At 41.0% G+C, this 576,716-nt stretch overlaps 5 protein-coding genes across 6 annotated transcripts; 3 read left to right on the top strand and 2 right to left on the bottom strand.

Moving 5' to 3' along the window:
• The first annotated feature begins 261,661 nt into the window (after window positions 1–261,661).
• Window positions 261,662–271,004, top strand: SGO1 (shugoshin 1). 2 transcript variants are annotated; one of them, XM_004603945.2, is made up of 7 exons: window positions 261,662–261,803; window positions 261,885–262,081; window positions 265,976–266,055; window positions 267,756–267,817; window positions 268,532–269,326; window positions 270,449–270,638; window positions 270,884–271,004. In XM_004603945.2, the coding sequence occupies exons 1-7, from the start codon at window positions 261,662–261,664 to the stop codon at window positions 271,002–271,004; spliced, it is 1,587 nt and encodes a 528-aa protein (XP_004604002.2). The 2 variants fall into 2 exon arrangements, with proteins under 2 accessions (XP_004604002.2, XP_054992563.1); XM_055136588.1 differs by lacking the exon at window positions 268,532–269,326.
• A 9,172-nt stretch (window positions 271,005–280,176) lies between these two features.
• On the bottom strand, window positions 280,177–391,616 carry KAT2B (lysine acetyltransferase 2B). Its single transcript, XM_055136249.1, has 18 exons — window positions 391,194–391,616; window positions 357,618–357,744; window positions 343,386–343,531; window positions 337,757–337,849; window positions 335,112–335,293; window positions 325,753–325,944; window positions 318,748–318,854; window positions 312,664–312,789; window positions 308,916–309,052; window positions 304,564–304,772; window positions 303,308–303,434; window positions 296,158–296,268; window positions 292,781–292,924; window positions 289,459–289,573; window positions 288,087–288,123; window positions 287,766–287,829; window positions 287,583–287,667; window positions 280,177–282,263 (listed from the first exon to the last, which is right to left on the bottom strand). Exons 1-18 carry the CDS (start codon window positions 391,503–391,505, stop codon window positions 282,070–282,072), a joined length of 2,508 nt encoding a protein of 835 aa, XP_054992224.1. The 5' UTR covers window positions 391,506–391,616; the 3' UTR covers window positions 280,177–282,069.
• Window positions 391,504–440,370, top strand: PP2D1 (protein phosphatase 2C like domain containing 1). The gene is made up of 3 exons (XM_055135064.1): window positions 391,504–391,562; window positions 434,112–435,088; window positions 439,537–440,370. Exons 1-3 carry the CDS (start codon window positions 391,504–391,506, stop codon window positions 440,304–440,306), a joined length of 1,806 nt encoding a protein of 601 aa, XP_054991039.1. The 3' UTR covers window positions 440,307–440,370.
• Window positions 440,371–440,495: 125 nt separating this feature from the next.
• RAB5A (RAB5A, member RAS oncogene family) lies at window positions 440,496–473,772 on the bottom strand. Its single transcript, XM_004603821.2, has 6 exons — window positions 473,635–473,772; window positions 469,664–469,918; window positions 448,437–448,588; window positions 448,105–448,227; window positions 445,034–445,127; window positions 440,496–441,933 (listed from the first exon to the last, which is right to left on the bottom strand). Exons 2-6 carry the CDS (start codon window positions 469,824–469,826, stop codon window positions 441,818–441,820), a joined length of 648 nt encoding a protein of 215 aa, XP_004603878.1. The 5' UTR covers window positions 469,827–469,918; window positions 473,635–473,772; the 3' UTR covers window positions 440,496–441,817.
• A 9,169-nt stretch (window positions 473,773–482,941) lies between these two features.
• EFHB (EF-hand domain family member B) lies at window positions 482,942–532,457 on the top strand. The gene is made up of 13 exons (XM_004603942.2): window positions 482,942–483,559; window positions 487,395–487,457; window positions 488,880–489,023; window positions 490,168–490,348; window positions 493,137–493,247; window positions 500,850–500,979; window positions 510,503–510,586; window positions 511,527–511,594; window positions 513,956–514,110; window positions 520,623–520,830; window positions 526,688–526,900; window positions 528,059–528,240; window positions 532,284–532,457. Exons 1-13 carry the CDS (start codon window positions 482,942–482,944, stop codon window positions 532,455–532,457), a joined length of 2,331 nt encoding a protein of 776 aa, XP_004603999.2.
• The last annotated feature ends 44,259 nt before the right edge of the window (window positions 532,458–576,716 follow it).

The following is a 576,716-nucleotide window of genomic DNA, read 5'->3' as shown; positions in this document are numbered from 1 at the left end:
ATATGTATATTCTAAATGTTCCTTGTTCTACCAATTCAGTATTCTCACAACTTGAATTATATATGTTGTCAAGTTTTATAGTTCATTGGTTTTTATTTGCATTTTAATGTCATTTATGAGTTTGTTTACATTTTAATACAAATTTGATCATTTTATATTCCCCCTTTCGAATCTTTGTTCAAGACTGTCTGTCCAGTGATTTTCATTAGATTGTACATCTTTCATGATGATTTTTTTTCACTTTTTAATGTATAATTTATCCAGCTGAACCAATTACAAAAAAATTAATTTTCAAGTAAGGTTTTTTTAAGTTTTTCATTGAATCACTGTGATATAGACCCTTACCAAACTGTTCATGATCAGATTTCAGTCATATGATATTTCAACACCTATCCCTCTACCAGTGTACATTTCCCAGCACCAGTGTCTCCAAGTTCCCTCCCATCACCTTCCCCTCCTGACTAACAGTAACAGACTGAAATTTGCAACATAGGGAAATTGTCATTACTTTCTGATTGCCAACTGGATTCTAGAACAAAGATAGTTGTCTAACTCAGTTTATCTTAACACTGGCAAACTAGAATGAGTGCCCAGACACCCTACATTTCATTCACCAGGAAAAATACCCAAGATGCAGAATCTCCTGTCCCTGCACTAGGTTGTCTTCACCAGGGCACCTCGGAGGGGGCGCAGGTTGAGTTTTCCTCCTTGCCCCAAGCAGAGCCCTGGCAGCTGAAATCCTCCAGAAAACAGCTACAGCCATGCTCAAGGCCACTCTCCACACGGTTGGGCAAACCTTACCCATGAAGGAAGTGGCAAAGGAACCCAGGTATGCAGGACCTGTGGCTGAGATCTCCAAGCCTGCTCAGGTCGGGACTGGGGCTCTTCCACACAGCTCCCCAGTTTTCCAATAGCTTGACAGTCAGACCCACAAAGTGCCCCTGGTGCCATGTAATCTCATCAACAGCCAAGATCCAGAGACTATAAAATAAAGCTCCCAGAAGACAGCAATGCAGTATTTCCTGAAGCACACAACTTCTTATACTCTACCCCACTGATGTACCTAAAGTAGCACACATTTGTTTGGTTTTAACATTCTTGTTTGAATTCTCTTATATACTGGCTTAAATGGCCCCACAATGAAATACAACGACCTTCACACATTTCCCTCTTATTGTGGTGGGAAGATGCTCACTGGTGGGGTGGGTATTTGAATATCATCTGTAATGAACTATTGTGAACTACTTTATGAAAGTAAAATGTATAAAAATTGCAAAAGAACAAAAAAGAAAAGTACCCAAGAAATTGTAATGCATCTATAAAAGACTGTTGACTTCATTCCTCCAAACAATTTCTTCTCAGTTACTGATTACCGTTAAAATTTTCTAAAAGAAAACTTAAAAACATATTTTCTTTAGTGTACAGACATTCAAGAATTGTGATTATAGATTATCTGTGGTCTTAAAGGAGCACTTGAAGAGAGCTAATTATGAGACTGGATGATAGCACAGCGGGTAGGGCATTTGCCTTACGCACAGCTGACCCGGATTTGATTCCCAGCATCTCATATGGTCCCCTGAGCACCACCAGGGGTAATTCCTGAGTGAAGAGCCAGGAGTGACCACTGTGCATTGCCGAGTGTGACCCAAAAAGGAAAAAAAGACCAAATTAAGATAGATGGACCAAAAAGGACAGAGACAGAAAGAGTTCATTTGTTTCTTCTCCTCAAAGTTTGTGTTCTCTCCCTAAAGCCATAATCTAGATGCTCCTTAGATTATTAAGATAATTTATAAGAGTTTTTTTTTTTACTTTTGACTTGAAAACAATCTCAGAAAATACTTTTTAATTGCTCTGTCAGGAACAAATCAGTACCATGTCATTACAAGAGGTATCAAAAACAGTTACATGGGAATGTGGGATACAGGTGATCCAGGTAGACCAGAAAAATCCAGAACCAACCAATAACAGTTAAAAAGTTCTGAGTTTTTATTCTACTATAAGCTTAATCATATATGGTTCTCTGTCTGGAGACCTTTGCAGAATTGTTTAACAATTCTTAGAAAATGTTAAGTGAATTAAACCTGGTTGTTAAACTGACAAAGCAAGTCTAGGAAAATCACTTAAGTAAAAAATATTCAAGGATATCCAAAACATTGGAACAGGCACAGAATCCAGGTTTCCAGCTTACAGAGATAGAGAAGTGGGGAGAGAGATAGTAGAGGGGAGAAATGTGGGGGAGGGATGGGAATCTATGTAAATAGGTTCAGATGCTGACCTTGGTTTACAAACTGTGTATTTAAAAGCTCTGATGTGGACGTGGTTGGGCTGTAAAGCTTAATGCAATCAGAAAGGGATACAATCTCCGCGGTGAATTATCTGCCTGAATGAACACCAGTGGTCAACAATGCTTTTTGTCTAGCTAACCCTCTCCTTTGACTGGCTCTGATGGTAAAGAGCTATTGCCTCTGAAATTGTTGGTTAAGATTGTGCATTTCTTCAACAACAACCAAAAAAACCATTACAATAGAAGAATTTAAAAAGCACAAACTCTTAAATCAGCACCTTGATTCTGAACCCTGCCACTTAATACAAGACATTGATTATTTTATGAACACTATATTTCCAAAATGAGAGGAAAGAAATTTTGAAGGTAAAATGAGATCATCTATGTTAAATGCACTTTCTACACTGAGAGATCTATGTAAATGCAAGTTTTTGTTACCTTTTTGATAACCCAGGTGATGAGGGATTTAGAAGAACCGTTCTGAGCCCTGATGTGTGATAGCAACACTCTTCTCTAAGACTTCAAAGAGAGAGGAGAGGGATTTGAAGCTGAACAAAGATAAATACCACAGTAAGAAGTTTAAAAACATCACTTCTGAAGAAGGGAAAATAAATTGCCTGGCTGTGTTAATCTCCATTAGTGTTATCTACTAATTAATAATATATTTTAATTAAACAGAGTCAGAGTAATTTTCATGGTTAAAAAAAAGACTATTCTTTCCATTCAGTTTGCTTAATTCTTACTGCCATCTGAAGAGCAATTTATTTCAACCCTTCAAAAGCTCTGACAGACACCAGGAAAACAGACAATGGATGTGAACAGTCCTGCTACTTATCTAATACTTTCCATGAATAGTCTCTTTCTAGCTTGTAAGAATTACAAAGAATTGCTAAGATATTCTATAATGCACAACATAAAGCCTTGCTGGGATAAATGGAAGATGATCAATGTCTTCTATTTGTAATAAAGAATATATAGAATATATGTCCCAACTTTCTTGCCACATATCAACTTTAAATGAAATAATATTAATTTCTTAAAAATGGATTTTCCGCCCACTCGCCGCTGCCGCCGCTCCAGTATGACCGAGGAGGCCAAAAGAGCTACTTTGGACACCAGCAGCCCACCAAAAAACTTGCACACAGTCTCCACCCCACTTCTTTGAGCACAAAATGGAGACACGGACCCAAATGAGCGGCGCGGCTTGCAGGAGATCGCGGGGCGGGGAAGTATCGGTCCCCACCCACAGCCGACACTTAAGGACAGTACAGCCATGTGGGCTTCCCACTCGCCGCTGCCACGGCTCCAGTATGACCGAGGAGGCCAAAAGAGCTACTTTGGACACCAGCAGCCCACTGAAATACTTGCAGTATGTGAACTGAGCGTTTCTGCCAGGCTGCCCCTGCGGGGGCCCGGTGTTTCTCTAGGTTTTTCCATCTTATGTGCACCATAAAAGGGTAAAAGATTGTAGCGATAGAATTTCAGGCAGAATTTTCCCTGGACATTTTACAGAAACCCAAAACCGCGCGGCCGCTGCTGTGGCCGCGCGACCTAATGTCAATAATCATCAGCAATATGAAATGGCTCCTTAGTAACGGGTTGGACTTTGGGGTGACCAAAAACGGGTAAAAGTTTGTAGTGACGTGTCATTTCTGGCTGTACTTTCCCTGGACTTTATACAGAAACCCAAAACTGCGCGGCCGCTGCCATGGCCGTGCGACCTAATATCATCTAATCATCAGCAATATGAAATGGTTCCTTTTTAACAGGTCGGACTTTGGTGGGAAATCCTAACAGGAATAGTAAGCCTTTTGTTGAAATATTGAAGGCAATCAAAGTGGTAGCCATCTCTATAGACTGAACTAAGCCATATCCCCAAGCCGGCTGAGAAGAAATATCCTTCTTTCTCAGGAAGAAACGCGGCGTGGCGTTAACCATAGTATGATGTCCATTAAGTTGACATGGACCTGGTGGTGTGGGAATGGGATACAAGGGAATAAATTATTATGTACATGGAACAGCAGGATGCTGGTGGAATCTCGAGCCGAGGCCGATACCAGCGCACTACTTTTGGTTCCAGAAACTGCTTGCAGACATTCTACCAGACTATCAACTAAGCCAGAGCCCCACGCCGGCTGATGACGGGAAATAACCATCTTTTTCGTTTTTTTTTCCCTTTGTCAGGCAGCGTGGTGATTACTAAACAGGCGTGAACTCGGTGGCACGGGACAAGGGCGGGGGGGGAATAGAAAAGTTATGTAACAAACAGCAGGACTTAATATCTCTACATTCTCAGCAACGGAGAACTACCAAATGCTTCCTTGACAGTAGGACTGTCTTTTTCTTTTTGGGGGGAAACCCCAGCAACAATAGTGAGTTATGTGTTGAAACATAGAATGTAACCAAGATAAAGCGTAAACGAAGTGAAACTTATCACTTACAAGGGCGGGGACTGGGGGGTCGGAAGGGGGCAGGAGGTATACTGGGGTGGTTGGTGATGGAATAGGGGCACGGGTGAAGGGAAGGGTGTTTGAGTATTGTATAACTGACATAATCCTGAGAACTATGTAACCCTCCACATGGTGATTCAATAAAATTTTTTAAAAAAATGGATTTTCCCCCTACTCTGCCCAACAAGAAAATTTCCCCAACCAAGTAGATAAGATAAGATGGAAGTCAAACCAGAGAAGGCTATAAGGGGGTGCGTATAGAGATGTGCTACAAGATCCTACATGAGCAACATAAACCAGTTTTTCATTTTCAGCTTGTTCTCTCCATTCTCCATTACTATGATGCCAAACTTTTAAGCCCAGGTGAAGTCTTTGCTATTTTCCAAAGAAATTATGTTCTCTGCCTTTATCTGTAATTTCATATTTCTGCTTCTGCAAGGAATATAGCCCTGGGCCTCCATCTTCTTTCTGGAAAACTTCTTTTTGTCTTACAAGCCAAGAATCCAAGAGAACTTTATGAATCTACATGAAGCTTTCTCCTAAACAACCTCTTTTAGTCTTTTCAGCACAAATATGTGTTCCTTATTCTATACTCATTAAATGTGCACTAAATTCACTTTTAAAGCATTTATGATATTTTGTGGTTGAGTTATTATTGAAATATTTGTCTCTTCCACAAGACCATTAGCTCTTTCAGAGAAAACATTACATCTTTTATATTTAGATCTATAGCATCCAGCACATAGTAAATTCTTACACACTCAATAAATGTGTTTTACATGAATGCATAGTTCAGCAGTTGGCTTACTTTCCTTACAAAGGACCAGATAGTAAATATTTTAGACTCCACAAGCCATTTAATCTCTGGCAATTATATTATTGTAGTCTATAGCATATGGCAATTACATTATTGTAGTCTATGGCATAATTCAAAACTACTCAATTATGCCATGTTAGAGCAAAGGCTGCCAGTCAATACATAAAGGAAAAGTGTGACTATATTTCAATAAAACTTTGTTTACTAAAAAAGGTGGCAGACAAGATAAACTATTAAATGAATAATTAAAAAGTCCTAAAAATTGTCATGAAAAGGATTTCAGTCTCAAGAGGAGAACTAATAATGAAAGGATAGAAAATGGTAACAGAACCCTTTTAACTAAAAGGTGATGGGAAGGAGCAATTTTGTGACTTTCCTTGTCCTCCTTTTGAAAGTAAGAAAAATCCAGGTTAACACACATAGCATTAGGAAAGTCTGATTTGATCAATGACCTTCTGAAACCCACAAATCAGATGTGCAATAGCAACACTCATATATAATATATATTAAAATGCCATATTCTAGAAAGTTAACTTTAGTTCATATATTTAGTCTCAACAAATGAGGCATTTGTACTGCTCTATAGAGTGAATTTTCCTACATTTAATAGGAGCTAAATACCAAGGGAAAATGCTAGCTCTCCAAAATATGATTCTCCAGACCAGGGGAATGAAACTATAGAAACAGAAATTCTAGCCATGATATAACAAAGATCAGATTACATTTTAGCAGAGTTCTTTAAGAGTTAGTTTGGATAGAAGACATCAACCAAAAATGTATAACTAGAGGAGAGGCCACCAAGATTTCATTATCCATTTCAACCCAAGGTACCCTGCTAATATTAATGGACAAAGGGTAAATACATAAGCCAATAATCTTTGGGTTTAAGGCATCAGAATTATCTAAACACTTTAGTTTTTCTTATCCATGTTATTTTTCTTAGGAAACTTCATTGTAAATTAGAATAGCCATCAGATTTTTAAAATGCAATATGACAAGTCCAACCAGACAAAAGAAACCCATGATAATAAGAGTGTTCATTTAAAGTTCCATCTCACATTTAAATGGTGATGAAATCTTTGCTAGATATTTTCAAAGGCAATCAATACATAAATTGATGGAGTAGTAGTGCCTGACTTTACACAATCCCCTTATTGGGAAGGCAAAACATCAAGCATGGTTACAAATATATATAGCAACAGCTTCATTCCCAGCAGCAGCCTTGTAAGCTGCTGGCTGTTTACAAGGATGGAGTGGAACAAAGTAAGACCATGAAGGTTGATTCAGAGAATGGAGCTTACAAATGTAAAAAGACTCTGGCCAGAAAATAAGCTTAGCTAATTTACTGCTTTTGTGGAGGCAGAACGTATTTGAATAAATCAAATGTTTTGGATGTTTGTGTGTGTTCTAATTTCTGGACACCAGTCTTTCCTTATTTCTCTAAAATTGCATTTCCATATTTCAAAGCAGTTCAAATAAGCTGTGTACTACATGAAATAGCAATGCGTCATAAATGAAAAAGTTGGTGCCATGATATTTCTTGTTAAATTGACTTCAGAGAACACATCCTGATGTGCATACAAATCATTGATTCTCTTTTTTATCTAGAGCATAATTAATTTGGAATATGAACAGTGTAGGCAGTTTATAGACCTCATTTAAAAGGATTTCTTGCCTGTAAGGCCACCATGGCAAACAATTTGAAACCCAACTATGAGTTTTTGATCTGAATTTTCTGGATGAATAGTTAGAACATCCCAGACTTACCTTAAATTTTCCACTTTGGCTCTAGAAACACAACAAACATTTGCTAAAATCCTTTGTGAGTATTTCAGTCAGATTTTGATTTTTGATGAGAAATTATTCTAATAGTTAAAGAGAATAATATTTCATTACTCCATTTTGCCAATATCAACTTAAAGAACTTCTAACCTTTTTCCAAACTCAGTGATCATGTTTGAGTAGTCTGTAAATATTTTTCCACAACTATGAAAGGAATATCATCTAAGATAATTTTATGGGACAAGAAAATCGAAAGTGTGAGGTAGGGTGGGTAGATAGGTGCTGGAGATTCCTCAGTCAGAAATTGAGTTACTACTAAGTTCAACTAAATTTTGTTATACAAGAACATGTGTATACAAGAATATATGCGGCCATTCTCAATAATTTCATACATTTTTGAAACTTAGATTACTATGTATGTCTTATATTTAAACATATATGTTTTAAACACTGACAATTGATTTTAAAAAAATATGAGGGGGTGAGGGGCGGGGGGAAGGTTAACTGTGGTTCTTGGTGGTGGAATATGTGCACTGGTGAAGGGATGGGTGTTCGAGCATTGTGTAACTGAGACTTAAGCCTAAAAGCTTTGTAACTTTCCACATGGTGATTCAATAAAATAAATTTTAAAAAAAAACAGTAACAACAAGTCTCACCATGGAGATGTCACTGGTATCCACTTGAGCAAATCAATGAGCAATGGGATGACAGTGATACAGTGATTTTAATGTAGTTATCAGAGACTATTGCTTATTTAAATAGGTTCATCCAAATATTGTAAAAATGTATTGAATTGTTTCTACAGTATCACTTTTCCCATAAAATACATTAAGATGTTTTAAATTTAAAAAAATGGGTCAACAAAACACATTTAAGAATCATCTGTAGATCATGACTTATCTGTTTATCACATTTCCTTAATATCAACAAATACATAGGTGATACAGTTCACCTATCACACATATGTCAAAGGTGAAGAAAACACCAAAAAAATGCAGAGTTCAAGTTCAGGACCAATATTTGAATTTTCCACTTATACTTACACTAAACACCTAAAGTTATTTATCAGCAATGTATTATCCATTAAATAGCACTGCCTGCAGATATTACTGGCAGGTTAGATTTAAAATATAATAATACTTTATAAATCCTAAGTTTTAAATGTCACTATGACAACAATCAGTTTTAAATTGCTAAAATACAATTATTTTAAATATATAAACATTTCATTATAATGGAATAGTTTGCTATGATAGAATAGTGTGAACTTCAGGTCCTAATGACATTTATTGTTTAACTACAAATGTAAACATGGTTCAATTTTACTTTTTTTCTTTCTTTTTGGGTCACACCCGGCGATGCACAGGAGTTAATCCTAGCTCATGCGCTCAGGAATTATCCCTGACAGTGCTCGGGGGACCATTGGGTTACTGGGAATAGAACCCAGGTCGGCCACATGCTAGGCAAATGCCCTACCCACTGTGCTGTCACTCCAGCCCCTCAATTGTACATATTTTTAAACAAAATTCTCTGAGAGTGCACAAGGCAACTAGGAGATATATGATTCATTGCTATAATATCTAACAATACTCTCATTAAATAGATTACTTTCAAAAACATTCAAAAATATTAAAATCCCTGAATTATTAGTCATTTATTTTCATAGATGTTTCTATAATCACTGAGAACTTTCTCAGGCATTTTTAATCCACTGTTATTAGATGGTTCATATCTGTGAATTTCCTGAATCAATTTAGAAGTCAGCCCGTTAATATAGCAATTTTATAATAGGTATCTAGACAAGAAATTCTTTAAGTATGGGAGATAGTAGGTTGGAAGCAAACCCGCTATATTAATAGGTTCCTATTGAAACAGAACCATTATTCTAAGTTCACCATTACCACTGAGAATTTTGCAAATTCCTGAAAAATATTTTTTAATTGGCTATATTCTTTCTTCAAACTTTATAGGACTGTAATGAGCCATCTGCAGGTTCTCCACATCCATCCATTATCTATTTGCCCTGCCCATTAGTATAGTTTTTATTACTGTAAATATGACATTACAAAACATTTACTATTTTGAATTTTTTTAAGTTTACTATTCAAAAGCATTAAGTATATTATCTATTTTCAGAATTCTACATTATGCCAAATTCAAATCTTATACTCATTAAATATTAATTCTCTTTTTCCTCCTGCCACAAACTCTGTTTATTATCTGTTTTGTATGAATTTGACTATTCTAGGATTTTTATATAATAGTTTATATGATATTTTTCCTTTTGTATCTGACTTAATTTTATAGAGCACACAAAGATCTTCTTGGACTTTTTAACTTGCTTGGTACTCCACTTGAAAAGTTATATGAAGTCATTTCTCACTGCACTTTACACCTATTGTTTTTTCATTTCAGCTTTCTTTATTATCTCATGTCTGCGTTCTTTAAGAACTTTCTAACAGGTACAATTACTTCTATCTAGCATCTGTAAATCCACTCCCAATAAAAAAAAAAGCTTCTGGGCAGGCATTAGCACTTCAGACTCTTTTGTGGCACCCCAAAAAACACAAGAAAAAGTCTCTACTCATTAGCCTTGTGAGCAGAAGCCTTCAAATGTCACCAATCTTGGAGCTTAATCAAAACCATAAATTCCTCACCCTCCAATACTCAGGCAAGTGATTTCTGCCACCCCCACTTCTACAACTTTGTATGCAGATATATACATAGATGATAAATAAGTTGATGGGTAAATAAAACTGCTCCAAAGCTTCCTTTTTCTATGAGCAATCAGTCCCTCACCTTACAACTCAATGGCTAGTGTCTTTTGTAACGGACAGTTCTTCTTGACCCTTGCGCTGTAGGTCCTTCCAGTGTTTGCTTTGTCCTCTTACCAATTAATACTATTATTATGCTCATTATTATTATGGGACTCTCACTCACTCATCCTGATCAATATGGTGCTTATTTGTTTGTTGGTTTGGTTTGGTTTGGGGACACACTCCACAGTGCTCAGGAGTTATTCCTGGATTTCTGCTCAGAAATCACTCTGGATGGTGCTCTGGGAACTGTATGTAGTGGCAGGGATCAAAATTTTTGCAAGGAAAGTGCCCTACCTACTGTACTATCTCTCCAACCATAGATAATTTTAATTTATGGTATCATTATTCAACACTTATAAAGACAGATGGAGTAGTCACCTTTCCAAAAGATTGCACCTAAATCTTTTTCACCAGGAGGCCAGATCATAAATCAGTTAGGACACATGCCTAGCAGGAGTTCAATCCCCAGCACCAGGTGACCTCCTAAGCATCACCTAGTACAAGCCTGGAGCCCACAAGCACCACTGGGATATCCCTGGTGATTCATTATAACTACAGGACCAACACAGCATGGCATCTTCAGGTCCTTGCATTGAATCCATGGCCCGGTTGGCTGTGTATCACTAGAAGTGACCTCTGGCCTCCCTGAGTACCATTCAGCTGGTTAATTAACCAAAAATCAGCATTAATGATTTTGGGAGGACCCCTTCGGGTTGAAAGATGTGTGCCGAAAGTAGACTATAGACCAAACATGAAGGCCACTCAATACCTCTATTGCAAACTACAATACCCAAAAGGAGAGAGAACAAAATAGAATGCCCTGCAGCAGAGGTGGGGTGAGGTGGTGGGGGATGGGGTTGGGGTGGTGGGAGGGATACTGGGATCATTGGTGGAGGAGAATGGGCACTGGTGGAGGGATGGGTAAACAATCACTGTATGACTAAAATGCAAACATGAAAGTTCATAAGTTTGTAACTGTACCTCACGGAGATTCACTAATAAAAAATTTTTTAGAAAACTAAAAAAATTAAAAGGTTTTCACATTTTTAAAAAATCAGCATTAATTAATCCATTGAAATTTAAAAATTAATGAAATAAAATCATTTTCACCAGCACTTACCATGTAGTCAAAGTCAGAAACAATTCAACTTTTAAATCCTCAAGGAAAAAAAATATTTTCTTTCCCAACACTAAGCTTTAAAGTTGAACAGTAGATGAAAATTGGACCATTCTGGCATCCTATCACTCAATCTACCTCTATCAGCTTAATCTGAGAGGGCTCACACTTAACTTCACACACTATCTCTGTCCTGGATTCAATATTTGGCTTTTATTACACATCATTTTCTCCTGAAGTTTTTATACATTACTACTTGCTTATAATTTCTTATGCCTCATTGGACTCAACAAATTATTTTTAACTGTGTACTAATGCACCATTACACAGGACAGTTGGAATCTCAAAGAGAAGTTAATTTGTACCCTACAATGATGATTATGAGTTTTGGATAAGTCAATTTCAATGATAGATATTGTTTCCGTACTATTTCTTGGCACTAGACTTCCAGGTGTCTATGAATACATTTTCCTTTCTGTTTACTTTCACTCTCTCCCACATAGGAATATGATTTTTTTTCTTTGCCTGAGCTGTTTTATTTCTCCCACTAGTTGTCTTCTCAAAAAAAAAAAAATAACAGTACTATTATAACTATTCTCTCCTTCTAAGACTGCTCAGTGTGACCCAGGAAGTCAAATAAAATGCTCCTGTTTCAAATCATTTGGGATGCATAACCACAAGAGAACTGGGAGATAAATAGCAAAAAAAGAAAATCGTCTTTTAAAAACATAGAAGGAAATGCACATAGGAAAATATCTGTTTCCCATCAGCAAAATATCTCATTACACTGAAGAAAAGGGTTAGTAGGTAGATTGTTTTCTTATGTAGAATTAAACTGATGTCATGTAAATTTAGAAACAATCTCAATAATCTCTTTGTAAAGTTTATTTCATGTTTTTATTTTGGAAGCAAAAACACTTTTCTATACTTTACCCAAAATTTGAAAGATTCCAAATTAAAGCAAAAAATAATCTATTTTCATTGGTTCACTTACTAATCTACATCACTGGATTACTTTCCTCCTTTGTTCCAATCGATCTTTTATTCTCCCCATCTTTTGAACCCATCTTGAAAGCCCAAATCTTCTATAAAGGCTACTTTGACTTACTGCCCCTTCTCCAAAGTCTGTCAATCCTTAAAGACTCTGCCACTGATTTTGATATTATTTTTTGCCTTAATTTGTGATGGTTTCTAAGAAGTCTATTAGAGTTTCTTCAGATTTAACACCAGTACCTTTCCTTAAAAGGAGTTTAAAAGGTTGACTGGTGGATTTTTATTTCTTCCCCAAATCCAAATTAATCTCTTCTGCCCAAGACTGTATCTAAATCACTGTTTCTTGAACATTTTCTGATTGTAGCCATATTCCGACCCTCTTGTGCTTCCCTACTTTTACCAGCTGACCACCTAGCCTCTTTAGGTAGCCCCCCATTTACATTATTTCCATCTCTGTTCCCCAATAGAATATCCTGAGGGGTCCAACAGGAGGCTATATGACCCCTATTATGAAGTAGTAATATAGAATATCATTTATCAAAATATACCTTGAATTCAGGGAAGTGTGTGAGTGTGTGTGCATGTGTGTGTGTAAATGTGTAAATGCGCACCTACACCTACCTTACAAAGTTTTGCTTCACAGGGGATAAATACCAGAAAACATGGCTGCACAAGTATGCAAGGACAGATAAACAAATAAAACTGTGAGACTTAAACTGGTTACTTACATCAAAATAATTTTAGGATGAAAACATCCTGAATAAGGAAATTACTAAAGTTAGGGACCAGAAAATAGCCTGGAGCATGGAAAAAACTTAGGCTAAAGGCCACAAAGATAACTTTGGAGAATATGAAAACAAAATGTGAAAAATAAATCATAGTAAAAGCAGGTCCATGAAGGCTGATGTGGATAGATGAGAGAATTCCAGTTTGCTGGAGACCTTGCCCAGTTCCTTCTCGTACCTAGCAAAAATGAGTAAGTAACAAATATATAAATATAGAGAGAGACCCTTCAAGGTCACTGTTTTAAAATGCATGTGTGTCTCGTCCCTTAGTGTAAATCTAACTTCTCAAGTGAACGGAGAAGCCAGCAGAACCATTTTTGCGATCTCATTTCCTTCTATGGAGAAGTGAGGAAACGCCTTCGATGCCGATGGCTGAGGTCCCCAGAGAGAACTCGAGACACTCAGAAGAAACTGGCAGAGCTCAGCTGGATTGACTTAGTCTTGGAGAAGAGAGCAATTCCTAAGTGATAAGATTATCTGTTTCATGAATTACACGCCAATTTTGCAAAGTACCACATTTTCTAAATTCATGAGGTTTGGCTCCAGTACAGAAAAGGAAATAAAGAAGAAAAAAATTAAATTAAAAACCAGTCAGACAGAAACAGAAACAAACCAATAAAGCCTAATAATCAACAAAGTATAAGCATCAAGGAAACCTGGCTTTGAAATGCCTGCAGGATAACATACAATCTTTAATATGTTCACTCTGTTAAATCTAAAAAAAAAGTAGAAAGTCCAATGATAGCTCCTAATCTTTTCCGCAACTGCTTAACTAATTTTAGTCAGCAAAATTAAGGAACTTTTATTTGCTTGGCAGATGAATAAAAAGAGAACTTTAAAGTGGTTGAAGTTTCACACTTTCATAGAAAGTTACAGGTAACTGCCAAAGGAAAATCTTATCTGTTGAAAAAGCAAATTCAGCACATAGCCTGAGCACTATGAAAGTCTGCAGATAAGAAGATGTGGTATCATTTAATTAACAGCTACCCAATGATGGCTCAGAAGAGATTAATTCTCCTTAAGAAGTGAAAACCAACCTTGGTCTCTACCAGAAAACACATTTTAAACTACGTTGTGCTTTTTTTCTTCTTTCTACTTTTTTCCCTATTCTCTTCCCATCTCTTGTTCTACCTCATTCTTCTCTTATCCCTCAACCCAGTTTTTCAGTTTAAAAAGAAAGCATCTATTTTAAATTTTTAAGCTATTGATAGCAATATATAAAAATCTTTATTTTTCAGGTTGAATAAGCAGCTCTCACTGTCATAAAAATAGAAAGAAACCAATGCATTCAAATGTATATTTCTAATAAAAGTATATTCTAATATCCGATTGGATTATACGCATACAAAATTTTCACCACAGTAACTAAGCCAAAATATGTGACTTTCAGCTAAGATACTTTTAAATACTACCTCCAAGGAGACAACATTTATATGGAAACACACTGTCACTGTCACTGTCATCCCGTTGTTCATCGATTTGCTCGAGTAGGCACCAATGTCGTCTCCATTGTGAGACTTCTTGTGACTGTTTTTGGCATACCAAATACGCCACAGGCAGTTTGATAGGCTCTGCCACGTGGGCATGATATTTTTGGTAGCTTGCCTGGCTCTCCAAGAGGGGCAGAGGAATCGAACCCAGATCGGCTGAGTGCAAGGCAAATGCCCTATTCGCTGTGCTATCGCTCCAGTATTTTAAAAAATTATAATTGGGGCAGGAGCCCTATAGCAGGTAGGGTGTTTGCCTTGCATGCTGCCAACACAGGGTTCAATCCCCAGCCACCCCATAAGGTCCCCCAAGCCCACCAGCAGTGATCCTTGAGTGCAGAAGCAAGAGTAAACCTTGAGCACTGCGGGGTGTGGGCCATAAAGGCAAAAAACAAAAAAACAAAAACATCATAATTAAGATAATGTGTCTATAACGGTGTTGACCATTGTGGTCTTGGCATATAGTTTACCTCACCTTAGAGCCGGGAACCGTGTCCACAGGCCCCTATATTCCAAGTCATTTCTACAGTAAGAATACATAACTTTTATAATTGAAAGATTTCATTAGGGGTCAGAGCAATAGCACGATGGGTAGGTTGTACTCCCAGTTTTGAAAAAACAGCTTTCTTCCCCACTTCTTGCATACCAGTAACAACAACAATATGGAAACACAGTGAAAGAAAATAAAATCTCACAAGTTCATTAAATAACAATAACATAATATAATATGTTAGGGAAGTAGATGATCTCTTTTGGATTTTTTTTCTTGTCTTTTTTCCTCTTTGACTGAATCCCTCCTCAGCCCTTTTAAAGACTTTTAAGCTTACTGAAGATGATTCCTAGAATCCTAACATGTATAAAAGCATGTATATGTGTATAAAGCACTGAAATAGAGTTTTTTATAAAGATTATTAAAGCCAGAAATAGAACAATAGATATTTCAGTATTTGAAAACAGATATGTGTATAAATCAGAGTGATTCCTCTCCCAAGACACAATGCAATATATTATATTGGAAAGTTATTTTTGTTAAGCTCATGAAGAATAAATTGTGATGGAAAAAGAACCTTCAGCCTGTAAACTACAAGATGTGAATTTACATGCTACTAATAAATACATAAAACAAAACTAGAAACTGAAAAACTCAAGTACAAAATATCACAAGTTTACTGTATTACTGTATCACTGTTATCCAGTTTATGGATTTACTCGAGCAGGCGCCAGTAATGTCTCCATTCGTCCCAGCCCTGAGATATTAGCAGGCTCTCCTTACTCATCTTTCGCAATGATTGGAGGCTCTTTCAGAGTCAGGGGAATGAGACCTGTTATTGTTACTGTTTTTAGCACATCAAATACGCCATGAGGAGCTTGCAAAGCTCTGCCATGCGAGTGGGAGACTCTTGATAGCTTGCCGTTTCTCTGAGAGGCATATATGTGTGTGTGTGTGTGTGTGTGTGTGTATTTCCTTCTATGATGATGTGTTGTGCGGCCACTTTGTGACCGTGCAGCCCAGGAATATGTTCAGTCATGCGTGAGTCTCCGCCCAAGCATGTGGAAAGCGTCCTGGAGCATGGCGGTGGTTGGGTAGTGGAGTTCTAATATTACAAAATCTCTAATTTAAAAATAGCTCTAATATTACAAAAACAAAAATAAAAACAGGCCTCCTAAGTAGTGTATAAAAACTGAAAGAACAACTCCCAGCCAACTCCACTCATTCAGACTGGAAGGTTCAACGCTAGGAGCCTGATGATGCATCATTGCTTGCATCCTCAGAGACTCTGGGACGTGGGACTATACCTGGCTGCAGAGAGGGCTATGAACCCAAAAGACTTTTTGGTTTGGATTTTGTTTTTTGTGGTTATTTTAATATTGGTTGTTAACACAATGACAAATGCAGGCTTATGTAGTCCACAACATATAACCAATCCACTGAGTAACTCCTATTCCATGCCGTAAGGAGTTACTCAGCTTAATAGGAGTAAATAGGAGTTACTCAGTTAATAGGAGTTACTCAGTTAATAGGAGTCATTCAGTTAACAGAACTTGACAGCTTAAGATATTGTACTGCAGGTTTTCACAAATCACAGAAAATACCTTAAGTTATAAAATGAAACATGGAAACTTGGGTATGTGCAAAGCATGAGCCTTGGATCCCTGAGCTCTCTTCTCCAGTCCAATATAACATTTAAAATTTTGAGAATTGGATAAAACATGGTAGGGGTTTCTACCATGTGTTAACAGTTCTTTGATTATTATCAAAGCCCATGATTCTGTCTGATTGTGAACTGAGTCCTAGTCTAAGAATAACCCCCCAGTTACCCACTGCCAAGGGAATCTTCCTGACATCTCAAAGCCCTCAGTGGATACTCTCATGGTATGTGTGTATTTTAACTAGGCCTATTTTACAAAGCAAAAACTAGTCTCTAAGACTGCTTTAAAAAGCCACGGAGATGTATTTAACAATCTTAGTATAACACCTAAGTGAAAGTATAATGCAGCTTTCACACTTAGGTCCACCAGAGAAACAGGTATTGTTATAGATACTGTTTCAAAGTCCCATGAACCTACCTACTTGGACAAAATGAGAATTTTTAAAAAATACCTTTCTTCACCTGGGCAACTGCTTCCATAGTAGGGTAGGAGGAGAACTGATGAAGAGAGATTTTTTTTTCTCTTATCGTCTACTAAATTGGGAACTCCCCACCTACAAGACCACTTTCGTGCACAAAGCTATCCACTTCCAACTTTCCACATTTAATTATATATCATTACAAATGTAAAGTTATTTAGAAATATACCCCAAATAGTTCATTGGTATATATCAAACACATTTATAGAAAAGATTCAATTTACTTTCCAGAGTATTTCTCTAGGACAAGCATTTTTAAAAAATTTTTATTTTTACCTTATTTAAACAACATGGTTTACAAAGTTGTTCATAATATAGTTGTTGCAAACATTCAATGTTCCAACATCATTCTCACCACCATTTTCCAATATGAAAAATAATTTAACTGAAAAGAGTGTTCTTAATGAGGTGTTCACTTCTTTGAGTTCAATTTACTATCTCCCACCATTCTCTTCTGGCTTTGTACAGTCTCACATGATAAACACTATGAATATTACAGACTTTTCTTTGTACATAAGTGCCTTTTTTGATCTTTCTGCTTTCAATATTCTGTCTCTGGCTTTGTTTCTTGTCACTATTATAATATGTCTTGAAGTTTTCTACTTGGGTTTATTTTTGCTGGGTCCCTTCAAGCCTCTTTGATATCAGTCCTGAACTCGACTCTGGGAATTTTCTTTTATTTATTTTAGGCTTATATGTTTTTGTTTATTTTTTTGTTTTATTTTAGGATCCATGGTTAAAAATAACTCTTAATGTGTGGTTTTACGCAAAAAAAAAATTCCAACAACACACCCTCGACCAGGGTCTTCACTTCTGTCCACCGTTGTACCAGAGTCCAGCCCACCTCTTATGATAAACTTACTACTGACAACCACGTCTCAGTTTTTGTTGCCTTTAGGTATTTCTATTCCCTTAGAATTTTTCTATATATCCGACATCTGAGAGAAGTTATTCTGTGTCTGTCCTCGCCTTCTGACTGACTTCACTCCACATGATACTCTCCAGATCCATCCACATAGTAGCAAATTGCATAATTTTTCCTTTTTTAAAAGCCAAGTCTTATTTCAAAAACTCTAGTCAGAAAAGACATTTTGTACTTGAATGTTCTTTTTATTCACTATAGCCAAAATCTGGAAATAGCCCAAGTGTTGTGTCCAAGTACAAATGACTGGATAAAGAAGCTATGGCACATATACATAACAGAATACAACTATGAGAGTTTTACCAAAGATTCTTTAACTGATGGATCTTCATCAAATTTGCCTTCCTATTCTTCAGGGACTCCAGTGATTGTTTTTTAATTTAGTCACCCTGAAATTACAAAGTCATTCATTATTGAGTTTCAGTCATGCAATGTTTGAACAGCAATCCCCTCACCAGTGTCCATTTCCCTCCACCAATCCCCCATCACCTCCTGCCCCTATTGTTATTCCCACTTACCAGTCTTCCTCTATGAGAAACTCTTTTTCTTTTAATTTTTCAAATTTTATTGAATCATCGTGAAACAGTTACAAGCTTTCATGTTTGGGTTACAGTCTCACAATGATCAAACACCCATCCCTCCACCAGTGCACATTCCCCACCACCAGTATCCCGGGTATACTGCCCCTTTTACACCCTCCCCCTGCTTCTAAGGTAGACAATATTCCCCATACTCTCTCTCTACTTTTGGGCATTATGGCTTGCAACAGAGACACTGAGAAGTCATCATGTTTGGTCCATTATCTACTTTCGGCATGCATCTCCCATCCCAACTGGTTCCTCCAGCCATCATTTTCTTAGTGATGCCTTCTCTTTTCCATCTACCTTCTCCCCACTGCTCATGAAACAGGTTTCCAGCTATGGGGCAATCCCCCTGGCTCTTGTATCTACTGCACTTGTGTGTCAGCCTCATGTGATGTTATTTTATACTCCACAAATGAGTGCAGTCCCTCTATGTCTGTCCCTCTCTTTCTGACTCATTTCACTTAGCATGATACTCTCCATGTTTATCCATTTATAAGCAAATTTCATGACTTCATCTCTCCTAACAGCTGCATAGTATTCCATTGTGTAGATGTACCAAAGTTTCTCCAACCCGTCTTTAAGGGTGAAACAGCACTGATCATGCAAGTGGAAGCAAACATAAACAAATGGGACTACATCAAACTGAGAAGCTTCTACACTTCAAAAGAAACAGTGACCAAAATACAGAGAGAGCCCACAGAATGGGAAAGAATATTACCCAATACCCATCTGATAAAGGATTAATATCCAGGATATACAAGACACTAGTAGAATTATATAAGAAAATAACCTCCAACCCCATAAAAAAAATGGGGAGAAGAAATTAACAGAAGTTTCCTCAAAAAAGAAACTCTTTTTTATATAAATTTTTGCACTGGTATACAGTACTGTTACTGATAGGATTTCCAATGACTGTTATGTTCCTCTTAACTCATCCCATCATTCTCTGGTGCTCTTTTCAGCTTTTTTTCATCTTCTGTTGTTTTCTAGAAGTTTCCTGCATCTCATCTTGCAACTAATCAGTCTATTCCACAGCTACTATTACTCTGCTTCTCAGACCTTCTGATATCACCTTCCATACTCTTCTTTTATGTCACTTGTAATTTTAAGTTTTCTCAGTACCACTATCATAATTTCTTATGCTTTGCTGAATACTTGTGCTGGAGTTTCCTAGGGCTCATTAAGCAACCTCACTATGGTTTCACTAAAGTCATTCTCTGACAGTTTACAGAGCTGTTTGGTACGAGTAGAGCCTTTTGGGCTATTATTATTACTCATTGAGCGTGGTGGGCTTCTACACAGCTTCTCCATTGGGTTTCTGTGCTCCTGCTGTATTGAGAATAAATTTTTGTAGTTATCCCCCTATGGAAGTCTCTAAGATTTTGGTTGTTGCTCTTTTCTTGCCCTGCTGATCTTCACCCAGTGAGAGGTAGCCTAAGTGTGAGTAGTGTGAGTTGTGATGGGTAGGCAATCATGCAGCTCTGTGTGGTTCAGGAGATGCAGAAGTGGGCCTGCTGAGATGGAAAAATGTCATGATTTGGTGGATGCTGATGCTGGACATGTCAATCCAGAGGTAAACCTCACCTGGAAGAACGGATAAACTAATAGAGGGTCTGATATGTGAAGACAGCCAGCTGAGATGTGATCTGTTTCTTTCCTTGTGCAGAAAGAATCTCTCAAAGTCTAAACTAGTTACTATGTCACGATCCTTTACAGAAACTTAACTTTTAAGTTAACAATAGTTCCTTTTTTAATAGTTTTACTTGTCAGTTCAGAGGTTTGATAGTTTGGGGGCCACATCTGATGGTGCCCAGTGCTTACTTCTTGTTCTGTGCTCATGGATCACTCCATTCCTATCAGGGCTTGGGAGACAATACACAATGCTGGGCATCAACCAGGAACTGCACGCAGTTCAGTGGGTAGGCAAGGACCCTACCCACTATACTGCTTATATTATCTCTTTAGCCCCAGTCTCATGTCTTTATTTTGATTTTGCTTTTGTGTCACTTATTATTGAAGCTGAATCCCCAAACACAACTCTCAGGCTGATGTCAAATCACTTACAGTTTTCCTATATAGTTTATCATTTATATCTTACATTTAGGTCTTTAGTTCATTTTGCTTTTATTTTTATCTTTCATATTTTAGCTGTGTTCAGTGGTGTTCAGGGACTCTTCCCAGCTCTGTGCTCAGGGATCACTCCTGTTAGTGCACTGAGGACCATTTCAGGACCAGGATTTAATTCAGACCTCCTATATGAAAAGATGTACTTCAGCCTGTCAAACTATCTTTCCAATACTCAATTTGAATTAACTTCTGTATATATGGCTTCAGATAGTGATCTTGTTTGTTTTTCAAATGCTCTTTATGAAATATGGGCCATTTATTGTATACATTTATCTAAAAGAATTTACTATAGTTGATGGATTTTCTCTGAACATATGGCATCAGCAAATAATATCTTCTCCAATTTGGTTTCCTCTTGTGAGAAATTACATTTTCAATTTTTATATAAGTATCTGTAAAATATATTTTACTCTCAAAATCTAAACTAGTTACTATATTCAGATCCTTTACAGAAAGAGTTTTCTGCCTGTAGTTCTAGACCAGGATAGGGAATCTCTATTTTAATCCAAGTTTAGAAGAAAGTTATTAAAATTTTAATAACAGAAGTAAGGTACGTGTTTTGACTCTGATATGAGGAACAGATGCAAGTACAGTTTGAGGCAAGTAGAAATTTAAGTTATTCTAAAGAAAAAAATTTTAGGGTAAGAGGATTTGAAACAACCAAACATTACAGAATTTTACAAGAACAAATGCAAGCAAAATCTGAATTAGTTTTCTGTAGTTTCAGACTAGAAGTCCAAGTGAAGATAAAAAGCAACATTACTCATAGATCATCAACAACAAATATTTATTTATGCTAAGCTTTCCTCTGAAGCATCCTTGACAGAGGAACAATTTCTGATCATATAGATCCATAAATTAAAAAATTTATTTTTAACATATATATAATAAAAACAATATTTTGGAAATATAATAAATTCTGGAAATGTTACACTAGGATTTTAATCATTAAATACAAAGCTGCCACATGAGCCATAGAATGTATAGACAATAACTGAAGTCACTGCTTTGAACTCCACAAAGATGCTAAATCTCAGGGCTGGAGAGATAGCACAGCGGGTAGGGCGTTTGCCTTGCACGAGGCTGACCCGGGTTCTAATCCCAACATCCCATATGGTCCCCTGAGCACCTCCAGGGGTAATTCCTGAGTGAAGAGCCAGGAGTAACCCCTGTGCATCGCCGGGTGTGACCCAAAAACAAAATAAAACTAAAAAGAAGATGCTAAATCTCTTCTTTCTTCTGCTACCATGAATCAGTAGGTATGTATTGTCAGTGTCAGTTAAAGATGAAAGGTCAAATATGAAAATACAGTATGAGGAACAAAAAAGAAATAAAGTCAGAGCTATAAAGAATTAACTTATATGGCTGAGTAAGAGTCTGAGTACAAGATTCAGTTAAGATATTCAGAGAATTTAAGAAGAAAGAGCTGATCAGCTAAACATAAGAAAGAGGAGCTGAAACTTAGTAATAAATAGGTCAATTAAGAGGGACACAAAGAAAGGGAGTTACCAATATGACTAATGTAGCAGAATGACGGCTTTCTTATCAGTGATAATATACCATACTGTTATTCTCATTTATATCACCGTGATATATGATAGGTGGGTTCAACCTGAGTCATTCCATTTCCCTGTATAAATTATTGATCTTAAACCTTCAGGTCTGGGGAATGTTTTTTACCTACAAACCATTTGTGCACAAGTGTTCCTGTTTGTCCCTACCCATTCTGAAGCTTCTTCATACTCACTCTATCACATAATGTTGATTTTGCCAAAAACTAGGGACTTTGGCACAATTTGTATCAGTCCAGAATCAACTATTTCCCCTTCTCATCATTATAACAACTAATTCAGTGGCAGATCATTTTATTGGGCAGTAATTTCAACCCATAATTAATCCTCAAATGAATATCCCTCTTGCGCTATTATCTCAAGATGCACACATAAAATAAGAAAATTTAAGATGACTTGAAGATAATATCTGATCTCTTAATACATATATAACATCTATTATCAAAACACTATAATATCTTTCTTCTATCTCTCTTTTTTAAAGTTTCTGACAGGAATTCAGACACATACCCTACAGGAAGCATAAAACTAATTTTAGAAGAATCTATCAACAAACAACCTTACAACTTCAATCACAAAACCCAATAATAATCTAAAAAGCTTTTGAAATATTAACTATGAAGAAGACATTGTTTTGTTAGTCAGATATAACTTTCAATTTCTGAGGTTATAAACTCTTAATTGATAATGAGATTATTGCAATTTGAGAATTAGCAGCTCCTTGATTTTTTTTGTCATCTTTCACTTTGCTTCAATGTTCTAGAAGTCCTTCATAAGGGTTTGCCTGAAATCAAAGACTTTACTAGGGTCATGCTTAAACTTTCAAGTCTCATTAACCACTAAGAACTCCCAACAGCTAAGAACATTATCTGAGAGATCTTTTTATATAAATGCAAAGATTATATGGGCTAATTATCCATATGACTAGCTTGTTAAAGGTATTAAAAGGAGAACTTTGAAAAAGTATATTGATCCTTCATATGATTATTCAGATTGTTATATGTGAGTTTATGTAACTGGTAGATTCAATTTTTAGGTAGGCACGCGTTTCTGAAGCCAAAATAAAAATTACCATCATGATTAAATATGCAAATATCCATTATACACTTCATTATATGAAGTGCATAAAATTCATAAGATAAGGTCAAACTGATCTTAACAATCTTCATTGATATTGCTATTAAATGTGCTTGTACTAAAATGGAAGTCAGTAGCTGTTAATGAGCATAGTTGCATTGTTATGTTTAGCAACAGATAACGATAACCAAAAAAGCATGAATTGAAAGATGAGTTTCAATAGTTTGAAGATAATTCCCTGAATAACGTAGTGAAATGTTTCATGATCCTTAGTTTTAGAATATAAATTGATATTCTTTCATTTTCTCTTTTGAAAGATGTCCCATTAATGTAGGTGATTATTTTACAAAAACACTTTTAGAAAGACATAACAATCAAGAAAAGAGCTGATTAATTATGTGAGATCTTTAAGACATCTTTGATTGCTTTCATTGTAACATAGTAGAAAATCTCTTTAATATTGTGATTTTGATTATTTAGAATGGTGAGATATAGCCTCAAATACTGAAAGGAATATAAAGAAGAAAAAGTCTACAAGAAAGAAAGAAAGAAAAACTGCCCCTGGTAGAATAATGATCCGCTTAAGCACCAAACAAATCAGAAAATTCACATTTTCCTGTCAACAAGATGACACTTAATTTACATCCAAATTCTTTGAGTTGATAAAGAACGAGTGAAAATTTAAAAATGAATTTGGCCTCTTTTTACATGTATCTTGGATATATTACTAGCTTTGCCTTTTTATGGTTTTTTTAAACAGTTATTACTTTCAAGTCAATCGTATTCCTCATCGATGTTGTCAATGACGGCATCTTCCCATGTTGCCACAATAGTGCCAAAGAGCTCCCAGTTGGTGGCTATTCTGGGAGTTCTCTTCTTAAACTTTCCTGTCCTTTCTCCCTACTCTGTGAAGTAGAATTTTGCACAAAGAGGATGGTGGTCCAATCCCATTTGGAATTTTGTGACAATACCAACATCGGTCAGACAAAACCGTCAATTAAATATGATGTGGTCAATTTCATTGTGGAACTGTCAACCGGGAGACTCCCATGTCCAATGTTTAGATTCGGCCTTCTGTAACTGAGTTACCATGGATGGTCTTGGTCAACATGATGAACTCAGTCTGTCACCCTGTTCATTCCATTCTAGGCCATGGGTCTCGATGTGGAGTTCTTCAGGCGACCTTCTCAGTCCTATCTTGGCGTTAAAATCACCAACAATGATTTTGTAGAAGGTGTGGTCTTCTTTATAGAACTTCTCCAGCTCCACGTAGAACTTCTCAATTTCTTCATTGTAGTTGGATGTTAGTGCATAGATGACGAAGATAGAAACTGGTGGCAGTGAGCCACATATATTCAAGTGTAATTATTCAATTCAGGTTGTTAGGCATTCGAATGAATCAATGCTCATGGACAAGTTTGTGTTGACAAGGATACTGACACCACCGACATCTCTATTGTCGCATATTCCAAGGAACATTCTTCTCCAGTGTCGAAAATGGCATGATGTGATCGATGCCTTCTCATCTCAGTCAGACCAATGATGTCATACTTGATCTTCTGTGCTTGCACCATCAGGTCCTCATGGATGCTTCCAATGCCAGCGTACATGCATTGAAAGTACAGACAGTCATTTTAGTCCTTCTTCACTTTGGCAGTCTAGTTCATCCCTGAGATTTTATCAGTCTCTCTTTGCTCATCCTTCTTAACACTGCTGTATTAGGGGCTCTTACAGTGTCAGGGGAATGGGACCCATTGTTGTTACTGTTTTTGGCATATCAAATACGCCATGGGTAGCTTTCCAGGCTCTGCCGTGTGGGCGAGATACTCTCAGTAGCTTGCCAGGCTCTCCAAGAGGGATGGAGACTTTTAGGGCAGCCTCTAATTGCATTTACAGGTATTCCCATGGTTCACACTATATTTGAACCCCATCAAATATGGTGCAGTAATTATAAAAAATGGGTATTAAGTGTCTTATTATGTGTTGTGTGGCCGCAAAGTGGCCGCGTCATCTGGAAAGCGGCCTGGAGCGTGGGGGTGGCTGGGTAGTGGTAGTAGTGGAGGTCAGTCAATGAGTTATTTATCTGGCTCCGGTAGGGTGGGTCATCTGGGTGTGATACTGGGGCGCCAGAGATTGGGGGAAACAGGCAGAGGACCTCTTGTTTCCGGGTCCCATTGAGCCTGGAGTTCAAGGTCACAAAGTTCTGCTTTACCTAGTTCTGCGGGGTTTCACTCATGTGTGAGGCTCGGCCCGAGTGTACAGAAAGCGGCCTGGAGCATGGTAGTGGCTGGGTAGTGAAGGTAGTGGAGGTCGGCTGATGAAGTATTTATCTGGTAACATGGACAAAGAATACAATCAACTGGTTCAGCACCTCCATGACTGCAGGAAGAATGCCGAGAGTGGAAAAGCCACAAACAGATGTCTGTCTTCGGAAACTCTCGAGCTCATTTGCCAACGTGATTTGGCACGAGCCTTGGGCAATCACAAGCTAACATCCGAGCTCACAAAGCTGTGCAGAGAAGCGATAAGGAAGACCTCAAAGAAAAAAGAGCAGCAGTATTGGCCAATGCAGCAGAAGCCGGGAAAAGTATTTGAAACACTCGCCTGTCCTTCACCAACTACAAAACCAAGATCACTGCCCTGCAGTGTCCTGATGGATCTTTCACATCTACCAGAAGGGCAATGGAGAGGATTATTCATGACTTCTACTACTTCTTCCATGGCCACGTCCACCTGCCCACACACCAAATTCCGCAGGATGGATATGTCGTTTCCAAGCTATGCTCTGAATATCACATTTCACTCAAGTGAGAGAAGGAATCCAGAGTTCCAACCTCCATCGACGCTCAAGAATCAGGGACGCTGTCTCGTTTACCAAGGCATCAAAAATCAGGTGGGCCGGACACGTAATGAGATTTAGAGATGATCACTGGACTAGGGCTAATACCAACTGGATTCCACAAGACATCAAAAGAACGCCTGGCCGCACACCTATGAGATGATCAGACTTCTTCATCTAAACCCTGAATGAACGGTTTGAGGCTCTTCGTGTTCCTGGAGCAAGCAGATACCACTGGGCTACACTAGTACGCAACAAGGACAAATGGCAATGTTACTGGCGCCTACTGGAACAAATCAAAGATCAATGGGATGACAAGTGATACAAGTGATTACTTTCAAGAAAACATAAGACAACAGAGAATTCTGTTCAAGATGACACATAATATTTACAAATTATTCTAATTAGTAAATATTATAAAATATTAGTAAAAATATTAGTAAATATTAGTAAATTTATTACAAATAGTTTACTCCAAGAACAAAGCAGTAACAGATGAAGCATCTTGTAAAGAAAATTTTTAAATTGTAAACAAATTCAAACACAAATTAAAAGTCTTGATGCCTTTCAACTTTGTATGAACTCCAGTATATTCCACTGGGTTAAAAATCCAAATAGCCAATACTAATTGGTGTTAATAAATTCAGAGCTCAGGAGACATCAAATGGCAAACACTGAAATTGATATAGCAGCTTGTTAGTAAGTTGCATTTCTAGCTATAAAAATGAGGCCTAAAATGTTTGTGAAGAGTACATTTTCACTAATAAATAATTTTGCATTAGAAAGAAAGTACTAAGCTTCCTCACCAACCCATGTTCTCCTGAACAGGTATCTCACTTATTTGTCTCTATGTCTCTTTGCTTCTTGGAGAGATAGTAAAGTGGATAAGGTGCTTGCCTTGCATGTGAATGACACTGGTCAAATCCTCAGTATCACCTGAGTCACACCATGAGTAATCCTTAAGCAAATCCCAGTATAACCCAAAATAAAACAAACAAAAAGGATAAAATTACTCATTAAGCCTAAAACATATATCTGAAATAAAATAATTCCCTTTCTTACTCTTAATGCAGTAAGTCACTGACTGTCACTGTCACTGTCATCCCATTGCTCATCAATTTGCTGGAGCGGGCACCAGTAACATCTCCATTGTGAGACTTGTTGTTACTGTTTTGGTATATCAGATATGCCAGGGGTAGCTTGGTAGGCTCTGACGTGCAGGCAAGATACTCTCGGTAGCTTACCAGGCTCTCCGAGAGGGATGTAGGAATCAAACCCGGGTCAGCTGAAAGCAAGGCAAACACCCAGCCCGCTGTACTATCATATTTGACCCTGGATCCCATAGCCACTGCCATGTAAATTTATCTGTACAGCTTTACAGAGTCACGACAAATCTCAAAAAAAAATGCAAGGCAAGCCACTAAAATTCATGGTTACACAAGTCTTCTATCTGAAAACTCTGGGGCACCCCTGGATGTGGACAGGCCTTCACTGATGAAGTCCCTATAGCTGTAACAACATCCCACAGCTGCTATCTTGTCAACTCATCAACACAGTTTTACACATCCTGGAGCTCCAGAAGCACGTGACACGCAATACCTCCAAATTCCACAGTATTGACATCCCAGTAGGAGCACACCAAATTACATGGGAAAGAAACATAAAATCCAACTAAGCTCAATAAACAAAGACAACAGGACAGAAAGATCAATTAGCAATGAACACCTTAATAAACTCTCAGGGACATAATGACCCTATGGTGACATAATGACCCCGTGGTGATATATAACGATTTGCATAAATTTTCTTTTATTGGGGTGTTTTTCAATAATTCCACTAGCCATTTAATTGTAACAAGCAATATAAAATAAATTATTCTGTTTCTTCTGAGGGGATCGGCTTGAGAAGGGGGGGTGGGAAACTCAGACAACGGTGAAGGGAATGTCACTCTGGGGGTGTGATTATTGTTGGAACACTGACTGCCCCTAATAACTGCATCATGAACAACTTTGTAAACCACTGTGTTTAAATAAAGTGAAAAATAAATTTATCTATCAGCTTGAGAAAAGAAATTTGATCCTGAATTGCAGGCATGGTTGGAATAGAAAAAATACAGTTCAAGTATTCAGATAAGAGGAGGAAATGTTGACAAATATATTTTGACAAAAAATTGTGCTTGAAACTACTAAAACTGAGTTAGGAAGAAATAGAAAATCCGAACAGAGAAATTATAAGTACAAAAATAGAAAAAATAATTAAAAATATCCCAATGAATAAAAGCCTTGGTCTAGATGAGTTCACTAGTGTGTTCTATCAAGTCCTAAGACCTACTACCCATATTCTTCAAACTTCTCCAAAGTGTCAAATCAAAAGTATGTGGATCTGTTACTAAAAAAGATGATTACAGACCAGTATTTCTGATTAACATCAATGTAAAAAACCCTCAACAAAATCTTTGTAAATCTAGCCCACAAACCCATCAAAAAGACCACAAATCATAAAGGTGAATTCATTCCAGGAATTCAAGAATTGTTTAGCATGCAAAAATAAATCAACACACTATACTCACAAAAAAGAGATAAAAGTCCCATCAGCTTAGTCTTTGGCACAAAAATGGCTTTTGATAATTCAATATCCATTCGTGATTTAAGAAATAATAATAAGCAATAACCTTCAACAAACTATGAATATAAGAAACCTTCCTTAAGACAGTACTAGTCACTTATAATGTCCACAACTAACATCATTCTCAATGGTGTAAACTTAAAGCCATCCCACTGGATCCAGAAACAAGGCAAGGATTTCCACTTTCATCACAGTGTTCAGCAAAGTCTTGGAAGTTCTAACAATCAGACAAGTAAAAGATATCAAAGACAAAAATCAGAAAAGAAGAAATCAAGCTATCACTATTCATAGATGGTATGAAAATATACATAAGAATACACCCAAATAGTCCACTAAAAATGCTGCTTAAAGAAATAAACAAATTAAAAATTGGCAGGTTACAAAATTGATTCATAAAAATTAGTTGCATCTTTACCTGCAAATAAACTAGAAACGAAAAAAATCAAAAGATTAATCCATTTAAAATAGCATCAAAAAACTTCAAATTCTTAGGAATAAATTTAACAAAAGACATGAATGACCTAACCTTGATAATTATAAGTCAATTTTGCTGTAAATACAAAAGAACATTGGAAAATTAAAACATTTCATATTGATGAAATGGAAAAATAACATTGTTAAAATGAGCAACATAACCATCTGTATTGAACAGATTCAGGCAACTCACATCAACATCCTGGTGACATTCTTCAAGGACTGAGAACTGCACTGTAGCACTGTCATCCCAATGTCCATTGATTTGTTCGTGTGGGCTCCAGTTATGTCTCCATTGTGAGACTTGTCATTACTGTTTTTGGCATATTGAATATGCCATGGTTAGCTTGCCAGGCTCTGCCGTGCGGGCTAGATACTCTTGATAGCTTGCCGGGCTCTCCAAAAGGGACAGAGGAATTTATCCTGGGTCAGCTGCGTGCAAGGCAAACGCCCTACCCGCTGTGCTATCGCTCCAGTCCTGAGAACAGTTGATCATCGATTTTCTTGAGCAGTCTCAATAACGTCTCCAATTCGTTCTAGCCCTGAGATTTTAGAAGCCTCTCTACTCATCCTTCCCAATGGTGCCACATTGGAGGGTCTTTCAGGGCTGGGGAATGAGACCCATAATTGTTACTGGTTTGGGCATATGAATAAGCCACAGGAAGTTTTCCAGGCACTCCCATGTAGGCAGGAAACTCTCTGTAGCTTGCCAGGTACTCCAAGAGGGAGAACTAGGCTATAGGATGTCACGCGCTTCCAGGAGCTTGATTTTATAGTCTGTGGATGTTGGCCATTACAAAGCACCAGGAACAGTTTTTGAGTGTGACCGCCTAGCTACTGGAGAATGGGGGATCTGGGCAGAAAAGGCCCTGTCCCAATCCAAGCAGGCTTGGAGATCTCAGGCCCAGGTCCCACACACCTGGGTTCCTCCACCGGTTCCTTCATGCATGAGGCTCATCCAAACGTGTGGAGAGGGGCCTTGAGCATGGCTGTGGCTGGGCTCTGAAGGTCTTCAGCTGCAGGGGCTCTTCTTGGGGTGGGGAGGGAAACTCAACCCATCCCTCCAAGGGGCCCTGGTGAAGACAGCCAAGCTTGGGGACAAGAGACTCTCTATGTCACTCTCTTCTGAGCAGGTTTGGATCTCCAAGCCTCCAAGCCTGAGAACACTACCTAAAAAAATTACATGAAACAAAGTAATTTACCAAATAGCCAAAGACATTCTGAGAAAAATGTTTAAGGTATCACATTTTTAGATTTTATACAATAAAGCGACAATAATCAAAAGAGCACGATAGTTGAATAAGGTAAATGTCAGTACAATAGATTAGATTTGAGAATCCATAAATAACTCTCAAATCTCTGCACAACTAATAGGTGTACAAAGGAACAGAGTATATCAAATAGAACAAGAAAAAGCTCTTCAACAAATGGTTCTGGTAAGACTGGATAACTACATGTCAAAAAAATGAAACACCATAAGTAAAAGTAATTTAAAATGGGTTAAAAACATCTATGTTTGGGGGCTGGAGCAATAGCACAGCAGGTAGGCATTTGCCTTGCATGTGGCTAATGCAGGTTTGATTTCCAGCATCCCATATGGTCCCCTGAGCACCGCCAGGGGTAGTTCCTGAGTGCATAGCCAGGAGTAACCCCTGTGCATCTCTGGGTGTGACCCAAAAAGAATAAAAACATCTAGATTAGGCCAGAATCCATAAAATATACTGAGGAGAATATAGGGAAAACATTACAGATGCTTTAGAGGCATCTTCAAAGATTTAATCCCATGACAAATAAAACCAAAAATAAAAATAACAAATAAAATTCATCATTCATAAAATTAAAATTTAAAAATTTCAACATAGCACACTCTGGATAAGAACTGAGTGTTGAAAGTTGGTAAAGAGATATACATGGTAACCTTTCAATACCTGTATTGTAAACCATAATGCCCAAAAGAAGAAGGGAGAAGAGAGAGACAGAGACAGAGAGACAGAGAGAGACAGAGTGAGACAGCGAGAGAGAGATGTGCCTGCCATAGAGGTGGGGGGGGAAGTGGGGGCATGGGAGGAAAACTGGGGACATTGGCAATGGGAAATGCAAGCTGGTAAATGATGGGTATTGGAAGATTATATGACTAAAACCCAATCATAAACAACTTTGTAACTATGTTTCTCACTGTGATTCAATATAGTTAATTAATCAATTAATTAAAAATATTTCTGCATGGCAAAGAAACAGGCAAGGAGCTGGAGAGATAGTACAGTGGGTAGGATGCTAGGGTGCTCTCCTTGCATGTAGCCAAACAGGTTCCACCCCCAGTACTGCATATGGTCCCCCAAGCCTCCTCCATGAGTGATCCTCAAGCACAGATCTGGCAGTAGGCCTTGAGCACCACCAAATATGAACACTAAGCCAAAAAAATGGAATAAAGGAGAGAAAAAAGAAAGAAAGAGAGAGAAAGAAAGGAAGAAAGAAAGGAAGAAAGAAAGGAAGAAAGAAAGAAAGAAAGAAAGAAAGAAAGAAAGAAAGAAAGAAAGAAAGAAAGAAAGAAAGAAAGAAAGAAAGAAAGAAAGAAAGAAAGAAAGAAAGAAAGAAAGAAAGAAAGAAAGAAAGAAAGAAAGAAAGAAAGAAAGAAAGAAAGAAAGAAAGAAAGAAAGAAAGAAAGAAAGAAAGAAAAGGAAGGAAGGAAGGAAGGAAGAAAGAAAGAAAGAAAGAAAGAAAGAAAGAAAGAAAGAAAGAAAGAAAGAAAGAAAGAAAGAAAGAAAGAAAGAAAGAAAGAAAGAAAGAGAAAGAAAGAAAGAAAGAAAGAAAGAAAGAAAGAAAGAAAGAAAGAAAGAAAGAAAGAAAGAAAGAAAAGAAAGAAAGAGAGGCTCAAATTTAAATGTGAAGACATCCTACCAAATGAGAGAATATATTAGCACATAGTACATCAGATAAAGGACTAATATCAAAATATATTACACACTCACAAAGCATAGTGAAAAGGAAACTAAAAATTCTATCAATAAATGAGGAAAATAAAGGAATAGACATTTCAGTGAATGGCTAATAAGCACATGAAAAGGTATTGTCACTTAAAATCAGGGAAATAAAAATTAAATTAAAATTAAAATAAAAAATAATGAAGTACCACTTCACACCAATGAAAATATCATATATCAAAAATACTGGAAATAACCATTGTTGGCAAGGATGTGGCTAAATGAAAAAGAAACTTTTATTGCAAAAAAGTAAATAAAGCCAACTCTAGTTCACTGCTGGAGAAAATGTTATCTGGTTTTGCCTTTATGGAAAACAGATTGGAGACGTCTCAAAAAAACTAATAGAGCTTCCTTATGACTCAGTGATTCCACTTCTTGGCATCTTTCCCTCAGATGCAAAAGCACTAATTCGAAAAAGATATATGCATGCCTATCTTCATTGCAGCACTTAGTGCAAAAGTCAGGATATGGAAAAAACCCAAATATTCAATCACATAAGAGTGGATATAAAAGCTGTGGTGTATGTTCAATGGAGTACTGTGCATACTTCAATAAATTGTCCAGTTCACTGCAACTTAGATACAACCGGAGAGCATCATGTTGAACAAAATAAGCCAGAGGGAGAAAGACAGGCATAGAATGATCTCAGTCATTTGTAGCATACAGGGAAACACACAGGAAAAAAATAATATTAATTGATAACGAACTTCTGGTCCTGTAATGCAAACTGAGATTGTCAGAGCAGGAGTGTTGAAGGTGAAAGGGATGTGACACAGGGGCACGGGTGCAGTGTCTTGGCATTGTGGTCAGGCTACTATAGAGGAAACAAAATGAGCATTTAAAAATGTAGCAGGTACTGCCCCGCCCCGACCAGACCCTGAGTTGCCACCCACGAACAGCTCCTTATTGAGCTCTTTAACAGCCATGATCCCAGAGGCACACAAAGGAATCTCGGAACCCAGCGGCTTTTGGCAGAAATCCCCCCCAGACATAATTATTAAAATATCAAAATTCCAAAATTGCAAGGCCGCTATCGCAGCTTCGCGACATATGCTATTCATAATCAGCAATAGAAAACAAATTATCTAATTATGCCTTTCAGCAGGCCTGATTGTTGGGGGTGAATTCCAAATAATAATGGTGGGTCTTTTGTCAAAATATTGAATGTAATCAAAGTAGAGAGAGTAAAGAAAGTGGAAATCATCTGCCACACAGGCAGGGGGAAGGGTGAATTAGGGGGCATACTGGTGTTCTTAGTGGTGGAAAATGTGCACTGGTGAAAGGATGGGTGTTTGATTATTGTATGACTGAGACTTAAAACTGAAAGCTTTGTAACTGTTCTCACGATGATTCAATAAATAAAAAGTTTGTTTAGAAAATGTAGCAGGTACCACTTATCTTGGGCTTGGAATCCAACTTTTTGTGTGAAACAGTAGTGGGAGATATATACCTAGAAAAGTAAACTAAGGCAAAGTTGGCAATGCATCAGCAGATGATGGGGGAATCAGTTGTCTATTTATATTGTCTGGTCTCTGATCTCTAGGAGAGAAAATTTGCTAAAGAAAAATTCCATTGTTGAAAGAGTTCTAGAAAACTTTATTTGAAATCAGCTCATGAGTTAAAAACAAAAAGATAGTACTTGAAGCATGAAGAAGGGCTAGTCATACAGACAAATTACCAAGAATGTCAAGTGCATAAACTGAGACAGAGATTCAATAAATGCTGCAAGCATGATAAATAAGAGGAAAGGGATTAAAATCAGGAATTGTCATTTATCACCTTAGGTTTTTCTATTAACTTGTACTTCTTGGAAATTATCTTAAGCAAAATTAAAATATGTGAAGTTTTTGTCCAAATTCTACAACTCTCTTTCATTCCAAGTATCTTAGTACATTCTTCTCCACCAACATTAATAACCACTATCTCGGTCCTTTCATCTTATCCACATTTTTCTGAAGTCATAGTATTTTGAAGTTTCTTTGCAATGTTCCAAACTTTTCAGGTAAAGACTTTAAAAGCTGATTTACATTTAGGTAAAAATGTTGATGGAAGGACTAGAGCGATAGTACAACGGGCAGGGCATTTGCCTTGCATGTGGCCTACCCAGGTTCAATTCCCAGCATTCCATATGGTCTCCCAAGCACCTCCAGGAGTAATTCCTGAGTGCAGAGCCAAGGAGTAACTCCTGTGCATCACCAGGTGTGACCCAAAAAGCAAAAAAAGAAAAAAAAGTTGATGGATAACTTTCATCTAAAATATGCGATGCCAAGAATTAACATAGACAAATCATTCTTAACATGAAAGCATCAACGAGACATGCCTTGTTAGTCTTTCCAAAGGACCTAGAACAAGTAGAAATGAGGTTGGGATCACCTCTTTATGAGCACGTTATTTGAGGAAAATAAGTTTTTACTCTACTGTGCTATTAATTTTGAGCACAAGGTTAACAGTAGAGGGAGAGAGATAGGGGGAAAAATATGTTTTAGCACCCACAGAATGAATCACTTACTCATACCACAGGAGCTTCCTGAGTTTCTCCTTGCTCCTCCACCACCCCAGGAGACAGTCAAACCCAGCTAACATCCATGGGCCTATTCTGTGATGCAGAGCTCCTCCTTACCAAATGGGTTTGTCGTCAGCCTACACACTCAACTAGTCCCATATTAAGGGCTCACACCACACCTACTCAACAAATGACATGGTGCTCACAGTTATTCCTGTCATTCTGTGAAGTCTGGCAGAGAAGACAGAAAACAACCTCCAGCTTAATTTCTCAGCATCTCCCAGGGAGATTAATTTAGAAAGACTAGCCTCCCCACCCTCAGGAACACTAGAAAGAAAACAAATGAGGAACACACATAAAAGACCACCAAGAGCAGTGAGTGAAAATAATATCACTGATATTATTATCTAATTAGGAAACTCCAATACACACTATGCTCAGAATGACAAAATCCTAAAATAAAGACAGAATATTGAGTGGAATAAGAGCAAAAAAGTAACTTTATGAAAAAGAAAGCCCATAAGATGTACAGCGGATCTATCAGATGAGACTCTACAAGTCAGAAGACTCTGGAAAGTATAGTACAAAAACTCAATGAAATGAACACATCGCCAAGAAGACTCTATCCAGCTAGATTATCATTCCAATTTGAAGGAACTATACAGAAATCCATAAATGGGCAACATCTTAGAGAATTCATAGCCTTGAGACCAATTTTGAAAGCAACATTAAAAGAGCTCCTTTAAAAGACAGGAGAAACTTCCCATGTGGCATTGAGTATGGTACTCACTAATGGTGTATATGGTTGTCCTCTACTAGATTAAGAAAGTTTAAAAACATAACGATTCATCACAAATTGACTTTTATTGATTTTATTTCTGATAATTATATGTGATGTTCCTTTATGTTTTATTGGGCCAAGTAATATGAAGTAAATGTGTTTATATTCCTCCAAGAGGGCAGGCTGGTGGTGGCAGGGAATATAGAGCAATGGTGGAGGGAAGGGGATATTTGGTCATGGGGTTGTTGTTGGAACATTGTATGACTAAAGCAACTCTACTATGAACAAATTTGTAAATCACAGCCTCTCAATAATCATTCTTGAAAAACAGGAAAATTTGTGAAAACTGTTATATCTCACAGTGGTGTTATTAAAGTTATTTTTTCCAAGGGTATTATTTTATTTATATAATTTATAAGTTCCCCGCTACATTTTTTCAGGAAACCTATTTTTTTATTTTTAATTTTTTAATAAATCACCATGGGGTACAGTTACAGACTTACAAATTTTCATGCTTATGTTTTTATCATACAATGGTTGAGTGCCCATCCCTTCACCAGTTCCCTTTCTACACCACCAATGTTCCCAGTATCCATCCATCCCCTGCCCCATTCCCTCAACCCTTCCCTCCTCCATCTCTGTGACAGGCACATTCCCTTTTATTCTCTCTCTCCTTCAGGGTGTTGTGATATGCAATGCAAGTATTGAATGGCCATCATGTTCAGTCTATAGTCTACTTTTGGCATGCATCTCCCATCCCAAGCAGGCCTTCTAAACATCTTTTACCTGGTGATCACTTCTCTATCTGAGCTGTCTTTTCCCTCAGCATGTGAGGCCAGCTTCCAAGCCGTGGAGCAAACCTCCTGGTACTTATCGTTAATAATCTTGGGTTTTAGTCTCCCATTCTGTTACTTTATATTCCACAAATGAGTGAAATTTTTCTATGTCGACCCCTCTCTTTCTGACTCATTTCACTTAACATGATAATTTCCCATGTTGATCCATCTATATGCGAATTTCATGACTTCATCTTTCCTAACAGCTTCATAGTATTCCATTGTGTAGATGCACCAGACTTTCTTTAGCCAGTCATCTCTTCTTGGTCACTCGGGGTTTTCCAGATTCTGGCTACTGTAAACAGTGCTGCAATGAACATACAAGGGCAGATGTCATTTCTACTATACTTTTTTGCATCTCCGGGATATATTCCCAGAAGTGGTATCGCTGGGTCAAATAGGAGCTCAATTTCTAATTTTTTGAGAAGCGTCCATACTGTTTTCCAAAAGAACTGAACCAATCAGCATTCCCAGCAGCAGTGAAGGAGAGTCCCTTTCTCCCTACATCCATGTCAACACCCTTTGCTTATGTTCTTTTGGATGTGGGCCAGTCTCTGTGGTATGAAAGGATATCTCATTGTTGTTTTGATATGCATCTCTCTGATGATTAATGATGAAGAGTGTTTTTTATGTGTCTTTTGGCCATTCGGATTTCTTCTTTGAGGAAGTTTCTGTTCATTTAATCGACCCATTTTCTGATGGGGTTGGATGTTTTCTTCTCATAGAGTTCAACCAGTGCCTTGTATATCCTTGATACAACACCTTATCAGGTGGGTATTGGGTGAATATCCTTTCCCATTCTGTAGATTGTCTTTGTATTTTGGTCACTGTTTCTTTTCTTTTTCCTAACATTATCACACTTTATTTAATTTTTAGAACTGATAGTAATTTAGAACTTAATCCATCTAAAGTTTAGATTCTAAACTGACATTTCTTTTTTTAATTTATTTATTTATTTATTGAATCACCATGAGAGCAGTTACAAAGCTTTCGGGATTAAGTGTCGGTTATACAATGATAAAACACCCGCCCCTTCACCAGTACACATTTTCCACCACAAAAAAAACAGAATACCCCCCTCCCACCCCTTCCTCCTACCTGTGTGGCAGATGATTTCCACATTGTTCTCTCTCTCTCTACTTTGATCACATTCAACATTTCAACACAAGACCCACCGTTACTATTTGGAATTTTTTTTTGAGGTACAGAAGCTTCTTAGTTTAAGATAGTCCCATTTGTTTATCTCTGTTTCCACTTGCTTGATCAGTGGCGTGTCATATTTGAAGATACCTTTAGCTTCAATGTCATGGAGGGTCTTGACAACCTTGATTTCAATGTACCTGATGGATTCTGGTCTGATGTTGAGGTCTTTAATCCATTTTGATCTGGCTTTTGTGCATGGTGTTAGGTAAAGGTCTGGGTCTGAACCCATTTTTTTGCCTGTAGTTGTCCAGCTTCGCCAGCATCATTTGTTAAAGAGACTTTCCTTGCTCCACTTCACATTTCTTTCTCCCTTGTCAAAGATTAGATGATCATATATTTGAGGGTATGTGTAAAGATATTCCACCCTGTTCCATTGGTCTGCGACTCTGCCTTTGTTCCAGTACCATGCTGTTTTAATTATCACCTCTTTGTAGTAGAGTTTGAGGTTGGGGAGGGTGATGCCTCCCATATTCTTTTTCCCAAGAATTGCTTTAGCTATTCGTGGGGGTTTGTTTTTCCATATGAATTTCAGGAGCGTTTGCTCCATTTCTTTGAAGAATGTCATGGGTATACTTATAGGGATTGCATTGAATCTATATAATGCTTTGGGGAGAATTGCCATTTTGACAATATTGATTCTTCCAATCCATGAGCAGGGGATATGTTTCCACTTCCTTGTGTCTCCTTTTATTTTGTGAAGTAGCATTTTGTAGTTTTTTTGATACAAGTCCTTTACCTCCTTAGTTAAGCTGATCCTGAGGTATTTGATTTTCTGAAGCATGATTGTGAACAGGATTGCTTTTTTCATGTCACTTTCTTCTCTCTCATTATTTGCATAGAGGAAAGCCATGGACTTTTGGGTATTGATTTTATAGCCTGTGATTTTACTATACAAGTCTATTGTTTATAAGAGCTTCTTGGTAAAGTCTTTAGGGTTCTCTTAATATAGTATCATATACTATCTGCAAATAATGAGAGCTTGATTTCCTCTTTTCCTATCTGGATGTCCTTAATATTAAATTCATTTTAAAAAAAATGATACAGAGGGCTCAACTAACAACAAACATCTCAGCAAACCCTCAGACAATGACATATAACAATTTTCACAAATTTTCCTCTACTAAACCATTCTTCAATAATTCCATGTGCCATTTTGTTGCAACAAACAATAAAATTAATTTATTTGTGCCTGCCAAAGGGGCAGGCTTGGTGGATGGGTAGGAAACTGGTATAATGGTGGTAGACCACACTGGTGATGGTATTGTTGCTAAAACATTGAAAGCCTGTAAACAACTGTGTTGGGAGTAACTTTGTTAACCACAGTGTTTAAGTAAAGTTTTTTTAAAAGAATGCTATCAGTTGAGCATCACAAGTTACTACTGTAGCAACAAAGTATGGCAAAATTAAAAACCTTGTGTAAGCAAATTTCCCGTCTTTGGAAAGTATTTCCCTATAAAAAAATAAGCAATTCTTATTGTTTGGGGGTTTTGTTGTGGGGGGGTGGTTGTTTTGTTGGCTTTGATGTCACACCAGCAGTACTCAGGACTTACTCTTGGCTCTATGCTCAGAGACCATTCCTGACAGAGGACCATTTGTGATGTGGGGGATTGAACCTTGGTCAACTGCATGCAAGTCAAATGCTCTACCCACTGTACTATCACTCCAGTCTCTATTCTTGTTTTTTTTATTAATAAATAAATGCAAACAATATTTGTGTTGATGAATTTGACCTCCAACAGGAAGACTGTCAACAAAAGGATAAATCCAAAAATATAGCTGAGCCATCAAGTAATTATACCTATGGAACTTGTGTATGTATGGAACTTGTGTATGTATGGAACTTGTGTATGTATAGTGAATATATATGTATATATGTCGTTCCATTTCTCATCATTTTGCTCGAGAGGGCGCCAGTAGCGTCTCCACTGTAAGACTTGTTATTACTGTTTTTTGCATATCAAATATGCCATGGGTAGCTTGTCATGTTTATATATAGGTTGAATATTACTAGAGGAACTATTATCTTCTAAAGATTGTAATGAATATTTGTTGCAATTTCATAAATTTTGTTTTACCAAAATAGCATGCTTTTATGTGAGCACCCATTACCATAGTACTGTATGTTGAATACCTTCAAGTATGTGATCCATAAAAGTAACACTTAGAAAAAGAATTCCCTCCTTCTAGGACTGATTTTTGAAAAATGCTAGACATTATCTCTCTAGTTTACTTCTTCTGGCACATGTCATAACTATAATGAAATTAGTGAGACCAACAAATTGAACAGAACTGGCACATGCTGCCTTTAACTTCAGGGTTACCAATAGCTCCTTGGCTTTATAAGGATTTGTCCCCTCTATTTTTGTGTTGTAGCTAAAACACCATTGCACCTGATAGCTAACCCAACTGTCCCCCATTTGACATAAACCTATCAGTTGTCAACTTTCAAGTCAGTGCCCTTTGGAAAATCTTAAGGGATACTAGTTTATAAAAATTCTCAATCTCCAGTTTAAAACTATAACAGTGTCCTTTAACCTAATTCAGCACCTCATGAAAGTAATAGAGTAACATTTCTTGCTGAATCAATACCACATTAAAGAAATGTGCTATCATTGAAAAGTTATGAATACAAAATAGCTCAATGATATATTAGTGTCATTGCTTGCTGTCTCTTTCAGTTTGCTTGCTTTACTGAATATGAGAGAAAAGAACCTTTCTCTTGTTTAGATTTGTCAGTGAGAGCCTATTGGTATTCCATTCTGCTTTATGTAAAGGTGTTTTACATCTTCTATTCAAAGCACTGCAGGTATAAAAGAAGCAAACTAACTATCAGAGCGATTATTGAAACCTATTTAATATTTGTTAGTGCACTCTCACGGAGTTCATGTTTTAAAAATCATTAGGTAACTTGTTTATCAAAGAAAATAAATTATTCTTGCCAGGACTCTCTCTGCTCTGTGATCTAGGAAGTAACAAAGCAATTTTTTTCAAGGTCACTTAGCACAAAGTTAGATATGATCTTCAAAAATTAAGCTTTTAAAGAGTCAATATCCTTGATAAAGACATCTTACAAATCAATAAAGAAGAGATATTCACTTAAACAAAAATTAAAATATCCTACAGGTTTATTAAAGCAGGCATTCTCCTCTATAGTAGTTAAGTAGAAAATTGGTAATGTCTTTCATAAAAATAATTTGTTGATCTTACATCAAAGTTCTTGATGTTTTACCTGATAAAAATACAATTTCATATATTTACCGAAATGAGAATGCAAAATCCAGACAGATGTGAAAATTCTGATGTATGATCTCTCAAAATTAGTTATTACATTCTATATAGAAACAATAATAATAATATTCAGTAACAATAATAGTACTAATAGACATTATATAAACAATAAGGAATTATCTAGAGCAAGTACTACTGTGCACAAAATCTGGCACATAGTAAAGTGCATAAAATACTTCATGATTAAATAATTACATGGTGATTGTTCATTTTTAAATCTTACGTTACTCAAAATTAGGTCCACAGAGTGGCAAGATGAGCATCACCTAGGGGCTGATTAGAAGAGAATTCTGGGGTTGTGGCTGAGTGGCAGGTGCCTCTCTTGCGTGCATGAGGCTAAATAAAATTCTGGTGATACCATTATTGTGATTTTCCAGACCCATAATAAGTCTGTGTCTCCAGCACATCACAAGTAAACATGAATGAGCACTTTAAAAGTTCTATGACCATGGGGCCGGAGCGATAGCAAAGCGGGTAGGGCGTTTGCCTTGCATGCGGCCAACCTGGGTTTGATCCTTGGCATCCCATATGGTCCCCCAAGCACCACCAGGAGTGGTTCCTGAGTGCAAAGCCAGGATTAACCCCTGAGTATCGCTGGTTGTGACACAAAAAGCAAAAAAATGTTCTATGACCAGGCGTGCAATCCCCGGTGATAACTGAAACCAAGTACATGAGCACTAAAGCCAAGTTGGTATGACCTTTCATCTTCACAACAATGACAAAGGGAAATAATACTGGAACAAATAAATATATGCACTTTTGGGACTCAAATCAAAACCTAATAACTCATAAGCTATGGGGTAGGAGAAGAAAGAACACTATTTTAATAAGCCTTCTAGCTGGTTCTATTGCAAAGAAAGATTATTGAAGCACTGGGATCGAGTACTTCCCAACTTTCAAAAATCAAAATACCTTTACTTTTTTCTAGTTGTAATAATTTTTCCTATTTCTACTTCTGCCATTAGGGTCAGTCATTTAAGGTCTCTAAACAGCTGGATTCTAGTTCTCTCTGGAAACCAAATACAGAAAGAAGTTGGAAAATGGGAAACACTGCCTAATTTCCTCTGCCAGATTTCATTAGGATCCTCGTTTCGAGATGACTGAAAGTCTCCTGATTCCTGAGATAATCACAACTGTGTTGAAATTATGACTATAAGTAGTGGTATCTGAACACATCATTCAACTTCTTTGAGTTTCAATGTTTTCAGCTGTAGAATGATGCTTAAGAGATTTAAGTATTAGAGTGGGGATAAATATAAATTCCAAAAGTGGAATTTCTGAAATGTCTTATCATAAAGCCTTAAAAATATTAATTCTCAAACTTAGACCTATAATAAGTTCCTCCCCACACAGGGAGTTCCTTTTCCTCTCTCTTTCACGTTCTTTTCCAAAAGAAAAGAAAAAAGGGTGGGGGAAAAATGCATCAATTCTCTTTCCTTAGGCCATGGCGTTCTGCTTTCTTTAAGATACAACAGGTGTGCATAGTAGGCAGAAACTTATACCAAGTCATATCTTATCATTTTTACTATTTGTCATGATGTTTGACACGTGCTTGGCCATTCATAAATACTAAATGTTTTACTGATTCACTGCTGTGACGGAGCTTGAGATGTCGGAGTTTAAGAAACCAGTTCTGGAACTAGACAGATAGTATAACAGGTATGGCACTTGCCTTCTATGAGCTCAACTTGATCCAGATTCAATCCGTGACACCCCATATGTTCCCCTGAGCACTGGCAGAAGTGATCCTTGAGACAGAGCCAGAAGTAAGCCCTGAGCATCTTAGGTGAGCCCCCCCCCAAAAAAATAAACAAAAGGAATCCAGTTATTCAACCTTTATCTCACTTTATTAAGCCACTTGATAGAGAAGAGGACTATTTAAGCTTGTGTGCACTAAAAGAAAAATGCTGGTACTAACCAAGAACCTCTATTCTATACCATCTGTGCTTTCTACTGAAAAAAAATAAGATCTTGTCAATTATCTGGAAAACTTCTTTTAAAGCAGAAATTTCCTGAGTGGTATTTGCTAAGTAATAATAAGAGCCAGTGCACAACCTCCAGGTGTCTCTTCTGGTAGAAGTTAATAGAAGTGCTTAAAATCCTTAAAAGATAGGAAAAATAAACAGGAATTTCCATTTTTTTTCAAATTGGCTAGGTGACATTATAAGGCAAATCTGAACGTGGAACATAAAAAATGTTCCAAATTTTGGAACACATTTGATAATGTCTATCAAAATATGGCATTAAATACTTTGGGGGGATCCTGTTATGACCCAGAAATTGGCAGAAAAAAGCTAACCTGCAATATAATAATCCCGCCACATTGCAACTTAAATCTTATAAGAAGATACCCACCCCACCACAACCTCACACACAAACATACACATTCACACACTCACTCCAAAATACTGCCAGATGTGAAAGGAAAGGAGATAGACAAAATTGTCAAGAACTAACTACGTTGCACAAAAAAAACCACAAATTTGAAATGACACTTTCACACCTGTATTCATTTGTAGCATTATTTATAATGACCAAACTTTGGAAATAAACCAAATTTTGACACAGATAAGTGGATTAAGAAGATATGATATACACAATATAATTATTCATCTAAGAAATCTTCCCCTTTGCTACAACATGAATGAAATTGGAAGGGATCTTACTAAGTGAAATAAGTCAGAAGAAGAAAGACAAATACCATGTGATGTTATGTAGAAAAGAGAAAAGCAAGGGAACAGATAAATTCAATTAAAATAAATCATTACACACTGTCTATAGATCTGGGATTGACCAAAGGATAGGGAGAGGGGGTACAAAGGCAGAGATTCCAGTAAACTGTGGTAAAGAGATATTGGTGCTTTGATGTTTTGTACAGTATAGTAACCTATATTCTGAAGAGGTGAAAGTTATGCTCTAAATATATATCATCTTATAAAATAATACCTCAATTAAAAATAAATTTTTCAAAACCTTATTATATTCCTAGCCCTGCAGTGGTATTGGGGGGGTTGGTGAGACATGGAACTTGGATTAAAGGACCTTGCAGACTAATGATCAGACAAACACGTCAATAAAAGACAGAGAAGTAGTAACCTTTGTAGAGATTGGGTTGTGATAGAGTGAGTGCTTTAAAATAGGGGGTTCAAATTCTTTTTATGATAGAGGAATGGGGATAACTTAAATGGATTATCAAGATAAAATTCTAAACATCATCATTTTCCCTGAAGCCAATTATAAAAGTGTGGCCATGAATGAGCAACATTACATGGGAGTCCTTGTCCAAGATCTACCAAATCAAAATTCTTTATTTTATTTGGCACATAAACAAGAAACATTCAGCATTCACATAGAAAAGTTTCCATAGATTGATAGAAGCCAATAGCTTAAAGTGCACTGTATAAATGAGAGTTCAAAGTAGTACAGCCAAAGAGTTTAAAAAAAAATAGGGTCTATATCTCAAACCAGCAAGAACGGCACATATCAAAAATAGTGGGAACAATCTGTGTTGACAGGGATGTGGTGAAATAGGAATTCTTATCAACTGCTGGTGGGAATGTTTTATGATTCAATTTCTGTGGAAAACTATATGGAGAGTCCTCAGTACACTTAGAATTGAACTGCCATATGATCTAGCAATTAAACTTTGGGGCATCTACCCTCAGAACTTAAAAACATTCATTCGAAAAGATGTGTGAACATCATTATTCACTGCTGCACTAAGTTACAACAGCTAAGATATGAAAACAACTGAGGTTTCCAAAGACAGATGAATGGATTATGAGGACATTGGTATATATACACAGTGGAATACTATGCAGCTGCAAGGAATGATGAAATCATACAATGTGCTACAACCTGGTTGGAACTAGAAGGTATAAAGGAGTAATAGCAAGGACTGGATCGATAGCATAGTAAGTAGGGCATTTGCCTTGCACATGGCCGACCCGGGTTCGATTCCTTCATGCCTCTCAGAGAGCCCAGCAAGCTGCACGGCAGAGCCTGACAAGCTACCCATGGTGTATTCGATATGCCAAAAACAGTAACTACAAGTCTCACAATGGAGACGTTACTGGTGCCCACTTGAGCAAAATCGATGAACAGGATGACAGTGCTACAGTGCTACAGTGCAAAGTAAGCCAGAAGAAAGACAAACACAGAATTATCTCATTCATGTATTGTAAGAAAACACGCAACCCGGAGATTCTTCTGGCACCGATTTATTCAGAGACCTTCTTATGCAAAACGGGAAAGAAGAGGAACGAGGGACGAACGAGGAGGAATCCCATACCTAGCTAGGCAGCTTCCCTCCTTTTTACCCCTCGCTGCCTCCCTACGCCCAAGTGTCTGCAGCTGATAGGTTAGTTACAGCTTATGGGCGTGGCAAGACATCCTGTTTCCTTATTAGGAGTTGTTTTCGAAGCACACAGGTATTGATTACAAAGAACGCTACAAAGCATGGTCCCGTGGAGGCTCTCCACAATGTATGGTACATAGAATAACTGAATGAATAAATGTATTGTAGAAAGGAGGGATATCTAGATTGCCCTGGACCTCAGAGTTTAGAGACAAGGACAGAAAAGGAAAAAAATCAAGGAAGAAGACAAAGACAAGTAATGGGCAAACAGGGGTTGGGGCTCCAGTTATACTGGTGATTTGGGAGAGTGGTGTAGCCATATATCTAAAGCACAGACTCAATAACGCTAAACACATAAGGTCTAAGTTGGAACCAACAGAACTTTGTAATATGACATAAAGGAGATAGGCAAGGAGACTATAAGCAAGGCCAGGGAGTTGTGAAAGGAATATAGAAACACTGGTGGAGGGAAACTGACATTTGTGATGGAATTGTCATTGAAATAGTATATGCCTAAAACTCAACTATCAATGATTTTGTAAATCACTATTTTGAGTTAAATTAAAATATGTAACCATTAAAATAGAAAAGAAATAAACTGCAACACATTTTACTATCCTTTGAAAAAAATTGGGTCCAAAATCAAAATTCAGCCCACATATGTATTTTATTAAAACTTGTTTATAGTGTTTTACACATAAGAAGTTACAAGCAGAAATCCAGATTTCCTGCTTTTCTTGGAAAACTATCAGACATTTTGGCCAACCTGGACCCCCATTTTCATAAGACAGCAAAGGGCAGAATAGAGTGTCCGTTTCAGAACAAAGGTGAGTCCAGGCATACCTTACATTCAGCCCTCTGCTTTTTGTCATTACCACCTCTCTGGCCTTCAAAATATATTTGAGACTAGCCTGTGGAACCAATTCTTCTTTATAGAAACTCAGCGAGGACTACAAGAGAGTAATAAGACAGCAGTTAAAGTGGAATACGGAGTTTACGGAGGAATTTAATGTTATAGCCTATTAATAGGAAGGCCAACAAAAAAAGAGATGGTAGAAACGTGGGAGAGAAGTAAATTAGAAGCATAATTCTGAAAGAAATAAAAGACAGATCAGAAGCACAGCAGGGCTCAATCTTCCTCTTCCTCAGAGTCAGGATGGAAAAAAGTACCTTCCTCTGGTGCTTCCACAGAATGCTAAGGAGCTTTTTCTTGAGAACTCCATATGCCTGTGCTGTTGGAGGCAACTGAAAGTGAAGTAATAAACAGGAACTTTAAAATACAGTGAACATTTAGGATAGTCATCCGCTTCAGGTTATGAGAACAAGAAACAATTGAAGCATGAAGGTGAATTTTCAAGTGATCCTGGGAGCCGCTGCAGTCAGGGAACAGAGCAGAGAAACACCTAGATTTCTGATAGTCTGATGGACTGGGTTCTCTGTCAGAACCATCTGTAACAAGGCATCAAAGGAATAAGAAAGTGGCTTAAATTTGCTGGATTAATAACAGAAGGTCAAGTGATGCTGATGATGTTAATAAGAACTACTTCGGTGACTTATTATAGGATCCTGAGTACACTGCAAATGAAGAAAATCTCTGAAAGTGATCATAATATTGTAAAATGAAAGATTATTGGACCTGGAAATTCTAGTTAGTGACTCACAAAGGAAGGGGTTCAATAGTCTAACAGGGGCTGCGAATGTCTGTAAATCAGAGGTTACACTTGTATGTGTGAAGACTTGCACTGCAAAAAATAAATACATAAATAGAAGAAGAAAAAGAATATTCTGCTGGTAGTCTCTAGTAAGGTTAGGATTTTAACTCAGGGACATCTGACTCAAATTCGCGGCTTTTATCTTCATCCAGAGAGTCTCTTGCCGAAACGCCTGGCTGTCTTCCTCGGGGCCCCTCGGAGGGGATGGGCTCCAGCTTCCCTCCCCACCCTGAGGAGAGCTCCCGGTGGCCGAAGACCACCGGAACCTAGCTACAGCCATGCTCGAGGCCCCTCTCCACACATTCAGACAGGCCTCACGCATGAAGGTACCAGCAGAGGAACCCAGGTGTGTGTAATCCCATCAACAGCCAACATCCAGACTTAAAAGCAAGCACCCAGAAGCAAAGCGACCACGATATCTTGTAGCCTACTTCTTCTGGGAGAAGCTGGCAAGCTTCTGAGAGTTTCCTGCCCACATGGGACAGCTTTGCAAGCTTCCCATGGTGTATTCATATGCTAAAGCCAGTAACAAGCTGGATCTCATTCCCCTGACCCTGAAAGAGCCTTCAGTGCGACATTGTTGGGAGGGCCGAGTCGAGAGAGACTTCTAAAATCCCAGGGAAAGGATGAATGGAGAGGTTACTGAGCCCGCTCTTAAAATCGACAATTAATGGGATTTCGTGATTCGTGATTCGTAATCTTCATCTATACGAGTTACATTTAAAAAAAAAAATACAAGGAGGGGCTGGAGCGATAGCACAGTGGGTAGGGCATTTGCCTTGCACGCAGCCAACCTGGGTTTGATTCCCTGCATCCTATATGGTCCCCCGGAGCACCACCAGGAGTAATTCCTGAGTGCATGAGTCAGGAGTAACCCCTGGGCATTGCTGGATGTGAGCCAAAAAGAAAAAAATACAAGGAAATCGGCTGGAGTGCTTGTATAGCAGGTAAGGTGCTTGCCTTGCATATGCCAAAATATGATCCCCTCATGTGCCATTTGGTACAAGAGTCCCACCAGGAGTACGTAGCCAGGAATGACCACTTTCAGGTATGCCTAATCCCCCAAAAAATACAAAGATAACTTGATTTTCTGTCATGGTACAAGTTTGGTACATTTGCCCTGGAATCCCGGTGGGAATCTCCAGGAGGCTGTAGGTCGTTTTAAGAAAAGTTCATTGCTATCCTTTCTCTTGTCTCCTCTGCTTTCCCATTTTCTCATGTCAGCTACTTATATCATCATCATCATCATCATCATCATCATCTGGTTGATCGTCGATTTCCTTGAGCAGTCTCAGTACCGACTCCACTCATCCTAGCCCTGAGATTATAGAAGACTCTCTTTACTCGTTCTTCCCAACGGTGCCACATGGAGACTATTTCGGGGTCAGGGAATGAGATCCACCATTGTTACTGGTTTTGGCATATGAATATGCCACGGGGAGCTTGCTAGGCTCTCCCATATGAGCAGGAAACTATCGGTAGCTTGCCAGGTTCTCCAAAAGGGGAGAATTAGGCTATAAACATCTACGTGCTCCCGGGAGCTTGGTTTTATAGTCTCTGGATGTTGGCGGTTGGTGGGATTACATGGTGCCCAGGGCAGTTTCTGGGTGTGACCGCCCAGCTACTGGAAAATGGGGAATCTGACAGAAGAGGCTCAGTCCCAATCGGAGCAGGCTTGGAGATCTCAGTCCCGGGTCCCACACACCTGGGTTCCTCTGCCGGTTCCTTCATGCATGAGGCTCATCCAAACGTGTGGAGAGGGGCCTTGAGCATGGCTGTGGCTGGGTTCCAGAGGTCCTCAGCCGAGGGAGCTCTGCTCATTGAAACTCAACCCCCTCCTGTCAGAGGCCCTGGTGAAGACAGCCAGGCGCAGGGGCAAGAGACTCTGCCAGCTGCTTATATATTATATTAAAATCTTATAAGCAAGGCAAGAGCAAGGATATTTATACACCATCATCTCTCAACCTGCCAGTACAGTAGAGGACAAATAAACAACTGCTATACAAGTTCTGTCTTGTTAAAGAGGCAGAACTGTCATCACTGATATTTCTGGCTTCAAATTACTATCTCTGTAATTGTAAAAGACTATTGTGCATCCTCTGAATTCATTAAATTATCACAATGATAATAATAACCATTATTTTTACTTACTATTATCACTAAAACATTTGAGACCTCAGAAATTAAATACCAAAACTGTCAACTGGATAGTGTACCAATTGAAAAATTAAAGATAATTATATGAGTATAACATAGTATACTTTATAATATGTTATATGCAGTATGATATATGACAGTAAATATATACACTTTACTTCAGTCATGTTATTATTATTAAAACTAATATTTGCATTTACCTGATGATCTTTCCCAGACTTTTTCATGCTTTATTTTACTTTAGTTCACTTAAGTGATTATCAATGTTTTTGCAATGTGAATTTTTCACCTAATCATTTAAATTGCTTTACATGTGACTAAAATAATCTTTTGAAAATGTCAGATTCACTTGTTTCCAATGTTCTTCATTGTTTGCAAGCGGGAATAATGCTTAGTGACAATTATTTTTTAAAAAATTTTAATAAATATTAACGTGTTTATTTTTAATTAAAAGATTTAAAATTAACAATATCCAAGAGTCTTTTGTTTTATGCAGTTCATTAAAATTAAGAATCTGCTGCAAAGGAGGCAATTAATATATCTTTAGGCTTCATAGTTTAAGGGGAGAGCAGTTGAGTTGCAGCCAGTGGTACCCAGGGGCTATTTCTGACTCTGTGCTCAGGAATAACCCCAGGCAGTACTCAGGGAACCATATGTGATGCCAAGGACTCAAACCATGGTCCCAGTTGATGCAGCGACAATCAAAGTAAGTTCTTTACTTCCTGTACTATTTCTCTAGTCTGAGGCTACATTAACAGATAGCTTTATTTTCCTGAGTTTAAAACTGAATTGTATTTTGACACTTCAAATTCATGTGCTCTTTGCCAGCTACGTTTTTGCTACTAGGGTGCATATTTTACATTGAGCCACTTTGACAATGACCCTAGCTCTGTCCTCAGCACTATAAATGTCCCCTGAGAACATTCAGGAGTGATCCCTAGCAAAAAAGCAAAGCAAGATGTGAACACTTCAAAGACAAACTAAACTTAAACTAAAATGTGCTATATTTGGACTCAGTCTCATTTTTCAGGCTGAAACTTATGATATTTATATTTTTCTAAGTATTATTTGACAGCTACTATTCATAAGCACAACTGGTTAATTTAGTACTTTAATTTGATACAAAGATAATACTCTGTCTTTTCTACATTGTCAGCACAATTGGAGATTATGAGGACCAGTGCAAGCTAATAGCACATTTCAATGTCCAAAACTAAACTTGTTTCTATTCTTATATTCTTTCTATGCCTTAACAAATTTCCTTACCAACTTCCTCACTCTAGACACATAAAGAAGTTAATTTTCCTATATTGGTTTATAAATACTATTCTTGAGAAGTTAGATTTCTGCAAGAAATGATCATTTCCCAAGTACAACATACAAATAATAGATATAATATAAATAAGTACTTCCTTGGCATTCATTTTAAACCCAAGTGAATGAAGTGATAAGACATACAGAAAAATTTTCACAGTTCCTTAGCCTATTCTAAATGCAAGAAATTCTTAAATTGTACCTGGATTAAAGATGAAAGGAGATCTCATGAGTAAATAAAATATGGACCAAAGTGTTCACATATGGCTCCATTCCTCATGAGAATGTCTTCTACTGGTGAAAAGACATAAGCAGTTCAAAAGTAGCTTAGGAAGAATTCTTGGATAAAGTTCTCAATCTTTGCTGGAAAATGACATTACCAGATGTCTTCCGTCTATTCCCATATTCCCTAAATAGATCAAAGCTCCAAAATAAATAAAATGAAAAGGGATACAGAGGAAGGAAATGTTTCTTAGCCCTGTTGGGAAAATATCCCATCAATGATTCTGATGAAGTAAGCTAGTGATTTCTCTTAATAAACTGACAAACAGCCCCTCTAAAAACCACTGAGAATCAAGAGGCAAAACCAGATCCATTTTTCTTTCAAGGGCTAAGAATTTTTATACCTGCATAAAACATTTTAAAGAGATTCCCAGTAGAAATATGAAATGGTACTTTTACTTCTTACTCTTCAAGACAGAACATTTCACAGTCACCTAGATAACATCTGGAACTGTAAGTTTAAGCACACTATCGTGTTCTCCACACTCAGAGAGTGCTAGATGAGCAGCGGGTAAAATCTCTAGCCCTTTAAAGTTAAAGTGGGGAAATTAAGGAGGAAAAGTACAAATAAATAAGGGTGTTTTCTCACTCTTAATTTTTTAATTAAAGCACTGTATTTACAAAGCTGTTCATAATAAAATTCTTTCATGCATACAATGTTCCAACACCAATCCTACCGCGTGTTCTTGCCATCTCCCAGCCTGTCCTCTTGGCAGGCATTTAATGAACTTATCTCATATTGCTTGCTCCAACAAAATTTAGGATTATCAGAAAATAAATCAACAAGAGTCCAGTTGTAATGATTAATTACCAGTAACTTCTCCATTGTGAGACTTGCTGTTACTTGTTTTTGGCATATTGAATTCGCCACGGGTAGCTTGCCAGGCTCTGCCTATGTAAATAAATACATTTAAATCATTTACTACAATATCATGTACTGCCTATTTTCATTTACATATTAAGTTTTCAACTCTGGCATCTAAAACATATTGCATTAAATTTTATTTTGTACTTGGGCCTTATTGTGGCAATCCCTTCTTTCCTTTCATGAAAGAGGCTTTTTTTTTTTAAATTTATTTATTTTTAATTAGAGAATCACTGTGAGGGTACAGTTACAGTTACAGATTTATACACTTTTGTGCTTATACTTCCCTCATACAAAGTTCGGGAACCCATCCCTTCACCAGTGCCCATTCTCCACCACCCGTAAACCCAGTGTCCCTCCCACCCTCCCCAATCCCATCTCCCCCCCACCCCACCCTGCCACTGTGGCAGGGCATTCCCTTCTGTTCTCTCTCTCTAATTAGCTGTTGTGGTTTGCAATAAAGGTGTTGAGTGGCCGCTGTGCTCAGTCTCTAGCCCTCATTCAGCCCGCAACTCCCTTCCCCCATATGGCCTTCGACTACAATGTAGTTGGTGATCGCTTCTCTGAGTTGACCTTTCCCCGGAACGTGAGGCCAGCCTCGAAGCCATGGGGTCAACCTCCTGGTACTTATTTCTACAGTTCTTGGGTATTAGTCTCCCACTCTGATATTCTATATACCATAGATGAGTGCAATCTTTCTATGTCTGTCTCTCTCTTTCTGACTCATTTCACTCAGCATGAAACTTTTCATGCCCATCCACTTAACTACAAAATTCTTGACCGAAAGAGGCTTCTTTTTATCCCCTTTGCAGACATTTAATAAATGTATTTCATATTACTTGGCCCAATCTAGAGACAACTATATACATTAGTGAGTCTCATAGTCAATGTCACATGATGAGAAGTTTCTCCTGTTCCTTAAATAAACTCTTCTAATGCGAATTCCCTAAGCTCTTCATTTCTACTGCCTCTGGGCATTTTCATTCTCCTATGAAGTTTCACTGTGTCCCACAGATGAGAGAGAACCATTCTGTGTCTGTCTCTCTATCTCAAACTTCACTCAACATGATACTCTCCAGATTCATCCACATAGTAGCAAATTGTAGAGCTTCAATTTTCTTATTCCCAAGTAGTATTCCATTGTATATATGTACCACAGTTTCTTTATCCAGTCATCTGTTTTGATCACTAGTGTATTTTTTTTCATATTTTGGCTGTTGTGAATAGTACTGCAATGAACACAGGACTGCAGCTATCTTTTTTTCAAGATACTTATATTCTAGTCAAACTTTCTATATGCTTTGTCTCAGATTTCACACACAGAACATGTACACACACACCAATAACATAATTCAAATAACCACTTCAATCACCTGGTTTTGTTTTTTTTTTTAATTTTTTTATTGAGTCACCATGTGGAAAGTTACAAAGTTTTCAGGTTTAAGTCTCAGTTATACAATGCTCGAACACCCATCCCTTTACCAGTGCACATATTCCACCACCAAGAATCCCAGTATAGCTCCACCCTGCACCCCCCCCCGTTTTTAGCCCCCCACCGGCTGTGTACTAATAAATTTCACTTTACTTTCACTTTGATTGCATTCAATATTTCAACAAAACTCACTATTATTGTTTGGAGAGTCTCTCCCCTAAAGTCGGACCTGCTGAAAAGGAAGCATTAGATAATTTGTTTTCCATTGCTGAGGATGAAGAGGTATGAGGTCGAGTGACCACACTTAGCGGCCTCTCAGTTTTGGGTTTCTGTAATTTAGTATTTTAGTAACTAAGTCCGGAGAAATATCTGCCAGAAGTTTCATAATTGCCAACTTGTACTTCTCAGTTACATTATATTCCACATATGAGTGCAATCTTTCTATGTCTGTCTCTTTCTTTCTGACTCATTTCACTCAACATGGTACTTTCCATGTTGATCCATTTATATGCAAATTTCATGACTTCATGTTTTCTGACAGCTACATAGTATTCCATTGTGTAGATGTACCAGAGTTTCTTTAACCAGTCATCTGTTTTGGGGCACTCTGTTTTTTTCCAGACTCTGGCTATTGTAAACAGTGCTGCACAGAGACTGGCCCACATCCCAAAAAACAAAAACAACCGGTGTTGGCGTGGATGGGGGAGAAAGGGACTCTTCTTCACTGCTGGTGGGAATGCCGACTGGTTCAGCCCTTTGGAAAACAATATGGACGATTCTCAAAAAATTAGAAATTGAGCTTCCATTTGACCCAGCAATACCACTCCTGGGAATATATCCCGGAGAGGCAAAAAGGTATAGTAGAGATGGCATCTGTAATCACCTGTTTTAAGGTATCACACTATTAGTTTCCATTACAGAGTCTTGAACTGAGAAGAGGTCCATATAAAGCACGTTCCATTACAGCATTAGACAAAGTTCATTCACTGTCTTTTCTTATTCTTCCACATAGACTAAGTCATATTAATCACTCATACCCAGGCTTTTAAACCTGAAGAAAAGTTACTTGAACTGATGTTACAAAGACTACAAATTCTGTCTCTCCTGAGACTGACAATTCAGTTCCCTCAAGATGTGAATATTGGTAGATGATTCAATAATAATGACTTCTTGTGGCTGACAGACAAATCATTCAGCTTTCCTATCCCTTAACACCTCCTATGAAGAGTCATTTGAGATGTATAACTAGCAATCATTGAAAAAAGAGAATATAAAACTCAGCAGAAGAGCCCCTGGAGTGTAAAATCTAGGGTTTAGTTCTTTTCTCCTATTCTTAGAATAAATAAAAATAAAAGCAAGTAAAACAAATTCTTAGGATGGGAAACAACAGGACTAACTACATGCTTTTTTATTTCAATCTGGTAATAAGCAAATCAAGAAACTCCTATAATTTTATCCCTCATGGTGGTGTTATCATAGCTATTTTGTAGAGCACACTGTATAAAAGCACACTGTATAAAAAATTGGCTCAAAGCCAATTGCAAAAATTCAATGTTAATACTAAAGTACCATCCTTTGACATAAACAAAAGTCTTTTTCAGAGGACAGAGTCTAATGTGTAGGCATTTGGAGAGCTTTGTTATTTTGTTAAATATACTCTAACACATTGAAGATCTAAGATCTACTGGGCATCCAACTGAAGAATAGGGGTCCACAACCAAGTTTTCCTGTCCCTCATTCTTCTAGATGGTGCTCTTATTGATCTCTAGAAACTTATCATCTTTTAATCTTATATTTTCTTTTATTTTAGGATATAGTAGATAAAGCTGGGATTCTTTGAGGACACCGAGAACAGAAATTTTGACTCTAAGTTGGGGTTTAAAATCTTGGCAAACCAGTGTATTAGATAACCCAGTGATGACTCACTGCTAATAACGCTGTCTGGGGAAGTAGAGGGAGAGCCCCATCAGTAGGCTTAAGTATGGTACCTTGTCATTTTCTTTGAGCTGTAATCAAGGCATCTGTAAATCAGACTTGCATGATGGCCACTGAGACACTGCAGATACTTCAGTGATGACAATATTTCTGGTAGCTAACCCTATATTCAACTCTAACTCCAACAATGAATATAATTTAAACTAAAAAAAATATATGTATACATGTATGCTCATTATAGGAGAACATGTACATATGTGTACATATGTAATATAAACATAATCATAGACACTGATATTGACATAGATAGAGATGGAGTATCTTGTTCAGATTTAAATCCCAGCTAGCAGTTCATAAGTGTGATTGCATGTATTTTTCTAACCTTTACAGTTAATCAAACTGAAGCTCTGATATTGAAATCTTAAAATAGAGACACTTGAGACAAATAATAGTAAATTCCCTTAGCTATCTCAATTTGTCCCATGTGTTTAGTGTTCTCTTTGTATGACATTTTACATCAATTCCTGGGAATGTTTTATGGACTTTCATACTTAGCCTATAACTTGTGAACCAAGTATTTATCCCACAGGATAAATGTAATTTTAGCATGTTTTACTAATGCAAGTTAGAGAAAACATTATAGCTCTGGGTATTATCTCTGGATAATACTGGAGTCATGATTCCAATAAGTGGGACTATAGGGATAGTACAAGGATTATTTAAGGTGCGTATATGCTCATATCTCGAGGACCTAAAGATATGGTCCTAAATTAGCCCCCAAATGATCATTCCATTATTGGCTGAGTTTCTTTTTCATATCAATATTACCATTGTTTTTAATAAGGCATGATATTTAGGAAGCTGAATGAGTAATTTGAGAAGATGAATGATTAGGGGATTATAATTTTGTTCTATATAAATACTAAGTTCCAACACTAATGCTAACTGCAATAATTCAAGCATCTAATCCAGCATCTACTCAACTCCTTTTATTAGTTACCTAAAAATTAGTGACTTGATATGGTCAGATCATTCCACTCTTTCAAGAGGCATAAATTAAATTTATGTGGATAATATCCAAGTTTTAAAGAAGTGAAAGTCACCTAAATTATTATTTTATAACTAAGGAGGGGATAAAACGATGTCAACAAGCCAGACACTGGCTGAGAATGCCAGTTCCAATTCTGATATAAATTTTAATAGTTTATTTCCCTGCATTTGGTATGAGGGGATGTCTCTCTGTATTATAAAGGAAATAAATCTCTCATGTGCTGCAAGCATAATTGTCTCTTTCAATAAAACTACAGAAATTATGGCTATCGAAAGGATGCCTGATAACAATATTAAATAACACCTAGATTCCTGGTATTATTAAGGAACAAGAGGTCTCCCTCCACAAAATACCTAAGAGTAGCTGGCATGCCCGGTGAATTCTATAAATATATAAATACATGATTGGTTCCTTCTCTGAATGATAATGATCCCTCCCAAATGAATTTTGAAAGACTCACTCAACATCTTGATAACTACTTAAGTCTATTTTTGGAAAAAAAATTGAGTTCACCAATAAAACCACATAAAGCATAAAATAAAATTTTATGACAGCAGCTTAGAGATTAGAGTTCTATTATGTGGTTAGAAAGTAAGTCAGTGAGTCTTTTATTAAAATAATGGATACTTGAATTCAGTCTGCAATTGTATTACTTATGTCAACAACAGAAACCTATATTTCTTCCAGAATATCCAATTTCTTCTTCAGTATTTCAAATAAAATATAACATCCATCAAAAACTTCCAATAATTGGGAAAATAGAGATAGGGTTAAGGAGTTTTGCCTTACACAAAGCCTAACCCTATTCAATTCTCAGCATGACCCCTGAGCACCATGAGTAAACCCTAGCACAGAACTAGGAGAAAGTCTTGAATCTGGTGGGTGTGGCTCCCTCTGGAAAAAAAGGCAATTATTTCAGGCAGAAGATAATCTGGTTCATCACAGTAAATGCTGAATCACTCCAAGGGAAAGTCAAGACTGGAAAATAACAAATGTTATTATGAACAATGATCAAAGTTTGAAACATCTTCTACTGAGAGCAAGATTCTATTATGAGAATACAAATATGAGAGAGAGGGAGAGATAGATTGATGATAGATAGATAGATAGATAGATAGATAGATAGATAGATAGATTGATAGATAGATGATAGAGAGAGAGAGAAAGAAAAAGAGAGAAAGAGATTTCAACTTTTCCAAAACTGAAATGATTCTGGATTCTGTTCTGCTCTGGTTTGTTTTTCATTTTCTCAGATGTGGGATATAAAAACGCATAGTAAGGGAACAACCAACAGCCAAAAGCAACAGAAGCAAAGGACTGGTGGGGATGGAGTTGAGGGGCGTTGGGGGGAGAGTGGTGAAAGGATCACCCTGAAACAATGATGCAGGGAAACAGGCACTCTGGTGGAGCATGTGGTATTAAATTGCTGGATGCATGAAACCCTGACAGCATTGTAAAATTATAGATCACAGAGGCCAAAATTAAATAAAATATACTTTTACTAAAACTGATTAGGTCAGATTCTCTGGATTTATAAAATATCATATGCCTGATACAGTTCTATGATTTTCTTTAATTTTTATTTTCATTTAAACTTGAATATATGAACTATGCTATCTCAATTTTAAAAACTGATTGGAAATAATGATAGAGTAAAAAAAAATTATACTATTTTCCTATAGAAAACATTCTTAGAAGTCATAGTAGAACTTTGGCCCTTAAAACTCTTTTCTAATCTTTCTTACTGGCCCTTAGAACTCTTTCCTAATCTTAATCTCTGCTGTTTTTCTATATTATATGTGATCCTAATATCATATCTTCCCTAAATTTATATTTTCCAGCCTTTCTGAATAATACTTATTTTCCCCCTCTTAATAATTTCTTCTTTACCTTCTACTTTTTGTTCTTGCCTGATCATTTAGTTCTTGTTTAATTTAATTTTTCTTATGATAGTCTATATGTCATACTTATAATGACAACAATAACTAATGATATTTGTTGATTTTAATAAATTGAATTGTCTTATCTAATCATCACTTCTACTTTAAGAGGTGAATATTATTACCCTCATTAAAGAAACTGAGCCTTGAAAATTAGACTGCATGCACAAGAATACAGAGTAAGAGACTGAATCAAGAGATTAACATATCTGACCTCTAAATTCACATTCTTTAGTGGGACAAGGAAGAGAGTCCACATTCAGTGGAACTCAGGGTTTACTCTCCTGACTCTGAGCTTAGGGATCACTCCAAGCAATGATCAGAGGACCATATGCACTGCAGAAATGGAACTGGAGTTGACCACTTGCAAGGTGACCGTCTATAATATCTCTCCACTCCCTCCGTTTACATTCTTAATCTTTATTATATATTCTCTCTGTGTCTCTCTCTGTGTCTCTCTCACCCCCCTCTCTCATCTTCCCCCTCCCTTCTTCTCTCTCTTTCCTCTCTGTGAATTCAAAATCTCATTATTGCCTACCACATTTTTCAGGATAAAAAGTTTATTTTTTTTATATGACCAACTTCTCACTTGGCCTGTCTTCCTAATCTTCAAATTGAATTACAAAATTCAGCTCATTACATCTCTTGATCCTCTGTTTGCTACCCCACTTTTCCAGGTGAGATTAATCTCCTGCCTGACATCTCCAGCCCTATTCAGAACAAGAGGCAGATTCTCCTCCCTTCTGGCTGGACCCAAGCAGGATGGCCTTAGCTAGCATTGAATTAATTCTAACCCAAAGAAACAGGTGACCAGACTATTTTCAGTAGGAGAGAACACAGATAAATATATAAATTAGGTAGGTTTTTCCCAAAACTCTACAAATCAGGAAGCCCTAGGAGTGTAAGTTCAAGTAAAATCACAGAAAGCTGAGCTAAAAGCAAGTCAGATTTGGAAATAAGGTCAGTTAGTCACATACTTTCCAAAATCCCCCCCACAATGGACAAAATTGGCAGTCACCTATCCAAGGATGTTATGAGCAAGCTAAGAGGTTAGCAGTCACATTCCTGAGGCAGTAACTAAAACTGGTTCAGATGGCCTGATTTTTTTGAAAATTCAGGCTCCAGAAACAAAGTTCAAGTGATAGAGCATACTTCTTGCATGTTCAAACCTGAATTCAGTCCCTAACCAACATGGCCTTCTAAGCAGCGACTAATAAGCCCTCTCCCAAAATCGTTTTGTAATTTATATATTTCAATAATCATACAAACTTCAAACAATGTCAAAATTCTCATAATTCAATAATCACCTAATATTATAACACATTGATATGGCATAGCTTTTACCCATCCTAGAAAGCACTTCGTTTCATTTATCAACACCCATAGAAGTACTGAGTGTTTATAGTAGTTAATCTTCTGAGGCGTTGCATGTCAATCAATAAATAGGAAAATATATACATGTAATCTAGATATCCTGCCCACATTACGTACACTGAAAATTTGAAAATAATCTACATGACTAATAAGGGAGGATTGCTTGATTAAAAACAAGGTACCTCACTAGGGAGCTATTAAAAATATAGCTTTTCATGTAAAGTTGCCAAAATATTTCTTAAATATGATTTGAGCTATTGAAAAAGTAATTGTGCCTATTATATAATTAAAGAAAAATTAAGTTTTTCAGACAAATTTTATATGAAAACCAAAATAAGTGTACTTACAGTGGCAGAACTGCTGGTGTTTTAAATTTTTATTTTCTTTTCCATTCTTTTGGTTTTTGTTTTTAAGTTTTAGGTTTTTTTCGGGGGGGGCATGGTGCTCAGGGCATACTCCAGGCTCAGTGCTTAAGGACCATTTCTGTTTATGCTCAGGGGAACATACATCAGTCAAATCAGTGTTGGCCACATGCAAAGCAAGTATCTTAACCCCTGTCCAATCTCTCTGAATCTTTGTTTCCATTCTTATTGCTTTAAGGTCATTAAGGTAACAAACTGTCTTATGTGTACATCAGTTTTTTAACTCTATAGTTATGCAACCTCTAATGGTTGCAGGGAGCTTTGCAGTTGCGGCTCAATTCTCTCCATTTCCCTCCTCTCAGTTTTCCCACTGCCACTTAAAACTGCACTTTGACATAGATTGATTTAGTTCTAACAATCTGGTCTAGCTTCTGAGGTCATCAGAATAAAGCAGCCAGAAAACGGAAGAGTGAACTTGGTAATGAGTCTACAAAATGAATGACATATTTTCACACCCGGACAGGCATTCCTTTCTCTACCTATTACTATTAATCAATATTACTTGGATTTAATCATGAATTTGCTTTGTGTCCTTGGACAAGGTGTTCACCTCTGTTTCCTTATCTATGGGGCACAGGCAGATGTACGTGCTGACCCTAAGGTCCTGTCCTAATCTAACCTCCTGTAATTTCTCTGTCATGTTCATGAAAATAGACTCTAGAGTTCTAAAAGAATCATAAATTGGTATAACCTTACCTAAAGGCAAATGTGACACTGCATATCAAGAGCCTTAAAATTTATGTTCTGTAAGAAAAAAAAATTCTATACTCTGACATAGTAAATTCATCTCTGGAGTATTACTAAGGAAATAATCACATATATCTACAAATATATGTGGGGAAAAAAAACCCTTCCCTAATATATAACAACACCCCACCTGAATTAAAACATGCACCTTGCAGGTAGGAACTGGTTAAGCAACTCCTCTGAAAAATCATTAAAAATACTAACATTTTATTTAGGTGCCTTTATATAAAGTGTCAACAATAGTTTTCAGCATACAATGATACAATTCCAATCCCATCACCAGAGTCAGCATCCCTCTGTGACATGTTAGTGTCAATGTCTCCAGGTTCCTAAACAACCCTATCCTCAAGAGACACATTTTTTAAGTTTGATTATTGTAGTTTGGGTCCCATGTTTAGTGTAGTGTTGACTCTTCCAGTTTGAATATATACAGGTATCTTGCCTCTATGCCACTGTTGTCCCCAGGTTACCTCCAGACTCCCTCCTCCCATTTTACCCCTCCATTACCCTCCTTCCCTGGCCTTTCCATTTCTGTAATCTAGAGCCAAATGTTTGTTTACCTTTGATACTTCCCCGTTCCCTTGTCATAATATTTTACATATCACAGATAAGTGAGAGCATCTGGTATTTGTCCCTCTTCTGACTTGTTTCACTTAACATGATATTTTTCCAGTTCCATCCAAATTGTAGTTAATGGGATGATGATATCATTCTGTGTAGCTGCATAGTATTCTACTGTGTATGGAATCCCTTCATCTATTGTTGGACATCTAGGTTAATTCCATATCCTAGCTATCTGTGCTATGATGAACAAAATTGTATGTAGGTGTTTTTTTTTAATTTTTTAAATTTTATTGAATCACCGGTGAGATAGTTACAAGATTTCATGTTTGGGTTACAATCTCACAATGATCAAACATCCATCCCTCCACCAGTGCACATTCCCTACCACCAGTATCCCGGGTATACTGCCCCTTTTCGACCCTCCCCCTGCTTCTAAGGCAGACAATATTCCCCATACTCTCTCTCTACTTTTGGGCATCATAGCTTGCAACACAGACACTGAGAGGTCATCATGTTTGGTCCATTATCTACTTTCGGCATGCATCTCCCATACCAACTGGTTCCTCCAGCCATCATTTTCTTAGTGATCCCTTCTCTATTCCATTTGCCTTCTCCCGTCTGCTCATGAAGCGGTCTTCCAGCTATGGGGCAATCCCCCTGGCCCTTGTATCTACTGTTCTTATGTGTCAGCCTCATGTGATGCTACCCTACACTCCACAAATGAGTGCAGTCCCTCTATGTCTGTCCCTCTCTTTCTGACTCAATATATTTAGCATGATACTCTCCATGTTTATCCATTTATAAACAAATTTCTTGACTTCATCTCTCGTAACAGCTGCATAGTATTCCATTGTGTAGATATACCAAAGTTTCTTTAACCAGTCATCTGTTTTAGGGCACTCAGGTTGTTTCCAGACTTTGGCTTTTGTGAACAGTGCTGCAATGAATACATAGGTACAGATGTCATTTCTACTGTGCTATTTTGCATTCTCGGGATATATTCCCAGAAGTGGTATTCCAACGTCATGTGGAAGCTCAATTTCTAGTTTTTGAAGGACTGTCCATTTTGTTTTCCAGAAAGGCTGGACCAGTCGGCATTCCCACCAACAGTGAAGCAGTGTCCCTTTTTCCCCACATCCATGCCAGCACTGGTGTTTTCAAATGAATATTTAGGGGATAGAAATCAGGAAGTAGGACAAATGGATGGTAGATAATAGTAGTGCTCAGAGATCACTCCTGGCTGTTTTGAGCAGAACCATAAGAGGCTCCAGAGAGAGAACCCAAATCACACAATGCAAGGCAAGCACCCTATGAACTATACTATCTCTTTGACCCCAATATTCTTAATTTTTTTCTTTGAAAGAGAAGAGAATCACCCACACACGAGTGAACCCCCAGAAAACCCAGGTATGGGGGATTTTGTGACTGAGAACTCTGGGTTGAAGGGGACCAGGAATGGAGATTCTCTGCCTATATCCCCCTATCTCTGGCAACTCAGCAGTCAAGCCCATAAGCCACCCCTGGTTGGCACCAGATAATCTCATAATAGGCCACCATACAGATCACATGTCCTTCTCTCCCGGGAAGGAGCATAACATGATGCTCGCCATAACCATGCCGCCGGATCCCGCGCCAGACTGTTTCACTGGGACACCCTAGAGGGGGGTGGGTGAGAGCCCTCCCCACCCCAAGGGACCCAGCCCCGACAGCTGAAAACCTCCAGAACTCAACCACCACCATGTTCACGGCTGCTCTTCACATGCTCAGGCCAAGCCTCACCCACAAGTGAACCTTTTCCTGGACTGTGCAGCCACATTTGTGACACTTCATAGGACACACCCTAACCATACTCCAAGAATACCGCACCATTTTTGATGGGATTCAAAGTAGGAGGCAACCAACCTTAGAGGAAAATATTGTATTATTTCGGTTCTGCTTTGGGGCAGAAATTGAGGTATGGGAAGAAAACACCCAAAATATGGTGATGGGAAGGTGTATGGTGGTGGGATGGATGTTTGAATATTAAATGCAATTTAATACTGTAAACTACTTTTAAATTTAAAAAAAATTTAAAGATTAAAAAAACAAAAGAAAAAGAAGAGAATGCTGCCATTTATCACCATAGATGAAACTGCAGGGCACTTTTTTTTTGCGGGGGAGTCACACCTGGTGATGCACAGGGGTTATTCTTGGCTCTGCACTCAGGAATTAGTCCTGGCGGTGCTCAGGGGACCATATGGGATGCTGGGAATCAAACCCGGGTCGGCTGTGTACAAGGCCAATGCCCTACCTGCTGTGCTATCACTCCAGCCCTGAGAAAGATCTTTTACTCACTGCTTTTTCAGTAGGAAAAAGAAAGTTAAAAAGCCTAATAAAGAAAGTGAGAATGATTGGGCTGGAGAGACAGTACAGTAGAGAGAGCACATTCCTTGCACATAGCCAATCCAGGCTCAATCCCTCGCATCTCTTATGATCAGATGTGACCCAAAATTAAAAACAAAAAAATTTAAGAATGCTCTCACATATGGAATCAAAAAAGTTCAACTTATAGAAATAGAGATCAGAATGGCATTTTCCAGAGATTAAGTCTTGGTGAAAATGAGAGATGGTGACAGAATGATACACGATAGACATGCCTCCAGACCCTGAGCCAGGCAGTTTCATTTGGGGCAACCCACAGGGGCTCCGGTAAGGGCCGCCTACCGCAACAGAGCCATCCTGGCAGCCAGAAACCTCCAGAATTCAACCGCCACCATGCTCGCAGCCACTCTCCACATGCTCGGGTGAGCCCCACCCATGAGTGAATCTATTCCTGGACCACATGGCATCTCATACTATACACTACTGATTTCCAAGAGTAGCACACCACATTTGATTGGGTTTAAAATAGAAGGCAACAATCTTAGGGGAAATATATTTATAAAATATATGTGTATATATTGGGCTGGAGCGATAGCATAGCGGTTGGGCTTTCGCTTTTAATGAGGCTGACCTGAGTTCGATTCCTCCACCCCTCTCGGAGAGCCCGGCAAGCTACCGAGAGTATCTCGCCCACGAGGCAGAGCCTGGCAAGCTACCCGTGTGTATTGGATATGCCAAACACAGTAACAATAAGTCTCTCAATGAGAGATGTTACTGGTGCCCGCTCGAACAAATCGATGAGCAACGGGATGACAGTGGCAGTGACATTGTATAAATGTAAAATATATATGTATATTTAAACATATATATAAGCATACAAGTCTCAACCTTCAGCAACATGTTACTAATCTCTTATAGAAGGGCTTAGTGATACCTGGGTGAAATACAACAATCTTTCCACACTTTCCTCTAAGACACCTTTTTGGATCATTTTTAGCAGATTATTTAAAAACAACAAGTATTTTAAAACAACTTTCATTCTGCTTTGAGGGTAGCCTTCTGGTTTGGGGATGAAAACTTTCAAAATACGGTGGTGGGAAGGTGGTGGGATTGGTGTTTGAATCACTGTATTACTGTATCACTGTCATCCCATTGTTCATCAATTTACTCAAGCGGGCACCAGTAACGTCTCCATTTGTCCCAGCAAATTAAAGTGAATAAACCATACAAAGTCTTTTTGAAATATGATATTCTCACTGATGTGAAGTGATATCTCACTGTTTTCTAGAACAAAATCCATAAAGTGCACTGAGGAAAACATGGGCAAAACGCTCTAGGATTTGGACCTCAAGGATGTTTTCAGTGATATTATTCCGCTGGCAAAGACAGCAGAAACAAACCGAAACAAACGGGACTTCACCAAATCTCCATAGCAAAAGAAATGCAACCTAAAATTAAAAGGTACCCTACCAAATGGGAGAAAATATTGTCACACAATATCTTATATAGAGGGTTAATATACAAAATATATAAAGCATTCATAAATACCAACAATAAATTTTCAATAGTCCCTTCAAAGTATGGGGAGAGGAAATTAACAGAGACTTTTCTGATGAAGATACACAGTGATAAATAGACATAAGCAAAAGTGTTCATCATCCTCTACAAAAAGAAACATCGAACCCCATCATAAAATGGGGTGATGAAATAAGCAGAAACTTTCTCAAAAAAATCTGAATGGACAAAAGTCACATGAAAAATTGCTCTTCATCACTAATCATCAGGGAGATGCAGATCAAAACAACAATGAGATATCACCTCACACCACAGAGACTGGCCCACATCCAAAAGAACAAAAGCAACCGGTGTTGGCATGGATGTGGGGAGAAAGGGACTCTCCTTCACTGCTGCTGGGATTGCCAACTGATTCAGCCATTTTAGAAAACAATATGGACGATTCTCAAGATTAGAAATTGAGCTCCCATTTGACCCAGCAATACCGCTTCTGGGAATATATCCTGGAGATGCAAAAAGTATAGTAAAAATGACATCTGCCCTTGTATGTTCATTGCAGCACTATTTACAATAGCCAGAATCTGGAAAAAACCCGAGTGCCCGAGAACAGATCACTGGCTAAAGAAACTCTACACATCTACACAATGGAATACTATGCAGCTGTTAGAAAAGATGAAGACATGAAATTCTCATATAGATGGATCAACATGGAAATTATCATGTTAAGTGAAATGAGTCAGAAAGAGAGGGACCGACATAGAAAAATTTCACTCATTTGTGGAATATAAAGTAACAGAATGGGAAACTAACACCCAAGATTATTAAAGATAAATACTGGGAGGATTACTCCACAGCTTAGAAGCTGGCCTCACATACTGGGGAAAAAGGCAATTCAGTTAGAGAAGGGATAACCAAGTAAATGGTGCTAGGAGGATCCGCTTGGGATGGGAGATGCACCCTAAAAGCAGACTATAAATCGAATACGATGGCCACTTAATACCTCTATTGCAACAGAGGTATTGCAACACCCAAAAGGAGAGAGAGAGCAAAAGGGAATGCCCCACCACAGGGGCAGGGTTGGGGGAGGGGGAACAGGGTGGGGATGGTGGGAGGGATGCTGGGACCATTGGTAGTGGAAAATGGGCACTGTTGGAGGGATGGATACTTGACCGTTACATGACTGAAATGTAAGCACAGAAGTTTGTAAGTCTGTAACTATATCTCATGGTGATTCACTAATAAAAAAAAAGTGTTCATCATCACTATTATCCGGGAAATCCAAACAAAAAATATTCTAAAGAAAACTATTGACATAAACAATGTCCAACATAAAGTATAAAGCAAAATAGGCAACTACAATTAGATGATGGATGAGTCATAAATTCTTACACATATATGCATTTATTACATAAATCTGAGTATATAATTATATGCTAATGTATATACTACTTAAATATAAAGTTCATCCTTATAAGAAAAAGTGAGTGAGGAAAAGAGAAAGTTGGTTTAAATCTCCACTTTGCTGCTAATTATGTGGCTGCTAATCTATGTGGCCTCTGCTAAGATATTAAGCTCCTTTGTACCTCCATTTTCTATCTATAAAAGTTGAGACATTAGTCCTTAGGTGATAGAACCAATTCAATAACTGAAATTTCTTTGTCATCGCCATACAAAGTACTGAGACAAAAGTAAACAAAAATCCTTTAGTCCTCACACGCGTAAAGAATTTTTATACACAGGGTTTATCAGGTTCTCACAACAATCCTAGAGGATTATTCAGTAACAATTTCCATTTCTAAGTTTCAGGTGAAAAAAATGAGACAAAGAAATGTATAATTGGCCCCAGTGCTAACAAATAAATCAGAGTCAGACCTGGAAGCAGAATCTCCCCCTTTATTCTTCCTATTTTAAGATACTTGCAAATATTCAAGAATTACTAAAGAATAATTTATACTATCTGAATTTTTTATCATTTACCTATATTGCCTGACCCAAAAAATTTTTAATGTTGCATACTTTTTAAAAAATTTTAACAAAAAGATGTTAAGGAAATCTGCAGTCTTATTAAAGGGAAGGAATGGCCTCAGCTACAAGTTCTCTGTCAACTTGCATAACTTCTCTATGGCCCCAGCAGTGAAAGAACCAAAAGCAAGTATTACCTGACATTCTTGCCATGTGTGCAGGCTCCATTAAGTTCCAAGCTCAGAGTTCCTGTACTGTTCGTGATAAGGCACGACGAAGACAGTGCTGGCACAGATTGTAGAGATTCCTTCATAACCCATGAATCCCTTGTAGACTATTTCAGAGAACTGAGAAAGGATAGGATCTCTTACTATTTTGTAACTGTCTGGAAGCACCTAAAGATGAAAGAAGTGTTGCTTATTCTGCCATAAGTTATCTAAAACCCCTATCGACTTGATGAGTTTGCAACACAAAGAGATTTTCAACAAAACTGAAAGCATGAGATCTAAGCAGCAACCCAGTGGTTGTACCGTGTACTGTGCCTGTCAAGTTGACAGGCAGAAATAGGGTGGAGGCGTCGCTGGGGAGAAGATATGGGAACACTGGTGGACACTGGCAGTGGGACGTGTTGAAACAGTATATGCCTAAAACACAACAATGAGTAACTTTGTAAATCACTGTTCTTTAATTTTTTTTTGTCGTGGGGTAAAAAGAGAAAATTTTCCCAAACTAATGAGAGTGAACCCAGTTTACTTGGGACAAAAATAAAAGCTTCAATGTGATGCTCTAGGAAAAGAAAAAAAAAAAGAAGGATCTTTCACCTTTCACAGTGTCAGGTATAATCAAGGGTCCAAACTTAAATTGGATAATGATAAGAAGATTCTGCCTAGGAAACATTTGGGAAACACCTCTCAAGTAAATTCAGCATGTTGGGTAGAAATATGCTACCAATTCAGATTTTCTTTAGTGCACTGAGCAGTGTTAAACCAATCCATTCACCTAAGGCTGCCCTCTATGCCAATAACTCCAATAAGCTAGTCAACAAACAACATTGAAGGTCCCTAAAAAATTAGAGGTTTTAATGAAGAGCTCACCTAAAATCTCCACTCAGTATGGAAGAGAACAACACGGCATCATCCCTTTCTTAGTCCATGCAAATTTGCTGCTGATGTCAAAGCTGCTGAATAGAATAATGGTGTGTCTGAATCACTGTCGCAAAATGCAAAATGCAGGAGGGAAAAAAAGCGGAGGCAGAAAAGGCAAAAATCATTATCTTCAAACTTGAAAAGAATTGGACTCATAAATTCCCCTTCTTCTGCTATCCATCAAGGATTAAAATACTTTCAGCTCATTACTTCAAGCACATCAATGTGTTTAATGCTATACAGGGAAAGAATCTGAAATCTAACAGCTAATGCCCAGGTTCATCTTGGAGTGTGAATGAAAAGAGAGGAGAGAGTAATTTATTGGACTTAAAATAAAACTATTTTCTTCAGTTCAAATAATTTCTTCCAGAACTATAGAGTAGGTGACCAATTGAAAGTATAAAATACATGGTTTTAAAAAATGTGTGAAAGAAAAATAACATTACCCAGTAGGTACAGCATAATAGATTCTTCCACTGCCTACCCAATTTGAGGAAATAAACCTCACAAGTTCCCTGGCCTCATCTTCACCCTTGCCCTGGCATCTCATAGTTACATCCATCCTTCATCATCTGTCAGACTACAGCCCTCCTATGATTTCCCTGCCTGGAGTGTCATATTCCACGCATTGAGTCTACCATAATCTTGAGCATAAACATTTGTAGATAGCCCTTTGTGTCCTGTAGGTTAAGTTACTGCATTGTGGGTGGACATAAAGTTTAAAACTGGCTTTGATTACCCCCCAGGTTGTTGCAAAAGATAATAATAATTATGAGCATTTAAATATAATGAAAACTCATTTGGATACAGAATTTTAACTAAGACACCATGATTTAGAAAGTTTTTCATAATAGAGTTTCAGGCATACAATGTTCTACTACCAATCCCACTACCAGAATGAACTTCCCACCACCAATGCCCCAGCTTCCATGCCACACGGCAGCCTAGCTCCTAAAAAGACCCACTTTTCTTAGATTAACCATTATAGTTTGAGTCTCCTGTTTCCTGCTTGTTGTCTCTGTGATTTATAGATATACATACACCTCTACACCACCTATGTGCTAAGTGCCTCCAAATCCTGCCTGGTACCTCCAGTGCACCTTTCCTTATTTTACAATTACTTTCTTTCCTTCTGTATATCCTCATTTCTATTATCTAGGGTTGAGGGAAGTCTGTGTATTCCCCTTTGATACATTGCATTCCCTTGTCCTTTAATTCTATATTCACAGATAAGTGATATTATCCAGTATTTGTCCTTTTGCTGACTTACTTAACATGAGATCCTCCAGTTCCATCTAAGTTGCAATGAACGAAACGATTCAATTATCCCTTGCAGCTGCATAGTATTGCATTATATATGTACACATGTATAGAAAGAATTTGAAATATATATAGTTGTGCATGTATATGTACAAATCACATATATACATATATATATGTATACATATACATCTCATCTTCTTGATCTATTCATTGGTCTATGGACATTAAGGTTGTTTCCATATTCTAGTTGTAGTATTTAGTGCTCCAATGAATAATGGTATGCATATGCCTGAGAATTTGTATTTATTAAAATGAACTTCACACTTTTAGAATTTGGTATCTGGATATATTCGGGTATCCCGAAGAGGAATCGAAATAGCTATGCTAGGAGTATCACGTCTCACTCAAGTGAGAGAAGGAATCTGGAACTCTGACCTCCGTTGACAACAATCAAGAATCAGGGATGCTGTCTCATTTGCCAAGACATCAAAAATCAGGTGGGCTGGACATGTAATGTGATTCAGAGATGATCACTGGACTAGAGCTGTGACGAACTGGATTCCACAGGACGTCAAAAGACCGCATGGCAACCCACCAATGAGATGGTCAGACTTCATCATTAAAACCCTGAATGAACGCTTTGAGGCTCTTCCTGTTCCTTTAGCGAGCAGATATCATTGGACTACACTAGCACGAGACAGGGACAAATGGAGACGTTACTGATGCCTGCTCGAGAAAATCGAAGATCAACGGTAAAACAGTGATACAAGTGATCTGGAAATATAAAGTTCATACACTAAAAAAGAAAAATAAATTGTAGGAATGGTATTTCTGAAAACTTCCTAAAGGGGATCTTACCCAAATGTCAACAATCGCTATTTACTTTGTATCATTCATTTTTATTACCTTTTTGACCTCTTTTGACAATGGGTGTCTATGGATGATGACCTACAGTGTTTAATCCAAACCCTTTATCATAGCTTTCTAAGCACCTCACCACTTAGAAATATGCCAACCCTAATTTTCAGCTACACCCATCCCTAAATATTTGCCACCTATGCCTTGGCTACCAATGATCCATTCAAATATCACCCCTTGCTTTACTTTCCCTAACACTTCTTCCCTTTTGTATTTCATCTCTTTGCATTTATCTCCTCCTTTCGTATTTCCTTTCTTTGTATAAGGAGAGAAATATTTCTTCACTTTGTATTTTCCTAATAATATTATTGCACTTATCAAGGTGTATTTAAAAAGTCAAGGATCAGTATCCTTAAATTTTGGTGTAGATAATGTCATATATTATATATACATGTATATAATATGTATATAGTCTCCATAGAATGTAGTATAAAGATGGCGAATAGGGGCCATAATATTATATTATAGATTATAACATTATATATTATATTATATCATATTATATTATACTATATTAATATTGTATTATAGAGATATAATACAGAGGGTAGGGTAAATTATTTCCATGCAGCCAATCTAGGTTCAATACACAGCATCCCATATGACCCCTAAGTCAGTCAGGAGTGATCCCTAAGTGCAGAGCCAGGAATAAGACCTGAACACTACCAAGTGTGTCCCAAATGCCCCCCCACAAAAAATATGGCTCATAGTGGATATTTCATATATATTTTTTCACATAAAATCAAATACCAGGGACCATGACACAGATGCTGGCACTAGATCTTTCTTCTCCACAAACCTTTCCCTACTGTTAAAAATATGCATCCCAAACCACAAAACCCAAAAGGAAAGAGAAAGAAACAGAGAGAGAGAGAGAGAGAGAGAGAGAGAGAGAGAGAGGACGAGCACCTGTCAAAGAGGCAGGCAGTGATGTGTGTGTGGGGGGGGATGGGAGGGAACCTGAAGACACTGGTGCTGGGAAACGTACACTGGTGGAGGGATAGGTGTTGGCATACTATATGACTAAAATCCAATCATGAATGGCATTGTAATGCTCTAAAATAATAAATAAAATTAAATTTAAAAAATCTGCATCCAAAGGAAAATAGTGCTTATCTAGTTCTAAAATATCCCTCAAACCACAAAGCTGGTTCCACTGTCTTTGACCCAAGTCTTTTCTTTAACTACGAAGTTAAAGAAATTTTTACCTTAAGGTCTAAAAATTGGTTGCAACCCATTTGCCTCTGCCAAACAGAAATGAATATTTCTTGGAGATGGCAGAAAGCTACCTTCACAGTCTGACTATGAGTTGGAGGGCAGGCAACAGAAGCAGGCATTGTAAAAATGTCTCTCCTACCCTGTCACTAAAGAACCATAGTAGCATCCCCTGCATCAAAATTGACTCAACTCTTGTAATATTGTTCTGCTGAGACAAGAATTGGGATCATCACAACCATAGCGTTGAAAATGTTATAGGCTTCATAAAAACAATCACATCAGCTATAAAATGGTAGGTGATCAAGGTTGCTGCTTCACTTTCATCATAACTTAGTTTGACGTGCCTGCCTAGAGAAACAAATTATAGGTAATTCCTAGCCCACCTTCCATTATTGTGGAAAATGATACATCACACCTATTCCCAGGCAGACTGTCACAGTGGTAAAGAGAGAATAAATGTTTTACAAATGATTGGCAATAAGGCTGGAAAAGATCTTGCTGGATAGATTTAGATAACAGTTTCTAAGAATTGGAGCTTTCCGAAAACGTCTGAAGGATATGGAGTTCAAATGAATGGTTGAAAAATGTCTATACCCACACCCTTCTTTTATTATGGAAATAGCATATAGTCTAAAATCTGGCACATCTGTCACACTGCTTGTTCATTTCATGCATGACCTTGATCAAGGGTCAGTCTCTTTAACTAAAAAAATTTATGCCCTAGAATGTATTTAAAGGAAAAAAATCAGAAATTCTGCTATTTGACCCACTGCTGCATACTTTCAATGAGTTCTTTTATTTCTAATTATGACTACACACACATACACAGAAAGAAAGAGATAATATCAGCATTAACCTAATGCCTGGAAGATTACAAATGCTAAGTAAATCAATGCTAATGACATTTCTCTACTCATATCTCTGAAGTTTTCTGGCATTCAAGATCAACTATCACCTGTCACTCTTTCTTTTCTCTTTCCCTTTCTTTCTCTTTTTCTCTTTCTTTCTCTCTCTCTGTTTCTGTCTCTGTCTCTCTTTTTCTTTCTCTCTCTCTCTTACACACACACACACACACACACACACACACACACACACCCTGACTCTCACCACATGTTCTGTTCTGTCTCTTACATTGTTCTACCACCCGTATAATTTCCTCCATATACAGAAGTGTATATACTAGGTTTCATAAGAATATTTATATGATGCTTGTTATACTAAATAAGTCAATATGCAAATATTCTTGTATAGATATGTATATATACATATATATCACTATATCACTGTATCACTGTCATTGCCTTGTTCATCGATTTGCTCAAGAAGATACCAGTAATGTGTCCATTCGTCCTAGCCCTGAGATTTTAGCAGCCTCTCTTTACTAGTCTTTCCCAACAGTGCCGCATTGGAGGCTCTTTTAGGGTCAGGGGAATGAGACTCATCATTGTTACTGTTTTTGGCATATTGAATATGCCATGGGGAGCTTGCCACGCTCTGCCATGTGGGCAGGATACTCTCAGTAGCTTGCCAGGTTCTCCAAGAGAGAGAACTAGACCATAAGAGGTGGTATGCTTCTGGAAGCTTTGTTTTATAGTTTCTGGATCTTGACTATTGATGGGAATACATGGCACCAGGGGCAGTTTCTGGGTGTGACCGCCTAGCTACTGGAAAAAGGGGGATCTGGATGGAGGAAGCCCCATCCCTATCTGAGCAGACTTGGAGATCTCAGCCTCGGGTCCCGCACACCTGGATTCCTCTGTCAGTTCCTTCATGCGTGAGGCTCGTCCGAGCATGTGTAGAGTGGCCTTGAGCATAGTTGTGGCTGGGTTCTGGAGGTCTTTAGCTGCTGGGACTCAGCTTAGAACATGGAGGGAAACTCAACCCGCCCCCCTCCGAGGGGCCCCGGTGAAGATAGCCAGGCACAGGGCAGGAGACTCTGAGATATATATATATATATATATATATATATATATATATATGTATGTATATATATATCACAAACATTGGGGACTTTATAAGAATAACTCACAAGTGTCTTAAATTGCTCCAGACTTCAACATTTTTCCCTTTTGGATCTTCCTAAAAAGTTTTTTGGAAAAGTCCGGTCTTGTCTCATTGCACTGCTTTTATCAGTGCTGACAGATCATGAAACCATTTGGAAGCTGATGAGGTATAAGGATTATGGTCCAAAACTTTGTGACACAGGTATCAAGTGACAGATGGCACAGCTATTTAAGAGATGAAATGCATGCGGTTGCCTCCCAGTGCAACTCCTATTAATGCAAAGTGACTGTCACTTTGGGAACTGTCTAGAATACTTAAATCAATTTTCCAAAGCAATATTGAGGATGGGGAAACATTCTACTGAACAATGGAACTCTAGACAATGGAAACTTATCAGAAAGGTAAATAAGCCATGTCCTCTCCCAGTTATTAAGCAACCTCCATATTGCGCCCTTTAGCTCAAAGAAGCTTTAATGTAGGGCTGGAGAGATAGCACAGTGAGTAGGATGTTTGCCTTGCACACAGCCAACCTGGGTTCAATTCCTAGCATCCTATATGGTCCCCTGAGCACTGCCAGGAGTAATTTCTGAGTGCATGAGCCAGGAATAACCCCTGTGCACCTCCAGGTGTGACCCAAAAAGAAAAAAAAAATGAAGCTTTAATGAATTTCTTTTATATTAAGGAAGGAGGAAAGGCCTATAATATAATCATTTTTCTCACTCACTGGTTTTATTTACAACAAAAAGAAATAAAATAGAACAGCAAGCCCCATGATGGAGTTTCACTAATTGTTTTATTTTTTTTATTTTATAAAGTAGTTCACAATATTTGATTACATTTAATATTCAAACACCAATCTCACCAACATTACACCTTCCCACCACCATATTTCAGGTGTTTCCATCCCGAACCCCAATCTCTCCCCCAAAGCAGAACTGAAATAATATGATATTTCCCTCTAAGGTTGTTTTCTCCTACTTTGAATCCCATCAAATGTTCACCAAGATTTAATACCTAACCTACCTGCAGTTTCAGCCTCTCCCAAGAATTTTAAACCAATCTGAAGTTACTGAATCAACAATAGTGAGGTAATCTATATAGTGTCAGTGCTGCTCTTTCTCTTTCCTTCTCTCTCTCAAACAAAATCTCTTATACGGTGACTTATCTGAAGTAATCTTTTTTATTAATAGCCTTTCCCAACCATTTGACTATAAAAGAAACAATTCAATTTTGTATAAGTTTCTTTCAACTTTCAACTTCTTTCTACTAACTAGTATATTGATTCCAGCCCATGTTCTTTTAATATGGTCAATTATATCTGTATATGTATATGTATTTAGATAAAAAATTTGCTTAACTGTTCTCCCTGAGTGGATTCAAGATATAAACTTCCAATTGAGATGGAATAAAAATTTATGTGCTAGACTTCCTTTGTTGTTGGTAATGTGCACTATAAAAATGCTGGACATTCTTTAGGAGTGGAAGAACTTGTACTCTTCTCTACCTTCAGTTCTTTAACAAGGAATACCAATCATCTTCCTTTCACCTACATACACCTTGCACTAACATACACCTCAGAGACCTGTGCCCTAAGAAAACAGGATGATAATGCCATTCGGGTATCCCAAAGAGGAATCAAAAGAGCTATGCTTGGGGCTGGAGCGATAGCACAGCGGGTAGGGCGTTTGCCTTGCACACGGCCGGCAGCTGACCCAGGTTTGATTCCCAGCATCCCATATGGTCCCCTGAGCACCGCCAGGAGTAATTCCTGAGTGCAGAGCCAAGAGTAACCCCTGTGCATCGCCGGGTGTGACCCAAAAAGAAAATAATAATAATAATAAAGAAAGAGCTATGCTTGGAATATCATGTTTCACTCGTAAGAGAAGGATTCCCAAGTTCCAACCTCCATCAACGACCAAGAATCAGGGATGTTATCTTGTTTACCAAGGCATCAAATATCAGATGGGCTGGACATGTAATGAGATTTAGAGATGACCGCTGGACTAGAGCTCTTACGGACTGGATTCCACAGGACACCAAAAGACCACATGGCCGCCCATCTACGAGATGGTCAGACTTCCTTGTCAAAACTCTGAATGAATGGTTTGAGGTTTTTTGTGTTCCTGGAGCGAGCAGATACCACTGGGCTACACTAGCACGCAACAGGGACAAATGGAGATGTTACTGGCACCCACTCGAGCAAATCAAAGATCAACGGGATGACAAGTGATACAAGTCATTCTTTTCACCTATGAAATCCCATTTCTACCATCTTATCTAGTTAACTCGATCCCCAGCAGTTAATAATTTTCAGTACTGACTGAATCATGGACGTCTTCAGACCAAGATGAGGCTTTTCATTCCCAGAATATTTTTCTAATATTAATTCCCAATCACAGATAGAAGATTGTGGGATGAGTTCTTTAGAAAAAAGAAAGGCAAGACTTATATTCAACTCCAGGATGCAGTTTTCTTTCATTACTGGCTTATCCTTAGCTTTTGTTTTATAAAACCATCAGCCTATTTTTCAATAGTTATCTACCAATAACCTTGTCTGTAAATAGCTGTCCTGTTTCTCCAACTACCAATTCCTTCTGAACTTATTTGAGTAAGTGTGTTTATTCACATACATATGTATTTCTTCAATATTTTAGGCAAAGGAAGCACTGTAGCACTGCCATCCCATTGTTCATCAATTTACTTGAGCAGGCACCAGTAATATCTCCATTGTGAGACTGTTGTTACTGTTTTTTGGCATATTGAATACGCCATGGGTAGCTTGTCAGGCTCTGCCATGCAAGCGGGATACTCTCAGTAGCTTGCCAGGATCTTCGAGAGGGACAGAGAAATCAAACCTGGGTCTGACGCATGCAAGGCAAACACCCTACCCGCTGTGCTACCGCTCCAGCCCTGAATTTTAAATGTTAGGATTTTAAAAGAACAATAGAGGAGGAGAGGGGTGAGAAAATGAATTTGGATTAAAATAACACAATGACTAAAGGAGATATCTGCGAAGGTATATGACTTTAATTTTAGTAATTAAATCTTAGCCCCTAAGACTAACACCCAAGAATAGTAGAGATAAGTACCAAGAGGAGTACTCCACAGCTTGGAAGCTGACCTCACATGCTAGGTGAAGAAGTAGCTCTGATAGAGAAGGATCACCAAGCAAAGAGTGCTAGGGGGGCCCAATAGGGATGGGAGATACAGGCTGAAAATAGACATAGACCGAACAAGATGCCTACTTAATACCTCTGTAGCAAACCACAACACCCAAAAAGAGAGACCGAGCAAATAGGAATGCCCTGCCACAGAGGCAGGGTGGGGTGAAGGGGACAGGGTGAGGATGGTGGGAGGGATGCTGGGACCATTGGTGGTGGAAAATGGGCACTGGTGGAGGGATGGGCACTCGATCATTGTATGACTGAAATGTAAGCATGAAAACCTGTAAGTCTGTAACTTTATCTCATGGTGATTCACTAATAAAATAAAATTTTTTAAAAAAGACCTATGAAAAAATAAATAAAATACAAAAATAAATAAATAAATAAATCATAGCCCCTAGTTAAGATGTTTGAACAACTTTGTAAATCATGGTGCCATGAAAAAAAGAAAAATGGAAGAGCACTTAGTTGATTATCTAATAATATGTTTTAGCTTTAACTTCCTAACATCTTCTTATTCTTTATGGCAGTTCTTTGTTTTCCAGTATTTAAATTTAGTAAATTTTTACCATGTATAAACTTTTGGTTCTGTAATGCAAACTGAGATTGTCAGAGCAGGAGCATTGAAGTTGAAAAGGATGTGACACAGGGTCATGGGTGCATGGGTGCAGAGCCTTGGCATTCTGGTCAGACTACTATAGAGGGAACAAAATGAACATTGAAAAATGTAGCAGGTACTACTTATCTTGGGCTTAGAATCCCAACTTTTCATGTAAAGAAGTAGTGGGAGATATACCTGGAAAAGCAAACTAAGGCAAAGTTGGCAATGCATCAGCAGAGGATGGAGTAATCAATTGTCTATTTATACTGTCTGGTCTCTGATCTCTAGGAGAGAAAAATTGTTAAAGGAAAATGCCATTGTTGAAACAGTTCTTTCTAAAAAACTTTATTTGAAATCAGCTCATGGGTTAAAAACAAAAAGATAGTACTTGAAGCATGAAGAAGGGCTAGTCATACAGACAAATTACCAAGAATGTCAAGTGCATAAACTGAGACAGAGAGTCAATAAATGCTGCAAGCATGATAAACAATCGGAAAGGGATTAAAATCAGGAATTGTCATTTATCACCTGGAACAATAGCACAGTGGGTAGGGCGTTTGCCTTGCACGTGGCCAACCCGAGTTCGATTTTTCTGCCCCTCTCGGAGAGCCCGGTAAGCTACCAGAAGTATCTCGCCCGCATGGCAGAGCCTGGCAAGCTACCCGTAGCATATTTGATATGCAAAAAACAGTAACAATAATTCCAGCCTGCCACTGACCCTGGAAGTCACACCCTAGCCAGCCCCCAGCGCCATCTTGCTGCACTCAGCAGTGAAGAATCCTGGCTGGCAGGGTCCACAATGCTAGAGAATGCTCCAGACCCCAGACTGAGCCGATAACACTGGGATGCCACAGATGGAGCAGGTGCAGTCTCTCCACCTTCTCCAGATGAAATCCCGGCAACCATGAGCTTCTACAAACATGGCTCCGGTATGTGGGGACCAGGACTATTTCTCCAAACTGCATGGCTGCATAAAAAATGCTCAGGAACGGCTCCTCCACCCCTGAACGGCCATGCTCCCAGAGGCACACAAATCAATCTCAGAACGTAGCGACTGCTGGCAGAATGCTCCTGGACTGTTAACTAAGCTACGGCCCTCTGCCACCCCGGGAGGGGAAGGGTTTTTGTCCCTCAGCCTTTTCCCATTTATAACAGCATGGCGACCACCACCTTTCAGAGCCAATTGGACAGAGAGGTAGGAGCTTCAGTAAATCTTGCAAAATGGGGGGGGGGGGGGAGAACAGAACCGGGCCTGCTCCCCGCTTAGACGAGACCCTGTGCAGCCATCCATAAATGGCTCCTCAGCTCCTAAACGGCCATGATCCCAGAGCCATACAAACCAATCTCAGAATGCAGCGGCTGCTAGCAGAAATACTCCTAGACTATGAACTAAGCTATAGCCCTGTGCTGCCCTGGGAGGGGAAGGGTTTTGTCCCTCGGCTTTTTCCCCTTTACAGCAGCATGGTGACCACCACCTTTCAGAGCCAATTGGACAGAAAGGTAGGAGTTTGCAGTGAATGGGCGCATGGGAAATCTCTCCATGGGGTGACGGGGACAGAACTGGCCCTGCTCCCCACCCAAATGAGACCCCAATCTGCCACCCACAAATGGTTCCTCTGCTCCTGAATGGCCATGATCCCAGAGGCACACAAACCAATCTTGGACCACAGCGGCTGCTGGCAGAAATACCTCTGGACTTAATTATTAAAATACCAGAATTCCAAAACTGTGACTGCTGTCGTGGCTGTACGACATCATATGCTCTTCATTATCAGCAACAGAAAACAAATTATTTAATGATGCATTTTGGCAGGTCTGATTGTTGGGGGAAAATTCCAAATAATAATAGTGAGTTTTCTGTCGAAAATTGAATGTAATCAAAAAGAGAGAGAATAAAGTGAAAATCATCTGCCACACAGGCAGGGTGGGCGTTGAGAGAGGGTTACACAGGGGTTCTTGGTGGTGGAACATGTGCACTGGTGAAGGGATGAGTGTTTGATCATTGTATGACTAAGACTTAAACCTGAAAGCTTTGTAACTGTTCTCATGGTGATTCAATTAAAAAAAAAAAGCAGTAACAACAAGTCTCACAATGGAGACATTACTGGTGCCCACTCGAGCAAATCAATGAACAATTGGACGACTGACCTACGATGATGCTACAGTGCTAATTTTAGGCAAAGACTCAAAAACTCCCATACTTTCCAATTTAAAGGAAGTCAAATCCTGCAGGGTACTCTGGCAAAAGTGGGTGTATCAAGAAGTTAGACGGGAAAGTGTAGATGGAGCACAGCTTTCATCTCAAGTAGACTGACTGCAGGATCAGGATTAAAAAGAATGGAAGGGAAAAAAATGGAAGGGTCCACAAGGGAAGTAGAAAGGGCCAGCCTAGGTCAACTGACTTGATAGTTGATGTCCACATGATTGCAAGCTTAGTTAGATCCTGCAGTCAAATCACCCTTCGTAGTTTTATCAAGAAGTGTTCTCCTGGACTTAAGGCAGTGGGAAATAAAACGTTTTCTAATCAATATTTCTAATGAGATATTTTCCTAAATCTTCTGCTTATACTGTTTTCATTTTGACATTGTTCATTAAACTGTACATCTGTGACTTAAAAAAAATCCCGGAGTAGTTGATTTCATCAGGATGCCTCAGAGGGGGACAGGCATTGTCCCTCCACCTGCCCCAAATGAACCCCAGCAGCCTCAAACCTCCAGAACCCAATCACCGCCATGCTCAACTATCGATCTTCACAGGCTCATCCTGAGACACGCCCCCCCCACCCTACGCATGACAGTGAAGCTGCTGAAGAACTGAGGTATGGGGGATCAGTGACTGAAAACTCCAGGCCTCACTGAGTTGGGAATGGGCTGCCTCTTCCCATCTCCTCGCCCTCCTGGTGTCCTGGCAGTCACACCCAAAAACTGCCTCCAGTTGTCATTTAAGCACCTTAACGACCATGATCCAGAGACTCACAAGTGAGTCTCAGAAGAGAGCAGCACACAGTAAAGATATCTATGGACTCCAATTATTTAAAATTTTCAAATTCCAGGAGCGCACGGCCACTATGGGGCAGGCTTGAGCAGTGGTGAGAAAATTCAAAATAACGGGAGTGGGAAGGAATAATGGTGGTGGGATTGGTGTTGGAATATTGAATGTAATCAATTATTGTGAACAATTTTATAAAAATAAAATTTAAAAATCTTTTAAAAAATATATTTACTCACTTAACCAAGTATCTACTGTTTTTAAAATATTGTCTTAAATAACATGATATCTTTACTATCATTTATCTTCTACTCTGAATAACTTCACTGGGATCTGAATATTTTATTTACACTAAGGTAAATATTTATCAATAACAAATATTAATGAGAAATTTTCCAAAAATTTTCAAGATCATAAAGAAGGCTGCCTTTAGAAGGTTTAGAACCTTGTTATTGCTTTTCCTAAAAGAATCTTGTGTTTTCCCAGCACATTAAGTCAAATTTATTTTATTGTATTTTTATGAAAATAAATAATGTTTAAAAATAAGTTAAGTCAAACCTTCTTTTGTAGTAATAAACAAAAAGTTTCAGAAGTAAAATCAAACTTTGATGAAATAGTCTGGAGATATAATTTGGGACCAAGATAAAGAGGAATTACTGAGGTATTTTCGTGATAATAACTGTCCTCTTCTTTATTAAGTAAAAACATGTGCTGAGTATTTATAATAGGTAAATATATCTTGCTATCTCAAGAGGTGTGGAAGTCCTATCCCAACCCCTACTCCTTAAGATGTAGAAGAGGTATAGTATAATTTTATTAGCAGTTGTTTTGCTTTCTTCAGCTCCACTTTTCCTTTTACTGTGCCTTTAGACATGAACACTCTTTTGCATTTCCTTATGTACAATATACTTAGCTAACAACATGATACTTTGGGATTCATGAAGCTTATTTATAGAGAGCAGATTCTTTGCAAAATAACAACTTAAAAATGAAGTGAGGTCAGTTTTACTCAAGATTCTTGTTAATTCATTGCTCATTCTTAGAACAAAGCAAAAACTTAGGGACAAGAGCAATAGTATAGTAAGTATGGTGCTTTCTTGTACATGGCCAACCAGGGTTCAATTCTCAGCACCACATATGGACCAAATTCCCATCAAAAGTGATCCCTAAGTGCAGAACAGGAGTAAACCCTAAGCACCACTGGTGTGGTCCAAAAACAAAACAAAACCAAAAAACCTTGGAGAGCCATCCCTTCTCACTGTTTGGTATAGTTCATCAGAGAATATCTCCTGATTTTTGCTTCCAAAGATCTTCATCTCCATGGATCTGGGAAGTTGGTAATAGTGCAAGATGTGATAAAGGCCATGTTTGTCACAGAGACAAAGCTTGTCATGAAATCAATTACCTCAATTCAAGGCAAACTTTACTGGCAGTGATTGATAGGGGTCATTCTAATCAATAAACTCACAATGATAGGAAATTAAGAGCTTTCTCCAAAAGAACACTAACAGCAAGAACAGTTTGGCTCTTGGTGATATATGACCTTATGTGAGCAACTCGTGCCCAGAGCATTATCTGACAAATATTGATACTTTAAGAAAATTCCTCCTCTTCATCACCACTGAAGAGGTCAGCCTATTGAAACTCTTTAGCCCCCTCTAATAAAATCGCTCTTTCTCTTAAAACTCAAAGAATGGGTACACCAAAGCTTGCTAGATTGAAAGTATAGATTGAGGAGCCAATATGCTATAGATACCAGCATAGTGTGTTGTCCAAAAAAATAAATGTCAATAATTTCAAGTAGTCAACATAGGCTTAGCCTGATGGCCTACACTAAATATACCACAGGGTCAAGCAAACTAGAGATTAGAAAGATTTTTGAAGGCATTTCTGTGTAGAGAACTATTCCCAACTGCAATTCTCAAGACCTACTTTATCTTCCTAACAAGGAACAGAAGTAGAGCAGAAAATAAGCTCCTCTTTATCTCCCATCAAGACACTTCATATTAACTAAAAACTGAAATCCATCTGCATGCCCTTCAATAGGATAAATGAATACAGTCATAAAAGTAAAAACTATTCAGTGATAAAGAACGAAGGAACTACTGACAAATATACAATGCACATGAATCTCAAAAACAATATTTTGGGTAAGATAACCCATAAACAAAGGAATGTATACTGGATGATTTCATTTATCTGAATTTATATAGTATTGTATCTCATCTACAGTTGAAAAACAAGAGAAAAACATAGTTTTCTATGGTAGATTCAAGGTGTGATATTAATATTGAAGTGGCACACAGTAACTTCTCAGATGTTTATTACTCAAAGAACTTTGGGTTACTCAGGTGTAAACATTTCTTAAGACAGTAAAATTTGACTTCATGTTATATTTTTCTCAATGTAGACATTATTTCTTAAAAATATAAACACACACTGAACTCTAGATCATGATATTCATGTTAAGGTATTAACACAAGTATATACATATGCCTGGTTTTTACTTTTAAATGTGCTAAAAAAATAAGATGGATTGGTGAATGAATAGAGAGATAAAAATGGGTGTGTAAATAACATAATGAACATAATAAATTGTCAGATACATGGCAGATATACAGCAGTTCACTGTAAATATTTTAACTTCAATGAACATTTGAAATCGATGAGCAACGGGATGACAGTGACAGTGACAGTGACATGACAAACTAGAAAGGGAAAAATAAATAATGGCTTCAGTCGGACTCCTTGTGAAACTTCATATCAAACTCTTGGAATAAGACATGCACTAGTTAGAACTAGTGCCTTTTGATGGCCTGTAAAAATCAGAGGACAGGAGAGGCAAGTTAACCAAATGCCTTGACAGAGGTTGAAAGGCTGCTATGGTTTGGTTTGCTCTCCCCTTCATACAAATACAAAGGATACACAAGTGTTTCCTGTGGCTCAGCTGTGGATTTAGCAAAATGAAGCCAGCTTGGAGCCTATGGCTCCTACCTAAGAGGACCACAGGGGAAAGGAATAGACAGGATAACCCACAGATTTAGAGTCAGAAGACCCATATGAGTATTTTTGGTAGAAATTTCCCACACAGTCATCTTAGGGTAGAACTGGTAAAAGAACAACTATCATTCTTCCACTTATTTTTTTTCAATTTTTTTATTTTATAAGTTAGTTCACAATGTTTGATTACATTTAATATTCAAACACCAATCCCACCACTATTACACCTTCCCACCATCAAATTTTGGATGTTTCCATCCCAAGCCCCAAGCCCTATCCCAAAACACAATCGAAATAATATATTTCATATTGTCTGTTATGAAGAACTGCTGGACATGCTTACAAAAAAAGTGTTCATATAGAAAACAGTGTGAAGATCATTCTATTTTGGCAGGATCTATTAAGATATTCAATGGGATATCACTAACATGTTGTTAAAGTTTGGGAGATGTGTATCACTGTATCACAGTCATCCTGTTGTTTGTTGATTCACTTGAGCAAGCACCAGTAATGTCTCTATTCCTCCCAACCCTGAGATATTAGCAGACTCCCTTTACTCATAATTCCCAATGATTGGAGGCTCTTTCAGGTCAGGGGAATGAGACCTATTGTTACTGTTTTTGGCATATCGAATATGCCACAGGTAGCTTGCCAGGCTCTGCCCATGCAGGCGGGATAAACTCAGTAGTTTGCCAGGCTCCCTGACATATACATATATGTGTGTATGATTTGTTGCCTACTGTCTAAACTCCATCAAATATGGTGTGATAATTATGGAAAATGGGTAGGAAGTGTCTTATAATGTGTTGTGCGGCCGCTTTGTGGCCGTGTGGTCTAGAAAGTGGCCTGGAGCATGGAGGCTGTTGGATAGTGGAGGTCGGCTGCCAGGGCTGGGTCCCTTGGGGCGGGAAGGGTTCTCACCTGCCCCCCTCTGGGGCACTCCAAGTGAAAACAGCCTGGCGCAGAGTTTGGTGGCATAGATATGGAGTCCTCATTTTATACTCCCATCTGGGAGTCCTCATTTTATACTCCTCATTTTATACTCCCATATATGTATGTATGTATACATACATATATACATATGTACATACAGCCGTATGTATATTTGAAAATATGTATATATGATATATATTTCCCTTTATAATTTGTTGCCTACTATCTGAACCCTATCAAATATGGTGTGGTAATTATGGAGAATGGGTAGGCAGTGTCTTATGATGTGTCATGCAGCTGCAAAAGCAGCCACATGATCCAAGAATATGTTCATTCATATGTGAGGCTCAGCCTGAGCATGTGGGGAGCAGCCTTGAGCGTAGCGATAGTTGGGTTGTGGAGGTTTTCGGTTGCCGGAACTGGGTCCTTTGGGGCAGGGAGGGCTCTCAAATGGCCCCCTCTGGAGCACTCCAAGTGAAACAGCCTGGCACAGAGTCTGGTGGCAACTTCCACTGATTTCTGACTCACTGTTAACCTATAATAGTGAGTAACAATGGTTTACTCAGGGGTGTTGGTGACCTATTGCTTGCTCACTAGTTTTTTATTGTTGTTGTTTTCCCACATAGTCTTACTTGCCTTTCTGGAATAAGTTGATAATGGATGGTGGGATGGAAGGTGAGATAAAATATATCTTTGAATGTGGAAGTTTCATTTAATTTATTAGACTGGAAGATCTATTTTAACCAAAATTCTGTCTTTCAAGTTAAAGAGGCTACATGATGATCAGGTACTAAGAGTGATCATAAGAGCTATGGATAGTGATGGTAGGAGAGAAGAAGACTCTACACTAAATAAATTATAATCGACAGATAGATACATGCTGCTCATGCCTTCATGACTTCCCTTCAGTAGGCCACCACACCCATCCTGTGGAGAGCATTGACTGTTCCTGACACACATAAGACTCCTCTTGCAGAGAATGGTCTTCAACAGTGCAGAAACTACATCACCCAGATTATGTCACTTAAAGGTGAGAATGCAAGAGAAGGAACTCATCCTGAGGTGCAATTTTTGTACCAAAAATCCCTATGGGATAAGTTTACAGCTAAACTTCAGTCAAGATCATATTCTTAGTTAACGTTCCCTATTTCGCTTCCTTTGTTCTTCTCCTAAGAAACTTTCGCAGTAAGTCACTTGCCATAAGAATTTCCTGTCCAGTATCAGCATCTAGAGAAAGTTTTTTAAGATACTGTAGAACAAAAATGAGTGTGCATTATTTTTATTTTGCATCCAACCTAGACCAACTTGCTGTTCACACGAAGACAAAGTCTCATCTTCTGGATGGTTTATAATTTCAGTAACCCATTTTCAATTGCTTGCCCAATCTTTCCCCTATGCACCCAGAAAATAATCACTCACAGGCTTTCCCCAGGGTCCAGGAAAGAGCCATTTATTGTCTCTAATACACACTTTCCTTTATATTCTTGTACATTTGAAAATGGATTCAATTTTTTATTTTTCCTCTTGAAGGCTCAGTTGTAAAAAATTTTACATGCACATATTTTAGGAGAAAAACTGTGCAGCAATCTTAGGTTACTATTGCTCGGAGGGCTCAAAGTGGTTTCAGTAATAATGTGATCTTTAAGTCAAGCTCAATGCTACTGTGGAGCCAGGACAGACATATGAGTCAGGTCCTACTTCTAATACATATCTCTCTAGTGAACCTCGAAAAAATCAGCAAAGCATTAAATAGAAACAAGGAACAGTATTGGGAGAATGCAGCTATTTAGGAATCAGGGTATTTGAAAATGTAGCTCTTGATTAGTGCGTTGACAATCAAATTAAAGGGCCAGTTCTCATAGGTGTTACAAAATGGATAAGAATGGATAAAATGGGTAGTTTAATTATTGACTTAAATGGTTTTTTCCCATGGACTTCAGTAATCAAGGTGAAAAAGCAAGCACTAAAAGAGCAGCTATTTGATGTGTCATAAACCTTTGCACTACTGACTGATTGATGTCTCCTGAATTGAGGTCGAAAATATAAGAATAAGTCACATCTTTCTGTGATAAAATTTTGCTGGAAATTTACAGGTCAGATTTAATGCATAGATGAAATTAAAGCTGACACAAACACAAGCCATAACTGGGAGTTAGGGGCATAAGAGGTAACAGAGAAATAATTACACAGGTTTGACGCAATGCTAAAAGAGAACTAGTAGATAAGTACTCAGCTATCAAAACAAAATATATTCAGGATTCATCCTCTTTTCTCAATACAACCCTTAAATATGTTGTACAACCTCAAAAAATAAATTTGAAATTCAACTCATAAAAGTTTGAAAACTGTAGTGACTTCTAGAATAATCTTAAACATACCCAGAGTCAGAAATTTAGAGTTTCTGTAAATGATTTCTGCAATCAGTTCAATTACTTTCCAGTATCTCTGAGCTCCAATTTCGACTAATATCTTGAAGATAAAATTTGTTCTTCAGCTTTCCATGTTTTCCCAAAAGATTATTCCTTGAATCTTTGCTACTTGAATAAATTGAGATTCTTTTAAAATTTCATATTCTGGGCCAAAGAGATAGCACAGTGCATATGATTCGAGCCTTACATGCAAGTACCAGGTATCCCTGGCACACCTATGGTCCCCTAAGAACTCCAGGAGTGATTCCTGACTAGAGCTAGGAGCAAGCCTTGAGTACCACAGGGTATGACCCAAAAACCAAAAAATAAAATATTCATATTCCATGTGAAATTACACATAGTTGATCTCAATATTATATATGTGCATATATATTCCATATAAATATAAATTGGTGCAGCAAATATTCAATACAGAATGGAAATTCAAAATATACTACATGGTTAAGGAACTTGCCTTGCACATAATCAATCCTGGTTCTATTCCCCACACTGAATATGGTCCCTGGAACTCTACCAAGAGTGATCCTTTAGGGCAGAATCAGGAACAATCCCTGAGCACAGCCCCATGTGGTGTGACCCCAAACTCCACCTTATAAGAAGGAAAATATTATGAATATTTTGTAATATTCATAATATTTGATTATATACCTTATGATAAAATTATTTCAGTTCTGGATAGTTAATCAAGGACTATAAAAATACTAATACAAAAAGATAGAACCATCCCCTGATGTTCACTTCAGCATTATTTATAATAGCCAAAATATGTAAGCAAACTGAATGCCCACCCATAGATAAATAACCATGTAGTACATACACAAGCATATGTATCATATATCATGTATGTGGCATATGTATATAAAGTGGGATATAATTAATCTGTATATATTATGTACATGTATATGAAGATGAACATTAACATTATTGATAACATGGATATTATAAATCTCAAAGGTATTATGCTAAGTTAAATAAGTCAGATGAAGAAAGATAAACACTAAGTGATTTTACTCACAAATAGAAGATTCAGAAAAACAAAATAAATGAAAATACAATCTTAGACAATAGGAAAAAGTGCTGATTATATGAGGAAGAGAAGTAGATGATGGATAAATTGGGTTATAAGGATCAACTCTATGGTAGTGGATGAAAACAAACTAGACATTTAGTAGTAATCATGAAATAGTTTACATAGGTATTAAGTGATAAGGCAGTATAAGAAATCTATGTAAAGTTATAAATGAATGGCTAATAAAAAATTTTAATAAAAGGATTAGTATTTCAGGATCAACTTAAATATAATGCTTCAGAATTCTAGGGCCTAGTGATCTGAATTTATATAAAAATTTCTAGGTATATCTGAATTTATTAATAATTTAAATGAACTGAAAACTAAAGTTTCCTACTATTTGATTCCAAAGTCAAGAAAGCAAAAGAAGGAACTTGAATGTCACTAATATATTTTCTATTACTAGTCCCCATCTATGCCGTTTTACAGGATAATATGTTTTCTGCTTTTGGAGAAAACCAACAAGAGTTGAACAGATCACTCTTCCTCTAAGTGTCAATTCATTTTAATAACTCTTATATTCTCTGGAAGCTGCTAAAATTTTCTGCACATTCTAAGAACAAAAACTATCAGGTAGTATTAAAATTTTTCTACTAGAACATTCTTAGAACCATGATTTCATGTGTCTCTACTTCTATAAACTCACCTCTCTTCCACTGTCTTTTTCTTAACTAAACCCTGGATAAACTAATAAGATTTGGTTGCACAGCTCTATAGTGAGAATTTATTGTCACTACCAAATAACAAAAAAAAAAACCACTAAGTTAAAAAAATTACAAAAATGAGGAGAAAAAGCCTGTATTATCTAGGACTTACAATCTAATAGGAAGAAAAGGCAAGTAAACTGGTGATTACTGCATAGCATGATAATGGCTAAAAGACTGCTAAAGGATGCCAGAAAAATGTCATCTAAATTCAATCAGGAGTTTTCAAGGGAAGCTTCTTCAAAAAGGCCGTATCTGTGAATAATGTAAAAGCATGAAATACAATTTAAATTGCTTTTGGTTAAGAAAAAAGGTACCAAGTCCAGAGTGGAGTCACAAAATCAAGACTTAACTACAGTTTCAGCCCTACTAGAAATGAAATCTTAAACTAGCTGGTCGGGAATCTGATCGGGAATTATTTTACAAGCACTACTAAGTAATTGGTCTGATACGCCTATCACTATAACCATTCAACAAGAAGCTTTCTTTCTTGTCTGGTACATCCCTGCTCCTTCTGACTGAGAGTCTTTATTTTTGTATGGCTCCTTGGAGCATCTACTGGCATGTATGCTACCTAGTTTAAATTGATTTTTGCTTGAAATTTTATTTTAATGTTCTTTGGTTTATTTTTAACAACTCCTGGATGTATAAGAGGGCAGGTAGCCAGAGGACTTATCACATATATCCACTCCATATTAATAGGGACATTTCTGCAAATAAGATGTCAAAAATAATCTATAGTTCTCCAAAGTATGATACAGAAAACTCTCAATATAGCTCTTGTATTCCAACTTCTATGCTACAAATCACCTCTAAACAGAGTAGCTTGCAATAACAATGACCACATTTTCTCTCCCCTAGTATCTATGGATCAGCAAGTGAAGAATTGCCTTTGATCCAGGATTATGCCTGAAGACTCAGCTGAAAGACTTAAGGCTAGCTTTGCAACCATATGAAAGTTTATTCAGTTGCACATGAAGATGGTACTAGTTGTCAGCTATGGATATTAGCTCAGCATGGCATAGACCTTGCAATGAAATCAGTCTGCCTTGTTAGTTTGGATTTCCCCACAGCATGGCATCTGGGTTCCAAGGGTAAGCATGTCAAGAAAAGTGAGCCAATCATTTGCTGTATTCAGTCAGTGATCTAGCTTTGGAAGTTACATGGCATCATTTCTGACACAGACTATTTATCAAAGTAATCATAAATTTCTCACCCATATCCAATAGGAAAACATACAATACCTTCTTTTTGGTGAAAGCAGTATTAGTCATCATAAAATTATTAATGCCATAGGGTATATCTTTTTTTATTTATATAGCCATGTTTGAGAAATAAAATGTAACACACTAGATTGTTATGAAACAATGTGAGAATAGGACTCTCATATAAAAATAGTGGAACAGAAAATATTACAGAGCTATGTGGTAATAAGGTGTTTTATGTATAAGACTTGTGACTCCGTCAACCTTTTATGTTGTTTTCACATGAACATATGCTGTATCTATTTTCATGATTTCAGCCTATAACATCTTTCAAAAAATTGATTTTTTAATGAAAATTTATCCAATATGTTCTAAAATCTGTTGCAATAAAACAAAGCAATGAAAAGCAAGGTTCCTGCTTTATAGATTGATGAACAGGAAAATATTGTCATCTCATAGTCTAGTGCTCGATCTTTTCGTTGCATGTCTGGTGAAAATATCAGCAAATAACCCCCTCTTCTGCAAGCCCCAGCATTATTAACTGAACTGATCTTAAATGTAGCATAAAAGTTCTTGGATACATTTCCAATAGTAAGCCAAAACCATCATCACAAGAACAGTTCACTTTGCCACAGTATACCCTGAAGTGGATGGTGTGGTTCATATCAGCCTGGATTCTTTTACACCCAAATAGAAAAACTTGCAAGGAAAGACTATCACATCTTTTGCTGCCTCTGCACTGTTCCCTGCTAGTCTCCCTGAAGGCTTCAATTTAATGCCTGCCCGACAGTCTTTTGTCTTCTTTGCTGCTATTACACTGACACACACTTTATACCTGGCTCAAGGAGGGGAAGACAGGCACCATGAGATGATGAAGAGGCTTGGTGGCTTACCCTTTAAAGTTGTCAAGTTCCTATTGCACTTGAATAATCCCTGATGTGACCTGTGAAGGGTGACCTAGCTCTGGGTGGTCACAGGCTGTGCATTAAACTTCAGCTCTAATTCTGAAGTGTATGTTAGGGGATTTAGAGCCAGAAGTTCCCAATCTAAAGGGCATGAAAGCTACTTATTGATCCACCAGATAATGTTAAGAAAAAAAACTATATGGCCCACAGACATTTGCAACCAGTTAAGGATTACAAAGAGGAAAATTTTCCTCCTAAGCCCAATATCTTGAAATCTTTGAAAATGCCTTCATGTAGCTGAAACAATAACCCTTGCTCTTGATTGTTACGATAAAGTGAGATTATCATTTAGACATAAAACAATGCTAGAGGCCCAGTGCCAAATTCCAAAAACATGTATTGCTCTCAGCTCTAATGAATATTTTGGGTTTAAATATTTTAAAGAAATAAGAATAAGCAAATAGAGATTGGCCTAAAGAGACTATTATCATGTAGCACTGTAGGACTGTCGCACTGTTGTCCTATTGTTCATCGATTTGCTCGAGCGGGCACCAGTAGCATCTCCATTGTGAGACTTGTTGTTACTGTTTTTGTCATATCGAATACGCCACAGGTGGCTTGCCAGGCTCTGCCGTGCGGGCGGGATACTCTCGGTAGCTTGCCAGGCTCTCTGGGAGGGAATGGAGGAATTGAACCTGAGTCAGCCGTATGCAATGCAAACACCCTACCCGCTGTGCTATCATTCCAGTCCATTTCTAAATGTACCATTTCTAAAACTCTATAACCTTTGCAAGTACTGGTATGAAGCGAGCCTGGGAAGTAATCTTGCTGATGGTTAAAATGATTTCTACACTATAGAACAAAGGCTCTTCTGGTGAAAGAACTTGCCAGCCTTATGACTAGGCAACAGCTGTCTACCAGTCTCAGTACCCATACCCACTCCTCTCAGGGTGACTGATGAAAACAGTGCTAGTATAATAGTCCCTATTTTCCCCCCAATAAATGCCCAAATATTTAAACTTGTTTTCTCTCCACCTTACTCTTCTCCAAGACATTCGTGACTTTTATGAGGGTGCGGAGATAAAAATTGGAGTGTTCATATCTTTTCGTGTTTTCTGAACACTCTGATATATAGAGATAGTGTTGGTTTTCACTAGATGGTGACCAATAAACCAATGTAAAACTGGCCTTTGGAAATACAAGGGGCCAAGGTCCATGCATCCATCCCTGGAGGGAGCCCAGACTTCTCAACATGTACCTCTGGATCTCCAAACACTTTTCTTCACCCTCTGTTCTTTTCTCTGTTCTATTGCATTTGACCCTGAGAGCACCCAGGAATATTCTTGCTCCTCTGCTTTAAAGCAGAGAAACCGAAAGCTCTGTCCAGATTCAAGTCTCTTTCTCCTTTGGACTATCACCTCTACGCCCCTGCCCCTCAACCTAACCACAAGTTAACCAGCAGAAGTATAAAGTGCTCAGAGGAGCTGAGAAGTTACTTTTGACTTTTCCTAGGAAAAGGGTCCCCTTGATCTTGTATCATCGGAAATTCTCTACTTCTCTGGATGTTACTGAAGCCACTCTCTCATGCTAAGCTCCCATCTGGAAGGAGCAGGGAAAGGAAATCAAAGAGGACTTATTTTTTTTCATTCTCACTTAGCCACTGTTTTCCCCCCAAAACCCACTTGATGGACCAAGCTTATTAAGTTTGAATCTTGATATATTATAATGTTACGTTTTTCAACATCACCTAGTTTTAAACAATATTTTTGCTATGGAATTTTTAAAGAATATTAAGGTTGACCTCAAAATTGATGGTCTTACCTTAAAGCCTTTAAAGTCTCTAAGTAAATTGCCTCAGAATCTATATGAATTATTTTTAATCTTATGAGGTGATAGCAACACAGAGTTAGTGCTGAGAATCACTAGATTCAGCCTTTTGTTTCTTGCAGCCATAAATCTGCTAGATCAAGAGGTAGGGAAGTGTACAAAAATATGTTTTAAGTGGTTTATAAGACATTTAACATTCATACAGCAGAAATTTCTTTAATCTCTATGTTTGCATAAAATCCATATAGAATATTTATTTGCCTAATATTTATTGTTCTAAAACAGATGAAAGTTCTTTGATGGATATTTTTGTTCATCGTCTCTTACTTTTCAAGATTATTTATTCCTTTACTAGTGAATATTTATCATTTTTATAAGACTACTAATACTGTAGAAAAACTTTAAAAATAGAGAGCATATTCCTAAAGTAACCAAAAAAGTGATTAATGAAAAGTTAAAGTTAAGTAACAAATAGCTAAATAAATGGAAAATTTGCATGATTAAAATTATCATTATGAAGCTCTATGTAACATTAAAATGTTTATATTATAAAGGTATATGAATCAACATGAAATAGTATGAGCAAAGTATATGCATAGAAACATAAAAAACATCATTTATAATGCTCCTTTGCTTAATAACTGATGTTTACTTTTCCTCCACCTCGGTTGTAATTAAAGACTATCTAAAGAGTTCTAAGCTATGAATCTCTAAAAGGAAAAATTGAATGTCCTCTAAGATAAAAACAAATTACTTGGGGACTCCTTGCTCAGCAGAACAGTTCACATCACATCACAATTATGGTCAAATCTTTAGCAAAGACAAATGTGGTAGATTTGTTTAATATCAAGAAACTATAGAGAATACGGGATATACTTTAGGAAATGAAAAGAGAAAAGTGAGAAAAAATGAGTTTCAAAAACACTTTTTAATATGGTGGGTGAAAATCTTCCAGAATAGCAGCATAGACAAGTCCCAATTTGGATTTGCATTCATACAGAAATCCTAAGCAGAAACAGAAAGTTTTATCCCTTGAAATTAGTAGGTGTAATCTGAGCCTCAAACAATTTGGCAGAGCATAAAGACATAGTCTGAGGTGCCAGCTCCCTCACTGGAAAAATATAGAAGAGTAAGGTAATGTTCTTCCAGAGTTAAGAGGTAAGAAAGTTTAGAAAAAATAAAAATCAAACCAAAAGAAATGTGAGGTGGCCCAGGAGAAGCCTAAGAAAGCAAAAATCAAGGGGTAACATACAGGTTTAAACTGCATTAGAGGTAAACGTATAAAAATTAAAAGAAAAAGAACTTTCGTAATCTTGACTTCAAACTATAAAATCTAACTCTGCCACTTAATTTTGAGTTTTATGTCAATTAATTATTGTTAACATGAGAGGTTCATCTCACAGTGTGAATCTTAGAGGAATTCCTTAATATGTTGCAGTGACTTCTAATAGATGTTGTGAAACCCAAAACCCAAAACAATCTTAAAATACAGAATCCTCTTTCTTCACAAGACCTGGTTATGACATCTAGAACCTTGTCATCTTGCATTGCAACTTCCCAGGATAAAGGAAGCAATAACTTTGTTTATTCACTATAATTCATTCAAGAAATATGTGTGTAGATTTTACCCTATCTAGGGACTATTCTAGTAAAGTGGATTCAGCGAAAAGACAGTTTCCAGTTTTTGTGGTATCACATATTATTATAAAAGAAAAGCAAAAAATATGTAAACAAACATCTATAAATGACTATTTTTATAATGTTTAAAGAAAACCTTTCAAAGTTTCACCTTTAAAGATCATTGAGAAACACGCAGGCAGGAATACTGGTTACATTTTTCCCTTTGTTGGTACTATCTGGAGGGCTATATTCTTTATAATTGTGTGCCTTTTTACTTACTGGAATAGATTCATAACTTTGCTAATTTTCAATGTCACTATCACATTGTCTCATACAAAACCGTTTCCAATGTTTCTGATTAACAATTTTAGACACATTATAAGGGACACAGGACAATTTTTAATAAAGAGGCCAGGGGATGCTAGAGATCCAGGTTTACTCTGTAGCACCTCATGGCCTCCTGAGCTACTCCAGAGAACAGAACTAGAGGAGTTCCGGAGCACTTCCAAGTGTGACTCCAAATACCATGAAAATATTAAATATAGGGGTCAGAGAGAGTACAATGGGTAAGGCGTTTGCCTATCATACAGCTACCCTGAGTTCAGTCTCTGGAACCACTTCTGGCCTCCCAAGTCCTACCTTGAGCAGAGAGACAAAAATAAGCCCTGGGGACCACGTGATATATTACAACTCTCGAGAAAAAATATATATATATAGCACTGTCATCCCATAGTTCATCAATATGCTCAAGCAGGCACCAGTAATGTCTCCATTGTGAGATTTTTTGTTGTTTTTGGTCTATCGAATATGCCACAGGTAGCTTACCAGGCTCTGTCGTGCGGGCAAGATATTCTCGGTAGCTTTCCAGGCTCTTCAAGAGGGACAGAGGAATCGAACCCAGGTCAACCGTGTGCAAGACAGATGCCCTACCCACTGTGCTATCACTCCAGTCATGTATGTATATATATATATATACATATATGTGTGTGTATGTATATATATGTATATGTATATATATGCATATATATATTACGATGCCTAGGGTCACTTCCAGTAGTGCTCAGATCCAGTATTTTTCTGGGGCCACCAGGGCTATAAACCCCAGAACTGCTCATGGGACCATGTGGTCCATGAAATTAAATCCAGGACTTCATTCATGCCAAGCATGTTCTCCACCACTTGAGCTATATCCTCGGCCCATTAGATAGTATTTTTAATAAGTTTGCTATAATTATATCCATGAAAAGAATAAAGACATAATTCTATAAACCTTAAGGTGAAAGAAAAGCATAAAGTTCCATTCAGCCTGGAGAAGAGACAATAGTGTATTTTATGTGCCTATATAACACACATAGTCTGCACAGGCTAACTTCTCTTCCTCCCTTTCCTACCTATTCCCTCCTGCTGTGTCTATCAATACTGATTGATCCAGCTCTTCTTGCTTCCTAGTACAGGGGAATTATACTTTCATTTTTTTTTGTCTTACACTCATGCTGGGCTGGAGCGATAGCACCAGTAGGGCGTTCGCCTTGCACGCAGCTGACCCAGCTTAGATTCCTCCACCCCTATCGGAGAGCCTGGCAAGCTACCGAGAGTATCACGCCCACCCGCCGAGAGTATCACGCCCACCCGCCCAGCAGAGCCTGGCAAGTATTCGATATGCCAAAAACAGTAACAATAAGTCTCACAATGAAACGTTACTGGTGCCAACTCAAGCAAATCAATGAGCAACGGGATGATTGTGAATGTGACTGTGACACTCATGCTTAGGAACCTAGAAATCAGGATAAAGAATATACAGTGGCTTATGTGACCTGAAGAGACATAACCAATTACATGCTGTGCACCTATAGGGAAATTATTTCAACCTGCTAAGATACAGGCTCCTCCTTTTGAAGTGGAGAACATTCTACTTCTTTGTTTTGCGGAAATAGGGAGCTGGGTGGAGCGATAGCACAGCGGTAGGGCGTTCGCCTTTCATGCGGCTGACCCGTGTTTGATTCCTCTGCCCCTCTCAGAGAGCCCTGCAAGCTACAGAGAGTATCAAGCCCGCACAGCAGAGCCTGGCAAGCTACCCGTGGCATATTGGATATGCCAAAAACAGTGACAATAAGTCTCACAATGAGAGACGTTACTGGCGCCCACTCGAACAAATAGATGAGCAATGGGATGACAGTGACAGTCACAGGGAGCTGGGATACAGCAACCCTTTTGCAATACTTGGAGTTCTGGAAATGTATTTCCCTGTCAAAACTAAAATTTCTAGGCATAAATCATGAAAGGGAGAGCAGGGCTCAGATAGCCAAATGGAGGGAAATTGTTTAACTCCTCCCACAACTATAGTAAACTTAAATTAATGGCTTGAATTAATCTATTCAGAAAAGTGAATAACCAAGAATATTAGACATAGCACTCCCACTTCCTATTGGCCATCCTACTTTTTTCAGCCTTCTGCAGAGGAGAAAGGTGGTGGAGAATACAGACATATGTAAAAGTGTTTGTCATCACTTATTATCAGAGAAATGCAAACCAAAATGAGTATGTGATATGATCTCCCTTCTCTATAATGTCAATAGTTTATATAAAAAATTTTGGAATAACTAGAGCTTATGAGGATGTTAATAAAAAGGAATGCCCAATTCACTATTGGTAGATTATCATTTAGTCTCTATGGAAAACCTTATGGAGCCTTCCCAAAAATGGAAAATGAACTTCCACATGATACAGTTTCCTTTGCATGTATCCCAAGAACACAAAAACATATTCAATTTTTTAAAAAATGCTGGAAACAATAAGATGCCCAAAAACATACAAGTGAATAAAGAAGATGTAATACACACACAAAATATATTACTCTCTGTCAAGAAAAGATTAAATCTTGCATTTCAGTACACTGGAATTAGATGGAGTCATAGGATATAATGTTAAATGAAATGTCATAAGGAAAAATGCAAATATCAGATTATCTGATTCATATGTGAATTTTGTTTTTCAATTCACAGATGAATTTTAAAAAGCAAAGGAAGAGACAATGGTCCAAGCAAACAAGCCCTAAGACTCTGCTGACAGAACGAACTTTCACCACAGGGCTGGAAGCAAGAGGAGGAGAAGATCTAGGCACAGTAGTGGAAGATTATGACATTTTGGTGGTACTTTGGTGAAGAACATTGTGTGCCTAAAGTACAAATACTAACACTTTTATACACCATGTTACTGCAATTTAAAAAAAGGAGTTAACAAGTTTTTGTGCAAGGAATATTTGTTTCCTAGTTCTAAAACTGTCCAAGTTAGCCTGAAGTGTGTTTCCCAGAGAAAAGTTTTTGTTTGGTGTAGAGAATTGGCCTCAAAGATCAGGAGGCAACTAAGTACCTTCTCTAATCCTTGGTGGCTGCATAATCTTGGACAAGTGCTCCTCTGTTTAAGTGTCAATCTGTAACTCGGAGTAAAGCCACTACCAGTCTATACATCCCTTCACGATGATGACAGAGGGTGTATGCATTAGTCATAACCTTAGAATAATTGGAACTGCCTGGAAAAAAAATCCAAGTGAGTGGGAAGTAGACCTGCTCCTGTTCCTGAAAAGCAAATTACATGTGCCCCCAAAGGCAAAAAGTAAGTCAGAATTCAATTTCTTAGTAAAATAGATGACTTCCAACCTTTTTTCTTACATCTATGTCTGCATTGGTTCTCCAAAGACAGTCTGAAATTCCCTTCGTATTTTACACTCTCTATTTTTATGACTCTGAGCAATGAAGCTAATAAAATTTCAAAATCCATACAATAAAAATTACCCTGCCAATTATATCTTATTACACAGAAGAAATATAAAGTCAGAGTCAGAGTCTTATTTATCTTTCCCTCCTCAGTGTTTCATAGAGAACAAAAATAGAAACTCAACAGATAATTGCTAAATGAACGAGCCATATATTTTCATGTTTTCATGCATGTATATATATTCTGGTCAATTTTTCAGAATCATTAGACATCATTAGGCATTTGAAGTATATCTAAGATTAAGCCCTCACTTCTTATAGAGCTTACTTGAACTTACTTGAGCATTTATTAAAAGCATAAAGGGTATTTTTTAAAAATCAGGAACTTTTACAGGTACGTTTGGTACCCTTAAAGATAAAGAAACATTAAACATATTGCTGACTCCAGAATGTTACACTTCTTGTGATTTTTATTTCCTACAAATTATTTCTTAATTCTCTATCAAATATATCAATAACAACAAGAGACATATTTATATTAACAGATCTAAGAGACACTAATATCGAAATAGCCTCTGTTTATGAGGTATTTTAAATAATAGCCCAAACTATCCAGCAGATGACCTAAAATTCAATTCCCTAACAAATATAAAAACTTTGTGCTGGAGATTTTAATACTTCTCATGAGAATAAAATGAGTAATAACATTTCTAACCAGAAAGTCACATAAAACATAACTTTAAAATCATCATGTGCTTTGTAGAATGTTGCCTCATCTACTTTATATGAAGAGAAATGTACATATTGAAGTTCTCAGGCCCTTTATCAAAATAGTAGAGGACTAAGGCTACATCAGTTTACTGTCCTCTGCATTGCAAACCTCCTTGACTAGACTTTTCCAGAATAGAACCTGAACCAGAACTACCGAACACAGATTACAGAAGGTGTCCAGGTCCATCCAGAGGTTTGCCTACTTCTGTGAGCTTTACACTGCTGAGAGGGAAAGAGAACCATGCAAGGTTCAACCAATCCACTATGTGGCAACCTCCATGGTTTCAGTACTTCCTGTCTATTAAGAACGCAGCCATGACCACAGAAAGACAATCCCTCTTCCCTTACGTTTTAACTTCACAATTTTTCCTTCTTAATTTCTTTTCAGTCCGTCAGTAAAATCATCCTTCTATACCCAATTAAGTTGCCTTCTCCTGTTTCTTTGCTAAAATATTAAAGACACATCAGACATTTCTCTTTTGTAAAATATAGTACTTGTGTCAGCATCCTGCCTTTAAGGGAAGAACATAGTGAAGGACCAAGAGAATTTGTATCACTTAGGTTTCTGAGTGTTATGTAAATATAAAAGAGCTCCAGATCCTTTCGTACACTCTGAGATCCGCAAAAAAAGTATATCTTTTCTTACTCATTTTTATAACTAACTTACTCTTTCTAAGCTTGTCATTTAGTTAAACAGGAGCCTTTCCTTTCCAAAGAAACAATTAGCAACTGCATGGAAGTTGCTATCAAGTTTTACTGTCAAGACTTGCTATCAAGTTTTTCATTGTCCATAGAATTTTTCCAACAATTTCCATTAATTGTCCAGTAATTTGTTCCAGTAATTTTTTCTATCAAAATATTAAGGTAGCAGGGCCGGAGACATAGTACAAATGGGTAACGTGATTGCCTTGCACACAGCAAATCCACGCTAAATCCCCAGCACCTCAGCACTGAGAACCACCAGGAATGATCTTGAGCACAGAGTTCAGAGTATGCCTGATGTCGTCAAAAAAAAACAACAACAATTAAAATTAAATTAAATATTAAGATAGTGTACTTCTGAGTCCCTTTTTCTGACCCTTTTAAGCCTTATTTATCTTATTTCATTAAAATTGCTTCTAGTAGGTGATACAGACCATAGAAGTATTGTATTGATTATGAATGCAATGTTTTCTCTTTACTACACAGCTGAAAAGGGCAACAGTGAGAACAAACAATAAGCTATTCATCTTTGCCTGAATTTGATATCAGCAAATAAAATACACAGGGGCACCTTAAGATAAACAACTTTGCTTGCTATAATGATACATTTTTCTTTTGAAATGATTGAAGGAATGGATGTTTGTCTTCAGGCTTTCCTAAAAGTGTGGAGCTCAGAAATATCTGTTCCTCCCCCTGGTGACCTCATCTACCTGTGCTACATACATACACATCATAAGCTGTCTTAGCTCCGGAATCACTCTTTCCAAGTTCCAGTCCCTTTTTTCTGTCATATCATCTGATCAGCTAATCCACACCACACTGATTTACTATTCAAAAAAAAGAGTTCCGTTGTAACAGACTTACTTGGATTTATACACTGGCCAAGATGAAGTATCAGGGACAAGATTTATTCTTCTGTCTGAAATAGCAACGACAAAAAAAAGATAAAAATATATAAAATAAAATACTAGTCTTCAGGCAACGAAATGACAATACAGGAATATGCTAGTAGTCATCAGGCAACAAGATATAAGAATCCCTTGAAGATGAGAAATAAGAAAATTGTGTCCCAACTTCATCCCTGAAGTAATTTAGCCATAGTACAGGGAAGGAGGTGGAACTGAGTACTGTGGCTGATCAAATGAAGGTGTGGATCCAGGGAGACAAAGGTGGCTAGATCTGCAGAATTAAATACCAGAGGGGAGAAAACTGAAGAGAGTGAGAACTAGGGTGTCGCAGAGGGTTCTGCCCCTGGTCATTAGCGAAATACTAACCAACATAAGTATGAGACAGAAATAACCAAATCTGGGGAGAGAATCATCCAAAGGGATTAAAAATAAACAGATCCCTGTGGCAGCTCCTTTAGCTAGACAGGAAAACCTCAAACTGACTGGAGATTTAGTATTTTCAGAAGCATTTTGCCTCACTTCTAGGAAAAGATAACTTGCTTCCATTCTTGTCTTTCCACATAATAAACCTTAGTTCCAAGATCACACTGCAAGCAACTAAATTCCAAGAAAAAGCAATAATATTCACAGGAATTTTAAAAAATATTCAACACCAAACAAGGTAAAATTCACAGCATCGTATACAATCAACATTTAGGAGACTTTTAAAATTCAAAACAATGACACATCATGAGGAGAAAATTCAAAAGAATGCAAAACACAAATAATAGAATATATAGGTAAAGACATTAAAACTTCAACAGCATTCTAAATATTTAAGAAGTTTGGGTATGTAAAAATATATAGAAAATTTTGAAAAATCAAACTCCTAAAGATATAACTATGATGAGATGTTAAAGAAAAATTGGGTGAGATTAGTGGCATATTTCACATCAAAGAAGAATCACAGTATCACTGTCATCCCATTGTTCACTGATTTGCTCGAGCGGGCACCAGTAACGTCTCCATCATGAGACTTGTTGCTACTGTTTTTGGCATATCAAATATGCCATGGGTAGCTTGCCAGGCTCTGCGGTGCCGGCTAGATACTCTCAGTAGCCTACAGGGCTCTCCAAGAGAAACGGAGGAATCAAACCCGGGTTGGCCACATGCAAGGCAAAAGGCCTACCCTCTGTGCTATCGCTCCAGTTCACCATACACATAGTCTATCTAAAGACGAAAAAGTGGTGCTGTAGGAGTTGTAGAAGACGTTGATTTAATCCAATTCAAAATTAAAGATATAACAATAGAAATTACCTAAACTAAAACAGAAAAAAATTATAATTGAAAAGAAGAAAGAGGGCATCTGTCCATCTGTGAGCTATGGGAAAACTCCAAGAAGCTTAAATACTTAAAATTAGAACCACTGAAGGAATACATGGGCATAGAGATATAAAAACAATAATAGTGTCATTGATTTGATATAATAAACCACAAAATCAAGCTCAGAAGCCTCAAACACGAGCAACATTTAAAAACCCAACATGCAAGGCATATCAAAATCAAATTGCTGAGAAAGTGTTGAGATTTTACGCCCTCTTGCAGAAATTGCTTTCCTATAGCCTATTTCACTGTACCTGGGAGGGGAAAGGTGTCCCTCATTGTCACATTGTCACTCCTGGATCATTATTACTTACACACTTACACTCCCTCATTATTATTGTCATGTAATGCCCAAAGGTGACTCCTTATATATTTATATATATATATATATGTATATGTATCTATATACACATGTATAATATATATGTGTGTATTTGTGTGTACATATATACACATACATATATATTTTGTACACTGCTCTTCACCCCAGGACTTCTTGTATATCATTTCTTAGCAATGGACAAATACAAAGGCTGGGAGACAGTTCAGAGTGCTGGAGCTCGAGTCTGGTTATCAAGGCCATGAGTTCAATCCCAGTAACACCTGTACCAGCGCTAGATGTAGTCCTGGTAGCTCCCAGCACTGCTGGACACAGTAGAACCACCGTTTCAAGACCTGAGCATTTAATCTTTTAACACACACAGCCAGGCAAATATGACAGGGAAAAATGAATGAGCTACCTAAGCACAACCTAGAAGGTTCCCAAAAATAAATATAAAATAAAATATTTATATAAATGATCTTTTGAGTACATTGACTTCTCAATTCTTTGAGCACCTATCTACCATAAATTGTGTCCCCCTACTGCTAGGGTGTCCTGCCTAGAACTCTTTATTACAATTACTTAGCCCGGCTATATCTCTATTTTTTGTATCTCATTCTGACCTTGCTTGATATTCCAATGAGAAATCATAAGTAATCAGATTAAAGCTGTCGCAGATTTCTCCCCAAAGAGCCTAGATACCTCTATGCATCAGTGACAGTTACTCTTCATTTCTACATGTTATTATATGAATCCAAGTACATCTTCATTTCCCCTCAAGGATTTTCTCTTTTTAAATCTCATTCCTGTATCATAAATGATCCTTCTCTGCTGGATCATCCTCTTCAACTTGTAAGCATGTTTTTTTTTTCCCAACCAGTTTGAAAAACAAACAAATAACAATACACACATGTATGTTCAACATTTTTAAGGGGAAAAAAATCACTTTCCATAATTGAAAGTAACTTCTTATTCCAGTAACAGTAATTAGGGGGAAATACTTAAGCTCTTAGGAGAAATTTCAGTTCATCCTAAATTTAAGGGGAAGAACTCTGCATTACAAAAAAAAAGCTAGGTAAAAATATATAGAAAATGTTAAAATGTTTAAATCATTCTTTAAAGTGTCAAATAATTTATTTAGAATCTAAAGTATATAAAAAATCCATATGTAGTATTAAAATAGTGTTAAAATATTACTACACACATTATTGCTAATTTGAACCAAAAAATGCAGAAATGTAGAATTTGGTATCACTAAATCCCCTATTAGTACGTCCTACTAAATGCAATACACAAGCACACATCACCCATGGAGTATCATTGACAAAAGTACTTAACCCAAATCTAATCAAACCTTTATTCTTATATGTAGGGATATAGATAATATATAATAGTATATTGATTCACTTTTTAAAATTTTTTAATTAAATTTTCCCCTTCTGTTTGGCTCACTGTTCTTTGCAGCAAAACTTATAAGCATCACATATATAATTGTTGCCTTTACTCGTCTGCTTTAATTTACCTTATAACCACTTCTAGTCAGGTATTTGGCCACTAAAGTTTTGTATCAGCCACTAGTGTCATCCACATTGCTAAAACTAATGATCAATTATCAGTCCATTGCTTACTTGATACATATAGTAGCACTGATGTCTGACTCCACGGCCTGATATTCTTTTACTCTCTTATACTCAGATGCCATTCTCCTTTCTCAATGATAGTTCATTGTTTATTATTATTATTATTATTATTGAATCATCATGAGACAGTTACAAAGCTTTCATGATTGAGTTTCAGTCGTAAAATGATCAAACACCAATTATTCCAGCAGTGTACATTTTCCAACACCACTCTGATGGTGCGTTCTTAATTCTCATAGACTCCTTACTGCCTTTGGGTCTGTTCACTGTATAAAGTGTAAGGATAATCTTTGGACCTCCTCTCATCATAAGCACTTTTTTGTCTGGTGTGGTATTCTTTGTCTTCTGTTTTTTCCGCATCATTTCTGTACTATTCCCTATACTGACTTTTTTTTTGCTTTTTTTGGGTCACACCTGGTAATGCACAGGGATTACTCCTGGCTGTGCACTCAGGAACCACCCCTGTAGGTGCTCAGGGGACCATATGGTATGCTGGGATTCGAACCCAGGTCAGCTGCGTGCAAAGCAAATGCCCTACCCGCTGTGCTATCACTCCAGCCCAATACTGATATCTTCCTAACCCCGGAATTCTATTCCCAACCTAATGATGAATCTTAATATTATTTTATACATATTATCCATTTGAACATCTAACATTTCCTACCGAACATATACATCAGTAACTGAAATGGTTGTTTCTTCTCAACACTGCTTCAGCCATACATTCCCCCTTATTAATTGATGGTGTCTCCTCCTTGTGGGTGTGCAGGCCTGAAATCTGGGCTTCATCTTTTGCTCCACTTTCTTTCACACTATGTCTAATCAGCACTATTGATTATATTTTCAAAATATAGCCAAGACCCAACCATCCTCATTTTTCCCAAGCAACCATATCCTTTCAATCACTACAGTTAAATCAGCCATAATGTGACTCCCTGCTTCTACTCCACTCAATCCCTATCTGTTCTCATGATGGGCTTTTAAAGAATCACTTGACAGCTTAATCTGATCAGAGTCCTTGTATGTCCTGTAAGCTTGATAAGATCTCATTGTACTTCGTTAACTCTTTGGCCTCAATTCGTAATATTCGTAGTATCTTCCTATTCACTACGCTCAGGCACACGAGTCTCCTTGCTGTCCCTAGCATATTCCAGAGAATGAAATGAAACAGTGCCACACATTATTCACAGGGTTTTTTTTTTGTAATCTTTGTGGTCTATTCACAAATACCAGCTCTTCCTCCAATAATATAAGTAAATGCTTCCTCCTTGGAAGAAATGGTACAGAGAATTTTCATAATAAATGTCTTCAAATTACTCGTTCATTATGCAAGCATTTGTCATTAGTCATTTGGGGCCAAATTTTCAGAAGGGAACAGATATATGAAACAAGGTGCTTTTCCTCAAATCAAGTGAGGAAAACATATAAGAGAATTGTAACCCTGAGTGAAAAATATGGATAGATTTAAAAGTGCAACTAGAAAAGAGAAAGAGTGCATTTATTTGGTTGAAGACAGCCACATATGACTTTCAAAAGATCATACATAAAGAGTTTAAGTCTCTGTTTCACCATGTCAAGGAAGTGACCTTGGGCATACTGCAGAAAATCTCTGACATCAATTTGCCTATCTGTAAATTTTGTATGATAATAACTGCCTCACAAGATTGCATGTCAATAGAGATAATCTGTACTCATAAAAGGGCCATGGGGGATTTCCTATAGTTATTAGCTTTCCCTAGCCTCCAGTCTACCATCATCCTTACAGAGGCAAGCACTTTAGAAAGAGGGTTCATACAGCTTTAAGCATTTGAAGAAACAATCAAGCTCAGTACATAAAAATCCAATACCTTGCAAACATAATTCGATATCTTTAAAAACATAAGTGTTTCTTATTTTTGTTCTAAGCCGTATGCATCTTTTTGAAGAATGAACCATATTTTGTTGAGGGCAATGCTATCACATTCTTCTACACAAATCCAATCAATATGCATTGATTTGTGTTTTAATATTCATGAAACAATGACTCAGTCCAAAAGCAATCCTCTGTGTTTGGGCCTATTTTACGCCACAAATGAACAGCTAATAGAGCTATAGTTAATGATGGCTACATCAGAGAGAACACTAATGCAACAACCTGATTGACTGCAAGTGGCCTTAGAAGAATTATAATTCATGTAAAATCCTCTTAATTCTTTAGCAATTGATTTTCCTCCAACATTTGTTTAGACAGGTAAATTCTTGCCACGAGAAGCAGAATCCACCTGGATAGGTCCTGTGTACATGTCCCTGTCAACAGCTTTATCTGAGTCCAGTCTTGCATCACCCCAGATCATGTATTAGAAATGTGTGTGAAGAAGTTTCCAAGTGATTTCATCCATCATTCATTTGAGATGCTCTCTGCTAACTGGGTTTTTTTGTGCTCTAAACTTTGTATATAGATATATATATAAAAAGGCCAGACTATCCCTATTGTACTCTATCTCAATCCTTGACCCATGAACTGAAAACAATGATTTATAAACAAAATAATGGTAGTATTGTCCCCAATAAAGCACAGGAACAACTGAATGGAAAGGCGGTTTTTTTCTTGGCAATGAAATAGCTTAAGTAGTAAAGGAAGTACACAAGTATAGGCTGGAAAACATTTTCAAAGAGAGAAAATAAGGATCTGTTTTTATGCTCAACAGGGAGAGATTGGCATAACAGTTCACATGTTCTACTTGTTTTTCAGGGGACTCATACATGTGGATGATGGAGAACAGTGTACATGCGCAAATGAGAAAATTACATAGAGAAAATGACAGGGAAGCATCATTAGGTGCGCTTTTTTAGTATTGTACTGAAGAGCGAGAGCGAGGCGGCTAAAGATTGAGAAGGGCTCTACTGCGTAGTCTCTACTGGCTGGTACTATCCTGACAGGAATATGAGGTTATCACAAGCGCAAACGTGTTTTTTTATTTTTGGTTTTTGGTTTTGGGGTCACACCTAGTAGTCTTCAGGGCTTAATTTTGGTTTTGTGTTCAGGAATCATGCCTCGAAGTTCTTGGGGTACTAGATACAGTGCGAGAGATTGGCCCAGGTTGGTTGAATACAGATAGTTATCTTAATAACTGGTTGAATGCAAGACAGTTACCTAAAAAAAAAAAAAAACCTGTACATTCTCTCCAGTCTTGCAAAAATATTCTTAAGGGTTCCACTTTGGCCCTATGAGAGCTAAGAGAATGCAACATAGAATCTCTTCTCTAAGGAAAATATTGTTAGATCCTCCGAACTACAAGTCACTGATCAGTCTGTTTAGTTTTTTCTAATTCCAGAGTCTAAATTTTCAGGGGGCAAAGCTGCAAAAAGCTTTGACAGTAGCAATTAAGATACCTGACATTTAGATAACCAACAAAAAAAAATATGCTATCATACTGAGATCTAAGTAGAGTTCATTTGAACAGACAGAAAATTTTCTGAGGAAAGATTCTCAGATTAATCAAATAATTTGTGCCACCTGCCCTTCTTGTCAAAGAAAACACACTGATCAAACGGTTGTTGTTTGTAGGACTTGACATCTCCCCGAGAGACAGTCCTTGACTGGACGAAAAAGTGCCTTTAGACTAAAGATCCCAGGTTTGTGACTGAACAGAACTGGTCAGTGTAGTCTGAGCAATGGAGTTCTCCTAATCAACACTCACCTACCTCGATTTTATCACATAAAAAAGCCTGCCCCTCCATGGATGGATCTGGAGAGTATCATGTTGAGTGAAGTTAGTCAGAAAGAGAGGAACAGACACAAAATTAACTCTGTCATATGTGGGACATAAAGACATATCGCAAAGGGAATAACAAAGCCCGAAAGGCACAGAAACAAAGATATGGAGAACTGTTCATCGGTAGGAAGCGTGCCACTGAATTGAATGTGTGGGGGAGGCGAGGGATAAATTAAGGAAGGAAACACTAGGACAGTGGTGGAGGGGGGATGTACCTGCTATAGAGGCAGGCTGGGAGACTGGAGGGAAACTGAACATTGATGGAGGGATGTGGACATTGATGAAGAAATTGGTGTTGAAACATTGAATGCCTGAAACAATATTGTATAACTTTGTAACTCTGTCATTTAAAGTGATTTTTAATTATAAAAAAAACAATAAACGGGCTGGAGTGATAGTACATTGGGGAGGGCGTTTGCCTTGCATGCGGCCTACCCGGGTTCGGTCCCCAGCATCCAATATGGTCCCCCAAGCACCTCCAGGAGTAGTTCCTGAATGCAGAGCCAGGAGTAGCCCCTGAGCATTGCTGGGTGTGACCCAAAAAAGCAAACAAACAACTTATGCTATGAAAAAATAATATATAAAGCATATCCCCGACTGGACTTCTCTAAAATTTTCATGCACATAATGTATAATTAGACTTGTTCACTGTGTGTACAATATTTGCATATGCATACCCTCATCTTTACAAATATTTCTTGTTTCCTAAACATTTATTGATTGTTATATTACCCAAACTAACTTTGATAAAGCCAGACTCTCCTTCTACTTTCTGAATCTTGCTCTATAGCCTAAGGTGACCAGATTACCTTCAAGACTTGTAAGTGGTTGCCTCCCCAATAAAACTTCTTTTATATTCAACTATTACTGAAATTTTTTAACACAAAAAAATTTTTCAATGAAATGGTGGAATAACAATTTTTCCCACTTACTTTAAAATGCACTGCACTGCACTGGACTGGAGCGATAGCACAGCGGGTAGGGCGTTTGCCCTGTATGCGGCCAAACTGGGTTCGATTCCTCCGTCCCTCTGAGAGCCTGGCAAGCTACCGAGAGTATCCCTCCTGCATGGCAGAGCCTGGCAAGCTCCCCGTGGCATATTCAATATGTGAAAAACGATAACAATAACTCTCACAATGGAGACGTGACTGGTGCCTGCTCGAGCAAATTGATGAACAATTGGACAACAGTCCTACAGTGCTACTTTAGAATGCACTCACAGTATTTAAACACTTGCTACATTACCAGTCAAGACAGAAAGTCCAAAAAAATGAGTTTTTATTATCTTGTCTTAATCTCATTCTTTAGATATGAGAGAGATGAACGAGAAAGCAAAACATGCAGGTGATGGCCTTACCTCTACTCACTATGTTTACAATTAATATTTAAAACTTTGGAGTGTTTTTTGATCTAGGAACAGGAAAACTAGTTGGGGTAAGATTAGAGAAAGAACATTTTTTTCCCCTGAGAATAAATTAATGGAATGCCATGAGGTTGGGCCTGACAGCACCAAAACCAGGTGACAGAGGGCAAGTGGCATCTAAACTTGATTAGAATAAAAAGTGCTTGTTGGGGCTGGAGCGATAGCACAGCGGGTAGGGCGTTTGTCTTGCACGTGGCCGACCCGGGTTCTAATCCCAGCATCCCATATGGTCCCCTGAGCACCGCCAGGGGTGATTCCTGAGTGCAGAGCCAGGAGTGACCCCTGTGCATTGCCAGGTTTGACCCAAAAAGAAAAAAAAAAGTGCTTGTTTCCCTCCCTCTTTAGAAAAACATAAAAAGAGGGAGAATGATCACACCCCCCCATCCTATTTTTATGGAACCCCTCCCCCACCTGGGAGATTGAATTCCCTAATAAAATCTGCTTGGATTCCAGCATTTCATTTTTGTCTCTCTCCCCTGACCTTCAGTGGCCCAAGACAAAAGTCTGTCATTTGAATCTGAAAAACTAGAGCTAAGCTGAGAGGAGGCTGATAATGAGGTTCCAGGCATGTCCAAACATGCTCCATCAACATACAGATACAATGTTCTTTACAGGGTTTTAAACAAATATCAAATACTTCTGTACTCATCCCCATCCCAGAAGAGGCCCAGCCAACTTGGGCCTGCCACAGACCCCAACAGTAACTGCAATTTGACCAACCACCACTTGACAAATTTTTCACCAAGAAGAAATGCACTAACTAAAAAATATATATATATGAAGCAAATCTGAGTGATATTTACCTGCCTTTTTATGCATGTAGCTGGTTCCCACTATAAATAATTTAGGCACAGTGCTTCTTGGGTCTGTGTTACCTGGGGTTACAGTTCTAAAATTTAGCTGACAGTTCCACTTTTGCTGTCACTTGCCCAGATATGTTTCTCTGCCTATAATGCCAACCCTAGTGGTATAAAATTAATTAACAGAAATAATATCATTAGCTTCTCTCAGTGTTGTAAAGATACAAACATTAATTTTTAAATGCTCAGGTCTTAATACATACTAAAGGAAAAGGACTATAAAAATATATAACTAAATAATGTTTTTAACTGCTAAATTAATCTTTTTAATATACAAAGTAATCTCTTCATTGTTAGGCTTTTCCTATAACCTTCTCAGTTTAACTCAACATTTTTTCCAAATGATTTTCAGTACTAATTAACTTCAAAAAAGCAAAAGATATCTCTTTTTGCACCCAAGGTTATAATTTCCCATAGCTTTGACTTTTGTTTAATACCCCGTAAAGAACATTGTATATTTTTGCTGAATTTTAAAATGCTACCATTCTGTGAGGTAAAGAGCTAAGTGCTAAGTGAAATGTGAAACCAGAATCTTTCTTAGAAATGTGTTCCTCTAAGGGAAAAAGAAGAAATTAAGTGTGCCAAATATATCTTTACAAAGAAAAGAACATTCTTCCAGTTGTCTACTGCAAAAACAGCCTCCCTCAAGAGAATTTTGAAAGGATTTGAGGGTTTTAAATGCCCTAAACTACATTCGTTAATTAAAAATATGGTTGAGTAAAGTTCACTAAGGTTAAAAGAGGAAGAAGAAGTGAGTCATCATTTATCACTATGCCCTGTTCAAGGATTTCAAGATACCTGATTAACAGGGACAATTCTCATTTAGATTTGCTATCTGGTGGAGCAGAATTGTTATTGATCCAACAGTTGACCTCAATGTAGGCTTAGGATGTGACAATAATAATCTCTCTCTATAGTGCGCCTACAGTCATTGACAGTTTGAGTAATGATTAGATGAAACAGATTATTAACTAGCCAACTTCGAAAAATTCTCATTTTATTTATATTGATGGTCCAGACTTTCTCCACATGTCATATCTTATCTTTTAACCCCCCTTTCTTATTTCTTGCTCTCTCCTTTAAATATGATTTATGAAATTTTTAAAAGGAAGTTTTAATAGTGTTACAACTTGTAAAGAAGGAAAACCTTTTCCTTTACCATCTCAGATTTAGTAATTTGAGTACATAATTTTAACTAACTAAAAGATTTTTCAACAGGAGAAAGAAAATACAGATGTAAAAATATTTTGCACACAAAGGGAATTACTGAGAAATAGTGAACCTCAAGCAGAGACATAATAAGGGTTTAAAAGAAACTGAGAAACTTTTATTGCCCTGGAGAAGTTCTAAAATTTAACTAACACATCTCTTTCTTTCTCTTGCCTTTAAATTTCCTTCAAAAACACTATATTGCTTCATTTAAAAAAATTGAGACGGGCTTTGAAGAACAATAAATTGTATGAAAGTGATGAGGAAATACCAGCAGATTACTAGTGAGGGAAAGGAGTTGATATTTCTCTGTACAAAACACAGACACATCTCAGTGCCCATAACAGCAAGCATAGTTGCTCTCCTCGTCTTGTACAGCAGAAAGGTAGCCCTCAAAAGAGAAATATATTTCCTCCTAGGCAGATCAGAAAGTGAAAAAATAATAATAAAATCTTTCTGTGCCTGTTGATTATCAATTATCTTCAACTCAAAATATCCTAATGTCAGGGGGAAATCCAGCAACTCCCATCCCACTCACCATCTTACTCGCAGGGAATGGCCCAGCACAACAGCTCCAAGGAACATGATACTGCCAAGTCTTCCAGCATGGGCTGAATGCTGGGCCTTTCTTGGAATGGGGAGAGGGCAGATTCCCTTTCTGCCTTGAGGCACAGTCGTCTGCAGCTAAACCCCAACACCCAAACACTTAGAACGAGCCCAGCTCCACCACTGAATCTCCTCAAACTGCCAAGCCACCAAATTTTTCCAGATCTATAGCTCACAGACCACAAGGCCACATACGCAGCCGTGTGATACCTCAGATTTTCTCAGCCAAGTAGGATCACAGAAAATCTGTGTAAAGTTGTGTAGAAGACCATCGAGCTCAACAAACCTAAATAATAACACAGAAGGCTCAACTAGCACTAACTGGCCCAGTAGATCCTCAGACAGTGACTTTAGTAACATCATTGTGAGCTATAAAAATTACCACAACACACAAACAAATCTTGGACCTGAGCGGTTCTTGGCAGAAATGCCTCCGGACTTTGCATTAGGCCTCCTTCACCAGGCCACCCCAGATAGGAAAACGTGTTGTCCCTCCGCCTATTCCCTTGGAAGCCCAGTGGCCGCCATCTTCCAGAGCTCATTAGAAAACCCGGGTACGGGTCAGCAGTGACAACACACATGGGGCCTTGCAGTATAGGGGTGGAGCCTTCTCTTCCCCTGCCCCAACAGGACCCGAGATGCCACCCACGAACAACCCCTTCCTATTGATTAAGCTCCTTTAATTATCATGATCCCAGAGACACACAAATGAATCTCGGAATGAAGCAGCTCTTGGCAGAAATCTCTCCAGACCTAATTATTAAAATTTTAGAATTCCAAGATCACGTGGCCACTCTTGTGGCTGCATACCATCACATGCTATTCATAACCAGCAATAGAAAACAAATTGTCTAACGTTGCCTTTTTGGCAGGTCTGAGTGTTCAGGGAAATTTTCAGATAATAATGGTGGAACTGGTGTGAAATATTGAATGTAATCAAAGTAGAGAGAGAGTAATGTGGAAATTATCTGCCACACAGGTAGGGGTAGAGATGGAATGGGGGGTATACTGGGGTTTTTGGTGGTGGAAAATGTGCACTTAGTGAAGGGATGGGTGTTTGATCATTGTATGACTGAGACTCAAACACGAAAGCTTTGTAACTGTTCTCACAGTGATTAAATAAATAGCATTGTATAGCACTGTCATATAGCACTGTTGTCCCGTTGTTCATTGATTTGCTCAAGAGGGTACCAGTAACGTTCTCCATCGTGAGACTTGCTCTTACTGTTTTGGACATATTAAATACGCAATGGAGAGCTTGCCAGGCTCTGCTGTGCGGGCAGGATATTCTCAGTAGCTTGACGGGCTCTCTGAGAAGGATGGAAGAATCAAACCCGGGTCGGCCACATGCAAGGCAAACGCCCTACCTGCTGTGCTATCAATCCAGTCCAATAAAAAAAAAGGCAATTATCACAAATTTATTTGTATTGACCTAAGATTTGATAATTCCCATTTGCCTTTGTATTATAAGAAGTAATACAAAGGAAAGTGGATTGTGCCTCTAAGGGTGCAGGCTGGGGTAAGAAACATGGGACACTGGTGGCAGGAAGGGCACACTGGTGATGGGATTGGTGTTGGAACATTTAATGCCCAAAACATCTGTATTATGAACAACTTGGTAAATTACTGGGTTATAATAAAAAAAATTTAAGGAAAAATATTCCTAATGTCAGGGGCTAGACACAATAGTACAGTAGATAAAGCACTTGCCTTGCATGCAGTGAGTGGTTCATTCAATCCCCACTGGTGCATATGGCACCCCCCCCCCCAGCCCTTAAGCACTATTATGTATTACCAAACCTACCCTCACACCCAATTATTCCTAAAGTCAAGGTAGAATGTTCTAGAGGGCGTAGCCTAACTTTCCAAACTTTTTGTATTCATTTTATCAGAATGTTGTAAGAAGATGCCCAGTCATAACTAAAGTTGCATTTGAGAAGCACAAGAAGATTTCAAACCTAAGTGAGAGAAATAAAAAATATAAAAAAGGGTTATTATTTAATAAAAAAAAAAGTAGCCTGTAAAGAATCAGAGTGTAGGTGCACTCAAAATAAAGACTGTTTCAAATTTCTAAGATGAGAAATTTGAAAACGGCAAGGGTACATATTCAAAAACTCAGAGCACATGCAGACTCCAGAGATAGTAGTGTCATTCGACACAAACTTCCAATTTACATGCATATAGAAATGTGATGAATTAATGAGGAGTAGAGTATTTGTAGAACATTCACCAAGGAGGGGGAGGACTTTGGAGTGGTAATTTCTTGAAATAGAGCTATCCCAATTCTTACCACATTTGGGGTTGCATTGGAAATTGTAAACTATGGCAACACAGGTGGGTGTGATTCTATATGCAAATGAAATGTAAGTAGGATATAATGAATCTGGAAATCATCTGTCTGTCACTTGATCTTCCATCTTACATTTACTTGGCTCCAACTAATCCAACTGGTCTGAATGTCTTGCTCTTGTTTCTTATACAGCATCTGTAACACATTAACTTATTTGGCAAAACATATTGAGTTTTCCAGCACAGTATACAGATATGAAGAGAGACTTGATCAAAGATGGCAACTTGTCACATCTGGGACTGATAGGCATGGACATGTTAAAGGACAGGGTACAATAGTTACTAGTCCTGTATAAGCACATAGAGATTTAAGTAAATAATGTAATTCGGTTGTATATCTCATTGACACAGGCTTTTTCTATTTCAATAACTTAATGATCGTGACTTATAATGTATTCCAGATGGAATGTGTAAAATGGTAACTTAAAAGAAAAGGGAGAATCAAATATAACAGACTATATTTTCCATAAAGGATAGGTGACATGACATCAATGTCCACAGAACGTTTTCTATTAAAAGTTCATAACATACCTAAAACCAATGGACTTGAGTTATCTCAATGCAATGCTAAGACATCTGGATACACGGATAGTCTAAGTAATCATCCAGATATCTTGTCTACAGAAAAATCAGTCGTCCAGATGTTTGCTTACCCCAGATCAAACATCTAGATGATTGATGAAGTCCTTTAATTTTTATTTGTATATGTGAACATTATTCATCTATTTAACAATGAATTACAGACTCTAAAGCAGGATAGTAATGCAACATTTTTTCCTATGTAACTTGTTTTTTCCTTCAATATATATGCATGTATTTTTAAAAACACAAATGAAAGGGAAAAGTAGTAAATTGTCTGGATATTCTTATTTTAAAGTAACTGTAGAACAATAGCTGGGTGCTTTGAGTTTTCTTTGCAGCATCTAGCACACCAGGTGCAGTCAATAAACATTAAGCCATCAAATAAATCAGAATCACAAACTGTGTTCTGCATTAAAGAATACATTATAGTCAGCTGCTTTCACAGCAGAGTGAATCTCAGAAAAAGTCTCAATTGATTGGCTTTTCTAAACATTAATGTGCATACAAATCTCCTGGGACATTGTTAAAAGGCAGGTTCCAATTCTGGAGTTGGGTCTCAGAAACTTCATTTTTATCAGACTCCCAGATTACACTGATGTGACTATTCAGTGCTGAATGGAAAGAAAATTGATTGTGGACATGTAGAAAAAGCCTAACCTGTCCTTCTACCGATTCTAAAAACTATTGTAAATAAAACAATAAATATATATAATTATCAAAGGAACTTTAATTTTAAAAAATCATTATATAAACCTGAAAATTTTGAATAAATATAAACCATTAAGATTTTTAAATTTAATTTGGAGTTTTGTTTGTTCTTTTGTTTGTAGGCCACACCCAGCGATGCTCAGGGTGTTACTCCTAGCTTTGCACTCAGGAATTACCCCTGGAAGTGCTCATGGGACTACACAGGATGCTAGGGATCAAACCTGGATCTCAAGAGCAAGGTAAACACTATACACGCTGTACTATCACTCTGGCCCCTTCAATTAATTTTTTAATTTTCAAAACTGAATCACTAATCAAAAACTAAAAGAGCTTTCCTGGAAAAATAGTTTATACAACATGATTAGAATAGAAAAAACAGATAATAGATAATAAAAAAGACAATAGCTTAAAGCTAGAGAATACAAATATAAACTAACAGCTACTTTACTACGGTTTTAAAATGGTCTACATCCTGAAAAAAGTCTTTTATTCCTACTGATAACTAGAAAATTGGAATTAAAAGCTAGTTGCATCTTCAAGTATAAAATTTTAAGCCTCAAATTCATTATTTCCATAATAAATTGGATTGTGAAAAATCTTTATGATATGGTTATGTAAAGTTATTTTCTAAATTGCTTCATTTATCATTCTACATAAATGGTACTTGAAACTAACCCCAAAATTAATCTATATTGAGCTCAATCACTTTGGCAAAAATATTGTGCTAAGTACTTTCGAAATTAGAGTGCTAATCTAACTGGATTCTAGCTTGAATCTTGTGGTTTAAGAGGGAGATAAACAAGCATACATAAATGACTAGAATATGAACTCAAAGTATAATTGTCAAGAGATACATACAAATAATGAGTTTCAGAAATTCAAAAGCACGGGCAAAACCTGTGTGGATAATAATTCCTTCCCAAAGCTCGTCAAAATGAAATGCCTGGATAGAATATTTAATTTTATGGAAAGTTTCCAAATACATTAATTTAATGGTTTTAAGAATTCTCATTTTGTACCTCCTCTTCCAATTCAGGTGAAAATGAATCCTTATCTGATGAAAATACCAAGATAACATATACACAGTACTAACAGTTCCCCAAATGGATTCCTGCAATGCTGCTTTAAGCCACTTTCCAAATAAATCTATAGTTGGTGGTGTGATGGTAGATATTTAAAAGTCAGCTCTGGAGGGTAAAAGGAGCTCTGATTTTCAGCACTTACTGATTCCCTGTGGTGTAAATACACTCATCATTGCTAATTTTAGTTTACTAATGTGAGGTCACTGAATTCAGCACAGGGAAGATATGATCTCAATCAGTCCTCAACACTTATCTGTTGACATTTATAATTTGTGGTGAATAGAATTGCAGGCTCTTGAGAAAAACTGCCTGGGTTTAAATTTTGGTTCTATAATTGATCATTTATGAGAACTGGTAAATCACTCAACCTCTCTAAACTTTACTTTCTTCTCTTATAACAGAGAATACTAAAACAATATAATTGTTAGATAGAATAAATTAGTTAATATGTAAATAAATCATTAGGTGAATGTCATTAAATGTCATCATTGTAAACCTATAATAATTCTACTAAAAATTAATATCTGGGAAATTTTCTAAACACAGTCTCTACCCACAAGGATATCTTATAAAATAAATCCCTGACATCTATTTAGAAATAACACTATCAAGTTATTTACTTCTAGAAACAAGATACTGAATCTAAATATTAAATCACTTGCATGGTTTCAAGATAATGATTCTTTGGAACATTATATAAATATTCTGAAAAAAAATATTTTTTTTGCTTTTTGGGTCACACCCAGCGTTGCACAGAGGTTACTACTGGCTCATGCATTCAGGAATTACTCCTGAATGTGCTTAGGGAACCATATGGGATGGGGGAACCAAACCTGGATTGGCCACATGCAAGGCAAATGCCCTACCGACTGTGCCATCGCTCCAGTCCCTATTCTGAAATTTTTAACAATACATTCATTGAGTCTGGAATTTAATAAAGCTTCATTTGATGCGAATTCTTTAAGGTTATAGATTTAGACTAATTCTGTCATATCTTGGTCTTTAACATAGAATCATAGTAGAATAATGAAGCAAAAAGATGACTTTAACTTTAACTCTTTGTGTACTATCTTTATTCCCATTGCCATTCACCTCATTTATGGGTAATATTATAAACTACTTCTGGGTCACAGAAGAAAATCCTAACACCCCATCTGAGTTCTTCTGAATCTATATGACAAATTATCATGAGACAGATTAGCAAGGTGTGGCTATAAATTCTAAGGTAACACAGGAAGGGCCAGAGATAGAGATATCTGTGCCCAGAAATCTGGGACATCAAGGAGAGAGAGAAGGTAAAGGTTTCATATGACAAGGAGTAAATAATGTTATAGAGAGGGCATGTTCACAAACCTATACCTTAGTGACATTCCCAAATTATATGCTTCTAGGTCACAAAGATGGGGAGAGGGTGGGGGGGAGCAAACAATGGTTCTTTAAGTCATTTGAGCTGAGAAATATAACAAAAATATAACAAAAAAAATTCTCAACTTCTATGACCTTAACTTAAAATTAAGGTGCATTCTACAAGTAACAATAACAGTTTCTTCAAACTGTTATTCAAAGCCTATGGCTTTGGTTGACCTTAGTGCCAAGCTGCCAATTAACAGGAAAAGAACTATTCTGAGAGCTATGTTATCGTTTGGAGAAGAGCAACTCCACGCTCGGTAAGAGGAGTTAGAATATATCACTATTTCTCCAATACTCTTCTGTATGGTCACAGTAGTTTGATAATTGTGTGATAATTAAAACGATCTAAACTCATCCTCCTCCTCCTCACCGTCATCACGTTGGTTGTCAATTTTCTTGAGCAGTCTCAGTAACAGGGATGAGCCTGTGAAGATCGGCCGTGAGGGTGGGGCGATTGGTTTCTGGAGGTTTGTGGTCACCGGGGTTCATTTGGAAGAGGCAGAGGGAGAACGCCTGCCCCTATCTGAGGAACCCTAGTGAAATCAGCCTGGCACAAGGTCCGGAGACATCTCTGCAGTGAGCTGCTCTGTTCTGAGATTCATTTGTGTCTCTGGATCATGGCTGTTAATATGCTCCTGTAAGTGATTTTCTTTTCTTACAAAAAAAAATTTTTGGTTGTTCCTCAATCACCCAAATGATGCTCAGGGCTTACTATTCCTGGCTCTGAGCTCATGAAGATGATTTAAACTATTAAGATATATTTCACAAGATAAATTTCATTGTTTACATAAGTTAATAAAATCTTAAACTCATTAATTTACGTGAATAAGTTAATGAAATTTAATCAAAGATTCAGAAGTCAAAATCCTAGACTCTGGGACTGGAGTGATAGTACAACCGATAGGGCACTTGACTTGCATGCAGCTGACCTGGGTTAGACCTCCAGTACCATACATAGTTCTCCAAGTATACCAGGAGTGATCCCTGAGTGCATAGCCAGGCTTAATCCTTGAGTATTGCCAGATGTAGCTATAGCATTTAAAAATATAGATATTTTGGCTCTCCATCCTATGAATTGTCAATGGCTGTCTCATGTTCATGCAGAGAGTCTCTTGCCCACACGCCTGGCTGTCTTCCCTGGGGCCCCTCGGAGGGGATGCACTCCAGCTTCCCTCCCCAACCCGAGCAGAGCTCCCGGTGGCCGAAGACCACCGGAACCTAGCTACAGCCATGCTCAAGGCCCCTCTCCACACGTTCGGACAAGCATCACACATGAAGGTACCAGTAGAGGAACCCAGGTGTGTGTAATCCCATCAACGGCCAACATCCAGAGACTTAAAAGCAAGTTCCCAGAAGGATGGATATCTTGTAACCTACTTCTCCCTCTGGGAGAAACTGGCAATCTTCTGAGAGTTTCCTGCCCACATGGGACAGCCTTGCAAGTTCCCATGGTGTGTTCATATGCTGAATCCAGTAATAAGCTGGATCCCATTCCCCTGACCCTGAAAGAGCCCCCATTGTGACATCTTTGGGAGGACTGAGAGAGACTTCTAAGATCTCAGGGAAAGGACGAATGAGAGGTTACTGAGCCTGCTCGAGAAATCGACGACTAACGGGATTTCGTGATCGTGATCGTGATCATCTCATATTCTTATCACTTTCTGTTTCCTTTTTATTTATTTATTTTGTTTTAATGAATCACCAGGAGATACAGTTACAGACTTACAAACTTGCATGATGCATTTCAGTCAACAATGTTCGAGTACCCATTCCTCCACCAGTGCCATTCTCCACCACCAATGTTCCCTTACTTCCCCTCCCTTACCTTGTCTTCTGTCCTATGTTCTTCTCTCGACTTGAGACTTAAAAACAAAGAGGTTTTTTTCCTATGCTTGTAAACAAAATAAAAACTCACTTTGGGGACCAAATAGATAGTAAAGCAGGTAAGGCACTTCCCTTGCATGCAGTGAAGCTGGATTGAATCCTTGACACCCCACTCCAAGCCTCGCCAGGAGTATAGAGCCAGGAGTAATCTCTGAACACTGCTGGGTATAACCTCCACAAAAAAAATAACTTTCCTTTCCCTTCATAATTTTGTATCACGTAATGTCCTTAAATTTGGTGTGGTACAATACAGGATATATAGGTAGCATCAATATTCCATATCCCAATAATTCTTCCAGTGAAAATAGATCATATTTTGAAAAATAAATTTGAAAATAATACAATGTCTTGTCAAGCAATTATGTAATTCAAAATTACATAATTCAATTTACTCAAAAAGAAATAATGGCAATTTGTACTACAATGGTGGCAACAAAAATGAAGAGAAATGGACATATATGAAAAACCTGAAGGAATTTACAGACCCAGGTTCTTCTGGTAAGCTTTCACCCATGAAGCTTGTGAAGCTTGACACAGTGGAGAGGTAGGGAGAGGGCAGTTAGGATAGAGAAGGGATCAGTAGGACAATGATCACTCTGGACAAGAACTGAGAGCTGAAAGTAGGTAAAGGGATATACATGATAACCTCTCAGTACCTGTATCGCAAACCATACTGCCCAGAAGGAAAGAGAGAGAGTGAAAGGGAGAGAAAGAAGAAAAGTGCCTGCCCTAGAGGCAGGTTAGGGATGAGGGGGTGGCAGAGGGAAACTGGGAACACTGGTGGTGGGATATGTACACCAGTGAAGGTATTGGTATTGGTTTTGATATTGGAATGACTGAAACCCAGTCATGAACAACCTTGTCACTATGTATCGCATGGTGATTCAATAAAAATATCCACTCTCCACACACTCGGATGAGCCTCACCCATAAAGGAAGCAACAGAGGAACCCAAGTATGCGAGACTCCACGTTTCAGCACCACCTTCTCCTGGTTGGACACTTCCCTCCACTATAGCCGTTGGCCCTTCCCTTTCCTATTCCCCAACCCCTTCAAGTGTCATGTTTCCTACTGAATACCTGTTCTCTTCTTTGTTTTCATTGGATTTGAGGGTTCACTAGCCACCATTAGCAACATAAAAATGTTGGTGAAAAAGTGTTCATGACACATATTTTGTATGTGAGATTTCTGGGTTGGATCCCTGGCACTCTTGTCCCCCACACACCATCATGAGCAACCCCAAAGCACCAAGATGGGAGTAGTTCCTAAGCACCCTAGATGCTGTTCCATCCCAAAATAAGTGAAGACAAAATAGTAGTAAATATATATGTATATATTAAAAATATAAGATGCTTATGAGACAACCTCTTGAAGCTGCCTCCTAAATAGTTGAATGTGCCAGTTTGATGCTCAGTAAAGTGACAGTGCTGATACAGACTTCATATTCAGAAGCATCTGGCTTCAAGTCCTTGCTCATCATGACAAAAGTTTGTTCCTTGAACAAACTATTTGTCTTTTGTGACGATTCTCAAGGTACCAAACATAACATATTTGAAGCCCTTATAAGAGCTCAATCAAAATAAGTAATTAGTTTTGTTATTCAGTACCTCCTTTGTAGCAGACACTTCTCTGAGTACTTCATATCTATTCATTTATTGAATCAACACAACAATCCTGTGATGGCCATATCTACATTTAAGATGAAAAACTAAATGTAACAAAGGCAAATAGCTTGGGAAGTAACAGAAGCAAGAAGTAGTAGATTTGGTACTAAGTAATCCAGCTTTAAAGTCTACATACCTAACCATTCCACTTGTCTTTCTCTTAATGGCATTATCGAACTTTATTGTAACTATAATGTTTTGGAAGTCATTAGAAAATAATATGAAGACACGTGGATAACTGAATAACAATACCAATAGTAGCTATGTTTCATTGAGTGCCTATTATTTGTAAGGCAATATGCCAAATGTTCTGTATAATATCTCATTTAATTTCCTCAACAAGTCTATAACAATAAGTTTATTATATAGGCACTAATATTTCTTGTATTTGAAGACAAAGAAACAGATAGAGAGAGAAGTTAAGCAGTCTGTTCAGTGTCTGAGAAGTGTGAAGTAATAGGATCAGATTCAAACCCAGATGGCTTGGCGCTCATAACCTAAACTGAAATATTAGAATGGACAAAAAGGATAAACAGAAATGAGAAGAAAGCAAGAACAGAGCTTGAGGAACACATGATTCCATTATAGATTAAATAATTTTTAAATAGAAAATGTAACCTTTCAGGCCAGCAAGATATTGCAGGCTTTAAAGGCAAGTGCCGGCATCCATATGGTGTCTGAGCTACTGCCAGGAGTACTGGCAGTACTCTCTGAGCACAGAGCCAGGAGTGAGCCCAGAGCATCACAGGGTAGCAACAAACAAAGCAAAATAAAAAATGTAACCTTTCTTTCCCTTTGCCAAGAGGACCAGCCAGCATTTCTTCCTCCATCCTTCACAGCACATTGTCTTTCCCTCACATAAAACCCCTAGTCACACTGTCAGCATCGCACATTCACATGTCCCATTCAGATCAAAACTAACATGGCAGAAACCCCTCATTCCCCCTTCAGTTCTCTCTGCCATCTAATGCCTGTCACATCCCCTCTTTAAATATCTTCCCAATTAACTTCTCAAGGAATGATTAAAACACGATCAGTCAGGACAGAAGAATAATCAGGATCAAGCAACACTAAGAAGCCCCCAAAGAAAGCTTCTTATGTGGCCTTTCTAGTTTGACCAGGGAAAGACTAAGCATGAAACAGGATAAAAAGTGAAAGGTCTTTCCAGGTCATTCAGCTAGTCTGGGAAATTCAAAGAAAAGGTAACAGCACAGTCTACTCTGGAAAGAGTAAAAAGTTTCCACCATTCATGAGAGTGACGAGGCATGGAAGAAGGAGGGCATTCCAATACATATTTTAAGAGCCAGCCTCTATTTCTTGATAAACCCAAGAGGCAGAATGCTAAAGAAGTCAACAGTGCAGGATGAAGACCCTGTGTGTCACAAAAAAGACTTTAGGGACTAGCTTTGAGGAGTATCAAATTCTAAGCCCAGAGGTCTCAGGGAACTAAGATCAACAACATAGATTCAGTGATCTATCCTGTCAGTTGGAGAACATGCCCTGTTTACAGAAACAGCCTTGACTTAGCATCAGTCTGTGGGTACCAGGTAGGAATGCACAATCAATTCCCCAAGAGAAATCAAAAACATACATTTTTGTGTAAAATAACTCATTTTAAGGACCTAAAGCCTCCTAACAAAGGAGACTCATAAAACTTTCATGAAGAAAGGATTGCCATCAAATTTTTATTTCAGGGGGTATGGTGTCACTAGCAGGTCAACTTGTACCTGTGGGGTGTACATCTAAAGCAACCTGATGGTAACTTTAGACTTCCAGATACCCCAAAATTGCTGCTGTGCCTTGACCAAACCCCAACAAGTTAGGGCCAAGTTTACCAAGAAATTAGACGCCAAAATTTAGGTATATGGGAGACACACCCACAAACCACCGCTGGCTCAGCTATATAAGTTCATTTATTGACCTTCTTTCAGAGGCCCATAAATCTCAAAAGAGATCAAAAGACACAGTTAGAGCCTGTATCACAGAGGTAGTCTGGAACCCATGACTGAAAGCTCCAGGCCTGCTTGGATCAGGACTGAGCCTCCTCCCCCCAGGTCCCCAGTTTTCTAGTAGCTTGGTAGTCACACCCACAAACTGGCCCCAGCGCTATGTAATCTCATCAATGACCAAGGCCCAGGAACTATAAACAAAAACTTCCAAAAGAGAGCACTGCAGAATGTCCTGACCCTGCCCCAGGCTGTCTTCACCGGGGCACCCCAGAGGGGGGTGAGTGAGACCCCTCCCCACCCCAAGGGACCCAGCTCCAGTAGCCAAAAACCTCCAGAACCCAACCACTGTTAAGCTCAAGGCCGCTCCCCACATGCTCAAGCCGAGTCTCACACATGAATGAAGTCCTACGGAACCCAGGTAATGCAGAACTTTGTGACCTTGGACTTTTAGCAGGATCAGGAGCGGAGATCCTCTGCCCACTTTCCTCAGTCTCTGGCCACCCAGGGGTCACGCCCATAAGCCACCTCCTGCGGGCGCAAGATAATCTCGCCATCAGCCACCATCCAGATCACATGGCTGCTTCTCCAGAAAGGGAGCATAACATGAGCACAACCATAACCAAACCACCAGACTCCACACCAGGCCCTTTCACATGGGGCACCCCGGAGGGGGAGAAGAATCCAGCTCCAGCAGCCAAAAACCTCCACAACCCAACCGCCGCCACTCTCAATGCTGTTCCCCATGCACTCAGGCTGAGCCTCACCTATGATAAACATATTCCTGGGCACATCATAAAACACTCCCTACCCATTCTCCATAATTACCACACCACATTTGATGGGGTTCAGATAGTAGGCAACAAATCATAGAGGGATATATATATATGCATATATACATATTTTCAGATATATATACCAAAACTCACATCACCCAAACTTTAACAACACATGTTAGTGATACCCTATAGAGTGTCATAATGGCTTCTGCCAAAATAGAACAATCTTCACACTGTTTCCTATATGAACACTTTCTTGTAAGCATGTTCAGTAGTTCTTCATAATAGACAATGCAAAATATATTATTTCAGTTGTGTTTTTTGAGACAGGGATTAAGGTTTGGGATTAAAAGATTCCGAATTTGGTGGTGGGAAGGTGTAATGGTGGTGGGATTGGCATTTGAATATTGAATGTAATCAAACATTTTGAACTAACTCATAAAATAAAAAAAAATTTTAGAAAAGTAATGTGGAGTTCATGCCCAATTCAACCAGCTTAATCAATGGCTGAATAAATAGCAGTGCTCCTACACTATAAAAATAAAAGTTTATTTCAGAAAAAATAGTTGAGCGTTCATAAGAGGACTGACTATAACAACACACCATTAGTCAACTATTAGAAGTTACTAACTACAGCAATTGGACTTGTTAGCGTCCATAAGCCTGTCCATTGGTGAGGATGAAAGATAAAAGAGATTAAGAAATAGTAAAGACTAGATCTTCAGATTGAATAGAAGAGTAGTGAGAGAAAGCGAGAGAGAGAGAGAGAGAGAGGGAGAGAGAGAGAACTTTCTAAAACTGGACGGGAGTGCTGAATAGGTCTGAATCTATTCTTAGGCTAATTGTGATATATCTATGAAATATCCAAGAGGTAACACTATTCAAATCGAGATTATGAAAATTGTGCAGCAACTTAAAACAGTGACCAAGCACTGATGTCACTGAGGAATGGCCACAAAAATATATCTTTGCAATCACAGTCATTGTCATCCCGTTGCTCATCGATTTGCATGAGCGGGCACCAGTAATGTCTCCGTTGTGAGCCTTGTTGTTACTATTTTTGGCATATCAAATATGCCACAGATAGTTTGCCAGACTCTGCCGTGTGGGCGAGATACTCTCGGTAGCTTGCTGGACTCTCTGAGAGGGGTAGAGGAATCAAACCTGGGTCAGCTGCGTTCAAGACAAATGCCCTGCCCGCTGTGCTATCAATAAAGGCAATATTATAAAAATATCTGAGGGCCGGAGCGATAGTACAGTGGGTAGTACAGAGCGATAGTAAAGAGGTTTGCCTTGCACACATCTGACCTAGGTTCGATCCCTGGTGTAAAAATACACATGTAAAAGGATGTGTGTTCCAGGGCTCTCCAGGTGGCTCTCTCTCACTGCCTGCATTCAGTGCTTTTGAGCCACTGTGTATGGACTGAATCAGGATGGCTGTTGGTGATGGGCAGGTGAAGGAAGAACGAGGACCAAGCTGGTTGCTGATTAGTTGCTGTTTATTCAATCTCTCGTCTCTCCCATCTCACATACTCTTCCTTCCTAGCCCATCATTCCTCGTTTACAGCTCTCCACGTTCTCTCTCTGACTCTGACCTCTGGATTCTGACTCCGACTGTTTCTCTCTCTATGACTCCCTGACTCCCCCTTTCTGCCTCTCCCCACTCATCTCTCCACCCCTCGCCCTCTGGGCCCACACTACACCCAGTCTGGTAGCCAAAATCAAAAAAATTTTGATCTTAAAAAAATCAAAAGGGTTTTAAGCCCTTCCTGACTGCCCATCAGGCTCAAGGGCAGAAACACCACCCAGGTGTATTCCTCTTCTCCAGAATCTTAATTAACATCTTAATATAAGTTATTTTTGTGTGGGTACAGTAAGAGATACATAGAGGCTTGTAGGGCAACTCTCCTGGGAACATCTAGCCACATACTCAGACTACAGTGCTCAGGCCAGATTAATCATTCCAAACCCTAGCAGGGTCTGAATCTAGTTATTGCTTTTTGGATCATGACAGAATTTTTCCGTGTCCATGCTCTTAACTTAGAGTTAAACATTATGGCACTTTGGCCAGGCCCATCTCAATGCCAGAGTAGCACATAGCTCACTGCTTGCCCTGGGTCCATCCAGTCCCTCATCGGGACCCTGTATTTAGGGGACTAAGAAGTAAGGGCAACTGGGGCTGGAGAGATAGCACAGCGGGTAGGGCGTTTGCCTTGCACGCGGCCGACCCGGGTTCAAATCCCAGCATCCCATATGGTCCCCTGAGCACGGCCAGGGGTGATTCCTGAGTGCATAGCCAGGAGTAACCCCTGTGCATCGCCAGGTGTGACCCAAAAAGCAAAAAAAAAAAAAAAAAGAAGTAAGGGCAACTGAGGCTTAAGTTGAGAGAACAGATGCCCAGGAGGTAAATATCACTGAGAGTCAATTAACTCCCACGTTACAAAAGCATAGCATTTACTGTCTTTCTGTGCCCCTACAAAAAGGACATTGCTCTGAATAAACTATGCAAAGGACTTAAGGAGAAGACGAAAACAATATTTACAAGTCAACAGAGCACAAAGGAAGAAGTCACAAATGAATACAGAGGAATGGGAGCACGGTGATGGGAGTAACCCAAATAAACCTAAGCCCCCTGCGGCAAGGCAGAAAAGACAAATCAATGTTTTTTTTTTATTTTTTTTTAATTTTTTAAAAATTTTATTGACTCACTGTGAGATAGTTACAAGCTTTCATGTTTGGGTTACAATCACACAATGATCAAATACCCATACCCCCACCAGTGCACATTCCCCAGCACCAATATCCCCAGTATATACCCCCTTTCCCATCCTCCCCGTGCCTCCATGGAAAACAATATTCCCCATACTCTCTCTCTACTTTTGGGCATTATGGCTTGCAACAGAGACACTGAGAGGTCATCATGTTTGGTTCATTATCTATTTTCGGCACGCGTCTCCCATCCCGACTGATTCCTCCAGCCATCATTTTCTTAGTGATCCCTTCTCTATTCCATCTGCCTTCTCCCCTCTGCTCATGAAACAGGCTTCCAGCTATGGGGCAATCCTCTTGGCCCTTGTATCTACTATCCTTGGATGTCAGCCTCATGTGATGTTATTCTACACTCCACAAATGAGTGCAGTCCTTCTATAAGACAAATCAATGTTATTCTACACCCTGGCATCCCATATGGTTCCCCCAAGCACTGTCAGGAGTAATTCCTGAATGCAGAACCAGAAGTAACCCCTGAGCATTGCTGGGTGTGACCCCAAAAGAAAAAAATATATATCTGAAAACATATAAGTCAAGTACACATACACAGGCTGAATACAATTTGAAAAAAATAAAATGACTTGTTTAAATTAACATTTTTTTAAAATTTATCAGCTCCTCTAAAAATCATTTTGCTGTGAAAGTAATAAAATGATGGTAAGTAGTTTCTGTGTGACTTTTGAAGACAAACTTGGCATAATCTAGTGAGTTTAGAGAAGGTTTTTCTGGAGGAGGTGAGGCTTGAATAAGGCCCTGAAGGAGAAAAAGCAATTATTGCCTAAAAATTAATGTTCCCCTTGCTTCCTATGTTTCCACATGAACAATCACACTACTTCCTGGAACAGAAACGACAAGTCTATGATATTTAGTGACAAAGTGTAAACAAAGGCATTTGCAACCTTGAAATTAATCTGTTTTGCATCTAGAAATCCACCCTGAATCTTCAAAAGAGGCACCCAGGAGGTTTTGGTTTTTGTTTGTGTAAAAGATGGTTCACTATGAAGAAAAGCTCAGGGAAATGGCAGGAAATCAGACTATAGTGAAAATTCATTTATTAATTAGCATCTGCCCCTATTAAGTCACTTTGTCTCATTATCTTTTTCTTTTGTAAAAAATGGGGCCTCTGAATTAGCTGATCTCCTGCATTTGTGTTCAGTAATAAAAAGACTCTATTCTTCTCTTCAGGGAAAGTAGTACTATTCAAATTTCCCACATAAAAATCTGAAGAATCTTCACATTATTGACACACTCCGTCTTGCGTTTTCATTTTATGGTTGAATAAAGAAGTGTTGGGGGAGGGGGCGGTGGCAGAGAGATAGTAGAAAGGGCGAGGCATTTGCCTTACCTGAAGTCCACCTGGGTTTCAATCCCCAACACCCTGTAAGCTCCCCAAGCCCCATTGCTGAGTGCAGAGCTAGGAGCAAGCCCTGAGTATTACTGGATATGGCCCAAAAACAAACAAAAAGAGTTGTCTATCTAAGAGGACCCATACCAAAGAGGCAGGCAAGGGGTGGGGAGTGGGGGTGGAGGGGAAGGAAGGGGAGGGGGGATTAGAGGATTAGAGGGATGCTGGGGTTACTGGTGCTGGGAAATGTGCACTGATGGGGGGATGGGTGTTGGAATACTGTATGACTGAAATTCAGTCATGAATGATTTTGTAATGCTCTAAAAAAAGTTTAAAAACTCAGAAACAAACAAACAAACAAACAAAAGAGAATTATAAATAATAATTCTCTTACTAACAAACAGTCAATTTAAAGAACAGAGAAATGACTTGCTACAGGATCAGCTACTGTGCCACCCTTATCTTCCAGACATTTGCCACCATCACCAACCAGCTCCGTGCAGCCCTCAGCAGTTCTGTTACTAGAATCCACTCAGTCAGATTGCAGTCGGGATCTTCTCTTGCAACTGGAATTCAGAAAAAAGGCCATACCGAAAAGCAATCTCATTTGGTTCTGGGAAGTTGCCAAGGGTGTGAGAATGAAACTATAGCTCTGAGAGGTAAACTGGGGTAAATCTGCCAGTGAGAGGCAAAAATTGGGGTGAGTCAAACAAATTTTCCTTTCCCTTCTTTCCTCCAATGCAATGGGCTGAAACTACCAGAAATTTAGCCAAGGCAGTTGACCTGCTAAGTGACTTGCTCTCTTTTCCACCTTGCCTGTCTCCGTGCATTGACTGCCAGCATTCTCTCTCCCCTTTTCTTCCAGCTTTTGCTGCCCTGAGATTTCATCTCTCAAACAAAGCATCAGCCCTTAGTCCTTGTCTCCAATTCTATTTTCTAGGAAATCCATGTTGTACAACGACATTAGCAGGATATCTCTGAATTTAGATGTGACCATTGAATCGGATTATAAAGAGTGATCAGTATAAAGAAATTATGTGAAATTCTCGAAAATTTGGTACATTTCAAATGTGCTCTTTGGGGACAGGAAGACAGCTCAAAGGACGAGAGCACAGAATTTGCATGCAGGAGCCCCAAGTTTGATCCCCAGCTCTTTAAAGTTCCCAAAGCAGGAACTGAGGTGGGAATAGCCAGCCTCCTGAATGTTGCCAAGTGTGGCTCCAAAACAGAAAAGTAAGTAAACTAAATTAAATGTTCTTTTTCCCACCTTCAACTCACCAGAAAAGGAAAATAGATATCAGTGCTACCTTGGAAGTTTATACAAGGCAGGGCCTCAGTTCTGAATGACTGAATGAAAAAGAGCCATCTGCTAATTTGTTCACATTCCCACTAATCCACATGAACAAGAAATTAGCTGTGGTTAAGTCTGAACCATGCATATTTGAGGTCAATTGGGCATGGCAGTCAGGCTACTCTAGTTAATGAGACTTGTGCTGTCATTAAACCAATAACTACAATAAGCAAAGATTAAGGCTTAAAAAGGTATAATACTAAGAATGGACATCAGATTTTCCTTTTCCCCTCTGCTTATCTGAAACCTTCTTCTATTTGTAGACTGTAAATTAAGTTAAAGGAAAAATACAGCTCTCCAAAAATCACTATTAATAAGTCCTCTTGAAAAGTTACTCTTATAGTCTAATCCCTCAATCCCTCTAACTCCCAGAATATTCACATATACAAATATATCTGTATATATCCATTTACAGACATATATATCCACATATAAACATGCATGTATACTTTATATACATACAAAGATGTGTGTATTTGTGACAACTGGCAGGTGCTCATCAGCATAAGTAAAACCATCTTATTGCTGATTTTTCTGACAAGGGAAATGCAAAAAGAAAAAAATAAGTTCAATGCAACCATTGAAATGACAGATTTCTAACCTACATGTCAACCATGAATGAGAGCAATGAACAATTATTCTTTAAAAACTGGCAAAGCCTCCTGGGAGAAACACTTCATTTTTTGATATTACAGGAGATGGTACCTTCTAATCTTAAAAACACAGGAGAACTCTGTAGCCATAACCATTTCTCCTGTTTGCAATCACTGCTCAATCTCTTACACAAACAATCCAAATACCTTCACCTCACTTATTCTCTTCCTCCCTCCTGGCAGCCACACAATCATTCCCTAAAGGTAGGACTGTGATATAGTGGAAATAGGAAAGCTCCTGCCTCTCTCTCCTAGTAAGAAAAGAACAGCTGTGGGGTCAGTCATGTGCTGAGAATGAATGGCAGCAGCAGACGAGAGAGGCAGTTAAGGAGAAACACAATCCAAACTAAAGGCCAGGCAGAAGGTGAGTCGGGGGAACTATCTGAAACCTGTATCTGTAACTTCTTGCTGGGAAGGCAAAACAGGTAATGGATCTCTTTGGATCTCCGCCTCACGGATGGGACATCTTAAATGGCTGGGGAAACTTTATTATTTTGACTTGTTCATTCAGCAGTTCTCAATACTTACTGAGAATCTTTCACATAGCAGGTACAGATACTAGGAAGAGACATATGTTCTGGTGGGGTCTACGATGTCATTTTTGGAAACTCCATACTATAGTTTTCATGAGGAAGCAATGCTCTCCTGGAAAAATAAACCCACAAATTGGTGATTTTTGTTATCTTAAACACCATCTATACAGTTTCTAAAAGGTCCTCCCAAGACTGAATCCTGGCTTCTGAACTAGAAATGAGAGCACAAGTTCTAATAGACAGTCATATTTACTATCTTTCAAGGTTCTTTTATTTCCTGGGAACTTTAAATATATATGTGATTTGTTTCATGAGTTACATATTTGAATCACATTTTCAACTGAAAACCAATGTTCCAGATGACTTAACTAAAATCACATATCCCTCGTATCAATTTTTGCTTGTTCATTGGGCATACATTTTTACACATTTATTTGAGGACAACTGCTAAATATTTGAGGACACATTTGTTGAGTATCCATACATTAGTCACATATTTACAGAATCTATTGCGTGTCCCCTATGAATCAGTGTTTGTGTGTCTGTGTGTGGACATGCAGTTCTAGAATGAAAGAAGAATAATAAACAAATCATAACATCCACAAACTCAAGAAAATACAAATCTCTCTTGGAACTTATCTCCTGGAAAGGAAAAAAGATTAAATTTTTTTTAATTTTTAAATTTATTTATTTTTAATTAGAGAATCACCGTGAGGGTACAGTTACAGATTTATACACTTTTGTGCTTATACTTCCCTCATACAAAGTTCGGGAACCCATCCCTTCACCAGTGCCCATTCTCCACCACCCGTAAACCCAGTGTCCCTCCCACCCTCCCCAATCCCATCTCCCCCCCACCCCACCCTGCCACTGTGGCAAGGCATTCCCAAAAGATTAAATTTTTTTAAATGAGCAAAATATATGCTTATTGCAAGATAAATATGTGACAGGGCAGAGAAAAAGGAAGTGCCCAGGGTTGGTCCAATGTCTGATAAGAAAACCAGAAAAAAAGGCTGGCTGAGCAAACACTTAAGACGGTGAAGCAGTGAAGTATGTGAACGCGAGAGAAAGGTTTTCATCTATCTATACAACCATGCAAAGATCTGAGTTGGGAGCTGATTGGCCGAGCTGAGATGCAGCACTGAGGTCTGTGGGCTGCAGTGGAATGAGCAAGGGAAGAAAAGAATGCTCAAGAAGGAGAGAGATAAAAGGTGATGTGAACTCTTGCTTTCAATCACTCATTGTCAGAACATTGACTTTTATTCGAAGTCAAGTGGAAAATAGAATGGGCCAAAGACTGCAAAGAAAGGCTGCGCTTATTTTGCTGGCAATTTAGAGAGTTATCAGCAGAAACAGTGAAATTAGCTAGGTGGCTTCTGCGATCCACATGAAGCTAACTTGGCTTACACTAGAACGAGAGCCTGTAAAGAAAGGGTTATCTCTATCTCTGTGATGAAGGAGAAGCCAGCAGGATTTCCAAATAGAGAGATATGGATTGGGAGACAATTCAGAGACGCCTTGTACATCTGGGGCCTGAGTTGCAGAAAGAATGAATTGTCATTTACTAAAATGAAAGGAGACAATGGCAGAGAATCCTTCAATTCAGAACACATGAGGATTATAAATCATAGGTCATACCTTGCTCCATGTAAGTGGTAATCTCAAAATGTGATCGAAATTTTTTACATTTTAAAAATAAAAGCAAGTTGAACGCAAATGGGACAAGGAAATCATTTTAATTAGAAAGTATAACAAGGTATCATCAACCTACCAGTATGAATGTACTTTTTTAACCATTTCCCTGAATACCATCTCATTTCTACCAATCTGGCTGTCATTGGAGTCTCATGAGCAGTCTTAAACGAGGAGTCAAATGCGGTGAATTTATTTTGGAGATCAGTCCCAGGGAGCTGGAGTATTGGCAGTGAAAGCAGAACACGAAAGGAGAGAAAGTCAAAGCAAAGATGTGTTTTGAGATACCACTGTGGACATCTCAGGTTTAGTCCCAGTGTGAGTGCCCAGGGAAACTGCAGAGTACATCTCAGAACGATTCCTGGACAATTCTGTGATATCTTTCACCACTTCTGCGTTCCTCTAGTGGAGAGCTGCCTCCACAGACACTGACACCCCTATAATTGCAGACTATTGGGCCAGACAATTAATATAATGGCAACGTACTTGCCCTGCTTGGGATGACCCGGGTTTGATTCCTGGTCCTACATACAGTCCCCCACGCTCACTAGAAATGATCCCTGAGTGCACTGGCAGGAGTAAGCCTTGAGAATCTCTGGGTATGCCCCTAAAACCAAAAACGAAGAAGAAAGTTTGCAGACAATCACTGCTATATTGAGGATCCTTCCTGGCAATCAAAGAAAAAAAATACCAAAAAAAGGGGGGGAAACATTATAGGAAATACTGGGGGTGGGACACTGTTGTGTGAAAGTGTCATTGAAAGATGACCTTGAATAAAGTAGAAAGGGGGTGTTGTGCTGTTTTACATTTGCCTCCCTGCACCTGGCATGTGATATTACCTCCCTGTGTTTTGTTTATTCTATTTCTTTCCCCACCGTTCATTGCACTCCCCCAAAACTCCACTCCCACTTCTACACCTGAATTGTGACCAATAGTCAAAGTTCAGGTGAAATGTCACTTCCTCCCCCCCAAAATTTTCTATTTTCACTTAGAAGAGTCTCCTATTCTTCATCATACTTAGAACATAAACATCCTTACCTTCAATTCTGATCTACATAGTTAACTTCAATGCTGATCTATAATAAGATCTAATCCTAAACATTACTTGGGGGTCCAGGAGATACTCCCAGTAATCTTGGCCCAGCTGGTAGGTCTAGTGATGGGTGTTTGGCAGGCCTGAGAATGTAACACTGCTCAGTTCAGCAATGCTGGGAGCTAATGGGGCCCAACCCAGAGGTATTCAAAGAAATTTTGACCTTTTCTAGTAGCAGAGAGGGATAGAGCAAGTTAGGAAGTGACTGTTAAGATCATTCCCATTCCAAGTTATCTAGAAAGTTACTTAGTGATGGTTCCACTGACAAAAGTAACAAAAACAAAAATTAGCAAAGGGTAACATATGAAGTTATAAAGGTTTTGCAGAGAAAAAAGAACCTCCTAGTAAAATGGGAGGCTAGTTACATGTAATAATTCAGATAAAGGACTAATATCCAAAATCTAAAAAGCACTCACAGAGCTCAGCAACAACCCACATCAAAATATGGGAGAAAAGATGAATAGACACTTCCATGAAGTTGACTTATGGATGACCAACAAGCATGTAAAAAAATGTGTCCATCAGCACTACTTAGTATCAGGGACACACGAAATGACAATATGTTACTACCTCACAACAATGAAAATGGTATTTATCCAAAAAAAAAAAAGGAAAAAAAACTGGAAACAAAAGTTGGTGGAGGTGTGGCAAAAAAGGAGCCATATTTACTATTGGTAGGAATGTCACCAAATTCAATCTCTATGGAAAACAAGATGGAGAGTTCTCAAAAACTAAGAACACAGGGCCAGAGAGATAGTGCAATGGGTAGGGCATTTGCCTTGCACGCAGCCGACTAGGGTTTGATCCCAGGCATCCCCTATAGTCCCCAGAGTACTTCCAGGAGTAATTCCAGAGTGCACAGCCAGTAGTAACCCCTGATCACTGCCAGGTGTGACATAAAACAAACACACAGAAAAACACAAAACTAAGAACATAACTCCCACCTGACCCTAATATCCCACTTCTAGTTATGTATTCCCAAAACATCACTGTATCACAGTATTACTGTCATCCTGTTGCTCATCAATTTGCTCAAGCGGACACCAGTAACATCTCCATTGTGAGATTCGTTGTTACTGTTTTTGGCATATCGAATATGCCACGGGTAGCTTGCGAGGCTCTACTGGGCAGGTGGGATACTCTTGGTAGCTGCCAGGCTCTCCAAGAGGGGTGGAGGAATCAAACCTGGGTCGGCCATGTGCAAGGCAAATGCCCTACCCGCTGTGCTATCGCTCCAGCCCAAAACATAAAAGCACTAATTCTAAAAGATACATGCAAAACTACATTCATTGCAGATATTTATATAATAGCCAGTATAGGGAAACCCAAATGTCCAACAACGCATTAATGGATTTAAAAATTATGGTACAAGCGGTGGGAAGAGGGCAGTTAAGATAGAGAAGGGACCACTAAGACAATGATAGTTGGAAATGATCACTCTGGACAAGACATGAGTGCTAGAAGTAGGTAAAGGGATATGCATGCTAATATTTCAGTGCCTGAATTGCAAACCATAATGCCCAAAAGGAGAGAGAGAGAGAGAGAGAGAGAGAGAGAAAAGAAAGAGAGATAAAAAAGAAAAGTGCTTGCTGTAGAGGCAGACTGGGGTTGGGAGGTAGAAGGAGGGGTGGTACTGGGGACATTTGTGGTGGGAAATGTACACTGGTGAGGGGACGAGTGTTGGAGTAGTGTGTGACATAAACAAACACAAACAACTTTGTAACTGTGTATCTCATGGCGATTTAAGAAAAAGAAGGGAAGGAAGGAAGGAAGGAAGGAAGGAAGGAAGGAAGGAAGGAAGGAAGGAAGGAAGGAAGGAAGGAAGGAAGGAAGGAAGGAAGGAAGGAAGGAAGGAAGGAAGGAAGGGAGAGAGGAGGGAGGGAAGGAAAGGAGGGAGGGAGGGAGGGAGGAGGGAGGGAAGGAAAGAGAGAGAAGAGTATGCTAAGAAAGAAAAGAAAGAAAGAAAGAAAGAAAGAAAGAAAGAAAGAAAGAAAGAAAGAAAGAAAGAAAGAAAGAAAGAAAGAAAGAAAGAAAGAGAGAGAGAGAGAGAAAGAAAGAGAGAGAGAGAGAGAGAAAGAAAGAAAGAAAGAAAGAAAGAAAGAAAGAAAGAAAGAAAGAAAGAAAGAAAGAAAGAAAGAAAGAAAGAAAGAAAGAAAGAAAGAAAGAAAGAAAGAAAGAAAGAAAGAAAGAAAGGAAAAGAGAAAAAGAGAAAGAGAAAAAGAGAAAGAAAAAGAGGAGGAAAGAGAAAGAAAAAGAGGAGGAAAGAGAAAGAAAGGAAGGAAGGAAGGAAGGAAGGAAGGAAGGAAGGAAGGAAGGAAGGAAGGAAGGAAGGAAGGAAGGAAGGAAGGAAGGAAGGAAGGAAGGAAGGAAGGAAGGAAGAAGAGATTGTGGTAAATCATTGCATCATTGTCATCCCATTGTTCATCAATTTTATCGAGCAGGCACCAGTAACATCTCCAGTCATCCCTGTCTCGTGCAATTGTTGCCCAATGGCATATTGGGAGCTCTTTCAGGATCAGAGGAATGAGGACGGTAGTTGTTACTGTTTGGGGCATATCAAGTACACCATGGGTAGCTTGCCAGGCTCTGCCATACACGCTGGATACTCTCGGTAGCTTGCTGGGCTCTCCGAGAGGTACAGAGGCTTTGGGGGTGGCCTCTAATCGCCTTTACAAATGTTCCCAGTCTACTGAATACAAGCCTTTGGTCAATGGGCATGCTGTAACGATCTTCACACTCGCAAATACACACAATGAAATACTACACAGTCACAAGATAAAACAAAGTCATACAGTCATGTGCTTCAGGACAATTTGGATGGACCCAAAGGGTATCTTGCTTGAGTGAAATTAGCCAGAGGCAGAACAAATACAGGATGGTCTCACTTACCTGTGGTATATAAAGAAATAAACCGAGGATATCGACTCAATCTTTAATAAACCTTGAACACTGGATCACAGAACTAAGGGCGCTAGTTTACGGGAAGGTTGAGGGGAATGGTTAGGTTGACTGAAAGTAACACGGAAACATAGGTGGAGGGACTGCAGCATATGGGTGGTGACTAAGGGAGGTAATAGGATGTACCAGAATCATAACTGACAGTCAACAAATAATAGGGCATCAAAGAAGAAGCAGGTGAGCCCAAATGTGACATAGAGGCTGGGGTGAAGATCACAGATACTTCAGTGGTGGAAATGTACAGAAACTGGTCCATCAATACCGTAAACTTAAACAATATTGTAACCCTATTATCTAAACTATATTACATTTTTTAAGTCATCTGGTGAATAAAGTACTTTTAGGTGTACTAACAGTACTAACAGGTGATTCTATGTGTATTGTTAACATTTGATGTACTTACATCGGCTTTAAGGTCTATGAACTCTAAAACGAAGATATTTTTTAATAAATCCTTTGATGTATAAAGGAGGAGCGAAGTTAAAAATAGTGTAAGATGCACTTAAAGAGTAAAAGCGTCTTTCTGCTAATTAATATATCAGACATTGGTTAGACAAAAATCAAAGACAAAGAAATTTCATTTTTCCAAGATGTTATCGTGCAGCTGGAAGATCTACTAGCACAGGATTAAGGGCATATTGGTTTATTCTCTCAGAAGGACAAGGTTGTCAGGCATAACTGTGAATGGTTTGTAGAAACTGATAGAAGAGCAGGGTGAGATGGATGGGAAGGAGTTAGTTCCTTAAACATATTAAAATAACTCTGAATGTGATAATGGCTTAGTGGTTATTTTCTTTTTAATATCCTTACCAGACACATAAACATGCTGATAGACTGATACAAGAAGCAATATAAATCTAGCTTATGATTAAAAACAAGTCAGAAAAAAAAAAAGCTCAAAATGTTGATTCTGCTAAAACTCTGTCATGGGTACCTAGGTAAAAACCTCTCTATTTTGTATGTTACCAAATTCTCATTATAAAATTTTTTAAAAGAGCTACACACTGGGTCAGAAAGTTGTATACAGCTGAGGCACCAAGCTGTGAGCCTCTAACTGGAGCAGCTGCTCCAGCACGAATAAATAGAAAATTCATGAACCTTTATTGCTCATCGTCACTGAGGCATGGCTGCATGAAGTGGGCAGGTTCTTCATAGTAGAGGGAAGAGAGTTCTGGTACAGTGAAAAATATTATCAGTCTTTGTTCCTGAACAAACTCCGCCCAGATGTCACCCTTGACTTCCTTTCCCTCTCCATATAATTAACAGAATATCAGTCATAGAGCATTTAGACAGAACATGTTAATAAACAAAACACTCATTTACTTTCTGACAGTTCAAGTTCATCTAGTGTCTAATATTTCAATACATTTCATTCTTATCCAAAAACATGTGCATGCCCATCTCGAATATGCTACAAATCTCATTCATATTACTCAACCTAACAGTGTTTTTCCATAACATCCTGCATTTTTCCCATTCAGCAAAACCACCCTTCTGCCAGCTATTGTTTGTCTTTTTAACTTCAGTTTCCTCTAAAAAACTAAACCCACATCTGAACTGATGCACACCTTTCTCTCCAGCCATTATCACCTTCACATACACATACACACACACACACACACACACACACACACACACACACACACACATACACACACAAAGGAAAAATCCTTGACCAGTTACAGGGCATAGAACTTATTTCAATAAATAGTCTTTAGTTTTACTCATGAACTGCATAATCTCCAGGAGGCTAGGGAAGGCTCCGAAGGCTCTCCCCCTCACTGCCTGGCTTGGGTGGTCTTGGGCCGCTAGCCCAGCGGGGGTGGCCCAGGCAGACAGAGGAAGAAATTGAGGGCCAACCCAGTTGATTGATCAGTTGCCCTTTTTTTTTTATTTTTATTAGTGAATCACTGTAGGTACAGTTACAAACTTATGAACTTTCATGTTTGCATTTCGTTTACATCCCCCCACCAGTGCCCATTCTCCTCCACCAATGTTCCCAGTATCCCTCCCACCTCCCCCACCCCACCCTGCCTCTTCGGCAGGGCATTCCCTTTTGTTCTCTCTCCTTCTGGATGTTGTAGTTTGCTATAGAGGTATTGAGTGGCCATCATGTTCAGTCTATAGTCTACTTTTGGTATGCAGCTTTCAAAAAAAGAAAGAGTGGGTCCTCCCAACGTTCTCTACTAGACGTTCCCTTCTCTGTCTTTGCTGCCTTTCCCCCAGCATGTGAGGTCAGTTTCCAAGCTGTGGGGCAGACCCCCTGCTTCTTATCTCTACTACTCTTGGGTGTTAGTGTCCCATTCTGCTACTTTATAATCCACATATGAGTGCGATCTTTCTATGTCTGTCTCTTTCTTTCTGACTCATTTCACTCAGCATGATACTTTCCATGTTGATCCACTTATATTCAAATTTCATGACTTTGTCTTTTCTAACAGCTGCATATTATTCCATTGTGTAGATGTACCAAAGTTTCTCTAACCAGTCATCTGTTTTTGGGCACTCCGGTTTTTTCCAGATTTTGGCTATTGTAAACAGTGCTGCAACAAACATACAAATGCAAATGTCATTTCTACTATACCTTTTTGCCTCTCCGGATCAGTTGCCCTTTATTCCATTCTCCTCCTCGTGCACCTGTGTCAGTCTCTCTGAGCCCCCCATTCCAGTGTCACACTGCCCCTCATTTCCATCTCCTCCTGTCCCTCCCACTCACTCTCCATGCTACATCTTGCTGTCCTGCTCTTTATCTCTCTCTCTTTTTCTTCAATTTGTAGTTTTGGCTGAAACATTTGTTTTTGTTTGTTTATTTTTATTGATTCACCGTGAGATAGTTACAAGTTTTCATGTTTGGGTTACAATCACACAATGATCAAACACCCATACCTCCACCAGTGCACATTCCCCACCACCAATATCCCCAGTATACCCCCACCTTTCCCACCCTCCCACGACCTCCATGGCAGACAATATTCCCTATATTCTCTCTACTTCTGGGCATTATAGTTTGCAATGCAGATGCTGAAAAGTTATCATGTTTGGTTCTTTATCTACTTTGAGCACACAACTCCCATTCTGACCAATTCCTTCAAGCATCATTTTCTTAGTGATCCCTTCTCTATTCCATCCATTCCCCACCACTCATGAGGCAGGCTTCCAACTATGGAGCAACCTTCCTGACCCTTATGTCTACTGTCCTTCGCTGTTGGTCACGTGTTATTTTATTTTATATTCCACAAATGAGTGCAGTCCTTCTATATCTGTCCCTCTCTTTCTAACTCATTTCATACAGCATGATACTCTCCATGTCTATCCACTTACAAGCAAGTTTCATGACTTCATGTCTCCTACTAGCTGCATAGTATTCCATTGTGTAGATGTACCAAAGTTTCTTTAACCAGTTGTCTGTTCTCAGGCACTTGGGTTGTTTCCAGATTTTGGCTATTGTGAACAGTGCTGCAATGAACATATAGGTACAGATGTCATTTCCATTGTGCTTTCTTGCACCCTGGAGATATAGTCCCAGAAGTGGTATTGCAGGGTCATATGGAAGCTCAATTTCCAGTTTTTGAAGGACTGTCCATATTGTTTTCTGAAGAGGCTGAACCAGTTGGCATTCCCACCAACAGTGAAAGTCTCTTTTTTCCCACTTCCACGCCAGCACTGATTGCTTTCGTTCTTTTGAATGTGTGCCTCATTCCCATCTCCTCCTGTCTCTCCGCTCATGTCGCTGTGCTCCATCTTGCTGCCCTGCTCTCTCTCTCTGGCATGAGATGATATCTTGTTGTTGTTTTGATTTGCATCTCCCTGATGACTAGCAATGTGGAGCACTTTTCCATGTGCCTTTTGACCATTTGTATTTCTTTTTTAGGAAGCTTCTGTTCATATCTTCTCCCTATTTTTTGATGGGGTTGGAGGTTTTTTTCTTATACAATTCTACCTGTGCCTTGTATATCCTGGATATGAATCCCTTATCAGATGGGTATTGGGTAAATATTCTTTCCCATTCTGTGGGCTCTTCTGTATTTTGGTCACTGTTTCTTTTGAAGCACAGAAGCTTCTTAGTTTGATGTAGTCCCATTTGTTTATGTTTGCTTTTACTTGCATGATCAGTGCTGTTTCATCCTTAAAGATGCTTTTAGCTTCAATGTCATTGAGAGTTCTGCCTATATTTTCTTCTATGAACCTTATAGATTCATGTCTGATATTGAGGTCTTTAATCACACTTTGATCTGACTTTTGTGCCTGGCATTAGACAGAAGTCAGAGTTCATTTTTTTGCAGGTAGCTATCCAGTTTTCCCAGCACCACTTGTTGAAGAGGTTTTCCTTGTTCCACTTCACATTTCTTACTCCTTTGTCAAAGGCTAAGTGGTCATGTATTTGGGAGTTTGTGACAGAATATTCAACTCTGTTCCATTGGTTTGCATTTCTGTTTCTTACCCAATACCATGCTGTTTTAATTACTACTACTTTGTAGGAGAGTTTGAAGTTGGGGAAGGTGAAGCCACCCATCTTCCTTTTCCCAAGGATTGCTTTAGCTATTCATGGGAGATTGTTGTTCCATATGAATTTCAGGAGTCTTTTGTCTATTTATTTGAAAAATGTCATGGGTATCCTGATAGGGACTGCATTAAATTTATATAGTTCTTTGGGCAGTATTGCCATCTTGATAATGTTAATCCTCCCTATCCATGAATAGGGGATGTGTCTCCATTTCCTAGTGTCCTCCTTTATTTCTTGAAGTAGTGTTTTGTAATTTTCCTTGTATTGGTCCTTCACCTATTTGGTTAAGCTGATTCCGAGGTACTTGATTTTCTGAGGTACTATTGTGAATGGGATTTTTTTTTAATGTCTCTTTCTTCTCTTTCGTTGCAGACAATATGAAACTATACTTAAGAAAACCCTAAAGACTCTACAGAAAGGTTCCTAGAAACAATAGCTCTGTGTAGTAAAGTGGCAGGCTACAAAATCAACACCCAAAAGTCCATGCTTTCTGTCTTTCTTCTTCAACTCTCTCTTCTCTCCAACTCCCTCACTCTGGGCCAATGCCACACCCAGTCAGGTAGCAAAATCAATATAAGAAAGCCCTTCCTGACTGCCCATCAGTCTCAAGGGCAAAAATATCACCTGGGGGCTCCTCTTCTCCTCAGTTCAATAACTTAATTGACATCTTAATTAACATCTTAATATTATTAATTTTTTATGGACACAGTAAGAGATACATTGAGCTTGTAGGGTGGGTATCCTGGGAACATCTTGCCATAGGCTCAGGCCAGATTAATCATTCCAAACCCTAGCAGGGTCCAAATCTAGTTATTACTTTTCAGATCATGACATAATTTGTCCATGACCAAGCTCTTAACTTATAGTTAAGCATTATGACACTTTGGCCAGGCCCATCTTGATGCCAGGGTAGCACATAGCTCACCGCTTGCCCTGGGTGCATCTGGTCCCTCATCAGAACCCTGATTTTGGGGACGCTAGGAAGTTAGGGCAACTGAGGCTTAAGTCGAGAGAACAGATGCCCAGGAAGTAAATATCATTGAGAGTCCATTAACTCCCAAGTTACAAAAGCATAGCATTAACTGTCTTCCTGTGCCCATACAAAAGGGACATTGCTCTGAATTAACTATGCAAAGGACTTAAGGAGAAGAGAAAAACAGTATTTACAAGTCAACAGAGCACAAGGAAATAAGTTACAAACAAACACAAAGGAATGGGAGCACTGTGATGGGAGTAACCCAATAAACCTAAGCTCCCTGCAGCAAGGCAGAAAAGATAAACCAATGTTATCCTACAATTAACTACTATCCACATTCTGGTATTTAGCATGAAAATTGTTCATTCATCTAACAGAAAATTACTAAGCACTTATTATTATGTGCCATGTCCTAGAACTACCAACATAAATAAAGTATGTATCAACCTTAAGGAAGGTCAAAATTCAGTAGGGGAAATAAATGCATAAACAAGAGAAGCAGGTTGTTTGTAAAATGTCATTAGATGCACAGACGAGCTAGAGTGACACCCTTTAGAAATGTACTCACTTTGACGTTTTGGAATTAGGAGATAAAAAGCTGAAAGGGGGAACCTTCCAAAGATAAGGAAGCATTCTATTTTGCCTCAAAAAAAATTGGAATAGCAATTATTCAAACACATGTAAAGCACTGTGGATACAAATTATCAAAACTCTGTGAGAAGCTAGAATTCATAAAAGAAAGTCATCAGAGATAAGGTTAGAAGAGTCAGGTCTGAAGGTCGCTAATGTCATAAACTCAGTTTATTTCACAGAAAATAAAAAGTTACTGAAAGCTTTTAAGCACAGCTGTCAAATAATAATATTTATCTTTTCAGAATACTTTCATGAAGAACCATAGGGGATAGTGCTAGAGGATTGGGGAGAGGCATAATAATCAGTTGCCAAATAATGATCACTGTCAGTGGAGAGAGGACATGGTTTGGGTTTGGGTTTGGGTTTAGGTTTGGGTTTGGGGGGGCACACCCAGCAGTGTTCATGGGGCTTTTCCCAGCTCTGTGCTTAGCATTGCTCCCAGCAGAGCTAGGAGACTGTGGTGTGCAAAGCGACTGAACCCCAACCTCTGGCATGCTTGTGCTTAGATGGGCTATATCTCTGGTCCCAAGAGAGACAGTTTTGAGTTCAGAAGTGTGGGAGTACACGACACGTGTATTCAGAGGTCAAGAACCGCCTCGCCATCTTCCCCGGGTCCCCTCCCCAGCAGAGGAACAAAGAGGGGGGCCACAGACAAATGGTTAAGAATTTAGGGGCTGGAGTGATAGCACAGCCAGTAGGGTGTTTGCCTTGCATGCGGCTGGCCTGGGTTCTACTCCCAGCATCCCATATGGTCCCCCGAGCACCACCAGGAGTAATTCCTGAGGCATGAGCCAGGAGTAACGCCTGTGCATTGCCAGGTGTGACCCAAAAAGTAAAATAATAATAATAATAATAATAATAGTATGGTTTGTTTGGGAGACTGTTGAGATAATTTCCTATATATGCTGGTGAAACTGTTAAATGGCACAGACCCTTGTATTAAAAAGAAAAGAAAAGAAAAATTTTAAAGTGACAAATAACCAGAAAATCTGCCAAATTTTGCATACACCTGCATGAACATACTCCTTTGTTCTGCTACTCCCACCAATGGTCTCCCTTTCTATTCTCTTTTCCTTCAAACAATATTTTTTCTGCCTCTCTGCTAACCTCTTCCCATTCATTTCTGTTTTCTTTCTTTTTGATTTTGAGTTCTGACCTTTATCACTCTCCAACTCTTGGTTTTAAACACCTCTTTCTGAATGGACAAGAATGTGAAGTCAACACACAGCTGTTGTGAGGTAAGCAAAACTAAGACTGATTTTGAAAAGAATGAAAGATTTCTGCCTGCTTCCTCTTTCCTACAGGGTTTTCGGGGATTTGGAGAAATAGTCATCATCTTTGTTATTTTTAAAATTCTCACATGAGATTTAAGCCATTTCAATACATGAGCCATTTTTAGTGATAATAATGGTTTGTATGCCACAGGAATTTTTCTTATTGCTCTAGAAAGCATTTATTTTATTTTAAAGCTCAGTGGAATTTAGTACTTTGCAAACTCTAATGAGAAGTCAAGTTCAAGGTGGTAAGATCCTAAACAAGTACTTATAGGTATAGAAAGGTCTTGGAACTATTGTATTTTTAATCAGATTTTTTTTTGCTTTTTTTGGGTCACACCTGACAATGCACAGGGGTTACTCCTGGCTCTGCACTCAGGAATTACTACTGGAAGTGCTCAGGAGACCATATGGGATGCTGGGAATAGAACCCTGGTCACCTGCATGCAAGACAAATGCCCTACCCGCTGTGCCATATAGCTCCAACCCTTAAATGTTTATTGATACCAGAGAAATAATGTATCAGGTAGATCATTTTTCTCACATGAAGCCTACTTGGATTTGTTCCCCCAAGTCCACCAGGAGTGATCCCTGAGCACAGATGCAGGAGTAAGCCCTAAGCACAGCTGGTTGTGGTCCAAAAACAAAAAACTAAATAAATGAATAAATGTTTATTGATTTATAAACACCCAATGTAACTATTAGTGGCATTTACTAAGTAAGCAAATGCTATTCTAAGATAATCAATATATTCTTTGAGAGAAATAAGTCAAGCGGTTCTTCAGGCAGACAACTGCAGGCCCATGACTTATGTATGCATCATGCGTGGAATCCCAAACAGGATTCCCACCACTATTGTTGCATGAAGAGCCTCCATTTGGCTAACCATCCTTTTCTTTCTGTAGCCTTGAACACTTGTGTTCCTTTCCCTACCTCAGTTCCCCAACTTCCACCATTTCCTGCTGTCCTAAATATCCCACTTCAGCACTATCTGCTGGTCAGCGCTCTTTCCAAAATAGTTCTTGCTATAAAATGGCTCTTTCCTCCTCCTCCTTTAATACCCTCCAAACAAGATCACTAACTATTCCATCTTCTTGGCTAGGTGTTAGAGGAAAAGCAATCAAAAATGCCTGATTAAGCGTAATCGCTCTGAAAGTATGAGTGGTAGGAGGATTCACTTTCATAGCGCCTTTTAAAAGAACATGTTATCCCATATGAATCTCAGTTCGGTGAGATGCAGAAGGGAGTTATTTTTGAGGTATGGGAAATTACAGTCTTTTCTCATCAATTCATGCTGACCAGTGCCCTTCTATCCAATTTTTCTTCCACACAGAGACTTCCTTCTGAACTGATGCATTGTAAGTTACAGCCCCAGTTCACAGGGTTATAAATAAGGAATCTCAGTAGGACAACTTGGCTTGGTTTCATATTTCTTAGAGTATGTATTTGAGTTCCTTCTCTAGAGTCATGTACACACATTGAACTTTTTTTCAAGATAGGCTTCTGCGGCTTCTAGTCAAGATAAAAGTTAGATTGATTTCCCACTGCACTGTTATCTTTGCCAAATAGCAAAGTATTTATCTAGCTTGGAAGATAATATTAGATAAAACGGTGAAATACTACCCTCAATGTATACTCTTCTTTGAGAATAAATTAATATGGATATCGCAAAAGAGTGAGTTGCACCTTCATGATATTGTATTCTAATTTTAGCTCATTACATGTAGATAAATCTTCCATTAAAAAAATTTTAAACAGAAGGGGGGGGATTTTAAACATCCCTATAAAAAATGGAACAAGCAGCAAAAACACATACACATATATATACATGAATATCCATATACACAGTGTTTGTCACTAATGTTCTTATACTCAGTCTGTCTCCAATTTTTGTTTAGATTGCTCTTTCTTTCATTACACCAACAGTGATGATTTGCACTCAAAGACATTGTATGTGTATACATATATTTCTTTTAAAGCTAAATACACTTAGTACTAAGCACATGCAGTGAAATTTCCTTGGGTTAAAAGCCTAAACAAAGCCACTGATTACTTTACTTCCTTTCAAAGGCTCAAATTCTAGCCTCACAGTGCCTCTAAACTGGAGAATGGCAGCACGAACATATAAATAAACATAAGAGAGAGTTTCTCTTGCATGCTATGACGGAATTTAGTTTGTTGACTAAGTTCTGAGTCCCAGACCGGTGCTACATGCCTGCGACAGAAACTCAAAAGCAAGTCTGAAAATTTTCAATAGGCCCCTAGAAAAAAAATCAAACCTCGGATAGAAGGTCAAGTTCCACTATCTTATCACTCAGCAAATCTGTAATGAGTTTCTTCTCTGTGCTAGGGATTAGCCAGGCTCAGGTGCTCCAAAGGTGAGCAGTGAGAAGCCTGCTGCCTCCCTTGCCCAGATTCACAAATTCTAACATAACCAGGTGGTAACAACACAGTGTAAAAAGCAATGGGTTGTGTCACAGGGAAATAAACTGCAGGTCAAGAGGGCACCAGGCATACTCTACCTAAGAGTATGAGCAAGCGGATGTTAGGGGAAATCTCTTGGAGAAGATATCTGAGACTAGGAATTTTATTTTTTATGCATGCTTTTTATGTTTGTAGCTATATTTTGCTATTATTTCTGATTTATAACAAGTTGTATCCATAATACAAAGAATTCTCCTACAGCCTTTGTCTAGCCATGTTAAATGATCACTGTAGATTACTGTCATCCCGTTGCTCATCGATTTGTTCGAGTGGGCACCAGTAACGTCTCTCATTTAGAGACTTATTGTTACTGTATCGAGCCTGCGTGGCAGAGCCTGGCAAGCTACCCGTGCATATTGGATATGCCAAAAACAGTAACAATGTTAAATGATACTATATTAAAATATGTTCTCCCATATATATCCCATATATAATGTAAATCTATATCATTTGGGGAAGAGATTGGGCCACACCTTAAAGTGCTCAGGGTTTACTCCTAGCTCCATACTTAAGGATCACTCCTGGTGGTGCTCAGGAGACCAGATTCTATCCTAGGGATCAAAGCAGGGCCAGCCGTATTCAAGGCAAATAAGTTAACCTCGTAATACCTCTCTGGTTCTTGTTTTTAAAACTTTTAAAACTAAAGTTTTTGCTCTTATAGTGTTTCCTAAAAAGCAAGGATATTCTCTTTTATGTCTAGTGTTCAATTACCAAAATCAGGAAATTAGTGCTGATGTGATATTTATGGGCTGGAGCGATAGCACAGCGGGTAGAGCCTTTGCCTTGCACGCGGCCGAACTGGGTTCGATTCCTCCGTCCCTCTTCAAGAGCCTGGCAAGCGACAGAAAGTATCCTGCCAGCACAGCAGAGTTTGGTAAGCTACCTGTGGCGTATTCAATATGCCAAAAACAGTAACAAGTCTCACAATGGAGATAGTACTGATGCCCGTTCGAGCAAATCAATGAACATCGGGGCGACAGTGCTACAGTGCATGATATTTATACCTATTGATATCTTACCCAAATTTAACCACTTATCACACGTGCTTTGGGGCAAAAGAAATGCCCAGCTTACTCACTGTTTTCAGTTGTTCTGTATGTTTATTCCTACAGTCTAGGACTATGTCCTTTTCTTTCATGACCTTATCTTTTTTTAAATGCATTGTCTGGTTATGGAGTATAATGACCCTCTGTTTTTCCTACCTTGTTTCTTTATCGAAGCCACACTCAGTAGTGCCAGCGAAGGGCATGCAGCACCAGGAATCACACCAAGAACCTCACCCGTGCTAGCTGTGTGCTCTAACCCCAATTTGGTTTTGTCAGATCCTTCGAACTGAAATTACACAAAGCTGACACGGCTTTTGAAATGAGTTTTGAAGCATGATGAGGAGTCAGGCTCTACAACTTATTGCTAGAATGATGTACTCTTCGTTCTGATGCGGAAGAATGGAAGGTAGGAAGTAAATTGGAAGATGCTAATATTTTAAGCTAACGTTTATCAAGTGCTTCTTAAATGTCAAGTTTGGTTCTAAATGCTTAGCCTGCGTTAACACAAACATGATCACAACATACGAGTGGTCATTCCCCCTCCCTCCCGTTAATCAGGTGAGAGAAGAGCTAAAAAACAAGTTGAAGTAAATGCTCTCAAGTGGGGCAGCCAGGATTCACATCAAAGTAGACTGACTCCATCTGAGTATGCTGCCCGTACTTCCAGTAGAAAAGATGTATCGAAAGCCACACTTTCCAAAAAGAAAGTCCTGCCATGAATTCAGAACCTCCTGGCTTGGAGGATTTTGTGCAATTGGACTGCCCAAGCAACGGCGGTTTAAAAAAAAATAAGAAGAAAGAAAAAACAACTGTGGTTTATGGCTGGGGCATTCTCGCCCCCTGCTGGCCGCATTATATATCGCATGCTTTTTGCCTGTTCTGTACCTAGTTCAACGGGTAGGTACATTACCGGGTCGCTGCTCGGACACCTCCAAGGCAGCGCAGTGAAGTTTCTGCACAATTCCCGAATGTCACCTGGCCTACAGAGAATGCATCAGGAAGCGTGTGGGCAAGCTTTTCATCCTCCTATTCTATATCTCCAGCCCTCACTACATGCTAAGTGTTGGTCAGAAGAATAAATTCTCTGCCCTGTTTTCACCTATTTTTTTAATTTGTTTTTTTATTGAAGAACTGTGATTCTTTGATAAAATTAAACACAATAACACAAAAGTTACTGATAGTTGAGTTTTAGACATACACTATTAATAAAGTTAAACATGATAACACAAAAGTTATTGACAGTTGAGTTTTAGACATACACTATTTCAACACTAAATCCCACCACCACGTCAACTTCCAAGTTCCCTCCCCCTCTCCCCTGTCAACTTGACAGGCACATTACAAAGTTCCACTGGCGGGGCCGGAGCGATAGCACAGCGGGTAGGGTGTTCGCCTTGCACAAGGCCGACCCGGGTTCGATCCCCGGCATCCCATATGGTCCCCCAAGCACTGCTAGGAGTAATAGGAGTAATTCCTGAGTGCAAAGACAGGAGTAACCCCTGAGCATCGCTGGGTGTGACCCAAAAAGCAAAAAAAAAAAAAAAAAAAAAAAAAAAAAAAAGCTCCACTGGCTACAGCTTAGATCTCATGTTTTTGGCGTGCCCTGGTGCCCATCCCCCCATTACTTCTCATTCTCTTCTTTCCCCTCCCTTGATTTTTTTCCCTTTCTGTCCTTGTGGGGATCTAGCCCAGGATAGACCACAGGAATCTATTTAGCTTTCTTAAGACTCTTTTTACAGGAGCCTGCATTCTAGAATAACTTGATTTTCTGCCCCTGAGCAAGGAATTCAGATACAGGCACCCCAGTTCGCAAGAACGGTGGTGGTCAGACCAGATAACCAGACCCATATCACATGATCCGTATCACAAGACCCAGGACTGCCCCCAGAACCGGGACATTCCTGAATATTGGCGCGAATACTGATCTCTAAAACCATAGGCTAAGGAGTGATGTCCTTTTAAATGGTTTGGTTAAGAAAGTTTGCAATATTACAAATCTATTGGCTATGAAATGCGCGGGCTCTGCTGTAACGGCCGGGGAAGGCCTATATAAGATCTCCTTTGGAAAAGCTCGGGGTCTTTTGCCCAACCTGCTGGACCTGCGTGTCCGTGTAGGCGGCTGGACCCTGGCTAGCCAGTCTTACAATAAACCCTGCTTGCTGTTTGCAGTCTCTGGAGTCTCTTTGTCGTTATAGGGAGATCTCGATCCGCGCCCTAACATCCTCTCTAAAAGACAGTGGTGATCTAGGCCTTCTCTTTTACTACAATATATTTCCTCATTCAGTTTTCTGTATATCACAGATACGGAAGACCATCCTGTCTCTATTCTTCTGGCTTACTGCAACATGGTATCTTCCAGTTCCAGCCAGGTTGCAGCAAACTGCATGATTTCATGGTTCCTTGCAGCTGCATAGTATTCCACATATATCATATCTTTATAATTCATATATCTGTCATTGGACACCTAGGTTGATTCCATATCTTAGCTGTTGTACTGAGGGCAGCAATGAATAATGGTGTGCTTATGTCCTTTTGAGAGAGTGTTTTTATGTCCTGGTCTCACCAACTTCCTTTATAAAATTTCCCAGAGGGAAAAAAAAATATTTAAGCATGACAAATTTGGAAGCCACTGAAGCAGTAAGGAAGCTAAAGTTAAACTAATCAGAACACAATCCCCAGACAAGACAATCACTGCAGTGGCGGAAACCTGAAGGGAATGTGTTTGTCCTTGGAAAATATTTGAAAAAGATTCAGTGCAGCTAAAGGAAGTCGTCTCACAAGGGGCTCTGAAGAGCCACTAGGATCACATTGCTAGGCAAATAAGATGATGCCCAGGAAAAATTCCTCTGAATGGATGATAAGTAACCTCTATTTTCAGTCAAATTTTCCTTTTCAAATCTAAAAGCCTATCCCTCTGGGATTGGAAAACCCCTGGGGCTTCTACAAAATCCTTTTGTTTCCTCCAGCAAGGGAAAGAAATGGAAGTAAAATAAATCAGAAGAGAATTGAATGGCAGTCTTAAAGGGAGCGACACACTGATTTATTTCATGTATACTAGACTGGAGAGATAGCACAATGGGTAGGGCGTTCGCCTTGTATCTGGCTGACCCGGGTTCAATTCCTCTGTCCCTCTTGGAGAGCCCAGCAAGCTACCGAGAGTATCCTGCCCGAACAGCAGAGCCTGGCAAGCTACCCATGGCATATTCGATATTCCAAAAACAGTAACAACAAGTCTCACAATGGAGACATTACTGGTGCCCACTAGAGCAAACCGATGAACAACTGGACGACAGTGCTACAGTGCAACATACCAGAAAAGTATGTTGCAACATACTAGAAAAACATACCACACACACACACACACACACACACACACACACACACACACACACACACACACCCCTCGCAGGGCAGTGGGAGGGGAAGAGTCATTTAAATTCCCAAAATATTTTCTACAGGAAAATGTGTTCATTCTGCCTTTATTATAAATACAGAGACATTAGTAAGCTTACCTCTAAAGGGAGCTTGCGCTTTGCTGGAATTTTCGGACTGATGTAGAGGGGTCTTGAGTGAGGATTAACTGGATAACTTTTAAACAACTGTCTATCTATTCCTCTGGTCTGGAGAGACACTGCATACTGATGTTTCCAAGACTGGGGTTGAAATCTTTTCCCCTGGGACTAATCATCTCAGCAGGTAAATACCCCATGGGAGGTGCTTGACTTAAGCAAGTCTGTCACTCCAAGAACTTGAGCTGATTTTATTAAAGCAGCAAGAGTTTTGTGAACTGTTCCGGACTCCTTATCTTTGGTCTTTCTGGAAACTACAGCCAGTTGTTGTCACAGTAATGCAGTGTAACAACCAGGGAGCATGCATGACATGCTGCATTAAGCATTTAGTGCTCTCGTATCTACAGTGGATAACTGAACAGCTCTACTAACATTGCCAAGTCTGGGGCAGATGAAGCTACGTCTCTCATTCTCTAGAAGTCTAGGTTAATAATATTCTCATGTCAGTATGGCAGTGTGCACAGTAGATGAACTTTGTTCCCAACAAGCGGGGGAAATTACAATGGGTTTTGACCCAGCTCAGTTAAAGTATGATGTCATTTTGAGGTCCATGGGTGCCCATAGATGGCTTATATGAGACAGGGAGAAGAGAGATACTCACTTTCTTCCAAACTGCCTCTGCCACCCTGTCACCTGCTGGGAAAGCTAAGACTGATAAAGTCTGCAATGAGCCCTTGCACTGCACGAACTTCAAGTCCTGCCAGTCCACCAAGTGACTATAAAGCCACACCTGACATCCACTAGGTCTTCTCAGTATAGGGATTAATCCCCACCACCCTATCTCTCCAAGAGGTATAGACTCAGGCTGGAGTGAAGAATTCCTCTTTGCAGGAAAGGAAAGTCAGTCCCAGACCTCACCCAGGGTTTCTGAGTCTTTGTCTTTTCTCACAGAAAGCAATTTCAGGAGTATAGAAGCAATGAAGTTAAGAATAGAGTTTATTTGGAGGGTTTTAGGAAGGAGACAGAGAGAAAGTGAGAGGGAAAGGGAGAGAGAGAGAGAGGGAAAGGGAGAGAAAGAGGGGAGAGAGAGAGAGAGAGAGAAAGAGAGATTCAAAAGGGGACATGGGTTTCTCCAAAGGAAAGAAAGAGCATCCTGAATGTTTTTTTCAGGTTCCCTTGGCCTGGAATGTTCTGGAGTCTTCTGTGGGCAAAATTAATCAGATTATAGGAAAGAATTGAGGATTCATTTCCTTCAGGTCCTTTCTGTAGGGAGGGGTCGGCCCTTCTCAGAGTCCGCTACTGAAGGGCTTATCAGGTTTTGCTTCCTATATAAGGTGGGTCCAGACAGCCTTAGGACTAGTGGCTTTATTACTTCCCAGGAATTTCATTGCCATGGGGACCTTCCCTATCTATCTGCCTGCCTACATCAATTTCTGTTGCCTACTACTGGTTAAAGCAATTCACCAGAAATGCTCTTGTTTAAGGCAAATAGAATCTTGTCTTTTTCTTGAGAAATGAAGTCTTAGAGCAAAGGGTATAGATCCAGGGATGGGTTAAGAAATTGGGGCGATGATTGAATTCTATTACAAGCCCAGAAAACAGCTCATCTATCTGGTAGGTATTTCCAAATATATTCTTTCTTCACATATACTCTTCTTAAAGAACCATCCACAAACAATGGAGGTCCTGCTATGTTTAATATAGAGGAAGTTCTTCAGCCCTAGGGAATATTTTTCTCCCTTTGATATCCGAAACACCTCCAAAGACCTGAAGTTTTATCAATTTGCATCTGACAAAAATTGCTGTTTTTCACATCAATTTCTCACTGCTTCATGGTTTACATTTCATTCTCATAATTCATGGCCTAGGGAAAATCAGGTGGGATTCCAAAGAGATAGTACCATGCTTGAGGTCCTTGTCTTGCAGCCAGGTAACCCAGGATTGATATCAAGCCCCCCAGATGGTCATCCTATGAGGTCATCCTGATGGGGACCAGAAGTGATCCCTGGGTGCAAAGCCGGGAGTACACCCTGAGCACCGTCAGGCATAGTCCACAAACCAAAAGAAAAAACCATCCAAAAAAATGCACCCAATTTTATCTCCTATTAAATTATAATCTTTGATCCAAAAGTATATTAATTTTTTAATTTTATAAATACACATCCCTCACAGCACGAACGCATGTGCACGCACGTACACACACACACATGCACGCACACATGCACCCACGCACGTGAGGGGTGCGTATAATACGGGTGTGTGGTGGGTGTCCTGCTCTGTGAAGTTCTGGACTCCGGGTTGATGTGTGTAGGGTACGCGTTTGTGTGGAGAGAATAGATTAGGTTGTCTCCCTGGCCTGAGAGCACTTAGCTTCAGGTGGCCAGAGGTGTGCGTTTTTTGTGTGAGCTCTTTGAGGTGAGGCTGTTTGTGAAACGGATTCCCTTTGTTCCCACATGTTTCACTGGGTCACGTTAGGAGCCCAGGAAAAGATTGATGGGGTGCTGGAGCGAGAGCACAGCGGGGAGGGCACTTGACTTGCACACAGCCCACCCAGGTTCTATCCAGCACCCTATATGAACGAACCCCCGAGTCCCACCAGGAGTGAGGAGAACACCCAGAGTACTGCAAGGCATAGCCCACAAATGAAGAAGAGGTTGATGATTGGGAGCAAAAGTGTAACTCAGGTGGCCCCAGGCTCCTCATACTGCCCAGAGTGGCAAACTCCTCTCCAACGCCCCCAGCTAACCAAAATAGAGAGATTGATGAGGCTTTTATTTTAAAATTTTCAATGTAGGAGTACTGCTATTTATTCAGCCATTGATTAAGCTGACTGCAGCGAGTATGAACTCCACATTACTTTTTATTTTTTATATTTTTTAATTGAATACCCATGAGATGGACTGGAGCGATAGCACAGCGGATACGGTGTTTGCCTTGCACACGGCTGACCCGGGTTCAATACCTCTGTCCCTCTTGGAGAGCCCAGCAAGCTACCAGGAGTATCACGCCCTCACGGCAAAGCCTGGGAAGCTCCCTTTGGCGTATTCGATAGGACAAAAATAGTAACAACAAGTCTCACAATGGAGACATTACTGGTGCCTACTCAAGCAAATCAGTGAACAACAGGATGAGAGTAACAGTGACAGTGAATTTTATAAATGTGTGATAAGAGATTTTAAAATTCAGGGCATTGTAGATCAATTTAACTGCAATAAAGATTTTTCTTGTCAACAAAACATACATATTATCTTAAAAATTGCTTACTTATAAGAAAGAACTGAAGAATTTTCAAAGGGAGAGGATTGTCTTTGGAGTTTATTGTTGTTGTTATTCTTTTCATTTTTAGAAATGAAAACTGCTGGCAGTCCTCCAGGCTTACTCCCTGGCTCTGCATCTAGGGCTCACTCCTGGAGGGGCTTAGATCTCTCTATTATTACTCCTGGCCCCTGACTTTTGGATTTTAAATGGCCATAATGGATTCTCTTATTTGAATATACTCAAATAATGACTATTTCATTCTCAACTGACTACATCTTACTAAGTATTCTTTTCTTCCTAATTAGTCTTATGTTCAATATTTCCATTCCATAACTTTTTTGTAAACTGTTTAGAAATAATACATTAATGGAAGATACATAGTCCTTTGCAAATCTCTAAATGTAATGGGAGGATTTAATATTTTCACTAACCTTCCTTTGCACTGTTCCAAGTTACTTTTCAAATAATAAGCAAAAATTTACTTGTTCTATTTTTCCATTTTTATCCTACTTTAAGTCAAGACTAGAATAACAGGATAAACCAGAATATGCTTCGCCTCGTATTTCCATTTTTATGTTTGTTTTTGGGCCACACCTGGCATTGCTCAGGGGTTACTATTGGTTCTGAACTCAGGAATTAGTCCTGAGTTCAGAACCAAGTGAGATGCTTAGGATCATATGAGATGCTGGGGACTAAACCCAGGTTAGTCCCGTCCAAGGAAAGTGCCTTACCTGCTGTACTATCTCTCCAGCCAAGTGGTATTTCTAACTTGGTGGACTGATGACATACCAGGCAGCCCAATTTTTCCCTAAAGCATAGGTATACATTCAAAACATTAAATTTTTAATAGAAAAAGTCTGTAAGCAATTTGAAATTTTCCTAATTACTTCTCATATCCACTGAATCTCTTAATTTGATCCCTTGACCAAGGATCAACTCATCTCATTGTCATCAAGTAACTTTTAGTACACTAGGCAGTATTCCCACCTTCGTGTAAAATATTGGAAATTAAAAATAAAAATCAACTTCAAGGAATAAAATCATCTCTGTAACCTATCTTTGTTAATGTCAACGACACTGATTGCTTGACCTTTACTAAATCAACCAACTAGATGGCATTAATGTTTGGGGATTTAAAATGCTGCCCTATTTCTTTTCTATATCAAATTTAAACTCAGACTCCTCAGAATCAAACATTGTGCACTGTCTCAACCTGTCCCCATTTTGCATCACTCTTCCTGACATTTGGATACCACCTATTGATTGAATTTTTAGCAGCCGTCATTCAAGGACACCAAGCTTTGGCTGGACTAGCAGTGGCATGGCACATTCCCAAAGGCTTGAAAATGACCCAGTTTGATGCAAATGTTTATAATCTTTCTGCAGAAATAAGTGGGTTCAACAAGGTTAGCCAGGTAACAAATCCTTTTCATCCAATTATGATGATCTCAATTAACAGTTTTATAAGCAATTATTCACAATTAGGAGATTACCTTTTGAATAAAGGAAACAGAATAAGAAACATTTGGTTTTTCTCGGTTGCAAATATTTTGAGTGAAATTTTGAACTGGAGTCTATTTCTGTCTAACAGAGGAGTTGCTAATTTAGTGCTGCAGTAAAATCATAAACCCCCACCATCACTACACACACACACACACACACACACACACACACACACACACGTGTGCAAGCATGCATACACACATACACATGCACACAAAATCATTAAATAGATTTGCTCTTCAAGCCCCTGTTCTTCCTTGAACATATATCTTACTTGCGTGTTTGGATGTTTCTTTGCTTGCCGATTTCCAATCTAGAGAAGCCTATGTTCTCTCTTAAACATGCACTTCTCCTTCTCTCCCCCTCACATCTTTCTAAAAAAGTTTTATCCGAACTTGCTCTCTAAATAAACTTCAACTTATTTAGAAAATTTTGCTTCACCAAAGAAAATTTTTTTAAATCATTACATAACACACCATTGAAAAAGGATCTTTGCCAAATCCAACTATTATTGAAACACACTAGCCCTAGCTGCAAAGAAAGTGGATTTTATTTAGCTTGTAATTTAAAGAATAATTTTCAATCTTTCCTAAGTACTTAGGAATCAATAAGGATTGTGAAAAACTGCAAGTTACTATTTAAACAATTAGACGAGAGAATGAAAAAAATATCTAATGTTCATAGATTAGAAAAAATAAAATTGCGAAATGACCATACTACCCAAAGCATTTTATAGATTCAATGATATCCCCTATCAAAATTTCAATGACATATTTCAAGGGATTAGAAAATAAACACTGATAAAATTGGTATGGAATCATACCAATTTTCTCCAAATAGTCAAACATTTCTGAGGGAAAATAGAAGAAGAAGAAGATAGGAGGCATTGCATACTTGATTTAAAGTATACTATAAAGCTATTGTGTGGTACTGAAATAAAAAGACTTTCAGGGGACTGGAGATATAGTACCACAATCAAGGCACTTGCCTTTCATCATAGCAAACCTGGTTTAAATACCCGACATGACATATCAGTCCCTGAGCACCACAAGGAGTGATCCCTGAGTGCACAGTCAGGAGTAAGCCCTGAGCAACTCCAGGTATGTTATACAACCCTACCCATCCACCCAAAAAAAGACAGACCAACACATGGAAACAAGAAGACAGAAATAAAAACCTCAGATATATGAAGAATCAAATCAGTGACAAAGAGTCCATTACATTAAGTGGACAAAGGAAATTCTCTTAAATAAATGATGCTGGGAAAACTATATAGTAGAGTAATATTAAAAAAATGACCCCCTAACTCATACTGCACAAAAAAGTTCACTCAACATGAGTTTAAGACCTTGATATTAGACCTTATCTACAAAATGGACGGTGTCAAATGATGACAAACCCTTGAACTAAATAACTAAGGATATCAGAGGTGGAGACAGGGTTGGAGGGTAGAAGAGATGTGCTAGAAGTGGCACAAGGACAATGGTGGAGAGTCTTTGGCACATTGGTGGTGATAGAGGTGTAGTAACTTTGTACACCAAAAGAACAGGTGTTAGTACTATTATAACCATGTCTTCTCAATAATGTCAATAATTAAATAATAAATATCTCAATAAAATCTCAATAATGATTTTTAAATAATTAACTAAGTAATTAAAATATTTTTTAAAAAGAAATTATGGCTAGTATGATCATGGAACTAATTTGAAATTTTACTTTAATTTTATTCGGGGAGTGACACAAGATTCTTTTTATTGGAAATTATTCAGAAAGATATGAGGAGAGAGAAAGAGAAAAGCATGTATTCAAGAGAGAACACATGGGGGCTGGAAGAAACATAGCGACAACAAGCAAGATACATGTGCAAGGGAGAACATGGACTTGAAGAGCAAGCCTGAAATTTTACTTAATTTTAATGCCGCATGAAGCCATTTCTATGATTTTGGGCAGTTCATTTCCACTATGAAATAACTATCATATCAATAACTTGGATATTATATGCCAAGACTCAGAGGGACAGGTATAGCTAAAGCTTGAAAAGAGGAGCATTCAAGGAAGGGGTCACTTCAGGACTTGGGCCATGAAGTTTAACAGCAGCATAGTCCTTCGGGGCTCTACCATCACTTTCTGACTGTGTATCCACATAGTCATTCATTCACAAATCTCATTAAGTTATGGTGACAGGTAGATAAAGGCCACCTTCTCCTTAAGGTAGTTTAGTGAAGGGAAGTGGTCCTAAGTGACCCCAAATAATAGTGCTTAAACTTTAGCATGCATCAGAATTACCCCGGAGGGTTGTTGAACGAAAGATACATCTGAGTTTCCTACTTTGTGATTTAGTAGATCTGGGTTAGAAACCAAAATTTCTAACAACTTTTCAAGAAATATTGATAGTGACAGTGTAGAGACTAACTACACTTTGAGAATGATTAGTCCAGTTAATTTATTGCTATCTCCAGCTTGTGCTCTTTCAATCATACTCTACTTGTTTTTCACTCAGATTGAAGTTCCATTGACTATTTCCTGAGACTCGGGAATATCTCATTACTCTTTGATTGGCTAATTCTATTCTTAAAGGTATGAAGCTAACACTACAAGCAACCTGACAAACTCTCTTTTTTTTTAACCTTTCCAGAAACCCTGAAGGAGCTTTGTTGTTCCCCTGCCAGATGCTACATTTGGATGGGCAATTTAAAGAACTGCTCATAGTCCCAGCTGTTTCTGCAAACCATAGACACCAAACTGTTCTCTTTCTCTCACTCATTCTCCCAAGCCCTCATAATACTTTCCAATAGAATACACATAATAAAAGTACAAAAAGCTAAAACAGCCTCCAGTATGTGCATATATATATACACACACACACTTTTTGACAATATAAATTCAGAAGGAAGTAAATGGTTTTCTTTATGAGAAGGAAGAAGGTAAGAAGGCACTCTTCCCAGATGGAAATACATTCACTTGAGTAGACTGGAGATCCAGGAATTTGGATTATGAGAGTAAATGACTTCCCAGAGGCTTCTTTAAGACAGTTTCAAGTCTAGCATAAAGGAAAGAACAATAAAAGCTTAGTGCTTTCCCCTGCTCTTTCTCCATCCCTCCTCATGCAGAGGAATAAGATGATGGTGTTTGAGAAGTCATTCTAGAAAGTGGTCCTGAGAGAGGATTAAAGCAGTGGTAATAAATACAAGGTTAGTTATCAACACAGAACTGAAAACTAAAAGCACATGTTGGTGATGCAAAAACAAATTATAAAACAGGAGAAATTCTAAAGGATCAACTTCTAAGGCATCAATAGTTGCCTTGGCTGCTTGGAGTTTTGTTTCTAAACAGGATGCTTCCTCATTTTCTAACATAAGCTCCTGTTAGATCCATCAGCACTATTAGGAAATTCAGAAGCATTGTTTAAGTGATAGCAAAGGTTATTAAACCTTAGTACTTTCAGTGACATATGACCATTTTTATGCAGGCTAAACCACTTCTAGACCAAGGGTGAATCTCTTAGTTTTCTACTACAAATAAGATATTAAATCTAAACTCAAGCACAGGATTGAACAAACAATATATGGGTCCTCCCTATTATATTTCTTTGAATTTAATTTATAGTACTTATAGTATGGATTTTGTTCATACCTTTAAACCCATATAAACTAGAGATTTAGAGTGTTCTTTAGAGAGTCTTCTTAGGGACAGAAACAGATGATAGTATATTCAAAATACAAATTAATTTTGTTTGCCCTTATAAAGTTATGAAACAAATTATAGTAAACTGTATAAAAATAGGGGCCTACGCAATAATTCAGTGGACAGGGCACTTGTCTTACATGCAGCTAACCTGGGTTTGATCCCTAGCACCCAACATGATCCCCTTAAATCTGCCAGGACTTCTGTGTGTAAGGCCCCCCAACCCCAAAAAAGTAGTAAATTGCACTATTCGTCCTCAAAATTTCTAGGCCATACAAAGTCAATTTGTTTTTTTTTATAAACTCTGCTATCTCTTTTGCATAGAAAGCCCAAAAACTAATTGGGGCCTATAAACAATTTATGAAAATTTTCTCCCTACACTAAGCACAGTTAGGCTTAAGTTGGGAAAGGAGCATGCAGGGACCCCATCCTACTGAAGCCCCAGAAGCTGCACCTACATCCCACAGTTGCCCCATACAAATGGCTCAGCTTCACGGCTTCACAACTTATCTGCAGAAATGCCACACCACCAAAACCAAAGAGTACACCCAGAAAACTCTGGGGTCCTTTTGGAGTAGGAGGTAGACAGCCTCCCTCCTCCCTTCCTCCATATTGCAGAAGTCCCAGAAGCCACACCCATATCCCACAGTCACTACCATGTAATCAAAGGCCCATCTTCACTGCCTTACCACTAATCTCAGAAGCAATGCCAAGCCAACCCAAGGCAACTCACAGGTACAACAGTGTTCAGGCTGAAAACTCTGCGGTCCCTTGGGAGGGGAGTAAGCTAAGAATCATACCAGTTCTGAAGATCCTGGAGATCCTAGAGCATGCAGACACATACTCAGCCGCATGACATCTCTAAATTCAGCAGTACTGCCAACCGAATAGGAGCATATCAAATTAGATGGGAAAGTAGCATAGAAGCCAACTAAGCTCAATAAACAAAACCAATAGCATGGAAGGCTCAACTAGACACACACAGCTCAGTTAGTCCTCAGACAATGACTTGATGTTACCCCATTGTGATATATAATAATTTTAAAATTTTTTCTTTTATTGAACTAGTTTTTGATAATTTCATTAGCCATTTTGCTGTGACATGCAACATCAAATAAATTATGTTGTGCCTGACAAGGGGACAGGCTTCACGGTGTGGATGAAAAACTAGGGACAATGGTGGAGGGGATGTAATACTGGTAATGGGATTGGTGTTGGAACATTGAATTCCCAAAACAACTGAATTATGAACAACTTCATAAACCAGTGTTTAAACTTTTTTTAAGAAGTAAAACAAAGAGAATACGAGGAAAAAAGATTAGAAACTTCTTGATATGGAGTGCATGTTGTATATGTATACACAAAGACACAAACAACACAACGTTATCTCTAGAAACGACAGCTCTTTACCTCTCTCCTTCATTCTCACTCTTACACATTTCTTGCAACCACCTACATTCACCATCTTCTATAGCCACTTCTTTTTGTTATGTTGTGCTTTCTTTACTTTTTAGTGTTTCTTTACCTTTTACCTTTCTTAACCTTTTTAATGTTTCTTTATCTTTTAAAGCACCAAGAACCAGGTACTTCATACTGACTTTAATTATTCACTGAGATTAATAGATGCTAATTCATCAATGTCATATTGTAGCAGTGTAGCACTGACCTCCCGTTGTTCATCAGTTTGCTCAAGCAGGCACCAGTAATGTCTCCATTGTGAGACTTGTTGTTACTGTTTTTGGCATATCAAATACCAAAAACAGTAAGCAATCCCTAAAACAAGATCCTCTTAAATTCCAAATAGAAGATATGGATAACAGAAATAGTTTGATATCAGAACGTATAAGATATCTGTTTCTAGAGCAAATGTGTGTTATTCATATAGTAAATTCCCTAGCATCTGATAAATCATTTTGAAGAGAAAGAACATTTACCTTTATTTCCAAAGCTCCTCTTCTTCCATGGAGCTTTTCTAGATCAGGCATTTATTAATAATTAGTATTACATTAAAAATGTGCTCATTATATATAAATATTGCTAACACTTTGTACCTGTAAACTCAGCAGTTTAAATTAGTCACTGAATTATAATAATCAAATAAAAACTATTATTTTAAACTTTTGGCTGGAGGAATAGCACAGCGGATAGGGCATTTTCTCTTTCACGAGGCTGACCCGGGTTCGACTCCTCCACCCCTTTCGGAGAGCCCGACAAGCTACTGAGAGTATCCCGCCCGCACAGCAGAGCCTGGCAAGCTATCTGCAGTGTATTTGATATGCCAAAAACAGTAACAAGTTTCACACTGGAAACGTTACTGGTGCCCGCCCGAGCAAATCAAAGAACAATGGGACTACAGTGCTACAGTGGTATTTTAAACTTTAAATTTTGAGTTTTAAGGAAATTAAATTTTTCATTGGCTCATATAGTAGTAATTGCAGGGTAAAATTCTGAAGCTTTAAAACTTATTAATTAAATTTCATGTACTGATGTCCACCTTGAAAATGGTAATCCCAGTAGAAGAGCTCAAAAAGAACAAGGTGGCAGAAGTTTTTCAAAGTCTAATAAGATCCAAATGTCAACTAACGCTTCCCCTAAGAACTATTCATTACAATTATCAGCTCTTGCTGGCTTACAAATAGGTTAAAGAGAAAATTAGCTGAAGTAGATTTTAATCACTTAAATGGCTTCCCCCCTTCCTTTCAACAGGTGATTTGTTTCACCAAAAGCAAATCCTGCCAAGAGAATTAGATAAATAAGCAACCTGTAATTGAACGGTTCTTATCTAGTTTTCCTTGGAAGTTAGCAGAATTAGATTCATGGTTTCTGTTCTGTTAGCTATGGTAGAAGTTAATATTTCAGCTAACATCTTATAGCTAAGAAGAACAGCTAAAAGTGGCATTTTTTTTTTCTCTATACTGTGTTTAGCTATTTGTGACTGAGCCAATAATACAAAAAGCATGTAAGGAGTCTGCACACTCTGATTCTATAGATAATTTCATGTTCTTTTTAATCAGTATGACATTGCTGTGAAGGTATTTACATATTATTCACACTTATCCAAAGTACATAGAGGTTTATTTGCCCTCACACTTGTTCATTAGTTAGAAAATGAAACACCTTTCTTTTTAGATAAATTTAGAGAGCTTCTTTAGAACTTAGAGGAATGGATTAAACAAAGAACTGGGTAAGGGGGTAAAATTTTCAGAAAATAACTGTGGAGACTGTAATTTAAATAGCTGAGTTAAAAATGCCTCTGAGTTTTATGAAAAGAAAGTGAACCCACCAGGAGTTCTAAATTCCTTGAATCCCAGTTCATCTGCTTCTACTTTTAATTTAGCAGATAGTGTTCAAATGCTTCCTCAGGGGCGGCCACCATGTTATACACTGGGAATACAGCAGTGAATACAGCAAACACGGTTTCTGCACTTTAGAGATCTTGTAGTGCTGGTTCCTACCAGATTCGGGTTTTAAGACTCCCTTAGCCTTAAAGACACACAAGTGTTCATATGATTTTCCACAAATCTGCATAATTGTTTCCCAGACAAAATCCTGTCAAACAATCTGTCGACAGTTTTCCAGCTATTCCTAATTGAAAATATTTCATTCTCTCCTCAAAAGTTTCACTTCCTCTAAAGGTCATAGAAAACCAGCCAAGAATTGGTTTACTAACTGCTAGGGCTGAGAAAAGTGAAAGGCTTCCAAGACTGTACAGATTCTAAGAGGTCCCAGAGGATATTAATGAGCATAATCCCAGTTCTTGCACCAAGAATAAGATCCAAGTCAAAAATCATGTTCCAAAAAACCCCTCTGCACATTTAAAACAGTACTCTGGGAGGAGCAAAAAGGACAGGTAAAGAAACCATATTTTGTAACAGAGTCAAAAAAATCCAAATTAAAGTGACTCAAATAATAAGATTTGGGGCAAGGGTGAGGTTCAACTCACTGAAAAGTCCTGGGGCCATTTAGATTTTAAGTATAATTTCATGAAGGCTTTTGTTTATTTCTTTGTATTTCTTTAGACTCTCTTTATCCAGTTTTTCTTCCCAATGGCTCTTCTGCTGGATGTAAGGGTACTGGGAGCAGAAAGCAGAGATACAGTTCTTTCTCAAACACATCAAGAACACAGAATTCTTCACAACTGAATAGAACATCAAAACTTTACATTGATTCTGCCATCCCTGAAATACCACAGTAGCTAAGCAAATATTAGTTATACATTAGCTCTTATAGAGTAAAGAAATCCCACCTTGGCCAATCTTGTATGGCGAGGGAAATTAGGTAACCCTGAGTGACTTTGCCCATTAACAATTCAATGCTGGGACCAGGATTCTGGGGGTCACAAACAGGAATGAAGTGGAACAAGTATCTAAGAGACGGCTAGCATAGTTGTTCTGTATGTTTTTTTTTTCTTATTGATCATCTGTTTTTGGCAGTAACAATAAGTCTCTCAATGAGAGATGTTACTGGTGCCCGCTCGAACAAATCCATGAGCAATGGGATGACAGTGACAGTGACAGTGATTGATCGTCTAGCTATAGTAATATGTATCCTACCAATACAAACAACATCAGCAAGAGCAAGCAAAGCCTTAACTAGTTGACTCCCAACCCCTTTCTTTCAAAAAATTTTTAATGAATCACCATGAAATACTGTTACAGATTTACAAACTTTTGTGATTACATTTCAGTCATACAATGATCGAGTACCCATCCTTCCACCAGTGCCCATTCCCCACCACCAATGTTCCCAGTATCCCTCCTGCCCACCCCATCCCCGCACCCTGCCTCTGTGGCAGGCACATTTCCTTTTACTCTCTCTCTCTCCTTTGGGGTGTTATGGCCAACCCATTTTTTTAATGTGCAGAAAGGGTCAGAAAGACAGTACAGTGGGTATGGTACCTGCTCTGTACACAGCCAGTCCAAGTTCAATTCTCAACACCATATGTGGTCCCTAAAGCCCCACCAGGAGTGATCCTTAGACTAAGAGCCAGGATTAAGCCCAGAGCACAGTCAGGCGTGGCCCAATTGCAACACACCCTCAAAAAAAAAGAAAGTACGAAAGTATTTTCTAATTCTTTACCTAGATCAATCAGCAATAACGTAGAAGCCCTCGTGCCCCCCTTATAGTGTTATCAGCTACAGTGAAGAAACTTGGATAACATCCCAGCTCATCTGTCAGAAGCAGCTGGGGAAAAACATCGAAAAATTACTTTTTCAATCTCCAACCAAGTATTGTCTGTACTTAATCTACAGATATCCACTGTTAACTCTAGAGTACTGCACTCAAAGCAAGCAACTCTTATAGCACCTCAGGCACACTGCCCCAAGTGGCCACCCTCTGGAATGTTAATTAACAATTCTAAATTCAGAGTAAGCTTTGTTAGGAAATGTCCATAAACCCAGCAGACCAGCCTGATTTCTCTGCTAATTGCTCAGATTCCCAGGTGCTTAGAAGAGGCTTTTTGGCAGAACCTATTCTAGGAAACGTATAGGATTTTCAACTCTTTGTAGATGAGCTTATTTATCTGTTCTTCTTTTCAATTTGGGCTCCCTATAGGAAGCATGGCTTTAACCACTAACATATCCGTCTCAGTGGAAAACTTGCTTTCACTTCTCTCTTTTATCTTTTAGCTTCCAAGTGTAACATTGTAAGAGCATGTGTTTTTGTGGTCTAAGTTTGTGCGGTGAGGCAAATCTCCACTAGCTACTCCTCTATCTGTTGAAGCATAATTTTTTTAAGGGCAAAATCATGATTCATGTGCAAATAAATGTAAAGGAATACAAAAGGAATGAATCAAAGACTTTATATATGACTGTAATGAGTGAGGAAAATATGAAGATGTTATACACACTTTAAAGAATAAATTCAAATGAAAATACTTATATGAAAAATAGAAAATGCTGGGGCTGGAGCAATAGCACAGCGGGTAGGGCATTTGCCTTGCACTCGGCCGACCCGGGTTCGATTCCCAGCATCCCATATGGTCCCCTGAGCGAGCACTGCCAGGGGTGATTCCTGAGTGTAGAGCCAGTAGTAACCTCTGTGCATTGCCGGGTGTGACCCAAAAAGAAAAAAAAAAACAACAAAAAATAGAAAATGCTGAACTGAATTTAGAGGCAAAAAGGTAAATCTTCAAGACAATATCTATTTACACTTTGAATACAATTTATTTGCTTTTTGGATGCAGTATATTTACATTTTTCTAAGGAGAAATATTACAATTTTAATCACTTTCTGAAGCTTTCAAAGTTGTTTATTAGTTCAAACACAGCAAAAACACTGCCAACTCTGGAAAGTGTACTATAGGTATACTATAATCTTTTGAAGGGAGGAAAATGTGACTATTTCAAAATCTTTCACAATGGTTTTTTTCCCTGAACACTCCAACACACCTTAACAGACACTTCATCATAGGACATCTGTAAATACAGCAATGGGCACACTGAGATGTTTTATATCTAGTATCATCAGAGAAATGAAAACTAAAACAGTAATGAGGTGCTAGTACATACCTATTAAAATGGTCAAAATCTAAACACTAACACCACCCCATGCTGGCATGAAAGCAAAAGGCACTTTCTTTCATTGCCAGTGGGAATGAAAATTGTATAGTCACAGTGAAAATTAGTTTGCTGGTTTCTTGAATGAGAAAAACAAGTTCTTACCTTCAACCTAGCAATCACAGTCTTGGCACTTATCAAAGCTAATGAAAAAAACTTATGCTTACACAAAAAGCTGAATATGGGTTTTATAACTTTCAAAACTTGGGGTATGATCAAGATATACATCTAAGCAGTAAGTAAATAAATTTTTGGTGTATCAGAGAATTATACAACACTGAAAATACATTAACTGTCAAATTTATAGAATGAATTTTGAATGACATTATAAATTTGGCCAAATCCATAGAATGTACAAGAGTGAATCCTAATAAAAACTACAAATTTGGGGTGATAAAGATGTTTATATATCAGGGTGTTTTGCTTGCATCAAATGTTGGGTGATATCAAGAATGAGAGAGGATGAGGGGCTAGAGTGACTGCCTAAGACTGCCTAAGTAACCTAAGACTGCCTTAAAATATTAAGTGTAGGTGCCCAGTGAAAACAAACCCTGAGATACCATCAGAAAAACTGAGGCTGCTAAACAATGAACAGTATAGGGAAGGTTGGGCAGGGCAAGAAGGGACCTAAGGAACAGTGGTGGAAGGATATAGGCCCTCTGGTTGTAGATGTGGAACACAATGAAACATTGTTAGCCTAAAACATTAATATTAGTACTACTGTAAATCATGGTACCTCAATAAATTTTAACCATAAACAGATAAAAACACAGTCTACAAATTTTTTTATCTAAGTGTAGATAATAAATGCTTTCTTTAGGTATAGAGAACAGCTCACAGAACAGTTAGACATGCCTTGCACGCAGGGACCTTAATTCAATCCCCAGCACCTTCTGGTCTCCTAAGTACTGCCAGGAAGAACAAAGTCAGATTAGACCAAGATCACCCTGAGATGTTGCCCAAAACAAAAACACAGTGACCTTATTTAAAAAAAAAAAAAAGCACTATTGCAATAAAGAGGAAATTACTATTGGTTAGGGAAATGGAAACCATTACTTTAGGGATAATGCTCTGGCCATTATAGCTATATCAAAGAGAATCTCTGAGAAGAAAGAGCTTACTTTTATTTCAGTGGAGAAAAAGGAAATAATGGCAGAAAGAACCAAGTACAGGGAAATGGAATGAAATAGCAGCCAGATTTGATATTTTATCAGGGAATACTTTTCTCTGAGTTTAACTGAGGACCCACTGAGGAGAATTATTCCATATTCAAATACTCAAGGAGAGCCAAAGTTCAGGCATTGTTTTTAGGATTTTCATCACTCAAATGATTTTGCTAAAGATGAGTTTTACCATGGCTTATATGTAGCAGATGTTATATGTGCATTAAGCATTATACTTCATTCCCAGAAGATATGTTTTATTCTCTGTCAAACTGCATGCCATCCTCTGATCTCTTGTCCAATCTACTATGTTACTCTATACCATGTAGACGATATAAAGAAGGGAAAAGAACCCATACCAACATCAGGACATCAGTGTACGTTTTCTTTAGTTTGGTCAATCGGTACAGATATGTTAGCAAATTATTCTTGAGAAAATAACTGAAGATTAGAAGAGTCTGTGTCAGGCTTTGACTTGAGTAAACAAAGAGTCCTTATGTTTCACTGATTTTTTTTCCAGTGAGTCATTTCCAAAGCTACAAAAGTAGGAGGATTTCTTAGCTTCACTGTTTTCCTGGTACACAGGGCTCAGGCAAAGTGGAATCATAGCAGTTCACCATTTACTTCAAGGTGAAGGAATTTATTCATTGTTGAATACTACCATGGTCATCATAAAACTTCTTGAGTGGCGTGAAGGTAGGGTCTATTGCTTACACCTCTATTGCCTCCTGAGGACTCTTGTTAGCTTTGTTTCTGCAAAAATGGTTGAGTTATCTATTGAGAGGTGACGAAATGATCAATTATTTTAGGGTTCTATAAAGAGATATTTTAAAAGAGGAATGTCTAGAAAGCAAAGGAGTAATGCTTAATAAAATTCTCAATTCAAGAGCTGAACACTATGTGTCTCTGACACAGAAAACTCCAAAAGGATGGTTGATGGAGATCTCTTAATTCTGTATCACTTATTGAGTTTCTTGAGACTAAGATTTCCATATTCTAGATAATAGTGTACACAATCTTGGTTACCTCGTACTATAAGACCATCAACAAACTGAGCATTTGACCAAGCTTTTTAAATCTTTATGGAGGTATTGTGATTTTCAATACTGTTGATAGTAGTTTTATTCATATATCATTCCAATACCACCCACACCACCAGGATATGCACTTCCCTCCAGGAAAGTCCCAAAGTAGTCCAAAGTTCTTTAATGGCCCAGAGAGTGTATACCCCAGGAGAAATAAAGCCATGCATAGGCAGCTGCAGTGATGAGTCTATCAAGTGATGCACCAACTTATCATTCTTCAGCTCACAGAGCTTCTTCAAACGCTAGCTACACAGATAGCTGGCTGCTAAGCATCTCAATAGTCAGGTTTTGAGTCTTTATGATGCGAACTCATGAGAGGAAGAAAATATGGAAATATTTGACAAGGATGTAATCAGATATTCAAGGAAATTAAAAGAATTAAATACAAGACAAGAACCAATAATCTGTGCAGGGGGACAGTATACAGTCAAATTTATTGGCTCATAACAGCACATTAAAAGTTTTAATCTAGTAATGCTAATTAAAACCTTACCAGACACAATGGAATTTGCATCTATCAGTTGTAAGTTGCAAACAGGTTAAAAATAGCTCAAAAATAAGGAGCAACCAGAATCTTACAAATAATCAGAGTGTATATTTGAAAGATAAAATATTTCTATCTATATCAAAGAGCTTTTGGCTGGAGCTATAGCACAGAGTGTAGTGCGTTTGCCTTGCACGCAGCCAACCCGGGTTCAATTCCTCCGTCCCTCTCAGAGAGGTCAGCAAGCTACCGAGAGTATCCCACCCACACAGCAGAGCCTGGCAAGCTACCCATGGAGTATTTGATATGCCAAAAACAGTGACAAGTCTCACAATGGAGACATTACTGGTACCCACTCAAGCAAATCAGTGAGCAACAGGATGACAGTGATGACAGTGATGATATCAAAGAGCTTTAAAAATGAAGGAGAGGCCTTTCACTGCTGCACGAGAATGATCCCAGAGACCAACTAAACTACTCTGGGCACCAGCAGCTCGCAGAAATGTCTCTAGACTGTGAACTGAGCCACTGCCCCATGAGGTGCCAGGAGGGAAGGGTTTTTCTCTCTTGGCTTTTCCATTTTATGAGCACCACAAAAGGGAAGTAAAAGCTTGCAGTGATGCAATTTCTGGCAGAAATTTCCCTGGACTTTGTTACTAAAATACAGAAATCCAAAAACCGTGCGACCTCATATCTCTTAATTGTCAGCAATGTAAAATATTAATCAAATGGTTCCTTTTCAACAGGTCTGACTTTGGGGAGAAACTTCAAACAATAATAGTGAGTTTTTTGTTGAAATATTGAAGGTAATCAAAGTAAAGTGAAATCTATCAGCTACACAGGCGGGGGTAGGGGGAGGTATACTGGGGCTCCTGGTGGTGGAAAATGTGCACTGGTGATGGGATGGGTGTTGAGCATTGTATAATGGAGACTTAAGACTGAAAGCTCTGTGACTTTCCACATGGTGATTCAATAAACAATAATAATAATAATGATAAATAATGAAGGGGAACAGAATATGCTACTCTTGCATGACACTTGTCAGATTGGTTACTTTGTGGATATTTTGAATTAAAGGTACTTGGAAAATAGGTGGTACAGGAAAGACACTCTGATGATCTTTTGTCTCCCTGAAAACAGGAGATCTATTTCTCATGTGAAAGAAGCCCTTCCAATTCCAGAAAAATAAAGGACACCATTATCACTAAAGACAAGAAATTTGAGCCAATGGGGCCAGAGTGACACTATAATAAGGAGGGCACTTGCCTTGCCCACAGAGATCTGAGTTTGATCTCTGGCACCCCTTATGATCCTCAGAGCCCCACCTGGAGTGACTTTGAGCACAGAGACAGGAGTAAGCTCCAAGCACTGACAGGTGCACCCTCCAAACCAAAGAAATATGGGGCAGAGAAGGCAGTATAAAACAAACCTTATTACTTCTTCGCCAATTGGTCACCCTAGTCCAAAGCAACTTTGTCTTGTCAAGGCTTTTCAAATACAGTTTTTGTCTATAAAATATAAAAACATTCTACTTTTATCACATCTTTGAGTCCAATAGTTTTACTAGTGTCCCATATATAAAAAATTCAATGTATTTTTCTGTTGTCTTTTGTTAATTTAGTATTAGACCAGTCAAAGGACCTAGAAGAGAAGGTTTTCTAACCTTACTATAGGATGAACTTTATAGTGTGACATTTGAAGATCTAAGCAAACCAAAATTTAAAAAGTGAGAATTTTAATTTAACACAACACCAGTAGAGTGATGCTAAAAGAGTTAACTCCTAGGCCAGAGAATACAGCAGGTAGGGTATTTGCCTTGCACAGAGCCAACCTGAATTTGATTCCCGGCACCCCGTATGGTACCCTGCACCCCACCAGGAGTAATTGCTGAGCACTGAACCAGGAGTAAGCTCTGAGTACCAGTGGGTGTGGCCCGAAAGCAAAAAATAAAATACAATAAGTAAAATAAATTTCAATTCCTATCTCTGCCATTGTTGTTACTATAACAACAAGCATATCTTCTTATATCTGACATTTTCAAACTATTTTATTTTTTTTTTTTTTTTGCTTTTTGGGTCACACCCAGCAATGCACAGGGGTTACTCCTGGCTCTGCACTCAGGAATCACCCCTAGCGGTGCTCATATGGGATGCTGGGAATCGAACCCGGGTCGGCCACGTGCAAGGCAAACGCCCTCCCCACTGTGCTATTGCTCCAGCCCCTTCAAACTATTTTAATTGCACAGACAATCTATTCTAAATATCTCACTGTCCCGTCCTGCAGGACTTGGTCAACGTGGGTAGCCAGGAGGGGGTGCGCAAGTGAAAAGGAGACAGATGCAAGAAGAGACAGACACAGACAGACACAAGAACGGGAGCAAGCTCCAACTTTATTTCTCCTAAGCTAGTCTTTTATAATTGATTATATGAGGAAATGGGCAGAATGGGAGAATAGCAAAGAATGCAAACGTTTAACGAAACTGGATAGGGGCCCTGATGGCAGTTTCCCTGGGCATTGTTCTGCAATCTTTCCCAAGAAGCGGTTGTTCCTTAGTTACATATTGGTTCCCAGGCATAGGTTTCTGCCCGTTCCCAGGCATTGGTTCCTGGCATCTCACTATTAAAGATAAATTGTTCAAAATTTAGTGTATTTCTTTGATCACTGTTGGGGTTGTTTTTTTTTTTTAGTTTTGAGGACAAACACTGGTGTGCTCAGGAGCTACTCCCATCTGAGGATTAGAGCTCATTCCTGGTGGTACTCAAGGAACTATAGAGTGCTGAAGATCAAATTCAGGCTTCCTGCACACAGAACATGCACTTAAAAACATTGTACTACCTCTCCTGTTCCATTATCAACTCTTACATGGGATTCACATATACAAATGTCTAATAATAGGTGAATTGCTTGTATTACTTGTCATCCCATTGCTCATAGATTTGCTTGAGCGGGTACCAATAACATCTCCTAGTATAGCCCAATGGTGTCTGTCTGTGTGCTAGTATAGCCCAATGGTGTCTGCTCGCTCCAGGAACACAAACAGCCTCAACCGTTCATTCAGGGTCTTGACAAAGAGGTCTGACCATCTCCTTGGTGGGCGGCCAGGCTTTCTTTTGACATCCAGTCAGTAATGGCTCTAGTCCAGCAGTCGTCTCTAAATCACATTATGTGTCTGACCCATCTGATTTTCGATGTCTTGGCAATCAAGACAGCGTCCCTGATTCTCGATCGTCAGCAGAGGTCAAAACTCCGTATTCCTTCTCTCACTTGAGTGAAATGTGATATTCCATGCATAGCTCTTTCGATTCCTCTTTTGATTCCTATTTTCATAGAGCCCAGGTCTTTGAGGCATATGTTAGTGCAGGAAGAATGGTGGAGTCGGAAAAGATGTTCCCGGAGCCAGAGGTTCTTCATCCTGTTAACAAGTTCTTGACACTGGCTTGGCTCTTCACATGCTGTCTGAATGCAAGTTTTCATCTCAATGGAAAACCAGCAGGACCGTCCTATTGTACAAGAAGGAAGACATCCACAACATCAGCAACTATCTCCCGATCTGCCTGTTGTCCGTCATCTATAAGTTATTCACTCAAGTCATCCTGAATAGGATTGGTAGAACACTAGACGAAGAACAACCATGCGAGCAAGCCAGGTTCCGAAAAGGATTCAGCATGATTGACCATATCCACACAGTGACCAAGCTCATTGAGGTTTCCCGAGAGTTCACGATGCCACTCTGTCTAACGTTCATTGATTTAAAGAAGGCCTTTGATTCTGTTGAGACTGGAGCAGTGATTAAAGCCCTAGCCAAACAGGGTGTTCAAACTCAGTACATCACGATCCTCCATGAGCTATATTACGGATTCACCACCCAGGATCTCACCATTCTACAAGGAAGTGGTGATCAATGTAAAGAGAGGGGTTTGGCAGGGAGAACCAAAATTTCACCAAAACTCTTCAGTGCCACCCTCGAGAATGTCATGCAACAACTGGAATGGGAAGGAATGGGAGTGAAGATAGACTGTTGGCAACTCAACACCTCTGCTTCGCTGATGACATCATTCTAATAACACCAAACATTAGCCAAGCAGCACAAATGCTGGCCAACTTCGACCATGAGTGTGAAAGGTCAGACTGCAGCTGAATCTCACTAAGACAATGCTCATGAGAAACAAACTAGTTCCTGATGTTCCATTTGCTGTCAATGGAACGAACATCTCCGAAGGTGTACCTAGGTCAGAACTCAACATGACAGATGATCTGGCACCGGAGCTTCACAGGAGGGAAAGAATGGTGTGGAATAGTAGATGAATAAATAACAAATCTATGTGAATAAATAACCATTAATAGGAGAATAAATCAACAACTTACCAATCTAAGCATCTAATAATAGGTGAATAACCAATAAATAATTCCATGGTGCTATGAATGATAGTCAGGTCAGTCTAAAAAATGGTATCTATGAAGAGTTTCACTATGTGAAAAATACCAGAATAGATCAACTTTAAAGTCAAAAAATTCCCTAGATAATTACAGGATGGGTAGATAGATGGATGTTTGGATGGATAAGCAGATGAAAATAGATGATTGATGAGTTGGAGCAACAGTACAGCAGTTACGGTGCTTGCATTGTATAAAGCTGATCCAGGTTCCATCTTCGGCACCCCATTTTGTCCCTTGAGAAAAGAAATTTTTTTAAAAACAGATGATAGCTTATAGATAACTTGTTCTACTTTTAGATATCCTATAGTCAATAATATGTTTTGAGTATCTTCCACATTCTGCAAATGGGAAGTCCTTGAGAACACACATTCAAAGTTATAGCATAAGATATATTCCCTCTATGTTATTTTTCTATTAACCTTTGGTTCTTTCATTAAGAATTATGTTGTAGTAGACAGAACACTAAATTGGAAAACTCAGCAGCAAGGTCCCAAATAAATCTTCATTTGAGACAAAGAAGAGTCCAAACCACAAATGCCATGTTCAAGAGGACTAAATGGAAAAACTAATAAAAAGAAAAAAATGACTACTAGAATTTGGAGAAATATTCTTATAGACTTTGGGGTGCTTTGCTCACTCCAAATACCAGCAAGAAAATCAGACAGTTCCTGAATGCCCAGATTTTCTCACATCTCTTTGATTTTACACACACTATTCTTCTATCTGAGACATTTTATGTCATTCATCCATTTGCAATCTCCTCCTCATCAGTAAATGTCATTTCAAGGCCATTTTATGCATGAAGTTTTCTCTGCTTCTACAAGGGAGAGAGCATTTTTACTGTCCTAGTGAGCCTATTTTACCTTGTAGGAACCTTCATTATAACTAGCATTTTATTGTATAACAACCTTTTCCACATTAGTCTTCCCTGGTATGTAGTAAATTCTTCAAAGAAGAATTTCACCTCTTTATCCCCAGTAGCATATGGCAGGTGCTCAATAATTATTTCATGAATAAATAAATGGTAAAATAAATCAAAACCTGGTGATAAAATGAAGTGAAAATTAACAGTTTATTTTGAATCAAAAATAAACTTATGGAGTCATAGCAGTTCTAACTGCCTTATTCCAAAGAACTAGCAATATTCTTATTTTATAGATAAAGCAAATAAGGTCTCAACTGGCTAGGTAATTTTCTCTAAAAGTAAATTTCAGAAAATAAATGCAAATAGCCTTTAATTACAAAAATAAGTATAAGTTAAAACCATTTTTTACCTATGAGACTGACAAAAGAGTGCTTTCTAATAGGCTCTTCACATAGGCAGTTTAATAATATATAACTGGCAGAAGTATGAATTAAAATCATAACCAGTCTGGTCCTATGTATCAAAATTATACTATCATATATCCCTCAGCTCAAAAATCCACTTTCAGTAATTTATCTATAAAACACCTATGCCTGTATGAAACATTCATTATTGCAACATTTGTAATAGAAGTGATTGATAAAATTTCAATTTTCAACAGGGTTAATATATTTTGAACCATTTAGAACTGTGGTTCTCACATGTAGTTCCCAGACAATAGCATCAGTACTCCTGGGAAATGCAAATGATTAGATGAAACCCAATCCTCTTAAATCAGATTTGGGAATGGGACTTTGTGTTCAGTATTTTGTTTCTTAAAAAGCTCTCCCAGTTATTCAGAGGCATATTAAAAGTTGAAATCACTAATCTAAACCATTAAGTGCCATGCAGTTGAATGTTATCCTACTAGGCCCAATAAACTCTTTTTTTAATTGAATCACGGTGAGATACACAGTCACAAAACTGATCCTGGTCAGGTTTCAGTCATACAGTCAACATCCATCCCTTCACCAGTGTACATTTCCCACCACCAATGTCCCCAGTTCCCTGCCTCCCTCCCCCCAATCTACCTCTATGACAGACACTTTTCTTCTCTCTCTCTCTCTCTCTCTCTCTCTCTCTCTCTCTCTCTCTGTCTCTGTCTCTCTCTCTCCTTCCTTTCTTCCTCCCTGCCTCCCTTCCCTCTAGACCCCAATATATTTTATTAGATCATGAAAGCAAGCTAAACAAGACTGTAATATGTTGCTTTTGTGTAAAAAAGAGGAAAAGAAAAAAACATTTTCATTTCTTTTTTAATTCTGAAATTTTGAATTAAACCTCTGAAACCAGGGTTTGAGAGGTCTTAGAAGAAGGGAACATGGGAAACAAAGACAAAATTAATAGGAAAGAAACTTGCAGTTATGATTTTATTTTGCACTTTGTGATTTTGAAGCCAAATAAATGTATGAATTCTACAATGGGGAAGGAAAGGGAAAAAGGAATGGGAGAGAAGCAGGGAGGGAAGGAGGAGGCCTTTCCTTAAGCAGACATACCTCCAAAGTGGTGGCTAGTAAGTATTACCATAATGACTAGTGACATTCTAGCACATCTTTGCCATCAAGACTCTGCAGAACTGATACTTTGAGTTACTGATACTCCATAATAAAATTTGCTAGAAAACACACAGATATACACTCCGATGATCATACACACATATCACCAGCACAAAGGCACAAGAGTCTGGCCAGTTGTATTGCTTTGTCAACAAGACCATTTGCCGACGGCCATTTCCAAATATAAGGGCATTTCCTCTCCATATGTAGTAGACATGAAATGGCACAAAGAGCCACAAACTGCCACCTCAATTAGGACAGTCAATTAGAAAGATCTAAACTTAGATTCCATTGACAACAAAAATATTGTGTCATGCTGATCAATGATAAGTAAATTAAGTAAAAGTGAGTAAAGTAAATTAAGTAAATTAAGTACCATAGTGATTTGTAACTTCATAATCTGAAGCCATGTCTCACAGTTTGGATAGTTATCAGATGTACAACTACCTGCTGAAATCGAGAAATGTTTTGTGTTACTACATAAAAAGGCACAAAAAAGAATGTTTTGTGGGGTATTCTGTGTGGCTATATAGCTGCTGTTAATTTGATTGCGACCCTCAGTAGTTACTAAGAAACTTGGTTAAAAAAAAAAAAGTAACATACATCTCACCTATCTCACCAGAATGTGATAGGAATTAATTAAGGAATTGTTTTAACTTTGTAATATTTTTAGCACTTCAGTTCCAGACAGCATGCAAAAGCAAATAGCTTTGTCATAAATGTCTTACTATTTTGTCCTATTTTCAATGTGGTGACATTCAGACAGTTAAATCCCAAGATCCCTCCTGGCTGCCAAACTCCAAAATGGAATCAACAGCAGTGACCTCACCTAAATCTCCAGAAGGACTGGAAAATTACAACTCCGGGTGGCTCTATCTGGTTTCTGTCCTCAAGAGACCTTTCTCAGTCCTGGGCTGTGCAAGGCAAGGACTATACTTGGCATATTTACTGTGCTGTTTGCTTTGATTTGAATTTGCTTCTGATAAGTACCTTTAAGGTTCACATATTTCCTGAGACTACTGCCCTGCAGATGCCCAGAATGAGCCATGAGAACTATTAAACTGTGTCTTGACCTGCTATGGAAGCTCAAATGAACCATCAGTAATAGGATGTAAGAGAACCAAGAGAGACCATAGCCAGTGATGGGTACAATTACTATCAGGGCACTTCTTATCTATTTCAGAGACAGGCTGTAAAGATCTTGGAAAATGTTTGCCAAGCACTAAAGTCCTACAGAAAAAAAAAAATATATTACTTGAATCTTTCGAGACAAAGAGAAAAAAGAAAAAATTTTAAGAGAAAGAGCGCAAGGGAGATAATAGAAATTCAATTCAACAAATCTGTCTTGAATACCTACCAAGTACTAGGCCCTGGGCACAGTGGAAATATATGTGAGGTGCTTTCAAAACAGCACTTGGGAGGAAGAACAAAAAGACAAGATTAATAACAAGAAAGTAGATTAAAACAAATTTGATCAGAGAAGTGTTCCTGATCTTCTTTCAGTTTAAGTTCCAGTAACTAGCATTTGTAATTCCCACTTAGGAGTCACCCCATAATGGTGAAGACATTAATAAACGAATAAATGGATAAATACCTAGAAACAAACTTAATTTCATTCCTCTTATCTCTCAGTTTTCCTTTCTGCACATTACTCAGCCTATGACTTTAAAAATTGCACTCAGCACTTAGATGGTATCTTTTAGACTGTCATTAAGGGTTTGAAATTTATTAGAGACAACTATTTATGTCACGTGGCTAGCATCAGCAAAGAAGGCTATCCTAAAATAATACTCCTGAAAACATACCCCGGGTTTATACCTGGAAATGTGATCCCCAAAGTACTGGGATTAAGATGTGAGGTCTTTGAGCTCTGAATAGGTCATTTGAGTAGAGCCCCAGGGTCGGGATTAGTGACCTAAGAAAAGAAGGCCAGGGAGCTGTTTTCACCCTTAACACCAGGTGGGGAAACAGCAAGAATACAACCATCTCTGGACCAGAAATCAGGATCTCACTGGACAGACAAGTTCTACAGGTGCCTTCATCTCAGATGTCCCAGACTTCAGAGCTGTAAAGTAGAGTAGTTTGGGTTTTTTGCCCTTTTTGTGTTTTGTCTAAGAAGCCCATTCTTAGGAATTATTTTGTTATAACCCAAAAAAAGACTGAGGCAAATACAGATTGCATATGAAGGGTTAAGAAACCTGGTGGTAGAGTTGGGAGAGAATGGGAAACATTGGTGAGAAGCTGACTCTGGTGATGGTTGTGGTGTTTGAATATTGAATGCCTGAAATGCCACTCCTGATAGTGGTATAAATCATAGTGTCTAAATTAAAGCATGTATAAGGGGAAAAAGTAAGCTTGGTCCATTTTGTATAGGACTTCCTCCTATTCTAGTGAAAATCCTGCCTCCTAGGAAATTTCTAAAGTCTTGGCAAACCTGGATGGTTGTTTGAGCTGATTCGGGATTTCCTCGAGTAATTTCCCTGAATTTTAATGTTTGAACATTGAAAATGTTAGACTGAAATTTCTTTGGATAAAATTTATTTATTTTCCTTCTGCAAAATTTGAAGCTCTTCTTTCCAAAATATCCACACTTTCAAAAGTCATCAGATTCAGAGTTCAGAGAGATAGTACAGTGGATAAGGCACTTGTTTTGCAAGTGGTCAAGACCCTGGTTTGGATTCTCAGCATTGCATATGGTTCCCAGACACAGCCAGGAGTGATCCCTGAGTGATCCCTGAGTAAGCCATGAAGCCATGAGTATCACCAGGTATGACCCAAAAGCAAAATAAATAAATAAATAAATAAAATTTATCATATTTCTATTGTTCATACCCTACACAAATCCCTATTGACTGTATTGACTGAGTTTTAGAAATAAAATATAAATGGATTAGAACGAGTTCATTTACTACCCTGGAGAAATTCTGAACCCTTGAAGGATAATTGGCCAGTCATACAACTTCTTGTTTATTTGGGGATTCTTGTTCCTTTGTTTTAGGGCCATATATGGCTTTTGTTCAGGGATTACTCCTGATTTTGAGCTTAGGGATCACTCCTGGTGGACCTGGGGAGACCATGCGCAGGATCTATGGAACTGCCTGCAAGGCGAACACTTTACCCTCTGTACAATCTCTCCAGTCTTTAAACAACAACTCTTTGCTGTTGTTATTTTTGGTTCACAACCAACTGTATTCAGGGCCTGGCCCTGTGCCCAGAGATCATTCTCAGCAGGACTTGGGGGACCATATATCGTGCCAGGGATCAAACCCCAGTTGGTGGTGTGCAAAGCAAGCACCTTGCCCGCTATGCTATCACTCCAGCCCTACAATACTTTTTAATCAGCAGAATAAATACTCAAATATCTCAATTTTCAGATTAGTCATATGTCTTCTCAATGGGACTTTTAAAATTATACTTAATGCTGAAGAGGCTCAGTGTTATAAATGGTTTGCATCCCCCTATAGTAGACTTGATTGATTTGTACTTTGATCAACAGTGATCTGAACAAGTTTTCTCAGTCCTTTTTTTCCCCCAACTGTGACTCCCTTCTGTGGCCCCACTGTTCACCCAGCTGGTTCTCTAGTCTCATACCATGCCCTCCCCAAATTTATTTAATTTTCACCTGTGGCCCCCTTGTAATGTCCTAGGGGCCCACGGGGGTCTATATGTCTCCTTACTGAGAAACTTTGATCTACACTTATGCACAAAATTTTGTTAAAAAAGAAACTAAAATTTCACAAGCTTTCCTATTATAACTATTAAAACTCTTTAACTCCTCAACAAATATGAATTTTGTTTAAAATACATTTCTATGTCATTGATTATAAAACTTTGCTTTCCTTGCCAGAGACTTCTAAGTTTCATGATTTAATAGTGACAGATTATACACATTCCATTTACCAGTTTAACAGTGTCACTTAAACTCTACAGTCACACTGCCAGGCTGTGTAGAGGATGAAATGTATCTGAAATAGTTTGGCTTAAAAGTAAAGTTGCCCTCTGAGAGTTGCACTCCACCACTAATCCAACACATGGTGAAAGACATGCAAAATTGATTTATGAAAATTGACTGATCCCAGACATGCATAAGGCAAGTTCAAAGATAATTACAGTGGCAAGGTCATTGATACATGAAGGTCATTGGACAAGTCAGAGAAGCTGATATCCCAATTATCAGGGTGGCAGTAGTTTTTTTCACTTTACTTTTTTTTACTATTTATAACTTGAAAGCACTAAGATTCACAAGGCTGTTTGTAATAGAGTTTCAGGCAGGCAATGTTTCAACAACAATCCCACCACCAGAGTGACCTTCTCTCCACTGATGACCCCAGATTCCCTCCCATCCACCCCCAGCCTGATTCTTTTTTGTTTGTTTGTTTGTTTGTTTTAAATTTATTTATTTTTTAATTAGTGAGTCAGTGTAAGGGTTACAGATTTACACATTTTTGTGCTTGTGTTTCCCTCATACAATGTTCGAGAGCCCATCGCTCCACCAGTGTCCATTCTCCACCACCAATGAACCCAGTATCCCTCCCATCCCCCAATCCCATCCCCCACACCCCACCCCGCCTCTGTGGCAGGGTATTCTATTTTGTTCTCTCTCTCCTTTTGGGTGTTGTGGTTTGCAATAGGGGTATTGAGTGGCCATCGTGTTCAGTCTCTAGTCTACTTTCAGCACACATCTCCCTTCCCACGCGGGATCTCCAATCACATTTTACTTGGTGTTCCCTACTCTATCTGGGCTGCCTTTCCCACACCCAGTCTGCTTCCTTGACAGGCACATTTTTAGGTTTAGAGATATAGTTCTTATGCATGTATATGGAACTTGTTTGCTCTCGTTTAATTAAAGTGCCATAATTTACAAAGTTATTAATAGATGAGTCTTTGGTATACAATATTCCAACACCAATCCCACCACCAGTGTCACTCTCCTTCACAGTCCCATGCTCACTCTCACTTTCCCACCCCCTCTGACTGCCTGCCACCTTGACAGACACAATTTAAGGTTCAGTGGCTGCAGTTTAAATCTCATGCGTCCATGTTGCTGAGTCTGTCCTTTGGTTATGTAGCTATACGACTCTCCCACATCACCAGTATACCCAAGGCCCCTGCCCCTGCTTCCCTATAACTTCCTTTTCTCATCTTCTTCCCTGAAACCCTCCCCACATTCCTTCTCTGTCCTTCTCCTCCCAATACTCTAGGGTCAAGGGTGATCTAGGCATCCTACCATTCACGACATAACATTTCCTAGTCCAGTTATTCTATATACCACAGGTAAGTGATATCCCCATTTTTGGAAAGGATACATCCAGCTACCTTTACCCTGGTTCTCCAAAATTGAAACCACTTAACCAGCTACCTTTATTTGAATCCAGTTCCCACTTAACCATATTCTGACTTTGAGCAGACTTCCGAAAGAGTTTGTCTACAAAGATAAATGCCCTAAGGACAAAGGATACCCATGTCCATTTACAATGGCCTTTCTCTTTCTCATGCTAAATCAATAACGTAGTTACATCTGTCTTCACGAGTTAACAAACCTGGTCTTGGAAGAAGACACCACTGTCAGGCAAGGGAAGACCCTCATTTCTCCGGACCCTAGAGAATTCCTCCTGAGGCTCCTTTTGCAGCAAACCAGTGCATTTCTCCTAGAAACACGCTCCCCTTGGCCCTAAGTTTTCCACTCAGATGACACTCACAATACCTCCTCCTTTTACATGAGAGGGATAAGTCTGCGAGTCAAATACATTTTCCACGGTTACTCTATAGAAATGTGTGCTAGGAGTCAGGCCTTTTTTTCTCCAGTTCCTGTCTCCTGTTCTCTTCAGATTTTGTGGCAGACACCTCTGGTCCCGTGGCACATCATCTTGAGCACATGGAATTTCAGCTATCAGTTGAAATCCACATAACTGCAAACTAGCCTTGGGATGACAGTGACAATGTGTCAAGGCATGCCACTCATCTTCCTGCTTTCATAGGACAATTTCTGACGCCACAGAAGCCTACAGCAAACACTATACAAACATAATTCAGAGGTTGTTCTTAACCCTCAATCCAACAGAAGAAGAGGCAGATAAATGTCTGATTTCTACCTTGTGGAAAGATTTGAGCTTGCTTCTATTGGCGGTGGTGGTGGGGGGGGCGTGTCCAATAAAACCAGGTCTTTATTTCCCACAAATACCTTCATAATATTATTTTGTCTAATGTTCTCAGTCCCTGAGTGGGAGTTGTTGCCTGAGTTCAATTTCATAACGGAATACCCAAATTCTTTTCTCAGCCTTTACATCCAGAGAACCCAAACTGAAAGACAGTATCATCCCCAGAGTGAATGAAGGTGAGCCCCAGGAAGTGTTCACTGCTTTTTCACTGCTGCTCCAAGAAGCCCTGAAGAAAAGATGCCATTGGCACTTCACCAGAGACACAGAGTTTGGGGCCAGATTTTAGTGACCATGTCTGGCTCATAATATCAGTACAGGGGGCTGGAATAGGGCAATTGCCTTGCACGCAGCTTACCCAGGTTCAGTTCTCATCAACTTATATCAACCTCAGAGCCTTGCCAGCAGTGATCTCTGAGCACAGAGCCATGAGTAAACCCTGAGCACTGAGGGAGAGGAAACGGATGAGGGAGAGGAGGGGAAGGGAAGGGAAGGAATCAAAGCCAATAGAAGGCATGACATTCTCTCTAAATCTAAATCATTCTCTCTGAATAAGTATGGGGGAGCATATGCGGTGCTGGGGATCAAAGACAGGTTGGTCACATGCAAAGCAAGCACCCTACCTGCAGTACTATCTTCCTGGCCCCCATACTGTCACTGTCACTGTCATCCTGTTGCTCATCGATTTGTTCGAGCGGGCACCAGTAGCGTCTCTCATTGAGAGACTTATTGTTACTCTTTTTGGCATATCCAATACGCACGGGTAGCTTGCCAGACTCTGCCGTGTGGGTGGGATACTCTCGGTAGCTTGCCGGGCTCTCCAAGAGGGGCGGGGGAATGGAACACGGGTCGGCCGCGTGAAAGGTGAATGCCCTACTGTTGTGCTATCGCTCCAGCCCGCTCCCATACTACAATTTAAATTATTTTCTATTTTTATTAAGTTGCCATTATTTACAAAGTTGTTTATAATAGAGCTGTTTCAGGCATACATTGTTTCAACAACAATCCCATGGCCAATGTTCTCCAGCTTCCACCAATGTCCTAGGTTCCCTCCCACCCCCTCCCCCCCAACACCCCACTCAGTCTGCTCTCTAGGCAGACATCACTGTCACAGTCACTGTCATCCCATTGCTCATCGATTTGCTCGAGCGGGCACCAGTGACACCTCCATTGTGAGACTTGTTGTTACTGTTTTTGGCATATCGAATACACCACGGGTAGCTTGCAAGGCTCTGCCATGCGGGCAGGATACTGTTGGTAGCTTGCCGGGTTCTCCAAGAGGGACGGAGGAATCAAACCCATCAAACCCGGGTCAGCCGCATGCAAAAGCACAGCTCTACCCACTGTGCTATTGCTCCAACCCCTTGGCAGACATATAACAACTTTATTTCATATTTCTTGTTCCAACAAACTTAAAGGAACGGCACATGGAATTATCATAAAATAAACCAATAAAAGCCAAATTGTGATGACTGATTGCAATATTATTTTAATCTATGTAAATAAGAAATTCAAATCTGGATGTAAAAAATTGATCACATAATAATCAAAGTAAGTGAAATGTTAATTCATCATTGAAAATATATAAAATCCCCTAGTATGCTAGGAGTAAACATGCCTTTCTTAATCTAGTAGCAAACAACCATAAATTGCCATTAGTAAGTGGCATACTCTATGTCACATATCAGAAGACTTGTCCTGTCCTTTAAAGAAGCTCTTTAAATGCTTCTTCCAAAACTGATTTCAAGACCATGAATTCCCTAAGCCTTCATAACTCTCTGCATCATTCCTTCAAATGTGAATGATAATCTAACTGGATAGAATATTCTTGGTGAGATGCTTGTTTAAGTTTTTGTATTAGATACCTTCATACTCTTCTGGCTTAAAGAGTCACATTTCATAAAGCTGCTGTAAATCTTTTTTTTGTTAATTTTACTTTCTCCTTAAACCTTATATAAACACTGTGGGTTGCAAAGTTGTTCATGATGACTTGTTATAGCCATTCAATATATCAACACAAATCCCACCATTATTGCACCTTTCCGCCATCATTATCTCCAATTTTCCCCTCTACCCCATAAACCTAACCCCATAGCAAGCCCTCAACAATTTATTTTAGATTGCTTGTTATAATTTGCTAAAAGAATGATCAAAAAATATTTTCTTGGGAGAAACTTAGTGAAGACTGTCTTTCTCACCAGCCCTTGTATAAGAGATTACTAACATAATATTACAGGTTAAGCCTTTTGTGTTGTATTTTGTTAATTGAGATTTGATGCCTTCTACATTACATCCCATCCAATCTGGTGTGCTACTCTTGGTTTATCAGTGTCATAGAGTTTTAGGTGTCACGTGGCCACAAATGTAGCCATGTGCTCCAGGAAGTCCAAATTTTTTTTTGTTATTTTTTAAATTTTATTGATTCACTATGAGGTATAGTTGCAAGCTTTCATGTCTCCAAAGTTTTTTTAAGACGGTGATACAGCTAGAGTAAAACATTTAGCTGGATGGCATTTGATTTCATGTTAATGACTGCCAGGGTTTCTGGAAGTACAGGGAAATGAGGGAAAGTGGCCCATCCCCAACACCACGAAAGCCTGGAGATTTCAGTCACAAAACTCGCATACCTGAGCTAATCAACAGATTAATTTCTGGATGAGACTTATCCTGAGCAGTGGGTTCTGGCTGGGAGCATGGTGGTGATTATGGAGTGTAGAGATTTTTGACTGCCAGGGCTCTGTTTGGATGGGTGGTGGGCTCACCTGAACCCTCTGGGGTATCCCAGATGATTCAACCTTGAGTGCTTGAATCATCTGGTCAGAAGGAATCTCTGCAACTTGTTTAATCTTTTTTTGAGATTTATTTGAGTCTCTAGATCATGGCCACTAAAAGAGCTTACATGAATGGAGGTGGTTTATGGGCATAACTCAGGCTGCTGTAAATCTTGCAGACTTTCCTTTGTATCTTAAGTTCCTTTTTTATCTTGATGCTTACAGTATTCTGCCTCTGTCTTTTGCTTTTATCATTTTGAGTACATGTCTTGGAATTTTCCTACTTGAGTCTATTTTTGCTGGGACCCTGTAGGATCTCCACACCTGTATTTCTCAACTCTGAGTAATTCTTCAGGGACTCTGAAGATTCTTACATTGTTTCTCTTGAACTCACCCCATGTTCTCTGGTATGATATTCAGTTCTTCTCAGGTTATTTTCCATCTCCTACTGTTTACTATCAGTTTCCTACTTCTCGTCTTGGAGCTCCTTGATCTTTTGCTCAGCTGCTATTATTCTGCTATTCAGAGCTTCTAATGAATTTTTTATATTGCCTAACATGCTCTTCATTTCTGATTGTAGTAGTTTTCTCATCTTGACTCGTTTTTTGGTGTGTGTGTGTGTGCTAACTCCCTGTGCATAATTTCTTTGAGTTCATTACACATCCTCACCATAGTGTCACTAATGGCATTGTTGGAGGACTTACCGAGCTGGCTGGTGTTGTTTGCGTGTCTTGTGGTACTGTTTTCACTCACTGACTGTGGTGGGCTTCCACATCTTTTCTCATTGGTTTTCTAATGTTCTTGCTGCACTGAGGTGAGTTTTTATAGTTAGGCCCTAGAAGCTATTGAGGTTTTAGACTTGGGGGTGCTCTTTCTTCTCTTTCTGTCTTAGCCAAATGATAGGAAGTATAACTGCGAGCAGCATATAATTTGCTGATATCTGTCAAGTGGCTGCTTAAGCAACTTCAGGAGCAACGGTGTGGGCCCTTAATATCTCTGTTATTTTTTTTCAATGTACACATATTTTTTAATTGAATCATCATGAGATACACAGTTACAAGGCTGCTGCTCATGATCAGGTATTAGTCATACAATATTCCAACACCCATCCTTTCACTGGTGGACATTTGTTCACATATTTTGATCATCTAATGATATGAACAAAATTTCATATCAAATTGGTTCACAAATGCAAAATGGTGACCATAGCAATTCTTAACACCCTATATGGTCAAACATCATTACCATGTCTATAAATGTTATTTCACCTCATTATAAACAGAGATTTCTGACAAGTGTTCTGTGATATGATTCAACCAGATTTAACATCTTAACTTTATCTAAAGTACCATTTGTTTTCCAACAGGGCCACACCTTGTGGTGCTGGAGATTAGACAGTTTTCCTACAAAGCTAAACCCTGTGGTACTGACTTGAAGATTCAGTGCTCGGGCTGCACTGTTCTGAGATCAAACTCAGGGCCTTGCACATACTAAACATGTGCTTTACTGCTTAAGCTATCTCCCTGGTAAAGGGCCTTCTCAAAAGATCAAAATAGATTTTTCTAATTGCCATATGTACAGGTCATAATTTCTGTACATATGGCAATTAGTTAATTTCACTGATTCAACTGATAAATACTTTACAAGTCTTAAATAGATTAGCACATATAATAGAAAACTAAGGGGGGGGGGAATGGAACCATCTCAAATCTGGGTAAAAGTCAAGGTAGCCAGAATATTGTTGAAGGAAAGATCGCAAGCATATCTAGGCACATCCAGCATACTCGGGCATGTTCCAAGAAATTGACCACCAAGATATAAGTTTCCTTCTGACCCGTAAGTGATTTGACCTATAAGCAACATGGTTGTCCTCAATGTCTTTCTCTTCTTTAAAGCTAAGACATATGGTCTTTGCACAAATCTAAGTATAAAATTCTAAACATGACTTTGAAAGCAATGAGATACATTGTCTCTGGAAATGGAAAGATGGATTTTCATAGTCAATTAGAAGAGTTCACAATCCTAGTCCTTTTTCTTCTTGGTTTTTGTATGCTCTGCTAGCCACATTCCCCTGTGGTCTTTCATGAACTCAGTCATGTGGTATCCATTCCTTTCTATAGATAAAACATCTGATCTGAATAACCAAAGAATTTTGAGAAAGTGAGAGGGTCTGACTTTCAGAGTTACATCATAAACAAGGTAAGTAATACCTTGTTCTCTCTTGAATCTCTCACTCTGGGGGGATGGCAGTCACCATGTGTGGGCACTCTTTTGACTCTATGAAGAATTCTTTATTACTTTTAAGCTACTGAACTTCAAGGCAATTTGCTATAGAGCAACACAGATATAACAAAACACTTGAAGCAGCAAAAAAAGATAGGCTTTCAGAGGCTCTAATATGATGCAAAGATGTCTCTTTTGTTTTTTCAAAAATATTCCAGAGGGTTATTTTGTAAGCAGCTTTTGTTTGTGTTGTTTATATGTTTTGTTTTGTTTTTTACTTTTTGGCCTTGGTTTCTGTATGACTAACACAAAAGTACCAGTATAATAAAAGATTGACACATCATGAAAAACTAGAACCTAAAAATGTTAGCAATGTTTCAAAGGGACTAGTCCTAACCTTGTAAATGTAATTTATTATCTCACTGGGAAATTGCAAAAATGCAGAACGGAGTTCAAAAGAATGCAATGCAGACTCTTCTTGAAGTATAGATATAAAACAGGCCACCAATAATCACCGCTTCCTTCCTGCAGGCATAGCTCATGCACTTGGTACCAAAGACATTTCATTTGTTACATTATCTGACTAAATTTTGGTATAAAAATAAACAGGCACAAAGCTTATCTTTATGAAAGAGAAAGACTGAGAGCTGGAATTAAATAACCTGAGGACTGAGGCAGAAACATGTTAAATAGTTTAACACAAATTTCTATTAAAATGTTTCCTTAGCTAAATTCATTTTACAATAAATTCTAAGATAGAAGTTGCAACTCTAAGCTTTCTCTATCACTTTTTTCTTACACTTCTCCTTTCAAACCTTCTATACTACACATTCCATGTATCCACATATACTTCACCTCTTCTTTGTAATCATGATGCATTTCTATAATGATAGCTGTAGCTCAACAAAGGAAGGGGACAGATGCAAATTCTTTGATCACAGTACAGGGAAATGAATCTTAAGTTTAAATTTAAGCAAAAAAATCGATATTCCCAAAAGACAACGACAGTGAGTAGCCCAACAAAAGAATCTATATCCCTTTTGTGTTTCAAAGACTGGTTTCCATGTTTTCCAGAACTAGTCCTTTTAATTCAGTATGTTCCAGGAGGGTTTGATAAGGCTGTGCCTGAAATTTACCTGGTCACATTCCCATCGTTGTGAGAGATCCCTGAAACACCTGAGAAAATTTTCCTATCGACCCTATAAATGTCAAAGCTGATACAGCAAACCTCAGCGCCTCACTTAAACTGAAAAGGAATTCTGAAGTTGCATGAAAGTACCATTATTTCTGTAAAAATTACACTTCACAATTTAGTTTAGAAAACTTTCTTTCCATAGACTAAAATAAAAACAATTTTACCATAAAAATCTTCATTGTAATGGATACCACCCCTAAATTAAATTCTACCACTAATTGAAATTTTTTTTTAATATTTATTTTCTACTCCTAATCTCAACCACCATTCAAAATCAAGAGTTACTTTAACAACATAATCTACTTGCTAATTTATTTCTCCTATTTACCTAAAAGAAGGGGCTGGAGCAATAGCACAGCAGTTGGGCATTCGCCTTTCACTCAGCCGACCTGTCCCCGCCCCTCTCGGAGAGCCCGGCAGGCTACAGAGAGTATGGAGTCTGCACAGCAGAGCCTGGCAAGCTACCCGTGCATATTGGATATGCCAAAAACAGTAACAATAAGTCTCTCAATGAGAGATGCTACTGGTGCCCGCTCGAACAACTCGATGAGCAACAGGATGACAGTGACAGTGATCTAAAAGAAATGATCAGTTAAGCATTTTAATAAGTTGAATTTAAATTTCATACTAAAACATTCCAGGGTATTTAAATATATATATCACTGGTTTTTTTAAAAATGTTTCACTATGACAGTTCAAAACCTCATTCTCATTTTAATCATTAATGCATTCAATGAAGTTCATTTTCAAGTATTCTATTCTCAAATTATTATTACTAATCATAAAGAAGCAGATAGGATTGAGATGAAAGGGAAAATATTGCTAACGCAATATAAGCATTGTCTAAATATATAGGTATCAGATATAAACTAGTTATTAAGGTAACTGGTACTGCTTAATCTTGTTAATTATATTTTAAATATCAAAAATTTGGGTGCCAAAAAGAATGGAATGAAACTATTTTAGGATGTGCAGATCTATCTTCGGTAAAGGAAAAGCTGAACTGTCACATTTCATATACTCAAATATGTTTTCTTCAACTAGAGTTTATTTAAGTGTCTTTAATAAATTTCACTTTGTATGTCTATTTAAACCATAACATAGGTACATTTCAAAGTTATTGGTTTCCACTATTGCTCAAAACCATAGACTTTGAATAACTGGATACATGCCCCATCCTGCCCATACAGAGAATAAAAGTCTTTTATATAGTTGCTTTTTAAGATAATACATATTTAGGTCTTTTAAAACAAAGATAAAATGGAGTGGGTCAAATTGTCTTTTAAAAATTCCTAAGAAACCTAGATATGACAAAAAACTATTAAATTAAAACAGTATTAAAGGATACTGTGATAAAGAATCCCTGAAGTCTCTGGACTTTCTATGGTAAATTTGGTTCTCTTTAGAGATGAGCTTTGTCTTTTTCTATTATCAAAATAGGTCCATCAAAGGAAGATCTGCAGATTCTAAAATAGATTCACAGAAAACTGGGCCTTGCTAATAGCAGCACAGTGCCATTGAGGGCCTCTGAAAGATACTATTGTCCACATTTCTCATTATTTGTTAAAATAACCCTGTGTGAATGGAATAGCCATGATAGGAGACTTACACCATTCATAATGTCATTTGGACATAGAAGCATCTGTCCAAATAACGTCTCTCTGATCTGGGGCTTCAAAGGCTTGAAGGGCCAAGCTCAGAGAGGGCATCCTGCAGGTTTTAGCAGAAAACCCAACTCCAGCACAAACTGAAGAATGGGCAATAAAACTCCCTGAAGAGTACTTCACAGTGCTGTGTTTCACAATCATCTGAAAGCCTTGAACTACACAGATTACTAGGGCCAAGCCTCAATGGGCAGTTAACAATCACTCCACACTATACCGACCAGGGATCTCAACGATTTTTAGATACCAGGGACCAAACACAGAAACACATGTATGCAAGGTATGTGCTCTATCACTGTGCTCTATCACTCAGGGTCCAGGTATGGCTCCTCAACTTTGATTTGTATAATGGAATCGCCAGGATAGCTTTTAAAAAGCCTATAAGGACATTTAGATCCCAACCCTTAATCCTAACTAAAGGAGAGGCAACGCAGAAAGCAATCACCTTTAAAGGCCCAAGGATATTCCATTGCTGACACAGCCGAGAATCAGTTAGTACATTCTACCACTGGTTCTGAAATTTGGCCGCCTGTTAAAATCACTAGGGAAAAAACTTCAGATCTCGATGTGTAACTTCATAAATAAAATAAATCTTAAAAATGTTATAACCACTTAAAATATAACAATAAAAGTAAATTAAATAAATAAAATTTAAAGCTCCCAACTGATTCTAAATAGAGCCAATTTAACTCAAATTTCCATGTTTTATAAAGAGGAGTTGTTCTTAAATAATAAATTCACTATAATGAAGTATATTTTTCTAAATTATGGATTGTTAAGTGGAGTTTCCCTCCCCACCCCGAGCAGAGCCTGGGCAGCCAAAGACCTCCGGAACCCAGCCACAGACATGCTCACGGCCACTCTCCACGTGCTTGGATGAGCCTCATGCATGAAGAAACCCAGGTGTGTGGACCCGGGGCTGAGATCTCCAAGCCTGCTCGAATCGGGACTGGGCCTCCTCCGTGCAGATCCCCCATTTTCCAGTAACTAGGCGGTCACTCCCACAAACTGCCCTTGGTGCCGTGTAATCCCATCAAAGGCCAAGATCCAGAAACTATAAAACAAAGCTCCCAGAAGACAATATCTTATTGTCTAGTTCTTCCTCTTGGAGAACTCAGCAAGCTACTAAGAGTATCCTGCCCACACAGCAGAGCCTGGAAAGCTCCCCATGGTATATTCAATATGCCAAAACCAGTAACAATGATGGGTCTCATTCCCCTGACCCTGAAAGAGCCTCCAATGTGGCACCTTTGGGAAGGACGAGTAAAGAGAAGCTGCTAAAATCTCAGGGCTAGGACGAATGGCACCTGCTCGAGCAAATTGATGAACAATGGGATGACAGTGATACACCGACAGTGATGGATTCTTAAATTTTTTTCATTTAGTCACTATAAGTAATAGGATAATAGGGAGATAAATATTAAGTATGCATTTGGAAAAACTAGCCAAAATTAAGATTTTCCTTTTGGGAGACAGAGTTCAGAGGATAAGATGCTTGGCTTGCATTTGGCCAACCGGGGTTCAATCCCAAACACCATATATGGACCATATATGGACCCTCAAGCCTACCAGGAGTTCCAGAACTTATCCCTGAGAACAGAATCAGCAGTAATCCCTGAACACAGTCCTGAAAACAACCAAGTTTGGGGAAATATAGGCACCACTATAATTAAAATAAAAAAAATAGTTTAATTCTCCTAAAAATCTTCCTTTGCTCTCCTCTGCAGATTTTTGGAGAGTTTTGGTGGGGAGTTGGACCATACCTGCTCAGGGCTTATTCCTGACTCTTTGCTCAGGGATCACTTCCTGGCAGTGCTCAAGGGATCATATGTGGTGCCAAGAATCAAACTAGGCTTGGCTAGATGTAAGACAAATGCCTTAACCTTTGTACTCTCACTCTCTCATCCTTCTGAAAGCAGTGTTGATTTGTCAACAGGTCATGATATTCTGCCTATCTTCCTCCTCTACCTCTTCCCCAATTTGTTATCACATTTTTCCTCTTTCTTAGCAAAATGAGGCTCATGAAAGTGGAAGGAAGCAGGAGAGAAGAAAGAGAGAACATACTTAGGCAAAATTAAGATAGAATACCAAAATCCAAAATGGTGCCCATTTGAGCTGTGCCAGGCAAGCTCAAACACTCTGAAAACATAGAAATATTTATTATATCACAATATAGATTATATATGTAATATTTGTATGAGTAAATTTGAATCCATAGTGCTATAGGTTTTTTTAAATGTGACTTGGTCGCCTTTGAAGGATACTAGGGAATAAAATTGATATTATAAAATCTGATTCAGTAAAAGGAAAGTATGAAGTATACAATTGTTTTCTATTATTAACTATACCATTGGATAAACAAGTAGTAGATCAGGAAAATGAATGGTTGAGCTTGTCTTAAAGAAAGCTGGAAAAGCTCTGAATCATTGGGCTCTCATGTTGTGCTATTAATAAATTGAAGAAAAAGAATGTTTTAAAGGGAACTGATATTCCCCCAAAAGAGATCAAAGCCTGCATTGTTCCCCCCAAAAGGAAGAACACCTCCATTAGATTCTTTTTGCAAAAAAAAAAAAAGAATGAAATTTGACTTTGATTAAGGCCCTAGGTTCAAAATCAATTTAAAGCAACTACAGAGAATGTAGAAATCTGTTAAATTACACCAACAATCAGCAAAACTAAGACTATATGAAACCTCACTAAAGAAAGGACCCAGTTATTTCAACAAGTTCTAAGAGAGTAAATAAACATAGATGCAAGGGGAACTTATAGTTTAAAAACATGTATTCATGAAAAAATGCTCACTTTATCACTTGTCATCCTGTTGTTCGTCGATTTGTTTGAGAGGGCACCAGTAAAGTCTCCATCCGTCCCTGTCACGTGCTAGTGTAGCACGAAGAGCCTCAAACCATTCATTAAGGGTTTTGACAAAGAAGTCTGACCATCCCGTAGGTGGGCGGCCTGGCAGTCTTTTGACGTCCCATGGAATCCAGTCGGTAACAGCTCTAGTTCAGTGGTCGTGTCTAAATCGCATTATGTGTCCGGCCTATCTGATTTTCGACACCTTGGCAAATGAGACAGCATCCATGATTCTTGATCTTCAATGGAGGTTGGAACTCCGGATTTCTTCTCTCACTTGAGTGAAACGTGATACTCCAAGCATAGCTCTTTCGATTCCTCTTTGGGATACCCGAATAGTGTTCTCATCCTGTTCACATAGGGCCCAGGTCTCTGAGGTGTATGCTAGTGCAGGAAGAACGGTGTAGTCAAAAAGATGTGCCATGAGTCAGAGGTTATTCGTCCTCTTAACCACTTCTTCAATGCTCTTGAATGCGTTCCAGGATGCTCTCTTCCTCCTGCGCAGGTCAGGTGCCAGGTCATTTGTCTTGTTGAGTTCTCGACCTAGGTACACATAACTGCTGTATTCAGAGATGATCATTTCATTGAGGGCAAATGGAACATCAGGAACTAATCCGTTTCTCATGAACATTGCCTTTGTGAGATTCAGCTGCAATCTGACATTTCCACACTCACAGTCGAAGTCGGCCAGCATTCGTGATGCTTTAGTGATATTTGGTGTTATTAGAACGATGACATCAGTGAAACAGAGGTGATATAGTTGTCAACTGTCTATCTTCACTCCCATTCCTTCCCATTCCAGTCGTTGCATAATGTTCTCGAGGGTGGCACTGAAGAGTTTCAGTGAAATGCTGAACTCTTTATGTTGATGATCACTTCTTTGTAGAATGGTGAGATACTGGTGGTGAATCCATAATACAGCTCACAGAGGATCCTGATGTATTGAGTTTGAACACCTTGTTTGGAAAAAATGCTCATCATCACTATTATTAGAGAAATCCAAATTGATAATAAGAATGTCATACCAATGAGAATGACACATATCCAAAAATACTGAACCAATCTGTGTTGGCATGGCTGCAGTGAAAGAAAGAACTCTCTTCTTCTGCTGGTGGAAATATCGTCTGGATCAACTTTTGTGGAAAACAATATGGAGATTTCTCAGTAAAGTAAGAATTAAGCTGCCATATGACCCAGCAATGGGTACATACTCCCAAAAAGCAAAATTATTGATTGAAAAGGAATACACCATAATTCACTGTAGCACTTAGCTAAAATACAGAATCAACCTGGATGTCTAATGACAGAGAAGTGCATCATGAAGATGTGGTGTATATATACACAATGGAATACTACACAACTGTGAGAAACAAAATCATGCAATCCACTGAAACATGGATGGAACTGGAAGGTATCAAACAAAGCCAGAAGGAAAATGACAAGATGATCTCACTTATATGTAGTATTTACAGTAACTGAATGAAGGGATGCAATGTTTTGACAGGAGCAGGGGGCAAGGAGATTCAGGTACATCAGTGATAGACCGGTATATAGAGCTAATTAGTCAAACCACAGAGTAAACACTGAAAACATGAGCTCTGAATTTTAATAACCAAACTTAAAAAGGTGCCTGTCAAGAAGGCAGAGTGATGGGGCCAGAGTAGGTAGGTAAGCACTTACCTTACATGTAATCGGCCTGGGTTCGGTCCTCAGCATTCAATATGGCCCCCAAGCACCACCAGAAGTGATAGCCTTGAGCTCTGCTGAGTGTGTCGAAAGAAAGAGAGAGAGAAAGAAAGAAAGAGAGAAAGAGAAAGAGAAAGAAAGAAAGAAAGAAAGAAAGAAAGAAAGAAAGAAAGAAAGAAAGAAAGAAAGAAAGAAAGAAAGAAAGAAAGAAAGAAAGAAAGAAAGAAAGAAAGAAAGAAAGAAAGAAAGAAAGAGAAAGAGAGAGAGAGAAAGAGAGAGAGAAAGAAAGAAAGAAAGAAAGAAAGAAAGAAAGAAAGAAAGAAAGAAAGAAAGAAAGAAAGAAAGAAAGAAAGGAAGGAAGGAAGGAAGGAAGGAAGGAAGGAAGGAAGGAAGGAAGGAAGGAAGGAAGGAAGGAAGGAAGGAAGGAAGGAAGGAAGGAAGGAAGGAAAAAAGAAAGAAAGAAAGAAAGAAAGAAAGAAAGAAAGAAAGAAAGAAAGAAAGAAAGAAAGAAAGAAAGAAAGAAAGAAAGAAAGAAAGAAAGAAAGAAAGAAAGAAAGAAAGAAAGAAAGAAAGAAAGAAAGAAAGGTGCTAACCTATGTGAGTGCTAACCATGACCTGACCTATGTGAATGAATGACCCAGAAAGCAACATTGATGAGTTTTCACCTGAAGACTGCAACATGAGCTCTGAAATAGGAAAGTTCTTAGGTCCTCCAACACCCTACATTTAAAATTAAAAGTGTATAATTGATCTAAAAAAGATTTAAGGCCTCTTCAGCACTGAAAGTTGATGTTTTAAATCCTATTTCCTTAAATCCCTGGGCAATCCTGAATTAATCAGATAAACTGAAAACCTCTTATATATTACCTTTATATCTAAGTGCTTTAAGTCAGTGACAAAATTAAAAACCCTTAAAGAGAAGCTATTTGGGAGAAATTTCAGAAAGAATTAAGGGAGACAAGACTTATGAAGATGGAGGTTATCAGACTCTCAAGAAACAGAGAGTAGCATCAGATACATTAATGCACAAGATTCTTAGACAATTACAATACTTAATAAATACAATTTTCAATCATCTCCTGAAAATGGTCTTCTCTCAAAACATCACCAATAAGGACTGGGGAAGTGGCTTACTGGGAATGTACTTTCCCTGGACGTAGAGAACCTGGGCAAGCACTGAGGCACCATCTACACATTTTCCTTGTTTTTGAACCAACTCCTGGCTCTGTTCAGGGATCATTCCTGGGAGTGCTTAGAGGACTATATGTGGTACAGAGACTGGAATTAGGGTCGGTTGCAGGCAAGGCAAGCACCTTACCCCATGTGCTATCACTCTGGCCCCCACAAAAACATTTTAAGACAAAAATTAATGTCATCAACAATGTCAACCAAAAGACATAAATGAACATCAGAGTTATTTATGCTTAGATTCATATCTAAAAGTGATCTAAAAAAAGGAGAATAAGTGATAAATATATTTTCAAAACTCAAATGTCAAAATAATTTTAAAATGTCAAATTCCTATATCCCTTCTCTATTTCAAAACTGTAAGAAACATTTAATATCATAACGAGTGTGCTTGTTTGTGAGTACAAGGTAAGGGAATTGAACTCAATTTCCATCGTGCAATGAAAATTGTCCATTTTCCAAACATCAAAACCAGAGGATGTTTCAGTGTTATTTCCACTGTGTTGCAGATAAAATGTAATCAATCATTACACAAGCAAATAGTACACATACCAAATTTTATATAAACACAAATAAGAATCCATAAGCAAACATTAAACAAAACTGTCAACCAAAACTTCTTGCTCAAATTTGAACATTGAACATAAAGCATAACTTCTAATTTCCTTGTTAGAAATCAGAAAAGTTAGCACCTTTCAAGAAATGCAATTTTTTTAAAGAGGTCATGAATTTTGCATATAAGTGGATCGGCATGGAAAGTATCATGCTAAGTGAAAAGAGTGAGAAAGAGAGAGACAGACATAGAAAGATTGCACTCATCTGTGGAATATAGAATAACAGAGTAGGAGACTAACACCCAAGAATAGAAGAATAGTAGAAATAAGTACCAGGAGGTTGACTCCATGGCTTGGAAGCTGGCCTCACATTCTGGGGAGAGGGCAACTCAGAGAAGGGATCACCAAGTGTAATGCGGTCGGAGGCCAAGTGGGGGAAGGGTGATGCGGGCGGAATGTAGACTAGATACTGAATACAGTGGCCACTCAACACCTCTATTGCGAACCACAACACCACCTAATTAGAGAGAGAGAACAAAAGGGAATGCCCTGCCACAGTGGCAGGGTGGGGTGGGGGGAGATGGGATTGGGGAGGGTAGGAGGGATGCTGGGTTTACCGGTGGTGGAGAATGGGCACTGGTGAAGGGATGGGTTCTCAAACTTTGTATGGGGGAAACATGAGCACAAAAATGTATAAATTTGTAACTGTACCCTCACGGTGATTCATTAATTAAAAATAAATAAATTTTTAAAAAATAAAATAAAAATAAAAATATAGAGATTGTTAAAAAAAAAGAAATGCAATTTTTTTAATGTACATAAATCCAAAAAAGCAGGTTAGGCATCAAGGTTGAGCTTCCAAATCAATATACACTCAAAGATTTTAACTCTCTGTCCCCCTCCCGGGTCCTGATTCCTACCTTTAGGTATTGATCCTTGCTTCAATTTCTGGACAACCATTCCCTCTATCATCCTTCTCCGAAATTAATTATTGGTTCTGCATGTTTAGTAACATGAATTGAGATTAATTTTTGTTTTAGAGACTTGATTAAAACTTTGCCATAGACCTTTATAAAATTGGAGGCACCCTGGAGTGTTAGAACTAACTGCTGAAGGATTATTCATGGCAAACGACAAACATGGTCTAGGAGGTGGTTTCTTGGTAGGAAACCGCTGTCAACAAGCTCATAGAGACCTGTCAACAGGACCCTACTTAAGAGATGAAATGGAAATTACCCTGCCTGGCAATATTTTCCTAAAAGAACAAATGGAGGGATCCTCCTATGCCCTCCTCTTTCAAGAGTCCTGAATATTAAGTAAATGCAACTGATCTCTGAAAGGGTTCTTTGTAAAGCTAATGTGATGACAGCAAAAGTGAAACTGCATAAGTTCTATGCTTAAGGATCAACAGAGAGGCTGATTAACACTAAATTTCAACATTTCAGCAAAGTAGGTACTGCTTAGGCTAAATCTCACTCTATAACCAGGTCATGTCTGGATTACTCAGTCTATTTTCACAGTAAGATTAGGAAATAAACATTATCATCGTTATTTCAGAGATGAAGGAACTTGGACAAAAAAGTCAATAATTAATCCAATGTCAGCCATGTATTCTGACCAGTCAATGTTTTATAGATCTGTCAACATTGTCTTTTTCTCTCTCTTTTTTTTTTTTTTTTTTTGTTGATAACACCTGGTGATGCTCAGGGGTTACTCCTGGCTCTGCACTCAAAACTTACTCCTGGCGGTGCTCAAGGGACCACATAGAGCACCAGAGATCAAACCCAGGTCAGCAAGTAAAGTGCCCTCCCCTGAACTATCTCTCTGTCCCTTGCCACCATTTTTCCTTTGTTATGTTAAGAGCTACTACATGTTCACTGTTAAATTAATACAATATTCTTACATTTCAGTTTTTGTGTTCCTAGAAAATAACTAATACCCTATCACTTGTATCACTTGTCATCCCGTTGATCTTCGATTGGCTCGATTGGGCGCCAGTAACATCTCTATTTGTCCCTGTCGAGTGCTAGTATAGCCCAATGATATCTACTTTCTCTAGGAACAGGAAGAGCCTCAAACCGTTCATTCAGGTTTTGACGAAGAAGTCTGACCACCCCGTTGGTGGGTGGCCATGCGGTCTTTTGACATCCAACTAATATCCTATGATGTAATTAAATGTTACAATCACTGTTCCTTACATAAAGGCTATATTCCTTTATTTTGTTATGACTTTACATCACTCTCCCTGAGGAAAAAGGTCTCCAAGTTTAACTATATAAGCTTATAAGCTTCAGAGTAACTTACTTAAAATATCAATGTCTAGTGATACCTCGCTTATCTTTTTATTCTGGTCTTGGAATAATTGGAGTTATTGCACAATGGAAGTAGTTTTATAATGATATATTTTACCATGACCACATATTAAAATCTAAAGTATATTGTGACTTTCCTACTTTCTGATATTTTACCATTAACAGCCCTCCCTCTGTTTTCCAGAGTGTTAGCCCCTACCCCTGAATCTCTTTAAAACTCCTAAGGTTCCCCCAATAGTTTCTCTGTATTTGCTGTACTCTGTCCTCTTCTTGATTCTTCCAATATCTTTCCTTTGTGGGGAGAGGGCACCCCCAGCTGTACTTGGGACTCCCTTAGCTCCGCACTGGGATCTCTCCTTGCAGAGCTCAGGGGACTATAGAGAGTGCCGTGGACTGAAACCCGGTTGGCCTTGCACAAGACAAAGGTCTTCTCCACTATACTATCTCTCTCATCCCACCTTTCCCTTTCTGACTTATTCTGCTCCTTTTTTTTCACTATTATTTTGGCTTTTATGTAAATAAACTAGAACAAATAAATAGAACAATGTTTTCTTTTAGTTTCAAACTTTTCAGATGCTTGAGATTTTTCAGACTTCCTGCTCACTAACAAAGTATTTCTATGAAAGTTCTCATTTTCACTTTTATTTATAATCTATCCTCTTCCTACTTCAAAACAGAATTTGCTTGACTTCATGTGTCACAGAAAATACTATGGGCTAGGTTAGGAGGGTTAGGAGGGCTCTGATACTTTATATATTTTGACTTTTACAGTTCAGTCACAAATGCCGAGGGAAAAAAAGATGAGGTCAAAGGACTTCAAACATTTTTGTTGAAATCTTTACATCAGAAAAGTAAATCACACAAAATGATGTGAGTTTCCTTCTGGTATAATAAAAAGGGAATACATATTATTTTTATTTGTGAGTCTTCCAAAATAGTCTAGCACTCCCCAAAATTGTATAGGAAGTATTTCCCCTTAATATGAATCACTGATTCACTTTTAGTTAAAACGAACCAGAATTTACATTACAGTGAGTTAGTTGGATATGCTCTCTGCCTACCACCACAAATGTGGAAAGGGCTGCATAGCCATGTCAGCATTTTATCTCCTCTCACCTTTATCTTTAGCCTAGTTAGACTCAGTGAGTTTTAATATTATTAACTTCCTGAAGCTAATATTGTGCCAGCTAACCCCTGGTACCAATTCTTCACCCATTTTTTTATTCCTGATCTTTGCTGTGATTCAGTTTGTCTCATTTAAATAGTGAAGTATTTCCCACCCTCCTCCTCCCAACATACACAACTTTACTTTGGATTTGGCCATATGGCTTGCTTTTCAAAAGATTTGTTAATGATTCTATGCCTGGTGTGAAGAGAGATAGCTCAACAGGCTAGAGCACATGCCTTGTATTCAAGATGACCAGGGGTTTTTGTTTTGTTTTGTTTTGTTTTGTTTTTGCTTTTTGGGTCACACCTGGCGATGCACAGGGGTTACTCCTGGCTCTGCACTCAGGAATTACCCCTGGTGGTGCTCAGGGGACCATATGGGATGCTGGGAATTGAACCAAGGTCTGCCGCGTGCAAGGCAAATGCCCTACCCACTGTGCTATTGCTCCAGCCCCAAGATGACCAGGTTTTATCCCAATAGCACACAGCCCTTTATACTCCACCAAGAGTGAATCCGGATCGAGAGTTAGAGTAGTCCTGGTACACTGCCAGAGTTACCCAAACAGTGGTGAAAAAAATAAAAATGTGTACCTCTTTTGAGCTTAGAACTTGAAAGCTATCACATTTGCACTTGTTTTCTTGTGTTTCTGCCATTACTGTATGAGGAAAATGCCTACGCAAACCTGCTACTTCCAGTAGGTGGATAAGAAATTCATGGGACTAACCCCTGACCCCCGCAGCCAGCTACCATAGCGAAGCACACCTAAATCCATCTCCCCACAGACATATGAGCTGAATTAATGCTTAATAAGAAGTGTCACAATGTTTGGTTTTAAACGCTAACACAGACAGCATGATCTGTATTATAGGCATTACAGAAATGAAATCTGCTGAAAGCACATACCAGTCAAGACAGATATTTGAATGCTCACAAAAAAAATCTATCATATACCAATCAAAATCAAATCAATTTATTTTACTTCTTAAATGTCCTATTTTTAAGAAAAAATAGTTTTAAAATGCAGATACAATGGGTACTGTCAATTTATAATTCATATAAACAAAATTATAAGTAACTTACAGCACTAATGTACACATAGGCTTTCATTGAATTTACCAAAAGACTTGAAAATATCACTTTAGAGGCTGGAGATGTGGCTTAAGCATGTGATACCTCACATTTATTCAAGACCCAAAAGTACTTGTTGTACAATGTGGCACCCACAATCTTTTAAAATCACAGTTTGGAAGTAGAGCTACATTAAAGGGTAAGATGAACACCCGAGGGCTACCTTTGAATAAGATGACAACTTATTTCAAACACAGTTACCATGTGACTGACATTATCACCTGTCAATTTATTTTGTATGATTTCTTTGATTTTCTTTGTCACTACAAAGACTGTTTCTTTTTCTTACTTTTGTTTCCTTTTTTCCTTTAACTCACTTTAAAATTTAACCAGTATAATAGCATGCTTAATTTTATTTTTGCATTCCACAGTCCTTGATAATAGCAAACTAATTTTTGTAGCTGCTTTTGATGAAAATATGCTGATGGAACTCATATTTCACATCATTGACTATAATGAGCTATTTTATCAAACTGTCCTTATGACAGTATTATAGGGAAAATGATAAATTTACTAATTTATTCACTTGAGATTCCATTTGAAAATTTTAAAAGAAAGGAAAAGATCAATGAAGTCAGGTAAATTAGGCTTTCACCAAATGATATCTGATCTATCTGAAACAATAGTACTAACCCTTCCTGCTTTAATGAAATGTTAACGCTAAAGAAGTCTTGATTAATTATTACTGTTGATAAAATTCTACAGAAAAAATAAGTATCTGTGAAAGCCCCTGTTGTTAATATACCTGCACAATGGTTACTCATAATAAGCATAATCAATACTATAGCCTAATATAGATTTTTTAATATTTTTAATTTTTAGACTTTCAATTTGGAAATTATCAATAAGTAACTATATCAATTAATGAAGTTACTAATCTATGGAGATTGAATCAGAAAATGTTCCCACCAGCAGCAGGTGAGACTACCTTTTTTCACCAAATCCCTGCCAACATAGATTTTCATGTTTTTATATGTGTCACTCTCACTGGTGTGAGACAATATTTTAATGTTACCTTGATTTGGATTTCAATGTTAATAAGTAACAACGAACAGTTTTTCACATGCCTACTGGCCATGTGTCCTTCTTCTTTAGAACAGTGAAGTGTCTGTTTATTTCCTCTCTATGACCCCCATCACACAGACACAACAACAAAAAGAGGAGAGGGGATTCTTTTTAAAAGCTGCGAAGGTGGGTGCCCAAGCAAGGCTCAGCAGTGGGTGCCTGCCTTGCATATGTTCAGTCTCTGAAACTGTCTACACATATCGGAGTGTCCCTTCTGTTAGGGATCCCCCACATCACAACACAGGTGTCACCTCCAGTTCATAGACACCAAATGTGCACATAGTTAAGCATGCAACCACAACATAATTAACTGTGCACCCCCCAGCAAGCACTGCAGTCGAAATGGACATAATCCCCACAACTAAAGTTGATGACATGTCCCCCAAAGAACAACACAACCAAATGTGAGAGGACCGCAATCACTTGTCTCAATCCTGGTCATCTCAGACACAACAGAGTGAAAGGAGGGAAGATGTGTTTGGAAATGTTACACAATTATCTGTAACCTCATGAAAATTAGAGCAACAGAGACGCAGCAAACCACAAAAAAGGACTTGGATAGGAGAGAGAAACTACAGGACTGTCTGATGAAAGTCAGTGAGTAAAGAAAATTGTAAGGTTTTGGAGCCAACAGAGTAGAGGCCAAATTTTAAAAAAAAAAAAAAAAACACCCTATAGGATCTCAAGCAATAGTACAGCAGGTAGGGCATCTGGCTTGCACACAACCTATCTGGATTCGATCCCTGGCATCCCATATGGACCCACACACACTTCCAGAAGTGATTTCTGAGTACAGAGCCAGGAGTAGACCCTGAACATCTCTTAGTGTAACCCAAACTCCTCAACCCCCCGAAAAAATCTATCACCCCATAATTTCCATAACCTAGAGTTGCTTTGTACTAAACTTTATAAAAATTTGTTCAAATTTATTGAACTAATATTGCAGGGCTAGAGAGATCATATAGGGTTTAAGGTGCTTGCCTTGAATGCTAACAACCCTAGTTTGTTCCAGAACCACATATGTTCCCCTAAACGCAACCAAGAGTGATCTGTGACTACAGAGCCAGGAGTTAAGCCCTGAGTATTATTGTTAAGTATTGCCTAAGCTCCCTAACAATAAAAATAATAATAGAGATAAAATTTCAAACAAGTTACCTCATGAAGTAATTTGCCATGATAACATTCATGTCTCAGACTATAAATTGGAAAATAAACTTGTATACTTCCTAAATGCTAACTTTATGTCTTTGAAGGAATAAGGAGAGGTATAAATGAATGAATAGATAGACAAATGGAGGAATAATAGATAAAACACAAATTAGGATTAAAACCTTTTACAAATTTGTACAGCAAACCATTTTAATTTCCAAGTTGTAATATGGAGTATAGTCTGGTATGTAGAAACTTCAACACCCATTAAAACATACTATGTGAAGGAAGAATTTGAAGTGCAAATATAAAGACTCTTAAAAATATCACTTGTATCACTTGTCATCCCCTTGATCTTCGATTTGCTCGAGCGGGTGCCAGTAACGTCTCCATTCGTCCCTGTGACGTGCTAGTGTAGCCCAATGACATCTGCTCGCTCCAGGAGCACAAAGAGCCTAAAGCCATTTGTTTAGGGTTTTGATGAAGAAGTCTGACCATCTCGTAGGTGGACTGACACGCAGTCTTTTGACTTCCCATGGAATCCAGTCAGTAACAGCTCTAGTCCAGCAGTCATCTTTAAATCTAATTATGTGTCCGGCCCATCTGATTTTTGATGCCTTGGCAAATGAGACAGCGTCCCTGATTCTTGATTATTGACAAGGCTGGAACTCCGGATTCCTTCTCTCACTTGAGTGAAATGTAACACTCCAACCATAGCTCTTTCAATTCCTCTTTGGGATACCCGGATAGTGTTCTCATCCTGTTTGTGTAGGGCCCAGGTCTCTGAGGCGTATGTTGGTGCAGGAAGAATGGCGGAGTCAAAAAGATGTACCCAAAGCCGGAGTTTCTTCATCCTCTTAACCACTTCTTCAACACTCTTGAAGGCGTTTCACGTTGCTCTCTTCCTCCTGTGCAGTTCAGGTGCCAAGTCCTTTGTCACGTTGAATTCTCGACCTAGGTACACATAACTGCTGCATTCGGAGATGTTTGTTTTGTTGAGGGCAAATGGAACATCAGGAACTAGTCCATTTCTCATGAACATAGTGATTTTAGCCATGATCTTAAAATTTTAGCCATTATATTTTAAAAAATAAAAGATAATCTAGTAAAATGAGAAAGAACACAAATGGGAAAATCTAGAAAACTAAAGCCAGTTGTGGTCAGAGAGATAGTATACCAGGTAAGGCATTTGCATTGCACACACCCAACCCACCAATTCTGGTGGTGCTTGGAACTGTGTGTGGTTCCCCAAGCAACACTAGGATTGATCCCTGAGCACAGAGTCAAGATTGATCTCTGAACACTGCTGTGTGTGGCCCAAAAAACAATAGATAGATAGATAGATAGATAGATAGATAGATAGATAGATAGATAGATAGATAGAAATAAACCCAGTTAAGAAGAGACTTCAATGGGTGATAAAACTGACTCTGAAAGTCTTACATCCCAGAGAAACAAAATGCACAGATGTTTTAAACATTCAGTGCTTTCTAATAAAACGAAAGCAGAATGTTATTCAAAGTTACAAGAAAACTTTGGTTGTTCTAAACTGTCATAAGGATCTGTCACAGGGAAGCATAATATTTGAAGGCCAATGATGGGTTCCTGGAATGCCTCCATGGCTAAAATCACCTGCCTTGCAAGTGTCAATCTGAGAGTTTAATCCCCAATGCCTCCACATGCGCCAAGCAACAGAGTGTGTGCAAGCACGGTAAAAGGAGCACCCTCCTGGCATGCACCACAACTAAAGATGTGCCCAGTGCTATTGCCAGGAGAGTGGACATTTCCTCCATCCCAACCATAAGCCTGCGTGCAAGCACTGCAACTAAAATATGCACAAGATTTGGAATGTTTTTCTCTGGACACAGCAAAGGGTGGCTTGGTTTTGGTCAATAGGACTTCCTAGGGATGAAGAAGACAAAAAGAGACTGGGAGGCAGCGGGACCTGGGGAAGAAGATCCAGTGACTACTAGGAACTGAGAACAATCCTGGCCTCCTACACTGCATCAAGTGAGAAGAACAGGAGCCATCAGCATCTGGGGGACCACTGCATCTTCTGTGCCCACCACAGGGCACAGTATTACCAGCATGACCTTCCTCTTGAATCAAAGTGCTTGTATCTAATTTCATCCTTATGTTGTCTAATTGTCAAAAATCTTCCACTCAGCTCTCCTTGACTGAGATCTCATTTTGCTCAAAACACTACTGTCCCAAAATTTGACTCTGTTTTCTCACTGCTCTCCTGGTCTTCCTTCAAATATCTCATTGAGTCAAAAGAATAATTGTGACCTTTTAATTAAGATAAAAGTCTTTGTTTGAATTTTTCATTTTCCCTCATTCTGAGCTCTATTTCTTGCATCTAATATTTATGAAATAGGGATTTTTCTAAAAATTGATTCACATATTTAATATAATCTCACTTTTCCCCCTTTAAATGCTAAATGAATGATACATATTGTAATTGTTTGGTGTCTTAGAATGGAAAAAACACATAGTAATCAATATTGATAAATAAATAGCTGGTATGCCTTATTTTCATTCTAAGTAATAGTTCTTTTGGAAGCAAATGACAGAAAACAAATCAAACTTAGAGGGAAAGTTATTTCTTCCCATAACTGGAAATCTAGGAGTTTAGACATGGTGAGACTTAGAAAACTAACTAAAGTCTTTAATGTAGCATTCTCTCAATATTTCTCCATTAGTTTTGCCTCCTTTAGTTCGGGCAGAGCGATAGCAGAGCGTGCAGGGCGTTTGCCTTGCGTGCAGCAGACCTGGGTTTGATTCCTCCGTCCCTCTTGGAGAGCCTGGCAAACTGCCGAAAGTATCCCATCCACACGGCAGAGCATATTTCATATGCCAAAAACAGTAACAACAACGCAATGGAGACGTTACTGGTGCCCACTCAAGCAAATCGATGAACAACAAGACAACAGTGCTATGACAGTGCTAGTTTTGGCTCTTTTTTTTGCAAGATTTTTGTTTGTCTGTTAATTTATCATTCTAGGAGAAAGAGCAGACCATTTGTTAGTAATTCAAAAATTCCTTGGACTTTAGAGTTTCTACTGAAAAATCATAGAGTATTCTTCATTCTTCCATGAAGAGAGAACTGGTTAAATGCTCGGGACTAGAGGATAAGGAATGAACAATTAAAAGAAAGATCAGGATTTTTAGTAACCCTTCACAGGAAACAGCCTAAAAAGAATACTAGACATCTAAAAATTACCACTCTTTGGGTTTCCAACACCTTTACCAAATTTTCCATTACCAATTACCAATCAAAGGAATGCCTCAATGAGATAGCTTGTTCTAAAGTGTTCAGTGTAGGATTAGTATTTCACTGGGGGTTTTCCTAATCTCATTATGTATGACAAAAAAAAAACAATTGCCATGTATAAACATCTCCTATCCATTCATCTAAATATTCTAATAACATATCTCTTTACCATCTAAGCAACTCAGGTATTAAACTCTTCTCTATGGTTTTGCTTATTCTACCTTTCTTGTAAAAGAATAAAGATAATTAAGTCTAGAAGGAAATGTATTCTTATTCAGTCCACCATGCTTACTCTACCCAAGGTCACAAAGAACAGAAATAACATTCATATGCTTGTGAACTTAAAAGTTTAAATATGCCTGTAAAATAATTTGGGGGGTTTCTCCCAAGAAGTGGGTGCTAAAGGACCTCACGTGACCATGGGAGGGACCAGAGATGGAGCTGGGGATCGATCACATGCCAGGCATAAACCTTAGTCTATGTTCTATCTCTCTGATTTTACAAAATTATTTATGCAAACATGTATTGGTCTTAAACGTCCCATAGTTTTGAGAATACATGGTTTGATTTTTTAAAGATTACATCATTGTTCAAATAAAAGAATTTCCAAGCGACTTTTAACTAAAGAAATCTTTCAGGTTGACAACTGGGGTGTCACACTTTAAGAGTGCTTTACATAAAGGGGAAATTGTGTCCAAAATTAAGAAGACTTTTTCTATTTCATTTTTTAAAGAACAACAAAAAATGGGAGCCATACTATAAGATCTTATTCCTAACTCTGTGCTCAGGGATCACCCTGGGCTGTCATCAGGGGACCATATGTAGTGCTGGGAATCAAACCAGGGTCCATACAAGGTAAGCTCCGTAAGCCCTGTACTATTTCTCCAGCAAACACAATGAATTTTAAGAATGACTACCTCTAATCTTAAAAAATAACACACCCAAATATTAACTTTTTAAGTTTTCAAGAGGCAAAGACACTTTATGATTGTAGTCTTGATTTTAACACCTTCTGAAGGGTAACTGTTTTTAATTGACTCAAGGATATGAAATGCAATTCCTCACACTTTATCAGCTTTTGACAATAGGCACTTATGGGCCTGAATGATCTAAAATAGATTAATGAGGCTCTAAAGTACTTTAATGAATAATGGAGCATTTTAAAATTTATTTTGTTTTTTAATTCATTTAACTGCAATCCATTTAACAGTGGAAACACTCCCTCCTGAACATATTAAAAAGCATATTACATGGAGGTTTTATTAATTTATTATGTTTCAATTCATTTATCATTTATTCACTTTATTAATTTATTCACTGAATTGAACTTAACTCTACAAACATTGTAGAACTCATTGACTTTATTTGACTTTATATGCAACAAAATAACTTTTTTCAAAGATTAAGCAGGAAATTTGGAATCTAAGAACAAGAACACTATTCGCATAATACAAATTTATAGTTGCCATTACAAAGGACAGAGGCTGAGAGTGCACTGAAAAATTTCAGATAGTAATCTCCCTTGGAAGGTTGAATTGTTTCAATAATCAAAGATGGTTTGGAGGCAAACTATTTCCTCCCCTTTTGTAATCTTGTTGATTCATTATCAGAACTAGTAGCATTCCCCCAACACACACCAGAGATTCACCCCGACTCTCCTTCACAATCCAACTATATAGTTCAAAATGTTACAAGTAAACAATATCAGTAACACATTACATTTAAATGTATTTTAAAAAATAAAGATGAACCAAAATGCCTGAGGTAGAGAAAACAACAAAATAAGTCTTACCCTTAGATGAAATCTTTTCCAAGAAAATACCTCATTTGGCCATACCTTTCTTGAGGAAAAGAAATTTTTAAGTTTCTCTGTCATAAATTTCTCTCCTCGAAGATTATCTCCAGGGGCTGGAGTGATAGCACAGCGGGTAGGGCGTTTGCCTTGCACGCGGCTGACCCAGGTTCGAATCCCAGCGTCCCACATGGTCCCCTGAGCACCACCAGGGACAATTCCTAAGTGCATGAGCCAGGAGTGACCCCTGTGCATTGCTGGGTGTGACCCAAAAGGAAAAAAAAAATCATCTCCAGATCCCAGCACTGAGCTGCTGTGTTTTGCATTCAGAGTTCATGATGTCAGTGCATCTTGACCCAGTTCCACTCATTTTGTCCCTTTCACACATGTCCAAGAGACCCGTCCCTTTCACACATGTCCAAGAGACCCAAGAAATACCTTTGATTTCTTCTTTGCTTTTTAAAAGCTTCAGAGTCAAAATAGCCAATAAGTAATGGCTTATATCCAAATAAAATAAAATAAGAAATAGAAATAATGCTTTAGAAATTGAAGAATTTGTGTAGTTTTATAGGAGCCATGATATGATGTTTAGTCAAAACACAAAATATTTTTTTTTTAAATCACTCCAGGGGGCTGGAGCAATAGCACAGTGGGTAGGATATTTGCCTTGCATGCGGCCAGCCTGGGTTCGATTCCCAGCATCCCACATGGTCCCCCGAGCACCGCCAGAAGTGATTCCTGAGTGCATGAGTCAGGAGTAACCCCTGAGCATTGCTGGGTGTAACCCAAAAAGCGAAAAAAAAAAATCACTCCATATCTTTATTTTTTTTTTTTGCTTTTTGGGTCACACCCAGCAATGCTCAGGGGTTACTCCTGGCTTTGCACTCAGAAATTACTCCTGGCAGTGCTTGGGGGACCATATGGGATGCCGGGGATCGAACCCGGGTCGGCCGCGTGCAAGGCAAACACCCTATCCGCTGTGCTATCGCTCTGGCCCCTCCATATCTTATTTTATAACAAACTTTCACTCTCTTCATAATCTGAGGGAAAGTTATACTTAAAAGAAAATCTGATTGGTAGAGTGTAATTGAGCACTTGAGGGCAGGGATCCGTGCAAAGTATTCACATATCATATATGTCAACAATATAATAGCCATGTTATCTAAACTGGAATAAAATTAATTTTTAAATATAAACTGGAGCAATAATATAGAAGTCAAAGCTCTTGCCTTGCATATGGCCAACATGGGTTTAATCCCAGGTACAACATATGGGTCCCTAAGCACCTCCAGGAATAAGCCCAGAGCACAAAGCCAGGAGTAAATGTTAAGCACAGCAGAGTGTGGCCCCCAAAATAAAATAAAATAGAAAGACGTATGTCCCCAGAAATTATATTTACCAACACTGATAGTTCTGTATGTGTAAAACACAATTACACATACACACACATACATTGGTGAAAGACTTTGTAATCTCTTTGGGATGAGAGGTTATGACAGATTGAATAGATAGATGGAGATTATTTTAATAAATCAACCTAAATTAGTCAAGATTTTTCCAAATGTTTACTTAGATTGGAGCCATAAAAAGAAATGTTACAACATTTGAGTCATAATGATACAACATACAGTTTCAGGAATACCACTGAATTCTAGACACCTAAGGTACTGTTTTTATTTCACAAGTAAACCACAAATTTCAAGATTCACCACATAATGCCTTAAAAATCAACAGTTGATATTTGCCCCCTCCCTTCCATAAAAAAGCACAAATAAGCCCAATTCCAGTTTAAGAAAAAGTGGTCAAATTTTTATTGATTGATTGATTGATTGAATCACCATGTGGAAAGTTATAAAGTTTTCAGGTTTAAGTTTCAGTTACATAATGCTCCAACACCCATCCCTTCACCAGTGCACATATTCCACCACCAAGAATCACAGTATATGTCCCCCCACCCCCACCCCTACCTGTGTAGCTGATAAATTTCACTTTACTTTCTCTTTACTTTGATTACATTCAATATTTCAACAAAAACTCACTATTATTGTTTGGAGTTTCCCCCTCCCCCTTCCCCCCATTGTTTTCCATTGCTGAGAATGAAGAGACATGAGGTTTTGGATTTCTGTATTTTAGTATTTTAGTAACTAAGTCCAGTGAAATTTCTGCCGGAAATTGCATCATTGCAAGTTCGTACCTCTCTATTACTTTATATTCCACTTATGAGTGCAATCTTTCTATGTCTGTCTCTTTCTTTCTGACTCATTTTACTCAATATAATACTTTCCATGTTGATAAAAGTGGCCAAATTTGGTACCATTTAACAGATTAAAATAAGGGAATTCATGAGTGAGTATGTTGGGTAGAGTGTTTGCTTTACCTGTAGCCAACCCAAGTTTGATCCTCATAACCTCACATGGTCCCCAGAGTCCCACCAAGAGAGATACCTGAGCACAGAGCCAGGAATAAGTACTGAGCACCACCAGGTATGGGGGGAGGGGAATAAGGGAATTGAAATTCTACTCACTATTATAGCACACTATTATCACCACATCCATTTTAAGATACCGTTAAGGTATTTATGCCTAATTCTATGATTTTATGATTGAAAAGGAGAGGAATAAACAGAAATAAAAGTATACTCAGAAATACATTTGACTCAATAGGATTTGGCAATGTGATAGTCAAAACATCCACTGAAATTTTTAATTCTAATTTTAATTAAAGTTGCATTCAATCAAATTGAGAAAAATGAAAGGCTGCAGAGATAGTACAGCAGATAGGGTAATTGCCTTGCACGAAGCTGACCTAAGTTGATCCCCAGAATCCCATATGGTCTTCCAAGCCCCACCAGAAATGATCCCTAAACACAGAGCTAGCTAAAAGTAAGCCCTGAACACCTCTGGGTATGACAAAATAAGTGCCTATATATTTTTTGACACATGAAATAGTTTTTATTTGGGTGTTCACCAAATTATTTGATATTTGCATACACTGCAAAGTGATAATCACAGTGACTAGTTTCCATCCATGATCAGACATAGTTACACTTTTTTCTTGTGATGAGAAATAAAATTTGTTCTTTTAGCAACTTTCAAATGCATAATATAGTACAATTAACTAAAGTCATAATGCTGTACAATTAGATTCCTATGAGCCCTTTCTTTTATACTGGAAGATCATACTCTTTGGTCTACTTCACCCATTTTTTTTTTATTGAATCACTGTGAGAACAGTTACAAAGCTTTCAGGTTTAAATCTCAGTCATACAATGGTCAAACACCCATCCCTTCACCGGTGCACATGTTCTGCCACCAAGAACTCCAGTATACCCACCTCCCACCCCCCACCCTGCCTATGTGGCAGATGATTTTCATTTTACTCTCTTTACTTTGATTACATTCAATTTTTGACAGAAAACCCACCATTATTATTTGGAATTTTCCCCCAACAATTAGACCTGCTAAAAAGGCGTCATTAGATCATTTGTTTTCTATTGCTGATAATGAAGAGCATATGATGTCACATGGCCGCAACAGTGGCTGCACAGTTTTGGAATTCTGATATTTTAGTAATTAAATCCAGAGGTATTTCTGCCAGCAGCCACTGCATTCCAAGATTGGTTTGTGTGCCTCTGAGATCATGGCCATTCAGGAGCAGAGGAGCCATTCATGGATGGCCTCTTGGGGTTTTGTTTGGGCGGGGAACAGGGTCATTTCTGCCCCCTCTCCCATCACGAGATTTCCCGCACGCCTCATCACTGCACATTCCTACCTCTCTGTCCAATCGGCTCTGAAAGGTGACGGTTGCCATGCTGCCACAAAGGGGAAAAGGCCGAGGGACAAAAACCCTTTCCCTCCCAAGGTGGCATGGGGCCATAGTTTAGTTCACTGTCCAGGAGCATTTCTGCCACAGCCGCTGCATTCCAAGATTGGTTTGTGTGCCTCTAGGGTCATGGCCATTCAGGAGCAGAGGAGCCATTCCTGAGCGGTTTTATTTTGTTTGTTTTTTTTTGGGGGGGGGGGGGCGTTGTATATCAGGAAAGGTCGAGTGGCCACGTAAGCAGCTGCGTGGCTTGGAGAAATACTCCTGGTCCCCACATATCAGAGCCATGTTTTGTAGAAACCCATGGTCACCGGGATTCCATCTGGAGAAGGCGGGAAGACTGCACCTGCTCCATCTGGGGCACCCCAGTGCTATCAGCTCAGTCTGGGGTCCAGAGCATTCTCCGGCGTTGTGGAGCCTGCCAGCCAGGATTCTTCACTGCTGCATGTGGCAAGATGGCACTGGGGGCAGGTTGAGGGAGTGACTTCCGGGGTCAGGGTCGGGCTGGAGGCTGGGATGGAACTGCCCAGTTCCAGTGCCCCCCTGCGGTTTGGAGAAACAGTCCTGGTTCCCACATACCAGAGCCATGTTTGTAGAAGCTCCTGATCACCAGGATTCCATCTGGAAAAAAAGTGCCTATATTTTGAGTGTGATTTTTTAATTATTTTTGTATTGTGTGCATTTCAGAATTTTAAACATAAAAGATACAAAACTATCCCTGGAGAAAAAAATGTCATTTCATTCTATACATCAATCTATAGGTTGTTGAAGTTTGTCAATGATTTTCTTATTAAAATTACCTCCAAAATCTATTAACTTGCATTAAGGCAAGTTAAATGCAAAAGCCATAAAATATTCTAGTTTGTTATCTACATCTATTTACAATAATAAAAAATTTCCAGATCAAGACTTAAAGACAGTTGAAATATTGAATGTAATCAAAGAAGAGAGAGAGTAATGTGGAAATCATCTGCCACACTGTGTAAAACACAAAAATAAAAAGAAAAGTGCGGGTGAGAGCGCCTCACCGCACCAAGCCAGGCACTGGGCCTAGGGCAGCAGCGCTGTCTCTCCCGCCACCCGAGTTCAGTAGTCTCCGGCCACCTCCCCCACCCCGGGGAAGTTGATGGCGATGATGTGGCAGGCGAAGGAAGGAAGAAGGCCAAACTGGTTGCTCGATCGGTTTATTTCATTCTCTCTCCCTGCTTCTCTCCCGGCTCTTGGTCTCTCTCTCGATCTGTGGATCTGGCCCCCAACCCACTTTTACAGCCAAGTTAAATCTCCACAGCATGAGGGGGTTGGGGCATACACATAGGTGTGGTCAGCAATAGGGTAAGTTTCCTTTCCCTCAGGGGATGCTTCTCCTAGGACTTAATTCTCTTTCAGCAGGAGGATCCACCCAAGGGCGGAGTCCCATGAATGTGTTTCTCGTCTCCTCAGCCAGCAAACATATAAGAATTCATAATATTAATCATTTTGTATGGACACAATAAGAGATGCATTAAAGCTTATAGAATTGCTCTCCTGGGGCCATCTCAATCTCAGACTACAGTGCTCAGGCCAGAAAAGTCTTTCCTATCCCTAGCAGGGTCCTAGTCTCATCATTACTTTTGGATCATGACAGCATTTGTCTATGATCAAGCTCTTAACTTATAGTTAAGAATTAGGCACTTTGGCCAGGCCCATCTCGATGCCAGGGTAGCACATAACTCACCGCTTGCCCTGGATCCTTCCTATCCCTCATCGGGACCATGCTTTTGGGGTGCTAGGAATTGAGGGCAACTGAGGCTTAAGTGAAGAAAGCAGATGCCCAGGAGGGAATAATATTCGAGACCAATTAAGTCCCAAGTTACAAAAACATAATATTGTCTTCTTGTGTCTATACAAAAACGACATAGCTTTAAAGTAAATTATTCAAAAGGCATAAAAAGGAGAGAAAGGCAATGTTATAATATTCAGTGTCCTAGGAAGTTCTGACCTTACAAATTAGCAGAGTCAGATTAAGGGAAGAGCAGATAAACTGGTAGAAGTGGTTACAGATAAACAAAGGAATGGGAGTGACTCGGGAGCACTTTGATGGGCGCGACTGATATACCTAAGCTCCTTGTGGCAAGGGGAGAAAGGACAAACCAATGATATCCAACACCACACAGATAGGGGGAGGGTGTGGGATGGGGGTATACTGGGGGTTTTGGTGGTAGAAAATGTGCTCTAGTAAAGGGACGGGTGTTTCATCATTGTATGACCGAGACTTAAACCCAAAAGCTTTGTAACTGCTCTCACGGTGATTCAATAAATAACTTTATATAAAGAAAAAAGACTTAAAGACAGAAATAACAAGCAGAATCTTTTGTATTCTAGAAAGTTCAACAGACTGAAAGCACTAGAGAGGATGAAGGAAAGGGATAACACCAAAGAAGTAATTACAACAATTAGATAACTTTTCTATTATTCAGTGAAGCCAGTGACATTCAAAATTAAAGCATTTTAGCATAATTATTGATCATGTCTGTGTTTTACAGAGCACTAGGAATAAACAGGCATTATTTTAAGAGAAATGGGCTTGATTACACTGCGTTAAACATATAGATTGATATTGTTAGCAGAAGTTGTCTGAAAATTAAAACAGGGATGTCTTGAACCATAATTAAAATTCCAGGAAACCTGGAAACTCTAGTAAGCTAAAGAAAAAAAAGTTCACAGATTTCCCCCTCTATCTAAAATTAGAATGTCTACCAACCCTAAATGGTGTAAAGCAAGGACTCCATTACCTTTATTTATTAAAAAATAGTCTTCCGAGAGTCACAGAACACTTACCAACTCAAACCGTGCAATACCCTAAAATAACACTAAGATGTAGTTAGTAAAAGCAGTGATGAGATGATATAGCTTGCATTAACTGCAGTTCCTGGAAGAGACGCTTGGGGGAGCTACTCCTACTGCTAAGGAGACATGCTGCCTCTAGAACACTATCATTGTAATCCAGTTGCTTATGGATTTGCTCCAGCGGGCACCAGTAATGTCTCCACTGTGAGACTTGTTACTGTTTTTGGCATATCGAATACGCCATGGGGAGCTTGCCAGGCTCTGCAGTGCAGGCAAGATACTCTCAGTAGTTTGCCGGGCTCTCCGAGAGGAGCAGAGGAATTGAACACAGGTTGGGCCACGTGCAAAGCAAACGCCCTACCCACTGTGTGTGCCTAGTCTAGAACAACTGCTGCAAAATGAATGCAAATTTTCACTTCTTATCTTTCCCCCCAAAAGCAAAGGTCTTCAGATTTTCTTTTGGTTATCTGAACAAGTAATAATGCACGTCATTTATAAAAGCCAAGTCACGCTTGAATGGTTAAAATGTAGGAAAGACAAATTCTGACAAGCGCTAAAGGTTTCCTTGGACATTGAACAGGAAACCTGAAAAGGGCAAGAGGAAGGAAACAATAATCAATTTCTGAAATACCCAATTTAGTTTTTGTAGTTTTAATGTTTTTACTTATTTTCATGAGGCTGTGAACAGGATCCTTCACTCTGGAAGAGTGCCACCTGGCTCGCTGTCCTCTTTACCAGTGGTTTGATGGCTTTAGCCTCATTCACAATGACAGCCCCTCAGATGCTTCCATGTCCTGGTTCACCATTCCTTTATTCTACCTTACGCCAACTATTTTGTTTTCCTTCCACTCAATACTCAATAAAGGTCACTCAATAAATGTCGAGCACACACACACACGATTCTTTAACTTCCCCACAATGGACTGCATGATTGAGTTCTGTCTATAAACATGTTTCAGAGACTTTTACAGAAATATCTGTGTCTCTAATTTGTCTGCCACTTTCAGTTTGCCAAAATGTTCTTGAGTTAAACTGTGTTGCCATATCTAATATATCTCTAGTGAGTTTAAGATGCCCTTAGGATTCAATATCTTTCCTCTCTCACATAACTATTACGAATAATAATATATCGTCCCACAAAACGCACCAACCAATTTGGATGGTGTCTTGCCCTGTGGGTCCAATGAAGTTCTAGATAAGTTTACTTTCAGAAAATAAAATACATGCCTAGGCAGGTACTTTCCTTGATTCTTTCATGAAGTATTCTCCTTAGTGATTTCAAAAATACCCAGCGGTGATTCTTAGATATCTTTGAACTCAGAATTTGTTTACAAAGCATCTTCGGAATTCTGCATCCTGTCATTACATAGTTCTATGTTAAATTTTTAGCCAAATATAATTTTCAAGCTTACTTATAGAGACTTTGGATCCTTGCCCTGAAAACTGCTTTTTTGTTGAAAATCATTTAAACAAAATTAAAGCACTGTAAAATTTTAACCACTTTACTGCCAAAGAGACTTTGTTTCCATTTTGTATTCCTATCATAATTGGTTTAAATTTTTGTAGGAGTTTAAGAACTATTAATCTCATTTTGAGTTCCAAGTGTCATTTTAATCTACATATAATTATTTTAACACTCTGTTTTTTTCAAACTATACATGAAATATATTAGATGTTCGATAGACAAAACAAAATATTGATTAAATTATTTCTGTCAAATTTAACATTTTCAACCCTCAAGTTCTAAAATCCACCCAAGAAAAGTTACAAATGCTCCAGAGAATCTCAATTCCTCATATGATTTCATATTAATGTGATACACCAGGTTTCAATTTTTCAAATATCCCCTCATGCCATCTAAAGGGTGTATCAGTTTTTTCTTGTTCGTTTTGGGACCATACAGTTTGTGCTCAGGGCTTATTCCTGTCTCTATACTCAAGAATTACTTCTAGCAAGACTTAGGAGTCCATAAAAGATGCCAGGGATTAAACCTGGGTCGGGCACATGCAAGGTAATTAGTTACCCACTACACTATCTCTCTGACCTAATCTTGTCTTTTCTATGACTCCACAAATAAGCAAAAATATCCTTTTGTTAATTCCTAAATTTATTTAATAACATTGAAAATGCAAAGACACATATCAGGTTTTATTTTTCTTGATAAATAAATATAGCACATTCCTTTGAAAGTATTTTCAATAGTTCATCAGCTCTTCATCTTGCGCCTAACAATACTTGCTTATTGAGGGAATTAGTCAAGTTGAAATCCCTCCCATTATACTGTTTAGAATAAATCTGAACTGCCTTGATTACTTGTTTTATAATAGAAATCACAGGCACCACTTCTCAAGCACTTGGTATGGTCCTGTTGTTAACATGGAAACAAACTGTTTTTTTTATAAATGTTGAAATTAGCTCATTATCATCTGCAGTTGTGAATTTAAAAAGTTTAGTGCTGGGGAAGTGATCTGCTTTCCCAATGATACCCATCTCCTGTGAAACGTAAGTGGGATTCAAGTCCAGGGTCACCAGACTAAACTTAAGTGCCATGTCCCTTACTGCAAAGATAATTCAGTAGGATCTGATATTTCAGCTATATTTTGTCTCATAGGACACGAGAAATAATTTTATTCCAAGATCACCCATTCAAAATTAATATTAATCAATTAGTAAATTGAAGGGTTTTTTGTCATTATTAATTTCAAAGGAGATCACTGGCTTAAGTGAACAGTTTACTCCTTGATACTAGTAATAACAAAAGCATCTTACTAACTGGACAATAGCTTTCACTTTCATCCTAATTTGATTTATTCTTCATTTAATCCATTGCCTGATGATTCATTTTCAATTTTGTGCTTCACTGTGACCTCTATATTCTTTCCTTTTTTGGTACTCTTAAGTCTACATTAAGCATTCATGGTGCAGTAATGCAGAGTTTCATCCTTAATGGATATAGATTTTCACATGCATTAAACTGTGTTGTTTGCCTCTCGTCATGTCCATGACACACATCCATATTACTGTATGCAAAATTCCTTTTTAGAAACAAAAAATGGTTTAATCAGAACTATGCCCTCTAATTTAAAAGCTTTTTGGACATCATTTTATATTTGCAGAGTATCTTGATTTGAGTGACATTTCAATACAAGATACTCCAACACAGAATAATTTTTTGCCAAGGGGCACCTGCAGTTAGAAGCAGAGTTGGCACTGAAACTCTGTGCTATTAAATCACAACTCCCCCATCTGTTCACTAATCCACCCCGAAGCCTGGCCGCCCAAAGGTTTAAATAAACAGGAGAGGCATATATTCATCAATAGAGCCAAATTTCTCACTTAGCTTTCTTCTTTATTTTCTACCCACCACCATACAGTACTATTAGTCATATAAAAACATATGCAAGTAAAGTACAGTTGCACTAATATTAGAAAATATCTGGAAGTGAAAGACATAGTAAAATATGACTTTAGAATTCTAAAACAACGTGTTTATTTGGAGAGTTTATCTGCAAGTGTGTTTTAGCATATGACCTATAGTTCATAAAAGCGTAATAAATTGAGATTGGTGGCATTTTTGTTGTTGTTCTGGGTCACACCCAACAATGCTCAGAGGTTTCTCTTGGCTCTGCATTTGGATATTATTTCTGGTGCTCAGGGGATCATCAGGGATGCTGAGGACCTTACCTGGGTCAGTCACGTACAAGGTAAGAGCCCTACTAGCTGTGCTATAGCTCCAGCCATACTTAAAAAAAAAAAAAAGCAAATTTCTTATACAGACGTAGCAGGCACTGATATAACTAATTTACAAAACTAATTTTAAAAAATTCATTGTTAACACTTAAATAGCAGAGTTTACAGTTTAAAAAATGTCTAGTATCTTCCCTATAGTAAGCCGGGGTTACAGTGGGCATACATTCTGTATCTGAGTCTGTTGTCGCAGCCAAATGAAGGACTCACGTCCAAGATACCACTATCCCTCTTCACCTGCCTGCCTCATTGAATTGATTTTCATTTACTAACTTGGATTGAAGATGAATGGGTGGCTCTGGTAGTGTTTAATTGGCTCAGAAAGGTTATCCCAACAAATGTGACTCAACATAGAAAGCACGATAAATCCCATGACAGATACATTAATTACAAAATCCCAATAAAACCCATTATGCAATGTGTTGATCTTAGGCCAAGACGCCTTCAGAGATCAAATTACATAATCCTTAAAATCCAAATTCACCTGAACCAAGATTCTTTTTTCCTCTTTAAAAGATGGGGATGGAGAGATAGTACAATGGATGAGGTACTTACCTGGCACACAGCTGGCCCGGGTTCTCATATGGTCTCAAACTACCAGAAGTAATTTCTGAGTGCACAGCCAGAAGAAACCCCTGTTCATTGCAGGCTGGATGTCCCCATTCCAAAAATGTATTGGGACCATCAAAACAGTTGTAAGCAACTGCTTTTGACAGAAGAATACACATACTTCTCCAGTACACACAGGTCTGTCTCCAGGCAGACCACATGCTGGGCTACAAAACATGATTCCATAAAGTCAAGAAGATATAAATCATATCAACTCTCCTCTCAGAACATAATGCTTTGAAAGTAGAAGTGATTTCAAACAGAAACTAGGAAAAACCTCAAGCACTTGGAAATCAAACAACTCACAATTGAGCAACCAGTGAGTCAAACAGGAAACTAAAGAAGAAATCAAAAGTTTCCTAGAAACAAACAAAAAAAAAATCAAAACTTTAAAAGTATAAAGTATCAAACACAAGAAAAATCATAGAGAGCTTAGTCAATAAATATGATCTTTCCAGTAAGCTCTTAGAACTGTTAACTAAAATGCACATTTTAGCCTACAATTGAGTCATTTTATTACCCAAGGAAACTGCAGTGTATGTATTTTTAACCGCGTCCCTGAGACCAAGAATGACTGATAAAGTAAATACAGATCCCAATACTGTGCTCAAGAAACGAAAGAAAAATCCCTAGGGTCTGGAGCAATCAAACAGCGGGTAGGGCATCTGCCTGGCACGCGGCCGACCTGGGTTCAATTCCCAGCATCTCATGTGATCCTGTATGCACTGCCAGGAGTAATTCCTGAGTGCAAAGCCAGGAGTAACCCCTGTGCATCGCTGGGTGTGACAAAAAGCAAAAAAAAAGAAAAAAAACAGATAAATTCCTAAATCTTATTTCAAACCTTATAGTGTTTCTCCAAGCATATAAAAAGAAAAATATGAAACGGAAGCTCTTAAAAAAGGCATAATATCATTTATTTTTAGATAATTAGTGAAATAGGAAATATAAGAAGTATCCTTCTGTTGTCCTAAACATGATGCTAAACTGCCAAGATCAAATAGTACATGATGCAATTATAACACTGGCTTTCCATCATGTTGGCACTGATTAAGGGCTTAGTTTACATCTAAGGAATACCCCACCCCTAATTGGTGTTTCCATTCATCCGTCCTAGGTGCTGACAGAAAGGCTTAGTCATGATGCTTTGTCAGGTATTTTTAGCTCATGCAAAAATTTACTTTCATGAGCAATTATAATCTAATTAAAGCCATTAATGTTTACTCCTTTGGGAAATACAATTCCTCACACATATCAGAGTCTTTTATGTTTTTCCATCTACTACACAATTTATATTTTGCTTCTCACTTCTGAGACTCCTCGGGAGTTATTTTCCTGTCACCCTAAAATAGAAATGTACCCTGTGGCAAAGTTTTCAATATAGTTATTTGCAGATAAATTGAATAAAAAATGAATAATGTGTTTATTAAGAGTATCAGGAGCAGAGATGGGACTTTTCTCATTATGTTATATTACTGTTTCTGCTGAGCTACAAGATGTTAATAATTTTATAACATAAATAGTAGATTAAGCTTTGAAAAGTCATAACATCTACAAGAACATACCTGGACTAGAAATTTTTCTACATAATGGCAATATTCTTTAAATTAAAGTAAACTATAAATACAATACAAACTTTTAAAATTTTATTTTCCTCAGAAGTGTTTTCATTTTTTGAAACTAGAATGCATTTTTATATTGATATTATAATATGGCCATGAACACAATTTTCCAATGTGTTCCAATTTTCCATGTGTTTCCTACAAGACCCTTAACCAAATAATAGATGTGTTAGAAGAGTAAGACAAAGAAACTTCTTCATATTGCTTACTTAGCATTGCACACGCCATATACTCTATTTTAAAAGACACATAATTATATATGAATATATATCTCAATAGATTTATATAACTGTATCTACAAATACACATATAATTTTGTGTGCATGTGTACATAATGTATATATGCACACACATATAATGGTTTACACCTTTAGCAGGGGCTAACACCCAGAAACTGGTTTCAATGCCTTGTATTACCTCATTGAATGATTACATTATTATTATTACATTATAATCACAGGAGTAATTATAATTATTCATAAAATTATAATACAATTACTCATTGCATCTTACTCATATGATCCTCTTTAACAGAAAGGAAAATTGAGACACAGCAGGTGAAGCAACCTGACAAGAAGCAAATACCCAGGAATGAGTGGAGTCAGGATTCAAACCCATAGGGTCTGACTCTAATGTCTGGCCTTCAATATTCTTTTCTTTTCTGCTTTTTTTTAAATTAAAAATTTTTTTTTTAATTTATCAATTTGGAGTGTCTCTAGTTGAATTGGCCAGTCAGAGTTCAAGGAGGGGAGTACTGGGCCAGCATTGATAATTAGATGTGTCAGGCCTGAGTCTTTTTTTTTTTTTTTGATTGAATCACCATGTGGAAAGTTACAAAGCTTTCAGGCTTAAGTCTCAGTTACACAATGTTCAAACACCCATCCTTTCACCAGTGCACATATTCTACCACCAAGAACCACAGTAAACCTCCCCCAGATCCCTCCACCTCCCCAGCCCCCCCACCCCGTTTGAATAGCTGATAAATTTCACTTGACTTTCTCTTTACTTTGATTACATTCAATATTTTAATATTCTTTTCTTATGTTAAACTCTCTCTTAAATTTAGGGCTTCTCTCTTTTCAAAGTCATTCAAGGCCAGTCAAGGGCTCTCTATGAGTATCTTACCCTCTTGCCACTCTTCACTGCTTCTACAATATCCTAAGATACACTTTTTGAAAATCTCTGTTTAAAATACCATGCCTGCTTTAACACTTCACAAATTACATAAACCTAGGCTGGTTATTTAAACTCTCAAAGTTTCAGTTTCATGATCGTAGAGTGGCTCCACTTAGAGTTGCTCGAAGGAACAAATAGAGAAAACAAAGACTTAGTTCAGTGCCTGGCTCACAATATCCAGTAAATACTGACTATTGCTTATGTCAGCCAATTGCTTGAAGGTTCAACAAACACATGAGCATACACTGAGTGCTTTATTAGGGAGTCAAGATCTTGATTCCTTAAATCATCACGCAAAATAAACCTTTTATTTAATATAAAGTTATGTTGATTTTGTTTTAAATGCTATCATTTGAACACTGAATGCGGGAACCTTTCAACAATATGAATATAATCCTTGAAAGAACCAATTGTCCTACTACTAGAGTTGCAGATCTTTCTGATGGATTCAGAATATAAATCAGGGGCTGGAGTGATAGCACAGTGGGTAGGGCGTTTGCCTTGCACGCAGCCAACCCAGGTTGGATTCCCAGCATCCCATATGGTCCCCCAAGCACCGCCAGAAGTAATTCCTGAGTGCATGAGCCAGGAGTAACCCCTGTGCATCGCTGGGTATGACCCCAAAAAAATTTTTAAGTAAGAATATAAATCAGATAATATGAAAACGGATGCTGGATGCTGCCCATTTTCATATTATCTGATTTATATTCTTTTATTTTTTTATAGCCTACTTCTCCCTCTGGGAGAACCTGGCAGACTACCTCAAGTTTCCTGCCCACATGGGAGAGCCTCGCAAACTCCCCATGGTGTATTAATATGCCAAAATCAGTAACCAGCTGGATCTCATTCCCTGACCCTGAAAGAGCCTCCAATGCGGCATCGTTGGGAAGGCCAAGTAGAGAGAGGCTTCTAAAATCTCAGGGCTAGGAAAAATGGAGACGTTACTGAGATTGCTCGAGAAATTCGACGATCAACAGGATGATAATGTTGATGATGATGAATATGAAAATATCTCTGCCTTTTCAGCAAACTTTTGAGGGACATAGGGAGGATAAGTACAGGCTCCCAAACTGTACTATCTTCTGACCCCCTTTTAAGGTCAATTTATCTGGGGTGTCTTGAGCGGTTTTTTTGTTTCATTTTGTTTTGTTTGGGTGATTTTGGTGTTTTGGTGTCTTGGCCTTGATAGGTTGGAAACCTCACCTGGTGCAGAGAGAGGGACAGAGTAAAGGTGAAGAAGTACGAGAAATCTATTGGGAGAAGCTTATTGGGATGCACTCCCGGGCTGGATCCTATGAAAATCTGAGAAAGCTGGGGTAGAGCTGCACCCTGAGAAGGACTAAGCTGGCTTTTACGTTGTCTTGGGCAGGAAAAGGGAACAAAGACCAGTGGGAACCGGGGAGTTTAGTCTGGCCTTTGGTTTCTGAAGCTACCAGGAAGCATGGAATGCAGCCTGGTAGCTTCCTGGCACCAGGTGGGCCATCAGTTCTGCTGGGGGCAGAGTGATCTTTGATTCAGCTGCCCTTTGGTCTTGAGCAAACCCTCCAGTTTTGTTTTGTTTTGTTTTGAGTCTACCCATTATACCATCGCTCTGGCCCCTCTTAAGCTACTTTAGATATTTTCTAATGGCACATATATAGAATGAATGACAGTGAATAAAAGGGAAAGTGAATAACAACTGTTATTTGTGTCATTAATGCTAGTCACTGTCACTGTCATCCTGTTGCTCATCGATTTGTTTGAGCGGGCACCAGTAACGTCTCTCATTGAGAGACTTATTGTTACTGGTTTTGGCATATCCAATACGCACGGGTAGCTTGCCAGGCTCTGCCGTGTGGGCTCGATACTCTCAGTAGCCTGCTGGGCTCTCCGAGAGGGGCGGAGGAATCAAACTCGGGTCGGCCGCGTGAAAGGCAAATGCCCAACCGCTGTGCTATCGCTCCAGCATTAATGCTAGTGGCTCCCAAAATTGTAATCACTCTAAAAGCAAAGACAGTTTTGTTTGTTTGTTTTTGTTCATTGGTCTTTGTTTGTTTGTTTGTTTGTTTGTTTGTTTGTTTGTTTGTTTGTTTGTGGGAGTTGGGTCACACCCATCCATGCTCATGTGCTCCTGGATCTGAGTTTAGGGATCATTCCCACGATGGCTTAGAGGACCACATGGGATCTAACCCAAGTAGGCTGCGTATAAGGAATGTGTCCTACTATAACCTGGGCAACAATGCCAATTGTGATCAAATCATTATCACTATCACTATCCTCCCGTTCATCATCGATTTGCTTGAGCAGCACCAGTAACAACTCCATTCATGCTAGCCCTGAGATTTTAGAGCTTCTCTTTCCTCATTCTTCCCGGTGGTGCCACATTGGAGGCGCTTTCAAGATAGGTAATGAGACCCATCATTGTGACCAAATAAAGAGCATTATTACAGGACAACATTTTTTTTTTAGTAGAGTTACTATAGAGCTAGTGAAAGTTACAACTCAGGACTCTTTATTTGCATGAATCCCTTACAGGACCCAAGAATGCAGACTCGGAGATACATTAAGTTTGAGTTGATGGGAGATGTTTATATAGTTTGTAGTCACTTACAATAACTTCCTGTACAATAATAATATGTAATTATTACTGTATTTTCTTTACACTATTGATTTCAAAGTACACCTACTCTCCACTCCTGTAAATTATTTAGCACTATTTTTACCGAGATAAAAAAAACAAACAGAAATCATACAAAGATATAAACCTGTCCATAGTATCTAGGACTAGAATTATATAAGTAGTGGAGAAGAAATAAGACTACAAATGTTTGAAACCAGAATCTAGGCTGTGGAAAATTTTGATAGAGATGTTAGAACCCAATAGAAATTATATTTCTTTGGATCTTATATTTTGCTTCTTTTTTAAGTTTTTCTAAGTGTTTTTTAATGTCACATAAAAGTGGACTTCTGTGCCTTGGATTTATAAACTTATACCCTTTATATGCAAGAGCCCTAAATAGTATAGGGCTTCAAGGTCACTTCCCACAAAACCAGGACCTACCAGAACAATAACACATAATCGAAGGCTAACTTTCTTTTTCCACATTTTCCTCATAGAGAGTCACCTACAGGGTCAAATGAAATCTTCCTGCAAAAAAAAAAAAAAGAAACCTTCTATAAAAAAAGAAAAAGTATGGGTATGAGACTATCAGAGCTAAGCTGAACTAAGAAATCTTATTTTTTAAAAATCCCTCTATTACTTTTTCACATATTATTATAATGATCCATAATTTTCATCATATAGTAAAAATATGAGATTATTTTTCCTTAAGAACTAAGTCTGAAAAAAATATTGATTTGATTTTAGAATCTGTACTTTCATAATATAGGCACTACCTTAAAGGAACAAAATTATACCTATCCACGTGCAATTATAATAAGATTGACTTAGGGGAGGGTTGTTTTGTTTGTTTCTTTTTTTTTTTTTTTTTTTAGTTTTGGGAATATCAAAGTAAAAGAAGTCTTGGATTTAAAAAAAAAATGGGGATCATACCTAGTTTAGCCCTGGCTCTGCGCTCTGAGATCTCTCCTGGCAGTGTTCAGAGAACCATGTGTAGGATCGAACCCGGGTTGAGACATGCTAGTGCTAAGAAAAGTGCCTTACCCATTGTATGATCTCTCTGATTCCAGAATATTTTAAGAATTAAGTTTATTTGGGGATGATTTTCCCAAGTATATAATATCTGTTTTTTTGATTTTTTTATTTTTTGCTTTTTGGGTCACACCTGGCCATGCACAGGGGTTACTCCTGGCTCATGCACTCAGGAATTACTCCTGGCAGTTCTCAGGGGACCCTATGGGATGCTGGGAATCGAACCCGGGTTGGCTGCGTGCAAGGCAAATGCTGTACCCGTGCTATTGCTCCAGCCCCAATATTCTTATTTTTTGACTCTCCTAAATTTTATCTTTAAAGGTTTTGACCAATATTTGTAGTGACCCTTATATCTCTGTTCCAAGAATCCCAAAGGCTGTATCTAACAAAAAGATTTCTGTAAGATCTACTGGGCACTTTTGCGGTGTGGAGGGAGGGAGGACCAAAAGCTTTCTATACATCTTTCTTGACTTTTTTTTGGTAATTAACATAACAACTGGAATGATCATGGGGCATTAGGTACCATAAGGAATGTGCTAACATATGATTGATTCAATAAAGTATAAGTCCGTTTAACAGATTCATGTGTAGGGAAATATAGTGTTAAACTCAATTTAATGGAAAGACTATAATTTATTGACAGCAACAAGCAAACTATCTTTACTCCAGTAAGATTTTCTTTATAATCACCTAATTAAACTTCAGCAAAATAATGAAAAAATCTAGAAACAGATATCTTCAAATGCTATGTGTCCTATTACTTGACAGTTTAGTGTATTAATTTTAAATGTTATCAAACAAATTTCCCAAAAGTTATCCTGAAAGAGTGCATTGAAATTTCATAGTATTCTAGCTCCACCAAGTGACAGTTTTATATTTTGCGCTACTCATTTGCTAACGTCTGAGCTAGAAAGAGAATAACACACTATTACAAACAATAAGCTAATCCAGCTACCAAACTATAAACATAAGACCTTTCTCTGATTATTTGTGGTTCAAAAATATTGCACTTAAACTTCTAGAATTTCAACTATTATCCTTCACTCTCCCTTCTCAAAATGTAAAAATAGAATTATTTGAAACAGAAATCATTTCCAAATAGAAGCTCAAAGAACTCTTTGCAACTCATTATTTCAAAATACACTGAGCTCATGATAAGTTAGTTTTAATTTTTGTTTCGTTTTGGGGAACCACACTGGGCAGCGTCAGGAGATATTCTTGGCTCAGGAGGGCCCTCTGTCGTGGTACTTGGGGTGCTGTCTGGTGCCATGTATACGTGTCCAGCATAAAAGGCAATCACTCCAGACTTTTGAGCTATTTAACTGGTCCTGCTGTTTACTTTTGTTAACAAAAAGTGGATAAAAATTTCTTATTTTCTCTAGATATGTGTCCTAGAAATCAAAATTTATATAACATGGAGTAGTTCTCTAAGTCTTTCTAAATCTACCTTGCAGCAGCAATGAGATGTCATCTTATACCAGTGAGATTTACATACATTTTTTTTAAAAAACCAACAGCAGGAGGCTGGAGCAATAGCACATCGGGTAGGGCATTTGCCTTGCATTGGGCCAACCTGGGTTTCAATTCCCAGCATCCCATATGGTCCCCTGAGCACCGCCAGGAGTAATTCCTGAGTGCATGAACCAGGAGTAACCCCTGTGCATGGCCAGGCGTGACCCAAAAAGCTAAAAAAAAAAAAAAAAAGCAATCAGTGTTGGTGTGGAGAACACGAGGGGTAGGGGTGGGGGACACGTGATGAGAGGGTCTTCAATCACTACTAATGGGAATGCAAGAAATAGAGTAAAGAATGAGGAAAAATGAACATTCAACCAATTGGGTTTTTTCTTAATAAAAATAGCTATAATTATTCTTTAAATTAAGAGAGAAGTTTAAAGAGAAACTGGAAAAGAAACAGAGTTAAATTTGGGAACAGGAACATTTGGGTAAAATGAGATCTCATCAAAGGAGACAAGTGAAAAGTTTTGGTCCATTAGAAAATATAAGGCTAAAACTAGTACTTTGATACAAGAAGGGAGCTAAGGAGACGTTGGTAATGCTGTACACTGTGATGGACACTGAAGATTCAGTGGTCCCCAAGGGGATTATGGTTCCTATCCTCCTCACTAGATGTACAGTTTAGGAAGCCAGGATTTACCTCTGTTCCTAGGAGTCACTTAATCTTCTAATATTGTTCATAAAATATTATGTTTCTATATCACAAAGATTACAATTTAGAATAGCCAAAGTTTTCTCATAATAATCTGCCTTCTATTACTAGAAAGTTCTGATCTTTAAAAAACACTTGTACATTTCCTTTTTGTTATCTTGGAAAAAACTTCAGAATAAGTTTTATGACCCATTGCAACCTCTTCTTTACAGGTTTTATTTTTCTAGGATCTCTCCTTTGTTCTCTAATTTTACTTACCTTTTTTGTTTGTTTTGTTTCGGGGCCACACCCATTTATATTCAGACCTATTCTTGGATTTGCACTCAGTAATCACTCCTGGTGGTTCTCAGAGGACCACATGGGATACTGGAGGTCAATCGCAGGTCAGCCACATGCAAGGTTAGCACTCTATCCACTGTACTCCAGCCCCTCCTTGATGATCTTTTTTACTTCTCTTCACAGATTCTTTCAAATTTATGCTTCACACATCAAAAAATAACAAAAACAATCAGTGTTGGCATAGATGTGGGAGAAAGGGGACCCTCATTCTATGCTGGTGGAATGTTGACTGGTTCAACTTTTTGGGAAAACAATATGGACACTTCTCAAAAGCTGAATATTGAACTTCCATATGACCCAGCAATTTACTTCTTGGAATATACTCCCACAGGGACCAAAAATCTCTATTCAAAACAGAAGTTTGTGCTCTTGTCTTCATAATAGCAACACTATTCACAATAGTAAAACTTGGAAACAATCCAATAGATGACCAGATAAAGAAACTTCGGTGTGTACACAAAATGGAATACTACTTGGCTAAGAAAAGATAAAATCATCCAATTTGCTGCTCATATAATATAGTATTAAGTGAAATTAGTAAAATAATAGGAATAATAAGTAAAAATAATGAGGACATATACAGAAGGCCCTCTCATGCCATGGGCTATAAAGAAACATGGTAAGGAAATAGCAAAAGGTCAAAGGATATAGAATTTGAAAATTGGTCTACAGAACTGAGCTTACAAAAGTAGTGGATGATATATTTTTGTTAAATAAGAATATTACTATTGTTCATTAACAAAATTATTTTATGTTTGATATTTATAATAATCAATTCAGGGGCTGGAATGATAGCACTGGATAGGGCTTTTGCCTTGCATGCAGCTGCTCCGGCTTTAGTTCCCAGCATCCCATATGGTCCCCTGAGCACCACCAGAAGTGATTCCTGAGTGCAAATCCAGGAGTAACCCCTGAGCATCACCCAGTGTGACCCAATAAGGAAATAAATAAATAGATAGATAGATAGATAATAAAAATAAAATAAAATAATCAATTTAGGATATGGAGGTATATTTTTAAAAGAGAACAAAAAAATTTAGAAACCATGAGTACTGTAGCCAAAAGTAATCAATATTATATTTAGTTGGATTTTATTATGCTAACTACTATACATATATTCACATGTATGTCTTAAAAATGCAATTTCTAGTTTGCTTGTTTTTTCCTTAATGGCTATCATAATGTATAATATTTTATATAAATATTCTAATATATGATAGTATCATATGTATTTGATATAAAGCTTGAACATTTTGGTTGTTGCTAATTTTTTATGACAGACAACTATGAATATTCAATTTCTTATGAAGCCAATATATTAAGATCATACAAAATTATCTTTTTTTTGCCACTTTTTTTTTTAATGGAAGCACCTTGAGATACACAGTTACAAAGCAGTTCATTATTGGGTTTCAATCATACAATGTTCCATCACCCTTCCTTTCAGCCGTGTACATTTTCCACCACCAATGTTCTGTTTCCCTCCCACCCTATTGTCACTGCCCTACACCCACCGCCACTTGAGGCAGGCTCCCAACCGTGGATGCTGCCTTCTCCTCCTTCCTCCTGCCCTTGTTTCTACTGTCTTTGGAACAAAAACAACCGCTGTTGGCGTGAATGTGGGAAGAAAGGAACCCTCCTACACTGCTGGTGGGAATGTCGACTGGTTCAGCCCTTTTGGAAAACAATATGGTCGATTCTAAAAAAATTAGAAATTGACCTTCCATTTGACCCAGCAATACCACTCCTGGGAATATACCCCGGAGAAGCTAAAGAAAGTATAGTCAAAATGACATCTGCACCTGTATGTTTATTGCAGCACAGTTTACAATAGCCAGAATCTGGAAAAAAAAAAAAACTGAATGCTCGAGAACAGATGACTGGCTAAAAAAACTTTGGTACATCTACACAATGGAATACTATGCAGCTGTTAGAAAGCATGAAGTCATGAAATTTGCATATAAGTGGATCAACATGGAAAGTATCATGTTGAGTGAAATGAGTCAGAAAGAAAGAGACAGACACAGAAAGATTGCACTCATATGTGGAATATAAAGTAGCAGAGAGGTACGAGCTAGCAATGATGCAACCTCTGGTAGAAAGCCCTCTGGACTTAGTCACTAAAATACTAAAATATAGAAATCTAGAACCTCACGGCCGCTACTGTGGCCACACAACCTCATATCTCCTCATTCTCAGCAATGGAAAACAAATTATCAAATGCTTCTTTTCCAGCAGGTCCGACTCTGGGGGGGGAAACTCCAAACAATAATAGTGAGTTTTTTTGTTTGTATGTAATCAAAGTAAAGAGAAAGTAAAGTGAAATTTACCAAATACACAGGTGGTGGGGGGGGGGCTGGGGGGCGGGGGGTGGGGGTAGGTTTACTGTGGTTCTTGGTGGTGGAAATATGCACTGGTAAAGGGATGGGTGTTCGAGCATTATGTAACTGAGACTTAAGCCTGAAAGCTTTGTAACTTTCAACTTGGTGATCCAATAAAAAAATAAATTAAAAAAAGTTTTTAAAATATAGTATAATATATTATATATTATATAACATATAATATATAATATATATTATATTTTTCTTCTTTATGTATTCCCCACACACACATGGAAAATAGGCTAATATGCAAAACACCTATTTCCCACTCCTTTCTACCTTTAAGAATACCCTTAAGAGTTTTCAAGAAGCTTTTGTTCCTTCGTTTCTTGCTTTGAGGGAGCAAATTAAATGAGAGCCCCACCAAGCGCTGAGATTCATTTATGTCCCAGGCTTTCACACTGGTGGTCCAGGACCAGCCTCCCCAGAAGATCGATAAGCCAATGAACCACAATGTAGTATGTGCCATTTAAGTGATAGGGGGAAAAAAATAAGCCTCACTATTTTTGTCTCCAATGATAATTGTTGGCTCCAAAATTACAGATCTTGAGGGAATGGAAGGCAAGGAGAAGGTGAATCTTAGAGAAAGTGGTCCCAAGGGAGAAGATGCAAAGGAGTGTCCCCTGAGCATCAACTCCAGCTGAGAAACACAAGAAAACTCACAGTGACCACAAGGATCCTTGCGTCTGGCCACTGCAGAGTGAGCTCATCAAGAGGAGGTTCAAACAATGAGATATCATCTCCTGCCACAGAGACTGGCACACATCTAAAAGGACAAGAGCAACCAGTGCTGGCGCAAATGTGCAAGGAAAGGGGCTCTCCTTCACAGCTGGTTAGGAATACTAACTTTTTGGAAAACATTACGGGAACACCTCAAAAATCCAGACATTGAACTTCCCTATGACGAGCAGTACTACTTCTGGGAATATTGGGGGAGGGGGCGCATCATAAGCACACTACAGAAAAGCCATCTGCAGGTTTATATTCCTTGCAACTCTATTCACAATACTCAGAATCTGGAAACAGCCCGAGTGCCCAAGAACAGATGGCTGGATAGAGAAACTATGGTACATCTACAGAATGAAATACTACACAGCCACCAGGAAACACGAAACCATGAAATTCATACTGAGTGAAATGAGTCAGAGGGAGAGGGACAGACATAGGATGACTGGACTCATGTGTGGGATATAAAACACATAGGAAGAGACTTAAATCCAAAATTATCTTTAAAGGAAGAAGCTATAGAAAAATTAATTCTGACAAAAACCACCTCCGCCACCATGCAAGTTCACCTACTGTCCTTGCTCCAGAGATTCAAAAATAAATCTCAAAAGAGATGAGCTAGCCACAAAAATTTCTCAGACACCCATTCTCTGCTGACACATTTGGGCACTCCAGAGAGGCCAAGCCAGCTCCTGCCCTAACAAAGCCCCAGCAGCCACTTGCTCCCACACTCCAAAGTCACCTCCATGTCTCTGCCAGAGTGCACTATCTCAGGACTAATCCTCACAGAATTAACTTGCCCAAAACTCAGACTTACAGGTTCCTGTGACTGAAATCTCCAGGCTTTCTCCAAGTCAGTATGGGCTACCTTCTCCCACTTCCCTGTATTACTGGAATCCCCGGCAGCCATATGGTTTGGGGCACTGCAAAACCGTTGCCCAGTTAAAAATTTAACTTCTGTTATATCTCCTTGTTAAAACTTTTGGATTTCCTGGAACAACATCTCCAAACTCTACACAATACTGATAATCCAGTAGTAACACACCAGATTGGAATGGACGTAACACAGAAGCCAACCAATCTTGACTAAAAAACATAAACACAGAAGACTTGTAACAACAGTTTAGTAATAACTCATAAAAGGACTTGATGTCTCCACAGTGAGATACAACAAGCTACAATAATTTTCTTCTAAGAAAATATTTTTATTATTCCATTAGCAATTTATTGATAATAAGTAATATAAAATAAATTATTGTGAGCTTGCTACGTGGGCAGACTTAAGGGGTGGTTGGGAAAATTGGAGACAATGGTAGAGGGAAGGTGATGGTGATGTTGGGATTGATGTTGGTGTATTGAATACCTGTAACAAATCATCATGAACAACTTTGTAAACCACAGTGTTTAAGTATAGGGAAAATAAATTTTACATATGTAGACCTTATTTATTTCACATAAACTTCAAAATATATTATTACAGATTTTTTAATTTTTATTAATGACAGGTAATACATGATCATTACATAATGATATCTAAGTACAAAATAAATTAAATGCAATATTTTTACATAAATAGGAATAGGCATTTTGTTATATATTGTATTAAGTGGTTTCAATTTCCTTATTTATATAGGTTAAAATCATATAACAATCAAAATTTGCTTTTATTGATTTATTTTCTGATCACCCTATTTGCCATTTCTTTGAGTTCTGTTGGAGCAAACACTATAAAATAAATTTATTTGGTGCCTAAGGGGGCAGGTTTGGGTTGGGAGGGAAACTGGGGACACTGGTGAAAGGAGGGTCACATGGGGGGGGTGTTGGAACATGAAATGTATAAAACAACTTTATTATGAACAGCTTTGTAAATAACGGTTTTAATTAAAATAAATTTTTAAAAGAAAAGAAAAATAAATTACTGCACCATGATTAAATGGGTCATTTCACCAAAATGACACAAAGATTCTAAAATTGAAAGTCATAACTTTAAATTTGAAAGTGAAAAGTATCAGAATTAAAATATATTGACATCATAGTAAGCACATAAGAAATTTTATATTTTAAATAATGTGCATTATAATAGAATTTGTATATAATTTTTGGTTGTTACTATATTAAAGTCTATATGCTTATGAAAATGGAAAGGATAGGGGCTAGAGAGGGTAGAATCCTTGCTTTGCAGGCTGCTGACCTGGGTTCAATCTGTGGCATCCCATATGGTTCCTCAAGTCCATGAGGAGTAATCCCTGAACAAAAAGCCAGGAGTAAGCCCTGAGCAACAATTGGTGTGGTCCAAAACAAAAAAAAGCAAAGAATACAGAAATTTTGAACATAGCATTGCTTATACAGTAGGGCTGGAGATACAGTAGAGAGGTTAAGGTGTTTGCCTTACACATATACATTGTATAGTTGAAAACTGTTAAGAGAGTATGTCTTGAAAGTTCTCATAAGAAAAAAACATCATAACCATGTGTGGTTATGGGTATTAACTAGACACATCATAGTCATTTTGCAGTATATTCAAATATTGATTCAGCATGCTATAACCTGAAACTAGTATGTCATATGGTAATTAAATCTCAATTTTTAATTATTAAAATTTAGATTAAACTTAAAGTTAGGGGATTTTAATTTGCAAACACCAGAGAATGCCAAATGGGATCATATTTTCAATTCTCCGTTATGGCTACTCCACATGAGTCCTTTAGTCCCCTATGGAAAAATGGCTTGCCTTCCAAACCTTTTTTATGGCCATTTGTCAGAACTCGGCACACATTATTCTTCTAGAAAAAATGTTAGAGACAGTGTAGAAAAACCCACAGAAGTCCACTTACCTCATGCCTAAGTGAATTATATTGTTACTCATAGGCCCAAAGAATCTAACCATCATTGACACTATTATTTCTCAGGGAAAACAGATTCCAACTTCCACCCCAAACACCATAGTATGTGTTTCCTCTTAATATAGAAATGGGAAGGTAATTTTACCTTCAGCTGCAATTCAAAGTCATGGGGTGAGATTACAGTGTATTATACTATGTATAATCACCCCTAAAACATTTAGAAAATAAAGAGTATCCCATAATTGTAGACATCGGCCAGCTCTTACTCCCAACCGAACTTCCACCTAGATACTCTCAGTCATAGCCATTGTGAGCAAGAAAGAGTTCTGAGCATAACCAAAAACTTCAGAAACTCCATCCTTGCCCAGCATGCTTTAACAAGACATGACAACTAGGCCTAGAAATGAGTCCTCTGGTCAAGGTTCCCATGTATAAGTTTTTGAGTTCCATATTCAATCAACTTCTGTTGGAACTGTTGCAAATAAATATCATCGATAAGTGTTCAGGGGATAATATGACACTACCTTCCCTAGGCAGAAGAAACTAGGAACACATTACAGGGCCAGAGAGGCCCATTGGCCTGTCATTCACGGCAGAGGATTATGGGTAAATGAACTTCCTACAGATACTTTACAGCACCCTTGGGAGACACAGGTGACGGGAAGAGTTCCTCCCATTTTTCATGAAGAAGAAATGAAGCCCAGAATGCATAAATGGCAGACTTCCAGAAAGCCTTTCAAAAAATAAGAAGCTAACCTTCCAAAGTTGGTCACTTCTCTCTAGGCGAGAAGTTTTGCTCAAGTACAAATACAAGTATTTCCTGTTAAGATTATCTGAAGTCTTCAGGGATTTGTTAATGAAGCTTTTACTCAGGTCCCATAAAGGGGAAAAAATGGCAATTTACAACTGAGTTTTTTCAAATGTTTCAACATTCTGCATAGCTAATGATGCTTCCTAGGGATTTCCCTAAATTTCTCCTATTTGAATTAGTGATGAATTGCCTGGCATATTTCTTCTGATTACACATGAAATTAAATCTTCTTATTTCTAGTGTGTTTTTTCCCCTTCTGCTGCTTTTTATAATTATCTAAGTTACTCAGAAAGAATACTAATCTCTACTCTAATTTCTTAAAAATTTAAGTTATATAATTTTTATGCATTCACGTCAGACATACCAAATTTATCTCCTAACTCTGAAAAAGATAATTGTGTAGTCTACTTTATCTTCAAATTCTCTTTATAAAATATATTCTATTATGTAAATCCACCTTTCTGTTACCAACCGAACTTATCAGAAATCTCTTTTGACTGAAAGTTATAAAAGTTTTTGCATTCTTTAAATGCAAATACACACACACATAGACACAAAGAAAGGGATGTAAACACTTCTTGTTCTTTAGTTATTTCAACCATAAGAAAGTCCTATGCCCTCTCATATGGCTTCTCAACTGAAGTTCTTCTCTAAAGCATTCAGCATGCCAGCCTTTAAGGAACTTTTTTGGTTTGGTTTTTGGGTCACACCTGGCGATGCACAGGGGTTCCTCCTGGTTTTGCACTCAGGAATTACTCCTGGAGGTGCTCAGGGGACCATATGGGATGCAGGGAATCGAACCCGGGTCAGCCTCGTGCAAGGCAAACACCCTACCCGCTGTGCTATCGCTCCAGCCCCTTTTTTTATCCTAATAAATAAAGAGCAATGTATGCTTCAGTTACATTTGTTCTTTTAAAAATTCATTTCTGAAAATTAAAAGATACCTCTTCCCTGACTTAAATCACAGTCAAATGTAAAGCCCTTAACACTCACTTCCTCCCAGGAAAATTAGCTAGATGAGTAATTAAAAACAACATGAAGGCCAAAGAGGAGCAGTAAGAAAGACTGCCATTTTCCCTGTGTGAGTTGCAGTTCCGAAAGCCTGTGCTTTCCTTGGCAATGTGTGCACCATGCTGGTAAGCAGATGAAGAAGCCATCGGTGGTCACACACAATGGTCAGCAGCAGGATGGTGGCTAAGGAGGAAGGATAGGCCGGATAAGAAGTAGAACAACGAGACTAAAGGCAAAATGGACTTCTTTCTATTAACCACAGGGCGTATCTCCTTCATTTACCATGAAGCACAATTCCCAACCCCTACATCCTTTTCCATTTGAAAATAATATCTAAAGAGAGAAAGGTATTAGTGTGACATCACTTTGCTATCAACCAGCAGATCATTCATCTATAAAAAAAGGAAGAGAGGCCTTTTGAAGCATAGAAGATTCTGATTTTGTTCTCCTTTTCAGAAGAGGGCCAGCTACTGTCACAGATACCCACAAGATACATTAATAACTGCAAGTACCAAATGACATTTTTTATTTTAAGTGTACAGTTTAATGAGTTTTGAATAAAATGATGCAACCACTGCTATATCAGCCCCCAAAATGTCCTTATTTCTTTTCACATATGGCCTACCACTCACATTGGTCATCAATATTTGAATTCTTCCTTTCTTCCGTTCTTTCATTCTTTCTTTCTAATTTAATTGTCATGAGATACAGAGTTACAAGCTCTTTATGGTTGGGTTTCAGTCCTACAGGATTCCAACATTCATCCTTTCACAAATGTATATTTCCCAAAATCAAAGTACCCAGTTCCCCTCCTCCCACCCTCCCCCATCCTGTCTCTATAGCAGGCATTTTCCTTCTCTGTGTCTCTCTCTCTCTCTCCCCCCCCTCTCTCCTCTCTCTCTCTCTTCTTCTGGACATTATGGTTCGCAATACAGATACTGAGAGGTTATCATGTTGTTTCTTTACCCAATTTTTGCATGCAGTTCTTATCCAGAGTGATCATTTTCAACTATCTTTGTCACAGTGGTCCCTTCTCCATCCCAACTGCCTTCATCCCCATGCTTGAGACATGCTTCCAACTGTTGACCAATCCACCTGGCTCTTGTTTCTATTGTCCTGGGGCATTGGCTTCATATTATACTTTTTATATCCCACAAATGAGTCCAATCATTCTATATCTATCCCTCCCTTTAGATTCATTGTGTAGTATGATGCATTTTCTTTCAGAAAAATATCAGAGAAAATATAAAAATCAATTTTCATAGCTAAGTTAATGACAAATAAGTTAGTTATGTCTGCCTTTCTGTTGTCTTTTTTATAGTTAGGAAAAAAAGTTATCATGGGAAAGTTAAAAGAAAAAACTGATATAAAATCTCAAAAAAAAATAAATCCAAGCTATCTTAATCCCCTCATCTCTTCCTCTGTATGAGAAAAGTAAATCTAAAGAATTCAGACTTCCTCCCCTTTGGCTATGAGCACACACTTTACAAGCCACAATTTCCCCAGACAAGATAAAAGAGAATCAACAGATTCATGAAGCCCAAAGACAGCTCACACACATCACTCCCCACTGCTTGTTAAAGCCTGTCGTCTTTCTTGATTTTTTTTTGATCTGTCAGATCCATGGTCCTGTCATCTAGACTCATGAGTCCCACCTGACCGATTCCTGCCTTAATCACTGCAGTAATAACTGTGGATAGCCTACAGATTACCAGCCATACAAACTCTACCACTGTGAGTACAAAATCTAGAAGAATCTTATCTAAGCCAACGACTGTCATGAAACATCGAAGAACATCCCCTCTGAAGAACAGTCTGAGCAGGTGAAGGGAGGATGTTGAAGGCTTCCAGAGGAGGGTGCCTGAAGTCAATCTCACAGACGAAGTGGGAATGAATGAACCCGTAGGCTGAATAGGGCATTAGACAAAAAGAGCTTCTGCAAAGGCAGAAGAGCAAGAGACAGACAGGGGGCTTCTCAGTCATAACTGTGAAATAACCCATGTTTGTTGTTAGTTTTGTTTCGGGGTGGGGGCGGGGCGGGACCAGACAGGCAGCTCCCAGTGACAACTCAGATAGATGGTTCAATGCTAGGGCCCGGGAATGTGATGCTGCTCCACCGGGTGGTGCCGAGGACCCCTGCAGTGCTGAGGGACCACCATGCCCGTCATAGCCTCTGATGTATGGTGATCCGCAGGTCTATGAGCCAGTGAATCCGGGCCCCGAACATGTATTATGTTGTGCTAGTTCCTGTCCTCTTGCGTTTCATCTTTCTGTGGCGCTTCCCATACATGAAATAAATGTTTTTTTTTCATTCTGGGGCCAGAGAGATCATATAGCTGGTAAGGCACTCGCCTCGCATGTAGTCAAACCAGTTTCAATCCCCAGAATCCCATATGGTCTCCAGAACACCACCAGGAGTAATTCCTGAGTGCAGAGAAAGGAGTAACCCCTGAGCATTGGCAGAGGTTACCCACAAGCTAAAAATAAATAAGTAAATGTTTTCGATTCCATTTAATTCAATTCAAAAAAATCTAGAAGGGAAGAAAAGAAATTTGTTTTCAGTTCCTACAGAAATAATGATTTTTGTCTGACTTGCTCAGCCTCTGTCTTGTAAGCTCCATACATATACAGGGTACCTGACAGCTGTTGCTCTATGCTTGTGAGTGACTGAATAAATCGACCAGTCAACTAATATTTGCCATGGCCCTGTCAGATAAAAGACTTCAATTCCACATAAAGTATTTAATACAGTGTACCACAATATCAACAGTGGTAGTTTTTAATAATAATATCGATTTTCCTATAGAAGGAGTTGGCAAACTTCTTTGTTATAAAAAAAAAGCCAGCTTTTTACTTGGAAATCACTTGTACCTTGTGATAGCTACTCAGCTTTCCCATTGTAACACAAAAGAAGCCACAGACAATAGGCAAACAAAAGGGTATGTATTCCATTAAAACTATTCACAGAGCTATCCCAGGGGCTATAGCTTGCCAGCCCCTGCCTTAAGGCAAAATTTCCCTGTTACTCAGGTATCTGCAAAACCTCTGCCCATCTCAAGTCAAGCAATGCAAACAAGAGCAGTAGAAGTAACATCAGAGCAGTAAGAGACTGATGTGACCTATTCACTTAAGGCATTTTGACAGGAGCTTAATAGCACTTTGTATTTCTGAGAAATGATGAGACATCTGACAGTTGAAGTTTTGATGAAACATAGAGTTTTCTTTTCTGTTTGAAATGCCTAGAACATTTTCTACATCGAAACGCAATACAGAGTAATACACATTGTATGTAATAATGCACATGATACACATTAATCTAATTTGTCCAAAAAAAATTTGTGTATCTATAGAATTCTATTAATTTCCAAAAAAATTCATTATACTTAGATTATTGATTGGTAGATCCATGAATTGATAAGATAATTTCATTTCTGAAACTTATTCATGAAAAAATGTGTTATTAATTATTTAAAATCATTGCAATGTTCTGGTCTGAATTTTTTTTTTTTTTTTTTTTTTTTTGCTTTTTGAGTCACACCTGGCGATGCACAGGGGTTACTCCTGGCTCTGCACTCAGGAATTACCCCTGGCCGTGCTCAGGGGACCATATGGGATGCTGGGATTCATACCCGGGTCGACCGCGTGCAGGGCAAACGCCCTACCCGCTGTGCTATCGCTCCAGCCCCAAGGTCTGAATTTTTTTCTGGGCTCGGGGCAATAGCTCAGAGGTTTAGGGCTCCAGTCTGAAGAGCCTGAGGCTATAAATTCAATCCCCAGAGCTACGTGTGCTTTTTCTACTTTAAGCCTGGTAGATCCTCTGTCTGTCATCCCCAATGCCATAAGCAATTATCTGCTGCATTGCAGCCAGGTGTGTGTGAGCACCACAACTAAAAGATTGCAACCTCCAGCAAACACCACCACTCACGATAAAATAACATGAGCAAACAACGTGGTGAAGAAGCTCAATTCCTGGTGAGCATGTGTTTGAGTACTACAGCGACCCCTAGCGAACTAAAGAATGCATGACAGCACCAGAAAGAGCATGATGTCCAGTGAGCATGTATACAAGACTGCGACTAAGCTGTGACCCCCAGCAAGTACTGCTGCTAAGTGAGCAGGTAGCACAGCCTGATGTGTAACCACTCATCAGAGTATCATGAGTACAAAGACCACAATCAGGCACATGTATAACCTCACTAACAATGACTTCCTATGAAAGAAACTGTCACTGTCACTGTCATCCCATTGATCGGCAATTTGCTCAAGTGGGCCCAGTAACATCTTCATTCATCTTAGCCCTGAGATTTTAGCAGCCACTCTTTACTCATCCTTCCCAACAGTGCAGCATTTGAGGCTCTTTCAGGGCAGGAGAATAAGACTCATCATTGTTACTGTACTTGGCATGTGAATAGGCCACGGGGAGCTTGTCAGGCTCTCCTGTGCAGGAAGGAAACTCTCAGTAGCTTGCCAGGTTCTCCGAGAGGGAGAACTAGGCTATAAGATGTCTGAGTCACTCTCTTCCAGGAGCTTTGTTTCATAGTCTCTGGATGTTGGTCGTTGATGGGATTACACGGTGCAGGGGGTAGTTTGTGGGTGTGGCTACCTAGCTACTGGAAAATGGGGGGGTCGGGGTGGAAGAGGCCCAGCCCCAATCCGAGCAGGCTTGGAGATCTCAGCTCCGGGTCCCGCACACCTGGGTTCCTCTGCCAGTTCCTTCATGTGTGAGCATGTGGAGAGTGGCCTTGAGCATGGCTGTGACTGGTTCCTATAAAAGGAAAGGGGAAATAAATTTATAAAAATCTTTTCAGGATATAAAATAAGTTTAGTTGGGGGCTGGAGAGATAGCACAGCGGGTAGGGCGTTTGCCTTGCATGCGGCCAACCCAGGTTCAATTCCTAGCATCACATATGGTCCCTCGAGCACCACCAGGAGTAATTCCTGAGTGCATGAGCCAGGAATAACCCCTGTGCATCGCCGGGTGTGACCCAAAAAGAAAAAAAAAAATTAGTTGATTTATTTTATAGAATAAGCTTTACCCTTAAAAAAAAAAAAAGGATGATTCACCCATTTCTACTTTTCCTTTTTTTTTTTTTTTCAGAAGAACTAATACCAGGTCAGCGACATAAACTGTAGCTTCTTTCAATTGTATGAAAATGGGTCCCTAATGACTAAGAAAGCAAGTTTATTTAGAATATCGCAGTATGCTGCAGGTAGAAAAATATCTATCAAAAATGATCTATTCAGAGCCACAGAGCCTGGGATGAGAAGAAGCCAGACAAACACTTGAAGCAGAACAGGGCCTGAGAACAAAAGAGACTTTCTGTTCAAAGAAGCAGCCAGAAATGCAAGGGGAAATAGCGGAAGGCACAAGGCAAGTAATACCTCTCAATGTCCAACCTGATCTATCTTCTGGTGTAATATAACGATCTCCATCTTCAACTCACTGGACTCTACTGTCCAAACTGTCTACTGAAGCTTCAATGTCTGTGACTGTATTTTCATTTTTAATAGTTAAGACTTTGTTTTCTGTGGGTTTTTTTTTCAAACTTATTGGTCTGTTTCATAGTGGCCTGTTCTTTCTCGAAGTTTTGATTCCCTATTTACAGCCTTTTTAATAATAATACCCTATTTAATAATTTTAATATTTTATCCTGCAAGTTTAAGTTTTCTATTAGAAAGATTTTGGGTAATTTAGTTTGCCATATTGTCAGAAACCAAAAAATAGCACAATGTATATTGACTAATGAAGCATGTCAAAATCTGGTGAGAAACAATTACATAATTTCTCAGAACTGATAAAGTCATGCAACACTATTTAATTTTGCAGTGTTGTGAAATCCACTAATATTGTTACTTCTTTTAAAGTATCTTATTTAAATCACAGTAAATATAAAGGTAAAAAGCATAGTAGACATTAAGGAGTCATGTTCTTTTTGTCACAGATAAATGGCTAAAAATATTAAAAATAAGCATATGGTAAGACTGAGAATGTATATGTATATCTTTGTCAGCAAAAGTTACTATATAAAAAAATTAAGTAAAAAATACTATGTGATATATTAAAAGCATTACAGAAGAGTAAAGAAACATGTTGAAATAAATTATGTGGTGTTGAAGGTTTGCTATATATTTTGATGAAACACTAATGCTTTTAACACATTTCTGCTTGTGCTATTTTTCTGGATTCTGTTTCAAATAAAATACATGAACACATATTTTTTGTGAGTCACTATAAGTGAGATCAAACATTTACTCTCAAAAATACTTCCTTTAGGAAAATAACATTATGTAGAAAATTTCAGGCACAATTTGAGCTGGAATAATAAATTTCCCAAGGAAGGAAACAGATAAAGTACACCACAAGAAGTACATTCCCTCTGTGATTCACAACTTTTGCAACAAAGATGGTGACTTAATAAAAGAGCAAAAATGCTACAGATGTTAGGGTGAAGTTATATTTTTATCTTATTTTCTGTAAAAAAAAATTATTTAGCAACATGGTTCCAATAGTGATAACATTTATGGTTTAAAGTTAAATTTATTTAGATAATACATTTCAAATATAGGGAACCATTTGCAAAGATCAAGGAATTTGATGATGAGATAGAGGAAACTTCTAGAAAATAAAAGAAGATAGAAAAACCTCTAAAAAGAAATATTAGCTCACCAATGAACTATGGAATGAGTTCAAGAGGAATAATATAAGAATCATCAGAGTCTCTGAAGAACAGCAAGGCAAGTTTGATAAAGAACCACCAGTTAAAAACTCATAGGGAGTATGGCCAAAATTAAAAAGAAAGAAAAAGAAAAAAAATCATAGATAAGAATTTCCCAGAGTTGGGGACAGAGTGATAGTACAGAGGGTTAGGGTGTTTGCCTTGCATGCAGTTGACCTGGATGTGATCCCCAGGACTCCATATGGTTTCCTGAGTACTACCAGGAGTGATCCCTGAGCACAGAGCCAGGGGTCTAGAGTAAGTCCTGAGCATCTCTGGCTGTGCTCCCCCTCAACAAAAAGAATTTCTCAGAGTTGAGGACTGCAAGCAAGTCCAAAGAGTCCCAGAAAAAATAGGCCCAAATAGAAAAGCTCCAAATATTTATTTACTAAAACTATTTAGTAAATATTTTTATACTGTGCTCAGAATTACAAAAGCCAAAGATAGAAATAGAATATTGAGGGGCTGGAGCAATAGCACAGAGGATAGGGCATTTGCCTTGCATGCAGCCAACCCTGGTTCGATTCCCAGCATCCCATGTAATCCCCTGAGCACCGCCAGGGGTAATTCCTGAGTGCAGAGCCAGGAGTGACCCTTGTGCATCACCGGCAAATAAATTAATTAATTAAATTAAATTAATATGAAACAAAAAAGAAACTTGTATCAAAATGTTCCATTTATTCATGATATGAATTAATGGCTTGATTTTGTTAAAATGTCAATTAACTTTTTATATAAGAGTATTTTTCTTTTTTTAATGTTTGATTTTTATTTATTTTTTGTATTTTTTAAATTTATTTTATTGAATCACCATGTGGAAAGTTACAAAGTTCTCAGGCTTATGTCTCAGTTATACAATGCTCAAACACCCATGCTTTCACCAGTGCCCATATTCCACCACCCCCCCAAAAAAAAAACCAGTATACCTCCCACCTTGCCAACTCCCTACTCCCCCACATAACTGATAAATTTCACTTCCTTTTCTCTTTACCTTGATTACATTCCATATTTCAACACAAAACTCACTATTGTTGTTGGAGTTTCAACACAGAACTCACTATTCTTGTTGGAGTTTCAACACAGAACTCACTATTCTTGTTGGAGTTTATCCCCAAGAATACGGCCCTATTGACAAGGAAATATTTGATAATTAGTTTTCCACTAATGAGAATGAAGAGATATAAAGTCCCACTGCTGCAGTATCGGCCGCGCAATTTAGGATTTCTGTATTTTATTAATTAAGTCCATGGAGATTTAAGTTGGAAATTGCATCATTTCCCTTCCTGGAGCAGCATGGAGCAAAAGCTTAGTTCACAGTCTGGAGACATGGCTGCAAGCAAAGAGTATTTTTCAAATATACGTACTTGTCCTACTATTTCCCTTATGAAACTGTTCCAGAGGAATATCTTCAGCGATGTTTCTACTAATTAAAAAGTAACTTCAGGGCTGGAGCAATAGTACAGTGAGTAGGGAGTTTGCCTTGCACTCAGCCAACCGGGGTTCCTGGGGTTCGATTCCCAGCATCCCATATAGTCCCCTGAGCACCACTAGGAGTAATTCCTGAGTGAAAAGCCAGGAGTAACCCCTGTACATCGCTGGGTGTGACTAAAAAAGCAATTAAATAAATTAATTAGTTAAATTAAAAAGTAAGTTCCCCAGCAAAAATAAAATTAAGTTTACTAATTACAAAACCAATCTGTCTCTTAAAACATTATATTGAATTTAAGCAATTTTATTAACATTTAATATTTAAAATTAATGAGCAAGTGGAATATAAAGTAGCTGAGAGGTACAAGCTTACAATGTTACAATTTCTGACAGATATTTCTCTGGACTTAGTTACTAAAATACTAGAACACAGAAATCCAAAACCGTGCAACTGCTAGTTTGGCCTCTCGACCTCATATCTCTTCATTCTCGGCAATGGAAAACAAATTATCAAATGCTTTCTTTTCAGCAGATCGACTTTAGGGAGGATAAACTCCAAATCAATAATAGTGAGTTTTGTGTTGAAATATTGAATGTAATCAAAGTAAAGGGAAAGTAAAGTGAAATTTACCAGTTACACATGCGGGGTGGGGGACTGGGGAAGTGGGGGGGAGGGAGGAGGTATACTGTGATTCTTGGTGGTGGAATGTGTGCACTGGTGAAGGGATGGGTGTTCAAGCATTGTATAACTGAGACTTGAACCTGAAAGCTTTGTAACTTTCCACATGGTGATTCAATAAAAGAATAAATTAATTAAAAAAATTAATGAGCAAGAAAAATATAACTAGTGTTAATCATCACTATTTAAAAAGGTTAAAATTCAATGTCTGATCAGGAGAAATAGTACAAGAGGTAAGGCTTACATGTGGCTGACCCTAGCCACATGTGGCCCCTGGAGCATACCAGAAGCAACCCTGAAAGCACAGAGCTTAAAGAAACCCCCAACTAAATAATAATAATTTTTAAAGGTTGAAGTTGTTTTAAGAAATGTTCCTCATGAAATAAAATATAAATCATTTCTTATAAAACACTAAGAATCTTGTTTATGATCTAATCGTTTTCCATATTCTTGATTCTGTTACTATCAAAAAGTGGTAGCAGCATCAGAGTATTTAAGATTTGAAACATAATATATATTGAAGTTATAATACTAGTTTTCGCTGCAAAAAATATAATAATCCTCAAACTTTCTCATCTAACCCATTCTTATTCTAATCCCAACACAATGACAAAATGGTAGAGCTATCATTTAGTAGCATGTTTTAACAATTCCCTATTTTCTCCTTCTTTCAGTTCTTCTAATTTTTTCTGACTGTGGAGAGCTTCCCATCCAGAAAAAAAAAGAGAGTATTCTATCCATAAAATAGGGATCTCTCCTTATAGGAAAAAAAAAAGAAGATGAAGCATTCAGTGAAATGTAGTAGGAATACAGAGAGTAAACTTAAAACATATGAGTGATGTATGCACAGTTGGTTAAGTTTATAAACATCACAAAAAAAGCATGTAAGCAAAGATTGATTTTTAAGTACTTGTTTCAACAATATGTGGATACCAGTTTCATGAGACATCATTAATTTTGAGATAATCTTCTTAATAATATGCAGCATGTCTTCCTATGACAACAAGCCCTCAGACAAAGAGCCATTTAATGTATCTATAAATTGCCTAAGACCCAAAAGGTTTATCACAAACCTACTGTATATACTACACAGCTGAGCACTGCATCTTATATACAGAATTATCTGAGAGAGAAAGCTCTGTGCAGGAAGCTACTATTCAGCAGTTTATACAAGTACAGGTAATGAGCCATAAAGCACAGTCCATGAATGTTCATTCATGGATGCATGAGATCAAAGTTCCTTTGGGATTTCTCTCACAGATGTGAACAAACTAAGAATCTTGAACACACAAGCCACTTGTGTTTCAAAACAGAGAAACCTCATACTTTCAAAAAGACCAGTATAATTTGGCTGAGTTGTCAAGATTGTAATACACTTTCTATTATTATCTTGCATAATGATTTTCCATACACAAAATGATAACGAGGAAACCAAAAACGTTCGTCAATGATTATGTTTCTCCTGTAGTACGAAGTTGTTGATTTTTTTAAAGTGAGTTTTAATGGGGTTTTTTGTTTGCTTTGTTTTGTTTCACTTAAGGGGCACTCCCAGAAGTGCTCAGGGCTTACTTCTGGCTTTGTGTTCAGGAATCACTCCTGATGGGATTTGGGGTACCATATGTGGTGCCAAGAATCCAACCTAGGTCACGAGACAAGTGCTTTACCCACTCAGTGTACCATCTCTCCAGCCCATGGGTCATAATGCATTAATAAAGATGCTGGTCAGAATATTAGTATAATCTTACAGGTATGATAATTATCATGTTTATGACATGCAAAAGATATCCTGTAGGAAAATAGAAGTCACTGGGATCTAGCACATATAAAATTCAAACTTTTTGTTCACCAAGGATGGGGAAAAGAAGTGACCTCACAGATTTCCTTATATCTGCCAATGTTCTCCAATCAGAGACTAAATTTGAACAAAGTTTTGATTTGTTGCAAAAGTGAAAAAATGCACCCAGTACAGAACCATGCGATGGTTTTACAGCAAGTAATTAGAAGGAATTATTGTATCGGATTAGGGCTTGTTTGAGGTGATCTGAGAAGAGCTTAAAACAGAAGGGCTTGGGGCTGGAGTGATAGCACAGCGGGTAGGGCCTTTGCCTTGCACGCGGCCAACCCGGGTTCGAATCCCAGCATCCCATATGGTCCCCTGAGCACCGCCAGGGGTAATTCCTGAGTGCAGAGCCAGGAGTAACCCCTGTGCATCGCCAGGTGTGACCCAAAAAGAAAAAAAAAAACAGAAGGGCTTTCCTCTGCTGTTGTCCACATTGTATGTTCTTTAGTAATGTAGCAATTCTATGGTTTGGCATCTTCATTATTACCTGAGAAGACTAAAACAAGAAGACTAGAACCAGACTAAACTATCACTAGTAAAGCAGAGACATCCATTGGGCCAGGATACAGTATTTGGTCATTTGCATGGTTTAGAAAGCACCTGTGCTTTTTGTCTTTGTTCAAACATGGTTGCTGAATGGTCTTACTCTGTCCTGATTGTCTGTGGTCTTGTCTGGTGGTGCTGTGTTCAACAGAGGAGCACCATGGCCTGGCTGTTCCAAACAAGAGACCTGCTTTTCTTTCTTTCTTTTTTTTTCTTTTTGCTTTTTGGGTCACACCTGGTGACGCACAGGAGTCACTCCTGATTCTGCACTCAGGAATTATCCCTGGCGGTGCTCAGGGGACCATATGGGATGCTGGGAATCAAACCCGGGTCGACCGTGTGCAAGGCAAATGCCCTACCTGCTGTGCTATCGCTCCAGCCCCCTGCTTTTCTTTCTTACATCAATCAAACATATAAGTACTTTAGTAAAATGTGGGACTGCTCAGTGCTCAAAATTAAAACGACTTTTTCATAAAATATATCGTCATGTTCAAATAAATGATGATGTGCTATGAAATTTTACTGAGGAATAATAAATTATGAAGTTAAAAAAAATAGTTTGAGAGGTCGCTGAGTTCATCTCCTTGCCTCTGGGGTTGATTTCCCTATCATTTTTTAAAGCTTCTAATAAAAATTATACAGATTCTAGTAGAAGGTGTATTATTATAATAAAGAATCCCAATTCTCCCTCATTAGATTGTAAAATGATTTCTTCTTTCCCTCCTTGGAGAGGTAGAAAATAATCAGTAAGCATCCTCTTCAAAATGACACTCTAAGACTGAAAGCTTTGCCTTTTCTTCTCTACAGAAGAAAGAGCTTCTTTTTCAGAGGTCCTTTTTTTACACATCACAACTTGGTCTCTCTCCTTCGGCTGCTTCCACCTTTGGGAAAGTCCCCATCATGTCTCACCTGGAGTAGCATCTTAGCTTCCAAAATGGACACTCCCACTCATTCTGGCACTGCTCCCCACCTCCTTCTTCACTGCTACTACAGTGATCTATGATCTCACTTCCCTAGTGTGTATTAGGTTCCCTAACACCCCTCCCCCTATTTTTAAAAAACCAAAATTCAAAATTCTTAATATCCATTACCCAGGACATCTTGCCTTTGTGATCCCTGTCCTCAATCCCAGTCACATTCCACAGCACTGATTCTTCTCTGCACTCTAGTCCCACTGAACATCTAGATCTGGGAAGCCCAGGCTCTTGAAACCTCAGGGCAGTCATACGCTCTTCCTCCTTGAGACTGTCTGTCCCCCACCTCCACATACACATACTTTACTCAACTACCTTCTGTCTATCCGCTAGAGTTCATTTTAAACACCCTCACAACCACTCACAACTACATTAGATCAAAATCCCTAGAAGATACATTCTCTGCATCCTGTACTTCATTTAGCATGTATCAGAATTCTAAGAAACTAGCTCAATATGAGCTGTTTCTCTTATCAACATTTACTTAGGACCTACTTAACATGATACATTTGTTAACCAGGCATTCAGTAAATAATTGTTAAACAAATAGTCAAACATACTTAATAATTTATAAGCTGGCTTAACTTCCTTAATAAATTTTTAACATTGTCTTTACAGAGCCTCTCCAATGGGACTTAGAGGCCTGGTGGTCATTCGTGGCAATACTGAGATCAGTGATGCAGTGCTGCGCAGCCTAAAAGTATTGAGGGTTACAAAGGCCACAGCCAGAGGTTCTAGGTTGGCATGGAATGCAATTCTAGGAATAGAACTGGGGTCTTAGATATGTAAGGCAGTTGTTCCGAATCTTTGAGCTATTTCTGTAGTCTCATATACATTTTTTTTAAAAAAAAAGTGAGATGGCTAGAGCAATCATACAGTGGGTAGGACACTTGCCTTGAATGTGTTCCACCCATGTTCTTACCCCAGCACCCCATATCATTCCCCAAGTCATGCCAGGACTGATCCTGAGCGCAGAGCCACAAGTAAACCTTGAGCCCTACTAGATGTGGCCCAAATAAACACCCCCCATAAAGAATAAGACCTGCTATTACAGAGAAAATAAGGCAGGAAGGATCAGCTAAGGAGGCTAAGGAGGAAGAGAATGGAAAAGAAGGAAGGGGATGAAATATCAAAGTGCTCTATTCGTTCATTTACATGATATAATCGGCTGATCTCACAAAGCAATCACTGTCACTGTCATCCCGTTGTTCGTCAATTTACTCGAGCAGGTACCAGTAACGTCTCTATTCCTCCCAGCCCTGAGATTTTAGCAACCTTTCCTTACTCGTCTTTCCCAAAAATTGAAGGCTCTTTCAGGGTCAGGGGAATGAGACCTATCGTTACTGTTTTTGGCATATCAAATAACGCCATGGGTAGCTTGCCAGGCTCTGCCTGTGCAGGCAGGATACTCTAAGTAGCTTGCCGGGCTCTCGAAGAGGTATATATGTATGTATGTATGTATGTATATATATATATATGTACATATATATATATATATATATATATATCACTGTCATCCCGTTGCTCATCGATTTGTTCGAGCAGGCACCAGTAACATCTCTCATTGAGAGACTTATTGTTACTGTTTTTGGCATATTCAATACGCATGGGTAGCTTGTCAGGCTCTGCTGCACGGGCTCGATACTCTCAGTAGCTTGCCAGGCTCTCCGAGAGGAGCGGAGGAATCGAACACGGGTCGGTTGTGTGAAAGGCGAACGCCCTACCGCTGTGCTATCGCTCCAGCTCCTCCCAGACAGAAATATAAAATGAAGCCCCCATAGCCATGCCACCAGACTCTGTGCCAGGCTGTTTTCATTTGGGGCGCCCCAGAGGGTAATGGAGTTCAGACTGTAGGCAACAAATCATAGAGAGTAATATATTATATGTGTGTATATATTTAATATAATATATTATATTAATACACACATTAATATTATATTTGTATTGATCAATAAATATTGATGTCAATATTATATGTTTTATTAATACACATTATTAATACACATGTATTATAATATATTACTCTCTATGATTTCCAGCATGACCTGGAGCATGGTGGCGGTTGGGTAGTAGAGGTTGGCTGCCGGGGCTGGGTCCCCTGGGGTGGGGAGGGTTTTGAGTGGAGACCCCAAGTGAAAACAGCCTGGTGCAGCATCCCACAAAACAATCAGATGGCAGAAATAACTAGGGGTAGGAATGTCAGGTCACTATGGAAGAAGAAACCATTAAGTCAGTTAGGAATTTCCTTTAGTCCAATACATTCCTATTAGGCATAAGGCATAAGCAACAACCGAAGTGCAGGGATAGGTTAAGACAGGAAATGCATACAAACTTGAGGTCACTGCATAGAGGTGCTGTGTAAAGGTAGGAATGTGGTGTTATGGTGTGAAGGAAGGAGGAGAAGAGAGAAACTGCAAGAAGTGAGAGGCAAACAGCAGAATGGGTTAGAGAGGAGGAGAAGAGGGACGCAGAGAGGATTGCTGAGTAGAATAGAAGTTTCTGTTTCTGTGACTGCTGAAGTCTGCAGAGATATACCTGCATGAACTGTTAAATAAAGAACCATTAAATGAAAGATCTTCAGACCTCTCATGATCACAGTACTAATTTTACATGCCCTCTACAAGAAACCCAGAACTGTCAGTACCAGCTCTAACATTACATTCTGAATATAAGAGTGGGATTTCATACATGATCCCCATTGTTCCTGTCTATTTGAGAAACAATACTACTTTCATTCATGACTGATTAAATCAGGATGAAGCATGATGACATTGATTGGCACTGCTAGCTCATCACACCAAATATTTTAGAAATTGTAATAGCTTACCATATTATTGCCCATAATTCCAAGTTCTGAGTTTTAATAAAGCAATTCTGCTCCCTCACAAATCCCTCTCTTAGGATTTGCCACTTTGTTCAAAATACGTTAACTAAAACATAATCAATAACTTATTACTATATTAGACACCATGTGTAATTAATTTAATTAGTAATTACTAGGATTTCTTAGGCCCACTTTATAGATCAAATCCTGAAGCCACATAGCCTTAGATAAAATAATCTTAATTTGCCTGGAGCAATAGTACAAGTAGGCAAGTAGGGAGTTTGTCTTGTACTTGGTCAACCCAGGTTCAAACCCTGGCATCCCATGTGGTCTTTCAAGTACTACCAGGAGTAATTACTGAGTTCAGAGCCAGGAGCAACCCATAGCATCATAAGGGGTAACCCCAAAGCAAAATAATAATAATAACCTTAGTTTTTTTAAAGCAAAAATTCAAAGGAAGCAAATAATACGGTTAACTAGAAAGACAATCTCATAGGAAACAATGTATTTTAGAACTCAGATTTCAACTCATTTTTTCTACAGGCCTAAAATTTTCCTAACAACTGAAGTGTAGTAATTTTTAACAATTATCTTACAGTGCTTTTGACAAATTTTGGGAATTAATAAACCCATATGTGACTCATAAGGCAACAATGTCATATATCTTCTGATATTTCCTCTTTCCCAGCTCCATCTTCTTCATCCTTCATCTCACCTAACTTTTTGAAAGAGTTTTATGTATTTACTCTTTCAACTTCTCATCTTCTCTTAAACCCTCTTCAATCAAGTCTCTGCCCTCTACCCCTCCCACTTACAGGCAGCTTCTAAAATGTACTGTCCGAGAATGTATATGAGAGAATACAAGCAAGTATGTTAAAACCAAACACATGTGTGCTCCTTTAGGCACATCTGTGGGTTAGACTATAAGAGGCCGCTCAGCCCCCCAGGAGCTTTGTTTTATATAGTCTCAGGATCTTGCTCATTGATGGGGTTACATGGCGTGGGAGGCAGTTTGTGGGTGTGACTGCCAAGCTACTAGAAAACGGGGAGTCTGGGTGGAGGAGGCCCAGTCCTGATCCGAGCAGGCTTGGAGATCTCAGCCTTGGGACCCACATACCTGGGTTCCTCTACCGGTTCCTTCATGCATGAGGCTTGTCAGAATGTGTGGAGAGTGGCCTTGAGCATGGCTGTGGCTGGGTTCTGGAGGTTTTCAGCTGCCGGGGCTCTGCTTGGGGCAGGGAGGGAAACTCAACCCGCCCCCCTCTGAGAGGCCCGGTGAAGAAAGCCTGGCATGATGGTAGGAGATTCTTATTTAGCGTAGTGGTTTGTGATTATTACTATTCCTCAAAGGCTTGTTCATTCCTATTTGCGGGGGGGGGGGGGATCACACCCTGCGATGCACAGAGGTTACTCCTGGCTCTGCACTCAGGAGTTATTCTTAGTGGTGCTCGGGGGACCATATGGGATGCTGGGAACCGAACCTGGGTCTGCCCCATGCAAGGCAAAGACCTTACCCGCTGTGCTATCGCTCCAGCCCCTATTTATTTCCATTTTGAAGATGAGAAAACATTTGAATCCAGAGAGGTTAAGCTACTTGGTCAAAGTCAACAGCAAGTGCTAGAGTCGGAATCTAATGTCTCTTTTACTCCAAGAGAGCCCTCTGATTACACTCAGGCAATCTCATATAAACCATTCCTTCCTTTAAAAGAGTTCCTTTTGGATGAGTACCTGTCTCTCTGGTGTGAGGTAATATCTCATTGTAGTCTTTAATTTGCATTTCCCTGATTATTAGTGATACAGAACACTTTTTTGTATGCCTTTGGCCTTTCTTTTTTGAGGAGGTTTTTGTTCCATTTTTTATCCCCAGTTTTTTATAAGGTTGGATGTTTTTTCTTATACCAAAGCTTTATATAACCTGAATATTAACCCTTTATCGGATGAGGGGGTCTGCTAAATAATTACTCCAAGTATGTGGGCTATCTTTTTATTTTGGTCCTCATTTCTTTTTAGGTACAGAAGCTTCTAACTATTATGTAGTCCCATTTGTTTATCTCTGATTCCAGTTGTTTGGTTCATGGCACGTCATCCTTAAAGATGCCTCTATCGCAGTGTAATTCATGATGATTCAATATTTTAAAACCATAAAAATTGGGGCTGAAGAAATAATACAACAGGTAGGGCATTTGCCTTGCATGTGGCTGACTCAGATAGGAGCCTCAGCATCCTCCAAGCACTGCCAGGAGTAATTCCCAATTGCAGAGCCAGGAGTAAACCCTGAGATTGTTGGGTATGACCCAAAAATCCAAAAATAATTATTTTTAAAAAGAGTTCCTATTGGACCAGAGAGAAAGAGAGTGCAAAGGCTAAGGCATTTTCCTTGATTGAAGCCACCTCCCAGTTCAAATCCTCAGTTCATATATGATCTCCCTGAGCTAAGAAGAGCCCTGCGTATCAATACCTATGATCTCAAAATCACACAGCCACAGTTACAGTCATCCTGTTGCTCATCAATTTGTTTGAGCGGGCACCAGTGAGACTTATTGTTACTGCTTTTTGCTCATGCAGGCATCATTGTGAGACTTATTGTTACTGTTTTTGGCATATCTAATACACCAGGGGTAGCTTGCCAAGCTCTGCCGTGATACTCTCAGTAGCTTGCCTGGCTCCCCAAAAGAGGTGGAGGAATTGAACATGGGTTGGCTGAGTACAAGCAAATGCCCTACCGCTGTGCTATCCCTTCAGCCCATGATCTCAAAACAAAAATTAAATTAAAATTAAATTAAAATTAAAAATTTTAAACCCTACTCCATATAGAAATGCTAATTATTACAAAGGTGACATATCAATTAATAAATGTTGAAACAACTGAAAAAACAACTTGAAGAAGTGATTAAGAGGTTGAAGAACCTCCAGCTCTGGGCACATCTTTTTGATTCCACCATTCTGCCTGAAAAGTGAGAGAAGAAATCTGGAGTTCTGACCTCCGTCGATGATCAAGAATCAGGGAAGCTGTTTTGTTTGCCAAGGCATCAAAAATCAGAAGGGCCGGACATGTAATGTGATTTAGAGATGACCGCTGGACTAGAGCTGTTACTGACTGGATACCACAGGACGTCAAAAGACCACATGGCTGCCCACCTACGAGATGATCAGCCTTCTTCGTCAAAACCCTGAATGAACAGTTTGAGGCTCTTTGTGTTCCTGGAGCGAGGAGATGCCATTGGGCTACACTAGCATGCGACAGGGATGAATGGAGACGTTACTGGTACCTCTCGAGCAAGTCAAGGATCAACAGGATGACAAGTGATACAAGTGATTTACCAAGTTGTTCATAATAAAGTTGTTTTGGGCATTAAATATCACAAGACCATTCCCACCACCAGTGTATCCTTCTCTCCATCAATGTTTCTTTTCCCACCCACCACCTCAGCCTGTCCTCTTGCAGGCACAAACAGATTTATCTCATATTGTTTATTATAATACAAAGGCAAATGGAATTATCAAAACTTAGATTAAGGGCTGGAGTCATGGTAAAGTGGGTAGGGCATTTGCCTTGCATGCAGCCAACCCAAGTTTGATTCCCAGCATCCCATATGGTCCCCTGAGCACCTCCAGGAGTAATTCCTGAGTGCAAAGCCAGTAGTAACCTCTGTGTATAGCCGGGTGTGACCCAAAAAGAAAAATAAATAAATAAATAAATAAACAACAACAAAAAATTAGATTAATAGTAGTCAATTTGTGATAATTGCTATATACCATAATGATGTTACTACGGTCATTGTCTGAGGATCTACTGCATTGGTTAGTGCTAGTTGAGCTTTCCGTGTTATTGCTTAGGCTCATTGAGCTTGGTAGTCTTCATTCCCATCAGACTTTCTGGGATCCTAGTGGGCTCATAGAACTATGGAATTTTGAGGTGCCACAGCCTGGCAGTCCAAGAGTTTACAGATCTGGGACAATTTGGTGGCTTGGCAGTTTGATGAGCTTCAATTGTGTATCTGGGCCATTTCTGTGCTGAAGACTGTGGGATTTTGTTCCTCCAGGCAGAAAGGAGAATCTGCTTACCCATATTCTGAGAAGACCCCAGAGTTCTCAGGCCTCACCTGTCTGCGTGGAAAATTTCAGCAGTGTCATATTCCTTTGGAGATGTGGTGCTGAGCTGTTTCTCTTATGGCAATATGGCAGGTGTGTTTTTTCGGTAAGGGGGTGGGGGCAGATGGTGTGAGGTCCAAGAATACTCCAGAGTTCTAGGCCCATAGACTAGTCTCACCTGGGAAGTTCGACTGCTCATGAGTTTGTTTGAGATTAGATGTGTCGATGGCCAGATTCTATGTCAGAGACCATTGGGTGTGAATGCCGCTCTAGCCTTCAGGAGGAAAGGGGAAACTACCCACCCCTATTCCGGGAAAACCCCTGAGTTCTCAGCATGGACCAGTCTACCTGGGAAGATTCAGCAACCTCAGATTCCTTGGGAGAGTTCTTTGCCAGCAAGCTCTCACGCGGTTTTTATTATTGAATTCTCACAGAAATTATTTGATGAGTGAGTGGCTCCTAACAAGCATATAAACCTCCTGAAAGAATATATAAGGATAGTATCAATATAACTAATAGGAAGATAATATCAACTATTTGAAAAGCACTCAAAAACAAGTTATCCATTTCACCCAAACTCAACTAAAAAAGAGCAAATGTATCATAAAATTAAATTTTTCCTTTTCCAAGTAAATTTGAATTTTTCTGAATATGCAGCTATAAAATACAACGTATTTGTAATAATGTGTTATTTGTTGTTCAGCTAATAAATCACCCAAGGCTATGATTATCTAACTCTGACTAGAGGATTTACAGATGTTAATTGGAATAACAGAGATTTTGCAGTGGAGAAGATCTCTTCTAATGGGGTTCAAGTGCAGTCTTTTGATGGTCTTTTTCAAAGTTTTATTCCAATAAAAGTCCCAGACTAATAAGTACGGAGCAGTATCTTCTTTTGTTTTTTTTTTCTTTTTGGGTCACACCTGGCGATGCACAGGGGTTACTCCTGGCTTTGCACTCAGGAATTACCCCTGGCCGTGCTCAGGGGACCATATGGGATGCTGGGATTTGAACCCGGGTCGGCCGCGTGCAAGGCAAACGCCCTACCCGCTGTGCTATCTCTCCAGCCCCGCAGTATCTTCTTTTGGAAGTGGATCATAAAAAGCTTTTTGGAACCAGTGGAAATAAGCCTTTAAATAATGCATTTGTGTGGGACCAGAGTAGATAGTACAGAGAATAGAGGATGTTTGCCCTGCACAAAACTTACCAGGGTTCAATATTCAGCATCCTATATGGTCCCCAGAGCACCAACAGGAGTAATTCCTGAGCAAAGAATGAGGAGTAAGCCCTGAACAATCCTAGATGTGGCCCCCAAACAAATGAATACTGCCTTTGTGTCTTACAGTATTGAACTGTGTTGTTATTTAAGACAGGATGAATATGAGAATGTCTTATTTCAGGAGATAGTATACAGATGAGCTTCCATCTAAGTAAGCCTCTATAAGGTATAAGCAATCAGGCACTTAATAAGAGGCATTTCTACAGAAATAAAATAAAAACAGTAGTTTGAGTTGTAACAAATAATAAATTCAGCTTCTGAGTATAAAGAGGAGGCAGTTGAGAAAATTTCTAGCTTTGAGCTTAAAGTAACTTCAGATGACAAAATGCGGAAGGTGATTTCAACCAGGATGGATTTCCCTGGCTTGTGGTCTGAATGCATTTGATGATGTCAGACTATTTTGTTGCGCTCTCTGAGTGGCCTTCATGAAAGCATATGTGAAGATTACACATAAAAGAGCTGTTACACTGATTTCTTTGAAGTTTATTTCAAGTCATTGTTTTGGATTGTTAAGGCATGGGGGGAAACATTATTATAGTTTTGGGTACGCAATACTGATGCCAACTTGGAAGGATAGAAGAAAACTAGGTATGTTCATTTAGACGGTTATAGTCAGTTACTGGGTGAAACTAAAAGAATTCAGGATCTAGCATTGTTTTCAGGTAGATTACATCACCAAGGACAATGAACAGATCAGAATCTATTGAGACGTATGCTACAGCGTTTTTGCTAAAATACATTTTTTTTTCTATGAAATTACCCTATGTTTACCAAAGACAATCAGGCAATCACATTAAGACTAATTTGTTGGTGAAATAAATCTAGTCTCATTAAATTTTTTCTGGTAGTTTATATAATTTAAAACTATTTGTATGCACATTTAAAATATGAAATTCCACATTTAAGATGTGTTAATATCTAAGGGCCCTTAGTGATTCTATAAAGTCAATTTTTGTTTTTTAAAATTGTCTGGTAACAAGGATTTGTTTTTTTTTTATATCTACACTTTGCTAATTTAAAACTTTTCAATAAGTTTAAATTTTGAGGAGTACAGCATCACAGAACCTATGCCCATGACCTCAGAAGAAAAGTTGCTTCCGACTTAATTTCAGATTTAATTCTAACCATGTCACTGCTACAATGGGCATGAATTCCCTTTTCGAAACCAGTTTACTCTGGTTTTGTTAGGTTTGCCACCGGGAGTCACTTTGCTGGTCTTTGCTTAGTACACATAAGCAAGTATGTATCTTGCCCAGACTGAATTCAGAGTCATCTCAGCATAAACACCTTCAATATTAGTAAGGGTTCTGTGCTCACTGTCTACGGTTTTACAAACACAGAGCCTGGATATCAAATATAGTGTGTCATGGAAGCCATTTAGCAAACACCTTAAAAGCTACATGACAATGAAGCAGCAAAAAGCAAGGACAATGGGATACATACCACAGGGATTTCATCTCCTCTACACACTCCTTGGACCTCACATCAAATCACAAATCAAATACCAATTTTTACAGCATTTCAAGATGTCAAGAGCAGAACATCAAACTAAGTGCTGAGCCCTTCTGAGCATATGAAAGCAGCCTTACTGTACTTCTGGCCATTTAAAAAAAAAAAAAAAAGGAAAAACTTCCACGTCTTCTTTCCTAAAATGCCTCTACCCAAAAACTATATTGCAGTACAAATAGATGGAGGACTGATGGAGGTGATATAGTGGATGATACTTGGAAAACAAGTTATTGGTTAACTGGGAAGTTATTTTTTAAAAAGTCTCATTTCTTTCACTTTGGCTAAGGTGAGGATGTAATGTTAGTTACTTAAAAAAAAAATATTCAGGGGGCTGGATCCATAGTCAGCTGGTAGAGCATTTGCCTTGCACTTGGCCGGCCTAGGTTCGATCCTCAGCACCCCGTATGATACCCCAGCTCCGCCAGGAGTGATTCCTGACTGCAGAGCCAGGAGTAATCCCCGAGCATCGCCAAGTGTGATCCAAAAACAAACAAACAAAAAATAATCACACGCGTACAAAAATTAAAATCTTCAGGGACCGGGAGGGATAGTTTAGCGGGTAGGTCCAGGCACACGGCTTACCCGGGTTCAATTCCGGAGTCCCATAAGGTCCCTCAAATCCCCCAGGAGTGATTCCTGAATGCAGAGCCAGGAGTAGTAATCCCTGCGCACTGCAGGGTTGTGGCCCAAAAAGAAAACAAAAGAAAATCTTCAGAATGAATCCCAAAGTGCAAAGCAATTGTTTGGGTTTCGTTTATTCTCTCGTTTATTGTCCCAGTGAATACTGACTACGTGAATATTGACTACAACGAATAATGAACACTGTTACCAAATACCGATGATTTAACTGTTGACAAGGGGGATATATCTTTATGCAACCGAATAAATAAGCAGCCAGTGCATGACAAATCAGGGGCCCAAAAGTACCAAGGAGGAAATCTAAAGCACCAAGGAAATGCAAAGCAAGGTACTAAGGGAAATGTGGGGGCAGCAAATTCCGGAAGAATTTACCGCTAAAATGAGAACTACTGTATAAATAGAAGTGAGGCGGAGAGGGAGGCTTGACTTCTGACAAACAGAATAGCAGGAGCCAAAGCCAAATAATAACGAAGACATTTCTGAAGGGGTCTCTTGGGAACCTCACCGAGTCCGCACTTGGTCTTCAGTGCAACAGGGCATGTACGTGTGTCCTAGTCAAACGTTTTTGGCCGTGACTCTGAACGCCACCAGGGAGAGGACTCCGAGGTCGGAGCGCCGCGGAAAGCCATCAAGTAGGGGGCAGAACTGGGAACAGAAGAGTGGGTGGGCGTTAAGAAATGCAAAGGACAGGGCGAGGGACTGGATCGGGAGAGGCTGAGAGGAGTAAGGATTCTCCCAACTTCTGCGTAGGTCAGGGGAAGAACCTCAGAAGAGGGTTCAAGAAGCTGAGGTCTCTGGGCAAAGCTGAATTCTTTCAGCTAGCTCCGTGCAGGGTCGCTAGCAACATTCCCCCCCCCAGCCCCCAGCAAAGAAGCTCCCCTTCTTTTTGCATTTTTTCCTTTTTTTTAAAAAAATGAATCACCGGGAGATACAGTTACAGATTTATAAACTTTCCTGATGATGTTTCAGTCATACAATGATCGAGTACTCATCCCTCCACCAGTGCCCATTCTCCACCGCCAATGTTCTGAGTATCCCTCCCACCCCCACCACCCCACCCCTGCCTCTTTGGCAGGCACATTCCCTTTTACTCTCTCTCTCCTTTCAGGTGTTAGGGTTTGCAATGCAGGCGGTACGCGACCATCCTGTTTGGTTGATAGTCTACTTTCAGCGCAATTCCCCTCCCCAGCGAGCCCTCCATTTAAAATATTTTTTGCATTTTTGCCAAATATGCTTTGCGTTTTTGCAAAATCATGCTTTTTTTTTGTATTTAAGACGCTGAAAAGCAACGTCCCCGCAGCCAGGCGGACCACGCCACGCGGCAGCCAGCAGAGGGAGCCCTCTACCACAGGCGGAAAAGCAAAGACGCCAAACAAATTCTCGCGCCTCTGCACGTTGCGCGGTGGCTCCTCCCCTTTGAAAAAAAATCCAACAACTCCTCACAGAAAAGCAGGCACAGGTCAGCCAGGCCCGTTCTGAGGCCCCGCCCTCCCGGTGTGTGTGTGTGGGGGGGGGGAACCGGTTGCCCGGATGCGGAGGTCCCGCCCCTGCGCTGCACGTAACTCCGCCCAGGAGGGGGGAGGGAGGAGGGGGAACTGGCCGCGTCCTGGGCGGTGCTTTGGTCACGTGACAACGCCAGCCAGCCAATAGGTGAGCGCGGCGGAAATTTCGAACGCTGTCGTGGTGCACGGCGGGCGACGGTGACGGTTCCTCGGACGCGAAAGGCCAGGCCGGGCTCACGGCCCTGTGTCCCGGCCACCAGGGAGCCTCGAGGAATATTGGAATGTAGCAGGGAGGGCGACAAGCCGCGGCAGAAGTGGTGAGCAAGGTACCGTTTGTGGACGTCCCTCCCTTTGCGGAAGGCGGGCCTGCCCGGGCAACGCCCGCCACCCCCGCCCCCGGCTTTGCCTCCCCCAAAACGACGCAGTTTCTCGGGGAAACTGAGGACGCCGGTTTGCCCGGCGTGGGACCGGGGCCGTCCCCACCCGGCTCGGGCTTCTGAGTTCGGTGAGCACCGGCGAGTCGAAAGGCGCTTTCCGGCGAGCCCGGTTCCTCTTTCTGTCCGAAACCCGCGGCCGCCTCGCAGGAGGGACAGGTGTCCCCGCCGCGTCCGCTGGCGGGGAGCGAGGCCCAGCCGGGGAACCCGCCTTTCCCGCGGGGGCGGGGTGGGGGGACCCTCCACCCGCACACGACCCGGACGCGCTTCGGTTTGTCCCGCAACCTGGATGGAACCGGGGGCCGCTTAGCCCGGCCCGAGGCTTCCGCTTCCTCCCCGACCCCCGAGGGGGCGCCGAGCCGCGTCCCCACCGGGCTCCGCCGGGAGCAGGACTGATGACTCGGACAGCCAGTATTCTAAGGAAACAGGAGTAAATTCTGGCCCCAAATGCCAGTTTGGAGGCGGTCGTCGGCCGCCGGGGCTGACCTGTCTCTGTCCTCGCGTCCCCGCGCCACACCCCCTGCGGCCAGCGCCGCGGGCTCATGAAATCGACCCGGCGGTTTAAAGCGGATCTCTAGCTTCAAGTTCATGAAACTGTGTAACGAAGAAGGAAAGGCTTTGAGGGGCAGCCTTGTTTTGTTTTTTTTTTAATAACTGGATCGGTTATTTAATCTGCGTGACTCTTTTTTTTAAAAAAAAATGCTTCCTTGTTGTACGTCGTTTGTGAGTGGGTTCGCTTAGCTAGTTGTGGTTAGTCTTCTGGAAACGTCCTGATTTATGCGGTGTGCATTGCTGGGGGCGGGGGGAATCACCGAAATAAGATTTACAATATCTTTCCTACACACTGAGAAGTCAATAATACCGGGGGGCAGGGGGATATTCCAAAAAAATGGGTGATTCAAGAAACAATTTGAGTAGTTTAGAAGAGCTAAAGAGATCCTTTTAAGTGAAAATTGTATGCGCTGAATTATAGAAAATATGGTTTGGAGGGTTGGGGGGGCACCCATGCAGTGCCAGGCATCCAGCTGGGGCCTCCTGCATGTGAAGCATGCGTTCAGCCTGTCTGCCTATCTCTCCAGGCCTAGAAAAAATAAACTTTTGTTAAAATTTAACTAAAGAAAAAACGTTTTTCGATGTTAAAATCTGCAACGTGCAGTCTAGGATGAAAGATGTTCATGAAAAACAGCTTTGCATTCTCAGCAGCAGACTAGGGCAGCATATCTGATTGGCATTGAAAGATTAAGTACACTTAGAGGTATAAATATACTCAGTGGTATATTTCACTGTCCGTGCATGTTTTGCTACTTGCAACTACCAACGGTGACTTCATGTCGCATTTGTTATGCTCATGATTTACTGGTAGTTAATAGACCTTAGTTTTAGAACTAACTTTGAGGGAACCTGGCATATTCTTCTGTCCCAGTTCCTGCTCTAGCTCTCTACATTCTAATACCACATTGAGATTGTATTACAACTAACCTGGTGAAATTACTAGTGCCACATAGTTTAAACTGCTAAAAGTAATTTGAAAATAACTTCTTGAATGGGCTAAAATAGTGAGGAAGAGAAATAATTAATCAAGTACCCTATTTTGATAAATTGCTAATATATTGGGGCTGGAGCAAGAGTACCATGGATTGAGTGTTTGCCTTGCACCCGCCAACCCAGGTTGGATCCCCAGCACCCCATGAGGTCTTCAGAGCCTGCCAGTAGTGATTCCTTAGCACAGAGTCAGGAATAAGCTCCACTCACCACCAGGTGTAGCCCAAAAACAATAAATAATATAGGTAGAATAAATATAGGGAAGATATAGCAAACAAAGCCCAAATATATTATTAGCTCTAAACGCTGTTGGTCATAAATACTGTCTATAGAAAATAAATACCAATAGCATCAGGACATATTAAGCGTTTCCTAAAGTGTCTGGTATGTAGTAATTCTCCAAGGAGAATTGATAAAGGAATAAATAAATAGCATGTTACAGAATTTGGGGGTTAGGAATCCAGCTATTAATCTCCCTCAACAAATACCTGATGAGGGTAATATGCCAAAATATTCGTGATATTTAAAGCTAAAAAATCTTACGTTAGCTTTAATTTTGAGTTAATCCTATAGTTACTATGTGTTCAGTTCATTCTTTATGAATAACCTGTGCTTTCAATCTTGTTTTATGCTTGATTTATCTCTTAGAAAATTTGAATGTTTGATTATTTTAAATTTTTACTCAGAAGATGGCCAAGGAACGGTGCCTTAAAAAATCTTTTCAAGACAGTCTTGAAGAAATAAAAAAACGAATGAAAGAAAAAAGGAATAAAAACTTGGCAGAGGTTGGCAAACGAAAGTCTTTCATCACTGCACCAGGCCAGATAACTAGTAAGTGATTTTCACTTTGTCCTTTTATACCACTTCTTAATTATATATTTAATAACTAATTTAATTTTTTCCCTTTTTTAGCTAACACTTCTGCACTACTGAAAAACTACCAAGACAACAACAGAATGTTGGTTGTAGCTTTGGAAAATGAAAAGAGCAAAGTGAGAGAAGCCCAAGATATCATTCTACAGCTGAAAAAAGAATGTTACTGTCTCACATATCAGCTCTATAAATTAAAAGAAAAGCTTATTTCACAACGAACAGAAGAGCTTGAGCAGGTACTTTCATTCAAGGATGGAATTTCTGGAGCCAGAGCGATAGTATAGAGCGTTTGCCTCGCACCTAGCTTCAGTCCATGCTACCCTGGTGCCAGGAGTAATCTTTGAACACAGAGACAGAAGTAAGCCCTGAGCACCACCAGTGTGGCCAAGACATTAAAAAAAAATTATGGCTGGAATTTCTAAGAAAATAAAGTCATGAATTAGTTTAGATCAGGTCATCTTACTTAAATCACAGATGATTATCTGTTATTAGTGAATTGATCAAAACATGTTCAGTGTTGCACACTGCTCTTGTATGTGGCTAGTTCAGGACGCTTTAAGTATATAGGTAGTTGAGTGTTGTGTTTGATTCACTTAGTTCTGAAAGCAGGTAGTAAAACAGTTCTGAGGAGTTTAGCCTTTCACACTGCCAGATCCTTTGAATATTTAGCTGAGTTCAGTAATAGCAAAACAAGGCTAAAAACCTAAAAGTAGTCATTGAATCAGACTAAAACCAAAAATTTCAATCAATTCTATAAATGTTGGCTTCTCTGTGTCATTTTACTATATCCATTTGGTGGGCAGTTTTTCATAAGAATAATCTTTATTTGGAGGGTATTTTTTAAAAAAATCTTTTTTTTTTAACTAATTAGCCAGATAAGAATTATGAACATCTTGCCAGTCTCATATTTAGTATAATTGGTGTGTATTAGATTGTATTACGAGCCAACCAAAATTATAATGACCATGGAGAAATCTTGATTTAGAATATTGTGTTTCCTTGCGTGTTAATCCCAAGAAGAGTAATAATGAGCCAATTTCTCCTTTCTTTTTCTCAGACACCACTGCCAGGGGAAGTACATAGGGGAGAGAGAGAGAAAGAGTGGTGCCAGAATAGTATCAGAACAGTTTATTTTCTTCGCAAATGACCATCTGTTTGCTATATCAATGAAGACAGTTGTGTTGGCACTTAGGCAAGGAAACCAGATAAGAATGTGAGATTAGGGGGCTGGATCAATAACACAGATAGGGCTTTGCCTTACATGCAGCCGACCCAGGTTTGGTCCCTAGCATCCCTTATGGTCCCCGGAGCACCACCAGGGTTTTTCTCCTTACTGAATAGCTTGCTTACTTCTAGCTGCCATGCAAGTGTGCTTTAGAAGCTCTCACCTTAAGAGGAAAAGAAAATGCATACTGTCATGCTTCATTTCCCGCCCTCATTTCTCCGATTCTTTTCAGTACAGAAATGTTCTAAAGAAAACAGTGCACTTACTACCTTCTCTTCCTCAGTTTCCATACACATCTGAGTTCACTCTCAGGCACCTTTTTATCCTTACCATGCTGTATTCTGCCAAGAACACCACAACCTCCTAGTTATCAAATTCATTTGGCAGCCCTCATATTTTCTTTGACACTGGTGACACACAACACTGATTATTCATTGCACTGCTTTCCTCTCTTAACTTTCTTACCATCATGCTATCCTGGCTTTCTGTCCCTGTTCAGTCTCTTTTGGTGAATTTTTTTTTTTATCCTTTTTTGGGTCACATCTGGCGATGCGTAGGCATTATTCCTGGCTTTGCACTCAGGAATTACTCCTGGCAGTGCTCCAGGGACCATACGCGATGCTGGGAATCAAACTCAGGTCAGCCATGTGCACGGCAAACGCCCTAACCGCTGTTCTATCACTCCAGCCCCTTTGGTGACTTCTTTACTCTTTTTTTTTTTTTAAACTTATTTCTTGCTTTACTTACTACTTATTTCAATATACGTAATTACTAAGTATATTCCAAGAATGTAACCAGGGAAAGATCTAAAAAATTTAAGTTTTTTCCATAAAAAGCAACTAAATAATAGGAAATTTTAAAGCGAAGAACTCTAGAATTTAATTTTACATTTCACACTTCGAGCTAAAGACTTGGTTATATCTGTGAAGCAAATTTGAAACCAGGCAGTCAGACATAAACAGGTGACTCACTGATACTTTATTGGCAATGCCAACTACATTTTGTTTTAAAGTTTGGTTTTAGTTTACTTTTAAATGTCAATTGTCATAGACCTGTGTTATTTTACCCTCATCCCCCAGATGTTTTAAATTATGCGCACATGGATAAAGGTGTTATTTGATCTAATGAACCACTTAAATATTTATTAGGAACATCAAACGAATTATGTGCAAAAGCACAATTTATTTCCCCACACTAAAAGGAAATGGCATATATTTACCAGCCTCCATAAGGCTGGTAACAAAACAACAAAACAGTTTGTTCATTTGCTAAGTCAAAAGCTTAAGGTTTCCTTCTTCCTTGTTATCCTTACCTTCACTCATATTCCATCTGAGCATGCTGTTTTAGTTTTTGGTTTTGGTTTGGTGGTTACACCCTCAACACAGAGCTTACTCCTGTCTGTGCTTAGGGATGACTTCTGGTGGTGCTCTGAGGACCATTTGTGGTGTCAGATATAAAGTCCAGGTTGGCCATGTGCAGGACAAGTACCCTACCCACTGTACTGCTCTCTAGCCCTGAGCATTCTGTTATCTGAAAATTTTTACTGGGCGGGGGCTGAAGTGATAGCACAGCGGGTAGGGCGTTTGCCTTGCACGTGGCCAACCCAGGTTCGATTCCCAGCATCCCATATGGTCCCCTGAGCACTGCCAGGGGTAATTCCTGAGTGTAGAGCCAGGAATAACCCCTGTGCATCGCCGGGTGTGACCAAAAAATAAATAATAAATAAAAGCAAATTTTATAACTTCATTTAAAAAAAAATTTTTTACTGGGCTTTACCTATTGAATTTTAGTTCTAAGTAAAGACATCCTAACCCCTGATGCAACTCTTCCTAATTCCTTGCCCCCTTTCAATTTATGTTTCACACATGAATAGCCAGACATATAATTTTAGTTTTTAATTTGAATGTTTTACTCTCCTGCTTAGAATTCAGGTGATTTCCCATTACACTAGTCTAAAATTAATGTTCATGGTTCTTAAGACCTTCACTTCTCCTGTTTTCATTAACTGTGTTCTAGGCACATTGCTTTTCTTTATATATAACAAGGTTTCTTCTCATGATGACTTTTGAAGTTTTAGTTTCCCTGATTTTTCTTTTAATTTTCTCTCAAGGGTTAACTCCTTTGCATCCTTCAGATTTCAGATAAAAGTTACTCTATCTAAAAGAACCCTCCACCCTCATTTTTTTTAATTTATTTTTTAATTAGTGAATCACCGTGAGGGTACAGTTACAGATTTATACATTTTTGTGCTCATGTTTCCCTCATACAAAGTTCGAGAACCCATCCCTTCACCAGTGCCCATTCTCTACCACAAATAAACCCAACATCCCTCCTACCCTCCCCAATCCCATCTCCCCCCACCCCACCCTGCCACTGTGTCAGGGTATACCCTTTTGTTCTCTCTAATTAGGTGTTGTGGTTTGCAATAAAGGTGTTGAGTGGTCATTGTGTTCAGGCTCTAGTCTACATTTGGCATGCATCACCCTTCCCCCGCATGGCCTCCAACCACATTTTACTTGGTGTTCCCTTCTCTATCTGAGTTGCCCTCTCCCCAGAATGTGAGGCCAGCTTCCAAGCCATGAAGTCAACCTCCTGGTACTTATTTCTACTATTCTTGTCCACCCTCATTTTTCCTTTCATTTCACCCATGAGTATTTCTGTATAGCCACTACCACTATGTGAGATTATTTATATATCCATTTTCTTTGGTGAATATCTTCCCCTCTACTTGAATGGAAGTTTTAAGAAGATAGGGCTTACTCTTAACTTTTAGCTTCTATAGGCCTGGTTCAGAGATTGGTGTCCATCACCAGTGAACTGTCAATAGTATTTATTATTGAGTAATTGAATGCTTTGTTATGAATATTTAAATTGTAACAGTGTTTTCTTTGTTTTAACACAATAGCAAAACCAAGAATTATATCCGTCTGGAATGGACCCCACAAGTGACAACAACTCTGGTGATTTATTTGTGAAGGATTTAATGTTAGTATCAAATTCATTATTATTATTACTATTAACACCAAAACTTAATTCTGTGATCCATTTATAAATTTAAATTTGTATTGTATTTGGAGTCTAATATTGTCTCTACTGGTTATCTTTTTTTTTTTTTCCTTTTGGATCACACCTGGCAATGCATAGGGGTTACTTCTGGCTCATGCACTCAGGAATTACTCCTGGTGGTGCTCGGGGGACCATATGGGATGCTGGGAATTGAACCCGGGTTGGCCGAGTCAAGGCAAATGCCCTACCCAGCCCCTCTACTGGTTATTTTTAAAGAAAACTCATGTTGAAATTCTGGTATATGTAGCAAACTATTTTTTTTTTTTATTTTTTAATTCGTTGAGTGGTCTTGAGTTTTTAAACAATTATTTTTGACCATGCTTTCCTTAATGTTTTGAGAGAGGTTTCTCATTCAAAACCTTATTCAAAAATACCACGGTGGCATTCTGCCAATAGTAAAAATTGTCTAGAAGACAAATGTAATATAGTTTATATATTAAACATTACTGTTAACAGGTCACCCACTGTCCTGCTAATCTAATTCATTCTTAAAATCACCACTAAGTATACTTAGCTTGCTTATGAATTATAGATAAAATTATGTACAGTGAAATACACTGATATTAACTGTGCATGGCACAGTCCAGTGAATTTGACATATGTGTGTTTGTATTATATATTACACACACAGTATTGGAGCCTAGACCTAGTTATCTTTTGGTTTTTCTGTTGCACTCAGGACTATCTCCTGGCAGTGCTCCGGGGACTGTATGGGGTGATGGAGATTGAACCAGGGTTGGCTGAGTGCAAGGCAAATACCCTACCTGTTGTACTATCACTCCCAGCACCACCAACCCCACTCCCCCACCTCACCCCTCAGCAGTGACCTTTTGCACCAGATTGTTTATGTGGTGCGATGTCCTTTGTGGGATAGCTCACAGCATCTTGGGCTTCTATCTATTAAATGAGAGTAGCAGTAGGAGAAGAATACTGCACCTAGTAAGAATACATGCCATAAAACAGTGTCATGTATCCTTTTGTATATATGCACCTCTCTACTCATAGAAGTAATAACGGATAGAACTTCTATCCAATACTGAACTTAATCATGAAGTTTAAGTACCACAAAAAGCATGTACTGCCAGAAAAAAAAAAAAGTAAACCCACCTCCTGAAAAATAATCACTGTTTTTTTTTTTTTTAGATATTTATAGATCAATTCTATATAGCTCTTTCTCTAGTTAAGTCATATAGATTGTGGCCTGTTTTCAGATGATGTTACATCTTGTAGTGGGCGTTCAATGACAGACAATAACATATCAGCTTCTTTGTAATCATACAAATCTCTTCTGGTGGGGCCAGGGAGATGGCTTGGGGGCTGGAGCTCATGCTTTATACATTGTGGAAGATGCGGGTTCAGTCCTCTGCACTGCATGCTCCCCTGAACTCCACAGGGTGCATGCCCTACCCAATCCCCACTACCACACACACACACACACACACACACACACACACACACACACACGTTTTTACTTCCTTCAACAGAAAACAGATACACTGAATTAGAATGAGATTAGGAAAGGATACTAAAGGAAAGAAAAAACTTATAACAAAGCATTAGATTTATTTTTGTTGCATAATGGCTAAATAAATTCCTATTTTTCACTGATATTTTCTAAGGCAAGTTCCTCATCAAGAAGAAGCTCATCTTCCAGATCAAATAGAATCATGCCAAGTAGAAGGTAATTAAATTTCTCATTTCTTTTTGTTTGATGTCTTAAAATCTGTTCATGTGGTATTTGCTCAAAGCTAAGCTCTCTCTTTCTCTCTTCATTCTCATGGGAAGGGGTTTGGGCCCACAAGCCAATGGTACTCGAGCTAATCCCGCTGGGAGTCACTCCTGCTAGTGCTCAGGAAACCATGCAGTGCCAGGGACTGAACTTGGGGCTTCCTGCGTGCAAGAATGAGCTCCGGCTCTTTACTCTTTTCCCTTGCCTGCTAATTTCTTTTATATAGAATAAGAGTTTAAAAATATATTCATTTATTGTGCCAACTATGTAATCAGCAATAGTGGCCCAACTAGACAAGAACAACTGATGGGGCCCCTGAATTTCTGAGCACTTCTTGTTCCCTGAGATGTTCTTTTTCTATGAATCCTATATACAAATATATTTAGACTACTCATTTCCCTTGAAGCCTTTAAGTCAGGCACATAAAATCCCAAGCTAGCATATTTTTGAAGGTTACATAATATTCTCTCACAGATCAAATATAAGCCATTCATTTATATTGTCAAATAAATGTTACTAGTAAGTTTCCAGGTATTTACTTACAGTAAATATGGAAAACCAAAGAATAATTATTCATTTCTGGTTTTAGCTTTTAAATTCTAAGATTTTTTTGAAATTAAACTTTCTACAGAGTAAAACTTTTTTCTCATTTTTTTAAATTCTCAGAGCCAGTACCTACTATTCCTCATAATAGACTGGAATTTAATTTGGATTCAGATGAAGTGAAGTGTAAAGATAATACTTTACCTAGAACTGTATCTCTCCGCCACAACTTAAATAAAACTTTTAACAATCTAGATGAATTTGATACCTTGGATAATTTTGAAGTAAGTCACTTTTCAGTACAGTACTCTGAATTGGAAAGACTTAGATTTGCGGACCCACTAATGAACAAACATATTACTACAAATAGGGGGGGAAATGTATGTCAATGGAATACAGATCAAAATAGCCCATCACCAAAGATGATTTGCCCAGAAAGATCTAATAAAGAAAGGGAGAGTGTCTTAGACTGTGAATCTGCACAAATTAAAAGTAAACACAGAAATGTGCAAAGAAGAAAAGATAAGAAAAGGCGTGACAGGAGAAAATCAAAAGGTGTGCCAAAGAATAAAGGTGCAAATAAAAACCTCATTTCTCAAGAAAACGTGGATGAGTCTGATGCTCACATTGATGCTTACAACTTTAATGTGGAAGAGAGTGTTCATCTCACTCCTTTCCGACAAAAAACCCTCACATCTGAAAGGGAAGAACACAACAGTGACTGTGAAGTGGACAGCATCTGCCAGTCAAGTAATTCAGATGATTCTGGTGACCTCTATATCCCCACTTGCAAATCCGGTCAAGAGCACACCAGCCAGCCAAATAGCCCCATCACCAGGCATCGATCCAAAAGAGGACTAAAATATCCAGACACAGAAAATGAAATGGAGGTCTTCAAGCCAGCAGATAGTCCGAGCAGTAAGTGATCTACTTCTTTGCCTATATTTTCAGTGTTTATGATATATTATCACTCGAGGTGTTTATGTACTATACATGCCATCTGTTTCTTTGGGGGAGGTTTAGACCTGCCATCTGTCTCTTTGGGGAGAGTTACTATCTGATTAAATAGTGTGGGAGAGGAGGATGCTGAAATCACAGTTGTGTGGCTCTGACTGCTTTGAGCTCATTTAAATCCTCTTTTGTGGGGTTTTATTTTGAAGCTTACTCCTGGCTCTCTACTCAGAGATCACTTGTGTGGGGGCATATCCAGTGCCCGGGATTGAACCCATGTTGCCATGTGCAAGGCAAGTGCCTACTGCTATCCTCTCTCTGGCCCTTTAAATCCTCTAACAGCAGATACTATTTGTAATGAAGAATGCGTTTTCTTTTCAGTAAATAAACTTAAGTCAGGGGAACAAAGTTTTTTGGAGTAAGGTTGAATTAAATGCCTTTTATACACTCACTGGAATTATCCCCTTGAAAATGAATCCAGTGACTCACCTATTTTTTTTCTAGTTTAGATTAAGATTATATTTAGACATGATTATGATAGTGTTTACGACTTTGACATATAAAATTACTGGATCTTCACCACCAACCATCTTCGCCACCACCAGAGTGCTTACTTAAAAAATATTTTTTTTAATTAAAAAGTTAGGGGCCAGTTACAGATACATGCTTAGCATGCATCTGAACTCTGGCACCACATGGTCCCCTGAACATCACCAGGTACAGCCGTGGAGGCCCAATTCACTGCCAGGAAAGCCTGGATGATCCCCAACACCAGGGCGTGTGAGCAGCACCACAAACTCAGGCCCTTACATTGCATCGTTGGCCCAGCTAGCCAAGAATCATCGATGGGGTCCCTGAATCTTCTGAGCACTGTTTGGTAGTCCCCAGAAATAAAAAGTAGATTAAGAGCTGAATGATTTCCCCAAGGTCAGCCAGTTAGCATGCAAATGTCTTTTGAGCATATGCTTTAATTACACTGAAATAAGCAAGAATGGCAAAGTGTTGATAATTACTAATGCTGGGTAATAAGAGCAACCCATTAAATCGATTTGTTATTGGAACAATATTCAGTAAAAGTTGTTTTTGTAGGTAAATCACCTGAAATTCCTCAGTCGCCCCATTTTAGCCTGAAGGATATCACCAATGACCTCTTGCATCCTGTAGTGAGAATCAGAAAACTTTCTCTTTCTCCACAAATGACTAAAGAAAGTCCAGCAGTGTCTCTGCCTAAGCGTAGATGCACAGCCAGAGTGAACTATAAGGAACCTACACTTGCTTCGTAAGTATCTGACTGGTGGGAACTCACTTTAATAATGTATTTGAGGGTCAGGGCAGGGGGGTGGGGGGGTTGTGCACCTTTGCTCAAAGATGAGTCTTACTTGAAGCACATAATTTTTGATTTAAAAAATTGCAGTGGGAATATTAATGTTGGCATTTTTTTACATACAGCAGCTTATAATGAAGAGTGCTTTAATATTGGACATTCATTATTATACGTGTCTTTTTTTTTTTTTACCCTTATAGGAAGCTGAGAAGAGGGGACCCTTTTACAGATTTGTGTTTCTTGAATTCACCTATTTTCAAGCAGAAAAGGGATTCCAGGCGCAGTTCTAAAAGGAAAAAAAGTATGCCCCACATACGATAACGTGTTTGTTCACTGCTCTTTGAAACTCATCCTTCACTTCCTTCAACGGCTCTAGGAGAGAATCTGTAAGATAATACCTGAGTGTCCGTTAAACTATTGTCATGGAATATTCTCCTAACAGGACTCCAGATCATGAACATTTTTTCAAAACTATACTACAAATGTTATGTTTATTCTTAGTAAATCTGGTTATTTTTAAGATATAAATAACTGGACCTAAACACGGAAAACTTTGTATTTCTTATATTACTTTAATTTTAGTACAATATAGGTTCTAGAAAAATTTTGGAAATTAAGATAAGTTTCTGCCAATTTACTTTTCCCTTAAGTGAGAAATACTCCAATAAATGTATCAGAACAGGACCTTGAGTAAAATAAATTCTTGACATTAAAAGTAGAATGTTCCAAGTTGCTTGTAGATCCCTTAAACTGTTCTTAGTTTTTCAATAAAATGTACATAAAAATCCTAATTAAAGAATGCTTGCTTAGGTTTAGGGATAAAATAATTGACTAGTTCTGAACCCCAATCTCTTGGTATATGTTTTTCAAATTGATAGCTCAACAAAATCACAATATATTGTGACATGAACTATCAATAATTTCTTACTTAGCCAAAAGTTCAAATGTGTATGAGTAGAACTTAAGGCAGCTGAGGTCACACCCAACTGTGTTCAAAGTTTCTACTGACTCTGCTCAGGAGACCATATGAGATACCAGGGATCAAATCAGGCTGATAGCCAACTGAAAGACAAGTGCCTTTATCCCTGTGTCTCTAGCACAAATAAACCCTCTGGGTTTTTCACATTTTAAGTTGGGGGGGGCGTATTTTTTGTTGTTGCGGAAGGGAACTTTGTTTGGGGCCACCCTACTGGTGCTTATGGCTTACTCCTGGAGGATTATATGTGGTGCCAGAGATCAAACCAGAGTTGGCAGTATGCAAGACAAGTGCCTTAGCTCTTGCATTCTCTCACTATCTCTCCAGCTAAAATGTGTATTTTTGACCAATCTATTTATAACAACCTATAAATTGTTCAGTTCTGAAAGTACAACCTTCCACTTGTATATACTTCTTAAATTTTAAGGCATTGTAGGTTATCTTTTTTAAAAAAAAAAATAGTAAGAATAAGTTTTGTCTAAGATAACACTTGTATTTTTCTTCTATTCTCTAAGGATCAAAGCTACCTGGCCTCTGATCTTCTTGTCCTTTCTGTACTTACCCTATAAAACTTCCTGTAAGCATTGTCCTAAGCTCAGTTTGCCTGCTATACTTTCGCCGTACACCACTTCTCTCTTCCACAAATTCTTTACTGGATGACCCTTCCAATCTTGACTTCCAAGTTTGACTGCATCTCCATATCTTTCTGCATTCCACATTAATCACACACAACATCCTTTTTGTCACTCCAAATTTTCTATCCCTAAAGGAATATGTATATAATTTACACTCTTTATATAATTTGTCACAGTTTTTTCTGTTTGCTCAAACATTCCCCTGATGCCTGTTCTTTGACTCTATAAAAACATGAATTTCTCGGCCAAAGATGGCTCCACAGGTGTTTCTGCTTTGCATGCGAAAAGCCTGGGTTCAAACCTGGTTTCCACTTGGTCCCTGTGTACCATGGGAAAAACCTATGAGCACCAAGTCAGGTGATTCCCTGAGCACTGCTAGGTGTAGGACCCCAAAACTAAGAAAACAAACAAACATGAGTTTCTAACTTAAGGACTAAATATAGTTTGGGATTCAGTCCCCAGCACAAATAAATTTAAAATACAAATAAAAATTCAATCTCTTGGTCCCAGTAGCCTCATTTCATGTGCTCAATAGCTACATAGCTGTTGGATACTATGTTGAGGACAAACAGATAAAGAATATTTTTACCTGGAAAACTATTGACCAAGCTGCCCAAGGCACTTGTGAGCCACATTTCGCCCTCTGCCTGCATTCGTATGGTCTGCAAGCTAAGAACAGTTTGCTTTTTGTTTCTTGCAGCCACACTGGATGCTCAGGGCTTACTCCTAGTGGAGCTCAGGGGACCCATAGGGATTAAACCCAGGTCAACTATATGCTTGGCAAGTGCCCTGACCACTTGTACTATCTTTCCAGCCTCTACTAAGAATAGTTCTTGTTTCTTCAGTAAGAAAAAAAAAATTAATAAAAACTTTTTTTTTTTTTGTAAAGCACCAACTTTGGACCTCAAAAAGTACTTAACATGTTTCTTTATTTTTCCCTTTTGACCTGCAAACCCTAAAATACTTTCCATCCCCTTACTGAATTTGCCATCTCCTGCCCTAAATAATCAACTACATTTACTTTTATCTTTTAGACCCTTCACTTCTGATTTTTTCTTACCTAGCTTTGATCCTTCCCTTCCCTTCATTAAGTCAATTAATTTAAATTTGTTGTTTTTTCCTTTGATTTTATATTTTTAATATTTCTATAATTTTTATGTTTTGATGTACTATCTTTCTGTAACTTTTCAATGTTTTTGAGATTTATCCATGTTGGAAGCTGTAGATTATTTTTTATCATTGTTTCACTATATAAACCATATTTAATCCTTTTGAGAGTTTGCTTCAACTTTTTCATTATTACACATTCATGCTAAGAATTTTCTCTATCCTTGTACACATATACATATGACCAAGTTTCCGTGGAACTGAAACCTAACAGTGAAGTTGCAGCCTCTAAAGTAGTTGTACCAGCTAGGAGAAATAGCCCAGGGACTAAGATTCCTGCCTTGCATCCTGCCCACCCTTACTCAAATACTGGCATCACAAACGGTCGGCCCTCTGAGCATAGCAGGATGTGGGCCCTCCACCCCAGCAAAAAAAAAAATTTAAAAACCAAGTACTTACATCATTCTCATTCCTTCTCAGATTGTTTATCATTTAGGGTCAGATAGTACAGCATGTAGGGTGGATGCCCTGTTTAAGGCCGACTGGATTTGATTCCCGGCATCCTATATGGGCATCCCATATGAGCATCCCATTTGGTCCCCAAGCATTGCTAGGAGTAATTCCTAAGTGTAGAGCCAGTAACTCCTAAGCATTGCCAGGTGTGACCCCAAAAAACTTTTTATTTTCCTACTCTTCTAACATAGTTTTTCTTCAAATGTTTTCTAGATACTATTCTTGTGCTTATTTACATTATTATAGATCCTTCCTCAGTTTCCCCTTGTTTTTCTTTACCATGTTTGTGTTTTGATGTTTAACAGTATCTTCCATTCCTTTTTTAAGGCTTTTGTCTAAAACTTTGTTTTGCTTTTACTTAGTTCTTTAAATCAGATGCATGTATTGTAGAAGGAGAACTCAATTAGTTTTTTCATCAGAATAGCCTTTGACATGTGGCTATTTTAAATTTTTTTTAAATTTCTTAAATTTTTAAAATTTGCCATTTTTTAAAATCACTCCATTGCCACTTGGTTGGCCATTGAGTTTCCATATTCTGACATATTTACTTTAGCTATGACTGTAGTTGTGCATATATCATCTTGGACTTTCTGCTTTCTTGCATAGATCCCAAGATTTTTTTAACAATTATAACTAATTTTCTTTTAGATTCTAGGAGTCCTTTTACATTAGGTTATTATTTGCTGCTTAATAACCACCATTTTATATCATTTAGGGATGTACTTTGGAATTCTAAGGTCATGTGGGAAATTTAAGCCCTGAACCCCAAAACTGTGTGAGTATAATCTAAGACTTAAACTCCTTAGGAAATTTTTTAGTTTGGGCTTTTCTAATGTATACCAAAATTTTATAGATTTTTAAATCAGGATAAAGAAAATACATATTAAAAGTCTTTTCTCTATATTCACTGACATAAACACCTATGTCTAATGACAAACATAGCAATTTTCCCACCAATGGCCAAAGAATAAGTATATGTGTTGACTCCCATTTTTAATTTTTCTGATGGCTGTGACCATTTAATATTGTCATCCCCCATCCCTACAAATTTGTCTGTGTCCTTAAATAGATTAGATCATATCTAATATATACAGGTGTTTTTAGGGGGCAAGATCTTTAAGTCATCATATTCTTTAACCTTGTTTATCAAATTCTCTAATTCATTGCCAAAATCATCATTTAATTTGAACAACCATGATTTAAAATACTACTTGTGATAAGTTCATGCATGCAACGTTTCAACATCATATGCTCCACCAGTATCTGCTTCCCCCGCACCGTTGCCTCAGGGTTCCCTCCCACACCAAGTCTCCTTGGTAAACTCAGTTCTATAGACCAGTTCTTATAACAATTTTTTATTACAATCACAAAATTTAACTGCCTCCCAGTCACTTTCAATTTCCCGCCAAAGAAAATCCTGTTTTTCTCAATCTGCCCGGTAGATATGACTTTACCCCATCGTCCTCACTCCTCCTTGCTCCCTAGCCCCCTGCCAGGTGGGTATCTTAGTTCTCTGATTCTGTGCTGCCTGAAGGATTTGTCATCCTGTAGTTTTCTGCCTGCCTTCTCCAAATTTTGCTCTGCCAATGTTCATTTTCTCCTTCAGCACTAAGTTTCATCCAGGAAACCTTCCTTAAGTTCCATCTAACCAAACATGCCTCCCTTTTCTTAGCTTCATAGCACTGGATTAACAAAAACTCCAGAATTTCTTTATAAACAGGACCCCGTGATGGTGATTCTAAGATTAAAGAGGGTGCCTGGGAAACCAATCTTGCAGCCACATTTGCTTAACAAGTTTTCATTTTAGTTAAGTTGCATGTTGACAAAGCCACCATGAGGCCACCACTGTGAGTTCTACCTTCTGCTGCCACCCTCCTATCTTGCTCACTGACCTCCCCATGAAAAGTTGCCACTTTAATTATATGCTCCCTGCTCACAAAGGCATTTCAGTAACTGATGGGTCCACTGTTAATAGTCCAGATTTCTTGGGGCTGGAGCACAGCAGGTAGGGCGTTTGCCTTGCATGTGGCCGACCCGGGTTCAATTCCCAGCATCCCATATGGTCCCCTGAGCACCGCCAGGGGTAATTCCTGAGTGCAGAGCCAGGAGTGACCCAAAAAGCAAAAAATGTTAACTGGTCCCAACACATTCAACCACATTATTCTCTCACTTCTGAATTCATAGTTGTTACTTTCTCACAGTTTATTTTCCTTCTCTAATATTATTAGTCTTAAAACGTGGCAACTTATCTTTGTATCATTATCATTTATATATTTAAAAATGGAGCGAAGAGGCCAGAGCAATAGTATAGCAGGGAAGGCATTTGCCTTACACACAGCTAAACTGGATTGGATCCATGGAATCCCATATGGTACCCTAAGCCCCACTAGGAGTAAGACCTGAGCGCTACTGGGCATGCCTCCAACCTCCCTCCCAAAAAAAACTGAATGAAATAAACTTTCATAGTAGATAGCTAAAAATGTAAAAAAGAATTACATTGCATTTAGAGCCTTAATAGACTAAAATCCACACTGCAGAGAATTAGAACAATTACTCGGTGTATAAGTACCATTAACTGGCTTTTAACCACAGACTCTTGACCCAGAATACCTGCACTTGAGTACTTTCAGGGGAATTCCCTCTCTGTATCTCAGTGTTTTCATTAATTTGTTGCCAGGAGTCAGAAGTTAAACCAGAAATGCTTGGCTGGAGAGATAGTTCAATGGCTGGAGCTCATTCATGGCATGCAGGAGACCATCACATAGTCCATCACATACCACCATAGTCCCCCGAGCACCACCAGTTAGAGCCCAGAAACAGACCCCCAAACATGACAGAAATGCTGAAAAGAATGCCAAACACATATCACAGCTTGGTAAGTGGTAGATTTCTGTGCAAAAACAATCCACGACACTTTGTTTATATGACTCCATGTAGCATCCAAGGACTATCTGCACCAAATTATAGCTGCTAGGTCAAACACACTTAGCACCAGTACAGATAAAGTTCGTTTTACATTAACAGGACTCAACATGTTTTGGTAAAGGGTCTAATTTTAAAAAATGATAGTGTTAAATTTCTGAATGTGGGTATTTATTTAAAAGCATCTTCATATGGATTGTTTTTATAACCACCCTTATAATAGCATTGAGTGAAAACATGACATCTAGTGGAGAGGAAAAGATGGTGACTGGTTTCTGTTACAACAAGCCATACTTTATAAAGGTAGCAAAAATATATACATATATGTATACATATACATATATATGACATAAACTGTAACTTGTCATTTATTGAAATGATGAAGAAATGTGGCCTAGTCAACCCCAAGGCATCTTGGAACTTGGAACCTACAGGATATTAATGAAAAGTCTCATTCTTTCCTCCACCTTTTCTATATTAATCAATAATAGAGAAATGATTTTTAAAATTATCAAATATGTAAGTACAAAATATAGAAGAAATAACTGTATATGAGAACAGGAATTGAGAAAATTCACAGGCATACACAAACAGGAAGTTTTCTGTTAAAGCTGACATCTACTTGTGTGTCCCGATAATTCTGCACTTTGTTTTTTATACACACACACACACAGAAACATGTGTTTTTCCTTACCCGCTAAGCAAAAGCAAAAAATGTATTACAAGAGCCCCAAACTGAAAACTGCCTAATTAAACCACTGAAGAGTGAATAAACACATTGTATACTTGAACAAAAACTCAGCAATAAAAAGGAACAAACTACTGTTACTACTACATGTGTGGCCAGATTACAAAAGGCATCTACTATATGTTTTCATTTATATAAAATCAAAGACCGGGTGATAGAAATCAAGCAGTTACTTGAATTTGGTGGAGGGGAACTCTAGAATGAGGTTTTGGGGAATTTGAAATCATTAAACTGTTTTACTTAAGAATTATGCACTTTACTATATGTTCAATTGTGCACAATGCTGCAATTGAGTATACTAAAGAGTATGAGTAATGGTGGCACACTAATGGCACTCTCAAAAAGATCTGAATTAGAACTCTGATCATACACTTTTTATGAGCAAAGTCTTCTCTACTTAATTCTTTGAAGTACCAATCTAACATATGCATACCTTTACTTACTTCGTTGCCGGACAATTCTGATGAATCAAAAGACAGACATTCTCTGCCGATAAAGTATTTTTAAGAATAAACTTGATGACCGTGTATCAACTATAGAAGATGGGAAATCAATACAGAGAAAAGAACAGAAACTAACCAGTTTTATGAGAACTAAGTGTTATGCTAGAAAGGAAGACTATACATATTAATTTCTACAGTCGTTCACTACAGCAAGGTACGAAAGGGTTTCTGTTAAGAGTTTCAAACATAGAAACATGAAAATTGATCATCTTCAGCTCAGAAAGTTAAACACACACACACACACACACACACCTCTACCAGGAAATGTTTAATAATCAAGAACTACATTTTCAGGGACTGGAGTGATAGCACAGCGGGTAGCGCGTTTGCCTTGCATGCGACCGACCTGGGTTCAAATCCCAGCATCCCATATGGTCCCCTAAGCACAGTCAGGAGTAATTCCTGAGTGCAGAGCCAGGAGTAACCCCTGTGCATCGCCAGGTGTGACCCAAAAAAAAAAAGGAGCTACATTTTCAAATGATTAAAAGAAGTCAATACCTCTTTAAGAAACTTCCAGTCCTGTTAAGTGCATTCATTCCTGAATACTGCTGCCCACTTTCTTTGCAAGGGTAGGGTGAGGCAGAAGATACTTTTCTAAGGGGAGAATGCTAGTTTAAAACTAGGCTAAAACAGCTTAGAACATATGGGAAAAACCAAGGACTGCACCGAGTGTCTCCTCTTAGAATCATTTAAAAATAAAGGTTATTCTGAGTATTAACAGCTTTAAAGGGGTGAGAATTTATCACCTGTCCAGCGCATCTCAGACTAGTCTTGTTTATACTTGAGTTTCATAATTATACATCCTACTGCTGGGTAATATGGAATATTCCAAAGCTTCATTCTCACTATTATAATAAATGCATGTTGCTAGTTTATGTTGAATAATCAAAAATAAATATCATTTTTTGTTGTTTGGTATTGGGGCCACATCTGGTGATGCTCAGGACTTACTCCTGGCTCTGTGCTCAGGATCACTCCTGGTATTCAAGGAGCTGTATAGGGTGCCAAGGATAGAACCTGTATCAACCACATGCAAGGCAAGAGCTCTACCCACTGTACAATCACTCTAGCAGGTGGTAGGAAGACTACTCTCCATTCCACGTCTTCTTTGTTGTAGAAGAACTTCTGTTGCCTCCTGGCTTCCTCTGGTTCTCAATCATTCCTCCTCTGGCAGAGACTGGAAAGAAGAGACCAGGATGAGGGACGGGAATGGTAGCTCTGCTTCTCCCTTCTCTGTGCCTCTCTGGAGCAGGCCTGTCTACAGGAAGTCCTACCCAGGCAGGGCAAAATTACTGCCACTGGTGACTCAACCACATTCTGAGCTTCAATATTAGTCCATTTTTCACAGATGTAAGTCACATTCTCCAATATCCATTTGATTAATCATCAAGGTGGTATTTGGGCCTACAGGCCTTGTTGTTTTCACATCTCAGTTCAGAACTGAGGAAGGAAGAGGGTTGATCCCTGTGTCTCATATGTGACAGGATACAGTGTTCTTTCTCACAAGCAGCATTTGGAATAGTTCTAGAAGCACATATGGGTGATGTTTTAAAAATCAGCTGTATTTTTATCTATCTCAATCTTCCTCTAACTCACAGATGCAAAGTAGAAAAACTAGGGATATGCTTTTCATTTATAAACCACTTACTATTTCCTCAGCTGGGTTTTTTCTCTGTTTAATGAGTGACCATGGGCATGATGTTTTAAATAAATGAAGAGACAGTGTGTCTCCTCAAAAAGAAAATTCTTACTGGGGCCAGAGCATTTAAGTACAGTAGGTAGGGCGCTTTGCCTTGCATGCGACTGACCCAGGTTCGAACCCCAGCCATCCCATATGGTCCCCTGAGCTTTCTCGGTGTGATTCCTGAGTGCATAGCCTTAGCACTGCTGGGTGTGGCCCCAAAACAAACAAAATTCTTACCAATTGGCTATGTATTTCAATGTAATTCCCCATAAATGCAACAATTCTCAGCATCTTCAAACAAATGCTTGAAAGCTAGGGCTTAACCACATGCTCAACGATCATCACTCATACAGTACACTTATCCTATTAAACTTAATCTTCTAAATGAAGAAAAATACCACCACATCGAGAGGTTTTTAAAATATAATTTAAAACTATTTTGTACCAGTACAATATATTAATTTTACAAATGTAAAATTTTATCAGTTGTTAAAGCATCTGCAAAAACCACACAGCCTACTTGAGCTTTATTGCACAATATCTATAAGAAAATATTAATTTTTAAATTAGAAAACATAAAAATGCTTTCAATATAGAAGAGACCATCTGATTTTAAAGACAATACTCTATAAGAATGTCTACCCAGAAAATAACAAACTTTCACAGGATACCAAACTGGACTGATGTTTCAGCAGATCCAGTACAAAGCACTATTTGAATCAGTCCATGATACTTCATCCAAACTGTATCATCATTCTTCATTAGAAATCTAGATGCCACTCATGGCGGTTTCTTATACTTAAGGAAGCTGAGGCATTCTTCATTGTGAGCATTCTGAATATCCCTAACATGTCAAAACAACACTTCAACACTTCAAATAGCCATTTGCTGGGTTTTTTCCTTTGTGCAGATTATCTCTGGCAACTGTTTTAAACAACTATTCGATGATGCTTTACTTATGCTGGTAGAAAACATCCAGTTAAATATGCTTTTAAAACCTAGTCCTTTACAAAAATCAGTTTATAAATTTGTGTCACAAAAGTTAGTGTCAAGGCCATAAAGATGGCCTTTGTTTTGTTTTTCACTGGTTGACTCTCCCAGAGTTGGAATGGCAAATCTCACACTTTTTAATGTAGTGTTTATTGGGAAGACATCTAAGAACTAAGCTGAAATTCCAAGACAGTTAATATGGTTGTATGATAAATTTTAGTGGGAAAATACCCTGAACCTATATACCAGTGTAGGTGTTAAAATACTAATGAGTAAAGCTCTTGATGGTAATTCACCTCATACAATGAACATAGCCTGGAGTTTGTAAATATACATTATCTGCGGGGTTGAGTGTATCACAAAAAAAAAGGGGGGGGGGCTGAGAGTTGGGGGAAGATGCATCCTTGTTTATTAGAAAAAGGATTTACCAAACTTCGTTTATAAAGACATTATAGATCGTTTTCTATTAAAGTATGTTGACCCAATCAAGTGTTTTCAAAGTCACACCGTTGAGATGTGAAACAGTTTTGTGGCCCAGGACAGTACAGTTTAAAACTTATGGCCTGCATAAGCAAAGTCAAATATAGTCATACACCTTTGTGTAGAGAAAATAATTATTAAAATAGTGGTTATGCACTCACAAGTCTGTTATAATAGATAGAATTATCAAAACCCCAAATGCTTATTTAAAAAGTTTTGCATTATTTAGAAGGCCTTTCTTAGGAATCCAAGCAGTTGCTCTTCTGGCACTGCATTTTTCAGAACTGCTCAAAGCACCTCATCTAGATGAGTGTTTTTTTAAAAAAATATATTAAGTCTATAATGTGACTTCAAGCATCACATACTTCACCTTTTATGGGTTGTTTTAATCCGGTCTCCCTTCCTTATAGTCCTCCAGAATAAAATAAACATAAACTCTCACATTCCATTAGGAAAAAATGGAAACATTCACGGTCTGAATATTTTCTGAATTCCCCCAAATCTTGGTACTATGTGCAATTTCCTCACATAAGGGTTTTGCGGAAACCCCTGACCACCTATTACTGAATATTCAACTAATGGACATGCCATAGAAAATGAACATTAATAGTAAATAGATTAAAGTCTATTCCATAAAATAAAAATGTTCTATGACTTCAATTTAAATACATATCTGAAAAGTTAAGAGGTTTTTGTTTGTTTTTCAAAAGTGCTAATTATTACATTTATAAGTATCTTCAATACATTATGTCCAATTCTTTGTAAAACTAAACCACCTTGCTTTAGGCACACTGCTTGATGAGTTTCTAAGAAGCAGAGGGAAAAGAATCACTTGTCAATTAATCCAGCTTCCTTAATTTTACTGAAGAAGAATTTCTCCAGGATGTTGGCACATTTGTAGTATTCACTCTCAGGGGGGTTGTATTCTTTGCAGTTGGTAAAAACCCGCTGTAAGTCTGCCATGAATAATTTCTTAGACACATAGTACCTATTCTTGAGGCGTTCACTCATGGTTTTCAGATCTGCACAGGAAAAAAAAAATACATTAGCAAACTTTAACTCTATGTAAACAACTAGCTGACAAAAGTTAAGATGAAGAAAGGAATCTATCATTAGTTTGATCACATTTGTACCAATTCAATGCCTTTGTTAAGACAGAAAACTCATGATGATCAAAAAAACAGTTCTCAAATCTTATGTCTTTTGTGAGAGATTCTTGTATATTATCGTAGCATATTCACATTGAAGGAATCATTTTTAGCTATCTGGCCCAATCCCCTGTTCACTGCAAGGAAGTTAAGGAGATTAGCAGTAATAAGTAGGACAAACTAACTATGGCTCTACATGAAAGAGCAGGCGAAACACTGGATTGAAATCATTGGATTTAAATCAAAATAATCAGAGTTTGTTTTTACTAAATTCAAAGTTGTTTTAGTGTTGTAAAGACAGAATTAAAACAGAAAAAAAAGATCATATATTCCAGCAAACCTGCATGTAAAATGGTACACACAAATAAATATATCAGGTTCCACTAATGACGTTAAAAGTGAGAACTGTACTGAATCTGTTTTCCAAAGCAAGGAAATCTTGGGAGACGACTATAAAATAAACATTTTCCAAGTATATCTATTTTCTAGAAATGTATGTTTTACAAATAAAAACAATATTTCAGTTATACTTACAAAGACAAGACAAAAAGAATTCTTCAATCCTCCCTCTCAGGACCAAATTTAAAGAATCCTATATAAATAAGATGCTAACATTTGTCTTATCGATAAGCCCCAGGTTACCTTTTAAGCCTTTGTTTTCTTATTAAAAATCAAAAGCAATCCTGTGAGCAGAGATGCCAACTGCACACAGTCTGAGGCCGCTGCCTGAGATGTACTGGTCCCCTCACCCCTAAGGCCTTTAAATTTCAGACTCCAGTCGGCCTGGCCACCCCCACTTTTGAAACAAAGCAAGTGTGACAGCAGGAAGGTGCTTTGCAGCCTCTCTATGTCAGGCAATGCCCTGATGTGATGTCTAATGTTATTATCAAATCCTCTGGACTTATATTGCTCAATTTTAAGTGCAAGTAAAATGTGAAGCTGACTCATGGAAAAAAAATTAAAATTTTTGCATGGAAAAATTAAGTTAAAGTGGGCTATGAATCACCCCAGTTTCCGCTATATTTTTAAAGTTTTAACAGGGAAAGGAAAGGATAACCAAATGCTCTGAAATTATTGATTAGCAAGAGAAAAATACTACGTGAAACATCCCAAAATAGGGAGAAATTTGTTTGCATCAAAATCTTAAATCTACCACAACACACAAACACACACACACACAACTGCTTTTGGCTATTTCTTTTTCTTATTTTCAGCTGAAGTCTCTCTTGGTTAGGAGTATGTCCACTCATCAGTAAGTTCAATTTACAATTTGCTTTCTTCTCTAACTGAAAAGGTTTGGAGGGAGAGAAAATGGGAAAAGTATTAAGAATGACAAAGGTTCAACAAATACCCTTCCAACCCTCCCCCAGTACCCCCAAATGTGACTGGACATCAAGAGATCCTTTCATTTAAGACAATGGGAAAGGTCAAGGTTTACCCTGCTGCCCCTAGCTAAGCTGCCTGTCTAAATGTTTTCAAGGACAAGACACAAATCCAAGAAAAATAACCTTAAACAGGAGGAAAAGAATGAAACTTCACACAAAAACTTTATCTAAAAGCTTTGCAAACTATCTTCTGGAAGCAAAGGGATAAGCAAAGAGTTTACATACTTTATCATGGGGGTCTCCCCGCACCTCAGCCTGAGATGTGTACCCACTTCTGAAGAAGCCCATGTTCTCTCATGAACACAGATTTCTCTTTCCTCTTGTTCCCTGTCTCCCATCTCTCTCCCTCCCTTCCCTAATTTTTGTATTTCCCTAAAAATATTTTACCTCACACACATAAAAGAAGAGAGACTAAAACAGATACCAAGCAAGAATTATAGGTAGGCTTTGGAACTTTCTGGGATTACAATTGATGTCCTTTCTCTATTTCCTTTTTGTTCTCAAGCTGTCATTTGCTGCTTCTTTCTCAAACCTTCTTTAACCAAAACAGCATAAAAAGGTCATTAAGTACCAGTGACAGCCAGCAGGGAGATACAGTTAAATCATTCCATTCTATGGGCCAGGGATACAGTACAGCAGGCAGGGCACTTGAACGTGGCTGATCCCCAGCACCCTATATGGTCCTAGAGCACCAACAAGACTGACCCCTGAGCACAGAACCATGACTAAGCCCTTAGCACCAGCAGGTGTGGCTCAAAAAGCAAAAAAAAATTTTAATTTTTTTTTTTTTTTTTTTTTTTTTTTGCTTTTTGGGTCACATCTGGCGATGCTCAGGGGTTACTCCTGGCTCTGGATCTCAGGAATCACTCCTGGAGGTGCTCGGGGGACTATATGGGATGCTGGGAATCGAACCCAGGTCGGCTGCGTGCAAGGCAAACGCCCTCCCTGCTGTGCTATCACTCCAGCCCCCAAAATTTTTAATTTTAAAAATAAAATCATTCTGGTTTCATTCCACCGCCTCACCCCAACCCCCTTTCCAACTTGGAAATTCTGAATTAGAAATCCTCGCCTAATAATCCACATATGATAAGCAGGCATGCTTGGGCCAGCACACTCGGAAAATGCCTGTGAGCAAGTCCTTAAATGAGACAAGTCAGAACTCAGTCGCTTGGGGGTTTGGGGGGGTGGGGGGTTCAATCATGGGAGACGGAGAAAAAAATGATTTTGGGAAAACGTCACGGTTGCAATAATGGGGAGAAGTAAAACTACTGATTTTTCATTCTTTTCCTCACAAAATAAAGGCTATCACAGGGGCAAGGCTACCTGTTTTATGACGTCGCTCCCAATAGCAATGCTTCACTAAGGCATCCCATTTACTGATTTAATTCCCTTTTTTTATCACCCAGCTCGGCCCACCAACTGGCCTTGCTCAACTGGTATGATGTGTCCTTGTAAGCATATAGCTCTGCACAGAGAGGGTTCCGCTGGGGAGCCTCACTCCCTTCTCAGGATCCATCCCGATAAAAATCTTGCAGGCAGCAAGCTGAGACCAGACTGTGACAGACGGGACCTAGGAAACCTGAGACCTACTATTATCTCAGGTCTCCAGGCAAGACCAAAAGGAGCAGGAAGAAAGTCTCATCCAACTCAGACTCTCTCCCCCATGAGGGTTCACAAAAGGAGCTGAGAGGGCCTGGAGACAAAAGTCAAGTGAGCTTTAACAGCTTTCATATCAGCACTGTAGCACTGTCCTCCCGTTATTCATCGACTTGCTCAAGGGGGCACCAGTAACATTTCCACTGTAAGACTTGTTACTGTTTTTGGCATATCAAATATGCCACGGGTAGCTTGCCAGGCTCTGCCGTGCGGGAGGGATACTCTCGGTAGCTTGCCGGGCTCTCCAAGAGGGACGGAGGAATTGAACCCGGGTTGGTCACAAGCAAGACAAACGCCCTACCACTGTACTACCCAGTTTTCATATTAGAGGAAAAAAAATCGAGTCCCAAATCACCCAGACTAGGTCTTCACTTTGGTCTTGCTGCACCAAAATAGAAGCTAGCACAGCAGAGAGAAAAAGGGAGAACCATATAGATTATGTTCACTTTTATATTGACTATTGAACCATTATCTAAATCACTGCACACCTTCGTGTGAAAATGAAGGTCACCGAAAACATCTACAGGTAACAGGGCGTTCACTGGTCTCTTATGTATTTCCTTTCATTTCTTGACTTGCAACACACATGAAGTTCTTTTATTTCAAACAGGTATTTTCTCACGAGCTCACAAGGACAGGAGGAACTTGACTCTTAGGAGATGCTAGCTAGATTTTTTTTTTCACTTTATTTTTGGGACTGTGCAGTTAACAAAACTGTTAATGACAGCTTCATGCATAAAACATTCTACAGGAGCGTCTGCTTCCCTCCACCACTGTCCCAGTGTCCCCTGCTCACAACCCCCTTTCCCCCAGCCTTACCCCACCATGGTAAGCTTCCTACAAGACTAGGTCTCAGTTCCTGCCGCCTTTTGGCATTTGTCATTCCCCTACTGTGTCTCTTTATATTCCCTGCATATGAGAGAGCTCACCCTGTCTGCCCGCTCTCCCTCTGACTAACTTCACTTAGCCAGATACTCTCTAGAACCAGCTTCCATCTTTTCGTATTAGAGCTGAGTAGTATTCCACTGAATATCTGTACCATAGTTTTCCTATCCGGTCGTCTGTTCTGGGACACTTGGGCTGTTTCCAAATTTGGGTTATTGTGAATCATGATGCAATGAACAGAGGAGGGCAAATGTCTTTTTTGAATAGACTTTTGGGGTCCTTGGGGTCGATGACAAGAAATGGAATTGCTGAGGCTCAATTCCTAGTTTCTTGAGAAGTGTCCATATTTTTGCAAAAATCATTCTTCCCTCCACATACTAACCCTTATACTGTTCTTAGCACAGGAAATAGATTACAGGTAGAAAGGAAACAAAAGACAGACTGTCTTCTAAAAACTGGCCACACTAACTCATTGAAAACACTTCTGTTAGTTGTGTATCATGTGTACACTGTCAAATTAGCCTAATTAGGGAATTCTCAATGGAGTCAATTAATCTTTTAGTAAGGTGCAGATGGAGCAATAAATTCCCCAGTCCTAGGTTTCCATGGGAACTTTTTGTGGTCTGGTTGGTTTTGGATGTGGCGCAAAGCTTAAAATAGAAATATAAATAGTGTGCTAACAAAAATCTATTAAGAGGAAGAGCATTAAAAAAAAACCCAAGAATTGTATTAATGATAATGTCTCCCTCTGAAAGGGTAACACTCAAGCAATATAATCTAATTTCTTTCGTATTTTCAACAATTTTCAGACTGACTCAAAATACATCAAAGGCCAAGCTGATGTTTTTCCAGCTGGAACCAAACAGACAGGTTAGGTCCCAGCAACCAGAGTTCATATCTAGTGTTCTCTGCCGTTTTCAACCTGGGTTTTCTGCTATAGAGCTACGAAAGACAGACGCACTGGGGGTGGGGCGACAGTACAGTGTACTGTCATACATTCGCCTTGTATGAATCCCCAAGCACTGCCAGGGGCAAGTCCTGAGTGCAATGCCAGGAGTAATCCCTGAGTATCACTGAGTGAGAAACCCCCCCCCCCACAAAAAAAGATCCACTTAATCATCACAGGCCCTCAGGGGCACATGCAAACACCCAGTCATCACACATGTTTCTACCCTGCAACAGAGGAGCACAAACCAACTTCAGCCACACTTGTTCCCCACACCACCAGAGTTCTAAATCTATATTTAGAAAAAATTAATGGCATTACCCATGGGGAACCTTATCACTTCATAATATCCCGGAGCTTCCGTTCTCTTCACTGGTTCCATGAAGGGCCAAGCGCTTTGATGGCTCTTGAATAGAGAAAAGAGGAAGATATCTAATATGGAAATGCCACGTGGGTAATCGTTTCAGAACATTCATAGAAGGGGAGCGGGATGCAGACACTCACCTTCACCTGCTGGAGGATGCTTTTGAGGGTGCTGTAAAGCTGGTCAGGGTCTTTGGGCTCTTTACTTGAAAGGAAAAAGAGTAAACAACAAGAATCGATCATTAGGCTTTTACCCCACTCATCAGCTAATTCCTAGTTTGCTCGTTTTTTTTACAGAAACCTAACATTGGAACCATTGCCTGAATTTTTTTTTTTTTAATAAAAATCAAAACCCAAAATGTGTTTGGAATGATGATTACAATCACTTTGCTCTTTTTCTCTAAGTTGCTGGGAGGGGAAAAACCTCACTTCCGTTAACATCCTCTCACCCATCATACTTACCTTTTCTCTTTTCCACTCGGTTTCCAGCCTGTCTCTCCTATACATCAACAAAATTAAACACTGAATGAGAACTGCTTTTTATCAAGAGAATAATAAAGTTAATAACTTATCAAAAATACAATAAATTACAGCCATGTCTCAAAAGAGTCTATTTCTGGGAAGAGACTGAAATTAACTGTGGTTAGTGACTTCCTTACACATCTAACAATACAAAACAATTCCAGGACAACAACACTGCTGTGTATGTTAGTGTTTTTAAAAACAGAACAGCATAAAAAGATATGGTACTGTGGCTTGTGAATTTTTTTTTAACTCTAAGTTCTTTTCTTTTTTTTTTTTTCCTGTCTAATCACTATGTGAAAGAGTTATTTTAGGTTGGAACAAACTCTATCCTGGTCTCTGTTATATTTGGCAGAGACTCTACTTGTAATACAAGATGAGTTGGTACAGCAAAAAGAAAGTACAATCTCAAATGCAATAGACCTGGATTTGATTTCTTGTTCTCTCCTTAAAAACTAACTTAAAGTTACTTAACATTTTACTCTTGTTTTCAACAATCTACAAAGCAAAACTCTGAAAATTAAGTGATGCTATCCCTTTGGAGATTAGCTGATATACATAAAAACAAAATTCTTGGCATAAGTGGACATGCAATAACATGGCAGCTATTCTGCCATTAATAGGAGTAAAATTAAGATGGAACGTTTCTGGGTCTGCTATAAAAGTAAAATCTGCCTTTGGGCAGATTTTGTCATTGGGAAACTTATCTTAACCACAATAAAACCATTTTTTTCCCCTGAAGAATTTTGGTTTGTTTGGTTTTATTTAGTAAAACTTCAATACACTGCACTAGTATCCTGGATTTGAACCAAACAAAAGAATTCCAAATGAACCAAATATTTGATGGCAAGAGTCTGACTTTGATGGTCAGGGTCTGACATAACCATTTGAAGACGCAGTTTCCACATGTGTAAAAGAATTTCTCTGCCTCCATTACTTCTTAAGGAAAGCCACGACACTGTGCTACAAACACAGGGGTATCACCAGGGTCCCTCGGCTGCCTTTGGTCTATTGGCTTTGGGAAGCAGAGAAGAGATATAAAAAGCACTTGCCGTCTTCTTAAACAAGTGTAAGGATGCATCCCAGGGGCAGACCACTTGCCTTCCACGTGTGAGGCCCTGAGTTTGATGCCCAGAGCCCCCCCTCCCCCCCCCCACACACACACACACACGAGAGAGAGAGAGAGAGAGAGACAAGAAAGAACACCACGGGGAGGGACAGAGCCAAAGCTCTCCAAAGTACTGCATCGTGCTATTATTTCAAACACATCACCAAAAGAGTTCACTTTTTACAAGGAGATATATATACATACTAATTCCAGGAATGCTTTCTATTGGAATCTGTCGGACTCCATCTTTAAAGCATGAAAGTCCAGGATACACTTTTCGAATCTGAGCTTGTTTTCTCTCTATCAGCTTCTTGATGATCTGGAAGCACAGGAAGAAAACATGCTCAGAATAGAGTCTGCAGTTAAGGCTAAGTTACTGTTTGCCTAACAAAGTTTAGCCTTCACGAAACAAAAGGGGAGGGAAAGGTGAATGTGATTGTTAAACAGAAAGATATATGATTACCCTGTGCCCCCACTTTAGTATTAATCCGTCAGTGGGCCTCTTGATCCACTGCCATCGCTTTTACAGTTTTCCCAAAATAGAAAATTGGAGGGATATGCCCATCTTTAATAGGACAGCAAGTCTTAGTTATTTCTCCTTATAGAAAATTGTCCTTGTTCTTATGTCTTCAAACCCAGTCCCTGCAGCCTCAAAGTGGATTATGGACATAAGAATTACACCCCTGGGGCTGGAGCGATAGCACAGTGGGTAGGGCGTTTGCCTTGCACGCAGCTGACCCGGGTTCAATTCCCAGCGTCCCATATGGTCCCCTGAGCACCACCAGGAGTAATTTCCGAGTGCAAAAGCCAGGAGTAACCTCTGTGCTATTTCCAGGTGGGACCCAAAAAGCAAAAAAAAAAAAAAAAAAAAAAAAGAATTACACCCCTGCCATTCAAACATAGAGACACACATGTACACTTAAAGACACAATTCTGTCTGTTTACTGTTTTCCATCACCCACACAGCCTTGGCCCTGGTTTATGCCCATGAGCTTCTTTATACTGGACTTTTAACCTGCCGGGCTTTGAATCATTCTATTAGGATTCTATTATGACTTTCCAGTCCAAATCAACTCCCCACCACAGCCATCTCAGATAACTTTGGCCAATTATAGACCTACATGCTCTTCCCTTGGTTTCAACGCTCACGTGAAGCAGTCAATTCTCCACTCTGCTCCACCTGTTCAACTAAGCAGGGTTTCTCTCTCCGTCTCCATTCAGGAAAACTACAGCTTAATTCTGTTACTGACGTGTTAAAGGGCTAGCAAAGCCCTCCATAAGTTTACAGTTCGCTTGCTACACTATTAGAACATACCTCTCGGGGCAGGGAGGGAGGGGGGCTAATGGGGGACTCAAAATAGGAATTATAGAGCCCTATTTTAAAAATCATTTGAGTTAGATGGAAGAAGATACTATGTGAATCTAATATTTTTATTATGTGTACCTTAGAACCCTTTCAAAAGAACTAGATTGACAGCACCAAAGTAGCATCATCCATTCAATGTTGTGTAAGAGAGAGAGAGAGAGAGGGCTGCCGACAGAAGAGGGAAGGTGACAGGAGAGAGAGAAGACCCCAGAGGAGAGAAACAGGAGGGGGTGGGGAACAGAGTCTTCTAGCGCTCGCCTTCCCCTTAGCTCTGTGTGTGTGGTTCTCCCCTTGTACGGAGAACGAGTCTCCAAGGCTGGGCCTGTGCATGTGCAGATCTGCTCAGGAAAATCGTGCTCTCATCTTTATACCATGGGACGACCTGGCGCTACCGTGAGCAGGGCTGAGGGAAGAGCCGCTGATGGCACGGCGGTGGCCTGAGCGGGCCACAGCCTCCCCGGCTGAACAACGAGCTGCTGAATTCAGATCCGCTCCTTAAAGCCCACGGAGAACAGTGAACAAAGCCGGAGCTTCGGAGCGCGCGGAGCCCGCTTTATTAATTCCCCGAGTACCCTGTGTGCAGTTCTCCCTTAAGCTGACATTGCTGCCCTAGAAAAACAAACATTTTTATTTCTTCACTGTTTATTTTTTTAAAAAGTCGTTTGCTTGGGGCTGGAGTGATAGCACAGCGGGTAGGGCGTTTGCCTTGCACGCGGCCGACCCGAGTTCGATTCGCAGCGTCCCATGTGGTCCCCTGAGCACCACCAGGAGTAATTCCTGAGTGCATAAGCCAGGAGTAACCCCTGAGCATCGCCGGGTGTGACCCAAAAAGCAAAAAAAAAAAAAAAAAAGTTGTTTGCTTGCTTCTATAGGAAACACAGGGACACATGTGAGCCCCGCTGAGTCAAAAGGAAACCCTTAGTGAGCACCCACTCTGCGTCCCACACCGCGAGGTGGAACAGCTTCCGGCCACTACATCAGCGACGTCTGACCAGTGTCTCATGACTATGATTAGGGGACACTGGGGGAGACCCCTAAACGATGACAGGTTTCAGGCAGATGTTTCTTTCCATTACTTTCGGAGAAAAAGACATCAGAATGAGTAACAGATGTGTAAAGTAGAAGGCACGGAGGATGAGCCCAGTTCTGGGACTCCAACTGCGTCGGGGGAGGGCGGGGGTGTTTCCAGGCTTAACTGAGACACAGACTTCTGCGCTTTAGTAAGCAGCCACTGTGCGCTCCTCATTATTATTATTGCTTTTTTAAATGTAGGAGTACTGCTATTTATTCAGCCACTGGATAAGCTGATTGAAGCGGGCATGAACTCTACTCCTCTTTAGGTTTTTTTTTCCCCTGTCTTTTTTCTTTCTTTTACAGGTTTAAAAAGGCTTCAGACAATCTCAGATAACAAATCACCTTCTACCTAGAAGCTTACTACCCAGAATTTGCCATATGAAATACACATACACATACACTAAAAATGTCACTGTATCACTGTCACTGTCATCACTGTCATCCCGTTGCTCATCGATTTGCTCGAGCGGGCACCAGTAACGTCTCCATTGTGAGACTTGTTGTTAGTGTTTCTGGCATATCGAATATACCACGGGTAGCTTGCCGGGCTCTGCCATATGGGCGGGATACTCTTGGTAGCTTGCCGGGCTCTCCGAGAGGGGCCGAGGAATTGAACCCAGGTCGGCCGCGTGCAAGGCAAACACCCTACCCGCCATGCTATCCTCCAGATTTTTACATACTAAAAACGTGTGAAAAATAAAATCCAAATGGGGAGTTAAACTCGTACAGGACAACATCAAAGACGGGACTGGACAGGGGCCAGAGTGATTCAGTTTATGTGTGTGTTGGGAGAGGGAGATGAATAATAAAGGAAGACAACACACAAAAGGATTAAAGCATCAATAACAGCCTTTGGAGAACAGTTCATACAGAAAAGTAGAGATAATCTTGAGAGAGATGGTTAAGTCCAAAATGGAAAAGGCTTAAAGCTAAAACACATCATCTCATTTGCAAATCTTACAAATCAGCAATCATAGCAAACTCAGGTTATGGTAATAGACCTCTGGACACAGAGCCCAATGATATGTGATACACCCCAACTAGTGCTGACTAGAGAGAAGAGGACTGAGCCAGTCACCTCCTTACCTCCTTCTGCTTCTTAATGATGACAGAGAATTCTGTGTAGGGGATCTGTGGGTTGAGCTCACATCCCATTAACGTGGCTCCTTCATAATCCTTGATGTAGCCAACATATTTGATTTTAGGTATTTTAATTTCCTTGGAGAAACCCTGGAAGGCAAATAAATTCATTCAGAAGCATACACAACACATCTCTGAGCACTAAATATATGCCAGCAATGTGCGAGGTATCAGGATAAACATCCTTCCACTCTTACTATTCTGGGAAGGATTAGCTTGAAATCCTTGAAGTTCAAAATCGCCAGAAAGCATACTGTGTACACAGAAAGCAAGACAACACAAAAACAACCCTAGTAAAATACAAATATTGAGAAAATCAACAGAAATACTTAGTAGGTAAAAGTAGTAACTAATGCTGATATAAACTCTGAAAGAAGAAAACAAAGGAAGTGTGACTCCATGTCAGAGGGCCTGTGTGGTGGCCAGCACTGCTCCTGTGCTGAGGACCAGCAGGGGGCATGTCTACCAGTGATCTTGCTGCCACCGCAAAATGTACTGCCACCAGAAGCATGGGCAAGCACCACAACCAAGTGTGCAAGCCCGGGCAAGCGCTGAAATCAAGCAAGCGTGACCAATTTCCCCATCATCACAAAAATAAAATCAACAACAAAGGGAAAAAGGAAAGAGAATTTTTTTTTAACAGATAAACTACCTAGCAACTATAGCAATTACAGCCTTGATTTTGAGGCAATGAAACCTCTTCTTTTCTGGCAAAAAGCTCCGACACTGTCTAATGTATAGACTGGTAAGTGACGTTATGCTCGGCTGGATGTTTATTCACATTCTTTAATTTTTAATAGTATGGTGTTACAGAGGTCACAGTCATATATTTATAATAAAACATAATTATCCTGTTGGAGCAAAAGTTCAGCAGGGAGGAAGTTTGTCTTATACACAGCTGACCTGGGTTCGATCCCTGGCATCCCTATGGTCCCCCAAGCACCACCAGGAGTCATTCCTGAGTGTAGAGCCAGGAGGAAGCCCTGAGCATCACCTAATGTGACCCAAAGAACCACACAAACACACACACACACACAATCTCAAAACATAATTATCCTTATGTTTTCTATTTAATTACGAGAACATTATTTGGACTTAGTTTTCTCTTTTCTTTCAAGTAAAACATTGTTTTCGGGACTGGAGCGATAGCACAGCGTGTAGGGCGTTTGCCCTGCACGCGGTCGACCCGGGTTCGATTCCCAGCATCCCTGAGCACCGCCAGGAGTAATTCCTGAGTGTAGAGCCAGGAGCAACACTGATTCCACATATGAGCACAGCCGGGGGTCACTCCTCACTCAGCACAGAGCCAAGAACTGCCCCTGGGCACCACCAGGTATTGGCCAAACCACCACTTCTGACATCCAAAAAGAGAGACCCTCACACATACAATGCAAGCTTTCTACCACTGACTGCATCCCAGCCCTTGTATATCTCAGCTGTCCACTCTTCTGGGTGGCTAGCAAGAATTAATGGTTGGGCCAAAGAAATAATTCCAAGGGCTGGAGCACAAGCTTCGAATATTGGAGTCCCAGGTTTGATACCTGGTACCACGTCAGAGGAAACAAAAATCAGAATATATGCATTAAAAACGAAGCTTTACACAGATAGAAATCAGGTCATATTTACATGCAGATACACAACTGACACACACAGGAAACAGTATTAGAAGGGTATAAACCAAAATACTAACAATGAATTTCTCTGGGTAATAGAATTATAAACAACTTCTCATTTGTTTTCTTACATTCACAAACTTCTAGAGTAAACACAGAATACTTTTAGAGGCATAAAAGTAAACAAAAAAATTTTGGAAATTCTGAAGTACTATTCTTAAAAGGAGATGTGGAGCTAGAATGTGGCTCAAGGTATTAATAATGCACATTGTGCATGGGATGAGGCCCTGAATTGGATGCCTGGCACAGGGAAGAGGGGGTAGGGGAGGAAGGAGGGAGGGAGGGGAGAAGAGAGGGAGGAAGTTAAAGAGCTGGTGAAACACACCAGGCTGAGCTTTGCAGAGGAGGCTCAAATTCAATCTAAGCACAAAACTAGAAGTAGCTCCTGCACGCTGCTGGCATGGCCCAAAAACTCAAAACAAGAAAGAAAAAGACGCCATCAAAGAATGACTCTCCAAAAGCCAAGTTCAAAGCTTCTGGGAACAAAGGCAGGGAAGCTCCTGGCCTGCTGGGCACAGTAGTGCCGGGGCTGTCCAGGGTCATTTGGAACTTCACATTTTCCTCTCTACTGTGGTAAATAGCGGCCTTCCGGAGGCTGACTCGATGTCTCTCACTCGGGGACAACTCTACTCGCCTCGCCCGAAGAAGTTCCCAGCTGGGAGATGCCAGTGAGGCGGCAGTGTCACAGATACAATGAAAGTAAACAAATTTTATCCGTGATATAATTTGTTTGTTCACCCCACCGTTTATTTTAGTACTCACTACGTGCTGAGCTAGTCCAGTCTGAAACTTACTTCTGTTTAAAACTTAGAAAATGGCAATTTTCAGTCACTCTGATGAGGATGTGTCTTGGGGTATTTAAAAAACACAATCTGAGGGGCTGGAGCGATAGCACAGCGGGTAGGGCGTTTGCCTCGCACGCGGCCAACCCGGGTTCGAATCCCAGCATCCCATATGGTCCCTTGAGCACCGCCAAGGATGATTCCTGAGTGCATGAGCCAGGAGTGACCCCTGTGCATCGCCAGGTGTGACCCAAAAAGCAAAAAAAAAAAAATCTGAGAGGCCAGTACAAACAAGGACCAGGAGGACTGGCTGGAAGCTTGCCACAAGTGAGGGGTAGAGGGCAGTTAGGACAGAGACGGGATCCCTACAACAAGGATGGCCGGAAATGATCACTCGAGACAAGAACTGAATGCTGAAAGTAAGGTAAAGGGACAAACATGATGACCTTTCAGTGCCTACAGTGCAAATCATAATGCCAAAAGGAGAGGGAGAAGGAAGGGGGTGGGGGAGGAGGGGGGAGGGGGAGGGGAGGTGGGAGGGGAGAGGGAATGTCTGTCATAGAAGCAGGCTGGGGTGAGTGGGGGGAGAGGGAAACTGACTGGGACATTGGTGGTGGGAAATGGACACTGGTGAGGGGACAGGCTTTGGAACAGTGTATGACTGAAACCCAATCAAGAACAACTTTGTAACCGTATCTCTCACAGTGATTCAATTAAAAAAAAAACCAATAATTTTTTTTAAATAATAAATAAAACTTACAAAATGAATGTATGTTCTTCTCACACTGGGGAATGATGGGAAATCACTGCAGCTACCTAAGTAGATGTAAGAAAAGGAAAGACAGGACAGTGGTAGGGAAAAATTTACCTGCTTCTTGAAATATCCAATGGCATATTCATCTGCGTAAGTGAGGAAGTTCAAAATGTCATGTTTTATATGATACTCCTTCAAATGATTCATCAGGTGTGTTCCATAGCCCTATGTGGAAATTAGGATACAGACAAATCCATTAGGCTCTGGAGACAAGAAATTCCTCTAATGCGTGAGAAATGCTGCTATATTTGAGGGTTTGCATTTTGGTATCTTTTACCAATGTGACGCGTCATCCTGTGCATTTCTGAAGACTGAAAATGAACTATACAACCAAACAACTCACAATCCTTAAGTTGACAAACAATCATTATTTTTAAAAGACAAAGTTTTGGGCTTCTGAAAATAACACCGAGGCTAAAAGCTGCTAGTTCAATCCTAAAGAATACCACTAAATATGAATCAAGAAAATTTTTATCAGGTTGGGGGTGCAGAGAGGGGACCCTGTGACACTGGCAGAGGGTGTGGAGTCGGAACACTATATGCCTGAAACTATTATTAACAGTATTGCAAACCATGCTGACTAAATAGTGGGGGGAAATGTTACAAAAATGATTTGAAGCAAATATTGATCATGAATTTCTACTTATTTTTAGAGTACTTGAGAATTTTAGAGTACTTGAGAAAAAGAAGCATGTAAATGAAAAGAGAACCTTTTCAAGAATATCAACTAACCTAAGTATTTCCCTTACCCTACACACCAGTCTCTCTAAAGAATTACATTATCATATACATTGATTTTCAACTTGTTCTGATTAGACCTTTCCACAGTATCAGAGACATCAACAATCTGTGAGAGTCTGGGATATTAGCACGTAGTTAATGAAACAGTGAACAGTGTTAAATAAATTAACAACTGAAACATTTTTTTCCAAGCATATACCAGATTTTAAAATAATAAACAAAACCTAAAGAAAATCTATAAATTTAGGGGCTAGGGAGATAGTACGGCAGGTAAGACATTTGCCTGGCACGCAGCCAACCTGTGTTCAATTCCTAGCATCCACGTGGTCCCCCAAGCACTACCAGGAGCTGCCAGAACTGACCCCTAAGCCAGGTGTGCCCCCCACCACCCCCACCCCCCAAAAAAATCCGTCAGTTTACAGTGATTATGTTGGGACCTCATAGAAAGAGGTGAGAATAGTGGCAGAGAGAGCGGAGGGATTAAAGTGCTTGTCTTGCATGTGGCCGACCCCAGTTTGCTTCCCAACATTTCTAACCACTTGCTTCCTAACCACTGTGAGATGAGGTCCAAAACATTCCCCAAAACAGAAAGGAAAAGAGATGGAAATAAATCCAAGTACCCAGACAGATACTATCACCTAGTTATTTTTGAAATATGTGCGATAGCACAGCAGGTAGGGTGTCTGCCTTGCACAGGGCCGACCTGGGTTCGATACCTCCGTCCCTCTCGGAGAGCCTGGTAAACTACGGAGAGTATTCCGCCTGCAAGCTCCCCGTGGCGTATTCAATATGCCAAAAACAGTAACAACAAGTCTCACAATGGAGACGTTACTGGTGCCTGCTCGAGCAAATCGATGAACAACGGGACGACAGTGGTACAGTGCAGTGCTTTTCATGTATGATTTCATGGTACTATGGTGGAATCCTTGAAGGACAGAAAGATCTCTGAAAGTCATCTGTTCTCAGTCTCCCAGGTGAGGCTAAGAAATCCTTTGCCATCTATCCTGAAAAGGAAAGCTTCGAGAATCCCTCCTTCCACCAAGGAGATTTCTTGGTTCTTAGAACAATTCCATTTCAGACAGATCTTCCTACCGTTCACCCAAGGTATTCCTACTAATGCATCCTTGTCCTGCTACTAGCGGAACAAAGACTCATTTGTGCTTTTTAAAAATATGTATTTATTGGGGGCTGGAGTGATAGCACAGCGGGTAGGGCATTTATATATATTTATTTTTGGCTTGGTGACCACACCCAGTGATGCTTGGTTAGTCCTGACTCTGTGCTCTGGGTTTGCTCCTGACTCTGTGCTCAGGGATCACTCCTGGTAGTGCTAGGGGAGTTAAATGCAGTGCAGTCTAAGCACTGCAGAATGTGGCCCAAATATAAAAAGCAAGTAAGAGAAAGAAGTAGTCTACTGGGCCAGAGAAATAATACAGGGATTAATGCACTTGTCTTGAACACAGCTGACCCTGGTTCAAATCCCGGCACTGTGTAAGAATCCCCAGTTCCACCAGGCGTGATCCTTGAGCACAGAATCAGAAATAAGTACTGAGTACCACAGAGTGTGCCCAAAAAGAAATATAACACTTAAGATGTATTTAAATCAAAATTGGGGGAGGGGAGGAGATTGGAGCAAAGTGCATTGGCTAGCTGGAAAGAAATGCACAAATATAGGAATAAGAATGTCTAGAAATCGAGAACAAATGTATCTGATGAAATTCGCTTTAATGGGTATCGTTGATATAAAAGCGCTATTACCATTTTGTAAGGAGTTAACAGAACTAAGCATTTTCTTCCTTTTGTCTACAATGGAATGATTTTAGTCTAGAACTGGAATAATGTTTCCTTTGAAAACAGCTTCTCAAAAAATGCATAAAATGTTTTTCCACCATTGGCCACTAGTTTGTCCTCTCTCCAAAGAAAATTTTCCAGTTCCAATTGCTTCTGAGTAGAGGCTGAATCTTTCAACTTGAATCCTCTCTGTGCGCAGTACCAGGACTGGTTAAGAAGGACAAACAGTATGAAGCTATCAACGAATGTTTAGGTTTTCACCCAAAACTTATTTCCCTTGGTGTATGCCTTCATTTTACCTATCATCAAAAGGACTTGATTCTTCTACAAATCCATCTAGTAAAAGTCAGTGTTTATTTAATTTTTCATTGTTTTTATATAAAAACTGGCCATGTAATTTTAAAGTTTTACATATCAGGGGCCTTAGTGATACTCAAGAAGGGCTTTTGCCTTACACAGTTAACCCAGATTTAATCCTCAGTATTCCATATGGTCCCCTGAGCCATCGCCAGGAGTGATTCCTGAGTGCAGAGCCAGCAGTAACTCCTAATCATCACTGGGTGTGTCCCCAAACCAAAAACAGAACAAAAAAAATTTTACCTATCAAATCCAAACAGTTCTTAGATGATAAGACATTCCTAAAACATGTTAAGAGCTCAAAGAAAACTCTGAGATATTGTCTTGAGTATGCTTTGAGCAAGGGAATCTCAAATACAAATCCTCTTTTCAAACACCCAAAGGAATTTGTAGGCAACCTTGACTCTTCAAAAAGAGTTCATACATGGGCTGGAGAGACAGCTCAAAAGGCAAGAGGACATGCATTATATGCAAGAGCCCTGCGTTCATCACTGGCCCCTGAGTACCATGCCAGTGACCCCGAAGCAATTCCAGGTGTGCCCCACCCACCAGAAACAGCAGTGAATATGAATTTTAAAGTATCATTGAGTCACGACTTTCAGCAGGTTAAAATAAGTTCAAAACTTCACTTGAAACCCAGCTGACTTCACAGACAGGTGCCACCGTCAGTGGGTCCAATCAAATTCACTCTCTTATTTTAAAAAGACTAATTTTCATTTGCAAACCTTGAGTTTTAAGTTGTTTTGGGTTCCAGGGCTTGGAGGCAGTAGAGTCAGTAAGGTGTTTGCCTGCACACTGCTGACCCCGGCTTGGTCCGCAGCACTGAGTATGGTCTCCTCAGCCTTGCCCCACCCTGAGCACAGTCAGGTGTGGACCAAACACCAAAAAATAATTACTTACGGGGCTGGAGCTATAGCACAGCGGGTAGGGCGTTTGCCTTGCATGCAGCCGACTCAGGTTCAATGCCCCCCCTCACCATGCTCCAGCATCCCATATGGTCCCCTAAGTGCAAAGCCAGGAGTAAGCCCTGTGCATTGCCGGGTGTGACCCAAAAAGCATAAAAAAAAAAAAAAAAAAAAAAAAAAAAACTTCCTCCCAAAGCAGTTTCAAGTACCCACAAAAAGTGGTGGGGTTTTGCTTTACTTTGTTTTGTATATTAGCTCTTCATCTGAGCTTGTGACATTGGCCACCTTCCCACAAGTCTTTAGAAATTTCATGGTTTGGGGAGAAAAATTAATTGCCCTTCTGGGAAGTAAGAAGACAAACCGTCCAATATACTCTTACATAAAACTTTTACTTTCCTTCTGGTATCCCTGAAAGTGCTCACGTCAACCTCGGGCGACCTTTCTAAACAAGGTGCTTGGTGTGGTTTTCTTTAAAAACAAAAATTATACAATCTTCTCCTGAACTTATCAACCCAGGACATCCTCTCACGCTGAAAAACCAAATGAAGAAAAAAAAAATCAAACCAATTGTTCCTTTTAAGTCAATTCCTTAACTCTGGACATTTAGAATCTTTCCTCAGTCCGGCCGAGAGGAAAATGTAAAAGTTGATCAGCACGGCAACAGCACCATCTAAAGACGGGTTGTCAGCATTTGCTGAAAAGAAGCCAGAGATCCGTTTCAAGCCAATTTGGGCCCCGGTCTGAATGCAAGACTGTTGAATCGTGTTTGTCCTTTGATGTTCAGAACTCTGAGTCAAAGACAAAAAGCGCTATTTGTGCTATGTAAGACTAAATCGCACTATAACTGGCACCGTCTCCAGAGTAAAGCTGTTTGTGAAAGCGCTCGCTGTATCCCCCAAGCACAGAATGCTTCCTGCCAGTGATTTCTTTGAGGGAGAAAGGAGAAAGGAGGGCAGGTGAGGCACTAAATGTTACCGCTTCTTCGCAACTGAAGGAAGCAATGATGTCCTTTGAACAGCACCGCCCCAAGTCTGAGTGACATTGGTCATGCATGCTCAGTTAGTGAGCTCGTGAAATGTGACTCGTCCAAGCAGAAACACAAAGCAAGTGTGAACACCACACTGATTGCAGAGACTTGGTACCAAACAATGGAAAAATCTCCTCAAAAATCCCTTATGACATTGAGTACCTGCCATAGTGACCATACTCCGTAAATGCTGGATAATAGAACTTTCATTTTAAAGATCAACTGCCATCTGCATTTTTTCCTTAATGCATCTACTAAAAAAAATTAAATAACCTTTGCACTTCACAAATTACATCAGACAATAGTGTCCTGGGCTGGAGCGATAGCAGAGTGGCTGGGCTTTCGCCTTTCACGCGGCCGACCCCAGTTCGATTCCTCCGCCCCTCTCGGAGAGCCCGGTAAGCTACCGAGTATCGAGCCCGAGCAGCAGAGCCTGGCAAGCTACCTGTGAATATTGGATATGCCAAAAACAGTAACAATAAGTCTCTCAATGAGAGACGTTACTGGTGCCCGCTCGAACAAATCGATGAGCAACAGGATGACAGTGACAGTGACAATATTGCCCTACCAGAAGGTTCCAAACCTTCTGGCTTACTTCTCCACACGCCCCCCCCCACACCATGCCCCATTTTACGGAAAAATAAATTAAACTTGGTCCCCCTAACCCCCAAAACCCATCTTCCTTAAGTGAAGAGAAAGCAGACCCCAAGTGCGCCCAACACCCTTACTGCTCATGAGCTATCTGCCCCTCTGGGAAGTCCTGCCTTAATCCATCCAATCGCTTTTTTCTTAGCAGTAGTCTACACCTGAATTGTTTGTTTCCACCACACACCATATTTCCGCATCATATTAAGGCTCCCAGATTTTCAAAAATGAACAATATTCTAGGGAATACTATTGGGGCTCGGGGGAGGGGCTGGAGAGACGGTCCCATGTATGGGGCATAAGCTTTGCAATTGCTCCGGCGTCCTGGAGCACTGCCGGGAAGGGCTTCGCCAGCACGGAGCCAGCCGCAGGCACCACACCCACGTCTGAGGGGGCACCACAAACAAAGAGCACAACCCCACTCCCCACAAGCACATGCACAGGCGCCAACGGGGGAGCAACTGCAGCTACTACAACAGCATCGCCACCAACAAAAGGGAAGGGAAGGGAATGCATTTCTTTCAAAAGTCAATTTAAAAGTAAGCTGCTATGGGACATTTTCCCCGTTCCATTTTCCTAAGGGCAAAAAGAGTAAAAATGCAACCGGATCTAGGGCATTAGTTATTTCTAGCCATTGAGAGTCTACTGTACTCCAGTTTGGAGACTGGGACCTACAATCAGTATAGATCTGCAGAGAGCCTGCGCCGAAGGCAAGTGGGGAGGTGAATGAGTCATATTACCCCACCCCAATAACCCTGCCTGAATACTTCGAAAACTTCGTCAAAAATCTATTGAATGTTTTCAAGACTTGGGTCAGAGAGGTAAATCAATGGGACGAAGCACAGGCTGGCATGCCGGAGGCCCAGGCTTGCTTACGGGTACCACAGGGTTCCCTGGCTCTGCTGGCAAGACCCCCAAGCACTGCGTCAGGAGTAGCCCGGAGCCCTGCTGGGTGTCTCCTCACTCTCTCCCCACAAAACGAGAAGTTTTCAAGACTCTGCTGAGGGAATTTCTTTAGTCCTTTTTCTCTACTAGGAGTCATAAGAAATTCTTTTCAAATGTAGGTCACTGTCACTGTCTGTCACTGTCATCCCATTGCTTGTCGATTTACTCGAGCGGGCACCAGTAATGTCTCCAAGTGAGACTTGTTGTTGCTGTTTTTGGCATATTACATACGCCACAGGTAGCTTGCCAGGCTTTGCCGTGTAGGCGAAGTACTCTCGGTAGCTTGCAGGGCTCTCCGAGAGAGACGGAGGAATCGAACCGGGTCAGCCACTTGCAAGGCAAACACACTACCTGCTGTGCCATCACTCCAGTCCTTCAAATGTAGGTAGCCTCAATAATCTTCCTAAATCCACATCACATTACATCCTTTCTGCTGGCTCAGTGTTAACCACGTGTGTGTGCATGCACAAATGAATTAAAACAAATGGTGATTTTTTTTTCAACATTCTTCCTGTTGCCAGAGACTACAGCTGAGATGCATTTGGGGCTGTGCAGTCTCTACATATAGGTCCGATATACAAGAGAATCTTGGTCATGCTCTGTTCATAAGTAGAACCATTTACTCTCCTCATACACTTATATGTAGACTCAAAGAAAGAGGACACTTCTCAGAAAGCTCTGACCTCCACTTTGAACCTTCTTTGGATATAGCACAGAAAGATTTTTCCCAAGCTGTGCCCCTTTAGTAAGAAGTCCTATATACTGTGTTTCTTCTAGAAACTGTTGCCCTTACCTTGACTTGTTCATTCGAGGTTACAGCACAGAAAACAATCTCTGTGAATCCTTGGGATGGAAACATACGGAAACAGATTCCACCAATAACACGGCCATCTTTAATTAAAGCAAGAGTTTTGTGTTTCCTGAAAGAACAAGATTATGTCAATTATAGAAACATATTGTTTGGGGTTCTCAATTAAAAGGGGGGAGTGCCTTGGTTCTATAGAAACACCCAGCATTTTGCTACTGTCATGCTAGACAATTTTTTAAGAAAGCTTTTTAGAGCAACCTTAACTGCACAAGACTTCATCAGAGCTTCAGAGCTTCCATGAGAACAAAATGTCAATCACTTAAGAAGGCTCTGAGGTGTTCATTGGTACTAGAAAGAGGATACCCCCAGTGCCAAAGAACCCCTGGTGTTGGGCAGAGAAGAGCAAAAAGTCATGGCCAAGCATGGCATAATTGCAAACTGTGCAAAGAGTGACTCTTGAGCCATACATAGCAGTGCTCATGAACTACTCCCAGAAGTGCTGCAGAATCATGGGTTACTGGAAAGCAAACCGGGGTCGGATGCATGCAAGGCAAGCACCTTTACCCCTGTACAGCTTCTCTAGCCATAGGGTTTTTCTTTGTTTTTAAAGAAATCTATTTTCAAAGTCAACCCATCTGATATCCCACTACGTTTCCCCAGAGCTTACAGACACGGGCAAGTTAGGAAACAAAAGGCAAGAATGTTTTCATCATGCGAAAAGGTGTCTACTTTCTTATTATCTCCATTCTTCCACTGCTATTTATGATGAATAAAGGAGAGGACAGTCACCCGTAATTTAAAATACTAAACTGTGTTGTCATTAGCAAAAGAGTACAAATTATTGAACAATTCATCTTAATCCTTTTAGCCAGGATAGCTATTCAGTGAAGAGGCAAGAGGAATCAGTGGGCAGCTCTGCTGACTTTCATTACTGAGATCACTGATGACATTCTTCATCCTCTTTCATTTGGTAAGAGAATAAAGGGAGGGGAATATAGCTCAAGAGGTCGAGCACAGTTTAGTATGTTGAGGGGAGGGTTGTGTTCTATCCCCATACTGATTGCCCTACTCCACCCCCCAGCACCACTGGGTCTGGTCCCTATAAAAAAAACTTAGATGACCAGAGGTATAACAAAAGTTACGCTTCATGCTTGCTGCCTCGGTGACCCTGGTTTGAGCAGGGAAGGGAAGGGGAGGGAGAGGAGAAGACAGGGAGGATGGGCAGGCAAAGCACCACTCACGGATCAAAGACCAGCCGCGTGATGTATTCTTTGGGCATCCGGGGTAGCTGATGGGAGAACACGTTCTGCAGGCCGACAAGCCACATCAAGATCTTCTTGTTGGGTTTCTGGTTGAGGGAATTGCCAACCACGTGAAATTCAATCACACCTCTGCGTTCCTCCAGCCTCGCTGCCTCATCCCGAGCCGAATGTGCAGACAGAAAATTCGTCTGGGAAGCAGCAAAGAGAGAAAAATCACCCAAGACTCTTCTCTTCTAACGGTGGGGGATAGCATGTATCAACACTGCTCTTCTTTGCTCTAATTAAAGACATCCTGTGGATTTGTCTATACACATATACACATTATGAACGCAAGAAAGCAGCAAGGAAGTAATGCCTTTTGAGAGCTCAGAATAGCATCCAAGTGTGTGGATGGCATTTATTACATAGCTGGAGTCAGGAAAGGTCTGGGAAGGGTCAGAGAATAAATAAGTTAGACTTGATAAGCCATAAAACCCATGTGTCAACTACACTCCCCCAGCTGGCAGTGCAAAAACAAACGTGTGTGCTGGTGCCCAAGGAAACTTCACTTAAAAAACAAAACAGGCAACAAACCCAGAACATCTTCGCAGGCTATTGTTGGCCAACCCTGATTGAAAGGAATCTCACCAAGCTGAAATAAGATCTCTGGGGATAATAGATCCCCAAACCCCATTCCATACCCTGTAGTAACTGTGACGTTTACATGGTCACCATGTCTATTAGGAGAACAGTTTTCTTTCAGGAGAAATTTCTGTTGACCCACTCTCCACTGTACCTGGGCATACAACCTTAATCCTGCACTTTAGATTCCTATTCAACCCAGTCCACTCAGCAATGTGCAGGTAAATATTTCACAAATAATTCTCCAACGAAGAAAACCCCTAATGCATGGCACTAACTAGCTGTCCAAGTGACTGGATGTCACTGGGGTCAATTTCAACTGCTGACATATTTCATAACTAGATCACATAATTCTTAAAAATTTAACAATTAATTTGTGTGTGTCATGGCAAGGCACCACTGATCTACCACGAAATCCACTTAATAAAATTTGAAATGTGTAACTGTGTCCACATTTTGCAGCTGGAAAGAATAAAACAAAAATCTAGGCTCAGCTAATCTGTGCAGGTTACTACCTCTGTGAAGGACAAGTCTATAAAAGGTACTGCATTCTTAAATCCCCCACTGGATAGAAGGAAATTAGACAGTTTTATAAGAAGATCTATTTATAACATACCAGTCCTCTGAGTTATTCTCATATTCTGAGTTATGCCAGGTAATACATATCTAAGGTAACGTGCCAAATTAAAAACTGATACTTTAGCAGTCACACTAGAAAAATTTAAAAGATGCTTTGCAAAATAATCTCTAACCAGTTCTTCATTTTATGGAACTGGTCAGGAATGTTTTAACTGGCCCTCTTTAGAAACAATATGATATGACAGGAGTACTTTTGCAAAACTGCTTCCTTTGAATCAAATTATGAGCAACCAAATCAGATAAATAAATTCAAAAATAAGGACATGATATGACACTAGTGACCAGGACTCTTCAACAACAGAAGCTCTATAAAAGACCAACAATGGGCTGTAAGACTGTTCTACATTAAAGGAGACGAAAGAGATGAAAAAAATAAGGACTATAGACAATCCTGAAGGGATCTTTCCACTATAGTAACAAATGTACTAAGGGACATAATACGGATATGGGAATATATTAGGGAAAGAGTCAGCAAACTTTTCTATATCAAGTATTTCAGGATTTCTGGGCATGTAATAAAAACTATTCAAAAATACAGCCAGTGACTAGATTTGGTCTGATAATTCAAATTTGCCAAACTTTATATTGAACAAAATTATAACCTAAGTTTTCTGAGTGCTAACTACATCGTCATCGTGAAAGAACAGCTTTATTCTTTTTTTTTTCTTTTTGGTTCACACCCAGAGATGCTCAAGGGTTACTCCCGACTTTCCACTCAGGAATTACTCCTGGGGACCATATGGGATGCTGGGAATCGAACCCAGGTCAGCCTCATGCAAGGCAAACGCCCTACCCACTGTATTATCGTTCCAGTCCCAAGAACAGCTTTCTTCTTGAAGATACTGGCAAAAATAAGGTAGAGGAGTGTTATGACTCCCTACATAATCTGAAATTAAAAGAAGACAGCAAATGAGAAATAATGTCAACTGTTGGTAAATATAGAGGATCTTACAGAACTTTTCTAAGATCTTAGTATTTTCAACAATTTTTTTCATGATAAAACCAAGAAAGATTCTTGAATAAATGGTACTGGACACCAGATATGCAAAAGACTGAAACTAGACTACCAGCTAAAGTGATACACACACACACACACACACACACACACACACACACACACACAATTTTTTTAATGACTTAAAAGACTTGGATATGTTTTGTTTGGGCTTGGTTTGGGGACCACACCCGGCAGTTCTCAGGAGTTACTCCTGGCTCTGCACTCAGGAATCACTCCTGGTGGACTCAGTGGAGCCTATGAGATGCTGGGGGTTGAACCTAGGTCAGCTTCATGAAAGGCAACCATCTACCCACTATACTATCGCTCTGGCCAACACTTGAATGTAAGACCTGAGTTATAGGCAAGAACATGAAAGACATAGACAAAAACATGCAATATCTCCATGACATCAGCATTAAAACATCAAAGATATGTTTGAAAAGTTAACTCCAATAGCAAAGGGGAAAATTAAAAAGGAAGGAATTCTAATAATGGAGCTACATAAAACTGAAAAGATCCTACACAACAAATAAAACCTGCAACAGAACAAAAAACATCCAACCCTATGGATGAAGGTATTTATGCAGCATATATCCAACTCATAAAACCTGGCAAAAAAATAAACATTAAAAATGATCAGAATATCTGAAGTCACTACTCCAATGAAGACATATAAACAACCGACAGGCATACAAAAAATGCTCATCTTCTCTTATTAGTAAGGAAAGTATAACTCCAAACAAGCATGAGGTATCACCTCTTAACTGTGAGAATGGCTGTTATCCAAAAGACAAGAAGCAACGAGTGGTGGAGAGGAAGTGGTAAGGAGAAAACTCTTGTGCACTGTGGGCGCAGTGCAAACTGGTACAGTCATTATGTACAGACATTTCTCAAAAAACTGAAAATATAAATTCTGTATCATCCAGTTACCTGGGCATTTACATCCCTCCTCCAGCCCATACAACAACCGCAACAACAAAATAATAACTCAAAGAGATCTGTTCACTCTCATGTTAATTGCAGCATTATTTACATTAGCCAAGAACAAAAACAATCTAAGTGCCTATAATCTGATAAGCAGATAAAGATGCAGCACATCAATTAATTAATACACACACAATGGGGTGGTATTCAGTTATAAATAATGAAATCCTGCCATTTCTAATAAGAGGAATGGATCCTGCATGTATTATGGTATATGCAATAAACTAGATAAAGACAAATTCATCTGTGGAATATAGAGGAAAAATATAAAATAATAATAAATAAAATATGTAAAATAATAATAAATTCTTGTATCATAAAACAAATATTTATAGGAAAAAAATTTACTTGGATTAGAAAGCCAGGAAAAGGTGTGGGATTAAAAAGGGACAAATAGGAGGCTGGAGCGATAGTACAGTGGGTAGGGCGTTTGCCTTGCACGCAGCCAACCCAGGTTGATTCCCAGCATCTCATATCCCCTGAGCACCACCAGGAGTAATTCCTGAGTGAAGAGCCAGGAGTAACCCCTGTGCATCGCTGAGTGTGATCCCCCCCCCCAAAAAAAAAAAAAACACAATAAAAAGGAACAAGTGGGACACAAATATGGGCTTGGGAAGTGATAGAGGTGCCACATCAGGTGGTACTCAAAGCTTACTCCCGGCTCTGCACTCAGAGATTATCACTCCTGACAGAGTTCAGCAAACTATATGGGGTGCCAGGGATTGAACTCAGGTTGACCACGTACAAAGCAAGTAGCCTACCCACTATACTATTGTTCTGGCCCTCACATATGTTGATTTTCAACAATGCACGTCAAAATATAAAATGTTTTCATGCAATATTACTTCTATTTAATCAAACAGCATGGAGAGCAGGGAGGAAGGGAAACACTTCAATTGTGGGAAAGTGTTGGCACAAGTGTTCACATCTCTCCCTGCTATTCCTCCCTCCCCTCCCTGAAAACTGTTTAGATGCAAAGCAGGGTAGCATTAAAGAGCAAACTCTCAGTGATTCCGCCTCCATTCTGACAGCTACCAGAATGTACCTTCTACCAGGTTTACCCTGGTCTATTTTGGTTTACCCTGCTGACCTCTGGTCCGAGCATGGCTGCAGGGTCCGTGATGGTAGACATGACCTCATTGATTAATTCCATCGGAATATCCCCCATAACTCGGGGTTTCTTGACCTCCTCCGGAACATGACAGTCATTCATTTTCCTCTTTTCTCCTGTGATAGTCAAGATGAAAGGGCAAAAAAATTGGTTCTTTAGACACAAAGCAGAAAATTCATGACAATGAGTTCTATTAATTTTCTAACACTGGTGGATATGGAAGTGAACTCTCCAATGAAGAGAAGAAAGTGGAAAAGCAAAGGAAGGTAAGCACAGTAACCACCAAGCACAAATCCATCTGGAATGTTCCCACTGTCTACACAAATTTAACGTAAAGTATGTATTCAGGTATGAATTTCCTCTTCAGTAAATATAAGAGGTGAGGCTAGTTACCACTGGTCTAATCTCTAACTGGGACCATCTGGATTCTGAGAGCATGTCCAAGTGATGCTAAGTGTTAAAATATTTGAAACCCCAGATATCACCTAAAATAAAACCAATTTTTTTTTAATAAATGTATAGTATCTTCTTGGGAAGAAAATGTGTATTTTCTCATTGTAGGAGTCAATATCACTACAGATTATGTTACACTTGTTGATCATGATTTCAGAGCTTACAACTAGCCTGATGGAGAGTTGTCTGCTTGATCTATGAATCACTCAGGGTTTAAGTTTTGTTGGTTGATTTATTTCTCTGTTACAAATAAATTCATTATAAATTTTTAAATCTTGGGGCTAACGAGATAATATAACGCAAAGCTCTTGCCTTGCACATGGTTGACTTGGATTCAATCCCCAGAACCAAATATGGTCCCCTGAGCACAGAGCCAGTAGTGATCCCTGCGCAGAGCCAAGAGTAAGCACCAACCTAAACATCAGCAGGTATGACCCAAATGCCACCCTGCGTACCACCTATTTTTTTAAGTTGGTTTCTTTTTTAGTTTTTTTTTTTGTTTTGTTTTTTGCTTTTTGGGTCACCCCCAAAAATGCACAGGGGTTACTCCCAGCTCTGCACTCAGGAATTACTCCTGGAGGTGCTCAGGGGACCATATGGGATGCTGGGAATCGAACCTGGGTGTGTCTCATGCACGGCAAATGCCCTACTTACTGTACTATCTCTCCAGTCCAATTTTTTTGTTTTTATTCCCCTTCTCACACCCTCTCTCATGTTGACTTTAAAAAAAAAAATAGGTTTCAAACCTGATTCATTCCTGAGGAATTAATACCACTATGCACGTTTCTAGATAATGGCCACATTAACTTTAGTTGTAAAGGAGCAAAACAAGGTAAAGTATTTTGTCTGTATAAAATGGTTCCATAAATACTACATTCCTTTCTACATAATACTGTTTTAGGGGCTGGAGAGATAGCACAGCGGGTAGGGCGTTTGCCTTGCACGCGGCCGACCCGGGTTCAAATCCCAGCATCCCACATGGTCCCCTGAGCACGGCCAGGGGTGGTTCCTGAGTGCAGAGCCAGGAGTAACCCCTGTGCATCGCCAGGTGTGACCCAAAAAGAAAAAAAAAAAATACTGTTTTATTGGGCCTTCCCTGAGCATTTGTGCCCTAGTGAGATAGTCCATTCGCTGGGCAGGAAGCATGGGGATGGGAGGGGGGGCGCAAGAGAGGGGAGTCTAGCTGCCTGCCTCAGGCTTCTTCCAGAGGAAGCTTTGAAAAATGGGAGGACACTCATGCCTGATTGGCCAGTACTGGAAGCTGCTTGTCTGACAGACAGTTGGGGAGGGCTGGGGGGTGGGGGGGAGCTGGCCTTCACTACTTTTCTTAGTGCTGTTAGTGAGAATGAGAACATTTTAAAAATCATCTGGTCAACTAGTCTTCCAATTCAATTATCTTATTTAGTTTTTCTTTGGCTGAGTTATAATGGTGGCACCATGCCCACCAGGAGTGATTCCTGACAGCAGAGCCAGGATAAACCCTGATGACTGCCCAATGTGGCCTAAAATACAAAAATTTTAAAAAGAAGGAAAAAAAGAAAGAAATCTGCATCCTGGGCCACTGACGGAGTTTCTAGATCAATTACAAAGTGAGAGGACAGAGCACATGTCCTAACTAGAGGTGACTTCATAGAAAAACGTCTTTCGAAATCACCTTTCTCTCTTTTATGTCAAACTTTGGTCATCCCCAAGATTTGTTTGAAGTGAAGCCATGCCTGTGGCAGAAATGCAACCTTCGCTCCGTCTCCTAACGGCCATGATCCCAGAGGCTTACTAACCAATCTCGGAACCCAGCAGCTTTGGGCAGAAATGCATCTGGACTGCGCATTAAACTACGGCGACGTGCCACCCCGGGTGGGGAAAGGTGTTTGTCCCTTCCACCTTCCAGAGCCTACTGGACAGCCAGGTAGGAAACTGCAATGCATCACAGGATGGGAGGTGGAACCGGCCCTTCTCCCCGCCCCAATGAGGACCCCGAGTTGCTGCCCACGAACAGCTCCAGACTTATTACTAAATATCAGAAATCCAAAATCGCACAGTCACTATTGTGGCCGCACGACATCATATGCTCTTCATAATCAGCAACAGTAAACAAATTATCTAATGATGCCTTTTCAGCAGGTCTGATTGTTGGGGAAAATTCCAAATAATAATGGTGGGTCTTATGTGGAAATATTGAATGTGATCAAAGTAGAGAGAGAGTAAAGTGGAAATCATCTGCCATGTAGGCAGTGGGGAGGGGTGCGATGGGGGGTATACTGGGGTTCTTGGTGGTGGAAAATGTGCACTAGTGAAGGGATGGGTGTTTGATCATTGTATGACCAAGACTTAAACTTGAAAGCTTTGTAACTGTGCTCAGGGTGATTCAATAAATAAAAAATAAAAATATTTAAAAATAAAGAAAAAAATGCAACCTTCAAGACATTCTGTAGCAGTTCTTTAATATAGAACATATACATATACATACATGTGTGTGTGTGTGTGTGTGTGTACACACCCCACTTTTTGCCTGTAACTTTGCAGCTTTTCAGATACAAGGAGCACATTTCTCTGCCCTTTGACTATGGGTTCGACTAGATGATTTGCTTTAAATGTCAAAATGAGGCAATAAGTTGTAGTACAACATGGTTGGACCCAGACTTGCATTTCTGTTTGCTCTCTAGTAAGAACATGCTCTGCCTCAAGAAAAGGACAAGATGTCAAGGCATGAGGCTGAGAGAGGACGTAAAGCAGATACTCGAGACATCCAAAACAGAGCTGTCGGTTCCCAGGCAAACTCACGGGCAAACCGAGCTGAGCGCAGCTGAGGTTCGGCCAATTACCAGGCAACTAACTGCATGATGGGTGAATTATGATGATAAATCTCTATGGCTCTGAAAGTTTGCAGTCTGAATTCTGAGGTGATTTGTCATAGAACTACAGCTAACCAACAGTGCTCAGGGTGATTTCTGGCCATTTTAAAATCCTGCACAGGCACAATCTGTAGTTGAATGAATGCTACCTTTGGCACTCTTAAAAGAGTGCTTTGTTTTAAAGCAAGGACAGGGAAACCCTTTTTCCTGCCAAGGGCCATCTGGATATTTATCATATCATTTGCAAGCCATACAGTACAGACAGCTGGGCCACGGGCAGCCGACGAAGCAGCATACATGTCTGCCCATCATGTAACAGCGCCAGCTCATGTGATTTCCTGTGTCTCTTAAAACCCAAAGCACATTCCCCACCCCGTTCGAGAGCAAGTCACAGCCCTTTATTAGGTCCCTTCAGAGCTTACCTGGGTTTGCCTCAAGCCCAGAAGAAGTTTTGCAGGAAGGACTAGGGCTACCTCCATTCAGTTGCTCAATGGAAGACGAATTTGAGTTGTATGTAATAGTCCCAGCCACAGGGGGTGGACTGATAACTGCTCCAAGAAAAGAAAAATACATTAGATCACCTAAGTACTTAGGCCAAAAAGGAATCGCATGCATGTGAGACCATCCTATATCCAACAGCACAGAGAAGTCATCTGAAAACCTACGGGGTGCAACCGGAAAGACAGAGCGGGTAAGACACTCGCCTTGCATTTGACTGAAGAGGGTTCAATTCCCATATGGCCCCCTGAGCACCACCAGGAGTGATTCCTGAGTGCAGAGCCAGGAGTAACCCCTGATCATTGCCAGGCATAGCCCAACCCCCCTACCCCCAAAAACACACCCACAGGGTCCACGCAAGCATCAATAGTTCAACCATTGATTACACAAAGATGCCTGAGTCCATAGTTATAAAATAACAAATGCATGCATAAATATGGAAAGGTCTTCCTTACAGGAGAACACAAACAAAAGAATATCAGGGGGGAAAAATTGACAGCCAGCATTTAACAACTGATTGAAGATAGAATGAATCATCTGTGCAAGTTAACTCTTGTGAATACCACCTGAGACAGACAGCATAATCTCAAAGCATCTCCCCACAAAAACACATTCTTGTTACTAAAGGAAAAACAGCACTGTGGTGGAGAAACCTTGTAAACAACAACTTAGCACAGAGACCTAACTCTGTAACAATACTGATGAGAGGGAAGAACGGTGCAGGCCTCCTTGATGTGAGCCCAAGTTCACTGTAAGCCATACCCCTGAGATAAGGGGCAGCAGTGGGGGATGGCCCATATATAAAAACATGTCATCAAGATGACAGTTCCTTACTCTGGCAACTCTGGGCTAGTGCAGAGAGAATGTCCACGTTCTTGGGAGAAAGCCACGGAATATAAATGAGCACACTGTTTGCAACTTTCAAATGGCTTAAAGCGACAAATATCTAAGTACAGCAGGGGTGGGTGAATGATGAAGCAAATACAGCAAGATGTCAACAAGTGGTGAATCTGGAGGTTAGGATATACAATACACAGGAACTCTTTGTCTTATTAAGACTTTTCCCGGTGTCGTGGAGTATTTCCGAACAAAAAGGTCTTTTTTCTCCCGAAAAACTGCTTTACAGAAGCACCATTTGCACTAGCCGTGCCGCTGCCTGTTACTGATGAGGTGAGAGCTGATTCGGATACAGACATGCTCCGTGACGGCCTCACACACGCACACGATAGTGCAGACAGCTGCCATGCTGGTCTGAGTTTCTGTGCAGCGACAGCAGAGTCTGCAACCCGCCTTCCTAGCAGCCAAGAGAGATGGAATACATAAAGGAAGCCACGGAGAAGCACCACCCACTGCACCTCTGACTGAGTGGCAACTGGTATAGAAAGAATCGGAACAGCCCGGAGTGCCAGGCTATGCGCTTTTCCTTTTTCCTGAATTTCAAAGTACACTAGAGATTTTACACAAAGAGGAAGCTTGAGTGACTCCGAGACATCTGAGTATCTTGCAAAACTTCAGAGCCCTCATTATGAATGTCATTTATCATAGTTGCATCGATGTGCAGACATGCCAATTAAGGAGATGATTACACTCTTCCTCCCGGTACCCCCAGAGTGCACGGCAATTACAGCAGAACAGAGGAACCAGCCTGCTCCTGAAGGCTTAAGGTAATGCTGAAAAGTACACTCAGCCTAACTGCGTGACAACCTTAGCCACGGAATCTCATATGAAAGACCCAGAGGACCAGAGCCAACCTGCGCCGTCTCCATTCTGTGCAGTGACAGATAACACGGGGGCATTTTGAGCAGGCGAGGGGCAAGGGGAATTTTTACATAGAAGGCCACTCCAAGAGATTCTTTAGGGGGGGAAAAAAAAAAACCTTAAGTGAACCTTGTGGATGTGGGTCAGTTTTAGTGTCCCCTGGCCTGAGTTGAGGAAACTGTGTTCTTTATTCACTCCTCGGAGAAGTACGTGACTGCACGTTGGCAATGCCTGCCTGAGCAACACAACACTGTGGTGGGAGTCCAGACTCTGAAAGATCCAAGTGTGGAAGCCAGTTCCACCGCTTAGGAGCTCTCATCTCTGAGCACCTTGTAGCCCACCCTTTGTTCTTTTTCACTTATGTGATGGCAACAGTAAGACCAACTTTCCAAGGTACTGTGATAGGGACTAAAGGTATGAAGTGAAACCAATTGGAAGTAACAGTTATTCTAGTTGCTGAAACAGTCTCCGATATCTAGAAGTCATACTCATAGGCAAGCTCATAGGCAAGCGAGTATGTGCAAAAAAGTGGGGAGGGGCAAAGGGAAGGCGAGGAGAAAAAGAGAAAGGGAAAGGGAATAGGAAGGGAAAGAGAAAATGAAAGGAAAAAAGGAAATGAGGTCAGAGTAGAATGAGGAAAATGTTGTAAGATGTTTACAGAAGGCCACTCCAAGAGACCCTTCAGGGAAAAAAAAAAAAAAAAAAACCCTGTGGTTCCCAAAATATTGCTTCACACCAGGATCCCTGGTACAGTTTTAAACATCTCCATATCGAGGCAACCTTCCAGGATGTGGCTGTCTTGGGATGTGAGTAGAAAACCTAGTGCTTTAAATCTCCATTGGTGATGCCATGTGACCCCAAGGTCTGAAGAGCCAAGGAGGGCATGGGGCTGGAAAGATAGTTCAGTGGGTAAGGCGCTTGTCTTGCATACAGCCAACCCAGGTTCGATCCCTGGCATTCCATATGGTGCCCTGAGCACTCCTAGCATAAATTCCTGAGGGCAGAGCCAGGAAAAACTTCTGAGCATTTCCAGGTGTGTCCCAAAAACAAAAACAAAAAGACAAGGAGGGCAAGAGAGCCGGTATAGTGGGTATACTATCCCACTGTTCCCAGCATCACATATGGTCCCCGGAGTCCCACCCGGAATGATCCCTGAGAACAGAACAGAGCCAGGAGCAAGTCCTGAACACAGCGTGTGTCCCCTCCCCCAATCCAGTCCCCCCAAAAAAGAAAAATCTAGGAGAGTATATATTCCAGATCAAGGTTCTATGAAAGTTTACAGAAAAGGAGATCCAGTCCTTGCTAGAAGACAATGAAGAAATTAGGAAAGGAAACTAGGTGAGGTAAAACGAACAGCAAGGGTGGAAAGAAATAGGATGATATGCCCAACGACTAGAGAAAATACAGTCAGAAAACGCTGACAGCTTGGAGCAGAAGGGAGCTGGCAAAATGCGCAGATGCAGGCCTCAAACACTGAAGGTGTTGACTAGTGAAACACACAATTCCATTCTACGACTTAGAGTTGAAAAAGAAAATGCAAAGATGTTTTTAAGTGTTCATATTAACAAGGATTGAAACAAAGAGTTTAATCTCAATCAAAATACCTCATTTCTTAATTACTGTACTCTGTAGAAATTTAATTCTGTTTATATCCATCCTAATTTAAGTTTCCAGTTGGGGAAAAAAAACTTAATCACCTTCTCAAATGCACTATGCTGAGTGATCCGTAGGCAGACAAGAAAGCTACATATTTTATGATTTCACTCACTTAACATTCTGGAAAACCAAACTTAACAAAAAAAAAACAACTTGGTAGCCAACCTGTGGTATGGCAAAGAACAGACTCACAATAGATAGAACAAAATTTTATGAGGAAATATAAATGCTTAAAGTGGGAATCTCACTGCCTGTAAAATACACCTCAATGTGTTTTGGGGGAGGCAAGGAATAAAATTGTCTTTCCTGAAGCTGATATTCCTTAGTGCCTGGATTATACACTGAGCTGGAGCTCTATCTAAAAAGTCTGCCATCAAAAATCTGTGTTCTGGGGCCACAGAGCCAGCACAGGAGGTCAGGCACTTGGCCTGTGCATGGGGCCAAGCTTGGTTGGAATCCCTGGGTGTAGAGGACCCTCTGAGCACCACCAGGGGTCACGCCTATGGACAGAGCCAGGAGAGGCTCCTGAGCACCACTGGGTGTGGCCCCAACAACAATGAAATGTCAGGAGATTGGCTCTATTCATCTTCATGTGGAGGTGACACAACTAAAATAATCTCTCCCATATGGGGGCTGGGGGAGGAACACAGTAAGAGAACAACAAATGGCCAAAGCCATGGCCAAGGTTATGTGTACTGAGCTGAGCTTACGTGAGAGGTGAACAGAGTCCTGAAGGACATGGGTGGAGGGAAGTGCTCTCTGGTGTCAGGTGCAGTGTTGGAACGAAACACGCATGAAAAGCATAATTAATAGTATTGGAAATCCCAGTACCTCGACAAAAAAGGGTTGGAAACAGGGCATCTGCCTTACATGTGGCCCACCCAGATTCGATCCCTGGCATCCCATATGGTCCCCTGGACACTGCCAGGAGTCCTTCCGACTACAGAGCCAGAAGTAACCTCTGAGCACCTCCAAGTGTGACCCCAAAACAAAAACAAACAAACAGAGATTCGCTTACACTGGGGAAAGAAAAGAAAAGAGGCAAAGAAGAAAGGCTAAGGAGATAGCTCAGGAGTCAGGGGTACAGGGCTGCCATGTGCAGGGCACCTCGTTCAAATGTGTGGGGACAGATGGAAATGAGACTCTGTGGTGAACAAATCCTAAAGCCATGTGCCCCCAGAGCAGTCCTGAACCCTCAGGCTATGCCACTGGACCGTACAGCCAGGTTGGCTGAATATCACTGGAAGTGGCCCTGAGGCCCAGAGAGATAGTACAGCAGTTAAAGGGCTGCCTTAGCTTAACCCGGAGCATGTCCCACGTCTGCCCCAGTACCCCTCCAAGCACAGAGCAGAGAATACCCCCCCAAAATCCTCTGGGTGTAGCCCAACCATTACCCTATCTACCTCCCAGATCAAAAATGAGAAAGTTGGAATTAAACTGATATTGCAAATGTACAAAGCGTCATAAGAAACTTCTAAACATCTATAGGCAAACAAGGCAAACAACTTGGAAGTGGTGGAAGATATTTTTTAGAATCATCCAATCTTCCAAGACTGGGTGGAGAAGAAACAGAATGCTTGAATAAACCAATCACAAGTGCAAAAATAAAAACAGTAATCAGAAGAGTCCCCAAGAACAAACGCCCAGTACCAAATGGACTTCATGGTCTTCACCAGTGAACTGCAAAACCTCCGAAGAACTAATACCCATCTTGCTCAAACTTGTAAATAATCTAAGAGGGGGAAACCCAGGGATTTGGGCTCAATGGTAGAGCACATGCTCACATGAGCAAAGTCCAGCATTTGATTCCCAAAACTGCCTCTCATTCCTGAGTACAAAACCTTACAAAAAGTACAAGTCCCCAGCATCATAATAAAAACAATTTCAACAAAAAATTCAAACCAAAGAAAAAAAACAATTCCAAACACATTTGGTGAGGCCAATACCACACTAATTTCCAAGCCAGAAAAGAGCAACATAGAAAAAGAAAAAACAAATTAAGAAGAGTACAGTAACAAGTCTGACAATGGAGACATTACTGGTGCCCGCTCGAGCAAATCGATGAACAATGGGGCCACAGTGCTACAAATCAATATCACTAATGAACACTGTAGCACTGTCATCCTGTTGTTCATCGATTTGCTCGAGTGGGCACCAGTAACGTCTCCATTGTGAGACTTGTTACTGTTTTTGGCATATCGAAAACTCCACAAGTAGCTTGCCAGGCTCTGCCGTGCACGCAGGATACTCTCGGTAACTTGCCGGGCTCTCTGAGAGGGACAGAGGAATGGAACCAGGGTCGGCTGCGTGCAAGGCAAATGCCCTACCCACTGTGCTATTGCTCCAGTCCGCATTAGTATAGTGGTAAGTATCCCCGCCTGTCACATGGGAGACCAGGGTTTGATTCCTCGATGGGGAGTTATCAAAATGACACTAATGAATATAGATGCAAAAATCCTCACTGATAGATGCGGGTGCAAGATCTGTCGAAGGGTCTCCTTTTACATTAGCTCCAATCTTCCACCTCTTGATTATAACACAAATACATGCACAGTGAGCTGGATGTTAACTAATTGATGCAAAAATAAATGTACCTGTTTGGATTCCTAGCTGGCTGGTTCTGGAAGACGCTGAGAGAAAATCCTGATCCCAGATGGGAGAGTTTTGACTATACACTTCTTCTTCTAACATGGATAGAAACCTACACACAAGAGTAAAGTCAATAAATAATAAAAACTTTATAATTACCATATTATCAGAACAACAAAAGCAATTGATAGCAAACCCTGCACATCAGTTTTTCACCTTCAAAGCAAAACTATGCAAGTGAATTCTGTGTGAAATGGTGATTTAGCAGGACAGCCCTGATCTGTATACAAATGCACTCTTACAAATGCATCCTCCTTTGACCTGGTGTTTTTGACACAACTTAGAATCCATTCAGTATAACAACAGAGTGAGCATTGGATCTCATCAATAAATCTCAGCGAAAGCTTTGAGCCCTCCCTGAAGCTGTCACCATCACTGCAGTTACCATCACAAAAGTTGCTAATTTGTCTTAAGTGCTTGCTGTATACCTACCAACTCCTTGAATCCTCACATTCAGGGTTTTTTAATATTATAATTCCATTTATCCCACATATATATATAACCTTCACTATAAAATACACGGCTCTTGAGAAATTGATAAATATTAACACATTTGATCTTCATTAACAACCCTCTGAGACAGATCTGTCATCATACCTATTTTATACATGAAAAAAACTTAAGGCACAGAGAGATTAAATAACTTGTGCAAAGTCTGAAAATTAGATCACTGCAGGGCCAAGATTAGAACCAACGATCTACACTTTCTGTCACGTTACAACCAAATGATGTCACAACTGGGTGGTGGGGTCATAGAAATCCTCTCAACATTTTTAGAAATAAAACTACCCAGGGAGATGGCTGAGAGGTCAGGGTGTATAAAGACACATGCTTAATACCCAGCACTGCATGCCTGAGCAGGAAGGGCCCTAGCACAAAACCATCCACCTGGATGGCCTAGTGTCCCTGGCCCCCCAAGAAAAGAAATGATTATGTGGCCATAAGGTCTTCCCTGAAAGGTTCACTGAACCTCAGGCAATAATTACATATATCAAAATTAAAGAATTCTGGTTTAAGAAGCAAAATAAAAATCAAATCAGTCTAGGGGCTGGAGCAATAGTACAGTAGGTAGGGCGTTTGTCCCAACATTTGATATGGTCCCCCAAGCACCAACAGGAGTAATTCCTTGAAGAATGTCAACAGAATTTGGATGGGTTTGTGTTCAGTCAACATAATAATGCGTGTAGGACGGTCATTTTTGACAATGTTGATTTTTTCCAATCCATAAACACGAAATATTTTCCCATTTCCTAAGGCTTTCTTTTTAAGTGACCTAAAGTTTTCATGGTAGAGATCTCACATCTATTTTTTTAAGCACCACGGGATATGATCTTTATTTATTTATTTTATTTTTTTAAGAATTTACCACAAGACTGGTTTGATATATGCAAGTCCATCAATGAATATACCATATCAATACCAGGTAAGAAAAAAAATCAAAGACCTAGTTTAACAAATGCAGAAAAGACATTTGACAATATCTAATACCCATTAATGATTTTTTAAAAATAATAATAAAAATAAAACTCCTGTTCTCTTTACTGTCTGGACCATGATAAAAATTTCTAAGTCACTGAGTGAAATGAGTATAGAAATAACGTTCCTCAATATACTCAAATCCATATACCACAAAACCACAGCAAATAACACTCAACAGTGAAAATCAAAAGCCTTCCCTCTAAGAACAGGCACAAGACAAGGCTGCTTATTCTCGCCACTATTATTCAACATGGTATTGTAAGTCATTGCTACAGCAATTAGAGACTAATATATTTAGATCTCCCATCTTTTGTTTGATTGACAGTTTAGAGGCAGTCTGGTGGGTAGGAGGCAAAGGAGGTAGGGTGCAGCCTGCACAGGCATTGGTAGATGGGAGCAGGAACTCGTGAAGGAACTGGTGTTGAAACACTGTCAGAAATCCAATCATGAACAACTTTGTAATCTTACAGTGACTCAAGTTTTTTAAAAAAGAAGTTGATTCATAGGTACTTGATTTTTGGGACACTAATTTGAATGGAGTAGACTCTTTCTCTTCTAGCTCACTGCTTGATTAGGAATGTGACAAATTTTTATGTTAACCCTGTAGCCCATTGTATCAATTATTGTATTGCTGTACTCGTCCTTTCTAGAAACTTTTTAGTGGCCTCATTAGGGTCTTCTATATATTTTATCATGTCATCTGAAAATAATAATTTTTTCCCAATTTATATCCTTGATTTTGTTTTCTTATCTGATTGCTAAGAATTCTAATATCCTGAACAAAAGTGTGGACAGTGACAGACTTGTCTTGTGACGCATTAATTCTAGTGGGGGGATTATAGGATAATGGCACACAACCTGAGTTCTGGAGTCCATCTGCCACACTCAGCACTTACATGGATAACTCTGGAATGAGTCCTTAACTTTCCTTTTCTTCAGCATCCTCTTTTTTAAAGTGGAGATTTATTTAAAAAGAAAGAAAGAACTTTCATAAAGTGAAAAAATCAAGAGTAATTCATCTCAGGCAAAGGTGAGAAGCATGCCTAAAATCATGTCTAAAAGCAACATACGGGGAGTAGCAAGATAAGGAAGCTCTGACCCCAAGTAAATGTTTGACTCTCTCATTCAAAAAAACCCTCTTACGAGAGACCTTCTACATGTCTCACATCGTACCCAACTATCCTTCACTGTGGAAGTCAGGTTCCTTTCTTTTCCTAAGTTCCAAATCTCTTTTATCACTAATGGCAAGATTAGTACTCTCCTGGAGCAGCCGTGACGACACGGCCCCTCTGCTCCTTAAAGACTATGATCCGGGAGGTCTACTAACCCATTTTGGCACCCAGCGACTTCTTATAGAAATGCATCTAGACCGTGAGCTGAGCTAAAATATCAGAAATCCAAAACCGCGCAGCCGCTGTTATGGCGGCTCGAGCTCATGTAATCTTCATTCTTAGCAATGCAAAACGAATTATCAAACGATGCCTTTTCAGCAGGTTTGATTGTTGGGGGAAATTTCCAAATAATAATAGTGAGTTCTCTGTTGAAACACTGAATGTATTCAAAGTATAGAGAGAATAAAGTGAAAATCATTAGCCACTCAGCTGAGGGGTGGGTGTGGGAGGGGGGTATGTTGGGGTTCTTGGCGGGGGGACATGTGCACTGGTGAAGGGATGTGGGTTTGATTATTATATGACTGAGACTTAAACCTGAAAGCTTTGTAACTTCTGTCACGGTGATTCAATAAAATAATTTTTTTTTTAAAAAAAAGATTAGAACTCTCTTCACAAAGACCCACAGAGCTTCACCAACAAAGCCTGCCATTAATAATTTATGAAGCTATTTATGTATGTTATGCACATAGACATAGCACTCTATAGTTATTCCTCAATGGAATACTATGCAGCTGTTAGGAGAGATGAAGTCATAAAATTTGCTTATAAATGGATAGACATGGAGAGGATCATGCTAAGTGAAATGAGTCAGAAAGACAAGGACAGACATAGAAGGACTGCACTCATTCGTGGAACATAGAATAACATCACATTGAGGCTGACACCCAAGGACAGTAGATACAAGAGCCAGGAAGATTGCCCCATAGCTGGAAGCCTGCTTCATGAGCGGAGGGGAGAAGGCAGATGGAATAGAGAAGGGATCACTAAGAAAATGATGGCTGGAGGAATCAGTCGGGATGGGAGATGTGTGCCAAAAGTAGATAATAGACCAAACATGATGACCTCAGTGTCTGTGTTGCAAGCCATAATGCTCAAAAGTAGAGAGAGTATGGGGAATATTGTCTGCCATGGAGACAGGGGATGGGTGGGAAAGGGGGGGTATACCGGGGATATTGGTGGTGGGGAATGTGCACTGGTGGAGGGATGGGTATTTGATAATTGTGTGATTGTAATCCAAACATGAAAGCTTATAACTATCTCACGGTGATTCAATAAAATTATAAAAACTTTAAAAATTTAAAAACTTTATGAAGCTAGTTGTGTATGTTACGCACATAGACATAGCACTCTACAGTTATTCTGCTACAATAAGGAATAGTCTCATATAATAACACAAGAAGCTTATTTTATATACACAGAATATAAGATTATATGTAGAATAAAAGAACACTAATAGGTAGAGAAAAATTAGAAATATACAGTGGTCAGGCAATGTCTCAATGGGGTGGAGAGTATGCCTTGAATGTTTGAGGACTCAAGTTCCTTATATGCCCGCCACAAATACCACCCTGTATTCCTGGTGGCTCTCAGCACCACTAGGTCCAGGACTTAACCAAAAGACCCAGTACTGCTTGGCCAAGTGCCACAGGAAGGGCTTCCAAGCACAAGCTAAGGAGGCCCAGCATCCACAAAAATAGCAAAGTAAGTGTAATGTCTCAAACTTAGCATCAAAAATAAAAACTAAAGGGGGCTGGAGCAATAGCACAGCAGGTAGGGCGTTTGCCTTGCATGTGGCTGACCCAGGTTCGATTCCCAGCATCCCATATGACCATATCCCCCAAGCACCGCCAGGAGTGATTCCTGAGTGCAGAGCCAGGAGACGCACACACCTGAGCATCACCAGGTGTGACCCAAAAAGCAAAAAAAATAAAAAATAAAAATGTAGCAATGCACTACAAGTAGTCCAGAGTATTAGATCACAGGGTGAGTTTTTGCTTCAGGTTTCTCATAACCAAATTTTCTTTACTTACTACTTTAAAAGTGAAACAGATACTAAACCTTTTAAACCAGGTAGCTGAGGGATGAGGTGGGGGAGGCACACATTAAAGCCAAGAGACAGGAAGAGCAACATACGGAGAGTAGCAAGATCAGGAAGTTCTGAAAATGCCTTTGCAAATCCCAAGGACCTCGGTGGCTGGGGAGAAGCCGGCTGCAGTCTTCTTGAGACAGCGCCCAAGACGCAAACAGCACCTCAGGCTCAATGTGCATTTCTGCTGCCAAATCAGTAGGTATAAGTCCCCGATAGCCTCGAATGTTGTCATATTCCATGAAAAGGGATTGAAAAGGAGAAGTGGGTGGTAGCTTTACCCTACCATTAGTGATAGGAAAGAAAAGAAAGCAGCATTGATTTTTTAGCTCAACAGTACATGCATGCCAGAACTATGGGTTGAAGGAACAAAACACTATAATTAGCAAATACCTCAAAGAAGCAGAATGAATCTGCATGGGGGGAAAAAAACCTGTTACTATGCAAAGTAATTAAAATTTCTCTTAAAATTTAAGTACCTTAAAAGGTATGGGTGGGTGGGGAGAGAGAGAGACTCCTTATCCCTTAGCTTTGAGACGGGATGACAACTACAATCTGAAAACATAAGATGCTGACTACATGGCAAATACCATAGGGAAAAGAATAAGAAAAATGTGCACACGTGTGTGCATGCAATGTGTGCATGTATGCAAAAAACAACCACTGAAATACATACGGTTTCCCCCTGAGAGCATAATCCAGGTTGAGGCAACTATCTAAATTGTAACTAAAATGCTCTGAGTCTTTTCCATAGGGGATATAGAAATGTTCTGCCAGACTGTCTCACGGATGGTCTTAGCGTTAGGAAAGACTGAAAGCCAGGACATGAGCATGTACGTGGCATGTTGATGGGTCAGCTAAAATTCATTATAATCATCCATCACCCCCGTTACTGAAGATTGTGTACTGAAGATGCAAATCATAAAATCATCTTTGCAGTCACTTTTGAAGCTAGTTTTTCAAATGAAAGCTTCTTATATTTCTGCTCTGTTTCCTGTGGGGGACACCCTTGGCAGCCGGAAGGGACCACTCCCAGCTCGGCATTTGGGAGTCGCTCCTGGTGGTGCTCAGGGGACCATGTGGGGCCAGGGATCGAACCCAGGGCCTTCTACATGCTGTAAGTTCCAGCCTCTTCCCGTATCTTTCTGGTCCAAAATTTAAACTATCTTTCATGAAATGCAAATGGGTGATCCAGTCATACTTAATGATCACTCCTTTTCTCAAATAAAACACGAGTTTATCAGTCTTCGGTCGATCCTCTTCTTTTTTAATATCTAGCTCCTACACCCACCATTGCCAATGGCGTAGAGAAGGAAGGCTCTATCGTAGTGAGAAAGCGTTTTTGAAATAAAACATCTGCCTGCCCATTCCCACCCCAGTCCTCGCCCCCGCCCAACACAGCTCTGGGCAGAATGACAACTAAAACATCAACTGTCTCTCTCACGTCCTGCTGGCACTATGCCAAGTCACCAACTCTGCCCCTCCCTCCCGCCGTCAGCCTCCCAGCTTCAGTGGTTGGTTCTTACACTGAGAACATATTTCCAAGCTCATGGTGCCATGACCTATTTCTCTGACACATTTCCTTCTTTAAAAAAAAAATATATATTTACTCGACTCTTTCCATGTCGAGGCTCTAACAGGTGCAAAAATGTAAGATGCTGGTCTGCAAGAAACTGCGTGTAGAGGTTTACCTCCTCCCAAGAGGCCAGTCTGCTCCTGTGCAAAGGGAGGAACCTTTTCCGTTTACAAAGGGTTAAAGGACAGGCCTCCTGGAGCAGAGGCGGAACGGATTCCACAGTCTTAGAATAAGTGGCTGCAGAAATGGAATGGAAAAAAACTAGCCACTTCTGTTCCTCGGAGCACATGTGAGTCGATGGAAAACTGCTTCTCCATTCTTTCCCTCACTCTCCTCTTCCTGACAGCTAGCAACAAAGCACCACCTTTACCATGAGACTCTGAGACAATCACCCAGGTGAGATGAGGTGGGGCTCAGGAGCACTGGAGGTGGCAGCACTGAGTCAAGGTTCTAACAAAGGGGGCTGGGAAATCCCCACCCAGGCTCACAAATGGGAGCTGAGAAATGGGGCCCTCCCACCCTCCCTGGGATGCTTTCCCCATTCGTTCCTGATCCTGTGGCTTCTGCAGACTCGGCACAGCTACAGCCCTCTCGAGCGCCGGGACTCAAACAAAGCCGCACCAGTGAGCTGCCTTACTTTGGGAAATGGGTGAGGATTAGAGTTCGTTTCTCCAGGGGCAGTTTGTCTTTTTCCTGTCTTGCTTGTTCCAGGAGCTGCCGCCGCATAACAGTGAAGACAGAGCGAAGCAGTGTTCTCCCAAAGACCTGGGTGGTTTCATACCGAGGTAGACTGTCACAGAACTGTGGCACATTGCAGTAACACAGCCACCTAGAAGAAGAGAAGACCAGCACCATCAATACCCTGTAGCTCCCCCAATAATCAGCAGAAGTGACAGTCTGCTACAAGCATCAGTCTCACTACTCGAAAGTGACACGCACGCATTAGAATAGCTCTCCCGCACAAAACCTCCAGGGTCCAATTCCACAGCAACCATTCTATTCTGCAGAACCAATCAGGAACTCTCGCTTGCAGACCGGCCTGGGATCGAATCCTGGATTTGCCACCTTACTGGTTGCAAGACACTGGTCATGCAGGACCATCTTACATCTTCACTTCCTTACCTCTGAAATATGAGCCACAAGGCCAACATCATTGGCTGGTGACGAAAATTATAGATGATGTATGGGAAGTACAGAGGACAATTCAAATTTCCGGCACGCAGATGGGAGATGGAATTAAAGAAGAAAATAAAGGGGAGGCCGAGGGAGTCCCTTTTGTACCGGGAGCTGAATTCCATCATCAGGAGGAATCCCATGACTCTTCCTCTGAATGAAAATTAAGAATTCTTTCACACGCCTACGCAGCATTCACAATACCCCCAAAGCTTGGGGGGTAGGGGGGGAATAAAGATCTTCAAGACTGTTCAGAAAACTCAGTCGAAATGCAGGAAATAATAAGCTCCCACCATCTGTCGCTTAGGTACAGCCATTTCTCAATGACTCAGACTCAATGTCAAAAATGCTTCTTGGCACTGCGGGAGGCTGGACGAGTGCCCAGGCCTGCAGGGCAAACAGGGAGGTGCTTTCTTGAGATCTGACCACAGTTGTGGAGTGTGCCAGCTATCTAGGGCAACAGAGCTGCAAAAGCTGTGAGGCCAGGAGAAACTAGAGAATCGACGTGTGTGCATTCCAAAGCAACCCACTTGCTTGCGGGCTTCCCAGAGATACCAAAGCCAGGCATATGCGCTGACAGAGGGGATTCTCACGGGGGTGCCCGAAATCAGAGGAGGACCAGAAGCATCTTTCTTGACGATGGGTCCAGATCCTGCCGTTCCCGGCAGGTCTGCTTTCAAAAAACTGACCCCACTCTTCCCTGATCGCTGCTTCCCCTACTCCTTTCAAGTGGGAAAATGCTGGGCTGGAATGATGGAACAGCAGGGAGGGCGCTTGCTTTGCAGGCCCCTGACCCGGGTTCAATCCCCGGCACCACATGCAGTCCCCCTGAGCCCCTGTAGGGAGTGATCCCTGAGCACACACTCAGGAATAATAAGTCCTGAGCACATCTGGGTGTGGCCCCCAAACCAAAAAAACATGTCAACAAATAATAAAAGTGGAGAAATGCTCTAAGCCCTAGCTTCTCTGAGAAGCCGCCTGATCCCTCTGTAAAGAGTGGAATAATACGAATTTACTCGTACCTACTGATTATTTCGTTTGGTTTGGGGGTCACGGGCAATGGTACTCACAGAGGCTGCTTCCAGCTGGGTGCTCATGGAATGTTAAGATACCAGGGATCAAACGCACACAGTGGGCTCCTGCATACAATGCCTGAACCAGACCACGAACAAGCCCCAGTTCTTGACTTGTTTTTATACCGTTTAACCGAATTAGTTTATAGGTCACCTGTATTGTCTGTGGCAGGGGAAGTGACAGTGTTTCACCTTGGAGGAAGAGAAATTTCAGTGCTGGACCATTAGGCCTAAACACAAAACTAACGTTGAACTCCTACTACTATTTCTACTGCTCTCTCAACTTTTCTATTTTAATAATTGATGACCAAAAGTCCTGTTACTATTACAAGACTGAAATGGGTACCTTTAGTATTATGTTCTACCCTGTCAAGTTTGAAAGAATAATCTTGGCAACAGAAAAGGCGAGCAAGTATATTCTATCCTCAAAGCCAATCCTTGAGGCTGGAATGATAGCACAGCGGGTAGGGCGTTTGCCTTGCATGTGGCTGACCTGGATTCAATTCCCAGCATCCCATATAATCTCCTGAGCACTGCCAGGAAGTAATTCCTGAGTGAGGTAAGAGTAACCCCTGTGCATCGCTAGGTGTGACCCAAAAAGGAGAAAAAAAAAAATCCAATCCTTGAGGGGACTGTGGTTCAGTGAAAAGCACAGGACTATCATGTGTGAGGCCCTAGGGCTGCCCCAGTCGACCTACTGCACACATCCCCTTTGACAGCACAGCTCCTTTTGTTGCTTTTCTATTGTTTTGTTCTAGGGTCACAACTGGTAGCTCTCAGGAACCTAGGCCTCCTGCATGCAAAGTGTGCTCTTTTATTTTATTTTATTTTATTTTATATTTACTTATTTTGTTTTGGGGTCACATCCGGTATGCTCAGAGGTTACCCCTGAGTAACCTACACTCCAGAATCACTCCTCGCAGTGCTCAGGGGATCATGTGGGATGCTGGGGACAACCCTGGTTGGTCATGTGTAAGGCAAACTTCCTACCTGCTGTACTAGCAATCCAGCCCCCCTTTTTTTACTTTGATATAATATAGATAGCACAATGATTTGTGAATACATTTCTTTCTTTAAAATGTGAATAGAGGGGCCGGAGAGATAGTACAAAGAATAAGCCCTTACATGTGGCAGACCTAGGTTCTATCCCCAGCATCCCATATGGTTCCCCGAGAACTGTCAATCATTGTTCCTGGCATTGCTGGGTGTGAGCCCAAAATTGAAAAATAAATAAATAAATAAAATGTAAATGGATGCTCGCTCTTCAAGCCCAAGTTCTCCCTTGAACACACGCCTTGCCTGCTTGCCTCTATGCTTCTCTGCTTGCTTAGTGCCATTCTGAAGAAGCCTGTGCTCTCTCTCGGAAGCCACACCCCTTTTTCTCTCCTCACATCTTTCTATGTAAGTTTTAATAAAAAAAAAACCTTTTTGCACCACAAAAATAATAACTTACATTAAAATGTGAAGAGAACTCGAGGGCAAAAGACGAATGTCATTTTGCTTACTAGCAGAGCTGATAATACTAAGGTTTCAGGGACATCTCTTAGCTCACCTGAACCCAAAGTAGTTACTCTTGAGGGTCTGGGCTGAAGCAGTGATGCTCGTCCATTGTTCTGTCCATGCTTCCTAGTAATTACTGAAGTTCTGAACAACTCAGAATCTGGGATATGACATTTTCCTCTATTTGTTATCACATACATTATAATCCTACTCCCCCTGTATTTAATTTTCATGTCTTTTTTGTCTTTTTTCTTTTTTGGGGGTCACACCTGGTGATGCACAGGGGTTACTCCTGGCTCCCTGGCTCATGCACTCAGAAATTAATCCTGGCGGTGCTCCGGGGACCATATGGGATGCTGGGAGACAAACCCGGGTCAGCTGCATGCAAGGCAAACACCCTACCCGCTGCGCTACCACTCCAGTCCCTGATTTTTTGGGTCATTTCTTGATGGAGTTACATTAGTGTCGTAACATTTCAAAATTCAGAGAACTTTGAAATATTTGCCCATGTTTTTTCTTTCTAAAACCAATGATTTGGGTGACATGTATCGATACCAATTTTCAATAATTATAGATGTGTATATTTGGTATACAAGAGTTATGAAATACATTAATAGCAATGTCACTAGGTCTAAGTATATAAAATACTCATATTTTTCCATTATGCAGAAAGAAGAGGTCACTTAAGCAATTCTTTTCAACCCGCATTTAATTTCTTATCATCTCATCCTTCATGGGTAGCTGTGATAAACTTAATCACTTTCTAGGTCAAGTGTTTTCCACAAAGAATCCTGTTTCACCCCGATTTCATGCTGATGTTGGGCTCCAGAAGTTTGTTCTAATTGCTGGGACTGCTGTAAATTATCTGCTGTGGCAGCATTACTGGCCTAGAGGTTCACTTACTCATCAAGATAAAGCCTTGTGGTGCCTGCCCCCTATAATATTACCCATTTTTGAGAAGATTGCTATCGATGAGACACCAGGCTTTCGTGGCGCGTGGGTTTCTTACATTCCCAAGTTGTCATGACAATGTGGTTTGCTCCGAAAAACAATCATTGATTCTGGTCATCTCACAGGTTGTTTCTCCTCACTTCCCTTTCTTCAGCAACACGGTGGGATGGTGGGGCAGTGGGGGAGGGGGGGCTGTCTGCCTTCACTTCCTTATTTATTATTAACAAAGCCTCTGGGTCTGTACTCCACACCCAGAAATCAGCAGGTTTCAGAAGTCATCCGGGGATATCATTGCAGTCTCTCCCGCGAAGCCTCTCCGCTCCTGCACCATTGGCCTGAGTTCGAGTCCGCAAGGACTCTTTCGGTTCTCTGTTCTCGTAGGTTCCACGGTGAGACTCAAATCATTTCTCTCCTGTTGCACTCTAGCTCTGACCTCACTGTCCCAGGTCGGCAGGGACTGGTTTTGAGGGAGCGACGTGAGTGGGAGGAAGGTGATGATTAACCAGAACCCTCCCTGTTCCCATTCGTGGTGACAGATACTATGCTCACCGCACTGAAGCGGCTGATCTCAGGTTCCTGGAGCCAAGGGGAAGCTGGGGCCATGACTCCTTCCAAACCCAATACCTTAATACCAATTTCTGAGTGCCTCCCAGTTCTTGAAAGTTAAAAAAAAAAAAAAAAAAAACCAGTAGCACCAGGCTGGGGAGAAAATTTGCTATCTATGCACGAGGCCCTGAGTTCTCTCCCCAGCACAGCTCCGAGCAGGGAACATCAGGCCCACCCAGCTGGGCCAAGTAATGTCAGGAGAGACCCTCCAGGCCCCTGAGTCCCACTGGGGTGGTTCCCCCTAAAAGAGTACTATCTCCCATGCCGCCTTGCATTTCTCTCTCCTTCTATATGCAACAATTCGTTCTCTGTTCAGTGACAGATACTCTATGGGGGCTAGCTCTGGCAAATATCCAGCTATGTCCATCATTCTCAGATTAGGTTAAAAGAAAAAAAAAATGTTGTTCTTGTTGTTGTTATTGTTGTTGTTGGGCCAACCTGGCAATGCTCAGGGTGTACTCCTGGCTCTGCACTCAGGAATCACTCTTGACAGTGTTCAGGGGACCATACGGGGTGCCAGGGATTGAACCTGGGTTGGCCACATGCAAGGCAAATGCACTACCTGCTGTACTGTCATTCCAGCCCCAAGATACAAATTTTTAATGCCTATTATCTCAATTATTACTAGAAATAGTTATAAAGTAGAGGAATAATTTATTGTTAATTTTAACTCTGAAATGATGATAAAGCCAAAAACCTTGTTTTGGAAAAGTCTAATTCCTACAAGAGTCCATTATTTAGAGAAACATACTTCGCAAATCAAACTTTACATATATGGATGGGAAACGTAAGGTAAGGAGGTACTCCACTTGAAATCAGGCAGGAATCAGAGAGAAAAGCTTCTCATAAATTATACTGGTTCTGGGGCTGGAGAGATAGTACACAGGTAAGGCACTTGCCTTGCATGTGTCTAACCCATGCTCAATCCCTGGTATCCCACATGGTCTCCAGAGCACAGCCAGTAATAACTCCTGAGTGCAGAGCCAAGAGTGACCCCTGAGCATCACTGGGTGTGATCCAAAAACTTAAAAATAAAACGCTAGGACAAAATCACCTGGTACCAGTGATCTTCACAGGCTCTCAGAACACACTGTCTACTTTAAATTAAAAAAGCAATATGGTCCCCCGAGCCAGTCAGGGGTGATCTCTGAGTGCAGAAACAGGAGGAGGCCCTGAGCACCACTGGGTGTGTCCTCCTAAAATAAAAATATAAATAAAATATGTATTCGGTGTATGTTTATGTGCAGGGGATCGCTGGGGGAGATTGTGGAATTTGGTTTGTTTGGGGCCACACCCAGCTGTGCTCTGGGATGTCTCCTGGCTGAGTGCTCCGGGGTCACTCCTGGCAGTGCTCAGGGGAATATGCAGTGTTAGGGATGGAACCCAGGGTTCTGATGCAAGCAAGCCATGTGTCCTTCAAGGACTCGTCTTTCATATGTGTCCTAAAATCGTCATTGGTATGTGTCCTGAAACTTCATAATTACCCTCTGAAGTAAGTTTCAAGAATCTGTAAGTTATATTGAGAGAAATACTGGAGTATAAAAAATGTTATAGAGAGCCCCCCCACCCCTGGCAGTCAAGCCCATATGTCACAGCTGCCACTGCTGCTTATGCAGCCGCTCAACACCTCCAAACTCCACAATACTGACAGCCCAGTAGGAGCACACCAAATTAGGCGGGAAAATAACATAGCCAACTAAGCTCTCAATAAAGAAAAACAATCACACACAAGCACTGAAGCACTGTTGCACTGTCGTCCCGTTGCTTATCGATATGCTTGATCGGGTACCAGTAACGTCTCCATGGTGAGACTTGTTGTTACTGTTTTGGGCATATCAAATACACCATGGGTAGCTTGCCGGGCTCTGCCGTGCAGGCGGGATACTCTTAGTCGCTTGCCGGGCTCTCCCAGCAGGATGGAGGAATCAAACCCGGGTCAGCCACGTGCAAGGCAAACACCCAACTAGCTGTGCTATAAGTGCAACAAGCAACACAGAATAAATTCTTTCGTGCCCGCTGAGGGAGCAGACTTGAAAGTGGGAGAAAGAAAGTGGGGGAAATGGTGGAGAAGGTCATACTGGTCGTGGGACTGGTGTTGGAACACTGACTGCCCGTAACAACTGTATTATGAACAACTTTGTAAATAATGGTATTTAATTAAGAAAAAAAAGTGAAGGGGCTGAAGAGATAGGACAGAGAATAGGGCACCTGCCTTGCATGCAGCCAACCCCAGTTCAAATCCCAGGCCCTACACAAGATCACCTGAGCACCGCTAAAGGCTCACTGCTGAGCAGAAAGCCAGAAATAGCCCTTGAGCACTGTCAGCCATGAACCAAAAACCAAAACTTTAAAATGTTAAATAGAATGGATAATCCTAATAATTAAGCGACTCTCTTGAATGAAAACAAATGCATGTCATTCAATTTGATGATCCATATTTAAGATTCTGTAGGTGAATTCCATTATTCTATGGTTCATAAATAATCAAATTAAAATATAAAAATAACCGAATATTTTATTTATAATTAAATACTTATTTTATTTATAATAAATAAAAATACTTTTAAAAATTTTAAGTACAGATGAGCAGAAAAAAACTCTTAAGAGTTTGAAGGTATACCAATAGGAAAATGGTTAGCTAAATTCTTGTATGTCAGCTCAACAGACTGTAACAGGATCACGAAATGCCTGATATATAATACTAAGTGGAGGCTAAAAAGATGCATCTATTCCTTTCATTAAAACTAATGTAAGGAAAGAAGCTGTGTGCTGAAAGTAGATAAAGAACCAAATATGAGGGCCTCTCATTATCTGTATTGCAAATCATAATACCCATCAGTAGAGAGACAGAGTAAGAGGGAAACTGTCTGCCACAGAGGCAGGCGGGGGGGGGGCAGAGGGATACTGGCGACACTGGTGGTGGAAAATGTGCACTGGTGGAGGGATGAGTGTTTGATCATTGTATGACTGAAACTCAAACATGAAAGTGTTATACTGTAGCTCATGGTGATTCAATAAAAAAAAAAAAGATATAATTTAAAAAAAAAAAAAACTAATAAAAAAAAATGGGGGAAAGGTCACACCTGGAGGTGGCCAAGGTTTACTCCTGGCTCCGCAATCAGGGATCACTCCTGCGGTGCTCGGAGGACCATATGAGGTTCGAGGGATCCAATCCAGATTAGACACGTGCAAGGCAAACGACCTACCCACTGTACAACTGCTCTGGCCCACTAATGTAAAAATGTTGATTTAAAGGAACAGAAACTAACCTCAACAGGCCAAAGTGTAGATGTGCATGTAGAAGGCCTGGATCTGACCCCTAGCATTGCATGGCCCAAGGAGCAACCCTAGCATGGAGCCAGGTGTGGCTCAAAACTCCAAAACCAAAACACATACTGTCATACATACAATTTTAAACGTTACAGTATCACATTAAAAAAAATTGAAAGTACCAAAGTTAACTTTAATTTTTATTTTAGGTACTGGTGATATAGTTTGGTGGTAGAGGGAGAGCATTGCCTACACATGTGAGAACCTGGGGTCAAATCTCAGGACACGCCCCATCCCATCGCATTCATCCCAAAACACACATGCTCATGCATACACCCACAAATGATTTAATCTAATTTTAATTTTTTTTTTTTTTTTTTTTGCTTTTTGGGTCACACCTGGCGATGCACAGGGGTTACTCCTGGCTCATGCACTCAGGGATCACTCCTGGCGGTGCTCAGGGGACCATATGGGATGCTGGGAATCAAACCCAGGTCGACCGTGTGCAAGGCAAACGCCCTACCCACTGTTTTTGGAATATCAATATTTAAGGGGGCTGTGCTATCACTCCAGCCCCCTTAAATATTATCTTTAATATATATAATTAAATTTAAATCTAGATTTAAAATAGTATCTTTCAACAGAGAATTAATTAACTTTTTTTTTTTTTTGGCCTTTTGTGTCACACCTGGCGATGCACAGGGGGTTACTCCTGGCTCTGCACTCCTGACTCTGTACTCAGGAATTACTCCTGCCAAGGCTCGGGGGACCATATGGGACGTTGGGAATCAAACCATATGGGTTGGCCGCATGCAAGGCAAACACCCTATCTACTGTGCTATCCAACCAGGAGAATTAATATTTTAAACCTTGTAGTGAGTTATCTTCCTTTTGGGGGGCAATCTTCCATATCTCAATTGATCCATTTAAAGTGGGATTCAGTGGGGGCTGGAGTGATAGCACAGCGGGTAGGGCATTGGCCTGGCACTCGGCCAACCCAGGTTCGATTCCCAGCATCCCATATGGTCCCCCGAGCACTGGCAGGAGTAATTCCTGAGTGCAGAGCCAGGAGCTAACCCCTGTGCATTGCCGGGTGTGACCCAAAAAGAAATAATAATAATAATAAGGCTCAGTGCCCACAGTGGCTGGCAACTATTATTGGATGTACAGGTCTCGATGATCTGGACCTCCTTAGCCCTCAAGGGGGGAAAAAGAAAAAAAGAACTCGGTATTAATGAAAAGAATGGAGAGATTCTAAATTATACAGCATCCTCTCCAAAATAATGGCATGGCATCACCATGATCACTGGGCAACCCTCTAACTTGCAGAGACAAGTACCAATTTTATGTCTGCAACAATGTCTGCAAGGCCAAAGGCAAGGAAGGGATCATTTTTTGTTACAAGAAGGTAACACATGATTACCTTGTGTAGTTCTCTTTGTATCCAGAAATATCATCATTGGGTGATCGCAGTCTTCGTTGAGATGGTGCCTCCAGATGCCAGTAGTTGATGCGGTTTAAGAACATTTTTGCCAGCTCCACTATTGTTTGCCTTTCTTTGGATGGCAGGTGACTAAATTTGTACTGTACAAAGTTATTCACACCCTTGAAAGGAGGAAAAGGCAATTTATTCATGCAGCTCTGCAATCAGACTCATTCTGAACACCCACATAGTCAGCGCTACTGCTGGTTATTAGCGAAAGAACAAACATTTCTCTATTCACAAAACCCTCTTCCTTTTCCTTGTTAGAAAACAGGAATGCCCAGAGGGACTCTCGCTTCAGATCACAGTGGACAAAAAGCGATGAGAGAGAGAGCAGGTGAATGAAGATCCTATGTCTGCTGCAGTCCTGAAGCATCAGAGGAAAACAAGATCCCAGGCTAAAATGGTCAAAACCTCCAACCCAATAAAATATGACTGTTTTACAGATGAAACCTGCTGCGTTACCTGCTCGGTCACTCAGAGAATTGCAGCTGGTGGACAGGAATGTTAGTAAATTAACCAAATTTTCATCAAAAGGCTGGTAGGCTGCCCTGCATTGATCCTAACTATGATCACTCCTCTTTCAGTTTTAGCAAGTTTACTGTCCAAGACTAACACCCAGAATAGCAGAAATAAGTACCAGGAGGTTGGCTCCATGACCTGGAAGCTGGCCTCACATGCTGGGGGGAAAGGCAGCTCAGATAGAAAAGGGAACACCAAGTAAAATGTGGTTGGAGAGTCCCACCGCCGAGATGTGATCCCAGGGGCCGCACGCATGTGCGGCCTCCCCGCAGCTGTACAAGCGTGAATCCAGACCCAGCAAAACCTCTTTCGGTGTGAGCAACTCCTCGCAGAATGTCTCCAGCCTGAGAACTAAGCCTCAGCCCCGTGCCCGCCCAGGAGGGGAAAGGTATTTCTCTCTCTCTCGCCTCTTTCTCTCCGGGGATGAAGGGCGCGGTGGCCGCCATATTAAGACAACCACAGATTGGGTTTTCAAGCCTGCAATTATCTAATATCTGGAAGAAATCTCCCTGGACTTCTTGTTAAAGTACAGAAATTCAAAACCGCGCGGCCGCTACTGCGGCCGCGCGACCTAATTTGTCTTCACAGGAGGTCTGAATCTAGTGGGGTACTCCTAAAAACAATAGTGAGGTTTGTGTTGAAATATTGAATGTAACCAAAGTAAACAGAATGTAAAATGAAACTTATCAGTTACAAGGTAGGGGGTGGGGGGGCGGGATGGGAGGTGTACTGTGTGGGTTTTTTGTTTTTTTTTTTTTTTTGGTGGTGGTATATGGGCACTGGTGAAGGGATGGTTGTTTCAGCATTGTATAACAGACCTAAGCCCGAAAGCATTGTAATCTTCCACACGGTGATTTAATAAAATAAAAATAAAATAAAAAAAATAAAAAATAAATAAAACAATCATCAACCCAAAAAAAAAAAATGTGGTTGGAGAACCCACTCGGGAAGGAAGAAGCAAAGCGTGCTGAAAGTAGACTATAAATTGAACACGATGGCCACTCAATACCTCTATTGCAAACCACAACACCCAAAAGGAGAGAGGAAACAAAAGGGAATACCCTGTCACAGAGGCGGGGTGGGGTGGGGGGACGGGATTGAGGGGTGGGAGGGATACTGGGTTCATCGGTGGTGGAGAATGGACACTGGTGGAGGGATGGGTTCTCGAACATTGTATGACAGAAACACTAGCACGAAAGTATGTAAATCTGTAACTGTACCCTCACGGTGATACACTAATTAAAAAATTTTAAAAAAAGTTTATCTTCCAAAATAATCTTATTGCAAATTACTAACTTTTTCAAAGAAGCTGTGGATTAAAATATTCTTTGTGAAGAATATTACCATCTAATTTAATTTCAAATTTTTTTAAAAATCCTATTTAATAGAACTTGAGAGCAAACCTGAATTTCTTCAATCTAAAATGACTGATAAAAATACGTTTGTACTTGTAAAAACTCTAATATCATGTCTTCTGTAATCAAAAGCCCTGTCAAAGAGTATCTGAGATTTATTTAGCTGAACCATAATAGACTAAAAGTGATGCTGATGAAAAATTCTGACATCTTATAGAAATGTCTATACAAGTCACCAGATTCCCCAAGTAAACCAGCATCTTTTCAAGAATTACAAAGTAGCAGGAAGTCTACCTTTTTTTTTTTATTTCTGCTTGACTTAGAATGTTTTTCACATGCTACTAAAGTTCCTCATTTCAAATAAGCTTTTTCAGATGGTGCCAAACAAAAGAACAAAGACAAAATTTTAAAACAAGCAACACCAATAAAAAAAATACATCATATGTTTTCTTAGGAACTACATGTTCTATTTTATTTCTCCCCCTCCCCACCCAAACACAATGAATTCTATTTCTATAGCAAACAGCCCTTAAGGACAAAAGCTAGATCTTTCTTAAATCACGTCCTCACGTCTGATGCACAGGGTCCAAACCCTTTGCTATCGGGTATGGAAGATATAAAGGCAACCCATGTAGAGATGTAAGTGGAAGATTGCAAGGTTTGTTCAGCCTTCCAGCCAAAGAAAGGGCTTCTCCTTTTCCTTCTTACCTGTTCGATACTAGGTTTTTCAAAGGGAGGTTTCTTCTCCAAAGAGCCTTCAACCACAGGTTTTCCTCTCTGTAAAATAGACTTTCTCAAGAGCTGCAAAGAAATCATTGGAGGAGGGAAAAAAATCAGTCTCTCTCAATTTCTTTCCTCTCTCCCTCCCCACAAACACATGCGTCTTCTCTCTCTCTCTCCTCTCTCTCTCTCTGCCTTTCTCTGTTTCTGTCTCTGTCTTTCTTCTATCTCTCTGTCACTCTCTGTCTCTGCCTCTCTCTTTCCTCTCTCTCTCTGTCTCTCTTTCTGTCTGTCTGTCTCTGTCTCTCTGTGTCTCGCTCTGTTTCCGTCTATCTTTTCCTCTCTCTCTCTCTCTCTCTTTGCTCTCTCTCTCTCTCTCTCTCTCATCTAGAGGAAATAAATAAATGCTGATGTCCATCACCACCATTGAGGAACGTTTTTTTGCCAGTTTTGAGAAACCTTTCAAATCTGTGTTTCACCCCTACTTTTTCTCTTGACTCCCTGACTCTGGCTTCCCACCGACGCAAAAGGTTTTGGGGCTTTTGAGGTGTGCACTGGGCACACCTCAGCCACTCTGGGCCCACTCTGCACCAAGCAGGCTGGAGAGAGGGTGACTGGATGCCCTGTGCACTGCACGGGGCCCGGGCTCACTGGAAGGAATTCTGCTGGCTCCCAACTGGCAACTTTCGCGGTTGCGGTCTTTCTTCATTTCCTCTCCCTCTGCAGAATGCAGGCCAACTGCTCTGGCATCTCAATGCTCACAAAACAAAACAGGGCTCTTAATCCCTGCCACTGGAATTTAAAGTCCTCAAAGAGCAAACAGCAGAGAGCAAAGGGAACACAGAGCCGTTAATCAAGATCTATTTTGAAAATAAGTGTGATATTAAAATTCTTCACTCTCGATCTGTGCCTGCATCTTTTGTAACCTTTACATGTGGGCCAGTTAAAACAGGACCATGCAATTACTCACGGAATTTCTTTCCCTCCCTCCACTGCACAGCGCTTTTTCAACAGAAACAAAACATGGCAACCATTCTGCCAGGAGTCACTGAAAATGGTCCGGCCTGCAAGGATGGCGATCACTGTGTCCCGGGAGCTATGCCTAATGCTACAGGTGCCACAAAAATTGTGAGGAAGGGGCGTTTGCTGAGTTTTTCGGTGCATTATGGCTATCTTAAAAAAAAAAAAAGTTCCGTGTCGGAGCAGTAATACCGCAGATAAAAGGGTGCTTGCCTTGCACACTGCCAATCCAGATTCTATCCCTGGCACCCCATTTGGTCCCCCCAGCCCACCTAGAGTGATCCCTGGGTGCAGAGCCAGGAGTAGACGCTGAGCATCACCAGTTATGCCCCCCCACACACACACAAAAAAAGTGTGCAGTAATGATGTCATGTATGCATATGAGTGAGAGAGGAAGAAATACATTCTAAAAATTCAAGTTTCTGGGGATAAATAGGATGCTTGCCTTGCACATGGCTGACCCAGGTTCGATCCCCAGCATCCCATATGGTTCCCTTGAGCACCACTAGGAACAATTCCTAAGTGCAGAGCCAGGGCTAAACCCCAAGGATCACCTGATGTGGCCCAAAAACAAAACCAAAAATCCCAGTTTCATTAATTCTTCTTGTCTCCACTTATCCACCCCAACCTCCCCCCACTCCAGTTGAAAAAAAGAGTATTTGGGAACTTGGCCCAAGAAGAAATTAAACTGGAAATGAACTGACGGATTGGAAAGATGATGAACCTCAGTTTCTACATGATAAAATGATGGTGCTGGGGAAAGTGGGCACCTGGGAAATGGTACTAATAGGAGCACCCATTTGCAATCTTGCTTCTGTCGGGCTCTCTCATTCCTTATAAAAATAGGATTATCTAATGCATGCTTATACTCCTAACAACCTTTTTTTTGCTTTTTGGGTCACACCGGGCGATGCACGGGGATTACTCCTGGCTCTGCATTCAGGAATTACCCTTGGCGGTGCTCAGGGTACCATATGGGATGCTGGGATTCGAACCCGTGTTGGCCGCATGCAAGGCAAACGCCCTACCCGCTGTGCTATCGCTCCAGCCCCTCCTAACAACCTTTTGAGGGGCTGGAGAGACAGCACAGCAGGTAAGGCCCTCCTGCCTTGCTCACAGCCTTCCAGGGTTCAATCCCCAGCACCCCATACAGTCCACCACGCTCCACCAGGAGTGATCCCTGAGTGTAGAATCAGGAGTAAGCCCTGAGCACTGTCGGGTATGGCTCAAAAAAACAAAAACCAGACAAAGGAAAACCTTTTGAGGTATTATGACTCTGTATTTTCAAGACAACAGAACGATCTATAAAATGGGAGAATGGTTTGTCCAAAACCACATCTAGGAACTGTGTTTGAGCCAGGATTTAAACCCACAGAGCTGGGTTCCAAAGTCACATTTGCAGTCATTGGAATATTCTGGGTTTGGGGAAGTACTTTTTGCCCTGAGATTACTCGCAACATGAAAGAACAAAAGTTATAAAAAGCAACCAGAAACGTACAATCCATCTTAATTTTCTCAGTGAGATACACGAGACCCAGGAGCTAACTTTCAACAGCTAAGGGATAGATGATTTATATAACTCGTTTGCCCAAAGTTTTCTTTTGAAGGGAGGGAAGGGAGAGAGCCTTCCTTACATATTTGGGATTTTGTTTCCCCGAGCAAATTTATTTGCACTGTTAGTTAAAAGATGTAAGGGAAAGAGAGAAAAGAAGGAACTTCAAAGCCCGGCAGTGCTTTCGCTGTTTGGTTGGTTATAAACAGAATCAAGAGGAGGCTGGCAGGATGGAAACCTTGACACCACCTTCACTTCCAACAGGCAGCGGGGAACTGCCAGGAAGCTTAGTGCCAAGACAAATAATAGCTGCAGTCACACAGACGTTGTTTTTCTTCAACTAAGATCTTTTTTCCAAAAAAGCTCTACACAGTATGAACCTGCCAGGGTTCAATTTGGATGACTCAGGCCTCACAGCCATGTCAACAAGTTGTCACCTGGAGTAAGCCTAGTGCTGCTAATTGCTCCAGGGAAGCTAGTTGTTGGGTTGTTTTGTGTGTGTGTGTGTGTGTGTGTGCGCGCGCGCGTGTGTACTCTCTCTCTCTCTCTCTCTCTCTCTCTCTCTCTCTCTCTCTCTCTCTCTCTCTCTCCCCCTCCTTCCCCTCTCCTCTCTCTCTCCTCTCTCCCTTCTACTGTCCACCAAAAAGCCCAGAGAGAGAGGAGAGAGAGAGAGAAATGCCTGCCATAGAGGCAGGCTGAGGGGGAGGGGGATGAAGATGATGGGAGAAAAACTGGGGACACTGGTGCTGGGAAATGTATACTGATACAGGATGGGTGTCGGAACACTGTATGAATTAAACCTAATCATGAACAGCTTTCTAAAGATCTATCTCAATAAGAAAAATAAAATCTTAGAAATAAATACGCTGAAGTTCCTTCACCAGACTGTCTGTCATGAAAACTGCACTTTGCTTTCTTCGCTTTGCTCCACTTTTTTCATCTGTCACATGTCCATAGGCTGGAGCAATAGGACAGTGGGTAGGGCGTTTGCCTTGCACGCGGCCGACCCGGGTTTGATTCCTCCATCCCTCTCGGAGAGCCCGCAAGCTACCAAGAGTATCCCGCCCGCATGGCAGAGTCTGGCAAGCTACCCGTGGCGTACTCGATTTGCCAAAACCAGTAAAAACAAGTCTCGCAATGCAGACATTACAGTGCCTGCTTGAGCAAATCAATGAACAACGAGAGGACAGTGCTACAGTGTTAGAAATAAATATATATAAAAAACGGTAAAAAAATTTTTTTAAAAAGAGTTAATATCACCACATGCCCCCACAATTAAAAAGAGTTCTCTCTCCCATTCTTATCCCTATCTACTCCCAACTCCCCATTCATGCACTAAAAGATGTATGCAATAGAAAATGAAAGAAAAAAACTATGTGGCAAATAAATTCAGACCCTCCCCCCAAAAAAATAGCTATAGAAACTATGCAAAAAATTTCCACCAAGATTCCTATCAGCCAAAGCCAAAGAGGTAACTCAATGGAAAATTTATCTAATTCTTGTCATACAGAAGCAAACTTTTTTCGGCTGGAAACTTGAAGTGTTTGGTTTGTTATAGTTGTTACTATTATTAGTGCTTTGTCGGTTGTTATTTTTAAAGCTCCTTACCAGGGTCACATAGCGAAATAATCAGCAGTGCCCTCAATACCTGGAGTTTCTTCTTTTCTAATTACTCCTTTTGTCCGTTTCCTTTAGGAATCTCCTTCTGCCAGTCTGAGATCTATCTGCTACCTACACCAGTTTCCCTCCCATGCCAGTCAGCCTAGACCACAGTGAGACTGGGTGACAATCATCTGTGGAAGCAGATGAATGAAGTAAAGCCATTAAGAGGCAACCATGGGGCGAAGTAGCTACAGATGGGTCAAAGTGGGTAAGATGCCAAAACAAGGGCCAGAGAGATCGTACAGCGGGTAGGGTGTTTGCCTAGCACACAGCCGGCCCAGGTTCGATCCCTGGCATCCCATATGGTCCCCCAAGCACTGCTAGGAGTAATTTCTAAATGCAGAGCCAGGATAATCCCTGAGCATTGCTGGGTATGACCCAAAAAAGAAGAAAAAAAAAGATGGTAAAACAATTTTGCAAAGTCCAAATGTTTGAATTCTCTTTCTCCCCTTGAGTCATGCCCCAGAATCTATCTTATTCCATCCTGCACTTGCTCACGGACTGCTCGGAGACGGCCTCCTTTCTGCCCACACCACATCAGGCTCGGTCCACGCACAGTGCCCAGGCCTCAGACCTGCTGTTTCCTCGGCCGAAAAGGCTCTTCCTTGTCCAGCCCTCCTGAGGCATGGCCATCCTTCGCTGTGATCTCTACAGAGAGACATTCTCATCACATGAACCCTCACCCACCACCATCCCCTGGTCATTCTGATTCCTTTTACTCTACTTCACTTTTCTGCACGGCACTTATCACTGCCTGAAAATGCAGTATTTACTTACTGGTTTCATCCTCTACTACAAAAATGTGAGATCCACAAGAGCAAGAACCTTGACTTGTCAGCAGACCTATCCACTGTGTCTCCGTGAGCGTCACACACAGGACAGGTGTGTAATACGGATTTGCAGGACGGATGAACGGATGGGTGGAGCGAAAGAAGTCCACAAGCATATGCAATATATTTAACCTTCCATACAAGTGTGAAGACTCTTAAGGGAAAAGGGTGTGTTCGGAGTATGGCAAACTATTTTAAAGGTTCCCTAATGAAGAAAAGTATGTTTTAGCAATCACTGGGGGCAAAATGTACCATGAACTGAGAGTGTTCCTACCCCAAGACCAAGTATATAGAAATTGAGCACATTTGGACAATGACAGAATAAAGACATATCTTTTTAAATATTTTTAAAATCTCAGGGTTGAAGAGATAGTACAGCAGGTAAGACACTTGCCAGGCATGTAGCCAACAGAGCTTCTAACTCCAACACAATATATAGACCCCCTGAGCCCCACCAGGAGTGAATCCTAAGTGCAGAGCCAGGAATGAGCCCTGAGCACTGCCAGATGTGTTCCCCAAAACAAAGAAAAAGAAAAAAAAGTGAAAATCTCACCTTGAATAAGTAGAAATAAACTTGTTTGGTATCAGCATCTTCTTCCTTATGGACACAGGTAAAGAGATATTCGACATCCAACACTATTCCCAGGAGTCTATTCATTTCTTCCTCGGACACATTCTCCAAGTGGGAAACATGAGCAGCTAAAATGCAAAGAAGCTTATGTGAAAAAGTCACTTGGAAACCACTAACTTTCTACTTTAAAACAGAAGTTTCTCTCAAGAGCCTTCCGGAACACCAATCCACAAGACCAAGGCTATCTTTCGAACAGAAGATGTATGAACACTGTAAATCAAAGTCTTCTCAAAAACTGACTTATAATCAAGAGCCTGCCATCACGTTGAGTCTTATCATTGTGAACAACATCAAAAATCAGCTAGCAGCTCATATTTCCTAATACACTAGGATCTGGAATGTGTTGGCACCAACTCTGGTTGTGACTGTGTTACGTTTTTGCAGGCTTCCATATAAACAAATTCTTCACCATGCCAAGACAGTGTAGAGGTGATTCTGAGCTGTGTGGGCCTGTAGCTCACAGGGGCACAAAAACCAAGATCCCGTAATGCTGAAAACTAACCAGCTCAACGGATCAAGAATTTGCATAAGGACTGAGCGAAGCACTTTCCCTCAGCCTTTCTAACAAAGACTCTGGAATGTCACTGTCTCTTCACTAAAGCCCCAAAGCCCTTCTGAGATCCCAAATCCTTCATGACTGAAGCCCAAGCCTACTTCTGACCTTTGTTCTGTTATCAGACAGAACATAGCTTAAAAAACTCTCCAATTACGCTCCCATGCTCCTGTCCTGTTAGGATCCAAATTCAGTCCATTTTCAAGATTGTCACATTGGATCCTCAAATAATCCCATGAAGAACGTATGAGCAATCCCATTTTATGGTTGAGAAAACTGAGGCAGAAAGATTAAATGCTATTTTATCCAATGTCATATGGCCAACCAGGCAAAGCCAGGATCCAAGAGCAAATAAGTTGATCCAAGTATTAAAGTAACCACAGAGAGCAAAAGGATTAAGGCGTTTGCTTTGCATGTGGCTGACCCCATGAGTTCCATCTTAGACACCACATATGGCTCCTTGAGCACCACCAGGAGTGATCCCTGAGCACAGAGTCAAGAGTAAGACCTGAGCACCACTGGGTATCACCCAAAAGTAAAACAAAAATCAACCAATAAACCAGCCGCCCAAAAATGTCTGTTTTCTCTATATAAAATTAGCTAATCCACTTCGAGTCCTTTCTGACTTGGAAAGTGCTGTGTAAGTAACAGTTACCTGTGGGAAATGAGCACCGTGTAGCCCAGAAGGTTCTCTGGATCACGTCAGTATTTCTCATTCCTATACCCCCAACACCTCTCCCTATGCTCGCCACTTAATAGGCACTAAAACTTCAAGAGGGACCAAGGGTCTTGGTGTGTCTGCTTGAAACTCCTTGATGTGCTGGCCCAAAAATGCCTGCATAGGGGTCAGAGAAACAGTACAGAGAGGGTAGGGCACCTGCCTTGCACAAGGCCATCCGGGTTCAATCTCCGGCATCCCATATGGTCCCCCAACCAAGCACCACCAAGAGTGATTCCTGAGTACTGCAGGTGACACCCCATAACAACAACAACAAAAAAAGCCAACCAAAAAAGCTTGGATATGTATAGAAGTGTTTGGGAATGATTTTTAGAGAAATAATCAACTATAAAGAAGAATGACTCTTTTTCCTTGCCTTTTTATTTGTTTTTTGGGTTTTTTGGTTTTTTTGTTTTGTTTTGCTTTTTGGGTCACACCCGATTATGCACAGGGGTTGCTCCTGGCTCTGCACTCAGGAATTACTCCTGGCGGTGCTCAGGGAACCATATGGGATGCTGGGAATCGAACCCGGGTCGGCCACATGCAAGGCAAATGCCCTACCCGCGGTGCTATCGCTCCAGCCCCTTCCTTGCCTTTTTAAAGGGAGATGGGACTAAAGTTTATAGAGGAACACCTGCTAGAAGCTGGGCTTGATGAACTGCTTTGAGGTAGTTGTTAACCCATAAAACTCGTCACTAAACCATGAGAAGGCTGCCGTCCCTTACCCAGATGCCCCTCCCTCACTACTTTCAGGGCACACTTCCTGATTTCCACCAGCAGCTCCAACTCCCATCACTGGGATCTGCTCAGCCACCCACATGAGCAGACTTCAGCAATGAAAGAATAAACAATCCCCCTCCACCCTGCCTTAGTGGAGTCACTCTGAGGTAAGAGTCCCCACATGCTGTCCCCCCACGCCCACCAAGCACACCCCCACCCCAGCCCAGCTAAGCAGTACTTATCCACAGAGGACATGATGTAGTAATCCATATTTTATTGGGCAGCTTTACTCTAAGTTTCAACCGACCCACTTCCTTCCCAAATAAACCACTTGCAATGAAACCCTTCTCTTGGCTTTTTTTCCTCCAACTTCTACAAGCACAAACTGAGATATCAAAGCAGCAGCATTTTCAAGACAGTTAAGAGGACTAAGTACCAAAAGGATGGACCTTCCAAAACTCCTAAGGAAGTCAGGTTAAAGCCATTAAAATTTGAGAGGCCATGGACTGGAACAATAGTCCCGTGGGGAGGTCATTTGTCTTCCAGGCAGGCGATCCAGGTTCCATCCCCAGCATCCTATATGGTCCCCCGAGCCCTGCCAGGAGTAATTCCTGAGCATCGCTGGGTGTGACCCGAAATGCAAATAAATAAATAAATAAATAAATAAAATTTGAGAGGCCAAAGGGTAGTGAGTCTCTTTCTTTTTTTTTTGTTTTTTTTTGGGGGGGGTTTTTTTGGGGGGGTGGTTTTGGGTCACACCCGATGATGCTCAGGGATGACTCCTGGCTCTACACTCAGGAATCACTCCTGGCAGTGCTCAGGGGACCATATGGGATGCTGGGAATCGAACCCAGGTCGGCCACGTGCAACGAAAACGCCCTACCCACTGTACTATTGCTCCAGTCCCGTAGTTAGTCTCTTTCAATCCAATCCTTTGGTCTTTCTACTGAGAGAAAAGAAACAGAATGGCAAAATCAAAGGCCCCGGGCCCAAGGACATGTACCAGTCCTGGCTAACAGGAGTTGCACATACCTCCACAAGCATGTGTAGAAACATTTTTGTTTGTTGTGTGGCTATTCAGGGCGCTATTCCAGACCGTATTAGTGTTGGGGGTCAGCTTGGTGCTGGGGGGGGGCGGTCACTCCTGGCTGTGCATGGGGAAATCGTGCCATATGCCAGGGACTGAACCCAGGGCTCCTACATGCAACATGTGTGCTCCAGCCCTTGGAGCCACCCCCAAGTACCTCTGGAGGAGTCTTTTCAAACAGGGAGGAAGGAAATTTAGTAACATCTGCCTTAGAGGCTTTGGAATAAATCTAGTGGATAATCTAAACTTGGAAACACAAAGCCCTTATTATTATACAACAAACAAAAAAGGAGTGGCTGAACTATTTCTGAGAACATGATTTTTATCATAGAAGAATTACAGACACATGTGTATAAACACAACAATTCATATTCTAATCTCTTACCGTAAACTTAACTCTACAATGCGTAGCTTTGTCACTCTCTCAAGGATGCCCAAAATTAGACTTCCTTTTACACAGAACATTTGCGAGGTCATTTTTTCCTGAAGATCAAGCAAATTTTTCCCTGAGGTCAGTCTGAGGCCTTTGGGAGACAGGCCTCATTCTGGAGATAACTAGGCCAATTTTTTCATGTCAGTTATTTACGGAAATAACTGTAAGACTATTTTTGCCTGGTAATGTTTTCATTTCTTTCTAGTGATAAGCTATGAAAACAATATGTCTACAACACAAAAAAAATTCCCTCACATTTCACGTGAAACCCTCTAATTAAGCTGCTACCACATAGTGGGTTTCACTCAGGGAAGTCCACACTGATTTATTTTTGAAACCAGCTGTCACATTTAGCCGCTAAGCCCTTTACTCAAATCAATTCTTCAGTCAGAATCAGAGAGATTTTTATGGCCGAAAGGGTAGTGGAACCTCTCATTTTCAGGAGTCTGCTGAGGGCTGAAGGGAATTCCCTTTCCCTGGAGACTCAGTTTGAAAACCAATTTGAGATCATCTTGCATATTTTGTTGTTAGTGGTGGGTTGTTTTGTTTTGTTTTGGTGCCACATCTTGCAGCCCCTCATCTTGCATGTTCCAGGGAGCAGGCCTGATAAAAACGCTTAAGAAAGGACTAGACCAATAGTATAATAGTATATCAGGTAAGGTGCTTGCCTTGCATGCAGCCAATCCTGGTTCGATCCTGGGCATCCCATATGGTCCCCATTCCTGAGTGAAGAGCCAGGAGTAACCCCTGAGCACTGTCGGGTATGCCCCCCCCCTCAAAAAAATGCCTAAGAAGTAGAATTTAAGGAAGCTCTTCTGCCTCTATGTCCGTAACAAATCCATGATCTCCCCACAAAAGTTGCAGCATGCAAATTAGAAAGGAACAAGGAGGGAACAGAGACACAGAGGCAAGAGGCAGACCCGGGTCCAATCCCTGCATCCCGTATGGTCCTGCCAGCACTGCCACTAGTGATCCCTGAGAACAGAGCCAGGAGTAAAAGTCCTGAGGACCGCTGGGTGTGACCCCAAAACAAAAACAAACAGAAATCATATTTTTGGGGACCCTTTGGATAGACAGCAAGGAATCTAAGAGATGCACCTCGATTGTTCACAGGCCTGGGAGCGTACTATTAAAAAATTAACTAAGCTGAAACAAAAATCCATAAGCTACACTACAAAAATCTCTAACGGCTAATTTTCTACAAAGTAAATGACACTATGCCCTTGCTATTATTTACTGCCATTTATGGTTTGATACGCCCCCTGAGCCACCCCCAGCAGGAGCGCTGACGTCAATAATTACTAGCAGTGGTATGAGGGCCTTCCCTCTTTCCCCATTCTTCTCTCCAGCACAGAATTCCTTCCACTCACTCCATCTTTTGAGAAGCCACAGGGTCTCCCTCTGTTTTGATTCACACTTAACAGAAGGCCCTGGGCTCCTTTTTTTTTTTTTTTCCCAGGATAGTGGCTATTGACTCTTCTGCGCCAATGCGTGTCCTACGTCTTTTTTTTTTTTAACTTATCTTTTCTTAGGGGGAGGTTTTAATGTCACATCCAGTTATGTGCAGAAACTACTCCTGGCTCTGCACTCAAGGATCACTCGTGGTGTGCCGTGCCTGGGATTGAACTCAGGTTGGCATGTGTGAAGGAAATCAATGCCCTACCTGCTGTACTATCTCGCTCTAGCCCCTCTTCCTTTTTTAGAGTACTGGGACAGTACTTAATATATGGAAAATGCTCCTGGGTTTTGGCAGGTTGTTTTTTTTTTCTTTATTTGAGTACTTAGTCATAAAGGAATTTTATATTTTTCTAGAATACTAAATATTAGTTTAGCTTTGCTTTTCTTTTTCTTTTTAATTTTTCAGGACTCATGCCCACACCCAGTTCAGCAGTGCTAGGCTGGGCAGACAAAAGGAACACAGGCACCAGTGCTGGAGGCAGGGCCTGCAGGGGCTTGGGGCTGAATTCAGGGTCTTAAGACACATACTCGACTGCACCTGCCACATTTCAGCTACCTTGGCATTCCTTGGAAATTTTGTTTGAAAAGGTCTTTCTTCCATAACCAAAAAATGACAAAATTGTATTTTCTTCTAGTTCTTGAAAAATATTAGAACATTCAGGTCAGCACCATGCAGCCCTCTGAGCACTGCCAGGAATGACCCCTTCTCCGAACCCCTTCTGCCTCCCAGCAAAGAGGCAAGAGTAGCCCCCACATGCACCACTGGATGCATAACACCCCCCACCATCCCCACCTACCAAGAAAAATCTAAAATTAAAACATTCCTCCACAAAAATGTCAATGTCCGAGGGCATGGTGCCGCAGCAGGTCAACCTGTACCTGCGGGGCGAGTGCATCAGCAGCCTGATGGTGCCTTCAGGCTTCCTGACACCCCAAAATTGCCGCTATGCCTTTGGCCTGACCCAACAACTTGGGGCCAAGTTTACCAATAATTTAAACAGCCGAAAGTTAGGTATGTGGGAGACACACCCACAAACCACCTCCGGCTCAGCTGTACAAGCTCATTTATTGGCCTTAGTTCTTCAGAGACCCATAAAACTCGAAAGAGATCAAAAGCCGCAGTTAATCTTGGACCTGCACATAGCTGCACAGACCGGGGTAAATCGAAGAGGGCATTGTTTAGTGTAGTGCCTGCCCAAGCAGCCCCCAGCAGCCGCTTGCTTCCACAATCCAAAATTGCCACCATAGCCCTGGCCTGACTCCACTGTCTCAGAAAGAACCTCACCAATATACAATCGGCTGAAAATTCAGGTATGCAGGTTTTGTGACTGAAATCTCCAGGCTTTTTTGAGTTGGGATGGGCTACCTCCCCCCCCACTTCCCAATACTCCTGGAAGCACTGGCATCACCCCCACAAAGCAATTCGGGCACTGTAAAAAACTAAAGCACGCCGACAGGCACGTGAGGCACCACCACATAAGTGCTACTACTAGACTTGCTTCAGAGACCCATAAATAAATCTCAAAAGAGATCAAAAGCCGCAGTTAATCCCGGGTCAGTGCATGGCTGTAAAGACCAGGGTAAATCAGAGTGGGGCAGGTTGGCCCACCCAAGCAGAGCCCCTGACAGCCACTTGCTTCCACAATCCAAGATCACTGCCACACCCCCAGCCTGACTCCACCATTTCAGGATGGACCTCACCAAGATATAATCTGCTGAAAATTCGGCTATCCAAGTTCTGTGACTGAAATATCCGGGCTTTCTCGGGGTTGGGATGGGCTACTTCCCCCTACCACCCTGTACTTCTGGAAGCCTCAGCAGTCACATTCATACCCCAAAGCTGCCACCCAGTTAAAAAGTTACTCCAACCTTACCATCCCAATAAAAGTACCGAATGCCCTCAACAAATACCATGACCTCTTAGCACCTGTATAGCAAACCGTAGTGAGCACAGCTAGATACGGAGTAAAAACCAAATAATAATGATAATTAAATTTAAAATTCCTACTTTTAGGAAATATAGAATAAAGTGTTTAGGGGGGAAAAGTCGACGTTTCCATAGTTCTCCCAAGAACAAGAGTCATGCATACAAATACACACACATGTTTGATATCTATGAATTTGTCTACACATCTGTGTGTGTATATATATGTGTGTATATATATATATATATGAGATCAAATAACAAAGCAAATAGATAAAATGCTACCAATAGGTAAATCTGGGGAAAAGATATATGAAATATACTTAATTATTACTTTCATGACTTTATAAGGTTTAAAATTATTTCTAAATAAAGTTTTGTTTTGGTTTGGTTTTTGGAACACAACTCACAGTGCTCAAGGCCTAGTCCTGGCTTTGCACTCTGGAGTCACTCTTGGCAGGATTCAGGGGACCATATAGGATACTGGGGAATCGAACCCAGGTAGGCCACATATAAGGCAGTGCCCTATCCACTATACTATCTGCAGCCCCTCCATATAACAAGTTTTAAAGAAATATTTTTTGTAAGGTAAGAGGCAGGAGACAGCTCAAGAGGCTGAGCTCACAGTCTGCACTGCACCACAGACCAGGAACTGATGAGAACAACCCCAATTCAGAGCTAGAAGAAGACCCTGAGCATGGTGCATGTGACCCCCCAAAAGACCACACACACACACACACACACACACACACACACACACACACACACACACACACACACACATGCGCGCACACATACACAACTCTTTATTTCACATGGAATTTAATCATCAAATGTAAAATACCCTGGTTTCAAAGTCTTTCAAGAGCTTGGTTAAAAAAAAGAAAAAGTCAATATAATTACCCAAGAGTGGCCAACCCTTGACGAAAGAGGAAAGACCGCTCTTCCTGGCTAGCCAGAGCCCTTCCCCCACCCATGCCACCCAGTGTCCACCCTGTGAGAAGCATGAGGGGCAGGAGAGAAAGTGTCCATCTGGACTGGGAAAGGCACTGCTTTCTTGCTTGGCTGTCTTTGTTTATCTGGTTCTATTTGGGGACCAGCCCTAATGGTGCCCAGCTTACTCTTGGCTCTGCATTCGGGGATCACTTCAAGAAAGGACCCGGGGACCGTCAGGGGTCCTGGGGGACTGAACTGAGTCTGCCGAGTAAAAGGCAAGCACCATCCCCGCGGGACTATCACTCCAGCTCTCTGCTTCCTTTTGTTGTGGACACACCTGGCAGCGTGCAGGGCTCACTTCTGCAGTGCTCGGGGGATCAAACCCTGCACTATCTCTGGGTCCAGCGCTCCTTCTCAGACCTCTTGAGGAAAGTGTAATACCTTAGCACCTCTCCCCCTCATCGCACTTGCAGATGCGCACGGTGCCACTGAGCAACCTCCAAACACCTGCTGCCAAGAAGCACAGGAGCAGCGCCTGGCGGGGGCAGGAAACAGACAGCACCCATGAGCAGTGACCCCTTGAGCTCCGCTCCATAGACCACCACCTGCACTTCTCCTGAGGCCAGTGCTCACATGCCTGCAACATGGACGGCGGCAGCTGGGCGGGCAGCGAGCTGGCCTCTGCTCCTTTGGACGGGGAAGAAAGCAGGAACATGACATCTGTAGCCTTTACAAGCTATTCCAAGACATGGGCGGGGAAGGGGGGGGAGAGGGGGCGGGGTTCAAGACTAGAGAACAATAAAACTTTTAGAATGGACTCATGCTCAGAAAGCATTTAAAGGAGGAGAGGTTTCTTCCTCTTTTGAAATCTCAGATCCAGAAAAAAGAAAAAGAAATGTTCAATAAGACTGAGCCCTTTTAAGAGCAGTCCAACGAATGATGTCAGGGACTGGAGTGATACAGTTCAGGGGAAGGCGTTTGCCTTGCAGGTGGCTGCCCCAGGTTCAATCTTCGGTACCACATACGGTCCCCAGAGCCCTGCCAGGAGTGATCCCTGAGAACAGAGCCAGGAATAAGCTCTGGGCACAGCTGGGTGGGCCCCCAAAGAAAGCAAAAACAAACAATAACAAAATATACCACATACATAATGTCAGTCACACATGTACATTTAAATATCCTCGCAGACACTTCTCTAAGGTTGAAAATAGTCTTAATAACATATTTCAGTCGAATGAATGATTATCTCAACATGTACTCAAATTCTTAGTATTTTATATTGTTTTGTCATGCTGTCTTCAAAATGAAGTAATTTCACAACTACTGCTTATTTCCACTCAAAATAGTAGCTACATTTCAATTGCTACCGCATTAAGATAGCACAGACATAGGTTATCAATCAGAAGTTCCCAAACTTATTTCGTGTACCAACCTCCTTTAAGGAAATTAAAAAAAGAAAAAAAATGATTCAGTGCCCACATGAAAATCTAACTTCTGCAAGCCAAAAAACCAAAAGTGCCCCCAACTGCATCTGACACTATTGCCCCTCCCCAGCCAAAATTATTCAAGCACTCACCACAGGCATACTGTCCACTCTGGAAAACGCTGCTATAAACTATCAAAGGCCTTCTGCAAAGAAATGGCACCTCATATTGCTAAAGTCAGTATCACTAAGTAAAAGAATATACCCTGTGTGCAAAAGGCACTAAGTATATTAAAAACCTGAGGGGAAAATCAGTCCTTAATTTCACAGTCCAGTGCCAAAAAAAAAAAAAATGATTTGGAAAATTATAGTCACCCAGGAAGAACACTGCACTAGAGTTTTAAAATCTTCGTTCTCAGGACAACTATGGAATGACAGAAGCAACGGCTTGGAGGATGAAAGGGTTCCTGGCAGAAAAAGAAGAAAAGGGACTAAAGCAGAAGTTAAGTGTAAAGAAACTTCGTAGAATATGAGCAACGTGGTGGCCAAAATGCAACGTAAGCTATTAGGGGCAAGGGTTGCCAGCAGAGGCCTGAATGATCCTGCATTTCAACATGTCATCACTGTTAATGAGATCTCGCCCGCTGCTTCTTAAAGCCAAGCTTTCAAATTCTGGCATGCGTCTGACACTTACAGAACATCTCACTTTGGAAGATCATACTTCAAGTCTCAATTAACCATATATAACCTTTGTCTACAAGGTTGGACCGCAGAGATCTCAATTAACCACTTTATTCCACATCTGAAGAAACTGAAGTACAAAGAGACTGGGAACTCCCTAACTCCCTGTTCAATGGTTTTCCACTTGATCAGACTGTCAGTCCTGCACTTCACAGCAGGAGACACAAATCGTGGCCAACCCCAGGGCACTGGGGAAGGAAGGAATGTCAGAAGACCACATGAAACCAAAGAGCGCCATCAAAAGAACAGACCGAGCTGCGCCCGAAGACACCCAACAGAAAAATCAACAGAATAGGCACCATCTTCATCAAGAAGCCTAAAAGCTTTGACACATCCAGGCATGATACCTACTGCGGCATGTGTATGATTGCTGGTGAACTGAAATTAGTCATGCTCGGTACAGTGGCTGTGAAAACAGAACAGTGTATACAAATGGATTTGAAAACTTCAAAGGTTTTTCTAGACCTCAACCTCACTCTGTTGGTAATAATTATGAGGCAATTTGCATGAATTAGAAAAGATATCTGGAACTTCCTTAAAATATTCTGTCAGAAGAGAAAAGGTGGGTGGCAAATGTTAATAATTGTGAAAGTTAAGTGATGGGATGCAAACAGGATGGTTTATTAATCGACACCTCTACCTTTGCTGTTAAAAAGAGGGAGGACATACTCTCAGAAGAAAGTTTCTAGAACCCTAACAGTTAGAACAACAAATAAATTATGGCACTCTGGAAATACTTCAAAGCTACTTGGAAATGCGCAAATATTTCCATTTCAAGACAGCAGAATGAAGTGGGAGAGAGAGGGCAGAAAAAGAACAAGGGGAAAAAAAGGGAGAAATATTTTTCAAACACCTATAACCCCAGGATCCTGAAAAAATGTCTATCCACAACTCAACATCCTTTCAGATCTTTTCCTGTTCATATGTATTAAAATAAGACATTTTTAGAAGAACCTAAGATGAGATCCTGATGGTGTGTATGAATCAATCTGCCGACTTTGAGGAACTGCCACTGTCCACATGGGGGTCTGAGGCCTGACCTCCTACGGGCACTGTACCCTGGCTCCCCTACCCTGGGAATTCACCCCCGAAGCATCTCTCCCTGGGCGCAGGAATCCGCACTGACTCCTCCAGCAGCAGTGCCCTGGACAGAGGGCCTGCCAGTCCTTGTTTGGTCCTCAAACCAAACAAACCAAGATTCCTTTTGTTTGCAGCTACTGGGAGTTACCAGTTCCTCTTATAAACACTGTTTTTTTGTTTAAATTATCATTCGTATTTGATGTTTGAAATGAAAGAACTGGTGGGACCGTGATACAGCTATTAATAAGAAAAGCAGATGACTATCAAGAATAATGCATTGGGGCCAAGGAGATAGTTCTAGTGGGCAGGGCTTTTGTCTTGCATGCAGCTAACCCAGGTTTGAATTCCCTGCCAGGAGTGAACCCTGAGCATGAGCCAGGAATAAGTCCTGAGCACAGTCGGGTTCTGGCCCAAACACAAAAACAAAGAATAAAGCATTAACCTGTCAAGTACTATTCTAAAATTTTTACGTGTTATCTCATTAAGCCTTAAATCCTATGTGGTAGTACTGTTGTTACCTCTACTTCAATGCTGAGAAAATTAAGGTCCACGCAGACTAGTAATATGAAAGCATTAGTTGTAAAGTCAGGATTTGAACTTGGGTTCACGGGTCCCCTGTTCATTTGGTTCTAAATTATTCAATTCCCAATTAAGCTGCTTTTAAGGCCTGTCTTTTTCTTTTGGGTTTTCAAGCCACCTCCAGTTTTGGCCAGGGTTTTCCCTGACTCTGCACTTAGGGCTAACTCCTGGTGGGACTTACAGTATATGGGGCTCTGGGGATTAAACTAGGGTCAGCTGCATGAAAGGCAAATGCCTTATCCCCTGTACTATCTCTCTGGTCCTAAAATAAGATCTTGAAGCAGCAAGTACAAAGGAAAGATTCTAAAACTTATTGAAGCACTTTTATTTATAAGTTGACCTTTTTCATAATTGATCCATAAGTGAACCATTTATAATTGATTCAGGAAATGTCATGCAATTAAAAAAAGAAAAAAAGACTGGCTCAAGAGCTCCTTAAGCCATAGTTTTGAACTACATTTCGTATTGACGGAGGCATTCTATTACCCGGTGTCAATTAACGTTCAGAAGCAGTCTTCTTTCCTAGCTGGGCATATTGTCTCCATTTGAAGCTATAAATACCCCATGACAAAAACAGTCTTTAATAAAGAAAAGCCAGTTTGTCCCACATTTACTTTTTCTTTCCTTTTTGTTTTATTTTTTTCAGTTGTGAGGATCAAACCCGAGATTCTGCACATGTAATGAATGTGCTCTACCACCAAGCCACTTTCCTGACCCTCCCTCTCATATTTCTTAACAAGCTGTGAAAATAAATACTTTAATCTGACAGTATATAATTAATAGCTCAACAGACTGAGCACGTACTTTGCATGCAGGAGTCCCAGATTTGAGCTCTCTCATTGCATGGCTTTCCTCAGAACTTCTGGAAGCGACCTCCAAGTCCAGAGCCAAAACTGGCCCAGAAGCACTACAGGGTGTGCCGCCGTCCAAAACGATTGGGGGGAAGCACATTGTAGGAATTATTATTTGAGTTCATCCATATTATAGCATATAATGTGGTTGTTATAAAATATATATGTTCTATTATGGAAAGACATTTTTCTTTTCCTTTCTTTTCCTTTCTTTTTTTTTCTTTCTTTTTCCTTTTTTTTTTTAAATCTTTTCCTTTCTTTTTGGTTTCTGAGCCACATTTGATTGCGATAAGGATTTACTCCTTTGCACAGGGATCATTTCTAAGGGTGCTAAAGGGACAATGTGCCATGCTGGGGATCAAGCCCAGGTCAGCTGCGAGCAAGGCAAGAACCTCACCCCCTGGACTCTCTCCCGAGCCTGGAAAGATGCTAATGAAAAAGACAGCAAAAGTGATCCCTGAGCAGAGTCAGGACTAACCCCTGAGCTCTGCCAGGTATGGTCCAACTACTCCCCCACCTCGAGCCCAGCCACCTAAAAAATGAATTGTTTGGTGTGAGTGTGTGTGTGTGTGAGTGTGTGTGTGTGTGTGTGTGTTTTATTAGGTAGAGAAATGGAGGTCAGGAGGAGGACAGCTTACTCGGTGCAGTGATTTCCTACAAATTTCACACTACTTTTTTAATCTCTAAGTATTCTCCAGCTGAGTACAAATAAAACTTCAGGTTCAACCTAGCACCAAGCACCATTTGAAATTAGCAGGAAGCTTGTAAGAGAGATAAAGAAGCTCAGACTTTATAAATAGCCAGGTGGGGAAAGTCAAAGTCCAGTGCTGAGAATGTTCTGCCCAGTGCTACGTGCTTGCAACATCAGCCACTGGACAAATAACATCTTCGGGAGGCCACGCAACTGACGGTGGGGGGCAGGAAAACATCAGATTCCGGCGATCCCGTATAAACTGAAATTATAGTACGAGGGAAAATGACTCATTACCTTTAATCAATTCAAACAAAATTAAAATGGGAGGGGGGGGAATTCTCTTAAAGCTAGTATGAGGACCCCAAACAAATTAACATAGTCCTGTTAAGTCACTCTGACAATCCCTACCATGTCTCCAGGCTGGGACAGATAAGAAAGCTGAAAGGGAAAACGCAAGTAAACATTTACCGAACATAACCCCAATAAAGGAAGAGCGACCAGAGACAGGAAACTAAAAACCATGAAGCTTCAACGAAGCATTTCCAGAGAGTTCAAGGAATTAGAGAAAAAATAATAATAATAATAATAATAAATCATCTTAGTCACAATAACAACGAAGAATGAAAGAAGCAGTGGGTTGCAATTTCAGTGCGAGGCAGCAACGCCTCTCGAGCCCATCAAAGATGAAAAAGGGCACTTCACATAACGAGCGCGGTTGCCACATTTCCTCTTATTTGGCAATCCTCCGGTCCAGCCAGCTCTTGGGGAGAGCAGGAAGAGCTGAATGGAGCCCAGGCAAATCGTGTGCGGCCATCTCCAGCTAATGCATGGCAGAGATTCTGCCTTTGTCCTTGCTGCTGTTGTCGTCTTGCAGAGAGGTGAAGAGCACGCACAATCCTTAAGTCCAACGTTCAAACTAGTGAGGACACTGTGAGTTCACCCGGGGGCGCCGTAACTCACCTAGGGCATGGCTACAGCTCCGGCAGGATTCTGTCAGACTGACAATGATCTGCTGGAGGTCGGCTCTGGGGGGAGTGGGAGAAGGGTTGGGGTTTTTCCAGCCATTGCATTTACAAGACTCCTCCGCCTGAAAGAAAGAAAGGGACCAAGTTAGGGCAACAGGCAGTCACGGAGATGTTTGGCATTAGAACACGACGCACTGGTTAGAGGACAGCTATTGGCCTCACTCCCACCTTTATGATTTTCTATATAGGCACCAGCAAAACACACACACACACACACACACACGCGCGCGCGCGCACACGCGCGCGCACGCACACACACACACGTCAGGGAGGGAAGAGACAAGGAGGCTTTCTGACTCAGGCATTTTGGGTTTTATTGTCCGGGCTTGGTCTTCTGCCAGCGGGAACCCAAGGACTGAAGCTCAGACGGCAAATCTACACACACTTTGGTACCACTGCCCCCAAATACACGTGGATGGGGTGGTCCTTGCAGACGGATTCCATCCAGAAGCTTCCCAAAGCAAAGAGCCATGGTCCCTGGAACACAGCTGGGCCACATACTGCAGCTGAGTCTTGCCTGTTTCCAGACTCCAGCTGCAAGTCTGCCCGAAGGACTAGAAGGGAGACCGGCAGGGAACCCCTGGACAACTGCAGAGGGCAGCCTTGGGCATGTGCAATGCGACACCCCAGTGGAAGCCAAAATCAGCGGGTTCATGCCACTCCTCGGTGGGCACACAGGTCTAGCAAGGCAGCAGGCCGCGTGGTGCCATCTGGCATTTCCACTGAGGCACAGAGTCCAGGCTTTCTGTCCTAACACACTCTTCTTTCAACTGCACGGGAAAGAAATCGTCCTTCATTTCTTTCCCACTTCACACTTGCCTGCCTTCTAGAGAAGAGTGAGCATGAGTTAGCCTCTTTGTGATGATGGTTGAGTGGAGGACAAGCATGAGAAGAGATTTTCAATTATTCTACCAAGCTACCACCTGGCATACTGAAGGGACCGTAAGCTGTTTATGGAACAATAGCATGCTTTCCATTAAAAGACTCGAGCCGTTAATTATAATTTTGCCTGTTACCCTATGCCATTCCATCACTCTCGTCGTTAGCTCTTTGCTGCAATTTGCAAGACTGGGCAACCAGGAAATCAATTAGAATGACACAGAACACAGACTGCCTCCTTCTGGGGGAGAGCCTTCTGTGTACATTATCCTATAGGAAAACCACAAGCCACACGTGGCTTTGGAGCCTGAAAACATTACTAGTCCACACTGAAATATATGCAGATATTAAATACACACTCGGTATAAACATGCTGAAAGATAAGTAAAATATATCAATGTTCATGCTGATTACATGTCGAACATGTCGAAATGCTAGTCCTTTCAATACACGGAATTAAGTGAAAGATACTAAAATGTATTGTCATTTCTTTTTTACTTTTGCAATGTGACTACAAGGACTTTTGAAAATTACAGATTGACCAGACAGCACTGGCCTAGGAAACAAATTACACAGATTTTCTTATGCTTAAACCTTGTTAGAACTTGTATTCTTTCAAAGGGTTTTTTTCTCCTGCCCTGGGCTTTTTTCCCCCACCACACGGTGCAGGAGACAGCTAAAGTTAGTGTGAGTCTAATATGCAGAAAATTTCACAGTGGCTACAGCTTTCACCTCAAACATAACATTTCCCAAGACTGGTGCAGTTACTATAGGATACTGTACAGAGAAGTGGGAAAGGCAAGACTGAAAGAAAAAAAATCTGCTTTTGAAGCTAAGTCCATTTCACAGGGACCCTTGAATCTGGCAGCCCCGCCTGGCTGCCTCTAACATTTCAACACAATAAGGATGGAGCAAGCAGGGCCTGAAGGAGGAACTCGGTCACACTACTAATAGCACAAGCCCCAAAAAGCAGCTCAAGTGACCCTCTTCTGTCTGCCTGGCATCCAGCAAGACCAGACAGTCCTCCCATCCTCCTGCTGCTATTTAGTCCACCTGGGCCTTCACACCTCTGTGGTGAGTCACTGACCTCTTCAAAGACTGCAAAGATTTCAGAAGCCATGTTCTTGAGTGCAACCCTCTGCAGACCTTGCACCCGATGGTGGGTAAGGTGTAACGGTGGTGGGATTGGTATAGGAATATTGAATGTAGTAAAGGATTGTGAACAAACAATAAATTTTTGTTTGGATGCATATCCTCTGGTAAAGTCATTGTTGTGTGTTTTTATATTAATTTTTTATTTTATTGAATCACCATGCGATAGAGCACTACAGAGCTGTTCGTGATTGGGTGCCAGTCATACGATGTTCCAATACCCGTCCCTCCACCAGCGTAACTTCTCAGCTCCCGTTGCTGTGTTTTAAAAATCATTTCAGGGGCTGGAGCGATAGCATAGCGGGTAGGGCGTTTGCCTTACACGTGGCCAACGCAGGTTCAATTCCCAGCATCCCATATGGTCCCCTGAGCACCGCCAGGGTTAATTCCTGAGTGCAGAGCCAGGAGTGACCCCTGTGCATTGCTGGGTGTGACCCAAAAAGAAAAAAAAAAATCATTTCAAACTGTTTTTCTTGAGTGATTAAGCCACTACCTTGATGGTTTGCAAACTTCATTTGTTTTGACTTTGCTTTAGAACTTAAATAGTACTTTTTAAATTATTTTATGTTATATATCTATCTATACTTGTTTTTTCAGATAAATGAGGACATACTCCTTTGAACTTTGTCTTTTTCACCTAGTCATGTATATGAGAGGCAATTTTATTTTACAAAGAAATTCTGAATTATGCTGTCCCTTAGAAACATAATTAAACTTTAAGACCAAATAAACAAAAGAAAGCTTGCACCCAAGAAAACATCCCTACAGTCCCAGTAGGGAAGGAAGTAATCTCATCCACTGTGGACCACAATTCCTGGAGTTGCTTGTGAAGAGACTCTCTGCTCTCTGCTGAGTATGCTGAGTAGTCGGTCTGATCCAACAGTCCTATCCAATATGGCCTTGGGAGGGGCAGAGACATAATACAGGGAGAAGAGTGTCTGCCTTACACACAGCCAACGCAGGTTCGATCCCCATCACCCAGACGGTCCCCCAAGTACTGCCGTAGTACTGGTAGTGCAGAGCCAGGAGTTAAGTCCTGACCACAGCCAGGTGTGCACAGCCAAAAGGAAAAAAAAAATGGCCTTTGGTCAGAGAAAGAAAAAATGATAGAAAATAATCCACCCCCCTTCCCCAAACCAACTGATTTTCTGAATGGAAAGGAATATCATTGTTTTAATCAAGACCTACCAAGAGGAAAAGGAATACTCCTTGAATAATGATGTCAGGTTGCCTATTCAGGGTTTTCATTACTTTTTTTTTTATTTTTGGGTCACACCCCGCGATGCACAGGGGTCACTCCTGGCTCTGCACTCAGGAATTAACCCTGGCGGTGCTCAGGGAACCATATGGGATGCTGGGAATCGAACCTGGGTCAGCAAACGCCTTACCCGCTGTGCTATCACTCCAGCCCCAACTTTTTAAGACCCAAATTTTACTTCAGGGTTAGGGATCAGGTAGGTAATAAACAACTAATGTTTAAAAATCCAGTCAGGCAATTTGGGAGTCCTTTCTCACTTGCCTAGATAGGTAATCACTTGTGCTTTTAACAGGGTGGATTTTGCATCTGGGGAAAATTTAGCAACCACACTCTTTTTCTGGCAGTTTATTTATAGGCAGGGAGCAAACCTGGCAGGATATCTATATGGATCAGAATTAAACCAACTACAGCCGGCATTTCTCACTCTAGAAATGCTGAGAGACTGTGACCAAGTTAGGCATGAAGTTCCAATATTACTAGGAAACTTGGGAAGCAAATTTTCTCAGACTCAATTCAAAATAAGCTTGCATATAGAAGACCCTGGTTTAAACCCCGGGCACCACATACGGTCTCTGGAGCATCTCCAAGGATCACTCCTGTGTAGCCCCCTGAGGGTTATGTTTGGGTCACATATGACCCAAACACCCCTCCTGAAACAAATTAATTAAACCAAAGTAACTGCTCGTCTGTATAGCTGTACTCCTTGAGGATGAAACAGTCTTGACAAACACCATCTTTTGGTTCAAAGGTAAGAGACCTTTGAACCAGAGAAGGTAAGAATCTCTACATATTGTCCTTGGGTTGATGCCCACGGGCCCACACAATTGTTTTTCATGAAAAACAGCATTAAGACCATATATCCAAGGCACTCAACATTCAGCAGCACTGAAAACATGAGATCTAAGCTGCAACCACCATATTTTATAATGTGTCTGACAAAGGGGAGAAGGGGGGTTGCAACAGGAGGGGTGGGGGAAATTGCAAGGGGGGATGGAGTATAGGAACACAGGTGGAAGGAAGTTGACACTGGTGGTGGGATTGGTGTTGAAATATTATATTATTATGCCTAAAACTCAACTATCAATGACTTTGTAAATCATGATTCTTGAAATAAAAAATTATTTTTAAAAATAGTAATAATAGTGTCAAGGGGGTTGGAAAGATAGTATAGTGGGTGGGTGCTTTCCCTTGCATGCAGAAGACCCAGTTCAACCCCCAGCAAGTCATATGTCCCCGAACCCCACCAGGAGTAATCCCTAAGCTCAGAGCCAGGAGTAAGCCTTGAGCACCGCGGGATGTGGTCCCAAAAGGAACAAAAAAACAAAAAAATTTAAAGACAGTGTTAGGACTAAATAGTCTGAGAAGAAAGTGCTAATGGGTAATGTCTTCTCTGTATTAGAAAGGCAGATGGGAAGAATGCACTGGGAGGAAAGAGTTAAGAGCCTGCTTCCTCTGGAAAATTTTTATGTCACATGAGACCAGAGATGCTCACCTGGTCTCATGTGACATAAAAGAAAAAAAGAGCTGTGGGGCGGGCGAGGCTGACTCCTTTTCTCTGTGTCACGCAGGATTTTTCTTTTCCTTTGTTTTTTATGTTTAGCCGGGGGTGGGGGGTGGGGGGTAGGAGGGGTGAAGGGTGCAGGGTGTGGGGGCACCTGGCAGTGCTCAGAGGCTATTCCTGGTTTTGTGCTCAGGAGTCACCCCTTTCAGTGCTCAGGGGATGGTGTCCGGGCAGGCTAGATGCAGGGCAAATGTCTTAACTCCTGTGCGATCTCTCTGGCCCAATTCAGGATTTTTCTTCAATCCGAGAACATATGTCGTTTAATATTCTATCATTTTCATGTAAGTGAAAATGAATAAAATTACTTTTGCTATATTGAGTTACGTTCGTTTGTTTTTTCATTCAAGCCAGGGCCAGAGAGCCTGTGAAAGACGTAAGGCACTTGCCCTGCACGCACGAGGTCCCTGGGTCCCTGGCACAATGTGGTTTCCCGGTGCACCTCCAGGGGCAACGCCAGAGCACAAAGTCAGGAGCACTTTCGGAGCCCCACCAGGTGTAGCACAGAAGAAAAGCAAACATCCAACCTCAGGGTGTGGAGATACGGTTCACAGGCAGAAAACCCGCCTCAAAGGCATGAGGCCCGAGCACCAAGGCAGACGGTGAGTAAACCCAGACTCAGAAGCGAAGCCAAGTGGCTGCGGAACAGGAGAGATCAAAAGCCCCATGACAGGGGCCTGGAGGAGCGGCACCGGGGCTGCGAGTGCCAGCAAACGGCCACAAGAGCAAAGTCACAGTGTCCACAGGTGATGAGTGTGATCCAGCGGGTCCTCTGGGGGGGCTCTGCTGTCTGCCACGCCCAGCGCCAGTCGTTTCCACCCACCCCACAGTCACACGTGTGCGAGGCCACCGAAAGCAATACAGGTCCCGGTGAGCACTGCAGCTGGGATCCGCCAGGCCAGAGCCAGAAAATGCAGCATCCGGGGAGCCAGAGAGGGAGCACCCTTGTGATTCCGGGAGCACCACGGCCATCGGCTGTTTGTTCTGCCAAAAAGTGTGAGCCCCTGAGAGGACGGGTGAGACAAAAGGGGCGCACGCCTTGGGGCACACCGTGGGCGAGCAAGCAGGCGACATCAACAACGATGACAAAGAGGATAACGGACTGAAAATAAATCAGGAAGCCCTGCGAGATACTTTCTTCACACTAGCCATGCTGGGATCACAGAGGGATGCTGATCATATCTCAAGCTGACCAAGATCCGAAGAAACATGCGCCCTCTCAATTCCCTGCGTGGGAGGGGACACAGGACCCCTCTGAGCTAAGCGGGAAGGTGGACACCCGTGATGGGACACCCTCAGAAAGTGCCCCTCCAGGGCTACTGACATGTATTTCTTTCACTAGCTGTCCTATAAAGCCCGATCGAGGAGGATGCACTGAAATACACTGATTATGGCTCAGCTGCTCATTGTCCTACTAGGCCCTGGATTAGATCCGCGGCATGAAATCTTCTGCCCCACAACCTCCCCGCATTATCCTGGAGACATCCCCAGCACCTCCGGCTATGAGGCTGGCAGCACCTGGGCATGGTGACCCTGCTCATCCTTGGGTCCTAGTATTGAACCCAGGTAGCCAAGTTTTACCAGCAGTGGTCTGGGGGCTCCCTTAGCATTGCCTGGGAGCCTCCCTATAAATACAGGCTGGTGCCAAGAACTATTATTCCACTTTTATCAATGAAAGAAAAAAAGGTTTGGAACCTAAAATAGTTAAGTATGAAACAATATGTAGCACAATCCAAAGTGTGTCTTTTAAAAACAAATAACAGGGGTGGGGGTGGTGCTGGGAAGATAGTACAGTGGGCAGGGCACCTGCCTTGAATGCAGCCAACTGGATTCAATCCCCAGCACCACATATGGTCCCCTGAGCATCACAGGAGAGATCCCTAAGTGCAGAGCCAGGAATATCCCGTGACGATTGCCGGGTGTGACCCAGAAACAAAAAGCAAAAAATAATAAAAAGAAATAAAGGCCAGGGGCTGGAGCGATAGCACAGAGGGTAGGGCATTTGCCTTGTATGTGGCCGACCCAGGTTCAATTCCCAGCATCCCATATGGTCCCCTGAGCACCACCAGGGGTAATTCCTGAGTGCAGAGCCAGGAGTGACCCCTGTGCGTCGCCAGGTGTGACCCAAAAAGCAAAAAAAGAAAAAAAAAGAAAGAAAGAAAGGCTGGAGGATATGGTACAGAGGTTAAGGCATTTGCTTCGTATGTGGTCGACCCCAGTTTGAGCCCTGGCATCCCATTTAGTTCCCCAAGCACCGCAGGGGTGGCCCCTGAGTACAGAGCCAGGAATAAGTCCCCAAGTACTGCTGCGTGTTTGCCAAAATTAAGTCTTATTTGAAAGAATCAAGAATTACTAAAACAATCTGGAAGCCACCCAAGTGCCCAAGAACAGATGACTGAATAAAGAAACCACGGCGCATTATACACAATGGAATACCAGCAGGCTGTAAAAGCAAGTGCTGCAATTTGCTTCTACATGATTGATCTGGAGAGTGTTATGCTGAGTCAAGTTTGAGGGAAAGAGACAGACACAGAATTATCTCTCTCATATGTGGAATATAAAAAATAGAAAACCATATAGTAGGGCAACAACAAATGCCCAGGGCTACAGAAATGAAGAGCAGGAGAACGGGTGGCCTGCAGGAGGCTTGCCACTAGCAACCGTGGGGGTGGGAGGGATAGGCCAAGGAAGGGAACACTGGGACAATGGCGGAGGGGGAAGTCGGGGGCAGGAGGGATACTGGGGACACTGATGGAGGGAAGTGAACACTGATGAAGGGATTGGTGCTGGAACACTGTACATCTGAAACTTAGGTACATCAATAAAAATTTCCCTGAGCCTGCCAGAAGCAATTTCTGAGAGCAGTACAAGGAGTTGATCCCTAAGCATCACTGGCCTGACCAAAAAAAAAAAATTTTTTTTTCCCTTTTTGGGTCACATCCGGCATTGCACAGGAGTTACTCCTGGCTCATGCACTCAGGAATGACTCCTGGTGGTGCTCAGGGGACCATATGGGATACTGGGAATCGAACCTGGGTCAGCCACGTGCAAGGCAAAGGCCCTACCCGCTGTGCTATCGCTCCAGTCCCCCGCAAAAAAATTTAATGACTTAGGAAACTCCGTTATTAGTAGCATTTAAAATTATAGTCCCTAAATTAAAAATTAGAAAATTTAAATGTATGTGTATGTGGGCACAGAGGAAGAAGCAGGTGGATACTTGTGGAGAGGGGTGACAGTGGGGAGGGAGAACACACAACCGAGCTGACTTACACAGACTTCTCTAGGATATTCAGTGAGAGGTGGCTTGAAAATGCTCTTTCCTCTGCTGAGGAGTGGGTGTGGACGGGAGACCTGAAGCCAAGGGACACGGGACCACACGGTGCCGTGACCTACGGCCAGCTGCAGCAAGGCTAGCACCTTACCCCTGGGCACTAACTCTCCCATTCTTGAAACTTTCCTGGAACAATAATTCAAGGAAGAAGAAACAGATAATTCCCCAAAAGTTCCTACCGGAACAGAGGCTCCGCACAAATCAGCTGAAGAACGGGGGAGGTGATAACTACCACCTTATCACAAGCAACGTTGGAGAATTCAAAGATTCAGAACTTTTCTCCCTGGGCGCTGTTTATAAAACCCCCACCCCCTGCTCAGGTTCAAGCTGAAAAGCCACAAGTTTGCAATCCTTGAAGAAGACCAGGGAGATTTCTTCGAGATAGAAATGTTAACCTCCTTATTGCAACAGACAGAGCTATGGGCCCAGAAACAAACAAACAAAAATGTCTGCCTCTTCTTGTCTTAACATGACAGAGAATAAAGGCATGTTCCTGTGGAGGGGGGCGCGGGGGCGCGGGGGTGGGGGGGTGATAAATGAGTGGGTCACAAATCTCCTGGCAGAAAGATTTCTAATACGAAAAGTCTTCTGTGCCACCTACTCAATAAACAATGTTCCATCACAAATACTAACTGCACTCCTTGGGATGGGGGTGTTAAATGAATTCTACCAACAATAAACACTAATGCTTAAAAATGTAACTGAATAAAAGGCTTTTTCTTTCGGAACTGACTACGGTTGCTTCCTCTATTGAGTCTTGAGATCCCAGCAGCTTTGCAAAGTAGATTTTTGTTACTTTTGTTCAGAGTGACTGAGACTTTTTTAAAATACACAGAAAACTCCCTGAAAACTCAAAGGATAAAGGGGGAGTCGGGGAGGAAGGGGGAGATGGAGAAAACACGTGGCAGAACTTTGAGAAACAGAACTGATTTTTCAGCCCACAGCACTCCAACTGACCCGTCCGGGCTAACGGGGTACAAATTTTACTGGATTTCAAAGGGCTGGTGTAAAAAAAAAAAAGTTAAAATATCTCCCGAAGGATTCTTTAGATAGCTCAGTGGCTGGAGCACAGGCTCTGCGTGCAGGAGGCGGGGGCTTAATCCCGAGCACCCGCATGGTCCCCTGAGCACTGCCACAAGCAACCTCAGAGCACCACTGGGTGTGGCTCGAAAACAAACACAGCAAGAATTCTTTCTTGGACTGGAGGAATAGTTCAGAACACGTGCTTTGTAAACTGGAGAACCAAGTTGAAGCCCTGGAACCACATGGTCCCTAACAATGCCAGGAAAATGCCGAGCACTGTGCCAAGATGAGCCCCTGAGCACTGTTCTGCTGTGCCCAGCTAAGTGCGCACACTCCCATCCCCAGCCCCGCCTTCAAAGAATCCTTCTGCTTTTTTTTCTGTGTCCTACATGACAGTCCTCAGATTTACTCCTGGCCTTGTGCTCAGGGATAATTTCTAGTGGTACCTGGGGGGCCATATCGGGTGCCAGGGATCAAACCTGGGTTGGCTGCGTGCAAGGCAAGTGCCCTGCCCGCTGTACTGTTTCTCCCGCCCCTACAAGAATTTATTTGGGGGAGGGGAGCTTTTGGGATCACACCCAGTGATGCTCAGGAGTTACTCCTGGCTCTACACTCAGGAATTACTCCTGGCCATGCTCAGGGGACCACATGGAATGCCGGGGATCAAACCCGGGTCGACCACGTGCAAGGGAAATGCCCTACCCGCTGTACTATCACACCGGCCCCAACAAGAATGATTTTCCAGCTCTGAACCCCTGCAGGAGTGATCCCTGAGCAAAGAGTCAGGAGTAAGCCCAGAAACTAACAGTAAGAGCAATAATAATTATTCCCGTATATTGATGCATGCTGTAAGAATAGTATGAAAATATCTGACTTGAATAAACATTAAAATTGAAAATATGATGGTACTTAATTGCTGGTTTTTCTCATTGTTTTCAAAACATGGTAGAGTGGGTTGTCCTTCCTAGTTCATGTCCACCTAGAACCTCAAAACAGAGCCTTATTTGGATACCAAGGGTTTTTTTTTTTTTGTAGATGGGAGTGCTTATGGATTTTAAGAAGAAATTCTTCTGGATTTAGACTGGGCCCTAAAATCAACAACTCATGTTTTTGTAAGAGAAAGGAGAGAGGGGACGTAGACTCTGAGTCACAGCCATGTGCAGCCAGAAAGCAGCGATGCCCATAAAGCATCTAGAAACCTAAGAACAACGAGGACCACCCAGACCCACCAAAAGCGAAGAGGCCAGGAGGGGTTTGTCCACGCCGTGTGTTCCGAGGGAGCATGGCCCTGACCTCCAAAACCATGAAGACGGCCACTATTGTGACTGACCCATCCTATCTGTGGTTATGTAATAAGGCAGCTCCTGAAGCTGATGGCTGCCTGAAAGGATTAAGTTACAGGGCTGGGGGTGGGGCTCAGTGGTAGAGCACTTTCCCGACCTGTGTGGTACTGGATTCAATTCCCAGCACTGCCAAACCAACCAACCAAAACCTTAGAGAAGCACAGAGCCCCAAGTTCAACTGCTAGTACCCCAGAGTCCCCCAGCAATGCCAAGAGTGAGCTGGAGCACTGAGCAGCAGACAGTAGCACTGAGTAGCACTGAGAAGACAGCAGCCCCTGAGCATCGCTGGGAGAGCCCCCCACAAAACCAAACAAATAAAGATAGCCCTTATTAAAAAATAAGGGCTGGAAAGATACAGTAGGTGGGCGCTAGTCTTGCACAGGGCCAACCCAGATTTGATCCCTGGCACCCCAATGGTCCTCCAAACACTCTCAGGAGGAATTCCTGAGTGCAGAGCCAGGAGTGACTCCCTTAGTAGCCATGAGTGTACCCCAAAAATGAGCACTGTCGTCCCGTTGTTCATCAATTTGATCAATCGGGCACCGGTAACATCTCCATTGTGAGACTTGTTGTTACTGGTTTTGGCATATTGAATACGCCACGGGTAGCTTGCCAGGCTCTGCCGTGTGGGAGGGATACTCTCAGTGGCTTGCCGGGCTCTCCGAGAGGGACGGAGGAATCGAACCCGGGTCAGCTGCGTGCAAGGCAAACACCCTACCCGCTGTGCTATCGCTCCAGAAAATAAGTAAATACATAAATACATAAATAAGTAAGCAAAACTCTCAGACACTGCTACTCTATAGAGTTTAAAGGCAATCCACCCCCAAATTCAAGTCTCTACTAAGAAACCTAATGGCCTAAATACAGAACCATCCCAATACCCTAAATGAGTCTGGGGGATTCAAGCTATACCTCAGAAGATCTTTGGAATCTGTCTAGCTTCGCTCGATAGCTCAGTAGTTTTCTTTGTTTGGTAAGTGAACACCCAAGTGTATGACATCTGTAATATCTGTGGGACGTACTGATCCATGCACTAAAGACAGACTAAGGCCTTTGGGAAAACATTCGGCGTCGTTGTCCACCAGCACAATAATTTTGGTGCCAGGTCCACGCTGCTGCTACCCGGCCCTCTGCCTGAGCATCCTCTCTCCCTCCCGGGCCCTCAGGCCCCGTCACTGTTCGTGACGATAAGGAAGTCTTCCTTCAGAACACCACGTGCCCAGCGGGCCTCTCCTTAATTAGGCAAGACAGCTGCTGTCTAAGGGAACGAACTCCCAGGAGGGTTGGCCTGGCAGCTTTCACTAAGTACCAGCTGAAGGACAACCTTGCAGAGAGGGCACTGCCAAGCCAATTACTGCAGCAGCGAACCAGCCGGGCCCAAGAAGCGGGGGGTGGGGGGGGGGGAGGAGAAAGCTGCCCGGGCCACCTCGTCTCCCTGAGAGCAAGTCTCTGCCAACATGGCAGAACCAAGGAACAGGAAAGGCCGCCACATTTGGTCTCGACAGACGGAGAAGGAACAAATGGTTTGCCAGAAGAGGGACGGGAGTTAAGAGGTCAAGAAATGCAACTGACTTCATCCGAACATGCAGAAGCCGGAACGGAGAGCGAGGAAGGAGCCAAAGTGGCTGAGCCAACAGCCGCGACCCGAATGGGAGACACAGGAGAAGGGCAGCGGGCGAGGGTGTGGGTGTGGGTGGGAAGCCAGCTGGGTGAGAGCCAGTGGAAGAGGAAAAAAAGACAAAATTCTGCCTAGCAGGATTCTGTTGTGCTTTAAATACCGGAATCCCATTTGCTGGAAGACTGACAACAGTGTCCATTCTGCATCAAGCACACACTGAAGGGCCAGCGAGACAGGACAGCGGGGAAGGCACTTGCCTTGCACACAGCCAACCCAGGTTCAATCCCCAGCACCCCACAGGGTCCCCGGAGCCCCGATGGCAGTGGCCTTCTAAGCACAGAGCCAGCAGTTAAGCGCTGAGCACCTATAGGCATGGTCTAAAAGCAAAACAAGAAAACAAAAACCCACTGGAGGTCAATTTATGAAGTCAAAAGTTGTGAATCCAACATTCATCGAGCACTAGAGCTGAGAAGGGACTTGTCTCTGCTCACCCTGGGTGAGGAAGGTGAAAACTATTCCCCTGATTCGGAAGAGAAAGCGGACGCTGTTCAGAGACTTCCCTGGGCTAATGTGGTGGACGCTGCAGAAGCAGCTGTGTTCAGGTGGGTAACTGGTTCTTAGTAACGGGTTTTTCATTTGTCAAGGGCTTGGGGAGGAGGGATGTTTCTCCTTATACCTTTTTACTACCTCTCTGTTCCGGGTTGAACGCCTAAAAGCAAATGAGCAAAAATCTAATGAAACACGCCCACAAGGTAGGAAGATAATCAAAAGAACGGATCATTATAAACTATAAGCGCATATTCACATAGTGTTCTCTTACTGACAAGAAAAAAAGAAAAGCTGGCATATGTTATACAAAGATGTATACTGGGCTGGGGGCAGGGCACTTGCCTTGCAAGCGGCTAACCCAGGTTCAATCCCCAGCATTCCAGATGGTCCTGAGCCCTGCTAGGAGCGATCCTTGACTTCAGATCCAGGAGGAGCCATGAGCACCTCTGGGCGCGCCCCCCCTCCCCCACCAACACACACACACACACACACACACACACACACACACACACACACACACACACACACAGAATTATGCTAAATTGTTAAATGCCACCCACTAAAACACCAGTACTGTTTAATTCATTTACAGGAATGTTTAGAAGCAGACTGGTAGTCTGGGGTCGGAGTTGTGACTTGGCAGGCAGACTTTAAATATGGAACAGTAGGACCTTTCAAAGGGAATGGAACTCTGAAATTGAATTGTGGCAAGATTATACAACTCGGTTACTGTCCTACAAGTCACCGCACTTAAAAGCAGACCATTTAATAGCACATTAATTAAAACTTCATAAAGTCACTTTCTGAAAAGGCAAGGACTGCTAAGAACTAATTATTTCAAATACTGGTCTTCTGCAAAATTTCCCTAAAAGTATATGCTCAAAAATTAAGACTTTTTTAATCTCCCCACAAATTCAGGAAGATTAACAAACTACCTACAAAGGCAAGAAAAAGATCGACACATGGGGGTTTCCACCTCTGTCTTTTTCTGGTTGAAAAAGCAAAAAGAGATAGGTGTCTACACAGTCACAACTCCACTGTCAGAATTTATCTCAGTAAAAGATAAAACAGCAAGTGATAAGAACTGAGTTAAGCAACTGAGTTGAGTAAGTGGTCTTGTTTTTTTAGTGGAGAGTTTGAAACAATGAAAGCTGCAAACAATGAAGCTATGTGGCCCCTTTTTGTGTGTCTTCACTCAACACCCTGGACTTGCCACCCAACCTTCTAGCCCGTTCACAAAGCCATTCTAGCCTACGTGGGACCTAAAGCAGATTCCCAGGGCAGGTGACAGCTCGGTCCATTTGACCCCAGGCACTACACTGTCCTCTGGGCGCGCCAGGCTCAATCTTCAAGCACAGAGCTGGGAATAGGCCCTGAGTGCCTCTGGAGTGTGGTGCAAAGCCCCAAAATTAGATGAAATGAAAGCAGATTTCATTGGGTGACACCCCCCCCGCCCCCACCATACACAAGAGGAAATCCAGTGGATTTCTGAGGCCGGAGATGGCCCAAAGGGCTTCAAGCATGCTTTGCAAGTGAAAGGCCTGGCCTAGGGGGCTGGAGCAATAGCTCAGCGGGTAGGGCGTTTGCCTGGATAGGGCGGTTGCCTTGCACGGAGCTGACCTGGGTTCGATTCCCAGCATCCCATTTGGTCCCCTGAGCACCGCCAGGGGTGATTCCTGAGTGCAGAGCCAGGAGTAACCCCTGTGCATTGCTGGTTGTGAGCAAAAAAGAAAAAAATAAAAAAAGAAAGAAAGGCCTGGTCCAGTCCCATCCTAGCATGGTCCCGTGGCAGCTCCAGGAGCACATCTGAGCACCACCAAGACTTGGCCTAAAAATAAAGCAGTCAAAATGGATTTGGGGGTGAGGGATGGGGCAACTGCACGCTCTGCATGTGGGGGGCCCAGATTTGACTTCCTGCACTGGGAGCTGGGAGTGGGTCCTGGGTACCCCTGGGGTGTGGTGCAGAGCCCCCCAAATTCGATGAAATGAAAACAGGGTTCTGTATGGGTAATCTAGCTCTCTTTCTTGAGTTTCGGGATAAAAAGTAAGACACAGGCATGGAAGTGGGTGAGGAGGGAGAGAAACCATCTCAGAAATAATTAAAGGGGAGTGAGGAGTGAGACGGGGATGAAGATCGTTGAGAGTTTACATTTTCAGACGTTTCCATGGTGAACTGTCCAAATTTCCCTCTTAACTGTGGGCAAGTATTTCTTTGGGAGTCTAAATAATGCTCCGGTTAACTCAACTGGAACAGAGCTTTTCTCCTCATGCATCATCTGGAGATCTTGTTAAAATCCAGATTTAGTGAGTCTGGCGGGGGGAGGGGAGCTGAGATCCTGCTCCGAGCACAGCAAAGGTTGGGAGGGGGGGAGGGGAATGATGACCTGAAGGACTTAGGGGTCAAAGTCTCTCTTTCCTTCCCATTAACTTGAGCTTTCCATAAATAGTTTAAATTCAAATGGCAAGTAATCCTTTCTGGGGAAGGAGGGACATTCAACTCTTTCTATTGGGTGATAATTCTTTCAGCTCACACGGTTGTGGAACTCCGCTGAACACCACAAAGTTATGACTCAAAACAAGAATTTTTTTTTTAAATCCAGAGACTCTGGGCACAAATTAAAGGCAAGAGAAGGGAAGTGGGAATCCACTCAAGGCCTCAAATCTGTGTGGAATTGTCAGTGTAAAACTGATTGTAAAGAGAGAAAAAACAGTGGGTAGGACGTTTGCCTTGCACGCGGCTGACCCGGGTTCGATTCCCAGCATCCGATATGGTCCCCTGAGCATCGCCAGGAGTGATTCCTGAGTGCAGAGCCAGGAGTAACCCCTGTGCATCGCCGGGTGTGACCCAAAAAGAAAATATATATATATATATACATATATATATATATATGTATATATATATATAATCATCTCTGAAGATCTTAATAAGAGTGCAATTTGACTGGAATCTACCCTCCCACCCCACCAAAAAAAAAAAAAATACAGCAGAGGGCGATCAAGGTAACAGGAGGAAAATGGAAATCAGGTCTTGGTGAAGTGACAGAGACAAGCTCCTCAGGTGACACTCCTTTCAAGCACTTCTATTCCACTAAGATCACTCTGACATCGAATCATGAGGAAACTTTCAGGACAAATTTGTTCCGGTCTGGAACAAATCCCGTGGCATTCTGGGCCTCAATGAGGAGCTGCCTTCTCTATGCCTGATACTCGGTTCGGGCAGAAGCAAAGGCCCAGGACTCTGACGGTTCGTCCTGAGGGAGCAAAAAGGGCTGCAGAGGGCCAGCGCGATAGTAGTTCAGGATGCAGGGCGCTTGCTGTGCACACAGCTGGCCTGGGTTCAATCCCCAGCGTCACATACGGTCTGCCAAGCCCTCCAGGAGTAATCCCGAAACAGGAGCCAGGTGTAATCCCTAAGCACCAATGAGCGTGGCCCAAAAACAAAACAAAAAGGGGTGCTGAGAGACCACACAGTGCCTAAGGCTGGCCCAGACCCTTCATTACATCTGAGTCACCCCTTCAAGAGCCAAACCCCAACATTCATCACCCCTGCAGAGTGCCTCAAGGGCTGGAGTGATTGGACAGTGAGCAGGGCACTTGCCTTGCACGCAAGGATCCCCAGCATCCCCCAGGCACCGCCTGGAGCAATTCCTGAGTACGGAGCCAGGAGTAACCTCTGAGCATTGCCAGGCGCAGCCCCCCAAAGCAAACAAAAAGTCATTAAAGAATGTTTTGGAAAAAAAAAACAAAAAGTGCCTCAAGAGGTCCTGAGTGAACACAAGGAACAAGACACTGGTATTCTAGAACCTTCAATCCAAGACAATTGCGGGAATCTCAGTTAGCGGAGACACACCCAACCTCTGACTTCACTGGTGGTGTTTCCGCGCAGTGGGTTCAAGCCTGCCACAGTGGAAAGATCTGTCCAACTGTTGGGCCAGCGTGAAGCAGCCCGACAAGCCGCTGACGGGCGGAATGTTTCGGCCTGCTGTTCTGGCACCACGTCAACCGGGATGAGCAAAATAAACAGTGCCGCGTATGTGTCCCTCAGACAGCTCCCATTCTCAGGGTGTCGGTCATTATCTGCGCTGAGATGAGCAAATTCACAGAACCAGCCCAACCTGCAGAGCAGAAGTTCCAGTTCACATTCCCAACTGTCTACTCGGCCTCGGTGCCCCGGAAGTTTCACAGGAATCCTTGCCCGCCTCTCCAACGCCCCCTTGCCAACTATCGGGTGCCCTTCACTCTGACGACATTAATTATATCGTCCCTCCAGCACCTGGGGCTTGATTCATCTACAGTCCGTGCCCTGCGCCAAGGTCAGGCCCGTGATCGCTGTCAGAAGAAAGAGGTGAACACATTGCCCTGCCTAACCCTCCCAACCTAACACTACTGCCACAGCGTTCTGCTGTATGATGCCCTTCAAGCCTGTCTGTCAGCTCATTCCCAAGGCAATGCTGGCCCAACCACTTGCCTTCCCTCCCAACTCCCAGCAAGGCTGGGAGAAGGGGAGTGGCTTGCCTGAATTCACCTGCTGGCAAAGGAGCAGAGAGCCGAACCCACACCTAGAAATCCACCTGGCACTCCAAACTCACTTGTGTCTCCTCCTCCTCAGAGCGCAAAGACGCACCACTAATGAACTAGGTTCAGGCTACATTTTTATACTTGAAATTAACCAATTCCTTCCTTATCTAGTGCATCTTAATTCTCTTCCCTTTTTCTCTCATTTGGCTAGTCACTTTTTTAAAAAAATAAATTTATTTATTGAATCACTGTGAGAACAGTTACAAAGCTTTCGGGTTTAAGTCTCAGTCATACAATGATGAAACACCCGTCCCTTCACCAGTGCACATTTTCTACCACCCAAAACGCCAGTGTACCCCCATCCCACACCGTCCCCCTACCTGTGCGACAGGTTATTTCCACATTACTCTCTACTTTGATTACATTCACTATTTCAACACCAGACCCACCATTATTGTTTGGGATTTTCCCCCCAACACTCAGACCTGCCGAAAAGGCAATGTTGGACAATTTGTTTTCTACTGCTGATTGTGAATAGCATATGATGTCTTGGAATTCTGAAATTTTAATAATTAAATCTGGAGGGATTTCTGGCAAAAGCCGCTGGGTTCTGAGTTTTGCTTGTGTGTCTCTGGGGTCATGACCGTTAAGCAGCTTGATCAGTAGCCGGAGGGGCCGTTTATGGACAGTGACTTGGGGTCTCACTGGGGCAGGGGAGGACAAGGGCCGGCTCCACCCCCATCCCGTGAGGCCCTGCATGTCTCATCACTGCTGGCCCACACCTGACTGTCCAATGGCCTCTGGAAGATGGTGGCCACTGAGCCGCCAGGGGGAATAGGCAGAGGGATGACACCTTTTTTCCCACCTGGGGTGGCCCGGCACCGGTAACTTAATGCAAAGTCCGAACGCATTTCTGCAAAAAGCCGATGGGTTCCGAGATTTGTATGTGTGTCTCTGGGATACTTTTTTTTTTTTTTAAGATTAATAGCTTGGGGCCGGGGTGACAGTACAGCAGGAAGGGCGCTTGCAGTACCCCAGGTTAATCCTCAGCCCCACATCCGGACCTCTGGGCCCCACCAGGAGTGATTCCTGGGCCCAGAGCCAGAAGCCGGCCCTGAGCACTGCAGGTATCACCCCAAAACAAACTAAAGTAAGAGAAAGATCAACTATGATTATTCAGCACTGATTTCTTTCCTTTGTTTATGTGTTTGTTTGGGGGCCACATTCAACAGTGCTGGCGGCTACTCCCAGTTCTTTGTTCCAAGTTGTGACTGGGCCTCAGGCGGAGCCAGGGATCAAAGCCAGGCCTGCCGCTAGGATGGCTTGCATTCAGCCCTTCAGCCCTCCGAGCCATCTTTCCGGCCCAGTTTGGTGCTATTTGGGGGGGATCAGAGGGGAGGGCTGGGGAGCCACACACGGGGGTACTCAGTGGTGATTTCTGACTCAGCACGAAGGGTCACTCTGCAGTAGTGTTTGGGGGATAATGTGGTGGAATCAAACCCCAGTGCTCGTCCACTCAGCCCACTCAGCTACGTACGTCTCTGGCCTGGCATGCTTTTCCTAGGAGCCATGATTTAGTACTTAGAATGTTCTAGCTCAAATATTGCTCTTAGAAGCATTGCTCTAGACAAAACCTGGCAGTGCTTAGGGACGACTTCTGGCTCTGGGCTCATGAATCACTCCGGGTAGGCCCAAGAGGTCCCTATGCGGTGCTGAGGACTGACCTGGGACACTGCCTTCCTGCTGTACTGTCACTCTAGCCCCACATTATTTATCTTTAAAAAAAAAAAGTTCTGGGGGCCAGAGCGATAGCACAGCGGGTAGGGCGTTTGCCTTGCACGCGGCCGACCGGGATTTGATCCCTGGCATCCCATATGGTCCCCCAAGCACTGCCAGGAGTAATTCCTGAGTACAAAGCCAGGAGTAACCCCTGAGCATTGCTGGGTGTGACCCAAAAAAGCAAAAAAAAAAAAAAGTTCTGCTAAATGAGATATCACATTTTATCATCAAAGCAATATTTGGCTATTAAGAGACCTATCTAACTTAACACATTCAAGAAGAAACAGGGGTCAGAGAGATAGTACATGAGTCAAGGCGGTTGCCTCGTGCACAAGTGAGCCCGGCTGGGGCCCAGGCACCAACAGGGGTGACTGCTGGGCACAAAACCACAAGGAAGCCTGTAGGGCTGCTGGGTCTGGCCCAAAGCCCCCAAAACAGAAACAACACTTGGCTCGTAAGTCGTAAGTTTTGTTCTATTTGGGCCTCACCAAATATAACAAAACAGAAAGGTTCTAACTCCATACTTGCTTCTCGAAGGTCTTGCTCGCCTCGGAAAACGAAAGAACCCCCCTATAGAATGCTCATAAGGGAGTCACCCGTCTAGACAGGCAAATCCTTTCGGACTTTTCCTCCCCTACCACACACATGTGTCCGGCTGTCGTGAGTCAAGTCTAGCCGTCTCTGCACTCGTACCCACACTGTCTACCTGTCACCACCCAAACCCACAAAACCATCCATTACACTGGGGCAAGAATAACCTTTAGAGCCCTTCCCTCGTCTATATTTAGGGGGGTGAGGAGGCCCACACTGGGTAGTGCTTGGGGCTGGGACCTTGCCCTGCTTCGTGCCTGGTGGGGCAGGGGGAAACATGCAGCACCAGGCACCGAACCAGGGCTCTTGCGTGCAAAGCCTGTGCTCCAGCCCTCTAAGCATCTCCCAGGCCCTCTCCACGCTTTGTTTCTTGTAGGCCTGGTTCCTCTCAGAGAGGCCAGTGGGAAGGTTTTAAAATGCGAGTGCTATTTGAATCCACTGCGAACAACCCAGGTATCCATCAAAAGTTGGAACAGATGGATAAATAAACTTACATTCGCACTGTGGAAGATCACTGTCACTGACCAATATCACTGTCATCCTGTTGCTCATTGATTTGTTCGAGCAGGCACCAGTAACGTCTCTCATTGAGAGACTTATTGTTACTATTTTTGGCATACCCAATACGTACGGGTAGCTTGCCAGGCTCTGCCGTGCAGGCGCAATACTCTCAGTAGCTTGCCGGGCTCTCCGAGAGGGGCAGAAGAATCGAACACGGGTCAGCCGCGTGAAAGGCGAATGCCCTACCGCTCCAGCCCGTGGAAGATGTCTCAGTTAATTTCAGTAAGAATGTACGGATGCACACAACAAGTTGGGTGACTCAAATATTCAAAACTTGTATGCTAGGGCATTTGTCTTGCATGTGGCTGACTGGAGTTTGATCCCTGACTGGAGTTTGATCCCTGAGATCTGCCAGGCGCATTCCTGAGTGTAAAGCCAGGAATGACCCCTGAGCCTCACTGGGTGTGTCCCCAATACAAAACAAACAAACAAACAAACAAATAGTAAGCTGAGTGAAAGAAAATCAAGTACTGTGTCATACCCTTTATAAGGCATTTTACAGGATTAAAACTAGCAAACAATGACACATATTACTATTGGCTTCTTAGAAAGAGGGATGTAAATGTCAAGGGATGGGAAATAATTTTCTAGGTGATCAACTGGGAAATCCTGAGCATCACCTGGTGTGACCCCCCACACCCCCACACTCCAAAAAAAAGCCATGATAGATATTTTCCAAGACATTTCCCAACCAAAGATCATTATTATTTTCCTTGGTGAAAATGGACACACTTGGGCTCAGCCATGTGGCCCTGCCCGCTGCAATCTAGCAGTCCGTGAACATGCCAAGCCTTTTCTGGCACCAAAGTCTTTTTTTTTGGGGGGGGGGGGGCGTTGAGCTACTCCTGGCTCTGCACTCAGGAATTACCCCTGGCGGTGCTCAGGAGACCATATGAGATGCTGGGAATCGAACCCGTGTCGGCCGCGTGCAAGGCAAACGCCCTACCCACTGTGCTATCGCTCCAGCCCCTGGCACTGAAGTCTTTTGCACTTCCACCTGGCACCACACTCTCCACCCCCACGGCTTCTCAGCATCATTCCGGCTCCAGCCACTCTGCAGAGGCCTTTCTGGGCACAGAGCTGAAGGCTCTCCCTGGGCACTCTCACTGACATCTCTGCACCCTGCTCAGAGACACCCAGAGCACTTCTGGTTATTTTCTTCTTTCTTTCTGCTTCTATATTAACGACTACCAGAAAGCAAGCTCTGCACGAGTCTGGACCCATCTGTCACCGTATCCCCAGCATCTCACCAGTGCCCCAGCATGTCAAAGAACAATCCACAGAATGAATGGGAAGAATTGACATCATGACTCTCTCTATTCACAGCTATGAAGCCTGAGGCTTGTGTGGGCTAAGTCATCTATCTCCCCAAGGTCACACAGCCAGCAGCAGCTCCGGAGTCAAACCCAGTCAGCCTGGGCCCCCACTGCAGCCAACCCCAACTCCCTACCGCCATGCCTGCTTCTCTCTGCACTCACTTCCTGTCTGGGTCAATTCACTTGGATTTGTCTTCCCCATCTCCTGCTACCCAGCCAGATCAGGACCTTCTGTGAGTTTTGTGATCTTTAGTCACTCACCACACACCTAGCGTCGGCAGAGCCGGGCACAGACGCCCAACCAATACCTGTGGATATGTTCCTTGGAGGTGGGGGTGAGTTCAGGTAGGACTGTGGGTCTTATGTGCAAATCCTGGGTTCCGTGACTCACGTCACTATTTCAAAGTAAACTGACCTTGGCTTCCTTGGAATGTGGCCATCAGATTTCAACACCAGCTTATTAGAGCTGATGCAAATGAGAGTGGCCACCACCAGTCACTATGACTGGTCCAGGCCCTCCACTTCTGGAATCTCCTGCACACCACCGAAGCCTCCTAGCAGGTCCATAGGCTGAGGGCTCCCCAGGAATGGGAACGCATTACGTCACTGTGGAATTAAAGCAGGCCTCCCCACCCACCCATCTTGCCCAGAGGCTGCTGAAGAGATCAATCAAAGCCTCTTCTAAAACTGGGTGGAACATCATTCTAAATCGATCACTGGAGATATTACTCGTACTTCCAGAATAAATGCATTCATTTCCTGATTCAATAAGCCCTGTGTCGGGGCTGGAGCAATAGCACAGCAGGTAGGGTGTTTACCTTGCACGCGGTTGACCCGGGTTCGATTCCCAGCATCTCATATGGTCCCCTGAGCATCGCCAGGGGTAATTCCTGAGTGCAGAGCCAGGAGTAACCGCTGTGCATCGCCGGGTGTGACTCAAAAAGCAAAATATTAATAATAATAATAATAATAAGCCCTGTGTCTAGGCTCTCCATACAGACAGAAAAACATTAAAAAATTGTTATTTAAGAAATTATTGTAGCATATGGTATGGTATATGCCTTACCATATACATTACTTATTACATTGATTATATATATATATACACATTAGTTTAGAAAACATACCTTAATAGGTTTTTGTTATTGTTGCTAATTGCACTAACAAAGATTCTTAGAATACATGTCGGGGCCTTTTACTCATTTCATGGGTTTTAACTAACTGGTCTTAAAAATATAAGATCAGCAAGATAGCACAGTGGCACACTTTGCTTGTGAGTGACCCAGGTTTGCTCCCCAGAACCCCATATGGTCCCCCAAGCATAACAGGGGTGATCCCTGAGCACAGAACAAGAAGTAAGCCCTGGGCACCAGAATGGGGGGGAGAGGAGAACCCTTGTGAGAATTTAATCTAATTTACAGAAGAGAAACGGGCAGTTCGAGTTGTCCTCATCTTTACTCAAAGGATTACAGTGTGGGTGTGGCTTGAACCTTGCCCTCCCGGTAGCAGGCTAGGTCATCAGACAAGTACTGCAGGTCATCAGGCCAGGGAACGCCACACAGAAGTCAGCAGCTGCAGTCTCTGCCCAGCTCAGGGCTGACCTGTTGCTGATCAGGGGCTCCGGGAAACTCACTAAACCACTTTGAGCCTTCGTCACTGTGTCTTCTCATTTCCTATCCTCCTATCTCACAAAGTGATTATGAAGTTCATTGTAAACGTGAAAATTTTCACGTATTCAACAGGCATGGACGGAGTACCTATTATACGCCAGAGCCCACCTGTGGACCTGTGACATGCCAGGAACCAAAGTCTCTGCTTCACGGAGCTTCTATTACTATAAAGGAAATATGGAAGAACTGGTGAATGCAAGTGTAGATGTAAGCTTTCCGTGAGTTCTGCTTGACCGAAATGCAGACAAGCAGAACAAGGCCAGAACTGAGTGACGAGGGCTATTTTAAATGAAGGGAGGGACTTTTCAAGAAGGTTCTCTATGAAGTCAGCATTTGAGAACAAGCTTCAATTTGACCAAAAGCCTTGCCAACACCAGGAGAAAAGTATAAGATGGGGGGGAGGGGAGGGTTGTATCAAGCCAACCAGATGCCAGAGATGAAAGCAATTCAAAGGAGTCAATGCTATTCCAGTCATCACGAGGTGATGAGTCGTCACGAGGAGCTTAGACAAGTGCTACCTGAGCAGAAATCTTCTCAGACCGCCTGCTGGAATGCACATCTAACCAACAACGCTAGGTATACTCACCCTCTGACGTAAAGCAGAGGGAAAGCCGATTGTGTTCAATATTACAGAACGATTATAAGAGGATTGGGGCTGGAGTGATAGCACAGTGGGTAGGGCGTTTGCCTTGCGCGAGGCAGCTAAACTTGGACTCACCAACCCAGACGGGGAGCTGAGTGAGTTGGGAGTCCACCAGCTGTGGAATCATTCTGTCCTCACTAACGAGTGCGTGGCCGTGGCCAAGCACACCTCCTGGTTTTATTTCTTGGTGGGGGTGGGGGCACACTGTGCAGTGCCAAAGGCAGTACCAGGAGCAAAGGTTCACACAGGTCTACTCCCAGCACTCAGGTCCGCTCCCAGCGTGCCACGGGTTGAGCCAGGGCCCCCCACAGGCAAAGCCAGGCCTCCACCCGCTGGGTCAGTTCCCTGGCACCATCGCCTGGACTTTTCACCACATTTCTGCTTTTGTGGGTTCTTCCCAGTAAATCTAAATTTCTAATTTTTATCGTTTATATTCAAAGCCTAACTAAAATGTGTTATTATAGTTGGTCCCATCCAATGACTTACGGCCATTTTTACTTTTTTTTTAGTGAAAAAAACTGGTCTCTTTTCTGCAGCAGAATGGCTACAGCTCATAGGCAGGGTTCAGACCACATGATTCCATCGACATGAAGTTTAAGAAAGGCAAACTAATAGAAGCCAAATTAAGAGTCGTGCTGGAATGATAGCACAGGGGGTAGGGCATTTGCCTTGCACGCGGCTGACCCGGGTTCGGTTCCCAGCATCCTATATGGTCCCCTGAGCACCGCCAGGCGTAATTCCTGGTGCATGTGCCAAGAGTGACCCCTGTGCCTCGCTGGTTGTGACCCAAAAAGCAAAAAAAAAAAATAAAGTTATCAGGATCGAGGAGAGGCATATAGGAGCCCCCTGAAGTGTTGCAAAGGCCAGATAGCTCTATCTGCATGGCTGCTGCATGCATGCATGCCATTCAAACTTCATCGAACCAGTGAGATAATACAGCCGGTAAGCCAGTTGCCAGGCATGTGCCCAACCCAGCTCCCAACCCCAGCACCACATATGAAGCCCTGGGCACTGCCAGGAGCGATTTCTAAGCGCAGAACCAGAAGTAAGCCCGAGCCTAGCTCCAAAAAAACGAAAGGAAAAACTATTTATTGAGTTAGGAACTTGTGGTCTGAGTGCTTTGCTATGTACATAATAAAACCAAAAGCTGAAAAAAAAAAAAAAAAACTTGGTGGCTGGCGAGAGAATCCAGTGCGGTAGGGCTCTTGCCTGGCACCCAGCCAACTGCAATTAGATCTCCTGCACCCCCCAGGGCAGTGCAGAGCCAGGAGTGATACCTGAGCATCCCTGGGTGTTAACACAAAAACAGAAACAAAACAAAACAAGAAACCTTTAAGGACAAACAGTCAAGTTTTCTTTAGATTGTGCTGAGACCCTATTGTGTCTTAGCTAGAGCAATTCTGGTCCTTCTGAAGAGGCAGGAGAGTTCACTCCTCACCTCTCTGGCACATCTGGCACCTGGCGCACCTAGGTATCTCTTTCATCTCCCCTTAGTAGGCACTGCTATTGGGTCAGCACAGTGACCATTCTAGACTGGCAGCTTTAAAACAATCAAAGGCAAGCATCTCTCTGCCCTGGGCGAGCAGTAAAGACACTTCGCTTGTTTGCTTTATGGCCTGCGCAGTTTCAGTGGACTAGGAAAGCCTTTGAACTCCCAGAGCACAATAAAAGTCAAGTGGGGAGCCAAGGAATGCCTGCGATAAAGAAAATTCTCTCCGTAAACCTCTTGGAAGAACAGCATCACCCTCCACCCCATGAGAAAGTTCTGGAAGATGATGCAAAACGATAAACTTGAAAAAGCGCCTCTGCAGGGCCCTCTCCTCCCTGAGCCGTCACAGCAGCCTGAGAAAGTCTCGGTCTCAGTTCCCTGCCTATCAAATGCCTTTCCTTGCCTTCCTCGTCCCAAACGGGGTGTGTGTGTGTGTGTGTGTGTGTGTGTGTGTGTGTGTGTGTGTGTGTGTGTGTAAATGGTAAAGGCATCATACTTTCAGCAACAATCAAGCTGTGGATGCTAGTGGAAATTTTTGTGAGTTTTGTTTGTTTGGGGTGTTGGGGGGTCACATCCAGTGGTACTCAGGGGTTGCTCCTGATTGGGCACTCAGGAATCACTGCTGGTGGGTGTTCAGGGGACCATCTAACCTGGGTCAGTCACACGCAAGGCCAGGTGTCTTACCCGCTGTACGATCACTCTGGCCCCACAAATGGAAAGGGTTATTTTTGGTTTTGGGTTTGTTTGTTTGTTTGTTTGTTTGCTTTTTGGGTCACACCCGGCTTTTGGAATTTTACTCCTGGCGGTGCTCAGGGGACCATATGGGATGCTGGGAATCAAACCCGGGTCGGCTGCATGCAAGGCAAGCACCCTACCCACTGTACTGTCGCTCCAGCTCCGGAAAGTTTAAAAAAAAAATTTAATAGATATAAAGGGAATGTCTATGTTCTAAGAGCTTTCGCATATGCAAAATGCTTCACTCTTCACGGTATGTATGCCAGGTGGCAGGTCACTAACGGGGACACTACAAGGCAAGTCAGTAAAGTGGCTGCGTAAGGGCGCCCAGTGCAGAGGGAGCTGTAAAAGGGTTCTCAGGAGCTCTGGGGGTCGCAGGTACAGTGTAGGCACCTGCCATTTCACCACAAGCGCCTCCTTGTTTGAGTCTGATGAGAAACCTCGGAGCACTAGGCCTCACGAGGTTAATCTTCCTCTCGTGGACAGGCAACGGACCGGGAGTCTGGAGCGTCCAACTGGGCAGCGCTGCTTATTCAGGTCTTTCAACCCCCAAAGCGCATGTCCTGATTGCCCCCAGGCACCTCCCACGAACTGTGAGTTTTACCCTCCGTACTCCAGGGGACCGGAGAAATCTGGTGGGTTTTACCTAAATAAACCCAGTCAATATGGACAGGTAACCAGGTTTCAACCTACGGAATGATTAAAAGTGAAGCAAAACAAAACAAACAAAAGCGCCTCACAAAAAGCTATTTAGCACACGCGTCCTTAAGCAAAACAGTCTTCAGCAGATTTTGTTCTGTTTTGCCCTATAAATGGCTGTCTCCGTTACATAAAACTGCAAATTGCAATCTTAAGATTTTACAGGCTTAAATTTCCATTTTCCCAGAAAGCTTATAAGGAAACAGAATTCAAATTGGTCATCTTTCTCTTAGGCTTTCGGTCTTGGGGCCTGCCAGATACAACATTTCTTTTGCCTATGCTCAGCTCTATGAGGCACTTTCTTTTCCTTTCTTTTCTTTTCTTTTCTTTTTAAATTTAGGTTCACACTGCAATGCTCAGAGCTTCCTCCTGTCTCTGCCTGGGGGAATGAACCTGGGCTGCCCACCGTGTGCAAGGCAAGCACGCTACCCACTGTACCATCTCTGCAGCAGCCTTGAGGCCACCTTTCAGAGAAATCTCGACAGGAAATAATAATGGCTGCAAACTGGGTGGCTGAAGACTGAGATTTTGTTTGTTTGGTTTTTGGTTTAGGGCTACACCCCTGCAGAGCTCAAAGTCTGCTTCTGGCTCTGAGCTAAGGGATCACTCCTGGGTGGCTCAGGGGACCCTAAGGGATGCCAGGGATTGAACCTGCCCTGGCAGCTAGCAAGTCAAAGGCCCTACCCTCTGTAAAATCACTCCCAATTCTGCCTGATTCTTTTGTAAACATTTTCTCTTCCTAGGGGCTGCAAAGATAGCACAGAGTAGGAGGCTTGCCTTACAGCAGTTTACCTGAGTTCAACCCCCAACGCCTCATCTGCCCAAGAGTAGGAAGCCCTGAGCACCACGGGCTGTGGCCCAAAAACAAACAGAAAAAAAAACCTGATCTTTCCCCCAACTCCAAGGCTTGAGCTTTGCAGTTACTAGATGGCTTACCCGAAGGAGTCTCCCAAAAGACATTTTTCATTTGGTTTCCTTTTTGTGCACCAACAATCTAGTGACACAAAATATGATCTTAGGGAAAAAAAGACACGGGGTAGGGGGAGGGGATCCAAAGAGCTATAAAACGTGAGGATAGATGTAAACTTATATACACTTATCAAAACCGTCTGACTGCACACTTGCACTTCGTGAGTTTTACGATCTGTTAATTACACCACAATAAAGCTGTTCGAAATATGCTCATGATTCACAAAGGGGGGATTTTTCCGATTTTGAGTGTTCTTCGAATTAACATTAAATGCATTCATTTTTCCGACGCTGCATGTGTATTTTAAGGTATATCTGAGAAAGCGCTTTTCCCCAGAAGGAAGGGGGGTGTTGCTCAAGCCCAGCCCTGTCACTGGGGCCAGCTGAGGCCCCGTGGTGGAGCGCTGTCCTGCGCCACATTCCCTCCCCTCCACGACAATGACCCAACTGTCTCCAGACATTGCCAAATATTCCCTGGAGGACAAAAGAGCTCCTGGGTGACAGCCACTGCACGCACACGCACACGCACACACACACACACACACACACAACACACACACGCGCGCGCACACATGCTTCTGTGCCCTGCAGGGACTCTGGTCAGTGAGTGTTACTCTGGAGTGTAAGGCATTTGCTTTTAAACAAAAACTAATTTTATAGTCCTGGGTCTATGTCATTCTCTAAGGATGGCATCCGGCCCAGAACGAGAGCAAATGGGTTCCTCCTAAACGCTTCCTGGCCACTGCCCCCCATTCACAAGGCAGAAAGCAGCAGGTAACTCCCTTTAGCCTGCCTTATTAGCGAGGGGGGTAGGGGGGGAGAGGGGTCTTGAATGCTTGAATGCTGAACTTCCGGGCTGCAGTTAGGGTCTCCAGTGACTGGAGCCCACGAGCCCCAGTTGGCAGAGGCTGGGCTTCAAGGCTCTCCAACGCCCATGTTCTCTCCTGCTTCCATGTCGGCAACGGGTCCCCAAGTCTAAAGTGCTGTGAGGATCTGGCCAGGACCCCACTGCGAGTATCTGAGTACCTCGTACAGAGTCGCCCTGTTTGAATTCCCGGCGGGTGGGGGAGGTGGATTACTAGACCTACTTCGCAGACCAGGAAACTGAGTCTGAGCTGATGGCCTTGCCTGAGGTTCAGGGCTAGAATCCTGAAATCTGAACTCCTGTTTCATCCCAGACTCCGAAACACGTGCTCCTGGTCGCCTCACTTGTCGTGTCGAGCAAGGGCCTATTTCCTTCGGAATGGCCAGTCAGGAAGAAAGTTTAAGTGGCAGAGCGTGAGTTTAAGTGGTAGAGCATGGGCCTCGCACTGGCCAGGCCCTGCGTTCACTCAACACCAACTGTCTCGCCCCAGCACTGCCGAGAAAGCCTGAACACGTGAGGCCCTGGTGGCTGAGAGCACTGCCAGGAGCAGCCAGTATTTAATTTTTGTTTTAAAGGTGGACAAGGAAACCGCAAGACTGCTCAAAGGGATGGTGCAAATGCTTGCGTGTGGGCTCAGTTCCCCAGTACCCCGCACTGCTTGGTAACCAGAGCACGGCCAGGGGGTGACCCCAGAATAAGGTGCTGAAAATAGCCAGATCACTAATGGGTGTAGTCCAAAACACCCCTTTCCTAGTTTTGTTTGTTTGTTTTTGTTTCTGCTTTTTGGGTCACACCAGGTGATGCTCAGGGGTTACTCCTGGCTCTGCACTCAGGAATTACCCCTGGCTGTGCTGGGGGACCATACGGGATGCTGGGAATCGGGATGCTGGGAATCGAACCCAGGTAGGCACTGCCGTGTGCAAGGCAAATGCCCTACCCGCTGTGCTATTGTTCCAGCCCCCCCCCCTTCCCCAGCTTTGCATGCTGGAGCCCTAAGTTTCAGCCCCCAACACCCCACATATGGTGCCCCCATCAACACTGGTAAGTGACCCCAATACCACTACCTGTATGGCCAAAGAAACAAATCCAAACAAAAAATACGGTCAGTCACTGGTTTTAGTTCTGTTTTTTCAGCAGGTAAACTTCATTTAAATTCAAAGAGATTTGGACCATGGTTTCTCATACATCTACTTGGGGTTTCTTTTATAATATTTCAAACCTAGTCCTACAGGTCCCTGTAAGATCCCTAGGAATGCCAAAGACGACATCCTCCCCACTGTGGAGACGCGGTCAGGTTAAGATCTTACTAGACTAGAGTTACCCTAATCACTAATAAGTGATTCCATTTTCCCTTCTCTCATTCATTTAATCAATCACCCCATCATTTAGAACCCTTTCACAGAGAAAAGCACTTATTAAATAATCACAGCAACTGAAAGCCGGGTTCAGGGGCTGGAGTCAGTGCAAGCAGCAGCCTTGCTAGCTTTGCCTGGGGGAGGTCCCGGTTTGATCTCTGGGTGTGATCAGAAACAAGCAAACAAACAAAAGGCATGGTAAAAAGATCACAAGGGAAAAGCAAGAAAAGTTCTGTAGCTTTAAGTAGGGGAAGGCTGAGGATCAAGAGAAGCAGTCCATGGGGAAAGCGCCTGCCTGGATGAGCCCATTCAATTCCACACATGGTCCCCCAAACACGGCAGCAAGTGATCCCAAAGCAAAAATCCTGCAGTAGCCCCAGAAAAGAAGGTCAAGCACTGCTCCAGAGCACCACTGGGCGTGGCCCAAAATGGAAGTAAGGAAGGTCACAGTGAACAGCGTGTGCTAAGGCTCTGGGGCAGAAGGAACCAGATGAGCAAGACAGATATAGCGGTGGCCATGCCAGACAGGTCCTGTGGACTCCAGGAAAAATAAATGAAGTCCTCCGTGAGGACATAATAGGATCAGATCAACACTTCTTATAAGCATTCATGTCGTGAGGCGTCTCACTGAAGCAACCTTTGCAAGAGTCCAGTTGGGGAGAACTCTCCCCTGGATCCTGCAAAACGAGTTTGTTTCTTTCTTTTTTTCTTCTCTCCAGGGTGTGGTGCACCCAGCCGGGAGGTGAACTTGCTCCCTTCATTGTCAGTTTCACTTGGAAGTTTAAAGACCACATAGATAGGTTATCAAGTCTGGCACCTGCCTGCCCCCAAGAAAGCGACACATCTCCTTCCCGTGTCCCTGTCTTGCTCACCTCTCAATTGCCACGTCCTCGGGGGCTGGTCAGTAGCAAAGAATATCTTTTGGAGGCTTTACCTTTCCTAGGCTTTCTTAAATGAAAGGTAGGGAAAAGCGAAGAAAAAAAAAAAACCCCTTCTGCCTTCATGTCCCCTCCCCCAAGAGTTTTCTCATGAGGAAAACTTTGTGGGTTTGTTTGTTAAAGCAAAACTGAAGGAAGAAAAAACCACCCCCACCCCCCACCAAGAGTTCAGGATTCTGCAACACCCTCTTAGCCACGCCCCTGCCCACACCAGACACCTCAGCCAATGCAGCCGTGAGCTCCAGCTCCAAGCTTTCATAATTGCTTTCAGTTTCTCCACTTGAAGACTCTTCACCTCACCCCACCCCATGTTGCCAATAGCTCTTAGCACCTGTTCACGCGTCCTCCAATGAGCCACTCCTACCCACCAGTGATTCAATCCAAGACTGACCTCTCTGGGTTCCAAGGCAATAAGTTTTATGAACCTCATTGTAATTGGTTCCCTACCCCTCCCCCCCCCCCCCCGCCCTCGCCTGCATGCACACCCACATATACTATAGGGGTCACAACAGGTCCAGCACAGATTTGAGGTACTAATGCCCCAAAGTCCACCTCAATGCATGCCAATGCACGTGTGGCATCCAGCTGGGACCCCCCCCCATTCAATAAATGAGGAAGAAAAAAATTGGTAACTCTGCAGAGACTAGCAGGAGCAGGAAGGCAGATCTTGCATAAGCCAAGTTGTCCTTTGGACATGAATGCGAACAAAGACTCAAGCCACAAATTTCAGGGGGAAAAGTGCTGTACGACTGAAATTTGAGGAGATTTAAAAAAAAAAAAAAAAAACAACTTCAGGCGAGGCATATGCACTCATGGTCTTAGACAGAACTTCAGGAAAGTTCTCCAATGTGAAGGCCATCGCAGGCAGCAGGCAGCAAAAGGTGCTCATGATGGAAACCTCGTAAAAAGTCAGCCCAGAAACCGTGACACACTTGCTCCACGGGCTCAGCCTGGCTGCAAAACACCGAGTCCACGGTCCTTGCTCTCCATTCTGTGCAGTTCCCCCTGCTGCCTACCAGGCTCAAGTCTGTTCCGTGAGCCCAGTGCCCTTCACCGCCAGCTCCCAGCTCTTCTCTGTCTCTCTGTCTCTCCCTCTCTCCCTCTGTCTCTCTGTCTCTCTCTGTCTCTGTCTGTCTGTCTCTCTCTCTCTCCCCCCCACCCCCCTCTCTCATATTACTTCCCCTTGTCCATTTTCTCGCTGAATTCAAGGGAGATGAGTAACAGGAGGCTTCGCCCCGGTCTCACCTAGGGGTTCCCTCCTCCGACTGCGGGGCCGGCTTGACTGGCCATTAAAACGCGGACCCTCGCTCTGTGCCGGCCCCGAGCTGCGGGCTCGGAACCCGCGCTTCCCGCAGCCCCTTCTCCCGCACACCAACGTCTGGGAAGCGCCGGGCCGGAGCACCGCGCGCGTTCGAGCGGCCCCTGGCCCGCCGGCGCCGGGCACACGCACCGCCGGGCGGGGGCGGGGAGTGCGGGACACCCACATTCCATCGCACTGGACCAACTCCTGCCGCTCGTGCGGGCCACAGTCTCTCGGGGCCGGGCTTGCAGGGGGCCATCCTCGGGATCCCCCGCACCCAACCCCCCCCCCAAACTCCGAAGTGCGCTCGATCGCCGGGAGCCGGGCGCGGGGGCCGGGCCGGGGTGCGGCGGCGGGCGGGGGAGGGAGGAACGCCGAGAGGTGTGAGTGTGTGTCTTCCCCAGCCACAGGCCGCGGGAGCCGCCGAGGCCAAGTCCCCGCCCCCCTCAGCTGTCACCCTGTCAAAACAAAGCGGCTGCTGACAGCGCGGGGCCGAGCCTCCCCGCGGCCTCGGGCGACGCGCCCACCCCGCCCCCCCACCCCGCCCCGGGAGCTGCGCGGCGGGACCCGGGGCGTGCCGAGAGCCCGCGCGGGCAGGGCACGGCCACGCCACGCGTGTCCCCAAGCGGAGCGCGACCGTCACCTCCTCCCCGAAGCCTGTTTACAGCCCGAGCGCGGCTGGGACAGCGTTGGAACTAAACAAGTAATAATGCAATGACCACGGGGGTCGCCGTCCCCGAGCCCCGGGCGCAGGCAGCTCCGGGACCCCCCCCACTTTCCCACCCGATTCGTGCCACCCCTTCGAACCCCTGCAGCCCCCCCTTCTCTCTCTCTCTCTCTCTCTCTCTCTCTCTCTCTCTCTCTCTCTCTCTCTCTCTCTCTCTCTCTCTCTCGGACTCGGGAACCCATTCACGCTCACTCCTTCCACCCAGTTCCTGCCCATGGGGCACGCCTCGAGGAAGGACGAAAAGGGGACGCTCAGAGTCCCCCAACCCGTCCCCCACCTCCAACTAAGTTAATAATAATAATAATAATAATTCCGGTGCGCGGCGCTCACCACACCTAGAGGGCGGCTCTGCTCCCAGCAAGGAGCCTCGGGCGAGCTCCTACAGAGCAACAAAGCCCCAAGAGCCGCGGCGCGGGAGCGCGGTCGCACCGGCCACTCTTCCTCCGGGAGGAGGAGGGGGGATGGGGTGGGGACAGGAATGGGAGCCGGGAGTCCCGGCGACTCCCTTTCTCCCAGCCCGACCCGAGCGGCGTCGGGTCGGAGCGGCGGCGACTCGGGCGCGGGCGACAGCGGCACTTCCGCGGTGCGGCGGCGGGCGCGGGGGGAGGGGCGGCGCGGGGGTCCCGCGGGCGGGCGGGCGCGTACCTTGCAGGCGGAGTACACGCCGAGTTTCTCCAGTTTCTTGGCCCGCGGCGCGGAGCGCAGTTGCGCCTTCTTCACCGCGATCCGGGCCGAGCCGCCGCCTCCCGGTCCCTCGGCCGTGCCCGCCGCCGCCACCGCCGTCGCCGGTCCGCAGGCGGCCGAGCCCCCGGCGGCGGCGGCGGCGGCGGTGCACGGGGAGCCCTGGGGGGGCGCGGCGGGGGGCGCGGGGGGCGGCGGGGGCAGCGCCCCGAGCCCGGCCCCGGCTCCGACCCCGCCGCCGCCGCCGCCCGCCGCGGCCCCGCCGCTCTCGGACATGCCGCCCCGGAGCGCCGCAGGAGGCGCCGAGTGGCAGGCGCCGCGGCCGCCGCCAGGGTCTCGCTCGCGGGCTCGGGCCGGCGGGAGCGCGGGACCCTCCCCCACGGCCTCCCGCCCCGGCGCCCACCCCCCTCCCCGCCCCCGCCCGCCCCCGCGCGCCGCCCGCCCGCCCGCCCGCCGCGCTCCGGCCGCGGCCCGCGCGCTGCTGGTGGCGGCGGCGGCGGCAGCTGCTCCCCCAGAAGGGAGGGGACTAGCGGCTCCGCCGCCGCCGCCGCCGCGGCACACGCCCTCCCCCGGGTGTCCTCCCGGGGCTCCGCGCCGCGCGCCGCCCGCCGGGGGTGCGGGCCGCGGGGCGCCCCCTGCGCCGGGCCGCCCCCCCCTCCCCCCAACCCCCCGACCCGGTTCCCGCTGCCCGCGGGGTGGGCGCCCCTCACCCCGCGCCCCGGCACCCGGGCGCTCGCCCGCCAGGGGGCGAAGCCGAGGGGAAAGTGGGGGTGCGGCCGGGGGAGTGGGGGGCGGGGGGGTGATGGGCGGGTGGGTGGGAGCTGGGAGGGGGGGTGCAGCCCAGGCACCTGCTGGCCGGCTCCCTCTCGGCACCACCCCCCCTCCTTGTGCCGAACCCCGCAGGCCCCGGCCTGGAGGAGGGTGGGGGTTCCCGGGAACCCCGGCAACTTCCTCCACCCTAGCGGGAGCCCGAAAGACAAAACAAGATCTTTTGAAAAGTACCCATCCTCGCCGATTCCCTTTCTTTGTTACAAATTACCCCCAGAGCGAGGGCGAGATGCTTCCTCTTATTTTAAATGCTTTCTTTTCTGGCCAACTTTTTTTTTTTTAATTAAGAGTGTGCCCTTCCCCTCCCCCCGCCAGCCCACTCTCCGCACCCCCAACCCCCGTTCAAACACACACAATTCCACTTGCCAAGGGAAGGAAAAAGCTGTTAATATTTTCTGTATGTTTCCTTGGGGAGTACTCCAAGGAAACGTCCAGAGAAAAACGTTGTTAAAGAACGGCACAAAGTGAAAACTATGAGCAGTGGGAAAAGTTTGGTTTTTCTTTCTTAATTGAGATTCTGTGGTTTACAGCGCTATTAATGATGGTTTCTCGCAGTGGGAAAAGTTTGAATAAACTTTATTATGGTTTATCGCTGTGTAATCATGCTTGCTTTTCTATGATGTCTGAGCTTCTTCAAAATTGTTATCTCTGGCGCGCATATTAACTACGAATCGACAACAAAACTAAGCCGCATCCAAGAATGAATGTTGTTTTCTGTACTCAAACTGGGGGGGAGGGGAAATGTCTCAATTTAGCACTTCCAAATGCTGTAAACTGTTGAAGATGGTGGGTTTAAGTGTGTGTGTGTGTGTGTGTGTGTGTGTATGTGACAATGACGGTGGTGTTAGTAACGTGAACGTGGAACGGCCTTTTCAGGATTTCATTTGAAAGTTTCACTCCATTCCATATGTATTTGTGCGAAGGTCAGCCTTGCCAAAGCAGCTTTTTGGAGCTGGAGGCTATTTTTCAGGCCCCTTGACAAATGTCCTACTTTTCCTAAAGTGAATCAATATTTTTTTTTGTAATATGGGTCATAATGTGCGTATTACCAAGAGTTTTACACGCCTCATTGCTGCAACCAAGGCCGCATAAAGAATATGTATATGCTTTTTCCTGGAAGCATGGTCCTTAGCATGCTGCTTTTTCCAATCAATAGCGTCCTGTGGGTTTTAATGAGGTGATAGATGGCCTTAGAGAAGAAATTTGTAGATCTAAACAGTGCAATTAGGTCAAAAAGAAATAATCTCTCCCAAGCTTAATCCTGTCTGCAGGTGGGAGGAAAATGGCAGTCACTTCCTTTCTTGGCTTGTTCTGCTTTCTTTACCACCCAGAACCCTGCCGAAATGTTTTGCAGATCTTTTTTGCGATCTATTACAATAGAGGGCGGGTCTTTAAAAACTGTGATCCATATCATCAAGTCCAAAGGTCATTGGAGGTCACATTCACCACTAGGCATTTGTTAGACTGATGGTGACCTACGTAAGATTTGTTGGTTTCAAGGGCTAGAGCGATAGCACAGCAGGCAGGGCATTTGCTTTGCCCGTGACCAACTAGGATTCGGGTTTGAGTCCCAGCATCCCATATGGTCCTCCGAACACCACCAGGAATAATTCCTGAGTGCAGAGCCAGGAGTAACCCCGGAGCATCTCCAGGTGTGACCCAAAAAGCAAAAAATAAATAAATAAATAAATAGTTCATTTCAGGACAAAAATCATGAAATTTGCCTCACCATGAATGAGGTGCTATCTTAGTCAGGAGAGGGACAGACACAAAATTATCTCTGTCTTCATGAGTGATGAAGACTCACGGCAAGGTAGCAACAAAGATCCAGGTAGCACAACTGGAAAATTGATCCACGGGAATAAGTGAAGGCTGCAGGGGTGTGGGGAGGGGATTTACTGGGAGGGGCCTCAGCCTTGAGGAACTTGGGTAAAGGAAGCAGAGACTCTGGTGATGGGTGTGGTCTTGGAATTCCGCACACATGAAACCATCACTAACAGTATTATAACTCATAGTACCTCCATCAATAAAGACAAAAAATTAAAAGTAAAAACTTTTAATGATTTGTTTATCTCCGCCAATCTCAGTACAGTGGTTCCGGCTCTTGCAAGCAGGACACCTGGTTCTAGCCCTAGTACAATCCCCATTACTACATATGATCCTAAACACTGCCAGGAGCGGGGCTGGAGCCATAGCACAGCGGGTAGGGCGTTTGCCTTGCACGTGGTCGACCCGGGTTCGAATCCCAGCATCCCATATGGTCTCCTGAGCACCGCCAGGAGTAATTCCTGAGTGTAGAACCAGGAGTAAACCCTGTGCATCGCCGGGTGTGACCCAAAAAGCAAAAAAAAAAAAAAAAAAAAACAAAACACTGCCAGGAGCAAGCCCTGAGCATCACTGGGTGTGAACTCCCCAGCACCCCCTCAACCCCCCCACTTAAAAAAAATTGGTGTCAGGAATGTAGCTCATGGGTAGAGTATTAAGAGTGTTTACCTTGCATGTAGCACTGTCATCCCATAATTCATCAATTTGCTAAAGCGAGCACCAGTAACATCTCCATTGTGAGACTTGTTACTGTTTTTGGCACATGAATACGCCACAGATAGCTTGCTAGACTCTGCCTTGTGGGCGGGATACTCTCAGTAGCTTGCCGGGCTCTCCGAGTGGGACGGAAGAATCTAACCTGGGTCAGCCTCGTGCAAGGCAAACGCCCTATGTGCTGTGCTATCGCTCCAGCCTGCCTTGCATGTACTGAGGCGTAATTCAATCCCAAGCACCACCCAAGAACAAAAAACAAAAAAGATTTGTGCGTTTCACTACCTATAAATTTCTCTCAAGATCCCCTTCCTTCCAGCTAGGTTCTGGCAACCTCAACACCCCCACCTCTGCCATACTCAGGGGCCCCTGCACAGGCCCTGAGCCTCTGCCTGCTGCCTGTCCTTGCAGGCGGGATTCATCTCTGGTTGACATCTCCGGCCCTGCTCGGGACTAGAGGCAGAGCCCCTCGCTTCCCACTAGGCACCAGCAATCCCCATCCCTGACCTCCTTCCTATGAACGGCAAATTTCACACTGTTCACAGTTATACTTCCTGTCACTAGGTGAAAACGGGCAAAGAAGGAAAAGAGCAACCCTCAGCCCAGCCCCGTAGAGTCTCTCTGTGGGGTCTAACAATAAAGACTCAGCCTCAACACAGCAGGAACACTGGAAACCCATTGGGGAAGCTGTGTAGAAGCCCCCTATGTTCAGTGAGCAAACACAAAAGGCACAGCCATCACCAACCAAGTCTGTAAATCCTCAGAAAATGACTTCAGGGACATCATGGTGAGGATATTTAATGAGCACAAAGGAGGAAAAAAAAAATGGCACAGGAAGTCAGCACGAGAAAGCATGAGAGCCAGAATGAGAAAACTAAAAGTAGACATGGTAGAAATGAAGAGGACAGTAGGTCAGAGAAAAACTCATGAGAAACTCTGAGGGCCAGGTCGATAGTACAGCAGGTTTATCTTACAGGAGGTCGACGGGGATCCGATCCCTAGCACCATTAGGGTCCCCTGAGCCCACCAGGACTGATCACTAAGGCAGAGCCAGGAGTAAACCCCGAGGACAGCAGGGTGTGGGCACCACCCCTGTCTCGTTCCCCCACCACCCACCACCATCACCAAAAAAAAGAAAGAAACTCTTCGTAGTAGAATAATAGCAGCTGAAGGGAAAAAATCAAGGTGCTCCAACTTGAGATGGACGAAACCACTAGAAAATGATTGAAGGTGGAAAATGTTTGAAAAGAAATTAATATACATCAGAAACCTATGGGGTGAGTTCAAGGGAAACAATGTAAGAGTCATCAGATTCGCTGAGGACCAGGAAGGTGAATTTAATATAAAACTAATAGTTAGAGAAATTGTGTAGTTAAGAATTTCCCAGAGTTGAAGAATACAGGCAACCAAATACGAGAAGCCTGAAAGGCCCCCGCAAAAACAGTTCAAGTAGGAAAACTGAAGACACGTTGTACTCTAAATGACAAATACCAAAGACAGAGACAGAATATTGAAAAGCAGCAAGATCCAAAATGCAGCTTTCATCACTGTATCACTGTCATCCTGTTGCTCATTGATTTGCTCGGGTAGGCACCAGTAACATCTCCATTGTGCCACTTGTTGTTACTGTTTTTGGCATATTGAATACGCCACGGGTAGCTTGCCAGGCTAAGAAGATTCACAACACATCTATCAAATGATATTTTCCAAGCTACAGGAGAATGGAGGGACATAGTACGCCTCACCAGAAATACTCCGGCAAGATTCTCATTCAGACTTAGAGGAACAATACAGAGCTTCAAACAGGCAACAGCTTTGGGACTCCATAGCCTTGAGGCCAGTTTTGCAAGATGCATTAAAGGAGCTTCTTTATGTTTGTTTGTTTTTAGGCCACACCTATCTGTGTTCAGGGCCTACTTCTGGGACCACCTGGGGTGCCAAGATTGAACTCAAGTTGGTTGTATACAAGGAGAGCTTCTTATCCACTGTATGTAAATAAAAAATTCTCCAGCCCAGGATTTATTGTTTTGTTTTGTTTTTGTTTTATTCTATTTGATTTTTGGGTTGGGGGCTACACCAGTCATATTCAGGCATTACTCCTGGCTCTGCTCAGGAATTGCTTCTGGCAGTGTTTGGAGTACTATATAGGATGCTGTCTGTACTTTCAATGCACGTACGCTGGCATCAGAAGCATCCATCAAAGACCTTATGGTGCAAGCGCAGAAGATCAAGTACGATATCATTGGTCTGACTGAAACGAGAAGGCATCGATCACATCACACCATTTTCTTCACTGGAGAAGAACTCTTCCTCGGAACATCCTAATGGAAAACCAGCAGGACTGTTCTGTTGTACAAGAAGAGATACATCCACAACATCGGTGTCCTTGTCAACACAAACTTAGTTATAAGCATTGATTCATTCGAATGCCTAACAACCTGAATCAGATGATTATGCTTGAATAGATGTGGCTCACTGCCAGCAGTTTCTATATTCATCTACACACCAACATCCAACTACGATGAAGAAGAAATTGAGAAGTTCTACGTGGAGCTGGAGAAGTTCTATAAAAAAGACCACACCTTCTACAAGGTCATTGTGGGTGATTTTAATGCCAAGACAGGACCGAGAAGATCACCCGAAGAACTCCACATTGGGACTCATGGCCTAGAATGGAATGATCAGGATGAGAGACTGTCTGAATTCATCATTTTGACCAAGACTATCCATGGTAACTCACAGTTCCAGAAAGCCGAATCTAAACGTTGGACATGGGAGTCTCCCAGTGGACAGTTCCACAACAAAATTGACCACATCATATTCAATTGAAGGTTTTGCCTGACTGATGTCCCTGTTGCCCCAAAATTCCAAACAAGATCGGATCACGTCTCCTTTGTGCAAAATTCTACTTCACAGAGTGGGGAGAAGGGTCTGCAAAGTTTAAGTTTAAGAAGAGAACTCCCAGAATGACCACCAACTGGTAGCTCTTTGGCACTATTGCTGCATCATGGGAAGATGCCGTCCTTGACAACGTTGACAAGGAATACAATCGACTGGTTCAGCACCTCTATAATTGCTCAAAGAATGCCAAGAATGAGAAAGCCACAAACAGACACCTGTCTTAGAAACTCTTGAGCTCATTCGCCAACATTGTTTGGCACGAGCCTCAGGCAATCACAAGCTAACGTCCAAGCTTGCAAAGCTGTGCAGAGAAGCTATGAAGGAAGACCTCAAAGAGAGAAGAGCACCAGTGTTGGACGATGTGGCAGAAGCGGGAAAAGAATTAGCAATGCTCACCTGTCCTTCACCAACTACAAGACCTAGATGACTGCCCTTTGACGTCTTGATGGATCTATCACATCTTCCAGAAGGGCAGTGGAGAGGATTATTCATGACTTCTACTCAGATCTCTTCAACAGCCATGTCCACCTGCCCACATACCAAATTCCGCAAGATGGATATGTCATTCCCAACGTGCTCCCTTCAGAAATCCAACACGCCATTTCATCGGTAAAGACACGTACAGCACCTGGTCCAGACAAGGTCAAACCCGAACACCTGAAGAATCTACCGCCAGTACTCATCAGTACACTGGCTCGGCTCTTCACATGCTCCCTGTCTGAATGCAAGATTCCGTCCTAATGGAAAATCAGCAGGACCATTCTGTTGTACAAAAAGAGAGACATCCACGACATCAGCAACTATCACCCAACCTGCCTGTTGTCCATCATCTACAAGTTGTTCACTCGAGTCATCTTGAATAGAATAGGCAGAACACTAGACGAAGGACAACCACGTGAGCAAGCCGGGTTCCGAAAAGGATTCAGCACAATCGGCCATATCCACACAGTGACCAACATCATTGAAGTTTCACGAGAGTTCAAGATACCACTTTGTCTAACGTTCATTGATTTAAAGAAGGTCTTCGATTCTGTTGAGACTGAAGCGGTCATTGAAGCCCTAGACAAACAGGGTGTTCAAACTCAATACATCAAGATCCTCCGCAAGCTGTATTATGGGTTCACCACCAGGATCTCACCATTCTACAAGGAAGTGATCATTGATGTAAAGAGAAGAGTTCAGCAAGGTGATACCATTTCACCAAAACTCTTCAGTGCCACCCTCGAGAATGTCATGCGATGACTGGAATGGGAAGGAATGGGAGTGAAGATAGATGGTCGGCAACTACACCACCTCTGCTTCCCTGATGACATTGTTCTAGTAACACCAAACATTAGCCAAACGGCATAAATGCTGGTTGACTTCGACCGCGAGTGTAGAAAGGTTGGACTGCAGCTGAATCTCACCAAAACAATGTTCATGAAAAATGAATTAGTCCCTGACATTCCATTTGCTCTCAATAAAACGAACATCTCCGAATGCAGCAGCTATGTGTACCTGGGTTGAGAAATCAACATGAGGAACGACTTGGCACCACAACTGCGCAGGAGGAAGAGAGCAGCGAGGAATGCCTTCAAGAGCATTGAAGAAGTGGTTAAGAGAATGAAGAACCTCCGGCTCCGGGCACATCTTTTTGACTCCACCATTCTTCCTGCACTAACATATGCTTCAGAGACCTGGGTTCAGGATGAGAACGCTATTTGGGTATCCCAAAGAGGAATTGAAAGAGCTATGCTTGGAGTATCACGTTTCACTCAAGTGAGAGAAGGAATCCGCAGTTCCGACCTCCATCGACAATCAGGGACGATGTCCCATTTGCCAAGACATCAAAAATCAGAAGGGCTGGACACGTAATGTGATTGAGAGATGACAGCTGGACTAGAGCAGTTACCGACTGGATTCCACAGGACGTCAAAAGACCGTGTGACCACCCACCTACGAGATGTTCAGACTTCTTCATCAAAACCCGGAACGAACGGTTTGAGGCTCTGCGTGTTCCTGGAGTGAGCAGATACCATTGGGCTACACTAGCACGCGACAGGGACGAATGGAGATGTTACTGGCACTCACTCGAGCAAATCAAAGATCAATAGGATGACAAGTGATACAAGTGATAGGGATTGAGTTGAGGATTGAACCTGACTCAGCCACATACAAAGCAAAAACCTTACCCACTGTACTATCGCTTTGCCCTCCACGAGCTTCTTTAAAAGATAGAGGTCAGAGGGGCTGGAACAATAGTACAGCAGGTAGGGCATTTGTCTTGCATGTGGCTGACCTGGGTTTGATCTCTGGCATCCCATATGGTCCCCTGAGCACCGCAGGAGAAATTTCTGAGTGCAGAAACAGGAATAACCCCTGAGCATCGCATGGTGTGATGCAAAAAAAAAAAAAAAAAGATAAGACAAAAGTTCAGCACATAGCACTGAGTATGGCACTCACTTGTGGCACTTACGACTACCAACTACTAGATTAAGAATGGTATGTTTCCTCTGAGCTTGCTAAGGAATTTTATACACTTTCAATAATGAATTAACATCTCATTTATGTTGAATGTTCTATGTCTAATTAGTTTTTTCCATTCATAGAGGTTTTTTTAACAATCCTTCACTTATTAATGCAGACACTGAAGCAATATCTCTAATACAATATTTTCTAACATAAAGCTAATATTCTTTTTGGGGGAGGGGGAGTCTGAGGACCACACATGGTGTGTTTTCAATTTAATTTACTCCTGGTTCTGCACTCAGGGATTATTCCTGGTGGGCTTGGGGGACCTTATAGGGTGCCTGGGATCGAACCTGTGCAAGGCAAATACCCGACCCATTGTACTATCACTTAAAGCCCTCTTCTTCTTAGAATAAAACATACTTTGTACTATTATAAGTCTATTCAGATTTCCCCTTTTAAATACTGTCTTAACCCCTGTCTTAATTTAGTAAGACACTCTTACTAAATTTTACATCTAGAGGATTTCACTTAACCTCTAAAATGCATTAACGCAGAATTATTCACAAGTCTCACAATGGAAAATTACTGGTGCGCACTCGAGCAAATCGATGAGCAACAGAATAACAGTGATACAGTGATACAGTGATGCTTCTAAAAAAAGATTGTTTTTTGAAAAGAACTTTATCAACTTATTTGTTTTATAATTTAGTGAAATTTCAGGGTATTACCAACCATATTTGATGGAGTTCAGACAGTAGGCAATAAATCATATATGTATGATTGATCCTCTGAGAGGTGTATATATACACATATACCTCTCGGAGAGCCCTGCAAGCTCTTGAGAGTATTCCGCCTGCACGGGCAGAGCCTGGCAAGCTACCAGTGGCGTATTCAATATGCAAAAACAGTAATGATAGGTCTCATTCCCTTGACCCTGAAAGAGCCTCTAGTCATTGGGAAAGACGAGTAAGGAAAGGCTGCTAAAAATCTCAGGGATTTTTAGAGATGTTACTGGTGCCTGCTCGAATAAATAGACGAATAGGATGACAGTGATATAGTGATACAGTGATAACTCTATTCATCCATATGTGTTGGTTTCACTATCTCTACAAAACAAAGAGAGGAGAGAGAGAGAGAGAAATCTCCCATATGTGGGGGTTAAAAAAAAAAAGCAAAATGAGAACAGCAAGTAGTCACAGTCGGCTTGGGGTGGGGACAGGGGGGTGGGGAGAGAAGAGGAGGACGGGGTGGTGGTGGTGGGAGGGATGCTGGGAACATTGGTGGTGGAGAATGGGCACTGGTGGAGGGATGGGTACTCGATCATTGTATGACTGAAACGTAATCACGAAAGTTTGTAAGTCTGTAACTGTACCTCATGGTGATTCATTAAAATGTTTTTTAAAAAATTTAAAAATAAAAAAACCACACAAGTGGGTCAAAGTTATGGAAAGATTTTTTTCTATTGAAATGAGCTTACATGGGGTGTAGGGTTGGGAGGAGTCTTTGGGACATTGGCAAAGGGAAGTGGTGACGGGTGTAGTGTTGGAATGATGCTATCATAAAAAGTGTGATCAACAGTATTGTAAACCCTCAATAAAAATGGTTTTAGAATTTTCTAATTTAAAAAATTAAATTTTAAACATAATTTTAATTTATACACATTACATTTTAAGTGTATGAAAAATAGCTGATGGTGAACTCATTGAAAGTTTGGAGGTGCTGCATTCTAATATCTGCACTGTACTTTGAGATGTTTCAAAAAGTAAAATCCAGGAACCTGAGCAATAGAGCAGTGGGTACTCTTGTCTTGCGCATGGCTGACCTGGTCACCTGAGCACCCACCCGGAGTGACACCTGAACACAGAGCCAGCGTGTGGCCAAACCCAAAAAATAACAACAACAAAATAAAACCCAAAACAAAAAGTAAGATCCATAAAGAGGCAAATAGGCTGGTGAAATGGATAAGCAGAGAGATGTGATAAGGTCAATAGAGCTAAATGTTAGTAGTTAAATTTAGGTAGTAGGTGTAGGAATGTTCACTGTGTGGGTCTTTCAACTTTTCAGTAGAAAGAAATTGTCTATAATAAAATGTTGGGAGAAAATCCCAGCTTTAGTATTAATTCACTCATTCCTTCCCCCTCCCACACCCCTCCCAGAATTCAGGAGGCAGGCTATTTCCGGAATGTCTTGCAGCAAAAGAAAACAATCTCATTTCAATCCACCCTAAAAACCATCACTGTCTGAGTGGTGAATAACTTGTGACATCAACTGAGCATTATTTTTCATTAGTTCCTGCTCAGAGTCCCCAGATGACACAGTGCCTTAGGCCCACCGTTTCAAGGCTGATTCAAAATGTGCTTTGAACACGAGGCAGGGAAATTTCAAGGGCAAAGGATTCTGGAGGTTGGTTGCCTCTACTTAAATAGGTTTCCGTGAGCATTAGTAAGCTCCTATATGCAGATCCCACTCTGTAGAGTGGGTACCAAGAAAATAAGAGATGATGCTTTCATTGGCGAACCATTTACAACTTACTGGAGTAAGTCACAACTAGAAAATGACAAGTGATGGGTTGGGCCTATAAGCTCAAGGACTGGCACCATAAGCTTTGTCTTTGCATGCAGGGAGGCCTGAATTCCATCACACGCACTGAATCCCCTGAGCATAGCTAGTAGTGATGTCTGAGCACTGAGCCAGCAGTAGCCCCTGTCACCACTGGGTGTGGTCCAAAAACGAACAAATGAAAAAAAAAAAACGAACAAATGAACAGAAAGTATAAAAGGAAGAAGAGAAGGAAGGCAGAAAGGAAGGAAATGGTGATTTGCAAGCTGCCAGTTCCAATCCCCAGCACTGCACATGGTCTTCCAGGCACCAGCAGGGGTCACTCCTGAGTATGGAACTAGAGCTAGAAGCAGTCCCTGAGCACCTCTGGGTGAGTCTCCACCCAAATGCCAAAAGAACTGCTTGGGGATTTGTGGCGGTGTATTGATGCTTCAAGGAATATATGTTTAGCATTTTAATGGTACAGAATATGACACATTTTAATGATACAGAATATTTAAAAAAAAACACTTGTCATACATAAGTTAGATCTCCAAGAAACACTGTTGATTGAGACGTGTACAGAGTAATACCATTTATGCTAAAAAGCAAACTTGATAAATACACATAACTGAGTACTTCCATGTAGAGAATTTGGGAGCTGGAGAGAGAGAACAGTGGGTGAGGAGCTGGTCTTGCACATGGCCAACCCAGATTTGATCCCTGGCATCTCAGATGGTCCTCTGAGCCCACCAGGAATGATCCCTGAGTGCAGAGCCAGAAATAGCCTCTGGACACTGCCGGGTATTGTGGCCCCAAAAGTCCAGAATTTGAAGAAAGAGCATTTCTTTTTGTTATGTAGTTGGAAATGAAGCGATCAAGTAGGACATTTTCATGTTATAACTTCCCTTTTCTCCTTCTCTGAGCCTACTTCAGTTCAAATTGGCAGCACCATATACTATCCTGAGTATCCCTAGGGGTCAGTCCTGACAACAAAGCTCAGGTCGATACCCCTGATCACCAGGGGTGGCCCCAAGCCAAAACAAATGAAAACTTTTGATCTCTGGCTATAGTCATTTCTGAGGAACTAGATGATAGGTCTTCAATATAAAACTTTGGATGGGACCCAACTCAATTAAAAATATCCAATAAACATATACGGCTTTTTGGATCACACCAGTGATGCTCAGACGTTACTCCCACCTCTACACTCAGAAATTACTCCTGGTGATGCCTCGGGGGCCATATGGGATGCCGGGATCCAACCCAGGTCAGCTGCGTGCAAGGCAAATGCCCTACCCGCTGAACGATCACTTTGGTGCCCTGGTCAGCATATTTAACAACTCCAGGAGCTGAAGAGAACTAAAGAACTAAAAGTTCTTTTTTTTTTTTTCTTTTTGGGTCACACTTCTGGCTCTGCATTCAGGAATTACTCCTGGCAGTGCTCAGGGGACCATATGGGGTGCTGGGAATTGAACCCAGGTCAGCCACGTGCAAGGCAAACGCCCTACCCTCTATGCTATCACTCCAGCCCCAAAGAACTAAAAGTTTTAAAGAACTAAAAGTTTCCCACCTGCCATCCCTCCTGCCTCCCCTCAAAGTCCCAGTGTTTACTTCCCTTTACTGTTCTCCTTCAGTCTAGATTTGCTTTATTGGAAATTTAGCACGTCCTTCCGTAGTTCTTTCAGAGAAGCTCTAAACAACTGATCAGTCTTCCTACAGAAGGCCTTAACTTATAGATTAGATATAGAGAACAATAGGATATGATATAGCTAGGTAAGTTTAATTTAATATTTTTTTATTAGCCTGCAAATAAAAGTAAGTCTTCTACAATCAAATGCTATTTCATGTCTAATTTGTTGGGGATGAGGGGGAGGGAGCAACAACCGACAGTGCTCCCAGGGCCTCTCCTGGCAGCGCTGTGAAGCCCAGCAAGCAAAGGATGTGCTGACACCTGTGCGCCGTCTCCCAGCCCTAATGATAACTATCGTTTCACTTTATTTTATTTTGGTTTGGGGCCCATACCCAAAGGTGCCCAGGGGCTACTTTTGGCTTAGTCTTCAGGGGATGACTTCAAGTGGTGCTCAAGGAACCCAGACGTACTGCGGGCTGATTTGGGGCCCTCTTGCATGCAAAGTGACTGCTCAGCCCACTGAGCGATCTCTCCAGCCCTGATGCTTAAAATGTTTATTTTAAATAAACATTTGGGGGGCAGAGAGGTAGCTTGGCTGGTGGAGCAGATGCTTTGCATGCAGGAGGCCCGGCTTTGATCCCTGGCACCACTGGGAGTGGCCTCCAAATGGCAAGCACACCAGCTGTGGCCCCCAAACAAAAATAAAAACAAATATATATATGTATATATATACACATATATATGTATATGTATACATAATTAACATTTGTGGTTCTTTGATGCCCAAAGAAAAAAGAAACAGATTCCAGCTTGTTTATATGGTCAGCTCATTTTAATTCCTCTTCTCCCAGTCTGGAGAGAAGACTGTTCTATTTTTGAATGCTTTTTGGGGGGTGGGGGTCATGTCTGGGCCACACTTGGTATTGCTTAGGGGCTACTCCTGGCTCAGAGCTGGATGTGTCCCAGTGATGCTCCAGGGACCATGTTGTGCAGTGGATGGGACCTTGGCACCCTACATGCAAAGAATCTGCTCAGCCCATTGAGTTACTGCCCTGGGCTCTCAGTATCACTGTATCACTGTAGCACTGTCATCCCGTTGCTCATCGATTAGCTCGAGCAGGCACCAGTAACGTCTCCATGGTGAGACTTGTTACTGTGTTTGGCATATTGAATCCGCCACGGGTAGCTTGCCAGGCTCTGCCGTGTGGGCAAGATACTCTCCGTAACTTGCTGGGTTCTCTGAGAAGGGCCACAATAAAAATACTTGTTAAATTATAAGAACCATCAATAAAACCCCTGATAATAAGGGATTAAACAAAATGCTCTTGAGGAAGTAAAATATCTTAACACCCAAGTAAAACTCAATCACAGAAACTGAGTTTGCAAATCAACTTTACATTTTATACACAGTTTTTATAAGGCTGGCTCTTTCATTTTGAAGGGACAGCTGGTCAATTGGCTAGAAAGAAGAAAAAGAGAAAGCAAAAGCCGACATAAGTGAAACCAGGTCAAGATTCTCAAACCCTAGTATGCTCCAATGGTGGGGCTGGAGTGATAGCACAGCAGATAGGGCATTTGCCTTGCACGTAGCTGACCCGGGTTCGATTCCCAGCATCCCATATGGTCCCCTGAGCACTGCCAGGAGTAATTCCTGAGTACATGAGCCAGGAGTAACCCCTGTGCATCACTGGGTGTGACCCAAAAACAAAAACAAAAAAATGCTCCTATGGTTTTAAAGAGTATCATGTGTACCGAATGGATAATAAGGTGATTCTACTCAGATATATTTTGATATACATTCAGGATCTTGTTTTACTGTTTTGTTTCGGGTTTGGTTTTGTTTTGTTCGGGGGTGGGGGGCGCTACACCCTGCAGTGTTCAGGGCTTCCTTCTGGCTTGGCACACAGCAGTCACACTGGGCTGGTTCCAGGGACCATATGGGAGATGAGGATCAAACCCAGATCAGCCACATGCAAGATAAGAGTCCTAACCACTGTATTATCACTCCAGTCCATGTTTTAATTTTAAAGCAAAATGCTTTTTAAAGAAATTTAGAGAAGTGTAAAATAAATATATATTGAAAAGAAAACACAGGCTTCTCCAGGGTAAAAAACCCAGGATCTTGTTTTAAGGCAGGAAAGCTACACCACTTTTCAGACTGATTTCTAAGAAATGGTAAAATTAACACCAAAATGAGCATAAAAGAACAAGCATGTGACAATTTGCTGAAAGTGTATTATACACTTGGATTCTAAGGTAAATTATTTCTGACTCTCATGCCTAATTTCTGAGTAGCTACTACTCCTTCTACTAATCAAAGCTCAGAAAGGTTAATGGTCACAGGAAGCATGTGAGAACTAAAACCAATCAAGTTAATGTCAAAAGCCACACTCTTTCCATATTATCATCTATTCTTTTCCAAATTGTCAGATAAATAATGACCTACAACTCATTAAAAACAAAAATTCCAAAACTCTTTCGTTAAGGAATCTTGGTTAAGATGTATGTTGCTGCTGTTTTTAAAAATTCCCTTAGTGAGTCTGAACATCAGTGAAGTTTAAGAAATCTTACACAGGGGCTGGAGATGCAATAATACAAAGAGTAAGGTGCTGCACCCAAAAGGACAGAGTAAGAGGGATTGTGCCTGCCACAGAGTCAGGAGGTGGGGAGAGGTGGGAGAGGGGAGGGATACTGGGAACTTTGGGGATGAAGAATGGGCACTGGTGGAGGGATGGGTACTTGAACATTGTTTGACTGAAACGCAATCATGAAAGTCTATAAGTCTGTAAATGTATCTCACGATGATTCATTCATTCATCATCATCATCATCATCATCATCATTATCCCTTTGATCGTCGATTTTCTCGAGTGATCTCAGTAACGTCTCCATTCGTCCTAGCCCTGAGATTTTATTTATTTATTTATTTTTACTTTAACCTTTTTATTCTCTCTATGGGTCAGTATAGTTTTTATTTTTTTGCTTTGTTTGTTTGTTTGTTTTTTAATTGAGTCACAGTGAGAACAGTTTACAGGGCTTTTAGGATTGAGTCTCAGTCATACTATGCTCAAACACCCATCCCTTCACCAGTGCGCATGTTCCACCTCCAATTACCCCAGCATAACACCCCTCCCACTTCCCCTCTGCCTGTGTGGCAGATGATTAGCACTTTACTCTTTCCTTACTTTGATTACATTCAATTTTCTACAGGAAACTCACGATCATTATTTGGTGTTTTACCCCCAATAGTCAGACCTGTTGGAATGACATCTTTAGATTGTATGTTTCCTATTGTTGGTAACAAAGAGCATATGATGTTGCACGGTCGTGTAGCGGCCGCCCAGATTTGGAATTCTGGTATTAAGTCCAGAGGAATTTCTGCCAGCAGCCACTGCATTCTGAGATTGGTTTCTGTGGCACTGGGATCATGACTGTTTAGGAGCGGAGGAGCTGTCCATGGGCAACCGCTCGGGGTCTCATTTGGGCAGGAGGCAGGGCTGGTCCTGCCTCCCCCATTGCAAGATTCCCCATGCATCCTGTCCCATCAGTGCAAACTCCTACCTCTCTGTCCAACTGATTCTAAACGGTGGCGGTTGACATGCTGTCGCAGGAAGGAAAAGGCCAAGGGACAGAAACCCTTCCCCTCCCAAGCCCTGAGATTTTAGAAGCTTCTCTTTACTCGTACTTCTCAACAGTGCCACATTGGAGGCTCTTTCAGGGTCAGGGGAATGAGACCCATCATTGTTACTGGTTTTGGCATATGAATACACCACAGGGAGTTTGCCAGGCTCTCCCATGTGGGCAGGAAACTCTCGGTAACTAACCAGGTTCTCTGAGAGGGAGAACTAGGCTGTAAGATGTCAGCAGTCGCGACATTAAAATAAAAATTCATTAAAAGAAAAAAAAATTCAAAGAAAAAAAAGAATTAGGTGTTGTCTGCAAGCGGCTAACCCACTAGATCCCTATTACCACATATGGTCCCCTAAGCACTGCCAGGAGTAACTTTTGCCAGTATACTTTTGAAAGCTAAAACATGCATTTAGTTGAGTCCATTAATTTTAACTTTCCAGTTAATTATTTTTTTTCTTTTAACTTTTGGGTCACACCCATTCACGCTCAGGGGTCACTCTTAGCTCTGTACTCAGGATTTACTCCTGGCAGTACTTTGGAGACCTTATGGAATGATGGGGATTAACACCAGGTTAGACACGAGCAAGGTCACCGTCCTACCCACTGGACTATCTCTCCAGCCCTCAGTTAATAAATTTTTGTATGTGCTTGTACTTTGCCACTCACCATCCAGAGCGATACATAAAATATTCCCAACACCCAAAAGAGTTCCTTTTGCTCCTTTCTAGTCAGTACCCTATGGCAATCATTATTCTGACCTGGCAGTTACTTTTCAGTCCAGCCTATTCTTGAACTTCATATAAATATAATCATACAGATGGATTTTGTTACTGAACTACTTTTTGAACACCATAATATTTACAATGCTCATCACACTATTCCACGTAGCCGTGACACTTCTTATTGTGGTGTAACATTCCATTTCTGGTGTATCATAGTTTATTCATCTAGGCTCTTTTTTTAATTTAGAATATTTTCTTTGGGGGGGGTCACACCCTTCGATGCTTGGGATTACTCCTGGCTCTGCACTCAGGAATTAATCCTGGTGGTGCTTAGTGGACTACATGGGATGCTGGGGATGGAACCCAGTTCGACTGCATGCAAGGCAGATGCTCCACCCACTTAGAATCGCTCAGGCCCCAATTTTAATTTTTAAAATTAATTTATTTAACTGAATCACCATGAAATACAGTCACAAACTTGTTCATGACTGGGTTTCAGTATTACAATGTACCAACACTTGTCCCTTCACCAGTGTACATTTCCCACCACTAATGTACCCAGTTTTCCTCCTGCCGACCCTCTCCTTATTTTATGAACATTTCACTACTATGAATTAAATTGCTATGAATATTCTTACAGACAGCAAAGCTTCCACATGTGGATGACACCAGAGATCTAACTCATCAACTCATGCTTAAAGAGAGCCACTTTTAGCCACTGAACAATCTTCGGGGCCCAATTTGTGGTAGTTTTTTTTTTTTTAATTGAATAACTATGAGAACAGTTACAAAGCTTTCCAGCTTAAGTCTTGGTCATACAATGATCAAACACCCATCCCTTCACCAGTGCACATTTTCCACAACCAAGAACCCCAATATAACCCCCATCCCACTCTCCCCTTGCCTGTGTAGCAGATGATTTCCACTTTACTCTCTCTCCACTTTGTTTACATTCAATATTTCGACAAATGACCCACCATTATTATTTGGAATTTTCCCCAACAATCAGACCTGCTGAAAAGGCATCATTAGATAATTTGTTTTCTATTTCTGATTATGAAGAGCATATGATGTTGTGCAGCTGCAAAGCTGATTTTGGATTTCTGATATTTTAGTAATACGTCTGGAGGGATTTCCGCCAAAAGTCTCTGGGTTCCGAGATTGGTTTGTGTGCCTCTGGGATCACGGCCATTTAGGAGCCAGAGGAGCTTTTTGTGGGTGGCAACTCAGAGCTTCGTAGGGCGAAGAGAAGGGCAGATTCCACCCCCCATCTGTCGAGGCCCCTTGTGTCTCATCACTGCCATCTCATACCTGGCTGTCCAGTAGGCTCTGAAAAGGTGGCAGCCACTGCACCGCTGGGGGAAGGGACAGAGACCTTTTCCCACCTGGGGTGGCATGGCACTGTAGTTTACTGCTCAGTCCAGATGCATTTCTGTCAAAAGCCCTAGGTTCCGAGACTGGTTTGTGTACTTCTGAGATCATGGCCATTCAGGAGCCCATTTGTGGTAGATTTTTATTTACTTGTTTATACGAGGGCCACACAAGGCATTGCAAAAGAGCCGCTTCTGCCTCTGTAGTGCTCAGAGGAAAAATGTCCTTTGGACAAAGAGGGGAAAAAAAAACAAACCCTCTTATATCCATTGGTTGTGGCAGTTGTGAGCTTGCAACCATATGCTGGCAAAGCTGGCGATCTAAACTCCTGTAGGAGGATAAAAGTATTTGGGATAGGGTGATAGGGGGAAGAGACACCCAGTGGTGCTCTGGAACTACTGGAGGGCTGTGGGGTACCAGGGATTGAACCCAGGGCACCACCTATTAAGCTATCTCCCTGGCACATGGCCTAAATATTTTTGTTTCTTTATTTCAATTTGGGGCCACAACTGGTTCAGTGCTAGGAGATGGAGCTGCTCATAGCTTGTGCTCAGAGGCTGTGCCGAGGATAACCCCTAATTCTTACATGAAAACCATGTACTCAGCTCTCTTAGCTTGTTTCCCCACGCCTCCCTCAACCCCAAACTACTTTTCACATTAAAAAAGTTATTTGGGGGACCGGAGCGATAGCACAGCGGGTAGGGCGTTTGCCTTGCACGCGGCTGACCCGGGTTCGATCCCCGGCATCCCATATGGTCCCCCAAGCACCGCCAGGAGTAATTCCTGAGTGCAAAGCCAGGAGTAACCCCTGAGCATCGCTGGGTGTGTCCCAAAAAGCAAAAAAAAAAAAAAGTTATTTGGGGCTGGAGAGATTAGGAGAGTGGGTCACACACTTGGCTTACGTGCAGCTGATTGGGGGATGGATCCCCAACACCTCATAGGATTCCCCCGAGCTCTACCAGGAGTGATTCCTGAGGGCAGTCAGGAGTCAGCCCTGAGTAATGCTGGGCGTCACCCAAAATACAAGGAAGAAAAGAAGAAAGAAAAGAAGTTATGTTTTGAGTGTTAGGAGACAGTTAAAGCGTCTGGAGCGCGTGCTTTGTAGGAAGCACTGCAAGGTTTTCTGGGCACCTCTGAAATGAACCCCTGAGCACCACCAGGTGTGACCCAAAACCCTCTTCAAAAATTTCAATTCGAATTTCTTCCATAATTGTATAAAAGTCTTCACATTCCTTGTATCGTGCTCATCTATTTGCCAATCGAGGGAGCCCTGCATGCCCTCCATACATCTCGCTGAGATCTATAGACGTATGCGTTCGCAAGTAAAATAAATTGTTCAGTATTGCTAAATGTTCCTCGGACACCCCGCGTGCCATCGGTGAGTACTGTTAATGGACAAGGAGCCCCAGAACCCAGAACTGGAGCACAAAGAGAAGGCCGAAAGTGGGGGGGCTGCTAGGCACCCTGGGAAACAAGTCTGTGTTATGCAAGAATCTTTTTTGTGCTCATTCTAGGAAGGAGGAGATGACAAGTTAATTAATTTGTCTTTTCTCTTACCTAAGCATTCCTGTCACTCAAATTCTTCCTGATCTCCCAAACTGCCTCTTTGCTATGCAAAACTACTCATTCTGGTGCGGGCGCCTTCTGTCTGGTAGAAAGATCTAGGACAAGGGCTGCACGGATGTTTTCCTTTCCCTGTGACACTGCGAGGCCGCAAGGTGAATGTCTAGGCTGACAAGGGCTGCGAGCTGACCTGGGTTTGATCCCCAGCATCCCATGTGGTCCCACCCCCACCCCCCAGCCTGCCAGGAGAGAGCACTGAATGTGGAGTCAGGAGTAAGCCCTGAGCATCCCCAGAGGTGACCCCAAAACAAAACCAAACCAAAAAAAGAGAGGAAAAGTTTGAGGCAGGACTCTTCTGGCCTTGCTCAGCCACAACGCAGCCTGGCGGATGGACACACCAGCACTGCATCTAAGAGGTAGGGGAGCACCGTAATGACTAAGGGCAAGCGCAGGAGGGCGCATGTGCAAGCCCCACTGGGACCCAGGCGCACTGGTGAAAAGGTGCGACTCCCGCCAGCGTGCTTGCAAGCGTTTCTGCAAAACATGGGTGGCTCTGAACGAGAGCTGTGCTGAGCGAGCGAGCACTGCCACCTGATGTGTGATCCCCACAAGCACCACCACGAAAAAAAAGCCGTAGCTATGCATGAATGCAGCACTCCCTACCCCGCAGTGTGTGTGTGTGTGTGTGTGTGTGTGTGTGTGTGTGTGTGTGTGTGTGCGCGTGTGTGAATGTTCGTGCGTGCGTGTGTGTTTGGAACACACCGAGTGGTGCTGGGCGTTTGGCTTTGACTCTGCACTCAGGGTTCACTCCTGGTGGTGCTCGGGGACCATAGGGAATGCCAGGGATTGCACCCTGGTCAAGAGCCTTACCAGCTGTGCTATAGCTCCAGACTCTTGATACTTTTTGTTAATTTTCATTTAATTAAAAAACTGTGACTTACAGAGTTATTGATAACATTTGAGTTTTAGATATAGACTATTTCAACACCAATCCCACCACCAGTGTCAACTTTCCTGCACCTGTGTTTCCATATTTCCCACCCCCGTGCCTGTCACCTTAACAGGCACGTCCCAAAGTTCCCGTGGTTGAAGTTGCATCTCAGGGATCACTTCTTCTGGCCAACTTGAGGGACCGGTTGGAGTGCTGGGGATCAAACCCCCCCTCAGCCGTGTGCAAGCACCCTACCTGCTGTATCATCACTCAGGGTCGGGACCTCGCCATTTTACCACCAACATCAGTGAAAAATGCAAGAGGAAGGACCTACAGCAATAGCATAGCGGGTAGGGCGTTTGCCTTGCACGCGGCTGACCCGGTTCGATTCCCAGTATCCTGAGCACCGCCAGGACTAATAATTCCTGAGTGCAGAGCCAGGAGTAACCGCTGTGCATCGCCGGGTGTGACCCAAAAAGGGAAAAAAAAAAAAGGAAAAAAAAAAGGCAAGAAGGAGAAAATGAAAAACAAAAAAATAACGAATTTTTGACACAAGCCATATACACTTTTGGTATGAAAATACATTCACTAAAGTTTGGTCAAAGACAGACTCTGTCAGTAGAAAATAGCAAATATTTGTGGAGGGAAAATTAATTCCTTGTATGAAATATTCATGTGTTCATCCAAAAAGAGAAAAGACACTCATATTTTGTACGCTTTAAACTGCATGGCACTTTCACCACGCGCAAATATTATTTTGAATTTAAAAATAAGAAAAAGGAAAGTCTGTAATAAAGAAACAATCAAACCTTTGGAACGATGTCAATAAATGGTGGGTGTTTAGCAGTGTGAGAGCCTCACACTTCTTCTGCCTCACACTCCCCCCACCCTTCTTTTGTTTTGTTTTGGGGCTGCCTCTGGGATGCTTACTCCTGGCTCCACATTCAGGGATCCCTCATGACAGGCTCGGGGGATAGGGGCATATGGGATGCTGGGGATCTAACCCAGGTCAGATGCGTGCAAGGCAAATACTATCAGTCTAGCCCCTTGTTTTTAGTTTGACAGTAGGTAAGCATCATCTTCCACCCTCCTTTTCCTAGTCTCAGCTCTTCAAATACAAACATACATATCCTGTTTAGAACTTGGTTGCCTGAGAGAAATTAGCCTAAAATTTGGAAGAAAACAGAACCAGCAGAATTTCCAGGAGTTATTAGAGGAATGCATTTTCAGGTCAAACTTTTAAAATGAGGCAATTCAGAAAGTTGAATTAAGATGTGTATGTGCACATACATACATGTGCATGTATGTGTGTGTGTAAATATGTTTGGGAAAGTAGAATTCTGAGATGGAGCATGTGTCACGAGCTACTTAGCTACTTCTTGGCTGAGTGAGGAGACAGAGATCTCAGAAATGTGGGTGTGGGCTAGAGAGATAGCTCAATAGGCTGAGTTTACGCTTTGCATGTAGGAGGCCCAGGTTCAATCCTCACATTGCAAGTCTCCTTGTGCCCCATTGGGAGCAATGCCCGACCACAAAAAACAAACAAATAAAAAAATAAGACATGGGTGTAACAAAGGGGAATTTAAGGACAGACTAACAATATAGTTTACAGCCCTCGGCAGCACCAAATCAAAGTGTCAAATAGTCAATTTTATGGACCACATCCACACAGCTCCAGACACACATACCTAGAATTCTTAGTAGCTAGAATGCAATTTTGTAGGGGGATTATGAGAAACTCGAGTTTGTTATGTCACACTACAATAAAGAGAAGAAATAACAGTTTGGGTACACTGGATATTTACTTGTTCATCTTTGTGCTAACCCCCCTTTTACAATATATTTTCTATAATCCCTAGTGGGATATAAAAAGTCATTTCCAGCATTGTGGAGGGATTCTTGGGGTTGGGGTCACACCTACAGGTTCTCAGGGCCTCTTCCTGGCTCTGTGTTTAGGAAGTGACCTCTAGAAGTGCTTGGGGGACCCTGCATGGTGCTGGGAATTGAACCAGGCCGGCTCCTGTCTGTTTTGTTGTTGCTGTTGTTGTTGTTTTAGGGACTCAACTGTACTGAGATAACTCTCAATGATGCTCAGGGGATCATATGAAGTGCCACGATTGAACCCCGGTGGGTTGTGTGCAAAGTAAGTCCTTAACCCTTTATTTTAACATGTCAGAGGTGAGAAGCCTGAAAGCCAGAGACATGGCTTGTTCTTAACCATTTGACTTTCAACCAATAACGATGATGGCTACCATTCACCGAGAGATAAGGACCAAGGGCCGGAACATGGTCTTCAGAACAGCCCTAGTTCGAAACACTTAGGAATCCTATTTACAGAGGATAAGCACTTAGCTGCAACACCTAAACGTGTGTGTGTGTGTGTGTGTGTGTGTGTGTGCGCGCGCGCGCGCGCGCTCAGAGGTTACTCCTGGCGCTGGGTTCAGGAATTACTCTTGGTGGTGCTCAGGCAACCATATATGGTGCCAGGGATTGAACTTGGGTAGATCTTGTGCATGACAAGAGCCTTAACCCTTCTTTTCTTTCTGGCCCAGGACTTACCTTTTTTTTTTTTTTTTTTTGCTTTTTGGGTCACACCCGGCGATGCACAGGGGTTACTCCTGGCTCATGCACTCAGGAATTACCCCTGGCGGTGCTCAGGGGACCATATGGGATGCTGGAATTCGAACCCGGGTCGGCCGCGTGGAAGGCAAACGCCCTACCCGCTGTGCTATTCCTCCAGCCCCGGCCCAGGACTTACCTTATGTAACAGGTCAAAAGCATTGGTTATAGTTTTGCTGCAACACCTAATTTGCTGAAACACCTAATTTGAAAGTGGAAGGGAAAGAAGGCTTTCTTTTTCAATCCTGTGGAGAGCTGTTTTTCTTCCTTTTTTTTCCTGAACAGGGTAGTTTTTGTTCTAGAGCAGAACTATTAAATAAAACTTACTGTAACTGTGGAAATGTTCAACCTTGACACTGCCCAGTAGATGCAACTGACCATAGAGCATTTAAAATGAGACCGTTTACTGAGATGTTATTTTTTTTTCTTTTTGGGTCATACCCGGTGATGCACAGGGGTCACTCCTGACTCTGCACTCAGGAATCACCCCTGGCGGCACTCAGGGGGCCATATGGGATGCTGGGAATTGAACCCAGGTTGGCCGTGTGCAAGACAAACGCCCCACCACCGTGCTATCACTCCAGTCCCTGAGATGTTAATTTAATTCCATTTATTTTGGAGAATGATATACTGAAATACTCATTTAATTTAATCTCACAGGAAGTAGGGGGGTCTCCCACGTGTCACTCAGTGTGTCTGGTGTCCCTCCTGGCAATTCTTGGCCAACCGCCTGGCAGGTAAGTGTAGGGAATTGGGGATGCAGAGCTGTTCAAGGCCCTGTGGGACCAAGGATCATCCAGGACACTCAGCGTGTCTCAGGGGCCTACAGGGTCGCACTTGGGGATATTTCAGGAGAACTTGGGAGGCTGGTGATCGAAGTAGAATAGGCCACATAAAAAGGCTGCAGTTCCTTAACCCTTTAACTATCTCTCCTACTCCTTGATTTAAGTTTCACCAATTTAGAGCCTGTGAGATGCATTAAAAGGCTGAGGTATTGCCTGTGTGTACAGGATCCTGGGTTCGATATTTTTTCAGATACCCAGAACAAACCCAAAATTGGGGTGGGGGTTTGGGTCCACATGTGGCACACGCTGTATTTAGTCTTGGCTCTGTGCTCAGGGGCCACAGCTGGACACGCTGGTGCTGACAATCGAACTGGGGTCGGCCAGGAGTAAGGCCAGTACCTTCACCTTTGTACCATTCCACTCTCCCCAAACAAATTGAAAGAGTCCTTGTGACTAGAGGCTACCATGGAGGACAGCGTTGCCACAGACAGTCTGTTTGGTCACCCGGGGAGTGTCTATGGCTTTCTGAAGAAGTCAAGGATGTGCTTAGAATAAAAAAAAGCACAGGTTTTGCACCTCTGAGGCTCTGGGTTTGCTCCCCAGAGCTGCCTTCCCCCCTCTGCACACCGCCCCCCACCCCACTGCTTCCTGCCCCAACCACTATGTGGGACATGTGAGCATTGCCTAAAATGATCCTGCCCCTTGGGCTGGAGCGATAGCCCAGCGGGTAGGGCGTCTGCCTTGCACACGGCCGACCCGGGTTCGAATCCCAGCATCCCATATGGTCCCCTGAGCACCGCCAGGAGTGATTTCTGAGTGCATGAGCCAGGAGTGACCCCTGTGCATCGCCAGGTGTGACCCAAAAAGAAAAAGAAAATGATCCTGCCCCATGAGCAGAGTAATTGCAGAAACAACAGTAACAAGAAAATAAAACAACAACAACAAAAAGAGCTTGTCTGATTTCCCCAGCATCACGCACGGTCCCCAACAACAACTAACAGCAAAAGTAGTGAACACCCTGATGACGGGGGTCCCTGGACAGCTAGGTTATAGAGCACTGAATTCACAAGTTGGAGGCCCTGAGGCCATAAGTTCAATCCCTGACATTTCCCCATATGGCTTAGTACTTACTCCAGAAACTCTGCTGTTTGGAATCCCAGAAGCCAACATAAGGTGTGAGAAAGCACAGGAAGTAGGAGTGTGCGACCCCTGGTCATAGAACTGAAAACAAGTGCTTCAAAGGAAGGGGGTACAATAAAAGAGTGCCAGAGAAGAGTAAAGGGAGAAGTAATTTCATTAGAGCAACTGACTATATCCAGATGACCGCCCAGAGAGCTGCCATTCCCATAGTCCTCTTTTCTCTTAGCTCTTCCACTGCCCACCTTCAGACTAAGGGTACCACCAAGAATGGAGAGAGAGGAAAGGAAAGATCCTTCCTACTCCCTTTTCTAAAAACAGACTAGGGAAGTGTCCGGACCCTTATATCACTTGTTCATTTAATATTTTAACAAGCAATTAATGGAACTCTATCTACAAAGCCAATGTTCCTGTTATATACATCTACGTATGGGCTTTGTGGTTGTTAAAACAGCAAGAAAGACAGGACTACAGAAGCAGACACTCCCATCTCTTAAGTACACAAAAACCTCAGACATTCAAGATAAAAAAAAATTAATAAGAGGGGCCAGAGAATAATACTGCAGGTTAAGCTTTTGCCTTGCACGAGGCCAACCTGGGTTAAATCCTCGGCATCCCATATGGTCCCCTGAACACCACCAGGGGTAGCTGCTGAGTGCAGAGCCAGGAATAACCCCTGAATATCACTGGATGTGTTCCCCCCCACAAACAAACAAACAAACAAACAAAAAACAAAGAGAAAAGAAAAATAACAAGAAATTGTGAAGGTATTTTCTGAAAATGAAGGAGTCATGTGAGATATTGGAAAAATACTTTTTTTTTTGATGATCTTATGATTTTATGAATTTTTTTTCTTTTTCAGGGATTGGGGTTTAACCCAGGATTTCAACAAGAAAATATGCATAGGGCTAGGTAAAACATTTGGCTTGCATGCATGAGATCCTGAATTTGACCACCTCCAAACACAATGAGAGAGAGAGAGAGAGAGAGAGAGAGAGAGAGAGAGAGAGAGAGAGAGAGAGAGCGAGAGCATGCACAGTACCCTTTTTGATTAAGTTCAGATGGTGGAAATGATGTTTTAGCTAAGATTGAGATTAGAGACAATGGAAGGCAAAGGATTCCAGGTGGAAGGAATTGTATGTCCTGGCCCGAGGCAGGCAGAGTCTGGGCCTAGCCGAAGGAACTTTCTGGCAAGTGAAGGAGGGCAGAGTGGAAGCAGAAGAGCCCTTCCCATGAGGGCTCTGACCTTTAGCCTGAAAGCAGGGGCGAGCTACTGAAAGGGTTTAAGCCAGAGGGACATGATTAGAAAATAAACCTAAAAAACAAAACAACAAAAAACTTGGCTTCTAACAAGGGTCCCATTGTTCCCTGTTCCTTCCTTCCTTCCTCCTCCATCAGGCAGGCAGGTGCCTTCTCCAGAGCCTGGGCTGCAGCTGGCTTCTGGGCCAATCCTCAGAACAGCCTCGTAGAGCTTGGTTCTGGGCCCAGAGCATGAATGGAGCTGAGCTGTGTTCTTCCCTCTAATGCGCTGTGTGTTCTCTCTGTGTGTTGTTGCCGTTAAATAAATACTGGGGTATTTATAAAAACTGTCAGCAAACTACCCACTCCATTCTCACTGTTGTGGGCCCAGAAGCCCGCGAACAGTAACAGCCTGTACCCAGAATCTCTGTCCAATCCGAAGAGACAGCTCCTAAAAGGACTCTACCTACTAAATATAACTTTCTATATTTATTTCTATATGGGCTGATGCCTCCTGCCTCGGTAGTTGTGGAACATCTAGGAAACTTGAACTTGACAGGCAGTTTTTAAGCTGAACTAGGGTAGCAGTACTAGAGACTCCGGTGTTCCGTGTTGACTAGTCCGTGTGCTTTTCCACGGAGCCGCACAGAGTTGGGTTGACCTTCACTTTGCAGAATGGCAAGCCAAGGAATTTGTTCTCGTAGAGAAATGCACAAAGAGCAGAGTATCTACGTCAGCAAAGATGTATGGGCATACATGAACTTCAAAGTTTCCCAAGAGTGAAAATTCAGGCCAGAGAGGTCTCACACTCTGCATGTTGGGAGGCCTGGGTTCAATCCCCAGCACCACAGGGCCCCCTTGAGCACTGCCAGGAGTAGCCCCTCAGTACAGAGTCAAAAAAGTGGTCCCCTGAGCGCCAGAGGTTCCTTAAGCACCGGAGGGTGAGGACTGCAAACCAAATAAACCAAAAAAACAGATTAAAAATTCAATTTCCTTAAGCACAATGAAGTACTATCCTTTTCATCCAGAATGAATTGATAGCGCCTCCGTGCCAGGTAATAGCAGGGTCACTCAGAGTTGATTCCCAACTCGGTCGCTTAGTCAAGGCAAGTTAATTCACTTTCCAGAGCTCTAGTGTCCTTGTCTATAAAATAGATGAATAGTGCCTGCTCTCGGGACTGCATGGCTGTGAGCCAATGTGGATGAAACGGCTTACAATACTCTGCACAAGGTAAGCACTGGCGTTATTCACAGCCAGTAATGCCTCTGCCTGCCTGTCTTCTCCACGATCTGAGCCACTCAAACAGAGACACCTGCCATTGTCATTGTCCTGCAGATGTTGAACTCATTAAATGATTCATACCAGGGGCCTGAGAAACAGCACAGCAAGAAGGGTGCTAATTTTGTACAGGGTCGACCCAGGTTTGAGCTCTGGCACTGCAATCAGATTCCCCCAAGTCCCGCCAGGAGTGATCTCTGAGTGCAGAGTCATGATCAGGCCTTGAGCACAGCCAGGTCTGGCCCAAATAACAAGAATAAAGAATAAATGAAATAAATGTATAAAATAAAATAGTGCATACAGTCCATTGCTCACAGTAAAGGAAATCTCATGTTCCCAGCCATTCTAATAGAGCCAATCTTCGAGTTTCCAACAATCGTTGTTGTTTACTTGTATCTGCTTTAAAAGGCTAATTCGGGAAGCAAATTATTGAATGGTTTCCAAAATATATTTCCCTAGAATACTTCAACTTACATACACATAGATGCTTTCATTAATAAACTATGTTTTAAGTTGTAGGATCACAGAAAAATTGATCATGTAGGTACTGACTTCCAATATGCCTCCTATCTTCTCTCTATATTATTAACATCTTGCATTAGATGTAGTATATTTATTACTATTGGCAAACAGAAATGGATACATTATTATAAAATGAAGAGTTTAAATCTGTGTTTTTGGGCCAGAGAGGTAGTAAAGTGGGGAAGGTGTTTGCCTTGTATGAGGCTGACCACAGTTCTATCTCCAGCACCGACTGGATTTTATCTCCCAAGCACTTCCAAGAAAGATCACTGATCCCAAAGCCAGGAGTAACCCCTGAGCAACCTCTGATTATGGTTCAATCTCCCCGCAAAAGTTGGTGTGAAAGGTATAGATGACTATTGGGCAATAAGTTGAAAATATGCTGCTTGCAGAAAGGATCTTTTTTTTCTGGTTTGGGGCTACACCCAGATGTTCTTCGGGCTTAGTACTCCTGGCTCTGTACTATCTGGCTCAGGAATTTTTTTTTTCACATGAAATCCCTTGTGCTAAAAGCATTGTCTGCCACATAGAATTTTTAAGGAAGAGGGGCCAAACAGATAGCCTAATGGGTAGAGTGCTTGCCTTGCATGTGGTGAACCCAGATCCAATCCCTTACATCACATATGGTCCCCTGAGCACCACCAGGGGTAGTCCCTGAGCACAGAACCAAAAGTAAGCCCTGGCCACAGATGGATGCATCCCCAAAACAAAACCAAACAAAAATTCTTTATTAATTTCAAAAAATGCATACTTTTAGTCATGGGTAGAGCAATTCTAGCACTGAAATTACCTTTTAAATGCGCACACACATTTTGTTGTTGTTACATCAACTTTCTAGTTTACTTATTTTTTGGTTTGGGGCCATACCAGTGGTGTTCAGTGTCCACTCCTGACTCTGTGGTCAGGGATCACTTCTGGCAGGGCTTAGGGGACCACGTATGGAACTGAGGATCAAACCTGAGTTGGAAGCATTCAAGGCAAACTCCCTACCGGCTGTATTCTCTCTCCAGCCCTATATCATTCTTTTTTTGAGGTAAATTATATGCCAGCCCAGCCCTCCCAATCGTTTAATGAAAGAAATAAAGAAAAAACAATCAAATGACATTTCCTATAAAAATTGACGAAGACTTGCTCAATGGGTCAACACCGTATTGATAAGGGAGAGAGGGCAATGAGCACTGAGGATGAGAGAAGGGAAAAAAAAGAGGTCCTGTTAAATGCATTAAGAACAAGGGGAAGGCAGCTGTATCACCTCTGGCTTCTCTAGGTGTATGTCCCCAAAGGCAGCCGAACTGTATTTGAGCAGCTAAAAAGCCAGTACAGGAAAAGTATTTGATACCTTGAACAGTGCGGTTCAAGGCAAGGAAACAAGCAGAGGAGTAGGTAGGCACTAATGAAAAGAGATCTGAAAGGCCCTAAGGAGCACTTGGAAATATCCTGAGCAGGAGGACCGGATGGAGGGGGTGGTGGGGGAAACTGATTCAGTAGAGCTGAATCCTAGGCTTTAGGGGATAATGGATTCATTGTCGAAATTAGACCTTGCACTGTTTGGGGGACAAGCTGGGGAACACCCAGGAAGGGGGACTGGAAGATGAGAGAAGTCCCCACCAGTCTGAGAAGCGAAGATGTCGAGGCATCAAAGTGGTTGATGATAGAAATCCAGAGGAACCCTTTGCAGGTTCCCAGACTTCATCACAGGTCGGCTAGTCGGGCGTTGTTGTTAGTCAGCAGGGGTTGTGGTCTGGAGGAAGAGCTGAGGCAGCAAGGACAAGCTGAATCCTGCCAGGAACCTCCACATCTGTGAGTCATGTCACTCTACAGCTTTGGTGTTCAGGACTAGGGACCCCCCCCCCCGTCAACAGCTCATGAGAATCCCTCCCCCTCCTTTTTTTTTTGCCACACCCGGCTGTATTAGGGGGTTATTCCTGGCTCTGTGCTCAGGGATCCGTCCTGGTAGTGCTCAAGGAACCTTGTGGGGTGCTAGAAACCAAACCTGGGCTAGCCATGTGTAATGCAAGTGTGCTAACCCCTGTACTATATAGTATATAGGTCCTCCAGCCCCTGAATTCCTTATTAACCAATAATATCCTGAAAGCCCAGTAACAAGCTGGATCTCATCCCCCTGACCCTGAAAGAGCCTCCAATGCGGCATCATTGGGAAGGCTGAGTAGAGAGAGGCTTCTAAAATCTCAGGGATAGGATGAATGGAGAGGTTACTGAGACCACTGGAGCAACTCGATGATCAACGAGATTTCATGATTCATGAACCTGGAACCACACAGCAATGATGATTCTGGGAACCAGTTTTCAACCTAATCAAACTGATATGAGGAGATTCTGGAGGAAAGGCAATCATTCCCATTTTTAACATGTAGACTTTGAGTTGGTGTCTACATTCCTGCAAGTGTCCAGTATGCTGTTGGTTTGCCCAAATATCTTCAGTGAAAAAGTAAAAGTTAGTCCAGGGTTCTTGTTTGAATTCAGTTTGTGGTGACTGAGTAGAAAACACCTGTGGATTAAGAACCTAGTAACTGAAGATACTGCCCACGAGTGAAGTGACTCGTGAATAAAAAAAAAAGGAAGCTGGAGAAATAGAACGGTGAAGCACTTGCCAAGCTGAGTTCAATCCCTGGCACCTCATATAATCCCCAAACCCTCCCGGGAGTGATCCCGGAGCTCAGAAGCCAGATATGGTCCCAAAACAAGAAAAAGGAGAAGAAAACTCTAACCAAGTTCTCCAGGCAGTGAGTGACCAGGGGCAGTGAGACAGAATGTTTGACTTCACAGGCAGGTAGGGGGACTAATGCCAAGGAGACGGGCTAAAGACCTCCCCCGCCCCCCACCACACACACACACACACACACACACACTGGTCTAGAATATAGCTTGCTTTCTGGAGCCCCTGGGTTTTTTGTTTGTCTGTTTGTTTGCTTTTTGGGTCACACGCAATGATGCACAGGGGTCACTCCTGGCTTTGCACTCAGGAATTAACTCCTGGAGGTGCTCAGGGGACCATACTGGGATGCTGGGAATCAAACCTGGGTCGGCCGCGTGCAAGGCAAATGCCCTACCTGCTGTGCTATCGCTCCAGCCCCTGGAGTCTCTGTTTTGAAAATAGCACAAGCTATATGAAGAAAAAGGTTTATTTGATAGTTATTTATTTAAAAAAAAAAACCCTGATATGGCATTAAGACTATTTAATGGAAGGGTTTCCTCTTTCAAACATTTCAAAGAGAAGTATGTTACTTAATGCAATTTGTGACCTTATTGCTTCACAATCTTTCGGAATCGTAAGGTGAGTTCTGACTAAGGTTCTGGTTGATATAGTGAACATTCCACACACAGGTATATGTCATGGGGTTCAGAGGATCAGACCCCTTCCACCCACCAACATCACTGCCTCCACGCCATCACCATCCCTGCGCTGGAGAATTAGAGCTGGGGAAAAGTGGGAAGGAGAGAACAAAGAAAGGTAACAGTTGTTTAATATATAGAAGTAAGTTGAATTTTTGTGCCAATTTTCATTTCCATTGGGTAACAAAGGTAGTGAACAATTATATCTGTGCTATTCTTTTTTGTTTTTTACCTTAAAAAATTTGGGGGGGGAGGGTTGCATACCCATAGTGTTCAGAGCTTACTCTTGGCTCTGTACTCACTCCTAATAGTGCTTGGGGGACCATAAGCAATCACTTTAGCACTGGATCACTGTCATCCCGTTTTGCTCGAGTGGGCACCAGTAATGTCTCCATTGTGAGACTTGTTACTGTTTTTGGCATATCTGATATGCTACGGGTAGCTTGCCAGGCTCTGCCGTGCGAGCGGGATACTCTCGGTAGCTTGCTGGGCTCTATGAGAGGGGCACAATAAGCAATACCAGGGATTAAACCTGGATTGACTGCTTGTAAACCTAGTGTTTTACACGCTGTACTAAATCTTCTCTCCCACATCTTTATTTATTTATTTATTTTTGCTTTTTGGGAGGGCTGGAGTGATAGCACATCGGGTAGGGCCTTGCACGTGGCCGACCCATGTTCGATTCCTCTGTCCATCTGGGAGAGCCCAGCAAGCTATTGAGAGTATCCCGCCCACGCGGCAGAGCCTGGCAAGCTACCCATTGTGTACTGGATATGCCAAAAACAATAACAACAAGTCTCACAATGGAGATGTTACTGGTGCCTGCTCGAGCAGATCGATGAACAATGGAATGACAGTGCTACAGTGCAGTGCTTTTTGGGTCACACCCGGCAACGCACAGGGGTTACTCCTGGCTCTACTCAGAAATTACTCCTGGTGCTCGGGGAACAACATGGGATGCTGGGAATTGAACCTGGGTCGGCTGAATGCAAGGTAAATGCCCAACCTGCTATACTATTGCTCTAACCCCTCTCCCACATCTTTAAACTATGTACACTGATGGCTGACATATTCCTCTACTTTATATCGTTTTCCTCTGTTCTCACTCTGCTACTTTCTTCATCATAGTACTTACCTTGCATCACATATTTACATTACATGCTTCCATTCTCCTTTTATTGTCATTCAGATTAGAACATAAACTTCACTACAGGACATGTTGGACTCACTGCTGTCACTGTCACTGTCACTGTCATCCTGTTGCTCATCAATTTGCTCGAGCGGGCACCAGTAATGTCGCCATCGTGAGACTTGTTGTTACTGTTTTTGACATATCCGATACACCATGGGGAGCTTGCCAGGCTCTGTCGTGGGGGTGAGATACTCTCAGTAGCTTGCCGGGCTCTCCGAGAGGGGCGGAGGAATTGAACCCTGGTTGGCTGCGTGCAAGGCAAACGCCAGCCCACTCACTGCTGTATCTCCAGAAAATAGAACAGTATACAGCAGACACTCATGTGCTTGTTGAATAGATGAACCGATAAATGGTCATCTGAATTATACTCATTACATTCTAAGAGGGCTGGAGGAATAGCACAGCAGGTAGGGCGTTTGCCTTTCATATGGATGACCCGTGTTCTATTCCTTCGCCCCTCTCAGAGAGCCCGGCAAGCTACCGAGAGTATCTCGCCTGCACAGCAGAGCCTGGCAAGCTACCTGTAGCGTATTGGATATGCCAAAAACAGTAACAATAAATCTTATAATGAGAGACAAATTACTGGTGCCTGCTTGAACAAATCGATGAGCAACAGGATGATAGTGACAGTGACAGTGACATTCTAAGAATGGCTTCATGTGAGAGCTGTATTGTGGCTATCCTATGCAGAAAAATTAAGCTCTGATATTTGACTCTACATCAAAATACATGAAAACGTCTTCTATGTTGTGCCAACAGTTGATAGATCCTCAGAAAAACTCCTTTATGGGCCAGAGAGATAGTCCTGCAGGTAGGGTACTTGCCTTGCATGCAGCTGACCCAACTTTGATCCCTGGCACCCCCAAGTCCTGCCAGGAGTGACTCCTGAGCACAGAGCCAGGAGTAAGCCCTGAGAACCCCCCTGCATGTGGTCAAAAAAACAAAATAAATACTAGCTTATGTGAACATTACCAGAAAATAGCTATTAAAATATTTCATGCACACTCTGGTCAAAACTTAATAGCTTTACAATTTGCATCAGTACTTCTATTTTCATCAGTACTTCTCTGTTTGGCTGTACACTTCCTTGCTAGGGTTTTTGTCTAAATGGTCATTCCTTAAATTTGCCTTGGATCTTCTGCTAACAACTCTCAACTGACTTCCTCTATGTCATCTTCTCAAGTTTCATGTCATTCATCGAACACTGTCCTAAGGCTTTGTCCTCAGTTCCGTCTGATCTGTTCTATTATTTATTTTAAATTTTATTCTTATCAATTTTTCACCATTACACCTTCCCACCACCACCATTATTTCCAATTTTCCCAACCACCACAGAAACCTGCTTCAATAGCAGCCTTAATTTATTTTGTATTGCTTGTTATAATTAGCTAAAAATGATCAACAAAGATTTCCTTAGAAGAAAGTGTGTGAAGATTGTTGTATCTCACCCTAGAACTATTAAACCTTTGTATAAGAGATTTCTAACATAGTATAGGTTGAGCCTTATGTTGCTAATATTTTCTTAATCAAGACCAGTTGCCTTCAACTTTACCTCCCATGTAATGTGATGTGCTCCTCCTAGTATATCAGTGGTATAGAGTATAAGATGTTGCAACAGGAATTCTAAAATTTTAAATGGGGTCATAGACCTGGAGTTAAATTTTTAACTGGATGGTAACTTTGGAGTCCAGAAGCATCTATGCAGCTTGTTGATCTTTTCCGAGATTTATTTGAGTCTCTGGATCATGGACAGTTAATGAACCTAAATGGTGCCAGAGGCAGTTCATGGGAGTGACTGCTAGGCTCCTGGAAGACAAGAGAGATCAGAACCTGGAGATTTTTTTGGTCACAAAACCTGGACACCTGAGGTTTTCAACAGATTCATTCCTGGATGAGGCTTATCCTGAGCCTGTGGAGTCCAGCTGTGAGCTTGGCGTTGATTGGGTTCTAGAGGATTTTGGCTGCCAGGGCTCTGTTTGGGTGGGTGGTGGGTTCATCCACCCTCTTCTGGGATGCCCCAGATGAGACTCAACCTGGTGCCGGATCTGGAGGCATCTCTCATCTGACATATTTATCTCTTGGGTGAGAGTATTAATGACATTTCCAACTCTCTCTCAATAGCTTCAAGAGCAGAACACGAGCTGTATCATGCACTGACCATAGCAGCTCTCCTACTGATGTGAATGATCAAATTTGTTAATTAAAGAATAAAGCTGATATAATTTTTGGATTTGCTTAAAAATCGGCCCGAGTGTCCAGAATGTGTGTATCTTAAAAATACACAATAAAAATATCTGTATATTGTAAAATACATGTAGTGCTTAGGGCTTGCTCCTGGTTCTTCACTCAGGGATCACTCCTGGCAGGGCCGGGGGTACCATATGGGATTCCAGGGATTAAACCTGGGTCAAACAGGTGCAAGGAAGCACCCTACCTGCTGTACTGAAATATCTCTCCAGTCCTAAAAATATTGAAGAGGATGAGTCACAGATAAAATTAGAGTTTTTAAAAGAAATATTGATAGGCTCCCTATACTACTCTTTGTATAATTTAATTTTTTCAGTCACTGTCACTGTCATCCCGTTGCTCATCGATTTGTTCGAGCGGGCACCAGTAATGTCTCTCATTGAGAGACTTATTGTTATTGTTTTTGGCATATTTAATTTTTTATTTTATTAAAAGAGAAGCAAAAACATCTGTTGGTGAAGCAAAGCCAGGAAATCTTGATTGCATTTTCGTAGTTCTAGAAGCAATTATGAAGTGAAAATTTCACTACAACAAAGAGTATAGAAAATTTCATCCAGATTTGTCTATTTTCTATAGTCAGTATATTATTTTATTTATGTATGCATTTTAAATCTACATTTCTCCAATTGTGGTTTGTGCAGTGTAATGTAACTGAAACAAAGTGATAATATACACAATTTATCTCCATATATTATGAATATAGGACATTTAAGATACACAACTCTGAATATTCACATTCAGGTTCTGCTGCTTAAAAATAAAACAAAACTTCTCTCCTATTGATTAAATTATTTTTCTTAAATAATTAAACCTTTATGTAGAACACATTACTCCTGAAACATAATTTCATTGGGGGCCAGAGTACAGTGGGTAGGGTGTTTGCCTTGCACGCGGCTGACTCGGGCTCGAACCCTGGCATCCCATATGGTCCCCTGAGCAAGACCAAGAGTAATTACCGAGTGCAAAGCACTCCTGAGCATCACTGGGTATGACAAAAAACACTGGGTATGACACAAAAAGTAAAAAAAAAGAAAAAAAGTTAAAAAAACCCCAACAAACCCCAAAACAACATAATTTCATTGTGATGTTCTATATATCACCAACACAGAGCCAGGAGTACCCGCTGAGCTCTACCCGGTGTGGTCCAACTGTCCCCAGACCCCACAAAATGAGAAGAAAACAGATGCTCAGATAAATGGAGTAATTTGGTTAAGGTCATGCAGTAAGAGAAAGACCTGTTTGGGGGCCACACCTAGTGGTGTTCAGGAGATCTTGTAAGTTCTGGAAATTAAACCCAGGGTTCCTGAATGCACTTATCCCAGAAAAGATCTTTTTTATTTATTTATTTATTTATTTATTTTTTGCTTTTTGGGTCACACCCAGCGATGCTCAGGGGTTACTCCTGGCTTTGCACTCAGGAATTACTCCTGGCGGTGCTTGGGGGACCATATGGGATGCCGGGGATTGAACCCAGGTCGGCCGAGTGTAAGGCAAACGCCTTACCCGCTGTGCTATCGCTCCGGCCCCAAAAGATCTTTTTTAAATTCAAAGTCTACATTGTTGTTATATCACTTTGTCTCCATATTGGAACTTTTGATTCTAAACTATTTTTTCTTTTTCCTTTCCTTCTTTCCCTCCCTCCCACCCTTCCTCCTTCCCCCTCCCTTCTTTCCTTCCTCGTTCTTTCCCTCCCAATTTTTGAAAGTGGCAGTTAGGAGGATCTGCAAAATATAACCCCACTAGCATATATATATGTGTATATGTGTGTATGCATATATATGTATATATACACACATACATATATCATCATCATTCTATTGATCATTGAATTTCTCGAGCGGTCTCAGTAATGTCTCCATTTGTCCTAGCCCTGAGATTTTAGGAGCCTCTCTTTTTTTTTATTAGTTTATTTTTAATTAGAGAGTCATCGTGAGGGTACAGTTACAGATTTATACATTTTTGTGCTCGTTTCCCCCATACAAAGTTCAATAACCCATCCCTTCACCAGTGCCCATTCTCCACCACCAGTAAACCCAACATCCTTCCCACCCTCCCCAGTCCCGTCTCCCCCCACCCCACACTGCCACTATGGCAGGGTATTCCCTTTTGTTCTCTCTCTCTCTGATTAGGTGTTGTGGTTTGCAATAAAGGTGTTGAGTGGCCATTGTGTTCAGTCTCTAGTCTGTATTCGGCCCGCATCACCCTTCCCCCCACATGACCTCCGACCACATTTTACTTGGTGGTCCCTTCTCTGAGTTACCCAGAATGAGAGACCAGCCTCCAAGCCATGGAGACAACCTCTTGGTACTTATTTCTACTATTCTTGGGCATTAGTCTTATAGTCTATTATTCTATATTCCACAGATGAGTGCAATCTTTCTATGTCTGTCTCTCTCTTTCTGACTCATTTCACTTAGCATGATACTTTCCATGCTGATCCACTTATATGCAAATTTAGGAGCCTCTCTTTAATTGTCCTTCCCAATGATGCTGCATTGGAGGCTCTTTCAGGGCCAGGAGACTGAGACCCATCATTGTTACTGGTTTTGGCATATGAATAGACTATGAGGAGTTTGCAAGGCTCTCTCACGTGGGCAGGAAACTCTCCGTAGCTTGTCAGGTTCTCCCAGTGGGAAAAGTAGGCCATAAGATTTTCTTCCGGGAGCTTGGTTTTAAGTCTGGATGTTGGCCATTGGTGGGATTACACGGTGCCGGGGGCAGTCCCTGGGTGTGACCGCCTAGCTACTGGAAAATGGGAAATCTGGGAGGAAGAGGTCCAGTCCTGGTCCAAGCAGGCTTGGAGGTCTCAGCACCAGGTCCCATACACCTGGGTTCCTCTGTCGATACCTTCATGAATGAGGCTCGTCCAAAGGTGTGGAGAGGGGTCTTGAGCATGGCTGTGGCTAGGCTCTGGAGGTCTTCAGCCTTGGGAACTCTGCTCGGGGTGGGGAGGGAAGCTGGAGCCCACCCCCTCCGAGGGGCCCCGGGGAAGACAGCCAGGCACGAGGGCAAGACTCTCTCTCTCTCTCTCTCTCTCTCTCTATATATATATATATATATAAACATATATGTGTGCGTGTGTGTGACTATATCACTGTCTTCCCATTGTTCATCAATTTATTCAAGCATGCACCAGTAATGTCTCCATTTGTCCCGGCCCTGACGACTGGAGTCTCTTTTCACGGTCAGGGGAATGAGACCTGCTATTGTTACTGTATTTGGCATATTGAATACGCCACGGGGAGCTTCGGGATACTCTCGGTAGCTTGCTGGGCTCTCCAAGAGGCAGATACATATATGTATGTGTATACACATACATGTACATATATGTATACATATACACATATATAATATATATTTTATATATAAATGTATATATGTTATCTATATATTCCTTTATGATGATGTGTCACATGACTGCAAAGCAGCCACGTGATCCAGGAATATGTTTACTCATGCATGAGGCTCGGCCAGAGCATGTGGAAAGTGGCCTGGAATGTGGCGGCTATGGGGTAGTGGAGGTTGGATGCTGGGGCTGGGTCCCCTAGGGCGGGGAGGGCTCGCACCTGCCCCCCTGTGGCGTATCCCTGGTGTGGAGTTTGGTGGCATGGTTTGGGGGGACTCATTTCATGCTACCTTCTGGGAGAAGCAGCCGTGAGTTCTGGGGGGTGGCCGATGAGATTATCTGGTGCCTGCAGGAGGTGGCTTATGGGTGTGACCCCTGGGTCACCAGAGATTGGGAGAAGCAGACAGATCTCTGCTCCTGGGTCCTGTTTAGCCCAGAGTCCAAGATCACAAAGTTCCGCATTACCTGGCTTCCGTGGGACTTCACTCATGCGTGAGGCTTGGCCCAAGCATGTGGAAAGCTATATACATATATATTTTTTTAAACTTTGAATTTGAATATATATATATATATATATATATTACTGTATCACTGCATCACTGATCACTGTTGTCCCATTGTTCATTAATGTGCTCAAGCGGGCAACAGTAACGTCTCTATTAGTCCCTGTCGCATTCAGGTTCAGGGAAATGAGGCCTATTATTGTCACTGTTTTTGGCACATGAATACATCATGGGTAGCTTGCCAGGCTCTGCTGTGTGAGATTCTGCATCACTCTCTTCCAGGAGCTTTGTTTTATAGTCTCTGGATCTTGGCCATTAATGAGGTTACATGGGGGGAGGGGCAGTTTGTAGGTGTGACTGCCAAGCTGTGACTGCCAAGGTACTCAAAACTGGGGATCTGGGTGGAGGAGGTCCAGTCCCAATCTGAGCAGTTTTGGAGTTTTCAGTCACGGGTCTCGCATGTATATATATATATATATATATATATATATATATACACACACATATATATGTATATATATACATATCAGTCACGGGTCTCCCATATGTATATATATGTGTGTATATATACACACACATATATGTATACACACACACACACACACACACACACACACATATATATATATACATTTATCTATCTATGTGGGCTGGAGCGATAGCACAGTAGGTAGGGTGTTTGCCTTGCACGTGGCTGACCCGGGTTTGATTCCTCCATCCCTCTCGGAGAGCCTGGCAGGCTACGGAGAGTATCTTGCCCACATGGCAGAGCCTGGCAAGCTACGCATGGCGTATTCAATATGCCAAAAAAAAACAGTAACAACAAGTCTTACAATGAAGACATTACTGGTGCCCGCTTGAGCAAATCGATGAGCAACAGGATAACAGTGATACAGTGACAGTGATCTATATGTATATCTATATGTATATATATGCATATATATAATGTATGACATACATTTATACGTGTACATATATAAATATTATAAATAGGTAAGTATATTTTTGGGTAGAGATTAACATGCTAATTACTACTGGTACTAGGTTTTGAGAAGAATCGGGTGGGGGACAAGAAAGACTATTCTTTCATTTCTATTTTGTATTCTATATTTCAAAATAATCATGCATACTTTTATGCTAAAACAAAGTACTGTTATCATTTTTTTTTGCTGTTTTTTGGGTCACACCCGGCGATGCACAGGGGTTACTCCTGGCTCTGCACTCAGGAATTACTCCTGGCGGTGCTCAGGGGACCATATGGGGTGCTGGGGATCGAACCTGGGTCGGCTGCATGCAAGGCCAACACCCTCCCCGCTGTGCTGTCGCTCCAGCCCCCAAGTACTGTTATCATTTTATCATTATTATTAAATGAGCTCATTTCTTTGCAAAAATCACCAGCATTCTAAAATCACTGTCATCCCGTTGCTCATTGATTTGTTCGAGCGGGCACCAGTAATGTGTTTCATTGAGAGACTTATTGTTACTGTTTTTGGCATATCCAATATGCACGGGTAGCTTGCCAGGCTCTCCAAGAGGGGTGGAGGAATCAAACTCGGGTCGGCCGCGTGAAAGGCAAATGCCCAACTGCTGTGCTATCGCTCCAGCCCATTCTTAATATAACTATAGTTATATCTGGTAAGTTTGTTTTTTTGAAGGGGTAGGGGGCCACACCTGGCTGTGTTTAGGGCCAACTCAGGGTTGAACCTGGGCCTCCTACATACAGAATAGACGCTCCAGTCCATTTGAGATATCTCTCTGACTCTGGTTTACAGTTGTCAAGTCCCTACCTCTTATTACCTCTAACACATTAAATGTACTCATATTAAATGTGATTTATATTTGAGTTAGTTCAATTGGACCGATCTTCAACAGTGCACATTTCATAAATATCTAAACCCAGAAATTTTATTCAGTTTACAAAACTTTGTTAACAAAATCATTTTATTTCAGATTTTTCTAACATTTTTATGAGCCCCTTGCAAAGGTCCTAAGCCCTAGGATTAGTATATAAAATAAATGAAAAAGATGGTGTCATTTGTAGAGTACTATTCTAGATTCAGCTGAGCTGATAAAAAAGGAGATTAAGAAAGGGTTCCTGTTGTGGCCGGAGCACTAGTACAGTGGGTAGGGTGTTTGTCTTGCTTGTGGCCAAGCTGGGCTCAATCCCTGGGACCCTAAATGGTCCTCCAAGTCCTGCCAGGAGTGTTCCCTTACTGCGAGGCAAGTCAGACCTGAGTATCAATGCCCTCCCGCCCCCGTCCCCCAGAAAGGATTTCAGGTCTGGAGAGATGGGTCAATGGATGAGCACTGGCATTGCACGTGGGAGGCCCAGGTTCAATCCCTAGTACTACCACATGGTCCCTGAATATGACTGGAACCAATTCTCAGGCCAGAGACCTTGGGGTAGTCCCTGAGAACCACTGGGTGACTCAAACCCCTTACACCCCCCAAAGGGTTCCAACTGTACAGAGATATCATTCAATTCCACATCTTTTCTTTCCTTCCCTCAGCCTATATGAGTCTGATCTATTGTGGTTCTAAAAAATGTTGGTCATTATGCTGGTTGGCTTGGGTATCTTCTATTCACTTACTTGGGAATTACTTTTGGCGGTGCTTTTTTTGGGGGGGGGGTGGCCACACTCAGCAATGCTCAGGGGTCACTTCTGGCTCTGCACTCAGGAATTCCTCTTAGTGGTGCTTGGGGGACCATATGGGATGCCAGGAATCAAACCCGGGTAGGCTGTGTACAAGGCAATTACCCTACCTGCTATACTACTGCTCCAACCCTCTGTTCATTTACTTGGGACCCACGTGTTTTAAGTAAGACAAACCTGAGTACAAAAAATCTATGTTCATGGGACCAGAGTGAAAGTATAGCAGGTGTGAGAAAAAAACTCTATTCAGATTTGAAATCAAATTCCTAGGCCCCAAGCATATACCTCTCATAATCTGGATAAAAATGAACTAATTCCTGGGGTTGAAGCAATAGCACAGCAGGTAGGGCATTTGCCTTGCACGCGGCCAACCCGGGTTCAATTCCCAGCATCCCATATGGTCCCCTGAGCACTGCCAGGAGTAATTCCTGAGTGCAGAGCCAGGAGTAACCCCTGTGAATTGACAGGTGTGACCCAAAAAGAGCAATAAATAAATAAATAAATAAATATTTTTTTAAAGTACTAATTCCTGACTATTTGTTCTTAAATGTCTATAAGACTTTATGGAGTTTTCCCCTGATTTTAATCAGGCACATATAAGATAATCTTTAATATATTAAATACTTACTACACATGTAATACTTAAACACAGTATAATACTTTAGAATTAACTCTACGCAGAATCATAGACTGATGCATCAGAATATTCTTTTCCATGTGCAATTTATGAGGCACCAAAGCCAATTACCAGATAAAGAACTGCTTGAAAAGAGGTTCACTGCACCATTCCTGGCATGTAAATAACTTTTGTCTTATTTTCAGAGTGCTTTAGAATGCAAGGCAATGGTTTAAGAACTCAAGACAGTAATTTGAATCAGACGATGAAACTCTATATTGCCAAAGGGAAGTAAGCATTCTGAAAGAGAAGAAATCACTTAGAAACACTGAGGACCAGCATGACATGGCTGATCAAGAGATCACAGTTCCCTGTTCCAAATGCAAAAATGAAATTATTCTACCTAATTTTTTTCTACATCAGAAGCAACATGTAGCTCTGTATACACTGGGTTTTGAATGGACAGACAGAAATAACCTAGAACCCTCGGTGGTTGCTGATCATAGACAGGATTTAATTACTAAACTACTAGCAGTTGAGAAACTCAATGAAAAAAACCTCAAGAACATCAATAATGCTTTTGAGCTACTTTGGGAGAAACAATTAAGAAGCAATTGCATGATTACTGATTATATTCAGAGGAGTGCTGTGCAATTAAAAAATGTGTGCCATCTACTGGTTAAAGGAGTGGCCGTTTGTAATGACAGGAATACTATATGGAAAGCTAGCATGAATGACAGATTCACCATAGTGAATGAATTTGGCCATAAGCCAGATGTGTGTTTTTTGGGTTTGTTTGATGGACATCACGGTGCAACAGCAGCAGATTTGACAGCAATGGAACTCCACATTTTACTTCTTCATCAACTTGCCCAATTTGATCCTTCTTACCAAATGACCCTCCAAGAACAAGAGGTGATCAATTCCTTTTGCACGGTGTTTAAAAAAGAATACACGTGCATAGAAGAACTCTTCTCGACAAAGGAAAGGACAGAAAAGAGGTGTGGGTACACGAAGATACACAGTGCCTTTGCAAAAGCATTTTTGAGGATGGATAGGCTTTTACGTCTTGGAAGGAAAGAAGAATCCAAGTTCCGGTGGAGTGGCTGTTCAGCTCTTGCCTGTGTACTAGAAGGAAATATTAAACACCCCAGTGTTACCATGAATTTGAGAGGAAATGACGATGAACACATGATGGCAGAGAACTTTGCTTCTGGGAAGATGCCTCAAGTAATTTCTGGAGTGCTACATGTTGCAAACACTGGTATGTACATTGAAAGGTGCCAAATTCTATCTTAACATATTTCACTCCTGGCAGGAACGCTTGTGCTTTGAGAATTTTTTGACCTAGAAAACTTAAGTAACTAACCATAACTAGTTTTAATGCAGAGTACAGGGCTGGAGAGATCATCTGGAGCACTGTGGATGCTGTAGAGGCCTAAGTTTGAACCTTGAGTATCTCCTAACTCCTCCAATCACAAAGAGCACAGAGGCAGGAGTAGCTCCTGAGCACTACTGGATGTGATTCCCTCCACCCAAAAGGAAATGCAAGTTACAGACACAAATAATTGTTCAGGGACAAGAGCAATAGTATAGCTGGATGACTATACTAGTTTGTCTTGCATGAAGCCGACCCATGTTTGATCACTAGCATTCCATATAGTCCCCCGAACAGGCCAAGTGTGTATGCAGTGCTAGGAATAAGTCCTGGGGCCAGTTCGGTGTGGCCCAAAAGCAACAAGAAAACAAAACGAAAATAATTGGGGTCTGGATAGAAGCACAGAGGTTTAAGCACTTGTCTTGCATGTAGCTGGCCCTGGTTTGTTCCTCGGCACCACATAGTTTCCAAAACTTGCAAGGAGTGATTCCTGAGCATAGCCAACAATGACCCCTGAGCATACAGCCAGGAGGAAACCCTGAGCACAGCTGATGGTGGACAAAATCCCTCCTGCCCCCCACACACCTCTGAAAAAAATTACTGTAAATTTTTCAAGGATGCACATATATTAAATAATGGGATCAAAAATCTAAAATTCCCTTCCTGGGGCACAACATAAGCAGGGATGCTAGGGGTTGTTTTGGAAAGCAATGCCCTTGATAAGATAGAAACTGGAACCCTCTTGTGCTGGGAACATAGAAGCAAGCCAGAGGCAAGCTTGGGGCTTTGAAATCATTAGCAATATTTAATAGACCCCGGTCACTTTCAGGGTTAGTTCTGGCTCTGCATTCAGGGATCACTCCTGGCGGGCTGGGGGACCATATGGCATGCCGAGGATGGAACCTGGGTGGGCTGCATGCAAGGCATATGCCAAACTGACTGTACTATCTGGTCTCCCCCTGTAGACGCTCTGAATTTTATTCATTTCATATATTGGCCTCAAGTTGACTCAGCTACAACAATCACCGGCAGGTTTTAATGTGATTTACTGTAAGTGGCTGGGCTTTTTGACTAATTGTTGATAACGGCAAAGCCTTGGTGTCAATATGAGTGAAATAATAACAAAACAAAAACCACCTCCCGCATTTCCCTTTTTCAAGAAAATGGGAAGTTCTTTATTACTAGCTATTTCGATAAATATATTTGCACTCTGATTTCTCTTGTGCTCCTTGGCCAAGTGGTGTCAATTCTGTCTTAAGCAAAGTTCTTTTTTTTTTAAATTGGGGGGAGGGGTTGTTTTTGGACCACACCTGATGATGCACAGGACATCTCTTGGTGAGTATTTGTGTGGGATGGAGGAACCCTGGGGACGGGTGCACTTTGAAACATGCGGTGCCGGGATTTAACCTAGCCTCCTTCTGCAAAGAACATGCACCAACACTGCGCACTACCGCCTGAGCCCTCCTTTAGTTCTCTAGGCACATGAACAAAGTGGTTTTTTAATCTTTTTATTGTGGTTACCAAGAAATCTATTATGTGAATCACACTGTAATTCTCTATAGAAACAGTTGACCTAATCTTGTATATCACAGAAAAGAGGGCATAACAATGGCCTGGGGGCAGGGGTGGGGTGGGGGGGGAGGCAATCCACAGTGAACTACAGAAAACATGTTTCAGAGACTCAAGGTCACGTTCAAGGGCTTCACAAGGAAGCTGCCTAGAAACAGCTGTGTGCATGCCTACGGCAACCAACTTGCCACCGATTGTGAACTTTAATGAAAACAGTGCAGACTCCCCTGAGGTCCAGACAATTATCCCATACAGCATTTTCCTTTTGAAGTACACTGGCGCTGAGTACCCGTGGAATGCTGCCGCTTCCTGGTTGTATGGCAATCTTTTATCCTTCCTCCTCTTTCCTCGGTGCCACTGGCTGGACCTTTTCATCCTACCAGCTGCTCAATCACGAAGATACCAGGAACTCTAATCCCTAGTGCTATTTCTCTTTCTGGGAGCCTTTTCAGAGGCCGAGTTGGGCTCAAACCCTGGGTACTCAATGGGTCCTGCGGGGCTAGGGATCAAACTCTGGGGCTTCAGAATACAAAATAGGTGTCATGGCCCTATGAGCCAGAAAGTTCAGCACGTTCCTCTTAAAATCTCATTTGTGGGGCCGGAGCAATAGTACAGCGGGTAGGGCATTTGCCTTGCATGCGGCTGACCCAGTTTCGATCCCTGGCGTCCCATATGGTCCCCTGAGCACTGACAGGAGTAATTCCTGAGTGCAGAGCCAGGAGTAAATCCCTGAGCATCGCCAGGTGCAAACTCCTCCCCCCCAAATCTATATCCAAACCTCAGTTTAAAGGAGTCTATCAATTCTCTACACACATTACTACTCTTCCATGGGTTGAATCTTATCTTCTACTTCTGGGCTACATGCATAGTTGAGAAAAGTTATACTTTCTTCTACCCAGCAGCATGCAAAGCAAGTGTCCTACTTGCCGTTCTATCACTCCACCCCAACATATACTTTCCAACAACCTCATGCACCCAGGTCAGGTTTAAGAATGAATTCATTCAGGAGCGCTATTATTTTTATTTTTGGGCCACACCCAGTGATGCTCAGGGTTTACTCCTGGCTCTGTGTTTAGGTTTTACTTCTGGCAGAGCTCAGGGTACCATATGGGGTGCCGAGTATTGCATCTGGGTTGGCTACCTATAAGGCAAGCACCCTACCTGCCATACTATCGCTCTGACCCCCAAAGTAAAGTTTTTTGATAAAGTTACTTAATTTTGAAGTAAAATAGTTTTAGAGAAATACGAGGGGAATTACAACATGGGTTCTCCAGAGAAACTACTATGCATATTTTCAAGAACACTGAGAAGTGTATCACCCAAATACTGATATTAAGTGGCATTCTAATTTGCAAACATCCAAATCTATGTTTTCAAGTATTACCTTTCACCAGTTTTCTAACATATAGCATTTGTGACTAGTGCTGCCCTGGGGTTCACAGGGTCTATTTTGGGGCTTTGGGACACTCCCAGTAATGCTCAGGGGTCACAGCTGATTGGTGTGGGGCTGGGGCTGTGTGGAGACACTAGTATGTGGACACACACACACACACACACACACACACACACAAACACATGTTGTGCCAGGGAAAGAACCTAGGCCTCCTGCATGCAAAGCTTGTGTTTCAGAATACTGAGCAAGTTTTCTGACCCAAAGCTGTTTGTTCTTAGCAGTGATGCCCAGCTATGGTCATCGGATCATATAGTGCTGGGGATGGAACCAGTCAGTTGTATGCAACTTAACCCATGTATTATCTGTCTCCCAGTTCCCAAAGTGTTTTTAAGAGCCATTTATTCAAATATTTAAAATCTTTGCTCTATGGTGTGTGTGTGTGCATGTGTGTGACAGAAAAACCCTGTCCATCTTTCTATATATATACATACATATATATGTATAGAAAGATGGACAGATACATATATATGTATATATATAGAAAGATGGACAGATAGGGTTTTTCCCCTCTCCTTTTTGGGTCACACCTGGCGATGCTCAGGGGGTTATTCCTGGTCTGCACTCAGGAATTATGCCTGGTGGTGCTCAGGGGACCATATGGGATGTCGGAGAGCAAACCTGGATCGTCAGTGTGCAAGGCAAATGCCCTCCCTGCTGTACTATTGTTCCGGTCCCTAATAGTAATTTTTTTTTTCTTTTTGGGTCACACTCAGTGATGCACAAGGGTTATTCCTGGCTCTGCACTCAAGAATTACTCCTGGCGGTGCTCAGGGGACCACGTGGGATGCTGAGAATTGAACCTGGGTTGGCCACATGCAAGGCAAACACTCTACCCACTGTGCTATCACTCCAGCCCCGCTAAAAGTAATTCTTGACGGAAGTATTTGAAGGTGTTTCAAATATTTTTTTTTTCATTCAAGTTAGACTAATATTGCTGTTTTAAATACTAAATTTCAAAAGGAGGAATGAACTGGCTTGCTTCAAATCTGAGTTAATCGAGCTCACCAATTATTTTACACACATTCTTTTTTGATTTGATTTTAGGCCACACCTAGTGTTTTTTTAGGGCTTACTCCTGGTTCTGCTGCTCTACAATCACCTCTCATGGGCTCGGGTAACCAAATGCAGTGCTACAGGGATCAAACCCAGGTCGCATCTGATCAGATGCCTTACCTGCTGTACTCTCTCTCTCTGACACACATACAAGATTTTAAGTGTCCTGTTTCATTTTTACATTAAAACAAAGAATAGTTAACTTGACATGATTTACAATTAGTTGCTCACTGAACTCAATTTAAAAATAATCTTTCAGGTAACGTTGAAGCAGTCTTATGTAGAAATGGGAAAGGCTTTTGCCTAACCAAAGAACATACTACACGAAACATCCATGAACGCAAAAGAGTTCTTGAGAAGGGAGCTGTAATTAGCTCAAATGAACCATATGGACTCATAGAAGGACAAGAAAAATTAACACGGGGACTTGGATTTCATGGACATCCTAAACTGAAAAATGTCATTATTCCAGCACCTCAAACAATCTCTGTCCCAATAGATGACTTATGTCAATTCCTTATTTTAGCTACTAATGGACTTTGGGAAGTTCTAGATAAAAAGGAGGTTACTGCATTGGCAATAACAATATTTCAAACATATGAAAAAACCTATTCTTCAAACCAAGCCAAAGGATCTCTGTTTTCCCCAAACAGTGAACCTTACAAATCAAAAAGTAATAGCAACATACCGAGTGAGTTTAAATCTGACTCTGAAAGGATAGTATCAACTATAAATCCTGGAGTTACTCTATCTGATTCAAATTTAGCTCAAAATATAATCAGTAACCCTGAAAATAAGGACACTCTTCTATCAGAAGTGACTGATTTTGAAAATAAAACATACCAACATTCTACACCAGAAGATTCAAGTGGAAAACAGAAAGAATCACGCCCTCAGAATTTCTACAAAAGTGCAGCTGAATATCTCAGTCATGAACTAGTGAATGCAGCTTTAGCAGCTGGGTCAAAAGACAACATTACAATTATGGTAATACTTCTCAGTGGACTGGAGTATCAAATTAATCTATGAAAAATAAGGATGATTATGCAAAGTAAAATATATAATTCCATGAAGGCAATTCTTCCATGAGCCAGACTAATACATTAATGCCATGCAAATCCTTATAAAGAATGTAGTAAAGAAAATAGAATAGATTTCAGGTTCTTAACCCTTTATATATGTTCATTATTCCATGCCAAAAAAAGAGAAAAAACAATGTGCTTTTTCATACCACTTTATTCCAACCTGAGCACCTCAGTATAAAACTAAACACTGGTGAACTGTTTTCCTTACTAATTCTGAATTATTATAAATGTACAAGTTCCGCTAGCAGTTCAACACTTAAATAGATTAAATCATCTCTGACTCAAGGTAGATTTCATATAATGAAAATATCTAAAACAATTAGTGCAATATACTGAACTGAACAAAATAAAAAGAACTTTGGAAACAAGGCAGCAAGATCTTTACTAACATGTCTCAATACTTTATGTTACAAATTACAGATACACCCTTTCGTTATGGTTCTAGGCTCTGTAGGTACAAGTGAAGCCTCCTTCTTTCAAATCTGGGTAAGAGGAGGAAAAAATTAGCTGTTTTAGTAACTGTACATTTTGTATACTTTTAAGCCACTCTTAAATATTACAGAAAAGTAATAAACATATATGGAGACTATGATGCAGTACCCTATTTACAGTACAGCTGAAAATTAAACTTAAAATGATCAAGTTTGAATGTACATAATTGTTAGTGCATTGCCTATATTATGTCCAAAGGGATCAAAAGCCCCTTCTCCCTCCCCCAAACCAAAACCACCTACTGTAATGGCCGCAGTGATTAAACAGAAATCAGACACGTGGTTGCGTTTTTTGTTGAAGAGCTCGCACAAATGAAGGGAACACTACCCATTAAGATGCATACATACTAAAACAAGATGGGATTACATTTGTTTTTTAACCGCAGTCAAAAAATTTAAACTGCTGGTTATTAATTTAGATGCCACTAGTATTAATTCCCCCCGCCATGGAGGTGTGGAGTTCTCTTGCGGTTAATTTGTTGAAACATAGAATGTACACTTTAAAGTAACTATTACTAGGAGAAATTACAGTTGCCTGAATACTGAAGCTAAGCATAAATACCTTTGATCACCCTCAAAAAAAAGGAACACCTTTCTTTGTAAGTCCAAATTTTGTAAGTTCCGAATCTTTTTCATAGACTTCTTCACAGAACTGGCTGGTTACCGTGGATCAGGATATTCATTTGTCTATATGCCTGGTGATCAGAAGTGATCCCCTAAACCTTCCAAGGAAACAAGCATACACAAAGCTCTTATTTTCCCCTTTCTACCGCTGAAACGTTAGAGAGTCACATGCATGTTATTAAAAATTAAGTTCAAAACACTTAAAATAATTCTGTATTAGAAAGTTGACTCTAAAGTCTCTTCTTTTTGGAAGTCATACTGGGCTGGTTAGATGCTCCAAATCCTCTGTTATTAATATTTAGGAAGCAGACGAATATTCCAGCTGGTTCAAACTGGAGGCTTAGTTACTACAACACTGACTCCTGGTTGGCTGTGTGGGTTCGGTAAGGTCTACTCCTCTTCCTCTGGCAGAATTTGCTCCTGGATTCTGTGGTTCATTCTTTGGCAACTTTTTAGCTAAGGGGGAAAAATATAAATAAACCCAGTTAAAATCCACAAGGTACAATTACTTTTATCAACTCATATTTTTCCACTTTCCTTATCCCAAATAAAATCTAAAACCTCATCTTCATTCATTCAAGCCTCTGTTCAGCATCTATAACACCAAATCATGGTCACTGTCCTCAGTTTACTTGGTTGCAAGATGAGGCCCATTTGCAGATACAAAATTAACATGGAACATGGAAACATTTAATTTTTTATAGAGTGACTTAACACAAAGTAGTACCAGAAAGATGTACTTTTCTCTTTTCTTTTATTGGTTCAGGGAAGTAAGACCAGGGCCTCACACATGAGAGGCATGCATGTGCCCTCTCACAGGATTTTCAGAAAAATAACGAAAACCTTTCACAAGTACAATACTTTGCAACAGCACATATGAATAAAGCATACATTAAACGAGGTCCATGTGGTAGTTTTAAAACCATAAAAAAGCTCTTAGCCCAGCCAGATTTGAGGGTCCTACTATCTTGTTTCCTACTAACTTCTGTGGTTCTGAGTATAATCTGTCCCAAATATAAAAAGAGCATATTGTTGCACATTGTTTTACAACTGTATTAGCACCTCCTGATAAACTACAAGACTGAGTCTCTCACAACAAACACAGTTTATTCTAAAGTGAACAGCATTAAAAACTCCCCTGTGGAAGACATTCAAGGGCTCTTGCCACTTTTGTGTATGGTTGTTTTTTTTTTTTTTTTTTGCTTTTTGGGTCACATTCAGCGATGCTCAGGGGTTACTCCTGGCTCTGCACTCAGGAATTACTCCTGGCGGTGCTTGGGGGACCATATGGGATGCCGGGGATCGAACCCGGGCCGGCCGCGTGCAAGGCAAACGCCCTACCCGCTGTGCTATCACTCCGGCCCCTGTGTATGGTTTTTGAACCATACCTACTGACACTCAGGGGTTACTCCCGGCTGGCTCTGGGCTTAGAAATCACTCCAGGCTATGCTCAGGAGACCACCTGGTCAGCTGTCCACAAAGGAAGTGCCTTACCAGCTGTACTATCTCTTCAGCTCTGGCTCTTGTCACTTTTACTGTTTTCTTTAGCTTCTGAACCAGTTTACTGGTTTAATTTTTATGATTTCATCTTAACAGCATTTATTTGCTGACAGAAATATAAACACACTGGCTATCAAACATGCCCATATAATAAAATGTTATGAGGTGAAAACACTTGGCATTGTAGGTAGTAACCAGAGCCAAAGTGGACCTTTTTTTAGGGGGCAGAATGGGAGGGAGGGTCAGGGATGGAATGGTGTCTGTAACGGCCAGCAGTGCTCAGGGTTTACTCCTTGCAAGCTCAGGGGACCATAAGGGGTGCCAGGGATGGAGGAAACTTCCTTATTCAATTACCATTTCACGACCTGTAATTCAAGATCTGTAGGATAGCCATCACCACAAAAATATTTCGGGGCCAAAAGAGTTAGTAGTGCAGGGACTGATTAAGGTGTTTGCCTTGCATGTCACCAACTCTAGTTCTATCCCTAGTACCACCAACCAACTAGGAGCCCTGAGCACAGAGCCAAGAGTAAGCCCTGTGCATAACCTAGGATGGCCCCAAACTCAAAAGTATATGTAAAATAAACAGGTGGGTAAAGTGAACACAAACACACACGCGCGCGCGCGCCCAAAAAGATAGGTCAATTGGGTTGAACTGCATATTTGTATATCAGAGGCCTAGATTTCATTCCCAGTACCAACATGGTTCCTAGCAGTGCTCTGGATTAGTCCATGCACAAATCTGGATTAAATCCCTGGACTCCTGGTCTCTCTCACTCTCTCAGGCAGATAGCCCTGGTGGGCTCTAGCATGGTTATTACCCCAGTAAAACTGTAGCACTATAGCACTGTCATCTGGTAGTTCATTGATTTGCTCGAGTGGGTACCAGTAACGTCTCCATCGTTGAGACTTGTTGTTACTGTTTTGGGCATACCAAATACGCCACGGGTAGTTTGCCAGGCTCTGCAGTGTGGGCGGGATACTCTCGGTAGCTTGCCGGGCTCTCTGAGAGGGATGGAGGAATCAAACCTGGGTCAGTCTTGTGCAAGTCAAATACCCTACCCGCTGTGCTATCGCTCCAGTCCAAGACACCTTCTAAAAAAGTTCATCTTATTTGGTGGAGGGATGAGTGTTGATCATTGTGTGATTGTACATGTAACCCAAACATGAAAGCTTGTAACTATCTCACGGTGATTTAAAAAAAAAAAAAAAGTTCATCTTGGGAAATAGCCATATTATGGTGGATAAAACACTTGCCTAGCAACTGGGTTTGATCCTTGGCACAATACAGGGTCCCTCGAGCCCCACAGGAGTAATCCCTAAGCACTGAGCCAGGAGTCAGACCTGAGCACTGCTGGCTGTGGCCCCCAAACCACACTGATCCATCCTTGAGGGGCTGCAGAGCATGGCTCAGCATTTGAGCATGCTGCTTGCATGTGTGAAGTTCCGGGTTCAACCCCCAGCTCCAATACATAATGGACACCGCTGGGTTTATTTTTCTTACAGAAACCAAATCTATACAAATTTCACAATAAAATGTCTAGAAAGTCTGTCTGCTTAATCAACTCCAAGTCCAGACTTTTATTTTTCTTTTTTTAACTGAATCACTGTGAAACAGACCATTACAAAGCTTTTCATGATTGGGTTTCGGTCATACAGTGTTCCAATACCCATTCCTCCACCAGTGCAATTTCCCAACACCGGAGTCCCAAGTTTCTCTCCCAAACCCCTTGCTCCCCAACTCTCTTCTCTCTCTCATTTTGGGCATTATGGCTTGCAAAACATGCTGAGAGGTTATCATGTACATCCCTTTACCTACTTTTAACACTCAATTCTTGTCCAGAGTGGTAATTTCCAACTATTGCTGTCATACTGGACCCTCCTCTATTCAAAGTCCAGACCTGTAACTCACCTGCACGTAACTAGAGGAATAAGCTAACTCTAAATAATGTTTGATAGCAGTCTAGAAAAGCAGTGTAATGATCAAAAACACATTTTTTAAAGATAGCCAAACAAGTGTACTCCTGTATAACTTAGATTTGCCCATTTATCTTACCTATTGCCATGAATATTTCATTTACATTCATTGATGTTTTAGCTGATGTCTCCATGAATAATAAGCTGTTGTCATCTGCATAGGACTGTGCTTCCTGTTTTTAGGAAAAAATGACACATTCTTTTTATATATTATACCTGATTTATTTTTGCTACATATAAACAAACTCTGATTATTACTACTACTTGATTAAAAAGAAAACCAAAAGTCAATAAGAAATACGGAAAGGGCTAAATGCATACAGGAGGCCTGAAGACTAATAGGTAAAGTCTCCTGAGCACAGTTGAAAGCAGCTACTGAGCACTGCTGGCTGTGTCCCCCAAACGGAGGAAAATATTCAAAAATCAAAAGGAAATCAAGGGGATGGAAGGATAACACATCAAGGCACTGCCTTGCATGCAGCAGACTTCATTTTGATCCCCAGCATCAAATACTACCAGTGATTACTCCTGAGCAAGGCCGGGAATAGCCCTAAGCACTACCACCACGTTCGGCCCAACTTTCCCACTATCAAAACACCAAAACAACTCCCCAAATAACCAAAAGCTTAACCATCAAAAATTTAAAATGAGGAAGAAAAGGGACACCTAATATGTAACACTGGCTCCAATCACTAAACCCTTGGATCTCATTCTGAATCAGTCATTCAAAGAAGTGTTTAAATTTTGTTCTTTGGACATACTGGCAGTGCTTGGGGACTACATCTGGCTCTGAGTTAGGGGGTGGCTCCCTGTGGTGTCAAAGGCGCCATTGCAGTGGCAGAGCTGAACCAGGGCTTCCTGTACATAAGCATGCTTTGTATGGGGTATCTTTTCAGCCTGAAGTGTGTTTAATTTTTGTTCTTGGGCTACACACAGTCGTGCTCAGGGCTTACTTCCTGGCTCTATGATCCCTCCTGGTAGTACTGGGGATAGAACTAGGATGTGTTTAAGGCAAGCACCTTGGGGCTGGAGCGATAGTACGTAAGGCGTTTGCACGATCCAGGTTCAATTCCCAGCACCCCATATGGTCCCCTGAGCCAAGCCAGGAGTAATTCCTGAGTGCAGAGCCAGGAGTAACCCCTGAGCATTGCCAGGTGTGACCCAAAAAAGAAAAAAAAAAAAAAAGGCAAGCAAGCACCTTAACTCTAGTACTGTTTGGCCCCAACAGTTTTTTAAAAACAATCATTAATAATTAATCATTTCTTTTGAAAACTATGAATTCTCTAATGAATTAAGTTAGTTCCCTTTTAATCAGTGTATCTCATATTGCCATCATCATAAAAAAAAATCCCATCACAGATTTTACTGGCAATCATAAGCAAATTCCCTTTCCAAAAAAGCTTAAGAGAAAAAAAGCAAACTTTAAAAGGTCTGTACAGGTCTGACTCTAGTGGGGTGCTCCGAACAATAATGGTGAGGTTAGTGTTGAAATACTGAATGTAACCAAAGTAAATAGAAAGTAAAGTGAAAATTATCAGTTACAAGGCGGGGTTGGGGGGTGCGGGATGGGAGGGGTACTGTGGGTTTTTTTTTTGGTGGTGGGATATGGGCACTGGTGAAGGGATGGTTGTTTTTGTATGACTAAGACTTAAGCCTGAAAGCATTGTAATTTTCCACATGGTGATTCAATAAAATAAAAATAAAATAAAAATGAAAATAAAAAAATAAAAGGTCTGTACAGAGATGCAGCAGTGAATCCAGAAGAGAGCAGCTTGATAGAGATCTTTCTGGAACCCCTACGGAGCCAATTCCACCAGGGCACCTCAGGTGGTGCGGGTGTGCCCCACCTGCCCATTCCAGATGAAGCCCTGGTGGCCACATACTTCCAGAAGAAAAACCCAGATACACAGGTTCAGGGACTAAGACTCCAAGCCACAGGTCGGCAGCAGAGACAGACTGTCCTTTCCCGCCCACCCCCCTTCCTGGGGTCTTGGCTGTCATGCCCACAATCTGCCTCTGGACACCATCTCAGCGCATCAAAAGCCTTAAACCAGAGAATCCCAAATGAATCTCAAAACGGATAGTTCCTACAGAGATGTTTCTGGACTCCAACCATTTACAATTCTAGGATTCCAGAAGTGACTCTCATGATATTTATAATTAGTAATAGAAAATAAATTATCTAGGATCTGCCCCTGGCAGGCAGGCTTGAATAGTGGTGGGAAAATTCGAAATAATGGTGGTGGGATTGGTGTTAAAATATTGAATGCAATACATGAATGTGAACAACCTTATGAAAATAAAATTTAAAATAATGTCTTTAGGTAAAGGTATCTGCTTTAAGTGGCTTTTCCAATATGAAACATTCTCAACTAGTTATATTAGGTAATATGAAATTAAAATCCCCACCCTTCGTTTATGAGCCACAATTGGTACGACTTAGAAGTTGCTCCTGGCCATGCACAGGAGACTATATGATGTGGGGATGAACTGAAGGCCTCTGGCATACAAAGGATACACACTAGCTCTTGGAGCTGTCTCCCCTGCAATAAGAAATATTCTTAGTTTGTATTCTGAAGAGTCCTTTAAGAACAATCACATGAATGTAGGTGCGTGTGTACATATGTATATACAGGTATGTGGGAGTGAAGAGATCAGAACAGATAAACCCACTTTAAAACAAACACATTTCTGCCTTTTTAAAAAACATTTCTGGGGCTGGAGCGATAGCACAGCGGGTAGGGCGTTTGCCTTGCATGCGGCTGACCCGGGTTCAATCCCCGGCATCCCATATGGTCCCCCAAGCACTGCCAGGAGTAATTCCTGAGTGCAAAGCCAGGAGTAACCCCTGAGTGTCGCTGGGTGTGACCCAAAAAGAAAAAAAAAACAACAAAAACAAACAAACAAACAAAAAAAACCATTTCTGCTTCAAATATACCTTGATTTAAAATATACCTTTTACATCAAGGTATATTTTACAGCTGTGTAAAGTTATTTAACAATGCAGACTTATAGGAGTCATTTTGATACAGTGCGTATTTCTAAAATCCTCATCTTATTCGCGTGGTTCTAAAATTGTAACTAATTCAAGTGTAAATACAGAAGAGAAAAATGACTATAAATATGTCTTGATAGATCGATCTAACATACCTGGAAATCAACAGCTCTTTTATTTGCGAGATCAGCCTTGTTTCCCGATAAAGCTATTACGATGTTAGGACTGGCTTGCCTCTGAAGTTCTTTAACCCAGTTTTTGGCTCGGGCAAAGGACTCCTAGGAAAACAGAGAAAATGCTATTGGGCATGGGTTTGAAAACGTTAGGAAGCATCTTTGAGAAATAGAGGTGTCCATTGGTAGATTAATGTGTTTGTTCAAAATCATTTTTCCAATTTAAACACAGTTCTAAAATCTTTTCTCAAATTGAAATTTTTAATAGAAAAAATGAGTACTTAGGCTAGAGTTACTGCAAATTGTCCACTTACCTCATTTGTGATATCATATACAACTATGGCCGCTTGTGCTCCTCTGTAGTACATTGGTGCTAGACTGTGGTATCGTTCTTGACCAGCTGTGTCCCATATTTCAAACTTTACTGTTGTGTCATCGAGACACACAGTTTGGGTAAGAAAAGCAGCTGAAAAAAGAAAATGTTTGCAGTAAGTTAATCATGTCTCACTCAATATTTTTGTAATACAGAACATACACACAATTATGTAAGATCTTCCTAGTAAAGGCATAATTTACTTTTGCAGCGTTACAATATTCAATGTTTTGATATTATTTTTCCTGTTTCATTTTGGGACCACACCCAACAGTGCTTAAGGATCATGTGGTGATGGTGTCAAGAATGGAGCCAGGGGCTGTCTGTGCCCTGAGCTACTCCTGACCCTACTTCTTACACTGCTTTATGCAAAGCAATGTTTTACAAGTTGTAAACCATGTGAGAGGAAAAAGCATGTGCATCCTCTTCAAGTGTGATGTCCAAAGTGTTGGATTTCTGGTACTGCCAAAAATAATCCCCCCCAATACAAAAAACAAAATCCCCACAAACCAACCAAAAATAAAACTTTAAATCCGACAGCCCCCACACTACAAAGACCCCAAATTGTAAATAATATTAAGACATAAATGTATACTGTAGTGCATTTACTTTCACATCCACATTTCAATTACTTGGGGAACCAATACTGTTCAAATATATTCGCGTAAGATAAATTCTAAGGAAGAGAGAAAGACCGTATCCATAATTAAAAAGTAACACTAAAAGAATAATCTATTAGGCAACCTATTTTTAACTGTTGTTTATATCACTGTGCCAAACTCGTAATTTAAACTTTTGTAGGTATGTATTGGAAAAAATTGTACATATAGAGTTTGGACTGTCATGGACTCGGGTATTCAGGTTGATAAACTACAACACAATACTTTTGAAAAATGATGGGGACATTTACTGATCTAATACCATCAACATTGCTAACGTCATGCCTTTTGTTCTATTCTTTGGGTATTTATTGGCATACTCAGGGGAATTTTGATCCGTTTCATTACCACAATATTTTCGTTACATATTACTGCTTTAAAACAATGACACTTTAATTTTTATTATCATCATCATCTCACCCAACACAATTTGTTAAATACATATTCACTATCTTCCATTCCCTGACATTAGAACTTGTAATTTTTTTTCTGAGAAAGATTTTTTTGGTATGATGTTAGGAATCAAATTCAGGAAGACCTCACACACAAAGCAGGTACTTCACCACTGAGCTGTATGGACTACTCCTCATTTTCAAAACAAAGAAATGACAAGATTTCAAATTTTAAAATCAAAAGGGTAATTACAACGAGAACACAATGAAAAAAGAACCTCTAAATAGACTTATTTTAGCTATAGATAACAGAAGATAAAGAAAGGCAAGACATCATAGTATAGATATTTATGAAAGTGATGTAGGTATAACCAACTAAGTAAATAGTTTTGTTTTTGTTCTTATTTTCTTAGCAGCACTCAGGGCTTACTCCTGGCTCTGTACGTAGGGGTATTTCTGGCAGGGCTTGGGGGATGATGTGGGGTGACAGGAATTGAATCCTGGTCAGCCACATGCAAGGAAGAGACTTACCTGCTGTACTCTCTCTCCAGCCCCTGAACTTTAAAATAATAGTGCAAATCCATCTGTAGCTAGCTTCTAGACTAAAGAAAATTATATACAAAATCTAAATACAATACTTTTTAGCAGCATGCAGGCCTGACAGTAACCACCTCTTACAATTGTCTTCTCCATTACCTTTGGTAATTAGACCCCTTTACTCTATCATTCATCCTAAATTACTATGCTCCTTCCTCCCTTCTGCTTTCAGTTCAAGTTGTGGTATCCAGTGCTTTCCCCAACATTTTCACAGATTCAGCACTGTAGCACTGTAGTCCGGTTTTTCACCGATTTGCTCGAGCAGGGACCAGTAACGTCTCCATTGTGAGACTTGTTACTGTTTTTGGCATATCAAATACACCACGGGTAGCTTGCCAGGCTCTGCTGTGCGGGTGGGATACCCTCAGAGCTTGCTGGACCTCTCCGAGAGGAACGGAGGAATCGAACCCAGGTCGGCTGAGTGCCAAGACAAATGCCCTACCCGCTGTGCTATTGCTCCAGTCCATTCACAGATGTAAGTTATAAAATTTTCTGAAACTCTTATCAAAGAGAATGATAATCCACCTCATTAAGTTGTGCAATTTGTTTTCAGGGTATCAATCTTTTGTAAGAAATTCACTAGGCGGTGGAGCAAAGTGGACACTGGTCAAGGGACCGGTCTTGACTGTAAGCTCAAAATTCAATCATGAATAAGTAAATTAGATGGTGGTTCAACAAATTGAAACAATTCACTAGATTATATCAAATGCACTGAATAATAGGCAGAACATTTTTTTTGGTGCTATTTTTAAGTCAGTTGGAAGCTGGTTTTAGTACCAGCAATTGCAGTACCAACTTTGCAATAATATTGTAAATGAAAATGTCTTTGAGCTAGATCCTTCTAATCAATACTTCTGTGAATGCTCACATGTGGCTGGATAGTCTAATTAAAACATTTATACTCAAATTCATTTTGCCATGTAGTACTAGAGGAAATACCCATTTTGTAAAATCTTGCACTTCATGGCAAAGATGCTGAGAAAGCACTGTCACTATTTTTTATGAAAGGTAGAACTAGAAAGTATTTTTAATTAAAATTAAGCCATTAAGATGTACTCTTTTACCAATAAAGGGGGGGTAAATAAGGACAAAGAAATAGACCACTTTGGGTCGGAGCAGGTAGGGTGCTTGCTTGCATGCAGCAGACCAGGGTTCAACCCCCTAGGGTTCAGTCCCCAGCATACCAAGTGGTCCCTCGGTGATTTCTGAGTGCAGAGCCATGAGTAGTAGTAAGCCCTGAGCACTGCTTGGGCGTGGCCCAAAACAAACAAAAGGAATGGATCACAAAATGAACCTTTTAAGTTTGATGCAATTTGAAAAAAATGTGCATTCAGATGTTTTCTCTTCCAAGATACTATGTCACAGAGTGAAAACGTTTACAAACACATAAATCAACTCAAAGCGCAGGGAAATAAAACTATTAGTTATGTTGCCTTAAAGAAACAAGAATCCAATTTTCAAACTATTTAAAGATATCACAAAAGGCCACCAATCCGTTCTAATAAATGGCATGTACAAAACGCAAAATACAGGAAAAAGCAACTCCAACAAACACATTCAAGAATAGCCTGTGATCTATCTAGTAGCGTTCCTTCAAAAATGCAAAGCTATTACTCCAGTGGGCTAAAAAAAAAAAATCTTTATTATTTAAATAAATTACAAAAGTGCCTATGACTCTATAAACATCCTAATATACATATGTACATATCTTTCTTCGGATTTAAAAAATGTTTATTGTATTTTGAGATCTGAAATCAACACTTTGCTCACATACAGGAGAGAACAATATCTGTTATTACAAATCTTATTTCATACAATTTCAGATATAAACAATAATTAAATTATTAGAAAGAGTACTTGAAAGAATAAGAAAATCTGAAGGGATCACCTACAATAAAGGAGATAATTTCTTTATATTGTCTGGAACAGATAAAATTCAACAAGTCTTACAATAAATTAGCAACGACCAGGCACTTAGTGTTACGCTTGGAGAAGAATGGATTCCAATCAGGTTTACAGAAAACAACTCACTCAACGTTTCTTACAAACCCTCCTCTAATCCCTCTAAATCCTACTTCTGTACTACCAGACCTTCCTGTGCAATGAATTTCATACTTTTAACAATCACTGTTTTTATTACTCATTTCTACTCAAGTGCAAGTTTCCTGAGAATTACTGGCTATTCTTCTCCAGACAATTATTTGAACAACCTAGAGTTCATAAAGATGTGCAAAATATTTGCTAAGATGCAAAAACAAAAACAAACAACCCCCCCCAAAAAAAAAGACCACGTCAAACTATTTGGAGGCTATTTTACATAATATTTGGATACAGTCCCACATCTCTACTCAATTATAAGATTAACACTCTCAAGCAAAAAAAATATCACCTAGAGCTTTTTAAGTTGACTACTTGTGTATAAGCTCATTTAGTACGATAAATGTATTAATTTGAAGGGGGAGGGGAATAAAAGACCAGTATTATATTATAGGTCAGTGTTTAGGGTATATTAAAAACACAGTAAGATAAAGTTAAGCATACAAATATTATGGACCAAGATCACCCAATATTATAATAAAATTCTTGCTACGCTTTATAGTATTGCATGGCTCCCTAAGGGTTCAAGCTTTCCAAAACAACTAAGCCATTTAGTGTCCCCCACAGAATTCAGAGAAATATAGCTGACATCTTGAAATCTTTAGTGCTTCTAAAAATATTAAGTCATTTATAAAGCTATAAAAATTAATTTTGGCTCTCAAAAACTACATGAAGATTGTAGCAACATTAACCAACCACAAACTTACCTGATTCTGCAAAACCACTTTAATTTATCCAAAACGTCTATTTTCTGGCTAAGAACCATCACTTTCTTAGACCTCTTCATTTTATCTTCACTTCCATCACCAGCACTAGCAGTTGGTTGGTTTTCTTTTCGGGCCCATAATTCACAAAGAAACAGCTTTTATCACTTCGAGAGTTACTGCGTACGCGACGACAAGTAGAGAAAAACAAAGCTGCGTTGAGATGCGGGTGCTGGCCTGTCTAATAAATAGGCTCCCTCCTTGAACTACATGATCTGTTCTTATTTGCAAGCCTGGAAGCAGACTTTTCAGCCCCAGTAAACCTACAAATGCTGAATCATAGACTTGGTAATCAGCTGAGAATAGCCAAAGTTGTAAAGGTTAAATCTACAGATACTGAAGGTACAGAATGTATATGTCCTTAAATAAGGAGACACTGCAATAAATAAAACACTGCAAAGGCAAACCTAAAGGTTAACTGAGAAAAAAACCCCTCTAACTCCCTACCCCCACAACCATGTCTTCACATCGATTGAAAAAGGGTGAGGAAAAAATACACCCAACTCGTAACTTTTTATTTCTGAAATTGATGGAATTGCTGTATTAAAAATAGCCTCAAATCCTACAGCTACCAAGTTATACTTAGTATCATAAATCCAAAACACATGGTTCCAAACATATTAGGGGAAGATTTCTATAGTGAAACTGAAATGAATACTTTAAACGTACAAAGTTCACATACATTGAAGACAAGCCCTGAACACATCAATGATAAAAGTATAAAGGAGGAAAAAAGAAAAAAAGACCGAGTCAACATTACTAACAGTAATCAACAAAACTATCCCTTCAACAAAAACTTAATCTCTTAATTTAGTAAAGTTAAAACAAATGAAAGCGGAGTGGCAAAACGCAAACATGATACTGTACTACTCTTGGAAATAAATTTGTCAACATGTGACAAAGTCAAGATTATGTTGTTATTGTTAATTTACTACCTCATGGTATCTAGAAGTTGGTGTGAAGGGACATGCCAGAATAACTAAAATTTATGCTAAAATATTTGTAATGAACAAGTATAAACAAAAAAAAAAATAAAGTCACTGGTAGCTTGGTATTAAAAATGGAGAAGAGGTAGGGCAGTGGCCTTGCATGCAGTCAACCCATTAGCTTCCCAGCACTGCATTTGATCCTGAGCACTGCTAGGTGGCCCCAACACACCTTCCACTCCCCCAATGAAAAGTGGCTCCAACTTGGGGTGCCCCCTGTCCGCCCCAAAGGATCCAAGCCCCAGCAGCTGAAAACCTCCAGAACTCAACCACCACTAGGCTCACAGCCACTCTCCACAAGCTTGGGCAGAGTCTCACCCACGAGTGAACCTATTACTGGTGGGCTGCACAACACTTCACAGGACACACCTTACCCACACTCCAAGAGTACTGCACCATGTTTGATGGCGTTCACAGTAGAAGGTAACCAATCTTAGAGGGTAATATATATATATATATATATATATATATATATTTTACAGATATATGTAAGCACACAAGGCTCAACCTTTAACAACATGTTCTATTCTCTTATAGAAGGGCTTAATGGCCCCTGGGTGAAATACAACAATCTTCACACTCTTTCCTCTAAGGAAACTTTTTTGGTAGCTATTTTCAGCGGTTCTTCACAACAAACAACACAAAATATATTATTTCAGCTCTGTTATGGGACAGGGGTTGAGACTCGGGATGGAAACTTCTGAAATATGGTGGTGAGATTGGTGTTTGAATATTAAACATAATCAAATGTTGTGAACTATTTTATATGATTTTTAAAAAGCTACAAAATGACCTAAGTTGCCAAAATTATTAATACACATTGCTAATATCTAAAATTCCTGGTAGAAATATGGCATACCTCTTCTAAAAATGAAAAAAGAAGGATACTGGCACTATCATTAAGTGTGGGTGCAGGGCATTGTATACATGCGGCACTGTCATCCCATTGATCATCGATTTGCTTGAGCAGGCACCGGTAACATCTCCATTGTGAGACTTGTTACTATTTTTGGTATATCGAATACACCACGGGTAGCTTGCTAGGCTCTGCAGTGTGGACGGGATACTCTCGGTAGTTTGCCGGGCTCTCTGAGAGGGATGGAGGACTCGAACCCGGGTTGGCCTCTTGCAAGGCAAAAGCCCTACCCACTGTGCTATCACTCCAGCACTATATATATATATATATATATATATATATACACATATATATATATACACACACACACACACATATATACACATATATATTCATTGATAGTTCTTTACTTCTCCTTCCAGTCTAGTGTAAGCATGTAAAACCCATATTAATATTATTGCAAATCATACCTCAGTAAGAAAAAGTAGATTTGAGGCCTGGGTTCATTCCCTGGCTTCATTTCCCACACTGCCCGGAGCACGCCTGAAGCACTGTGCCAGAAGTATCACTTGGGTGAAGCCCAAAGAAACAAACAAAATTCTTGGTATCTTTAATACACAATTCACTTCTACCCAATTTGGTATGTGAAAAATTTGGAATAGAAAACAGTCTTTAAGAAAGGGCGTCACTTTAAGAGTGATGGGAAGGTAGCTCAGAGAATTAATGAGCATGATTTGCATACTGGAAGCCCAGGTCAATCCCAAGCACCTCCAGGTAGGTCCTCTGGGAACTTGGCTGAGAAGAGTCCTGAGCACTGCTGGGTGCGAGCCGGAAAACGAAAATCAAAACAAAGTCAGAAAGGTCAAGCAATTACGTAGGTATTTTAGAGGAGAAGCCCAGGAAATAGTTTCCAAGTATGTATTTTTAATAATGTTTCTTGTTCTGTACTAATATTAAGTTTCATGAAAAAGAAACAGAAAGAGTGGATAGTCCAACAGAGTGAGTGCACACAGATCCCAGCACAAGGAGTCACGCTGGAGCAAAGGGTAGCCCAAAAACCAAAAACAAAACACACACACACACACACACACACACACACACACACACAAAAAAAAAAAAAAAAAGGAAGGGAAAAGGTGGAGGGAAAAAATTAAAGTAATTAGTGTATTTCCATAGGATTATGAGTATTTCACCCTTGTAGGATGGGATGACAGTACTTGCAGGTAGGGCACTTGCCTTGCACATGGCTGACCCAGGTTCTATTCCCTGGCACCCCATATGGTATACTCAGAGTCTGCCAGGAGTAAGCCCTAAGCACCGCTGGGTGCCCCCCCACACACAACAAAACAAAACAATGCTGAAAAATGAACCAGGTAACCAAGTAATTAGTAAAAGTAAAAGCTGGTCTGCTGGGAAAATATAAATAACAATTTGTATATCTAGATCTAATTTCTGTCACACACAGTGGTGCTCAGGGGTTAGTCCTGGCTCTGAACTCAGGCATCATTCCTGGAGGGCTCAGGGCACCATAAGGGATAACAGGAATTGAACCTGGGTCAACTGCATGCAAGACAAGTGCCTTATCCGCTGTACTATGGCTCCAGTCTCTCAATAATAATTTAATATAAATACTTCTCTCAGACATATGTGCCCTGATTTCATATGATAAAATTATATAGAGAATTGGATGATCTAGAGCAAACATGAAAAATGAGGCCATCTAAATATTTAATTAAAACATTATGTATGGATAGAGTAAAATGTCCAATGGATTATAGCAAGAAAAAAGATCAAGTACTAAGGGAAGAATTTTACTTCAATTAATGCATGGGGAAAAGAAAAATGGTGTTTATAAAAGGGGAAGAGAAAAACACTACCAAAAGTGAAACAGAAAATACTATAAAAAAAGTCTAGTTAGAAATTACTATATAAATACCCACAAAAATAGCAATATTCATCAAGATAAATCCATCCTGCAAAATGATTAAATGTTGATCATGTACTTTTCATTCTTGAAATTCAATAAACATTTGACAAAAGGGTTGCGATACAAGACATAAAAAACTTCTACAGTTCAGCAACAAGAAAAGCCAAAATAGGGGTGGGAGTATAGAGGGCTGGGCAGGCCCTTGCTTGGCTGAACTGGTTCACCTGTTTGGTTTTCAACATCACTTAAGGTCCCCAGAGCACAGAACCAGAGACAGACCCCAAGCACCACCCAGGGTGGCCCCACCCCACCCCACCCCCCAACGCACACACTCAAAGTTGAAACAATTCAACTTAAAAATGAAGACTCAATTATGTACATACCAATGCTTACTGTGCCTTTATTCACAACAGAGCGAAATGGAAGAAACCTAAGAACCCCAGTTTTGTGTGTAAGTGTGTATGTGAGCACACAATGAAATAATAGTCTGCCTTTTTGGGTTTTGTTTTGGTGCCACACCCAGCAATACTCAGTGGCAGTGTTTAGGGAGGACCATGAGCAGCACCAGGGACCTAACCCAAGTCTCTTGCATGCAAAGCACACAGTCAGCACTTTGAGATCTCTTTGGTCTATTTTGCCTTTTCTGAAAAGGAAATATGGGCATGACACCCAGTAATTTTCAGGTCTTGTTCCTGGCTTTGTGTTCAAGGGTCACTCATGGTCGTGCACAGGGAACTGTTACCCCTATACTATCTACCTGGCATCTGAAGAGTGAATTTTAACAAGGTACAATATAGATGGAACTTGAAGAATGTTATTTGCTAAAGGTGGAAATGAAGGAGATGGGAAAAGGGAGTTAATTGCTTGATAAACACAATTTTGATTAGAGAAGATAAAAATGTTTTGAAGATGGACAGTGAAGATGGTTACATCTCCATATGTATAGTACATACATAAATTATACGTATTACAATGTCAGAGACCCATGATGAAAGTTATTTAGCATATCTGGGAACTATTAATGATAAACAAGGGAGACTACACGAAATGAATCAAAATGTAAACAAAAAGCAACAATTTCCCCTACACTGTCTAGATTGATTTCATTGATTACTTACTAGGGCAGGGCTGGAGTGACAGCACAGTGGGTAGGGCGTTTGCCTTGCATGTAGCCGAACCAGGTTTGATTCCTCCATCCCTCTCAGAGAGCCCAGCAAGCTACCGAGAGTACCCCGCCCACACGGCAGAGCCTGGCAAGCTCCCCGTGGCGTATTCAATATGCCAAAAACAGTAACAAGTCTCACAATGGAGACGTTACTGGTGCCCGCTCAGGCAAATTGATGAACAATGGAACGACAGTGCTACAGTGCTACAGTGCTACTTAGTGGGGCAGGGAGCTCGGATTTGCTTGGGAGCTGCTCCAGTTCGTTGCACTTGGGAGTGGCTCCCACTGTGATCAGGAAACCACAAGTGCTGGGAACTGAACAGGAGCCTCCACATGCAAAGCATGTGCTCAGTCATTTGAGCTGTCTTTCTGGCCCAGCTTGATTACCCCACCAAGAGCACGATTCTTACAAAGTCTTTATTCCTTAGATTACATTTCCAAAATAAGGTCCAGATGCTGAATGGAGAGGTGGAATGAGCTCACAGCTTACAGAGAAGAAAGGTGAAGCAATGGGGAGAAGAGGGGCTACAGCGATAGCACAGTGGGTAGGACACTTACATGTGGCCAACCCAGGTTCGATCCTTGACATACCATGTGGTCCCCCAGAACTACCAGGCTTAAATCCTGAGCACACAGCTAGAAGCCCTGAGCATCAACGGGTGTGGCCCCAAGACAAAACCAAACCAAAACAGGGGAGAGGTTATTTAATCTAAGTTATTATCTATTTAGTTAGATAACTATTCGATATGCCAAATACAGTAACAATAACAGGTCTCATTCCCCTGACCTGAAATGAGCCTGCAATCATTGGGAAAGACAAGTAAGGAGAGGCTGCTAAAATCTCAGGGCTGGGACAAATGGAGACGTTGCTGGTGCCCACTCAAGTAAATAGATGAAAATGGGATGACAGTGATATAATGATTAACTAGATCAGACATACTACCGACAAGCATCAATAGAAGAAAAAAAATTAACTTAGCTTTAAGATATGAGAAAACGTCTACAAAAGACCTATCTATGAACAAAGACACTGCATTAAACAGCTCAATATTTTATTCAATTCCCAACATGTGCGAGGAAAAAACAATTTTGGTGTTGTTTTTTGTTTTGGAGTTGAGGACCATTCCAGACTCCGTTGAGTACTTCAACAGTGCTGGAGATTCAGGCCAGGGCATCTGCATACAAAAGCAAACGCTTTGACCCAGTAAGTCATTTTACCAGACTCACATGTTAAGTGTGGAAATTGCCACTTGAATGCTGAACAGAGGCCAAGAAATGTGGCTCAATGGAGAGCTCCTGCCTAGGAGGCCCTGAGTTTGATCCTGGTATGGCCAAAAATAGCAAAGGTGAGTTCTGACTGGGAATGTAGCGCCAAGTCCTGGCATGTAGTAGGCCCTGAGTTTGATTCTAAACACTGTGTGGTCCTTAAACACCAATTGGACCCAAGAAATATTACATTTATAGGCCAGAGCACACTGAAGCTTTGTCTAGCTTCCATGTCAGGTGTAGTGTCACCAAAAGTGGCTCTGTGTCCTTAAGTACAGCTTGGGAGTGACACCCTTCCCTCACCCCCAGGATGGGAAGAACAGAAGGGAAGGAGCGAGCAGGAGAGGAAGGAAGAAAGTGGGTCACAGGGAGAAACTGCTGACTAAAGCTTAAGACAGAAAACCAAATTAAAAAACAAAACAAAACAAAACAAAAAACAACTCACAACATCACAGTGCAGTGTTGGGGTAGGAAAAGTAGAACATGTTAACTGCTGTTATTAGTTGCAGTTAACTCTGTGTTACAAACATAACTCTGCCCTTACAAACTCCAGCACCCAGCACTCAATCAGCTGTGGGCTAATTATGCTATGTGAATTTCACCTTCAGGAGCTTAACCAGGTTCTCAGTATCTGACAAAACTCATCTGTGCTTCTGGTCAAGTTAGGGCAGTGGGGGTGGAGACAACTGCAGGTAGCTAGATCCCAACTTCTACACAGGAGAAAAAAAAATATGCTCTAGTCTGCTACATTCATTCCATCCCATCTAAGGGGAGTAAGGGGAAAAAAATGCCAAACCCCTGTGAAGTTCACTGTGCAGGTGCAGATGTCAGCTCACTAAAAGACCGAGACCTAATCACAGGGCTATGGAAAACTTCTTTAATCCCTCACCCTCATGTTACCATATTCTACTCAGAATGGCTGCTTTACCATCTACTTCAATTCCAGCCAATGAGAAAAAGGCTCACTAATGGCAAACAATGGTACATTGGAACCAGATATAGCAGTCATGTTGAAATGATCAGTTCAGAAATGTAAAGCAACCGCGAGTATGTTAAGGAACCTAGTGCATAAAGAATACGTGGGCAGCGTCAGCAGAGATGAAAATCCTAAGAAATAATTAAAAAGGGGGCTTGGAGGACAGAATTGTAAGGGCTGAAGCACGGGCTTTGTATGCAGGAGGCCTGGGTTCAATCCTTGAATGCTTTATGGTACCTTGAGCACCATCAAGAATGACCCAAAACCTAAGAATAAACAAAAACTCCCCGAAACCCAAACACAAAACCCCATTAACTCTCCCGCACAAGCCCCAAAACATTGATATTAAAAATGTCTTTATTGAGCGTCTTGGCAGACTGGGCATAGCTGAGGGGAAATTTATTTTCTAAAACCCTCAGAGCTTGAGGATATATCAACCGAAATATCTAAGACAACTGAAGTACAGGGGTGGGAGAGACAGTACTAGGTACCTACATCACACAAGGCCAACCCCGGTAAGATTCTGACACCTGACAATGCATATAGTCATCTCCCCTCCTGCCCCCAAACACCACCAGGAGTGATAAAAACAACAAAAACCCACCCACAATAATTTAATCCCCAGAGCACTGCATGTGACACACCCCCACCCGGAAAAAAAAAAACAACAAAAAACAAAAAACCAGAAATATATCACTGGATCAGTCATTCCATTACTCACCGATTTGCTCGAGCAGGCACCAGTAACGTCTCCACTGTGAGACTTGTTACTGTTTTTGGCATATTGAATACGCCACCGGTAGCTTGCCAGGCTCTCCGAGAGGAGCAGAAGAATTGAACCTGGTTCGGCTGCATTCAAGGCCAACGCTCTACCCACTGTGCTATTGCTCCAGCCTCCCAGGAATTAAAAAAAAAAAAAAATCAACTATGGAGTAACTATAATGGGTATAACATCAATAAACAGTAACACCCAAAAAAGAAAAGAAGAAATAATGCGAAAAAGTAATGACTTAAGAATTTCGCCCCATATTAACATCAGACATTGAACTACAGATCCAAAAAGCTTAAAGGACATCAAGGAGGAGAAATCCTGGAAAGCCTATGCCTAACCACATCAATTCAAACTATAAAAAAATCAGTGGTCTGGGAGGGAGAGATAGTACACAGGGTAGAGTGCTTGTCCTGCACGCAGCCAACCTGGGCCTGCTCCCAGGCATCTCTATGGTCACTCCCACAAACCCTGCCAGGAGTAATCCCTGACCGCAGAGCCAAGAGTCAGTCCTGAGCAAAGTGTGGCCCCCAAACCAGAAACCAGCGATAATGTGAAAGGATAGTGCCCATCAGGACATTCTGCTGAGCAAGTTTCCTCTCCCCTCTCTTTAGATGACTTTCTTCTTTAGGTTCAAGAATCTTGCATTTAATGTTTTCCAGAATGTAAGGGAATCTCCCAACCTTTAAAACTTTATGGGCCATGAGAATGAGTCTTTAATGGCTGGTCATAAGCCTTACCCATTAAATAAATTTAAATACTCAAGTACCTGAGAATTTTGTAACAGGAAAGAAATGGGCAAGTTATGGAAGGGACAAGAAGAGAAACACTAATATCCAGAGTGAGGAAATCTGTAATCCCTGAACATAATTATTTACATCAAGCAAAATAATTAGGATTAGAATCTCTACAGGAAGAAAATAAGTGACACACTGATTATAATTTTTTCTAATCAAAAGAAGAGAAATTCTTTTGATTTAGTATCATTGAGAAATTGGTATTACAAAAATAAGTCTAGCGGAAGAGAGGGACACAAGAAAATGCAATATTAGATGACAAGCACAAAGAGCAATCCAAAAAACCGCAAACATTAACCATCCAACAGGAACTGTGCAGTTTAAAAATAATGTAAAATTTTAAGTTACTAAAGTATGAACACAAAAACATTAAAAACTATACCATTTATCCATGTAATGAAATACAATAGGATGATTATTATGATGGGTACCTAAAACATTAAAAAACTTGGGCTGGAGCGATATCACAGTGGGTTCGATTTCCAGCATCCCATATGGTCCCCTGAGCACCGCCCGGAGTTAATTCCTGACTGCATGAGCCAGGAGTAACCCCTGTGCATCGCCGGGTGTGACCAAAAAAGCCAAAAAAGAAAAAAAAAACAATTAAAAAAACTTTTCCTCATCTACATAGGAAAAATGAACACAAAAATGTATAGTGTATATAAAATGACAAAGGAAAATTTTAAATGACAGAAACCAGTAACTATGATAATACTGTTATACAAGTAGGGGGAAAAAAGCATTTTGTACATTGTTAGTTGGAGGGCAATTTGGAAAATTTCATCAAAATTACAATATATATAACCAGAATAGCATATAACTTCTTGAAACTTATACATAAAGCATACTAGGACTTATGAGAATTATGTTTTGCATTTTTTGTAGGCACTGTTAACAGTCACAAATACAAAACAAGCAAATCCCAAACTGGAGAACTCAATAAGCACATACGAATACTGTACATACAACAGAAAAGTTATAGTCCCCAAAAATGCAGATATATCTTATAAAATGATGCGGTCAGAGCTTTGGCAGAAGTACCCTTCAGATGGTGGTTTAATCAGTATTTGACTGTGACTTAAACCTGAAAGCTTTGTATTTTTTTTCTTGTTTTCACGGTGGTTCAATAAAATATTTCTTTAAAAAAAAAAAAGAAGTACCCTTCAAAATGTCAACAAGATTTCCCACCCTCCATTCTTCTTACAAGATGACACTGACATTCCTCTCCCTAATCTGTGTGAGTTTCTTATTAGAGTACAACTGATAAATTAACTCCATTACTGAATCATGAAACGTAGTCCAATTTATGCTTTTGAGACACTCAGCTCTTAACCCAGACCTTACTGTTAAGAAATCCAAGCCAGGGTGTGAAGCTAGCTACAATAGGTGTTTGACAGTGTCAGCTGATGTCCCCAAACAGTAGCCAGGAGCAATGCAAGACAAATTCTAGCCCCAACACAGTGAAAGAGAACTACCAACTAAGCCCACTCAACACTCTGAACCTTAAGAATAAAATGATTTCGGGGCTGGGGCAATAGCACAGTGTGCAGGGCGTTTGCCTTGCACGCGGCCGATCCAGGTTCGATTCTCAGCATCCCATATGGTCTCCTGAGCACCGCCAGGAGTCATTCCTGAGTGCAGAGCCAGGAGTGACCCAAAAAGCAAAAAAAAAAAAAAAAAAAAAAAAAAAAAAAAAAGAATAGAATGATTTAAAAAAATATTTAAATGATTATTTGAATCACTAGTGTTTGGGACCATCTCTAAGTATAGTTATAGTTGTTCTGGTACTTTAAATTGTATAAAAGGAGAATATACAGATTTCAGTGTAGAAAAGTTTATTACTTCCTGCAAGGATATACAGCAAAGTACTATTTTGGGGGCTGTGGGGGGGAAGGACACTTTGGGGAAATAGTTCAAAGGAGTGGAGCACAAACCCAAGAAGCCTAGGTTTAGTCAGTAGCACCACACAGTATCAGAAGCAGCACTCCCAAGAACAAAGCTGGAATATCCCTTGAACACTGCTGAGTGTAGCCCAACATTACACCAATTCCGCAAAATAAGGAGTGACTAGGTAGGACACAGTTCAGAGATGGAGCCCATACTCTGCAAGTATGAAGCTCTGGGTTCAACCTTCGGCAGCAAATAAATGAAATCGATCTACCAATCTTTTGGTAGTACAAGGGTTCCAATCCAGAGTTTCACACATGGTAACACGTATACTCTAAGGCACAACCTGACCCCAAAGACTTTTCGTCCTCTTAGTACAGCAGGGAATAACACCACCCCATAGCACAGAGTGGGAGTAGTCCCTGTGCACTTCTGGATGAGGTCCCAAAACTAAAAGGAGACTTGGCTTTTCAACATAACCCTTTAAACTAAAAATTTTGACATCTAAGAACAAATTAATAAAATAAATCTCATACATGGCATAAAAATATGGTGATTTTGGAACACGATGATTAAAATTTCAAAATACTTTCACATTATTTTGTTTGTAAAGTGATATAACCGAATGTTTAGCAATACATATCCTAACTTTACTTTGAACATTTTCTGGTCTGATAGTTTGTCAATTTAGGAAAACATACATTCCAGAACACAGAGACATTAAAGAACAAGCTGTCTGTAATGTCAGCTATCATTTGGCTGCAAAACCTCAAGTAGATTACTTTCCCACCTCAGTTTACATAAGATTTAGTATTTCTTTATATAATCACAGTAATGTCCAGATGAGAATTGTGAAAACAGTAAGTTCCACATGCACCACATAATAGCAACCATTAAAAAATCTTAGCTATCTTAATATTATTCTTTTACCTTCTAGAAGCCTAAAAATGAAATTATTCATGAATGCAACAGATGAAAGTCAGCAATGAGTTCAAGTCTTCAAATAGTAAAGTCTCTTATGTGTCTAAACTACATGGTTACATCTCAAGAAACAAGATTATCACTAAGTGGAACACCTAGCTCTAGTTTTTAAGCACACATAAGTGTACTATCTATTTTTTGACTGATGAATGTTTCAAGTTTCTGGTGATTACATAATGACCAGAATCCCCTATCTTCAGATTATCCTATTTTTGAATCCAAGGAATATCTGCTATCTTCAGTTGTGGAAATAGGCTAAACCATGACTGAGAGCTAAGAATAGCTCAAAGGCCTGGTACACATAATCTGCATGCAGGAGGTTCATGTTCAATCCCTGGACTGAAGCAAGGGCTCCCCAAGCACCACCACGAATGACCCCCAAGCATCACCAGGAGTGACGCCCAAATACCAAAACAACCTCTGAGTACTACTGGCTATCGCCCCCAGACCAAAATAGCTGAAAACCTCGAATGACTGGTTCTTCATTCTATATTTACCCCTTTCCTAGCCATATCAACTTGGATAAAGGGTGAGGGCTGTTCAACATTTACTTAAAATATTCTATTTAGCAATACCTGTGAAGCACCAGAGTTTAAATGAAGCAGTCCTATGTAAATGAACTCAATACGCAGTACAAGCAAGATGACATATAAGTAACCAAGTTACTAAGATAAAAACTCAGAGAGGGGATCAGAGACATTAAGTACAGCATGCAGCCAACCTGTCATTGAGGATGTTACCCCAAGCACCATCAACAATGATCCCTGAACATAAGAGCCAGAGGCGAGCCCTGAGCACTGCCAAGCTAACCAACCAAAACACCACCTCAAAGAAAGGAAGAATAATTTTTCCCCCGAGTTATATTTTATAACCCTACCATACCCCTCAAATAAATTAAAACCAAGTATCTTTTGTGCCCTCTATTATAGGGCTATGAAATGGTCAACTCCAAGAACCTTAACTATGCAAAAGAAAAAGTAGCAAAATTGAACCAAATACTCTCAACAGATGTTACAAAGTTTATACACGTTAAACTTAGATTTCTATAGTATGAAAGGTATTACTTTTATAATATATAACTGCGAACACATAATATATAACCACTAATATTATATATGTACACAATATATATGTATATAGTAGATGAAGCAACTGAAATAAAGATTAGTTGGGGATTTAAACTTAATTTAAAGAGTATATGGTTTGGAGAGACATGACAGGGAGTTAAAAGGCACTTGCCTTGCATGGGGCCAGCCAACCCCCAATTGGATCTCTAATGCCACATATGATCCCTGTAATACCTCTCAGTATTGGAGTGACCAATACTCAAGAATGACCTTTGAGCCCACAGTTGGCAGTATCCCCTGAACACAGCCAGGTAAGGTCCCAAAGCCAAAAATAAAGAAGCAGCAATATGTAACTATCACTGTGTTATACAGTACCAGAGAATATAATGTTTATTTAATGCTGTTTCCCATAACAAACCATGAATTCATCTTTGATTTCTGGTACTGAACAATTAGGAATCTGTTTAGTTAAAAAAACAGATCAGCAGGGCCAGAGAGCTAGTCAAGGTGTTAAGGCACCTGCCTTGAAAGAGGCCACTCGTGGTTCAATCCCCTCACCTTATATGCTCCTGGAAGCAATGCCGAGGAGTGATCCCTAACAGAGCCAGGGGTAAGCCTGAGCACAGCTAGTGAGGCTCGGCTGCTCCCATGCCTGCCTCCCCGAGCCCCCAACCAAAGCCAGAGAGCTGGCTCAACAGGCTGAGCGCAGGAGACTGGAGTCTGATCCTCGGCGCCACATGGTCCTTTGAGCGTAGTGCCAGGAGAAACATGCAGGTGTAGCACAAAACAAAAACGCTACTAATATCCTCCACCCGCAAACTTCTTTATTTTTATTTTATGGGCCATACACAGCAGTATTTAGGGTTTACTACTCGCTCTGCACTAAGGAATCACTCCTAGTGGTGGTGGGGAACCATATGTGTAAGGGATTGAACCAGATCAGTCATGTGCCAGGCACCAAGTAACATGAATTAAAAATAAATACATATAAATTATTTAAATACATATATATATTAATTAAAAGAATGTTGATTTTAGGAGTGGTAACAATCACACATAGAAAGATTATGTGAAGCCCCAGAAGTTTCATAATATTGTAAATCAGTAAGTTAATTTTATTTTTTATTTTTATTTATTTTTTTACTTTTTGGGTCACACCTGGCCATGCACAGGGGTTACTCCTGGCTCTGCACTCAGGAATTACTCCTGGCGTGCTCAGGGGACCATATGGGATGCTGGGAATTGAACCTGAATCGGCCATGTGCAAGGCAAACGCCCTACCCACTGTGCTATCGCTCCAGCCCCAAGTAAGTTAATTTTAATACTTTTATTCTTTAAAAAGATTAAATGATAAACAGTATGACAGAAATGGGCTGGAAAGAGAGTACAATAGGTAAGACGCTTTCCAAGATATCATATTTAGGAAAAAACACAAAACTTACAATCACAAAGCATTTCATATACATCTTTTTCTTTTTTTTGGGGGGGTCTGTTTTTGAGCCACACTCAGAAGTACTCAGGTTTACTCCTGGTTCTACACTAACTCCGGGTGGGCTTGGGGACCATATGGGCTGCTGGTTATCAAACCCAGGTTGGCCTCCTATCTTACCCACTGAACTCTCTCTCAAACTTTGAGATTCTAGAATGCTTAGAATATACAATATCAAGAGTTTGCAGTTCTTCCTAACTACAAGAACAGGGCTCCTAAGAAACATGTAGCAAGTATTTGTTCACTTTACTTTTTTTTTTGGGGGGGCCATGCTCACAAGATTTAGGGGCTACTCCTGCCTGGATGTTCAAGGGGCCGTGCTGTGCATGCCAAGGATTGAATCCGTGACTCTAGCAAAAGACGCCTCCTGCCCTTTGAGCAACTTCTTTGGCCCGTGTTGTTCATTTTACAACGACAACATTTTATGTTACACCTTTTTTACAATGCTCACAACTGTAATCATAATACACTGACACACCATCTGCAGATATTAATATGTACTCAACATAATGAATAATCCAATAACCCTCAACAAAGCAATTTAGACACAAATTCCTTAAGTTAAAAAGACAGCCTTTATCTGTACAAGTTGAAAATAACTAAATTTTACAGAGAAATTAAAATCTTTTGAAAATTCATTCATGACCTCTGGACAATATAACCGCTTGTTAATTTGTATTTACTGGTAATGTGTATGATTTTATGTACACTTACCCTACACATATACACAGTTCAATTTTTCTTTTAAAAGTTATTGAGATGTCACTAGGAAAAATTTCCCTTAGGAGAGAAACAGAATAACCAAAACAAAAATTCTAGGCTTAGGTTGCTGGAAAGATTCCCAGCCTAAAAAATAATAATAAATAAATTTTTTTTAGAAAGATTCCCAACCAGAAAACTCGGGTTTGATTCCTGGCACCTCATACTGTCTCCCCAAACCCATAGGAGTGATCCCTGAGTGCAAAATCAGGAGTAAACCCTGAGTACTGCCAGGTGTGACCCAAAAACAAGGAAAAAGAAAAATTTTGACAAACAATAACTTTCTATTGGAGTTTAAGGTGACTAACATAACCTAGTAGTTTTAAAAATACTTCTTGCCAACTTGGGCCAGTTAGCATTTGCCCAATTTGCTTTCTACAGGTTCAAGTTTGAAGATATTATTTCATTACTAACCACACACACATTAACAAAGAAACCACAAAGGATGTACAGTACATTACTCATTAAAGTATAAAGGTTTCTAACTCAAAAGTTTCATACTACTACTTTGAAGTTCACTAATGATAAAAGATAAAACACTAACACTGTATAATGATATACGAACGTAGACTGACAACTACTATCATATGCTAAGGTGACTAGGGTGAAAAACCATAGATCTAATATATTGCCTCTATGTAGGGAAAAACTGGGAGTAGTACAGTTCCATACTTCAGCTTCATAGAAGGGTCTGAGGTAACAAAATTCCCAAGTATAATTTCCTGAAAACATACACTAACTGCAAAGTTATACTTTTGAAAGATGGATTTTTTTTGCTTTTTGGGTCATACCTGGCAATACACAGGGGTTACTCCTGGCTGTACACTCAGGAATTATTCCTGGTGGTGCTCAGGGGACCATATGGGATGCTGGGAATCGAACCCAGGTTGGCCGTGTACAATGCAAATGCCCTACCCGCTGTGCTGCTGCTCCAGCCCCAAGATGGATTTTAAGGTGCTACATGTATACTCTAGTTTGAGCACGGAAATGTTAAATATATTCATATGTATCTGAAATCTGAACAAATAAAGCACAGTTGAACTACATATCCCTTGGAAAATATTTTGAATCTTAAAGCTATAGTTCCTAACATCTAATTTAAAAGCTTCACTGAACAGCTGAAACCAAAGTTCTCCAGAAGACTACTACTTTGCCCCAATGCTATCTCTAGTTATGATTTCTATCCACAACCCCACACTATTGTCTCCTTTTCAGACATCTATCTTGCCCTTACACAACTACCACAAGCAAGACCGAATCTACCTCTTCACCCAATTATTTTTAATTTAGGGGGAATACTCCCCGCTCTGTGCTCAGGTGTCAATCCCGGCAGTCCTGGGGATCAACCTGGTTCTCCTTCATGCAAAACATGTACTCAACCAGTTGAGCTCTCTCTCTGGTCCCTAAGGTAAATTCTCTTACTATTTTAACTATTCTGAAGCCAATATATTTATACAAACGTGCATAATTTAAATAAATTTTTGATGTTATCAAGATGTCAAAGATTATTACTTAATTCTGCTCTTATTTGGGATCTACATTCTAGCTTCTATATAATCATCTTTAAAGGACAATCATCAAAATGGAGAAAGTTTAACATCAAGTTAATTAAAAGTATGTGCCTGTTGAACAGTTGGTCTCTTCAGTGAACAATTTATTACCACACAAACTGCAAAATCACTTTTGCCTATGTATGATTCAACTAAAAGAATTAGGGAAAAAAGAAATTCTCACCCCCAATGGTACTCTCTTGAAATTCATGAAACTGGCCTTTCACAAAACGAAGCACTAGGCTTGATTTGCCAACAGCAGATTCTCCAAGAAGTACTAGTTTAAACTGGCATATTTTATTTCCAGTATTTGGCCCATTGGGTCTTGTTGCTCCTCGATTAGCCATGTCCAAATGTGAAATAAGTCCCTAATTGCAGTCTCTTAAATGAATTTCCAGGATGCAAGGTGTCGATTTTTTCTTTCCAGAGTTAAACCAACCTGTAAAGAAACACAGAAATTTCACAAATCAGTAAAACAAAAATAAAAACTCTAGTAAATCTATCATAATTCTGCAAGATAACTGCGAGATCAACTTAATAGTGTATGGCATTTAGTTTACCACCTTTTAATTTTTTTGGCCTTAGGGTCACACTTGGTAGTGACTCCTGAGCTTACTCCTGGTTTTGTACTCAGGGATCACCCTGAAAATCACGAGGTGCTGGGGATTAAACCTGAGGCAGCCACATGCAAGACAAGAGCCCAAGCCACTGTCTTCCGCCCTAATTCACTACCTTAAATAATGTAAAAGAAAGAAAGGAGCTAAAACTCATGCTGTATCAGAGCCTTTTATTTTTTAAGTTCATCTTTATTACATATTTAATTTATGCCAGGAACTGGCAATACGTAACAGTCACTCAATAATTCTATAAAACTAAGACTATCACTGTCCTTCAAAATGAGCAAAGAGGCTCAGATAGGTTAAGTAACTTGATTGAGGTCACATAGTTACTGTGACAAGAGCTGTATTTAAAGCCCAGGCAACCTGAGGGGTGACTCAAGATTTCAGGCTCTGGAATTAAAAACAAACAAGAGTTTTAAGCTCTTCAGCCAGACAACTTCGTTAAAACAGGTGAAGAAAGCTTTTAGAACAGATCCTAGAACATAATAAAAACTCAAAAAATGCTGGATTGTTGAAGGTCTCTGAGATACAGTACATCTATTTTCCCTTAATGTTAACTTGTAGTAGCAAATTTTAAAAAATTATTGCTGTATATAACATAAAGCACCAGTATTAATGTTTATGGCCTTGGTGTAAAATGGCACCCACCACTACCAAACTGCCCAGTATCTTCCTTAATGTTTTTATGTTCTTTACTTCAAGTTAACATCTTTATTAAATTTTTAAGTTCAATGCCAACTGCATTCCTTCTGCTTGGTAATCTGTTTTGCAATTCAGAGCCAATTTATCATTATTAGTTACTATCTATTCCCTTGTTTTATTTCTATATATGCCACAGATGAATGAGATCAACTTGTATTTGTCCTTTTTCATCTCACTTATTTCACTTAGTATGATATTCTAAAGTCTATCTAAATTACAGTTAACAGCAAGATTTCATCTTTTCATTTGACTCCATAGTATTTCATGGTGTATATATGCCACAACTTCTTTATTCACCTGTTGTTGGGTATCTGTATTGCTTTCATATCCTCGTTATTGTAATGAATGCTGCAATGAATAGGCAGCAACACATTTTGAAGCTCCCAGGATTGTTTAAAACTGTTTTCTTCTGTGGTCAAGCACATCACACTGAAAAATGTTAACTGTACTTCTCTACAAGGTGAGGTTGTTAAGATCTCTTCTTATATTACTCTATAATCCTGAGGCCAACAAATGTCATTTTTAATTTAACACATATGGGAAAAAAAACAGCCCGAGGGACAATGTCTTTTCTTATTTAATCTCAGTTTACAATCTCAGGAATTAGCCACCATTTAAAGAACTATTCTTCCTGGGACCAGGGATGTAGCTCAGCAGTGGACCGTTTGTCTTGTACACCTAAGACAGAAGGTTTGATCCCCAATGCCACAAAAACAAAAAAAACGGTAACAACTTTACACATCTACTCAGACTTTCTTCTTCCATTTTACTTCAAATCTGACCATTTAATACTATTATATTAAATTATGGAGATTCCCTCTCCATAATCCCTACTACATTTTCATCTTCATTTAAGAAATTTGTCTTCCCAGTAAGTTTTTAAGAACACTTCTTCACAACGGATTTAAACAAATCTTTAAGATCTTACACTCGAGATCATAAAATTAGCAGGGCCTTATTTAAGTCACTTTTGAACAGTTCCTACTTAACCTTGGTTATACACGCTCAAATATTTTATAGACGAAGCGGTATGAGTTGTTTCTCAACAACGAGGATATAAACCTAGAAGATTGGATTTAAGACAACTGAGGCTAAGTGATGGGGGTTCACTATGCTATTCTCCCTACTTCCCTATGTAAAAAAAATATGTCTTGAAATTTAAAAAGCTCCAATTTCCCAACCACCACTAACACACCAGTTTTGGGAAATTTTACCCACCCGCTATCAATCTCCATGCTGTAAGTCCTTTCATTTTCAACTGTTTTGGAAATACCTGACACGTTGCTGCTGTAAGATATCTATAACCCCTAACACAGTGGCAAACACATAGCAGAGACTGACCTACACTGGCAATTAGCTGGCCCTTCCGTGAGTCAATGACCCAACATCAGATAGAATGTAAATGCACACAGACTGAAAACACACCAACACCCTTTCAGGTGTACATAATAACCAAAACACCTCCCAATTGCCAGATGATCTACAAAACTGACAAATTAGCAAACTAAGTAAGAATATGCTCTAAATTTCTATGGAACTTCAAAGACTGCAGGGAAAACTTCAGATCCCACCCCACCCCCCACCCCCCAAATCAGCAAGATTTGCAGTTAGCTTTGCCTTTTAAGGTTTAAAGGTATTGGGTTATGGTCACCCTCCAAAGACTCTTGAAAGAGGAAGTAACAATTATAAACATTCAGCACAACAAAGCCAAAGAATTACGTACATTCTAGTCACTCAGTCCCTATTTACTGAAACTTGTCTGGCAGCAACGTTCTCCATAAAACGCATGTTAGTCCTTTCAAAATAACTGGCGTCCTACAGTTGAAGACGTCTGGGTGCTCTTCGATCAGAACCATTATCAGGGGCAGCAGCAAGCATGGACAGGGCGGCTATTTTGTGCCGCCGAGACACACTCCCAAGAATGCTGCTTTACAGCAACCCCATGAGCTCATATTGATCCGTTTTACACCGAGACTTACAGTTTCTGGCCTTCAATACTGACAAAACCCAAGTAAGAGGAATTATGACGTTTGAGCTTAAAAAAAGTAGGGGGGGGTGGGGAGCCGGGTGCAGGCTGCAGGCAGGAACAATCAGTTCCAGGGTGGGGAATCACTACCTACTCCGGGTGCTCCGCGGCCCGGTTATCTGGAGTTCTCCAAAATCGCGGTTCGCCAACTCTCTTAGACCAGACAGGGCTCGAGACAGTCTATTTGGGGGGCAGGGGGGACCGCCTTCCCCCTCCCATTAGCCGTGTCTGGAAGGCGGAGGTAGGTGGAGCGCCTCTCGTTTCACACCTGCCGTAAGCTCCCCCCACCCCGAGTCCGCCCGCCCCGGTTCCTTCTCGGGGGCGCATCCGAGTAACTGGGAGCAAACTCCGGATCCCCCGAACCCGCCGGATCCGCGAACCCCGACCGTGGCCATCTTCCTGCCTCTCCCCTAAAACCGAACCAGGCGTTGGCCCGGCCGCTCCCCCCCCACCACCACCCGGGCCGCCGGGACATGGGCGAGGCGGAACCGCGGCCTCCAGGACGCTCTCGCGGCGCCATCTTGAGAAGGGAAGAGGGTGACACCCGTCGCTCCCCCCACCCCCCCAGCCAGTCCCCCCAATCCTGGTCTGCAGAATCCCTACGAGGGATGAGTCACCGGGCCGGCGGGGAGGAGATGCTGGAGCCCACGGCGCTTTGGTCCAGCGCACTGGCGCGCGCGAGGGAAGGCGGGGGGCGGGGGGGAGCGGGACCCGCGGCGGGCAGGGCCGCCGACAGGCTGGGGACCGCGGAGCAGCAGCGCGGGTCCCGCGCACACGCAGGGCGGGCGCAGGCGCCCGTGGCGTTACCTGAGATCGCAGCGCGCAGGGCCGCGGGGCTGAAGCTGTCGGGCAGCAGGTCCCAAAGTGGCCCGAAGGGCGAGGCCGAGCCTGTGTCTGCAGCTTTGGCGATGGTGGCGGCGTCTCCTGGCGCCGCTCCCCTCAGACTGGACGGTGCGGGGCTCGTGTCGTGGTGCCGCCCCCGTCGGGCTCCGTCTCCGCCTCTCTCCGCTCCGCCTTCCTCTTTCCTTTCTCCTCCTCCTCCTCCTCCTCCGCCGCCGCCGCCGCCGCCGCCGCCGCCGCGGGCACTGGAGTTCCGACTAATTCTTCCGCCTCCCCTCCAGTGCCTCCTCCCACCAGGCCGGCCGCCGGCTGCTTCTCGGACCAAAACACAAACACTCCAGTCCCAGCGCGGGAGCCACTTCCGCCGCCCGGCGCCGGCCTCGCCGCCACGTCGCTGCACGTAGCCAGCTACGCCCCTTCGTCACTTCCGGCCGTCTCCAGTCCGAGAGCTCCATCCGCTTCCCCGGCCCCGCCCACTCGGGGGGCACTGGCTCGCGGGGCGGGGCGGGAGCCGTCACGTGATCCAGCGAGTCCTTTTTTTTTTTTTTTCCCCCCCTCGGATCCCGCCGCCGCGCGCCTCCCTCCTTCCCGCAGGCTCGCGCGGCCCCGCCCTCCCCGGCGCCATTGTTATCTGGGCGGCGGTCTCGGGCCGCGACGCCCGGGAAGCTGTGCGTGTCCTGCCTTCAGGCTGGTCCGGAAGAACTTGGGTTTGTGGCTCCCAGGCTTCGTGGGCGTTCGTAGTTCCCTCTCGGAATAGTAGCTCCTGTTCCCTCCTCCCACTTTACCCAACTCGCAGCATCCCCCTGCCCCCCCGTCATACACCCCTGTTGGTGGGTGGGTCGTTAAAGGGTATTTTTCTCCAAAGTCTTCTGCCTTCCCCGAAGCTGTCTTGGGGGGGTGGGGCGGGAGAAAATTCGAAGTTGACTTTTGAGAGTTCCTGTTTTGTTTTGTTTGCGGGTGGCACCGGGGGTGCTCGGGTGCTACTCCTGCCTCTGCTGGGGTTGCTCCTGGCAGCGCCGGGGATGAGACCCACCGGGTTTGCTCAGCCCTTGGTCTCTCTGCCCGGTTTCCTGACTTTCTGGGGGAGGGAAACTCCCACATAATAATAATAGCTTTCATTGTGTCCCTTGGCGAGTTTCTGCACTGAAGATTCCTTTTATTTGAAGATGCATTTTATTTTTTTCACTGCCAGGTTTTCAGTCTGAAGCTTACTTCTGCATCCTCGGAGGTCCTCCCCTACCTTAAAATATAACCCCCCCCCCCAAAGTGGTCCTAGCCATGAGCGCCGGTGCTGACCGCCCGGTCTTCAGTCATGGGTATGGAATGAATGAGGCGTGCCTGTTTTGCAGGTCAAGAATGTAAGGCACAGAGATTGAGTAACTGGTCCGAAATCACTGAGGAGCTGGAATCCGAATTGAGTTCTGATTCGATTCTGCACCGTGATTTCTGTGGAGAGACAACCCCCGACATTGGTCCTCTTCCTTTGCAGACCACTGTAAGGTGTTCTGCATCGGTTAAACCTCGCACAATAGGCAGTGTCTGTGCAGGCAATTGAAACAACAAAATAAAATTTCTTTTGTTACTTGGTAGAATGCCCGATTGGTTTCCCTTGGGGCGAGGACGCCGGTTAAGGTTGCAGTTCTCACCATTCATAGCTCTGTTTGGAGGATATCCATATTGTCTTTGAAGTGAAATTGGGATAAAATTATCCTCTGGGTGCCCAGAAAACATTATGCAATGAAGATCTGAATCCTGGAACAGCCAGTCTTTCAAATCAACCCTTATTTACTAACCAGTAGAGGCTAATGTGTCATACCCTAAATGGTATCTGTGGCACTTAATCCCTGAGGGGTTGTTTCAATACAGTGTTAGTCATGGTTATACCTCTTGGACAATCCCAGGAAGAACCAGGAAATAGGATAACTCACTTCCGTTTTAGCCTGGCAAACAGTATGTCTAAAACCAAATTTATTTCCTCCCAAACCTGCTTCTGCTTGGTGACTGCTATCGATGGCCTCCCGGGCCCCTGGACTTGAAACTGCAGAATCATCTTTAACCCTTCCTCCTTCTCCTCAGGCCATTGTAATGTTACCATCGAGAATTCTCTAATCTGGTAAAATGATATGCTTGATACCCATTCAGTAACAGTATTCCCAACACAATGCTGAAAAGGAAAAGGGGGGGAAGGGGAAAGAAAGAAGAAAGTGTCTGCCATAGAGGCAGGCTGTTGGAGGGATGGGGAACTGGAGACGTTGGTGGATGAAAATGTACACTGGTAAAGGGCTGGGTATTGGACTATTGTATGACTGAAACTCAATCATGACCAACTTCGTAACTGTATCTTACAGTGATTCCATTTTTCAAAAATGGAGAAAAAAAAACTCTTTAATCTGGTCTGGAGAGATAGCTCTAAGGGCTGGAGTCCACGGTCATCACGAGGGAATCCAGGCTTCAGTCCTTAGCAACAGTCACCTGAGCACCAAGCTGGGAGCAGTCACCAGCAGCGCTTGGTTGGTTCAAAAATAAGCAAAAGAGTTTTCCAGTCCCCAAATGAATTTGAGTTTGAACCCCAATGCTTAGACTATGTATTATGATAAACTGGAATCGACATGCACTTTTGCCTTTTGAATCTATTCTGTAGTTCAGCCTCTTAACTCTCCTTAGAACTGCCCAATGATACATCATTACTGTCACTCAGTCCCAACCCATATTTCTTTCATTCTATTTCTGTATTCTTCCTTTCCCCAAAGTTTTTGCTTTGAGCTCACCCACATCATATCTCTCTCCTCTGTTCCCAAATGTTGTTTGTATACTCTCATATTGGCATCTTTGATTGATTTGTTCTGTCATCACCCATCACTACAAGTCTCACCTTGACTCAGTTGCCAGCTCCTTTGGATGGCATCTGAGGAGACTCATTGCATTTGTCTGTTCTCTATCTTGTCAGAATCTTTTGTTTTGTTCTGTATGGGTTTTTCTACATAGTAGTTCCCTCTTACTCGTGAGGGCTGTGTCTTTTAGAGGATGCCTAAAGCTGCAGATAGTGCAAATTTCTCTTCTAGTTTTCCTATACATACATATCTATGAAAAAAAATAATTGAGACAAAATGAGTGTTTAACAATAACTAATAAAGTAGAAGAGTCATAACAATACACTATAATAAGTGTGTGAACTTTTCTCTCTCTGAAAATATGTTGACATTTTTAGGTCACAGTTGACCACTGGTTACTGCAATTGCAAAAAAATGAAAACATATTAATGGGGGCCTGCTGTGTGTCTTACTGTACAGGTAGAAAATACCTGGACTTTTTTTTTTTTCAATTCCCATTAAAAGATCCTAAGAACCCGGACTATATTTTTTTAGTTCTTCACAAGGGAATTTTGACAGATGTGATAGATCCCTTCAAATATTTGTTATTTATATTTAGAAAGGTGAGTGTTTAAGAAAACCTCTAAGGGCAGGAGCAATAGTACAGTGGGTAGGGCACTCGCCTTGCACGTCAATGACCTGGGTTTGATCCTTGGTATCACATATGGTCCCCTGAGTACCACCAAGAGTGATTCTGAGTACAGAGCCAGGAGTAACCCTTGAGCACTTCCAGGTGTGGACCAAAAACCTGCTGGGGTGTGGAAGATAGCTCTATGGGATGAGTTCATCTTTGCAAGTTCAGTCCCTGGCATAATGTGGTCTCCCTGAGCACCACTAGGAGCAAACCATCCCACCCAACCACACAAGACCCAACACTGAGCACAGTTTGGTATGGTCCCAAAACAACAGCAAAAAGAGAAACAGCCTCAAGTTGGACTAGGGATGTGGCTCAGATGGTGAGGCCAACCCAATGCTGCTTGCCTATGTCACTTTTCTTGGTTTTCTTATTTTGGGGGGAAACCCGAGAAATTTGGGGCCACATCCTTTGTTGCCCAAGGACTATTCCTGGCTCAGCATGTCAGAATCATTCCTGTGGTACTTGGGGGAATCATACAATGTTTAAAGGTCAAACCTGGGCCTTCCATATGCAAAAGTGTGCGAAGTCCATTAAGCTGTCTCTCTAGCCCCAATTTTCTTTTCTAACACCTTCATAATACATTTTACATATTTTATAAATTGATCATAGTTTTTCTGGGAGAATGCTGCTCTAGTACCTAGGATTTCTAAGATCTAATGGTAATTTTATATTGAAGTACCTCAGTAAAGGAAGTATTGCCACACACAATATATCTTATTTTTTTCCTAACTCAGGATAAATTGAGGGGACTTATAATTGTATATAGTTTAGTGTCAAATGTAGGATTGGTCCAGATATAAATACACATGCCCTCTCCAACTTAATTGCTGCCATGCTCCCAGCTGAGCTCCACAGGCTTAGATGAACCTCACCCATGAATAGATCTGCTGAAAAACTCAGGTATGCAGGACTTGTGACTGAAATCCCCCAGGCTCGCATGGAGCTGGGAATGAGCGACCTAACCCCATCTCCCTGTGTTTCCAGTAGCCTGGCAGTTATGCCCAGGAACTGCCTCTGGAGCCATATAATCTCATTCACTGTCATGACCCAGAGACTCAGAAATAAACTCTCAGAAGAGAGCACAGAACAATATGCCACAGAAGTGCCTCTGGTCCCCAAAGTCATCATCCAATTAACCCGAGCTTTATAACCTTATTTAAAATTTTAGAATTCCTGGAGCACACAGCCACAGTTGCTGCCGCATGACATCACATTCTTATATAAGAGCTTAATGGCTCCAGGATGAACTACAACAATCCTCACATACTTTCCTTTAAGGAAAATTTTTTGGATTCTTTTTAGCGGATTATTTATAACAAGCAGTACAATTAGGTCCTGCTTTGGGGGAAGGGACTGGGGGTCAGAGTGGAAACATTTAAAATATATAATGGTCGGTAGGTGTAATGGTGGTGGGATTAGCGTTGGGATATTAAATGTAACAAATTATTGGGAACATGTAATAAATTATTGGGAACAGCTTTATAAAAATAAAATTTAAGAATATGCATGCCTGTGTATGCAGCTGACCCTAGTTCAAAGCCCAGTACCACAATCGAGAGACTGCCCGGGTTCACTTCTGAGCAGAGTCAGGACTCAGATACCGCACTGTCAGGTGTACCCAACCTCCAAATTAAAAAAAAAATGTATTAAAAAAAATGGGTTCTCGACTTTCCTCCCTGGCAGCTCGGAGGCCACCATCTTTCAGAGGGCAATGGACAGACAGGTTTGGGCCCGCAGTGAGGAGGCTCGGGGCCTCACAGGATGGGGTGGGGGTGGTGCCAGCCCTTTCTGCTCCCTACCTCCAGGAGACCCTGAGTCACCGCCCACGAGAGGCCTCTCTGGCCCCTGATAGAGTTGCTGAACTGTGGTGATCCCAGAGACTCAGAAACAAATCTTGGGACCCAGCAGCTTTTGGCAGAAATTCCTCCAGATTTAATTATTAAAATTCCAGAATTCCAAAATCATATGCTATTCATAATCAGCAGTAGAAAACAAAGTGTCTAATGCTACCTTTTCAGCAGATCTAAGTATTGGGGGAAAAAAATCTCAACAATGGTGGGCTGATGTCAAAATATTGAATGTAATCAAAGTAGAGAGTAATGTAGACATCATCTGTCACACAGGTAGAGGGAGGTGTGGGGTGGGGGGTATACTGGGGTTGGCGGTGGTGGGAAATATGCACTGGTGAGGGGACGGGTGTTTCATTATTGTATGACCGAGTCTTAAACCTGAAAGCTTTGTAACTGCTCTCACGGTGATTCAATAAATTTAAAAATAAAAAAGAAATAAAAAATGGGTTCTTACCAATAAAAATTAGATAAGGATGCTACAAATGAATAAGCCCAAATTAAGTGAACACAGTCCTTAGTGTACTTTGTCATCTCCAAAGACCCACTCATGAATCACCAGCACCATGTATGGTGTGTCTTAATCATATCTTCTATCTTTGGTTCCAGGAAATATTTTCTTTTTATATAGTTGGAGAATAAATATTTGCATAGGTGGTAATGAATGGTAATATTTATTTTGAATTGACATTTGCTGGAGACAAACCAAAAGATAAATAACAAGGAATTGTAAGTATGGTAGCCAGGCAAAATACTAGAAACTTGGCCTACTCTCTTTTGTTTTAAAAGCTGGTGTCTTTGCATGGCATCATATTATCTAAGGGACTTCTAATCGAATTCTAAAGTAGCTTCCCTTCACACCAAAGCACATCATTTTCATACTAATACTTATCATGCATTTATAAAAACAAATGTCTTAATTAGTGATTCACTCGGTGGTTATCTATCCCCATTAAATTGTAAATTCCAGGACTGGAGAGAAAGCTTAATGAGCTGGTGTGTGCTTCGTATACTACAGGCCGGGGTTTGATCCCTGGCATGGCACGTTCCCCTGAGTACTGCTGGGAGCAACCTACCCCTCCAGCACTGCGTAGATGTGGCACCATGTGGACACAAAATACAAACACACACACATACACACACACACATTCCTGGAGCTAGGATTGATATATTTCTTTGTTTACCCAATACTCCAGGGTTAGAGCAATAGCACAGTGGGTAGAGCATTTGCCTTGCACTCGGCCGACCCAGGTTCGATTCCTCCGCCCCTCTCAGAGAGCCTGGCAAGCTACTGAGAGTATCTCGCCCACACAGCAGAGCCTGGCAAGCTCCTTGTTGCGTATTTGACACGCCAAAAACAGTAACAAGTCTCACAATGGAGACGTTACTGGTGCCAGCTCGAGCAAATTGATGAGCAACAGGATGACAGTGACAGTGACAGTGACAGTGACCCAATACTTGTACAATGTAAGAATTCTAAGAATTTATTTTTTAATGGGAGTGGGGAGAGCACACACAGTGATGCTCAGGGGTCATTCCCAGGAATCAGTTGCTGATTGATCAGTCTTTGGTGAGTAAAACATGCAGACAAGCTTATTAAGTGATCTCCCAGGCCCCCCAAAGAGTTCTTAAAAACAATGGGCTCTATGGTGACTGTATCACTGTCATCCCATTCTCATCAATTTGCTCGACCGGGCACCAGTAACATCTCCATTGTGAGACTTGATACTGTTTTTGGTATATCAAATACGCCACGGATAGCTTTCCAGGCTCTGCCATGCGGGCAGGATAATCTCGGAGCTTACCAGGTTCTCTGAGAGGGATGGAGGAATCGAACCCGGGTCAGCTGCATGCAAGGCAAACGCCCTACCCGCTGTGCTATCGCTCCAGTCATGGAGACAGATAGTATAATGGGTAGGCCTCTTTCCCTCATGTGCCCGATCTTGGTTTGATCCCCAGAACCCCGTATAGTCCCTTCAAGCCCAGCCTGGTGTGGTCCAAAAACAAAACACGGAACTTTATAAAATTCCATTCAAAATTTAAGGTAGTTGTTCTATCACTTGTCTGTTTAAAACATGACAAATATTCACCAAAAATACACGTTTGTTATGATGTGATAGTATAAAGAGTAGGAATGTAATGTAGCTTAATGGTTCTGCCTCTGCTTTGTGTGCATGAGATGTAGGTTTAACCCCCGGAACAAGAAGAATTAAAAAAAAACAATTGAAAGACACTCCCCCCCCCCCATACTTAACAGCAAAGTTTGGAATTGGAGAAACAGCTCAGAGATTGAGTACACGCTGTGCACACAGGAGACCCAGGCTTAATCCTACATCCTGCAGGGTCTCTGAGCATCTCCCAGAGCGACCCTGAAGCACCGAGCTGGGTGAAGCCCTGAATACCACTATTTGTACCCAAAAGCAACAAAATAAAAAACCATCCTCCCAAATGAAAAACCTGGCAGTTCTCAGGGCTTACCTCTGGATCTGCACTCTGGGATCACTCCTGGTGGAGCTAGGGCTACCATAGGTGGTGCCCGGGATCAAACCCAGGTCTACCATGTTATGAGGTATGCCCTACCTGTAGAACTGTCACTCTAGTCCCTGCGTTGTACTCTTAAAGACTTCCTTATTAATTTTTAAAATCTTATTTATTTTATTGAATCACTGTGAGATACACAGTTACAAGGTTATTCGTGATTGGGTTTCAGTCATGCAATCGTCCAATACCCACCCCTTCACCAATACACATTTCCCACCACCAATGTTCCCATTTTCACTTCTGCCACCTTCTGCTCCTCCTCCTTCCCCTCAAGCCTGTCTCTTTGGCAGGCACTTTTCTTCTTTCTCTCTCACTTTAAAATATGCTTTTATTTGTGGGGCTCTGGGCTCTTGCCTCATATATAATACACACACATATAATATATCTAAGTTATAGGTGCCAAATTAAAAAAATTATATAGAATTTAAAGTAGTTCTTCAGGGTCAGAGAAATCATACAGGGATTGAGTCGTTTATCTTGCATTCAGCACACCCATTTGGTCCCCAGCACCACGTATGGTACCTTATCACTTCCCAGTCACCCCTTAAAACTTCTGGGTGTGACTCCCTTCCCACAAAAATAAGATGAAGCAGTTCCACAGCACTCAAAGATCTACAGGCTGTGTATACTTTTACATGAAAAGGCCAGAACCTAGTAGAAGTCTCTGCTAGAATGTTCTTTCCGTTGACACAGAAAAACCAAAAACTAGTATTATTTCCTTATCAGTAAAATTAATAACCCAATGTCCAGGAGGAAACCCATAGCTGAATCCAACCCAAGGGGCTGAAGTTGTTTGGAAAACCATGGAGTAGTTGGTGGGAACATTTGCCGATTATATTCAGGATCATCACACTCCCAGTTTTTCCGCTCTCCAAATCTAGTAAAGATGCGGGGTGGGGAGGAGAAGCGGAAAGAAGCGGGAGGGGCGGGGATCAGCCGGAGTAAGAATTGAACTTCAAGCCACGCCCCCGTTTCCCAGGTAACCAGTCAAACAATTCCAGCTCCTTTTCCTCGGAATTCCGTCCTGTGTTTAGGGGTAGGCAGCAGCGGGCAGGGGTCCCGAGTGGCTAAAGTGTTCTTTCGTGGGAGTGGGGGTCCCCCAGAGGGTTGGGACCACCCACGAGACTGGGAATTCCGCCTGAACCAGGTACCGCTTTTCCGTTGAAGATGAAAGCCTTTGGAGGAATGATGCGGATGTCTGAGAGCCAGTCTCCAAGGATTGGAGTCCTGCCTTGAAGGCAGGACTCACCCTGGAAGGAACCGCTGGCTTAAGAGGGAAAAGAGTAAAATCGCCCTGGGAGTCGGGACTCAGTTTGGGATTAGAAGAAAAATCCCCCTGGAGAGAGATTACTGTAGAGAGTAATATATATGAGGGAAGAATGAAATCGTTAGAAACAAAATCTCCATCGAATAAGCAGCTCGATGTGAGTTTTAAAGGGCAGACTTTTTCTAGGCCCTCTGCCAAGACAGTTAATTTAGAAGCGACCAGAGGTTCATCATCATGGGAAACTAAACCAGATTCTCTGGGTATGTTACAGAGAAGAATGAAGTTAGAAGATGAATGTCTTCCGGCAGCGGGTTCTGGGAGGAACATGCAGGGTCCCCTGGGCACCGTGGGTGAAAGTCCACGGGCTCCAGGGAGCCGGAGGGATTCAGGGGATGCTGGCCCCGCAGGGTTAGGGATTGCAGTGGGGAAGCAGCCTGCTTTAGCTACGAGGCCCCGGCAGGGAATGGGAGGAGAGCCCCCTGGCGTGGCCATAAAGCCTGGTCCCGAGGCGACCACTCCTGGGAAGGTGGACGTTGGGCTTCCCCGACCAGAGGAGTCCAAGGACTCGAAGTCCCCAGTGAGCTTGGCCATAGATGCTGATGAAAGCGAGTTTGCTCAAAGGCCCAGAGAGAAAAGCAATTCCGAAAACGAACCAGGAGTGGAGCCTCCAGATAGCATTAGACCCATATACAGCGGGAAATTCTTCGATCGGACGCCTTGCTTGCCAAGTGTGAGTTGTTTTGTTTTTAAGTACTCATCCTAGGACTTAAATATAGCCACGCCTTCATCAAAAACAAAAACCCATGAGACCGGTTTGGATTTGTGGAGTGAAAATGGAGAGGGTTCATTGGGATTCTGATCCATTGTGCCAAGAACTTTCTCCAGCTTTTACCTTATCTGATCTAGTTTACCTCCCTCCCTAGATGTCACTTTTTTGTACGAATGCGAGTGTGGTTCCTGATCGTCTCCTCCTTCTTCCATTGAACTCAAACAGTTTATTCTTCACTGCATCTCCTCAATAGTTTTCTTTTAATCTTTTAAAAAATTGATTGAGGTTCTGTGATGTACAATAGTGTTAATGATGATTTTTCCCTGCACAAAATTCCAATGCCACACCATCACCAGTGTACCCATCTCCCTCCCCTAAGAACCCCAACGCCCGGTCACTTTAAACCCACCCCAGTCCCATCAAACTCAATTATGTACATCAGTTCTCCACTGTCTTTTCTTGGGCCCTTTGTTGCTACCTTGTTGTGTATCTTCAGGTACCACGTACGAGAGGAATTACTCCCTATCTATTCAGCCCGAATGACTGACTTAACTGTAAGCATTCTATTAGACAGAAACGTCCTTGGTACTCCTCAAACAGCTGTCCATATTATAAAGTCAACATGATTGCAGGTGGAGAGATAGCACAGTGGTAGGGCACTTTCCTGACCAATTGCTGTGCCTGGTCTGATCACCTGGTTTGGTCTGGGCACTGACATGAGTAAGCCTTGAGTACTATAGGGTGTGGCCCAACCCCAATTTTTTAAAAAAGAAAGAAAGAAAGAAAGAAAGAAAGAAAGAAAGAAAGAAAGAAAGAAAGAAAGAAAGAAAGAAAGAAAGAAAGAAAGAAAGAAAAAACCCAAAACCAGGGGCTGGAGAGATAGCACAGCGGGTAGGGCGTTTGCCTTGCACGGGGCTGACCCGGGTTCAAATCCCAGCATCCCATATGGTCCCCTGAGCACAGCCAGGGGTAATTCCTGAGTGCAAAGCCAGAAGTAACCCCTGTGCATCGCCACGTGTGACCCAAAAAGCAAAAAAACAAAACAAAACCAAAAAAACCCCCAAAACCAATTTGATTGCAAATCAGCTGTGATTAGGCTTTAGTGTCCTTGTGCATTTTACTGGGAACACACAAATGAGTAGAGTTTGCTTTGATTTAGCAATAGGTTGCTTGCTACTAACAGTTTCCCATCTTAAGACCTCTGGCCCTACCCCTGCTAAATCTTGCCCTACTCCCACTTTCCTCTCTTTTTTTTTCTGTTCTGGGGCTCAAAGTCAGGGTCTCACACATGAGAGACATGCACTTTACCCTGAGCTGTATCCATTACCCCTATTTTTTATATTTCTTTTTATTTTTGCTTTTTGGGTCATACCAAGCAATGCTCAGGGCTTGGCTCTGCAAGCTTGGCTCTGCACTCAGGAATTACTTCTGGCGGTTGAAGGGGGGCCATATGGGATGCCGCAGATTGAACCGGGGTCAGCCGCATGCAAGGCAAAAGCCCCCCGTTGTACTATCGCTCCAGCCCCTGTTTCTTTAATTAAATATTCCCCAGGGGACACTGGAAGGGTGGAGAGGTGTGGTATTAGCCTTGGCTGCAATTTGGGGGGTTCTGTATGTTTGCTTAAAGAAGGTAGGTATCCATAATAATATCTATATATATTTTTTTTCCTGAAAAAAGGGTAGTAGGCCAAATAAGTTTGGGAACTTGTACTTTATTGTTTTGACAGGCACATCCAGTGGTATTCAGGGAGTATTCTTTGTTCTGCAGTCAGGGATGACTCCTAGCAGTACTCAGGGATGACTCCTGGCAGTACTCTGGCAGGGATGGGACTGAGGTCAGCCATGTGCAAGGCAAACACCTTCCCTACCTTACTGTCTCACCATTCCCTTGCACCCCTGCTTCAATCCTTTCTTTCTTAGTGTGTCCAATCAGAAGGTCATATTTCCCTGACATGTTTGTATGCTTCTCCTCTATATTCAGAAATATCAAGATCCTCTTAAACTTTGACTATACTCTTCCCAAAAGGAATTCTGCACCTAACATGATAGAACATATTTGCTTACTCATCTTTATCCCTCTATTATGGTCCTACAACCATTATTTCATTTCGCTAATCACCTCCCTCCCCCAACATCTGCACATTCATCCAGTGCACCCAACTTTTAATCTTTCTGCTCTTCTCTTCTTGATTCCTCCCAAGCTCTGCCAAAGACCCAGGACACTACGCAGATTTTCTTTCTCCCAGTTTTATAGAGAAAACTTACTCTTTGCAAAATTTCAGCTGCCTAGAAATAGATAAAGTGGAGATAGATAAGACATATGTAGCTGTGAACAAATAGTTCTAATCTTTGCACTGACAAAGGAAGGACAGATAAGATGTAAATTACAGTTAAGTGCTCTAAGCCGAGGGAGATTTAGCCCTTCACTGAAAGGCCACATTGAAGTCAGATATTTGCTCAGGCCAATAGTTAGGGTGTTGGTGGAAGTACGCCCATACACACTGTGAGCTTCTTAACATTTATCTTGAGCTTAACTTGAATGCAGTCATACTCCCATATTATTTATGATAAAGGGCCACCAATGATCTGTGAACTATGACAAGATTATTTCTGGAAGCAGAGTCTCTCAGCCAGCCTAGAAGTTTTCTAATTGTGATCACTGACCATGTTAGTATTGTTTAAAAGATAAAGCATGAGCCTAGGAGATAGGACAGCAGCTAGGGCGCATGTCTGCCATGCCCCTGACCTATATTCCATTCCTGACACCATCTGGTCCACCAAACATGGCCAGGTACAGCTCTGGAGGTAACCCCCCATCCCCTACCCCCGCCCCCAGCATCACACCTTGTGATTAGGCCACACCCTGTAATGCTGGGCGTGGGGTGGGGGACCACAGGGTGTCTGCAGGTCCCTAGCAGTATCCAATCCTTAATCAGTGCTGGGGTGACTGAGAATCATAGGTGGGACTCTGGACCTCCTGAGTCCCACCTGGGAACCCACGCTACAAAAGTCTACGTAAATATATCATAATGTTTATGTATGTAAACATTTATGTATATGATTGCTTTTGATTTGCTATTTGATGCAGGTGTGTGTGTGGGGGGGGGCAAGTGACACCGTGGATTTCAAGGCACAGAGCTTGGTTAGGGGGGGAGGCACTCCTGGGGTCTTTTTTTTTTTTCCCTTTTTTGGGTCACACCCAGTGATGCACAGGGATTACTCCTGGCTGTGCACTCAGGAACCACCCCGGTGATGCTCAGGGGACCATATGGGATGCTGGGATTCGAACCCGGATCGGCCGCGTGCAAGGCAAATGCCCTACCGGCTGTTCTATCACTCCAGCCCCACCTGGGGTCTTTTTGACCATGTTGTGTTGGCGATTGATTTCTGGGCTTCACATGCAAAGTGTATCTCCAGCCCTCGAAGCCATCTCCCACGTGAACCTTATTTTCCTAACTGCTGGCTATGTTACCATTGCCCAGTTGCATGAAAAACACAGGCTGTGGGGCTGGGGAGATGACTCCAAGGGGCTGAGCACATGCTTGACCTGCAGGAGGCCTGGGTTTGATTGTGACACCACATAGTTCTCCAAGCACTGTTGGATGTGGGCCAGAAAAAGACAAAACAAACAAACAGCAAAAATGAAATAAAAGCACAGGTCAAAATAGGAAATCGATGTATTCTTCCAAATACTTTCCTTCTCAAGTTCAGTGGAAGAGCACGTACCTATGGTTTATGAGATGCGGGGCTCAGTCCTGACCATGACATTGTGTTGCTTTTTTTTTTTTCCCCTTAGGCAGGGAAAGTGCCTCCCATCGGCTACAGAGTTGAAAACTGCTTGATTGAAAAACTTCCTAGGGTGAGCATTTGCACTATATTTCTACCTTGCATCTAAATATTTTAGTGTTATCTAACAAGTCTCAACCTTCCTCATAACACTTCTGTATATTTAATATTAAATGTGGTCTATTTGAATTCTTTATTATCTTTTATAAAAATTTTATTTTATTTTTATAAAGTTGATTAATATTCGAACACCAATACCAACCACCATCATCCCTTCCTATCACCGTATCTCAGATGTTTCCGTCCCAAACCCCAAACCCAGCCCTCAAAGCTGAACCAAAGTAATTTAGTTTGTATTGCTTATTCATCCGCTAAAAATGAGACAAAAAGGTTTTCTTTGAGGAAAGTGTGTAAATAGTTGCTTCTCACCTAGGAGCCATTAAGCCCTTCTATATAAGATTAGTAGCATGTTAAAGATTGAGCCTTGTGTGCATATATATATATACATATATATATGTATATATGTGTGTGTATATATACATATATGTATATATATATACACATATGTGCCAGAATGATAGCCCAGTGGGTAGGGCATTGGCCTTGCACTCGGCTGACCCGGGTTCAATTCCTCTGTCCCTCTCGGAGAGCCTGGCAAGCTACCAAGAGTATCTCGCCTCCACGGCAGAGCCTGGCAAGCTCCCCTTGGTGTATTTGATATGCAAAAACAGTAACAAGTCTTATTTTGGAGATGTTACTGGTGTCCGCTTGAGCAAATCCATGAGCAACGGGATGACAGTGACACAGTGATATAAATATAGATAGATGTGTATATCTATATATATCTGTATAAATATTGGTTTGCCTAAGATTGGTTGGTTACCTTTTACTTTAAACCCCCATCAAATGTAGTGTGCTACTCTTGGGGTATATCAGTGGTGTAAACTATGAGATGTCCAGGAATAGATGCCCTCATGGGTTTGAGCATGTTTGAGCATGTGGAAACGGCCATGAGCAGGGCAGAGGTTGAATTCTGGAGGTTTTCGGCTGCCGGGGCTGGCTCTGTTGGGTCAGGGATGGGCCTCAACTGACCCCCCCTCCAGGTTGCCCCGGGATGAAACAGCCTGGCGGGGTCTGGAGACATTTCCATGGCGTATTGTTCTGTGCTCTCTTCCAAGAGATTTGTTCTTTTTATTATCTTTTGAGGCTTTCTCTTGATTTTGTCAAAGGAAATAAAAATTCCAGGCTTACAATTTCCAGCTCCACAAATGCCACAGGAGATTCAATTTATGATATTCTATCCAACCTGGGGTTGTTTTCTTCTTGATTGTGTTCTAAATATAACTTTTAAAACATTCATTAAAAAATAATTTTAGGAGGTTAAAAATATTTGGGTCTATAGATGCCCATATACTTATTACACATACAGTGAAATGTCCATTGGTAAAGACTGGTCCTACTTATATTTTTATTTTTTTTGCCTCACTATTTATAGCTAAATACTCCACCTGCAATTAAAAAGTTTTTCAACTTCAGATATCCACCTACTGGAGCCAAGAGAGTGTTTTATGGTGTAGCAAATGATCCCAAAGTTCCACCTTGTTTGACCCATGGAATACAAACTACAACTTCAATACCGGTAAAACCTCCTCTCCTCCACCTCACTCCTCCAGGTTATGAACTTACAAGGTGAAAATGTACAAATGAAGTGTTCGAGGTTATCAATTTCATCTGTCCAGCTTTAATCTGGAGTAGTGTAAAGACACACGCTGCAGTGCCAGAGAGAGAGCTCAATTCGGCTGGTGTGGATGCTTTGTATGTGGGAAACCTGGGTTGGATTCCTGGCACTTCAAGGTCCCCTGTTCACTTCCGGGGCATCTCCGTAGCTCCATAAAGCTGAACCAGAAATAGCCCGTGAACACTGGGTTGGCCCTAAAGCAAAACAAAATGAAACAAAACAAACCAAAATTCATGGAGCAATAATTCTTTAAACTTCAAGTTCTCACATTTGCTTGGCTACTATCCCTTTCAGAAAATTAATTGCTTAGTGCCACGCAGCAATTCTGCCTTCTTTAAGCAGATGAAAGTAATTTCTTTTCATTCAAGGCTACTATCCCTTATTTTTCTAGTGGCTTCCTTCTTGGGATCAGTATCGCTTGTTTTGGGAAATAGTGGTTTAAACCATATATTCTCTCTGAAGATAATTTTTTAAAAAACACTAACTTTATATTCTTCCCTTAGACAATAAAAGCCAAGTTTTACTTATTTTTTTTATCTCAATTTGGAGAAGCGTCACCAGGTTTTATTAGGTAACAGAGAACAATGCATCCTAGGTGAATATAATCTGGCGGCTCAATAATTTGCTTATTATGCACACTGGTTAGAGGCAGAGTTCAGTAATACTCTTGATACTGATATTAACTGACTAGATTGTCTAAATTCAGAGAATGTGACTTATATGTCTAAAGAGAGCTTATGGAAATCCTTTCATATGATTCTGTGCTTGTGATTCTCACATTCCTGGAATGTTTGATTTTGAGTGAAGTAACAGAGCTAGTCCCCTTATCAACCCAATGAGACCTTTGATCATTATTGAATGTTCATGTCGTCAGGGTTCATGTTTATAGCCCCAATTCCAAGAGTTCAGTTGAGATGAGCAAACTCAGTGATAATGAGATGGAATTCCACAATCATACTCTTCTCTTCCCAGTTATTGACTAGAATTTCAGTTTTCAGATTTGTACTTTTTGTGTTAACATTTGTGCTTTATGTGATTCTTTTAGGCAGAGATATTGCTGAACCCACAGCCTCTTACAGCATTCCAACAAAAAATCAAAGATAAAAAAGAATCAATATATTTTAGCAATCAATGGGCACCATTAGGAAAATCTCGCGATCCAACACCAGGATTACCAAAAGGCTTGGATATATATAATACTACATTTGGGACAGCACTTGTCAAAGGTAGTAAAAATAATAAGGGGTAGGGAGGTGGAAGTAGTATAGTCGGTCTTCTTTGAAAATTGAATTTAATATCCCATTGGAATAGTGTTTAGTGTTGATATAAATGATTATTCAAGAATTAAATTATTCATAGCAAGAAATTTTCTCTCAGACTCAGAACCCCTAGAGGTCGTATATCCCGAAGCATTAAAAATTCAGGTTTTAGAGCAGAATTTACTGAGTGTAGTGAGAATAGTTCAAAGCTGGAAAGAAATTCAGGAAAGTTGACATTGGGACTTGACATTGGGACTTGTTAGGTCTATAAGCCTTTTCTGTTTGGGCTTTCATTTGTGGGTTTTATTTCCACTAGTGCCTCTGAGTTGCTCATAACTCTTCACTCTATGTAACTCTTTGAAAAGCAGATAACAGAAAAACTGAATTGGTAAATGCTGCATGGCATACTGGACTCTTACAGCTCCAGATAGCTGCCACTTATTAACCAACCAGTGCAGAAAGCCACTTTCACTTTCATTTTGAGAGCAAAGGACAACTTATAACAGAAATGGTTCATAGGCCATTATTCCTCCTGAGACCGAAGTTTCTACTGCTGTTGAATGTTTTCTTTACATCTTTCTATATTTATCTCCTATTATCCTTTTCAACTCTTCAACTCTCTTATTCTTCTCAAGGGATCTTATCACTAAAGACTTTTTTTTTTTAATCCTGTAGAGAATTTCAGTTATCTCTGTCTTTCTGAAGCCCCATATGGTTCTGCTTCAGGAAATTTACTCCGTTTTCCCTACCAGAATGTTTTTTTAGATTATCTTCTTTACCATAGTAGTATCCTATGTCCTTTTTCATGGAATTCCAAGTATTCCCTTAAAATTTATTGCATCAAATACTCACTTAAAATTTGTTAAAATTGGAAACATGGGGTCTGTAATGAGCAAAAAAAAAATTTGAAACACAGAAAAGATATTTTAGAACAGAGAGAAAAGTATTTTCTTCCATTTAATGAACTTAAAATTGTATTTCTGTAGACATGGTATCATTATAGTAACCGTGTTATAATTAATATCTAGAATTAATTCATTTATTATAAAAAATGCTTCTAGGTGCAGTCCATTTAAGTTGAAAGTCTTCCTTCCACCTACATTTACCAATAGGAAAATGTGCACTTGAGTATCAATTGGTATAACAGTTTATGTATCAAAAAAGAGAATGTTGCTTTATAAGATTATAATGTGGGGGTATGTGTGGGACAGGCTTTGGGCTGCATCTGGCAATACTTGGGCTAGTTTTGACTGTGCATGGGGGCAACTCCTGGTGATGTTCAGGGGATGATAAGGTGCTGGAGACAGACCTCTGACCTGCTATGTGCACAGGACATCTTCCAGCCTGTCTCTTTGCGCCTCATTTTTGAGGATTATTTTGAGTAGAACTGCCTCCTGGTATTTTAATTTTAATTGTTTGTTCGCAGACCCAATTTCTTGGCAGAATACAGAAGGCAGTTATTGTGCTAGATGGAAAGGGAAGAGTGGATTTGTAAATAGAATCATCTCAAACAAAGTTGTGTACCCCAAACTGGGGCCACCTGTGATAGAAAACTATTGTTAATTAGAGAGCTCTAGGCTTGACATTAGTAGGTAAATTTCTTTTTCTTGATTCCAGTGATTTTTCTGGAGCTTTTTGGCTACTTTGAGGAGGAAGATTCATCTCAAAATGGGCGGGTCCAGGCTGTGTCCCTATCTATTCTGTAGTCAGTAAAATTTGTACCAGAGGGTTTCTTCTTTTTTTTTTTTTTTTTTTTTGCTTTTTGGGTCACACCTGGCGATGCACAGGGGTTACTCCTGGCTCTGCACTCAGGAATTACCCCTGGCGGTGCTCAGGGGACCATATGGGATGCTGGGATTCGAACCCGGGTTGGCCGCGTGCAAGGCAAACGCCCTACCCGCTGTGCTATCACTCCAGCCCCAGAGGGTTTCTTCTTATTTCCCTGGATATCTATCTATCTATCTATCTATCTATCTATCTATCTATCTATCTATCTATCTATCTATCTATCTATCATCTATCTATTTTTTTTAAGGGATGAGGTGGGGAGCATTCAGGATTGGATCATACTTTGTAGGACTTACTCCTGGCCCTGTGCTCAGGGATCATTTCTCATGGGCTTGTGGGATCACATGCAGTGTCAGGAATTGAACTTGGGTTGGTAACATACAAGGCAAGTGCCCTACCTGCTGTGCTATTGTTTGGGCCCGAATTTTTGGTTTTTGTCTTTTCTGTGCTGATGTGGGTGGGGACTATGCAGTGCCAGAGTGTGGGGGAGTGAACTAGGGTCAGCCACATGCAAGGCAAGCACCTTAACTTTAGTACGTTCTCTCTGGCCCAGCATCAGAATTTCTGTAATTTGTGATTTAAGTTTGTTTTGGTCATTATTTTGTGAAATCTGGACCAAACTAAAATAAAAACAATTTTAGAGCCTCTCCAAACTGGAAATTTAACCAGACTTAGAATATGGACAGGACAACCAATACAGAGTTCTGAAATTTCTTTTTTCTTCTATTTTCTTTCTTTTTTTTTTTTCTTCAGAATCCTAGAGAGTGATAAAATTCAAGTGGCTATATACTCTATACTATGACAAGAGCTATGCCCTGTCTTTCTTGATAAATTCTCTTTTATGTTGACTTTGTATTCCCCTAGGGTACCTATGTATCAGTATACCTCACTAATTATTTGTTCTAGTCCATTTGAATATGTTATATAACAATGAAAAACACTAAAACTGTTTTAATTCTTCTTTCAGGCTGTTCTGCAAGAGAAGTGGTGAATCCACAAAAGTCCTATGAAGAGGTACTTGAAGAAGGAAATAAAGGACACGATCTATATGTCATTTCTCACAATGATTATTATGGGGGTAAGTGTTTTCCAACATATATTAGACAAGAGGATATAGCACTCCCAGATTTGTGAGGAAAGTAATGTAATATAAAATAACCAATGTGCATAAAATTAAATTCTGTGGCAAGTGATCAATTAATGATAACATACACAAGGTCATAAATTGTGATAGTCAGGACCACATATACTGATGAATCTTGGATCTTAAATGTAGAAATACATGTATTAAAATTAAAAAACTGCTAAGAAGCATTAAATGTTAGCTTTAGTTTAACTAACACTGCATAGTCCACACCCATATCAGCTCAGGTTTAAAATACTGCCCTCATTCAAATGTCAGGATTATTTTAAATAATAGCTTCATATGAGGAGTATTTGGGCAGTGGTTAAGTGCACAAAATTTTGAATCATATAGACCAGGTTTAAATCTTAATTCAAATTTACATCTTAAAACTTTGTAACTATCTCACTGTGATGAAAAAATGAATTTAAAAATCTTAATTCAAATCCACTCACTACCTTTTAGACTTTTACTCTTTTATTTATCTAATCATCATTTAGATCTCATGTTATGGACAATAATATTGTGAAGATTATATAAATGTCTGCAAAATACTTAGTATAGTACCTAGAACATTGTAAGGGATTGATTATTATTATTAAAAATTAAAAAAAATAACACCGTGATTTACCAAGTTGTTTATAATATGGTTGCTTCAGGCATTATTCGTTCTAACACCAATCCCACCACCAGTGAGACCTTCCCTCCACCAATATCCCGCTTCCCATTCCAGCCTGCCCACTTAACAGCACAAATTTACTTCATATTGTTTGTTCACTGTGTTCACTGTTTCACTGTAACACTGTCGTTCCATTGCTCATCGATTTGCTTGAGTGGGTACCAGTAATGTCTCCATTCATCCCTGTCATGTTCAGGATCAGGGGAATGAGGCCCTTTATTGTTACTGTTTTTGGCATATCAAATACACCATGGGTAGCTTGCCAGGCTCTGCCATGTGAGATTCTAATTGTTTGTTACAGCACAAAAACCAATGGAAATATCAAAACCTAGATCAATAGAGTCAATTTGTGATCATTGCTGCATCTCAATGGTATTACTGAAGTCATTGTCTGAGGATCTACTGGGCTGGTTCATGCTGTTTCTTTGTTATTATTATTTCCACCCATTAAGCTTGGTGGTCCTCTATGCAACTTCCCATCAGATTTGCTGTGATATTACTGGGCTGTCAGTTTTATGGAATTTGGAGATGTCAAGGCTGCACTCTCCAGGAATTAAGGAGCTGAGGCAATTTGGTGGCTTGGTGACTTGAAGGGGTTTAGCTGTGGAGCTGGGTTATTTTATGTCAGAGCTTGTGGGTGTGGCTTTGGGATGCTGTGTCTTCACGAAGAAAGGGGAATTTGCCAGCCAGCCCCATTCCCAGAAGGTCCCAGAGTTTTCAGCTGTAGGAAAATTTGGGGAGCATTATGTTCTTTTCAAGATTAGTTGTGGAGCTGGGCTCTTTCTCTGCTGGAAAGATGGTGGGTGTGGGTGGGGTGCTGCTGGATTTTTTGACGAAGGGGTAGAGGGTGGGAGAATATGCTTTTTTAACTGTTACTATTTTGGGCTTTGGGCCAGATCTTGGCAGAGTTTGTGAGCTACTCCCAGCTCAGTGCTTAAGTGGATACTTAGTAGTGCTTGGAGATCATGAGGTGCCAGGGACAAACCAAGGACTTTCTCATGCAAAACATGTGCCTCAGTCCCTTGAACTGTATCCCTAGGCCTATCAATTATTAAAACAAGCAAACAAAAGCCAAATTTTATCAGAGGTCCAAGGATAGCTTTAAGAGACAGAAGACTTCCTTGAAAACATGAGGCCTAGTGTTTGATCCCAGTACTGCCCAACATGTGTGAGCATGATCCAGGATCACAGGCACCACAACTCTATGTGATTTTTGGTACACCACAACCAAGTGTGTGCAAGTCCTGGTCATCACAGCAACAACAAAAAGCAAGGGGAGGAGAAATAAAGAACTATCTATCTATATATATATATACGTATATGTATACATGTCAATGGATATATGTCTATATGTATCACTCATTTTCTCCATGTTATCAGCTCTTTGAGCTATTTGTTTCTTTTATTTAAAGTTGAATAACTGTGAATTACAAAGTTACAAAGACATGTATGATTGAATTTCAGGTATTTATTGTTCCAATACCAATCTCTTCACTAGTACCCACTACCCTCCACCAATGTCCCCAGTTTCCTTCCTACCCTGCAACCTGCCTTTGTGACAGACACTTTTCTTTTCCCTGGTCCTAGTGTTCCCTTCCCTAACTTGTTTCCTTCACCCCTTCCCTGGTGCCAAGCTTCCTAATGAAGACCAGTTCTACTGCTTTTCATTTCCATTACCATTGGGCATTTGATATTCCCTTATGAGGTTTATTTTTTTTTCTTTTTAACTCTTTTATTGAATCACTGTGAGACAGACCCTTACAAAGCTGTTCATGATTGGATTTTAGCTATTCAGTATCTTATGAGGTTTCTTTATATCCCACATATGAGAGAGATAATTCTGAGCCCGTTTTCTCCCTTTGACTGATTTCACTCAATGTGATACTCTACAGATCCATCCACATTGCAGTGAATTGCATGATTTTATCTTTTCTTAAGTCTGCATAGTATTTAATTTCATTTCATTTATTTACTTATTTGTTTGATTTTTGGGTCACACCCGGCAATGCACAGGGGTTACTCCTGGCTCTGCGCTCAGGAATTACTCCTGGAGGTGCTCAGGGGACCATATGGGATGCTAGGAATTGAAGCTGGGTCTGTTGTGTGCAAGGCAGAAACCGTACCCGCTGTGCTATCGTTCCAGCCCCATTCATAGTATCTTATTATGTATTTGTACCATAGTTTCTTATCCAGTAATCTTTTTGTGGGCATTTATTTGGGTTGTTCCATATTTTGCGTTTTTAAATTTCTTTTAGAATTTTATTTTATTTTTATAAAGTTCACAGTGGACTGGAGAGATAGAACAGCAGGTAGGGCGTTTGCCTTGCACAGGCGACCCGGGTTCGATTCCTCTGCCTCTCTTGGAGAGCCTGGCAAGCTACCGAGAGTATCTCGTCCGCATGGCAGAGCCTGGCATGCTACCCATGGTGTATTCGATATGCCAAAAACAGTAAAAACAGTAACAACAAGTCTCACAATGGGGATATTCCTGGTGTTTGCTCGAGCAAATCGATGAGCAACGGGATGACAGTGACAGTGACAGTGAAAGTTCACAGTAATTTATTGCATTCAATATTCCAACACCAATCCCATCACCATTGCACCTTCTCAACACCTTTATTTCCAATTTTCCCAACTACCACCCAAGTGTGCCCCAATAGAAGGACCTATATGATTTATTTTGTATTGCTTATTATGATTAATTTGCTAAAAATGGTCAAAACAGATTTCCTTAAAAGAAAGTCTGTGAAAATAGTTGTATCTCACCCTGGAGCCATTGAGCTCCTGTATAAGAGATTACTAACATGTTGTTATAGCTTAAGCCTTGTTAATATTTTCTTAATAGAGATTGGTTGCCTTCTACTTTCCCTCCCCTTCAATGTGGTGTGCTACTCATGGTATATCAGTGGTGCAGAGTATAGGATGTCACTCAGAAATTCTAAAATTTTGAATGGGTGATACAACTGTTGTTAAATTTTTAATAAATGGTTACTTTGGGGTCCAGAATCATCTCTGCAGCTCGCTGATCTCTCGAAATTTATTTATGAATTTCTGGATCATGGCTAGTTAATGAGCTTATATGGTGCCAGATGCAGTTCTTGACTAGCAGGCTCCTGGAAGAATAGGGGGGTTGGGGGAGGTCGACGAGAACTTGGAGATTTCTGTTACAAAACTTGTGTACCTGAGTTTTTCAACAGATTTATTTCCGAGCCTGTGGAGTCTGGCCGTGAACATGGCGATGATTGGGTTCTGGAGGCTTTTGGCTGTCGGGGCTCTGTTTGGGCACCCCTGTTCCCATATTTTGGCTTTTGCACATAGTACTACAATAAACATAGGAGTCCAAATGTCTTTTCTGATTTGTGCTTTTGGGCCCAAGTTGTATAGTTCCAGGAGTGGCTGGGTCATATGGAAGCTCAATTTTTAGTATTTTGAGGAATGTCCATATTGTCTTCCAAAAAGGCTGGACTATTCTCACAAAAAGGTTGACATTCTCACTGTCAGTGAATGAGGGTCCCTTTTCCCCCACATTCCCACTAACACTGTGTTGTTCTTTATGTTGAGTGCCAGTCTTTGTGGTGTAAGACAGTATCTCATTGTTGTTTTGATTTGCATTTCCCTGATGATTAGTGATATAGAGCATATTTTCATATGCTTTTTTTGGCCATTTGTATTTCTTCTTTGAAGAAGTTCTTGTTCATTTCTTCTCCCCGTTTTTTGACATGGTTGGATGTGTTTTTCTTGTAGAGTTTTGCCAATGCTTTATATATCTTAGATATTAGCCCTTTGTCAGATGAGTGGTGGGCAAATAATTTCTCCCAGTCTGGGCAATCTTAGTATTCTGGTTATCATTTCCTTTGAGGTGCAGACATTTTTTAGTCTAATATAGTCCCACTTGTTTATCTCTGCTTCTACTTGCTTGGTCAGTGGCATTACATCCTTAACGATGCCTTCTAGCTTCAATGTCATGAAGAGTTCTGACAATATGTTCCTCTGTACCTTATGGATTCAGGCCTGATATCTAGGTCTTTAACTTATTTTGATTTGACTTTTGTTCACAATTCACAGGGATCTGAAGATTTTTAAATTTTTTTTTCTTTTTGGGTAACACCCGGTGATGCACAGAGGTTACTTCTGGCTCATGCAATCAGGAATTAATCCGGGTGGTGCTCAGGGAACGATATGGGATGCAGGAAATTGAACCCGGGTCAGCCGTGTGCAAGGCAAACGCCCTACCCACTGTACTATTGCTTCAGCCCCATTTAAAAAAATTATTTTTGCATATGACTAACCAATTTTTCTACTACCATTTGTTGATGAGGCTCTTTACTTCATATTTTTTGCTCCTTTTTCAAATATCAACTGACCATATACTTAAGAGTCTATCTCTAGGTTTTCTATTCTATTTCATTGATACGAGGGTCTATCCTTATTCTAGTATCATGTTATTTTAATTACTATTGGTTTATAGTATAGTTTGATATTGGAGAAAGTGATACTACCCATTTTCTTATTCCCCAAAATGGCTTTAACTATTCAGGGGTGGGGTATAGTTTCATATAAATTTCAGAAGTTCTATATATATTTCTTTGGAAAACATTATAGATATCCTTCTGGGACTGCATTGAATCTGTTTAATGCTTTGGGGACTGTAAACAATACAAATGCACACGTGTGCGCAGAAGGGTGTGGTGTGGTGTTCTCGGGCTCTCGCCACTCACATTTGGTGCTCTTGAGCTGCTGTGTATGGAACTGGACCGGGATGGCTCCTCCTTGTGCTCTGCTTCTGTGTGTGCTGCTGTGCTGTCTTCTGTCTGTCTCTCTATCTCTATCTCTCTCTGTCTCTGTCATCTCTCCTTTGGTCTCTTCGGTCTCTCTTCTTCTGATCTCTCTCTCCAGCATCCTTCTGTTTCTCTCTCTGGAGCCCTTCTCGCTCTCACTTCTGACTCTGACTCTTCTGACTCTGACCCTTCTGACTCAAGCACCCATCCCTCCACCAGTGCACATTTTTGTCTCATGGTCATATCATGGTCTCATGGACTACTCCCAAAATTTATTCTGAATTAACTAACATACAAATAATGCTTACCGCAGAGTCTGGCAAGCTACCCGTGGGATATTCGATATGCCAAAAACAATTACAAGTCTCACAGTGGAGATGTTACTGGTGCCCACTTCAGCAAATCAATGAATAATGGGACAACAGTGCTACATAAATAATGCTTGCTCATTGTAATTTTATTTTTAATTTTATGTTTTATTTATGAAGTTGGATGCCTTTTGAAAATTTAAAAGTTCTCTTTGTGAAGTTGAAAGCTTTATGTTCATTATTTTCTTAATCTCTTAGCTGATATCTAGTTTCAGTATTACTCTTATCTGGAAGTACAAAGTTGCCACTACATCATGACTTGAACAAAGGTACTAGATATCTATTAACAGTACATATTAAATCTTAAGTATCAAGCCCCTTTTTTTGGTTCTTCACCCTCAGTCTTTCTTTGCATGTTACTAATGTGAGATAAGTAATTATAAGTACTGTGATGTTCTCATAATCTTAGCAAATGGCAAATGTTAAGGTTCCAAGTACAAAATACCATCCTCTCAAAGCTTAGAATAATTAAAAGGCCTGCTGAGATCCCAGAACATTATAGTATCTACCCCGATCTTCAGGATTTCTGTCACATTAATGGGACTTACAGTTTTTGTCAAGAATACTTGCCTTGAGCTAGAATGATAGTAAAGTGGGTAGGGTGCTTGCTTTGCATGTGGTTGACCAAGATTAGATCCCTGGCATTTTTTTTTTAAGCTTTCACGTTTGAGTTTTGGTCATACAATGATCAAACACCCATCCCTCCACCAGTGCACATTTTCCACCACCAAAGTCCCCACTATCCCCCCCACCCAATCCCAACCCTTCTCCTGCCTGTGTGGCAGACAATTTCTACTATACTCTCTCCCTACTTTGATTACATTCAATATTTCAACACCAGTCTCATCATTATTATTTGGAATTTTCCCACCACCACTCTAACCTACCGAAAAGGCAATGCTAGATAATTTGTTTTGTATTGCTTGGCTCCAGGAATTCTAAAATTTTAGATAATTAGTGTCTGGAGAGATCTCTGCAGCCAGCTGCTGGGTTCCGAGATTCTTTTGTGTGTCTCTGGATTATGGCCATTAAGGAGTTTAAATAGTAGCCCAAGGCAGTTTGTGGGCATCATCTCAGGCAGGGCCGAAGGGTGGGCGAATGAGAGGGACTGGCTCATCCCCTATCCCCTGAGGCCTGGCGTTTGCTCTTACTGTTCCCGTGTACCTGGGCTTCTCATTGGGTTCTGGAAGATGGCGGCCACCGGGATTCCCATGGAGCAAGCTGAGGGACAGCACCTGCTCCTGTCTGGAGCAGCCTGGTGAACTCAGCCGGGTGCACAGTCCGGAGGCATCTCTGCTTGGTTCCGAGAGAGCTGCTCGGTTCCAAGATTCTTTTGTATGTCATATCCCTGGCATTCTTGATGGTTCCCTGAGCACTGAGTAATTCCTGAGTGAAAAAGAACCAGCAGAAACCCTTGAACATTGGTGGGTGTGGACCATCTTGGACCCACACTCCCCCTGACTCCCAAGAGGAGAATACTTGCTTTGCTTTACTTTCCTTCCTTCCTTGCTTCCCAATAGTAACACAAGAAATCTTGTCCTGCTAATCCCTCTACTCACATGGAAGAAGACTCCTTGTCATCTGTATCGGAATCTGTGCAATTTCATAGACTGTTAGAATTTCAATCTTTATCCCACTCTCATTTTCAAAGTCAAGAAGAATATCATGTACATTGTTCAATATAAAGTTATTTATTTTGCTTGACTCATAAATCTTTCCCCCGACCCCACAGGAGAACCAAAGAACCGAAAATATAACCCATCAAGTTTCCATAAGTTAAACACATATGGGGTCCCTACACCACATGTTAATGATGGAAGAAACATGGCAAAAAGTTTACATTGGCTCCATGAACTACAAATGTAAGTTAAGTTATACTGTGGTCTGGAATAAATATGTATTAAGTGTTCCAATTTTTTTTCTTTTATAATGAAGTATTCTTGGTTTAGATCTTTATGTATGTTTCAGGAGTGCTTTTTCTTTTTCTTTTTTTTTTTGTGGGGGCCATACCCACTGGTGTTTGGGACTTACTCCGGGCTCTGTGCTCAGGGCTTACTCCTGGTGGTGCTTAGGGGATCATATATGGTGCCAGGGATCATACCAGGACCAGCTGCTTGCAAGACAACTGTCTCAGCCACTATACTACCTTTCCTGTCCTATTTAAACAAATACTTTATTAAACACTGTCGTTTACAAAGTTGTCCATAACACAGTTGTTAAGAGCTTTTGATGTTCCGACATCAATTCCACCACTAGCTCTATCATTTCTCCCCAAACTTGCTCCCATAGCCGGCACACAATGACTTATTTTATATTGCTTGTTATAAATAAATGCTAATGGAATTGTCAAAAATACTTCAGTAAAGGGAAGTGTGTGAAAATTGTTATATCTCATCATGGGGTTTTTACATTCTTGTCTGAGGATTTACTAAGCTGTTTGTTGCTAGCTAAGCCTTCTGTCTTATTTTTGTTTTTTTAGTTCACTTCTGTGCTATTTTCCCATCTAATTTCTGCTGAAATTTCAGTATTGTGGAATTTGGTATGTAGCCATGCAATCTTGAAACTTCAGCATCTGTCAGACTGGCTAAAGACATGGCATGGCTGTGGCTATGGGAGGTGGATGTGGCTCCTAGAAGGTCCAGAGGGATTGGAGGGGGATAATGTCCACCCCTATTCTGGGCGGACCCCAAAGTTCTCAGCCTGCACACCAGAGTACCTGAAATTTTCGTAGTTTAGTGTTTCTGAAGAGATTATTAGTGAAGTAGTGGAGTTGGGTTGTTGGCATGGCAACATTGGTGGGGTGTGTGTGTGTAGTTGCCAGGGCTTTGGCAGGGCAGGAACTTGGCCTGCCCTGCTCTCAGGGGGTGACCCAGAGTTTTCAGCAGGGAGGCCAATGTGCTCATGAATTTTAGTTACTTGGCTTGCATCTCCTCTGAGATTAGGTTGTGAGTCTGAAGAGTAGGGCCAGTGGGTAAGTTGACAAGATGGCAGCTGTGGGAGGTGGGTCCCTATTTGTTTTCTAAAGATAATGAGATTTCAAATTTCTGCAATAATACCACAAGTAGGGGCTGGAGTGATAGCACAGCGGGTAGGGCATTTGCCTTGCACGCGGCCGACCCGGGTTCTAATCCCAGCATCCCATATGGTCCCCTGAGCACCACCAGGGGTAATTCCTGAGTGAAGAGCCAGGAGTAACCGCTGTGCATCGCCGGGTGTGACCCAAAAACCAAAAAAAAAAAATACCACAAGTAATTGAACTGTCTTTTGTCATTCAACCTCGTTAATAGTTTTTTTTTTTGGAATAGGAGACAGAAGGGCACACGTGAGGATAGGTGTCTCCCCTACAACACATGGGAGCACCTGGCTTATATTTTACCAAATGTCAACTTTCTATGTCATTGTCTTATTTATGACTACTTTCTTTAAAATTCAAAATAGATTTCATAGTGTTTTATTACCTGTTATATTTTATGTTTAAGCAAATACGAAACCACTAAGAGATAACATAAAAAATCGTTCCCTAAAAAAAAATCAGAAAATTGGATATAGTGGTCCAGAGGCTTGATTGGTGACTTTGCAAAAAGATATGTCCATGTTTTATTTTACAAGTCTTCATAAATGTAACTAAGTATTTTGAGATTAAGAGATCATTCTGGATTATGTGGGTGGTCCTAAATCCAATTGCAATTAAAATCATCATTAAAAGGCAAAGGCAAAGGAAGATCTGAAACAAAAAAGATCACAAAAAAGAGAGACCAAGTTTGGAGGGGGAGATTGAGTGATGTGGTCTCAAAAGAGAAGAAGGAAAAAATATCCAATAGGTTTGAGAAGAAACAATGAACAGATTCTTGTTAGAGCCATTGGAGAACACGTGACCTTGACAACCTACTCTTGGATGTAGGTTTTTGGTTTCCACAATTACAAGAGAATACATTTCTGTTTTTTGAATCAGCAGTGGTTTGTGGTAATTTGTTATAGCAACCACAGGAAACTAGTAATATACTGGGCCTGCATTTCTTTTCTTTCTGTTTCAGTGGCAGTTTTTTGAGTCAGCCCTGCCTGTACTGGGGTTGAGGGCAGCCATTTCCACCTCAGCTCTGTGCTTGAGGGTCAGTTCTGGCAATGCTGGGCTACCGCGAAGTGCAGGAGATCAAATATGGGTCTCCCACCATGCAAAGTATGTGCTGTGAGCCTGCATTTCTGCACATCAATAGGTTTGTTTTTCCCTCTTCCCTCTTAAAGTGAAATAATGGCTCTGCAACTTTCTATACACCTCTACATGCAAGCAAACTTTGCTGTTCCCAGAGTCCCCTAACTTCTCTGTTTTTGTTCAGTTTTCTGTGTGGTGCCTGTAGTAACAACTCCTAATGAGAGCGGCAACATGCTAAATTCTTTTTATGTTATTAGTTTAATATTACTAATGACTTTATGAGATAGTATACTACAAATTTTATCCTTCTCAAGAAACCAAGAAGCCTAGAAGTTAAATCATTTGCCTAAGAATGTTCAGCTATGAAGTATAGGTGCAGGAATGAAATCAGATCGTGTAGCTCCAGTGTCTGTCTTTAATTGTCTTTAATTATTTTATCAGGTTGAAGGGAATGTGATTCTGTGATCACAGGCTGGAAATTTGATTTCCATTCTTCTATTTCTTTATTATATGAGTTTCGCATGAAGGAACTGGCAGAGGAACCCAGGTGTGTGGGACCCGGGACTGAGATCTCCAAGCCTGCTTGGATCAGGACTAGGCCTCTTCCGCCCAGATCCCCTATTTTCCAGTAGCTAGGAGGTCACACCCAGAAACTGCCCCTGGTGCTGTGTAATCCCACCAACGGCCAACATCCAGAGACTATAAGACCAAGCTCCCGGAAGTGTGTGGTTGCTTTGCGGCTGCTTGACATCTTATATCCTAATTCTCCCCTTTAGAGAACCTGGCAAGCTACCAAAAGTTTCCTGCCCAGATGAGAGAGCCTGACAAGCTCCCCGTGGTGTATTCATATGCCAAAACCAGTAACAATGATGGGTCTCATTCCCTGGCCCTGAAAGAGCCTCCATGCGGCACCATTGGGAAGGAGGAGTTAAAAAGAAGCATCTAAAATTCAGGGCTACTTCTGGAAAACAATTTGGACGACTCTCAAAAAATTAGATATTGAATTCCCATTTGACCCAGCAATACCACTGCTGGGAATATATCCCAGAGAGGCAAAAAAGTACAATCGAAACAACATCTGCACATGTATGTTCATCGCAGCACTGTTTACAATAGCCAGAATCTGGAAAAAACCCGAATGCCCCAGAACGGATGACTGGTTGAGGAAACTTTGGTACATCTATACAATGGAATACTATGCAGCTGTTAGAAAAAAGGAGGTCAAGAATTTTGTAGTCAAGTGGATGGGCATGAAAAGTTTCATGCTGAGTGAAATGAGTCAGAAAGAGAGAGACAGACATAGAAAGATTGCACTCATCTATGGTATATAGAATAACAGAGTGGGAGACTAACACCCAAGAACTGTAGAAATAAGTACCAGGAGGTTGACTCCATGGCTTCGAGGCTGGCCTCACGTTCCGGGGAAAGGTCAACTCAGAGAAGCGATTACCAACTACATTGTAGTCGAAGGCCATGTGGGGGAAGGGAGTTGCGGGCTGAATGAGGGCTAGAGACTGAGCACAGCGGCCACTCAACACCTTTATTGCAAACCACAACAGCTAATTAGAGAGAGAAAACAGAAGGGAATGCCTTGCCACAGTGGCAGGGTGGGGTGGGGGGGAGATGGGATTGGGGAGGGTGGGAGGGACACTGGGTTTACGGGTGGTGGAGAATGGGCACTGGTGAAGGGATGGGTTCCAAACTATGTATGAGGGAAGTATAAGCACAAAAGTGTATAAATCTGTAACTGTACCCTCACGGTGATTCTCTAATTAAAAATAAATAAATTAAAAAAAAATAAAATTCAGGGCTAGGACGAATGGAGATGGTACTGAGACTGCTCGAGAAAATCGACGATCAATGGGATGATGATGATGATGATGATGATGTTTCTGATACTTGAATTATTGAAAGTAATGATGATAAAACAAATGCAAAAGAAATACTTATATTATTATAATAAATGCAGATGAGATAATTTAGTGTGTAGAGGAAGAGCTTATGTAACAAATACTTGAAAGTTTACTTTTTTTGTTTAGGTTTTGTGTCATATGAAGTGGTACTCCGGTGATCATATAGTGCTAGGGATTAAACCTAGGGCTCCCACACAAAAGCTCTTTTAAGTTATTGCTCTGACCCTAATTTATCATTATTAAAGTCTTCAGTCATAAAGGAGAAGATAAATTATTTAAATACTTAGGGACTATAACTATTTCTAATTAAATATAACATAGAAATTGATACTTGAAGATGTGGGTTATCCACTTCAGAAAGCTTAAAAATATCAACCTATAGTTTACATATTATATTTATTATGTATTATGTAATATATGCCCACCTGGCTAGGGATTTGGAATCAAAGGTAAAACTCATGCTTTGCATGTGTCATGTCTCAAGTTTGACTCCTGGTGCTGATAAATATATCACTGTCACTGTCACTGTCATCCATTGCTCATCGATTTGTTCGAGCGGGCACCAGTAACGTCTCCACTTTGAGACTTGTTTTTACTGTTTTTGGCATATCGAATACGCTATGGGTAGCTTGCCAGGCTCTCTGAGAGGGAGGGAGGAATTAAACCCAGGTCGGCTGCTTGGAAGGCAAATTCCCTACCTGATGTGCTATCACTCCAGCCGAGTGATCATTTCTAACTACTTTTGTCAGAGTGGTCCCTTCTCTATCATAGCTGCCCTCCCCTTGTGACCAGCTTCTAAGCATGGGCCACTCCTCTTGATCCTTGTTTCCACTCTCCTTCTGCACTATTCTGTTTATGATCATTTGATAAAAGGGTCAGGTAGATCATCCTTTGTCTCTCTTCATCTGGTTTATTTTACTCAATATAGGATGATATAATTTATCTGTGATATATAGCATTTTGGATGGAAAACTGGATAAAGAACTGTAATGTAGTAAAGGAGGTGTGTGTGTCGATCACCCTTGACCCCAGTGGTTAGGGAATAGAAAGACAAAGAAGGACAAATCAAGGTGGGAAGGAAAAAGATGAGAAGGAAGTAATGAAGTGAAGGATGTGTGTTTGCTGGTTATCTGGGAGGCTCTCTCTCACCGCCCACCTTTGGTGCTCTTGAGCCGCTGTGTATGGACAGGATCTGGACTGCTGTAGGCGATGGGCAGGCGAAGGAAGAACGAGGATCAGGTTGGTTAGCGTGCCTCTTCCATCTCCCATCTCTTCATCTTCCTTCCTTGCCCCTCATTCCTCGATTCCCGCTCATCTCTCAGCCTTGCGTCTCGAAGCCTGGGCTCTCCCTCTCCTCTCTCGATTCTGATTCCCTCTGCGTCTCTCTCCACCCCTACTTACCTCTCTCCACCTTGCCCTCCTGGCCCAAGCTCCACCCAGTCAGGAAGAAACAACATAAGGAAGCCCTTCCTGATGGCTTGCTGGCAAAATGCCTCTTAACGTGTTTTTCTCCTTTAGTTATTTTTGTATGGACACAGTAAGAGATACATTGAAGCTTTTTAGGCAGCTCAGACTACAGAGCTCAGGCCAGATTAATCATTCCTAAACCTAGCAGGCTCCAAACCTAATTATTATGTTTTGGATCATGACAGCATCTGTCCATGACCAAGCTCTTATTGTTAAGTTACATAGTTAAGCATTAGGCGTTTTGGCCAGGCCCATCTCGATGCCAGGGTAGCACATAGCTCACCGCTTGCCCTGGGTCTATCCGGTCCCTTGTAGGGACCCTGCTTTTGGGGGTACTAGGAAGTAAGGGCAGCTGAGGCTTAGGTCGAGAGAACAGATGCCCAGGAGGAAAATATCACTTAGAGTCAAATGACTCCCACACAACAAAAGCATAGCATTTACTACTGTCTTCCTGTGCCCCACAAAAAGGACATTGCTCTGAATAAACTATACAAAGGATTTAAGGAGAAGAGAAAAACAATATTTACAAGTCAACAGAACACAAAGAAAGAAGTTACAAATAAATATAGAGGAAAGGGAGCGCTGTGATGGGAACAATCCAATAAACCTAAACTACCCGAGGCTATGTTATCCTACACTGAAGCAATAATGGTAATGGTCAGGGCTTCAGTTATACTGGTGATGTGGGAGAGCATTAGAGCTGTGTATCCGAAGCACAGACTCAACAACAATGAAAAAAAAAAAACAAACTCATGAGATTTGAACAGAAACCACTGAACTCTGTAATGTGCCTTTCAAGGTGGTAGATGTGTGTGTGTGGGGGGGCGGAGTCCAGGGTTCGGGGTGGAGGATGTGTGTTGGAGTTGACTGATTATGGAAACTCTGGTGAAGAGAAGTTGACACTGGTAATGGGACTGGTGTTGAAATATTATATATCTAAAACTCAAGTATCAGTAACTTTGTAAATCATGGTGTTTTAATTAAATACATTAAAAAAAACCAGAATCAGGTGGATATTCAAACAGTAGTATGGAGCTGAAGAGATGGAATAGGGCTTAAGATTCTTGACTTGATCGTGACCAACCTTGGTTTGATCCCCAGCACAGCCAGGTGTGCACTCCCCCAAATTACAGATATGTGTGCATGCATAGCACATATATGTTTACATGTTCATATGTGTATTACATGTGCATGAATTCATGGTGGGCAAAATTCTTTATTCTCGCTTGGTTAGTGAATATGTGTGGTGATGTTACAGTTAGCAATGTTCTGATATACATGGCTGCTACTTCTGGATTCTCCCAGATATGTAATCTAAATACTTTTAGAATTAGAAGGAATTAGTCTTTTCAATTTATAATCTATATTTTTCATCCCTGATTATTCTCTGTTGGGGCTGGGATTTTGGCTTGTTTTTACTTTGTAATAGGGCCACCAATTACATATTACTTTGTAATAGGGTTGTGGGGAGGCCCTGGGCCCCTGGGGGCAATGCTTGCTCAATGGTATGGGCTTGATGGATTAGAAGTCGGGCAGATGGTGGTACTCAGGGGATCTTGCAGAGCCGGGAATTGAACTCACATTCTGGGCATGAGCTTTATACTGGAGTCACATCCCAGCCCTGGAGCTGGTTGTCAGATATTTTTTCTACACCTGACTGTGCTCAGGAATTGGCAGGGTTTGGGGCATCGTATGGGGTGTCAGGGATTGAGGATTGAACCTGGGTCAGTCGCTTACAAAGAAAGCACTTTAATCACTGTATATCACTCTGGCCCCCTGGTTACAAATTTCAGCTTCAGTTGTTTACAATGTCATCCTTAAACTGATTTTGATTTCTTCTGACTTTTGTAAAAAAACACATTTTTGTGTGTGTTTGAATTTAGTGGGAAGTAAATGAAGAAATAAGACAGATTATATTTCATCCTCATTGTGATTTTTCTTTTTTGAGCTAATGGGAAGTAAATGAAGAAATAATAAATCACTTTATGGTTCATTTTTTGTTTCTCCACAGAGTGTCACTCTTCTCCAGAAAATTATTCAGCTTGATATTTCTATAGTAAAGGAAATACTTTTAAAAAGCAAATGGAGTTTGAGAATTTAATGTTCATTGTTTTCAGTCTTGGCAAACAATAGAGAATTTATTAATTTTAATGTTATTAAATAATAGTGTAATTTTACAGCTCTCAAAAGAAATCTTACTCATTTAATCACAATGATAAAAACATGAAATTATATTACAGAAAATAAAACCACCCATAATCCTGTCAACCTAATTCAACCATTATTATCTTTTTAATGCATTTCTGTCTATGTGACTTCCTGTATGGATTTTTGCATCGCTTTTTCAGAGTGCAATTTTATTTTATATTCTGTTCACTTACATTTAATATAAAATAATTTATACTGCGGTATATTCTTAACAACAACACTTAAAATGCATAGAATGCATTCTTGTTAATGTGACAGGAATTAGTCACTGTCTTTGTTTTAGCTTTTTTGTTTGTTTGTGTTTGGAGGCATGCCTAGCGTGCTCAGGACTTACTCCTGACTCTGTGCTCAGGGATCACTACTGATGGGATTTGGGGTGACCATAGGGGGATCAATCTGGGTCTACCAGATGCAAGGCAAATGCCCTACCTGCTGTACTATCTCTCTGGCCTCCACTTTTTAATTTTATTGCCTTATTATTCCCAAAAGAATTATAACAATTTACACTGATAAGCCACTTGCTTTTCCATACTTATCGCCCTCGTTTGTGTGTGTGTGTGTGTGTGTGTGTGTGTGTGTGTACTGCTTATTATGTTAAACTGTGTTACTATGTTTAAAATGCCACTTTATTCATCTTTTTTATTTATGCTTTTGGGTCACATCCAGCTATGCTGAGTGCTTACTCTGACTCAGTGTTCAGGAGAGTATGTGTGGTATTGGGAATCGAACCAAGGTGAACCACATGCAAAGCAAACAGCTTAACCTTCCTATATTACTTCTCTGGCACATTATTATTATCATTATTATTATTATTATTATTATTATTATTTGCTTTTGGGGTCACACCCAGCGATGCTCAGGGGTCACTCCTGGCTCTGCACTCAGGAATTACCCCTGGCCATGCTCAGGGGACCATATGGGATGCTAGGAATCGAACCCGGGTCAGCTGCATGCAAGGCAAACGCCCTGCCCGCTGTGCTATCACTCCAGCCCCCCTGGCACATTATTATTTAATTTTTAAAATTCTTTTTGTTTTTTGTTTTGGAGCCACATCCAGCTGTGCTCAGGGGCAACCATGCAGTGATGGAGATTAAACCCAGTCCTCTCTAATGCAAAGCATACCCTGTCCCTTTGAGCTATCTCTCTGGATCTTTTATTCTTTAATTAATATTTTTTCACTAAAGAGTATTATAATTTTCCATGTATTTTTAATAGCTGTAAGTTATCTTTTTATTCCCCTTGGTTATTTGCTGTCCTCCCTTCCTCCCTCCCTCTCTCATTTTCTCCCTCCCATCCTCCCTCCCTCCCTCCCTTCCTTTTCTTCCTTTCTCCCTCCCTCCCTTGCATTGCTCAGGGGCTATTCCTGATTTTGTGCACAGTCATGTCTGGTAGTCCTGGGGTATATGTGTGTTTATGTTTGTGTGTGTGTGTGTGTGTTTGGGGTGGGGACCACGATGTACAAAGGAACCTGGGCCTTCTGCATGAAAACTGTTATTTACATGAGTTCAAACAGTTGAGTTTGTCTCTGATCTGAACACTTTGGTTGTGTAATGAAAATAAATGAAGTAGCCTTATATTTTTTATCAAAATTAGCAGTCAGAATACGTGAAGCAATTAAAGATACTTAACAACTTTTTAATTTTTTAGGAAAAAGGGAGCTAAAATAGTATCCAAGAGAGTTGATGATTTCAGTGAAAAGTTTCAGCATAAACTTGGAAGAAGTTTAGATCCGTAAGTTAATGATTAAGTTCAAATGGATAGCGTCTTTGGATCAGATGTTAAAGAGGACTCATGGAAATGGTTTGTGTCCTAATAGAGTCAATCTATTAAATAAAACAGAAATATGAACCTTTTGCATTAGTGAGGGAACTTGCCCACTCACAGCAAAACTAAGGTCAGTGGTGATCTGGCGGTCACTAGGACTATTCCTTAGTAGGTACTGGTAGTGGGGACGAGGTATGCAGTTCCGGGGATGAAACCCAAGGCCTCTCTCATGCAAAGCCTGTGCCATTTGAGCCATATACTTGGGCTGTTGTTTCTTTTTAAATCTGACACATGTGAAAGGATGAGCGATAGCACAGCAGGTAGGGCATTTGCCTTGCTCGAGGCTGACCGGGGTTCTATTCCTCCGCCCCTCTCAGAGAGCCCGGCAAACTACCGAGAGTATCTCGCCCGCACGGCAGAGCCTGGCAAGCTACCTATGGCGTATTCAATATGCCAAAAACAGTAACAAGTCTCACAATGAAGACATTACTGGGGCCCGCTCAAGCAAATCGATAAGCAATGGGATGACAGTGAGACAGTGATACATGTGAAAGGATTTCACCATTGTTAATGTCTGCAGAAAATTAGATAAGTGATCTCTTGGAGAAAGTTTGTCCAGAGGAGGGAGATGTAAGCCATTGGAAACCAGCATAACTATATTTTAGATTTTAGGGAGGCCATGTGATGCTGTTTGGGTTTTTGTTTTGGGAGTCATACCTGTTGGTATGTGGGGGCCCTCTCCTAGCACAATGCTGGGGGTCTCTCCTGGGAGTTCTTGGGGGAACAGGTAGTTTTGGGGATCAAACATGGGGAATTAGCATGTGAAGCATGTGCTCCAGTCCTTTGAGCCCTCTCCCCATACTATATTGGGCACTCGAACTAATTTTTATTCTTTAATTTTAAACAGTATTGCAGAGACAATGAAGCTTTCTCCAGACCACACTTTTGGAGCCTGTTTCCGTCCCGAAGAGTATGGTAAATATAATGCAGAAAGAAACACAAATCTTCTCCCTGAAAACTAACAGTAAAATTCAGTTACGTTCATCTACTCTGAAAGTTTCTAATTTTAATTTTAATTTTTAAAAATATTTTATCAACATGTGGAAAGTTACAGAGTTCTCAGGTTTATGTCTCAGTTATACCGTATTCAAACACCATCCCTTCACCAGTGCCCATATTCCACCACCAAAATCCCAGGTATACCCCCCACCCCCCACTCCAACTGTATAACTGATGAATTTCACTTTATTTTTTCTTTACCTTGATTACGTTCCATATTTCAACACAAAACTCACTATTGTTGTGGGAGTTATATCCCCAAACAAGATAACCCTAATAAGGAGGCATTTGATAATTAGTTTTCAATGAAAAGATTGTATGTTTTCAGGTTTTAGAAAAGGTGGCGCGGCTGCTAGTGCGGCCGCGCGGCTCGGATCTGTCCCAGTCCCGAATCCTGGAGCCGTGTTAGTTGCTGCTCAGTGTCGCCAGGGTTCCATCTGGAGAAGGTGTGCTGGCGGCACCTCCTCCTTCCGGCCCCCCGGTGTTGCTGGCTTCTCTGTGGATTGTGGCAGCAAGATGGCGCCGAGGGTGGGTCGAGGGCGTGACTTCCGGCGGAGAAAGTTTCTAATTTTAAAGGGTTAAAAATTACACTTAACATTAATGGAGAAAAAATGTAGCATAAGAAAGAAACTTTTTCATATTATAATATTTCAAATAGGTACAGTTTGAAGTACATGTAATGGGGGCCAGAGTGATAGTACAGCAGTAGGGCGTTTGCCTTGCATGCGGCCAACCTGGGTTCAATCCCCGGCATCCCATATGGTCCCCCAAGCACTGCCAGGAGTAATGACTGAGCACAGAGCCAGGATTAATCCCTGAGCATCGCTGGGTGTAACCCAAAAAGCAAAAAAAAAAGAAAGAAAAAGTACATGTAATGAGTATCTAAGTGTATTAATAACTTACATTTTATGTAGGAAATAAATATGGTTTGTATTGAACAAACTAAAGTGAAATGAGTGCTTTTTACTTTTTACTTTGTTAGTTATTTTTTGTTTTTCGGGTCATAACTGGTGGTGCTCCGGGGCTATTCCTGTTTCAGGAATCACCCTTGATAATAATCCTCTGGAGACCATCTGAGGGGGCAAGGATCCAACCAGGGCTGGTTGCATGTAAGGGCAACACCTTATCTCTTGTACTATCTCCAGTCCACGAGAAGTTTTTCAATGAGCTAATATTATATTAGGCCCTTAATATTCAGTACATGGTCTGTGGTGTTGGTGTTTCCTGCAAGATTCTTAGGCTCCCCTCAGATTTACTGAACTACAAACTATGATTTACAGCATTGCCAAAAATTCACAAGCACTCTCTTTCGACTAAACAACCAACCAACCAACCAACCAACCAACCAACCAACCAACCAACCAACCAACCAGCCAATTCAGAAAGAAAAGGAGGAATCACACCTAAAGCAGTCTAAACAGTAGATACCCAAAGGGAAAACTTGCTGAGCTGATCCTGCTAATTCTTTCCTTCTTGGGGGCAGGCTTCAGCTTGGGAATATTCCATCCTACTGCTGGCTGCATTCTTGCATCTGTCAGCAGGAGATTGTCCACCAATAGTTATGAATTTATGAGTATAACATATCTTTATCGTTTTGAGTATTTGATGCACTGTAGCACTGTCACTGTCATCCCATTGTTCATTGATTTGCTCGAGCGGTCACCAGTAATGTCTCCATTGTGAGACTTGTTGTGACTGTTTTTGGCATATTGAATACACCATGGGTAGCTTGCCAGGCTCTGCTGTGTGGGTGGGATACTCTCAGTAGCTTGCCGGGCTCTCCGAGAGGGATGGAGGAATCGAACCCAGGTTGGCCATGTGCAAGGCAAATAAATGCCTTACCTGCTGTGCTATCGCTCCAGTCCCCAAGAGCATTTGATAAAATTTCCTAATTTCACTCAAGATCTTACCTTTGTAAACTACATGATAAGATTACATTATTTAGTGTAAAGGAAGGGTATTGGCTCTGAAGATGAAAATTTTTGGAATAAGAGCTTTAATAGTTTCTGTATAAAGAGACTGCATAAAAGGGTGGATGAAGAAAAGGGTCTCTGTTATACAGAGATCACCCAGAAGGTTTTTATATATGGGAAAAATTGTGGACAAAAAAGGTCACGCTGAAGCACCCTGAGGCTTGTGTTTTGCCCACTTTAGGACGAATTGATGCCAGCTGACCCCATTTCAGAGTGTATCCCTCTCTCTGCCTACCCTGACCTCTGTTTCTACAGACTTTTAATTCAGAAGAAAGATATATATGTTTTTTTATTTCTTCACTAGGAGTGAGTGATATCATCTATAATAGACGTCCTGGTGAATATCTTCGAGGCAAGGATAGAGAGCGGGCCCAGATTGCAGCAGTTCGACATTGCTTTAAGAACTTCAACTACCAACACTTTGACAGCATGCTGGCAGCCTTCAGACACTATGACAAGGCCAGTAGTAACACGGAGCTTTATGGTCTATGTGTGGGTTTCCAAATCCCAGCAGGCTGGTGTTGATTAGGAGGGGTCAGCACACTAAGGCCTGTGGATGCAACTCATCACTTTGTTTTGGTTAGTAGTTTTACATGTTCCCTCATTTTACTCCTGCTTTCGTACAGCCAGTGGAGGGTCAGCAAACAGAGACTTGGATATTTACTCAAAAAAACAAAACCACCTGAAATATTTTCTCATTGATCTTTGACAGGCCCTTGACTCTGATCATTGGTTAGATCAATGGTTATTCAAGTGTGGTTCTTTTTATTTTTTCTTTTTGGGTCACACCCAGTGATGCACAGGGGTTACTCCTGGCTCATGTACTCAGGAAATACTCCCGGAAGTGCCTGGGGGACCATATGGGATGCTGGGAATTGAACCCAGGTTGGCTGCTTGTAAGGCAAATGCCCTACCCACTGTGCTATCCCAGTCCCGAAAAATGTGTTTCTTGCATCACCTTCATTATTATTTGGTAATGGGTTAGAAATACACATTGAAGGCCTACCCCAGCTTACTGAACTCAGGATTGGGGCTTAATAATTCTTTTTACAAGCTATTTAGGTGATTCTGATGCATATTCAAGTTTGAGAATCACTTTGTTTGTATGTGTGTATGTGATGATTGTGTCAAACCCCACATTGATCAGGGACTACTCTTGGTTGTATATTAAGGGGTCAGTGTCCAGACCCCTAAATATAGGGTGTATGCAGTGGTAGGCAAGTGACTTAACCTGTATAACCTCTCCAGCCTCCAGAGAACCACTTTTAGTAGACTTCTAAACTATAGTATGCTGGGGGCAAGGGGAAGGGCCAGCATTATGCACTCCTGGGACGGACTCCTGAGGTTTAAACAGTTTGCATATGCTTTATAAGTGGTGCTATCAGTCTAGATTGAAATCAAACTTCAGATGTTTCTCCCTCTGGCTAGGAAAGTAACTCACAGGCTCTATCTGGAGCTCGAGCACATGCTTTATGTAGGAGGCCCAGGTTTAATCCAAAGCAGCAGTGATTTCACTTTGACCCCCCCAAACCACCAGAGGTGTCCCCAAGCACCACTGTGGGAGTGGCCTCCAAACAAAAAGTGTTTCCCTCTGGGGAGAAAAGTGTATGGTTTTTGGTTTGAGAAAGTAAGGTCACTTAAATTTAGGCCACTCTGATATTATAATTTGATTAAGTCAGATCAATCTAGTGGTCCATAATTAATAATACATAGTCTTTTGCTTTAAAAATTATTTTAAATTGGGGCTGGAGCGATAGCACAGCGGGTAGGGCGTTTGCCTTGCACGCGGCCGACCCGGGTTCGAATCCCAGCATCCCATATGGTCCCCTGAGCACTGCCAGGAGTAATTCCTGAGTGTAGAACCAGGAGAAACCCCTGTGCATCGCCGGGTGTGACCCAAAAAAAGCAAAAAAAAAAAAAATTATTTTAAATTATTATAGGCAAGAAAATGCCTTATTATCTTAGAGAACCATCAGGCACGTCCTTTATGATAAAATTAAATAGGCAGGGGCTGGAGTGATAGCACAGCGGGTAGGGCATTTGCCTTGCACGCGGCCGACCCGGGTTCGATTCCCAGCATCCCATATGGTCCCCCAGCACTGCCAGGGGTAATTCCTGAGTGTAGAGCCAGGAGTAACCTCTGTGCATCGCTGGGTGTGACCCGAAAAGCAAAATAAAATAAAATAAAAATAAAATTAAATAGGCAGGAAATTGGGGAGAATTATTTAATGCTTATATAACTTTTAAACTGTATAGTACTTAGTCCATGAAGGGTTTTATTTTTCTCAGACAGTAATAAAATGTTGTTGTTCTTAGAAGTACCGCTGTGGGATAATCTTTTATTATTTAGTTTTCATATTGTTGGATGTCTAGATTTAATTTTAAGGGAAAGAAAAACAACAGAACAAATACACTAGGATTCTTTTAATAAATCTTATTGAATTATAAAATTAATTATGTTTTAAGTGATTTATTTATTGCCGCACCTGGCTGTGCTTAGGGGCTCTTAGGGTCACACCCAGTGGTGCTTAGGGGATTATGTGTGCTGGAAATCCAAAGCAGGGCCTCATAAATGCAAAGCAAGTACTCTACCACCGAGTCACATCCCCAGCCTAATTTTTTTTTAACTGAGTACTTATAATACAGAAAACATTCCAGACTTTGTGCTTAGGGAACTAAAAATGTGAAGAGTGTAAAGAAAAAGTTCCAATATCCAGGAGTCCTCACAGCAGTCTTCAAAATCTTAAAATAGGATGAAATAAAACTCTGAATGCTTCTATTATATCTATTACTTAGAAGCAGCTGAGATGAAATGATTCCTTTTAGGGGCAACTGCGTTCAATGATAAAACTGCTTTACTAAGGATACGTGAGCTAAGAGCCAGTGAAGACAGTAGATATTTCTTGAGAAGGTGGTTCTAAAGCTCAGTAATTTCAGAGAGCTATGAATAGTTGGGGGCAAGAAAGGTTGAATATCTTTATTCACAGCTCATTGGTGAGTAGCTGTTTTGGAATAAAGTATCATTTTCAGATTGAAGTCAGTCCAGATATTAAAAAAAAAACTCATGAATTTTGACTCAGATTAATTTCACATGACATTTAAAAAAAATTTTGTTAAATCACTGTGAGATAGTTACAAGCTTTCATGTTTGGGTTACAATCACAAAATGATCAAACACCCATCCCTAACATGACATATTGTTATGACTGGAGTTGACTGATTTGACTAGAACAAAAACTCCATTACGAGAAAATATGTTAATGATATGTTGTCCCATCAATTGCTCTGAGTGATTATAAGAGTTCAGTTTTCTAGGAACACAGAATAGGTGTGTATATGTGTGTGTCTATGTGTGTATGTGTAATGTATTGTAGGTGATGTGTCCTCTTTCACTGTGAGACAAATCCATATTTGATAGGAGTCACAAGTTAGGCGTGCTGCGGTAATCTCTGCATCATATACATAGAATGCTTTCCTCTGTGACCTGTCTATAATGGTGGGTGTGTTCTATTGTGGTACAGTGCTGGCTTCAGGAAGAAGCAATTTGGATGGTTCAGGCTTAATAAGAAGCTTGATTGCAGTCATTCTTATCAGAGAATGAACCACTCTCATGAGGTATCTTTATGAATTTTCCACATAGGAAATTCAGTCAGCAGTTATGATTTATTCCCATCATTTTCAGACTACTCAAAAAAGGTATCTTTTTGTTGTTGTTGTTTTTTGGGTCATACCTGGTGATGCACAGGGGTTACTCCCTTAGGAAATTACTCCTGGCAGTGCTCAGGGGACCATATGGGATGCTGGGAATTAAACCCGGGTTGGCTGCGTGCAAGACAAATGCCTTACACGCTGTACTATTGCTCCAGCCTCCCTCCCCCCAAATATATCTTTACTCTTCTCATCTGTAGTATAGGTAAGTCGTTGGCAATAGTCCCAGGCCCTATGAGTATAGCAGGTACATCACGAGAAGTATTGGCCAAAGTCATAAGAATAAGTTTGAGTTCTACCCCACTTACTAGAGTTCATTTGGAGAACTTTATTGTCAGTGAGGTTGAAAAACAGGAGCCCAGTGAAGATCACTAGGTGCTGGTGAGTCAACCTAACCCCAGAATTTAGATTCTCTATGAATAGATGATTCTACCAAGACAGTGACTTTCTTTTAGGAGGTAGAGTGAACGCAAAAATGAATAATTTATTCCCAAAGGATTGCAGCCAGGAGCCATAGAGATGATGTAGATTGAGGCACTTCCCTTTCATTCAACCATTTGGTTCATCACACTACTGCATATGGTCTCCTGAGTATTGCCACGGTTCACTCCCGAGAACAGAGCCTGGAATAGCCCTGAGCATGCCCAGGAGTGGCCCCAAAACAAAACAAACACCAAACAGACAGAAATTAAATACTGGTCCTTTTCATGTGAAGTTAGGATATCACTGGGGTCAACTTAGCTGACATTTTAAATAGTGTAGCACTGTCATCCCTTTGTTCATCAATTTGCTCGTGCGGGCACCAGTAATGCGTCCATTGTGAGACTTGTTATTACTGTTTTTGGCATACTGAATATGCCACGGGTAGCATGCCAGGCTTTGTCATGCTGGCGGGATCCTCTTGGTAGCTTGCTGGGTTCTCCGAGAAGGATAGAAGAATCAAACCCGGGTTGGCTGCATGCAAGGCAAATGCCTTACCTGCTGGGCTATTGTTCCAGTCCATTTTGAATACACTACTATTTTTATTATTATTTCAAAAATGAAGCTTACTAGATTCTTTCCACCTTGTTAGCCATTGAGTTCAAGTTTGTTCACCTCAAAACCATTATTATCTTGGAAAGTCACAGGAATTCATTGGTTAAACGTTCGGTTTCAAGAGAAACCCAGTCACTGGAAAAACATATTAACTTCTTAAGTGGGTTCCGAGGCATTGGGTTCAGAATCTCCCAAGACAACTGCAAGTGGCAGTTACAATGACTTGTAACATAGGATCTGTGGCACCATAAAGGTAATATCAGGGCCTCTGGTACTTAAAAACTCTCAAAATACTGGCATATAAAGCATTAATACTAATTATACATTCAGTTGTGTAAGCCACAGGCTAGTGTATGGTTAGCTTTCCTATACTACTTTGAACAGTACCTGCCCAAACTCCACTACTGAACCTCAGAAAGTCCCCTTCAGACTGAGTGAGACAATGGCGCTAGTGCTCACTGCTCATGTTTGAATCTGTACCCCTCTGAAGTCTGGTACCATGGTATTCTCGGTCAGATGCATATGCCTTTGATCCTCCTTTTTTTTTTTTTTTAACAAGAATTAGAAACGTTTTCCAGGCCTACAGATCTGAGGGGCAGGAATTTATTCAGAATCATCAGACCAGCTTCTCATTCTTCAAGGGATCAACTTCATCAGCATTGTGAATTCAGTCCTTGTCATAAGAGCTGAATACTAGTTAGTGAGTCCTTTTAAGGCTTCCCTTGGGAGCCCATCTCAGAGAAGTGAGGGCTAAAGCTCTTCAGCTGCCAACACCCTCAGCCAAATACTTAGGCCTTTTACTGTCCTCTCCAAATGTACTTAGAGTGGGTTGATAAATTGCAGAAGGGGCTGAGTGGTGAAAAGTCCCAGCTCTTTCGACCCTTCTTTAATAAATACCGTGTGCTCACTTCCTCTCTCCCACTTTCTCCTCTCTGTTCAGACCCTTTATAAATTTCCCTCCGTTCACACTCTGTGGTACTCTAAGGGCTGGGATGGAGCTGGGGGTGAGAGTGCTTGCCTTGCATGGTGTGGCCCTGGGTTTGATCCCTGGCAGTGCCAAAAAATAATAATAATAATAATTGGGGCTGGAGTGATAGTACAGAGGGTAGGGCGTTTGCCTTGCACTTGGTCAGCCTGGGTTCGATTCCCAGCATCCCATATGGTCCCTCGAGCACCGCCAGGAGTGATTCCTGACTGCAGAGCCATGAGTCAGCCCTGAGAATCTCCGGGTGTGACCCAAAAACCAAAAAAAAAAAAAAAAGAAAAATTATCATCTGAGTAGAATTAAAAACCTACCCCTTTCCCTGCTTCAGGATGAGTCTTAGTACTGATTCTTACAGTGAGTCCCTCTTGCCCCGAATCTGAGTATTATGAGTATCATCAATAACCAGGCAAGTGTCTTGAATCTGCCTTGTGATATTAGCCTCTACCTCTCCAACTTCTGCTCATTACCAGACAAAAAAGTGGAGATCCGTTTCCTAAACAGCTGGAACACCAAATGTGTTAAAAACTTTGGAAGCATGGACATTTGTTGAGTGCTGTCAAAAGTAGACAATATTGGTCAAATGAAATGTCTAGCATGAATCAAGCTAATACCTGCTCTACCGCAGTGCAAACGACATGATATAAGAAAAAAACTTGAGAATGAAAAAAAATTCCAAGCCACACCCTGCTCCAGCCAGTGTCCAAAACTGTGCACTTATCAGATCAACTAATGAGAGGCAATTTCACTTAATAGTTGACTATCTTTGTGTAAACGTTCTTTATATGAAGATAGTTCTTACAAAAGGGACTCCTGTTTTTGTTTGCTTTGTTTTTCATTTTGGGGGGGTTTAGTTTGTTTGTTTCTGGTTGGTTGGTTTTGGGGCACACCCTGAGGCGCCGGAGGACCATATAGTGCCAGGGATCAGATATTCTGCACACATATAGCATGCACATAACCTTTTGCGCTATCTTCCATTTCCTCTTTTGTCCTCCTTTTTTCTTTCTAAATTTTTCCACTTTAAACTTTATAGTTTACAAAGTTGTTCACGACCCATTTGTTATAGGCCTTTAATATTCCAACACCAATCCTACCACCACTGTGACTTTCCCTCCACTATTGTCCTCGTTTTTTTTCCAACTTCCCTTTTGTCTTAAACTTCATAATAGATGATGCTTTTGCAGACAATGCTTATTTCATACCTATCTATCTATCTGTGTTTGTTTTGTTTCTTTGTGTTGAACAGAATGCAGATGGGATAATAGATAAAGAAGAGCTTCGGGAAGCTTGCGAGCAGATCAACTTGCATCTAGATGAGAAGGTCTTGGACAAACTCTTCGAATATTGTGATGTGGATAATGATGGGAAGATTAGCCTCCTAGAGTTCGCAAATTATCTTACCTGGAAAGATAAAATACCTCTTAAAGAATATGAAGAGAGGGTTGTTATTAAAGGTAATTAATATCTAAAGATGTGCAAATTTTTCATTTTCTCTGAGCTCAACTTTTATGAACTATAATATTATATATTAAGTACCCATATTTAAAATACATTATATATTATGCATATTATTTGCTTGTGTATGCATAGAAATCTGTGGAAGCATAAGAAATAATTTTTTAATATTCTTTTTTCCCTTGGGACAATAGATGACTGCCTGGGTTCACTAAAACTCACTTTTGGGGGATGGGGAGAGTGGGAGACTACATGACCAATGCTCAGGGCTTAATCCTGGCTGTATACTCAGGGATAGCTCCTGGCTGTGCACAGGGGACCACATGGAATGCTGGAGGTGGGGGAGATGGGAGAGTACGGGGGTGGGAAAACCTAGGACAGCCGCATGTAAGGCAACTGCCCTACCCTCTGTACTCCAGTTCCTGAAACTCACTTTTTAATTTATATTTGCTTCCTTTGATTTTAAAACAAGTAATATTCATCCAAAAAGAAAAACCATTAATAGCAAAAAATAAATAAACTAAACTGAAGTCCAAAACAGGAGTTTCCCAGAAATCCTTTTTTTTAAAAAAAATATTGCTGTCTTAGCATTATTAGTTACCCTTCCCCAGGAAGAACTGTATCACTGTATCATCACTGTTATCCTGTTGTTCATTGGTTTGCTTGAGCGGGCACCAGTAATGTCTTCATTTGTCCCTGTCGCGTGATAGTGTAGCCCAATGGCGTCTGCTTGCTCCAGGAGCATGAAGAGCACATTCTTGTTCTTGTTTTTGGCATATCAAATACATCATGGGTAGCTTACTAGGCTCTGCCATGCGGGAAATATTTTTTTTTTAAAATTAAAGAGGTTGCATGGCCATGAATGCAGCTGCGTGCTCCAGGAAAACTTGTGTCGCTCTCTCCCAGGACTTTTGTTTTGTAGTCTCTGGATCTTGGCCGTTGATGAAATTACATGACACTCCCAGGGGTGTTGGGGGGTGGAGTAAGTTTGTGGGTGTGACTGCCAAGCTACTGGAAAACTGGGGATCTGGGTGGAGAGGAGGCCTAGTCCTGATCCGAGCAGGCTTGGAGATCTCAGACACGGGTTCCGCATGCCTGGGTTTTCTCTGTTGGTTCCTAGGGAGCTAGAGAACCCCAGGAAGAACAACAAGTAAAATATAATTTCACATAAAATATAACCTTTTAATTTTGTCTTTTATTAATTTTATTATTTATCTAAAAAAACTTTCTTTTTGTCGCTGCAATGATGATGATGGGGAGTCATGTGCTTTTGTTGTGCCGAGTGCGCTGACTTGAATGTGGTGTGCTGGGATGCACACCATCCTTGAGGCTCTCTCAGGCCCCAAGTGCAGTGCCCAGAGATGCTACTTAACTTAGGGGACAGTGACAGAGATTGAGTTCATGGCCTCAGGCCCATGCTCGACTTCTAAACCACATCCCTCGTGAGGCATATGATCTCTTCTTGAAAATTTTTTTGTTTTGGATACCAAATGATGCTGGGATAACAACCCCAACAGCCTGAAGCAAAGCATACACTCCAGTCCTAGAGTTATCTCTCTGATTCTTTTATCTTTTTATTTTGTAAGAAAAAAAATATTTTTAACCTGTATTTAAATATTTTCAGGGCTGGAGGATATCCAGGATAGCACAGTGGGTAGGGCTTTGGCCTTGCACGTGGCTCAACCTGGGTTAGATTCCTTTGTCTGTCTCAGAAAGCCCAACAAGCTACAGAGAGTATCCTGCCTGCATGGCAGAGCCTGGCAAGCTCTCTGTGGCGTATTCGATATGCCAAAAACAGTAACAAGTCTCACAATGGAGATGATACTGGTACCTGCTCAAGCAAATCGATGAACAATGGGACGACAGAGCCATTTAAATATTTTCATGATATGTACTATCTCCGTGGCATCATTAGCAATATGTGTGGTTTTAGGTGTATGCATTTAAAACATAGCTAAATTTACAGTGAATGTGACATTTTTTACTGTTTTATTTTTGAGCCACACTCGGTGGTGCTCAGGGCTTACTCCTGGCTCTACTCTAAGGGATCACTCCTGACTAGCCTGGTTGGGGGGGGGCAGGGGGGACAGTGGTGGCCCCGTGGGGTGCCAGGGATCAAATCCAGTTCAACCGTACACAAGGCCAGCTTCTTACCAGCTGTACTACCTGGCTTCTTATCTTTTTGAAAGTTGGCCTCTAATTTTCTGGGTAATTCAAGAGGTTTTATATGGTTTCTCTAAAATTCATTTTCAGTTCCCTCATGTTGATGTAGCTATAAATACCTGGTGGAGTGCAGGGGACCATATAGGGTCCTTACTTTGAAATTTAAATTGGTTACAGATATTTTTAAAGTAATATAGGTAATGTTGGGGCCAGAGAGAGAGTACAGCCGGTCATGCGCTTTGCTTGCATGTGACTGATCAGGGGTTGGACCTCTGGCATCCCATATGGTCTTCCGAGCACTGCCAGGAAGGACTCCTGAGTGCAGAGCCAGAAGTAACCCTGAACGTCACTGGATATGGTAACAGAACAAAATAAAACAATAAATAAAGATGGATAATGTGATCATAATTATTACCCCTCAAAGTTTTTTTTGTTTCTATTTCTAGCTCATTTCTTATGTGAGCTATTATTGTTCCCCAAATAACTCGTAATAGTTTATTTTGCTTTTCTGAATTGTTGTGCCAATTTACAATTTTTATCAGCCAAAGTGGTGAGGTTTTTAGTTATATCTTGTTACCATTGAGTATTATTTCAAATATATTTATAATTCTGTGTTTTATTATACCTCATTTATTTTTTGATTATTAGAATTTTTTAATACAAAATAGTTTTTAATTAAAAAAATTTACTTAGGTGTGATGGAAGAGGAAAGAGAGGAAAACATACACAAGTGAGCATGGGCTTCTCCAGTGTGGAAGAAGCAAAAGAGAGAAATACTTGTTCAAGAGAGAACTCTAGCTTCTCCAGAGTGGAAAAAAGTCTATCAGAAAGTATTTTTTAATTTGTCTGTTTTTTTGGACCGGTCTGGCCATGGTTGGCATTCGCTCCTGGCAGTGCTTGGTGAACCTTGTTGTGTCAGGGATCAAATGTGGGCCTCCTGCATACAAAGACGTACTTAGCTATCTCTCCAGCCTGAGAAGATCACACGTTTAAAAAGTTTCCTTACTCTTAAATTTGTTCTTGGAAAATCCCTCTCTAAAAAGTGAAGGGTCAGAGACATAACTCAACGGACTGAGCATATGCTTTGCATACAGAAAGAACAATATCTGAGTCCCCCGTCCACTGCATGGTTTCCGTAGAATTGACCAGAGGGAGTCACCGAACTCAGAAAAGCCTCAGAAAAAAACCACAAAACTCAGAAAAGACCCAGAAAAGCCCTGGTTTGCAAAGTCCCAACATTTGTGGGTGTGGTCCAAAGTAAACAAAAAACCAACCAAACAAGCAAAGTGAACGAAGACCCTTTTCCCTCCAAAATGTATTTTGGACTTCATTGATGATATGCTTCTCTAATCAGTTTATGGGGCATGTTTTCTATTCTATCTTCTAGAAAGTAAAATAATCTATTTTTATCTAATAACTAATTTAATTATTATCTTGGTTTGTGGACCATACCCAGTAGTGCACAGAAGCTACTCCTAGCTCTGTATCAAACAGCCACGGTACTTTTCCCTTCAGAGCATAACTTAATGGTGCAAAGCAGAAGCCTATTTTTCGACCAGATGGTTTGAAATTTGTTCCTGGTTTAGGGTCTTAGTTTTTTTCAATGGAGTTCTTGAGGTTTTTTTCCTCTCCTAAGAGTAACCAGTTGCCAGAAGGGATTATTTTCTTACACCAAAATGTTCTCTTCTATCTGGAAGAAAGGGCCTCATGCCTGCAAGAGAGTTGCTTTTGAATGGTTTTCTGAAATGTTTGCTACTTTGCCCAGATTTCAAATGTTTTCTTGGGCAAGGCAAGCAGGGCATGAGATCTGAAATTCATAAAGGACTTTTAGACAGGGATTGGTCAGTAGCTGAATGGGGCTATGTCTGCAGACTTTGGGAAAGTCTGTCTTTTTTGATGGGCCGTAGTTACCGAATCTCTCTGGTACCAAGGCACCTTTCTTTATGCAACTCTTGTTTGGGTTCACCAGAAGCTTGAGACTCCTTCTAGAGCTTGAAAGCCCACAGCGCCCTCTAGTGTGAGATGTGTAGTTGCAAACTGAAGAGGGTATCAGGAATTTCAGAATTGACTCAAAGCAAATTAGTCAAAAAAGACAATGTGTCCTAAAATTTTAGTTAGAACTCAAGATTTTTTTTTAATTAAAATTTTTTTTTATTGAATCACCGTGAAAAATGTTACAAAGCTTTCAGGTTCAAGTCTCAGTCACTCAATGATCAGACCCCCATCCCTTCACCAGTGCAATGTTCCACCAACCCCAGTATACACCCCCCTCCCACCCTCCCACCTGTGTGGCTAATGATCTTCACTTTATTCTCTCCATCCCTTGAATACACTCAATATTTCAACAGAAAACTATTATTATTTAGAATTTTCCCCCAACAATCAAACCTGCTGAAAAGGTATCATTTGATAATTTGTTTTCCATTGCTGAGAATGAAGAATATATGAGCTTGTGCGGCTGCAATAGCGGCCGCGTGGTTTTGGATTTCTGATATTTTAGCTCAGTTCACAGTTTCGTGTGCGGCTGCTCCGGATCTCGTCTGAGAGGAGAGCATGCCGGTAACACCCCCATCCCAAGATCTCCTGCGCGCCATGTCACTGCAAGCTCGTACCTCTGGATAGTGGGTTCTAGAAGATGGCGGTCGCCACGTGGGTGCCTCCACTGCCTCTGCCGCCACCCCCGTCGAAAGAAACGGTTGAGAGAGAAAAACCTTTCCCCTCCCGCGGTGGCATGGGGTTGTAGCTCAGTTCACAGTCTAGATGCATTTCCATAAGAAGCCGCTGGGTGCCAAAAGTGGTTAGTAGCCCTCCAGGATCATAGTCTTTAAGGAGCAGAGGAGAACTCAAGATTTTCTCATCTACAACAATTGAGGGAGATTATTTTAACGTAATCGCATCCTGAGGCTACAGTGAGTTCTCAACGCCCTTCTAAGAGTGTTGCAAAACACGTGGGCCTCCTCCCATGATAAAATATACGTGGACTGCTCAGCCCCAAACATGTCTTCTATCTTCACCAGACTCAGCCCTAGCAACAGCTCTAAGCCCAAGATCAACATTATTAAGATATAACTTGAACAAAAGAAAAGGAAAAAATTAAGAGGGCCTCAGAGTTAGCTCAGGGAGCGGAGTCTTGCTTTGCAAACAGGAAGTCCAGGTTTGATCCGTGGCACTTCATGGTCTTATGAGCACTCGTGGGAGTGAGTCCTAAAGCACAGAGTCTACAGTATCTCCCAAGCATTGTCAAGTGTGGCTTACCAACCTACCATTCCCCTCCCCCCTCACATAAAAAGAAAATAAAGCTTTTAAGGGCTGGAGATATAGTACAACAAGCAGGGTGCAGACCTTGCATCTAGTTAATCTGAGTTTGAGTCCCTGGCCCCACATCTAGTTCCCTGACCCCCTCAGGAGCTCTGCCTGATACGGCCCCAAAAACATAGATTTTCAGATTTGTAAGATGTTATTTCAGAATAAAGTGGAGTAACTAAAAGAACATTAGAGTATATCCATATTTTCTGGTAGGTGACATTGGTCTGAATTTGATCTTCCTTGATGAATGGTGGCATCAGAGAAGGGTTGATAGCAGCACAGTTCACTAAAACGGGGACTAAACAGAAAAAGTCATTTTGTTGCAGAGCAATAAGGTCAGAGTAATGTCATTCCTCGACCGTTTTATTTTTCTTTCTTTGTTTAAAGGTAGAAAGCCAAGTTGTGCAAACAATCTTGAAGCTAGTGCTGAAGAATCTGGACCAACTCTCTTGATAAAACCTGAAGATATTGTCTTAAAGGAACCAGGGAGTTCACAAAAGATTTTCCGTACTCTCCTGAGGCCAAGTGACAAAGTTTCTAATCACTATACAACAACTTCTTCTGAGATTGGTGCAGCTGTGGGAGCGGATTCTTCTCTCTGTGAGTATGAAGTGTTATTTTTCTAATTTTAGAGGATCAGTAAAAAGCAAAAGCAAAATGGCCCTCATCTTTTCTTGCGTTGTCTTCAGCCTCTATCTCAAAGAGTCTGTAAACTTCTCAAGCTTAGAACTTTCCGTTCAGTTCTGTATTCTTAGCACTCAGGAGCCTTGATTAATGTAGGTTGAACTGAACCATTGTTAGTGATGACTCAAAATCATTCTATATCAATGAAATTGAAATCCAGTTTGCATTTAAAAACATTTGATTGGGCCACACCCAGCCTTGTGTAGGGGTTATTCCTGGCTCAGTGCTCAAGGTGTTAAACATGGGCTTCTTGCATGCAAATCAAGTGCTCCCACCCAGTAATCTATCTCTCTAGCCTTCAGCATCTGTTTTATACTTATAGCACATTTCTTTTTTTTTTTTTGTGGTGAGAAAGGAATTTTTTTTTAATTTATTTATTTTATTGAATCACCATGTGGAAAGTTACAATGCTTTCAGGCTTATGTCTCAGTTATACAATGCTCGATCAACCGTCCTTTCACCAGTGCACATATTCCATCACCAAAAACCCCAGTATACCTCCCACCCCCTCATTCCCCCACCCCCAACCTGCGTAGCTGATAAATTTCACTTCACTTTCTCTTTACCTTGATTACATTCCATATTTCAACACAAAACTCGCTATTGTTGTTGGAGTTCCCCCCAAAAAACCAGCCCTACTGACAAGGAAGCATTTGATAATTAGTTTTCCATTGCTGAGAATGAAGAGATATGAAGTCGCGCAGCCGCAATAGCTGATAGCAATAGCGGCCACGTGGTTTGGGATTTCTGTATTTTAGTATTTTAGTAACTAAGTCCAGGGAGATTTATGCTAGAAATTGCATAATTTTCCTTCCTGGGGAACCATGGTGCTATGGCTTAGTTCACAGTCTAGAGACATTTCTGCAAGCAGCTGCTGGTACCAAAAGTAGTCTAGCTGGCCTCCAGATCGTGGTTGATCAGCATCAGAGTGGTCACATCTTGGCAGAAAGCCACTTATAGCACATTTCATCCCAAACTATCATATTTCATGTGCTCTGTAGACACATTTGACTGATGATCGTTGTTGTACAGCTCAGTTTCATAATATGTTTCCCTGCTTCATTGAAATCCTAGGCTATCCCACCTATGGTGTCCCAACCATTCGGTCAGACATCCCTGCCCCTCGGATTTGTAGCATCAGCAGCAAAACAAATTATGGTGAAGAGGGAAATGCCTGTTCATTACTATATCCTAACATCTTTGCAAAGAAAGGAATATATGAAAGAGACTTCTTTAAGACCAGATCTAAAAAAGAGGTACAGTGTATTATTTCATAAAGTTTTAATGAAATGTCAGCTTTCAGTAAACCAAGAGAGATAAAATGTTCATATGTTGATAACAACCATATTTTAGGTACTTTGTTTATAAATTTTTTCAGGAGGTATACCAAGAGGTTCAGAGAAAAGGAGAGTGAAAGTGAAAGTCACAGTCACTCTAGTGAAAGAGAGTGGGGTACCCAAGAGAGAAGTACTCTATTTTAAGTATTTTAAAACTTGAAGCTTAAATTTTTTGGGGTGGTTGTGCTACACCAGGCAATGTCAGGGGCTACCCCTGGCTCTGTGCTCAGGGGTTACTCCAGCTAGTGTGGAGGACCATATGTGATACCTGGGGTGGGAGGGTGGGTGTGGGGGATGAGGGGTGGAAGGGTGGGTGTGGAGAGGCAGGTGGAGGGACCACTCTATGCAGTGCCAGGGATTAAACTGGTTTCACTGCCTGCAAGGGAAGCACCTTGACCCCGGCAGTTACAAATCTTGAAGTAGAATTTATCCTATGCGAGGATGCATTATTCATGTCATATGTTCACTATGACCTACACATAAGCTGAAAAGTATTTTTAAATATTTAGATAAATATTTTCCAAAAAAATTTTTTGTTTTCATTTAGCAGTTCTGTTCATTGTGAAAAAAGGGAGTGTCAGCCTCCTCTTTGTGTGAAGGGTTTTATAGTACTGGGTTTCCAGAAGCAGTGTAAGTTTGAGGACAACTCTGTCACCCTCCCTCTGTGCTGTGAATTTATGTCTCAGAGTATCCTTAACAAGCTCTGATAGGAAGTATTTCCTTTCAGTTTTCTGAACAAAACCCCACCATTGTAAATCATGGAGCCTAAAATTAATTTTTTTCTTGTTCTTTTTTTTTTCCTTTTTGGGTCACACCCGGTGGTGCACAGGGGTTACTCTTGGCTCTGCACTCATGAATTACGTCTGGCGGTGCTCAGGGGACCATATAGGATGCTGGAACAACAACCCTGGTCAGACGTGTGCAAGGCAAACGTCCTACCTGCTGTGCTATTGCTGCAGCTCTTTTTTGTTCTTTTTTTTGGATTTTGTTTTTGGGCCATTCCTGAGGTCTCTCGATGCTCAGGGGTCACTTCTGGCAGGGTTCAGGGGATCATATGGGGTGCCTGGGATTGAACACGGGTCAGCTGCATGCAAGGCAAGCACCCTGCCTCTTATACTATCTCTCTGGCCCCCTAAAATAAAATTTAAAAGGAACAAGTTATCAAGAAAAAAATATATATGTATATATTTGCTTTTTGGGTCACACCCAGAGATATCAGGGGTTATTCCTGGCTTTGCATCCAGGAATTACTCCTGTCGATGTTCAGGGGACTATATCTGATGCTGGGAATTGAACCCGGGTCGCCCTACCCGCTGTACTATCGTTCCAGCCCCAGGAAAATATTTTGTTCTGTTGTCATGTCATCTCTCATACTTCTCTTCTCCCCTGCCCCCCCACCTTTTTTTTTTTAACTTGGAAAAAAATCTGCTCCTCCTATCCCAGGTAAATGGTCTTCCTAGTGGCAGGGTGAACAGATTAAGAAGCTTTCTGGGGACACAGCTCACTAGCAGTCAGCTGGGCTTACTAGCAGTGCCCGGTCAGACTAGCCTGTTCAGATCATTTCTGGAGCAGATGGTCATCTGGGGGGGGGGGGATGTGGTGGGGGCCATCTGCTCCTTCGGGACATTTTATTTAGAGCCAGACATGACATGTCTTCTGGGACTTCAGATGAAGGGTTCATATGGCATGAAGTGTACCGGTGCAAGTTTAGTATCCGATTCATTCTAATGACTCATTCTCCGGGAGGAGTAGGGGAGAGAGGCAGGGGAAACTCAGAAGACACTGCCTGTCCGCCAGGCCCAGTGAGGGAACTCAGGACCTCGGGCTGGGGGTGAGAGGAGACACTTCCACACCGTGTCTCCACCTCCCTCAAGCTCTCTAAGGGTCCAGAAGTAAAAGTTCAGAGTTGTCCAAATTAAAAACCCAAACTGTACTTGGGAGCCGCAACTGCCAACAGTTTGCTGCTTTGCGCAATTTCAAGTGTATTTGAGTAGGCTGTTAATCTCCCACACGGCTGCATCATTTCTGGGGAATCTTCGAATTGTTCAGACTCTGTTCAGGAGAGGTATTTTGCAACGGTTCTAGTCCTTCGAGTTTCTTATTCACTGCCTAATCTTTCTTTCCATTTCCCTCTCGCCTTTTCTCCCTGCTTGCTTTCCAATACGTTCTCCACCCCTCCCTTTTCAATAGTTTCATTTTCTTCCCTCTACTTTTTTCCTCCACCATTAGTTCCTTGTTTCTTCTATTTTCTTTGGGACATACGAAGCACATTTTCTCTCCCCCTTGATCTCTTTTAGTAATTATCACTTCAAACTTCAAAGACATTTGTTTTTTAATTAAAAAAACTTCTCTTTTTTTTTTTTTGCCACAAGCAGCAGTGCTTATGGTTAGTCTTGGCTCCACGCTTGGGGGCTGCTCCCACCTGTGCGTGGGGGGCTCATGTGATGAGGGGGATTGACTGGGCCCTCCAAGGTATAGGCTTCAGCCCACCGAGATGCCTCTCCAGCCCAGAGAGGTTGATGTTAAACAAATTTGCTGGTTTTCGGTATGCCCGGAGCTTAGTGTCTGCTGGCGCTCTCCCGTTGGCTCATGTGTGGCACATGTCTTTGGTATTTCCATATTTATGTGAATCCGTAAGGTGAAAGTGACAATGCATGGCTGGGATGCAGCTCAGGTTCAGTAAACCTTTTTTAATTTGGCTTTTTGGGTCACACCTGGAGATGCACAGGGGTCACTCCTGGCTCTGCACTCAGGAATCACCCTTGGTGGTGCTCAGGGGACCATATGGGATGCTGGGAATCGAACCCAGGTTGGCCGTGTGCAAGGCGAACGCCCTACCCGCTGTGCTATTGCTCCAGCCCCTCAGTAAACCTTTTTTATTTAGAGAGGAGAGAATCAATAAATCATGAACTTATACTTTTTTTTTTCCATTTAGTTTTTCTTGCCTTTATTTATTTATCTGCTTTTTGGGTCACACCCGCCGATGCACAGGGGTTACTCCTGGCTCTGCACTCAGGAATTACTCCTGGTGGTGCTTGAGGGACCACATGGGATGCTGGGATTCGAACTCGGGTTGGCCTCCCTGCTGTGCTATTGCTCCAGCCCCTCTTGCCTTTATTTTTAACTTAGGTTTCTGCTACGTGTTTGGTTTGTGGCGGGTACTTAGGCCACAGCTGGCCGGGCTCAGGCCTTGCTTGTGGCCCTATGCATAGGGATCCTTGCTGGGTTTGCCCAGGGACTGTGAGTGGTGACTGAAGTCGGGTGGGTGGCATGAAAGACGAGAGCCTTACCCACTCTCCTCTCCCAGCCTCAGCCCTGCCTGCCTTTCTGTAAACCTGAAAAAGAGTTGGTGGCCCCCAAATAAAGTTATCTTATATATTGGCCAGTACAGTTCAGTACTCTCATATTTATATTATCAAAGTAGTTACAGAATTTAATTATGGCAATTTTCAAATTTGCTTATGCAGAATAGTTTGGGGATAAATATTCATTATCTTAGATATTTAAAAGACATTTTAATTTTTTTTTTTTGCCCATACCCAGTGGCGCCTAGTGCTTACACCTGGCCCGGTGCTCAGAGATCACTCCTGGTGGGGCTCAGGGGAGCACGTGGGGTGCTGGAGGTCGAACTTGGGTTGGCTGCATGCAAGACAAGTGCCTTACCTGCTGTATTCTCTCTCACCCATACAATATATTTAAAATTCTTTAAATTAAAACAGTTTGGGGAGTTTTGTTTGGGGGGCACACCCAGTGGTGTTCAGGTGCTCTTCTGGGCTCTAAGCTCAGGGGTGACCCGTGTCAGTGCTTCAGGGACCAGATATGGTGCCAGATTTGAACAAGGGTTGCAGCCGCTCCACCACATACAAGATGGTACCATCTCCAGTCCCCACAAGACACTTTTAAAATCCAGATTTATAGGCACATAACTTGTGATGTGACTGCCAACATTTTTTTCCTTCTAGATTGCAGATATATTATGTAACATTGGTGTCAAGCTTTCTGATGAAGAATTTGAAAATGTATGGGATCTTGCATCCAAAAAGCATCACCGAGGAGAAGTTTGTGTTGAGACCATCAGAAATGTTCTAGATGAGTTACAACACGCAGAACGAACTAAGCATGAAACAACCATGTGATATTTTGGGAGTTCACTCATTTAAACAGAATTGATAAATCTATCAGGTTCAGTTCGTTTTGGGTTTAGTTATTATGCTATGTTTCAGCAGTCACTGTGGGAAGATTCGTATGTTTGAATGGGAATAAAAGGGATTTGTGATTTAAAATTTGTTTTTTTTTTTTTTTGCAGGGGAGTGGTGGTGGTGGGCATGCCTTGCTGTGCCAAGGTGCTATTCCTGGGTCTGTGCTGGGTGGGTTACTCTGGAGGTGTGCGTGTGGGGGTGGAGTGTTTGGGGACCATGTGGTGGCAGGATTGGAACCTGGACCTCCTGCATGCAAAACATGTTATCCGGACCACTGCTCTATGTCTCCACTCTTTACATTTCTTCTTCTTTCTTTCTCTATAACAACTTGGCATATGTGTACAATTGCATATTGGGTGAAATGCTGGAGTAGGTCACTGAGAGGTTATGACTACTGGTGGACCTGTGAGCTGACCACAGGTAATTGAAATTGAAAAATTGAAAAAATAATTTTTTGGGGGGGAGGTCACACCTGGCGCTGCAGAGGGGTTACTCCTGGCTCTGCACTCAGGAATTACTCCTGGCAGTGCTCAGGGCACCATATGGGATGCTGGAAATTGAACCCGGTCGGCCGCGTGCAAGGCAAATGCCCTACTTGCTCTGCTGTCGCTCCAGCCCCTAAAGACAATTTTTTTTAAAATTTTTATTGAATCACCATGTGGAGGGTTTCATAGTTCTCAGGATTATGTCAGTTATACAATACTCAAACACCCTTCCCTTCGCCAGTGCCCCTATTCCATCACCAACCACTCCAGTATACCTCCCGCCCCCTTTCACCCCCCCGCCCGTCCCCGCCCTTGTAATTGATAAGTTTCATTTCGTTTACGCTTTATCTTGGTTACATTCTATGTTTCAACACATAACTCACCATTGTTGCTGGGGTTTCCCGCCAAAAGGAAAAAGACAGTCCTATTGTCAAGGAATCATTTGATAGTTCTCCATTGCTGAGAATGTAGAGATATTAAGTCCCGTTGTTTGTTACATAACTTTTCTATTTTTTTCCCCCCTCATCCCGCGCCACCGAGTTCACGCCTGTTTAGTATTCACCACGCTGCCTGACAAAGGAAAAAAACCGGAAAAGATGGTTATTTCCTGTAAAGACAAATTTTTAATCAGTAAGTTCTCTGTGATCTAAACCTTTTGCTTGTCATTTATTAGTATGAAAAAACTTAATGTTTAATTTTGATTTTGTAGTGATGCTAGAGTCTCTTATTACTCTGAAGAAAGGGTGGGAGGGAGGACCCTGAGACAGTGGTGGAGGTCGACAGACGCTGGTGACATGTGTGGTGTTGAAATGTACGCAGGAATATTCATCCACCCCCCTTTCTTACCTCCAATAGACAAATCTCTAGATGAATGAAGGTGACTCCAAAAGTTGAAATTTATTCTCAGGTATAGTTCCTCTATGCATCTGCCCATTCATCTACTCATCCATTCATCCTTCCATCTATCCTTCCATCCACCCTTCCATCCTTTGGCTAAGCCTCCTTTTAGTCTTGTTTCCTGAATGGAACCACTAAGAGATGTGTTACCATGTTCGCAACAGTAGAGGGCACCCTAGCATTTCCAAACTTAGCGATGAGCCCACAGAACATAGCCGAAGACACTCAATCTTTGGGGCAAAAGAGAGAATATTAAATTGAAGAGAGGAGATTGTGTCCCAGTGCAGTTCCCCCAAATCCATCGTTTCTTTCCTCTTATTTATTGGAAATAATTAGTTCTTGGAAGAAGCATTTTATTATTTTTATTCTTAAAAATAGAAGAGTTTAGTAGTTTGACTTAGAGAAATGAAAGAAGAGATGGAGAGAGTAAGCACACGTCACAGAGAACTGTTTATGATTATTTTTGAACTTCAGGCACTGTGACAATACTGTTAACGACAGGTTTCGTGCAGACAATGTCTCAATCACACACACAGGCGCGTGTTTCCCACTGACCCCTCCCTGCCTACTGCCCCACGTGTTCTCCACCAAAGTGGGCTGAATTCTGTTCTCTGGTTCTCTTGCCTTTGACCACTTCGTACCTTACCAAAGGAAATATATATATGTGTATATATATATTTATATATATATAATTTCTTTTGGCTTTTTGTGTCACACCTGGCCATGCACAGGTTTACTCCTGGTTCATGCACTCAGGAATTACACCTGGCGGTGCTTCGGGGGACCATATTGGATGCTGGGAATTGAACCCAGGTCAGCCGCGTGCAAGGCAAACGCCCTACCCGCTGTGCTATCGCTCCAGGTCCCCCAAAGGAAACATTTTAAATAGGACGCTAGACTGGACATTTTTATGGACGATGAGCCTTGCCTGTGTAAGGTGAAGGTGAAATATCCAGATGAGATATGAATAAACTTCCGAGTAAGTCACTGTGTTCACACCTCGTGTTTCTGTAGTGTTCAGCACGGTCTTGTTAATGGTAAAATATATTAAAGCCATAAAATTTAATAAAGCCGGGCTGTCCTGGCCCAGGCAAATAAACTTAACACACTTTGCTCACAACAGGGCTAACAAACCAAGAAATTTGTTGGAAATATTATGTGGACCAATAAAAGGTAATTTTATTTTATGTAATAGCCTCTTAGGAAAACTCACCGTGGCTTGATGTGAAGAGCTGGGCTAGTTAGGGGTTAGCACCCCAATCATAAACCAACAATGAAGATAGACTTGAAGGGCATTCCTCCTATTATAAAACATTTACAATAATAACCTTGTAAAAAATAATGGGATCTATTTAAAGCTCATTTATTTCCCTGCTAAGTGGCAATTTCCCATCACTCAAAATGCTAATACTTCCTCCTGAAACCCTAGGGATAATCCAATTCATGTGTGTTCATTAAAAAAAAAGATGGTTAAAATAAGCAGGTGATTCTGTTTTAATAATATCTGTCCTGCCAGCAATAAGACAGTCTCAGGTGCAAATAAATATATCAACAAACAGATTTTCCTTAAAGCACACGGGGTCTCATATCATTTCCAAATTAGCCAATTAGCATGATGCTATTGGAAGTGCTAATTAAAAAGTGCATTTAGACTCAGAAATGTTTCCTGAGAGTAATCTGGAGCATATAGTCCTTATTCCACCTGTAATTACTCTGCTGATTTTCTAACTCTGTAGAGAGAGGTGAACACACCTTCATCTGGGAAGAGGAAAAATAGTTTTTATTTGCTTCTGAAATGAGTGCATAAGTTGAATTGATCAATAAACGCCTTTATTTATTTATACTGTTGGGGATCGAACCCAGGACCTCATGTTTGAGAGACTTAATGCCTTACCACAGAGCCACATTCTAGGTCCTTACACAGTGAGCTTTCGTTTTTGTTTTGTTTTGGGGATACACCTTGTGATACTCAGGGCTTTTCCCTAGCTTTGTGCTCAGGTATCACTCCGGGTGAGGCTCAGGGGACCATATAGGATCTCTTAGGGATTGAACCTGTGTCAGCCACATGCAAGACAAATGCCTACCCTCTGTACTATTGCTCTAGTCACATTAAGTGTGGCTCTATTCTTGCATGTGGCTAACCCGTGTTCAATCCCGTGTGCCTCATAGGATCCCTTGAACCCTAACAGGAGTGACCCCTGGTCACAGAGTCACAGGTAAACCCTGAGCTATGTCAGATGTGGCCAAAACAAGACAAAACAAAACAAAACACAGCCCAAATCAGCTCCTTAAAGTAGAGATATGGTGGGACATCCAGAGATCAACCTGTTTGACCAAGTAGATATAATTTTATATTTCTTCAAATTTTGTAGTAATATATCTATCACAGAATTCTTAGGATTCATAGAAAAATTTTGCTAGAGTGGGTTTGGGGTTTGGGGATGGCAGGGGATGAATGGGAAATATATATATTTGATTGTGATTAAATTAGTACCTTTCAAAGTTTGGTATATATCTAAAATCATCAGTAAATCTTATTAAAATTGTAGATTATATTTTGTCGGTGACTTTTAAGTGGTACTCAGGAAGACTGGGGGCTATTCAGCAATATTTAGTCATTTGGGCCAATGGTTCAGTGCTACGGACCTGCAGATCTGATGCTTCTTGAATCTTACCGTGCTATGGACTGCCGGGGCCACCCTGGCAGTTCTTGGGGACCTTTAGGGCCACATCTGACAGTGCTTGGGAGACCACTTGGCACCAGGAGCTGAACCCTTGTTGAGCCATATAAGGTACTGAACAATCTGCACCCAATGCCTATAGATCATTTTTTCAAAATTAGTATTTAATTGACATACAGTATTTTTTTTAAGTTTTAGATATACAACATAATGATTTCAATATTTATCTTGTGATCATCATTTTACCAATGAAATCTCTTTTTTTTTTGTAATTTTAGAAACAATGTTTTGATTGCTAAGTGGAAGACAGAGTGAAATTTGTTAAAATTGGAATAGTGATAATGCAAAGGATCAATTTAATCATTTTGGGTTTGTTTTTTTTTTTTTACTTTTTTTGGGCCACACCTGGCGATGCACTGGGGTTATCCCTGGCTTTGCATTCAGGAATTACTCCTGTCGGTGCTCAGGGGACCATACGGGATGCTGGGAGTCGAACCCAGGTCGTCAGCCGTGTGCAAAGAAAACATCCTACCCGATGTACTATGGCTCCAGCCCCAACTTAATCACTTTGAAATAATTATCCAGGCTACTCTGAGGGTGTTTGAGGGTTCTAGGGCTACACAGGACCACGCAGGCACCTTCACTCCACCCTATCTCCCTGGTTTCTTCACACTCTAAGGGAACTGAGGTCAAGAAACAAAAAGAAAGAAACATACCCGGATCATACTACATTAGTAGATAGAAATTTCACCAGGTTGTCCTGAGTTTGTCAGTTTCTTGCTAACAGAAGAGACACATCTTTTCTTCTTTCTTTCTTTCTTTCTTTCTTTCTTTCTTTCTTTCTTTCTTTCTTTCTTTCTTTCTTTCTTTCTTTCTTTCTTTCTTTCTTTCTTTCTTCTTTCTTTCTTTCTTTCTCTCTCTCTCTTTCTCTCTCTTCTTTCTTTCTTTCTTTCTTTCTTTCTTTCTTTCTTTCTTTCTTTCTTTCTTTCTTTCTTTCTTTCTTTCTTTCTTCTTTCTTCTTTCTCTCTCTTTCTCTCTCTTTCTCTCTTTCTCTCTTTCTTTCTTCTTTCTTTCTTTCTTTCTTCTTTCTTTCTTTCTTTCTTTCTTCTTTCTTTCTTTCTTTCTTTCTTTCTTTCTTTCTTTCTCTCTTCTTCTTCTTTCTCTCTCTCTTTCTCTCTCTTTCTTTCTTCTTTCTTTCTTTCTTTCTTTCTTTCTTTCTTTCTTTCTTTCTTTCTTTCTTTCTTTCTTTCTTCTTTCTTTCTTTCTTTCTTTCTTCTTTCTTTCTCTCTCTCTCTTTCTCTCTCTTTCTTTCTTTCTTTCTTTCTTTCTTTCTTTCTTTCTTTCTTTCTTTCTTTCTCTTCTTTCTTTCTTTCTTTCTTTCTTTCTTTCTTCTTCCTTCCTTCCTTCCTTCCTTCCTTCCTTCCTTCCTTTCTTTCTTTCTTTCTTTCTTTCTTTCTTTCTTTCTTTCTTTCTTTCTTTCTTTCTTTCTTTCTTTCTTTCTTTCTTTTTTTCTCTCTTTCTCTCTTTCTTTCTCTCTTTCTTTCTTCTCTCTTTCTTTCTTTCTCTCTCTGTCCCAATGAAATCTCTTTTACCAACTTCTGTTGGCAACTTTGAAATTTGGACTCCTATCTTATGGATTGTAATTCCCATGTTATGTATCACACACCTTTGATTTATTTGGTAGCTGGAGGCTGGTACCTTTGGATCCTGTTTTGCTCTCCCCACACTCTCTTCTCTATGATCACCAATGATTTGTCTTTTGCTTCCACATATGAGTAAAATTGTGTAGTATTTGTCTCTGCCTTATTTCACTTAACATAATATCCTCAAAGCCCATCCATGTTGTTGCTAATAGGAGACTTTACTCTTTTCCTTGATTAAATAGTATTCTAGTGCACTGATACCATATCCTTTTTTAATCCACTGAAAGACACTTAGGTTGTGTTCATATCTTGGTTCTTGTAAATAATGCTACAGTGAACATAGCAATTCATGCATACTATTTTTGTATTTTAATTTTATTTATGTAAATACATTGTTAAATAAATGGTAGTTTTAATTTTAGCTAACAAAGGAAATGACACAATTTTCTAGAGTGACTGCAGAAATTTATATTCCCTTTAGTAGTTCATGACATTATCCTTTTTCCATATTTTCATGGAAAGTTGTTATTTTTGATAATAGCTATTGTAATCGGATTGTGATGGTATCTCATTGTGATTTTTGACTTGAATTTCCCTTATAATAAGTGATCTTGAACCTCTCTTCATATGTTTGTTGGCTATCTGTATTTCTTCTTTGAAAGATATTCAGTTATTCTTTCCATTTTAAGAGGGGATTATTTAGAACTGAATGAGTTCTTTATCTATTTTGAATAGTAACTTGTAACAAGAATCACAACTATCTTCTTTCCTTCAGTAGGTTGCCTTGTCAATTTTGTTGGTAGTTGACTTTGCTGCACGTAGTTTGATGTAATTTCATTTATTTACTTTTGCTTTTTGCTCTTGCCTTTGGAGACAAATCCAGAAAAATATCACTAAGGCTTATATTAGGAGATTAGCCTCCTATGTCCTCTTCTAGAAAATTTCTTTCTTTTTTTTTTTTTTGTTTGCTTTATGGGTCACACCTGGCAATGCAGAGGGGTTACTCCAGGATCTGCATTCAGGAATCACCCCTGGCGGTGCTCAGAGGACAATACGGGATGCTAGGAATTGAACCCAGGTCAGCTGCGTGCAAAGCAAAGGCCCTACCCGCTGTACTATTGCTCCAGCCCCCTAGAAAATTTCTTAAAGTTCATTGATTGATTTTAGCCTCTCTGGAAGTTTTGAGGGTCACTAGGGCTATATCCAGGTTGTCAAACCCTGGGCTCTGTGCATGCCAGGAATGCACTCCAGCCCTCTGAGTTACTACCTAGTCCATGATTTCAGATATGATATTTGTGGTTTTTTGAGTTATTTTTAGTTATGACATAAGATAGTGGTATAGTTTTGATTTTTTTGCAGCATGCAGCTGTCCAGATTTTTTTTACCATTTTATGGAAGAGACTTTTTCCCCCCACTGAATTTTTTTATCTTTGTTTCAAATTGATTGCTTGCATACTAATGGGTTTATTTCTTTGCCTCTATTCCATTGAGCTATGTGCCTGTTTCCAATATCATATGGTTTTGCTTGCAGTAGCTTTTAGTATAGGTACAAATAATGTGATGCTTTCAATCTTTCCTTTCTCAAAATTTCTTTGATTGCTTAGGATTTTTTGCAGTGTCAATGTAACAGAAAACTCTCCATCTTGGAAATCCTGGAAATAAATATATATTTTTTGACAATCAGAGTCATCAGATGACTCTTATGAAATTTGGTCCAAGCAGGCCACCTCAATATGGATAATTGATTGCTTTTAAGCAGAAAAAGCTAACATAGAGCATTGCCAAGAAAGGGAGAGAAATAAGAGCCCCAACTATAATAATTATGCACCTTGATCCACCTTTGTCTGAATTTGTACTTATGTGAGTAAGCATAAATTGCTTTTGCATCAATCTGTTTTTGTTTTAGCATAAAGAATTATGACTATTGTAGCCCAATTTTTCTTGATTAGTCCACACTGAAGAAAGTTAGAAGTGGGAACAAGATGGTCAATGATGTAGAGTCTTTGACTAGTGACTTAAATGAACCGCTTATCCTGGGTTATGCTCTCTTTATTTCCCTCCCCACACTGATCTTTTTTTTTTTTTAAATAATTTATTGAATCACCATGAGTTCCAGGGGTACAATATTTGTGCATTAATCCTTTCACCAGGATTACTTCCTTCCAACTTTCAATGTTTCCAGTTTCCCTTCTTCCCCAGCCTGTCTCTGGTGGGCACTCCCCACCTTTAGGCAGTTTGGTTTACAATACTGTCACTGATTTGTCATCATGCATATCACTTTACCTCTTTTCAGAACCCTGTCCAGAGCGACCATCTCCCTCTATCATTGTTGCAGTGGTCCCTTCCCTCCCCTACCTATTTTTCCCTGACAGTGGCAAACTTTCTACCAAAGACTCATTCTCCTGCCCTTCATTTCTTTAATCTTTGGGTCTTAGTCACTCCCCTACTATGTGTTTTTAAATCCTGCAAATGAACAAGTGAACCTGGGTTTTATTATGTGATTATCGGGTGTTTGCACTTTGGAGCTGATTGTCTTGAAAGGATCCTTGGGACCTCACTGGATTGTTGAATGGAATTCCAGAACACTCTGTTATAGAGAGAAGGCATGTGGAGAACTCCACAGGGCGGAGATAGAAAATAGAAAAAGAAAACTGACAGAGGAACAGGAGGTACCCCTTGCTGAGCTCCTAGTTGAGCACAGTAACTCCTTGATGTAGTCAGCACTTCTGGAGTTGAAAAAGTGCCTACTTAAGACCAGTCAGCACAGGGAATGATGCGAAATAAGTGTTGTCCTCATTCCTCTTATTGTTGCTGTTGTTATTTGACATGCTCAGGGATCACTCTTGGCTCTGTGCTCAGAGACCATGCCTGATGCTGCTCAAGGGCTTGGGTGGACCGTATGCATTGCTAAGGATTAGCCAGGTTTTGCTGCGTGCAAGGTGAACATCAAGGTATCCAAATGGGGAAGTGGTTATTAATAAAGTGTGGTCTTTACTATATTAGGAGAGGTAGAAACCTTCCTTGTACTACCTCTCTAGTCCTAACTGATGTCATCTTAACAAACTAAATTTTGGGATATTGTATTGGCAGCATAAAGTAACCGAAATAGTCAAGCTTCAATAAAGTAAATCTTATTTTTTAAAGAGTAAATCATAAATACTTATCTAAGTTAAAGTGCCAATGATATGCTTGCCTTCATTCATTTGTTTGTTCGATACAGCATTTAATAAACGTCTCCTATGCATTAGGCAATACAAATTTGTAAGGTTCCTAGGGAAAAACTATAACTGGTGAGAAAATGTGAATAATCACTATGTAAATAAACAAAGAAATTTTTTTAAAAAACTATCTTTTTCAGAAAAATTAAAATGACCTTGACTGTGAAGAAAATGACTTCCGACTAATCAATACTGACAACTAAATCTGCCAGACAAAATTGAAAGAAGGAGCTTGTGTTTAAGGCTTTATCCTCTGAGGTGTATAAAAGTTTTCTACATTTATGGACAAATAAGTCATTTTGAGCTTTAGAGCTCATTTTAGAGCTTACATTTTCATTGTAAGAAGTCACCATTTCCTGCTTTAATCTGCAGCGAGGAGAAAGCCTTCTCCTGCAGCAAAAACATGGACATCATGACCACACTTTGGATTTGCGTTTTGCCACAGCTTTGATATGCTTTAACCTCTTGGTCTGATCAATTCATCACTTCATCTCTGAGCATCTGAACATCATGTGTTCGTAAAGCTGACATTCCAATCATACCTTACTCTTCAGGGCCATAATACATGAAACCGCGGGGTCTGACCCTGCTACGTGAGAAGGCAGACATATGTTGCTTCTATATTTTTGTTTGATTGGCGTCACACTGGTGGTGCTAGGGCTTACTTCTGACTTTGCGCTCAAGAGTCACTTCTGGCAGTGTGCAGGGAACTATATAGGGTGCACCTGAGTGTGCTGCACGCAAGGCAAGTACCTCCTGGATCTGAGCGCACGGATTCTTCAGCTCTGGGAACCTCTCAGCAATGTTTTTGAGAGTTGCTTCTTCTCCCAGCAATGTGACAGTCTCTTCTTCATCAGGGCTGCCTTCAGGACCCTCTGGGGCCCCAATGATTCTTACGTTGTTCCTATTGAATTAACCCCAAAGTTCTCTTGCCAGCTCTTTATTTATTTTGAGGCTTTTTCCCCCATCTGCTATTGTCTGGAGGTTTTCTGCACCTCATCTTGGAGCTCACTGATTCTGTCCTCAGCAGCTGTTACTCTGCCGCTGAGGCCTGGGGCCTTCCAGTGAGTTTTTCCTTTCGCCTACGAAATTTTCCAGTTTTGTCATTTCTGTTTGTAGTTTCCTCATTTCTACTCTCATGTCCTCTTATGCTTCATTGGTGGTCCGTTCCATTGTTTCTTTGAGGTCCTTATATATCTTCAACAACTCTCTAGGTTCCTTGTCAGAGAGGCGATATAGCTTGTTAGTACTGGTTGAGTCTCCTGGGCTACCATCTTCACTCACTAAGCCTGGTGGGTCTCTGTGTTGCTTCCCCATTGTGTTTTGGAGTTGCTTCTGGTGAGTTTTTGTGTGACTAGGTGACAATAGTTAAGATGTCTTTTTATGTTCAATGTGAGTTATGGAGAGGTGAAGAAACGCATGGATGTGGAGTGGAGTGTATCAGCCATGCTCTTTGCTGGTGGGGATAATCCTGATGGGGGCAGGGGGTGGGCATGATGGCAATCCTGAGTACCAGCAGGCCCCTGCTGCTCGCTGGTACTGGGCTCTCCTCACTGTCTAAGACTGGGGCTGGCAAACTGGGTTTTACGGGGAGGGTTAGTCCCTCCTTCTTTCCTTTGTCCTTGCTTGTTCCTTCTTTTATTGTTATTGCTTATTTCCTCCCTCTTTCCTCCCCTCTGTGTACTGCTTTCTACTCTCTTCATTTTTTACTATATGTACTATGTATAATAAGTATATACCTATATTATAAGGTATCCAAATGGGGAAGTGGTTATTAATAAAGTGTGATCTTTACTATATCAGGAGAGGTAGAAACCTTCCTTCATGTGGCCAAAGCATTTGTGATTTCCGGTCTGAGAGCATTTTGTTTTTCACAGTGTCTCTGAGATTTCCATCTCCCAAACTACACTGAGCTCCACAGTCGAAGGCTTCAATTACTACTGTGCTTCCAGCACCCACTCCCATGCCTGACACCTAGGAGCCTAATAAGAACTTATTGGATAGAAAAATGCTCTGTGGATATTTTAAAAAGCATTATATTCATTTCTAGAGTTGTAAAAATGATTGTGTGTTTGGCAAGTAATGAAAATTAGTCTTTATAATGAATGGCTAGGGCCAGAGAGATAGCTTGATAGACTGAGTGCATACTTTGTTTTTTTTTTTTTTGCTTTTTGGGTCACACCCGGCAATGCACAGGGGTTACTCCTGGCTCTACACTCAGGAATTACTCCTGGTGGTGCTCAGGGGACCATATGGGATGCTGGGAATCGAACTCGGGTCGGCCGCGTGCAAGGCAAACGCCCTACCCACTGTGCTATTGCTCCAGCCCCTGAGTGCATACTTCGTATGTGGGAAGCCTGTGTTTGATTTAAACACCACCTGATTTCTTATGCATTGCTGGGGACCACCCTTGAGCACAGAGCTAGGAGTCCTCCCTTAGGACTACTGAGTGTGATAAACCCTTCCCCCCCACAAAGAATGAATAGTCACAGTATTGTGAATATTAATTTTTCTGTGGAGTAAAACACCTATACTAGGAAGAGGGCAGTAAGGGATGGTTTGGGCGGGGGAAAATAGCACAGAGTTAAGGCACTTGCATAGCTCACCCCTGTTAGAACCTGCACACCAGAGTTACTCCTGAGCTCAGAGCCAGGAGTAACCTCTGAGCACTGTGAAGGCTCCATCCTCACACTCCCTCTGAGAAAAATACTGATACAGTTGAAAGGGGTGTCAGGGATCAAGACCTACTTCTGGGAGCCTGACTGACAGTGCAGCAGTGGGTAGGGTGTTTGCTTTGCACGTGGCTGACCCGAGTTCAATCTCCGCATCCCGTATGGTCCCCCAATTACTGTCAGGAGTAATTCCTGAGGGTGGAGCCAGGAGTAACCCCTGCTCATTGCTGGGTATGACCCAAAAAAGAAAAAATAAAGAAAAAAAAAGACCTACTTCTGCTGTGTATTTTCTTTAGTTCTTGGAGTAAACACAGCTTCTCTCACAGCTTCTGATTTCTTTTTGGTTTGGTTTTATTTTAAGCCATGTATGTTTTAGAACTGCAAAAATTCAAGGGAGGACTTCCCTCAAAAATGACATAGTTGGGGAAAATGCAGAGTGTGTACTTCAGCCTCACTGTGTGGATGCGGTTCCCGGGTCAGCCTCATCTAGTCCCTGCTTTGAGTCACCCATACCTAGTGGGTGTGACCCTCCCCCCATCATGTCACTTGCTAGGCCTCACGGATTTGACTCCTCCATAAGAGTCAGTCATCACTGACCCTTCACTTACCTTACACAACATGGCAGCCCTTTCTAAAGTCCCCATGGCCACTCCTGCGTTACAGAGAGGGTGACGAGGGACAGAAGTGGACTGACTTTCCCGCAGTCTCACAGTCAAAGATGAGAAAGATCCAGACTCTGGTGAGTGATTTTTAATTTTTTTGCTTTTTGGGTCACACCCGGCGATGCACAGGGGTTACTCCTGGCTCTGCACTCAGGAATTACTGCTGGCAGTGCTTGGGGGACCATATGGGATGCTGGGAATTGAACCTGGGTCGATCGTGTGCAAGGAAAACACCCTACCTGCTGTGCTATTGCTCCAGCCCCTGGTGAGTGATTCTAAACCACCACCAGATTCTTGAAGCCACAGTTGCTTCTGTGATGTTGAATTCTCAACCACATAGGCCAAACTGTTCCTCTGGGGTCTTTAGGGTCTAGAGAAATATATGCCTGTCACTAAGACAAACACAGTGGGATTGATTTGCTGAGTAATGATGGAACCAGAGAGTCAAGAGGCTAAGAAGCCCGACTCCAGCTTTTTATTTTTATTTTTTATTTTTTTGGCTTCTTGGGTCACACCCGGCGATGCTCAGGGCTGACTCATGGCTCTGCACTCAGGAATCACTCCTGGCGGTGCTCGGGGGACCATATGGGATGCTGGGAATCGAACCCGGGTAGGCCGCGTGCAAGGCAAACGCCCTACCCGCTGTACTATTGCTCCAGCCCCCCGACTCCAGCTTTGGGGTGGGAAGAGTCGAAGGTTTCTGGCATTCAGATGGGAATCCAATGGAGAGTTCTTGGCTGCTACCTATCTCCTTACCTCAAATCAATAACCGCATATTTCTAGGGAAAACAGCACAGTGGGACTGAGATGAGTCTAGCTGGATCAACGTTAGTCTACTCTGTATTCAGGGCAAGGAAGGGGAGGGCTTTCCAGTGAGATGGTTGGGGATAGAGATTCAGGGAAAGAGAAAATATAGTCCAAGAGACAGAGAATGAAGGAATTTGGATAGAGTAGGAAGTGTGTAGTTCTTGTGGAACACAGCTATGGAAATTCACAGGTCTGGTCGCTTTGAAGAGGCTCTAAATCAAACGGGCTATGATCTTGATGTGCGTCTATTATTCTGTGAAGGAGTGATTCCGACATTCTTCCACTAATTTATTCATTCAATTAATATGAAACGAACACCTAATATTTAATCAAACTCTACTCAGGGTTGTAAAATTATAATGAAAAGATGCGCTTTCATGTCCCAGTCTTCAGGAAGTTTATAGTCTGGTAAGGGAGTCAGAGTTAATCAAATAATGCAAACAAAGCTGAAACTACTACCATGCCCCTTAAGAAAACTGGAGGCACGAAGAGCACCATACAGGTTTAAAATGGGGATTTGAGCCTCTGTCTTTCAGGTAAATTTCACTGTATCACTATACCACTGCTATCCCGTTGTTCATCTATTTGCTTGAGCGGGCGCCAGTAATGTGTCCATTTGTCCCTCTTGCGTGCTAGTGTAGCCCAATGGCGTATTGGGGGATCTTTCAGGGTCAGGGGAATGAGGACCATCATTGTTACTGTTTTAGGCATATTGAGTGGGCCACGGGTTGCTTTCCAGGCTCTGCTGTGCAGGCGGGATACTCTCAGTAGCTTGCTGGGCTCTCTGAGAGGGATGAAGGCTTTTGGGGGGCCTCTAATCACCTTTACCTGGAACCTGACTGTTCCCAGTCAGGCATATATATTTTTTTCAGGAAAATTTCACTGTCACTGTCACTGTCATCCCGTTGTTCAGCGGTTTTCTCAAGGGGTCACCAGTAATGTCTCCATTGTGACACTTGTTGTTACTGTTTTTGGCATATCGAATACACCATGGGTAGCTTGCCAGGCTCTGCTGTGAGGGTGGGATACTCTCGGTAGCTTGCCGGGCTCTCCAAGAGGGATGGAGGAATCAAACCCAGGTCAGCCACGTGCAAGGCAAATGCCCTACCTGCTGTGCTATCGCTCTGGCTCCCAGGAAAATTTAATATGAAATGAATGCCTAATATTTAATCAAACTCTACTCAGGGTTGTGAGTAAGGTTGTTAATAAGACTTACAGCCATTATATACTGGCAAGAAAATACTAATTATTTTGGAAACTGAAGAAGGCTTTACCATAAAGTAGGATACCAAAGAACTGGACCCTCAAATAAAGGGAAATGAGAAAGAACTGTCCCACTCTGTCCACCCATCTCCCCCGAGAATTCCAATGTACTGTCAGTGCTAATGGCTTACCACATGAATGCACATCAGTAGTGTGTCCAGGAAAACTCAGGCAGATGAAGTGTTTTTGGATTGGTGGTTCCCGAAAGACTGCCAAAGCAAATGCAAATCTAACTGTTAGAATTTGATTTTCGTCTAAACCAGGTGTGATTGGGATTCCATTTACAACTAGGACACATTCTAATCTCTGAAATGATGCTAATTTCTAGAGAAATAGGTATGGTTGATTTGCTAAACATGTCAGGGAGGTGAGAAGGAATTTTTTGAACTACAGATGCTTGGGCTGACATTGAGATCTGAAGAAAGGGCAGGTTTTGCCTCGGTGAAGTAGCGGGAATGAGGATACATTCAGAGGCAAGAGTTTATGCAAAGCACTTTGTGAGGGCGCGACTAACACCATGACAGGCTACAGCTGACGTTAAGTCTCAACTAGGGCTCAGTTTCTGTTTCCCTGAAGCAGGACCTGGACTTGCAGTTTCTGGTAAACTCCCAGTTGTGTCACTGTCACTATCACTGTCATCCTGTTGCTCATTGATTTGCTCAAGGGGGCACCAGTAACGTCTCCATTGTGAAACTTGTTACTGTTTTTTGGCACATCGAATACGTTGGGTAATGTGTCTAGATAAGGAATTGGGCATTTTGGTCTGGTCGGTCGTGAGAGGTCACTGTACCTTCCTTAGAAACTGTTACTAACTGTTGTCTAATTGTTGACCATTATTGTAATAGGGCCAATGCTAAAAATAGACCAGTATATAAACCGCTTCTTAAGACCGAACCCTATATAAACTGCTTGTGATTTGGAGTCGGGGTCCTTGTTAAGACTTACTGTGTTGGATGAGACTTGGACCCTAGTCTGAGCTAGCAACGAATGGCTCAGGCTAGTAATAAAATTCCTTTGCTTTTGCATCATCGTCTGTGGACTTGGTCTCTTTGCAACTGAGGATCTGAAATTCGGGCACAAGAGCTTGAGGAGGGGAAGAAGAGGATCTAGGGAGCTGGAGAGGATCTGCACGCTGGAGCCGAGGAGGGAGCAAGGTAGTGGGCGAGATGAAGAGCTGGATGAAACCTTGCAGGGCCTGTCAATCTACACGGAAGAGTTTGCCCAGACCCTAAGAGAAACAGGAAGCTTTTAAGGATTTCTTAATCGTTTAATGATTTTTGAAGAGAAGTTAAGAGAATCACATCTGAGATTAGGAACAGTGATTTTTGCTCTAGGAATAAGGTAGATGGAAAGTTCATGCTTGGTGTCTGATCTTTCGAAGGCATGACGCATATTTGTAAAAATAGCCCAGATAAATGGAGTCCCTTTGACTGCACTTATTTGTGGAGTGTAGGGTAGCATCACATGAGGCTGACACCCAAGGACGGTAGATACAAGGGCCAGGAGGATTGCCCCATAACTGGAAGACTGCTTCATGAGCGGAGGGGAGAAGGCAGATGAAATAGAGAAGGATCACTAAGAAAATGATGGCTGGAGGAACCAGTTGGGATGGAAGATGCATGCCGAAAGTAGATAATGGACCAAACATGATGACCTCTCAGTGTCTGTGTTGCAAGCTGTAATGCCCAAAAGTAGAGAGAGAGTATGGGGAATATTGTCTGCCTTAGAGGCAGAGGGAGGGTAAGAAAGGCAGGGTATACCCGGGATATTGGTGGTGGGGAATGTGCACTGGTGGAGGGATGGGTGTTTAATCATTCTGAGATTGTAATCTAAACATGAAACCTTGTAGCTATCTCACGGTGATTCAATAAAATTTAAAAAATAAAAAAAAATGTTTTCTAAAGTACAATTAAATGCATTTTAATAAATGAATTTGAAAATGAAAAAAAATGGAGTCCCTTTTGGACTTCATTGTCTGAAATGGAGCAGTCCTCACTCATGGCAAGTTAAGAATGTGAGAAGTTGGGAGGTCTGTGAAAAATGAGTAGAATGGATAAACTCTATACATAATGCTATAAGCTTTCTCATAGCTTATAGCACCTTACTTACTACCGTTTTTCTCTTTGTCTTGCTAAGAAGCCATACGTTTTTTAAAAAAATATTTTTTTGCAACACAGAGATAATGGTTTCCTTAAATTCTCACCTGTCTTATTTTTTTAAATAAAAATCGAGTGAAATTTAATAACTGGAACTGATTCTACACTAAGAGAAAGACAGAGTGCAGACTTAGTGATTGAATTTGCTGTGCTGTTCTTTTTAGCAGATACTCTAACTTTTTATTAGGAGTATTTTATCTTAAATTCTAAATATAGTGTGTAGGAAAGAATGACTTACAGCACCTAAAAGAAATTAAGAATATGCAGTTCATTCAAAATTTGCTTTATAAGTAAATACAAAATTATATAAATGGCATACATGGAATCATATAGTACATACTGGGATTATTTTCTACATCCTTCCCTCTATAACCTAACTGCTCCATTCACTCTGCTCCCCTACCCTCAGTAGCCCATTATTACATCACTTCACTTGTCATCCTGTTGATTTTTTATTTGCTCGAGTGGGCGCCAGTAACATCTCCATTTGTCCCTATTGTGTGCTAGTGTAGGCCAATGGTATCTGCTCGCTCCAGGAACACGAAGAGGCTCAAACCATTTGTTTAGGGTTTTGACAAAGAAGTCTGATCATCTCATAGGTGGGCGGCCATACGGTCTTTTGACATCCCATGGAATCCAGTTGGTAACAGCTCTAGTCCAAGGGTCGTCTCTAAATTACGTGTCCAGCCCATCTGATTTTCAATGCCTTTGCAAACGAGACAGTGTCCATGATTCTTGATCGTTGATGGAGCTTGGAACTCTGAATTCCTTCATATTCATATTAACTTGAGTGAAATGTGATATTTCCAAGCATAGTTCTTTTGATTCCTCTTTGGGATACCTGAATAGGGTTCTTGTCCTGTTTTCGTAGGACCCAGGTCTCTGAGGCATATGTTAGTGCAGGAAGAATGGTGGAGTCAAAAGACGTGCCCAGAGCCAGAGGTTATTCATCCTCTTAACAACTTCTTCGATGTTCTTGAAGGCATTCCACGCTGCTCTCTTCCTCCTGCACAGTTCTGGTGCCAAGTCGTTCCTCATGTTGAGTTCTTGACCCAGGTACACATAGCTGCTGCTTTCGGAGATGTTCGTCTCATCTCCAGATGAGAGCAAATGGAACATCAGGGACTAGTTTGTTTTTCATGAACATTGTCTTGGTGAGATTCAGCCGTAGTCCAACCTTTCCACACTCGCAGTCGAAGTCGGCCAGCATTTGTGCCGCTTGGCTAATGTTTGGTGTTATTAGAACTATGTCATCAGCGAAGTGGAGGTGGTGTAGTTGCCGACTGTCTATCTTCATTCCCATTCCTTCCCGTTCCAATCATCGCATGATGTTCTCGAGGATGGCACTGAAGAGTTTTGGTGAAACGGTATCACCTTCTCGAACCCCTCTCTACCTCGATAATCACTTCCTTGTAGAATGGTGAGATCCTGGTGGTGAATCCGTAATACAGCTCGTGGAGGATCTTGATGTACTGAATTTGAATGCCCTGTTTGGCCAGGGCTTCGATTACCGCTCCAGTCTCAACAGAATCAAAGGCCTTCTTTAAATCAATGAACGTTAGAGAGAGCAGCATCTTGAACTCTTGCAAAACTTCAATGAACTTGGTCACTGTGTGAATATGGTTGATTGTGCTGAATTCTTTTTGGAACCTGGCTTGCTTGCATGTCCTTTGTCTAGTGTTCTGCCTATTGTATTCAGGATGACTCGAGTGAACAACTTGTAGACGATGGACAACAGGCAGATTGGGTGATAATTGCCGATGTTGTGGATGTCTCCCTTGATGTACAACAGAATGGTTCTGCTGATTTTCCATTGGGATGGAACCTTGCTATCCAGACAGGTAGCAGGTGAAGAGCTGAGTCAGTGTATTGATGAGTACTGGTGGCAGATTCCTCAGGTGTTCAGGTCTGACCTTTTCTGGACCGGGTGCTTTACGTGTCTTTACTGACGAAATGGCATGTCAGATTTTGGAAGAGAGGACATTGGGAACAACATATCCATCCTGTGGAATTTGGTATGTGGGCAAGTGGACGTGGCTGTCAAAGGGATCTGAGTAGAAGTTGTGAATAATCCTCTCCATTACCCTTCTGGAAGATGTGATAGATCCATCAGGATGTCGGAGGGCAGTCATCTTGGTCTTATAGATGGCGAAGGACAGGTGATGTTTGTGAATATTTTCCCTGGCTTCTGCCGCATCAGCCAACACTGCTGCTCCTCTCTCTTTGAGGTCTTCCTTTATCACATCTCTGCACAGCTTTGCAAGCCCATTATATTTATTTTTATTTGTTTAATTAAAACTTACACAGTTGCTGATACAAACGGCATATTACAGGTACTTGACAACTTTTAGAGAACCCCATAGATTTCATCTCAGAATATTTATAAATGCATAAAACAAAACGCATAAGATTGACAAGTAAATCAATTATATTGAAATAAAGTAATTCAATCTCGAAGGTATTGTGACACATAATCACATTGCAAGTAAAATTTATTAAATGTTAGGTGAAATGTCATATTTCAATATGATGAGTATAAATGATATTTTGAGATATTTCTAACATCTCTGATGTAATATATAAATGTATTTATATTTGTACAGGCACTACAAAAAGTATGGAAGTTTTGTGATCTACATTCAGATTTGAATGAAGTGCGACTAGAGAGATAGTACAGTGGGTAGGGTGCTTGTCTTGAATGCAGCTCACCTGTGTTTGATTCTTGGCATTCCATATGGTCTCCCATGCACCACCAGGAGTAATTTCTGAGTATAGAACTAGGAGTAAACCCTGAGCATTGTCAGGTCTGGCTCAAAAACTTAAAAAAGAATAAAAGAAGGAGGAAGTGGTAAATTCAATTAAACTCTGTGAAAATGAAGCATAATTTATAGAACTGGAGAGCTCCTATAATGGTTAGAATGCTTGCCTTGACTGAATTCAGTGGGCCAGACTTGATCCTCAGTGCTCCGTATAGCCCCTGCGCACCACCAGGGGTGATTCCTGAGTGCAGGGCCAGGAGTAAGCCATGAGCATTGCAGAGTATGGCCCAAAACCCCAAAAAATTAAGGCATAATTTTAGTTTTTATGTTCCTGTGGGGGCTGGCACTACAACACAGTTGTAGGGTGTTCATCTTGCACGTGGCTGACCTGGGTTCGATTCCTCCGCCCCTCTCGGAGAGCCCGGCAAGCTACTGAGAGTATCTCGTCTGCATGGCAGAGCCTGGCAAGATACCTGTAGTGTATTTGATATGCCCAAAACAGTAACAACAAGTCTCAAAATGGAGACGTTTCTGGTACCCACTCGAGCAAGTTAATGAGCAACGGGATGACAGTGACAGTGACAGTGATGTTCCTGTGATCTTGGACTCTGGGTTCAATGGGACCCGGGAGCAGAGATCCTCTGCCTGCTTCCCCCAGTTTCTGGAGACCCAGGGGTCACACCCATAAGCCACCTCCTACTGGTGCCAGATTATATCTCCTCATTGGCCATCCTCCAAAATTCACGGCTGCTTCTCCCAGAAGGGAGCATAAAATGAAGCCTTCATAACCATGCCACCAGACTCCGTTCCAGGCTGTTTTCACTCTGGGTGCCCCATAGGGGTGCAGGTGAGAGCCCTCCCTGACCCAAGGGACCCAGCCCTGGCAGCCAACCTCCACTACTCAACCACCACCAGCTTCAGGCTGCTTTCCACATGCTTGGGCTGAGCCTCACACATGAGTGAACATATTCCTGGACACATAATCATAGGGGGAATTAAATATACACGCCTCTCAGAGAGCCTGGCAACCTACCGAGAGTATCCCACCCGCATGGCAGAGCCTGGCAAGCTCCTCGTGGTATATTTGATATGCCAAAAACAGGAACAATAATAGGTCTCATTCCCCGACCCTGAAAGAAGCCTCCAATCATTGGGAAAGACGAATAAGGAGAGGCTGCTATAATCTCAGGGTTGGGACGAATGGAGACGTTACTGGTGCCTGCTCGAGTAAATTGATGAACAATGGGATGACAGTGATACAGTGATATTCCTGTATATACACCAACTCGGGCTAAGATAATTTCTATTGGTAAAGAAATTTTATTTCTGTTAAATGAGCAAAGTTTTCTGTTCTATATATTAAGAGTTCCTAAGAACATTACCTGGAACTCAGGACAAGTTTCAACCTACTGTGTTGTTGGAGGGCCAAATAGGAATTGTAAAAGGTCCAGAAAAGAAATATGTTCCTACAGAGAGCAAACTATAAGAGGACCTGGTGGGATGTCAGCAACATGCTAACCTGACTTGAATTAGAGAACTGGTTTAATGGAAGTGGCGAGACTCTGGCGAGATAGCTCAGTGAGCTAGGTGTAGGCAGAGCATGTGCGAAGGCCCAGGGCTGATTGGGTGTACCACATGGCCCCCAAGCACCTCCAGGAATTATTCCAAATACAAAGCCAGAGTAACCTTCAATTGCTGGGTGTGGCTCCCTTCCAGTCCTTCCCAAAGGAAAAAAATACTCAAGAACAAAGAAATTCTTGAAGAATATGGGTTGAATTACTTTCAAGTACAAAAGATAAGGGGAAAAATTACATTTTCAAATATATATTTTTTCAGATACTTTGAAAATTCTCAGTACATCCACGTCTTTTAAAATTTATTTTATTTATTTATTTCTAAAAATAATTTATTTTTTTTAATTGAGTCACCATGAGAACAGTTACAGGGCTTTTCAGGATCAAGTCTCAGTCATACTATGGGTCTTTTACAATTTACTCTGCAAGGTTAGAATCCCTGCTTGGTGAGGCAGAGAGGTTTGCTTGTTGTTGAACCAAAAGTTGACGGTACAGATAGAGAAATGATATTATTTAGATATTTCAATTTTATACCACTCTGAAAGAGTGAGAACTTCACATTACTTAATTTCACTGTAAGGAAGACTGACTGCCTTAAGTCACTCTCGATGTTTTAGATATAAATCTTAAAAAGAATTAATTTTAAATTGAATCACAGTGAGATACACAGCTACAAAGTTGTTCATGACTGTGTTTCAGTTTTACAATGTTCCAACAACTGTCCCTTCACCAGTGTACATTTCCCACCACCAACTTCCCCTACTTCCCTCCTGCAACTGCCACTCCCCCTACCTGTCACCTCCCCTCCCCCCTCCCTTGCCCTGCAGGTGGCCTCTATGACAGGCACTTTTCTTCTCTCTCTTGTTTCCCTCTCTTTTCTTCTAGGCATTATGGTTTGCAATACAGATACTTAAACGTTATTATATCTCTATATCCCTTTACCCACCTTTCAGCACTCAGTTCTTGTCCAGAGTGCTCATTTTCAATTATCATTGTCATAGTGGTTACTTCTCTCTCCTAAATGCCTCCTCCCAGCCTTCCATTTTGTGGCAAGCTTCTATTCATGGACCAATCCTCCTGGCCCTTGCTTGTAATGTCCATGGGTATTAGTCTCATACATATATATACATATATATATATACACATTTATATGTGTATACATCATATATGTATGCATATATATATCCCACAGAGGAGTGCAATCATTCTAAGTATCTCTCCCTCCTTTGGACTCATTGCACTCAGCATACTCTCCAGGTCCATCCATTTATAAGCAAATATCATGACTTCGTTTTTCATGATGGCTGCATAGTATTCCATTGCGTAGATGTACCTACCATAGGTTCTTTGTGCAATCATCTGTTCTGGGGCACTCAGGTTATTTCCAGATTATGGCTATTATGAATAGTGCAAGACATAGATCTTTCTGCTTAGTGATCGGAGAACTTCATAACTCTGCTCTGAGCAAAGATGCAAACTTTAGTGATTGTGAAGCCCAATTAAAGTAGGTCTATACTGATAGCCATTGCACACACATTCTGGTAGAGGATTCAGTTACATAAAACAATATGGGCCTCCACTATGTGGGAGAAAAGATTCAAAAAATTTCAGTGTATTTTGTTCCATGCATATATAATTATATATGGTATATATGTGTATATATGTATATATGGTATATATATGTATATGGTATATACACACACATATATTTAGGGACTCTCCCAAACAGACCTGGGGCCACTCCCAGAAATCCTTGGCCAGCCAGCACGTCAATGTGAGGGCCTGAAGATGTGGGGCTGCATAGGTTTAGGAGTGCTCAGGACCACTGGGTTTACTCCAGCAATGCTCCAGGGGCTATGTGGTACCTGGAATGAAAGAGTAATGAGGTGCCCGAATCTCTGTGCTATTTCTTTAGCCCCCTCTTATTATTTATGCCAGACAGTTCATATAGTTAAAATTCCTACTTGGTTCCCCAAGGTATTTAAGATGACTGTTCCATTTGAAATGTAAGGGCTTTAAATTTGCTTTTTAAAAGTAAAATAAGTTTATCTGGGAAGTTAAGGGGAGAGGCAGAGAGAGGAGCGCTCCGAAGGGAACATGAGCTTGTCTGGAGTGGAAAAAACAGAGAATGACTTTGGAAGGTTATCGATAATTCCACCCAGATTCATGTTTATGTTTGCAGAGAACTCAAGGCAAAGATAATCAGGAGAAATTGTAAGGGCTTCGGAAGGACTATTCACCAGTAGCTCTTCTTTAGAGGATTTTTCAGTTTTTGCTTGCATACCTCACCCAGCAGTGCTCAGGACTTACTGCAACTTTGTGTTCAGGGATCACTCCTAGCAGTGCTCAGCAGATCATCTGTGGTACTGGGGATTGAACTTGGATCAGCTGCATGTAATATCACTTCATCCCTACAAGTTTTTTTTTTTTAGAGCAGTAATCAAATCAGGGATGGAATAGTAATAAAAATCAAATTAGAAAGAAATATATACTGCACATGCATATGATGAATATATTTGATATTTATATATCACATATATATGCACAGGCATAAGTACACACATAATTTTAAAACAAAATATTATCTCAATTAAAAATTAAAAATCAGGGTTGAAGAGATAGCATTTTGACCTGTACACCTGCTGGAACCTGTTCTCCCATGAGTATGTCTTCTCTCTGCAACATCCCCAACTTCTATTCCAGGAGACCTCACCTGTGTCACATGCCTTTAGCTCTCCCCTGCCCAGTGAAGGTGGCTGTGCTCTGTGGCATCTCTTTGGGCAAAGCCACAGTGCCTGGACAACCTTGCCAAGTTAAGGAACATGGCATGTCACTTTCCACTTCCTGCAAGCCTGTGCTTGGTTGGTAACAGCATGAATAGGTGACCATGAAGGGACTCTGGGAAGAAGGTGCCTGTACTTGAACTCTCAGAACCCCAGTGCGGGAGATGCCCTCATGATCTTGCTGAAGTCTTTTTGCCGTTAACTCCTTTGTGATGGATTCTGTTTCTTCCCTCCAGAAGAGGAAGTAATCTTTTAGAGAGATTGGGAGAAGTACCAAAGTCACAAAATTTTTCTAGGTTTTCTTCTTTCCTCCCTTTCTCCTTCTCTTCCTTCTCCTCCTCTTCCTTTTTCATCCTCCTCTTTCTTTCTCTCCTCCAAATTTTTTTCTTTTTGGGTCACACCTGGTGATCCACTGAGGTTACTTCTGGCTTTGCAGTCAGGAATTATTCCTGGTGGTGCTCAGGGGACCATATGGGATGCTGGGAATCTAACCCAGGTTGGTTGTGTGCAAGGTAAACACACTACCCACTGTACTATCACTCCAGCCCTCCTCCTCCAATTTTTTATATATTCTCCTTCTCCCAAATGAAGACAATTCAGATAATATGGCATGCCCCACATGATGGAAAAGAAGGAAGAGGAAGCCTTAGGGATTTGCAGGGGGAACATCTTGAGGTCTGTGCAGGATGATGTTTCAATTTATAGATTATGCGTATTTTTCTGTGATGCTGTCTCTGATCATCTGATATCTATAGCTGAATTGTATCATTTGTTTTTTCTATGTTTTTAAAAACATGTTTATGCTCAATGTTTATTTAAAAGGCTGACCGCATCTTTCCTTCATTTCCTGATTTTCATTAATTCATTGTTTTTGTGCCACATTGGCTGTGCTCAAGGCTTACTCCTGGCTCTGCACTCAGAGATCATTCCTGATGGGGCTTGCGGACAAGATGGGGTGTCAGGGATTGAACTTGGGTTTGCTGCATATAAAGCAAGCACCATTCCTGCTGCACTCTAGCTTAAGCCCTCCCATTTCTTTATTTTACCCAATGAAATGATCAGAATGTCCTTATTTTTTTGACTTGTATTACAAACCCTTTTACAGAAGAATCTTTGTTTATTGTTCCTTTCTTATAATTTATCCCCTCATAATGATGCTTCAAAGACAATTTCTCCCTGGAAACTATTCTTTCAAAAATTACCGAAAGTCTGAAAATGACTGTTTAATGCCTTGAAGCCTTTTATTATGGAAATTTAAGAAAAGATAAAAGTAATGAGAGTAGTTTGACGAGCTTCCATGCCCCCACTAACCAGCTTCAACAATTATCAACACGTCTTTCTTGTCATTGTCTTGAATGTCATTCTAGACATTCTCGTCAAGTCGTGTCTAGCCAGACTACGTCTGGTGGTGCTTGGGGCTACTCATGACTCAGTGTTCAGAGAACCATGCAGTGCTAGAGATTGAACCTGGAGCTCTAGAATGCAAAGCTTGCACCTCCAGCTTTTTTGAACTATCCCTTCGGTCCTGCCATTCTTGTTCTCTAGGTTCTGTTTCAGCCAGACTCCCTACTTTTTTTTTTCTTTTTGGGTCACACCCAGCGATGCTCAGGGGTCACTCCTGGCTCCATACTCAGCAATTACCCCTGGCCATGCTCAGGGGACCACATGGGATGCTGGGAATCGAACCCGGGTAGGCCGCATGCAAGGCAAACGCCCTACCCGCTGTGCTATCACTCCAGTCCCCTCTTTTTTTTTTTCAGACTCCCTACTTTTATGACTGTTTTTATCTTCTCTTTAGCTTCTCTGGAGTGTAAAAATAAGTCAGCATTCCTTTCCCTTAAAATCGGTGGTCTTCAACTACAGTTTACAAACTTGTACCAGTCTTCAGATATAGAAAGGCCGAGAACCACTGACCTACTCTATCAGGGTTTGCCTGTGGCCAGGGACTGATATACAGGACGGGTGCTGGTCTGCATATCTGAAAGGGTTGAAGAATGTTGCTTTAAACTATCCATCCACTTAGTTTCTGAGACTCCATTGCTCTAGACTCTTTCTCATATGTTGGATTATTTCTTCTTAACTAGAAAATGGTAAAGTATTACTCTGGAGTGGTATTTTCCCTTATGGAAAGAAACATGAAGAGTTAAAAAGTATGACTTACCCATTCTTACCAGGGAAAGAAATGGCCCTGGTCAGATGTAGAAAGGTAGGGAGGTAGGATCAGTTTTGGTTATCAGTACACTGGAAGGCTATTAAGAAGAAAAGAGATTCCTACTTAGAAGTGAAATACTCTCTAAATTCTGTGAACTTGTAGAAGAATCTATTCTATTTGGTCACATGACCCAAAACTATGCCACCCTATATGGTACAGTTTATTTACCCTATGGTATAATAATTATAACCCTCTATCATAGATAAATCAGTACATATGTCTATAAAAAGATATGTACGTGACACTGGAATGATAGGACAGTGGATAGGGCTCTTGCCTTGCAAACAGCCAACCTGGGTTTGATCCCTGGCACCACATGTTGTCCTTGAGAACCACCAGGAAAGATTTCTGAGCTTAGAGCCAACAAGAAATCCTGAGGCTGCCAGATGTGCCACAAATAAACAAAGGAAAAGAAAAGATACAAGCAAAATCATGGAAGTTTCACTCAAAATTGCCCAAAACTTGAAACAAGTTTCAACAGTCTATCAATAGAAAACTAGAAAAACATAATGTTGCAAATGCATAGGCTAGAATTCTGTGTAGCATATAAAGAAGTGATGCATGAAACAGGCTGGAAAAACATGGCATGAACAGTCCATGTGGTGGGAATACATTTATATGAATTTCAATAACCGGCAAGAGTAATTCATGTCATTAGAATTGTAATTACCTCTCAGAGATTGGAAAGTGGCAAGAGGAAGTCATCTCAAGTATTGAAATGTTCCCTATTGGATCTGGATGGTGATGTACAAGTATATTAATTTTGTCTGTTATTCCACATCATTGAAATGGAATAAAATAGTGTATTTTTAAACATGAAAGTCAAACTTCTTTGATGAGGTGGTTACACAGCTAAATACATATATTAAAAATGATCAAGTTGTATGCTTAACTTCTGTACACTTTAAATATTTCATAATTAAGCTTTTAATGGTTTCATCGTTAGGGAAGAATGTGGTTGGTAATTAACGTTATAGTTTGCCTCTAAAAATAGCCTTAGACTCCATGTCCAGTGACTTGAAAGTTTGTATCCTAAATCTTCATTATGAGTATATCTCACCTAAAATGTTAATTCCGAGCAGATAATTATGATTGGATTATAATTTTGAAAATGGAAAAGTGAAATTAATGTTTTAAAAAGCAAAGTCAGGAGATGGAGAGATAATATTGAAGGTAGAGCACTTGTCTTACAGACTGCCAATCTGTGTTCAATCCTCAGCATCCCATATAATAACCTGAGATTCTCCAGGAGTGATTTCTGAGCACAGAGCCAGGAGCATTCCCTGAGCACTGCCAGGTCTGACTAAAAACCAAAACACCCTGCCCTGATAAAAAAAACAACCAAAAAAACCAACCCAAAACACAGAGAGAGGTGAGAGAGATGACTCAGTGGGCAGAATGCAAACTTTGTATGCTGGAGACCTGAGTTCCATCCATGACAACACTTGATCCCCAAGCACTGCCAATAGTGACACACAGGCAGAGCTGGGAGTAGACCCTGAGCAACTGTTTTGTGTGTCCTCCAGCTCCAAATAAATAAATAAATAAATAAATAAATAAATAAGTCAATAACAGTTAAAAAATAAGACGAAGGCTCATGTAGACAAAGGTGTAGTGAGCATTCAACCTATCAGGAAGTGTGGCTTTCTGGGATTTTTCACAAATTTTCGCAGACTTCACATCAGTAAGTCTGAAAGAGGCTGGATTCACAGGTGGTTGTCCTGGTGGGAAGAGAATGTTTGTGACAAAGAATTAATTCTTTGTAAGAAGCCCTGCCACCCTGTTTATTTGAAAAAACTTTCATGATCTCGACTTTAATTTCCATTTTTAATAAGAAAGAGCTGCAACTGCAGAGGCTTTGGACAGCACAGCACAGAAATCATTGCCTGTTTAATGGCTTCCCAGCGGCCAATATTTCTTTACTACCTCTGGAAACCAATTTTGTTTTATTATTTTTTTTGGTGAATTTATTTATTTATTTTAATTGAATCTCCATGAGATACAGTTACAGAGCTTTTCTCTTTGAGTTTCAGTCATACAGTGATTGAACACCCAACCCTCCACCAGTGCACATCTTCCACCACCAATGTCTCTCCCCCATCCCAACCCTCCCCCTGCCTCTATGGCAGACAATCTCCCTCACATTCTCATTTGTATTGCTCATTATGAATAGCATAAGATGTTGCATGGCCACAAGAACGAATGCATGCTCCTGGAATTCTAAAATTTTAGATAATTAGGGTCTGAGGCACCCGGTGAAGTCGACCTGGTAAATCTGAAGGCATCTATCTCTGCAGCAAGCTGCTCGGTTCAGAGATTCTTTTGTGTGTCTCTGGATCATGGCTGTTACGTTGCTTAAGTAGCAGCCAGAGGCAGTTTGTGGGCATTATCTCCAGAGTCCCATGGGGAGGGAAGGGGGGCGTGGGAGGGGGGAGGAGAAGGACTGGCCCATCCCTTATCCCTTGAGGCCTGGAGTTTGTCCTGGAAATCAATTTTAGGGCTTGACCCTGTTTTTGTCTTGCTACTCTCACGTCTACTGGCATTTTTATTGGTTCTCTTGTTTCTATTTACAAAATGGCATTGGGATGACATGTATTCATTTCTTTTTGCAGTTAACTCTCATTTTACCTTGCAATGTACCGGTTTGTACAACAATATCTTCTCATTTGTCCTGACAGAAAGTGTTTTTCGAATGTACTGGCATACTGACAGACCTACTTGAGTATTTGTCCTGAAGTTCTGTTTGTCCAGTTTATATATCTAGATAAAACAAGATGGTGTTGGCATTTATATATTGACATTTAAATATGGAGGAAGTAGAATTCTTTGAGATGATGGAAATTCAACAATCATTCTCCCACTTAGCAATGTTTCATCACCTGCCTCATTGCTTATATATGTCATTCGTGGTTATGGAGACACTATTTTAGTTTAATATTTAATAATATTGTGTTTAAACAATACAAGAATATGGTTTGTTGCTTGTTTTATTTACATGTGAATTATAATTAAAGTAAACAAACAAAAAACCCCAAATGAACTAGACTCTGAAAAATATGGTTGTTAATAGAGGTCAAGGGTGTTGGGGGAGGAATATATAGGGATGGGACTGAAACTTTGATGGTCATTAAGTTCCAGTGAGTCCCACAAACATACAGAGAATTAACCATGTACCCCTGAAGTTAAGTAGTATTGTAGATAAATGAAAAATCAATAAAAAGAATGTGGTTTAGAAAGATTACATATATAAAATACTTTCAATAAAAATTAGTTCTTTTCTTGCATTGACATCTGCTTGTCTTTTTTACTTGGTGCTAAATAAAACTCTGGGAACTAGTTTTATTTATGATGCTCTCACAACTACTGTAGGATATTATATTCAAGCATTAGTTATATGTCCTATTATGTTTATTGTTATAATGCAAATTTATACACTTCACTATTTATGGAAAGATACTTTACCTGTGAATTTAAGCCAACATTTGAAGATTTTTTCAAAAGTACTTTTTCTTTTTTTTTTTTATTTGGTCACACCCGACGATGCACAGGGGTCACTCCTGGCTCTGCACTCAGGAATTACCCCTGTCGATGCTCAGGGGACCATATGGGATGCTGGGAAGCGAACCCGGGTTGGCCGTGTGCAAGGCAAATGCTCTACCTGCTGTGCTATCACTCCAGCCCTCATAAAAGTACTTTCTAAATTTCAAATATTTTGGCTTTTTCCATCCACACTCATTTTCTAATTGTTTTAATAAATATTGCTGTCTAGATAGGCAAGTACCTGGAGATTTTTTTTACCAGACTTTGAAGATTAAAACTTTTATTGTAGGTATTAGATAGGGATTATGCTCAGTGTATAATTCAGCACAGTCCAGGGTTCCTGAGGATTAAGGAAGAATATTCATTAACCATAGTCTTTCTAAGTGGCAGAAAACCAGCTACTTTTGGGGGGTCTCCCAAGCCAACACTGCTGCTCTTCTCTCTTTGAGGTCTTCCTTTAACGATTCTCTGCATAGCTTTTCGAGCTCGGATGTTAGCCTGTGATTGCCTGAGGTTCGAGCTAGACCATATTGGTGAATGAGCTTGAGAGTTTTCAAAGATGGGCGACTTTTTGTGGTTCTCTCTCTCTCTTTTCTCTCTCTCTCTCTCTCTCTCTCTCTCTCTGTCTCTCTCTCGGCATTCCTCGCACAGTCATGGAGGTGCTGAACTAGTTGATTGTATTCCTCATTGCTATTGTCAATGACAGCATCTTCCCACATTGCTGCAATAGTGCCAACAAGCTCCCAGTTGGTGGTCGTTCTGGGAGTTCTCTTCTTAAACTTTGCAGCCCTTTCTCTTGGCTCCGTGAAGTAGAATTTCGCACAAAGGAGACAGTGGTCTGATCCCGTTTGGAATTTGGGACGACAGTGACATCGTTCAGGCAAAACTGTCGATTGAATACAATGTGGTCAATTTCATTGTGGAACTGTCCACCGGGAGACTCCCACGTCTAACTTTTAGATTTGGCCTTCTGGAACTGTGAGTTGCCATGGATAGTCTTGGTCAACATGATGAACTCAGACAGTCTTTCACCCTGTTTGTCCCATTCTAGGCCATGGGTCCCAATGTGGAGTTCTTTGGGTGACCTTCTAGGTCCTATCTTGATGTTAAAATCACTGACAATGACCTTGTAGAAGGTGTGGTCTTCTTTATAGAACTTCTCCAGCTCCATGTAGAACTTCTCAATTTCTTCTTTGTCTTAGTTGGATCCGTTGGTGCATAGACGACGAAGATAGAAACTGCTGGCAGTGAGCCAAATCTATTTAAGTGTAATAATCTGATTCGGGTTGTTAGGCATTCGAACGGATCAATGCTCATGGCCAAGTTCATGTTGACAAGGACACCGACACCACTGATGCCTCCACTGTTGCATGTTCCGAGGAACAGTTCTTCTCCAGAGGGGAAAACGGTGTGATGTGTTCAATGTCTTCTCACCTTGGTCAATCCAATGATGTCGTACTTGATCTTCTGCGCTTGCATCATCAGGTCCTCAATGGATGCTTCCAATGCCAGCGTAAAAAAGTGCGTTAAAAGTGCAGATAGTCATTTTAGTCCTTCTTTGTTTTTGCAGCCTAGTTCGGCCTTGAGATTTTATCAGCCTTTCCTTGCTCGTCCTTCTTAACGCTGCTGTATTGGGGGCTCTTCTAGGGTCAGGGGAATGAGGCCCATTGTTGTCATTGTTTTTGGCATATCGAGTATGCCATGGGTAGCTTGCCAGGCTCTGCCATGTGGGTGGGATACTCTCGGTAGCTTGTGGGGCTCTCGAGAGGGATGGAGATAATATGGAACTTTGTGACCTTGGACTCTAGGCTCAATGGGACCCGGGAACAGAGATCCTCTGCCTGCTTCCACTAACCTCCGGTGACCCAGGGGTCACACCCATAAGACCCACCATGCTGGCACCAGATAAATTCCTCATCAGCCGACCTCCATTACCCAACAGCTGCCACGCTCCAGGCCGCTTTCTGGACACATAATAAACACTTCCTACCCATTTTCCATCATTACTGCACCATATTTGATGGAGTTCAAATATGGTGTGAAGCAATGGAACACCTATAATGGTGATTAGACGCTGCCCTTAAAGCACCCATCCCTCTCATTTACCCAATTAGCACCTCTTTAATCCTGGTGTACATTAAAATCACTATGAGAAGGTAGGAAGAGTGGAACTGGATATTTAGACTTTGTTTTAGATTTACTGAATCAGCGTTTGTTAGTTTGGTGCCTGAAATCTTCCTCACTCAGATGATTCTGATGAGTTTCTAAATCTAAATTGTTGCAACAGATGGTAAAATTCCTCAAAAACATAAAGAATATTTTATTTTTCTCACTACTTGTTAAAACTCTGATGCTGACCCCTGGTTCCATATTACAATAGTTGAATGATTCTGCAGAGAGACTCTTAATTAAGCGGAAGTAGGATAGTTAGGGAATTACAAATACTACTACAGGGGTCAGAAAGATAGTATGGCATGTATGTTTCTTGCCTTCAATGCGACCAACCTTGGTCTAATTCCCAGCATCCCATATAGTTCCCAGAGCCTACCAGGAGTGATCCCTGACTGCAGAGCTAAGAGTAAGCTTCAAACACAGTTGAGTGCCCCCTCCCCCATGTTACTACATGGTTACTATTTATTGGCCGTTCCTGTTGATAGGCATTGTGTGCATTATTACGTCTAGAAAATTTCAGTGGCTCTAGGAGAGTCAGCAAGCTTGGACAATTTCAATGACTTATTCAAGAGGAAGAAAGAACTAGACTCAGACTCAGATTCAGATCATAAGACCGAATGGATCCTTTCACTTTCTACCAATCACTGAGTTGCAGGTATTCCAGAAGGGTGGTATGAAACCCAATTCTTAACTGCTTTTCTTCACTAATTAGACTGATTAGAAGAACAATTGGGGATGATCAGATTAAAAGAAGAGAGTTATTTAGTATACATTAAGCAACTTTGAGGATGGCTTTATTTTTAAATGTATATTTTGAATAAAGGGGATTATCAATAATTGAGTGGAAATTCCCTAAGGGAAATTTTCATCTGAAATCCTGGTGCACAGGCCAGAAAGCTAGAGGATAGGGAGCTTACCTTGCATGTGACTAACCTGGGTTCTGTCTCAGGGTTCCACCCCTGGCAGCCCATATCACCAAGACTAATTCTAAATGCAGAACCAGGAATAAATCCTAGTGAGCACCACAAACTGTGGTCCCCCAAATAATAACAAAACAGAACAGCAAAGAAATCCTAGGTCAAAACCCAAACAAACCAAAACAGAAATTCCAAGTCAAAGAAGAAAATCATATAACTAAAACCACAGGGGACAAGTTGTGGTCCAAATGCTTTTTAGGTTGGAGGTACTAAGCTCAGTTCCCAGAACTTTATATTCCCTACCTCCAGAACCACCTCCTGCCTATTGTGACCTTCGTGGACCCTGGGCACCACCAGGTGTTAATCCCCCCAAAGCCCCACGTTATATTAGGATTTTTCCTGTTGAAAAACAATTCTTTCTTTTTTCAGAGGGTGTCCAATGAGGGGCTCATAGTCAGTACCTGTGACATTTGGAAGTTTCTTCTGGTGATGCTCAGTCAACAGGCTAAACAAGTGAGTCCTAGAGTCTGAGAATGAGACAGTGCTATGGTCCTGAAATACCAGGGGCCATCAGAGGGCTATACCTGGCAGTGCTGAGATCTCCAGGCCTCATCTGGCACTGCACAGAAGTCATGTGGTCCAAGGGTGAGACATGAAAAGTGTTTCAACCCTTGTGTTTTCTCCATAGTCCCACAGATTATTTTATTTATTTATTTATTTTTTATTTTATTTTATTTTATTTTTATTTATTTATTTTTTATTTTTATTTTATTTTACTTTTTAAAATTTTATTTATTTATTTATTAGTGAATCACTGTGAGGGTACAGTTACATATTTATACATTTTTGTACTCATGTTTTCCCCATACAAAGTTCGAGAACCCATCCCTTCACCAGTGCCCATCCTCCACCACCAGTAAACCCAGCATCCCTCCCACCCTCCCCAGTCCCATCTCCCCCCACCCCACATGCCACTACGGCAGGGTATTCCCTTTTGATCTCTCTCTCTGATTAGGTGTTGTGGTTTGCAATAAAGGTGTTGAGTGGCCATTGTGTTCAGTCTCTAGTCTACATTCAGCACGTGTCACCCTTCCCCCGCATGACCTCTGACCACATTTTACTTGGTGTTCCCTTCTCTGAGTTGCCCAGAATGAGAGACCAACCTCCAAGCCATGGAGACAGCCTCCTGGTACTTATTTCTACTATCCCACAGATTATTTTAAATTATTACAATAACACGGGTTGCAGTAATGTTAATGTTTAGAATTTCAGAGAGGACAGAGAAAGAATGAGAAAAAGTTACTCAGAACTCATTGAGCTAACAATAAACACAGATGTTGAACTTACCTAGGAAATGATTATTTGATTACCTTGAGTGAAGCTTTGCTCTTTTTGAAGCTGCTTCTCAGTTTTCTTCGCACTTCTCTTTTCTTTCCTCTGCTTTTGTTTATCTGCCTTGTGTGCTCAGTTCTGGGCTTTCATTTTTTTTTTTTTTTTTGAGAATCACTGTGATGCACAATTACAAACTTATGAACTTCTGTGTTTGCATTTCATTTTACTCATACAGTGATTGTTTACCCATCCTTCCACCAGTGCCCATTCACCTCCACCAATGATCCCAGTATCCCTCTCACCACCCCCACCCCATCCCCCACCACCCACCCTGCCTCTGTGGCAGGGAATTCCCCTTTTTTCTCTCTCCTTGTGGGTGTTGTAGTTTGCAATAGAGGTATTGAGTGGCTATCATGTTCGGTCTATAGTCTACTTTCAGCTCGCATCTTTCAACCCGAATGGGTCCTCCTGACATCCTCTACTTGGTGTTCCCTTCTCTATCTGAGCTGCCTTTTCTCCTAGCATGTGAGGCCAGTTTCCAAGCTGTGGAGCAGACCTCCTATCCTTATCTCTACAACTCTTGGGTGTTAGTCTCCACTATGTTATTTTATATTCCACGGATGAGTGCAATCTTTCTATGTCTGTCCCTCTCTTTCTGACTCATTTCACTTAACATGATACCACGTAGAACCACTTATATACAAATTTCATGGCTTCATCTTTTCTGACAGCTGCATAGTATTCCATTGTGTAGATGTATCAGAGTTTCTTTAACCAGTCATCTGTTTTTGGGCACTCTAGTTTTTTTCCAGATTTTGGCTATTGTAAACAGTGCTGCAATGAACATAGAAATGCAGATGTCATTTCTACTATACCTTTTTGCCTCTCCAGGATATATTCCCAGGAGTGGTATTGCTGGGTCAAATGGGAGCTCAATTTCTAATTTTTTGAGAATCATCCATATTGTTTTCCAAAAGGGCTGAACGAGTCGGCATTCCCACCAGCAGTGAAGGAGAGTCCCTTTCTCCCCACATCCACGCCAAGAATGTTTGCTTTTGTTCTTATGGATGTGGGCAGTTCTGGGCCTTCTTCATCCTCTGTGATCTTTTTCTAGGTCAACTCTCCAGACTTAAGAAACAGCTAAATATCAAGAATCTCAGGTTATATGCTCTGTACAGATACCTGCACCTGTAATCCAAAAGTGCATGTCAATCTGAGGAGTTTTAAGGGGGCTTCTTGAAAGATATTAAGAATATTCTCTCTAGTCAAGTTTTATTTTATTTAGATTCTGTGGACAGACAACCTTCAAGGTTTGAATCAAAAATGAGCAAACACCATAGCTCTTACTAATAAGATTTTGCTTTCCAACGTAGAATTGTCCCTTCAAAAAAAGCTTCTGACCATTTTGTATGCTACAAAATGACTTTTCTGGAAACTTCTGTAAATCCAAAGTTTTAGTAAAACCCTTTTTATTACACTTAAAAAATATGAAACTTGTTGAATGTCCATTCCAACCTTGATCCTCTTCTTAGACTGATTCTTTTCCCAGTTTTTCCCAAGATGAAAGGGCCATTCACTTACAAAAAAACGCTAATTCAAGTACCATCTTCAATTTTTCTCTCTCCCTCACTTCTCACTTCCAGGTCATCAGTTGGATCTATTGATTCTCTCTAAAATATTTCCTCAATTTTTCTCTTTCTATCTTCTGTTCAAAGTGCTTCCAGCTCTTTGATTCCACTTTTCTCCCTTTATAATTTGTTCTCCACTGTGACCTTATAAATACAAATCCAATAACCTTAGACTCTTGCTTAAAACACTTGCCCCCCAAAGCTTTTTGTTTGCTTTGGGTCATATCATGTGGTGCTCAGGGCTTGTCCCTGGTTCTGTTCCCAAAGGTCACTCATGGCAGTGCGTGGGAGATCTGAAGTGGGGTTAGCCACCTGCAAGGCAGGCACATAACTCTCTATACTATCTTTCTGGCCCCCAAAGTTTGAATAAAATCTAACCATCTAACCCTTTAACATTTTCTAAAAGGTCTTGCATGATTATGGTTCAGTTCTCTGCTACCTTTTTTAAGGTTTTGTTTTGTCTTATGGGCCACACCTGGCAATGCTCAGGGATTACTTCCTCTTCTGTGCTTAGGGATTACTCCTAGTAGGGCCCAGAGTGTTGGATATCATTGGTTTGTTCTTTCTCCCTTGCCACAGAGTTTGGGCTTATCTAGTAATAATCTCTAAACAATTCTAGACTACATTGGTATGTCCTGCTCCCCTTGCCACTAGGAGCTTAGGTATATCAGTCACACCCATCAAAGTGCTCCCGAGTCACTTACATTCCTTTGTTTATCTGTAACCACTTCTACCAGTTTATCTGCTCTTCCTCTAATCAAACTCTGTTAATTTGTAAGGTCAGACCTTGCTAGGACAGTGTACTTGTAATTGTAAGTAAATACTGCCTTTCTCCACTCCTTATGTCTTTTGAATAGTTTACTTTAAAACAATATCCTTTTTGTATGGACAAAGAAAGACAATTGTTAATATGCTTTGGTAACATGGGACTTAGTTGGCTTCAAATATTATTCACTCCCAGCATCTGCTTTCTCGACTTAAGCCTCAGCTGCCCTTACTTCCTAGCACCCCCAAAATCAGGGTCCCGACAAGGGACGGGATGGACCCAGGGCAAGCGGTGAGTTATGTGCTACCCTGGCATCGAGATGGGCCTGGCCAAAGCGCCTAATGCTTAACTATATGTTAAGAACTTGGTCATGGACATGTCATGTCATGATCCAAAAGCAACGAGGAGACTAGGACCCTGCTAGGGCTAGGAAAGACTAATCTGGCCTGAGCGCTCTAGTCTGAGATCGAGGTGACTGTCTGAGATCGAGGAGAGCAATTCTATAAGCTTAATGCATCTCTTGCTATGTCCATACAAAATGATTTATAATATGAATACTTATATGTTAGTTGGACAAAGAGAGGAGAAACACACCCAGGGGATTCCGCTCTTGGGCGGATGTCATGCTGAGAGATTCTATCCTAGTGAAAGCATCCCCTAAGGGATAGAACTTTACCCCTATTGATTGTAACCACACCTATGCATAAGCCCCGGCATCCGGGCCTGGATGGGGGGGGAGGGGGCGAGGTGGGCATTTAAGGTGGCTGTATGAGGGGGCTGGGGGTGAGTTCCAGGGCAGATCCAGAGGAGAACGAGAATGAAGTAGGATGGAGAATGAAGTAAGATGGGGGAGGAAGAAGCAGGAGGAGAATCAGAGGAGAATGGAGATGGGAATGGAATAAACTGCAACTGAGACCAACCGGCTTGCCTCCGTTCCTTCCTTCGCCTGCCTCGTCATCACCATCAACCTCCCCGGGGTGGGAGAAGCGGCTGGAGACTACTGAACGCAGGTGGCGGGAGAGACAGCGCCACTGCCCTGTGCCCTGTGCCTGGCTCGGTGCGGTGAGGCATTCCTCGCCTCTTCCTTTTTCTTTTTTGTGTTTTTACACACAGAGGACCGTATGCAGTGCCAGGAATCAAACCCAGGTCATCTGCTTGCAAAGAAAGTACCCTGCGTGCTGTACTATCTCTCTGACCCTCTCTGCTATTTTTAATATTTGTTTCTTATTTATCACTCTTGCTTAGTGTTCTGGATATAGTGACCTCTTTTTTGTTCTGCACACATGTCAGTTCTTTTGCTACTTTTAGCAATATTTTTGCACATGCTGTTGTGTCTCTCTGAAGTATTCTTTCCTTAAATATCTCCAAGGCCTTCTCCTACTCTTATGTTCCATCTCAAAAATTACCGAATCACAGTGACTTTCCAAATGCTCTGTGGCCGCCACTTTCTCCACTTTACTGTGATTACTATAAAGTATTAATATGTACACATATATATTTTCTTGTGTGTAGAGTCAATTAGTATCTATATAGCCTTCCACTATTTTGTCTGTTTTTATATATCTTCTCCTTCTTAAATCTTCCACATTGACTAAACTGGAATTTTGTTTTCCAAATTACGTTTCCCCCTTTTCTTTCTTAAACATTACAGTTTATAAAGTTCTTCATGATATAGTTGTCTGGGGAATGTGTGGTTTTATTCATCGAACGAAATTGTTCATGCATCTATTGAATACACTTTTGGGGGGTTGGTTTTTGATTTTGGGGGCCACATTTGGAGTCACTCTTGAAGATGCTCAGGGGACCCTGTGGTGTTGGAGATGGAATTGGACCTCCTACATGTAAAGCTTGCACTCAATCTAGGCAGCTATCCCTTGGCGCCAAGACAAACTTTTATTTTTTTAAATTTTATATTATTTTTTATTAAAAATTACATTTATTTAAATTTTTCAATTGAGATATTTTAGTTTGCAGTGCTATTCATAATGGTTTCTCGTGCACATAATTCTAACACCACACCCATCACCAGTATCCCTTCCCTTTGCCAAGATTCCTAAAGCCTTTCCCATCCCAGCCTAACCCCAACTCATTCTCCCTTTCACCTTTTTATCTTTGTTGCTATCTTGCTGTAACATAAACCTTTAAGCAGTCCCTGTGTGCCACGCACTGTTTCAGCTGATTAGAGGTTCATTTAATTAATTAATTTTCAGGTTCCCAGGCACACCGACAGTTCTCAGAGGCTCTTCCTGGCTCAGTGCTCAAAAGTTTCCCCTGATGATACTCAGGAAACAGTATGTGGTGCTTGGCTCAAACTGGGATCGGTTGCATGCAAGGTAGTTGCTTGACATTCTGTATTATCTCTCTGGCCCCGATTAGGTGGTTAAAAGCTGGGATCTGGCTATTGCCTTTAAGAAACCTGCTGTTTGTTAAAGCTATAAACATGTCAGTGAATCAATTCATCTGAAAGTAAGTAAGTGGAACAATAGAACACACATGTATAAAATAGGCAGCATAAAAAAGATAATCAGTTTAGGGGAGATGCTAGAATGTTTCACCTAATTCACATAAAAAATAAAGATGGGAAAAATAATGCAAACTATTATTTTTCCTTTAGCGAATACAGTTCTAAAATTACTTTAGAAATAAGGTGTGGGCTTGAAAGACTGCCAGCAGGTAAAACACAGGCGTGGAGTGTGTGAACTGCTGTTGCATTACTAAAGTCAGCATGAGGGTAGTGAAATGATGCATAGACGCCCAGATAATTTTGAAAACTCTCAATCACTTGTAAGTTAGAAATCACAGACTAAGGAACTAGGTCTAAGTATGTCTGGGATTTAGTTCCATCTATTAGGAAATAAGGGAAGGATCCAAAAATTTTGTATATTTACAAGGAAGAGTACATGGCTTCTAAATACAGGTTTCCTCTGCTGTACCAAAGCAGGATGCTCTTATTTTTTTTAAATCTCATATATTATTTTCTGCGTCTGGTAAGAGTCAATATAAATCAATGGTGATACTATTCTCTATCACTTTGTAACTGAAAATCTTAAGCAAGATGACATTTAATATTTTTTTCTTTTTTCTTTTGCTGTTGATCTCTGAGAGAATGCTGAAGATAATTTAAAGTTTGATAAAATTACCCAGGCAAAGATAAATGGCTCCAATCTATGCAATGTGCTAGAGAGAATAATTGAGTAAATTATAGAATTCGGATAAATTGAAATAATGAAACTATCTATTGGCTGCAGTTCATTACAAGATCCTCAAAATACTGGTCCTGTCATCTCTTATGCTTATGAGAAAATGCTAAAGATGAATTGGATGCATTAACGTCTACATTTTGAAAATGAGTTTCCATGGTGGTTATGTAGCAACAAGTTGGCACTGTGGAAAAAAGAGGTGAAATTAGCCAGTGAAGGGGTTATGTCAAATTTAAATTCTGAAAACAAAGGCACAAGAGGTTTCCAAAGCATTAAAAAATTCTAACATTTAGTTGGTACTTATGACTGAAACAGAGGACCAGTTGTTTGCCTCACCTTTCTCCCTCTCTCTCTCTCTTTCTCCTCTCTCCCCCTCCCTCTTTCTCTCTCTCTTCCTCTCCTTCCCCCTAGTCCCCAAATCCCCTTCTCTTGGGCCACACCCAGCTGTTCTCATGGCTTACTCCTGGATCTGCACTCAGGAATCACTCCTGGAAGGCTTGGAGCACCATGGGATGCCAGGATTGAACCAGGGTCAGCAGGGTGCAAGGCAAATGCCCTACCCACTGTGCTATATTCTCTGGCTCCTCCATTTTCTCCTAGGTCCTTTTTTTTTCCTGCTTTTGGGTCACACTCAGCGATGCTCAGGGATTGCTCCTGGCTCTGCACTCAGGAACTACACCTGGCAGTGCTCGGGGAACCATATGAAATGCTGGGAATCGAACCTGGATTGGCTGTGTGCAAGGCAAATGCCCTACCCACTGTGTTATCACTCCAGCCCCTTAGGTCCTTTAATTTTAAGGTCTATGTTTATTTGTTTGTTTGTTTTCCAAGTGACATATCTCCTTTGGGTTTTCATTGTGGGACATTCATCTTATCAAGGATAACTTGGTAAACAATTTCACTGTATCACTGTCATCCCATTGTTCATCAATTTGCTCGAGCTGGCACCAGTAACATCTCCATTTGTAGCCTTGAGATTTTAGCAGCCTCTCCTTACTTGTCTTTCCCAATGATTGGAGACTTCTTTCAGGGTCAGGGGAATGAAACCTGTTAAGCAATTTATCAAGAATAATTTGAAAGCATAGACTAGGCTATTCTGTGTCAGCTTGACAGATTGAGTCCTGTTAAGAACAGGAATATGGGATATAGATTAGACCTATATCTTTGAGAAACATTGGAGTAAACATGCAAAATTTACCTTTCAGTATTATCTCTTACTGGAAATATTCTTTTCTCTTTAGTCACCATACTATGGCATTTCATACCATTAATTAACATTATGTTTTGTATTTTTTATTGACTTATTTGTAATTATAAGATTTCAGGGGCTTTTTATCTTTGTATTTGTGTAACTGTCACCATTCTACTACCAAAGTCCCTGTACCATCCCACCAGCAATAAGACCCCTTTGCTCATGTTGATAGATACGATCACTTGTATCACTTGTCATCCCATTTATCTTCGATTTGCTCGAGGGGGGGCCAGTAAGGTCTCCATTTGTCCCTGTCATGTGCTAGTGAAGCTCAATGGTATCTGCTTGCTCCAGGAACATGAAGAGCCTCAAACTGTTCATTCAGGGTTTTGACGAAGAAGTCTGACCATCTCGTAGGTGGGCAGCCACATGGTCTTTTGACGTCCCATGGAATCCAGTCGGTAACATCTCTAGTCCAGTGGTCATCTCTAAATCACATTACGTGTCCAGCCCAACTGATTTTCAATGCCTTGGCAAACGAGACAGCGTCCCTGATTCTTGATCGTTGACGGAGGTTGAAACTCTGGATTTCTTCTCTCACTTGAGTAAAATGTGATACTCCAAGCATAGCTCTTTTGATTCCTCTTTGGGGTACCTGAATAGTGTTCTCATCCTTTTTTCATAGGGCCCAGATCTCTGAGGCATATGTCAGTGCAAGAAGAATGATAGAGTCAAAAAGATGTGCCTGGAGCCAGAGGTTCTTCATCCTCTTAACCACTTCTTCGACGCTCTTGAAGGCATTCCATGCTATTCTCTTCCTCCTGTGCAGTTCTGGCGCCAAGTCATAAAATATTGCTCTGCCATTGAAAAAGATAAAGTAGTGTCGTTGAGGACAAAAAAAGGAGTCAAGTTGGGGTGATTTATGCTAAGTGAAATAAATAAGGAAGTGAATGGCAATTACTAAATGTTTATCTCATTAGCATTCTGTGAATCATTAAAAACCTAAACGGGCAAAAACATCAAAACTAATTCCTAGATTCGATGAAAACTGGTGGTTAACAGAGGAAGGGTGGAAAGATATGGGAGTAACAAAGAGAGATGTGTTTGGTGGAATGACATTAGAACTTTGGTGGTGGGTGCGGTGAGTAGAGAGGTGTAAAACTGCATCCTTAAAAATTTATAATATATTGGGCTGGAGTGATAGCACAGCAGGTAGGGCATTTGCTTTGCATGCAGCTGACCTGGGTTCAATTTCCAGCATCCCATATGGTCCCCCAAGCACCGCTAGGAGTAATTCCTGAGTGCATGAGCCAGGAGTAACCCCTGTGCATTGTTGGGTGTAACCCAAAAAGAAAAAAGAAAAATAAATCTATAGTATTGTTGACTAATGAGAAACCAATAAAAAGATTAAATTACAAATAAGTCAAGATACTGCATTGACAATGAATGCAGGTCAGGAAAGAATAAACCAAGGTGATAGTGGTGGAAAAATAATCATCTTTAATTCTGGAGATTGGTAACTCTTCAAACTATTTTTCTAATTTTCATCAGAAAAAGCTAGAGTTTGTGACAGTCTTATTTCAGGCAACAGTGGACCCACAAGGTCTTCAAGAAGTTGTCAGTGTCTCTATAAGCTGGTCTTCTTGTTAGCCTTTAGTTCTGGAATTTTTTAATGGACATACGAGCCCTGTGAGTATTTTGACTATACGCAGTCAAAACATTTTATTGTGGAAAATTTCAAATACACACAAGTCAAAGAATAATATAGTAATCCAAAACTAATTTCACAGTTTCAACAACCACTAATATTTTCTGGGCTTGTTTCCAATATTCCTGTGTATTGCCACTCATTCTTTCAAAAATATTATTTACCAAGGGAGAGGGACATAGAACAAGGTTGGGGAACATGATTTGTACTCAAAGGACCGTGATTTGATTCCTGGCACCACATAGCCCCCCAAAGTGGTGCCAGGTGTGAGCCTGGTGGACCTCAGCACTGCAGGACCCATGCAGCAGTACATTCTTGGGTCTTGGCATTGGACCATCAAGCCCAGGAGGGCCAACTATCACTGGCATGGGTCTGTCCCCTGAGCATGCATGGGAGGCTTTGCCAAAACATGTTAGTACTACAGAATTTCAGAACTATAACGTTGTACCTCATTAAGTACTCCTCACTTTGGTACCACCAAAGTTCCAGTACTATCCTACAACCAAAAGGACACAAGACACCTCACACAGTGATTCTCCTGCACCCTCTTCTCTTTGCCTTTGGTTATTACCAAGTATAGGAGTTAATTTTTCCCTGGTTGTTTGCTGCAGTAGTTCATATGTCACAGCAAGAAAAACCATTAAGTGAAAAACAGCCAGAGTTGGACGTCTAAGACTGCATAAGGAAGAAATGAATTTCATCCATTCATTCTGCATGGATCAAAGAACTGCTGTGCATAAAACTATTCTGTTTTCAGGTCCTGAAATAAATTTTTTGTTGATGAAGAACGAGCATAGGTTGGAGAATAGGGTAAGGTGCTTGCCTTGTACATGGCCTGCCTTGTTCTTCCCAGTACCTCATAGTCTTGGAGCACCTCCAAGAGTAGTCCCTGAGCACAGAACCAGGAGTAAGCCCTGAGCACTATTCCGGGTGACCCAAGTACAAAAAAAATAGTAAAAGATAATAATTGGGAAGAAAGTTCTGACCTTAGAGTCATTGCCTACCTAGTTTCATCATATTGATTGTGAGACTTCAGAGAAGTCACTTTAGCTCTGAGCATCTGTTTTCTCCTTAATTCTGTGACAGTTAAATGATAACTTCAGCCTTGAATGCTGAAAAGTTTTGTTTATGTGAATTGGAATCCAGTACTTATTGGCACTCTGCCTCCACCTTTCCTTGCTCCCATTTCCATCATATACTGCATTGAGTGTGCTTTCCTACCTACCTCCTCTTCCCCATGTTATGTAGTTATTTTGATTTATATCTATAGCATATATTTAACATACATTTTTAATTCAATTTCTGCCTCTTCACTGCTCCCTTATACATTTTTAGATGTCCAGCTCTGGCTATTACCTTTTGTTAATTTTGCACATTATTTTCACTGAATTTTAAATGCCTAAAACACTTTCTGAAAGCCTACAGGATATGAATAATTGATCTCAGTAGTTAGTATCACCTTTTCTAGAGAATTTGAAGTAGCATATGCTGCCAGAGCCATGGCCTGTTTTTGTTATTATTGTATTGTCAACTTCAGTTAAGGTTGGGAACTTGTGATGAATAAATGTGGGGGTGATCTGGGGAGGGGGGTCAGAGGGGCTGATAGTCCTTTTGATAGGTTGGCATATTCTTCAAGCCAAGTTACAAGGCTGTTTTAATTATCTTGGCAACTCTCCTTGGAACTCTTTCCAAGTTTCTCACATTAAAAAGTCTTCTCATCAGCACAACCAAAATTATCAATGATTAAAATATCATAAACCTCCCAGTTCTTGGCTGGTCTCATCATATGAATGGACTCTAAGGTTTTTAATAATCTAAAATGTCAAGCTGATTATCCGGTTGCCATTGGAAACAGTTAAAATTGGTTAAAAACATGGGATAAGCTCTTTAGGTCAAAGTAGTTGATTTATATTGTGACTACAGAATGAA

Source organism: Sorex araneus, chromosome 4 (genome assembly GCF_027595985.1).
Source record: "Sorex araneus isolate mSorAra2 chromosome 4, mSorAra2.pri, whole genome shotgun sequence".
In the NCBI taxonomy this organism is placed as follows: Eukaryota; Metazoa; Chordata; class Mammalia; order Eulipotyphla; family Soricidae; genus Sorex; species Sorex araneus.
The sequence above is the reverse complement of the archived record's forward strand: the minus strand, read 5'-3'. Positions and strand labels throughout refer to the sequence as shown.

Bases quoted from the DNA above. Each gene is read 5' to 3' on its own strand.
- SGO1 (XM_004603945.2), top strand. From the start codon at position 261,662: ATGGCCAAGGAACGGTGCCTTAAAAAATCTTTTCAAGACAGTCTTGAA. The intron at 261,804-261,884 runs GTAAGTGATTTT...TCCCTTTTTTAG, and splicing joins TGCACCAGGCCAGATAACTA to CTAACACTTCTGCACTACTG. The intron at 267,818-268,531 runs GTAATTAAATTT...TTAAATTCTCAG, and splicing joins AGAATCATGCCAAGTAGAAG to AGCCAGTACCTACTATTCCT.
- KAT2B (XM_055136249.1), bottom strand. From the start codon at position 391,505: ATGTCCGAGAGCGGCGGGGCCGCGGCGGGCGGCGGCGGCGGCGGGGTC. The intron at 343,532-357,617 runs GTGAGTTACGGC...TTTGCATTTTAG, and splicing joins GAGCTGTAGCCATGCCCTAG to CTGCTCATGTTTCCCACTTG. The intron at 325,945-335,111 runs GTAATCATGTGT...CTCTTCTTCTAG, and splicing joins TACAAAGAGAACTACACAAG to GTGGCTGTGTTACTGCAATG.
- EFHB (XM_004603942.2), top strand. From the start codon at position 482,942: ATGAAATCGTTAGAAACAAAATCTCCATCGAATAAGCAGCTCGATGTG. The intron at 510,587-511,526 runs GTAAGTTAATGA...AATTTTAAACAG, and splicing joins CTTGGAAGAAGTTTAGATCC to TATTGCAGAGACAATGAAGC. The intron at 511,595-513,955 runs GTAAATATAATG...TTTCTTCACTAG, and splicing joins TTTCCGTCCCGAAGAGTATG to GAGTGAGTGATATCATCTAT.
- PP2D1 (XM_055135064.1), top strand. From the start codon at position 391,504: ATGCCGCCCCGGAGCGCCGCAGGAGGCGCCGAGTGGCAGGCGCCGCGG. The intron at 391,563-434,111 runs GTCTCGCTCGCG...ATATTGCCAAAG, and splicing joins GCGCCGCGGCCGCCGCCAGG to GGAAGTAAGCATTCTGAAAG. The intron at 435,089-439,536 runs GTATGTACATTG...ATAATCTTTCAG, and splicing joins GCTACATGTTGCAAACACTG to GTAACGTTGAAGCAGTCTTA.
- RAB5A (XM_004603821.2), bottom strand. From the start codon at position 469,826: ATGGCTAATCGAGGAGCAACAAGACCCAATGGGCCAAATACTGGAAAT. The intron at 448,589-469,663 runs GTGAGAATTTCT...TTCTTTTTTCAG, and splicing joins TCAAGAGAGTACCATTGGGG to CTGCTTTTCTTACCCAAACT. The intron at 448,228-448,436 runs GTAAGTGGACAA...CTGTTTTCCTAG, and splicing joins TATATGATATCACAAATGAG to GAGTCCTTTGCCCGAGCCAA.